Source organism: Gorilla gorilla, chromosome 1, assembly GCF_029281585.2.
Source record: "Gorilla gorilla gorilla isolate KB3781 chromosome 1, NHGRI_mGorGor1-v2.1_pri, whole genome shotgun sequence".
NCBI lineage: Eukaryota > Metazoa > Chordata > Mammalia > Primates > Hominidae > Gorilla > Gorilla gorilla.
Window position 1 is genome coordinate 195,867,088 of NC_073224.2, and position 571,119 is coordinate 196,438,206.

General features: G+C 48.6%; 11 protein-coding genes, 3 long non-coding RNA genes and 2 pseudogenes across 62 annotated transcripts; 5 read left to right on the top strand and 11 right to left on the bottom strand.

Moving 5' to 3' along the window:
• Positions 1 to 816: 816 nt before the first annotated feature.
• Positions 817 to 46,206, bottom strand: LOC109028894 (uncharacterized). Of its 3 annotated transcripts, none has more exons than XR_010131318.1 (7): positions 45,785 to 46,206; positions 32,314 to 36,419; positions 30,212 to 30,287; positions 27,879 to 28,007; positions 24,875 to 25,075; positions 17,032 to 17,127; positions 817 to 2,169 (listed from the first exon to the last, which is right to left on the bottom strand). It is a non-coding gene; the product is annotated as an uncharacterized lncRNA (long non-coding RNA). The 3 variants fall into 3 exon arrangements; XR_010131319.1 differs by having other exon boundaries at positions 1,255 to 2,169; positions 24,875 to 25,414; positions 27,879 to 28,002; XR_010131317.1 differs by having other exon boundaries at positions 1,255 to 2,169; positions 24,875 to 25,414.
• Positions 44,717 to 79,844, top strand: SLC6A9 (solute carrier family 6 member 9). Of its 8 annotated transcripts, none has more exons than XM_004025640.5 (14): positions 44,717 to 45,034; positions 51,964 to 52,078; positions 65,460 to 65,616; positions 66,239 to 66,370; positions 67,711 to 67,981; positions 73,347 to 73,479; positions 73,686 to 73,820; positions 73,916 to 74,019; positions 74,706 to 74,943; positions 75,035 to 75,169; positions 75,278 to 75,377; positions 75,466 to 75,566; positions 78,302 to 78,472; positions 78,588 to 79,844. In XM_004025640.5, the coding sequence occupies exons 2-14, from the start codon at positions 52,049 to 52,051 to the stop codon at positions 78,780 to 78,782; spliced, it is 1,902 nt and encodes a 633-aa protein (XP_004025689.1). In that variant the 5' UTR covers positions 44,717 to 45,034; positions 51,964 to 52,048; the 3' UTR covers positions 78,783 to 79,844. The 8 variants fall into 8 exon arrangements, with proteins under 8 accessions (XP_004025689.1, XP_018872574.1, XP_055202928.1 ...); XM_019017029.4 differs by lacking the exon at positions 44,717 to 45,034 and adding an exon at positions 45,114 to 45,249; XM_055346953.2 differs by lacking the exon at positions 44,717 to 45,034 and adding an exon at positions 50,288 to 50,371.
• On the bottom strand, positions 79,799 to 85,030 carry CCDC24 (coiled-coil domain containing 24). Of its 11 annotated transcripts, none has more exons than XM_063699445.1 (9): positions 84,550 to 85,030; positions 84,279 to 84,436; positions 83,895 to 83,962; positions 83,643 to 83,759; positions 82,364 to 82,441; positions 81,165 to 81,219; positions 80,657 to 80,726; positions 80,471 to 80,549; positions 79,799 to 80,389 (listed from the first exon to the last, which is right to left on the bottom strand). In XM_063699445.1, the coding sequence occupies exons 2-9, from the start codon at positions 84,402 to 84,404 to the stop codon at positions 80,167 to 80,169; spliced, it is 816 nt and encodes a 271-aa protein (XP_063555515.1). In that variant the 5' UTR covers positions 84,405 to 84,436; positions 84,550 to 85,030; the 3' UTR covers positions 79,799 to 80,166. The 11 variants fall into 11 exon arrangements, with proteins under 11 accessions (XP_063555515.1, XP_018872621.1, XP_018872615.1 ...); XM_019017076.2 differs by having other exon boundaries at positions 79,799 to 80,385; positions 82,364 to 82,438; positions 83,895 to 84,070; XM_019017070.2 differs by having other exon boundaries at positions 82,364 to 82,438; positions 83,895 to 84,070.
• A 62-nt stretch (positions 85,031 to 85,092) lies between these two features.
• Positions 85,093 to 96,581, bottom strand: B4GALT2 (beta-1,4-galactosyltransferase 2). Its single transcript, XM_055347011.2, has 7 exons — positions 96,203 to 96,581; positions 94,797 to 95,158; positions 94,346 to 94,581; positions 91,215 to 91,405; positions 90,870 to 90,992; positions 90,650 to 90,754; positions 85,093 to 85,963 (listed from the first exon to the last, which is right to left on the bottom strand). The coding sequence occupies exons 1-7, from the start codon at positions 96,235 to 96,237 to the stop codon at positions 85,813 to 85,815; spliced, it is 1,203 nt and encodes a 400-aa protein (XP_055202986.2). The 5' UTR covers positions 96,238 to 96,581; the 3' UTR covers positions 85,093 to 85,812.
• On the top strand, positions 95,021 to 97,463 carry LOC134759072 (serine/arginine repetitive matrix protein 3-like). Its single transcript, XM_063709160.1, has 2 exons — positions 95,021 to 95,158; positions 96,738 to 97,463. Exons 1-2 carry the CDS (start codon positions 95,021 to 95,023, stop codon positions 97,212 to 97,214), a joined length of 615 nt encoding a protein of 204 aa, XP_063565230.1. The 3' UTR covers positions 97,215 to 97,463.
• Positions 97,464 to 97,952: 489 nt separating this feature from the next.
• Positions 97,953 to 101,468, bottom strand: ATP6V0B (ATPase H+ transporting V0 subunit b). 2 transcript variants are annotated; one of them, XM_004025651.5, is made up of 8 exons: positions 101,153 to 101,468; positions 100,401 to 100,449; positions 100,076 to 100,159; positions 99,870 to 99,947; positions 99,590 to 99,659; positions 99,425 to 99,476; positions 99,033 to 99,223; positions 97,953 to 98,267 (listed from the first exon to the last, which is right to left on the bottom strand). In XM_004025651.5, the coding sequence occupies exons 1-8, from the start codon at positions 101,217 to 101,219 to the stop codon at positions 98,241 to 98,243; spliced, it is 618 nt and encodes a 205-aa protein (XP_004025700.1). In that variant the 5' UTR covers positions 101,220 to 101,468; the 3' UTR covers positions 97,953 to 98,240. The 2 variants fall into 2 exon arrangements, with proteins under 2 accessions (XP_004025700.1, XP_018872534.1); XM_019016989.4 differs by having other exon boundaries at positions 97,953 to 99,223; positions 101,153 to 101,343.
• Positions 101,469 to 102,891: 1,423 nt separating this feature from the next.
• DPH2 (diphthamide biosynthesis 2) lies at positions 102,892 to 106,384 on the bottom strand. 4 transcript variants are annotated; one of them, XM_004025649.4, is made up of 6 exons: positions 105,939 to 106,384; positions 105,553 to 105,665; positions 105,072 to 105,295; positions 104,191 to 104,874; positions 103,928 to 104,104; positions 102,892 to 103,847 (listed from the first exon to the last, which is right to left on the bottom strand). In XM_004025649.4, the coding sequence occupies exons 1-6, from the start codon at positions 106,083 to 106,085 to the stop codon at positions 103,723 to 103,725; spliced, it is 1,470 nt and encodes a 489-aa protein (XP_004025698.4). In that variant the 5' UTR covers positions 106,086 to 106,384; the 3' UTR covers positions 102,892 to 103,722. The 4 variants fall into 4 exon arrangements, with proteins under 4 accessions (XP_004025698.4, XP_055202971.1, XP_063555507.1 ...); XM_055346996.1 differs by having other exon boundaries at positions 102,892 to 104,104; XM_063699437.1 differs by having other exon boundaries at positions 102,892 to 104,104; positions 105,991 to 106,009.
• Positions 106,385 to 108,530: 2,146 nt separating this feature from the next.
• IPO13 (importin 13) lies at positions 108,531 to 129,664 on the bottom strand. 2 transcript variants are annotated; one of them, XM_004025654.5, is made up of 20 exons: positions 128,600 to 129,664; positions 126,130 to 126,866; positions 119,810 to 119,950; positions 119,569 to 119,710; positions 119,294 to 119,460; positions 118,955 to 119,075; positions 118,721 to 118,868; positions 118,112 to 118,293; positions 118,002 to 118,028; positions 117,675 to 117,809; positions 117,381 to 117,524; positions 115,959 to 116,039; positions 115,275 to 115,412; positions 115,026 to 115,122; positions 111,964 to 112,016; positions 109,643 to 109,709; positions 109,502 to 109,560; positions 109,265 to 109,354; positions 108,788 to 108,969; positions 108,531 to 108,698 (listed from the first exon to the last, which is right to left on the bottom strand). In XM_004025654.5, exons 1-20 carry the CDS (start codon positions 128,681 to 128,683, stop codon positions 108,602 to 108,604), a joined length of 2,892 nt encoding a protein of 963 aa, XP_004025703.1. In that variant the 5' UTR covers positions 128,684 to 129,664; the 3' UTR covers positions 108,531 to 108,601. The 2 variants fall into 2 exon arrangements, 1 of the variants encoding a protein (XP_004025703.1); XR_008667220.2 differs by lacking the exons at positions 108,531 to 108,698; positions 108,788 to 108,969; positions 111,964 to 112,016 and having other exon boundaries at positions 109,274 to 109,354; positions 128,600 to 129,548.
• A 9,339-nt stretch (positions 129,665 to 139,003) lies between these two features.
• Positions 139,004 to 143,656, bottom strand: ARTN (artemin). 5 transcript variants are annotated; one of them, XM_055346923.2, is made up of 5 exons: positions 142,358 to 143,656; positions 141,983 to 142,131; positions 140,529 to 140,590; positions 140,014 to 140,152; positions 139,004 to 139,943 (listed from the first exon to the last, which is right to left on the bottom strand). In XM_055346923.2, the coding sequence occupies exons 3-5, from the start codon at positions 140,586 to 140,588 to the stop codon at positions 139,480 to 139,482; spliced, it is 663 nt and encodes a 220-aa protein (XP_055202898.1). In that variant the 5' UTR covers positions 140,589 to 140,590; positions 141,983 to 142,131; positions 142,358 to 143,656; the 3' UTR covers positions 139,004 to 139,479. The 5 variants fall into 5 exon arrangements, with proteins under 5 accessions (XP_055202898.1, XP_055202885.1, XP_004025685.1 ...); XM_055346910.2 differs by having other exon boundaries at positions 140,014 to 140,176; XM_004025636.4 differs by having other exon boundaries at positions 140,529 to 140,655.
• Positions 143,657 to 145,085: 1,429 nt separating this feature from the next.
• Positions 145,086 to 371,637, bottom strand: ST3GAL3 (ST3 beta-galactoside alpha-2,3-sialyltransferase 3). The gene is given in 14 exon segments (XM_055346904.2): positions 145,086 to 146,113; positions 155,301 to 155,447; positions 155,679 to 155,825; positions 177,141 to 177,327; positions 177,605 to 177,700; positions 178,570 to 178,633; positions 182,384 to 182,478; positions 239,587 to 239,679; positions 252,973 to 253,121; positions 253,124 to 253,136; positions 262,934 to 262,976; positions 285,753 to 285,800; positions 342,878 to 343,025; positions 371,411 to 371,637. Coding segments are annotated over 13 exon segments (1,290 nt in total). The 5' UTR covers positions 342,996 to 343,025; positions 371,411 to 371,637; the 3' UTR covers positions 145,086 to 146,023.
• Positions 226,161 to 227,603, top strand: LOC101131386 (serine hydroxymethyltransferase, cytosolic-like; annotated as a pseudogene).
• LOC115932257 (uncharacterized) lies at positions 362,623 to 362,716 on the bottom strand (annotated as a pseudogene).
• Positions 371,638 to 373,972: 2,335 nt separating the features above from the next.
• KDM4A (lysine demethylase 4A) lies at positions 373,973 to 429,657 on the bottom strand. Of its 4 annotated transcripts, none has more exons than XM_019016889.4 (22): positions 429,427 to 429,657; positions 426,311 to 426,487; positions 423,868 to 424,043; positions 418,785 to 418,899; positions 416,129 to 416,322; positions 413,476 to 413,525; positions 412,666 to 412,769; positions 412,131 to 412,268; positions 411,202 to 411,449; positions 409,957 to 410,156; positions 407,380 to 407,750; positions 395,492 to 395,612; positions 390,484 to 390,665; positions 388,529 to 388,733; positions 388,006 to 388,082; positions 387,268 to 387,323; positions 385,473 to 385,581; positions 384,683 to 384,868; positions 381,562 to 381,732; positions 375,765 to 375,884; positions 375,389 to 375,481; positions 373,973 to 375,271 (listed from the first exon to the last, which is right to left on the bottom strand). In XM_019016889.4, exons 2-22 carry the CDS (start codon positions 426,446 to 426,448, stop codon positions 375,131 to 375,133), a joined length of 3,195 nt encoding a protein of 1,064 aa, XP_018872434.4. In that variant the 5' UTR covers positions 426,449 to 426,487; positions 429,427 to 429,657; the 3' UTR covers positions 373,973 to 375,130. The 4 variants fall into 4 exon arrangements, with proteins under 4 accessions (XP_018872434.4, XP_055202865.2, XP_018872435.4 ...); XM_055346890.2 differs by lacking the exon at positions 429,427 to 429,657 and adding an exon at positions 429,130 to 429,239; XM_019016890.4 differs by lacking the exon at positions 429,427 to 429,657 and adding an exon at positions 429,005 to 429,170.
• On the top strand, positions 375,853 to 379,851 carry LOC101125731 (uncharacterized). 2 transcript variants are annotated; one of them, XR_010131326.1, is made up of 3 exons: positions 375,853 to 375,937; positions 376,850 to 376,922; positions 379,513 to 379,851. It is a non-coding gene; the product is annotated as an uncharacterized lncRNA (long non-coding RNA). The 2 variants fall into 2 exon arrangements; XR_008667206.2 differs by lacking the exon at positions 379,513 to 379,851 and having other exon boundaries at positions 376,850 to 378,654.
• On the top strand, positions 411,359 to 413,612 carry LOC129523650 (uncharacterized). The gene is made up of 3 exons (XR_008667213.2): positions 411,359 to 411,477; positions 412,110 to 412,364; positions 413,209 to 413,612. It is a non-coding gene; the product is annotated as an uncharacterized lncRNA (long non-coding RNA).
• A 26,429-nt stretch (positions 429,658 to 456,086) lies between the features above and the next one.
• On the bottom strand, positions 456,087 to 549,227 carry PTPRF (protein tyrosine phosphatase receptor type F). Of its 17 annotated transcripts, XM_055346756.2 has the most exons (36): positions 549,050 to 549,087; positions 541,853 to 541,932; positions 534,960 to 535,095; positions 526,498 to 526,643; positions 526,194 to 526,335; positions 510,367 to 510,555; positions 504,241 to 504,258; positions 501,244 to 501,354; positions 491,319 to 491,588; positions 488,769 to 489,350; positions 488,374 to 488,510; positions 487,721 to 487,865; positions 481,723 to 482,028; positions 480,859 to 481,052; positions 477,680 to 477,706; positions 476,244 to 476,361; positions 475,588 to 476,166; positions 474,779 to 474,876; positions 474,336 to 474,589; positions 474,157 to 474,250; positions 473,318 to 473,539; positions 472,807 to 472,961; positions 470,277 to 470,392; positions 466,970 to 467,002; positions 466,055 to 466,152; positions 462,205 to 462,328; positions 461,862 to 462,037; positions 461,007 to 461,126; positions 460,556 to 460,710; positions 460,185 to 460,470; positions 459,900 to 460,078; positions 459,537 to 459,663; positions 459,178 to 459,303; positions 458,765 to 458,919; positions 458,525 to 458,660; positions 456,087 to 457,815 (listed from the first exon to the last, which is right to left on the bottom strand). In XM_055346756.2, exons 3-36 carry the CDS (start codon positions 535,048 to 535,050, stop codon positions 457,747 to 457,749), a joined length of 5,778 nt encoding a protein of 1,925 aa, XP_055202731.1. In that variant the 5' UTR covers positions 535,051 to 535,095; positions 541,853 to 541,932; positions 549,050 to 549,087; the 3' UTR covers positions 456,087 to 457,746. The 17 variants fall into 17 exon arrangements, with proteins under 17 accessions (XP_055202731.1, XP_055202733.1, XP_055202756.1 ...); XM_055346758.2 differs by lacking the exons at positions 504,241 to 504,258; positions 549,050 to 549,087; XM_055346781.2 differs by lacking the exons at positions 466,970 to 467,002; positions 504,241 to 504,258; positions 549,050 to 549,087.
• Positions 549,228 to 571,119: the final 21,892 nt, after the last annotated feature.

The following is a 571,119-nucleotide window of genomic DNA, read 5'->3' on the forward strand; positions in this document are numbered from 1 at the left end:
AGCAGCAATAAATCGCATAGTAACTGTGTAACTACCTAAATGTGAAAGGCAAAATCATAAAGCTTTCAGAAGACATTATAAAAGAATAGCTTGCCTCATGGTTTCAGTGTTATTAAGACATCTACAGCACCAACCATAAAGGAACTGATTGATCATTTTGCCAAATTAAGTAAACTTCTGTTCAACAAAAGTCATCATTAAGGCAGCAAAAAAACTAATCCTCAGAGTGGGAGAAGATATTTGCAGCATACATAATCAATAAGGGACTAGTATCCAGAAAATATAAAGAGCAGGATGTGGCAGATGTATTTTCCAAAGACGGCTGCAACAATAACTCCAATTCCACGCACTTCTGTACAATGTGACCTTGACATTCCCTCCACTGAGACGAAAGACCTATATCTGCTCACCTTTAGAGATTCACTTATAACCAACAGAATGCAACAGAAGTAACGTTCAAGGCCATACACTGCTGCCTGGTTTACCTGGGACACTCGCCTTTGAAGCCTTGAGCTGACATGCAAGAATTCTGACTGCGTAGAGGCCTGTGCTTGAAGAAGCAGAGATCACACGGAGAAACTCCATGAAGGTTTTCTAGCCAGTTGCCCCAGCTGAGGCCCCAAACAATAGTCAGCATCAACCACCAGATATGTTAGTGAAATACCTACAGATAATTTTACCCCTCAGCCACTGAGTCACTTCCAGACTTTGAGTCTTACCAGCTGAATCCCCAGACATCACAGAGCAGACACAAGCCATACCTACTGTGTCCCGTCTAAATTAATGAACCATAGAATTCACGAGCCTAGTAAAATAATTGTTTTATGCCACCGAGTTTTGGAGTAATTTGTTATATAGCAGTAGTTAACTGGAACATCTTACAAATCCATTTTTTTCTTTTTTCTTTTTTATTTATTTTTTGAGACAGAGTCTTGCTCTGTCACCTAGGCTGGAGTGCAGTGGCGCAATATTGGCTCACTGCAACCTCCACCTCCTAGGTTCAAGCGATTCTCCTGCCTCAGCCTCCCAAGTAGCTGGGATTACAGGCGCACACCACCACAACTAGCTAATTTTTGTATTTTTAGTGGAGGCGGGGTTTCACCATGTTGGCCAGGCTGGTCTTGAACTCCTGACCTCAACTAATCTGCCCGCCTCGGCCTTCCAAAGTGCTGGGATTACAGGAGTGAGCCACTTTTTCTTTTTTTTTAAAAAAAAAAAAGAAAGAAAGAAAAAGGCTGGGTGCAGTGGCTCACACCTGTAATCCCAGCACTTTGGGAGGCTGAGTAGGAGGATCACTTGATGCCAGGAGTTCAAGACCAGCCTGAGCAGCATAGTAAGACCTGTCTCTATGCGGAAAAAAAAAGGCCAGGCATGGTGGTAGTGGTGCACACCTGTAGTTCCAGCTACTTGGGAGGCCGAGATGGGATAATTGCTTGAGCCCAGGAGTTCGAGGTTTCAGTGAGCTATGATTACATCACTGCACTCTAGCCAGGGCAACAGAGCAAGATTCTGTCTTAAAAAGAAAGAAAGAAAGAAAAAAAGACAACCCAATAGAAAAATCAGTAGAAAACTTAAACAAGCACTTCACAAATGAAGAAATCCAATAAACATAGGAAAAGTTAGCCAACCCCATTCATAATCAAGAAAATGCAAATTAAAACCACAATGAGATACACTCAACAAAATGACACCATTTTTAAAGTCTGACATTTGAAGAGGTGATGAAGAGGTGGAGTAATAGGAATTTCCTTCACCTAGATCCTCTTGAAAGCAGAGTCTGAGACAAGGATTAATGTGGTAATGCTTTCTTTGGGATGTGCCAGCTCAGGGCAGTGAGGGTGAGGGAGGAAGAGAAGTGAAGCAGAGGAAGATACAATACAATGTTATTGTGCTGATTGCTGCCTTGCAGCAAGCTTCCAAGAGACACAGCAGGTTGTTCATTAAATGTGGTCATGCTTCAAGTGGGAAGGGTTGCAAGGAGCAATGAGAAGGGAGGGAGATTTATCTTCCTGGTTTCCTCCCTTTTCCTGTTCCCATTAGTCAAGGTTTGCATCATATGGAGCTATTCCTCTGCGAATCCAGACATCTCCCATGGGCCTCTGGCTGCCTCCATGGTGTGGCTTTCATCCAAATCTGAATGTAGACAGGTGACCAGGTGCAGTTTGGGTGCTTAGAAAGAGAAAAGAAGGCAATTAGAGGAATCTGAGAAGGCACGTGAAGTTTGTGTCATAATAAGATTCTCATACACTGCTGATGGAATACAGAATTGGTGCAACCACTTTGGGGAAAGGTTTGGCAGTGCATGCTAAAGTTGAAAATGTAATACCCTACAACCTAGCAACTCTGCTCCGAGGTTCATGACTTTCAGAAATTTGTGTACAGATTTACAGAACTAGATCACATAAACAAAAATGTTAATATCAGCATGTTTTGCTGTAGACAAAAACTAGAGGTAATTCAGGTGCCCATCAAAGGGAGAATGAGCAAATAAATTGTTGTTTGTTCTCACCATACACATGAGGGAAAAAATGTTTTATAATTTACAGAAAATAGGGAAAAAGATGTCAGTCTGAAGGAGCTTGGTTAATATGGACCTTGAACAAAATAGGATTCTCAGAGGATTGTTACATTGGCAAGGCAAATCCAAATATTGTTTAGAAGAGAAAATGACGGACTTCAAGGACTCTACTTGGCTGGCCTTAATGACAATTTATACCTATGTTAGAAACACTTATTAGACCCCGGTCTAATAATATTTGTATTTGACCCTGGTCAAATAATAATATTTGAATACCTGGTTCAAATAAGCATTCTTTCTTATAAGTCAAATTTACATACAACAGGAATGGTAGCAAATTCAACTGTGATTTTTACAAAATCACATGCATTGTGATTTTATTCTAGCCATGAAAAAAATGTGTGCCCTCCTTAGTAAATAACACTACTATACATTCCAGAAAATGCCAAAGTATCAAACACCAGATTGAGAATTGAGACCTATGCTGTTATGCTGTTGTGTTGGTAGCCTACTAAGATAACTAGAAACAAAGTTACATGAGGAATTATAATTATACTGGGAATAATAGCTTTGTGTGTATGTGACAATAACTAATGTATACGTGTATGTGTGTGTGTGTGTGCACTTTGTTAGCCAGGCTGGTCTTGAACTCCTGACCTCAAGTCATCTGCCTGCCTCAGCCTCTCAAAGCACTGGGATTACAGGCATGAGCCGTCGCACCCCACCTTGATAATTCCTCTTGAAGGTAAGAAGAATACAGAGTAGTTATAACCTGGTGAGCAATGCGAGAAGCCTTGTCCACTGACTGGTCAGTCTGGAGCAGTGACTGGGGTCCCAAGTGAGATTCCATTTCAATGCTCTGTTTTTCATAACTTATAGACACTGTTCCAGGGTTTCCTGACATTATAAATAAAGAAGAAGAGGGCCTTCTGAGAAGTCAGATTGTTTTTTAGCACAAAGACTATTTTAATCTCTCAGGCTTGGAACCCTAGTCGCAATGCTTGTGATAATGCCAATATTTGTAAAAGCATACTTTAGAAAATTTCAGAAAGTCATTTATTATGTCTGTTGCAGGAAATAGTGCTAGTTCGTGAAATATGCTTGTTAATATTTACTGAAGTCACTAAGTGAGAAGAAGCAGTTCCCTCTGTCTTTCTTCCCACAGTTGCTTATATTAACTATGTCCCTGGCAGCTTCTAGACACACAGTGCAAAGCTGTCTGTCTTCCCCTGGGTGGGCAGACGGGAATGGGGAAGGTATGGTGGCAGAGATGGAGACCTCTTGTCGATGACAAAGGAACGGAAGGGGAGAGAGGTGGAACAGACACGGCATTGGCAATGGCAACAGAAGGAGGCTAGCCACAATGGTGGCATCAAAAGGCAATGAGGATGAGGAGAGGGGATGTTGATGGGGACAGAGACCAGAGAGGAGAAAGGAGTTAGAAGGCAAATTAGGGGAGGGGAGGAGGAGATAAAACATAAACGAGATGAAGATGGGTACACATGGGGTGAGGATGGTACGGGGGATGATGGTAGGGGCATGATGAGGATGACAGCAGAAATGGGCCTGAATGTTTGCTTGGACAGATGGGGAAGGAGAATGGGAAGAGATGTGAGTTATAGATGAACAGAATAAAAATAAGGGTAGAATGAGAACTGAGCATGTTGCAATGGACATGGAGAAGAGACTCACTTATTCCTTCTTTCTCAAATATTGTTGAGGGGGTCAGCTACTGCGTGCCAGGAACTATTCTAAGAGTTGGGGATACAGTGGCAAATAAGACTAAGTCTCTTCCCTCATGAAACTTTTGTGGTAGTAAGGAAAACAGAAAATAAATTTGCTATATTATAATGAGAAGTGCTACAAATGAAAGTAAAGGAGAAAAAAAGTAAAGCAAAAGAGAGTGATGGAGAACATCATTCTAGAAAGGTGGTCAGAAAAGACTTCTACAAAGAGCAGACGCTGGAGCCGAGGGAAGTGAAACAGGAAGCCAGGCAGGTGTCTTGGGAAGGGCTCCCCAGGGGAGTGCAGCAGTGCTCAGGTCCCTCCCAGCCAGGGCCAGCCTCTCTGCTTGGGGAATGGATCTCCTCCTCTCTCAACAAAAGGATTCAGTTCCTCAAATATTTCTCTTCTCTTGCCTCTCTTTTCCCTGTCTACTGGATCGATCTCAGAAATACACAGAAATAATCTGCTGTTATTTACCATATCCTTGAAAAAAAATACTCTCATGGGCCAGGCACAGTAGCTCATGCCTGTAATCCCAGCACTCTGGGAGGCCGAGGTGGGTGGATCACCTGAGGTCAGGAGTTGGAGACCAGCCTGGCCAACATGGTGAAACCCTGTCCTACTAAAAATACAAAAATTAGCCAGGTGTGATGGCAGGCACCTGAAGTCCCAGCTACTTGGGAGGCTGAGGCTGGAGAATCGCTTGAACCCAGGAGGCAGAGGTTGCGGTGAGCCGAGATCGCACCATTGCACTCCAACCTGGGCGACGGAGTGAGACTCTGTCTCAAAAAAAAAAAAAAAAAAAAAAAAAAAGAAGAAGAAGAAGAAGAAGAAGAAATCTCTCATGATCCTAACTTTCCCTCCAGCTCACACCCATCTTACTATACCTTTTTACAGCAAAATTCCTTGAAAGAATTGTCTACCCAACTACTCCAATTCCTCTCTGTCCTTTCTCTCTTGAACATGTTACAATAAGCTTTTGCTGACACCATTTCCTGACGCTGCTCTTGTCACCATCATTAATGACCTTCCTCTTATTAAATCTTATGCACTCAATTCTCAGACCTCTGCTTACTTGATCTTTGACACAGCTGATCACTTCCTCCTCCTTCAAACACCTATTTCTCTAGGCTTCTGGGATGCTACGTTTTCCGATTTTCCTCCTACATGACTACCTCTTCCTTCTCCAGCTCTTCTTTCCAGCCTCTTACTGTCAGAGGCTCTGGGGGCTCCTGGGCCTCTTCTATTTTCTATTCACATTTATATCCTTGGTGCCCGCATCTACTCTTGTGGTTTTATTTCTTTTTATTTATTATTTTTGTTATTATTATTTTACAGACAAGGTCTTGCTCTGTCACCCATGCTGGGGTGCAGTGGTGTGATCATAGCTCTCTGCAGCCTCGAACTCCCGGGCATCCTCTTGCCTCAGCCTCCCCAGTGGCTAGGACTACAGGCATGTGCCATCATGCTGGCCTATTTATTTATTTATTTTTGTAGAGACAGGATCTTGCTATGTTGCCCAGGCTGGTCTCAAACTCCTGGCCTCAAGGGATCCTCTCACCCCTCCCAAAGTTCTGGGATTATAGGCATGAGCCACTGCAGCTGGCCCACTCTTGTGGTTTTAAATACCACCCACACACTGATGACTCACAAATGTGCAGCTCCAGCTCAGATCAGTCCCCTGAATCCAGACTCTTAAGACCTGACTGGATTTCTAAGGGGCATTTCCATTAACACATCTAAAACTGTCCTCCTTGTCTTCCCACCCAAACCCACACTTCCCACTATCTTCCCATCTCAGTGCAACTCCTTCCTTCCAGTTGCTCAGGCAAAAAACAAAAAAAAAAAACCTGGGTTCCTTTCTTTTTTCTCTCCCCACACATCCAAATCCATCAACAAGTCCTGTTGTATCCGCCTTCAAAATATGTTCAGAATCTTACCAATTCTCACCACCTCCATCATTACCACCCAAGTCCAAGTCACCATGATCACTTGCCCAGTCATGATTGTCCCCCCGTCCCCCCCAGAAAAAAACAGTAGGAGGAAGAGGAGGAGGCAAAGGGCAGCCCAGGTGGCAGAGAGGAGCAACAGTGTGATGGGGGTGGAGGGGAAGCTCCAGGTAGTTAACTACTACTGGAGCAGACAGCAGGTAGCCAAGAGTGAGGAGAGCTATGCTGAGGTGGTCTCAGGAACCAGAACGTGGGAAGTCTGGAATGCCACCCTAGGAGCTTGGATTTATGCTGAGCCAACGAGGACCCATAGAAACCTCACTAGATTGGCTTCAGCAAGGAAAATGGGTTGAGGAAGTAGAGACTGGGAAGCCCAATAGGAGGCAGTTGTGACCTGCCAATTGTAGCAGTGACTAGGACAAGGGAGGTGGCCATGAAAGTGGAGGGAAGTGAGCAAATTCAAGCTTTTGAGGAAGTGGAGCCAACAGGACTGTTGGTTGTAGGCGGGGTCATAGGACAGAAAGGCTTGAGCTTGGGGCCTGAGTGGATGAAGATGCTTCTCACTGACACAGGGAAGGCTGGAGAAGGAAGGGTTCATGGGGGAGATAAGGAATCAATTTTGGACTTAGTGAATTTAAGTACCTGAAAGAGTTCATGGTTGGATATAAAGGCCTAGAGCTAAGGAGCCAAGGGTGAGCTGGGAAGATATTTAGAAGTAACCTAAGTGTAGACGGTGACTGAAACCATAGGAGGGGTGAGCTGTGGAGAGGGATAGAAAAGACCCAGCTCAGAGCTCCAACAACACAAACATTTCCAGGAAGAAGAACCTTGAGGAAGTCAGGAAAGGAGGGGAGTAAGAAGTGGAAGGGAACCAGGAGAGCTGTTGGAGAATACAGTTGACTTCTGCTGAGAGGGTCACAGCTGAGCATGAAACACACCCATTGGATTTATCACAGTGATGCTCATTGGTGACCTCGGGAGGAGCAGTTAGGACGTGATGGTGTCTGAAGTTGCAGGGGGTTGAGGAATAAGAGGTGAGGAAGAGGTTTGACCGCAGGGCTGAATTAACACCTTTAAAAGATTATGGTTCCCATCCTCCTACAAGTAATACAAAGTGAGTTTTTTTATTTTCAAAATAACATAAAAATATATAAACGTTAAAATTAAAATAAACTTTCTAAATTATTTTAATTGCAGTTAACTTACTTGCAAATTTGTATTAAAAATAACTGTCTTTCCCCTTCCCCTGTTCAATAACGCTTATTTGCTGTGTTGTCCTTCTTTGTTGGTGCCTCAAACATGTGCTTTGTTTGTCTACTTGGTAATCCCATAGGGTTTGGCTCTGATAAAGACAAGGGAGGTGGGAGGCTCACTGGAGCCCAGGAGTTCAAAGCTACAGCAAGCTGTGATCATGCCCCTGCACTCCAGCCTGGGCAACAGAGCAAGACCCTGTCTCAAAAAAAAAAAAAAAAAGAGACGAGGGAAAAGGGAGAGGTGAGAATGTGGGGTAGAATGGTTTTTCAGCCATAAAAAATAACGAAATCATGTATTTGACTGCAACGTGGGTGGAACTGGAGGCCATTATCCTAAGTGAAACACCTCAGACACAGAAAAACAAATACCACGTGTTCTGTCTTATAAGTGGGAGCTAAATAATGTGTACACGTGGAAGTAGAGTGTGGAATGACAGACAATGGAAATTCGGAAGGGCGAGAGGGTGGAGGGGGGTGGATGATGAGAAATCACTTAATGGGTTCAATGTATGTTACTCCAGTGATGGATCCACCACAAGCCCTGACTTCACCACTATACAAAATATCAATGTAACAAAATTACACTTGTGCCCCATAAATGCATGCAAATTTAAAAAATCACTTAAAAAATTAAAAAGGAGGTTTGGTAGAGGGAGATTTGGGGACTTTTTAAAATAATGGAGGCTTTATCATGTTTATAGGCTACAGACAAGAACTAATTGACTTAGAGACTAAAATGCAAGAAAGAAGGATGAATCAATAAAACCAGAGGGTCAAAGGTGGGGGGAGTGCAGAGCACAGAAGGGACGGGCTGAGGGTGTGGCGTCCAGATTCCGCCCTCCCCTACCCATGGGCTACTGGAGGCAAAAGACACCCACCGAGCACAGCGGCCACAGAGACACGCATCGCCGACGCTGGGGCAGGAGCAGATGCTAAGGTTGCACAAGAGCAGGCAAAAGAGAAAGAGGAAGTTGGCACCTTTTGGATTGGAACATGGCATCCTGACCCAGAATACAGGGTGCTTTCCCACCAAAGCAGCGAGGGTTAAAAAACAGACTCTGTCTTTCCCTCAGCATCCCCCAAGGTTAGGACTAGGGTGATATGGTGTAGGTGTTCATCCCCTCCAAATCTCAGTTGAAATGTGATCCCCCAGTGTTGGAAGTGGGGCCTAGTGGGAGGTGTTTAGGTCTCGGAGGCGGATCCCTCATGAATGGCTTCATGCTGTCCTTGCAATAATGAGTGATTTCTCGCTGAGTTACGAGAGATCTGCTTGTTTAAAAGAGTGTGGCTCCTCCTATCTTCTCTCTCTCTCTCTCTCTCTCTCTCTCTCTCTCTCTCTCTCACCATGTAACACACTGGCTCCCCTCCACCTTCCACGGCAGTTGTAAGCTCCCTGAGGCCTCCCCAGAAGCAGATGCTTCCTGACAGCCTGCAGAACCATAAGCCAAAATAAACCTCTTTTCTTTATTAGTTAACCAGCCTCAGGTATTTCTTCATAGCAAAGCAAGAACAGACTAACACATAAGGGGAGAAGGAAAGCCAGCTAGACTGGGGTGGACCCCTCTGGCCAAGGCCTCCTGCCCAGGAAAGCCCTCCTCCCATGCTGAACCCCCACCCCTATCCTGCCAGGGAGTGTCCTATCCATCTCCTGGTAGGATGTGAGGACTGGAAGACCCTGTCCTGAAATGTCTCCCACCCAGACCTGCCTCAGTTTGCAGACTTTTACCTCTCCACATGAGTGATCATTAAAATACACATTTCTGTGAGGGGAGGGGGTCAGGCCCTGACCCCTGAGAGGAGGCATGTGGCTGGGGGAGGAGAATAAATGCAGAAAGCAGAGGTAAGGATTCTAAGGCCACTCAGCTAGTGATGTCACCAGTGGTGACCCCAGAAATTCTATGTAAAAGCGCACAGGGTCACAATTGTGTTACAACAGGGGATGGGCCAGGGGACAAACTATTTTTACTCAGATTAGGCATTTTCTGCCTAGCTTGGGGGAGAATGAGGAAGTGTGTTGAGTGTCTAAACTCTCCACAAGCTTCCGTTTGGTGCCACTCTGGAGAAAACATAACCCCAGCCTGTGACCCTGGAGAATCATGCTGGCAGAGCAAGGGTTAAAGCTTCCTGTGAGGGCAGGGGCCAGCCCTCCTGTGAGGCCAGAATGTTCCAGTCCAGACTGAGGCAGGCAGCTTGGGAAAAACTGCCCACCACCTAATGAATCAGATATCACATTAGCTTGAGATTAAGGCCAAGGCCGAAGGGCAGGGGAAGGGAGGAGGCTGCTGACAGAGAAGCTTGGTTCTCTCTGCCCCAGTAACACGGAGGTGGTGGGGGCTACATAGTAACTGGAGGGCCCTGCCCCAGGAGCTCTCCTGCTCACCCCACTCCTGGCTGGTATGTCCTCACCTCAGTGAGACTTTTCCCGTAAAGAGGGGCCTCAAGGTGAGGTGCTCAGGACCCAGAAACTGGAATGAGACGCTGATGAAAGGGGCTGGGCGCAGTGGCTCACACCTGTAATCCCAGCACTTTGAGAGGTGGGCAGATCGCTTGAGGTCAGGAGTTTGAGACAGCCTAAACAACATGGTGAGACCCCATCTCTGCCAAAAACGCAAAAATTACCCAGGCATGGTGACATGCACCTGTAATCCTAGCTACTCAGGAGGCTGAGGCAGGAGAATTGCTTGAACCCAGGGGGCGGAGATTATAGTGAGCCGAGATCACACCACTGCACTCCAGCCTGGGTGACAAAGCAAACTCTGTCTCAAAAAGAGAAAGAAAAAAAAAAGTGCTGAGGAAAGGGCTTGTCCTGTCCTTCTCATGCCCAGATGGGGAAGAAAGGTCAGTGCTGCCTGAGGCTCAGAGAACCCAGGCTTGTGCTTCCAGGGTACACAGGAAACACAGACCCTCTTGGTTCTGCTCCTCCCAGCCTCTCCTGTCCTGCTCTGTCCCACCCCTACCTAATTCTGATCTGGCCCCAGGTTATCCCCACCCTTCCCCCATGAGGTCAGGGTGGCATTGGCTCACTGTTGGTGCTCTGCCCTGGTCAGTGCACCCTGCCCCAGTCGCTGTGACAGTGAGCTGCTCCTTCTCTAAATAATCACATATTCTCAACCAAATGCGGCCAACTCCTTCAGGAAGTTCTGCACCCTCTCTGGGGTACAAAGGGACATCCCACCAGCCTCAAACAGAAACAAATTCTGTGGTATAATTTATGCTCCAGTGCTCCCTGTGGGTCCAGCCTGAAGACAGTATCCACACACTTGCTTAGCTTTCTTCCTCTGTCCTATCCTGTTTCTCTCCCACCTCTTCTTCTGAGAGGACTCCTCTCATAAATCACTGGAAGAAGAATATTCATGTCAGACTCTGTTCTCGGGAACCTGACCTAAGAGCCTTGCTTATGTCACTCATAACCAGTATCGCCCAAGATGCTACATCAACCACAATACATTGTCTCAAAATTCAGCTTTATCTAGTACCTAATACCTTGTGATACATCCCTTTCTGTTTAAACAGAGTATTGCAGATCCTGTTGTCTGCAAAACCAAGAACTTTGATCAATAAAATGATTCACACCAGAAATGGTTGCAGCAACCATCACTCAAGGGAGTGGGAGTCTGACCTAGAAGGGGACTTCTTGACCCAGTTGAGTGTGAAGGCAATGAAGATTCTAATAGCGTTAGAGGATTAGACATTATATATTGTTTGTTTTTAAAAATAATATAATAAAAAATGAGCTCAACACTCATCCCAAGAGTTAAATGTTATCGATCACTTAGTTCTACCCATACCTCCTCCGAGAGGTAACCACTATTTGAGAATGTCATCTATATAGATGCCTAAATGAAATATTGTTTTGTTTTGCTTGTTTTTGATCTTTATAAAAAGAGTGCTCTTCAAGACTTGCTTTATTGCTCAAAATTATGTTACTAAGATTATCCATGTTGTGGCATGGATAGGAGTATCATTCATTTTTACTGCTGTGTCATATTCCATCTGTGAGTACACTACAGTCTATCCACTCTGTAGTCACCAGGCATTTGAATGGTTCTTTTATTTGCGCTCTTACATATAGCGCTACTGGCTACACTCCTGTCAGATGTCTTCTGATGTACCTGTGCAAGAATTTCTCCTGGGTATATACCCAAGAGTTGAATATCTGGGTATGTGATTGTTCAATAACACAAGATAATGACAAATTGTTTTTCCAGAGTGGATATTCAATTTATACACCAACCATTAATGTATAAGAGATCTCACTGACCAATATTCTCTTTAGAAAGCTGGCCAGGCATGGTGGCTCTTGCCTGAAATCCCAGCACTCTGGGAGGCTGAGGTGGGAGGATTGCTTGAGCCCAGGAGTTCAAGACCAGCCTAGGCAACATATCAAGACCCCATCTCTTAAAAAAAAAAAAAAAAAAAGGAAAGTATTATCATACGCCTTAATTTTTTGTTGCTTTTTTTTGGGAGGGTTTTTTGTTTGTTTGTTTTGAGGAAAGGTCTCACTCTGTTGTCCAGGCTGGTGTACAGTGGTGCAATCATGGCTCACTGCAGCCTTGACCTCACAGCTCAAGCAATCCTCCCCCCTCAGTCTCCCAAGTAGCTGAGAACACAGGTTCATACCACTATGCCTAGCTATTTTTTAAAATTTTTTGTAGAGACGGGGGTCTCACTGTATTGCCCAGGCTGGCCTGGAACTTCTAAGTTCAAGTGATTTTCCCACCTCGGTCTCCCAAAGTGCTGGGATTATAGGTGTGAGCCACAGTGCCCAGCCCATACTTCTTAGTTTTTGCCAATTGAATGGATGTAAATGATATCTTATTCTAGACTTAACTACATTTCCCTGATTATTAATAAAGTTGAGTATTTTCCATCCATTTATTGCCCATTCATGTTTCTTTTTCTGAAGGAAATTTGCTAATTTTTCTATTGAATTACTTCTATATTTCTTACTATTTTACAGGCATTATCTGCACATACTAGATACTGTTTGTTGATTATATATATTATAAATATCTTCTTTGCTTGTGGCATGTATTTTTATTTCTTCTAATGTATAATAAATAAACAGAAGTAATACAGCTATTAAGGATTATTTTAGGCTGGGAGCAGTGGCTCATGCCTGTAATTACAGCAATTTGGGAGGCCAAGGCAGGGGATCACTTGAGGCCACAAGTTTGAGACCAGCCTGGGCAACATGGTGAAACCCCGTCTCTACTAAAAATACAAAAATTAGCCTGGCGTGGTGGTGCTCAACTGTAATCCCATCTACTCAGGAGGCTGAGGCATGAGAATCACTCGAATCTAGGAGGCGGAGGTTGCAATGAGCCTACATCACACCACTGCACTTCAGCCTGGGTGACAGATGGAGACTCTGGCTCAAAAAAAAAACAAGGATTATTTTGATTCATATTATGAATACTATTATGCTGACAATTTTATGATATAATCACTAGTATTCTGGCTTGTATTACTTAAATTGTCATAAACATCTCTCTTTTTTTTTTTTTTTTAGATGGAGTCTCACTCTGTCACCCAGGCTGGAATGCAGTGGCATGATCTTGGCTCACTGCAACCTCTGCCTCCCAGGTTCAAGTGATTCTCCTGCCTCAGCTTCCCGAGTAGCTGAGATTACAGGCGTGCACTACCATGCCCGGCTAATTTTTGGTATTTTTCGTAGAGGCGGGGTTTCACCATGTTGGCCAGACTGCTCTCGAACTCCTGACCTCGTGATCTGCCCGCCTCAGCCTCCCAAAGTGCTGGGACTACAGGCATGAGCCACCACGCCCAGCCTATAAACATCTCTTGACCTTAAAACAATATAAAGTTCTTCTAAAGATACCTAGTTAGCACACTTTCTCATTAAAATTGCATTAACTTCCAATCTATTTCCATATTTATTTGAAAGTTCTTATTGTTTTTGTGCACACGATTAGCAGCTTTCAAATAATCATTAATTATTATAGCATTTTACTCATGAAATATTAAATATACATGTATACCTCAAATGACTAATAGAATTTTGGCATATAAAGCAAAGGACATTTTCATGAACCTGTATCTTGAATGGTTACCTATATGTGAAGGTGAATATTCAGATATTAACAATAAATTCACGTAACATGGCTTGGTTCATTTACTGATATTGTTATGTTGATCAGATATGACAGAAATCAACACAGTCGTGATCAAGGATCACACACAGGTTCAGGGATGTCACAAATGATACTGAAGAAGGTATTTGGCTATTTAACCTTGTAAGGGCTAGAGCCAAAGTCATAGTTGAATAGCAGATGTGAGCCAAATACTAAGTCCACAGCTAAGCTTTAGTGCATCCCTAATATGAAATTCTTCACAGTCTACATCATAAAATTATTTATATCTAGGCTTCTCTATGGATTTGCATAGAAAGTGTCTAGAATGATAACCGACAAATGTTGAAGATAATTGTCGGGGGTAGCTGCATTTGGGGCAGTTGAAAAAACTTTTTCAGTGCTTTCTGTATTAATTATTATAATAAGCATATATCTTTTTATGAGAATTTAATTAAGAATCTTTCCACAGTAACAATATCAATAATTACATATACATAACAATAAATTTTACTGGTTTTTCTCTTGTTGCCATGTTTAGCATATTATGCCTTCCTTGTTTCCCAGCTAACTTCTTGTTTATTTTTTCATTTGGCTGAAGTGCTTCCTCTGGCAGTTAGTTTAGGGAGGGTACATAGGCAGTTGTGCTAGGTATTCTCCATGTGCCTCTTTTGGTCCACTTTCCACTCTGCTCTGGCCCCGCACTGCCCTGCTGCCCCGTGGTCCTGCTAACCTTGTGAATTGCACTCAATCCTCCCTGCTTCCTAACAGCATTCAATCCAGAGTTGGCTCTGGCTTCCCTAATCCCTTCTCAGAGGCATCCAACACAAGCACAAACTCAAGTCTCCCTTACTAAGATGGTCCCAAGATTCATGCATTCTTCCTGCTGCAGCAAGCCAGATAAACTTAACTTTTATTAACTATAGGTATGGCCCTTACGGTCTTTTTGCTGATAGATTTTGACATACTATACAAACTCATTCTTTCTGAATCTATGGTTGAAGAAAATAAAATTGCCCATAAAAAGCAGAATGTTTTTATTCTCAAGCTGTGTCTAAACCCCATAAGCAGAGTCAGAATATATCCAAGTGATTATTTTAAAAAAAGAAATCAGATGACAGCTGCCCAAATCTAATGATTAATGATTTCTGGAGCAGCCCAACTGGAGAGTACTCCCAATATCATAGAAGAAGCAGCTTGCTTCTTTCCTTTCTTACAATACGCCTATGAAAAATGTCAAATATAAGAGAAACCTAGGCTGCATCTGACATAAAGATCTGACTTAGTAACAACACTTAATGATTGGTATCTATATGATTTTTTTCCATTTTATTGGGGTATAATTTAGACACAGTAATATGTACAAATCAACTTTAAATACATATACTGCCATGTACTCACAACCCAGATCAAGAGTAGAACAATTCCAACACTTCAGAGGACTCTTTCTTGTCCCCTGCAAGTTAATACCACTCCCTTGGTTAACCCAGTCTGGCCACTACCACTATAGGTTAGTTGCACCAGTTTTCAAACTTCATATAATTGCAGTCACACAGTGTGTATTCTTCTGTATCTGACCTCTTTTTTCTCTTTCAAACAAAATTATGCAAGGTTCACCCATGTTGTTTTATTATCAGTACTTTGTTCTTTCTTATTGCCACGTAATATTCCACTGGATGAGTACAACACAATGTATCCACCCATTCTTCTGCTGATGCGCATTGGGTTGTTCCAGTGTAAGCTATCATGAATAAAGCTACTATGAACATTCTCGTACTTGTCTTCTGCTAGACAGAAGCACTCATTTCTGTTGAGGATATAGCCAGGAATAGAATTGTTGGTCACAGAGTGTATGCAAGTTTACCTTTAGTAAACACTGCCAAAGTTTTCCAAAGTGGCTGTTATCAGTTTATGTTCTCACCAGCAACGGAAGAGGTTCCTTGTTTTTTCCCATCCTTGACATGGAGATACATGATTTTTTTTTTTTTTTTTTTTTTTTTGAGACAGGTTCTTGCTCTGTCACTCAGGCTGGAGTACAGTGGCATGATCATGGATCACTGCGGCCTCGAACTCCTGGCCTCCTCATATCACCTCAGCCTCCTGAGTAGCTGGGACTATAGGCATGCACCACTATACATGGCTTTTTTAAAAAATTTATTTATTTATTTATTTATTTAAAGATAGGGTCTTGTTTTGTTCCCCAGGCTGATCTGGAACTCCTGGCTCCAAACGATCCTCCCTCCTTGGCCTCCCAAAGTGTTGGGACTACAGCATGAGCCATGGCACTCAGCAATATGATTTTTAAAGGACTGAGAAATAATGCTCTGATTTTTAAATTTGAGGGGTTTGTGTAGATAGATATAGATATAGATACAGATATAGGCATAATATAAAATAAGAGATGCCTGACTATTTATATATTTGATCTTAATAAAATAAAAATAAGTTATCTAAATTCTGTTTTAGAGTTAAAAATACATTCGATTACAATTTTGATCATTTCTCTTGGGGAAAGAAAGACTGACAACATCAAGTGCTTGGAAAGCATGTGGAACTTTTTGAGACAATGGGTGTTGGTGACACAGTGCAGGCAAACCCCAAATTGGGGCTTATCCCAGGAAGGTTCTTGGCTTCACTCAGGAAAGAATTCAAGAGCAAGCCAATGGTAGAAGAAAACAGCTTTATTGAGGTGGCAGTGTGGTGGTACACCTCTGTGACAGCTCCTGCAGAGCAGGGCTACCCCATGGGCAGTGTATACACAGTAGCAGCTCAGGGCAGTTCTGCAGTTATATTTATACCCTTTTTTTTGAGACAGAGTTTGCTCTGTCACCCAGGCTAGAGTGCTGTGGTGCGATCTCAGCTCACTGCAACCTCCGCCTCCCAGGTTCAAGTGATTCTCCTGCCTCAGCCTCCCAAGTAGCTGGGATTACAGGCACCTGCCACCACACCTGGCTAATTTTTGTATTTTTGGTAGCTATGGGATTTCACCACGTTTGCCAGGCTGGTCTCGAACTCCTGACCTCAAGTGATCCGCCCACCTGGAAATCCCAAAGTGCTGGAATTACAGGCATGAGCCACTGTGCCCAGCCTATACCCATTTTTAATTACATGCAAATTAAGGGGCAGATTATACAGAAATTTCTAGAAAAAAGGTGATAACTTTCAGGTTGTCAGGTCATTGCCAAGGAAAGAGGTGGTAACTTCAGGGCATTGCCATGGCAATGGTAAACTGACATGGCACTGGTAGGCATGTCTTAGGGAGAGGTGATTTTGCCTCTTCCCTGTTTCAGCTAGTCCTCAATCTGGTCCAGAGTCTGAGTCTCACCTCCAGAGTTGAGTCCTGCCTCCTACCTCATTTCCCCCTCAGAAATTAGATACTCCTCTTTAATCTTAAAGGGACTACAGAAGGTTGGAGGTCTACCTCCTGTAACTGTTTCCTGCTGAGTTTATGGATGTTGGTCCTGTCTAGCCCTGGAGAAACAGAAATCTCTGGATACCTGATCTGAGGGGCTCCGAGGCAGGACACTTTCATTCTCCAGGTCAGTAGGCGGGTCGAGTTGGAAGCCTTGTGCAAGGATTGTCTTTACCTGGAACTGTTGTAATATAGAAGACAAACTTTACTAAGAGGTTAAACAAGCAAGGGCCAAAGATTAGTAATAACAAGACAGCTATCAAAGGTCCTAGGAGAGGTAAAAGCCAGGTGAAGCTTGGGAAGGCACTTTTGATAGCTAGCCAGATACAGCTGGGATTAATGCCCTGGTTATAGTTACGTAACCAGGTAGCTTGCTCACAGATCTTTTGAATGTTAACTTCAACTGCCCAGAGTTGTTGATGTATGTGCAACAGGTTTCATTAATAACTGCACAGACTCTACCTTGTTCAGCTAGTAGATAATCCAATGCTAGTCTGTTATTGAGAACTACATTTGCCAAAAAGTCTAGGGACTCTTGAATCCCCTTTAATGCCTGACCACTAATGGTGGCTAAAGATTCTAGGGTTTGAGTCAAGTTCTTTAGGTTTCTTTAGGGTTCACATTCTTTAGCGTTCTTTAGGGTTGGCTAGGGTTGAGTAGGTAAGCAAAGCCACCCTAGGGTGCTGCTAGTCCTATTGCTGCCCAAATTCCTTCCAACTGAATTAATCCAATTGCTCACTTACTTTTGGTGTTCCTGGGTCTTATGGGGTTACAGACCATGACCCCTGGAGGGGCAAGGGTGGCCAACATACGTTCATCTCTATTCCAAGTTTCATTCTTTTTTTGAGACAGAGTCTTACTCTGTCACCCATGCTGGAGTGCAATGGCGTGATCTCGGCTCACTGCAACCTCTGCCTCCCAGGTTCAAGAGATTCACCTGCCTCAGCCTCCCGAGTAGCTGGGATTACAGGTACTCGCCACCACGCCCGGGTAATTTTTGTATTTTTAGTAGATGGGGTTTCACCATGTTGGCCAGGCTGGTCTCTAACTCCTGACCTCAAGTGATCCACCTGGCTTGGCCTCCTAAAGTGCTGGGATTACAAGTGTGAGTCACCACACCCAGCCTATTCCAAGTTTTTTATATACAGAAGGCTGCTCCTAAAGGAACAGGTGGCTTCCTGGAGAGTCAGGAGTGGTTATGGGGTGTGACTTCTTCCCACTCCTGGCCACAAACAAAATGAGCCTGGGGGGGTAAACAAACAGAGGCCCTACGGGGTGTGATGTTTATCCTTTGCTGCCAAGTTGGGTCTCTAGAGGAGATATTTTCCCCCTGTTCTAATGGGAGTGGTCAAACAATCTTGTTTTCCAGAAGGAACAGTGCTCCCACCTTCCCAGATTAGGCAGTTGTTTTTCCCTTGTATGTTCTGATCCAGGAGAAGGCACCATATATGGTCTCCTCACTGACAAGTGGAATCCCATTTACCTCATTGCAGCCTGGGAAACTTGGCAACTAGATTTGGATCAGAGTATCACAGGGAAACGTCTGCTTTTGTGTCATTAACACAACAGTGGGTGCAAAAGATAGAATCATTAGTGCATTGGAGATATAGATACCCAACTTCCCAGGTCAAGGTAATAGTGGCAGGAGTTGGGGGGTGGTATTCAGATGGAATCGGAGGGGAATCAGGAGGAGAGTTTCACTTAACAAATAGGGATTTGGGTATTTGGAGATCACTATGGTTAGTTAGGAGGTCTGGAGAGATGGCTGTGAAATTTTCTGGGTAGGCCAGAAGGTAGAACTGTGCACCTTGGGAATATTGATGACAAATCCAGCAACCATGAAGATGATTCCCTGAGGCTATAATATTTGAAATATTTACTATAGGGTTATGTTCCCACCTGCACTGGATCAGGGTAATGAGGAAATCAAACAGGATTAATAGTGACAACATGGTGTCCAGTGGGCCTTAGAGTGGCCTCTACACCCAACAAGGACGAAAGAGGTGTTTCCCAAGAGGTTGGCTAAAGCAACAGAAAAGAAGGATTACAATCAGGAAGAAGAGAAAAATTACTGTTCCTATTCCCACCCACAGCATCACATTACCACCTCTGGCTTAGTGTTGATTCTTTTAAATAGGCAGCAGAGGTCCTCCAAAGGCTCACAGATGCAGGTCACAGGGGCCTCCTTTTGTGCTGCAACTCAGAAGAAACAGGTTTAACCTGGACAGGGATACCAAACTAGTTACTCCCTGAAGTTTAACAGCCGTAGGTGTACTCAACAACACCTGACACGGCCCCTTCCATTCATGTGTAATTGATCATTGGTGGATTCTTCTTTCCAAGTTTTTACTAAGACTAAGTCTCCTGGTTGATTGTGGAGGTTAACTATTTCCTTTGTTGAAGGGAGCGATATTTTGTCTCCACAGGCTTGGAGGGCCTTTTGAACCCAGCCTAAGTTGATAATATGGGTGAGCATTCTACGTGTCTCTTCATCAAACAGGATATCTGAAGTTAAAAAGGGCCTCCCTGGAGCTTGCAGTGAGCCGAGATCGCGCCACTGCACTCCAGCCTGTGACTGAGCGAGACTCCGTCTCAGAAAAAAAAAAAAAAAAAAAAAAAAAAAAAAAGGGCTTCCCATAAGTCATTTCAAATGGACTGTTTTACTGTTCCTTTGGAGTCATCCTTACATATAAAAGGGCGATGGGAGGCTGGGCACAGTGGCTCACGCCTGTAATCCCAGCACTTTGAGAGGCCGAGGTGGGTGGATCACAAGGTCAGGAGTTCGAGACCAGCCTGACCAACATGGTGAAAGCCCGTCTCTACTAAAAATACAAAAATTAGCCAGGCTTGGTGACACCTGCCTGTAGTCCCAGCTACTCGGGAGCCTGAGGCAGGAGAATTGCTTGAACCTGGGAGGTGGAGGTTTCAGTGAGCCGAGATCGTGCCACTGCACTCCAGCTTGGGCAACACAGCAAGACTCCGTCTCAAAAACAAAAACAAAAACAAAAAAAAGGCGATGGTTAGGAGAGAAACCCAGGCCTCTGAGGTCTCCTAACAGAGCTCTGCTAATGTCCTTTCAAAAATATTAGCTTTTTCTACCTTCCCCAAGGATTGAGGTCTCCAGGAGGGGTGAAGATGATACGTAATGCCTAAGGCTCAGGACACCTGCTGGGTCACTTTAGCTATAGGAGGGTCCATTATCACTCTGCTGACTTTTAGGTAATCCAAATCTTGGGATGATCTCTTTAAGTAGGAATTGGCACTTCTAATGCCTTTTCTGTTCTTGTGGGGAAAGCCTCTATCCACTCGGTGAAAGTGTCTATAAATACTAGCAAATATTTCAGTCCCCTGTATGGTGGCATCTGAGTAAAATCTATTTGCCAGTCTTCCCCATGGTATGTTCCTTGATGTTGTACAGGAGTGAGTAGGGATGAGGGTATGGACAGCTCCCTGGGTCATTACCGGCATAAAGTTCACGGGCCCTGGTGACCCACTTTACAGTCTGGAATAATTTCTTTCCCAAGAAGATTTGAGAAACTAATTTGAATAGGGAGTCCTGTCCCAAATGTGAGGAGTCATGGGAATACTTAATTATTTTCCATTGCTCAGCCTCAGGGAGAAAGAGTTTGTTGTTTTCTAGCAACCATCCTGAGGGATCCTTTTGTAAGCTTTTCTATTCTGCCCATTTAATTTCCTCAGAGATATAGTACGGTGCTGCTGACACGGGTGGAGTACCTGGCATAAATGCAGTGAATGGGAATACTGGTGTTTCCTTAGCTGTGGCTTTAGCTGCTCTGTCTGCTGGAGCACTTCCTCAAATAAGCGAGGTGTATCCCTTTTGGTGTCCCCTGCAGTGACTAACTGCTACCTCCTTTTCCCAAAGGAAAAGGACAGCATCTAAAAGTTCCAGGATCTCTGAGTGATGTTGTATGGGGGATCCCTTAGCTGTTAACGTTCTCCTTTCTTTTCATGTGGCAGCATAAGCATGGAGCACCAGGAACCCATATTTGGAATTAGTAAATATATTGACTGTTAAGTCTTTTCCCAATTGGAGGGTCCTAATTAAAGCAATTAATTCCAGTTTTTGAATGGAAGTCTAGGGAGGCAAAGCTTTTGTCTCAATGATCTTTTGTTGGCTAGCCACTGTATAACCTGTCTTCCTTACCCCTCATGCATAAAGCTACTCCCATCTGTAAACCACCCAACACCGGGGTTAGGCAGGGGCTCATCTTTGAGATCAGGCCTGCTAGAGTAGGTCTGTTCTATGGTTTCCACGCAGGAGTGAATGAGTTGGGGATCTGTTTCTTGGGACATGAAGCCCATCAACAGGGTAGCAGGGTTTAAAACTCGATATACTTTAAAAGTAACATCTGGATGTCAAGCAGAAGGGCCTGATATTTAAGTAAGTGACCTCCTGTTAGCCATTGGTGTCCTTTTGTCTCTAAGATTCCCTATACTTGGTGGTGGGTCATGACATCTAATTGTTGTCCCAAGGTAAACTTACTGGCTTCTTCTACCAATAGAGCAGTGGTCGCCACAGCTTGCAAGCATCCTGGCCATGCGGCTGCCACCTGGTCTAGCTGTTAGAAAAGTAAGCCACTGGCCTGGGACTATTCCCGAGCCTTTGAGTTAGGATGCCCAAAGCCATCCCTTGTTTTTCAGCCACATAAAGGGTGAAAGTTTTTTTCTAAGTTAGGGAGTCCCAAAGCAGGAGCTGTTCCCAGCTTTTCTTTTAGTGTTAAGAATGCCTGTTAGCAGGTTCCATCCCAATTCAAAGGCTCATGATCACTCCCCTTTAGAACTTCACGGAGTGGCTTTTCTCTAAGCTCAAACCCAGGAATCCAGATCAGGATTCCCAAAAAGACTATTACTTGCTTCTTAGTCTGAGGGACTGGAGTGCCAGGATGGTCTCTTTTTGCTTTTGGGCAAAAGTCCTTGTCCCAGGAGTGAGCACATATCCCCAATATTTAGCCTTTTGCACAGAGATCTGGGCCTTGCTGGGGGAAACCCACTATCCTCGCTTTCCCAGAAAATTAAGGAGCTGGATTGTGTTCCTGTCCGTCTTCCCTAGTGAGGCTGGAGAGTAATAGGTCATCTACATATTGCAAGAGGGATCCATTAGTTAACTGTAGTTCCCTTAACTCCTTGGCTAATGCATTGCAGAAGAGATGGAGACTGTCTCTAAAACCTTGAGGGAAGGACTGTCCAGGTAAGCTGAGATGCGGCATGAGTGTCTAGATCAGTCCATTTAAAAGCAAAAATGTACTGAGAGTCTGGGTGTAAAGTTATACAAAAGAAAGCATCCTTACCATGAACCAATGAGCATCTTCAGAGACATGGGTAAATATTCGTAAGGATTGGGAACTATTGGGTGGACTGGGACTACTATCTCATTAACTGCCCTCTTATCCTGAACAAATCTATATTCTCCATTTGGTTTCTTTACAGGTAAAATAAGGGTGTTACATGGGGACTGGCACAGGATTGTAGGAATCCAGACTTTAGGAACTTTGTTATTAGGGGCTGGATATTCTTCTGAGCCTTGGGTCTCAAAGGATATTGTGTCTTCCACATGTAATTAACATTGGGTTTTAAAATAACGTGGAATGGGGGTACCCTAACAGCTCTAGCAGGAACTTCCATGACCCAAACAGAGGGGTCTACTTGAGAAGCAATATGTGGCGGGAAGAGCGTCTCCTTATCTGTGTTGAGGTAAGCACTTAGAGCTAGAAGTGTCCATTCCCAGCCTGTTGCCTTCTTATGAGGCACTTGAAATTGAACTGTGGCCTGTAACTGGGAAAGTAATTCTCTCCCCAGTAGAGGGATAGGACACTCAGGCATAAGTAAAAACCCATGGGAAAATGTATGGTCTTCCAGGGTGCAACCAAGGGGGTGGATAAATCTCCTAATTTTTGGCTGGCCATCAATCCCCGTTACTGTACAAGAGCAGGAAGGCAGAGGCCCTGAGAAATGGGTTACAACTGAGTAGGCTGCTCCCATGTCCATTAAGAACCCAGTATTTTTGCCTGCCGTGTCCAGGGTTACCAAAGACTCCTCTATGGAGATGGTAAGGTGTCCAGTAGGAGTTGTAGAGGACCGCAGGCCCCATCAGTCCTATGCTTTCTTGGCCATTATGGATCTGGGTGTCTCAGACTCCCCTTTAAGCCTGGGACAGTCCTTCTTCCAGTAGCCTTCTTGTTTACAGAAGGCACACTGGGCCAGGCACGGTGGCTCATACCTGTAATCCCAGCACTTTGGGACGCTGAGGTGGCTGGATCACGAGGTCAGGAGATCAAGACCATCCTGGCCAACATGGTGAAACCCCATCTCTACTAAAAATACAAAAAATTAGTTGGTCATGGTAGCGTGCACCTGTAATCCCAGCTACTTGGGAGGCTGAGGCAGGAGAATCGCTTGAACTCAGGAGGCAGAGGTTGTGGCAAGTCGAGATCTTGCCGCTGCACTCCAGCCTGGGCAACAGAGTAAGACTGTCTCAAAAAAAAAAAAAAAAAAAAAAAAAATCCTGCCTAGGCCACATCTGTTGGCTTGCCAATTTATATTGAACCTAAACATTGTTGCAACAGAAAATAAATTTTTTCTTTTTCAATTTGTCTAATTTGAATTTACTCCAATTGCCTAAAAGACACCCTCACGTCAAGTCCTTCAGGATGCCCTCTGCTGCCCCATGTCTAGTAAGGCTCTCTATGGGGGTTTTAGTGACCTAAGCTTAGCAAATTCCTAGTTACTTTTCCCTTTTAAATTCCCACTTTCTACAAAGAAGGTGTAAATATAGACAGCAAGGTGTTATAAAAGTGGATTATAAGCTGCAAATGGGAAACCGAATGTTGGCCTAAATTCCAGAGAGTGAGGGTTAGGCAGAGAGAGACTAAACAAATGGTGACAGTGGAAGGGAGGAAGGGCAGCGGTAAATAGCATTGCCCAAGGGGAGACCTCAGGGGCCCTGACTGCCAGAGAACCTACCCAGTAGGAGAGACACCAGAAACAATGTTCAGGTGGCCACTTTTCTACTGCTGTTGGTGGCTGTCCATCAGGGGCCTGGGAACTCCCAGTCCCCTTCAACCAAGAGGGCTTAAGCAAGGCAGTTATGCAGTTGTAAGACAGCACACAGGAAGAGGTCTGCAACTGGCTATTAGGAAAATAATAACTTCTAACTTCAGAGCAGAAAAAGGCAAGACCAAGATTCCCCTAGGGGAGAAATAGCTTTTTCTACCTTACCTGAGGATTGAGGTCTCCAAGAGTGAAGATGACAGGTAATGCCTAAGGCTCAGGAAGCCTGCTGGGTCACTTTAGCTGTGAAGGAGGGTCTGTTATCACTGAGCAGACTTCTAGGTAACCCAAACCTTGCAATGATCTCTTTAAGTAAGAATTTGGACACTTCTAATGCCTTTTTCTGTTCCTGTGGGGAAAGCCTCTAACTACTCAATGAAAGAGGGAATGTCAATGCCGAAAACCCCAGAGCATTTTCAGCAATACCAATGCTGAAAAACCTGGAGTACCTGAGTTTCAGCCAACAAGCGTCCCCTCACCAAATGCTGAAAACCCCAGGGCACCAGGCGGTTGGCCAACAGCAAACCTCAGGCCAAGTTGGAGGTCACAGAACAACACAACAGGAGGCCTTGCATGGCCAAGAGTCCTGCCTTAAATCATTCCCCAAATATAGTCAACAGAAAATCAAAATGAGAACAAAGACTGCCAACAAAACATACATCTTAGGACTGAAAATAAAACGACTGGTGGAGCAATGCAATGGAATCAGAGGGGAAACAATCAGGGAAAAGGGTGACAAGGACAAGGAAGTGTTTAAGGGTATCCAAATGATGAGGGACTTTTAACTGACCTCTTAGCCAAAGGCTTTAATTCCTTAGCTTACCTGATGTTATTGGGGTGGGGGTGGGCAAAACACTCACCCATCCACAGGAGTCAAAATGGTGCTGGCCAATCTTCCGCGTGGCACCCAGGTGAAGGTCTCTTCAGGATCCCCCAGCTTGGATGTGCTTAGCTGCCATGGTGGGAGGGTCCCACGTGAGGACTGATAACCCACCAGCCTGCCGGATCCTACATGAGGCAGCAGCAGTATGGCCACTTGCCTGTCTGCTTGGCTGTACCACCTGCCAGGAAAAATGATGGCTCTAAAAAGAGCCTTTGGTTAGTGTTACAACTCTTGCAGCCTCCATCACTGACTGCTTCTCTATTTCTTGCCATCTCTCCATGTGTCATCTTAACAATAACTGTCACTTGCCATCTCTTACTGTCTCTCACTGTCTTGCCAACTGCTGTCTCTCATTACCACCTTGCCAACTGCCATTTCTTTCTCCGTCTCTCATGCTGTCGTTTTCTCTCTTCTGCCCCATGTTTGGTGCCATGTTGCTGCAAGGCAGGTGAACCCCAAATTGGGGCTTAGCCCAAGAAGATTCTTGGTTTTGCTTGAGAAAGAATTGAAGAGTGAGCTGGTGGTAGAAGAAAACAGGTTTGTTTTTTTTTTAAGATGGAGTCTCGCTCTGTCGCCCAGGCTGGGGTGTAATGGTGCAATCTCAGCTCACTGCAACCTCCGCCTCCCAGGTTCAAGCAATCCTCATGCCTCAGCCTGCTGAGTAGCTGGGATTACAGGTGCACACCACCACGCCTGGCTAATTTTTGTATTTTTAGTAGAGACAGAGTTTCACCATGTTAGCCAGGCTGGTCTCAAACTCCTGACCTCAAGTGATCTGCCCACCTTGGCTTCCCAAAGTGGTGGGATTATAGGCATGAGCCACTGTGGCCGGCCAAGAAAACAGCTTTATTGAGGAGGCAGTGTAGTGTTAGGGATCTGTGACTGCTCCTGCACAGCAGGGCTACCCCATAGGCAGTGTGTAGAGAGTAGAAGCTCAGGGCAGCTTGGCAGTCATATTTATGCCCACTTTTAATTACATGCAAATTAGGGGTGGATTATGCAAAAATTTCTAGAACAAGGGTGGTAACTTCCCGGTTGTTGGGTCATTGCCATAGAAAGGGGTGGTATCCAGTTGTTGCCATGGCAATAGTAAACTGACATGGCACTGGTCGGCATGTCTTTTGGAGAGGTGCTTTTGCCTCTTGCCCTTTCAGCTAGTCTCAATCTGGTCCGGAGTCCAAGTCCTGCCTCCTACGTCATTGGCAGTGGTGTGCTGGTAATTATTTTACAACTGGTTAAGAAAGAAACTCTGATTTGTAAAAGTTGCCAATTTCTGTGGTGTAAATAACTTTTATCATTGCTGAACTCACACATTGCTGGTGGCAGCATAAATTGGTAAAACCGCTTTATAAAACCATGTGATGCTATCTACTAAAGGTGAAGATACGCATATGCCAGGAGACAGTAACTGTACTCCAAGATGTACAGTATTTCTCAGCTTAACCGGACATCCTGAATCATCCCAGGCATGAATCCAATTCTGTTCGGAGAGTTACTGGCTATGCATTCTTTTCCTACTTAAGTCACCTTAGTCTACTCCCAAAGATACACATTATTTGAAACTGAAAAGCTAAAATGGATAAATTATTATATATTCATGCAATGGAATAGTATACCACAATGGAAATGAACATGCTACTATACATAACAGCACAGATAAACCTTATAGATTGAAAACAATACATAGGCCGGGTGTGGTGGCTCACGCCGGTAATTCCAACCCTTTGGGAGGCCAAGGTGGGTGGATTTTCTGAGTCCAGGAGTTAAAGACCAGCCTGGACCACATGGTGAAACCCCATCCCTACAAACAATACAAAAATTAGCCAGGCATGGTGGCACATGCCTGTAGTCCCAGCTATTCAGGAGGCTGAGCTCAGAGGATCGCTTGACCCTGGGAAGCAGAGGTTGCAGTGAACTGAGATTGTGCTACTGCACTCCAGCCTGGGTGACAGAGTGAGACCTTCTCTCAAAAAGAAAAGAATATATACTGTATAATTCTAACTATATGAAATTCAAAAACAGGCAAAACTCTATGTGGTTAGAAGTTAAGCTAGTGGTCACCTTGGGGAGGGCAGAGGGCTGGGATTGGGAGGTAGCACAAGAGAGGCATCTTTACTGGATGGTTATTATTATGAACTAAATGTTGTGTGCCCCCCAAATTCATGCACTGAGTCCCTAATCCCAAATGTGATGGGATTAGGAGATGGGGTCGTTGGGAAGAAATTAGGTTTAGATGCGGTGATGAGGGTAGGGTCCTCATGATGGGATTAGTGCCCTTATAAGAAGAGACCAGAGAGCTTGCTCATGCTCTCTCTACACTGTGAAGACACAGTGAGAAGGCAGTCATCTACAAGCCAGGAAGAGAGCCCTCACCAGAACCCAACCCCGCCAGCACCTTGATCTTGGACTTCCCAGCCTCCAGAATTGTGAGAAATAAATGTCTGTTGTTTAAGCCACCGAGTCTGTGGCATTTTGCTATAGCAGCCCCAGCAGACTAAGACAGTTATGTTTACACAAATGTGTTCAAGTTGTGGTGACGCATTAAGCTATATGCTTATGATTAATGCATTTTTCTGCACGAATGATTTACTCCAATAAAAAGCTTATTAAACCCAATGCACTGTGTACACACATAAAAACAAAGAAAACTAATCATTATCAGAATAAATCAACTTTGCAACACCTCTAATTTGTAGATAAATCTTACTTGTTCAAAAATTAAGCAAATTACACTGTGGCCAGTCAAACACACAGAAAATTTCACCAAGAGAAACTTAGGTTAATAATAAAACAATTTATTTATGTACTTAGGAGAACCCATCCAAACATAAAGAATATTTTCTAAAGCCCCAAATATTCATTTGTAACCAACTAGCTTAAAATCCAGTCATATCAAAGAAAGTCTCCAGCTCAAAACACAAAAAGAGTGCAGTACCTTCTCCAAAGAAGAAAAACACACATTTTAAGACAAAAATACTCACCATTAAGCAGAAACCTCTGACTCATCTGTTCTTATCTTCCTTCCCATAAAGCCCTTTTATTTCCCCACTCTGACAAAAGCGTCCTTTTAGCTCACTGTGGGTAGGAAGTCTCACGGTCTTCGGTCTGCTCTGAGTGAATGAAGGGGATCAGTGGAATCAGTATTTCCCAGTTTAACTGGACATCCTGAATCACCCCAGGCACGAATCCAGTTCTGTTGGGAGAGTTACTGGCTATGCGTTCTTTTCCTACTTAAGTCACCTTAGTCTACTCCAAAAGAATCGGAAAGTTCCTACCTCCAAGCTTTGGTTTTCTCACATTTTTTCATCTCTCTGGGCCATTGCCATTAGCTACTCCCACATTTTGCCTCTGTAACCGTTTCCTTGACTTCTGCATGGTGAAGTTAGGAGAAGCTACACAGCCCCCAACACATACGTGCGCGCACGTGCACACACACACACACACACACACACACACACACACACAATGTTCTCTTATGGGCCCACTCTCCAAACACTCTGGATGCCAATCTTCCCTTTTTTGGATTCAGCCCACCTTTATCGGCCACATCCAGTAAATAATACTATGTAAATTCACAAAGTGTCCACTAGAGGACACTACAATCCTACTTCTAATGCCAATGTGTTGCAGTATGGCGTCTGTAGACTCCTAAGGGATTCTTCCTCTTCCCTATCTAAGCTACCCATGTGTTTCTATCTAATTATTCCTTGTACCAGGCACCTAAGAAGGAAATAGGTGATATAAACAAGGGAGGAAGTAGCACCCCGACTCGTGCCCTTATTCTCAAATCCTTGGTCCCAGGGCAGGATGCTCTCACGATCTAAGCATTCTTTCCCTCAAGATGGATGTGACTGATGGCAGATGGGCTACTAGTGATGTTGATGTCACTGTGCTGGGTCCCCAGCAATGCTCCAGGGGAAGCCAAGAGTTGAACTGGGCCTCAGATCATCAACCAAACCTCAAGCATTTATCAACCATGGCAGCCCCATCTCATGACCAGGCTGGAGCCTGTCTGGACCTGGTTCTTCTGGTTCCCACCATCTGTCCTCCTCCTCCCTCCCTACCACACCACCCTTTACCCCAGGACCAGTGCTTACGGTTCTCTCTCCTCAAAGTCATCAGATCAAAATTCACGACCAACCTCTCATTAGCCCACTCAGAGGAATGGGTGGCTCAATGCTATGAGTACAATTGCTCCATCTTAGGAAAACAAAAATGGGCAACCCTTTGCAAAGAAAACATTTCTATGACCAAGGCTTACTGACTAATACAACATTACTTCTTCTTGTACATTTTAAAATAAAAACAAGCATATCTAAACATAATATTTTCTAATCACAGGAGGCAACAACAACAAAAGTAAGCATAAATACTTTCAAGGACATGTCTGTAGCCTAGTACAGAGAATGCTTTTTTTTTTTTTTTTTTGAGACTGAGTCTTGCTCTGTTGTCTAGGCTGGAGTGCAGTGGCACGATCTCGCTCGGCTCACTGCAGCCTCCGCCTCCCTGGTTCAAGCGATTCTCCTGCCTCAGCCTCCTGAGTAGCTGGGATTACAGGTGTACACCATCACACCTAGCTAATTTTTGTATTTTTAGTAGAGACCAGGTTTCACCATATTGCCCAGGCTGGTCTTGAACTCCTGACCTCAAGTGATGCAGCTGCCTCTCGGCCTCCCAATGTGCTGGGATTACAGGCGTGAGCCACTGTACCCAGCTAAGAATGCATATTTTTAAGCCAGACTGCCTCAGATCAGATTCTAGATTTGCTATTTACTAGCCACATGGACTTGAACCAGTTACTTAACCTCTGCACATCCATTTCCTGAGCTGTTAAAATGAAGAACATATAGTATCTACTTCATAGGATTGTTGTGAAGATTAGATGAGTGTGTGTGTGTGTGTGTGTGTGTGTGTGTGTGTAGTGCTTAGGTTGGGTGTGGCAGACCATGCCTGTAATCGCAGTACTTTGGGAAGCCAAGGAAGAGGACTGCTTGAGCCCAGGAGTTCACGACTAGCCCAGGCAACTCCAGCAGACCCCATCTCTACAAATAAAATTTTAAAAAATTAGCCAGGCGTAGTGGCATGCACCTGTAGTCCCAGCTACTTGCAAGGCTGAGGCAGGAGAATCACTTGAGTCCAGGAGGTCAAGGCTGCAGTGAGCCGTGATTGCCCCCACAACACTCCAGCCTGGGGGACAGAATGAGACTCTGTCTCAAAAAAAAAAAAAAAAAAGTGCTTAGAACTGGCCTGGTACTAGTAAGTACCCAATGAATGTATGTTAGCTATTATTATTATTATTATTATTATCCTTTACCAAATCTTGTGGATGAATTCTTCATACACAGGCTGACATCTGTTTTATTTTTCTTATGTTCCATGATAAGCTCATCCTAAATAGAATATTAAGAAATATTAAGAAAACGTCTACATACACCAAGACTGGGTGACAATGATTGTGTTAGGAGGGTCTGGAGGGCACAGATCTGACACATTACCTAGTGACAACATTGAGTTATGTGCAGCTTAGTTATGTGTGATTCTGTGTTGCTGATGGTGGTGTCTAGAGAACATTGGATGCAAATGACTGTGGGAGGGACACATTCTGGATGAAAATGGGCTCAGGGCTAAACTGGGGTGAAATAATTTGGGGATAACACTGGGTTGTGTGTGAAAGTATGTTGAGAAAGCATTTGAGTGAAATAGTGTTGTGGGTAAGACCAGGCCTGGATAAAACAAAGTTTTTGTGACAATGGTGTTGGGCAGTGGGTGCTGGCAACTGTTTAACTATTGCGTCTTCAAGAAAAATAAGACATTGATTTGCAATGTTTCCAAATTCCAGGGTGTAAATAGTCCCATCATGGTGATGTCACGCCCCCAACATGATGTCATCATGAGCCACCTAAGAAGGTTCAAAGAAAAAGGAGAACAGAGTCTGGAACTGAGTTTTGAAAACTCCAACATTTCCAGGCTTGGCAGAAGAGAAGTCAGCAAAGGAGACAGAAGGTGCTGCCAGAGGAGGAAGAGGAGAATCGGCAGAGTGTGCTGTCCAAAGTGCTAGGGAAGAGGGTTTCAGGCGGAGGAGGAAGTGTCAAGAAAGTTGAACGTTTCTGAGAGATTGGTAGATTAGCTCCCAGGGCAGTCCCGCAGCACGAGGTCACCTGTAATCCTCCTGGATCAGACACGGTGCCAACCCAGGTGCACCCACAACCCTTGCATGGCAGCATCTGTCATCCTGGTCACTCAACTGCCTTCTGTCCTTCTGGTAAGAACATCCCGCCCCTGTGGAAAACAGCCTGTCCTTCCTCCAGGCAGGTGGCTCCGATCTCAATCATGGCACCTCGAGAAACTACAGGTGATCATGGCCAAGCTCAGCCAAGCAGAGCCATTCTTCGGGATTTATAAGTGCAGTGCTCCACCGAAACAGGGAAACACTGCTCTCTTTTCCTCTGATACCATTAAACTGACATGACATCAGACTGACGTGGCCTTTGGCAATGGAAAAAGCCTGTCTGAAGTAGAAGACGAAATGAGAAAGGAAAACCTGGATGTGTCCCTCCATCTGGGTCTACTCTTGTTTTCTCCAGCTCTGAACCAATAAACAGCACTGGCATTTTGAGCACTTTACAAGTATCGGCTCAATATTCCCAACAACCTTAGATGGGTATTACCCAGGTACCCCATGTTAGAGATGAGGAAATTTGCCCATGGCTGCAGAGTGCAAGAGCTGAGATTTCACCCTAGGTAGTTGGCTTCAGAGTCCACAGTTCATTAGGCCAGATGGTTCTTTGTTGTTGGGGAGTTTCCAGTGCATTGCGGGATAGTGAACAGCATCCCTGACCTCTGCCCCCCTAGATGCTGTTGGCACCCCTGTCTTCAGGTGTTACAACTAAAAATGCCTCCAGACACAGCCACACATTCCAGGGTGGGTGGAGAGCCACTTGCTACTGTTCTGCTGCCTTCCAGTTCTTTTCGAATTGCTGTCACTGAGTCACCCAGATGACTCCGCATTTGCCACAGTTCAGGCTCACCTAATCTGTGTGTCAACTACAAATAACCCCATGTCCCTCAAACCCTGAGTCACCCCCAATGCATTGCCACCTGGACCCTGTGTTATCGAAAACCCCACGCCAGCTACAAATCTGTGTCCCCAAGACTTTCTGTCAACCACAGTCTGGTCATTGAGACTTGTGTGACCCATTACCCAGTGGTGTCCCTGCCTTCTGCCAACAACCACAGCTTCCCAGAGTCAGGGTCACAGAGCTGTTCACAGCACAGAAGGCATACATGGAGAGAGGGATAGAAGGAAACCCAGGTGAACATATTCAAAGGCAGGAAGAGCCAGAGAAACCCACAAAAGCAGAAATACACAGAGAACAGGCCACAGCTGGTTACACAGAATGGGTCACTGGCACCTACCAAGGCCCCTGGCAGAGCCCAGTGTCTTTAGCCCCTCCCCCACCTCTGGATTAGCCCTGGGGGCAGGCAGGAAAGCTAGGTTCTGAGGGTAAGGAGCTTAGACCCAACGTGACAGCTAATCACCCACATAAAGCCTCTGTCTAGGTCACAAAGCCCTGAGTGGCCTCGCCCCCACCACACCGTAGTCTCTCCTCCCTCCACGGACTCAGGTGGACGCCCCACCCTCAGTATCTCACCAAGCCCACACCCAGGTGGGCAGAGGGAAGAGTTCAGACTGCCTCCACTCCCTCTCGCTCTCCTGCTAGAATGCGCTAGGAGGGTGTTGGTAGGGGCTAGGGGCCCAAGGACAGAGAGCTTGGGTTTCCCAACAGATCAGCCCAGGAAGGATCTGGCTGAGACCAGAGAAACGCTTTTTCCTGAATCAAGAGACCTGCTAGGAGCAACGGCACCTCCTCTCTGGACACTGTGATCTGCAGGGCCCTGAGGGTTACCAGGACGAGAGAGTCAACCTGTTTTGGGGCAATAAAAGGCTGTGAAGGAGCCCCACACCTCTCCCAAGCTGGCCTGGCATGGTTGCCATGGGGATGCCCCAGTTGCTCCAGAGGTGGCTTCTGGTCCCGGAAGCGGGGATGGCAGAGACAGCCAATCATCGCACCGAGGCGGGTGGGGGTGAAAGGTCAGTGCTGCCTGGGAACATTCCCGACCATAGCTAGGGGCTGACAGCCCAGAGTTCTCCCCCACGCCTGCTTCTCCCAGCTCACACCCCCATCTCCACCACTCCCTTCCCCTCCAGCTCCCATTTTCTCTGCTGCTTCCTCTAAAGGGATGGTCTCAGAGTCTGACTCTGCTGCTAGTTAAGTGACTCAAGCGTGGGGTTCTGGTGTCAGGGCTGACCAGCAGGTCAGACATGTAAACAGGTGAAGAGCTCACACATGTTGCCTCAAGTAAGGGCTCAGGGAGGTTCCAGTGAGGAAAATGGGTATGAAGACTCAGTATTAAGGTTCTGGAAAAAAATCAGGCAAGACACCAGTGTAAGGGTTCACGTTTGGGGCACACATGCCCTGAACACAGCATGGGGCTTCAGGGGACTCAAGGGTAAGGGCCCAATGTGAGGGCTCAGCTGGGGCTCAGTTTTAAGGGTGGGGGATCTGTGCTGGTGTGGTAATTTGTTACTAACCCTTTAGTGGTAATTTGTTACTAAGAACAATTGTTAAAGTACTAAACTTTAGATGAACAAATTTTTAAATGTATAAATTTAAAGGGATTTAAGCTCACCTTTAATTTGTATCTATACATTAAAGAGGATTTAAAATCGGTTACATTCCCACAGGTTTCCCCTAATCTCTCTGAGGTTGGGTTTTCTTATCTATAAAATGGGAATAATAACAGTATCTAGCTCACAGGGTCATTGTGAGGATTAAATGAGAAAATGAATGTAAAGTTCTTAACACAGAAAGTGTGCAAAAATAATAGCATTTTTACAAATGTGCTTAGAGGCCAGGCACAGTGGCTCACACCTATAATCCCAGTACTTTGGGAGGCCAAGGTGGGTGGATCACTTGAGTCTAGGAGTTCGAGACCAGCCTGGGCAACACAGTGAGACCCCTGTCTCTCCAAAATAAAACAAAAAACAGTTCGTTTTTAGCACCTGCCAGTCATGGTGGCACATGCTACTCAGGAGGCTGAGGTGGGAGGATCACTTGAGTCTGGGTGGTCGAGGCAGCAGTGAGCTGTGATCACACCACTGCACTCCAGCCTGGGTGATAGAGCGAGACCATCTCTAAATAAATAAATAAATAAATAAATAGTGTGCTTGGAAATAGAAGAGAGAGAATTAAGCAAGATCACCAGAAATTGCTTCAAACCCATGGCGGGCCATCTGGTGTCACATGTCCTGGAGGCAGTAACTACGAAGGGATCCGTTTTTCTCTCTCATCGAGGGAGAAAACCAGGGGCCGTGTGGGCAGAAGGTGACAACACACACCTTCCACGAGGGAGAGAGATGCTGCCAACCACGCTGGGAACATGCTAAAAATCAGTAGCTCATATGCACTATAATGTAGCCGTAAAATAAACTTATTCTTTAATAGTACATTAATATGAACAAAGGTTTAGGGCAAAAAATTTCAGGTTTTTTTTTTTTTTTTGAGACAGAGTCTCAAAAAAATTGAGGTTCTTAATTTAAAAAATTGGGTTCTTAATTAAAAAATTAAGAACCTAAAGAGTTTTTAAGTGGTTTTATCTCATGATCTTCAATGTATTCAAAATTAAAACTGAAAGTTAAAACATATATTAATTCAAAATAACAATATTTTTGTTATATTTTAACTGAAAATATACTTATACCAATGAAAGACAGCTGTACATTTTCTTTTTTTTGAGACCCAGTTTTGCTCTTGTCACCCAGGCTGGAGTGCAATGGCACGATCTCGGCTCACTGCATCTTCCGCCTCCTGGGTTCAAGTGATTCTCCTGTCTCAGCCTCCTGAGTAGCTGGGATGACAGGTGCCCGCCACCATGCCTGGACAATTTTTGCATTTTTAGTAGAGACGGGGTTTCACCATGTTGGCCAGGCTGGTCGTCTAGAACTCCTGATCTCAGGTGATCCACCCGTCTCTACCTCCCAAAGTGCTGGGATTACAGGCGTGAGACGCTACGCCCAGCCAGATAGCTGTATATTTTCTAAAACAAAAACGTTAGTGAGAACAGTGGCATCGTTTTACACTTTTGCAAATCTCTTTACTGTCTGGCTTGTAGAAGACAGCTAGATTCTCAGCTGCTTCTGCATTCAATCTGTTGCAATGGGTTGCTTTGGTTAAAATATGTGATGAAAACTGAGCTTCATAAAGTATGTAGTTGGGAAAGAGAGAAGTATTTTAATAGCCTTTTCAGTAAATTCTTCTTTCTTCCATACCAAAACTCGAGGTGGTAGTTTCTTAAAAGTTAGTTACTACGTGGACGTTTCATACTCTGTTAATGTTACACTCCACTGGTCTGCCTTGCACTTTGAATAGATCTTTTACTCATGCATGATTTTGTAACATCATGTATTGGTCATTTGGAAAATATTGGTTCACTGAGTTATGCAGATCTCCCAAATGTTGACACATTTCATTATACAATATTTTTTAAAGAGCACACTCATTAATGCTATCACTGGTCTCATTAGAATTGAAAGCTTTCAAACTCACTGTAAGTAGATATAAGTTTTTCAAATCCTAATTTTCACTTGAAAACGCTAATTTTTTCACTGGCAACAAACACTAATTTTTTTTTCCTTGAATTGATAGGCTCACTTGATTCACTTTTGAGAAAAAGTATGCCAAAGACCCAAGTCTGATAACTATAGTTTGTCATTTGTTCTTTTAAGTAAAACTGGTGTTTGGTGCATTCAGTTCACAATTCAATTGCGTAAGTGCTTTTCCTTGAGATAAGCATACTTCCCATTTTGTCACACAAAATATTTCAAAGACATATATTCAAGGGTTAAGACAATAAAGTTAATAATGTTACTGCTTCTTTTAGACAATATAAAATAATCAGTACAGTGTAGTATTGGCATAAAGACATATAGATCAAAAGATGCTCAGTATCTTTTATTTATTTTGAGATGGAGTTTCACTCTTGTTGTCCAGGTTGGAGTGCAATGGCTCAATCTCAGCTCACTGCAATTTCTGCCTCCCAGGTTCAAGTGATTCTCCTGCCTCAGCCTCCCGAGTAGCTGGGATTACAGGCATGCACCACCATGCCCAGCTAATTTTGTATTTTTAGTAGAGATGGGGTTTCTCCATGTTGGTCAGGCTGGTCTCGAACTCCCGAGCTCAGGTGATCCACCCATCTCAGCCTCCCAAACAAAGTGCTGGGATTACAGTTGTGAGCCACCGCGCCTGGTCGATGCTCAGTATCTTACAGGCATGAATCCAAAATAGATGTGTACATATATGGTCCACTGATTTCTTTTTGCATTTTTTTGTAGAGATGGAGTCTTGCCATGTTGCCCAGGCTGGTCTCAAACTACTGGCCCCAAGTGATCCTCCCGCCTCAGCCTCTCATAGCGTGGGGATTAACAGGCATGAGCCACCACCTCCATCTTCATGATCCATTGACTGTTGACAAAGATCACAAGTTAATTCAATAGAAAAAGGACAGTATTTTCAACAAATAGTGCTGGAACAATTGGAAATCCATAATCAAAACAGACACAAAGACAAACAAAGCTCAACTCCTTCCTTTGCACAATTTAATAAAGCAAAATGGATCATAGAACTAAAGTAATAGCTACAGTTATAAAACTTCTAGACAAAAACATAGGGGGAATCTTTGAGGGCCCTGAGTTGGGTAAATATTTTCTTAGATAGGACTCAAAATGTACAAACTATAAAAGAAAAAATAATTGATTTTTATCAAAATGAAAAACTTCTATTCTTTGAAAGGCACTGTTAAGAAAATGAAAAGATAAGAAACAGACTGTGAAAATATTTGTGCTCTTACAACTCAGTGACAATAATGCAAACTCATTTTTAAAATGGTCAAAAAGGCCAGTCGTGGTGATTCATGCCTACAATCCCAGCACTTTCAGAGGTGGGAGGATCGCTTGAGCCCAGGAGTTCAAGACCTGCCTGGATAACATAGTGAGACCTTGTCTCTATAAAAAATAAACAAATTAGCCAGGCAGGGTGGTGTAGGCCTGTAGTCCCAACTACTCAGGAGGCTAAAGTGGGAGGATGGCTTGAACCCAAGAGGTCAAGGCTGCAGTGAGCCTCATGCCACTGCACTCCATCCTGAAGGACAGAGTGAGACCCTGTCTCAAAAAGAATTTTAATTAAAAAAAAAAGTCAAAAGATTTGAATGAATACTTCACTAGGGAAGATATATGAATGGCAAAAAGTCCATGAAAAGATGCTCAAATCATTAATCATCAGGACATTGCATATTAAAACCACAATAAGATGCCACAGTACACTTATTACCATTGCTAAAGTTTAAAAGGTTGATAATGCCAAATGTTGGTGAGAATGTAGAGCAACTAGAAGTCTCAAAATTGCTGATCAGAATGCAAAATAGTACAGCCACTTTGGGAAACTGGAAATTTCTTATAAAAGTATCTGTCATAAGTTCCAACAATCCCACTCCAAAGTATTAATTCAAGAGAGATGATAATATGCATCCACACAGAGATCTGCACATGAATGTGCATACCGATTTTATTCATAATACCAAGAAACGGAAAACAGCCTAAATGTCCATCAACGTGTAAATATTTAAGCAAATTATCTATCTGTATGATGAAATACCAATCCATAATAAAAATAAAATAACTACTGATACATGAAAACCACAAAACAATAATTTTACTGCTTCACAAGGACAGAAAACCAAACACTGCATGTTCTCACTCATAGGTGGGAACTGAACAATGAGAACACTTGGACACAGGGAGGGGAACATCACACACCGGGGCCTGTCGTGGGGTGGGAAACTGGAGGAGGGATTGCATTAGAAGAAATACTCAATGTAAATGACGAGTTAATGGGTGCAGCAAACAAACATGGTACATGTATACCTATGTAACAAACCTGTACGTTGTGCACATGTACCCTAGAACTTAAAGTATAAAACAAACAAAAAACAGATGCCTTTAAAATAATAATAATAATAATAATAATAATTGTACTGCTTCACCAAGGACTTTTAAAGCAAAATTGAGGCTGGGCATGGTAGCTCACTCCTGTAATCCCAGCACTTTGGGAGTTCCAGGTGGGTGGATCACTTGAGGTCAGGAGTTCAAGATCAGCCTGGCCAACACAGTGAAATCCTGTCTCTACTAAAAATACAAAAATTAGCCAGGCGTGGTGGTGTGCCCCTGTAATCTCAGCTACTTGGGAGGCTGAGGCAGGAGAATCACATGAACCCGGGAAGTGGAGGTTGCAGTGAGCTTAGATCGTGTCACTGCACTCAAGCCTGGGTGATGAAGTGAGACTCCATCCCAGAAATAAAAATAAATAAATAAATAAGGCAAAACTGGCCCTTTTTCCCCTCCTATTGTTACTAGTCATGCACCATGGTGGAGAAGAATACAGAGATTACTGGTACAGTTGGGTGCCATGCCTTGATTCATGCTTAGGTGCCAACAGTTTCACCCACCGTTGCTCTTACATCATGTGCAAATATCGATAAATTGAAAGTGGCAAATAACAATTTAGTATTGTTAGGAAAATAGCTTTTGCCTTGTGTATTCCCTGTAAGAGTCTTAAAGATTCCCAGGGATCTGCAATCAACACCCTGAGAACTGATGTTCAAATTAATTAGAATAGTCACGTTGACTTTTTAAAAATGACACTTCTTTTTAGATATCACTCAAAGGCATGTAAAATGCTTTCACAAATATCCCATGGAAAAAAGGAAGACCAACTCCATCTGTGGTACTATTTGCTTTACTTCCTCGAAAAATAAAAGGGGGGTTGGGGGAAGGAGAACCCGAGTAGGCCCCTGGGAGCGTGTTTGGCATGTGAAGCCATCCATCATGCAGTCATGGTGAGCAGATGCAGGCCTGGGACCAAAAAGGCAAGTGGTGCTGGGAACTCAGGGCCCTTCGTCACCTTTCCCCACACAATCCCACTGGCTATACACCCCTCCACAACACAGTCATACCGACACACACACACACACACACACACACACACACACACACACACACAGAGTCAGGCCAGCCCCACACACCACGGCTAATCTCTCACAACAAGCCCAGTCATGGTTGCACTCACACAATCCAATCATACAGCCACAACAAAGCCACAAAAAAGCCAACACCCAACCTTATTGTGCTCAAAACCAGGTCACACTGCTCTATATTCACAGATGGAGAATCTCAATGGCCATACACTCAACTATAGATATACTCAAACTAGGAGAATGGCTCATAATGTAAAACATCTACTGGGCCCCGTGGCCATGCCAGCACATCCCCCCTAGTATATTGTGCATGGGGTGAAATAATAGCTTTTGGACACAGGCCAACCTGAATTCAAGTTCACGTTTTGGACACAGGCCAACCTGAATCCAAGTTCACGTTCTACCACTTATTAGTTCTATAACCTGCAGCAAATTACTTAACCTGCCTGAGCTCTCATTCTAGAAAACGCAGATAATTCCTACTTTGAAAACTTGATGTGATGACACAAAATAATCAGACAAGGGGCAGCACCTTGTCTGGCCCAACGTGTGCTGGGGATGCAGCTGTAACTGCCATGTATGGCTTTTGTCACCAGAGGGCACCAGGGCCACAATGTGTCTGGGGAGATTGCTGGAAGAAAATATGCTGAAAAGGCCAGGATTCCTGGGGAGTTTCAGGGTGATTACAGACAGGGTAGGTGTGGGATGTGTGTGGGTCTGGGCAGCTTTTGGGAACCCCACCTAGGCCCCGGCCACACAAGTGTGCTGTTGGGTATGGTGGGCAGCTCCCAGGGAAGATCAGATCTAGGAAGGAGGATGGATGAGGGCTCTCTGTGAGCCAGGCCCTCTTCTGTGCCGATTTCACACACATTAAATCCTTTAATCCCCACAACAATACCGTGGTTGATAGTCACTGCTAATATTAATAGTATTCCTGGTGAGGAATATTGAGGAAGCTGAGGTCTGCTTACATAGCCATTAAGTGGAGACCTGGAATACAAATGCAGGCAGCCTGGCTTCAGAATCCATGGCCCTAACCACAGCTCCACACTGCCCCCAACAGCGACCCTGCATCTCCCCTTGCTGGGGTTCTGCCAGGACTCCCTGACCCTGGCTTTCTTCCCTGGAGTTCAGCCAGCCCCAGCTGGCCTTTCCCCTCTTCTGGCCTGCTCCCCACCTGCTCCCTGGGCCAGCCCATGGTAAGAGGCTTATCACATATGTGTGGGGGACAGATAAGGCAAGGCCCCGCGCAGGGCTTATCCAGCCCTGCCATCCCTGCTGGGGAGCTGCCAGCAGATGGAGCCCCGCCTGCAGTCTGGGGTCACTCCTTGTGATGCTGCCAGAGCTCTTTATGATGCCATAATTTGTAGTGACATCATTGCTGTGTCCCTCCTTTGAGTCTGAGAGGGTTACTCAGATAAGAGTTGGGGAAGTGGAGTCAGACAGTAGCCCTACCGAGGCTCCAGGTCAGTGGGCCGGGTTGGGCTGGACTGGAGGAGGGAGTGGTGCCAGAGGATCCTCCCCAGGGCAGATGGCTATTTTTGGTGTCGACTGCTCGGCTTATAGCCACCCCTCTTCCTGTCTTCCCAATCCAAAGAGGCTCTGGGTCCAGCAGGTGAAGGAGCAGTAGGAGAAATCTTTAGCCCTGCAGCAGGGCAGCTCTGGGGTCAGTCTCTAGCTCAGGAACCAGCCCGTTCCTCCCTACAGTGAGGCCTGACCCTCAGTACCTCGGGTCTGAGGGGAAGGGGGGCCTTACTTCCAATCCTTGAAATAGCAGTGAGGCAAAGAGAGATTATTAGGATGGCCAGACAGACGGACACAGCCAGACCCACCATAATAGTCACACACATTAACTTGCTGATGTGGGCTGCGGGCACAGCCTCATGCCAACACCATCACACTCACAGCCATTCATTCTCATAGCCATGCCCACAGCTACACGTGGGCCACAGACGGCTGAACCACACGGACATACCAGCACAGGCACAATGTCACCTGCCCCATCTGGGAGAACAGGAACCCCTTCTCTCTCACGGTTGTACTCCCAGAGAGGAGCTCAATTCCCAGCACATGGCAGATGAGCACTAATATTTGGTGAGTGAATAAATGGACATTCAGTGCCACAGGGCCTGTGACCAGGCTGGGCTGAGGCCAGAGGAAACGCCATCCCACCTGCAAGCCTGCTCGACCTCTCCAGACCCAGGATGGGAGCATCGAGGAAGAACTACAACTGCCACCACCACCCCAGCCCCAACTTCAGTCATGGCCACTTCTCAGATAATAGGTCACTGAAGGGACCTCGGTTATGTAGGGACCCTGGTTATGCAGGGACCCCACTCCCTCCCTCCAGGTGCAGTGAACTGGAACACTGGCACTCTGAAAATGGAATGTTATGAACATGGGATGGTCTGGATGTTGGGTACCCCAGGCCCCCTGGAATTTGGCACTGGGGGCTCTGGGTTTTGGGTCCTCTACAGTGTTGGGTGCTCTGGCACCCTTGACATTGGGAATTCAGGACTTTGGGAGCTCAAAGCGATTGAGGAGTCTGGGTGTTGAAAGCTCTGGAGATTGGGGCTGCCCCTTGGACAATGCCAAAGTCAATACTTCCTGTCTATATGCCTGATTTTACCTGGAGCCACTGAGGTCCAGCCCGGAACCCCTGTTCTGAACCCCATGATTGGCTTATGCTGCCCCAAGGCTGGGGTGGCAGGGCTGGGGTGGCGGGGTTACAGGGGTAGAGAAACCACAACAGGATGGCCTAAGGGGTACCTGGAGCCCCAGAGACAGCTCTCAGATCTGAAACCAATCTAACCTGCTCCTCTGCATTGGGACAGGGCAGTGGAGGTGCCAGGCACTGACCACTGGGCTCCAGGTTCAAGAAAGGAAGAATCTGAGAGCAGAGCCCAGGCAGGCACCTCCCAGTAATGCTTCCTGGCTACTGAGGCTGGGGTTCTAAGGAGGTGGAGACCCCTGACCAGGCCTGGCTTCAACTACAGGCAATGTCCACCCTCCCCCACCTTCTCAGCAGGCCCCCAGCACCCCTCCATCAAGGTGCCCAGTGCTGCCAGCTCCTGCAGTGACCACCAGAAGTGGCCCAAGTCTGGCATTATTCATATTCCTACTAGACACACACTTAAGCTGACTATGTGCATCTCGAAACAGAGGCCTTGATCCTGCAGGCTGATGACACCACTCGAGGAAACCAGCCAGCCCTGGGGGCTCTGACGCTGGATGCAGCCCTCCCAGGAAATAGCTCCACTGGCTGCAGTAACTGGAGGCTCCTGAGCCACATTTCAGCCTGCAGTGGGTGGTGGGTGGGCCCCAGCCCAACTGCTGCCCTGCCCCAGGAAGAAGGAGGCCCGTCAAAATGTCTGACCCCATCCGTCCCCCTATCCCCTCCCCTGTCCCAGTCTGTCCTCAGTCCTGATCTCCCTGCCCGCCCCACAGTGGCCCAGGCTGGCCATGCCCTTCCCACCCTGCAGGCCAGCTGCTCAGAGCCAGGGGCTCACAGCCAGGGATGGAGGCTATCCCAGCTCCCACCCGGGCTGGGCCCAAACCTGCCTCCTTTGGGCCTCATTCTGATTGGAAAAAAACAGCCTCTCTAGTCCCTGTCTCAGGAAGATGGCTTTTCAAACCAGAATCTTTCTCACAAGTGTCTCCTCAGGACACAGCTCACTGTGTGGTTTCCTGAAGCTCTTTCTGGGTCAAGGTGGGTAAAACACACATATCCATGAAACTGTTTCTACGTATACAAATAGACTTTGAGCTATGCCAGTGTTAGTCTAATAAAGCCCTCTGGCCAACATCCCCAATCTCCCTAAACACTCCAAGGAAAATTTTCTCTTCACCCCACGTCCCTGTCCCCAGGTTAGTCCCCAAGCCTTCCTCTTTCTGACAGAGCCTCAGAGGGCTGGCCCCTGAGCACCCATCCTCCTCTCTTCTAACTGCCCAGGCCCCAAGCCCCTAGGCCTGAGGGCATCCTGGAAGTCTGGCTTGCAGCACCCTACACCTGCCTCCCTTCATATGGATTCCCTGAGCCATGAAAACTCTCAGAATCTTCACTGAGTGTTCTTAGCGCTCAGTGCCCTCTTCTAGGCCTGTCCCCACCCCAGCCTACTGCTGGAAGGGAGAAGGAGGGAGGCCTTTTCCCCTTCATACTCTTCCTTGTCTGCCTTCCTCTACTTGGGGGCCTCTTCGACATCCTCCATCTGCCTTCCCTGGGGTGGTATCCCTTTTGATGAGCCCCAGCGAGGAGGCAAGGAGGAAGATCCTAAAAACAATTTATGGAGGAAGTTATGTCCTGGCAGGAGAGATATAGAGGGCTTGGACCCCATCTGCCCAGTCCCAGGAATTGAGCGCACACATAACTACACAGACCTGCTGCAGTGCACACAATCAGTCTTCCACAGATGTACCTACACAAATACACAATCAGGGGCTCAGGTGTCTGGGGGCACAGACACAACAGGTTGCCTAGATCCAGGTGTGTGTGCACACAACTCACACAAGAAACACCTGCACTTGGCTTGTAGGAGACGAAAAATCCCAAACATGCTATACCTACTAGGTTTGGGGACAAAGTAAAAGTGAAAATAATCTCGCTGATAAGACTAAGGTGTCTTCCCAGATCTGATCAGGAGTCCAATGTGAATAGGAGACAACAGAGAGCTGTCTTTGTACTTTGGCTCTGAGGAAGGTTTGTGGAATGGACCGCGTGTGGCCTGAGAGAGCTCGCATTTCAGGGAATGCCTGGGCTTGATGCCTGTTATCTTGTTCAGTGCCTCTGATAAATTAATAAACAGGAATCTCACTCAACAATTGGTTTCACGTGAGTTTGGCATGTGTGCACTCGCTTCTTGGAGGCTGACTGTCCCAAGGAAAAAAATTAAACTGTTTCCTGGCCAGAAAATGGTGAGGACTCAGGGTCCAAAGTAGAAATTGCCTCTGTGGGCTGGGCCCCTTCCCTGAACAGATGCCCTACTCAGGTTGGGGCAAAAACCAGTTCCTCTGACAGAACTAACTGGCCACTCTCCATGAAAGGTGGTGGCTCTCACAAGGTATGCAAATGTGGGAGGCTCATTCCAAATGCCAGCCACCACTCCCCAGAGGCAGCCTGGAGCAATGGGCTTTATATACACACACATGCATTTCCTTAGCCCCTTCTCTCTGTTTCACAGAGGAGGAAACCGAGGCTCACCATGCTCCTTTTGGCAAAGACTCTTTTTTAGCTGAGATTGTAACCCAGGTCTGTCTCACCATGGAAGGAGGAGGGATCCCAGGTTGGTGTCTGCAGCCCCTGTAACACCACCTCAAAAGTAGAGCTGACCAAGCCGGTGGTCCAGGAGGGAAATTTGAGAAAGGACTACCCCGAGCCCTCCAGTTCCAAGGAGTAGGACCTAGGCCTTACCCAGCAATGCCCACAGTCTCCAGCAGCTCTGCTCCAAAGGGAATGGAATTTGCTCTGACTTCTCTCTAGGGGAAACGCAGGCGCAGAAGGCCAGGGGCCTGGAGGGCTAACTCCAGCCTCAGCCTCCCAAAGTGCTCCAGGCCTTCTGGCTTCATTCCAGCCTAGCCCGAAGGGGCCCACATCTGCTTGCTCAAGGGCCCCAGCTGGAGGGCAGCTAGGCAGGGGCGGAGAAGGGGACTCCTTTGTGGCGCTCACTCCCAGGGGTTCGTGGGGATCAATCATCTGAAAGCTGGAGAGACTTGTAATTTTATTCCCTGGGAGGAGGAGCCTGAGAAGTCGGCACGGGAGGAGGGGATGGGATGGAGAGGGGAGGACGGCCAGGGGAGCCGTTCGGGTAGGGGAGGGACTTGGCTAGATCTCCCAAGCCTTCTCCACTCTTCAAACTTTCACCAAACTCTTAGCCCCCGCCTCTCCGAAACCAAAACACAACAGGCTGTGGAAGAGCTGCGAGCGGCGCGGCGGGGCGGGCGAACTCGGCGCGGCACAGAGCCTCGGGAGGCTGATGCAACTTTCCCTTTAAGAAAGCCACCTGGGCGCACCGCGGTGCGGACCCAGCACGCCTGGGCCGGGGGCTGCAGCATGGTAAGGGGGCTGGGGGAAGGGGACGCTGGGGCCCGCGCCTCCGTCTGTCCTGCCGTCGGTCTGAGTGTTCGGCGGCTCCGCGGGGCTGAGCCCCAGGACCAGCGTGTGCGTGTGTGTGTGTCTGTGTGTGTGTGTGATCGCGCATGTATGCGGGCATCTGTGGGTAAGAGTGTGGGTGCACGCACCGGGATGTCTGTCTCGCCGCAAAGGTCGGGGTAGGTGCGCGCGTCTGGGTGTCACCGCTGTCACCAAGGAGCTGAAGCGGGAGGGAGAGGGAAGTGGGGGGAGCTCCTGCGTGGGGTGGGGGGGGGGGGGGGCGCCAGACGCCGGTTCGATCGGGGGCGGCGGGCGCAGGCTGTGCGGGTAGCGCCGGAGCCAGAGCGTGGCACTGTCCGTCCGAGGAGCCAGTGGTTCTGCGCTCTGGGGGCCTGCAGGGGTCGATAGTCGGCCGTGCCTGCACCCAGCGTGCGGGCTCCCGCTCGCTCCATCGCCTCTCAGCGCCTGCCAGCCTGGCTGCCTATCTGGCCCCTCCAGCCGGCCTGCCTCCCTATCTGCCCTCCCGGTGCCGGTGCCAGTGCCCGTGCGCCCGCGGGACCCGGGAAGCCGCGCGGGAGAGTCCTGGCGCACTCAGCCTGTCTTTGTCCGCGCTCTGGCCGCGGCTTTGGGAAGGGACTGCGAGCGAGCGGGGAGTTCTCTGGGGGTTGCTACCCTGGGAAGAATCCGTGCCCTCCCCACCCCAACCCTCATTACCGGCACGCCTAGGGTGGGGCCGGGCGGCCGCAGGCGAGGGCAGGGGCCTAGCAGCCCTGGAGAGCCCACCACCGGCCGGCGCTCCGCACCCGGCAGCCACTGCAGATCTCGAGCAGGCGGCGGGGCCGGGCTGGGCGGGAGAGTGGGGCTTGCCCGGAGGGCCGGGGCCGGCCCGGGGGCGGGGCCGTGGGGCGGGGACCTCCGCGTCCCGGTACTTTTCCACCGCAGGGACCGGGGGCGGGGCCGCCGCCCGCACGCCAGCTTAGGCCCACACGTGGCGGCTGATGTAACGCCCGTGCCCCCACATCTCTCTCCCCGATTAAAGCGGACGCGCCCCGCTTCGAGGAACCGGGACGCTGCGGGCGGTGCCGCTGCTCCCAGACCGACCGCGCCCCTGCCCGCCGGCCGGAGGCCTCCGCGCCTCGGGCCGGCGGATACTTAAAGGAGCCGCACCCCCTTTCAGGCCTGCTCTCGGCAAGCCACACCCCCTCGCGGATCACTCTTAAAGGAGACGGGACGCCTGCTCGCTGACAGCTTCCGCACAAAGCGCGGTCTATTTCTCCGCTGAAAGGAGCGTGAGGGTGCGGCCGTTGGGAAATAAAGGCTGCAGGGCGAGGAGTGGGGAACGAGAGAAAAAGCTGAAAGGTTAAAGACTGCCAAAGTGAGGGAGCATCAGAAGGTTGGAGAGTAGTGGGTGAGGGGACTGGTTCTGGGGACTAATGGGCGACACTGAGCATGCCCAAGTGTTTCCAAGGACCGCAGAGAAAACGCCCCCTTTACTTGGCCTATGCGGCGACTGCGGCTGTACCCGCTCAGTTCCCGGCTCTGGGGACACAGAAGAATCACGCCTCTGCCCTGGTAGAACTCTCCATCTAGTGGGGAGCCAGACTTGGGCACAAGGAAGCATGCCTCAATTGCTGCGTGTGGCAAGCGTGGGGGTACAATAGGAAGGCTGACAGCAACGGGGAGGACCTAGGAAGGCTTCATGAAGATAATAGCATTGGGATAGGTTTTGAGGATGGGTAGGATACATACAGGTGGAAGTGGAGACAAGGGTGCTCAAAAAAGATGGAACGGGTGCCGGGGCAAAGGCATGAAGCAGGAGCCCTCTGCGAATGCTGGGTAGTCTCCCGTGGCGGCAGATGGCCGCAGGTTGCTGACCTGGGCTCCCAGGTAGAACTAAGGGCTGTTTCCTGCTCCCACAGCTCCTCCACTTCCTCCAACACAGTGAATGGAAATTGTGCTTCTTCCTCTGTCTACTAAACTGTGAGGTCCTTCAAGCTAGGAAAAGAGCCTGTCACCTTTCCATCCCCCGTGAGGACTCCAGGGCTTGGCCAAGATGGACCGTTAAAACTGATTGACCTGACAGTCCTGTCTGATACTCAGCAGTGAGACTGTCAAGATGGGCCAGGGTTCTGTGGCTGATGTCTCAACATCTGCCTTTGGGTGGCTCACAAGCAGCTCAGACCAGCTTGTCCAAGCCAGCCCTCCTGTCCCCGCACCAAACCTGCAGCCTCACCAGCATTCGTCCTCTGGGTCGGGCACCGGTTTCCTCCCACTGCACCAGCAGAAACCAGAGACTCCTTCTTATCCCTCCCCCTACCCAGTCCGATTCATCACCAAGTCTCGCCATGTTGCCTTTTATATTTCTCTGAAATCTGTGCACCTCTCCTCACCCTACTGTCACCTTCCTAACCTGAGCCCCTTCATTTTTGGCCTGGCTCCTTACTTCCTTCCTTCTTTCCTTCCTTCCTTCCTTTCTTTCTCTCTCTCTCTTTTTTCTTTTTCTTTTTCTTTTTTTTTTTTTTTTGACGGAGTTTTGCTCTTGTTGCCCAGGCAATAGTGCAATGGCACAATCTCGACTCACTGCAACCTCTGCCTCCCAAGTTCAAGCAATTCTCATGACTCAGCCTCCTGAGCAGCTGGGATTACAGGTGCCTGCCACCAGGCCCAGCTAATTTCGTATTTTTAGTAGAGACAGGGTTTCTCCATGTCAGTCAGGCTGGTCTCGGACTCCTGACCTCAGGTGATCCACCCACCTCGGCCTCCCAAAGTGCTGGGATTACAGGTGTGAGCCACCGCACCCGGCCTGGCCTGGCCCATTTCTAATTGACTTCCTCTCCTCAACTTCAGCCTCCCTCCAGTCCTTTCTCCACACTGTACCTAGGGGGATGGTTTCAAGATGCACATTCCACCAATGGCTCCTCCTTGAAGTTGATCTTCTGCTTAAAAGCTTTCAATAGCCACCCTTGCCCTCAAGATGAAGACCAAAATCCAGACCCCAAAGGCCCTGGCCAGGCCTCTCTGTCCACTTTAATCTTTGACCATTTCCCCCTGACTGTCTGAGCTCCAGCCTCAGAGCCTTTTCACATATTGTTCCATTTGCTTGACTCTCTCTTCCTCTTCTCTTCCTCATTATTGCCACTTTGCCTAATTAACTCCTTTAGATCCTTAAACATCACTTCATCAGGGAAGCCCTCCCCTAGTCTTACACAAGGCCAGGCCCCCCTATTGTAGAGTCTCATAACCCAATCTTTCTCTTTTACACCCTTTATCTCAGTAGGCAATTCTTTATTTTTTATTTTTTGAGACAAGAGTTTCACTCTTTTTGCCCAGGCTGGGGTGCAATGGTGTGACCTCGGCTCACTGCAACCTCTGCCTCCTGGATTCAAGTGATTCTCCTGCCTCAGCCTCCCAAGTAGCTGGGATTACAGGCGCCCACCACCACGCCCAGCTAATTTTGTGTTTTTAGTAGAGACAGGCCTTCACCATGTTAGCCAGGCTGGTCTCGAACTCCTGACCTCAGGTGATTTGCCTGCCTTGGCCTCCCAAAGTGCTAGGATTACAGGCGTGAGCCACCACTCCTGGTCTCAGTTTGTAATTCTTTAAATTTTAGTCATTGGTTTAACTCTTGCCCCTTAGTCTGTAAGCTGCAGGAGTGCAGTTACCTTTGAGTTCTTGGTGCCTCGCACAGGTCTGGTCCAGAGCAGACCTGCAATCAATATTGTGGAATAAATGAGTCCAGCTGTGGCCAGCCTTAAACGCCTGCTAAGCAATTTAGGCCATATCCTGTTGGCTGTGGAAAACTGTTGGAGAGAATCAGGGATTTAGGGCTTTGGGAAGATTAACAGATTGGAGGGGAGGAACATGTGGAGGGCTTGTGGAAAGGATAAAAATTAGGCAGAAACTTCAGAACTTACGAGGAAACTACTGTTAGCCCCATCTTCTAGACTGAGAAAACTAAGGCTCAAAGAGGTGAAGTAACTTACTCGAAATCACATACCTCGTGAGTAGCTGAGCCAGAAATCCAGCCCAGGCCTACCAGATCCCAGAGCCTGAGCTCTTTATCATGTGCTAAACTGCCTCTGTGACCCAATACTGCTTGTCAACAGTGGCCCACAAGTGCTCAGGGGCATGTGTGGGGCCTGGTGTTGTGGATCTTCCACACGTAGAAGAGACTGGACGCCATGGGCAATCAGTTGGTGTTTTCTGAATAGACGGATGGGACCACGTAACAGGAATGTCAAAGGCAGGAGAAGCAGCAAAGCTTTATACCCAGCTCATTCTCCTGGAAGCCGCCATGAAGCAGTCTTTTCCCTCCAGTCCACGAACTACCTGAGGGCAGGGACTGCATTTGCAGTCAGAGATGTCAGAGTCAGAGATGTAGGGTCTGAAAACCTAGTTCAAGTCCTCACTCGAGAACTTACAAGGAAGGCATTTGACCTCTCCGAGTCTGTCTCTCTGACGGTAATAGGAGGAATTGGAGGAATTCCAGGATAACCTGGGTGAGGGCCCTCTGCAGCCTAAGTTCTGAGACACAGTGTCCTCAGTTTACTTACCTGACCAGCGGGCTTAATAATTTCCAACCTGTGATGTGGCTTTTTTTTTTTTAGACAAAGTCTCGCTCTGTCGCCCAGGCTGGAGTACAGTGGTGCGATCTCGGCTCACTGCAATCTCTGCCTCCCAGATTCAAGCGATTCTCCTGTCTCAGCCTCCCGAGTAGCTGGGACTACAGGCGCATACCACCATACCTGGTTAATTTTTGTATTTTTAGTAGAGACGGGATTTCACCATATTGGTCAGGCTGGTCTTGAACTCCTGACCTCAGGTGATCCGCCCGCCTCAGCCTCCCAAAGTGCTGGGATTACAGCCGTGAGCCACTGTGTCCAGCTGACATGGCTCTTTCTAATGCCATCTGCTGTTATTACTATCATCATTGTCATTATTAGTCCTTGACTGAAGACAGGTGGCTTTAAGGAAGTCAAATATAGAGTTTACACCTGGAGAGGGAGGCACAGGGGTGAGAGAGAGGACAAGGTGTGATCTCCTTTTGAGGGAGCACACCCCCCCTTCCCCTACTTGCCCCCAGAAGACCAAAGCCATGAGCAGGAACCTCTTTAGGAGGGCAAGTTGAGCCACAGGCCAGCCTGGGTCACATCTTGTCCCCACCCTGCCCTGAAGAGAAGCTCTGCAGGAGACCAGGCAGCCAGGGCAAAGGGCCTAAAAATGCCAAGGCCTGATTTGCATAGGCAAAGAGCAGCCTCCTCATCTCTCCTCCAGCCTTCCAGAGACTTCCTGCATTTGTAGGTGAGAAGGGGCCCTTGACAGGTGGCTGTGGGTGGGGCAGAGTTGCCCAGAGTAGCCTTGGGAACAGAGTTGACTCCCTGGGAAGGCAAGAAAGGCTCAGAAAGGCAGAGCCGAATCCTTCCTGGGGTTTCCTCTCATGAGTCAATTCTTTTTTTTTTTTTTTTGAGACGGAGTCTTGCTCTGTCACCCAAGCTAGAGTGCAGTCGCGCAATCTCGGCTCACTGCAACCTCTGCCTCCCAGGTTCCAGCGATTCTCCTGCCTCAGCCTCCCAAGTAGCTGGGATTACAGGCGCCCGCCACCACGCCCAGCTAATTTTTGTAATTTTAGTAGAGACAGGGTTTCACCATGTTGGCCAGGATGGTCTCCATCGCCTGAGCTCAGGTAATCCACCTGCCTTGGCCTCCTAAAGTGCTGGGATTACAGGCGTGAGCCACCACGTCTGGCCAAGATAACTTTTTTTTTTTTTTAAACCTTGCTCTGTCGCCCAGGCTGGAGTGCAATGAGGCAACTCTTTAAGGCTGTCTGAAGATGGATTTCTCCCGAGGCCTGTCAAAAACTAACCTTTCTTCCATCCCAGCTGACATTAATCCAGTGTGCACCAGCATTGCCATGAGGCTGTTCCTTCCACGTGGCTGCTGCCCCCCAGCTCGCCAGCCCCACCTTGCCCCTCAGATGCTTCCCACAAGATCCTGGGCTGGCCTGGACCCCTCATTTCAGAGGTCCCGACTTCGCTATTTCCCTCCATTTCAATTCAAATAACAAACACACCTTGCAAGTCCAGTGCTGTGCTACATGCTGGGCACAGAGGGTAAAAGAAACACAGTCCCAAGCCCTCGGGGAACTCACTGACTCATAGTTGACGAACTTATAAGCAAATAAGTGTCATATGAAATAAGAATACTAGTAGAGATTTGCACAAAACAGAAAGGAGGAAGCAACTTTTTCATTCTTTTGAGAGAGAGGGTCAGAAAAGGCTGCAGAGAAGAGGTGACATTTAGCCCGGTGCAGTGCCGAGGATTTGTAGAATTTCACCTGGTGAACTGCTGTGGAGGGACAGCTGGGAGTGCAAGGAGGTGCGGCTGCACATGGGTGTGTGGCAGGCCCAGAACTCGGTTCAAGTGAATGACATGACAACAAACCCAGCTGCCCTGGAGCCCACACTGAGTGCCACCCAGATAGGGAAGGACCATCCTGGCTGCCTGGCTGGGGTGAGGATGGGGAGAGTGTGCTGATCTGAGCTGATTCCCCTCCTGGGGAAAGGCTGAAGCCATTCACACAGACCATGAAGGAATTGGACTCCATCCCAGTTTGGTATTCATTTTTTATCTTTTATAGGATTGGGCATCTGGAAAGTCAAAAATAGACCTTTGCCCATTGGGACAGGAAGCCTGGAGATCAAGAGATCCAGGGGAAAGGTTGGGGGGACTGGGAAGGAGCTGGATCTGAGGGTCTTCCAGAAAGGAGCAGGATATGGACGTGGCCTGGCAGAGGGCCTGGGCAGGCTGGTGGTGGGTGGCTCGGCACTACCTGTCTGGAGAGCCCTGTGGGCCACACGGCCAAGTCCTCACCTCACCCTCTGCTCTCTCCACAGCTCTTGAGATCTGTGGCCTGAAAGGCGCTGGAAGCAGAGCCTGTGAGTGTGGTCCCCGTCACCAGAGCCCCAACCCACCGCCGCCATGGTAGGAAAAGGTGCCAAAGGGATGCTGGTGAGTACAGAGGCCAGACTGCGGGGAGGAACGGGAGTCCCAAGCCCTGCCCCCAGGACCTCCTGCCAGCTGCTTGGAAGGCTTAGGAAGGCCGGCACTGCCAGGGCTCCTGAGTGCCCAGCTGACCCCGGCCTGGGCAGGTAGCCCCTCATCTAGCAGGTCAGAGAGCATCAGGCTCCAAGCCCGCAGAGCCCGCAAAGACCTGCCAGAAGGCAGGAGGTGTGGGCCCCATCCTTGTCACAGAGGTGCTCCGGACAGAAGGAGGCCACTCATATGCTGAGAGGACAGTGGACGCGGGGCTGTGCAGGCGCCTTCAGTCTGTGCTGATCAAGGGATCCTCCCTCAGACCCTGCCTGGTTTTTCTCCACTTCTTTGGGTCCTTCTCAGTCTGAAAAGTAACAAAGAACATTTTGTTTTGAATCCTCTCCTGAGGCCTCCCAGAAAATCTCCCTCCACCCTTTCCCCAAGTCCTGGCTTTTCTTTGCCCTCAGCCTTAGAGCACAGGAGAGGTAGTGGTGAGGCCACGAGACACGGGAGAGGTAGTGGTGAGGCCACAAGACACAGAGGGGTGGGTGAGATTCTTTTTTTTTTTTTAATTTTTTTGAGACTAAGTCTAACTCTGTTGCCCAGGCTAGAGTGCAGTGGCATGATCTCAGCTCACTGCGACCTCTGCCCCTGCCGGGTTCAAGCGATTCTCATGCGTCAGCCTCCCAAATAACTGGGATTACAGGCATGAGCCACCACGCCTAGCTAATTTTGTATTTTTAGTAGAGACGGGGTTTCACCATGTTGGCCAGGCTGGTCTCAAACTCCTGACCTCAGGTGATCCACATGCCTCGGCCTTCCAAAGTGCTGAGATTACAGGCGTGAGCCACCGCACCCGGCCTGGGTGAGGTTCTTGAAGGAGCAAGACTCGCTGATGGATGGACCAGGTCAGCACCAGCAGCAGGAACCAAGAAAATGATGCCAAATCCTGTCCCAGAGGCAATGGTTGTCTTCCTTCTCTTGAGATCTTCCCTGGGGACAGGCTAGACTGGACGGCTGCCGGGGGTGGGGACCAGGGACTGAGCATGGACAGTCCCTCCCTCAGCAGCTCCCATCCTTTCAATCCCCTGTGTTGCTTTTCTCATTTAGTGAAAGAGTCATTGGCCTGGTGTCTCTACTGAGCCCTCCCCAAACGAGCCCTGTCTCTCACCAAAGATTTCTGGGACTCAAAGTACCTGGTTTAAAAGAACAACTTGGGCTGGGCAGGGTGGCTCACGCCTGTAATCCCAGCACTTTGGGAGGCTGAGGAGGGCAGATCACCTGAGATCAGGAGTTTGAGACCAGCCTGACCAACATGGTGAAACCTTGTCTCTACTAAAAATACAAAAATTAGCCAGATGTGGTGGTGCGCACCTGTAATCCCCGCTACTTGGGAGGCTGTGGCACGAAAATCACTTGAACCTGGGTTGCAGTGAGCCAAGTGCCACTGCACTCCAGCCTGGGCAATAGAGCAGGGCTCTGTCTCAAAAAAAAAAAAAAAAAAAAAGAAAGAAAGAAAGAAAGAAAGAAAGAAAGAAAGAAAGAAAGAAAGAAAGAAAAATTAAAAAACAGCAGTTTGTGGGAGAGAACCGGTGGTTCTGCTCCAAGCTCAGAATCTTCTATCTGGCCCTGTTCTGAACCTCCAGCATCCAACCCCTGGCCCCAACCCTCAGGCCAGCTCTGGTCTAGCCCCCTACTGATTGACTGATTGGAGCAAGTCTGATTGAACCAAGCTCCTGAAAGTATTCCTGAGATTCCTGAAATCTGGGTGCTCAGAAATGGGCCCAGATGGAGATCTTATGACCTGAACACTTGCTAGGGGTGAATCCCATCTGAGAACCCAAACATGGCCCCACCTTTCCTGGAGAAGTCTTGGAATTGCCATGGGCTTGTGATAAGAAGCGGGGTGTGGCCCTGCCCCTTCCTACCATGGAGATTCTGAGCCCCATGAAACCTCTGAGTCCTCCCTGGTTGATCTTCCTTCTCTGGAGTGACCTGGAAGGACTGGGAGGAGGGCAGGCAGGAGAGATGTGAGCAGCACAGAGGGCATGGGTCCCAGTGTCCCAGAGTCCCTGCCTGAGCTGAGCTTCCCGGACTGTGCTCTGCCGGTCGGCCCGGCCAGCCTGTCTATGGATGGGAATGCTGCCTTGGGACTCCTGTTCCCAGCACCAGGATGTGCCTAAAGATAGCTGGGGCTCGCTCTCCTCCCCGCTCTCTGCCCTTTGGCTTTTGCCCACTGTTGCTGCGTTTGAGGCCCATAGCATCCGTCCCATGGGCACCCCCAGTGGTTGCTTGGAGATTCTATTCCTGCTTCCTTTTCAGTTCTGCTGATGACCTTGGAGTACTCCACTCTATTCTTGGGTTCCAGTTTGGGACTGAAGCCACCTCCGTTCAGTGCTTGTCTCTAGACACAGCCTCTGAGGTGCATAGGGCAGCTGGTCCCTGCTGAGCCCTGTCTCTTCTAACACAGGCAGCCCAGTCAGCACATTTGTGTCTTCTGTGTCTTCCTATGGCTAGTAACTAAGGAAGCTTCATTCTGACAGGGTTCTTCTTTGGATATCCTGGTAGATCAGAAGAGAGGATGTTAAGGGGCGTGTGTGTGAGCCATGCACTTGGACCATCCCAGTTCTCCGTGGCTTCTGCTGCTCTGTTTGTGCCCTGGCATGCATGGAGCAGGCACTGGCCCCTACCATGGGATCCTCACTTCTATCCCCCTTTACCCAGGTTTGGGTGTGAGGACACTGGCCCTCCAAGTCTCTTCAGTGTCGGCAGACACCCTGTGTTATCCTTGGAGCTTCTGCTGGATGCTACAGCCAGTGCCCCATGGGTAACAAGCAGCTTACCAGCACGTGCCCAGGCCCACATGCCTGCTGCACGTGTCCCTCCCTCACTCCAGCCCAGATGGTCTCTGCCAGGCCAGCTCAGCTGCCTCCCTCACGCCTCAGCAGCTCCTAGGACAGGGCTGTGCGAGAACCCAGCTGGCCAGGGTGCCTCCAAGCCTGGGAGCAGCTGGGATGCTTGGGGGCACTAGGGGGTGGGTGGGGTGGTCCTCCCGTGGAGACCTAGGGCCTCATACACGTGCGGAGCAGGGCCACCTAGGTCTCAAAGGACAAGGGGCTGGAGGAGAGGGACCCAGGACAGGAGGCAAGAGAGCCCCCACTAGCTCAGTTTTAATCCTCCACCCACCAGTGTCACACCATTTCCCAGGCTGGCCACCTCAGTCCCCTCCCTAGTGCCACTGCCCACTCATGCAGAGTCTTGGGCAGTTCAGGCCTTGGTGAGCTTTGTTGACCTCTTCCCATGTCTGAGCACACTGATTGTTTCTGCCACTGGGAAGCCTTACAATGAACAGGAACAGACTCATTTGGATTAGGGTTCTGGGTGCCAGAGCATCCAAATCCGAGGAGGCCTTGCAAGCAGCACAGGCCGCCAGGGGCTGCCCCACCCTGACGTGTTCTCATATGTTTTTCCCTGAGGGTTTGGGCACCTCCTGTGTGTAGCATCCGTCATAGGACCTGGCACATAGTGGGGACTCACCCAGCCCAAGTGTTGGCATGTAGCAAGAGCTCAACTAGTGCAGGCTTGGTGCATTATTGGGAGGTCACCAAGCACAGGGTTTGGCACACCTTGGACACTCCCTTGGTAGAGGGCCTGTCCCTGCCTGGGCACTCACCTAACCCAAGTCTTAGCATGTGGCAAATGCTCAACTAGTGCAGACTTGGCACACATTAAACACTCCCTTAGAAGACAGCCTGTCACCCTGTAGGCATTCATCTAGCACACTGCCAGGCACACAGTGGGTGCTCACCCAGCTCAGAGCTGGGCGCACATTGGGTCCTTACCTGGCACAGAATTCGACATACCCGGGGTACTCCCCTAGTACAGGACTTAGCACACCACAGGGGCTCCCCACCTGGGGCTGACACACAATGAGTGCTGTCTCAGCATCGGACTTGGCACACAGTGGGCACTCTGCTGATGCAGGTTCTCACACACAGCAGGTGCTTGCAGCACAAGATTTGACATCCAGTAAGTGCTATCCCGGCTCAGGGCCTGGCACACAGTGGGCATTCTCCTTAGATAAGGCCTAGCACAGTGGAGGTGCTCTTCTAGCCAGGACAGCCTAAGCAATGACCTTCTGCTGATCCTAGATTAGCAGCTACCCCCTCCTCAGTGAAATGGGCAATATCTAGATCCAGAGGAAAAGTTCCAGCCTTCCTCAGCTTCCTCTCTGGTCGGGGGCCCTGCCCTCCCTCCCCCTCCCCACTTCCTGTCTAGCCCACCTACTCAACCCTGTAGCCCCGCCTCCCACACAGCCTCCCTGCAGCCCTCCTGCATCCCCGGCACTTCTCAGTCCCAGCTCAGCGGGACCTTCCCTCCAGAGTCACAGGGGACAACAAAGACCCTAGCCTCCTTGCCCCTCTGGAAGCATGCCCACTCTTATTAGGCAAAGTCAGAGGCGGGAGCTGGGGGAGTCAGCATCCCTAAGTGGGGCTAGAGCAGCTGGATCTCGCTAATGAGGCCTCATTACGGCCAGGGCCCAGCTGGGCTGCTGCCGCCTCCTGTCCCCATGGCCAGAGCCAGGGAAAGCCATCCAGCCAGGGCTGCCTGTTCTGGGCACCCGGCCCAGGCCAGGGTAGCCAGAGCCCAGAGCCCACCCTGGGTGCAAGTGAGCATTTGGGCATCATGGGTGACTGGACCTTCCTGGAGCCAGTGGCCCAGCCAGCGCCTTGGCCCTCAGTCTGCGCCCATGGGAAGTCAGGGGAGTGTGTCTGGGGACCAGGCGCATGAGGCTGGCTCAGTGAGCAGCTGAGTCAGTAGGATCTGAGGCCATCCTTAGGACACTTGCTTGAGCCAAGGCCTGTCCCCATCTTCCCCAAACCAACATGGAGATAATAATGGACCTACCTCATGGGACAGCTGGGAGGACCCAATGAGTTAACATATGGGAAGTTAACTTGTACCATACTAGGTGAGTGCCCACAGGGTGATGGGCTGTCTGTGAAGCAAGTGTCCCATGTATGCTGAGCCAGGACAGTGCCTGGCCCACAGCAAGCACTTACTATGTATTTTCTATTACCATTATTACTAATGCTTACTAGATTCAATGATTGGTGGGTGGTTTCCCCATTTTAGAGATGGAGAAACTGAGATCCGACATGTTAATGGACTTGCCTAAGGTTATATATGGTGAGAAACTGACAAAGCTAGGGTTTGAACCCAGGACCGTCAAACTCTAAAGGCTGTGACTTTTTATCTTATTTTAAAATTTATTTTTTATTAATTTTTTGAAGCAAAGTCTTACTTTGTCACCCAGTTTGGAGTGCAGTAGTGTGATCATAGCTCACTACAACTTCCAACGTCTGGGCTCAAGCAAAACTCCCTCCTCAGTCTCCTGAGTAGCTGGGACTATAGGTACACACCACCACACCTGGCCAGTTTTTTGTAGAGACACGGTCTCACTATGTTGCCCAGGCTGGTCATGAACTCCTGACCTCAAGCGACCCTCCTGCCTTGGCTTCCCAAGGCACTGGCATTACAGGCCTAAGCCACTGTGCCCCACCTGTCTTTTTATTTTTATTTATTATTATTATTATTATTATTATTTTAGAGAGAGAGTTTTGCTCTTGTTGCCCAGGCTGGAATGCAATGGTGCGATCTTGGCTCACTGCAACCTCCACCTCCCGGGTTCAAGCGATTCTCCCGCCTCAGCCTCCCGAGTAGCTGGGATTACAGGCATGTGCCACCACGCCCAGCTAATTTTGTATTTTTAGTAGAGATGGGGTTGGTCTCACCATGTTGGTCAGGTTGGTCTCGAACTCCTGACCTTGTGATCTGCCCTCCTCAGCCTCCCAAAGTGCTGGGATTACAGGCGTGAGCCACCGTACCCGGCCCTGTTTTTAAATTTTTAATGTCATTCTGTGCTTGACAAAACTCCTAATGTTCCCTATGGGGTTGCCACACTCACCAAACTCACAGGAAAGCTGTTCTTAACACCAGAATTCATGCACGTGTCCATCTGACTGATATTTCCTGAGGTCCTATGGTAAGCCAGGCCTTCTGCTGACTGACCAGTTTCCAAAGGGCCTGACACACATTCCTGGCACCGGAACGCATATGCCCACCTTCCGAGCCACTGGTCTGCGGTATCTTGGGGTCAGCAGGAGACTGGCCAGTGTGTGTGGCCTCAGAGAAAGGGACTGGATGGGTCTGAGTGGCATCCCACCACAGTAGTGGTGACTAGAGTCATGGTGACGACACCACTGGACCTACCAGCCCACGCCACACACACTCCCAGACTAGCACCTCAGCTTCTGGCCATCACGGTGCAAATCCTCATGGGTTCTTATTCCACAGTCCCCCTTTGTCTGGACTCTGGGATGACTGCCCCCTTGGCTAATGCCATCTTTGTCCAGACAGGTGACAGCGTGGTTCACTAGGCCAGGGCTTTCTTGCATGGTCAGTTGCATTCTCCTAGGAAGACGCCCCATCACCCTGGCAGTTTAGGAGTCCCCATCTCTGGTTGGTGGGGGGTGTCAGGTACAGCCCTAGGGCTTGGTTTCTCCCAGCCCGCACCCCTCCAAGGAGCCTGAGCTGCTCTGGTGGTGCCCTGTGGACTGTGCCTTCCATCCTCCTGCCGGTCACCATCCAGACCCAATGGGGCAGACCCCATCACTCATCAGACACCCAACTACCCTACCAGGAGCCCACCCAGTGCTAGGCCTGTGGGCTCAGACAGCGTCTGGTCAGCTCTGTGGGGGGAGTGAGCCACCCTCTCGCCTGCTCTGCCCCACTGTGTGTGTGTGTGTGTGTGTGTGTGTGTGTGTGTGTGTGTGTGTGTGTGTGTGTGTGTGTGTGTGTTGTTCCAGTTACTTGCTGGGAACAAGGGAAAAGCACAACAAACCCCACACACCCCACTCCAGCTCCGGAGTACCCGTGCTGGGCTGCATAGGGACTGGCCGGAGGGGCAGGGCCAGGGGAGGGGGTAGGCAGAGCTTCGGGAGGAGATGAGGTGAAAGTAATTGACGCTGCCCAGCCCGGCAGTGGGAGAGGCAGGGGATGCGTCAGTGTCGCGCTGGAGCTGGCAGAGGTGTGAATGAGCGGCGGAGACACGCGGGCTGCGATCGCTCGCCCCAGGATGGCCACGGCTCATGGACCTGTGGCCCCCTCTTCCCCAGAACAGGTCAGTCACCTTCCAGGAGATTGAGCCCCCTCCTTGGTGCCAGGCAGGCTGAGAGGCTGGGCTGTGGGTGGGGAGAGGGGCTGAGTGGTCTGTGCCAGGGAGGGGCAGGCACAGCCAGCAAGCAAGACAGACACCAGCCAAAGTGACCCAGAAAGTTGCAACTGTGCAAAGGAGTGCAGGAAGAGTTAGCTGTTTGGTGGGGGCTTGGGGGAGGAGAGTGGGGGTGTGAGGGCTCCCCCAGCCCAAGGACCTGCTGAGAATCTGCTCTGTGTATCAAAGCTGCATTGTCCTAGCTCCCGGGGAGACGGGCCGGAGGTGCCCAGGAATTGTACTAATCAATACAGCCTCATTGTCTGTGCCACGGCAGTTACTCCTATGGGAAGAGTGGGTGAGAGGGCAGGGGAACGTGGTACATGGTTTCAGTGGCAAGGGGTGGGGGAAGGGGATGGGGCAAGAGTCTCAGCTGGGAAGAGAGAGACCCCACAGAACATTTTCCAGGGTCCAGGGCAAGTGCCCGCATGGGCTGGGAGCCGGTGTGTCCTCATCCCTGGACGCTGGGGACGGGTAGAGATGTCAGCGGATGGCGGCGAGGGTGAGGAGACTCGAAAGCTACACTTCTCCCCTGTAGGACATCCTGACTTGACCTTCAAAAGGCAAGAGAGGGAATGTCCTCTGAGGCGATGTGGGATGGGTCTGGGAGGAACAGTACGCAGGGCTGCCCTCAAGCCTCAGTACTGCTAGGGTCAAGAACCAAAGCCACTTTCCAGAGTGCCTGCCTGCTGCTAGCCGGTGAGGGTAGACGCCGCCCCCAGCCGCTGCAGCACGGGACATGACCATTGCCTCCAGTCTTCCCTGCTGGGCTTGTCTGGGGTGGGAAGCGAGGAGCTGGCCAGGGCCCACCCAGGGTCCTCCATCACTCACCCCAGGGCCTGGAGTGGAGCCCGGCATGTCTGGGGGTGCCAGTCATCTGTCTGCAGCCCACAATATTGGCAGGTCCCTTGCTGCCAGTCAGGGCTCTGCAATGGATAAGCACAAGGCGTATTCTTGCCTCTCTCATCTGCTATATGAAGGCCTGGACTCTGAAGGCACCTGGAGTCCTGAGAGGTGCCCAGAGATGGCTCTGAGGTTTGCCTTGAGGCAGGAGGCATGAATGGCCACTGGGGGCTGCTCGGCCCAGGGGAGATTTTCCCATGTTCTGCCCCTCCACCCTGGCCCCAGACTCTCCCGTATGCAGGTAACTGAGGCCAGAGATCAGAGCTGCAGCTGGGTCTCTCTGCCCCTACTCAGTGCCATGTAGGTGAAGGACAGAAGATTCTGTCATTGCAGGGTAGGTGCTGCCTGTGGGCCAGGCTGGGCCCTGCACTGATAGGAGAGAACAAAAACCGAGGGGTGCCTGGCAGGAAGGAGGTCGTGGGGTCTTCTGAGGCAGCCACAATTTACTGTAATGGCTGTTCTGTCTAGATTCCCCATTGGGGCTTAGAGAAAGTTGCCAGTGATCTGATTTGGCTCAAAGTCAGTCTGGGATGTGAGATCTTGCCCATTCTCCTCCATAAAGTTTGTCTTGGATGGGACTTCATCCCATGAGCAAACCCTGGGGCTGGAGAGTCCTAAACACAAAGCCTGCTGGGTCCCAGAGGGGCCTGCCCAGCCAGGGCAGCTCCAGGATTCCTCAGTGTCCACCCAGAGCAGGAGGGGGAAGCTCACAATTCACAAAAATATCCACTGGCCACCGATCTAGGAGGTGGGAGTCTCACACCAGAGCACAGTCACTGTCCAGGGTGGAGAGCTGGGCAACAGCAAAAGGCAGGAGTGCATCCTGGGGCTGGCCTGGTTCGCTCTGGGAGTAGGCTTTGCTGCTGCATTTCCTCTTTACCTTTTTCTGTATTTTCTAATTTTTTTTTGTGATAGCTTATTATGCTTTTATAATCAGGAAAAAAAGGGCAAAATTGTTTTTAGTAATCTAGAAAGCTAGTGGGAACTAATGGAATGTACAGGGGAAAGTCAGAAATAGCAAAATTCCAGGTGAGGGAGAGCTATGGAATATGAGTAGCTGCTGAGGCTGTCTAGCCTGGGAATCTGGCAGATCGATTGAAAGTGAGGTTATCTAGTCTATGGCCATACCATCCTGAACGCACCCGATCTTGTCTGATAGTGAGGTTATCTAGTCTGTCCCCTGCTTTTGTAGACAGCAATGCTGAGATACCAAGCGTGGAAGTGGCTTGCCCAGGGCTCTACTGGAGGAGCGGGCCCTAGAGCACCAGGGCTCTCACCTGTACCGGTGTCCCGCCTCTGCCAAGCCCAGGGCTGAGTGGGAGATCTGGATTCTGCCCTCGGAGCTGAGCAGCCTTAATTCCAGGGGCTCAGCCAGAGCAGTAAATAAGCCGAGCAGAGGGCTGTGTAAAGGACTTATGTAAGTGACTTTGCTCAGTGTGGCTCTCCCAGCTAGGCAGGGAAGGGGTGGGAGGCTGTTAAACCAGAAAAGATCATAAGTCCTTGTGCCAGGGTGGACACTGCTGTCTCAATGACTGGTTCTAAGGGTAAGGGAACATCTGAGGGGTGTGTGTGTGTGTGTGTGTGTGTGTGTGTATGTGTATGTGTGTATATGTGTCAGCCAGCTCACCCCACCCCACCATGGAAGGAAAGCCTCCATTCCTTCCATGGCTGGGAGAGCTTGGGGACAGGGCAGGGTAGTCCTGTCCTGGAGACCACCCGCTGAGCCCATGGCAGTGGCAAGTGGAGGCTGCTTTGTCCTGGCAGTGGCCTCTCAGAGCTGCCAGGAAGGGTGACAGGGCACATAGGGGCTGTCTAGGGAGCCTGCAGAAGAGGGGGCCAAGCCAGAGGGAACCATGCCACTATGGTTTAATTCCCCACTGAGATGTCAGCAAGTGAGTGAGGGTAAGCAGAGGGGGGCAGATGGTGATGGTGGTGGGGGTTAGGAGAAGCCTGGAGCAGAGCCCATCCATGGGGCTGAGCTGGCTCAGGCAGACGGGCAGCCAGTCTGAGTCAAATCGTGAGCACAAAGGGATTTTTCCGTGGGCACCTCAGCTGATGACCACTGCAGGGACAGTTCATATCAGTGACACAGCTGTCCACCCAACAGATCAAGAAAAACTAGAGGCTTAGAATAGGAAAGATTATGCAAGGAGGGAAAAAAAAAGCCATACAGTATTGAAAAAGATTTAGCTGCTCAGGAGGGAAGTCAGAGGGTGGTCCCCAGAGGAGATCTGGACAAGGAAGGGAACTAGAACACCCAGAAAGTGCCTGGATTTTTTTTTTGGAGAGTCTTTCCTCCAGTTTGCTTGGAGAAAGGTAGGCTTGCTCTGTCCTCCGCTGAGAGCTCAGCCCTCCCCAGCCAAGCCACCTGAGCATAGACAGCCCTGGAGTTGAAGTCAGAGGCCAAGCCTGGGCCAGATTCCCGTGGTCGAGCGCCACAGTGCTGGGACCCAGGCCCAAGCAGAAGTGGGTGCTGCTTCTGCAAAGATCCTCTGCATACAGCAGACCTTTAGTGTTGTCAGGAACTTCCTGCCAGAGCCCCATCACCAACCCCGGTTCAGCCCCTGTCGCGGGGGCTGTGGCCTCCCTGGGTTACAGCCCGCATGGCTAAGCTGGTTAGCACACGGCTCATTAACGGAGCAGTGGCTGGCTCTTGAGGGCTCAGGCAGGCGGCTGTCTGTGGCACGTGGCTGGAAGCATCACCACCTTCCCTGTACCTCCCCCTGCCAGGGAAGGAGCAGACTTCAGGGATCCAAATGTGGTCCCACTTGGTCGGGGGGTATGGGGCATCTGTCCCTCATCCTGCTGGGAACAGGAGACAGGCCTTGATCTTCAAGCCTTGGGAACCTGGATCTCTGCAAAGGGCCTTGCCCTTACCCTGCCCATGGGTCCATCCTGGACCATCAGTTGTCCCTTTTACAGCTGTAACTGCTGCTCTGTGACCCCATCCGTGTACTGTGCTGCTGGCACAATCAGGCATTGTGCCCCTAAGTAAACAACCCTGGGACAGAATAAAACTGGTATTGTAGGGTCAACATATAGGAGCCCTATTTGGCTGGCATTTGTTTGGGACCAGATAAACCACCCCCAGCAGGCCTCACACCCTCCAAAAACTGGGCCCTTGACTCTGTGATCTTGCCACACCTGCCCCAGTGAAGGCCCCAGGAGGTGGTGACATGCTCAAACAGGATTCTGTAAGGGCATGTCACAGAGGGCACACTCAGGCCGGGGGGCACCCTCTACCAGGGCCAAGCATGTCTTCAAGCCTCTTCATCAGGGAGGCCTTCTTTGACCTCAGCCCTGCTTTCCTGCCTTGTCCTCCTTCCATACTCTTGTGATTTTGAGATGATCCCCTCTGTGGTCACCCTGAAGCCACATCTAAAGATGATGGGTGTATACATTTCATTGATGGCTTGCACCCCCACTAGATTTCCAGCTCCGAATGGGTAGGAGCTCTCTGCTGAAGTCCCACTTCCTGGCACAGTGCCTGGCACATAGCTGGTGTCAATAAATCTGCCATTGCATGAATGAATCAACGAATGAATGAAAGAAGGCTTGTTCAGCCACTGATTTGCTCTGGGTGCTCCTTGAAGGAAACCCATGGTCCCTGGCACTGCGCCCCTGCCCTCTGTGGAGGGTGTGAGGATCACATCTCGGCAGGGTCAATGCTGGATTGAGAGCACAGGGTGGCTGCCCCACAAAGGTGTCTGTGCTGCAGTGCCCACCCGTCAGGCCTTGGTGCCTCCTTTGCCCACATTCCCACCTGGCCTATCCAAGGCGCTTGGGGCCCAGGGAGGCCATTCGTTCCGTCTGTGTTTGTTCATCAGCATCGGGGTCTGATAGCATTTCACCTGCACCAGGCTGCCTTGCTTATTGGCCAGAGTGACTGCTGTCGAATATGTCTCTTTCAAGCGGAGGGTCAATGTCACATCACTGGCATCTCTCTGAGGCTACGGGGCTCCATCTCTGATGCCGGGTCTGTCTGTTTCTCTCAGGGGAATAGCTCACCTCTGGGAGGCTGTCTCTGGCACTAAGGTCTGTCTGTGTTTCTGTTGGTGACACTGAGCCCCTGTCTCCTTGGTGAGACCCCTTGGGGCCCTCGGGCTCTGATTAATTTCCTGCTCACTGTGGGAGGGAGGTGGAAGGAGCATGGCATTTATTAAGGGACTTCTTTAACCAAGGGACTTGCAGAGCCAGTTCCAGCTTTTGGGCCTGGGGTTCCACAAGGGGCTGTCCTCAGTGGAGCCCAGGCCACCAGCCCAGTCCTGCAGGCCCCACATTCTTCCCTGGGGCAAATCCCCGCATCTGCCTCTCCTGACCTTCGGCCCCCTCCCCTGCAGGTGACGCTTCTCCCTGTTCAGAGATCCTTCTTCCTGCCACCCTTTTCTGGAGCCACTCCCTCTATTTCCCTAGCAGAGTCTGTCCTCAAAGTCTGGCATGGGGCCTACAACTCTCGTCTCCTTCCCCAACTCATGGCCCAGCACTCCCTAGCCATGGCCCAGGTCAGCTCCCCAGGGCCCCTCCCCAGCCATGGGCAGTGTAGCTAGCTCCCCGGACCCTCCCACCTAGAGTCCCGGAATGCCCTCCCCAGGTCTGTCCCGGCTCAGCTGCTCCCCCATTTCCCCCCAGCCCTGCCCACTCTGTACCCCCAGGAAGAAGCCTTCAGCTGGGGGAGGGGTCTAACCTCCCCTCCCCCGCAGTCGCCTGCCCAGGGGCAGCGTGCTCAGCCTGGTGATGTGGTAGGCGACGGGTGGGGGGGCTGTCTGGACACAGGCCCCTTTGTGCCCAGCCTGACTTGGCTGCTTGGTATGAGGCTCAGCTGCTCCCAGATCCTTACCCAGAGGAGCAAGGGGAGGTTTTGGAGGGGCTTGGGGGCTCCTGGCCCTAGCTCGCTCTTCAGTGTCCCGCCTCCCGGATGCTGGCAGCAGCTCCTCAGGTGGGCTGTGCACCTGGCACTGGGTGCTGTGGGGCTGGTGAGGGAAGCTCTGCTTGGCGCCCTCTGGCAGCCACTACTCTCTGCTTCCCTCCTCTGCCAGGCCTGCCTGAAGCTCCTGCCAGCAGAGGGGAAGCCCGGGGAAGGGGTGTTGGAGGGTCCACGGTTTCCCTGCTGGGGGAGGCCCAGAGGGTCAGGCACGGAGCACAAATGACTTGCTGATGGTAGCTTCTCTCCTGTCCCCACAGAATGGTGCTGTGCCCAGCGAGGCCACCAAGAGGGACCAGAACCTCAAACGGGGCAACTGGGGCAACCAGATCGAGTTTGTACTGACGAGCGTGGGCTATGCCGTGGGCCTGGGCAATGTCTGGCGCTTCCCATACCTCTGCTATCGCAACGGGGGAGGTACCCAGTGGGCACAGGGCAGGGACCACCCACTTGGGTAGAGCCCACCCACCAGGGCCTGGGCCACCCTCTCCCTGGCATAGACCCACTCCAGATAAAGGCTGGCCTCTGGCCCTGGCCTCCTTCGCCCCCATCCCTGGCTTAGGCACCCTTTGCCTAAGGCAGGCCACCCCAGACCCTGGCAGTCTGTTGTTCGGGCCTGGCCCTGCCAGTTGGCCCCCTTTGAGGTGAGGAGAGGTGAGAAAAGGACCTAACCCCCCCACCCCACAAGGCTCCCTGTTCTATTCCCTGGGCTTCAGCAGCCCCCCTAAATGGTTCAGGGATGTTGAGGATCTCAGCAACTTATGCTTGTGAAATCGCTTGTTTAAACCATCAAATCCCACCCAAGTATGGAGGCTCTGGGGCCTGGATTCCACTCCAAGCAGACTTCCTGAGAGCCTCTGTCAAGTTGAAAGACAGGCTGGGGGTGGTGTGCCTCAGCCCAGGCTCCTGCTCAAGCCTGGCACACTCCTCCCTGGGTCCTACCCAATCGCGAAGGTTTTGCTGTTGAGTTCTGAGCAGGAAGCCCAGGGTGAGATCCCTCCAAGCCCACTCCTGAGCCAGACCTCTCCCTGCCTACCAGGCGCCTTCATGTTCCCCTACTTCATCATGCTCATCTTCTGCGGGATCCCCCTCTTCTTCATGGAGCTCTCCTTCGGCCAGTTTGCAAGCCAGGGGTGCCTGGGGGTCTGGAGGATCAGCCCCATGTTCAAAGGTGAGGCCTGGGCGGGGCACTCGCTCACACATACACAAACACACAACGGCCTCTGAGGGCCGTGCCGACTCGCCCATCTGTACAAACACGGCTGACCTCTGTAGAGCCCTGATGCTGACCCCAAGCCCCACATCAATGGCCTAAGCCATGGACGCATGCTGGGACCCATGTTTACTTGGCCGCCACCCTCCCCTCCTACCATGTGTACACACAGAACTCCTTTGCGCTGCCCCCCGCCAACTTAGCCCTACCAAGACCTTGACCTGGCCTTCCTTTGGCCCTCCATCTCAGCCTGCCCCTTGGGCCCTTAGAAATTATTAACCTTGGGCCAGGCGCAGTGGCGCACGCCTGTAATCCCAGCACTTTGGGAGGCCAAGGCAGGCGGATCACCTGAGGTCAGGAGTTTGAGACCAGCCTGACCAACATGGAGAAACCCCATCTTGGCCGGGCGCGGTGGCTTACCCCTGTAATCCCAGCACTTTGGGAGGCCAAGGCAGGCGGATCACAAGGTCAGGAGATCGAGACCATACTGGCCAATACAGTGAAACCCTGTCTCTACTAAAAATACAAAAACAAAATTAGCCTGTTGTGGTGGCAGGCGCCTGCAGTCCCAGCTACTCAGGGGGCTGAGGTGGGAGAATGGCGTGAACCTGGGAGGCAGAGCTTGCAGTGAGCCAAGATCGTGCCACAGCACTCCAGCCTGGGCGACAGAGGGAGACTCCATGTCAAAAAAAAAAAAAAAAAAAAAAGAAACCCCATCTCTACTAAAAATACAAAATTATCCGGGTATGGTGGCACATGCCTCTAATCCCAGCTACTCGGGAGGCTGAGGCAGGAGAATCACTTGAACCTGGGAGGCAGAGGTTGCAGTGAGCTGAGATCGTGCCATTGCACTCCAGCCTGGGCAAGAAAAGCAAAAACTCCGTCTCAAAAAAAAAAAAAAAAAAAAAAGGCCGGGCGCGGTGGCTCACGCCTGTAATCCCAGCAATTCGGGAGGCCGAGGCGGGTGGATCACGAGGTCAGGAGATCAAGACCATTCTGGCTAACACAGTGAAACCCCGTCTCTACTAAAAATACAAAAAAATTAGCCAGGCGTGGTGGTGGGCACCTGTAGTCCCAGCTACTCTGTAGGTTGAGGCAGGAGAATGGTATGAACCCGGGAGGTGGAGCTTGCAGTGAGCCAAGATTCCGCCACTGCACTCCAGCCTGGGTGACAGAGCCTGGGCAACAGAGCTAGACTCCATCTCAAAAAAAAAAAAAAAGAAAGAAAAGAAATTATTAACCTCACCTCCTCCTGCTGGATGCTGAGGCTCCTCCCCCCTGCCCCTCCCCTCCTGCAGGAGTGGGCTATGGTATGATGGTGGTGTCCACCTACATCGGCATCTACTACAATGTGGTCATCTGCATCGCCTTCTACTACTTCTTCTCGTCCATGACGCACGTGCTGCCCTGGGCCTACTGCAATAACCCCTGGAACACGCATGACTGCGCCGGTGTACTGGACGCCTCCAACCTCACCAATGGCTCTCGGCCAGCCGCCTTGCCCAGCAACCTCTCCCACCTGCTCAACCACAGCCTCCAGAGGACCAGCCCCAGCGAGGAGTACTGGAGGTGAGGCACCTGCAGGACCTGGGGTGGGGGGAACCTGGTGGCAACCCTGTCCCCACTGGGCAACCATCTGAAGACAAAGTAGGGTGCCTGCTGCAGGTTCAGCCCGCTGCTGGGCTGGGAGAGGGTAGAGGTGAGTGAAGAGTTTAGGAGAAGAGCCTGATGTACAGAAAGCAATGGAAGATGGAGGCTGGGCGCGGTGGCTCCCGCCTGTAATCCCAGCACTTTGGGAGGCCGAGGCGGGCAAATCACGAGGTCAGGAGATCGAGACCATCCTGGCTAACACGGTGAAACCCTGTCTCTACTAAAAATACAAAAAGAGAAAAGAAATTAGCCGGGCATGGTGGCAGGCACAGGAGAATGGCGTGAACCCGGGAGGCAGAGCTTGCAATGAGCTGAGATCGCGCCACTGCACTTCAGCCTGGGCGACAGAGCAAGACTCCATCTCAAAAAAAAAAAGAAAGCAGTGGAAGATGGAATGTCGAGTTGCAGGATCTTTACAGAGCAGCTGTGAGGAAGGCTGTCAGAAATCCAGCAAACCAGCCTTCAGAGGAGACTCAGGGGAAAGGGGGGCAGATCCTGGGGAGAAGAAGAGTGTGGGCAAAGGCTCTGTCCCAGATGAGCAGAGGCTGGCCCCAAAGCTGAAGGGAGCCTGCTCTGATGAGAGTAACAGTCGAGGGGTGAATACATGGGCTTCAGGTGGCCTAGGAAGTGGCACTGCCTTCATAAAGAACTTGCCAGGATTAGGCTTAGACTTGATGATGCAGAACAAAAGACGCCATGGAAGGTCTCTGAGCCGGGAGTGTCGTGATCAAGACATCCTGGCACATTTTGTTCAGAGGCGACAGAGACCAGAGTCTCAGGCCATCCTGCTGTGCCCTCCACCCACCAGTTGGAAATTCCCTGTGTCTTGCTGGGGAACCCCTGGGCAGAGGGCTTTGGGGGCATGCTGGCAGGCCTCCACCATTTATTCCACAACATTCACGCCTCTGCTCTGCCAGGCCCTGTGTCCCCATGGTAGGTATGAACGGCCCAGAGCCCCTGTCCTGAGGAGCTCACAGGGCAGTGGGGAGACAGATTGCTAATCACAGTAGGGCAGGTGCCTCGGTCCAGGTATGTGCAGGGGTGTCACAGGGACACAAAGAGGTAGTGCTTGGTGCTAAGGGGATGGGGCAAGACCAGGCAGTCAGAGCTTCCCAGAGAAGGGAGAGAGGAAAGTAGAGAGATTGGGAACCACATGAGCAGGTGAGCAGAGGCCAGAAGGAGGCAAACTGGAGCTGGGGTTGGGAGCAGGTGGGACGCTGAGTGACAAGACAGAAGAGGCCAGCAGGCATCATATAACACAGGGCCTCCCATGCCAGGCTAAGGGTTTGAGGCTTTTCTCCACGTGTGATGGAAAGCCATGGCTGAAATGCACAAGGGTCTGAGGATACCGCAAGTCACCGCAGGGCCTCTAAACCCAGGCCCAAGTACTCTGACCCTGAAGGACTCAGCTTCCCTGTGCCAACCTCTGGGCTGGGCTGTAGACACTCAAAGACAGGTAAGACAGGGCCACTATTCTCAAGGACCCAGAGCATAGAGAACACAGCTGCTGTCCCCCAGAGGGGCATGGACAGACTCAGGCACTCAGTTACCAGACAGGTCATTTCATTTGTCTTTTATTTTTTAATTTTTAACATCCTAACATTTATTTTCTTTTTAAAAAATACACCTGGAACTGAATGGACAGATGATTTCTTTTTTTTTTTTTTTTTGAGACAGAATCTCGCTCTGTTGCCCAGGCTGGAGTGCAGTGGCACGATCTCAGCTCACTGCAACTTCCGCCTCCCGGGGTAAGCGATTCTCCTGCCTCAGCCTCCCTAGTAGCTGGGATTACAAGCACCTGCCACCACGCCTGGCTTGTTTTTGTATTTTTAGTAGAGACAGGGTTTCGACATGTTGGCTGGGCTGGTCTCGAACTCCTGACCTCAGGTGATCCACCCACCTCGGCCTCCCAAAGTGCTGGGGTTACAGGCATGAGCCACCACACCCAGCTGATTTCTTGAGCACCTACTAGGTACCAGGTACTGTTCTCAGAGGGGAGAGAGGGCAGGGAGGAAGACACTGTCCTCACAGAGCTGCCGTCCGATGGGAGAACGAGCAGATATTGCCGAGTGAGGCGTTTTACTACATTTGAGGCATGATGTGGACTGGTCAACTTGATCTAGTCTGGGGTGATGAACCTTCCTGGAAGCTCCCAGAAACACAAAGCCTTGTGCAACCCCACCCCCAGATGCTCCAGTGGTGGTTGTCCCAGGGGCTGACTGCCAGAGATTCCCAGCCCTGGGCCCACCCCGGGCAAAGCTCTAGAGATTTTATCCAGTAAAATCAGAGGGGAAGAGCCTTCAAAGAAATCTGGCTGGTGGAGCCGCTGCACTCTACTCCCCAGCGCAGGCCGGAGACAGGCCTGCCTAACTGGCCACTGTCCCATGCAGGGTACCTTCCCGGCAGCACGGCTCCCTGCTGCCCTCTCCTGGAGATCCAGGGAAATGGCCCTGAAGAGAGCAACCCAGGCTGGCTTCAGCAAGGGAGGAAAGGAAGCACCCTTATTGTTGAGCACCTACTAGGTGCCAGGCATATTATCTAAGTAGATATTAGTATCCATATTTTCAGATTCAGAAACTGCCGTTTAGAGGTTAAGGAGCTAGGCAGCAGTCGCTGTGTCAGAATCTGTGTGTGTTGCGCCCGTCTGGTGCTGCTGTTGCTAGGTGTGCCGGGGTGAATTAGGTGGGGGTGGCTGTGCAGGTGTTTAGTCCACACTCTCCAGCGACCCTTTGGACAGCTGCGCGATCTCACTGGAGTGCCACAAAAACCCTGTTAGGTAGCTTGTGTAGGGATTTTAAAAATCACCATTTTACAAATGAGGGAAGCTGATCAAAAGTAAGATGAAGAGACTCTAAAGCGAGAGAAGCTCAAAGGGCAGATTTCTGAGCCCATGTCTGCCTCTCGCCCACTCACCCTTCTCACTCAGGGTCCTCCCCTCCCTCGCCATCCTCTTCACAATCTTGCCTTCCAGTCCCCTGTGCTGGTCTGATACCTGCTACTGGGTCCTAAACTCGTGACCAGGCCTTCTCACCTCTGCGGTCCCTGTGGGGCCCAGCTCCTGTCCCCCAGAGTCTTCATGGCAGCTCTGGAGTCACACAGACTCCTCTCAAATCCTGGCTCTGTCGCTTATTAGCTGTGGCCTTGGGAGGTCGTTCACAGTCATTTGTCCATGAAATCGGGCGGTCGTGATACCTACCTGGTTTTAAAGACAAAATGAGATAATGCAGCCTAAATCACTAAGACTGCTGATAGGAGCTCAGGCAGCACAACCACAGCCCCTGTGGGACCTGTTCCTGAGGGTCCTGTTCTCAAGGCACTCACCACCTGGCTGGGGAAATAAGATTTGTCATGTGGAGACATTTTTAAAGCAATGCAGAGTAATTCTGGAGATGTCATGTGTCAAGAGGTCACTTGTAAATACGTTGGGTTCCAAATGTCCTTAGGCTGTTTGATCTCAAAAGCATGTGGTCCAAAACCAAAACCAAACAAAAAACAGAATATGATGCCATAAAAATAAAGCTAGAATTCATCATTTGGTTTCCAGGCTAGCCTTTTAAACTCTTCAGTCCCTAACACTGTAATACTATATTCTTGCAGTCAAAAATAATATAGGCCAGGTGTGGTGGCTCACGCCTGTAATCCCAGCATTTTGGGAGGCTGAGGCAGGAGGATTGCTTGAGCCCAGGCGTTCGAGACCAGCCTGGGCAATATGGCGATACCACATCTCTACAAAAAATACAAAAATTAGTTGGGCATGGTGGTGCACACATGTAGTCCCATCTACTCGGGAGGCTGAGGTGGGAGGATCGATTGAGACTGGGAGGTCGAGGCTGCAGTGAGCCATGATTGTGCCATTGCACTCCAGCCTGGGCTATAGAGCAAGACCCTGTCTCAATAATAATAATATAAAACACTACCTGTTTAGCATATATGGTTAGACAAAGTATTAAAAAATCCTTCAGGCCGGGTGTGGTGGCTCACGCCTGTAATCCCAGCACTTTGGGAGGCTGAGGCAGGTGGGTCACCTGAGGTCAGGAGTTTGAGACCAGCCTGGCCAACATGGTGAAACCCCCATCTCTCCTAAAAATACAAAAATTAGCCCAGTGTATTGGTGCACACCTGTAATCCCAGCTACTCGGGAGGCTGAGGCAGGAGAATCGCTTGAACCTGGGAGACGGAGGTTGCAGTGAGCCCAGATCGCATGAATGCACTCCAGCCTGGATGACAGAGCAAGACTGTGTCAAAAAAAAAAAAAAAATCCTTCAAACAAGAAATGGTTTCTTTACTTTGAATGCTGGTGCTGGAGGTAGAGCAGTTATTCTTTGCCCTCTTCCCTGAGGGTTGGGGAGATGCCCCTGCAGGCCTGTATGCCCAGCACTTAGCACAGGCCCGGGCACGTAAATGTCTGATTGATGAAAAGATCACAGCTGGTATGGCATAGGGTGCCAGATGGAGCCACCCAGAGGGGAGAAATTTGGGTCCAATCTTTTTTTTTTTTTTTTTTTTTGAGATGGACTTTTGCTTTGTTGCCCAGGCTAGAGTGCAGTGGCACAATCTCCACTCCCTGCAACCTCCACCTCCTGGGTTCAAGCAGTTCTCCTGCCTCAGCCTCCCGAGTAGCTGGGATTACAGGCACCCGCCATCATGGCCAGCTAATTTTTGTAGAGACGGGGTTTCACCATATTGGCCAGGCTGGTCTTGAACTCCTGACTTCAGGTGATCTGCCCACCACAGCCTCCCAAAGTGCTGGGATTACAGGTGTGAGCCACCACACCCGGCCAGGGTCCAATCTTTACTGAGCATTCCACTGCTTCCCTCAATTTATCAGAGATAGAGCTAATTGGTGCACGTGAAATGCTCACTGGTGGCTTCCTGGAGGAGGTGACACCTGACAGGATGAGGAAAAGGCATTCCTGAAGGGAGAAATGTGCAAACAAGGACCTGGGCTGAGCCCAACTGGGGACAAGGAGATCTCCTCGCCCAGAAACTAGGAAGACCACCCAAGCCTGGGGTGTGGCCTCCAGGAGCCCTTGAAGGGCCTGGGAAAGGCTGCAGAGCAGTGGACTGTGTTGGGCTCCCCAGGGGCTGCAGCAGGTGGAGGGGACTGGGCCGGCCAGGACTGGGCCGGCCAGGGCTGGGCCCCTGAAGTAGCTCCCATGTCACACAAGGTGGCTGCTGGGACCTCATGACAAAGGAGGGTACAGCCCAGGTGGGCCCTGGGCCTTGGGAATTTGTTGCTGGGCAGTGGCGGCTGGCCCTCAGTGACAGAGTCTCCCCTTCCCAGGCTGTACGTGCTGAAGCTGTCAGATGACATTGGGAACTTTGGGGAGGTGCGGCTGCCCCTCCTTGGCTGCCTCGGTGTCTCCTGGTTGGTCGTCTTCCTCTGCCTCATCCGAGGGGTCAAGTCTTCAGGGAAAGCAAGTACCCCTCCCCAGCAGGGTCTGTGCCCACCCAGAAAGACCCTGCCCCCTACCTGGGTTATGTGTGTATTGCAGGGAGGGGATGCTGAAGGGACTCCGGAGCCGGAGAGGGACCAGGGGGCTGGTGGTGATTAGGGAGCCAGGGTGGTGGTGCCTAGGGGAGGGGAGAGCCCAGAAGAGTCCATGGAGCCCTCTTGTGCCAGGTGGTGTACTTCACGGCCACGTTCCCCTACGTGGTGCTGACCATTCTGTTTGTCCGCGGAGTGACCCTGGAGGGAGCCTTTGACGGCATCATGTACTACCTAACCCCGCAATGGGACAAGATCCTGGAGGCCAAGGTGGGAAGTAAGGGAAACCGGAAGGGGGCTGGGGAGGGGCCAGGGAGGTGCCTGCCTCTGCCCACAGCTCCTCACCCGCCGGTCCCTCCCTGCAGGTGTGGGGTGATGCTGCATCCCAGATCTTCTACTCACTGGGCTGCGCGTGGGGAGGCCTCATCACCATGGCTTCCTACAACAAGTTCCACAATAACTGTTACCGGTGAGTGCTCCCTGCTGGGCTGAGGCTGCCCCCTTCCTGCCCTCTCTGCAGCCTGATCTCAGCTCCAGTGCAGCCATGGGCCCATGAGGCCTCCTTTCCCCTCATGATCTTGAGGTTCTGGGAATACTGGTTCTGGATAAAGTTGTTGGAGAATGAGGAGAGAAGTTTAGGCAGGAGAGAGAAGACAGATAGGGACAGTGAGTTCCCAGGGGTCTGTGAGGACTCAGGCAGCTCAGGCTCCTTAAAAATGCCCAGAACAGACCAGAAAAGGAGTTGAGGGCCAGGCTCAGTGCTTCACGCCGTAATCCTAGCACTTTGAGAGGCCAAGGCCGGAGGATCACTTGAGCCCAGGAATTCAAGACAAGCCTGGGCAGCATAGTGAGACCCCATCTTTCTTTATAAAACATAAAAAAGAAAATTAGCTGGGTGTGGTGGCACACACCTGTAGTCCCAGCTACTTCGGAGGCTGAGGTGGGAGGATTGCTTGAGACCAAGAGGTCAAGGCTACAGTTAGCTCTGATAGTGCCATTTGCACTCCATCCTGGACAACAGAGTGAGACCCTGTCTCCCACTCCAAAAAAAAAGAGTTGGGGGCACCTTTGTTCCTAGAACTTTCCGTGTCTCCATGTCTCCTCTTGGCCCAAATTGGGGAGAGGGAAGCTGAACTCTGTTTTCCTCCCCATCAGGGACAGTGTCATCATCAGCATCACCAACTGTGCCACCAGCGTCTATGCTGGCTTCGTCATCTTCTCCATCCTCGGCTTCATGGCCAATCACCTGGGCGTGGATGTGTCCCGTGTGGCAGACCACGGCCCTGGCCTGGCCTTCGTGGCTTACCCCGAGGCCCTCACACTACTTCCCATCTCCCCGCTGTGGTCTCTGCTCTTCTTCTTCATGCTTATCCTGCTGGGGCTGGGCACTCAGGTACGAGGTGCAGGACATGGACCAGAGGCTTGGGGAAGGGAGGGGACAGGAACAAGGGGCAGGTCCCCGATCTGACAGCCACATCCTGCAGTTCTGCCTCCTGGAGACGCTGGTCACAGCCATTGTGGATGAGGTGGGGAATGAGTGGATCCTGCAGAAAAAGACCTATGTGACTTTGGGCGTGGCTGTGGCTGGCTTCCTGCTGGGCATCCCCCTCACCAGCCAGGTAAGAGCTGCGTAAGGGAAGGGCTGGCCCAGAGTTGCCAGGACGTGCAGGGAAGGGTGGGGGAGCCCGGGCTGCAGGCGCCTCCCACAGCTGCCCGCTGTTCCCCAGGCAGGCATCTACTGGCTGCTGCTAATGGACAACTATGCGGCCAGCTTCTCCTTGGTGGTCATCTCCTGCATCATGTGTGTGGCCATCATGTACATCTACGGTGAGCACTCGAGCCTCCGGCCTCCTGCGACCCGGCCCTTGGCCCGCCCACTCTGTCCTGCGGGTCTGCTGACCCCCCATCTCTCCAGGGCACCGGAACTACTTCCAGGACATCCAGATGATGCTGGGATTCCCACCGCCCCTCTTCTTTCAGATCTGCTGGCGCTTCGTCTCTCCCGCCATCATCTTCGTGAGTTCCCTGGCCAGCCCCTCCCTTCCCCCGCTGCCCCTTGGCCATGTGTCCATCTCTTGGGACCCAGCGGAGGGACAGTGGGAGCTCCCGCACCTGGCCGGAGCTCCATACCCATGACTCTGGCCTTTGGGAGGCTGAGGGAGGTTGGAGAGAGTCAGAGAGGCGTGTGGTGACTCAGAGCTGCCTGGGCCCTGGCCTCAGGTTAGGAGGGGAGTGCCACAGCCTGTATTTGACTGCAGACATTGCTCAGGCATTCCTACCTGGCACCCCCGGGGACTCAGGAGTCAATATCGATAGCGCGTCAGCCTCTGCCTGCTGGCCTTATCTCCCATCCCTCCAGGGAGGGTGTTCCAGGGCCTTGGCTATGTGGTGGGAACCAGTGTTCCAGCAGCAGCCCAAGGCTGGTAGACCAGGCTGTGGAGTCAGAGGTCAGCTCTGCATGGGGGCAACTTTGCAAGCCTTCCAGGCAGTGAGGTGGGTGGCTTGGGAAGGAGAGTTCCAGGTTTTATGAATATTCAACAGCTGAGAAATTCCCATCAGGGAGCTGAATTGGTGGAAGGAATCCACCATGGCAAGGAAGCAGGCACTTTCCACACACCATTCCCATGTAACCCGTGATAGAGCTCTCCAAGGTGTCATTGTTGTCCCCACTTTACAGATGGGGAAACTGAGGCATGGGGATGTTAAGTAATTGGCCCATGGTCACACAGCTAATAAGAGGCAGAGCCACAATTCAAATCAGGTAGTCCAATTCCAAGCCTGGGCCAGCGCCACACTAGAAACACCTCTGCAGGAGGGAGGAATGGTCCAGGGGCCAAAACCGTATGACTTGGCTCCTTCCTGTTTGGGGTGGGATTCGGGGAAGGCAGGTATTGACAGTGTAATGGTCACTCCACAGAGGACAGGCAAGGCCACCTCTGAGTGATAGTCAGAGGGCTGGCCCAGTGGCCCGGCCAGTGTTCAGAGCCACACTCTTGTCATGTTTAATGCCTCGGTGGCACAGGGGGCTCAGCACCGGACTTCCCCTGTGGCTCATGTTTCTGAATAAAGGCCCGTGGAGGGCTGAGGCCTCTACCTCGTAGGTTGTGGGATGTTCCCGAGCCTGGCACAGGCTCCCCGCTCTGGCCACTGGCCCAGCTTTGAAACAGGAGGAACGGAAGTCTCAGTGGTGGGAGGCAGGGGAGGGCAGGCACCACCACCCCAGAGTGCCATGCCTTCTGGGGCTATGGCCCAAGGGGAGCTCAGCCTCTGCGGCTCGGAGGGTCTCCCAGCATTCAGACTAGATTGATGTCCTGGGGAGAGACCAGGGGGCACCTGCCAAGGGCAGTGGGGAGGAAGGAGACAAGCACAAGAAGGATCTGTAGGGGCAACCTTGGCTGGGATCTGGTGTCTCCACAAGATTGAGGCACAGCAGGCGGGGCTCTTCCTGTGCCCAGGAAGCCAGGCTGGAGTTACCTTTAGGGGAGCCTAGAGTCCTCTCCTTGGGGTAACTCCAGCCTGGCTTTCTGGGCTGTTGTGTTTTCTCTGGGGGCTTTCCTTTTTCATATTTCTGAAAAGCTCTTTTTGACAAACTCCACCCTTCTGTCAGCTCAAATGAGGGATTTGTCCACACGTAGGTCAGGATCTGTTCCATTCAGGAAACCTGTTATAAGCTCTCATCGTGTGCAGTGTCTCCGGAGGGTCCCCCAGTTTGGACGTGGGTCTTGCATTCTAGAATATGGCCCTGTGCTCCAGGATGCGGCTGGAGGCTCAGGAGGAGGGTGCTGGGACTGCCCCCCTTTCCCCCGCCAGGCCCTCTGGGTGGCCCGCCAGCCACTGCCTGTGTTTCTGCCTCCTTTCACTCCTTTTGTTACTGCAGCCACAAGTTTTATTTCCAATCTCTCTCACTCATCTCTTTCCAAGGAGGTTCCCTAGAGCACCGCAGCCTGACACTCACCATTTCTAGCCCATGGAGCTTCCCCAGGCTGAATGTCCCTGTCTCCACGGCCATAGACAGGCAGGGCTTTGCCCTACCCTCTTTCCATCCTCCTCTGCCTCTCTGCACAAATCAGTTCAAATCAACACAAGAGACTGTGGCAGGCACTGTACTGGGCACTGCACCCCCAGAGTTGATGCAATTCCAGGAGCTCCCAGGTCTATGGGAACATTAAACCGTCACTCTAAGGGAAGCAGGTGGAAAACGCCGTGGGGAGGCCCTGCAGAAGGAAATGGAGGAAATCTGGGATGGCTTCTTGAAGGAGAGGGCACTGACATAGGGTTTGACAGAGGGAGATGCAGAGGATGATTCCCCAGAATAAATGAAGACTGGGTGGGAAACACTGGGTGTGACTGAAACACTGAGGGCGGAGTAGTGTGGCCGGCAAGACAATTTGAGGTCACACTGCCAGGTGACAGCCTAAAGGCCCAGGATGTGGCCTTACTTCAGTTAGCCATGGGGAGCCATAGCGAGCAGAACTGACTGATTCCAAAGGCAGCAGCAGCTCGACTGTGCTTGGCCAGTTCAGGACTGTGGCAAAGACAGACTTCTCCCTTCCGCAGAGCCTTCCCACTCACCGCGCTCCGGCCCCCTGGCCCTGCCTGCTTCTTCCACGGCCCAGATGTTGACAGCTGTCCCTGTTCTGCCCCAAATGCCCTTTTCTAGTTTGGGAAACCAGAGAGGAAAGGGTGCTGGTAGAGGGATGGTCTGGGCTCTGGGTCGGCCTCACGCCCACTCCCACACCTGCCCTGTGCAGTTTATTCTAGTTTTCACTGTGATCCAGTACCAGCCGATCACCTACAACCACTACCAGTATCCAGGCTGGGCCGTGGCCATTGGCTTCCTCATGGCTCTGTCCTCCGTCCTCTGCATCCCCCTCTACGCCATGTTCCGGCTCTGCCGCACAGACGGGGACACCCTCCTCCAGGTGAGGGCAGGGACAGGCTGGGTAGCCAGGCGAAATGGGAGGGGCCGGCTGGAAGGCGCTTAAGGGCTCCCTCCTGACGTGCCCTACCCCTGTGCCCCATGCCTACCTCATGCAGCGTTTGAAAAATGCCACAAAGCCAAGCAGAGACTGGGGCCCTGCCCTCCTGGAGCACCGGACAGGGCGCTACGCCCCCACCATAGCCCCCTCTCCTGAGGACGGCTTCGAGGTCCAGCCACTGCACCCGGACAAGGCGCAGATCCCCATTGTGGGCAGTAATGGCTCCAGCCGCCTCCAGGACTCCCGGATATGAGCACAGCTGCCAGGGGAGTGGCCCCACCCCCACCCCGTGCTCCCACCACAGAGACTGGTGAGGCAGAGGCCAGGTGTCTCTGCCTGCCCCCTGCCACGCCCTGGCCAGGACGGCTGCTGTCACCTTGGTCACCACTGCTAGTGCAGTCATTCATGCTCATGTCCCCAGTGTTTACATGTCCTTTGGATGCCAAGATGGCAGCTGGGGGGAGGGGTGGGAGTGGAGGGTTGCTGGGAGGTCCAAAGCACTTTGGAGGGGTCTCGGGCCAGGTCCCCAGCAGCCTGGATGGCTTTACGTGGCCTCGGATACCCTTATACCCTGCCCTGAGCTGAGGTTCTGGGTGGGCCTCCAGCCCCATGACTAGTGCTCCTGCCCTCAGAGCAGACCCCAGCCTCTGCCAGGCACATTTGGCTATTCCTCCCTAGGGGCAGGATGAGGGGCTGGGGGACTGCCCAGTGTTACTTGTCAGGCTGTGCTGCCCAGCCCTGTTTATCTGTGTAATTATTTTTGTAAACATTGTATTCTCTGTGGTCGCCACCTCCTCGCCCCCAGCCTCGGGTTCAGTCTGTCTTCCAGGCCTGCTTGCACCTCACTGGGCTGCTCCGGGGTCTCTGCCCCTCATTCCAGGCCTGGCTGTCAGGCCCAGCCAGCAGGGGCCCGTGACCCAGCAGCCTGCCCAAAGCATTTGTTTCTGGGGGATGGGGTGGGGGCTGCTCCACAGGAGGTTTGAGCCCAGCACCCTGGGGAAGGGGACCCTGCACGACACCCCCTTGCCCTCCCTCCATCAGGCTAAAGGCCCAGTCTTCCCAAATGTGCTGCCCTCGTTCATGTGCCAAATGGCCCCAGCCCACATGCCCCTCCCCTCTCTGGAGTGGGAGCCCCTTCTGAAGTGTCTGAATCCCTGAAGTGTTCATTTGTCCGTCCTCTGTGCAGTGACAGCCCCGGCCAAGCCACCTCTAATCCTCTGTAGCAATAACGGTGCGCCGCCCATCCCTGTCCATCGTGCACCACTAGGATTTTAAAGTCCATAGATTTTAATGAAATTTCTATTCCTGTCTCTGAGCGGCTGCTGTGCTTTGTCTGGGTCCCCCAGGGGACAAGAGTCAGGCTGGAATGAGACCTCTGTCTGCCAGGCCTTTGTGGAGGCCTGGGAGGAGAAAGGCCAAAGGCTTTGATGATTGGGACCAATGCCCGGCCACTCAGCTCCAGACACCAGGGATCTGGCAAGGGGGTGGGGCAAGGGCCAGACAGACCAACAGCCTTGGGGTCCTGGCGAGAGCTCGCCAAGACCAGATCTGAAGCTGGCTGGGCCAAAGCAGCTGAGGCGGCAGCGGCAGACAGGTGTGCTGTGGCAGAAGCCAGAGCCTACTCGGTGACCAGCCCTTCAGGCTAGGGCTTGGGGTGCTGCACTGGACATGGGTGTGGAAGCTGGCCCTTCCCTGGGGCTGCACTGAAGCTGCCGTCCCCAGCGGTGGGTAGCCGACTGGCCTCGAGGTCGAAGGCAGGGCTCCAGAGGAGGTGCAGGCAGGCAGCACTGGAGAGGTGCAACCCCGCAGAGGGGAAGCGGGGGTCTGAGGCCCTGTGTGGAGGACCCCAAGGGCCGCTGCCTGGACAAGAAAGAGTAACTGTGAGGGGTGGTGGTCTGATCCTTCAGTCCACCCTGCCCTGTGTCTACTGTTGTGGTTTACCTGTGGTTGGGAGAGACACAAGAAGGCCCCACAGATGCCTGCAGCTCCTGCTCCATGGCCTTCTTCTGTTCCTTTAGCTCTGAAGGAGAGATTGGGCTGAGACAGTGCCCAGCTCTTCTAGGGTGTGTACAAGTGTGGGGTGGGAGCAGGAGGCTGGGTGTTCTGGGCCCTGCTCCGTGTCCTCACCTGCCAGGGTGGGCTCCAGGGCTGCCTCAGAGGGGTGGCAAGGCCTCATATACTCCTCTTCCAGGCAGCGCTGCAGGGAGAGCTGCGTCAGTGCCCAGACTCAAGGCAGGGGTGGGGCAAGGCAGGATACAGAGGCCAAGATCCCCAGGGCAGGCCCGTGCAGCCCCTTCAGCCCATCCACCGTGAGGGCAGCCACGTTGCCCAGGGAATACCAGCCTTGCGGAAGAGCTGAGTTTGGCAAGATAGTGGTGGGGCCTGTACCCAGACTTAGGTAAAGGAAGGAGGCAAAAGACCTAAAACGGTTGGCCCTGGCCTTAAGGGCTAAACTAGAATCCTGGGCCTCCAGGATTTTGCAGGTGCACACAAGCATGCACCCCTGAGAAATGGATGCAGGACTCACATAGCCTGTACATGCACCTATGTATGCACACAGGTACATGGGTCTCACCCAGGTGAGAGTCTACGCTCAGCAGTGAGGCTTGGGGGAGGGCCCAGGGCTGCAGCTCACCTGCAGGATGAGGATCTCCCTCTCCAAGGTGTGACACTCCTCCTCCAGAAGGCCCCTGGGACATGAGGGAGCAGCAGCCAGAACCCGAGACACAGGACCAGGACTCAGCTGAGTCCACCACATGGCCCCAACCTCCAGCCTCAGCAGGAGCCCCACCCAACCTGTCCTTCCTCAGCCCACACTGCCCTCTGCTGCTTGGGGGCTGACCCAGCATAGACGTCTGGCCCCTGCGAGGCTCTTTCTGGGCAGGAAGTATCTTCCCCTCGCCTGCCTCACCCTGGCAGGCATCCTTCTCTCCCCCACACTTCTGCACTGTGATTCTTCTTGCCTCCATCTTCCCCCACATCACAGCCCTTCCACTGCTTAAAATCCTCTGACACAGGCTACCCCTGTGTCAAGATATTTATATTTATTTTTGAAACAGGGTCGGCCGGGCGCGGTGGCTCATGCCTGTAATCCCAGCACTTTGGGAGGCTGAGATGGGCGGATCACGAGGTCAAGAGATCGAGACCATCCTGGCTAACACAGTGAAACCCCGTCTCTACTAAAAATGCAAAAAAATTAGCTGGGCATGGTGGTGGGCATCTGTAGTCCCAGCTACTCGGGAGGCTTAGGCAGGAGAATGGTGTGAACCCGGGAGGCGGAGCTTGCAGTGAGCCAAGATCACGCCACTGCACTCCAACCTGGGCGCCAGAGCAAGACTCCATCTCAAAAAAAAAAAGAAAGAAAGAAAGAAAGAAACAGGGTCTTGCTCTGCCACCCATCATGACACACTGTAGCCTTACCTTCCAGGGCTCAATCAATCCCTTCTCACCTCAGCCTCCCAAGTAACTGGTACAGGCGTGCACCACCACGCCCAGCTAATTTTTGTATTTGTTTTGGTAGAGATGGGGTTTTGCCATGTTGGCCAAGCTGGTTTCGAATTCCTGGGCCCAAATGACCCTCTTGCCTCGGCCTCCCAAATTGCTGGGATTATAGGCATGCACCATCATGCTCGGCCATGGCATCTGTACTTGGCTGCTTCCTGAAAGCAACCTCACTAGCTCTATAGCAGCCAGCTCTTTCCACCTCTCAGCCTTACGCACATGGGTCTCCCCGCCAAGTATATTACCCACCTCCTGTCTCACAATCCCAGCACCTCAAGATCCATCCTTGTCTCCACCCCTGCCTATACACATGCAGGTGCCCCTGGGCCTCACCTCAGGTGTCTGGCCACCTGGTCAATGTTGGACACATTCAGTTGGTCCTTGATGATGCTGAGATCTCTGTGACCGCTGCTGGCAATGAGGTCACTATCACTCTCCGCATGTTGCTCACCCCAGGCCTTCAGGACCCAAATATCACTTCTAGGCAACTGTTTCTTTTCTCACAAAGGCAATATAATATAGTGCAAAGAGTAAGAGTTTGGGAGCCTAGGTTTGCAAATGAGCTCTGCCACCCTTCATTGTGTGTGACTTCAGGCAAATCACTTATCGCTTCTGAGCTTTAGTTTCTTTTCCTTTTTTGAGACAAGATTGTGCTCTGTTGCCCAGGCTGGAGTGCAGTAGCACCATCTTGGCTCACTGCAGCCTTGACATCCCGGGCTCAAGTGCTCTTCCCACATCAGCCTCCTGAGTAGCTGGGACTACAGGTGCGTGCCACCACGCCTGTTCAATTTTTTGCACAGATGGGGTCTCACTATGTTGCCCAGGCTTCTTCTTCTTCTTCTTTTTTTTTTTTTTAGAGACAGGGTCTTTGTCACCCAGGTTGGAGTGCACAGGTGCAATCATAGCTCACTGCAGCCCCGAATTCCTGAGCTCAAGCAATTATCCCACCTCAGCCTCCCAAGTAGCTGGGAATACAGGCATGTGCCACCTCACCTATTTTTTTTTTCACTTTTTGTAAAGATGGGGTCTCCCTGTGTTGCCCAGGCTGATCTCAAACTCCTGGCCTCAAGCCATCCTCCCGCCTCAGCCTCCCAAAGTGCTGGGATTACAGGCATGAACCACTATGCCCGGCCTTTAATTTCCTCTTGCGCAAAATGGAGATTTTGCCCACCTCCTCAGGCTGTGTGAGGATTAGAATAAGAAGTTGCTGCCATCCACTTATGAATATTTTATCTCATTCAGTCCCAGCTGTAAATACCATTTGTGACCATCCTCTTCAGCTCTCCCTGCCTCCCTAGCCCAGCCCTCACTCCTGTTCTCTAGGCCGGAGGAACAACCGCCTGCTGGAGATGGCTTCCTTTCTTCCCTCTTCCTACAAAGCTCTTCTCTTTCATCTCCCTGAAAACTGCTCCTCATACTACAACACGCAGATCAAACTACTTTCTCCAGGAAGCTTTGCCTGTCCCCAGGCTAGGCAGGTGTTTCCTCTGGGTTTCAGTAGCCCTCATGGGCTGATGATCTCTATCACAAGTGGCGGTGGAAGTGCCCAGGCCGTGACTGGAATCTCCTGCATGGAGCAGGGACAGATCCCTCTCTCCTACCATCACCTTACCTGGGCCCACCACCTCTCATCTGGAATATCTCCTGTTCTGGCAAATCACACCTGGGCTCCTCCAAGGCAAAGTGCAGGACCCTGGGGCTATACTGGACCCAAGCTTGGACCTGGTCCCTGCAGAAGGTGCACAGGAAGGAAGCTGAGAGGCTCCTTTCTGGAAACCACAGAAAAGGCAACCCTGGCTCCTTGTTAGGGGCAGGGCTAGCCCACCTGGTATCTAGGGAAAGGGCCCAGGCCTGAGGCTCCCACCTGCCCTCACAGATGGCTTTGTGGCGGAGACCCTGGAGCAACTGCCGGAGCTCCTGGCGCAAGAGGTCCTTTAGGAGAGGCGGTGGTGCCAGAAGAGAAGAGGGGTCAGAGATGGGGCGGGAGCTGGGGGCTTGAGAGGATCGAGCCTCTTGGAGCAGTGCCCGTAACATCGCCACCTGCAAGGAGAGCTGGGATACCTTGCGACTGGGGAGGGGAGTGACCGGAATGGTGGGGGCTGGGGGAGTGAGGGAGAGGGCGGAGTCAAAGGGGAGACCAGGATAGGATCTCGGGAGTTACCCGGCAGGGCCAGGGACCCGCAGGAGGTGGGAAATCACCCGAGTCGTGGGGCAGGCCAGGGGCGTGGCCCACCTTCCCTCTCCCCACCTCCGCCCGCAGCTCCAGGCTCAGGTCCACCGCCGCCTCCCCCAGAATCCTCTTCACTTCGGGTCGCTCCCGGAGCGGAACGTGCTCCTCCACCAGCTCCCACAGCGAGGGGGAGTGCCGTAGCATGACCCACCGACGCCGCCGTCCCCGGCTCGGACCTACGGGCCGCAGGTCAGAGTGCGGGAGGTACCGCGGGCCCGCCCCTCTATGGGCCCCGCCCTCTCCCAAGCCCCACCCATGCTCTGCCGCTGGTCCCCTCGGCTGGGATTACCCGTTCCGGAACTGCCAGTCCTTGGCGCTCTCTTCTGCCCGGCTTTTGGCCGACTCGGATGCCGGGGGCCCAGAAACCAGGCAGTGGGAACCAGGGCCCTAGCCCCACCTCTTCCGCGTGGCCATCACCCGGGAAACCACGCCGCGACTCTAGGGCCCCGCCCCCTCCCGTGTTTGGTCCGGCGGGCGACGCGTGCCGGCTGGGAGTTCAGACTCACCTCGGCGCTCCGCCGAGCCCTGACCCAAGCACTTTGGGCTCGGCCCTGGGCACCTTTAGGCCTCAGGGAACGTGTTAAGACCTGAGAAATCTGGGTCCACGGGTTTATTACTTCGTCGCCTCCACTGTCCCGGAAGCAGTGCAAGGACAAACTTCCCCCTTAAGGCCAGTGAAAGCCTAGGGAGTGGCAGCGCTCGGAGAACCAGGATGGCCCGGGTCAGGTTTACTTGTTGGGCCAGGTACCCCAAGTGCCCTTCCACCACAACACACTCAGGGTAACCACGTTCAGGGACCCGACCCCCACCCCCAAACAGACAAGGGAGCTGCTCCATTCACGTTTTTTACTAAAGCACCCACACAAGTTTCTGTGCAATGTACAAACACAAGCCGGCCCTGGGGCTCCTGCCTCCTCTCTCAGACAGGGAGGCGGGAACCAGACTTACTGATCCAAGCCCCACCTGCCTCCCATGCAAAGGCCAACCCCAAGATCCCAGGCAGCGACACAGCATCCCCTCTGGTCCCCTCCTGGGGCTGCTCCTCAGCAGGGGGCGCACCAAAGCTTGCCCCCTACAATGTTGAATGAAAAAGGTTTCCCCTCCCCTGGGAGCAAGGGGGTTCCCAAGAGCTGAGAATTCCCCCTGGAAGAGACACTGCCCCCTAGACATACCTCCCACCCTTCCAGGCCCTAGGGGACTCAAGGGGGGGAAACTGAGGCACAGAGAGGTGGAGTGACCTAGCCCAGGCCACTCTGCGAGGCAGTGCAGGGGCTGGCCCGACCCTGACAGTGACTGGGGCTGGGCTAGGGGGAGGGGGTCGGGAAGGAGGGTTGACTCCAAAGAGGGCCACACTTGAAGAGCCTGCCCATGCAGGAGGCCCCCCAAAGTGGGTTCTGAAACTTCCAGGTGTAGCTAGGGGGCCTAGTGAAGACCCTTGGAAAACAGAGCCCAGTCTCAGTCCTGGAGGTCCTCCACAGAGCAGCTGCCAGCCAGGCTGTGGTCAGTCCTCTGGCAGGCAATCTTCGGCACCGAGAGCCTCTGTCCATTAGTGTCAGCCCCGAGGGGGCCACGACGGGGGCCGCCCAATGTCCACTGTGATATTGGTGAAGAGTGGTTGCCGAGACACCTCCAAGACCTGGTACCGCACTGACCCAATGCCGTCCCGCTTCATGGTCAGTTTCGTGTTTTGAATCTTGGTAAACCTAGATAGGATGGAAATGGTCCACATCAGGGCTAACAACTGTAAACTAAAAATAAAATCCTACACCCCCCAACCAACTAAATGGACCCCCTTTTGGCCAAGGGGACCCCAGGGAACCTTAAAAACAGGGTTTCCAGCTATGATGGGAAGGGATGTCAAACATGCCATGTTATGCCCACGCCCTTTTGCAGCTTAGACACAACAAATGACCAGCATTAACGTCAAAGCAGAGATCACAAGACTGACAGAATGCATTGTTTGTGTCAGTAAGATACCTAATTATAAATAGGCTCTAAGGCCATGCCAGGCAAGGGTTAAGTCATGCACCTCTGCACTTAAAGAAGAGACTATGCTCTAACTGCCGCGAGGATTTTCTTGTTCTGTAGCAGCTAAACAAGTACAGGACTTGAGATAACCAATATTAAAACAATTTGTATAATGTGGTAATATAAATAATAGAAAAAAAATTTGCAGCTCACCCACTGCCAGATGCTGACCCCTACGCCCCTGTTCCACAAGGCATAATTATAGCTTTGGTGGGACAAGAGACTGATCTCAGTAACTTTCTCCTGATAAGACCATCGGCCACGGACTGGTTCTAGCCAGTTTACAGAGGCTGCACACTTGAGTGCTTTTGTCTTTTTGACGTATAGGGCCTAACTGCGATACATTTAAATATTAAGTCTCCACCCCAAGGTGAACATGGATGGTATATAACATGCATGTTTGTTCAATATGCATATGTCAGGAGCCTCTCCGTAAATATTCGTAGCTCCTCCGGTAACCTGTTGACCAATCCATTCAACTAAAATTCCTATCTCACTCCTCCCTCCCTCCAAGTGCCTGTTAAGGCTTTGGCTGGAGGCTCTGCTTCCTAGCCAGTGGGATGGCCAGCCTGCAGGTTGTAACCCTTTATAAAAGAGAAATAAAGTCTCCTTTTCAAATTTATTGATCTAGTGATTTTTTTTTTTTTTTGAGACAGAGTACAATGGCACCACCTCGGCTCACTGCACCCTCCACTTCCCAGGTTCAAGCGATTCTCCTGCCTCAGCCTTCTGAGTAGCTGGGATTACAGATGGCTGCCACTGTGCCAGCTGATTTTTGTATTTTTAGTAGAGATGGGGTTTCACCATGTTGGTCAGGCTGGTCTCGAACTCCTAACCTCAAGTGATCCACCCGCCTTGACCACCCAAAGTGCTGGGATTATAGGCCTGAGCCACCTCATCCAGCTGATCTAGTGATTTTTAAGTTAACACCACCAAACCCAATATGGGATCTCTGGGGCCTAGGCTTAAGCCATCCTGGCTCCTTCCAGGGTTGATTTGGCAGGAGCCCTTCTGCTCCTGCATTGGCCCTCAAAACAAGAGATGTCAACTGCTCCAGTCAGAAAACAGACGTCTGACACCCTCACAAATCTCTCAGCTCAGACCTTTTTTTTTTTTTTTTTGAGACAGAGTCTTGCTCTGTTGCCTAGGCTGGAATACAGTGGCGCGATCTCGGCTCACTGCAACCTCTGCCTCCTGGGTTCAAGCGATTCTCCTGCCTTAGCCTCCTGAGTAGCTGAGACTACAGGTGCACACCACCATGTCCGGCTTTTTGTTTTGGTTTTTTAAGACGCTCTCTTTTTTGAGAGTCTTGCTCTGTTGCCCAGGATGGAGTACAGTAGTGCAATCTCAGCTCACTGCAACCTCTGCCTCCTGGGTTCAAGAGGTTGCCTCCCAACCTCCTGCCTCAGCCTCCCGAGTAGGTGGGATTACAGGCGCCCACCACCACACCCAGCTAATTTTTTTGGTATTTTTAGTAGAGACGGGGTTCACCATTTTGGCCAGACTGGTCTCGAACTACTGACCTCAGGTGATCTGCCCACATTGGCCTCCCAAAGTGCAGGGATTACAGGCATGAGCCACCGTGCCCCGTCTTTTTTTTTTTTTTGTATTTTTGGTAGAGACAAGGTTTCACTATGTCGGCCAGGCTGGTCTCGAGCTCCTGACCTCAAGTGATCTGCCTGCCTCAGTCTCCCAAAGTGCTGGGATTACAGACATGAGCCACGGTGTGAGGTCAGCTCAGACCTTTCTAAGCCTGAGACCAGGCATCCCACAGGCACCTCAAGCGCGATCAGATGCATCATTTTTACTCCCCACGCCTGTGCCATTTTCTCTGTTCCTCGTTCTTTAGTGACTCTCTTGCCAGCTATTTATTGAGCACCACCATGTGCCAGGCTGTGCTCTAAGCACCAAAGCTACCGCCATGGCCATGACAGGTGGGGTCCTTCATCTCAGGGCAAGTTGGCTTCTCTAGGGGAGGCAGGTAACAGAGAAAACATCGGAGTGCTAAGAGAGACAAGAGGGCATATGTGACACTGAGCTAAGGGCAGGGGCAAAGCACTCCAGGCAGAGGTCAGAGCACATGGTGACCCTAATTGGGAATAAGATTTTGCACAGCTGAGTGGCTAAACCTGAATGGGGCACGTGGAAAAGCAGAATATTAGCTTGGAGGTTCAAGTACACCATGCAAGGGCAGGGCTCTAAGTCAGAGTGAGCAGCTCATGTTTTCATTCTCACAGAATGAAATATGTAAAGGCTCTGAGAAATGTTTAACCCAGTGTGGGGGCCGAGCCATAAACAGGGAAACCAGTTGGAGGCCACTGCAGTAGTCCAGGCAGGATCCCAGAGGTTGGACTAAGGTAAAGGTAGTAAAGGGGGAAAGCAAATGGACTCAAATATGTTTTAGGGGTGGCAGTGATATTACTCGCTGATGGGTTTGGATATGTAGGGTGAGGAAAAGAAGAATCCAGAACTCCCGGATTTTAGGCAACAGCAACTAGGTAGAGAGAGTTCACAGAGTTTGTGAACTCTGTGAATCTGGTATCAGGCTGGCTGGGAGAAGGGCCTAAAGGGTGTGTGAAATGTAAACAAGGGCTTCCTGGGCTTCCTGACGCTGCTCTGTGACTTGTGCTAAACTTTCTGGGGGTGGCAGACCCAGAGTAGTCACACCCAATCCATGAATCCAACATTCACAGAGTTCTTTAAGCCAGAAACTTCTTGCTATCTTGCCACGTCTACAACCAAGCCAGACGTGTAATTGATGGTGGCACTCAGGCAGGCTACTCCTGAAACAGGACCAAGGCTCCTGGCGTGTACTGTGGAGCTCCACTCCTCCCCAGATGCCCTGAAGCCCCTCTCCTCTTGGTCTCTTACCTGTTTCCTGCTGACCATAGTTTTCATCAGAACCACTTTTTCATCAGCTCCCTGTGCCTCCCCAGTGCCTCATGCTTCTCCCAGGCACCAACCCCACACCAGGGCTACAAACCACCTCCCCCACTCCTACGCCCTGTGTTCAGAGTAGAAAAACCCTCCTGCTCAAGCTGGGGACACAGCACCTCCATCCCCAGGCCCTGTACCACCATGCTCCCTTGGACTCCATCGATTCCTTCAGGCCGGGCTGACTTTCTCTCCTGCTCCACCCAGCGGCTATGCCAGGCTTTCGCCTTCCTGAAGCTCAAACAGTGTGCCTTCTAAACACAAACCCCACCCCGCCTCTCCCTTCTTCAGGTTCTTCCATGACTCCCCAGTCCTCTGGGACAAAAGTTAACCTCCCATCAGGTATTCAAGACCCCTGACATGTACATGGTGAAAGGGCAACAGAAGAAAAACCCCTAATATCCAGACGTGACTTTCCCCTGCCCCACTGTCACTATCAGCCTTCAGAGATCTTAAAACCAAATAGTTTCAGACTCTCGGTATGTATCATACATGTTCACATTCCAGAATCTTCCAGATATGATTCTCCTTATCCAGGCTGGCTTCCTCTATTAGCCTGGGGAATGTAGCACTGTGCCCAAGGTAGGTGTGAGGCAAATATTTGTTAAATGAGTAACTATTTCAAACTCCAGGTTACCATCACCTCCTCCAGGAAGCCTTCCATCACCAGTCCCTCTTCTGCCAAGACAACACCTTGCCTTGATGACCTTGTGCTATAACTGCCTTTTTCCATGACTATCTCCCTGCCTAGAATGAACTTCGTAAGGGAAAGCACGGATTGGGTGTGACTACTCTGGGTCTCCCACCCCCAGAAAGTTTAGCACAAGTCAGAGCAGTGTCAGGAAGCCCAGGAAGCCCTTGTTTACATTTCACACACCCTTTAGGCCCTTCTCCCAGCCAGCCTGATACCAAATGTGGCTACCTCCTAAGAGATACACCCACCTCCTTCAATTTCAGAGGGGTGGGCACTGTCTTTCCACACCCCCTTCCCATACTGCTCAGGTCCCCTTTGTCGGGTCCACAGGAGCTGTGCCCAGCACCCACTAGCTCGTGTCCGATCTGCCCCGGCAGGGGTCCCACAGGTGCACAAGTGAGGTCTTCGAGGGCACCAATAGGAATGCAATCTACTCAATGACTATTTAGGCCCTGACATTAAATTCTGGTCACCTCTAGGAATCAGGCCAGAGGTAAGAGATATTGGGCTGAGGCTGGGCTGGGGGTTGGGGGACAACAATCAGGGGTGCCAGCAGTCCTGAGGGGCCTTGGATCACATCAGGGAATCAGTGGCACTGGGAGTCACCTTTTTGGAGTCAAGGATGCTTGGAGGTCCCCCACTGGGGGGTCAGGGATTGGGCCACTTGAGGTCAAGAGTTGGGGATATTGGGAAGTTGCCTCTGGGGAGTAAGGGGTGAGGGTGCTGGGGTCACCTCTGAGGGTTGGGTTCGTTATGCTTGTCGCGGTCGTGCTTGATCATGCGGTAGCGGCCGATTCGGATGTCTGGGCGTGAGATCTTCATCCCAGTCAGGGAGATCCTGAGGATGGGGACGGACAGACTGGAACAGGCCCCAGGAAGGGCAAAGAACCCCACCCAGTCTGCACCTCACCCCCCCACCCACCCAGCCTATTCCCCACCGCGTGCTTACTCACCGGTTGAAGATGTCATCATCCTCGCCACCCCAGCCCCAGTACTCGTTGGGGAAGCCATTGATTCTCAGAAACTGAGCCTTACTCAGGCCTGACACACCTCCAAAGTAGCCAGCATAGGGCAGCCTGTGGCATGGGAAGGCAGGTGTCAGTAAGGGTCCCAAGGGGACTCCAGGGGAAGGACCAGAGACCAGGTCGGGGGGAATGTCCAATGGGGCCCAGGGAGGATCCAGCCTCGCCAGTGGGGTCTGGGCCGCAGCCAGGAGCAAGCGGGGCCCGGGGGCTGGAAGTGGGCCTGCGTCTGGTGGGGGCAGGAGGGCTGGGTCCAGCTGAGAAGAGAGCCCTCACCGGAAGCCAAACTTGTCCATGGCAATGGCAAAGTGGCGGGGTTGGTCGCCGCAGCGGTATAGGTTGCGGTCATCCATGGGGACCAGGTCCACATCGCTGAAGATGAAGCAGTCATAGGCAGCATCCTCCTTCAGCGCCTCTAGGAAGCCCACGTTGAGCAGCTTGGCCCGGTTGAAGGTGTCCTCACCATGCTGGGTAGGGGGAGGAGCAGGTCAACCCTGGGCCTGTGACCAACAAGCACCTGCCCTTTTGCCACTCTCCAGAGCAGTCTCTGGGGATCTACCAGCCCCCTCGCTGCATGGCTCCTCCAGGCTCTCAGGATCTAGTCCAGCTTCTCGACCGGGATCTGGCCTACAAAGGCCTTTCATATGTGGCTCCAGCCTCCTCTCTGGCCACTGCCCTCAGGTCCCGAGGCCCAGCCATACAACATCCCTCAGCAGCCCCGGAATATGCCAGACTCTTCCTTGCCTCCAGGCCTTGGGGTTAGCAGTACCTGTGCTTGTCACACTCAGGGCTGGAGCGGCTCCCCTGACGACACTTCCCCACCCCAGTACGCTTATTCCTTCCTTCCCATGGGCTTCCTTTATGCCAATACCCATTGACAACATCAGGTGGAGTTCTCATCTCATTCACTCATTCAAACATGCCCTGTGGCGCTCTCTCCTTTGTGCTAGCGGGGATTCTGGAGATGGCCAGCCCTGGTCCCCTCCCTGCTGTGTATAGAGTCATGCAGTGAGACAAACAACGAATGCCCCAAATGACCAGTGTCTAAGATGCAGGAGCCTCAGGCTCCCTGGAACTGCATCCGGCTGCCTGGGCAGCCTCTGAGACCAGGACAGGTCTGGGCTAGATTCACTTGTCTCTCCAACAAAATGACAAGCAGAGGGTCTATAGGCAGTCACAGCCCAGCAAGCCTGGGGTCCCCTGAGAATTGGGGCTGCAGGGGTCCTGGCCATGCAGGCCTAAGCACCAGACTCTGGACTAGGACTAGCAGGGAGCATTCAGTGTGAGGCGCTGACCCCTGAGCCCCTGCCCCAACCTGCAGTCTCCAGGCTAGAACCAGAAAGGTTCCTGGAGAGGGGATCGGTGAGTGACCTTTCTGGAATGAGCGGAGAGAAAGGCCCTCTTCTCCACCAGCAAAGCCACTGCCGGAAGAGGTGGGAGCTGCTCCCCTCGGGAACCCTGACCTGCCCAGCCCTGCCAGCTCTCTTCTCTCCCTCCCCTGCACCTCTTCTTCCCCCAGCCCTTGGAGAGACCATCGCTTTCCTCCCAGCTCATCAGCACTCCTTCTGACCTCTCACCAGCCATGAGCCCTGTGTCTCTCCCACATGGCTCATAAACATGCTCAATCCTCTCCCAACTGAAAAAACAAACCTCCCTCCAGCCACCACCCTACCTTTTGCCTTCCCTTCTCAGCAGGGATTTTTTTTTAAAGAGTTGTCTCTAATTGGTTATTTCCATTTCGTCAAATCCGATTCCTTCTTCAACCCACTGCAATCTGCTTCCGCCCCCACCATGCCCCTGAAATGGCTCTCGCTGGGCCCACCTTGTTGCTAAATCCACTGGACGAGTCTTGGTCCGCATCCCTCCTCACACCCCCACAGTGCCCATGCAGCTGCCATGTCTCCTTCCTGACACTGACTGCCGGGTTTCTGGGATCCCACACTCCCCTGGGTCTCCTCCAGCCCTTCTGGCCAAGCCTCTCGGCCTCTGTAGTGGCCTCTTTCTCCCTCCATCCCTGAAGTGCTGGCTTCCTCCTCTCATGCCCCTTGCTCCCTGGCAGGTCAGACGTTGTTGGTTTTAGGGACCAGACCGTCTTCCTCCTGGTGCTCCCAGATCCCTCTCTCCACTGCAGACCTCCCTTCTGGGTCCAGACTCATTTGTCTAACTGCCTGCTAAACATGTACTTCCCACAGGCACTCAAACTCATCATACGCAAGAAAGGATTCAGAGTCACACTCCCCCAGAGCTGGCCCAGCTCCTGTGTCCCCATCTCACTCAGACACAGCCATCCCCACAGCCAACAGCCAAGGCGGAAACCCTTGCGCTGTCCTGACGTCGCTCTTTTCTCACTCTCCACTACTTGCGTAACAACCCCACTTCTTCCCCGCGACTCCCGCCCCACACATCCGCAGGGTCACCGCCTCTTTCCTGGGCATCGTTCTCTCTTCCAAATGGGCCACCCTGTCTCTAATCTCCCCTCTCCATCCATGCTCCATACGCAACCAGAGTGACCTTTCTACAAAGCAAACACGCAAGTCACTCTCTCCTTACAACCTTACATGGTGCCCTGCCACTTTTGCGCTGGACTTACTGCCAGCATGCCTCCCAAGACATTTCTCAGTTTGACTTCCAACTCCTCCAGCCTCATCTTTGCTACCCAGTCCACATGCTGGACACCACACCTCAGCCAACAGTTCGTGAACACGAGGCCAGTTATCTTGCTGGCCCTGCATCCTCCAGGTCCCTCTGCCTAGAATGCTGGCTTCTCCAGCCCCTGATGCCTGCTCATCCCTCAAGACCCATCTCAGCAACTGCTTCCCAACCCCAGGGCTGGACTGGGGCCCTCTGTGCTCCCACGGCCCCCTGCTCCACCTCCACTTGTGTCCCATCATACGGGAGGGACCCATGTCCAAGTCTAGGAGGTCTCTGTGGTCGGCGGGGGCGGGGGGGCCTGCATCAGAGGTCCCTTCTGGGACCTAGTGGCCAGCCCTAGCCAGGTCCACCAAAGGCCTTAAGATGCTGAGCTGAGTGCCCTGGCCTCAGCTGTGGCTGGCACCTACCCCAAAGGGTTCTGCAGGCTTCATCCTTCTTTCAGGGTCTAACTCCCTCTCCTCAGGGCCCTCAACATCTCCTCCTACAGCATACCCAAGGCCTGCACCACCATGGGGTGAGGCCTGCCAAGGGTAGAGAGTGGGGCTCAACCCCTTCTGAGACCATGCACACACCTGCCAGTGTGCATGCCAACATTCACATGCACACACTGTGCACACACATTCCTGTGCACACTGACAAACACCGACTACCCACACCCAGGTCCATCCACATATCCACACGGGCAGACAAGGACCCACAAACGCCCCCAACCCACATATATACACCAACAGGCACATGGACCCACACATGGGCACCTGGTTGATGACATAGACGCCGTAGCGCAGCCGCTGCCGCCTCAAGATGGGGTGTAGATAGTGGAGCCAGTAGCGCAGGTGGTGTTCCCGGTGTCTAAAGGGGATGATGACCGCCACCGTCTGGGCTGGGGTGCAGTCCGGCGGTGTGTATCGGCCGCCCATGAGCACGCCTGGGTTCTCCCTCTGCACCCGCTCCAGGGGCATGGGTGAGGTGAACTCGATCAGCAGTCTGCCCACTGCAGACAGGACAGTGTCAGGAATCAGGGCATTGGCCAGAATCCACAGATACCAGCCCCCACCCTCAGCCTGGAGGTGGGCTAGGGAACCCCAAGAATAGCCCTCTTACAACAGACCGGGACCCCTGGCACACCCCTGGGTCCAGATGCCATTTCTCTAGTCAAACCAATAAAACCCTGTTTCCCCACAGGCAGGCCCTACCCTCCAGGCTCACCAAGACCAGGTGGCGAGTCAGGACAGGGTGGCAGCATGGGAGCCGTGGGACCGGGCAGGGCACTGGGGACCTCAGGGAGCCCGGAGCTAGAGGCGGTGGTGTTGGGCCGGGAGCAGTTGCTGCTGCTGCTGCTGCTGGCAGCTGGGTGGAGGGCATGGGCAGGGCCTCGGGCACTGAAGCGGCTGAAGAAGGCCAGGTGCTGGGCGTAGACGTCAAAGTAGAGGATGACGGCCACGAGGAAATGCAGCAGGCAGAGAAGGAGCACAGCCTTGCAGACGCGCTCCAGCGTCCCCCCCAGCAGTCTGCTCATCCCGCAGGCGGCCACTGGCCCGCCCAGTGGGCCCGGGCATCCGGCTGCTGGCCTGAGCAGGGTGGGAGGGAAACAGATCCAGCAGGTCAGGGCAGGACAGGCAAGGCTGCCCACCTACCTCCCACTCAGCTGCTCACACTCGTGGGCCACACCTCACACTGACCTGCTCATACCCTTTCACGCTCACAGACTCAAGGACTTACCTCCAGACACCCAGGCACAGTTCCCGGCAACTCAGTACTCACATCCTCAAGCACACCCCACTACTAAGCCACATACATTTACCTTCCTCCACCTCACTGACACACACACTTATTGCACAACTCTACACACACACTCACGCATTCCCAGGAACACAGACACGTGAACTCTAACCACACTGGTTTGTACCTAAGCATGGAGACATGTTTACCTATAGACCCCCATGTGCCCCTGTGCCCCTGAGAACAGACACCTCACATGGCAGCATCCTTAACCCAGAACTCATGGCTTGGGGAAGAGGGAAGAGACGGAATACTGTGCACCTACCATGCAGGAGCACTTTATACTCATGACTTCATTTAGTCCTTCCAGGAGCCATGGTGGGAAGTGGTTTGGTCATTCAGATCCCAGCGACAAGCAGGCCAGGCCAACTGGGACCAGGCTGGGAAGTTGCCCTCAGCATCCGGGGGGCCCAAATACAGACTGGATGTTTACAGAATCCCTTCCCACTGGAGCAAAACGTCAAAATACGGGGCAAGGCAGGGGACACCCCTCACTTAAGACCTCAAAGCCAGCCCCTTGGGACTGGGACCAAGACTCTGGGTCCTGCCCAGCACAGCTGGTTCTGATTTCCGGAACGGGATGCTTGGGCCTGGAGATGGGCACAGCACTGGGCATGGCAGGAAGGGGGTCTTGCCTGGGCGATGGCTCCAGCTGTGGTTCCAAGAGAGCGGCAGCCACTTCTGGCAGTGCTTCAGGGAGCAGGGTGAGTCTCACAGGCACACAGAATCACAGGGACACCCTGGTCCCAGCTGGTCACCCACACTCAGACACACAGAGAACTACAGTCACAGACACACCCGGGTGACAGTAACACACTAAGTCCCACACTCACAAACAAAGCCACTGCTCCTGGACTTCCACAGCCATACATCCAGGCTCCCAGGCAGCTCACACCCAGACCCACGTGCAGACATTCCCACCCTCCCTCCGGCGCAGGGGTTCTGGGTCAGGCTGGCGGCCAGGCTGAGGGGTGCGTTTGGGCGGGGCTGGCAGGCTGAACACGTGGCACCCGCGGACGGGCAGGCCGCACAGACCGGGTGGGTGTGGAGCCTGGGGGCAGGGGGAGTGGGTGGAGGGCAGCGGACGAGGCAAAGGCCAAGGGGAAACGTGTATGGAACGCCTCCCCGCGCCACGAGGCCGGGGCGAGCGAGGACAATGAGGGAGGCCGGCTGGACGCGGGCGGAGGAGCCCAGGAGGGGCGCCGGAGTGGGGGCGGGGTGGGGGCAGCCAGGCCGGGGTCTGGCCTCCGGCGCCTCTCTCACCGGCTCCTGGGTTGGGATCTCGGGGCCGCGCTCGGGGTGCCCCTCGCGGGGCTGGGTCTGGAATCTCGGGGCCCTGGGTGGGGGCCGCGCGCGCCCTCCTCTCACCCGGCGCTCGGGGCTCAGCAGGGGACGCCGCTCCGGCTTGGGCAGGGCTCCCGGCTCCGGCGGCTGCGGACGGTTCCGTCCCCCATGGCCCGGCCCCGCCGCCCGGTCAGCGGCCACCGCGGCCCCCGGGTCGCCTCCCGCCGCCGCCGCCGCCGCCGCCGCCGCCGCCGCCGCGGGCCATGGAGCCGAGCCGCCCCGGGGGGCAGGGCGGGGCCGGGCGGCCGGGCAGACCCACGGACCGGCGGACCCACGGACCACAGCGCCGCCGCCTCCCTCCCGCGCTACGGCGCCTCGGAGGGGCAGGCCCGGGCCGCGCGCCCGCGCGCGCGCCCCCGCGGCCCCCGCCTCCAGCACGCCCGCACCCGCCGCGCGCCGCTGCGAGCCCGCCCTGCCGGCGGCCGAACCCGGGCACCCAGGAGGCACGGACCTGGGAGCGCGGGAGGAAATGGGTCAGGCTCCTCCAAAGGGTGGGCTTAGAGGTCGGACCGGCGAGCGGGTGCAGACTGTGGAGTCCCTTAGCGGGGAGTGGGGATTGGATTGGAGCGCGAACTCCCCAGGAAGGGGACCTGGAGGTTGGGCGGACTCAGGCTGCGGGGCTAGGGATTTGTCAACTCTTTAATTGGACCAAGATTCAAGGTCGGCCAGCAGAGAGGGGGCAGGACCCTTAAAGGCGTGGGCTGGAGGTGGCTGGGGCTTCTGGGGTAACAGGAAACAGGGTCAGGGAAGGAGAAAACGAGATTGGATGGGGTGGGAGGAGCTGCCCTGGGCCCTGGGAACAAGGATCAGAGTAGAGGTTTCTGGGAGGGGCTGCTGCTAGTAGGACAGGACCATCACTGGAGGCAGAGACCACTGCCTAGGCTCCAGGCCTCACAAGGACGGAGATGATGGTGCCCGAATGTACAACCAGGTAAGTAGATGCTGTCAGACGATTCGGGCATGGTGGTCAGTCAGAGCCCTGAGCAAACGGGCCTAGAAGGACTACAGGCACAAACACACCCAGGGGCCCCTATCTGCACACTCCCTCATCCCCAAACAAGTCTGTTTGGGGGTTAGAGTCCACCCAGCACCCGTGCCTTCCCACCTAGGAGCTAGCTCTGTGCAGATCAGAAGTGTGCAGTCAGAAAGCTGACAAGGGATTGGCATGAGGCTGAGGCGTACAGGCCTCTTTACCCTTCCTCTGTGAACGGTGACGCAAGAGGGCAACAGAAGCTGCACTGACCCAGACAAATACCAAGTTTATTTCACAAACACTAGGAAGATGGGTTGAGGGTGGAGGTGGGGGACACAGGTGCGCAGCTGCGCAGAGTCAGCAGCAGCAGCCTGCTCCCCGCACTGAGGACTCGGCCTGGACTGCAGTGCCTCCAAGTCAACACGTAGCAAGAGGTGAGTGCAGGGAGGGCCCTGAACACCAAGCCTCTGAAAGGCTAAGGGACACAGCTCCAGCTGTCCCAGGAAAACCAGCAATAAATAAAAGTGAGGCACGGCCCCACCCACACATATCATCTAGTCACCCATCTTCACTCTGGAGGTCTGCAAAAAAAGAACAGGAGAAATCAGGCAGGGACAGAGGAATAGGTAAGGCAGTGACAAATGATAGACGATGACATCTAGCACATGGTTGGATGGTCAGACCACAAGAGATATATGACTAACCAGGATGGACACACTGTGACAGACAAGGCAGACAGGGACAGACAACCACAGAGTTACGCTGTGGGACAGACGGAGAGAAGTGGCATATGGATAAAGCTAGTCACTAAGAATCAACTCAGTCAAGCACCCACAGTCACACTCAGACCCTCAGGCTGATCCTTAGTCACAAACTCACACACTGTCAGACAGACTAGACACACACAATTTAGACAATGGTGTCCTACTGACAGGCATGTGAGAGAGAGATACACATAGCTCCGAGAGACAGTCAAACACACCATGACAGACTGATATAGACAGACAAAATTCCATTCTAGTCTAGATCACAAATACACACTGGAGACATGAAAAGCATGGCAGATAAAATGAGAGAACAGAAAGAGGGAGAGACTAAGAGCTATACAGATACAACGCATTAGAAAGGGGGGAAAAAGAACAGGGCTGTTGTCAGTGACACCAAATCAGAGACAAAAATAGAGAGCCCCTGTAGGAGAAAACCAGAAGATGGAAATGAGGAGGTGGAAGCTGTTTGGGGGAATCTATAGTTATAGGTAGAGAAGGACAGCACTTCAGCTTCTCCAGAAGGAGGGTAAGGCTAGGTTGGGGACAAGGACACAGAGGCTTCCCAAGGGGATTCATCACCTGAAGAATTGCGACGATGACCCCAAAGAGGCCAATGGCGCTGCCAAAGATCTCCACGATGAGAATCTTTACAAAGAGGCTGGGGTTCTGAGCATCGGCCAGGGCAGCCCCACTGCCCACGATGCCCACGCAGACTCCACAGAAGAGGTTAGACAGGCCTACGGTGAGGCCAGCCCCAAACATGGAGTAGCCTGGGAGGATAGAGAGGGGTGCAGTGAGGCTAAGCCAGGAATGGGGGAGATATGGGCTAATGGGGCCAATCACCATCCCCACTCTGCAAAGCAGAAAAAGTAGGTGAGAGAATATCAAAATGATGGCCCAAGCTGGGATGGGGGAGAGTGGAAGCAGGCATGAAGTCCCAGCATTTTGCATTCATACGCCCATCCACCCACCTGCATGGTAGTTCCGATGGCCAATGGCCTTGGGGTCTGTGGCACTGAAAGGCTGAGGGAAGAAGAAAAGTAATCAGAAACCATCCTGATGCACCCCATCCAATCTCTAAGGAATGTGTAGAACACACTGGAATGGATTCCCGCCACCACCCTGGCCTTCCATACCTCAGCCATGTTGCTAATGACAATTGCCATGATGATGCCGTAGATGGCCACAGCCTCACAGAAGATGATGCTGGTAGTGGTAGAGATTAGGGGTAAGGAATGGAAAGGAGAAAGAAATGAGAAAGAAACCGTCCTTCCTGCCCAGTAAGTCCCCAGCAATCTTTCCCCTATAACATCCCATCCCACAAGGTGGCTTGTCAGAAACAGTATGTCAGATCAAACACACAGGCAGCGCCAACACAGCTGGTTCTGACAAAAGTCCAAGGACCCTGACACTTACCTGACCAGGTTCTTGGTCTTGATCCTGGGGGCCTTCACTCCTCCACCAATGATGGAGGAGCCGGTAATATAGATGCCCCTGGTGGAAGGATAAAAAACTGATGAGCAGAGCCCAAGCTGTCACTGCCCTCAGCATGCCTAAGACCCCAGTGACACCACCTGCCATGACTCAGCCCCTGCCCCCAGTCCCACCACCCCAATACTCACCAGGCTGCCCCAACCACAGACAGGGAGATAGCTAGGCCAATGCCCAGGTTGGACCACATGAAGGGTGAAGTCTCCGTCAGGAACCTGTTGTGGAGGCAGAGAAGAAAGCAGTTCAGCTCTAGCAGGGAAGCGGAGCACAAAATCTTAACCCCTCAAACCCCCTTCAACCCCACCACCAGTTCTGCAGGCAACAACTGACCGCGTATTTCCCAAAGGTCCATGTCCCAGGCAGGCAGTGGTGTGGGGGAGGGACTCAGACCAGAGAAAAGAGGAGAGGCTGCAGGGAAGAAGCTTCAAGGGGAATCCTCCCCCTGCCCTCCCTTACCATGCCACATCAAAGCGGAAGCCCAAATCAAAAATGGTGTAGCAGACTCCTGCAGCAGTGAGGAAAAAAAAGGGGGTTACGGGCTGCTCGGTAGAGAGAAGTTCTTCAACCTAAAGTAGCTGCCGAGCTGAAGGGCCACCTCCCTGAAGGGGCGTCCTCAGGCTGCCCCCAGGTGACAGTACAGCTGTGTAGACAGATTCCTCTGCTTAGACCTCCATTTTCTGCCATTCCCTCGCTAAAACCACCTCCCAGACCAAGCACCTGCGCAGGCAGGGTCGCCACCCGCAAGCCCGAATCCGAGGCGGGACCGAGGGAGCAAGCGCTCCAGCCAGGCCCCGCCAGATCCCGCCGGCCCAGTCCGTTCCGCTGTTTACCCAACAAGCTGTGGGTGGGGGAGGGCAAAGCGACTGGGAAAAGAGGAACCGGAGCAGCCGGCTTGTGACCAAGCGGGCCGGTCAGGAGCAAGAAAGGGGGGACGGCAGTGAGACGTGGGAGCGAGGGGAGACAGCGATAGTGGCAGGACGGGGGAGTGCTGCCCTCGCGGCCCCTACCCGCCCGCACCCCTCCTCAAGCAGCTAGAAATCCGGGTCTCCTTTGTCGGAGTCAGAGGCCCTCGCAGGCGCAAGTCCCCAGAGCCTCGGGTGCAGAGCGCGCGGGGGGGCCAGTATTCCCCGCAGGCCACTTCCCCGCCGAGTTCCGACCCGGCCAGCTCGGCCGCGATGCTGCTCCCGCCCGCCAGGACCCGGCCTCACCCACGGCCAGCGCGCAGGCCCAGAAGGCCACGAAGACCCCGGAGTAGAGCAGTGCTAGCCCCGTCATGGCGGCGACGGCGGCGGGGGTCGGAACGGCGGGGCCGGAGCTACAAACGCGTCCCAGCGTCCACCGTCCGCCCCGCAGTCTGTCCGCCCGCCCCGCAGCGTCACCTGACTCGCCCACGTGATGCGCCGGCACCACGTGACCCCACGCCGGTTCCCCGCGCAGCGCCGCCGCCCGTCCAGAACAAGGCGACGCTGGAACCGCAGGCGCTGGGGATTGTGGTAGTTGTAGTCACGCGTCTCGGCGGAGGCTTGGGCGCCCTCCTCTCTAGGAACTTCGACATCTGGCCGGTCCTTCTCGAGTCTCTCCACCTCGCCCTGCCAGCCCTGTTTTATTCCCGAGCCTGCTCGCGGGCCCCTAAGGCGTCCTCTCTGGCAGCCGTGCGTCCTAGCCTGTGGCGGGTGGCGCCGCGCGTGCCCTCTGCCTCACCTTGCTCACGGCGTCTCTCCGCCCCAGTGCGCCTGTTGGCGCTCGCTCTGCTGCCTGGCTAACACCTGCTGTCCTCCGAAATCGTCCTTCCGGCAAGACGTCCCTAACCCAGTGGCAGGGAAGCGCGTTTGCTGGGCTCCCGCGATGTCCTGGTGATGCTTATTAAGCTTCAGTAAGATGTCACTACCCAGTCGAAATGCCCTGATGGCTCCCATTTCATTCAGGAGAAAAGCCAAAGTTCTCACAATAGCCTGCTAGGCTCCCCACGCCCCTCAGCTGACTTCACCTTCTAATATTCCCCCACTAACTCCCTCCTCTGGCTGCACTGCCCTCCTTGCTATTTCTTTGAACGTGCCAACCATACCGCGACCTCACTGCCCTTGCACTTGCTCTCTCTGCTTCTCCTAACTATACATGCGGCTCATCCTGTAACTTCCTTTCAGTTTTTGCTCACCTTCTTGAAAAGGCCTTCTCTGACCATTCTGTTTAATATTCCACCCCCGTTAAACGCTCCTCTGCTTCCCAGCTTTACATTTCTCACGGTACTTACTGATCACCATTTGGCTTACTAAGTATTTTATTTGTCCAACTCCCCCTGGAAGAGTGGAAGCACCATGGCTTTTGTGTCGCTCACTGCTGTATTTCCAGTACCTGGCACAGAGTGTGTCCTCAGTACATATGTGTAGAACACATGATTGATGCCCACTTTGTCCGGGTTACCTTGTCAGCTTACAGCTCTGCCTCCACCATTAGACTAGGCATTCTCTGAGGGCAGGGACCACATCTCCTTTGTTCACCTTCAATACCCTCGATAATGCCACTGTGACCAGATTCTCAACAAATGTGGGGAAGAAGAGGCGAGTCTTTTCATTTCACCCCTCTCCACCTTTAGGGCCCAGCAACCCCACTTGCTTGAAGCATCCGCCATGTTGGTTCATGTTTAAGCCGAAAGGTCTTTTTCACTCCTTTTCTCCTGACAATTATTTTTTCCTCCAAAAGATCCAGCATAGGTGTTATGCCCTCTGGGAAGCCTCCTCTTAGTCCTTGTCAGGTATCTCCTGTGGGATCCAGCTGTCCCTGGGGCTTCCCTCCTCCCAGATAGAGCTGTTTCACTGTGTGCTGACTGCATATTTAACTCTCTTTCCAGGTACACTGGAAAGGAATCTGGTTAAATACAGTTAACATCTACATCCCAGGACCAGTGCAGGACCTGCAGTATTTCATGAATTAAAAAGAAACACAAAGAGAAAAGGTATCTGGTTTATTTAGGTTGCTGTGATCTCCCTGAGAAATAAGAGTCAGTATAGACCAACGCTGTCCAACAAACAGAACTTTCTGCCATGATGGCATATCCTGTAGCTGCACCATCCCCTCATGTGGCTGTCTGAACACTTGAATGACTAATGTGACTGAGAAACTGAGCTTTTAATCTTAATTAACTTAAATTTAAGTTTAGCCACATGTATTTAGTGGCTACTGTACTGGACAGTGCAGGTCTAGCTAGACCAGTGGTTCTCAATTGAGGGCAATTTTCCCCCACAGATAACATTTGCCAAGGTCTGGAGATATTTTTGATTGTCACAATTGGGGGAGTGCTTCTGATGTCTAGTGGGCAGAGGCCAGGGATGCTGCTAAGCACCCTACCATACACCAGACAGGCCCCACAACAAAGAATTATCTGGCCCCAAATGTCAAGTACGAGTTTGAGAAACCCTGGTCTAGACTGTCTAGCACCTGCCTTTTGACAAGGACAGACCCTCAACTGCAGACTGGGAACTGGGATTGGCCAAAGGTCCTGGGCTGCCCTCAGGAAGACAGATGGGTCCAGAGGCCTCAGGGAAGTCCCTAAGCCCTTTATTCCATCAGCCAAACAACACGCATTACTGGGCATGTGCTGAGCTTGTGCCAGTGCCAGGACAGGACAGAGATGGATGCTGTCCTGTGAAGGGCTGCCTGCTCTCCCTCCTTCCAGGGTCCTTCAAGGATCTTGGCAGGGGGATGGGAGGTTGGTGCAGGGAGCACTAAAGGTCCTAGCAGCCATTCATAAGTCCATCTATGTCTCCAGCCCTACATGGTATCAGCCGCTTCCCTCATCCTCATAGGCGATGGCAATCCCTCGTCTTCCACTCACAGCTTCTGTCACTGGCGTCTGACCCAGGCGGGGCTCCAGCCCTTGCCAGCTCCGGGAACTAAGGAATGAGGCTGTAGAGGGAGGGGGCTCAGTCTGAGTGCGCTGCATCTGGAGAAAAAGCTCAGCTGGGAGTGGAGACTTGTACATTTACCTGCAGGACTGCTCTCAGCCAGCTCCAGCTGGGGCCGTGGGGTCACGGCCAAGCTTCCATGATCATTTGATGACTTCCAGGCAGGTGGGGGTCGGAGATCTCCAGTAATGAGTGACACGTCTGGGGTTTCCCACAGCTCTGACTCAGGTGGTGGGAGAGGCACGTGGAAGGGAGAGCCTGAAAGGGAGGAGGAAAGAAAATCCATACTCACCCCCTGACTCCATGCCCCAGGTTTCCAGCTTAGGCAATGCCCCACTACTCACCAGGCAATAAGTCCGCATAATGTGTGAGGTGGGGAGCCAGGCCTGGAGGTGGCCAGGCAGGGTTGCAGGCAGCTTCCAGCTCACATGGTGCCAGTATAGGCTGGAAGAAGCTACCAGAAAGCTGGGGGGCTAGAGCACCCAGAGGACAGGCTAATAGCACAAAGACATCCACCTCAGGGAAGTTGGCAAGCTTGGCAGGGGTGGGCCGCCCCAGGGCCAACACATAGCTACGCTTGCCAGCAGCCTGAGTCAGGTTCCGCAAGTGGGCCAGTGCCTCACGGTGTTGGGCTACACCCAGTGTGCCTGCCAGCAGCCCTACCACGCGGGCATCTCTGGCCCTCTCTACCAGATATCGTCTTCGTGCCCTTAGCCGTCCAGCCCGGGCACCCTCATCCTGAGTCTTCCCTGTATCTGGACAGCAGGAGGAGAAGGGTTGACCTGGTGCCCAACCCAAGAGCAGCCGACTCAGGTCTGGGTCAAGGTCCGGGTCAGGGCTGGCCTTAGAGCCCCCTACATAGAAGGCACCATACTCTTCTAGACGCCTCCCTGGGGCAAGGGGGAAGCGGCGCCCAAAACGCTCCAGGGGCATAGGCTCTGGACTCAGGGAACCCACTGGTAGGGGAAAAGCTGGGCTGGAGACTAGCAGGTCCAGGTACCGCGGGCGCAGGAGAGTAGCCAAAGCCTCTGGAAGAGAAGGAGGTAGTGTTGAGGTTGGAGCCTGGCAAAGCAGGAGCTCCCTCATCCCCAGGAGACTAAATATGACCCAGTAGGCTGGGGCCAAGCCCATATCAAGAGTTCTATGGATGGTATATGGAAATGGGGAAATTAAGGCATAAAGCAGTTGGCTCACCCTTTGCGCATACACAGGCAAAACCCCTTACCCAGGGCATGGGCACAGGCCGGCTCACTCAGCAGCACCACAGGCGCTTTGGGGTCTGGGTTCTGGGCCTCAAAGGCCTTGACACAGAGCTCCAAGGCCACAGAACGTTGACGAAGCACGAAGGCGACGGGCAGTGGGCGGGCTGGAGGGCTTAAGCAGGCAGGGCCAAAATGTATGAGAGCCTGAGCTCCAGCTTGCTCAGCACCCAGCACATCCACGCAGCAGCTGCAGGGGAGATAGCATCAGAGAAATGGGTTCTCTTCTGGAGGCGAGTTGCTGTCATCACTGGGAAATGTGGTCAGTGAATAAAATGGTTTCATTAAAGGAAGACATTGTCAATGAAAGGAGCTAGCATCAGGAGGGGAGTCATTACCATTATCATCAAGGAGAAACACCACCATTGAAGGCAATCACTGTCATAGACGTAAAACCCCATGAGCCCCGGATCCCCAGGCCTGGCCCACCTAAGGCCAAGTTCACACCTGCCGTAGGCTGTGTCACCCAGAATGAACATCTTTGACCCTGTCGTCTCCTCCAGTCGTGCAGCCACAGCCACAGCATCTCCCAATAGCTGGTCAGGGAACTGCAAGGCAACCTATAACCATAAACCATGGAGTCAGGGACAGCCTCTCTCCCACTGAGGGCTTCTTTAAAGCAATCTTCCAGGAGCTCCCACTCAACCTTCAAAGCCCCTGGTCGCAGAGGGGCACTCTGCCCCACGTAGTAGGTGGAAGGGAAGGATGGTCAACGCGCTGCGGACAGACTGATTCCCCCACCCTCTCGCCCTCACAAAATCCCCCAAGATCAGGATCCTCTGGGCGACCCATCCCGACAGAGGCGAGCCACCCTTCCCTAAGTCTGTCCTCACTCGTTCACACCCCAGGTCGCGGACAAATCCAGCGACTCGCTCCAGCTCGTACACTCGGTCCAGGTCCGGAAGAGGAGTGAGCAGTCCTGGCACCCCGGCCTCTCGCTGCAGCGCCGCCTCGGCAGGGCTGCTAAACATCGACTCCATGAGGCACAGCTTGGGTGGTGGGATGCAGCGGGGACCTCCCTGGGACAGCTTCGGGGCCTGAGTCCTCTACAGCAGCCCTCAGGGGGTCAAAATCGCCTTGTGGGGGTAGGGGGAATCACAGTCGGCCTTCAGCCGGTGGGTATCCCCTTCAACCATCCTAACTCCTGTTTCCCCGCTACACGTGGGACTACCGGGGAGGTTACTTCCGGGTTTTAGAGGCGTGGCTGATAGCGATTTTGCCAATCCTAAGTCAGCACAGCTCCCGCCCTCCAATCCCCGCCACCACCCCGCACAGAGAACCAATGTTCAGCCTGAGTCCGAGGCCAGCCGGAAGTACATCGAGGAAGGCGCGGAGCCTTGTGGGCATTGTAGTTCCCCTGGCCTCCTCTCGGGCGCTGGGAGTCCGGTTCAGCCCACCCGCGGCCATCAGGAACACCAACTTCACTGTTAAGAATTTCACGTGCACTCTATCCTCTGGGCAGTATCATTGCTGAATTCTTTCATTCATTCATTCTTCTTTTTTTTTTTTGACAAGGTCTCGCTATGTTGCTAGGACTGGAGTGCAGTGGCGCGATCTCCACAACCTTCACCTCCTGGACTGAAGCCATCCTCCTACCTCTGCCTCTTGAGTAGTTGGGGCTACAGGCGCGCCACCACATCCAGCTAATTTTTGTATTTTTTGTAGAGACAGGTTTTTGCCATGTTGCTCAGACTGGTCACAAACTCCTGAACTCAAGCAATCCACTCATCTCGGCCTCCAAAAATGCTGAGAGTACAGACGTGAGCCACCGTACCCGGCTACACTGCATAATTTTAAACTTGGTGCCGACCGGCTCGGGTTTGAATATTGTGCTTGGTCACTTGCTACTGAGTATCTTAGGAATGTCCCTATGCCCATTTCCTTATCTGAAGAATGGGGAGTTGTGACAATAGTACCTCTTAATAAGATTGTTGTGAGGGTCAAATTAATTTATATACAAAACTTTACAAAGTAGTTCTTTGGATATCGCATGCAGTGAAAGCATTTTCTATTTAATCAGCCAAATACTAAGCACTTACTGTACATTAGGCACTTCATTTTTAGTGTTTACAGTCTTTGGAGTAACAATTGTCCCGAGTGGTACCAAGGACATGACTGGCACATCCTCAAGTCACAGGAGATGCTCTGCACAGCTCCAGCCATCCTCAAACACTGCTGCTTCCCAGCAATACCCCCCAGTGCATACCACATAGACCTCTACCCTCCAGCCCCTCACATCCCCTCTACCCCCCATGTTTACTTATATGCAAACACCCCCACATGCAACATCACTTGAAATGCCCTCCTTACATACCTCTGTCAGATACGGAAACTGAGGTTCAAAGAGACTACTTGTGTAATAAGACACTAATTATGTGGCACAACCAGCATCAAACCCAGATCTATTGAACAGGGAAGGAGTGGGATGAATGTGGGAGTAACAAGTTCCCCATCACCCACAAGGAGATTGAAAGCTCAAGGGTAAAAGTGGGGAGAACTCATTCTGCTCTTCAGATCTTACTGAGGAGAAGCCTGGGGTACCTGAGAGGCAGCCTAGGTGAAACTATAGCTGAGGAGACAGAAAGGGAGGCAACACTGCTAAGGGAGAAAAGCAAGAGTAGGTCAGGAGCTGTCCCTGGTGCTGATTGTTCCCTGACCATCCTGTGCTGGAGGTCCTGTGTAAGCGGGGAGCAGCGGACATATGGACAACCCTAGGTCCTACTTTCCTCTTTTCTCCTCTACGGCTGAGATATCTTCTCTCCCTCACCTCCCTGCCACCCACCCACCCCCCAATACACACACACTCAGCCCCTTTCTATAGCCCTCCTCAACCATATGCAAGTTCAATGTTGTATAACTCCACACCAGAAACCCCTCCCGGAAGTCAAAACTCCACTCCATTTCTTCCTTCCTAAACGGACCCAGCCCTACCCCATTTGCAGCCCAAAGTCTCAAGTCCTCTACCTAGAAAGCCTACTATTCCTGTCAAAAACTTTCTCCATGCAGCCTTCCCTCACTTCCTCACCATTCTCCCAGGTTAGCATGGTAGCTATGGACTAGATCAACCTTTGTTCAGGGCAGAACGATGCAGGACAGAGCTAGGGGCCTAATATTCGGCAGTGTTGATTAAATAAATGTATGCATACATGCATGTTGGGATTAATTTAATGGGGATGGGGGGGTTGATGACACTACTGCAACCACCCCCCCCCCCCGCCACCAAGGACAATGACAGTATTCTGAAGGCCTCCAGCCTAGGTGGCTTGGCTACAGTAGTATCTCTTCCAACCTGGGAGCTAGAGGGTGTTCCCACCATTCCCTCCCAAGGCCTGGGTCCAAGCATCCTCCCATCCTTCCCCCAGGCCTTCTGGACCCAGGCTTTCAGTTAGGTGGTAGTGACAGCAGAAAGGAGGCAGAGACAGCAGTGAGGGTCCAGGTTTACTCTTTGGGAATAGGGAAGGATGAAGAGAAGGGGTGGGTGGGATGGGGGCACCCCTCAGTAGTCAGCTGTGTAATCTGTGCCATGAAGACCCCGGCACAGCAGTGTGAACTCCTTCACCATCTCCTTCACCCGCCTCTTGTTCACTCGCTCGCTGAAGGAGAACAGGGAGAGCAGGTTAGCACCAGCCACCACCACTGCCCCCTCTCTGCGTGACCCCAGGCCCACCCCAGCTCTGCTCACCGAAGGATCTGCTGGCTGAAGGTATCCTTCTGTTCAGGGCTGAGGCGGGCAGAGGGGAAACCAGGTGGCTGCAGGGCCTCCTTGATCCACATGCTCAGGAGGCTGAAGCAGTGCTTGTTCAGGGCAAACAGGATATCGGCAAAGCAGTCCATGAGGCTGCGGGAGGCCTGGCCCCCAATGGCCTGAGGGAGAGGGGTTCTCAGCACACCAGGGTGTTGCCCCTTCTGCCCCTTCTGCACAAAGAATGCCTAACTGCCCTCTGGACAGTTCCTAAGCCAAACTGCACATCACAGTGAGCGCTGCTTTTTGAGAGCCAGCTGATCCCCACAGCAATCCTAACAACTTTCAGGCATTTAATTGAAGAAGAAACAGAATCTGAGAGCTTAGGGGACCAAAGGCTCAAGCCTCCCAGAAGGCCAGCTGCCTCAGCAGTGAGGGGCCCTCACCCCCATCAAACCCCCCTTTGCTCCATCTCACCTCCAGCACTGCTATGAGCAGCATACGACCGTCTTCCTGTACCACCTTTCCCACAGACTCTACTTCCCCACACCGAGGCAGCAACTCTGTCTGCAGAGGATGGAGAGGCCCATCAGCCCAGCTCCTTCCCAGCTCTCCCTGAGGAGAAGACCTGTACACCCCAGCCCTACTGTCTGAAGTCCTGGGCAGGGCAGGGCACTGGGGTGGCAGTGGGTCAGGGTTCAGCATGGGACTCACAAAGAAGCCACAGGAGGCCTTGACAGTAGGTGCCTCAGGGAACTTGAGGGCCAGCACAGCTGTGGGAGAGGCAGAGGCAGATCAGTTTAACGATCCTTCTAGGGGAGCCCCAGGCCCACCTGTCCATCTCGCCCCACTTACCACACTGGAACACAGCTTTGACATCCAATCGTTCACACAGGAACAAATCTGGCTTCCGCTTCAGAGCCTGCAGGAGGTGGAGCTGGTAAGCCCAGCCCCAGCCAGCTCCAAGGACCATCCCCCCACTCACCTGCCACCCCAGCCCCCAACTTCACACCTCACAGGTAGAGGCTGCCAAAACCAGCTACCCAGCCATCTCTGGGGGACCCGGACCACCTCAGAGTTCAGTAGGTCAGGTGAGGACAGCTCAAGAGATGCTATGTACATGTATGTGTACATGAACACGCAGGTGTATGTGAGAGAGGTTGGGGGTGGGGATCATAATGCAGAAAGTTTGGGTTCCAGACACCTTTCCCTCCCCCTCCATCAGGGCCAGATGTCTCGCAGGCTCTAGGTTGCCAGCAGTGACTTCATGTTGATTCACAGAGGGAGTTAAGCACCCCTGGTTTGTGAACAGGGTAGCAGGAAGAAGAGATAGCAGCCAGACAGGGAGCCCTCAGCCCAACAGCCCTCCTCCCATGTCCCTCCTGTATTCCTGAGGCACCCTCCAGCTCCTGCTCAAGAAGAAGAAAAGTACAGCAGGAGCCTTGGAGCCTCGGCCCCATCTTTCACCCAGGGTACCCTGTGTCCAGGCCCTCTTCGGCCATACACACACCAAGGAGCCAGTGCTGCTGTGGGTGAGGGGGAAGAGATGAAGTGAAGGGGGCAGATGGCCTGCCCCGAGTGGTACCAGGACATGACTGGCACATCCTCAGGTCACAGGAGATGCTCTGCACAGCTCCAGCCATCCTCAAACACTGCTGCTCCCCAGCAATGCCCCCAGTGCATACCACATAGACCTCTACCCTCCAGCCCCTCACATCCCCTCTACCCCCCATGTTTACTCATGTGCAAACACCCCCACATGCACCATCACTTGAAATGCCCTCCTTACATACTTCTATCACACCCCTAACATACACACACTCTCCCCATCTGGAACACACCCTCATTACACCGTCATACACCAAACACCTGCACATCCCCAAACCATGTCCACACACCTACACCCTCAGCCTTCCCACAGTCCCCCCGTGCACTCTCCCAACATACTCATCCACAAATACACATTCAGACACCCTCCACATCAAAGATACACCTTTGAAAACACCCACACACATATCCATCCAGGCCCAGAACACTCCCTATTCTTCCCTCCTCCCACCCTACCCATCCCCCAGAAACTAGACTTGTAAGTTCCAGGAGAGCAAGAACTGTGCCTGGTTTTGCTCACTATCATATCCTCAGTACCTAGCAAAGTACAGCATGTATCACACACTCAATAAATATCTGTGGAATGATTAAGCAAAGAAACACTCCATTTACCCCAATTCACAGGTTAGGGGTCTGCGTGCTAGGATCCCCTAACACACAGAAGCCCCCATCACACTAACTTCATACCCCCACAGCCCAACATGCATCTCCAAATCATACTCTGATACAGACATACCAATGCCACAACATACACTCCTATCCTCCATAATATACACTCCGACAACCCAACACACACACACCTCCAACACACGTCCACGCTCTAAATCCATCAAGGCCTAACACATCAACAAACAACACAAAACGCACAACCCATCAACATACAGCACACATCAAGGCACACATTCATCTCAGCACCCAACACAATTCACATACTACTTACAGGTGATTTCTGTTCTCTTCCCAAACCAAACTCAAAACATACAAAATAAGGTCTCACACACTGAAACACATACAAAATGCAAACACATCCTAGCATGGAGCCTGCACTCCACCTCCTAGCAGCAGCTCAACCTCTCCAACAGCCCAACTCTGGGCTCCACCGCGCACATTCCTCTTCAGCCCCTCGCTTTGGAGCTGCTCCCAGCCTACCTCTCAGGAGCAGGCTGGGGGCACTGAGGCAGGCAGTTCCCGGCAGGAGCACGGGGACAGTGAACCCCAGACCCTTCAACTCCAGCCCTACCCGTGAACTTCTTGGGCAACAAGAAGCTGCTGGGCGCAGTCACCACCCCCTCCCTTTCCCATTCCCCACCCGATGCCAGCCCAGCTCCCTCCATTTGGGATCAGCCTCTCCCTGGTCTTTGTAGAAGACTGAGCTAGTGAGGCATAGGGACACTAAAGGAGGATGTTGGGTTGTCAACTTCCACGGAAACAGATGAAGAAACTCTATTCAACTGAACAGAAAAAAAAATTTGTCAACAGAAAGCTAAAAATAGGCTTAAATTGAATTTCAACATAAGAGAAAGAGAAAGAGAGAGAACAGAACGTGAATGAATAAAACTAAAACACACCTGTGCCAGGAGTTGCATAAATGAATCAACAATATCAGGATGATCCCTGGGCCCTAAAATATAATAAAGATGGAACTTAAGAAAAAATTATACAAACAGCAACTCAACCTCATATAGTTATGTGGGACTGAGAGCCTGCAGGGAGACAGCGTGGGGGCACATGAGCAGCAGGAAGCAAGATAAAGAAACAAAACATACAAAAACCATGAACTGGGAGAAGCCCAACAGAAAGAGACGGCAAAGTGAAGGACGGGCCTGCCCCAGCTCCCTCCAAGGGGCCTTCCGCCTACTCCCCACTCCTCCTCAGGCCATCCCCTCATGTTCCCTTGGTACTTGAGCAATTCTGGACTCCATATAGCTGAAGAAACGGCCACCACACTTACTGTGGCCTCTGGCAGGTTGGGGTAGCCCTACACTGCTCCTAGCACATACCTCCCATCAGCCAGTCATTGAAGAGGAAAGCTGGGATGGCGGTGGGGGGGTGGGGGGGTCAGTCCTTGGTATCTCCTTTTGAGGTTTATCTGAGGGCCCTAGAAAGGCCAGGGCATCAGAGCCTGAGTAAGTGCCACCTCACTTCAATGGCCTTAGGGCTCTTGGTCTGGCAAAGGAAAATAATCTATTCGGTCCACTTAAACCACAGGACTCTTGCTTAGGTAGGGCAGTGCCCAACATGCTCTGGAGATGGCCTGGCAAGTCACTGGCAGGGCCCAGAGGAGGAAACAGCATCATAAGGCCAAAAACAAGAGCCCCACCCCAGCAAAGCTCCTCCACATGGACATGGACTCTGCAGAGAGCCAAGCTCAGGGCTGAGGACTAGTTCCCATCATCTGGACATGCCAAGAAACAGGGAAAAAAGAAACATGTCATCCTATGGTCCAGTGGGAAGGCAGAGCCCGAGGAAGGAATGGCTAAGATTGGGATGGCATAACAGGTATGGGAGCCATCCTGTCCAGCGAGACAACCAACAAGCCCAACGTATATGATGTTGGACACTGCTGCCTCCAGTTCTGATCATTCCTGAGGCAAGAATATGGCATGCACCTGGAGCTCCTACTCAGGCTTCTCCACTCTCAGGAGGATGTGGTACAAAACCATCTGCCTAAGACACCACTAAGTAGCTGTGTGATCTTGCGCAAGCCACAAATGCTCAGTTTCCCCATCTGTAAAGCAGATAATCTCTGCCCTGATTCCTTCTCTAGGCTGTGAAGAGTCACCAGTAAATAAAGTCTGTCCCTTTGGTATCTGAACCCTGAGTTATTTAAGTCCTAGAAAGTGACGCCCAATGTGCACCATGCAGGTTTGATATTCAGCAGCCACCCTGATAGAGGTGGGCCAGACAATGAGAAGGAAAGGTTCCAAGGGCAGGGAGCCCTCCCCCTCCTTTATTTAACAGTGTCTGTAGCCTGCTGTATTCTGGCCTCATTCTGGGCACTGGGGATGCAGAGAGAAGAAACTCAACGCTACCCTTGAGGGGCTTAAGTCTAGTAAGAGAGACAGACATGGAAGCTGATTATTGTGTGTGATCAGTGCTGTGTCAGCAGTGTGTATGGGATGCAGTTTCAGTACAGTTAGAAGCACCCAATTCTGCCTCAGAGAGAAATTACTCTGAGAAGTGATGCAGTCTTCCTCCTTTCTAAGGCATGAAGGAGTGAGAGTTCACCCAGTAAAGGGCATAGGACATTCCAGTCAGAGGAGCAAGGCACAGGGATCAAATGGGACACGGTAAGGAAGAGGCAGTGTGGCTGAAATGTTGGAGTCATGAGGACATTGGCAGGAGAGGATATTAGAGGCATGCCAGAGCCTTGTCATGTGGGTGGGAATGGAACAATAAGCTGAGGGCAATGGGAACAATGAAAGGGTTTTAAGCCCGGGATGACAAATGCTCAGATTTGTGTTTTTATGAAGATTATAGCTGCAGTGTGCAGAACAGATTGGAGAGAAGGGGAGATGCCAAGAAAACCCACTAGAAGGTTGCTGATAATCCAGGTGAGACCCTAAACTGAGGCAGTGGCCACGGAGGTGGGTAGAAGTGGACCAACCGAGAGAGAATCAGGAGTCAGGATCAATGGGGCTTGTCCCAGATTGGGTACAGGGAGTGGGAGAGGTGGAGTTGAGGATGACCACACCAGGTTTCTGCTTCAGTTTTCTCCCCAGTTTGGACCTACTCCATGGCCCACAGAAACAGAGGCCAGGATCATGAGACCAGGCACTGAGGATATGAGCTGCGAGTACTCTGGGCACCAACCGAGACCCCTGGTGAGCCTCAAACCTGTGACCACAAATCCAGGCAAGGCTCATGAGGCTAGCTGAGCAGTGCTGTTTTTTTGTTTTTGTTTCTCCAAACTGGAAGCCTGGATTAGACAACACGAGAAGCCTGAATGAAGCCCCTGCTGCCAACTCTCTCAGGCAAAGGGCCACAGTGAATAGAGGGCTAGGACCACAGCCAAAGGTACTTGACTTCTGGCCTAGAAAGTACTAAGCCTTGATGCAGGGAAGGGAACCAGCAGTCTCTGAGTACTTCACTGTGCAAAAGCCCCTGAGCCAAGGGCCCAGAAGACGTGACTTTAATACCTGTAAACAATCATTTCAAGTATATGGTATCTCCGTTTCACAGATATGGAAATGAAGGCCCAGCAAAGGTAAGTGACTTGCCCAAGGACACACAACTAGTTGGTGGTGATGAACTTAGAATCTAGGTCTAGCTGACTTCAAAAGCCCGTGTTCTTTCCACATTTCATTATATCCCAAAGTAAAGGAGCCAGCCTAGTGCCCCAAGCCCCTCAGAGCCTCTGCCCACCTCCCACCCCCACCTCCTTCTTCCATATCCAGACTGGCCCTGAGCCCAGCAGGCCAGCAGAAGACATCATTCACCCTCTTATCCACTTCAACCTAAAGTTTCAACTATTTATAAGGTGTTGTGCTTGATCTCACAGGTTTCCCATCAAGTCCCACGTGTGACTCAGGGGACAGAGAAGAACAGAGTGGGCAGCTTTGGCTCCCCATTTGGGGAAGCAGAGGCAGTGGCAGTGGCAGCAGCAGCAGAGACCCTGGTCAGGACCTACCTTGCTGGAAGAGAGTGAGTGTGACGGAGGTGACGAGCAGGAAGAGGGCCTCAATTGGGGGAAAGTGGGCAGGCTCATGAGCAAAGATGTGGACCAGCTACAAGAAAGCAGGGAATGCTGGTCAGCTGAGACCCAGTCTCACCAGGACAGGGCAATATCCCTGGAATGCAAGTGGGGACCCCAGCCACGGCAGCCATCTGACCCACCCCCACCCAGGGTCAGGATCTCTGCCCCAACCAGAAGGCCCACCTGTCGAGTGAGGTCAAGAGCAGAGGCCTGGGGGATGGTGCTGTACATCCGACCCAGCATCTCACACAGCTGTGGCACCATGGGGGCAAAGTCATCCAGCAGCGTCTTAACAGACTTCTCAAAGATAGCGCACACCGCCTTGGGAAGAAAGCAAAGGGGCCCTGGTCAGCAGGTCATGACTGGCTGGAACAGCGCTGAAGCCCTGCACAGAGGGGGCCTACGATCGGGCCCTTACCTATAAGCCTTGCCTGGCCCTGCAAACCAAGGAAGGTAAGCAAGTCTGACCCTCACCCTGAAAGGCAGGGGGCAAAGGCCCTTCACTGAGGGGCACAGGATGTAACTGGGGAACTTAACTCCTGCAACTTACATCTCTAACATTTCCTCTCAGGGAGCAGCAACAGCAACAAAAACCTGAATTGAAAAGGGACCAAAGGCAGGTCTTTGGTGCTAAAACAGATGCCTGACTGTCACTCGACCCTAATATTAGAGTCCTTACGTTAAGCACTTCTCATGATATTGGGGAGTTCTAAATGTATTCCCAAAAGATTCCTTATCTCTATGGGGCAGGATTCACCTCCCTTGTTTTCTCCAAACCATTGTAAGCTGAAGTGTGGCAGTAACATCTTACCCTGCTACACCTCTGAGCAGTCACTATGGGAGCGGAGGGCAAGGGTCAGGGCTCACCTCCACAACCTGGGCATCATTCAACCATTTGCTCAGCACCTTCTGGATAAGCTGGAAGACCTGCTGCAGCACCACCACCACCTGAAGGCACAGGAAGAAGTGAGGCGCTTCTGCTATCCATCACTGTGACCCACTTGAGGAGGACTTGGTGGCAGGGAGGAGGGGAGCAGTTCAGACCTATTACCCCAGAACACACATCGAGGACCCAGGGCATGGGACCCCTGGGGGAAGAAGTGGTTTGCTGAACTCTCTCATGAATGAAAAAGGAGTATATCCTGAATTCTAGGGATCATCTCAAAGGAAGCCTCAAACTGCAAAGCAGAGATATCACAAGTGCTTCATAAGGTTACAGAAACTTTGTAAACTTAAAAAAAATCTCTCCCTATCTCTGCTCTGTAAAACCAAGGCTATGGGCTAGCCTCTGAAGAAGTGGAGATGCTATCTCCTCCAAATAGGCTTGAGGTAGGGAGCCCCAAGGAATGCACAGATGCAGGCTTAAGCTGCTCTCCCAGCTTATGGAGGAGCAGAGAGCAGACTGAGGTCCTGGGAGGTGAGGAAAGGCAGGATGATGACTACCATGTAAAGAAGCAGCTCTGTGGGATGACAGTGGCCCAGGGGTGGTCTAAAGCCAAGAGGCTAACTGAAACTGGGTTGGGGAGTTAAGCAGAGAGGCCAGGATGCCTCTGGCTTCCTTTTCTCCTGGAGAAATCTGGGAGGGAGTTCTGGGAGCAACGACTAAAGCAGTCCCTTATATTTGTAAAGAACTTTACAATATGCAAACTACCTTCACTTAAGACCACATCTACTATCCAGCACAGTTCTATCAATTGAGTAAGCCAGACATTTCAATGTTCATAGTTTTTAATGGGAAGCTGAGGCTTGCCCCAGATCAAGCAGCTTGTAAGTGGTCACCCCAAAACCTATGCCCAAGCTTACCACAGGACTTATCACACTGCTTTGTGAAAATCTGAGCAACCTGAATTTCCTCTACACTGGGAGCAACTTGAAGGCCAGAACTATTACATGCGGAGGAGGTAATGAGCATCCTTAGTGCCCACAGGGGACAGTAAATGTTGAAGTAGAAGGCCCTACAGAGCTAGGGGTTGAACAGGGGCCCATAACAACATCACTTAAGGGTTGAAGGATATAACGTCAATGTCCCTCATGGGGCTGAGGAATCTCAATGACATCACCCTAATTGGGCTGGGGACAAGGACGACATCACACACAGAGTTGAGTGAGATAATGACATTGCTACCTACAGAGTGAGGCAATTATAGGTCATTCATGGAGTCAGAGGACCAAATATATCACGCCCACGGGGCAGGGAGAACAATGACAACATTACCCACAGAATTGAAGAGTGACAATGACATTCCCACAGGTGGGGGTTGGGGGGATGGCAAAGACAATGTCACCCACGGGGTTGGGTCCCTGTGGCACTGGCAGCTTCCGAAGCTCAGGGCCTTCATGATCATCCTCATGATGACTGATGTCCAGTGTGGTGAAGAGGTTGGAGAGAAGCCCCAAGATGTGAACAATGGCCAGCTTGTTGGAGGGATTGGGCTGCAGGGAGAAGCAAACCAAGCTCCAGATCTCCCAGCCCCAGTTTGGTCCCCAGATCACTGAGCCTCAGCTCTGAGGGCCAGCTCCAACCTCACCCCTCATCAGCCACAGCATCTCAGTACCGCTCCCTGGCCCCCAGAGCTCACTCACTATCTCCTCTGCCAGCTTCTCCAGTTGCTGGATATAGGGTGAGATAAGCGAGTGCAGGTTCTTAAGGATCTCCTCCACTTGAAGAGCTGACAGCAGGAAGCCCAGCGCCTGCATCAGCCACATGCACTGGCTTGTCTGTGGGGCAGAACATGGATGGTCAGTCCTGGCCACATCTAGTTGTGGGGTAGGAAGGAAAATGAGCCTCTTGGGAGAAGAAAAACAGAGAATAAGGGATAAGAGGAAGGGGAAGGCCAAAAAACAGCATTTCAGGGATAAGTGATTCCCACAAGACCTCCAAGGAGACCCCTAGAAACTTTTGAGCCGCACCTTGTGGATCTGTTTCATCAGCACATCCTGGGGGGAGAAAGAAGGAATGTAGTATCAGCACAGTGCAGAGTGTGCTCTGAGGCCCAGCACCATCCAGGGCCCCTGCATACCTGGGACACAGCCACAATGTTGGCAGCATAGGGAGGCAGGTCATACTTGCACTCTCGGCAGATCTTCTTGAGGGTGGACACAGAAGAGACAGACAGCTCAGGATTGCCTAGGGCATGCAGTACCAGGGGCAGAACACTGTTGATCATGACGGGGTGGTCAGCCAGCCATTCAGACAGAGCTCCTGGAGGAAGGAGGGAGACAGGAGGATCTTTGAGGCAGGCCAGGCTGGCTTTGTACCATGTCTCTGAGGCAAGCAGAGTTCCTGGCAGGGTCAAGTTGCAGCCCCAGCACAGAGCACTGCCCCATTCAGAGGACATATGCATGTGCATGCTCAAACATGAGCCTTACAGCTGAGAAGCAGGAAGGGGTTACTCAACAGAGGCCCAGTACTGCTGTTTCACTGACGGTAAACTAGCCTCACTGAATTGCAGCTCAGTGTGCCATCAGATGGACCCCCTAGACCTGCCAGGACAGTCAGTTTGTTACAACACTGATTGTGTGTAGGCATGTGGCTCTCCCATTCTGGATAGGATCCAGCATGCTGGCTGTGGCCAGGGTTGGGTGCTGTGGCTCTGGGAATATGGTCATGGGTGTGTCCCAGGTCTCACCAATGGTGAACATGACAGTGTCTGCCAGCTGCACGTTGCTGATGCTGATCCGTGGGATGAGGCCAATGAGCCCAGGCACCACATCAGAATAGTTGACGTCAATGGTCTCTGCGATGGATTGGAAGCCGTAGAGGAGGGCCTCTGTGTGCTGGGGAAAGAGGGTGCCACTGGCTTGGATGAGGAGGAGGGTGTGACAGGTCTGGGAAGGCTGAGGGAATCAGGCTTGGGAGGTACCTGCCAGGAGTAGGGCTCCTCTGAGCTGGTGAGCAAACGACCCAGCTTGTCATAGAGGTTGCTGAGCAGCTCGGCCCCCAACATCTCATAGACATACATGAGCGTGTCTGAGATGTCCACCCTGAGAAGCAGATGAAGGCCTTTTATACTGCCTGGATCCTGACCCTGGATCCTGCCCCCAAGCCCAGGAGCCTACCCCAGTACCCCCACAACTCTGCAACAATACCTAGAAAACAGAAAGGAGCCCCAAAATTCAGAAAGCCTGGCCTTGGGCCCCTTCCCTCATTGCCTTCATTATTTCTGGACTCCATTTTAGAGGAGTTGGCCTGCTACCATCACCTGTAAATTCGGAACTGCTCCTTCTCGTCTGAGGACCAGAATCCATATTCCTCATCAGAAGGGAACTGGGCCTTGTGCAGAAGCACATCCACCAGCTGGAAGTAGACTGGCCGGTACACCTGCTGGTATACAGCCTGCTTCTCTGCCTCAAAGGATAGAATATCATCCTGAGAGAGCCAGGGAAGAGAATTAGCCACCTCACCAGCAGTCATAGAAGCCCATGATCCACCTTCTTCCACCACAGCCCAGTCCTACTGGAGGTCACACAGACACACCTGCAGTGTGTACCAGAAGGTGAGGGTTAGGGAGCTGGTGGTCTCATTGACAGGATAGTGGCCAGGGATGCCTGTGCAGAACATAATCATGTTGACGAGTGCCAGGAAACTCTGCCAGTGCTCTACTTGGTCCAGCAAGGCCCTGGGGAGAGAGTCAGGTCATTCTACCTTTCCAGGGACTTCCAGAACCCCATCTCTTAGAGGGCCCTACTATCCCACCCCAAGCTGCTCCACCCTTTACCGGGAGTGGTTCTCGCCCAGGGCCACAGCGATGCGACAGATGCCATGGGAGGTCTCCATGTCCCCATTCTGCACTGCCTGTCGCAGTTGTTCCTGCAGACCCAGCACCAGCGGGATGAGTTTCAGGAGTGTGTTCACGTACCTAGAGGCATGAGGTGAGAAAATCCATCAGAGCTCTCTGCTCAACCCCACACTGGCTTTAAGAGAAAGGCATAATCTCCTTGTCTTCCATCAAAGCTCCCCTCCCCTTATCAAATCCTAAGCAAAAAAAGGGTCAGGGTCTACATGGCAGATTTGATGTTCCCAATGTTGGGAAGAACCTTAGGTCAGGGACCCCCAGAAGAACTCTGAGAAGGACGTATGAGAAGGTCGGCATTACGGGTTGAATCGTGTTCTCCAGTTGGACTGAGAGCTGATTCCGGAATGGGTTAAGATTTTTTTTTTTTTTTTTTTTTTTGAGATGGGGTTTTGCTGTGTTACCCAGGCTGGTCTCGAACTCCTGAGCTCGAGACTCGGCCTCCTGCTCAGCCTCCAGAGTAGCTGGGATTACAGGTGGAGCCACCATAGCCAGCTAGGTTACAACTTTTGGGGAGGTTGAGATGAAGTGAATATATTTTGCATGTGGGGATAACATGAAGTTTGGGGCACCAGAGGGCAGACTGTCATGGGTCAAATTATGTCCCCACAAAAAGATACATTTTTTGATAAATCTTAATCCCCAGTACCTCAAAATGTGATCTTATTTGGAAATAAGATAATTGCAGATGAGGTTATACTGGAGTAGGATGGACCTGAACTCCAATATGACTGGTGTCCTTATAAGAAGACATCTATGTGAAGACAGAGACATACAGGGAGAATGCCACGTGAGGATGAAAGTAGAGAGTGGAGTGATCCAGCTGGAAGCCAGGGAACACTGAAGACCGCCAGCAAACCACAGAGCTAGGAAGAGGCAAGGACGGAGTCTCCTACAGGTTTCAGAGGGAGCACAGCCTTGCCAACACCTTGATTTCAGACTTCTATCCTTCACAATTGTGAGACAGTTAATTTCTGTTTGGCTTTAAAGCCACCTAGTTTGTGGTACTATGTTATGGTAGCCCTAGGAAACTAATACAGTCTGTCAGGGGTGATTGAACAAGAGTGGGAGACAGAAGAGTAAACACAGGCTCATAAGCCCTGATTTAAAAAAAAAAAAAAAAAAAAGACTTTGGAAAGCAGCAACAGCTCATGAGAGCATCAATCCCTGCCATCCGCTTCACCCTCTACCACCAAATCCCAACTCTTGAGGAGTGTGGTGGCAGCAGGGAGGAAGAGAAGTAGACAATGAACTCAGAGAGAGCTAAGATGCAAAACAGACAGGACTTGATGACTGACTGGATATGAGGAAGGAGAAGAATAAAGACACCTCTCAGGTCACTGGCTAAACAACTAAGTAGACGGTGGAGCTATTTACTGAGACCTGTGGGGTGAGTAGCGGGGAACAGTAACACCTTTAATGGGAGGTGGAAGGTGATAAGCTCAGTCTTAGACAAGTTGATTCAGAGACACCTGATAGGTTATGCAGGTAGAAGCATCTAGAAAGAGTTGGATATAAAAGCCTGAAGCCCAGCATAGAGGTTAGAGCAAAAGCCATAGATTTGAGAGTCATCAGCTAACAGCTGGTAATTGAAGTTATGGGAATAGATGAGAATTGCCCAAGGAGAAAGTGTTGAATGAGAAAAAAATAAAAGGGTCCAGATCAGAGCCCTGAAACACAATGATCTCTAAAGGAGAAGGACAGACAGCCCAGTATACAAAGGGGACTGAGAGAAGCCTGGCTCAGCCCACCGGATCCCTCTCCAGCACCTTGGTCTGTGGAGATGAGACTAAGCAGAGGAAGCCACACTCTAACAGCGGGGATCAGATGCTTGGGACCCCTCTGTTGTCAATCATAGTGTCACCATAGCAATCTATGTTAGGGAGTTGGGGACTGAGGATCCCAGAGGGAGTTCTATCTGGACTTGCCCCAAGCAGGTTGCTAGGCAGTAGCCTCATATCCTTGGTGGGAGGATGAGAAGGACAAAAAGAGGCAACCAGCCTAGGGACATCGGCCTCCTTCTCCACATCCCCATTCTGGTAGGAAAAGTCACCCATGCCAGGATATCCCCAGCCCAGAGACAGCCCCAGGGGGTGCTGCCTGGAGACAGCCGGGATAGCTTCAGTCTCCTGACCCTGACACGGGCTGCACCACCAGACAATGGGCATTTTCAGGCCAGACTCTGGCACAAAGAGAAGGGGCAGGGCCAAGGCTATGGCCCACAAGTTCCTCAGCAGCTGAGATGGGTGCAGGAGGTAGCGCTCTACTCCCATAGCTCCCCACTGTATTCTAAGACTCCTTCCTCCACCTGCCAAAGTTCATGCAGATGGCAGGGTACTCGGCAAATATTCTTCATTTGTCTCATCTGAGCCTCATAATAGGACAAATCAAGGATAATACTGCCTCAAAGGGCTCAGAGTATCATATCACTCAAGGTTATACAACAACTTAGAAGCAGAATCCAGGTTGAAACTGCCCCTTAAACTGCTACAGGTCTGCTTTTCTTTCAGGGCCCAACCAGAATTTCCCCAAAGGATTTATGTACGTCTCAGCCCATATCTCCAGTCCTAACTGATGGGAGCCCCCAACAGCCTGCCTAATTCACTTTCTCTCCATCCCCAACTCCCAAAGAAAAGCTTTTCCAGCATTAAAAACATAGTTCAGGAAAAAAAAAAATACATTTCAAAGGAGAGAGCCAGGAAGCAGCAGCAGCTGTGGAGGGGCAGGAAAAGGGTGACTTGAGTGCAAGCTCAGCCAAGGGGAGGGCCAATGTCAGGACACCTGGGGAAGGCGTGCCTGGATGACCCAGGAGTCAAAGTCACTGAAGGTGACTTTCACAAGCCAAAGCTGGGAAATTAGACTGGGGAGAGCAAGGGCCAGGCTCGGATTCTGGGCCGGATGCAGCTCACCCATGGGAAGAAGTTCTTGCATAAATTTCCTACCACCTGAGCACCTGTGTCTGCGACCTGTGAGTGGACAGAAGAACAAGTCTGAGGTCCCAGAGGTTTCTAGGTTTGGGGGAAGGAGACAGGGAGGATGTCTTTACGACCACAGCTGAGGCTGGGTTCAAGAGGCCTGGCTCCAATCGGTCAGTTCAAGTAGCCGAGGCAGGGCTGCTGGGACTCCTCTGCTGCTGCTCACACGGAGCTCAGCCCAGACCTGCAATTAGAGCTTTGCTTCAGGAGCAGAGCTGAGAAAATGGGGAGAGTTGCTAAGCAACCAAGGGGCTGCAGCCAATGGGTGCCAAGGAGGCTGTGGGTTACCTCACTGGCTCCTTGCTCGCTCATTCGTTCAGAGGAGAAGGGGCATCAATTACCTGCCAAAGCCCTTGAGACTGGCTGGGCGGGTAAACTTGGGTGTATCCAAGGACACCTCACATCACCCACACACTTGCCCTGATCTGTTTCCCTTAGTCACCAACTGTCGGAGCCCACCCAGCACTTGAGCTTCAGGCTGCCAAGAGATCTGGGACTAGGTGTCCACCTTAAGCTGGAAAGCCTGGGAAGCCAGGGGATAAGTATCATAATAACTCCCAACACAATAATGAAACCAAATACTGGCAACTGCCGTTTACAGAGTATATAGGAACCATGCTAAAAGCTTCACATTCTCTTATTTAATCCTCATACAGAAACAATCTTTTATTTTTTAAAATCAACCCCAATATTTTATTTAAAGTTTTAAAAGGCAGTGATTAAGCACATTATCTATGTGTGTGTGTGTGTATCATATACATATAAATATATGTATGTATGCACACATATATATATATATAGGAAACCAACTCCTTTTCAAATTTAGCCACTGAACAACTAGGCCCACTTTCTATTGCATGATTCCAGTTCTACTTCTTATGACCAGTACTAAAAGTAAACAGCCTTAATCCATTTAATAGTAACTATGTTTCTCTTTTAAAAAAATGAACAGTTGGCCAGGCATGGTGGCTCATACCTGTAATCCCAGCACTTTGGGAGGCAGAGGCAGATGGATCACCTGAGGTTAGGAGTTCAAGACCAGCCTGACCAACATGGCAAAACCCCGTTTCTACTAAAAATACAAAAATTAGCTGGGCGTGGTGATGCACGCCTGTAATCCCAGCTATTCTGGAGGCTGAGGCAAGAGAATCGCTTGAACCCGGGAGGCGGAGGTTGCCGTGAGCCGAGATTGTGCCCCTGCACACCAGCTTGGGTGACAGAGTGAGACTCTGTCTCAAAATAAATAAATAAACAATTACCATTAACTGATCACATAAAGTATAAAGGTAGAACATATACACACAGTTCCCATTTTAAAACATGTAACCTATCAATAACCCAAAGGTACAAATGCATGCTGCTGACCATCCCAACCCTAGCAGAGACCACAAAAGAACTCCCATTACTCAAGGAGTCAAAATATTCTCTACCGAACACCAGGGGCAGGACTTATGCACATTATCCTATTTAAACCTTTTCAACTCTGTGGGGTTGATATGATCATCCCCATTTTATTGATGAGGAAATGGAGCCTTAGGAATGGCTGATCCAAGATTTCAGATCTAATAAGTGAACCATCTGGGATTCAAACTTAGATGTGACTAATGCCAAGGCTTGAGTCATCAGCCACTCTTCCATGAAGTCTCTTTCAATGGTTTTCCCTTCCAATTCTGCCAAGGGTCCCAAAGCCCCATCTCTGAAATGTCAGCATCAGGACCTCCAGTCTCACTTTTTCTAATCCAGCTCATACCAAAAGTCTCAGTAGGCCATTTTCTCTGCTTATAATCCTTTAATATCTTTATATCGTCTTCAGGATGAAGATCAAAATCTTAAACTTGGCCAAGGTCCTGCATGATCTGGGCCCAGGTCTCCTATAACTCTGGCCCTTAAATCTTGCTGTCTAATCACATCTAATGATTTACAGATCACCAGACCCTCTGGGCTTTCACCCTTCCCTTGTTTGGGCTGGAATGTCCTCCCCATCCATCACTTCCATCTGGCTAACTCTTACACAGCTGGGTTGTCACTTCCTCTGCGAATCCTTTCACAGCCCTCAGACTCAGTGAAAGCCTCCTCTGGGTTCTTCAAGGCCCCTGCGTTCTCCATCAGAGGATTCATCATGTTGATTGTACTTGCCATTCATGTGTCCACTAGACTGTGAGCTCCTGAGACTGAAGCTAAAGCATTTGTCTCTGTGCTCCCAGAGCTCAGCACAGGGCCCAAAACAGGACATGCTCAATGAACATTTGCCAAACACTTCACTACACTCACTTCTTTAGGGCCCTTGAATATATCATGATGCTGCCCACAAGTCTTTGCACCTGCTGTGGTTCCTAAAGCCTAGAACAATCCACCTTCCTCCCCTAATCCCTTCCAGCCCCACCCCTCCCAACTCAGGCAACTCCTACTTTCCTCCATTCACAAAATCTCAAATGCTACCATGTGCCAAGCACAATGCGACAAAGTAAAATGACAGAGTCCCTGTCCTCACAGAGGTGACAGAAATCATGTTATGGGCTAAGAAGGAAAAATACTGGGAGCTCTGAGGTAATATAAGAGAGAAGATCAAACTTAGCCTTAAGAATCCATGGAGGACTTCCCTATGGAAATGAAGTTTAAGCTGAGGCAAGGTGTAAAGTACATGTAATGAGCCAGAGGCTGAAAGGAACATGGGACATTCAAGGAATTAAAGAAACTGTGTGAGCGTGTAGAGAGCAAGGAGAGTAGCATGAGATGAGGCCAGTGATGCCATACTGTGCAGCACCATTATGAGTCACATTAAGGATTCTGAGCTTTAACTTAAGAGCATTGAGAAGCCACTGAAAGCTTCTGATCAGAAAGATTAGATCCCCATTTTCAAAAGATCACTGTGGCTGCTGGGACAATGAAGGGTACAAGAGTGAGGACAAGCTCTACAGTAATCTGGGGAGAGAGATGATGACAGCTTGGACTAAGGTGGTAGCAATGGAAATGGAAAAAAATAGATTTGCAATATGGTCAGGAGGAGAACAGCCAGGACTTGGTGACTAGTTGAGAGAAGGAAAAGAGAGTCAAATATTTTAATTGAATAACTGATAATTAGTTGTTTAATGTCTGCCTCCCTGTCTGAACCATGAGGACAGGGACTATGTCTTCTTTGGTTCCTTGCTGTATCTCCAGCATAGGACCAGGTATCAGTACACATTCAATTAATGTTTATTGAACAGATGGATGGATGGATGTGTGGCTGGCCAAAGAGGTTGTCTTCTGGGTGAGTGGGGACTAGCTCACCTCTGGGCATCAGGCTGTGAGATGGCATTCACAATGGCCTCCACACTGCTGTCGAAGAGCTCCGAGTCCTGCAGAGCAGCGAAGGCAGCCTGAATGAGCGCCTCACAGTCCTGCAGCGGCACCTCCAGCTGCACCCAGCTGGAGAAACACTTGAGCACCTTCTGACGCACACAGCTGGGTGAGCTGGGCTGCTGTAGCAGCTGCTCCAGCAGCGGGAAGACAGCCCCACATTCCACCGCCAGGCTGGTCCGCACCAGGCCTTTGCGGTACTGGGGTAGGCGACTGGTCTGGAACTCCTCAGGCAGCACTGTCAGCAGCTCTAACAGGGCTAGGCAGCGGCCCTGCCCATCCACTGGTGAGTCCTCAGCCTGGAAGAGTCGTACCATATCTGCCACAGCACATGGCCAAGCGTCAGGCATCATGCTGAGAGCCAGTGAGGCCAGTGCCACGCACAGCCGAGTCAGTACAATCTTGGAGCCACTGGCAAAGCGAGTGATCTGGGTGAAGAGCTGTGCCTTTAGGCTTTCATACTGGTCAGTGGGGATGTCACTCCAGTAGCGAGAGATCTTGATGTGAAGAGCACTGGCCCCAAAGTACTGGATCTCTGGTACCTTGTCAGGCTGCAGTAGCTGCCAGCTGAAGTGCCAGGCCTGTGGGGAGACCTGGGCCTGCATCAGCCACTTCTGAGCCAGGTTCTTGTTCTCAATGTTGGGATCATAGTAGAGCTGGTGCAGCGCCTGCAGGACAGCACAGGACTGAGCAGGTGCTGGCCACTCTGGATCCTGCCAGAGCCCAGAACAGAGGCGTGACTTGGTCCTGCAAGGCTGCTCCCTCTCCCTGACTAGGGGGCTGAGCAGGGAGAGCTCAGGGCTCTGCAGTGTTTCCTGGGCCTGGGGTCCTGCTGATATCTTGAGAGCCTGAACCTTGCCCATGCTCTACCATATCCTCTTCTCCTTACAGCAAAACATTATGGGTTCAGAGAGGGAATCTCCACAGGAAAGCAAAAAAAGAGGAGGCTGATCTCCCCAAAGGGGAGGCACTTGAGGGCAAGGCCCAGGTGGAAGGAACAGCTTCACAGGGATGAAGCTAAGTCTGAGAAGGGCATGGAACAGCTTGAGGGGACTTGACCCTCCCAGGCACAGCTGCTCCCATCAACTCCAACAGCTCCTTTCAGCTCCCCCAGGATCATCCCTAAGTCAGTCCAGATGCTGGCACCAAAGCCAGTGTGAAATCAGAGCAGGACTAAGACTTTTGCCAGGCAGCCCTGGGGCAGACATGCTGGAGGAGAGGGTGAGAACACTCCTCAGAGGGCACATGTCCAACCAACTGATGCAGAGAAGCCTTGGCCATAGCTGCAGCCCTGGCAAACACCTCGCTTAGTGCTCTCCACTAGCAGAATCCCCAGGGTCTCAATTCCAACGGGACTTTATGAAGTAAGAAAACAGTGAGATTTATCTCCCAATAGCACATGGAACAGTGCGCCACCATGCCAACACTGCCCTGCTCCAAGGGGCGGGAGAGTATGGCCAGGACCCTGACCCCTAAGCAGGCTCCATCCAAGTAAGCTTAGCTCTATTCGTACCCCTGACAGCCAGTTATGGCCATTGGCCCTTGTTTGGCCCCTCAGGGACGCCAAAGCAGGCAGAAGAGATGCATCCTCATTGTTTGTTATGGCAAACGGGGGTTAAGGATAACAAGTGAACATTATTCCCTGCTTTCAAGTAAGGGAGCCCCATCTCCCCATTCATCCCAGGGGGCATGCATTCCTGCATTTCAAGTTGTAGGGAGCAGATACAGAAAAGAACCAAAGAGGCAGTTCAGAAAGATGGGCTGGGCAGTCGGGGAGCCTGGGAGGGCCATGGCAGGGAGCTATGTGGGCAGGCAAGTAGGGAGGAGCCCTGTAAGGCTCCCAGCTGGGCCAGGACCCTTGGACTCAGCACAAAACAAAGGGAGACAGCCCCAGGCCTGCCTGCTCAGGACTGGTCTGGCTTCCATCCAATAAAGGAAGGACCCTTCTCCAAAGAGTCGAAACAACCCAGATTGTTTTAGTTCCAGGTTATTTTCTGAGCCCTTGGCTCAACAAAACCAGGTGCAGGATGGTTTGGCATCAGTATAATTCCAGGAGACTGAGCTGCAGGTCTCCTGGGTTCCCAGTTTCCTACTGCACTGCTCATGCAGTTCCCATGGAGCTGGAACATAGCCAGTCTGGACGGAAGGCTAAGTCACAGCACCCTGAAGGGACCATCCCAAGACCCTAGAGTATCTATCCACAGGGGACCTGCCTGTAAGGAAAGACAAAAATAGCCCATTAGGGCACTGCAATACTGCCTGCCCAGAAAGAGAGCAAATGCCAGGTGCTCTGGGGGCACCATACCAGCGGGCACCCAGCCCAGGCCTGAGCTCTGCCATCAGTGACAGTCCCCAGAACTTCTGCTCTGTCACTGGAGCGCCCACCCCAGAGCCCTCATACCTTCTCCACGTTCTCCACAGTGAAGTCCAAGGCTGGTGCTGCTCCAGCCCCTGCAGCCCCCGGCTGCTCCTCCCGCCGCTCCATCTTTGCTCCCTCCCTGGCAGGGAGGTGGGCCCTGATCTGTCTCCTGCCCCAGCCCCTTGGCTGCTGGCCCCCTGCTAGACCCCGGCTTGCGTGCCCAGGGAGTGGTGGGGTGAGGGGGGGCCCAGGGCGGGCATGGCTGCCGAGGCCTCCCCACCTCGTTTGGGGGTGGGAGGCTTGCCAGAGACCAAAATTGGTGCTCTTAGGAGACCCAATGAAGGGGACTCCGAGGAGGGAGCCGTCAGTGAGGAGCTCTCAGGCGGGGATCCTAGTGGCAGGTAACAGCTCTGTCCCCAGAATCTGTGTGGAGGGAGTCACAGGGGAGGGAGGCCTGCGGGGGAAACCGAGTCCCTGGCTCTTGAGGGGTCACAGGGTCGATGGCCTGTACCCACAACACCCCCGCCTGGGTGAGCTCTCGGGTGCTATGAAGAGGTCATGGGGCTGGAGGGTCACGGGAGAGAGAGAGCCCTTCGTGGTTACGGAGGCGTCCAACGAAGCGCGGAGATGCAGCTCCGCTAGTCTAGGGCGAAGAGTCCGTGGAGTTGAGGGGCTGTGGCAGGTCCCTTCCGTTCGGCCTGGCCCGCGCTGTGCTCAACGCCCGGCTACAGCCCCGCTACAGCCGCTGCCTCCGCCCCAGTGACTGACAAGACAAGCCAGGCCGGCCGGGACGGGGCAGGGACCTCGGCAAGGCGCGGGCTGCCCCGAGCGCCTGTCCCCGGCACCGCCAACTCAGGCCCCCACTCCTGCCAGTTCTGGCTCGGCACGGCCCGGTACAGGCCGGCACGGCCCAGCGGAACTGCGCGGAAACTCATTCCGGGTCCTTAGCCCTGTCCTCGCGCCAGCTCGCGCTCCCCTGAGCAGGCGGTGGAGCGGCTCGCCGCCCCAGGCCGCGGCCGAGTCTAGGCCCCGCCGCTGTTCACCCTGGGAAATGTAGTCCATGTTGCGCCTAGCCGGAAGGCGGCGCCCTGCGGAGGAGGCCGGGAGCACGTGGGTTGGGGACCTGCAGAGCCCCGCCTGTCCTCGGCCTACCGCGGCGAGCAGGCATTCCGGGTCAGACCCGCGCGGGGCGCTGCGGCCCAACTCCTTAGTAGGACGACGTGACTCGAGGGGCCGGAGGACGGAGGCGGGAGCCCGGGCTAGAGGGTGGAGGCTGGGGAGGTTGCCTGGTCACTCTGGCGCTCCGCTGCGGGGGGCATCCTCCGGCCCAGCAAAGGTGCAGCCTGGGAAGAAGGCGTCAGCACCACCCAGAAGAGGAGAGGGGACTTGGCACGCCTCAGGAAGGAAAAAAGGAAGGCTCTCGGGACCACCCAATAAGCAACCGGGAAACCACATACCATGGACAGTGCTTGTGGAATTTCGTAAGGTTTTTGGAAGTAACTTTATGTGTAACTAGAGTAAGAGTAGCTTACATTTAAGTGCTAGGAGCAGGACTTTGCATACCTTAGGTTCAGTTTTCTTAATAGCTCTGAGGTGGGTATTTTTATTCATCATTTTCAGATGAGATGAGGAAATCGAGCTTGGGGAAAGTTAGGCTTATCTTGCCCCTGGCACACAGACAGGGTGGCAGACCCTGCCATAGATTGGTCTGCCACAGGCCCCGGTAGTTCCTGCCTGTCACCCCTCCAGTTGTATTTTATTGTTTATTAACTCCTGCCAGCTACCCTAGCAGGGAAAAAGAAAAAAATTAAAAGTGCAAAGAGCTCCGTAGTTTTGTTCAAATGGAGGAAGCTGGCATTGGCAGCAGCTGCTGAGGCCTGAGAAGGTCCATGAAGGCTTCCCTGAGAAGAGAAACTTGATCTCAGCTTGAAGAATAGAGAGCCTGGGAAGGAGAGGGGCCCATTTAGCTGGTAAGCAAAATCCAGTAGGACTGTAAGTCATCCAGCAAGTCTTCATCAATAAAGAATAACAAGTAGGCCGGGCGCGGTGGCTCACGCCTGTAATCCCAGCACTATGGGAGGCTGAGGCAGGCGGATCACGAGGTCAGGAGATCGAGACCATCCTGGCTAACGCGGTGAAACCCCGTCTCTACTAAAAATACAAAAAATTAGCCGGGCATGGTGGCAGGCGCCTGTAGTCCCAGCTATTCGGGAGGCTGAGGCAGGAGAATGGCTTGAACCCGGGAGGTGGAGCTTGCAGTGAGCTGAGATCACGCCACTGCACTCCAGCCTGGGCGACAGAGTGAGACTCCGTCTAAAAAAAAAAAAAAAAAAGAAAAGAAAGAATAGCAAGTAATTTATATTCATTTTAAGAGAATATATGTGGGGTGGGGAAGGGGAAGGGTATGAGTAACAGAGATGAGGTTGGAAAGACAAGTTGGTAGCAATAGATTCTTGTAGGAGTTTGGACATTATCCTAAGTGCAATATGAAACCATGATGGGGTTTCAAGCGAGCAATGATGATTACATTTGCATTTTAGAAAAGTCTGCAACATGAAAGACAAATTGAAGGAAGAAAGAGAGGCAGGAGACATTTGGAAGGAGGAAATAGAAAGCCAAAATAAAGTAACTGATTCCAGGCCTGTGCCTACGGTGTGAAATACCTTGGGCCTGGTGCTGGCTGGCGGTTTCACTGGTGGAGGTGGTGGTGGGCAGGGGAGATGGTGTTGGGAGTGGGGTTTAAATGCACAAATTCTGGACTTAGTCCTGAGTTCAAAACCTGTTTATGCCTCTTTCTAGCAATGAGACCTTAGCTTCTTCTGGAACTCATTTTAGTTAAGGGGGTTTTAGGGGTGGGGGGCTCAGCCCAGAGACCACAACTTAGTCAGTATGTGTGTTCTTCCTGCTTCCCATCCAGGGCTCCTCCTCACCCCTGGGGGTTCCAGGGATCTGGCAGAGAAAGAAGCCCAGTCTCACAGCAATGACTCCTGAACATCCTTTGCAAACACTATTTAGGACAGATGGACTGAAGTAGGCCCTGGGGAGAGTTGGGGGCATTTCCGGAGGCCAGACCAAAGGTGATCTCCAGGAGATTTGGATGTTAGTGCAGGATAGCTCAGAGCCAAGTGGCAGATAAGTCTTTGGGAGCCAGAAGGGCTCTTCTCTAAGGAACAAGTGTAGACCTATAGGGGCAAGAACCTGTGGCAACCCTGGGAGAGGTCTGCAGATTCAGGAGGGAACATCCCAAAACTCAGCAGAGCGGGAGAGGGAGCTTTTGTTGGTCACCTGGAACCACTACCAATCCATGTTCGTGTCAAATTAAATGATGACTTTGAAGTTTTTCAGCCTACCAAAATCATGTGAATTTGGTCTGCAAAACCAGACGACTGCCTGCCTGTAGTTAAGAATTCTCAGGGGAAGGCCGGGCGCAGTGGCTAGCGCCACCAGCACTTTGGGAGGCTGAGGTGGGTGGATCACGAGGTCAGGAGTTCGAGACCAGCCTGGCTAACACGGTGAAACCCTGTCTCTACTAAAAATACAAAAGTTAGCCTGGTGTGGTGGCGGGCACCTGTAGTCCCGGCTACTTGGGAAGCTGAGGCAGGAGAATCTCTTGAACCTGGGAGGTGGAGGTTGCAGTGAGCTGAGATCGCGCCATTGCACTCCAGCCCAGGCAACAGAGCGAGACTCTGTCTCAAAAAAAAAAAAAAGAAGAAGAAAAAAAAGAATTCTCAGGGGGAGATTATTCCCCTTTCTTAGTACCAAGGTTGGATGTAGGCAGTTTTCTTTGTAGTCCCCTGGTTTGAGGGAGAGAGGTTAGGTCAGACAGGGGCAGGTTTCTTTCTAATTCACCTTCACGGTGTAGGCATACACTGGCCTTTGAGGTCCTGGCCTTATGGAGAAGTTTCTAAATAGACTCCCCATGGTGAGGGGGCCCTGGGCTTTGTCTTTCTCATAAGCTCAGAGACCCCTTGAAAACCAATGATCAGGTTCACTGGGTTCGGCAACTGCCCTCAAGATGAAAGCCAATGACAGAGCTTTGCTTACCTTTGTAGCTTCTTGCTTGCATTTACTTTTTTGGCCTCAGTGTGTTTCTTACATTTTTGCTAGCTTATGGATGCATTTAATTTTAAAGATAGATAGAGTCTAGTATTTAAAGTTGTTTTCAGGAGGAAGTTTAGCCCAAGTCCTTAGGCCACCATGTTGCAAGAAAACCTGACAGGCAGTTTTCGGTTCTGATGCAGCTTGATTTTTGTGCTGCATCTGGCCCTATTGACCAGTCCCTCAGCTCTTCTGTTTGGTTTTGTTTTTCCTGACACTCTGACTACTCCTTTTTGGTTTCCTTCACTGGCCCATCCCTGTTCCTCCACCTGTTCCTTAAATGTTGGTTCTCCTTAGTCTCCACTTCTTGTCTTATGCCTCATTATCTCACCACTCCCCTGGCTTCAAGCTGTGACTCCTTGGATTTCTCCAGCCCAGACTGTCCTGGGTTTCAAACCTGCATATTTAGCTGCCTCCTGGCCCTCTGAAGTTGCCACAGGCACCCGAAGTTGAACATGTACAAAACTGAACTCACATTTTCCCCACATCTTACCCCGATCACATGCTAAAATACTACATCCCCTGTGTTCTGTACCAGTCCCCCAAGCTAGACACCTGGAAACCATCTCTCATCCAGCCCTCACCTCTCTTATTGTCCCTCACATCTCTTCTGTCCTTGCACATTTGCTTCTGCCCTAACTCAAGGTACCTGTGCTTGTTGCCTGAACGGCTCTAACTATGGCAGCTCTAGCTGGCTCCTACCTTGCCTCTTCCATCCATACTAGACACAGTAGCAAGTGATCCATCTGAAACACATCTCTAACCAAGCCCACTTTAAACCCTTTAGTGGCTCCTTTCAGAGCGAAGGCTGAGCTTCTCGGTATAACATTCAAAGCCCTTTGTGACCTCTCCAGTCTTTTGTCTTGATGAGGACCCTCCCCAAGTCCACCTGAAGTTGCTGGCAATCCTGGGAGCGCACCAGGCTGTTTCACACTTCCCTGTCTTTGTTCATGCTACTTCCTCTGTTGAGAAGGCTCTGTGTCATTCTGGATGCCATCAGGAGAGAGACATCACACAGTCAGCAGGCAGGGAAAGTTCAACATAAGCATTTTGAAGTGTAACAGGGAATTGAAGCCGTGATGAACTGGCTAGTAAGAAGTAAATAAATAAAGAAATAAACAAATAAAAATCTAAAGAATATAGGACTAGTAGAGTCTTCAGGCTGTGATGGAGAGCCCAAGGAAGAGGCCCTCACCTCTCCACTCCATTCCTGTCCAGGGCTGAGAACCACACCGTGCAGGACAGGACATGGCCACAATGAACAGTGTACATTTAGAAGTGAGAGGAAGTAAAGGCAATCAGCAATAACCAGTTCGTGTTCCATGCCTCTCATCCACCCTATAATCCACCCTGTGCAAACAAACTCATTTTTCAAGACTCAGTTCAACTACCACCTTTTCCACAAAGACTTTTCCTCTTCTGCGTCTATCCAGGAAAAAACTGATTCCTCTTCCTTTGTGATTGTAGAATCTGCCCCCTCCTTGACACACATACCTATAACCTCAGTCATACTTCTACTGGGGTACTTGTTTACCCCCACCTAGGGTTGCCAGAAAAAAATCAGGACACTTATTTATTTATTTTTTTTTGAGATGGAGTCTTGCTCTGTCACCCAGGCTAGAGTTCAGTGTCACGGCTCACTGCAACCTCTGCCTCCCAGGTTCAAGCAATTCTTCTGCCTCCTGAGTAACTGGGACTACAGGTGTGCACCACCATCCCCGGCTAATTTTGTATTTTTAGTAGAGACAGGGTTTCACCATATTGGCCAAGCTGGTCTCCAACTGCTGACCTCGTGATCCACCCACCTCGGCCTCCCAAAGTGCTGGGATTACAGGCATGAGCCACCGCACCTGGCCATCTATTTAATTTTGAATATCAGATAAACAACAATTTTTTTTTTTTTTTTGAGATGGAGTCTCACTCTGTCGCCTAGGCTGGAGTGCAGTGGCACGATCTCAGCTCACTGCAAGCTCCGCCTCCCAGGTTCACACCATTCTCCTGAGTAGCTGGGACTACAGGTGCCCATCACCACGCCCAGCTAATTTTTTCTATTTTTAGTAGAGACAGGGTTTCACCATGTTAGCCAGGATGGTCTTGATCTTCTGACCTCGTGATCTGCCCACCTCGGCCTCCTAAAGTGCTGGGATTACAGGCGTGAGCCACTGCTCCCAGCCATTTTTTGTTTTTTTTTTTTTTGAGATAGAGTCTTATTCTGTCACCCAGGTTGGAGTGCAGTGGTACGCTTTTGGGCTCAAGCAATCCTTCCACCTCAGCCTCCCAAGTAGCTGGACCACCGATGCACGTCACCACACCTGGCTAAGTTTTTGTATTTTTGGTAGAGACAGGGTTTCACTATGTTGCCCAGGCTGATCTTGAATTCCTGAGCACTAGCGATCCACCTGTTTCAGCCTCCCAAAGTGCTGGGATTACAGGGGTGAGCCACCATGCCCAGCCAAATTTTTTGTATAAGTATGTCTCAATTATTGCATTGGACATACTAAAAACAAGTATTTAGGCCAGGCATGGTGACTCGCACCTGTAATCCGAGCACTTTGGGAGGCCAGTGTGGGAGGATCTCTTGAACTCAGGAGTTTGAGACCAGCCTGGGTAACATAGCAAGAGCCCATCTCTACCAAAAAAATAAAAATAAAAAAAATTAAAAAATTAGCCAGTCGTGGTAGAATGCGCCTGTAGTCTTAGCTAGTTAGGAGGCTAAGGTGAGAGGATCGCTTGAGCCCAGGAGGTGGAGGTTGCAGTGAACCGAGTTCACACCACTGCACTCCAGCCCGAGGGACACAGCAAGACCCTATCTAAAAAAAAAAAAAAAAAAAAAAAGTGTATTTATTGTTTACCTGAAATCCATTTTATTTTTTGAGACGGAGTCTCACTTTGTCGCCAGGCTAGAGTGCAGTGGCACAATCTTGGCTCACTGCAACCTCCGCCTCCCGGGTTCAAGCGATTCTCCTGCCTCAGCCTCCCAAGTAGCTGGGACTACAGGTGCGTGTCACCACGCCCAGCTAATTTTTAGATTTTTAGTAGAGACCGGGTTTTACCATGTTGGCCAGGGTGGTCTCACTCTCTTGACCTCATGATCCGCCCACCTCAGCCTCCCAAAGTGCTGGGATTACAGGCATGAGTCACTACGCAGGGCCTGAAATCCAAATTTAACAGGATGTCTTTTACTTTTATTTGCTACCCTACCCCTACTTCCATCTCCAAGTATAGTTTCCGTGATGGCAAAACATGTTTCTCACTGGTCTCTGAATCCCTGAAACTAGCCCAGTGCACGACAGTTCATGCTCGGTTAATATGAAGAGAAGGCAACTTATCTGGCTGCAGTGCTGAGAATGGTTGGAGGGAGTTGTGACTGGAGACAGTGAGACCAGGTAGGAGGATGAGCAATAAACCATCCAAAAAATTATGAAGGCTTCAGCAGAATAGCACTGGGGATAGGGAAAGGGGATGGATCTGCAGGATCTAAGGATTTGGTGACCAATGCTTAAGGGACATGACAGAGCTTAAGGAGCCTAGGAGATTGCCCAAGTTTCTGGCTGTGTCACTGGATGAGGTTGTTGCACTCACTGAGCAGGGAACACTGGGGAGGGTCTGGAAGCTGGACAGCAGGGAAGCTTATTGATGTGAGGAGCAGAGCAGGCTGGAGAAGGGTGGACAGCAGATCTGAAGGAGCAAACGGAAGATATCCAGTATGGATATGTTAAGCTTGATGTCTCCCAGGATATACAGATAGAGGTATTGGAATTACAGACTTGGGGCTCAGGTGAATGTTCTAGGCTGGAGATAAAATGTGAGCATGGTTAGCATGGAGGTGGTAACTGAAACCACGGGAGTAGACAGTGCTGCTCAGGGAGAGAGTAGAATGGGAGGAGGAGAGAGAGTCGGTATCAGAGCTCTGAGGAACATGAGAGGCAGAGAGAGGAAGAGGAACTCAGAAGTCGTCTGAGAACAAGCCTCTGGAGGAATGGAAGGAGAACCCGGAGAGTATTGGACCAAGAGAGTCACGGGAAGACAGGTTTTCAAGGAGGACTGACACTATCGAATGCTTCTGAGACTTCAAAGGACTAAATGGCCTTTGGCTTTAGTATTAACCAGAGTCACCTGTGGCCCCAGGAGCTACAATGTGCCACCTGGTGACAGGTCATAGCTACTATGTGGTAAACAGAGGTACAGCTCTGCAGCCTGTTTCCTTTGGGGAAAACAACCTTTTCTTTCTTGTTTGCTTCTTGCTTTCTCTCTCTCTTTCCCCTTCCTTCCTTCCCTCTCTCCCTCCCTCCCCCTCCCTCCCTCCCTCCCTCCCCTCTTTCCCTCCCTCCCCTCCTTCCCTCCTTCACTGTCTTCCTTTTGATTTGGGTTGTCCTGAGTTGCAAACTGAGGCTAATTCATATGGGAATGTGTTCTTGGAGCTGTTGCTGTCTTGTTCCGGACTCTGAGATGTTGAGCACAAGCTGTCTGGGGCCCAGAACGCAGCCTCCAGCTGGGGTGAGCCCTGTTCCCTCAAAGGCTGGCAGCCTGGGGAATGTTGACAGCCAGCACCTTTGGCTTGGGCTGTGGCCCTCTCACCGTGAGCATTGTCAGAGATGGCTTCAGTCGGTCTCCTTTACTGGCTCTGGAGCAGCCGTGTCTACTGAGTGGCAGGGTTTGGGGACTAGGCTAGGCTTTAAAGTCTCACCAGCAGGGGGCTGCCTGGCCCCAATAACCCTGGAATTGACAGAATGTCCTTCTCTGCCTGCAGCCAGCCCTCTGTAAACTGTATGGCCCTGGGGCCATTTTCTTTGCAGGAGGGAAGGTGGAACTAAGGATCCCGAATCCGTTTGGAGGCAGAGGGGCCAACAGGGTGTTTGAAGGGAGCAAAGGCATCGAAATTTTTGGAGCATCTAGAACTGGGGCAGTCAATGCAGAAGAGTGGGAGCACACACATGTTTCTCCTCCTTGACCCAGAATGGGCACAGCCTTCAGAGGGCTCTTGCCAGCTCCTCACTCTAGCCTGGGTGAAGGGGGCATCTGTGCCAAAGCAGGAAGGCACACAGGCGGATTGGAAGGAATTTCTCTCAGCAGCGTCAAATGCCTGAGGGATCTCGCCCTCGACCCTCTCCATCTCTCATGGTACCCTCACTCACCCCCGGCTGCAGCTCCTGCCTCTGTGCTGACAGCTGTCACATCAATCCAGCCCAGACCCCCCCTCGGCAGCTCTAGACCAGCAGATCCCACTGCCTCCTGACAACCCCTCTGGATGTCCCACAGTTCCTCAGACTTAGCATCCTTTCCAAATCCATGCCCCCATCTCATTTCCAAAAAAGAAAAATCATAGAGGCCTCCCCAGTACAAATGCATAGGACATGGGAAACAAGGTTTCAAAGGATATCCAGAAAAGCTTAGGGATAGCCCTGGCCTTTTGGAGGTGACTTGGGGGTGGTATGAGAGGCCAGAGTCAGCAGTAACTTCTCCTTTCTTCCCCACGAAGGTGTGGACTTCTTAGCTTCCTGTCCTTTTCGTACCATTTGCCAAATTGAATTTAAATAATTATTACTGTAATTGCTTACTTATTGTCTGTCTCTCCTGGTTGAAGCTTCTCAAGGGCAGGGATCATGTCTGTTTCACTTCTGTATCCTTGGCATCTGTCATATAATCAGTATCTGACATATAATAGGTGCTTAATAAATATTTGTTTGAATTAATGAATATCCTTGTTCATCACCCAAGATGCAGATCCTGCTGGGGCCCTTATCTTTTCCTGCCTCCTTATCCCCATGGAGCTCTGTGCTTTGCTCACCGGAGCCAGCACCCCACCGCACCCTCTACCAACCCTCGGTTTTTTTCAGATGCCCTCATGCCCTGGGCTGCTTCATGGAATGTGGATAGTGAGTTAACCATGCTGGCCTGTCTGCAAGCAGAGGCATGTGTATATCTGACAAGGCACCCTCAAGACAATTCCCTGGATGGTGAGACACTGATCAATGACAGTGGGGTGGGGCAATGGGTGCTTCTCTGTGTCTTTACCCACTAAGCGGGGGCCACAAAGATGCCAGAGGTCACAGAGACAGGGCTTTCTCCACAGAAGCCTCTGTAGTCTCTTTCCCCAGAGGTAAGCCCAGGCCCAAGTGAGCAGCCTGCCAGGACTAGTGACTGCACCCTTGCTGCCCGCCCTGCCCCTGCCTGTGTTCCATGCCTCCCATCCCGGAGCTGCTGGGTGGGGGCCGAAGATCCAGGCCAGGTCTGTGATTGCTGAGTCAGCCTGAGGTGTGTGAGTGCGATCAGCAAGGCATGATCTCCATCCAGCCTCTTCTCCCCAACCCCCTACTGCCCAGGAAAGGATCTGACAAGCCACAGAAGTAAATAAATAACTTAGAAATAATAAATAGGGGCCAGCTCCCACGAGTGAGTACAGGCCAGTTCCAGCACAGGCACTTTCAACCAAGCAACTGCAATATGTGTCCTTCAAATGCTGTCCCTACAGGGCCTGGGCGGGGGGCTGATGCCTCAGCCACTGTAGGGTTCATCAGAGGAGGGGTCCCAGGTTCGAGGCCTGGCCAGTGCCAGAGTCTGTGAGAAGTGGGTCCGAAGGGCTCCATAGCTGAGGTCTCTGGTGTCTTTTAGGCTGGGATCCGCAGGGTGAGGGCTCTGGGGCTGCTAGTCAGTTGTCCCTTCACCTGTTCGGGGATGATGTCCATCACCCACCGGCAGGGGCCTCTCAGCTTTAAGGCCTTCGTCCCTGGCTGAGGCCGCTGGCTAGTGGGACTCTGCGGGAGGGTCTCAGGCAGGAAGAGCCACCGGTAAGGGTCCAGTCTGCAAAGCCCTGGAGCGAGCCCTCAGCCCAGGCAGCCGCAGGCGGTGGCCGAGAGGCGGTCCACGGTTCTCCAGGTGCTGTTGACGTCCATGAAGGAGACCGCTTCGTAGCGCGTGGGTCGGCAGCAGGGCTGGCTGACGGGCCGGGAGCCCGGGGGCGGTCGCAGGGCCCCGGCGCCCAGTAGGCTGGCCAGGCTGAGGTCGTGTGGAGAGCGCGCGCGGCGGCAGGAGCCGCTGCAGAAGCGGAAACGCACCAGCTCGTCGGAGCGGTGGCCCAGGCCGAGCGCGCGCACCGGCACCAGCTGCGAGCGCAGGCGGCAGCCCCGCGCCCCCGCTGCCCGAGCGCGGCTGCCCGGGCCCCCAGCCCGCGCCGCGCGGCCCCCGCGGGGAAGAGCAGATGGGGGTGCAGGCGGCGGGGGCGCGGGCCGAGAAGGCTGCGGCGGCGGCCGCCGGGCTCTTCCACTGCACCAGCGGGCCGTGCGTCCCCCTGGAATGAGACCCAGTCACGCGCGGTGTCCCGGGCCAGCCCCGCCCCGCCCCCTCGCCCTCTCACCTACCCGGCAGGTGGCCGGCGGGGGACGCCAGGACAGGCGCGGGGCCTTCGCGGGGGGCAGGGCTGCGGGGCGCGGAGCCCAGGGAGGCCTCTGCGACGCTGCTCAGCAGAGCCAGAGCGGCCAGGGTGGGCCACAGGGCAGGCTGCGCGGAGAGACCAAGTGGAGCCTCAGGGAGAAAGAGGGCGCCCAGGTGGGCTGGGGGAGGAAGGACCTCAAGGAGGGGCTGTCCTCGGGCTGAGATCAGGCCGGGCATGGGCTCCTAGCTGTGTGGAGGGGAAACTCAGGAAGGGCCTAGGTTCCAGGATAATGGGTTTGCTGCCTCTGGGAGCCCAGGGGAGGAATCACCTGAGTGCACCGACCATTCAGAGAAGTCCCGCTCCTCCTCCCATTCACCTGGTCCCTCCCTGACCATTTTCCCTCCCACACCTAACCGCTGCCCAAGCCAAGCCCTGCTCTCTCTCGCCAGTCAAGCCGCCTTTCCTCAGTACCAGGTAGGAGTCACTGGGAGAACCACTCACCTGCCGCCTAGGCCAGGGGCAGTGGGACAGCGTGGAGAGGCCTCCAAGTCCAAGTTCCATCTCTATCAACACCAGGAGCGCCCATCAGCCATTGTTGAGCTGTTCCCCCACCCTCCTGTTGAGGCAGCTTGCAAATTAAGAGATGAGTTATCTTTTGGGGGGGGCCGTCCTGCCACCCCAGTTTCTCCAGGTGAGGAACAAGGGGCCTACACAGCTAGACTCAACCCAGCAGAAGTAGCTGCCCTGGGAACCTTACTATGTGTTAGGTGCTTTGCAGCTATTCTTTCACAACTCCATGAAGTAAATGGTTTAATCCCCTTTTTCCAGATGAGCAAACAAGGCTCAGAGAAGTTCAGAGGTTGTCTAAGGTTACAAGGTCACACAGCTGGAGGGGAGAGAGGAGTCCTCTTTTCCCAGAACCTTCCTGCTCTGTGCTGTAGGTCTGGAGATGCCAGAAGTGGCTGGAAGGAGTTATAGCTGGACACACTTGGTCCTTCAGAGGCCTTCACCCCAGGCTGCCGGAGAGGAAGCCGAGGGCTGGAGAAGAATTAGGGTGCTAGCTGGTCACTCTAAGAGTTATCTAATGATAGTGAGCCCCAAGCCTCAGCCTGTGCTGCCCACCCAGAGCTGCTTCACCTCGCCCCTCTGTGAACTGTGTTCTGGACCCAGAGCCACCTGAGTTCTCTCCTCTGACCATAGGTGTCCCTCGATGACCACAGAGTCGGGGGATGGTGGGCGCTAATGGGCCCTCTGAAAACATGGGGCCTGGGCCATGGCTTCCTGTGGCCACAAGGGGGCAGAGTCTGCCAAGCCTGCAGATTCCAAGCAGGGTGGGCTTTTCCATCCCCTCAGCTACACTCAGGCCGGAGCCACTCCCAGGAGGGCCAGCTAGGCTTCCATACCAGCCTGGTCTCTGAGAGCTGAGCCACCCTGGGAGCTGGTCTAGGTCTGTACCCCTCCCAGCCTCCTATGGATCTGGCAGCCTAGTCATGCTCCTAGAAGTTTCCCCCTTGAGCCATCGTTCCTGATCCCAGCCAGCCTTCCTGAGCTCCCACTGCTAGCACTCCCAAACACCCTTTTGGGGCCCCAGAGCCTTCGTAAGTCCTCATTAGCCAGCCTCCTCTTGGGTCCCAGCTGCCACCCTCATCCCCATCCTTTAGCACACAGAATGCCTGCACACCTGTGGAACAGACCCAGGCCTTCCCGGGGTTGTCCTCCAGGTCCTGGAGTGCGCCTCTTGGCTAAGCGGAATCAGGGCCTCCGAGCCAGGCCAGTGACTGTTCTCCGTGATGGAGGGAAAGGCAGGCAGGGCAGCCTTAGGAGCCCTCTGCGCTAGGGGGAGCCCGGGAGCAGGTCTCTTGAGGGCAGCTCAGGCCCTGCCTCCTACCTCCTTGTGGTCTAGGGCCGTTTGGTTCTCTAGCCCTTGCCTCCCCATCCACCAGCCCGCTACTCACCACGGGGTCCTGCACCGTGTTCTTCTAGGCACCTTTCCGGGGACCAGTGCTGGGCTTTCCCCCGAAGCTCAAACGGCGCATGCCCAGGACTGTACACCTGGCAGTGCCTCTTTTAGCCAAAAGTGTGGCCTTGGCAGCCAGTCTGCACCCTGTAGCGGCAGCGGGAGCCTCACATTACAGTGGGCCGGCAAGGCCAGCACAGTCCAACAAGCGACAAGAGGGACTGAGGGGCTGGGAGGGGCGGAGAACTGTGCCGAGGGCCCAAGAGAGGGAGGATGCAAGAAAGGAGAGGAGGGGGGTGGTCCCGTCCACTCCCCCAGCCCAGGAGCGTCCATCCAGGGCTGGGACCAGAAACAGGCAAGTGGGCTGGCTTACCTCGGGTGTGGGGCTCCAGGCCCGGGTGGCAGCGAGGGCTGGGGCCCGAGGGACCTGCTGCTGGCGGAGCCCCCGGGCCTTGTCTGGGGGCCGGGCCCAACTCCATCCCTCAGCAGCCTCCTGCCCGCCGCCGCAGCCGTCCGGTGTCAAATTCCAGCCCCAGCGTCACCAGATCCCGGGGTGGGGCTGGGAGCGCCCCTGCCCCGCCCCACCTTTCGGGGCTCACCTGGCTGCTCCACCCGTCGGATCCAGTCCCCCCTAGCTTGGCTAGGTCCCCCGAGGTTGGGAGGGGGGTAGATGCTGGGAGGGGCCCCTCGGATATGGAGAGTAGAGAACTCGAGCGGTGGAGAGGCACGGAAACTGGGAGTTGAGTTTGTAGACACGCGAAGTAGAGAGCTGGGAGGCCGGGCCGAGGGCGGGAGAAAGTGAGTGAGGGCGGGGAGCGAGGGGTAAGCCGGTCCCTGCGTGGGGCGGCTGACTGCTGGTACGTGCAGATTTGGGGGTCCTGGCTGTCTGCCCTGCAGCAGCTGCTCTCTGCTCCACCCGATTCTTCTCTCAGCGGCCAGTTCACCTGCCTTGTTGGGTTGCTTAGCCTCTGCGCAGCTTTCAGGGTCTGACTCTGCTCTAGTCTCCCCACAGCTCACCTCCTGTGCTGCGTAGGGCTTGGAGTACGGACACACTTGCAAACACGGGGGTCACTGGGGCACAGCAGGGGCAGTGTTGGCAGAAGTGGGTACTGAGGGCTGAAGGCAGGGGTCACAGAGGAGGAACATCTGAGCTGAGGCTTGAAGTAGGTAGCTGGAGGGCAGCATTTCAGATGCCTAATTATGGCAATTTGGCAGGTGGGTTGAGGGCCGGGTGAGTAACATGGATGGAAAGATCCTAACACTGGGGACCATGGGAGGGTTTTGAGCGGAATGGTGTGATCAGACAGGCATTTTTTGTGGATGACTCTGGCTGTAGTAAAGAGGATGGGGTTGGAGAGAAAGGTGGAGGCTGCTGTGGAAAGAGGATGAGGTCTGATGCAGGGCGTGAGGGGAGCGTGGGGCTGCCAGGCCCCAATCTGGAACATGCAATTTTGAAAATTCATTGGTGCCTGACTGGATAGGGTGAGGAGGTAGGTAGACGCTGCAAAAGTGTGCCTTTGGCGGGGTGATCTGGGGGAGGGGTACATCCCGGCTCCTGGGAGGAAAGGCAGGGGCTCATGAGTTCAGTGTTGGACATGTTGAGTTGGAAGGGCCTGTGGATTATCCAAGTGGAAATGTTCAGGAAGCCGGTGAATTTGTAGCCTGGAGGGAAGCAGAGAGAGCTGCGCTGGCAAAGGCAATTTGAGAATTGTCAACCAACTGGCAATTGGAAGCTGCGGTCAGGGGTGAGAGTACTGGGGATGTGTGTGGACCAGCTGTACCCTGGCTATGCTTCTGAACCACTAGGGACCTTTAAAAACTACCCACATCCGGGCCTCAACCCAGACCCAAATCAGACTTTCAGGGTGGACATGTGCAGTTTTCAAATTGCACAGGTGATTCTGGTGCATGGCCAGGGCTCAGAACCATAGCTGGTGTGAAAGTAATTTTCCGCGGTGGTGAGGACTAGAAGTCAGACCACAGAGAACTGCTGCTGGAGGTGGTGGGGCTGCTGCAGGCGTGCCAGGAGCCCCCTGGGATAGGAGGCCAAGCAGGGAGCAGTCTGCTCTGTCACCTCCCACAACCAGCTGCTCAGTTGGGGCACCTGCCTTGGGGCTTTTTCAGCCAGGGACACCACTTATGGGCATTCAGCCTATGCCCTGTACAACTCCACGGGGCACCATCCAGGCAGGAACATGTGCATGGTAGTGGCCTTATTTCTGGTAGAAATGGAGGGGGTTTCTGGGTTGACCTGTCCCTCAGTCAGGGCCTCCCTTACCCCCCCAGCCCAGGAGGCTTCTGCCTAAGGCCAGCCACAGTGGGAAGGAGCATGTGGGAGGCTGCTGGTCCCTGGGATGGCCGGGACTCCAGCCTTAGGGCTCACCAGTGGGAGGGCAGCCCAGGGCTGCCTGGAGTCTTGGATTGGGGTGGGCAGGAGAGAGGAGCAGGAGCCGGCCACCCCACTTACTGCCTGCCACAGTGGCAGTGTGTGACAGGAAGCTCACTTCATGGCCTCAAGTGCAGGCGACAGTCTGGTCTGTCCATTCTCAGGCCTGCCTGGGGATGCTGGGGAAGACATGAATCAGACTCTAGGACTCTTAAGAAGGCGACGTGACATCTTTTCTAAAGTATGACAGAGGATGCCTAGAGCAGGGCTGAAGGGAGAGGGTGTGCCTCTGTGCTAATGATTGGGGCTGGGGCATGTCCTTCCCAGAGGGACCGGAGTGTCGGTAGTAGGGTAGGTCTGTGAGCCTCTGCTTGCTGCAGGGGCTCAGCAGTATTATCTTTCCTGTGCTTGCAGGAATATCTGTCCTTCCAGAGGTGGGGCTGTGGCACCCCAAGGCAATGTCCTAGGGCTCCAGTCCTGTGCCTCTGTCTCCTCTAAGAGTGTGCCCTGAAACCTCTGGTCTCAAAGCAAAGAGGATACAGGAGATGCTCCAGAGGCCTCTGGATGGCTACCTAGGTCCTGCATTGACACAAGAAGTGAAAGGGACCCAGGACTCTGTGGACTGGAGAGAGGGCCCGAGGGTTTGGCATAGTTGCTGAGGCTTTAGGTTCCTGTTTCTTCCAGGAAAGTCAGAGAAGGCAAAAAGAGGCCAGGCTCAGGGAAGAGCTTTATTGCTTCCATGGGGGTGGCCTGGGACGGCTGCCACAGCTTGGGTAAGGTCCTTGGGCCTCACTTCCCTTTGGTCCAGGCTAAAGGCAGAACCCAACCACCTGGCAGTCTTGTTGCTGAAACCTAGAACATGTGGCAAGTTGGTGAGTCCAGGCCTGCGGTAGTCCTATGAATCAGCTGCAGCTGTGGAGGGGAGCTCTTCCCAGCAGGCGGAGCTGGGCGTCACCCTCCTGAGCTTTAAAGTTCTTTCTGCTATAGCCCTGGGGCGGTCTTGTTGGCTCCGAAGGGATGGCTCCAGGGTTTCCCTATGGGACAGCTAGGGCTGGTGACTGGGAATACCCCACCTTCTCCCCAAGAAAGGCCAAACAGTGTCATGAGCTGGAGGGGGCTGGCTTGAGATCCTGCCCACCATCCTGCAGCCCCACAGCAAGGTACAGGCTGGTCCTGGCACTCCTGCCCCACGGGGAGCTAACAGGTAACACTGCCTGATGGGCCCTCTAGTGGGCCTCTTCCTGCATGGCAAGTGAACCCAACTTGACATCTCCAACCTTATTTAAAAATAAATTATCCCTACCCTCCCCCCTACCCAAATTCACAAAATGATAATACACCAAACACTGATTGGAGAAGTGATTCCGGCAGCAGCCTTGCTGCCCAGTGTCCCACCGCCTGCATGCTGGGCCTGCTGGGCACAGCCAGGAGCCTGCTGGCCCTCTGGCATCAAGGACCCATGCTGAATGAGGCTGAGTGCTGGTCTCTGAGACTGGCTGCTGAGCAGGCACAGCTCTGGCTGCTCCACCAAGGCCTTGCTGCCCCTGGGGCCCTTGGCACCGTCCTTCTCTGGGTCTGAAGACTCCTGTGTAGGTGGTGCTGGCTGCTGCTCCTGGTGGTGCCTGGGCCTCTATGGCCATGTGCTGGGCCCACTCAGATGCCACTGCTTAGATCAGTGATGACGCGAGCTTTTACCAGCTTCCGCAGAAACTCTTTCTCTCGCTGGATATTGTGCGTCCAGGACTGAAAGGAGAGATGAAGTGATCAGTTGGGCCTTTGCTCAAACCTTTACTGCCCCTTCCAGGGCTCGGTGCCTTCTTCGTCACCACTCTCCAATACTCCGTGACTGTGGAAACCTGAAGGCAGATACTGGTAATCAGTTGTGTCTACACGGTAATGATGACCCTGCTCTAGGAGTGCCACAGCTCATCCTCCTCCCTTCCCAAGACAGGGAAAAAAGAACCTTCATACCCCTTTCCTCGTCCCAGGAAAACCGTTAAGCTTCCCAACCTCCCTCCTCAGTGCTGGCGGAAGGACCTTGGTCCCACAGATTTCAAGCCACTTCTTGTCACGAAGCACCTAGGTTATAGACACCCTGCGGGCAGGCAGTGTGAGTCACTGAAGTCCAACAGCAAGGGGTGGCTGAGTCACTCCCTGGCCTGATGCAATCTACTCTCCAGGCCTGGGGGCGGCGGATGAAATCCTGCCTCCCAGATCAGAGAAGCCATGGGGCCTGCGGAGAGATGGCAAATCTTTTTTAGAAAATTAAAAATAGGCCAGGCACGGTGGCTCACGCCTGTAATCCCAGCACTTTGGGAGGCTGAGGCGGGTGGATCATGAGGTCAGGAGTTCAAACCAGCCTGACCAACATGGTGAAACCCCGTTTCTACTAAAAATACAAAAATTAGCTGGGTGTGATGGTAGCGCCTGTAATCCCAGCTACTCAGGAGGCTGAGGCAGGAGAATCGCTTGAACCCGGGAGGCAGAGGTTGCAGTGAGCCGAGATCGCGCCACTGCACTCCAGCCTGGGCAACAGAGAGAGATTCTGTCTCAAAAAAATAAATAATAATAATTAAAACTAATTTTTTAATTGAAAGAATTGTACATATTTTTGGGGTAGAATGTGATGTTTTGATAGATGTATACATTGTGGAATAATTAAATCAAGCCAACCTCACCTACTTACCAATTTTTTATGGTGAGCACATTTAACTATAGTTAATAATAATGTCATATATTTCAAAATTACTAGAAGAGGCTTCTGGGGAAGACTGTACCTGGGATAGGGTCCTTTCCTAACCCCAGGACTCTCACCAGAAAACTTGGATGTAAAAGGCTTGATTTAATGAATGAAGGGCTGAATGACAGCAGCCTTATCAGAGTTTGTCCCCAAGTGACCTCTCTGTTGCGTTTGTCAGCATTGAGCTTCACCATAACTGTTTATTTTTTATTTATTTATTTATTTTTGAGACACGGTTTCGCTCTTGTTGCCCAGGCTGGTGTGCAGTGGTGTGATCTCAGCTCACTGCAACCTCTGCCTCCCAGGTTCAAGCGATTCTCCTGCCTCAGCCACCTGAGTAGCTGGGACTACAGGTGTGCACCACCACACCCAGCTAATTTTGTATTTTTAGTAGAGATGGGGGTTTCACCATGTTGGTCAGGCTGGTTTTGAACTCCTGACCTCAGGTGATCCACCTGCCTCAGCCTCCCAAAGTGCTGGGATTACAGGCATGAGCCACCGTGCCCGGACCACCATAAATGTTTTTGTTTTTTTTTTTCAGATGGTGTCTTGCTCTGTTGCCCAGGCTGGAGTGCAGTGGCACGATCTTGGCTCACTGCAACCTCCGCCCCCCGGGTTCAAGGGATTCTCCTGCCTCAGTCATCTGAGTAGCTGGGACTACAGGTGCCTGCCACCACACCTGGCTAATTTTTTGTATTTGTAGTAGAGATGGGGTTTCACCATGTTGGCCAGGATGGTCTCTATCTCCTGACCTTGTGATCCACCAGCCTCAGCCTCTCAAAGTGTTGGGATTACAGGTGTGAGCCATCATGCCCGGCCAATAACTGTTAACAGCCACTATTTACTGGTGCTGAGAAGTGAGCTGGATGCAGTGCCCTGTGCCTGTAGTCCCAACTACTTGGGAGGCTGAGGCAGGAGGATCACTTGAGCTTAGTCCACCTGGGCAACATATAGAAACCCCATCTTTTGAAAAATAATAAATGAATTTTTTAAAAAGAACTTATGGCTCGCTCTGTCTAGCCCTTATTCTGATCCAGTCAACCTTCTCCACCTTCCAAATCTTTTACATCTGAAACTCAGGTAGTCATCAGCCAAATTCCCGCAGTCATCAGCCAAATTCCCAATATTCCTCTTCTCTGAGCATTCCCTTCAACCTCTTGTGCTAATCACAAACCCAGCTGCCCTGAAGGAGAGTGCCCCCATACCCCCTCTCAAGTGGTGACTGTTTCTTCCCTCACATTCCACACTCCATAGCCTCTGAAGGCGGGAAGCGTCTTCCTTACACCCCGTTGTCCCTCAGACTCCCTAAAGCCCTCCGGCCCCTTCAAGGCTCCTGTCATTATACTCTGCCATCTGCACTTGCCCCTCCTCATTGCAGATCCCTGGGCCCATTCTTTGAAGACTTAAGCATCTGGCTCACTGTCTCTCTTTGAGGCTAGGGACTGTTAGGCACAGAGTAGGTGCCTCAATATTTGTTGAATGAAATTAGGTTTTACAGGGAAAACAGAGACTTGGAGGAATGACAAGGCCAGGATTCAAGCAGATGTGGAAACTCGTTTGCTGCTTTACTTATCCCTCGTCCTCATCACTCCTCTGGAGAAGTAGTAACGAATTTGATGGGTCAGGGTCAACAGCACCCACTAGGAGTCATTGAGGGTTAAAAGGTCAGCAGAGGACTGGACATTTGATGATATTAAGGAATTACTGTTCATGTTTTTAGGTGTAATAATTTAAAAAATAGTCCTTATCTTTTAGAGAAAATGAATGAAGTTTTTTGTTTTGGTTTGGTTTTTGTTTTTGAGATGGAGTTTCACTCTTGTTGCCCAGGCTGGAGTGGAATGGCGCGATCTTGGCTCACTGCAACCTCTGCCTCCCGGGTTCAAGCAATTCTCCTGCCTCAGCCTCCTGAGTAGCTGGGATTACAGGCACCCACCACCACTGGCTAATTTGTATTTTTAGTAGAGACAGGATTTCGCCATGTTGGGCAGGCTGGTCTCGAACTCCCGACCTCAGGTGATCCACCTGCATCGGCCTCCCAAAGTGCTGAGATTACAGGCGTGAGCCACCACGCCCGGCCTGAATGAAGTATTTATGGTTGGAGGGATATATGGTATCTGAGACTTGTTTGAATCAGTGGAGTGGGAGCATGAGACAAAGAAGAGATGGAACAATGTTGGCCGCCTGTTGATGCTTGTGGAAGGTGGGGGGCAGGAACGTGGGAGTTCATGATATTATCCTCTGTACTCGTAATATGCTTGACAATTTCCATCATAAAAAAGTAAACAAGAAAGTCAGCCCTGGGGTGTAGCTCTCTTGGATCCGGCAATGCCACCTCTCTGGTGTTCTTTTCCTAATTCTATGCAGACAACTTCTGAGTTCACCTGAGCTTTGAACTGGCCATGGCTGGTGGAGGATTCTGGTCATCCTGGCGTCTCCAGCCTTACCAGGGCCCTTGATTCTGAGTATTGATGTCCATCCCATGTCACAGTCCACACTCTCAGAAGCTCTTTTTTCTTTTTTTGAGACGGAGTTTCACTCTTGTTGCCGAGGCTGGAGTGCAATGGTGCAATCTCGGCTCACTGCAACTTCTGCCTCCCGAGTTCAAGCGATTCTCCTGCCCCAGCCTCCCGAGTAGCTGGGATTACAGGCATGCGCCACCACACCTGGCTAATTTTGTATTTTCAGTAGAGACAGGGTTTCTCCATGTTGGTCAGGCTGGTCTCGGAACTCCCGACCTCAGATGATCCACCCGCCTTGGCCTCCCAAAGTGCTGGGATTACAGGCGTGAGGGACCGCGCCCGGCCAGAAGCTCTTTTTCTTTGGCTCCTCGCCCAACCATTAAGTATCCACGTTCAAGGGTCCTGCCAGGATGAGCCGCGCTTCTCACCCTCTGTCCTCTCTCTGGGAAATCTCATCCTTATATCTGAAGAAGCGGCTGTGCTCACAACTCACAGATCTATACTTCCAGCCTGGACTTCTCTGCTGTGTGACAGATTCCCGTATGAAGCCACATCATCCTCTAGCTACTGCCCAGTCTCTCTCCTCCCTTCTCTTCCAAGCGTCCTGAGAGATCCCTTACCACGAGCAACATCTGTGGTCTCTAACCACAGATGTAGGTGCCGTCTACTCACTGTTCACTACTGCAATCTGGCTTCCACTCCACTATTCCTTTGAAACTGTTCTCACCACAGTCAGCAGTTAACTCTTAACAGCTACATCCGACGGCCACCTCTCAGCCCTCATCTTACTGGGTTTCCCAGCACCACATTGTAGATGCTCTTCCTGGAATGCTGCTCCTTTGGCCTCCACGATGTGGCACCTTCCTGATTCCTCTGTCTCCTTTATGAATTCCCTTGACATCCCTTCCATATCCCCAGCATTCAATCCTTGGTCCATGTGTCTCCACATCCCACACACTCCTGCTGGGCCTGCAGAGTGAGCTGATCAAGGCAAGTGCAGATGAAGTGAGGGGAAGCCAAGGTGTTGAATGGTCCATGTGAGACACCCCAGGTAACAGAGGGATTCTAAACCCAGGCACCAACATTCTCAGTGAATCCTCTTCTGGGGATTGGTAAATGACAGTGGCAAGTAGGGGTAAAACATTAATCATAAGGGCTAAGATTTCTGAGTGCTTACTACGTGGCAGGCCTTTTTTACACATGATCACATCCGGTCCTTTCCAAACCCTAGGAGGTAGGTGCTGTCACTATCCCTTTCATAGATAAGGAAATGAAGGTCTAGAGTCAGCCCCTGAACCAAGGTCCCGAAGTCATCTTTTATGATTTGAGAAGCTACACTCTTTTTTTTTTTTTTTTTTTTGAGACACAGTCTTGTTCTGTCACCCAGGCTAGAGTGCAGTAGAGCTATCTTGGCTCACTGCGATCTCCACTTGAGCCCTCCTGGGCTCAATTCTCCTGCTTCAGCCTCTGGAGTAGCTGGGATTACAGGTATGCACCACCACGCCTGGCTAATTTTTGTATTTTTAGCAGAGACGGGGTTTCACCATGTTAGCCAGGCTGGTCTCGAACTCCTGACCCCAGGTGATCCACCCGCCTCAGCCTCCCAAAGTGCTGGGATTACAGGCATAAGCTACTGTGCCCGGCCAAGAAGCCACACTCTTAAGCACTCTGCAGGGAGTGTAGTGCAGCAGATGCTGGGAGCCTCAGAGCCAGTGAGGTTTTATATGTAATGGAGGGACGATGGAGATATGGCAGGTGGAAGCAAATGAAAAGACTCCATCAGAGAGGGCTGCAGGGAAGGCAGTGCCCTACCTCATTCCTGCACCAAGGCAATCCCTAGGTCTTACTGAGTTAAAATCCTATTTCTTGACTCTGTCTCATCACCTTATACTTCCAGCCTGGACTTCTTGCCTCTGACTAATCGCCTTAGCCAAAGATCTGGCTCATCGCCTCTCTCATCACCTCTCTCCTCATTGTCTCAACCAAAGATCTGGTTCAGGAGTTACCATCTCTTGCCCAAAGTGCAGCAACTCCCAACTAGGTTCTGTTCCTGCCTCGCCCCCTCTCCTTCATTCTGCAGCCACAGTGATCCACTACATGCTAATGTAAGGCCTCAAACTCACCCATGGCTCCCTATTGCCTTCTAAATAAAGTGCAAACTCCTTCCGTGGCACAGAAAGCCCATTGCGATTTGGCCATCGCCCATGTCTATGGCTCTCACCCTCTGCATACAACTTTACATAAAGTTTACATAAAAAGCATTTGTAAAAGACCAAAGATATAAGTAAACATAGAAGCCAGGAGGCTGATAAAAGCTGTGAGGGCAATCTGAAGTGGGTGCTGGCTGTGGACAAAGCAGCAAGAAGGCACGTGAAGCGTGGCAGGGATGGAAGACTTTCGGGGCCACGGTGATGGTGAGGCAGTTCTAGAACTGTCCCAGACCCACAATGAGCTTCTCACTCCTGAACCCTATCCGAGACAACAGGAGGCCCAGCTGGAAGGCTGTTTCTACCTTCCTATGAGATTTCCAAGTGCCTTATATATCCTTGAAATAACTCCCAATCACTTGAGGTAGTTGGAATAAACCTGCTGTAGACTGAATGTTTATGTCCTCCCCATGAATTCATATACTGAAACCTAACCCCCAATGTAATGGAATTTGGAGGTGGGAGCCTTTGGGGAGGTGATCAGGTCATGAGGGCAGAGCTCTCATGAATGGGATTAGTGCCCTGATAAGACTCAGGGCCAGGTGCAGTGACTCATGCCTATAATCCCAGCACTTTGAGAGGCCAAGGCAGGAGGATCGTTTGAGGCCAGGAGTTCAAGACCAGCTTGGGCAACATAGCAAAATCTCATCTCTACAAAAAATAAAAAAAATTAGCCAGGTTTGATGGCACACACCTGCAGTCTGCTACTAGGGAGGCTGAGGTGGGAGGATCACTTGAGCCCAGGGGTTTATGGCTGCAGTGAGCTATCATCACACCACTGCACTCCAGCTTGGGCAACAGAGTGAAACCCTATCTCAAAAAGAAAAGAGAGAGACTCAGGAGAGCTGCCTTGCCTCTTCCATCATATGAGGAAAGCAAGAAGACAGCTGTCTATGAACCACCTCTCTGGTGGGTCCTGACCAGATACTGAATCTTCCCGCACCTTGATCTTGCACTTCCCAGCCTCCAGGACTGTGGGATATGAATTTCTGTTGTTTAAAAGCCACCCAGACTATGGCATTCTGTTATAGCAGTCTGAAGGGGCTAAGAACCAAAAAAGCCTGATACAATATAGATGGTACCTGAAGTCATGGACAGGGATGTAAATCTCCTAGAGAACATGCAGAGTGAGAAGAGAAGGCTGTCTGAGATGGAGCCTTGGCTAGTGCTTTTTTTTTTTTTTTTTGAGACAGGGTCTTACTGTCACCCAGGCTGGAGTGCAGTGGCACAATCATGGCTCACTGCAGCCTTGACTTCCTGAGCTCAAGTGATCCTCCCACCTCAGTCTCCCAAGCAGCAGGGACTACATGCGCACACCAGCGCTCCCAGACAACTTTTCCAATTTTTCTTATGTTTTTTTTGAGACGGAGTCTTGCTCTGTCACCCAGGCTAGAGTGCAGTGGTGTGATCTCGGTTCACTGCAAGCTCCACCTCCTGGGTTCACGCCATTCTCCTTCCTCAGCTGGGACTACAGGCACCTGCCACCATGCCCGGCTAATTTTTTGTATTTTTAGTAGAGATGCGGTTTCACCGTGTTAGCCAGGATGGTCTCGATCTTCTGACCTTGTGATCCACCCACCTCGGCCTCCCAAAGTGCTGGGATTACAGGCATGAGCCACCATGCCTGGCCTTTTTTTTCTTTTTCTTTTTTGAGACAGTCTTGCTCTGTCGCCCAGGCTGGAGTGCAGTGGCATGATCTCGGCTCACTGCAACCTCTACCTCCCAGGTTCAAGCAATTCTCCTGTCTCAGTCTCCCGAGTAGCTGGGACTACAGTTGTCCACCACCACGTCCGGCTAATTTTTGTATTTTTAGTACAGACAGGGCTTCATCATATTGGCCAGGCTGGTCTCAAACTCCTGACCTTAGGTGATCCACCCACCTCGGCCTCCCAAAGTGCGGGGATTATAGGCGTGAGCCACCATGCCCTGCCTCCTATTTTTCTTTTTTGAGACGGAGTCTCATTTTGTTGCCCAGGCTGGAGTGCAGTGGTGTGATCTTGGCTCACTGCAACCTCTGCCTCCTGGATTCAAGTGATTCTTCTGCCTCAGCCTCCTGAGTTGATGGGATCACAGGTGCCCATGACCACGCCTGGCTAATTTTTGTATTTTTAGTAGAGACAGGGTTTCCCCATATTGGCCAGGCTGGTCTTGAACTCCTGACCTCGGGGGATCCGCCCACCTTGGCCTCCCAAAGTGCTGGGATTACCGGCATGAGCCACCACGCCCAGCCAATTTTTCCTATTTTTAGTAGAGATGGGGTTTCACCATGTTGCCCAGGCTGCTCTCAAACTCCTGGGCTCAAGCAATACCCCTGCCTTGGCCTCCCAAAGTGCTGGGATTATAGGCATGAGCCACTGTGCCCAGCTATGATGAATTTTAAGGTGTAGATCAGAATCGATGATGCTGAGAAAGAGAATGTGAGAGAATGGTGAGTGAAATAAGAGGAATGTTGGAAATTACTGACTCAGAAGTTCAAAGAAGAAGGAGTGGCCAACACAAAAAGTGTTTCTGAGAGATCAGGAAAGATGACGTTGTGTCCACTGGAATTGGCCACCTTGAGGTGGTGACCTTGATGGGAGCTGGGTCAGGTGTGAGGGGAGCCAGGCTGCAAGGGGTGAAGGGCCAAGTGGGAGTACAGTGAGAGCCCGACAGATCAGAGTCCCTCCCCTCTGTGGCTTCAGTTTCTTCACTGGAAGAGGGAGGAGCTTTTGGGGCATGGAAGGCTCTGGAATAGTGGAGGGGGATGATGGAGAAGGATAGATAAGAAGACTGATAAGCAGGAATGAGGGCTGAGACCAGAGCCCCCAGACTTACAGAAACAGGAATCTGCACAGATGGGAGGTTCCCTCCAACAACCTCCCATCACCCAGATGTAGCAGCAGAGAAGCTGTTGAAGCACTGGCCCAAGATTTCCAGGTTTCAGGCTGGGATCAGTGGAAGGCTGGTGGTCAAAGCAGAAGTGTGGCAAGCGGGGTTCAGAAGGGTTCAGATTTTCCACATGGGGTCTTGGCTAGGGAGGGAGAAATGCCAGAAAAGGCTGGCTGACAGGCTGGAGACCTGTAATGTACCCTACATACAGATGCTTGGGAAGCAATTCTGGGTATGAAGAGCTGCAGTGCTTGGCTGTGGGGAAGGGTGGAAGAGATATGGAGAAGTCCTGAGACCCAGAGGCAGTGTTCAGTTGTGGGTTTTTTGAGGGAAAATAGCGTCCTCTGGGGGAAGGCAGGAACTGCAGTAGAGAGGATGGCTGAGCTGGTACTAGACTAGTGTTCCTGGCTGGGGAATGCAGCGAGGGGGAGGGAGGTGAAGGACCAGGGCACGGAGAGTCCCTTGGAAGGAAAGTTCAGGGAGAAGGCCCTAGGTTCAGTGGGAGGCTGTGGAGAGGGCACGTAGGATGCTTGGTGTCAGGACCTTCTGGGAAGTTCTGGGCAGCCAGACCAGCCACTGGCTCCTCCCTTTACTACTCATTTATGCACCTCCCCCTCATCCCCACCCAGGGATTGCCCCCACACCCAGCCCCGAACCTCTTTGATGGCTGCCATGCGAACGGTCTCATAGTAGTGCAGGGGTGCGTTGGGTGTGCTCATGTCATAGCCAAATCCTGCGACTGCCACCTCGTCACAGCCGTGTAGTGCCATGGTCACTGCCACACTGCCAAGGGTAGGGATGTTCTAGAAGACGGGGGCAGGGGTGAGAGAAGGCATGCAGAGTTCAGCTGGAGGGCTGGGACAGCTGAGACTTCAGCCAAGCTCCCTAGAGCTAGCCTCCATGCCCAAGGACTGAGCCCTCTTCCCCAGAAAGCTGTTTTGCAGAAGCACTACCCCACCCACCACCCACCCTTCCTTCCAAGGCACTTCTGACCCAGCTTTCCTCCTCCCTCTCCCAGGGCCCAGATATCTCACCCCCCGGCCCATGAGGCCATTGTTGAAGGGCAGGCCAATGAGGGTGAAGGCGGCCTCCTGGATGAAATATGGGTTGAGGATTCGAATCTCAGGGGGCTCCTTGGGCACTCGAGTGGCCACAGATTTCCAGAAGCCATCCGATGCACTCTGTGGACACAGCAAAAGCGGGCCTCAACGAGGCACACAGCAAGGGATGAGCCTAGGGGAGTGGCAGGGACCCCAAGTAGGGACAGTGAGGCGGGAGCATGACGTGTTTAATGGGGAACCCAGGGCCTGTGGTGTAGGAAGCCCATCTGTGTTTGGGGAAATGGAGTGTGTGACAGGGAGAAGGGGAATGATGGTGAAGAGAGCGTGTGGTGGGGCTCCAGTGTGTAACAGAGGAGGATACGAAGGGAGTCGTTGGGCAGGCACAGGATGTGGGATGCTGTGGGTGTGCTGCTGTGGCCTGAGGGGGCTCCTGGGCCAATGAGAAGACCCAGCAGTGCAGCTGCCCTGCCTCCCTATCTGCAGCAGCTGAGGGGCTGGGAGGAGCCTGCCCTCGCTCCTGTCTGCCCTCCTGTGCTCCCACTTCCCTTACTCTTGCACTTCCCTTGTCTCTCCTGGCTCTCTCCATCGACTGTTCTAGAGTGGACCTGAAAAATGGAGACAGAGCATGAGCAAGTAGAGTATAGCAGACCAACACTGCTGTTGACTAGAGTTGGGTGACTAGGCAACAAGCTCTCCAAGCCTGTTTCTTTAACCATAAAACGGGATCATTCTTACCGGAGGGTCTCTGCACTGTACTAGAAAGGCATCACCTCTGAAATCCGACATCCCAGTGTCCATTCTGGGGCACAGCTTCCCCTGCTTTCAAGTCTCTCTCTTCCTCCCTCTCCACAACACAGAGGCCTTTAGCTCCCCAGCCCTTACTGTTCAGTGCGTCCACCCCTCCTTGTCTAGACCCTGATGTATATTACATCAGCTACTCTCTTGTGAGCTCCTCCAGTACTCTGCCCCTTGTCCTTCTATTGCCCTAGTCTAGGGAAATCCCGAACTTGGGATCGACCCATACATCCTCTTTTTCTACCTTTACAACTGGGCTCCTGAGCACTGCTGGAGGTCACAAACCAACCCTGCAGACTGGAGGCACTGCCAAACCACGGGCTCCAACCGAACTGTTATTTGCATAGAAAACCTAAAAGAATCAGCCGGGCGCAGTGGCTCATGCATGTAATCCCAGCACTTTGGGAGGCCAAGGCGGGTGGATCACCTGAGGTCAGGAGTTCAAGACCAGCCTGGCCAACATGGCAAAACTCCATCTCTACTAAAAATACAAAAAATTAGCCAGGCACGGTGTCAGTTGCCTGTAATCTCAGCTACTTGGGAGGCTGAGGCAGGAGAATTGCTTGAACCCGGGAGGTGGAGGTTGCAGTGAGCCAACATTGCACCGCTGCACTCCAGCCTGGGCGACAGAGCGAGACTTTGTATCAAAAAAAAAAAAAAAAAAAAAAAAAAAAGAAAGGAAAGAAAAGAAAGAAAACCTAAAAGAATCAACTAAACTTAGAATGGATAAAATAATTTACTGCAGCAATAGGAAACAGTCATCAGATATAACAAAAAGATCTTATTTGCAATCGTAACAAAAAAGTCAAGTATTGAGCAATAAACATAAGAAATATGTGAGAACTATAGGAGGAAAACTATAACCTTTTACTGATATAAAGAGATGACTTAAAAAATAGGAAAGACAAAATCATATTCCTGGATGGGAAGGCTCCAATGCCAGCTCCTCCCAGATTAATGTACAGGTTTAACATAATTCTAAGAAAAAAACTCAGTAGGATGTTTTGAGATTTATCAAATGGATTCTAAAAACCCATCCAAAAGATTTATCAGGTAAACATAACACCCTCAAATTAAAAACTAGGTATTACAGTATATTATGGGTTTGCACTTATTACAACAATGATATATATATATGATTCAAAACCAAGATCAGTGAAACAGGGTCGCCTAGAAGCAGTTCAACACAGGTATAGGTTATGGGAACAAATGAGATTGGAAAATTTTCCATTTGGGAAGAAGATCCATTTACTTTCTCTCCTCACGCCACATACAAAATAAGTAAATGTGTAAAAAACAAAAAAAGGGAAATCTAGGCTGGGCGTGGTGGCTCATGCCTGTAATCCTAGCCCTTTGGGAGGCTGAGGCAGGTGGATTGCTTGAGCCCAGGAGTTCAAGAACAGCTTGGGCAACGTGGAGAAACCCTGTCTCTATAGAAAATACAAAAATGAGCAGAGCATGGTGGCGTGTGCCTGTAGTCTCACACCATCGGAGGCTGAGGTGGGAGGACTGCCGGAGCCCTGGAGGCGGCAGCTACAGTGAGTCATCATCACGCCACTGCACACTCCAGCCTGGGTGACAGAGTGAGACCCTGTCTTAAAAAAAAAAAAAAAAAAAGAGAAAGAAAAAAATTTAGATGTCTATTTTATCACTTAATTATCTATACATTAATGCAATGGAAGAAATAAAGAAAAAGACATGTTTTGACTGACACGTTTTGACTTCATAAACATTTTTAAGTGCTTTGGCACATCAAAAATATACGCAAAATAAGGCTGGGCGCGGTGGTTCACGCCTGTAATCCCAGCACTTTGGGAGGCCGAGGGGCAGATCACTTGAGGTCAGGAGTTCAAGACCAGCCTGGCCAACACGGTGAAACCCCGTTTCTACCAAAAAATACAAAAATTAGCCAGGTGTGGTGGTGTACACCTGTAGTCCCAGCTACTTGGGGAGGCTGAGGTGGCAGGATCGCTTGAACCTGGGGACAGAGGTCGCAGTGGGCCGAGATGGCACCACTGTACTCCAGCGTGAATGACAGAGTGAGACTCTGTTTAAAAAATACATACTATATAATATATATTATATATAATATATAATAATATATATTATATATAATATATAATAATATATATTATATATAATATATAATAATATATATTATATATAATATATAATATATATAATATATAATAATATATATTATATATTATATATAATTATATAATAATATATATTATATATAATTATATATAATTATATATTATATATAATAATATATTATTATATATTATATATATGCAAGATAGTATAGAGAGGGAAACAAAAAAGTGGTAAAAATTTTGTCACAAATAGTAAGAAATGCATATTTTAAAAACTCATGAAGAATCAATGAGGCCTCATAAAAATGGGTAAAGCACATAAACAAAAGGTTAATAAGCATGGAAAAATTTAACTCACTAATGACAAAGAAATGCACATTAAACTAACAAGTTATTTTTTTTTAACCATTAAAATCTGTGTATGTGTATATTTGTGTATCTATATCTTGGTGCTAGTGGTAGTCTGCTGAGGGAAAATTCTCCTGGACTGCTATAGGAGTAAATTTGGCACAGCCTTTCTAAAAACAATCTATGTGTCAAAGGCCTCAAAGCTGTTTATATCTTATGACCTCAAAATTTTCCTTCTAAAAATAATCAAAATGAAGACCTTTGTAAAAAGCTCTTTATTACAGTATTACTTACAAAGTGAAAAAACAGAAAAAAATCCAAAAGTTTACAACAGAGGTTTCACTAAATGATACATTTGTGTAAAAGAATGTCACAGTTATCAAAATGATATCTTTTAAGAATTTTGGGCCAGGTGTGGTGGCTGGCTCATGCCTGTAATCCCAGCACTTTGGCAGGCTGAGGTGAGAGGATTACCTGAGCCCAGGAATTCAATACCAGCCTGGGCAATATAGTGAGACAATGTCTTTACAAGAAATAGAATAATTAGCTGGGCATGAGGCTGTGGTCCCAGCCACTCGGGAGGCTGAGGTGGAAGAATCACTCGAGTTCAGGAATTCTAGGCTGCAGTGAGCCATGATCGAGCCACTGCACTCTAGTCTGGGCGAAAGAGAAAGGCCCTGTCTCAAAAAAAAAGGAATTTTGTCTTATGGATGTACCATAATGTATGTAACCAACACTGTTGTTGGATATCTAAATTGTTTCTAGTTTTCCCAGACCTCTTCCTTCTTGTTCCCTATCCTCTACTGTCCATCCAGTCTTCCAAACCAGCAACCTGGGAACTGACTTGAGATTCTCCTACACCTTTCCAGTCCATCTTACCTTGTGCTGCTGGTCATCAAGTTTGAGTCTATCTGCTTAGAACCGTACAGATCCATCCCTTGATCCCAAACCTACTGCCACCACTTCCAGGGCAGGTCTTATCATCTTTCATCTGGACTATTCTAATGACTGGCCATTTACAGTGTCTGTCTTTTTGACTGCTGAACACCCCAAAGCCCAGTAGAGTAACTGAAACATAAAACTGAAACATAAATGGTACACAATACATAATTGTACAATTCTATTCACTTATTCAGCGAGCATTAATGAGTGCCTACGATGGGCTGCCTGTGTCTCCCAAACCACTCCAGGCTAGGGTCCAGTGGCATGATCTCAGCTCACTGCAACCTCCATCTCCCGGGTTCAAGCAATTCTCCTGCCTCAGCCTCCTGAGTAGCTGGGATTACAGGTGCCTGCCACCATGCCCAGCTAATTTTTGTATTTTTAGTAGAGATGGGGTTTCACCATGTTGGCCAGGCTGGTCTCCAACTCCTGACCTCAGATGACCCACCCACCTCGGCCTCCCAAAGTGCTAGGATTACAGGCGTGAGCCACTGCGCCCAGCCTCTCAAACCACTTTCTCTCTGCCAGAATGATTTTCCATGTACAAATCAGATCACCACTGCCTAAAGAAGAGCTGAGCCTTTTAGCCAGTAACCCATCTGTCTCTCATTTCAGTCTCAGTCCATCTGAAGCCCCCACTTGCTAATTCATGCCTCACACTTTTGCTGATGCTGCTCCTTGTCTCTAACATCCTTCCCACCTCTATCCACATGACCCATCCATTTTCTAAGACTCAGCAGCTGCCTCTCCTTCATGTCTTTCCTCACCCCCTCCACCCCAAGGCGGAACTGACATCTGACCTTCAAGAGGTGGTAAAATATGGAGTTCAGATCCTTGGTCCTAGGATTTAACTTCAGATCTGCTCACTCACCATGTGCAGATCCTGGGCAAGGAATGTACCATTTCCTTGTGGATAAACCAGGGACATCATGCGTATTTAGCTTACAAGCTATTGTAAGAATTAAATGAGCCAATCCAGGCTGAGTGCACACTAGCCCCATAGGGCAGGGACTCACATCTGATTCACCTCTGTAGCCCAAGGCGTGGCACAGCACAGACAGCAAAGAGGCATCAGTGACGGTTACTAAAGGAGACCTGACCTCCACCCAGGGCGCCCAGTGACCAGCAGCTCTTCAGCGTCTTCCGCTGCTGCTCCTTTGGTGGATTGTCTCTGTTCCAGCCACTCCCTCCTCATGGCTCCCACCTCTGTGGCAACATCTCTTTCTCTGGCAAACTGTCTGTCCTCCAAAGGTCAGTTCAAAAAAAGGAACCTTGGGGCAAACTTCTGTTTCAGCCCCAGTCAGGCTGAGCAAGCCGACCCCAGTTTTTCCTGCTCCTGTCTCCAGAAGTGGGGTGTGCGTAAGGGAGGTAAAGGGAGGGATGGTGGGAGACAGTAGGAAATGGACGGGTGGAGAAATGGCCAAGACCTTAGGCACAGCTGAGGGGAAGCCCCTCTTGGGTGGGCCAGATGTGGACTGACAGGAACAGCAGGTGCCAGCCTGTGCCAAGCACAGCGCAGCACAGCCCCTGTCCCTTCTCCAGGCCCAGCAGGCCCCAACAGCTTCCCACATGGGGTTCCTGCCTGTGCCTGCCCTGCACACACCAAAGAGGAGGGAGAAAGCACAGGGGCTGCTCGGGAAGAACAGGGAGAACCAGGATTGGGCACAGCTGGGGGCATGTGTGAGGAGGCTCCAGGCTGGTTTCACGACTGTTACTTTATTATCTCTTTAACTTTCACCCACTTCACAGGTACAGGTCCCAAGATGAAACGATATGACACGACACGTTCAAGGTCAAGCAGCCTGCAAGTGGCTGCAAGTGGATTCAAACCCAAGTGTCCTGCTCCAAAACGGCATTCTTTCCACCACACCATTTGTATCATCGCTGCAGTTCCTGCCTCTGAAGTCTGAGGGGTTAGGGGTCAAAGATAAAGGAGACCTCCCCTGTCTCCTCTAAGAGCACTAAGGGAGCTCCCAGGAGTCTCTCTGGTGCCCATGTCCCATTTTCCATAGGGGACTAAGGCCCAGAATGGTGAGGGGACTTGTCAGGGTACACACACAGCTGGTGAGAATCTGAGCTGCGTTTGACTTCACAACCTGTTTTTCTGCACATGAGATGCCCTCTCTGAAACAATCCCTCTTGGTCTGTTCCATATGCTAAAAGTCCCGGATTTAATCACCATCTCAAATGGCAGGAAATTCGCTTATTAACTCAACCCCCTTGGCGATCTGATGGGGAGGGGAAAGCTGCCACCTCTCTTCTCATCTTTACTCTTTCCTGGGAGGAGAAATGCCTGATGGGACTGCTTAGATTTGAGGATACTGAGTGTGTCACGATTACTGGTGTGAGGTGAAAATTCAGCCCTTCCTGAGTTGCTGCCTCTGCGTGGCGGTGGGTGAGCTGGGCAGGGCCTCCTCCTTGGAGCAGGCCACCTCTGCCTCTGCCCTTCGTGGCTCACTGCGCTGAGGTCTTACTGCCCTAGGTTCTTACTTGGCCAGCAGCGGCTGAGAGTCATGTTGGGACCCTGGGGAAGGAGCCCTGTTTTAGGTCACAATCCCAGGGAGCCCTGCACTGGAGAACTGGGAGCCCGACACAGCGACAGTCCAGCGCTCCTTTTATTCTTTCTCATCTGCCACTGTCCTGGTGTAGTTTCCTCAGAGATTTCAGGGAAAGGAGAAACAGTAAGACCAAGATATGGTTTGGGCATTTCCGTGTTTCCCCAGCCACAAAAACATCAAGTACCAACAAAACCTCAGCCTGTTTCCTAAAAAAAAAAGCTGTAACTCCTCTTCTCAGAAAAACGTACACAGGCACATACACAGAACATCTGTGTACCACTGCAGAGGCTTTGGGAGTGTGAAAAACAGAGGCTCAATCCCAGCTCCACATCTCTGTGACCCAGGGCACATTGTGTCCTCTCTTTAAGCCTCAAGTTCCTTGTGCATACAATAGGGCTGAGAAGACCTACTTCCCACATAGCTGTAAGGATTAGAGATGCTGTGCGTTTTACAGCATCTGGCACGGGGTCTGGTATACAGCAAGCTCAATAAATCTTACTTATTATGATTATAGTGAGTGTCACAGAGGCCAGGAGAGTGAAGCGGAGGGTGTGGTCAGCAACATCAGCCACCGGAGAGGCCAGAACACATTCACATATCCACACCTGCACACGTGCATGCATTTGAATGGGAGAGCCAGCCTTTCCCCCTGGCTCCCCGTGGGGAGGTCTGCCTGCTGCTGGAGACGCTGCCAGCACACAGTCCTATTCCACAAGGCCTGTGCCTGCAAGTGTCCACATCTGGCCCAAGGCTTCTCACATCTCATTTCCCCAATCCACAGGACACAACAGAGGCCTATAAAGCCAGCCAGTGCTGCTGGCCCGGCACGGTCCAGCTTCTCCTCAAGGCCAGCTGTGGGCTGCATTCCTTGTCGAATCCCTCCTCCTTCAGGAATGTCCCTGCCTCAGTCAAGTCTGGACCCAGCTCCCCTGTGTGAAGCTGCCAGACTCCTGCTGATGCAACCTGTTCTGCTCTTGTCAGAACATCCAGGAGCAATGGGGAAAACATCTGGGAAGAAAGCACTTTCCCCACCAGGCTCCTGAGAGAATGTTTCCTGGTGTGCTCACAGGTCTGGGAATAGAGATTAACCATGGTAGGCTTTCACAGCAAGAGTAGGCAGATGTGTCCACGCCTATGCTCCCTGCTGCTACTGCCTTAGGACGGACCACCAACTCTCCTGGGGTGACTCTAACAGCCATCAGCTCTCTCTGACTCCCTCTTGCTTTCCCTTCAGTTTATTCACATCCCTGCACAAATCTGATCTCGACATTCTCAGGCTTAAAATCTTCAGTGGCTTTCCACTGCCCACTGCAACAGCTTGTGTTGACAATTAAGAGTGCAGGTCTGATTGTGAACCCTCACACCCCCAACTACTCTAACTCTGTACCCCTAAGCAAGTTCTTTACCCTTCTAAGTCTCATTATCCTCTCCTATAAAATAAGGGCAGTAATACTAGCTCTCCTTTATAGTGTTTTTGTGTTATGACAGTTTAAAGTCATGCACATAATATGTTTGGCACAAAGTCAGCTCTTGTTAGCTTCTGCTATTATTGGTCCTCAGGATAAGGTCCAGGCTCCTTGATGAGACTTTGGCTTTTAAGACCCTTCACCATCTGTCCCCTGCTCACCTAGCCTCATCTCCAGCCACTGCCACCATATCCATGTAGGTCCAACCCCTAACATTGTTGGGCCAAGGACAAAATTACAAATGGATGTATTACACACATATCACATGTCTAAAATTTAATTCTAAATATCTGAAAGTTATGAGGCAAGCTATCAAGCTGTTAAATATATTCTAGCACCGTGCGAGGCTGAGATGGGCAGATCACTTGAACTGACGAGTTTGAGACCAGCCTGGGCAATATGGTGAAAACCCGTCTCTACAAAAAAATACAAAAATTAGCCAGTCATGGTGGGGTGCACCTGTAGCCCCCAGCTACTTGGGAGGCTGAGGTGGGAGGATGGCAGGCCCCAGAAGGCAGAGGCTGCAGTGAGCCAAGATCGCACCACTGCACTCCAGCCTGGGTGACATAACCAGACCTGTCTAAAAAAAAAAAAAAATCTATATCTATATCTATAGATATCTATAGCTACAGATATATCTATATCTATATCTATAGATATCTATAGCTACAGATATATCTATATCTATAGATATCTATAGCTACAGATATATCTATATCTGTAGATATCTATAGCTACAGATTATATCTATAGATATCTATAGCTACAGATATATCTATATCTATAGATATCTATAGCTACAGATATATCTATATCTATATCTATAGATATCTATAGCTACAGATATATCTATAGATATCTATAGCTACAGATATATCTATAGATATCTATAGTTACAGATATATCTATAGATATCTATAGCTACAGACATATCTATAGATATCTATAGCTACAGATATATCTATAGCTAGATATATCTATAGATATCTATAGCTACAGATATATCTATAGCTACAGATATATCTATAGATATCTATAGCTACAGATATATCTATAGATATCTATAGCTACAGATATATCTATAGATATCTATAGCTACAGATATATCTATAGATATCTATAGCTACAGATATATCTATAGATATCTATAGCTACAGATATATCTATAGATATCTATAGCTACAGATATATCTATAGCTATAGATATCTATAGATACAGATATATCTATATCTATAGATATCTATAGCTACAGATATATCTATAGATATCTATAGCTACAGATATATCTATAGATATCTATAGCTACAGATATATCTATAGCTATAGATATCTATAGCTACAGATATATCTATAGCTATAGATATCTATAGCTACAGATATATCTATATCTATAGATATCTATAGCTATAGATATATCTATATCTATATATATCCTTCCTTGAAAAATGTCCTAGAAGGACAGGTTTGAATTTGGAATCCTGACCCTGGAGATCTGTTGTGCTGGACCATGGTGGTCTGGCCCACCTCCCACCCTGGTCCCATCCCATACCATAAGAAGTCTTGTGCAAAACCCCATCTCTACAAAAAAAAAAAAAAAGAAAAAGAAATATTAGTCAGGTGTGGTAGTGCACACCTATAGCCCCAGTTACTAGGGAGACTGAGGTGGGAGGATTACCAGAGCCCAGGGAGGTCAAGGCTGCAATGAGCTGAGATCGTGCCAGTACACTCCAGCCTGGGCAACGGAGTAAGACCCTGTCTCAAAAAAAAAAAAAAAAAAAAAAAAAAAAGAAGTCTGTGCATGTGTGTAGACTCCTCCTCACTCCACACATCCAAGCTCTGCTCACAGCCTCTGCAAATACCCTCCTTGGGCTTAGGGTACGCACAGAGAGTTACATTCTGCCCTCAAGAAGATGGAAGTGGACTTGGACTTCTCACTTTTAGGGCAAGAAATTCTGAGGTCTCCATTACCTGATAGTGGTCTCTCAAGGCAGATGGACCTGGGGTGGGCACATCCCTCTTGGCTCTGCATATTCCTCTTCACTCCACGGCAAAGGCTGTGGCCAGAGAAGGACCACAGTGGGGCCCAGGGCAGATGCCTCTCTCAGGTCAAAGGGCAGTACCATGCCCATGCCACACCCCGGTTATACTGAATTATTTTTAATTCACTAAATACACCATGCTCTTTGCCAATGTTGTTCTCTATGCCCAAAACATGCAGGTTCATCTGTATCCTGAAGGCCAAGAAACAAGGTGGCAGGACCCTCCTGATCAGGTGGCATCTGTACCCTTGGGCCCAGGCCCTGTTGCTCTCGCTGACACTCTCACTCCTTATTGTGGTCTGGGATTCTGCCCAGTGGGCAGGCAATATTTCTTGTGCCCATTCTCACTTCTCAGAAGGTGACTGTCATTGCAGATGAGCACAGTGTGTCACTGTTGTCCTGTGCATTGTCCTACTAGTTCTTATAGCAGAATAACAGGTAGCTATGCAGGGAAGCTTTCATGATTTCCATTTTATAGATGAGGAAAATGAAACTCAAAGATGTGAATTGTGGCAGAAGATGAGATTTGTCTTCAGTTCCTAACACTGAGGCCAGTGCTTTACCTGCCAATCCTGCCTGCACTGAAGGTTTGGGGATAGCAGCTGTGCTGGCTGGTCCAGGTGCCCACACCCTCGGCAGGACTGCTGTGCTACTGCTTTATACTCCATCATGTAGTGAGACCATAACTCACATAAAAAAACCCCTTAGGTAATATTTGGGTTTGGCTATTATAAACAACACTACAAAATATAAAGTAACACTACAATAAAAATCTTTGTGCACAGACTTTTCCTTCCTCTGGGTGATGGCTCTCGGTACCAAGTTCCATTTCCTTTCCAAAAAACTGGTCCCTATTTGTACTCCGACCAGTAGCCTTTGATACAACTGTCACTGCACTCTTGGCAGCATCATGTAGGATAATTTAACACATTATTTGAAAACATGGTAGGTGATAAATGGCACCCTGTTTCCTTCACATTAATTTCTCTGACTGCTAGGAAGGTTAAACATATTTCTGTTGTTTACTAGTTATCTTTCTTTCTGTGTGATCTGTTCAGTTTCCTGTCCATTATCTGCTGGGATTCTAATGGCTTTCTTGTTAACTCTCATAATAACCCTTTGCCTGCCGTATGTTCTAAATATGTTTTTCAAAGTTGTGCGGCAGTCTTTTTTGTGTTAACTTGAAATTCTAATATGTTATCAAATTTGATTTCTTCTAGCACTTGTGTCTTGAAAGTTCTTTCCCTCCACGGATTTGATTTCTATCCTTACTTTAAAACTCCCTTTGGTTGTATTTTTATATTTCGCTTTTTAGTCCGTTTGGAATTTGTTTTGATGTGTGCTATGAGGAGAGAGTCAGAAAACTTTTTGAAAGCTATATTTGGAAAAAAGCGATGAACAAAAAGAAGAGCCGGCTTGGGGCGGTCCGTGTGATGCCAACAGGCAACTGAAAGGCAGAGCGCCAGGGACTGTTCAGTTCTCATTTCTTTATCAAGGAGAATGATCTTGGAACTGCATAAAGAAGATCAAACATGGCTAAGAGGAAAGAGATGCCCTGGAGAGGCAAGAAGAGAGCAAAAGGATGCAAGGGTCTGAACCTAAAAGAAAGACCTTCCAGGGCAATGAAAGGAGGTAGCCTAGTTGAGAGGAAAGAGCCTGACTGAGAGGCAGGAGTTTGGAGTTAGAATCCTGACTCTCCTCAAAGGTACTGTTGCACTCTGGGCCTCAGTTTCCACATCTGCTTATTTACTTACGTATACCAACTATGCCTCAAACACTGCTGGAGGTGATGGGCTTACAGAGATCAACAAGACAGCTGCTGCCCTCCTGAGGCTTATAAGAAGAGGAGCATCTCATACATCCATGGGTAGGGAAACAGGTAGAACATAGAGGCGTGAAATAGGATCCATAGGTCCATATAGCCAGAGTGGAGAGTACATGGCGGGTGCTAAAGAGTGGCAAGGGCTGGGCGCAGTGGCTCACACCTGTAATTCCAGCACTTTGGGAGGCTGAGGCAGGCAGATCACCTGAGGTCAGGAGTTTGAGAGCAGCCTGGCCAACATGGCGAAACCCCATCTCTACTAAAAATATAAAAATTAGCCAGGCGTGGTGGCAGGCACCTGTAATCTCAGCTACTTGGGAGGCGGAGGCAGGAGAATCACTTGAACCTGGAGGGGGTGGCAGAGGTTTCAGCGAGCTGAGATTGTGCCACTGCACTCCCGTCTGGGTGACAGAGCAAACTCCATTTCAAAAAAAAAAAAAAAAAAAAAAGAGTGGCAAGGAGAAGGGAAGGCTTGGAAGGGGCCAGATCATGGAGTTCTGTGCTGTGGAATTGAAGTTTTATCCTGCAGGCCATTGGTTCTTGAGCTTGAGCCTGCGCAAATCATCCAGAGGGCTTATTAAAAGAGAACGCTGGGCCCAACCAGAGTTTCTCATTCAGAAGCTCTAAGGTGAGGCCCCCACTGAAAAATGTACATCTGATAAGTTGCCAGATGATATTGGTGCTGCTGGTATGAGAAGGAACTTTGAGAAGCACTGCATCTAGGAAATGGGGATCCAAAGCAGGGGAATGAAGCACCTGGTCACTTTAGGAGGATTCTTTAGAATACAGACATAGAGAATGGATTGGAGAGAGACCTGACTGGAGGCAGGGAAACAGACAGAAAGCTGCTGAAATAATCCAAGCCAGACAGATTTAGAAGGGAGAATGAAAGATCTGGAGACTGAAGAGTTGAATATGGAAGGCAAAGGCAATGGTGGAATCAGGATGCTTCCCGGGTTTTTGGCCATGAGTTTTAAGAATCAGGGGCTATCCCTAGAACCCAGCGCTGTGCCCACTACACAGTAAATGCTCACTGGATGCTTGCTGACAAGCTGCTCCTTTAAAGGGAGGGCAGAGGTTGAGTCTGCTGGATTTAGAATCAGAAGGTCACCGCCAGGTGAGAGTGGCTTTGGAAGCCAGGATGGAGAGGCTGAGAAACAGACGGCAAACAGGGAGACACTGGGACAGGCGATGACTTTTCCCAGAAACTTGAAAGAGAAAAGAAGAGAGGTGAACATAAGCTAAAGAGAGGGCTTTTATTTTTAAGGTGAAAGAGATCCAAATACATTCATAGATGTGAGAGGAGGACCTGGCAAAGAGGTGAGAAAGGAGACAAAGGAATGAAGACAGTCCTGAGAAGGTGAAGGGAGATGGCATCCAGGACAGGAGAGAACTGACCATGAATGGCAGAGGCACAGGAGGGATGGTAGAGGAGGAAGCAGGGATGAATGGGGATGCAGGTAAGTTTGTAGATGGGAAGCAGGAAGCTGAGAGTTCTTGGCTGGTGACAACCTTTATTTTCCCTGTGCAGCTGGACATGCAATTTCTTTCGAATAGGATGGAGGTACAGTGGAATTGAAGATGATGAGGGTAGAGATCTGAGATGATCAAGGACCCCAGACAGGACACAGGAATGGGAAGCAGCACTGAGATGCTACTAAGGTGACACCATGTGTTACCACCTTGGCTGTAGCTTCTCTCCCATGGGTGACATTCAGTCTCTGGTAATGGACTGGCTGGATGTGAAGGAAAGCACTGGGAAAGGGAGCTGTCGAGTTGAGTGAGACTGTGCTTGAAGAACGGGACTGCACATGATGTTGGTGATTGCTTTGGATTTGCTGAATCAATGAATAAATGGGAGGTGTTATAGTGCAATGGTTAAAGTGAGACACCTTCGGTCCAAAATGCGGCTCTACTGCTTACTACTACTCATAGTACCTGCCTTGTAGGGTTGTGGAGATGGCTGGCTGAGATGATGCATATAAACCACATCGTCCAGGGCCTGGCATGGAGAAGAGTTAACAGTAGTTCTTACCATCCTCACAGACCATGGCAGATAGGAGCTGACTGATGGAGGATTCTAACCAGGAAGGTAGGTGGTCAGATTTATTTCTTAGGAAGATCCCTGAGGCAGTGAGATCTGAGTTTTAATTAGGCTCTACCACTTAACTAGTTGTGTGACCTTACACAAGTAACATATCCTCTCTGTACCCTAGTTTCTTAATCTCTAGGATGGGGATAATAACTACCTAGCTATAGGGTCATTATGAGAACTGAATGAATTCAAGGAAAGCTGATAAACTGAAGAGCTTAATAAGTGACAGCTATAATGATAATGATAGTGATGACAGAAGGAAGAGGAGAACAAAAGGAAGGAAAAGCAGCAAGGAGAGGAACAGGAGGAGGAAGAGTGGCGGGAAGAGGAGCAGGAGGAGGAGGGGGAAGAGTGGCAGGAAGAAGAGCAGGAGGAGGAGGAAGAGTGGCAGGAAGAGGAACAGGAGGAGGAGGAAGAGTGGCGGGAAGAGGAACAGGAGGAAAAGTGGCAGGAAGAGGAGCAGGAGGAGGAGGGGGAAGAGTGGCGGGAAGGGGAGCAGGAGGAGGAGAGGGGAGAGTGGTGGGAGAGGAGCAGGAGGAGGAGGGGGAAGAGTGGCGGGAAGGGGAGCAGGAGGAGGAGAGGGGAGAGTGGTGGCAGAGGAGCAGGAGGAGGAGGGGGAAGAGTGGTGGGAAGAGGAACAGGAGGAGGTGGAAGAAAAGTGGCGGGAAAGGAAACAGGAGGATGGGGAGGAAGAGTGGTGGGAAGAGGAACAGGAGGAGGAGAAAGAAGAGTGGTAGGAAGAGAAACAGGAAGAGGGGAAGGAAAAGTGGCAGGGGAAGAGTGGCAGGAAGAGGAGCAGGAGGAGGGGGAGGAAGAGTGGCAGGAAAGGGAACAGGAGGAGGGGTAGAAACAGTGGCAGGAAGAGAAGCAGGAGGAGGGGGAGAAACAGTGGCAGGAATAGGAGCAGAAGGAGGGGGAGGAAAAGTGACAGGAATGGGAACAGGAGGACGGAGAGGAAGAGTGGCAGGAAGGGGAACAGGAGGAAGGGAGGAAGAGTGGTGGGAAGAGGAGCAGGAAGAGGGGGAGGAAAAGTGGCAGGAAGAGGAGCAGGAGGGGGAGGGGGAGGAAGAGTGGTGGGAAGAGGAACAGAAGGAGGAGGGGGAAGAGTGGTGGGAAGAGGAGCAGAAGGAGGAGGAGGAAGAGTGGTGGGAAGGGGAACAGGAGGAGGGGGAGGAAAAGTGGCAGGAAGAGGAGCAGAAGGAGGCAGGGGAGGAAGAGTGGCAGGAAGAGGAACAGGAGGAGGAGGGGGAGGAAGAGTGGCGGGAAGAGGAACAGGAGGAGGAGGAAGAGTGGCAGGAAGAGGAACAGGAGGAGGGGGAGGAAGAGTGGCAGGAAGAGAAACAGGAGGAGGGGGAGGAGAAGAGTGGTGGGAAGAGAAGCAGGAGGTGGAGGAGGAAGAGTGGCAGGAAGAGGATGAGGGGTAGGAAGAGTGGTGGGAAGAGGAGCAGGGGGAGGAGGAGGAAGAGTGATGGGAAGAGGAGCCGGGGGAGGAGGAGGAAGAGTGGCGGGAAGAGGAGCAGGAGGAGGGGGAAGAGTGGCGGGAAGAGGAGCAGGAGGAGGGGGAGAAGAGTGGCAGGAAGAGGAGGAAGAGTGGTGAGAAGAGGAGCAGGAAGGGGAGGAAGAGTAGCAGAAAGAGGAGCAGGAGGAGGGGGAGGGAGAGTGGCAGGAAGAGGAGCAGGAGGAAGGGGAGGGAGAGTGTCAGGAATAGGAGCAGGAGGAAGGGAAGGAAGAGTGGCAGGAATAGGAGCAGAAGGAGGGGAAAGAGTGGCAGGAAGAGGAACAGGAGAGGGAGGAAGAGTGGCAGGAAGAGGAGCAGGAGGAGGGGGAGGAAGAGTGGCGGGAAGAGGAGCAGCAGGTGGGGGAGGAAGAGTGGCGGGAAGAGGAGCAGGAGGAGGGGGAGGAGGAAGAGTGGCGGGAAGAGGAGCAGCAGGTGGGGGAGGAAGAGTGGCGGGAAGAGGAGCAGGAGAAGGGGGAGGAGGAAGGGGAGGAAGAGTGGCGGGAAGAGGAGCAGGAGAAGGGGGAGGAGGAAGGGGAGGAAGAGTGGCGGGAAGAGGAGCAGGAGGAGGGGGAGGAAGAGTGGCAGGAAGAGGACCAGGAGGAGGAGGAGGAGGAGGAGGAAGAGTGGCAGGAAGAGGAGCAGGAGGAGGGGAAAGAGTGGCAGGAAGAGGAACAGGAGGAGGGGGAGGAAGAGTGGCAGGAAGAGGAGCAGGAGGAGGGGAGAGTGGTGGGAAGAGCAGGGGGGGAGGGTGAGGAAGAGTGACAGGGAGGGAGAGGAAGAGTGACAGGGAGGGAGAGGAAGAGTGACGGGAAGGGGAGCAGGAGGAGGAGTATGACATGGTAATAATTATGAGGCAGTGACCAAGAGCTTACAGAAGACAGTGAGGAAAAGGAGCTGAGGGAGTCCCCATTCTTGAGCATTTTTATCTGAGGGTAGAGGAGCAATGGTTAAGATATGGCAACAGGCAGTGACGTGAAATCTCCTGGCCCTCCCAGGGATAAGAGGCATGGGAGAAAGAGCTGCGGCCACTGGTGATGGCCGCAAAGGAAATGGCGGAGAATCCTCGAAGAGCTGGTCTCAGAGGCTTGGTGAGAAGCCTGGGCTGGGTGGTGAATGCTGGCTCGGGAGCAGGAGGCCTGCACTGAGTCTCCCAGGACAGAGTCCACGCTAAGGCTCTGCATCCCTCTCAGGCTTGAACAGGGAACAGGTGAAGGTGCAGGTGGACATCATTCAATCCCCATTTGGGCCTGGTCCAACAAGAGGCCTTGCATTTGGGGATGTGGTGGCCCCATCTGCCCTACGGTCCAGCCCTGCTGCCTTTCACCAGGAGGCTCCTTGTCTCTCCCTCCTCTAGGCCTGGCCTCTGACCCCTGCTTCTGGGTCACCTCCTAGGTCAAGTCCTACAGCCTGACAGAAAAATGCTTTGCTCCCTGGGATAACTGGGCTTTTCTAACAGCAAAATCACCACCAGTGATAAAAAAAAAATAAAATAAAATAACATTACTATTTGCTACAGACTGAGAACATAGTAAGTTCTCTATGCTAGATGCTTCTAGATTTCATCTTATCTAATTTTAAAAATAACCCTGAAAGATGCACAGCACTACTCATCCACTGTATCAATGACACTAAATCTAAGGAGGTTAGGTGATGTGCCTAAGGTAGCCCACTAATAAGTGAGAGTCTAAACTTAAACCCAAATCTGTGTAACTCCAAGGCCTAAGCCATTTTCCCCTCTTAAGCCACGCTGTCACTCTAAAATCAGGGACTCAGTCTCCCTGTGCTTGAATGTGGGGCCTTGGCTGGCCTCTTAGATCCTGCCCTCCTCCCTCTCTTCCCAGGGACTGAAGTACAGCTGGAGAGTAAGTGCTGTGTCAAGGCTGTCCAGGGACCCACTCCCAGCCCTGTCCTCTCTCTTCCCCCTGCAGGGCTGGGACCACCCCACACCCACCCAGCCTAGGCCCCAGGGCCTCACTGAATTGATGACCAGTCAGAGGTGCTCAGCAGCGAGGCTGGCTTTCTGGTTTTAGGAGTGGGGAGGAGGAGGAGGAAGAGGAGGCAGCAAACGGGGTTGGAAGGCAGTTCCCAGGGGCTTCTGTGGCCTGCTGAGGCGCAGTGGGGGAGGCTGGCAGAGGCAAGAGGGCAGGGCCTGAGGGATGGGGATGGGAGGCTCTGCCTCTCACATGTCCTGTCCTCTCCAGACCCCAGGGCTCCGTCCTCTGGACAGTGGATGGGGTGTCTCCAGCCTTCATCCAATACCAGGAAGAGGATGCACAGGCCACAGCATTGGAGGCATTAGGCAGCACACTCTGACACACCACCCTCATGCTTGATCCACACAGCACACCTCCAGTTTCCTGAAGGGAGCGTGGTCTCTTGGGTCTACACATGCTGTTCCCTCTGCTTGTAATTCCTTTCGCCCACTCACTCCTAACTCTTCCTTCAGGGTCCAGCTCAGGAGTGACTCCTCCAAGAGGCCTTCTTTTGTCCCCCACCTGCCCCAGAGCTGCATTAGGCCTTCCTCATCATAGCAGCCTCCACACTGTACTGTAACTCTAGCTCTGGGACTCTCTCTCCCACTAGACTGTGAGCTACTTTGGTTGGGAATAGTGCTTAATTCCTCTTTGTATTCCCAGGGGCCAGTGTAGAGCCTGCAAAGAGAATACCTCATGGACAGCTGATAAGTGAGTGAGTATGTTGGGGAAGACTGCAGAGGCACCTCTGAGAAGACCTGCACCGGAGCTGGAGGCTGCACCCCCATGTCCCTGGCTCCACCCTTCCTCCAAGCCTCAGCTTCCGTGCTGTGCTTGCCCATCCACTGGTGCTCTTCTGAGCTGCCCTGAGCACACAGCTTGCTGGGAACTCCTACACCTGCTTGCTGGCTTGCCCACGGCTCCTGGGATCTGGGAGACAAAGGGCCTTTTTGTAACCTGTTTGGAGATATCAGTGCCACTGTCCAGTGAGTCAGGGACCCAAACGGCCACAAATGATGAAGAGGAGAGTTCTCAGATGGAAGAAGGTAAGGCCAGCTCTGGCACAGGCTGTTCTCTGGGTTGTTTGGCTGTCCTTTCCTACATCTTCCCCCCTGCCCCTTCCCATATCCTATGAGGACTCCTGGGTACTAGAAAGTTACAGGCTTTAAAAGACTCCTCATGTAGTAAGTGGCAGGAAGCAGCTGTGACTGAGGCCTAATTCCTGTTCCAGCCCTGCCCTGCCAGGCCTTGGCTCCAGAACACAGAGCTGCCTCCTGCCAGAATTCTGCAGGTGAGGCTCCAGACAGGTGCAGAGAGCTCTCCAGCAGCCCAGAGGCTGTATGACTGGAAACATCCCTACAGGAGCAGGACAAGCTGGTGACTAGGGCACCAGACAGGAGGGGACCTGGAGAAGCAGCCTCTCACATTTTCCTGGGTCTCAGATGCCAGGGAAGTGAGGCAGAGCATGGGTGAGGTCCTGGGAAGGCAGTAGCCTTGGGCTTGGGGTGGAGAAGGACACTAAAGAAGAGGTCCCTTGGGCAGCCAAAGGGCCTGGGCAGGTCCACTCTGAGAGATGGGAGAGGTGAGGCCACGGGCAACCCCGGCATTCCTCTGGCAGCTCACTCTAAAGGTCCAAATTATCTTTCAGTTTGGAGACAAGGAAGGCCCACAGTAATTCAGAGGACTCCTCCCTGTCTCCTGTCTTCCCTTCCCACTCACCCCCACCCACCCTGGGTAGGAGTTCTCACCAATACAAGGCTAGTCCTAGAGCCCTGGGTGTGGCCAGGACGGACACAGATGTCATCAAGAGTGAGCCTGTGCCTGTGCCTCGTCCTGCAATGCTGGTACCTTGAATCTGCCTGCTGCCAAGGCCAGGCCAGGCAGAGAGCTCCTCAGCTTCCTGGGAAAAGCAAGGCCCTGATGTCTGCTTCCTGAGTAGCCTGAGTACAGTGAGTTCTCTGACTCTAGCTGGCTTCCTTCCTTTTCTTCTTTCTTTCCTTACTCCCTTGGATGAATTTTAAGAACCTTGAATTAACTGACATTGGTGTTCTTGGAAGGAACATGTGATAACACCCATGACAGGCTCTGACCCACCCCTTTGGCCTGGCCTTATTTGAACTGCCTGGCTTTTCCCAGTCTGTCTGGTAGGAAGTAGGAACTGGTGTTTGAGCCAATTCCAGATCATTTATGGTGACTGAGCACTGAAGGGTAAAAACCAATGGGATCAAGCTCTGCCCCTTAGGAGCTCTTGCCCTGAGGGAGGCTGTGACAGGTGCCCATAGGCAGAGGAAACGATGTGAAAGGAGGATGGCAGAAGGCCAGAGTGAGACAGCAGCCCTTAGGCTCACTGGGGTTCACCAGGACAGACTCTATTTCCTACCATTCTCCCTTAAAAGTGTCTATCTGTGACCCTAATTCTACTGCCCTCAAGGCAAAGAGAGGGACTCTGAAAACACTAGTGTCTCAGTCCCCAGGGTTCTGAAAACAGTAGGGTACTCCTGGAACCGCTGTTATTTACCTGGTCTGTGTGGGCAGTGGGCCTGCTTGAAGTTGGGCCTGGCTAAGGCCAAATCATCACTCTGCTGCCTGGCCCTTTCCTCCCCTTTGGGGAGGTGGACTGGACACTGTGGAGCCCAGGTGTCTCATCCAGTCTGGTTCTGAAATGGATTCCCCTTCCCCACTGTCCCACCTACCTGAATTTCTGGACCTGACTTCTGTCTTCTCTCTTGCTTGCTACCTACTTGACACTGCCTGTACTTGGCCTTGCTTGGGAAAGAGCTGTGGAGTTAAACCAAATTGCACTGAGACCCTAAAGGCAAAGGAAGCTGTTCCCACTCCCAACTCTTCTCTAAACCTCCAGAAAGAACAATCAGCTTCTCACTGTAGGCAGAGGGCCGTCTGTCATCATCCTCCTCTAGCAAGAGGCTTGGGTATTAGAAGACGAATGGCCTGAGCTCTGCAGTACCCCACCCCTGGGGCTGCTGGTGACAGCTGGTTGTGGGGGAGTGGGCCTGGACAAGTTCACGGATGTCCCTGTAGGCCCAGAGCTGGGAAGTAGAGGTCTCGGGAGGGAACTCAGTGGTGTTCTCCTGAAGAGCAGTTGACCTTACTCTGCCACATAAGCTCCCTAAAGAAATGGGCCCAGACCCTTACCTGCTTAGAACAGTCAGTAGAACCTGATCATTCCCAATGATCAGACTCAGTGGCAGGTTGGGAATTCAGCTATAAGTCAGTGGTAAAAGTACAAAGTGGAAACAGGCCAGGACTTCTAAGTTTGGGAGCTGGCACTCTCAAGTTGAGGGGTCTGCTGTCCCTGCAGAACCCAGGCTGAGAAAGAGGGCAGGGACCCCTAAGACCAGAGCCAGAGAGACCTTACAGAGGAGAAGAGGGTGCAAGGGAGGCAGCTACAAGGTCAGGGCAGGAAAGTAGAAAGATTGGGAGTGATACGAAGGCTGGCCTGAGAGACAGAGCTTCCCTTGGCCAGGAGATCTAAGGCCAGGGAAGGGCCCCTGGGGCTGCTGGGGTCTGGCTACAGAAGGCTGAGAAAGGATCTGCACCTGGGCACCTGGAAGCAGGTAGCAGGTTTCAGGCATATTGGCTCCTGGAGTTTGGCCAGTAACCCGGGCAATCTCCTGACCTCTTTGCCCCCTGGTTGCCATTGGGTGATTTCGGCTTTGGGTCATTAATGTTTCCTTTGAAGGTTCTTACTCGTTCTTTGCTGCATTCAAGGGGCGGGACTGCTTAGGAGTTGCGGAAGCCCAGGGCAAGAGGGGAAGGAGCTGGTGCCAGGAGAGCTTACCACTCTCTCCTTGTAGACGATGTATTTCAACCACTTAAAGTCCTGCCACTTGAAGCCGGCGAGGACAAAGAGAGAATCGCGCTCGTACTGCTCAGGCCGCTGCATGGCGCCCTCGGGGTAGGTGATGCGCAGTGTCGTTTTGCTGCCCACGTCCTTCTCAAAGCCTTTCACTGGTGCTGAATTCAGTCTACAGAGAGCAGGCCCACTCAGAGCCTGGGCCTGTGTTTGGGAAGGCACCATGACCCCAGACTATCCCAGGCACGGAGAATAGGGAGTCCAGGTCACCTGGACCTATTCTCCCCAGGTGCCCCCACTAGTTGTCTGTTCCAAAGCCCTCCAACCCAGAGTTCTTGAGGCTTCCGTTGACCTCCAGCCCAACTAGCCAGACAGACAGTTCTCAATGGGCTCAGGACTAAGGGTTGGGGCCACGACACTCACCCGAGGTGCCATTTTGGGGAGCTCACCTCACCACAATGTCATAGTTGTCAATTCGTGACCCCAGAGACTTGTTGGCAAGAACGCCTCCATTGCCCACGATGATGCAGCGGCGGCAGCGGAGGCTGAGGGGAGAGAGGCGGAGACCTCTGTACAGAGAGCTGCCCACCAGGTCTCTTTCCCTGCTCCTTTGGCCCTTGACCCCACGCCCTTGTCCAGGACCAGGCTGGGATAGAGGAAGGAGACCAATGGGCTTCTGGCAGCATTTCTGAGAGAAGGCCTGAACTGTACAATGCGTAGCTGGGCCCTGAGACTCTCCAGCATCTCTATCTAGGCCCTGACACTTCCCCAGGAAAACAGGGCCATGGAAAGGCTTGGGTGCCAGGCGTGGGTGGTGAGGAGGGAGCTTTGGTAAGATGACATTCTAGGGTAAAGGTTCCCCAAGGGGTAGTGATGTTTAGGCAGGCTTCAGGGGAGAGGGAAAAGTGGGCCGAGCTTGGGGCTATACCAGGAAAGCAAGAAAAGGGGAACGGGACAGGAGGCTCTAGGACTCAAGGCTCCCAGCAGCCACTAGAGAGCTTACCCATCTTGCTTCTCCCATCCCTGACCCTGGGGCTTCCTGCTCTAGGGTCTGTTGGTTTGGGAGCTGTCACTGCCTTCTGGACTTAAGCCTTGTCCCCTTCACCTGCCCCCGCCACCCAGGCCCTCAGTCCCATTGCTGGGCTAGTCCCAGCCCCAGTGTCTTCAGTTCTTACCCTCAAGCCTCTGGTATCTGAGGACTGGGATGTCCTGCCAAGTGCTGACAGCCTGTGGGGGTGCAAGTCAGGTGGAGTGGTTCCACTTACCTGCTCCACCCACCCTGTGTATGTACTGTATGTGCATGTGTGGATGTGCTGGAGAAACTGCCCATGTCCAGGGAAGGCCAGCTGGGCCTCAACACCTCTGCACACCACCAGGCAGCGGCGGGTAGGAGGCTGCGCAGTGTGTGGCTCACCTGTCCAAGGCAGGGGTCAGGCGGTACTCTTTGGTGACTGACAAGATGGCTTTGATCAGATTGTCTGCAGACAGAGGAGAGAGGTTTCTGTTACAGGGCCACTTACCTTTCTATAAAATGTTTACTGATAATCCTACTGGAAGGCACAAGTTCCTAGGGGCTAGAGTGAAAGTGGAAGTGGAGAGAGCTCTGGACACAAGGATGTATTGGGCCACTGCCCTGACTTTCTTCCTGAGAAAGGAGGTGATGGCAGGAAACAGACAGGCATATCACTGCCGGGAGCCCGTCCCTAACACTGGCACGCAGCTTCTCTCCCAGGCTTCTGGGAGGCTCATCTGGTTTTCTGAGGCTCTGTAGTCAGGCCCCAGGACATGCATTCCTAGGCCAGGGCCTTCCCTGGAAGCTGGCGCACGCAGTCTCCCTGGAATGGGAGTACCTGCTCAGAGCTAGAGACCACCTTGTACTTATCTCTGTGCTCCCACCCAGCAGATACCAGGAAACAAATGAGACACCCAGCAACTGAAGAGCTCACCACATGCCTCATTATCTGACATCACCTTTCCCTCACTTCCTCCCTCTCACATTGCCAATCCTGAATCCTGCTCTTTGCCAGGCTGTCTTTACCTCCTCACCTCTTCACTCCCTGAGCCTGGCTCTGCCCACCTGCACTCCACTCAGCAAAGACCCCCATGACTTCTGTGCTCTCAGACCTGGGCCCACTATTTAGACCTCATCTCCTTGGCCTCTCTCTGGCTTTGGCAATAAGGACTGCTCTTCCAAACTCTGGTATCATGAGAGCACTATAGTATGATGTATAGTGAATAGCAAGGGTATTGGCTTTGGAGTCAAATACTGGCTGTGCTCTGTGACCTTATATAAATCATTTCCTTTCTTTGAGCTTTAGTTTCCTCATCTCTAAAATGAAAGTAATTCCTATTTTGTGGAGTTGTTAGGAAGATATAAAATAACGTATACAAAGACCTAAAAATAAAGTAAACTGGTATCACCACAATGGAGAGCATCTTAATAACATCAAATAACCATGAAGATGTGCATACACTAAGATCCTACAACTATGCTCCTAGGCGTGGAGTGTTGAAAAAGTCACACACTTGCTCCAGGAGACACGCAAGAGTGTTCGCTGATGAACTGTTTGTAATAGCAAAATGGTGGAGGCAAGCTGAATGTCCAGCAAAAAAAAAAAAACCAGATTAAATGTGGTGTATGAAATCCTATACAGCCATTAAAAAAAAAAATCAATGACCTACAGCTGTATGTACCAATATAGATAAATCTCAAAAACACATTCAAAAAAATATGAAGAATATACATACACATATACACAAATACATGTACATATAATGACACCATTTGTAAAGTCTAAAGACATGTAAGAGTGGTACTATATTTTTAATAAATATATAAATATGTAGTGAAAATACATAAACAAGCCCGGGTGTGGTGGCTCACACCTATAATCCCAGCACTTTGGGAGGCCAAGGAGGGAGGATTGCTTGAGCTCAGGAGTTTGAGACCAGCTTGGGCAACATGGTTAAACCCTGTTTCTACAAAAAAATACAAAAATTAGTCAGGAGTGCTAGTGTGTGCTTGTAGTCCCAGCTACTTGGGGAGCTGAGGTGAGAGGATTGCTTGAGCGCTGGAGTTGAGGTTGCAGTGAGTCGTGTGTGTGCCACTGCACTGCAGCCTGGGTGACAAAGCAAGACCCTGTCTCAAACATATATAAACAAGGCATAAGAATGCCAACACTGAAGCCAGGATAATGCAGAATAATGGCTTCCTGGGGAAGGAAGAGAATGGAGTGGGAAGGGACCCGCAGAAGCTTTAATTGTGTCTCATGTTTTATTTCTTCAGCTGGGTAGAAGGTACATCAATGCTTATTATTCCTAGTATTTTTTGTATGCTTGAAATATTTCATGTAAAGAAAAGATGTCTCCAAAATTAAAAATAACAAACTATACTTTTTTAAATGAGGCAGAGGTAGCCGAGAGGTCATGTTAAGGACTGAGAAGTATCCCTTGGATTTCTCCGGGACACTGAGCAGTTTCACTGGAACGGTGGGGTGGGATGGGCAGGGATGCAGATATTCTTCAGGAGTAAATGGTGAGAAAGAGGAGGCAGCAGGTGCAGTTAATCCTTCCAGAAGTTGAGTGAGAATGGGGTAGGGAAACAAACCTTTAAGCAATGTTCTACACTAAGCGCCTTCAGATACACCTTATGGTGGGCTTTAGGAAAGGCCACAGATTCCCTCCTTTTCCCACTTCCAATTTCACCTTTAAGGAAGAGCATATTGCTACTAAAATTAGCCAAGGTCAAGGATATGGATTGGGCTTTGTTTTCTAGGAGGAAAATCTCAGCAGAAAGAGCACACATTAGCAGATGCTCTCTGCTTGCTGGCTGATGGGCTCCGTATCGAACTTCCCTGGCCTTTGTAGCTATCCCATCTGAGTCTCGAGTGCAGATTCAAGAGAGAAGAGTGGCCTTCTTGGCTGCCTGCACCCAGGGAAAAGGGGTTCTTCATATGGTTTAACCCAACCATTAGATTTGTCCTTGGAGGTCTGAGGTCAAAGCGCCAGTTCAACAGTGTTTTTCCTGGCCACTGGCTTCTTTTCAGGGAGAGAGAGTCTGGCTGAGTAGAGGGTTCAGGTATTCTTGAGTCTCCTGGCCAAATGATATCACCCCTTTAGCAGTTATTTTATGTAATTCTGACAACAACTTTACACAGTAGTATTATTCTCTCCATTTAACTGCTGACGGAACTAAAGGACAGACAGGCAACTTGTCCAGGGTCACAGCTAGTAAAGAGGCAGTATGGGGATCTGATCCCTCTGTGCCTGACCCATAAGTCCAGATTATTTTCCACCATGCCATGAAATAGCACAGAACTTGACAAAGAAGCAGAATTGTTCAACTACTAGGGATGGGAAAGTCTTAAGTTAGCATGGAGCTGTGTGGGTGAGGTCCCCAAGGCAATGGAAGGGGAGTTTGTGAGAGTGTAGGGGAAAGGTTAGCCTTGGACAGGATAAGGAAGGGTTGGAAGGGAGACGAGGTTCAGGTGAAAAATATCAGGATGGGCTGATAGAGGGACGTGGGGCACTCCTGGGGGACAGTCTCTGTTTTCTCTGGGAATGTCCCTACTATACCTAGTACTCTAGTGTTCCTGTCTACAGCACACCTTTTCTGTGTTCTCACAGCTCCTTGTACTGCCCTCACCAGAACTCTGCACTCTTGAATATCTGAATCTCCGCTATACTGGAGCTTTTTGAGGAGAGGCAACAATCTGTCTACTTCACTGTTGTATACTTAACCCCTGGCAAAGCGGTGGGCTCTGTGTAAATATTCCGTTAAAGAAGAAGCCGGGCACGGTGGCTCATGCCTGTAACACCAGCACGTTAGGCAGATCACTTGAGTCCAGGAGTTTGAGATCAACCAGGGCAACATGGTAAAACCCTGTCTCTACTAAAAATACAAATTAAAAATAAGCCAGGCATGGTGGTGCGTGCCTATGGTCCCAGCTACTCAGGAGGCTGAGGTAGGAGGATCTTAAAGGTGGAGATTGTGTGAGCCGAGATCATGCCACTGCACTTTAGCCTGGGTGACAGAGCAAGGATCTATCTCAAAAAAAAAAAAACCAAACAAACGAAAAAAAAAGGAAGGGAAAAAGGTAGAGATTTGTTGAGAGTAGAGGAAGGGTGGATTCTCAGCATAGGGACTTCCGAGGATGTAGCCTTGTCTGAAGGATAGGGAGACAGTCGGGGGGATGAGATGTTAATGTAGGTCAGGGTTCCCAACATACCTTGACCTTTGATCCCAAAAGGCGGCACGAACTCCCGGATTCTAGCCCACTTGCGAAAGGAGTCATCCAGGAACATGGGTGCTGGCTTGGAGAACCTGGAATATAACAGGACTGCTGAGGATCACAAAAACGCAACAGTCTGGATTACTGGTGGCACTTCCGTACGTCGGGTCTTGGCTAAGGATCTGCTGGAAGCCCCCTCTGCATTCCGGCATACCCCCCTCCACCCAGCCTGTTCACTGGGTAGCTGTCGAGGGGTTTGACAGATCTTGTTCAGTGGAGCCTCAGTCTGAGGGAGTAGGCCTGGTCAGTCTTTATTTGGCCAGCTGTAGGAGTGGAGAGACAAGATTTGTTCAGCAAGGATCAATTTCTCAGAGCTGGAAGCTCTCCGGAAGGTTGTGCAGGCATTCATCAAATAGTCACTGCTGCCCACACTGTTCCTGCAATCTGGGAACACAGAGATGAGACACTGTCCAGTTGAGCAGAAATATATCCAAAAATACAGCCAGTACATGGAGACAGATTTTGGAGAGAATTCTGGGAAGTGGACCACCCACAGTGAGGAAGAAGGAGAATTCATGGTGAGAGGGCAAAGCAGGTTAAAAGCTACAGGAGACAGAAGTTTGGTAGGAAAGAGAAAGAAAAAGCAGAGTCCTAGGAGGCAGGGCTGAGGGGAGAGGTTTCAGACCAGTAGGAATTTGAGTGCATTTGCTGGTGGAGAGAAGGAAAGACAGGAGGCTAAGTTCTTGTGGAAGTGAGGAGGGACCCAGAGCTTCAGGGGAAGGGTTGATCTGGGCCTGGAGGGGAGATGGGGGGAAAGGCGAGAGAAGGAGGGTGAAGTGATGCTGAGCTGGGGTGAAAGAACAGGCAAGTCTTACTCTTCTTGGAATGGGCAGGGAGGGGACAGGCTTGGGGAGGAGGAGATGAAGTCTGAAGGGAAGGGAAGTGAGGAAGAGGGAGAAGGTGCAGCAGGAATTGAGCTCTTCAGAGATGACTGGAGAGCACAACTTCACATGGGCGCTAGCACCCTGCTTTGAAGGCCCTTTTCAGGGAACCTGGCAGCCCCAAAGATGGCCAGTTCCTGATCACTCACTGTGTGCTGAGAATTCTGCAATGGGGCCTGCTCAGGACCTTCCTGGCCATAAATGAATGTGTGGAGGCCTGGGCCTCTGTGGCTCTGTGTTGTTATTTCTAACTCACCCTGAATCAGCCACTGAATAACTGGAGGCTGCAGGGGTGGCCCTCCAAGCCCAGAAGCAACCACAGCATGGATTTCTCATCCCTATCATCACTAACACCATTATAACCAGCAGTCCCAGGAGGAATAGTATCAGTTATCACTCAGAGGTCTGGTATTATTAGAGATTTTGACATGAACTTGAAAGAGGCAGAAAACTTGGAATCCTGCTCCCTCCCCCATCACTCTTGCTAGGAAGATGTCAACACTTGGGAGCTCTGAGTTGGGTCCCAGCAACTGAGTCAGTGCACTCCCACTACCACCCCATGTAAAAGGGTAATGCATATTTCTTGTGCCAAGTATATAAAATCTAAGTAAATTAATATATTTGATGTTTTGCCAGAGGCTCTGAGGATCCTGGTCATGGTCTATGTGTAATATCAAAGCAAACATGGTCCCTGGATAAGCCTGCACCAAGAACCTCTTCTTCTGTGTCACGACTGAGCTTATAAAATTTCTGGAAAGTTTCTCTCAGAGTCAAGCTTGGACAGGATTTTATCTGCTTTCCAATATGTACTAGATGTCATATGCTAATAAAATATGCCTAAGATCTAGCCAAATGATCTCGACATTTTTTTCCCCTTTTCCTCTGCTTTCTTTTTATTCAGATGATTGGAAAGTTCAGTAAGTTTTACTTTTAAAAACACCTCATTTTTTTGTGCAACCTGTATCGTGTTAATTTTGGAAAAAATACAGATAAGCACACATAAAAAATAAAAATACCCATAACTGTACAACACAGAGATAATTAACCTTATGGTATACATTGAAACTGATTTTCGTTTTCCTATATTATTTTGTAGATTGCTTTGTAGACTGCCTTTCTCCTGCTATACAGAGACTGTAGTCCCAGCTATCTGGGAGGCTGAGGTGGGAGGATCACTTGAGCTCGGGGGGTTGAGGCTGCAGTGAGGTCAGATCACAGTACTGCACTCCAGCCTGGGTGACAGTGTGAGACCTTGCCTCAAAAAAAAAAAAATTATTGATCAAGATTGGGTTCAGGCTGGGCGCAGTGGCTTGTGCCTCCAATCCCAGCACTTTGGGAGGCCAAGGCAGGCGGATCACCTGAGGTCAGGAGTTTGAGACCAGCCTGGCTAACATGGCAAAACTCTGTCTCTGCTAAAAATACAAAAATTAGCCAGGCGTGGTGGGCACGCTGGTAGTCCCAGCGTCTTGGGACGCTGAGGCAGGAGAGTTGCTTGAACCTGGGAGGTAGAGGTTGCAGTGAGCCGAGATCACGCCACTGCACTACAGCCTGGGCGACAGAGCGAGACTCCATCTCAAATTTAAAAAAAGACTAGGTTCAAGTGTTCTTGGCTAGAACTGATGAAAGTTCTCAGCGGCTCTGCACAGAATGCTTGTAGCAGCCACTGAAGATCACCGCCTAGATCCATCCTTTCTTTAGGAGATGCTACAGTACTTCTATAAACTTTCTCTCACTAACTCTTTGGTAGCAGTCCTACAGAAAAGATGAGATAAAATGCTTAATTTCCCCCTTATTTACCCATTTGCAGAATAATGAGCTGATTCCTTAGCAGCCTCCAAAGAATGATTAATGAGGCTTTTTTATGTTTTAATCATTAGGAATTCAGACATGTTCATGTATATGATATATGTCAATCTATTGTAATTTTTGTAGCCATTATTCTTATTTATTTATTATTTATTTTTTTGAAATGTAGTTTTGCTCTTGTTGCCCAGGCTGGAGTGCAATGGTGCGATCTCAGCTCACTGCAACCTCTGCCTCCTGGGTTCAAGTGATTCTCCTGCCTCAGCCTCCCGAGTAGCTGGGATTACAGGCACCCGCCATCATGCCCGGTTAATTTTGTATTTTAAGTAGCGATGAGGTTTCACTATGTTGGTCAGGCTGATCTTGAACTCCTGACCTCAGGTGATCCACCCGCCTTGGCCTCCCAAAGTGCTGGGATTACAGGCGTGAGCCACTGAGCCCAGCCAATCATTATTTTTTGATGCTCAGATTATCCCATCTTTGGCCAGTGGAGTCTTTTCAACTTGGCTCCTGAATCTTCTGCACACATCCTAGTAATCTTTGATAATGTCCTGGCTTTCTTGTATGAAAAGATTTTTGAGGCTGATCTTGTACATTTCTTGCCCCAACCTGGAATCGGTCATTTGCCCAAGGAAGCCTGGTTCCTTTTAATTGGTAATGGTATTTACAGATCACCATCAGAGTAGCTAGGGAAGCTCATGTTGTTATGGGTTAGTCATTATTTCCAGGCTCGTCAAAACTAGGACATACACATATTTCCTAGTTCTATGTATACAGGCTATTTGTCCTGTAGAGTGCCCCATATTCCATATTTTCCAAGTTGCATTCGGATATTGTTGAGCATGTTCATCCGTCCCGTATACGTCTGTTACCCAGGCTGGAGTGCAGTGGCGTGAACACGGCTCACTGTAATCCCAAACTCCTGGGCTCAAGTGATCCTCCCACCTCAGCCTCCCGAGTAGCTAGGACTACAGACATCCACCCCCATACCCAGCTAAGTTCTCATTTTATTTTTATTTTTAGTAGAGATGAAGTCTCACTATGTTGCCCAGGGTGGTCTTGAACTCCTGGGCTTAAGTGATCCTCCTGCCTCAGGCTCCCAAAGTGCTGAGATTATAGGCGTGAGCCACCATGCTCAGCCTCAAACACTTTCCACTTCGTCTCTCTCTTTTATCAGGCCTTTGGCTTTGGATTTTCTTTCTGTAGCTGCTCTTTCTATTCCTTGAATGATTCAGCCAGCTCTCCTCTAACACTTCTGCTAGTTAGGTGCATCTCTTTGCAAAGGGAACTCATTTTTTCCTCCGGTGTATATATTTTTAAACTTTTCATTATGGAAAATTTCACATATAAAAAGGCAGAAAAAATAGTACTGTCAACCATGCCACCCCCATCACCCAGATTCAGCAATTTTCAATCATGGTCAGTTTTGTTTCCTTTATACCCCATCCACTTTCTTTGTATACTATTTTGAAAATTCCCAGAAATTATGCCATTTCATCCATAAAATATTTCAGCATTATTTTCTAAAAGATAAGGACACCTTAAAACATAAACCACACCTAAACAACTTTTCTTAAAACATTATCACACCTAAAATTTTAACTATAATTTTTTTTTGAGATAGGCTCTTGCTCTATTGCCCAGGCTAGAGTACAGTGGTGTGATCTTTGTTTACTACAACCTCAAACTCTTGGGCTCAAGCATTCCTTCCACCTCAGCCTCCTGCGTAGCTAGGACTACAGGCATGTGCCACCAAGTCTGGCTTACTTTTTATTTTTTGTAGAGATGGAGTCTCACTATATTGCTCAGGGTGGGAATTAATTTTCTGAGGAAAAGAATACATCATTAATTTGTAACTAGTATTTCCAATTCAAAATTAGGATTATAAGATTTGTATTTATCTTCTTTTTCTTTTTTAAAACAGCTTTATGATATATAATTCACACAGCAAAAAACTGTTTACCTACTATATTTGACTTTATATTTGTATCTCTTTTAAGCTGATATCCTTGTTTCCAGTGACATTAACACAACTACTTTTTTTGCTTGATCCTAACGTATACATATAGAAAATGTATATAATGGTTTCAGAAAAACAATACCAGTATACTACTAACACTACCATTACTAAAAACAATTTAAGGTTTCTTTGCAGTTCCTTCTGCCTTAGGGTATATACCCCACTAGAAGAACAGACAAATTACTTTGCATTTGCCAGTTGAAATAATTCTGCTGAGTTTAATTTATCAATGGCATGATACATAGTTAGGTTCATTTGTTTCATTCTGCTTTTGCTTTTAAGGGAGAGCTTTTCCCTCATTTTAATTGATTTTGTTTAATGATGATATAGAGTTTTGCATAGTTACACAATGAAATTCACAAACAAAATATATTCAAAGAAGTCTAGCTTTCATCTCTGTCCCGTTACTTCTAGTCCCATACAGTATTCATTTTTATTAGTTTTATTGTATCCTTTTTTCTTGATATAAGTAAATAAATGAAACGTGTGTGTGTGTGTGTGTGTGTGTGTGTGTGTATTCCTGTTCCCTTCTTTATTCACTAAAAATGTAACACGGTATACATACTGTTTTGTCTATTTTTCTTTTTTTACTAAACAATATATCCTGGTGAGCACTCCACTATAATTACATACTCAATAATACTCCCATGATTGATTATGTACCTTATTTTATTCAATCAATCTCCTGGGTTGTTTCCAGTCTTTTGTAAAGTAGGTGCTACTAGTAGTGGTTACAATGAATAACTTAATGCATATGTCTTTTCTATTTGCCAATGTATCTTTGAAATAGATTCCCAAAAGTGGGTTTGCTGGATCAAAGGGAAAGTGTATATCTTTGATTTTGCTCTATACTGCCAAATTCCCCTCCACAGGGATTGTGCCATTTTGCAATACCCACCAGTGATGTATGAAAGTGCCACTCCCCCACAGCCCCTGCAACATCACCAAGAGTACACTGTCAAACATTTCGATTTTGTTAGTCTGATAGAAAAAAAATAGTATTTCACTGTCATCTTAATTTGCATTTCTTTTGTTATGAGTAGAATTTAGCATTATTTCATATATGGAAGGGCCATTTGCAGTTCTTTTTCTATAAACTTTATTCGTATCTCTTGCCTATTTTTTAGGTATTGTTTTTTTTCTTCTCTTTTTTTAAAGTTCTTTATATATTTAATATATAAACTCTCTGAGATACAGTTACAAATATTTCCCCTTGTTTGTTTGTTTATTTATTTACTTGGGTTGTGGTGTTTTCTTTTATTTATTTCCCCCCTCATTTTTGCAAAAGATTTTTATTTTTTCTCAAAGCAGGAGGCAGAAAGCTGCTGCTATGGTCACTTTTGGCCTCCCACACAATAGGTTTTTGTTGTTGTTGTTGTTGTTTTAAGTCAAATTTGTCAGTCTTTCCCCTATTGCTTCTGGAGTTTGAGTCATAGGAAAGTTTTTCTCATCCCCAGGTTATAGAGAAATTCATCCATACTTTTTTAGTACTTGTGTGTTTTCATGTTTTACATTTAAATCTCTGGTCTATTCTGGTTGGTTTAAAGACCAGATCCAATTTTATCTAGTTCCATATGACTAACAAAGGCCTCTCTTTACCTCTTCTAAGACTATCCTGTGGCTTTCTTCACCTTTTCTTTGGAGATGTGCATGCTTGTTTTTTTTTCCTGGTTTTCCCTCCTTGTATCATTGATTGCAGCTGCATGGATTCAAAGACTGTTCCCTCAACATGTCCTGTGCTGTGCTCTAGTCTCTTCCTCCTCCTCCTTCTCTTGGCCACAGGCATGCTTTCATGGTGATGGGGAGATCAGGTTTCAAGGTGGGAACAAGGACTTGGAACACTCTACATTCCTGTTACCCTAGAACTCCCAGAAAGGACAGTGGTGGATGTGGAATTTCTAACAATCACAGCCAGCACCATAACTTTCCCCAACATCATCCTCACCTCCATCACTACATCACCAACAATTTTATTACCAAGTTTCAAGCGATCATCTACCAACTCTGCCATATTCATTCAAGGTTTCAGCATCTGTCTCATATTCTATGCAAACCCAATTCTTGCTCAATTATTTTCAGAAACTTCAATGCCTACTACAACTCTGGCCTGGAAGATGACTTACTTGACTCCAGTGACCCTCTAATCTTCACTCCACATCAGGCACTCAGTCCCACAGCCACATTCTGAAACTCTTCATCACTTTGAAAATATTAATCTCCAATACTCTCTGAATGCAATTTCTTCATGTTCTATTTTCTCTTTCTCTCCTTTGCCTTCTACACTCCAAACCCACTTGATTTCTATACATACTTCTAGTCTATTATCTCTCTTGGCTAGATCCCATCCATCTCCTCAATCTCACTCTTGCCAGGGTCCTGTACCCGTTGGTTCCACTGTTCTTTTGTCCCACACATTAGGCAAAATCCAACCAGAGATTTATCTAATCTTACACTGTTGTACCTTTTATACTTAAGGGGCTGCGAGAACACACACACATATACACTAAAGTGCACTGATGCCACCACAAATTTATGAGGCGCTGGGCCCTCAACTTTGCTCAGCAGCTATTCCAAACATTCTCTACTCTCCATAAACTCTATCCTTTTCCAACTCTCTTTAAGCAGGTATCTTTTCTCTTACTTCACAGAAAAACCAAGACCATCAGATAGGTACTCCCTCAGCTTCTGGCTTCCTTACTCACAAATCTATCAGCCCCTTTACCTATTCTTAAATTTGGCCTCCTTACCCCATCCCTATGACACCAAAGCAGATCTTTCTATCATGCTATGGATTCCATTTCTGTTTGTTTCTCTTTATGCACACAATAAGTCTCAGGTCTCTCCCCTGTGAAAACAAACAAACAAACAAACTCGACAAAGCTTCCTGGCCATGTACCCGCTTTAGCTACCAGCCTCTCTTTCATCCCTTCATGGCAAAAGTTCTAGGAAGAGCAGTGGATATTCTGTCTCCACTTCCTCATCTCCTAGTCACCCTCCAATCTAATGCAATCTAGATTTTACTCCTCTGGGACTACTGTTATATATACTCCCAGCGCAGCACTACTTGTAGACATGTCCGTCTTCTTGCATTTACACATGCATTATCTCTGCCTGAAATGTACACCTCTGCTCTATTTCCCAACCACTTTCCTTCTCTATAGGCCTGGAAAAAATGCATTCTTACTTTTAAAAAAATTTTTAATAGGCACATAATAATTGTACATGTTTATGGAGTACAAAGTGATGTTGTGATACATATAATGTATTGTGATCCAATCAGGGTAATTAGCATATCCATCATCTCAAACATTTATCATTTCTTATTTATTTTTAGACAGAATCTCGCTCTGTTGCCCAGGCTGGAGTGCAGTGGTGTGATCTTGGCTCACTGCAACCTACGCCTCCCAGGTTCAAGCAATTCTCCTGCCTCAGCCTCACGAGTAGCTGGAACTACAGGTGTGCACCACCACGCCCAGCTAATGTTTGTATTTTTAGTAGAGACAGCGTTTCGCCACGTTGGCTAGGCTGGTTTCAAATTCCTGACCTCAGGTGATCTGCCCGCCTCGGCCTCCCAAAGTGTTGGGATGACAGGCATAAGCCACTGCACCCGGCCAACATTTATCATTTCTTTGTGTTGTGAACATTCAATATCTTCCTTCTAGCTATTTGAAACTATATATTATTGTTAACTACAATCACCCTAGAGTGCCATGGAACGCTAGAATTTATTCCTCCTATCTAGCTGTGATTTTGTATAATTTGACAAGTCTCTCCCTATTTCTCCCGTCCCAGCCTCTGGCATCCTCTGTTCTGTTTCATTCTTATTAAGCTGAAAGACTACTTCCTCAGGACAGTCTCCCCCGACTCCCCGAGGGAGGCTTGCATTCTTCCTCCAGTGTTCCCACTGCACTTTGTTCATCCCCTGTGAGGTGGCTTGGCACCTGCAGAGGCCTTGGAAAATGGGCTGGGGCCTATAAACAACAGGAAATGTCGGGGTGGGGTGATGGTAGAGATGGTGTGTGTGTGTTAATTATGCAGGTGGCCTAACCTCAGGCTATGCCTGGAACAGAATCCAGGGGCTTCCGTCCAGACCAGTGTGCCAGTGTGGGGGCCTGGCCAGGGTGGAGGTGGCCCTTAAGGTATAGAATGACTGGTCAGACTAGCGGGGGTGTGGGATGCCTGACCTGCTTGCCCTGGCCTAGGGGGTAGCAGGGGAGGGTGGGGCAGGCTCCAAAAGACAGGCCCCAGCCCGCCAGCCCCGCCAGCCCCGCCAGCACCCCGGCACGCGAGGCAGCCTCAGGATCAGGTTTCAGCAGGGTGTGTGTGAGTGCGTGAGAAGGACCCGGGGAAGGAGGAGACGGAAGTTGCACTGGAACTTGCCTATCCTTTCTCCTTAGATCCTACAGCCTAGTAGTTTGGGGGTTTTGGGCCCTGGGAGAGCACATGCTGAGTGTGGATCTGATCCCTGTGTCTCTCACAGCATAGATGGAACCTCAGGAGCCAGGAGGCTGCCCTGCTCGCAGACCTGCAGACTGAAAGAGGACTATGATTAAGCATAAGGGTCAGGCTAACCAGCCAGGAAGGGCAACCTGGGGCCCTCCTAAGAGATCTTCCAGCTCACTTAATGCTCAAAAATGTGGCTAAGGTGCAGCGTATAAGGTGAATGTCCTCAACACTGGCTCATCAACCTAAACCATGTTCTGGCTTCAGCTTGACATCTGTGCCTGGTTGGTTGGGTGGCCAGCCTTTCAGCCACTTCTCCCAATGACTGTGACGAGTGCAAGCAGCCCATGAGACAAAGGGAAGGCAGAGCCCAGCAATGAGTTCTTAGACCAGGGACCACAGCACATCAGTCCGTTATATTCAACCACAGGCCTCGGCTTCCACAAGGTGAGACTGTCATCCAACAGGATGAAGCCAAATCCCACAGATCCACCTTCCTAGAACCTTCTCTGAGTAGTGGTGGCATAGACATAACGTAGGGAGATAGGTGTTCTAGAGTCTACATGGTCTTGCTTGGGATCCAGCTGCTGCAGCCCCACCATAAAGGGCCATGCACAGGAAGAGCCTGGTATATGTCTAAGCAAGTAATGCGAACACTTTCTAAATGCCCTGTCAAATATGTGTCTTGCTGCGTTCCCCTTGCTGACCACTTGAATGAATCCCATGGGAGATGGGTCCTATGGGAGAGCAGGAGTCGAAGGAGAAAGGATGGTAAGTTTAAGAGCAGGTGGGCATCATATGTCCTGAGAGAGGCAGCTCAGAGGTAAAGAGACAAACATCAGGTGCCAACCAACAAGTACTATTCCAAGCCTGTTCAGGAAGCTCTTGCTTCCGTATCTTACACAGGACTAGATGGAGCTGGAAAACACGGCCCCATCCAACAACTGCTTGCCTACTCAGTGCTAGGTCCTGTGCTGAGTACGAGCTCAGAACCTAAAAGTAAATTAGGCTTGGTCCTTTCCTCAAGAAACTAGTGATAGAGACAGGTAGAGAAATAATCATAAGAAAATATATGTCCACATTCTATATTCTGGAATAGCATGCTAATTTTGGTACAAAGGTCACTGACCAACTTGAGGGTACTGGAAAGACATCTCAAAGGAGATAACGGCAAAGCTGAGCTAAGCCTTGAAAGACAAGTAAATAAACGTTAAGCCTGATGGAGAATGTTGAGAAGGGTAGTTGTAAGACAAAGGCACCGAAGAGAAGAGAACCATAAGTAACTGTCCCTTCAAGATAAGGAGAGAGAATGCTGAGGCTGGAGGAGGGAAGCAGCCCCCATCAACGGCAGAGGAACTTCAGCCTGGCACCCTCCCCACCCCGCACCCTTGTAACTCTGCCCTCTAGTTCCACCCAGGCAGGTGGAGCAATGTATGAGGAAGAATGAGCAGGCAAGTGCATTCTGACTAGGTGTAAACAAAGCAGCTGAGATGCAAATACTGCACAGAAGGAAAAGGCCAGGCAGGGCGTGCATCAGCACTGCAGGGCTGGCCTGGTGCCTGAGGCTGTGTCAGGACCAATTTCAAGCTGGATCATCACTGGTACTTTCAGGCACTCAGTTCATGCTCTTTCTTGTTGGCATGTTGCAGTGGATATCCACATCTCTTCCCCTGTCTTCTACAATAGCATCCCCCTTTTCATTCCATATGCTCCTGGTTCGGCTGATCCCCACCACTGCTACTGGGATGGGCACATGTCTGGGCTGACCAATCAGGAGACCCCTTCCTAAGTGGCTCAAGAATGGGCACCTGGCCAGGCACGGTGGCTCATGCCTGTAATCCCAGCGCTTTAGAAGGCTGAGGTGGGAGAACTGTTTGAACCTAGGAGTTTGAGACCAGCCTAGGCAACACACTGAGACCCTGTCACTACGAAAAAAAAATGAAAAATTTAGCCAGGCATGGTAGTGCACGCCTGTAGTCCCAGTTACTTGGGAGGCTGAGGCAGGAGGACCGCTTGAGCCTGGAAGGATCGAGGCTGCAGTGAGCTATGATCTTGCCACTGCACTCCAGCCTGGGCAACAGAGTGTGAGCCTGTCTCAAAAATAAATAAATAAATAAAAGAATGGGCACTTGACCTAAGTGCTATGCACCATGGTCTTCTCTGAGATTTCATATTTGGACGCTGGGGGCTGTGGGAGTCTCTTTTTTTCTCTAAGATAGTGACCTATACAAACCATGCAAGCCCAGAACAGGGTTAGGCAAACTACAGCCTATAGGCCAGCTGCCTGTTTCTATAAATAAAGTTTTATTTTATTGGAATACAGCCACACCTATTCATTTAAACAATGTATGGCTGCTTTTGTCCTACAACAGTAGAGACTTGTGACAGAGACTATATGGCCCACAAAGCCGAAAACATCTACTATCTGGCCCTTTAAGAAAAACAATGTGCCAACTTCGAGCTTAGAATTGCTGGAGCCATCTTCTATGGCTGCAGGGAGAAAGACACTGTTTGAGTCCTAGATTCAGGTGGGCCTAAAGATAGTTCAGGTCCTGAACTTCACAATTATGTAAACTAATACAATTTCCTTTTTGCTTGAATTCGTTTGACATGGGATATTACCAACTGCAACTGCTACCTAGAAGGTAAAGGTTAAGCTCTTCAGTCTGATTTACAAGGCTCCTGTCTACCTCTCCAGCCTCAGATACCCCCTCTTCTCCTCCCTTTCCCTATGCTTTAGCCCCGTACAACTATGTATAATTTCCAGAGTCTGCCAGGCTCTTTAACGCCTCCATGCCTCTATACCACTGTTCCCTCTGGCTGGGGTTCTCGTCTCCTTATCATTCACATGCTGAACTTCTGCTCATTCCTCAAGACTGGACTACAGCATCTCTACCTCTCTGAGGTCTTCCCTGAGCCACACAGGGCTGACCAAACCCTCCTCTGGGTCATCAGTGTTCTTTGTGCACAGCGACCTCTTAGCACATGCTAATGTTATTGCCCAGTTCCCCAGCAGGCTGTGTAGCACCCCCGGCTCGCAGCCAAGCACATAGCAGGTGCTCAGCAAATGCCTGTGAGCTGCAAGAGACAGGAGCAGCTTGGGGTGACAGCCTCCACCATGTGGATCTTCCAGGGCTAATCCAGGCCAATTCCTGCTCACCTGTGGCAGTCTGGGGACCGCTTCTGTGTGGATCCTCATGGACACTTTGATCTCCCTGTTCCAAAGCACCAGGCTTCCAGTGATGTTTCCAGTGTTCACAGACACCCCCACCCCCCGTTCTGAAATACTGCCAGCTACTGCCCCCACCCCGCCTGCCTAGGAACTGTGGCCACATCCATGTCCAGACAAGCTGGAGCCACATGCATGACATGTGTGACAGGCAGGGAGGCCTGTGCTGAAGGAGGAGAGGAGAGGCTGAGCCAGAGGCCCTCAAGGGGGCAGTGCCTGGGCTCCTGCTGACAGGCTCCCACTGACTCTGCTGACAGCCTGTGCCTTGTGTAGAGGAAGGAGGGAGGGAAGTGGGGAATGTAGGGGAGGAAACTGTGTGCTGAGAAGCTGCCATGACAGGCAGGCGCCCCTGCCCCAGGAAGAGCCTGGTTGATGGCCAGATTGTCTGCAGAGGCCACATAACCCAAAGCCCAAAGGCACGGTCCTGTTGGTGACCAGCATCTACCGTCCATGTCTCTAATATGTGCTAAGCCCCAGCTTATCTCAGGCTCTGTGCTAGTCATTGGGAATATAAAAAGCTCAGAGGCTGGGCGTGGTGGCTCACATCTGTAATCCCAACACTTTGGGAGGCTGAGGCGGGTGGATCACCTGAGGTCGGGAGTTCAAGACCAGCCTGGCCAACATGGTGAAACCCTGTCTCTACTGAAAATACAAAAATTAGCTGGGCACAGTGATGGGCGTCTGTAATCCCAGCTACTTGGGAGGCTGAGGTAGGAGAATCACTTGAACCCGGGAGGAGGAGGTTGCAGTGAGCTGAGATCGTGCCATCGCACTCCAGTCTGGGTGACAGAGTGAGACTCCGTCTCAAAGGAAAAAAAAAAAAAACTCAGAGTCCCTGCCTTGGTGGATAATGGGTGAGGCAGCCAAACAGAGAGGCAGTTATGAAATATATGATCAACGTCACAATAATAACAACAGTAATAATAGCAATGACAACTGAGTTCTTACTGCATTCCTGGCACTGTTCTAAGTGCTCTCTCCATTTTCGTATTTAATCTCACAGTGACCTCAGGATGGGCACTATTTATATCCTCGTTCGTATTAACCGCATTGCTTCTGGTAATACATGAAAGTCACTGGCCCCTTAGGGAACACACTATTGGGGAATGGAGAGGACAGAACCAACTGCAGGGGTTGAGGAGGGAAAGAAGTGAGCAAGTGTTCAAGACAGAGATCAGACAATTTCTAAAGAGACTTGGTAGTGAAGGAGAGGACAGAAGTGGAATGGAGGCTGGAGATGAAGTGGGATGGTGAAGAACTGAGATGTTTGTATTCAGATGGAAAGGAGACAAGCGGAGAGAGGGAGGGGGTAGGTGACAGCCAGTGTAACAGTGGAATGAAGCCCGGGAGGAGAGGAAGGGGATAGATCCAGAGTATGAGGGGAGGAAGACAGAAGACAGGATATCTTTTCCGTGGAATGGGAGGAGGATGTGAAGATGGCTACTCTGACAGGTGAGCTTAGAGGTATGGAGAACCTGAGAAAATGCTCACCACATTGACTCTTTTCCTTGGGAAGATTTGGGGTTGTAGTGTGAGGGTGTAGACTGTAGGGACTTATGAATAGGAAAGATTTGGGACAGTCACCATGGTAAGTCACACTGACCTCTTAGCACTTAGCCCATGCTAATGTTATTGCCCAGTTCCCCAGCAGACTTTGTGGCACCCCTAGCTCTCAGCCAAGTACACAGCAGGTGCTCCGTAAATGCCTGTGGGCTGCAAGAGACAGGAGCACCTTGGGGTGACAGCCTCCACCATGTGGATTTTCCAGGGCCAACCAGACCAATTCATGCTCCCCTGGGACAGGGACAAGGATTGCTAAGCTGTGCACAGAGGCTGGAGAGCATGAAGCCACAGTAGCACCAAGGCTGTGTTTGTGTGTCGCCAAGGCAGTGGTGCCAAGCAGCACAGAAGTAGGCGCAGGAAAAGTCAGACGGATCCAACCACGTTTGGGCCCTGCTGTAGCAGGTTTGATGGAAGGACAGGAGTATGATGGGATTCAAAGCAGTGGTGAGAATACCAGTGACACGCAGGGTCACGGTGCAGGAGCAGCGGCTCTGGCTTTGATGGTGAGGAAGGCAGGGGCCAAGCTAATGTAGTCGATCAAGCCAAAACCTAGGAGTCATTCTTTTTTCTCTTTTAGTCCCATATTCCCAGATCCTCACAAAGAGCAACACCTATTTTACAAACAAATCTCTCTCTTGCCAACTGGATGGCATCCCTTGGAGTCATTCTTGACTCATCTCTTTTTCTTGGCTGCCTCTCATCCAATTCATCAGCAAGTCCTGTTAATACAATCACTAAACATATTCCAAATTCAGCCACTTACCTCTCTCCACTGCTACGGCCCTAGTCCAAATAATCATTTCTGTACCACTATGATGGTCAATGTGAAGCTTCTGCTCTTGTCTTTCTCTCAGAGTCCACTCTCTTGAGGAGGCCAGGATGATAAATCATCAACCATACCATGCCAACCATGCCATGAAGGTTCGAACCTTCTCACTGTCTCCAAATAAAGCCAAACCACAGGTTAAAGGGCCCAATGCTCACATCTCACCTCACCCCAGATCCTCCTCCTTCCTCACCCTGTTATAGCATACTGGCCTTCTGTCCAGTCCTTAAATACAAGCCTTTTTCTGAGTCTGGACCTTTCCAGAACGGCTCTGCATCTTTCCAAGGCTGGTTCTACGTTTTCATTCAGATTTCTGTTGAAATGTCACCTCCTCAGGGACGTCTTCTCTGACTCTTCTGTCTAAAGTGGGTTTCCTGCCGCAGTCATTCTCTAACATGTCATCTTCTCTTGTTTTCTCCATAAGCACGTATCACTCTTTGTGCATTGCTTCCTGTCTCCTATGTGCACTTGTTTGTTATTATCTGGAGGGTGTAAGCTCCATGTGAACAGGAGCTGCACATTCTGTTCACTGTCATGCCCCCCAGTACTTAGAATTGTGCCCAGCATAAAAGGTGCTGAATAAATATTTGGTAAGTGAGATCAGAGATCTGCCTTCCACCAAATCTACAAAACTACCGTGTCTGCTCTTCCCTCTTGATAAAACTGAGCAAAACTCCATTCTTCTATCAAAGATCAATATTTCCACATGGGCAACGTCTTCCTATCTCAGAGTAAAGGCTGACATCCTTACAACAGCCTATAAAGCCATCTATGATCTCCCTCACCCCAACTTCCTCTCTGGTCTCATCTCCTACTACTCTCCCTCTGTTCACAGTCCCCCAGCCACACTCCTTGCTGCCTTAGGGCCTTGACTAGACCTGTTTCCTCTGCCTGGAATGTTCTTCCTCAGACACACATTTGGCTCATTCCTCGCCTCCTTCCAGTCTTTATTCAAATCTCTCATTTCCCTTGAGGCCAACCCTCACCATCCTATTTAATAATGCAACTTGCTCCTGTCACCTTGCCATACTTTCTTTCTTCCCATGGCATTTATCTTGTGGTAATTTACTAAATATTTTACTTCTTAGTTGTTTATTGCTTGTGTTTTTCTGGTAGGATGTACACTTCCTAAAGTAAGATTTTGAGATGAGGATATAATCCTGGATTATCTAGGTGAGCCCTAACACCATTGTGAATCCTTAGAGGAGAGAGGTGGAGAGAGATTTGACCACACACAGACGAAAAGGCAATGTGACCACAGGTCAAGACTGGAGAGATGTGGCCACGAGACAAGAGATGCTAGCAGTCGCCAGAGGCAGAAGAGGCGAGAGACGGATATGACCTAGAGCATCTGGAGGGAGCCCAGCCCTACTAACACCTTGATTTCAGTCCAGGAATACTGACTTTGAACTTCTGTCCACCAGAACTGTGAGGGAATCATCTGTTAGGGCAGCCACAGGAAATTAATACAGATACATTACTTTCTGAACCCCTAGAAATGGGATTCCTGGAAGGGAAGGTTTCAGCCATCTTTTTTCCTCTGCTAAGGAGTGAGACAACATGACAGAGAATGAGCAGATGCTGTCCTGTGAGATGAGACCCTCTACCTTCAGGGAAGGGGCACGAGGGCAGTCATTGCTGACCACTATCTGCTCTGCATCCAATCATTGGTTACAGTTCCAGGCAGGTTTTAAAAAGAAAAGGCTGGAAAATGTGACTGTTTACAGGAGGGTTCAAGTTCCAGATATCCAGACACATATTTCTAACTGGGGGTTGCTGAATCTCCATCTCAAACTTAGACTTGTATCCTGAGCTCAAGACTTATATATCCAACTGCACCTGGAGTATCTTGCCCAAGATATCCTACTGGCACCTAGGCTCAACACATCAAAAAAGGAGCCCATTATCTTCCGCTAAACCTATTCCATCTCTCTTTTCTTCAGTGAAGAGCATCCAAGTCACAGATTAAGGGGAGACCTATCTGCTTGTTTGCTATCTCTGGGGTCCTGAATGTGGCCTCTGTGTGTTTCTCTGAAGGGAAGTGAGAAGGATGAGCCAACTCTGATGACCAGGGAAGTCGGAAGACCCTGCACCCACGTGGCTAGATGACATCACAATCATCATCATCGCCCCAGACTGGGCAATGCATGAATGCAGACTGCTCCTGGAATTTCCCATGCAGGTCCCCCTTAGTCCTAGCTGGGGACTCTGTTCCTACAGGAAAATACTATAGCTGCCTTCTTCAGTCCAGGGGCTCAAACATTGTTCCTGACTTTGGAGACCTTGGGTGAGGCTGTAGGGGCAGAATCCTCTCTCTCTGAATACCTGATCAAATGGGATGGGTCAAGCTAGTGATAGAAACCTGTCACAGACTATTGTCAACATGCATAGGGAGAACTGTCCCACAATAAGAATTCCAGCCGCCATACAAACGCAGAGGCTGGTATTCCTACTATTTCTGCCATTTTTCACCTCTGCACGCCTCCTGGGCGAGCTGAGGTGACAGTTTTATCACCATGCCTTGTCTTTAACATCACATCCCTAGTACCTAGAACAGCACCTAGCATATTATAGGTAATGAATGAATGAATGAATAGCTACAACAATGGGCCCTGCCCACTGGATAGGGACCTGTCACAACCATAACTACTGGGCTGCAGCATTCCTCTTTCACATTCGTCCATCCACATGCAATGAGCACCCCATGGCCATCCAGCCAACCACCAGGAAGGAGGACCAGAGACTTGCTGTAGGTCATTCTAGACACATGACACCTTTCCAGGCCATAGTACTGCCAATACCTGGTAAAGTTATGGAGATAAGCAAGTCCCAGCCTACCTTGTCCCTTCATTGGAAGATCTTCAGCAGCTCCACATTACTGACTCAGGCCCAAATCTCTAGCCTTTCCTGCCACAGTACCTTACGATGGCCTCTATGGACTGAATCTTTTATACCTGACAGCTAAGAGCCTCAATCCCGATGCTTGACTGGCTCTCTCCCCTCAGGGTCTGCTCTATGACTTGAGCTGCTTTTCTTCCAGTCTTGATGTTCTAGGGCCACAAATCATTTATGATCCCTGTGGTTGGCAAGTCTAGTACCCCCTTCCTTGACAGATCTCTCCCTGTTCAACTATAGGCTCAGTCAAAAATAAAGTGAAGAGAAATTCTAAGCTGGGTGCAGTAGCTCATGCCTGTAATCCCAGCACTTTGGGAGGCTGAGGCAGGCGGATTGCTTGAGCCCAGGAGTTTGAGATCAGCCTGAGCAACATGGCAAAACCCTCTCTACAAAAATTTAAGAAATTATACTGCCATGGTGGCAAGGTAATCCCAACTACTTGGGAAGCTGAGTGGGGAGGATCACTTGAGCCCGGAATGTCGAGGCTGCAGTGAACCAAGATCACACTACTGTACTCCCGCCTAGATGACAGAGTGAGACCCTGTCTCAAAAATAATAATAAGAAGAAGAAGAAGAAGAAGAAGAGAAATTCTAAAGCAATTATCATCAGGTGCAGTATTTTTTGTGTATTCTTTTATCAAAAAGCAGGAAACAGGAGAGATGAATTTTCTTCATGTATTAGTCTGTTCTCACGCTGCTATAAAGAAATACCCAAGACTGGGTCATTTATAAAGGAAAGAGGTTAATCGACTCACAGTTCTGCATGGCTGGGGAGGCCTCAGGAAACACAATCATGGTGGAAGGTGAAACAGGAGCAGGCACCTTCTTCACAAGGTGGCAGGAGAGAGAGAGTACAAGCAGGGGAAATGCCAGATGCTTATAAAACCATTCACTATCATGAGAACAGCATGGGGGAAACCCCCCATGATCCAATCACTTCCCACCAGGTTCCTCCCATGACACCTGGGGTTTATGGGGATTACAATTCAAGATGAAATTTGGGTGTGGACAAAGCCAAGCGATATCACTTCCAAACACAGAAAGTGGTAAACTACAAGGCAGGCCTGCCTCGGCCTGCCCTCCTCCAGTGATCTTAATCTCTTTCCTATCTCAGCTATTTACTCCTAAATTGTATGTTAAACTGGGTCGCTGCTAATAACTAAAGCCCTCTCTAATATCAGTCTCAAGCTCTCACTCCGACTGCCTCCATGTATCTATAGCTCACCTGCTCTCGTAGCTAAACTCCTACAGTCCTCAACACACTGAAATCATCAAGCCATTGGTTTGACCATCTTTTCACTGTCCTTTACTTCCTTATATTCTTACTGCAATTCTCATCCAGCTTAAATTCCAAATCAATCATTATAATCACTTCTTTGCATTCACCCTCAGCTTCTTTGTTCCTCTCTCATTTGGGGGAAACACAGTTTTGATTAAATCGAAATTCCTACCTACTCTGGGGATGTACCTACACAGCTGAATATGTCTGGCTGGAGAAAAACCATGCTGGTTGCTGGCTGGTCTCACTCAAAATACCAGTGAGGCCCTTATGCTTCCTGGCAATCATATATGTTATCAGCTCAGTCATTCTTCCATTCTCCTGGATGACTACTCATACTTTCTCTTTTCTCTCTACACTTCCAACACCTCCCTCATTCTTGTTTCCATAGATAACCTTGTTTACCATGGTACTGAAATATGTGAAACAAACAGAACAGAATGTTTACAAGCTGCACATCACTACTTGCCTGCATTCGTGCCTATATTCTCTACTTTATGTTTGAACTGCCCATATTTGTAACTAAGGCCAACTTTTGTGCCCTAGACCTTATCTTTTTCATTTACTAAAGGACACTGCTCCAGGAAGTCTTCACTCTTACATCATCTCATTTCTGGATTATCCCCATAGGCAAACAAATATGTTGTTTATCCATATTAAACCCCTTCTCTCTTCTTTTTTAAGGTTTTAAAATTTGCACTCTTCTAACTTTACATTATGAAAAACATTCATACAGAAAAGTTAAAAGAACAGTACAACTATCACCCACATAGTGACCACCTATTCATTTTATCTCCATCTCTTTACAGAAACACTCCTTCAAAGAGTTATCTACATTTGCCTGTCTCCAATCTCTCTCCTCCCATTTCTCTTGAATCCATACCAATGATCCTTTAAGGTCACGTATTACTTTCATGCTGCTAAAGCCAATGGTCAATTCTTTACTTAACCTATCAACAGAGTAACCATACATCGTGATTTGCCTGGGACAATGTTGGTTTATGTGTCTTATCCTGGAGTAATTAATCTCGTCCATTTTCACTCTCAAAAGTGCCCTAGTTTGTATAGTAACTTATACAATCATCCTGCCTACCAGCAACATATTACACAGTTAATTACTCCTTTTGTAATACTTTCTTTGGTTTCCAGAATATCACATTTTCCTGGATTTCCTAACGTTGCACTGGGCACTCCTCTTTCTCATTCCTTTCTGCAGTTGCTCCCTCAATGTCCCACACCAAGTGTGGGCCATTCTCTGGGCTCAGTCCCAGCTTCTCTCCTCCATCCATATTCACTTATTTGGTGATCTCATCCATTTTCATAGTCTGGACCTCTTCCCTGAACCCCACACACTGCTATATTCCCCTGCCTTCTTTTTTATTTTTATTTTATTTATTTATTTATTTATTTATTTATTTATTTATTTATTTATTTAGAGACAGAATCTTACTCTGTCGTCCAGCCTGGAGTACAGTGGTGCGATCTTGGCTCACGTTACATGCAACCTCTGCCTCCCAGGTTCAAGAGATTCTTCTGCCTCAGCCTCCTGAGTAGCTGTGATTACAGGCACGCACCACCACACCCAGCTACTTTTTGTATTTTTAGTGGAGATGGAGTTCTGCCATGTTAGCCAGAATGGTCTCAAACTCCTGGCCTCAGGTGATCTGCCCACCTTAGCCTCCCAAAGTGCTGGGATTACAGGTGTGAACCACCACACCTGGCCCTTCCCCTGCCTTCTTGATAGCTACACTTGGATGTCTAAGAGGCATCTTAAACTCTGCATGTTTAAACTTGAGTTCATAATGCTCCTAAAACCTGCTCTTCTTGCAGTCATTTCTCTATCTTGGTAAATGGCATCTTCATTCTTCCAGTTTCTCAGGCTACACACTTTTAGTTGGCCTAAATTACTCTCTTTCTCTCATACTCACACCTGTGCTGGCAGCAAACCTGTCAGCTCTCCCTTCAGAATATACCCTGACCTTGACGCTTTCTTACCACCTCCACTGCTTCCACCGTGGTCCAGGTCACAATCATCTCTCCTGTAGGTCACAATAGCCTCCCAACTGGACTGCCTTGCAACAGTCTATTCTCATCAAGGCAGCTAGAAGGATCCTTTAAAACTGAAGTCACTCCTCTGCTCCAAATCCTCCATTCCTAGAGTGACCTCCAACACTCCCATGATTCAGATTTCTCTTTCTTACTTCATCTCTCATATTTTCCACTTCTTTAACACAGGCATCTTTCCTGCATTTGGATCCCACCTCAGAGCTTTTGCACTGGCTGCTTCCTCTGCCTGGAAGGCTCTTCCCCAAGATATCAGCATGGCCTTCCCTGATTTCCTTTAGGTTTTTACTTAAATGTCACCTTCCCATGAAGGTCTTTCCCAATCTCAAATGGCAGCCCCTCTCTAACTTCCATTCCTGCTTTATTTTTCTCTAGTATTTCTCACCATCGAAAATACTGTACACCTTATTTCTATATCGTTTCTTTGCCTGCTTCCCACTAGAATATGAGCCCCATGAAGGCAAGAGTGTTGGTCAGTTTTGCTCACTGCTTTACCTCCAGTACAAGAGCAGTGTACTCACTAAGTATTTGTTGAATGACTGTAAAAAGGGGCTAATAATACCTACTACCTCGTGGATTATTGTGAAGATGAAGTGAGATAAGGCATGTGAAGTTCTTGGCACACCATGTTGCTCAATGACTGTCAGTTTCCTTCACCTCTCTCTCTCCCCTCCCAGTTTTGGTATCTGCCATGCCCTCCCTCTCCCTCAGGGAGTGCCCGGTCAGAGGCAGGGTGAAGAGCAGCAGGTGCCTCACCAGCAGCCCTGGCAGGACTCTCTCTGCCCTGAGACAGTCCTCCCCCCTCACACCCCGTCTCGCTCACACCCTTCCCCAACACTCCCCCTCTCACCTCTCCCCAACACACCCTCTCCTCCGACCCCCCACAGCCCCTCCCCCCTTCCCCCCCACACCCCTCCTCCCTCTCCTCCTACTCCCAGCCCCCCACACCCCTCCCAATACACCCCCGCCTCTCCCTCACACCCCAGCCTCTCCCTCACACCCCAGCCTCTCCCTCACACCCCATCTTCTCCCTCACACCCCAGCCTCTCCCTCACACCCCAGCCTCTCCCTCACACCCCCGCCTCTCCCTCACACCCCATCCTCTCCCTCACACCCCATCCTCTCCCTCACACCCCCGCCTCTCCCTCACACCCCATCTTCTCCCTCACACCCCATCCTCTCCCTCACACCCCATCTTCTCCCTCACACCCCATCCTCTCCCTCACACCCCAGCCTCTCCCTCACACCCCAGCCTCTCCCTCACACCCCCGCCTCTCCCTCACACCCCCGCCTCTCCCTCACACCCCCGCCTCTCCCTCACACCCCCTCCTCTCCCTCACACCCCATCCTCTCCCTCACACCCCAGCCTCTCCCTCACACCCCAGCCTCTCCCTCACACCCCCGCCTCTCCCTCACACCCCAGCCTCTCCCTCACACCCCCGCCTCTCCCTCACACCCCATCCTCTCCCTCACACCCCCGCCTCTCCCTCACACCCCAGCCTCTCCCTCACACCCCAGCCTCTCCCTCACACCCCATCTTCTCCCTCACACCCCAGCCTCTCCCTCACACCCCCACCTCTCCCTCACACCCCCTCCTCTCCCTCACACCCCCGCCTCTCCCTCACACCCCCTCCTCTCCCTCACACCCCCGCCTCTCCCTCACACCCCCACCTCTCCCTCACACCCCCGCCTCTCCCTCACACCCCCGCCTCTCCCTCACACCCCCGCCTCTCCCTCACACCCCCGCCTCTCCCTCACACCCCATCTTCTCCCTCACACCCCAGCCTCTCCCTCACACCCCCGCCTCTCCCTCACACCCCCGCCTCTCCCTCACACCCCAGCCTCTCCCTCACACCCCAGCCTCTCCCTCACACCCCAGCCTCTCCCTCACACCCCATCTTCTCCCTCACACCCCAGCCTCTCCCTCACACCCCAGCCTCTCCCTCACACCCCCGCCTCTCCCTCACACCCCAGCCTCTCCCTCACACCCCAGCCTCTCCCTCACACCCCAGCCTCTCCCTCACACTCCATTAACACAGGTCCAACAGCCCTCACCCATGGGCTCATGTCTCAGTCTCAAAGGTTCACGTAGCACATTGCCTGGCTGTATTCCTAGCCTCCTTCTCCTGAGTTCTCTACCAGGGTTCTTCTGGTCCCCTCGTTGTTACAGTGCACATCCTGCCAAGTACTTTGGCCACCTCATTCCGAAGAGGCTGGAGTGCTCCATCCACTGGAGCCTGCTGTTGTCCCACATGTAGGAGAGTCCTGGGAACTATTATCTGTGGCCAGCTGCTCATTCGGGCCATGGCTGCTCCCTTCTGGAATGGCCTGAGTCCTGTCACTGCCCCAAGCCCCAGCACCTTTCTCCTCACTTCAGGAACAGAGGGTGTTTCCTACACATGAATCCTAGGAGGCACAATCAATCTGGGCCAAGCTTTCTGGCACAGGGGTTACTTCTCAGAATCCTTACCTCAGTACTGGGAGGACTAAGCCTGTTGGGGAAAACCTACACAAGCAGACAGGTGGCTGCCACAGACTCCTGGCCCACTTGGCCTGCTCCGTGCTCAACGGTTTTGGGGTTCCCTAGTACCAGCCTCTTCTCCTTTCCACAGTGGCCCTTGCAAACATTCCACTTTGCCTCTCTGCAGACACCCACTTCACTCCATGGCCATGTCTCCCCCTAGCTTCAAGCCTATCCTCTTCCCATCACAGGCTCTCCTGGGAACAGTTCACAGGCACAAACCACAGGTCCTGGCCTGAGATTCAGCCTCATGTCAACCAGCTCCCACCCCCACCCTCCAGAGACACAGCTCTCCAAGAGCTTCTCCATCTCCAGTTCCAACCCCTGAGGTCTCACTCCTGCCTTGCCTCCCTTGGGTTTCAGGCCTTTTATGCACAACATGTGTCCTGACAGCAGACCAGTCCAGTGAAGGTGGTCTGTTCTCAGCCTGACTCCAGCCCCTTCTGGGAAGCCTGTGCTCTGCGCTGTCCCAGGTTCCCCTCCCCAGACCTGGGCTTCCCTGCTCCCAGCATGGCCTGTGATTGTGACGGCCTGGCGGCCTAAGCAGACCTCCTGCTGGATCAAAATTCAACAGGGCTCATGGGATTCCTACTTATGTTACTTACAGGGCTTACATATTGGCAGGGTTTCAATAAATGTTTATGAAATAATTATCACCACCTCGCTCTTAACTGTTTTTCATTATACAATATCATTTTAGCCTCACAAAATTCATTTGAAGTAAGTAGGCAGGCATTCCCCCTAATTTACAGATGAAGACACTGAGGTTTAGAGTTTGAGTGACTTGTCCAAAGAGAGAAGGTGGTGAGCCATGTTTGAGCCTCTGATTTCTGACTCTGGGGTAAATGCTCCTTCTAGACTTTGTGGCTCTTCTTTAGGGCATGAGTCCTTGCCTGGAGCTCTCAGATACCACATGCGGACCATAACAAGGTCTAGGGAAGCATGAGGCAACTGCCCTTCCAGGTGGATTTGGCTACAGGGAGGGTGGTCTGAGAGACAGAAGCTGGTGAACAGCCCTGCTGACTGCCTGCAGCGCTGGGGGCAAGTTTCTGCGTTAGGCTTATCTCAGTCGCTGTTTTTATGTGCACTGCTTAGACAAGAACAGAATGGCTTAATCCTCAAATCTATGGAAGATAAAGAGAAAGGAAACGAACAGTTTATATTGGAGAACAAAGAGGATCCAAAATACTCCAGAATGACAGCTACCTTGCCACGCTTGGTTTGGACCCACACATTCCATCATACGTGCTGAGTAGGAAGGGAGTGAGCTTGGCAAGAGCATGTCAAGAATAGGCTTATGGTCAGTGGGACATGACCATTGAAGAAAATACCATCTTTTGGGTGTGAGGCATTATGAGGAGCATCAAAAATGAGGAGATGCTTCTCCTTCTATGCTCCCTGTTAAGCCACCTGGAGCAAGCATGAGCTCTATTTTGGGTGTCCCCTAAAGGGAAAAGGGGAAAAGTCGTAAGATGGAACTGACAAGAGAAAAAAACCACTGTGATAGGGAGGGGCCCTTTATGATACCCTATACGGGCAGAGATGTCTGGCAAGAGACATCACCAGCTTCAAATCTCTGAACAACTGATGGAGAAAAGGGATTAGACTTGTCCTATGTGGCTCTGGCAGGCAGAACTAAGACCACAGGGGGAAGCTGCAGAAAGGCAGATTTTGGCTTTTCATAGTTAAACCTCTCCAATTACTGATGAGTATCTTGAAATGAATGGGCTGTTTCTGCAGGTCAAGGACTTCCAGCTATTGGAAGTGTGGAATGGACTAGGTAATCTCCATGATTCCAAGATACAGGGTTCTAGAACCACCAAGCCCAGGAAAGTGGCAAGAACCATCTTCTCCTTGGACTCACCCGGGGCTGAAGATAGGCCCAAAGAGGCAGCAGATCCAGCCTCCAGTCTAACGTCATGGCCAAGGCTGTGGGTTCAGCTGCTCAGTGCTAGCATCTAGGGACTTTCTTCATTGGGCTGTCTACAGTTTGGATTAGTTGTTTTCTCTCTTTAAAAGGAAAAGCTCTGGAAAGGGGCCAGGGGTTGTGGGAGACTATTTCTATCTCGAGTGTCTCTTCCAAAGCTCTGGTGTTTTGCCAGGATTTAAGCATGGTATACACAACACAGTTAAAAATAACCCCTTGATTGAACAGAAGGCGTGGGAGAAAGGGGCTAGCCAGGCAACTTTGCTAGAGGGTGGGGGAGGTAGGCAAGGAGAGGAAACTTGTACCCAGAGCCCTGGGAAGGGTTTTATCCCAGAAGAGATATGTAGACTCAAGGGGGTAAGGGTCAGGAAGATACTGTTCCTAACTGCTCCTTTCCAGGAAGAACTGCCCAGTAGGTGCCCTGCTTTGAGTATGCCCAGGGTTTAAACAAACTGCTAGTTTTGAAGGGTTCTCCCAGGAATGACTCTGCCATTTTTCAGTCCTGAGTGCCAGCCTATGGGACTAAAGCTAGGGAAAAAAGACAAGAAGCAGAAAGCCAAGAAAGGTTAAACTGTGTCAAAAGCCACAGACAGGTCAAAGGCACAGAGGCCAGGGAAAGGTCTACTAGATTTAGCTATTGGGAAGTTCTTCTGATTTGTGTGTGAAGGCTTCCAGACTTTTCCTTCCATAAACAGACATTTAACATAAATGGAATTATCTTATATATAGTGTCCCATAACTTGCTTTTTAACAAATTTAACAATAAACTGTGGGAGCATGCCAGTAAATACAGTCTGACATCATTTTTCATGACCACATACTATTTCATCATAGGGACATACTACATGAATCATGCTTGGCTCAGAGGCACTTAGGCTGTTTCCAGTTTTTTGCTATTATCATAAACATGTTGCAACAGCATATTAAAATAATGCATACACAGATATGATTACTTTTGTATGTACAATATTTAGAAGTGGAATTGTTGAATGAAGTGGAATCCACATTTTATACTTTATTATACATGTACGTTGCCTATATAGCCTCCCATAATTTTGGAGAGAAATTCTATTCTCTTCTGATTTCCTCTAATCTTTCCAGCCATTTTTTCCTATTCTCCCTCATCCTATTCAACCCTTATATATTGGTATTCCTCAGAGTTAGGTCATTCTGTTTTCTTCTTCCTTAAAAAATTACCAACTCAAATGCCTACAAGAGCCAAGAAGGTACGGTAAATATGTCAACTGGGCCAGATATAAGACAACAAGAAGGGGCAGGGTTAGAGCAAGCTAGAATTACACACTGTCTAAAAGTATTCACATTATTTTAAAACACTGTGCCATAAAGCATGTCTACAGGTAGATTTGTCTTACAAGCTGCCAATTTGGGACCCAGTTAACACACCTTCCCCACACAACTTCACCACTGCCAAAACTTCATCTATGTGCTGATAACTCCCACTTTAACTCTGACCTCTCCCTGGGAACCCCAGACCCACATATACAAATGACTATCTACATCTTTCCTTAAGTGTCCCAGAGGCATCTCAAACTCATTATGCACACAATCAAATTCATGATCTCTGCCCTTTCCTCCTCCCAAAAGTCAGAAATCAAATATAAGAAAGAAATGATCTTCTTCTTGGGTTCTCTACCTCAACCAATGGCACCTCCAATTTTCCTACTGATATGGTTTGCCTGTGTCCCCACCCAAATCTCATCTTGAATTGTAACTCCCACAATTCCTACGTGTCGTGGGAGGAACCTGATGGGAGGTGATTGAATTATGGGGGCGGGTCTTTCCTGCGCTATTCTCATCATAGTGAATGAGTCTCACGAGATCTGATGGCTTTATATATTTTGAGACGGAGTCTCGCTCTGTCACCCAGGCTGGAGTACAGTGGCGTGATCTGGGCTCATTGCAACCTCTGCCTCCCGGGTTGAAGCGACTCTCCTGCGTAAGCCTCCCGAGTAGCTGCGATTACAGGCACGCGCCACTATGCCTGGCTAATTTTTGTATTTTTAGTAGAGACAGGGTTTCACCATGTTGGCCAGGTTGGTCTTGAACTCCTGATCTCAGGTGATTCGTCGACCTCGGCCTCCCAAAGTGCTGGGATTACAGGCATGAGCCACTGCACCCAGCCTGATGGTTTTAAAAATGGGAGTTTCCCTGCCATGTGAGGGAATGCTGCCATGTGAGACATGCCTCTCACCTTCCACCATGATTGTGAGGCCTTCCCAGCCATGTGGAACCATAAGTCCATTAAACCTCTTTCTTTTGTAAATTGCCCAATCTCGGTTATGTCTTTATGAGCAGCATGAAAACAGACTAATACACCCACCTTTGAAGCCAAAAACCTGGGAGTCATTCCAGATTCTTCCCTTTCCCTAGCCTTCCATACTCAGTTAATCATCAAGTCAATTCCATAGGCATAATAAGCACTCGCTGAGCACCTAATCAGTGCTAGGTACTGTCAGGGGATAGGGCTGGCCACAAAGAGAAATAATATGCAGTCCGTGCTCTGGAGGGGCAGACAGACAACAATGTCATCAGGACATGTGGTGGTGATGGAGAAGTACCTTATAAGATGTTCTGGGAGGAAAGAAGGGACACTTTGATTCTATTTCCTCAGTGTTTTTCAAATAGTTTTTATTCTCCATCCCATGGGACTGCCTTCACCAGTTATCACAACAGCCTCCTAACTGGGCTTCATGCTTCCAAGTTCCCTCCTCCAATTTATCTTCCACATTGCGTGAGGGCAATCTTTTGGTATAGCAAATCTGATTATGTCATTCTTGTCTCTTGCCTAAAACATGTCAATTATTTCCCATATCTTTTTTTTTTTTTTTTTTTTTTTGAGACAGAGTCTGCTCTGTCGCCCAAGCTGGAGTGCAGTGGTGTGATCTTGGCTCACTGCAACCTCTGCCTCCCAGGTTCAAGCAATTCTCTGCCTCAGCCTCCCAAGTAGCTGGGATTACAGGTGCCTGCCACCATACCCAGCTAATTTTTGTATTTTTAGTAGAGATGGGGTTTCACCATGTTGGCCAGGCTGGTCTTGAACTCCTGACTTCATGATCCACCCACCACGGCCTCCCAAAGTGCTGGGATTACAGGCATGAGCCACCGCACCTGGCCTAATTTCCCATATCTTTAAGGATATAATCTAGAGTCCTTTTGGAGTGACATGTGAGGTCTCCCATGATCTTGCTCTAGATTACTTCTAGCCTGTCTTCCAGCATCTAGGATGTAACACTATGTGCCAAACATACCAAACCACGTGCAGTAATCTGAATGTCCTTATGTGCATCATGTTCTCAGTTTATGCATTCCCTCTGTCTAGAAGACGTACCCTGTCATTTTTCAACTGCCTAATTCCTTAATCTTTTTTTTTTTTTTTTACCTTGAGACAGGGTCTCACTCTGTCACCCAGGCTGGAGTGCAGTGGCACAATCATGGCTCACTGCAGCCTCAACTTCTTGGGCTTAGGGGATCCTCCCACCTCAGCCTCTCGAGTAGCTGGGACTATGGGTACACACCACCACATGTGGCTAATTTTTTTTGTTTGTATTTTTAGTAGAGATGGGGTTTCACCATGTTGCCCAGGCTGGCCTCAAACTACTGGGCTCAAGTGATCGGCCTGCCTCAGCCTTATAGTGCAGGGATTACACGTGTGAGCTACCACACCTTGAAAAAAAAATCACCTCCTTCAAAAATCCTTCTCTGACCACTTTCCCCCAAAAGATGGCTTCTCCCAGGTATTCTCTGTTACAGATCCTCCCTGTCCTGCAGGCTTACAGTAGGGGAGAAAAAGAAACTTCCAAGGCATTTTCCCAGGCTGCTGAAAGGGGCCATGACATGTCCTTACCTGGGTGTCTTTGAGAACAGGCAGTGCTGAAAATATATGGGAGTGTGGGGCAGACAGTGATGATTCCAGAGGAGGTGAGGAGCCCTGGAAAAGGCCCGGCTGCTTGGCTCTGGTTGCCTGTGGCCTTGAGGGGCCATGAATACTTCAGGTCCACAGACCACGTATCTTAAGGAGCTACTGACATAATGTATCCCACCCACTGACACTTACGGCACCAATCCGTGCCAAAAACAAAACTAAAACAAAAAAGAAAGACTACTTTTCAACTTCATGATGGTGAGTCAGCAATCACCAGCGAACCAATGAAAAGGTCTTCTTTGGCCCTTTAATGCTAGAAGTAGATGATCAGAATGAAGGTCAAGAGGTCCTGTAAACAATAATGGCAGAAGAGGAGTAAAGCCCAGTGATCTACCTTAGGAAAAAAGCCCCTTCTGACACCTCACTTTGATTAGGTGTCTCCTTTCTGTGTATTTGTGGCACCCTAGACTTTCATTTACCATCATGTCAGCATTCTCTAATTTTGTTTTCATGTCTGACTCACTCTAGACAAGTTCTGGGGTAAGGATTATGTATTACTTTTCATCCTTAGTAGCCAGCATGGTGCCAAATATATGGAAATGCTTATAAAATTAATAATAGAGGAAGGGGAGGGAAGGAAGTTTAAGTAAACAGGTTTCAAGTTGAGAAGTTTGGTGACTAAAAGGTATAGATACTACAAATTCATGTGATGTAATGAAAAAATTTCTTTCACTATGTCAGAGACAGAGAGGAAGGTGCATAAAGTCTTATAAATAAGAATGTTATGACCGGGCATGGTGGCTCACGCCTGTAATCCCAGCACTTTGGGAGGCCGAGGCGGGAGGATCATGAGGTCAGGAGATCGAAACCATCCTGGCTAACATGGTGAAACCCCGTCTCTACTAAAAATACAAAAAAAAAAATAGCCGGGCGTGGTGGTGGGTGCCTGTAGTCCCAGCTACTCAGGAGGCTGAGGCAGGAAAATGGCGTGAACCCGGGAGGCGGAGCTTGCAGTGAGCCGAGATCGCGCCACTGCACTCCAGCCTGGGCGACAGAGCAAGACTCTGTCTCAAAAAAAAAAAAAAAATGTTGTACATAGATACTCTGTTTACACTAGGAAGAAATCGGAAAAAAAAAATCCCTTAAAGGACCTGGGTGCTTCACAGGGATGTTCCGCAGGAACTTGAAGCTAAGCGTTCTCCCCAAATGAACTCAACAGCTGCCCCATAAGCGTGCTCTTCTCCCTGTGTTTCCTATGTTAGGAAATGGTGCCACTACCTTGCCAGCTGCCTGAAACAGAAACTAGGAATCCATTTTTACTCATCCCTCCACCAGCCACCTAATGTTGTCATTTCTCCTCCCCTAATATGACATGAACTTGTCCTTATCACCTCTTCCCAAGCATTACCTTCCTCAGTCCCACCTCCTGTAACCCTTTCTCCCCATTTCAGGCAATGACCTTTCTAAAGCACAAATCTGATGCTGTCCTTCTCTCCCTGCTTTGAAACCTTGGCTGACCTCATAATAAAGTTCAAACTTCTCAGCATGACATTCAAGGCCTCTTACCAAGGACTTGTACTCCAACAGCCAAATTACTTCCAAGTGTGTCTCCTTCCCTCCATGTGATTCCTGCCCTTCCCTAGATTCTCTACCTGGCCAGTTTCTAACTGTCCTCCAATAGGCAGCACAGGTGTCCCCACCTCTAGGAAGCCTCTCCTGCCTGCAGTTTGGTCAGGGGCCCTTATCAGAGCACACACAGCTCCTTGTGCTTGCTCTGTTGCTACAGTAACCACACTGCCCACTCAGTTTCTTTCTTTGTTTTTTTCCCTGAGACAGAGTTTTGCTCTTGTTGCCCAGGCTGGAGTGCAATGGCGCCAGCTCAGCTCACTGCAACCTCCGTCTCCCAGGTTAAAATGATTCTCTGCTTCAGCCTCTCAAGTAGCTGGGATTACAGGCATGCGCCACCATGCCCGGCTCATTTCTGTATTTTTAGTAGAGACGGGGTTTTGCCATGTTGGCCAGGCTGGTCTTGAACTCCTGACCTCAGGTGATCTGCCTGCCTCGAGCTCCCAAAGTGCTGGGATTACAGGCATGAGCCACCGCGCCCGGCCCCCACTCAGTTTCTTATCTGTCACTCTCCCCTAGACCTCTGCACAAGGCTTGGTAGACAGTGAGTGCTTAGGGGTTCAGGGAGGGGCAGAATACTTGGGGTCTCTGGAGCTTGGAAGTGGGGCAGCAGTCACCATGGGCAGGTCCAGATTGGGATCTATGAGGTACTGATGCAAGCATGCTCTTCTCTGGAGGCCTGGTCGCTGCTCCACAGAGATGGAAGAGGAGGAGGAGGCTTCTCCCACACGCTGAGGACACTCTCTGCCAGACTGGGGCCTCTGTGGGGTCTCCCAGGATTAAGAACATCATACTGAGCAGACAGTCCCCATTTTAGGGGGCGGAAGCTGGCTTAGTGATGGAGCTATGCTTTCCCCAACCCATTCTTTATTCTTTATGATCTCCGAATTGCAGAAGCAGAAACTGCTCACCCTTGGTCTGAAGCTTTTCGTGACTTGTGCGAAGAAATGTCATCAACAGCCTTTTGTTTGAACTTGACTTGTGTGAATGTGCCAGGGGACTTGCTCAGAAGAGTCTTTTCAGATGTCATTTCTGTTTGTCTATAACCCTGGTCCATGCAAAGTCATTCACAAGCCAGTTTTTCTGAGGCTCCGGGGCTGTCATAGTCTCATTCTTACCACAGCCCGCACAGCTACTGTGTGACTGCCTCCAGCCTGGAGTGGGTGCAGGGCTTCAGCCTCCCCACAGCCCCACACTTAGCAATGGTGTGTGCTGTGGCCAGGTCAGAGCCAGGCACTGAAATGCAGCTGTGAGGGAGTACTAAACCAAATCTCTTACTCTCAACTTGACTTGAATGTCTCTGAAACCCTGAGCTACAAGGTCAATTTACTTCCCCCAGACAGTGAGCTGGGACCATGCCTGCGTTTTTTAAAACCATTTCCCCAGTGCCCACACAGTGCCCAGCACTCGATAAAAATGTATTACATGAGTGAACAGACAGATATGCAATAGCCAGTTATTTGAGTCAACTGAGACCGTCAAACTCAATGTTTTGAAGGAAGAATAATCCAGAATTTAATATGTCCTTAGAGCCACTTTAGGCTCTGTCCACTGTTTTTTTGAAACTGGGTCTCACACTGTCACCCAGGCTGGAGTGCAGTAGCATGATCACAGCTCATTGTAGCCTCAACCTCCCTGGCTCAAGCGATCCTCCTGCCTCAGCCTCCTGAATAGCTAGGGCTACAAGTGCACACCATTATGCTAATTAATTTTTTTTTTTTTTTTTTTTTGGTAGAGACAGAGTCTCGCTATGTTTCCCAGGCTGGTTTCAAACTCCTGGGCTCAAGTGATCCTCCCGCCTCAGCCTCCCAAAGTGTTGGGATTACAAGCGTGAGCCACCGTGCCTGGCTCTGCCCACTGTTGATGCTGCTGGTGTTGGTCCTGGGAAGGAAGCCCAGAGTGCTGGGCCCAGCTGCACAGTGGGCCTGGACACGGCAGAACACACAACTAGGTCAGTACGACCCGCCGCTTCCATTTCCCTCCCCAAACCCAAGCCAGCTGCAAGGAGTGTGGTGATAGGATAAAGGCAAGAGAAATGGGAGCTGTCCCCAGTTTAGTCAGTCACCAAGTGGTGATGGAGGGTAAGATAGAGGTAAAAATTAGACAAGGATCGGTAGAGGTCTCAGGAGGGAACTATAATGTGGTATACACAGAACTGTTACAGATAGAGGTGCACACAGAGCTGGGGGAGCTCCAGGGCAGGAAAAGCTTCACAGAGGAGGTGACATCTGAGCTGGAGTTTTAAAGGTGGAGAATGTGAGGACAGACACTCCAGACAGCACATGCATGTGGACAGCTGGCCAAGCTGAGCGCCTGCCTTGTCCAGGCCCCTTTGGAGGGGAGAGGCCTGCCACAAGCAGTTCTCTGAGCAGAGACTGCTGTGCTTGATGCCAGGCAACGTTCAAGTTACTCATTGAAGTAAAAGCAGTAGATGTCTCTCTTTTTTTTTTTTTTTGAGATGGATTTTCGCTCTTGTTGCCCAGGCAGGAGTACAATGGCGTGATCTTGGCTCACTGCAAACTCCGCCTCCCGATTTCAAGTGATTCTCCTGCCTCAGCCTCCCGAGTAGCTGGGATTACATGCATGTGCCAACACGCCCGGCTAATTTTGTATTTTTAGTAGAGACGGGGTTTCTCCATGTTGATCAGGCTGGTCTTGAACTCCTGACCTCAGGTGATCCGCCTGCCTCGGCCTCCCAAAGTGCCGGGATTACAGGCGTGAGCCACTGTGCCCGGCCAAAGCAGTAGTTCTTAAGGCAAAGAATATGGAGAAGCACTCCAGGTTGGGGGACTAGCAGGCACAGCACAAAGGCATAAAAGACTATGGGTTAGTAAGGCATTGGCATGTAGGGGTTATGGCACCAGGAAGCATCACCTTAAATTATTAATTTAATTTATTAATTGAAGCATCAGCATAAGTTATGAGTCATCGGTTGCATCCTGTGTAGCTGGAGTTGCCAAAAGCCACGTTTCCCGATATGTGGAAGTATTTCTGTATCAACAAATGCCAGTCACCTGGGTTTGTATGCAGTCTATACAAGTCCTGACAGCTCCACACCAAGACATATTACTGGAAGGTCTCCATGAGAGTCGAGGCAGTCAGAGCATAAAGACAGAACCACACTTACCACCCCAGACGAGGCACTCACTGTATGCCAGGCACCAGGACACACATGTCATGGACATTATTTAGTGTTATCCCCATAAATGCCCATGAGATGGGGGCTGTTATTCGCATTTTGCAGATAAGGAGGCTGATGTTTAACATGACTAAGGGCTTGTCCAAGGTTATACAGCTAGCAAAGTAGCAAAGTTGGGATTCTAACCCAGGTTTGCCTGATTTCAAAACCTAAGCTCTTTTCACTTGCCCAGACGGAGGCAGAGGAGCTCCCAGCTGTATTCCATTTTTGCTGAGAAAGCATGAAGGAGATGCTGTGAACCTGGCACAGGCACACAAGGTCCAGCCACAGGGATCGGTGAAACAGCGGTGAGGCCAGGTGGTAAAGATGTACCCCTCGTCCTCCGACCAGCCTCACCGCAGTGCCAACAGATGACAGTCTAAGTACAGTAAGACCACTTTTGCCTCAGCTCAAAAGCTTTCTACTTCCTGAACCTACCCTCAGAAAAGGTCTGAAATTAGGCCCAGTTACAGGCTGGAAAAAATGATCAGCCTCTGGCTAGGGAGAACATGGTGACTGTAACCCACATAGCCTACATCCCTCCACTGCCCTCCCTTTCTGCATCTAGCACTCCAGGGGTTAGGGAAAGGGGCTCATGGCTAGACAGGAAGAGACCTGCTGCTCATGGAGGATGGCCCTTGGGATCCAGATGCATGGCAGAAATGGCCAGTCCTACCTTTCTTCCTTTAACAAATGCTCCTCTGTGGAGTACCTGATGAGGACTGGAACAGAGATGGATAGAGCAAGGCTCACCCTTTGCTCCTGAACCTCACTCTACATGCAGCTGTGCCTTTGCCAACAGCTTTCCTTGGCCACACTGGGGTCTCTGAACCCTGTGTTTCCTCTCAATAATCTGAGCGGTAGCAAAGGAATGCATCTCTATGAGAGTTAGCAACTTGCCTGGATCAGGCCCACTGGAGACAGGGCTGCGTCAGGAGCCCAGGCCTCCTGGATGAGCTATCTTTCCCCACAGCCTTGAGTGTGGGTCACGGTTTGCTGTGCTCTGCCCTACTGCCTCTTGCACTCTTCTTCATTTTGCCCCCAAAATGACTAGGCTACAGGTAGAACTGGCTAAACCAGAGGCAGCTGCTGACCATGTTTAAAAAGGTCATTGCTTTGGAGGAAGGATTCTTTCCATCAGGAGGCCCACATGGGCTCATGGGGCCTGATCCAACCAGTGGTCATTCTCCTTGCATACCCCCTCAGGGGTAGGGAGGGGCAGAAAGAAGCCCTTCAGGGGAAGGGACTTGGGTATCAGGGACCCCTGTGTGTGCAACAGCCACAGAGAAGGAAGAGAAGGGCACAGGAGCAGAGGTGGGGGTTTGAGACGGTCAGAAGCGGCCTAAGGGTGAACATATAGCTGGCAGAGTACTGCCCTTAATCCCTCTTGCTGGTCTTGAGGTACACATGAGGATAGGTGATGGAGATGGGGAATGTGGTGGAGACAGCCCTTAACCTGGCCAGAACCTCAGTGATCATAGTCACCTTGGACACATGGGAGCAAGGCCAGTGGAGACAGCAGGTACAGAGCCAGCCCTCATCAGAGCTGGTTTCTGAGCTCAGGCCTCAAGTACATGCCTTGCCCCATTTGGAGGACTTGCTCCATTTGGGCATTTGCTTCTTAGAGCAAGTTCCGCAACTGGCAACTGGCCTCTGGCCCAGACACACTATCTGAAGGGGCTGAGCAGCAAAGCGAAAGGTGTCATTTTGTTTTTCCAATCATCTGGTTTTTTTTCTTTTTTTTTGAGATGGAATCTCACTCTGTCACCCAGGCTGGAGTGCAATGGCGTGATCTCGGCTCACTGCAACCTTCGCCTCCCAGGTTCAAGCGATTCTCCTGCCTCAGCCTCCTGAGTAGCTGGGATTACAGGCATGCGCCACCACACCAGGCTAATTTTGTATTTTTGGTAGAGATGGGGTTTCTCCATGTCGGTCAGGCTGGTCGCCACCGTGCCCAGCCCCAATCTTCTGTTTTCAAACTATGTTCAGAAGTTGTCCAGTGTGGGAAACTTCCGCATACTAAGCCCTTGAAACCGAGGGAGAGAGGATGGGTCTATCCCAAAACAAGGGCCACGAAGATGTCACAGGGCCAGCTGTCAACAGGCCTTTTTTCGTGATGCTGCCACCTGTCAGGTGTGTGTTTCCCTGACCAGGAACTCCTGAGAACAGAGGCCATGTGGCCCAATACTCGCCACATCACCCTGGACAATCTCATCCACACTCTGGGGGCTGTGTATGGACCTACATGCAATTTGTTTTCTTCCAGCCCAGACCTCTCTCCTGAGAGATTCACTGAACTCAGGCTCCCTGCGTAGGGCTGTGGCTTCCCTCTGACACTTCATTTGCCTGGATCTGGACTCTTTGCCTGCATCAGGGCAGAAGGCAGAGCCAAGGGCCCTCATCATGGCAGGCAGGCATAGACTCGTGTCCTGCCTCCACAGTGGGGAGGCAAGGCTTCAGCCCTCCTTCTCCCCTCTAGCTCTGGCTATTTATTTGTGGAGACCAGTCAGAGAGTGACCTGTCTCCCCAGGTGCAGACAGAGTAGGGAAAGCAGGACACAGTCCTGAAGGTGCCAGCATCTTGCTCTCTGCTGAGCTGCTGCCTCATCGCTGGGACTTGTGTGGGTGGAGCTCAGACCTGGGCCCTCCCTCTCACTGAGGAACTCACAGGGCTGCTTGCTCCTGGCTGGGAGCCTCACACAGCTCGGGAGGAGGGCCAGGATCATGTTCTGTGCTTTCACCAGCTTTTGCTCTTCACAAGCAGCAAGAACTCCCCACGTGGGTATCTTGTACCTGAACCAAAAAAAGCAAAGCTGCTAATCTGACAAGATCAATCCTCAAATACCACAGGAATGCAGCCAGCCTGCCTGCTCTCACCAGGGACTGTGCTTCTAAGCATCCCTACAGTTCCTGCTCTTAGGCTGGAGCCTGGAACTGGTCTGCAAAGGAGGAAGCTGCCCCCACCAGTGTGTCTGGTCTTGCTGCCGAAGCCCCACCTTTCCCAGCATAGCTCAGGCATCAGACTTCACCAGGACGCCTCCCCAGTCAATCTCTCATCACTCCTCCAGCTGAAGGGCCTTCTCTGTGTCCCCACAATCTTCTGTCCTCACCTCTGGCAGAGCACATATGCCTGGATATGTTTTTGTCTCCATGCACCATTTCTCTTAGCTCTGGGGAAGATAGGTACAGATGAGGAAGGTGAGGCTCAGAAAGGTTGAGCAACCCAGCCCTATTCACTTCGAAAACCTGTTCTCTTTCCACTGTAGTCCGACACTTCTCAAACCATCTGTGAAGAGGGATCGGTTGGTTTTGCTTTTTAAATTTCTATTTTGTCACAGAATGATAATTTTATAAAATACAATAAAAATGAATCACTAGAAAAATTAAATAAGGCCAGGCGTGGTGGCTCATGCCTGTAATCCCAGCACTTTGGGAGGCTGAGGCAGGTGGATCACCTGAGGTCAGGAGTTCGAGACCAGCCTGGCCATCATGGTGAAACCCCGCTTCTACTAAAGATACAAAAATTAGCTGGACATAGTGGTGGGCACCTGTAATCCTAGCTACTTGGGAGGCTGAGACAGGAGAATCTCTTAAACCTGGGAGGTGGAGGTTGCAGTGAGCCAAAATCACACCATTGCACTCCAGCCTGGGCGACAGAGCAAGACTCCGAGGAAGGAAGGAAGGAAGGAAGGAAGGAAGGAAGGAAGCAAGGAAGGAAGGAAGGAAGGAAAGAAGGAAGGAAAGGAAGGAAGGAAGGGAGGGAGGGAAGGAAAGAAGGAAGGAAAGGAAGGAAGGAAGGGAGGGAGGGAAGGAGGAGGGAAGGAAGGAAGGAGGGAAATACACATATAAAATATAAGCTCCATTTTTAAAAGTTTGTTTTTTTTGTTTTTTTTTTTTGGTAACAAATAGCTGAGACCACAGGTGCATGCCACTGTGCCAGGCCTATTTTTTATTTATTAGATTCAGCAACATAAACTTACTCTAATTGCCATAAATGTTTTCAAAAACCTTATTTCCAGTATCTCAAAAATCTTGTGGCAGACCAGTTCATATCACTTTTGATTCTATAGCACACAACAGGTTCCAAACTGCCTTTTGCCTGTCTGGGGCATTCTACCAAGGCTTTGCCTGTCATTCACCTTCCAGTAGAAGTTAGAAAGGGATAAGATGTAGCTCCTCAGGTCCTGTCCTGGGGTAGGAGAAACAATGTACTCTGACACCATCAGAAACAGTTAGCAGGTTGAGGCCTAGAACTTCTCCTACAGCTGATGGATTTATAACCAGCTAGGTCTGCAGGATTCACCTTTGCAAGCAAGTGTGGGTCCCTAATCATCTGGGAAGGAGATCTAACAAAAAAATATCCCACAACTTCTGGATGTCTACCGCAGCTCCACCTATGAGAATTGGAAGATAGAGCAAAGAGGAAAGAGACGGGGTATACCATTATAGGGAACTGGCAGGCTAAATTCCTTGAATAATGGAGGAGGCAGTAAGCTCAGACAAGATGTGGAATTAATTTAAAAGCAGAACATGGATTAGTTCCCAGAGGAGGTCCCAACACCTGACGCTAAGGAATATATGAAAAAAATTGGTGGGCAGAGAAAAGGAGAGGACACAAATGGCAATTCTTCCAGCTGTAAGCTGGAGTCCAGGTCATGGACAGGCATTGAGGTTGTCTACCCCATGCAGGCTACTCTTAGACACTCTGCAGAGAAGCTTTAGTTATAGAGCACTCTGCTCTTCCCAGAAAGGTCTGTACCCAAGGATTTCACCACAGCAGGTACCTACTGAAAATATTTAAAACATTCTCCAAACAAAAGGAATCTGCATTCCCCTCTAGGTCCATGGTTCAGAGCCTCGATTCAGGACAGGGTGGGGTTGGTGGGTTTGATTCCTGGCTCTGTGCTACTATGACCTTGAGCAAGTCGTTAGCTTACCCATCTACAAAATGGGTATAACAACACTTACTTCACGGGGTTGTTGTAAAGGGTTTTTGCAAATTTGACTCCATAAAAGTGCATTATCACATTGACTTTATGTGTAATGATTGTGTGTGTATGTAAAAACACTGAAACTTCCTTGATAAGAGATGTCCTTTTTGTATACATGCATTTGTGAAAGATAAAATTTCTTAAGATCTTGGCTCTTTGGACAACTGCATATGCAGTAGTGACCCACTGTGGCTTTTGACTGATCTTGATAAAAGACTGTGACGAGATCAGTCATGGTATTTCAGATGTCTGTCACAGTATTTCAGATGACCGCAGTTGTAAACCTGGGTGTACACAATTATCAACTATAGTGAAATATGTTTATACGTTTCCCTTTGTACCTATTTCTTTATGAACAGTTTGCCTGTTCCTGTTATATCCATGTGACTGTCATTAGTAACCTGTTCATGCCTGTCGTTAGTATACCTGTTTATGCTAGGCAATAAAATGTGTATGTTATTAATGCCCGTTTCATTGTGTAAAGTGGCCTATGAAGTGTTCTGTAATGTTTCTATGTTTATCAAATAAATCCCCTTTTAAGAATGTAAATAAATATATTTTAAAGAATTTTAAAAACTATTTTTTCCAGAATGATGTTTTCAAGATTTTAATCCTTCAGAATTGTGATTTTCAGGGTTTTAGAGTTTTTGGGATTCTCATCTTTTAGGATTTCCTTTTTTTTTAAATTTAATTTAATTTTTTTTTTTTGAGACAGAGTCTTGCTCTGTTGCTCAGGCTGGAATGCAATGGTGTGATCTCGGCTCACTATAACCTCCGCCTCCCAGGTTCAAGCGATTCTCCTGCCTCAGCCTCCCGAGTAGTTGGGATTACAGGTGCCCACCACCATGACTGGCTAATTTCTGTATTTTTAGTATAAATGGGGTTTCGCCATGTTGGTCAGGCTGGTCTCGAACTCTTGACGTCAGGTGATCCACCCGCCTTGGCCGGCCAAAGTGATGGGATCACAGGCGTGAGCCACTGCGCCTGGCTGATCTTTTAGGATTTCAGCATTTGGGACTATGGTGTTCGTGATTGTGTCTTTTGGAATTATGATCGGCTCCCATTGTAAAGGCTAAATGAAGTAATGAAATACAGTGTCTGGCACATGGTAGGTGCTCTAAAAATGGCGTGACACTTTATGTGCACGGGTTATCTGTGTCTGCCAGTGGAATGTAAGATCTCTGAGGGGAGAGGTTTTATGTAACTTATGCAGTGCTGAAGCTATAGCACCTAGAAAAATATCTGGCACTTTGTTGAATGAGTTTACAGAATAATAGGATCAATGTGGCAACTTTTTAAGAGATGAGAGAGACCTGAATATGATTAAATAGTGACAAGAAGGAACCAGTGAAGAGAATGAAGATCCAGGTTCCCGCAGAGGTGGGAGAGGTTGGAGAATCAGGGCTCAGGGGAAGGAACTGACCTCGGAAAGAAGACAGGACACAAGTGCCAGGACTTGACGACTCATTAGACATCTGGTTAAGAGGGGAAGGGAAAAGAATTACTCCCAGATTTCTGGCTTGGGTGAGAATGGATAGTGGTGCCATTTCCTGAAATAAGAACATAGGCTGACTAGATTTGTTGGAAATTCGGTGCGTTGGATACACTGAGCTTGTGATGCTTTTGAGTCATCCAAGTGGAGCTGTCCAGCAGGAAGTTGGGTATTTGGGTCTAGAGATCAGTAGAGATGTGGGCTGCAAAAAGATTGAGAGTCATCAGCACATATGATGTTAGCTAAAGCAGTGGAGTGAGAAGAGAGGAGAGCTATAACTGAAACCAGGCAAACACCAACATTTAAGGATGGGCACAGGAAAAGAAGATCTCTTGCAATAGAGACTGAGAAGGAACAGAGAGGTAGGAGAACTGGGAGGGAGTTTGAACAAATAATTAAGGAGAAGAGAGAGTTTCAAAATGGAGGAAGAGATCAATACTGCCAAATGCTTCAGAGACATCATAAAAAGAGAAAGACTATGTATCTGTCAGATTTGTCAGTGCTTTTTGGTGGTCTGGATAAGAGCATTCTGAGGAGGAGAGAAGCGAGAGTGGAGGCCAGACTACATAGAGGGACATGAGGAAGCGGAGAAGGTAACTGTAGCAAGTCTTGCATATTCCTGGTAGGGGTATGGGGGTGCCCAATGTGCTCCCAGCCTAGAAGGACAACGATTCTGCAGAAGTAGAGAAGTAGATGGTATTCCATTCTTCTCCGTAATTTATGGTATGGGACAAAATTTGGCAAGGATGCCTCTCAATCTTACCACCCCTCCCTGGTGTTGTAGTGATAACAATCCCAGGATCTTTTTCTGGAAGGGCAGAGAGAGAGGGGCTTTGTAATGTGGGGATACCAGATACTCAGCTATCCTGGCCAGGAGCCCACAAGCTTTTAAAGTCCCCAGGGCAGTGCAATAGGTCTCCTGTACCTTCTCATGCAAGCGTCCCAAATCAGGCAGCTGGGACTGTGTGTTAACTCTATCTAGACTTCCTGCCTCAGAGAGCTCTGCAAAGTTTCAAGGGCCATCTTTGCACTCTGGAAACTCAGCCAGCTTGGACCATAGCAATGATTCCTTAGCAGTATGTGAATCACAGACGCACAGTCACAGATACACACCACACACCCCAGCCTTCCTAAAACAAAATGCATCTCAAGAGAGGTGTGGTTTTCCTCTGTAGAGCTGGGTAAGAGAACCATTTCTACATCAGCACCTCATTAGCTACCACCAGGCATCTGGTAGACCTTGGTACCTTGGCCACTAGCCAGCCTGCCCATGAAACAGCAGCTGTGAGAGGAAGTACAAGGCGGTTGTTAAATATGTGGGCTTGGGTTCAAAACCTAGTTTTATCACTTCCTATCTGTGTGACCTTGGGCAAACTGCTTGACTTCTCTATGCCTGTATTTCCTCATATTTAAAACTGGACTAACAAGGGTTAGTCTCATTATATGATTGTTGGGAGAATTAAAACAGAAAAAATATGAAAAAATCTCAGCACGGGACCTGATCCAAAGTAAACATCAGTAGGTGTGAGCTATCACTGTCACTGCTGCTAGTATCACTCTGCAGCATGGACGTGGCTTGGATTAGGGCTCTGCTTTCTGCTGAAACTGTTTGGCCACAGGTTTAGCCTGTATGTGCCTCACTTTCTCCCAATACTGAGTGGCCCTACTGGCCACCAACTAAAAGAGACGACACTCAATCATGTCTTTCATCAAAGCACAAAAAGCCACTCAAATGTATGAGGCAAAATATTGGCAGGAAAATGGGGTATGCCAATTATGTGTCAATTTAGGTTTTATGAGTTATATTTTTTCTTTTTAAAGAAAACATTCAAAATGTTTACTGTGACTTACTCTAGGATCTTTATTTTTCTTCCTGAAAAAAACTTATCTAATTATAATGAAAGTCACTGAGAAAACAGAATTCACTTAATTAAGTGTCTAACATTAAATGTTGTTGAAATGATCTAACATTTATGGCCCCAGGACATATCCTCTCATTTCATTCTCTTGACTAATGAGTGAAATAAGGCTCAAACTTTTCCAAGATCACATAGCCTGCGAAGTGAGAAAGCTGTGAGAACTTTCAGTCTCCAAATCTTCATCTCCTTTCAATCTATCATATATTGGAATATGTCACAATAATTAGTTTTCTTCAGAAACTCTTTCCGCTAAAAGAGTGTCTTATCAACATTTCCCACATCCTTACACTCTCAATCTCTGGAGGGCAGCAATTAATTTCCACTCACAAAACCAATACCAAGTGTCTACTGTGTGCTAAAGGCTCTGCTAGGTGTTGGCAGCCATGAATACACCATGCCTCTATGTGAGAAGTTCACAGTCTCTATGGGAGAAGAAATACCAGCCAATGGTTATATACACAATAACAAAGCTATGTGTGAGGCACTGTGGTGGTGCACAGGGTAGGGGAAAGAGTAATGGAGTGTATTTCTAGGTAAGGGAAGACTTTGCATTCCATGAGACCAAACAGATTCAAAAGCCCTAACTCAAAATTTAGAGCAAAACAAGTGCTCAATAAATCTGAGTTCCTTTGGACCTACTGCCATCCCCTCCCCATCTCTCTAATTAGAGGAAGATGTATCCAAGTGAGCAATACTCGAGGGAGGAAAGGAGGACTTCCCAGCAGAGAGTACAAAAGTGTGGGAGCAAACAGGCTGGCTTGCCAGAGAAGCAGGACTCTGGTCTGGACGGGTGGGCACATCAGCACCCCTTCCTTTACACTGCCTGCTCCTTAGTCTGCACCTAGACATGGGAGTCAATGACTAGGTGGGCTCAGGGAAAAGTGAAGCATAGGAAAAGAGAATGTATGCTTCACACAGCATTTGGGGATTTTTTTTAAAAAGGTAAGATTTAGGCCAAGCCTAAGCCTGGTGCAAGGGGTGCACCTAGCAGAGCACTAGCAGTCCCGCACCAAGTTTGGGATTTGGGGTTGGTGCGGCCAGTCACGTGGCTGGCGCGTGGCAGTGTACAGGGCATTGGGTCAGCGGGTCTGGGACTCTGGTGGCACTGCTGGCGGCGTGGGACTGAGGCTAGGCACATGTGCGGGGCTGTGTTCCGGCAGCTTCGGACCCATGCAATGGCAATGCCAGTCAACAGGGCCCACAAGGATGATGACCTGTGGTCCTCACATGACAAGATGCTGGCGCAGCCCCTCAAAGACAGCGATGTTGAGATTTACAATATCATTAAGGAGAGTACCGGCAGAAGGTTGGATTGGAGCTGATTACCTCGGAGAATTTCGCCAGCTGGGCAGTTTTGGAGGCCCTAGGCTCTTGCTTAAATAACAAATACTCTGAGGGGTACCCGGGCCAGAGATACTAAGGCAGGACTGACTTTACTCATGAGCTGGAGACCGTCTGTCAGAAGCGAGCCCTGCAGGCCTATAAGCTGGACCCACAGTGCTGGGGGGTCAACGTCCAGCCTTGCTCAGGCTCCCCTGAAAACTTTGAGTGTAACTGCCCTGGTGGAACCCCATGGGTGCATCATGGGCCTGGACCTGCCAGATGGGGGTCACCTGACCCACGGGTTCATGACAGACAAGAAGAAAATCTCTGCCATGTCCATCTTCTTTGAATCTATGCCCTATAAGGTGAACCCAGACACTGGCTACATCAACTATGACCAGCTGGAGGAGAACACCCGCCTCTTCCACCCGAAGCTGATCAGTGCAGGAACCAGCTGCTCCTCCTAAAACCTGGACTATGCCCGCTGCGGAAAAACTGCAGATGAGAATGGGGTGTATCTCATGGTGGAGATGGCACATATCAGCAGGCTGGTGGCAGCTGGCGTGGTGCCCTCCCCATTTGAACACTGCCACCACCACTCACAAGAACCTGAGAGGCTGCCAAGTCCGCATGATCTTCTACAGGAAAGGAGTGCAAAGTATGGATCCCAAGACTGGCAAAGAGATTCTGTACAACCTGGAGTCTCTCATCAACTCTGCTGTGTTCCCTGGCCTTCAGGGAGGTCCCCACAACCACGCCATTGCTGGGGTTGCTGTGGCCCTGAAGCAAGCTATGACTCTGGAATTTGAAGTTTATCAGCACCACGTGGTGGCCAACTGCAGGGCTCTGTCTGAGGCACTGACGGAGCTGGGCTACCAAACAGTCACAGGTGGTTCTGATAAACATTTGATCCTCGTGGATCTCCATTCAATCAAAGGCACAGATGGCAGAAGGGCTGAAGGGCTGAGAAGGTCCTAGAAGCCTGTTCTATAGCCTGCAACAAGAACACCTGCCCAGATGACACAAACACTCTATGGCCCAGTGGACTGCGGCTGGGGAATCCAGCACTGACATCCCTTGGACTTTTGGAAAAAGGCTTCCAAAAGGTAGCCCACTTTATCCACAGAGGGATAGAGCTAACCCTGCAGATCCAGAGCAACGCTGGCATCAGAGCCACCCTGAAAGAGTTCAAGGAGAGACTAGCAGGGCATAAATACCAGGGGTGTGTGCAGGCTCTCCAGGAAGAGGTTGAGAGCTTCACTCTCTTCCCTCTGCCTGGCCTGCCTGACTTCTAAAGGAGCCGGCCCACCCTGGATGCACCGGGTGCCACAGAGGAAGCTACCTGCTGGAGGATCCCCTTGAGAGATGTACAAGCTGCCCCACTGACACTTGTGTCCTTTGAGGGGTTTTCTTTTGGACTTTTTTCATGTTTTCTTCACAAATCAAAATTTGTTTAAGTTTCATTGTTATTAATTCTGGGACAGGTTATTACAGGTTTTTAATTTGAACCTGGCTTTCTCACAGCTGGATATAATTATTCTAGAAAAATAAAAATACTGTGTAGCCACTTGGCCATAATCATTTAGACCATGGGGTAGGGCAGAGCTATTAGAAAGTTTCTAGTGTTTTACTCTCCCTAGGCTTTCCTTTGCCTTGCTGCAGCAGAGAGGAAATGCTCCTGTCCACAGCTTGTACACACTGCCACTCTTACTATCTTGTTACCCAGCAGCATGCCAAAGGGGAGCTGAATTCGCCTCTGAAGCTTCTGCTGTGTGCTGTAAATCAGAAGTGTACATTAGCCAAGTGTACACAAGGTGCACCCAGTATGGTGGGAGGGTTTTGCTGTCAGTAGTTCAAAGTATGGTGTAGAAAGGGTCTCCTCCCTCCATCCTGGGAAATCCCAGTCCCATCCTGGTGTGAGAATCAACCAGGCTTTCCTGCTCCACCTGAGATAACCAACTCCCTCCCATAATCAGGAAATCAAATGTCACCTTCCCAAAGAAACTTTATTTTCACATAGCTGAAGTGCAAAACATATACGACCATTTTTAATAAGCACAATCAAATTTTTAACCACTGAATGTCCATAAGAATTATAGCTTTAAAAATACAATTTTTATATTTCAAAAATATTTGAACTCAAACTAATTTCTTAAAAAGTTAAAAAAGGTAAGATTTAATAGTTTTTGTAGATCATCTCAAAATTAACACATCAAAAAGAGCTTTATCAAGTCCTTTTCTGTCAAAATATTGATGCTGCAGAAATCAAAACCTTGAATTTACTTAAGTATTTTGTGATCAAAATACCAAGAAATACTAGCTACCCATATGAAAAAAAAAAGAACCCTAGATCTCAACCTCATTCCTAACACACAAAACCAAAAATAGATGAATTAATAATTTAAATATAAATAACAAAACTGTAAAACAGAAGAAAACAAAGGATGGCACCATCATCAACTACTATGTGGGTACGTAAATCCCAAAACTGCTATGAAGGGCAATTTGCCAATAACTCTCAAAATGTTCAAGAAGGCAGAAGAAAACACAAACATAATAAGAAATGAAACAGAAGATATAAAAAGACCTAAATGGAACCTACAGAGATTAAAAACACAGTATTTGACATAATAATAATATACATGGTGGGATTAACAAGTGATTAAATGCTACAAAAGAAAAAGCTATAAATGTGAAGACATAGCAATATAAACTATCCAAAATGAAGCAGAGCGAGAAAGAAGATTGAAAAACAAAAACCCAGAGCATCAGTGACCTGTGGGACAAATAATATAGCATCCATGTAATTTGAATCCTGGGAAAGGAGATGGGGCAGAAAAAATATTTGAGAAAATATGTAAACGAGGTCCAAATGTGATTACGAAGAATAAAACAAAACAAACAAACAAGAAAACTATGAACCTACAGATCTGAGGAGTTAAATAAACTCCAAGCCAAATAAATATAAAGAAAACCACAGCCAGGCACGGTGGCTCACACCTGTAATCCTAGCACTTTGGGAGGCTGAGGCATGTGGATCACCTGAGGTCAGGAGTTTGAGACCAGCCTGGCTAACATGGTGAAACCCCGTCTCTACTAAAAATACAAAATTAGCCAGGTGTGGTGGCGCATGCTTGTAATCCCAGCTACTCGGGAGGCTGAGGTAGGAGAATTGCTTGAACCCAGGAGGCGGAGGTTGCAGTGAACCAAGATCGCGCCATTGTGCTCCAGCCAGGGCAACAAGAGCAAAACTCCATCCCTACACCAAAAAAAAAAAAAGAAAAAAAAAACCACAACAAGGGACACCATAATAAAATTGCTGGAAACCACTGGTAAAGAGAAAAATCTCAACAGGCAGCCAGAAGAAAATGGAAATAGTACATACAAAGGAATATAGGTAAGAATGACAGAAGACGTTTTGTCAGGAATGAAGCAAGTAAATAGAGTTACATATTTAAGGTAGTGGGGGAGGGGTGGTGGAAGTGAGAACAGGGTACTGTCAACCTAGAAGTGTATACCTAGCCAAAACATTTTAAAAAATCTTTCAAAATTGAAGGTAAAATAAAGACTTGTTCAGACAATCCAACACTGAAAGACTTCGCAGTCATCGGACCTGCCCCACACGAAATCTTAAATGAAGTTCTTCAGGCAGAAGAAAAAGGATACCATATGGAAATATGTATTTACACAAAGGAAGAAAGACCAACAGTAAAGAAAACTTTGTGAGTAAATATAAAAGAATTTTCCCTCTCATTAAAAAAACTTTTAAAATGTTTGAATTGTAGTAAAATACACTAACATAAAATGTACCATCCTAACCATTTTTAAGTGTACAATTCAGCAGTATTAGTTATTTTCACACTGTTGTGTAACCAATATCCAGAGCTGTTTTTCATCTTGCAAAACTGAAACTCTATATGCATTAAACAGTAACTCTCCATTCCTCCCTCCTCCCAGCACATGGAAACCACATTCTACTTTCTGTCTCTATGAATTTGATTTCTCTAGGCACCTCATATGAATGGAATCACACAATATTTGTTTTTGTGTAACTGGCTCATTTCATTTAGCATAATGTCCTCGAGGTTCATTCATGTTGTAATATGTGTCAGAATTTCCTTCCTTTTTCAGGCTGAGTAACATTCCACTGCTTATGCATACCACATCTTGTTTATCCTTTCATCTGTCAATGAACACAGGTTGCTTCTACTTTTTGGCAATAATGAATAATTCCTGCTACAAACACCCTTTGGAGCCCTGCTTTCAGTTATTTGGGGTAGATACCCAGAAGTGGAATTGCTGGATCATACGGCAATCCTATTTTCAATGTTTTTAGGAACTGCATCCTGTTTTCCAAAGTTGTTGTACATTTTACATTCCCACAGAGTGCACAAGGATTCTAATTTCTCTACATGCTTGCCAGCACTTGTTATTTTCTGGTTTTGGGATAATAGCCATAGTATCCTAATGGATGTGAGGTGGTATCTTACTGTGGTTTTGACTTGCATTTCCCTAGTGATTAGTAACATTGAGCACATTCTTATGTGCTTTTTGGCCATTTGTATGTCTTCTTTGAAGAAGTGTCTATTCAAGTTCTCTACCCGCTTTTAAATCAGTTTTTTTGTTGTTGCTGAGTATTAGAAGTTCTCTATATTTTCTGGACAACACTAACCTCTTATCAGATATATGATTTGCAAATATTTTCTCCCATTCTGTAGGTTGCCGCCTTCCACTCTCATTTTTAAATTATTTTAAATAATTGACTATTTCAAACAAAAATAAATAAGCTGGGCACGGTGGCTCATGCCTGTAATCCCAGCACTTTGGGAGGCTGAGGCAGGCAGATTGCTTGAGCACAGGAATTTGAGACCAGCCTAGGCAACATGGCAAAGCCTTGTCTCTACAAAAAATACAAAAATTAGCTGGGTACGGTGACATGTGTTTGTGGTCCCAGCTACTTGAGAGGCTGAGGTGGGAGGACTGCCTGACACAAACAGGTTAAAAAGATAGGCTGCTCCCCAACCACCCATGGGACAGCTCAAGGGCAAATATAAACATGCTCCTTCCCACAAACAAAAGTAATTGCAAAAAACCCAATTACTTTTGCACCAACCAAATAAAAGGATGGAAAACATACACCACGATACAGCTTATTTTTATAAAGGCCAGAGTGGTTTATTAATATCAGACAAGGAAGATTTTGGAACAATAATTATTTGACTATCAATAAGAAAAAGGGACATTTCAAAATAATGAAGGAATCTATTCGAAATGGGATACAACAATCCTAAGTGTATACACACCAAATGACAGAGCTTCAAAACAAATGAAATAAAAACTGATAAATTAAGACTTCATTACCCCTCTGTCAGTAACTGTTAGAAAAAGTGTACAGAAAATCAGTAAGGATACAGGAAACTAGACACATACCATAAACCAACCTAAGCTAATTGCCATTTATAGAATACCCTAAAACAGAAGTATTTTCTTTTCAAGCACACACAGAATATTCACCAAAATCGACCATATTTTGTCCCATAACTCAGATTTTAATTAATTTAAAAGTATTAAAATCATATGACGTATATTTGGAGCACAGCAAAAATAAATCAGAAATCTATAACACAAAGATATCTGGAACACCCACAAATATTAGGAAATTAAGTAAAAACACTTCCAAAGAACTAATAGGCTGAAGTAGAAATCACGAGTAAAGTTAGATAATATTTTTAACTCAACAAAGATAAAAATACAACATATCAAAATTTGTAAGATGTAGTCAGTGCAATATATAGAGTGAAATTTATACCATTACAATGTTTATATGAGAAATAAATAAAATCAATGATCTAACCTTCTAGCCTAAGAAAAAAAAACAAATAATAAACTCCAACTAAGAGAAAAGTGAAAAAATAAAAAATGAAGATAGGCACAGAAATCAACGATATAGTGGAAAAAAATCAATAGACAAGAACCAATGGAACTAAAAGCTAGTTATTTGAGAGGATCAACAAAAAATGATAAACCTCAAACCAGATGAATTAAGAAAAAGAGAGAAAAAATGCAAATTACCAATATCAGGCATGAAAGAGAGGACTCTGTCTCTAACCTAGACATTAAAATAACAATAAGGGAATATTATACACAATTTTATGCTAATAAATTCAACAACTTAAAAGAAAGGCAAAATGTCCTTGAAAGACATGCTACTAAAGAAGAAACAGAAAAACCTGAATAACTCTAGAATTAAAGAAATTTAATTTGTAATAATAATAATAATAAAAAAAACTTCCCTGGCTAGGCACAGTGGCTCACATCTGTAATTCCAGCACTTTGGGAAGCTGAGGCCAGTAGATCACTGGAGGCCAGGAGTTCAAGACCAGCCTGGCAAACATGGCGAAACACCATCTCTACTAAAAATACAAAAATTTGTTGGGCATGGTGGTGCACACCTGTAATCCAGCTACTCGGGAGGCTGAGGCACAAGAATTGCTTGAACCCAGGAGGCGGAGGTTGCAGTGAGCTGAGATTGCACCACTGTACTCCAGCCTAAGTGACAGAAACTATGTCTCAAAAAGAAACCAAAAACAACAACAAAAGCCTTCCTACAAAGACGTGCAGGCTATGAAATAATAAAAAATACAAATATTGGTCTCTGCTCCTGGTCCCTACATAAAGCTCCTAAAAATCCTTACAGATAGGGGCACTAAGAGAATCTTTTGTTCTAATATCTAGTCTTTTTTTTTTTTTTTTTTTTTAGACGGAGTCTTTCTATGTTGCCCAGGCTGGAGTGCAGTGGCACGATCTTGGCTCACTGCAAGCTCTGCCTCCTGGGTTCACGCCATTCTCCTGCCTCAGCCTCCAGAGTAGCTGGGACTACAGGCGCCCGCCACCGTAGTGCCCGCCACCATGCCCGGCTCATTTTTTTTTATTTTTGGTAGAGACGGGGTTTCATTGTGTTAGCCAGAATGGTCTTGATCTCCTGACCTCGTGATCCACCCTCCTCGGCCTCCCAAAGTGCTGCGATTACAGGCATAAGCCACCGTGCCTGGGCACCAATAGTTAGTCTAGTCTCTGACCCTAGTTTCTGACCGAGAGCTCTTAAGACCTTTGTAATTTCCTGACTGATAAAAGCACATCTGACAGAGAGCTGCTAAATTCCTTCAAATTTCCTGGGTGATAGGAATATCTTTTGTTCTCATGAGATGACTTCTGGATAGCCTTATGTTGGGTGCTGGTTGGCAGGGGAACCAACTATGCAATTAGAGGGCTGGAACTTTCAGTCTCACCCTCTGACCTCTGGGGATGGGAAAAGGGCTGAAGGTTGATTTGATCACCAGTGGTCAATGATGCAATGAATCATGCCTATGTAATCCTCCACAGGGTTTATAGAAGCCTCCATAAAAACCCAAAAGGACAAGGTTCAGAGAGCTTTCAGACTTGTGAACCACTTACCACACGCCATGCCCTATGCATCTCTTCCATCTGGCTGTTCATCCGTATCCTTTATGATATCCTTTATAATAAATGGATAAACATAAGTTTCCCTGAATTCTGTGAGCTGCTCTAGCAAACAGATCAAACCCAAGAGGGGATGGTCTTGGAATTCACAGTTTATAGCTGGTTGGTGAGATGTATAGGTAACAACCTACTACTTGTGATTAGCATCTGAAGTGAGGTATAGTCTTGTTCGGCCGTCAACCTGTGGGATCTGATGCCATCTCCAGGTGGATAATGCCAGAATTGAATTGAATTATAGGACACCCATTAGTGTCTGCTGAAGAATTGCTTGATGTGTGAGAAAAACTGCCACACATCTGGTGTCAGTAGTGTGTTCAGTGGCGCATGAGAATAGAGATAAAAAACTGTCTTTTCTTCAGACAGGCCTAGATTTTGCTGGTGAATTCTATCAAACATTTCATGAAAAATATTACCAATTGTACACAAAATTTGTAGAAAGATGAAGAAATATTTTCCCACTTATTCTGAAGCCAGCATTACTATATTACCAAAACTAAAGACATCACAAGAAAACTACAGACCAGTATCTTTCATGACCAAAGACACAAAAATCCTTGAAAAATTTTAGCAAATTGAATAGAGCAATGTGTAAAAAGAACAATACACCAAGACCAAATGAAGTTTATCCTACAAATGAAAGATTGGTTCAACATTCAAAAATCAATTAATGAGAAAAAACCAATCAATGTAACTCATCATATTAATAGACTAAAAAAGAAAAGCCATATGATCTTCTCAAAATATGCAGAAAAAGCATTTGACAAAATTCAACATCTATTCATGATAAACACTCTCAAGAAACTAGGAACAGAAGAGAACTTCCTCTACCTAGAAAATGGTATCTATGAAAAACCTACAGCTAACACCATAATGGTGAAAGACTAGATGTTTTCCTCCTAAGACTGGGAACAGGCAAGGCTGTTCACTCTCACCTCACCTATTTAATACTGCACTGAACAGTCTAGCCAATGCAGTAAGGCAAGAAAAAGGAATGAGACATATAGATGAAAAAGGAAGAAATAAAACTGTCTTTAGTAACAGACGACAAGACTGTCCATGTATGAATGGTACTGGCACAAAGTCATAAATCAACAGAATAGACTAGGGAGTCCAGAAGGAGACCTACACATACATGTTCAACTGATTTTCAACAAACATGCCAAGGTAATTCAATGGAGAAAGCAGAGTCTTTAACAAATGGTTCTGGAACAACTGAACATCCATGTGCAAAAAGTGAATGTAAACTCTTTTTTTTTTTTTTTTTTTGAGATGGAGTCTTGCTTTGTCTAGAGTGCAGTGGTGTGATCTCGGCTCATTACAACCTTCGCCTCCCGAGTTAAAGCGATTCTCCTGCCTCAGCCTCCCAAGTAGATGGGACTACAGGTGTACACCACCACGCCCAGCTAATTTTTTGTATTTTTAGTAGAGACGGGGTTTCACCATGTCAGCCAGGATGGTTTTGATACCCTGACCTCGTGATCCGCCCGCCTCATCCTCCCAAAGTGCTGGGATTACAGGTGTGAGCCACCATGCCCGGCCTCTAAAAAAAATATCTGAGACTGGGTAAATTATAAAGAAAAGAGGTTTAATTGGCTCACAATTCTGCAGGAAGTGTGGTGCTGGCATCTGCTTACCTTCTAGGGAGGCATCAGAAAGCTTACAATCATGGCAGAAGGCAAATGGAGAGCTCAGATTTTTTTTTTTGTAGCAATGCAAGAATGGCCTAATACATAAAATTGGTACCAGGAGTAGGGTATTATTAGAAAGATATCTAAAAATGTGGAAGTGACTTCGGAACCGGGTAATGGATAGAGGTTGGAGGAGTTTGGAGGGCTCACAAGAAGACAGGAAGATGAGGGCAAGTTTGGAACTTCTTAGAGACTGGTTAAATGGTTGTAACCAAAATGTTGATAGGGATATGGCCAATGAAATCTAGGCCAACAAGGTCTCAGATTGAAATGAGGAACTCATTGGGAAATGGAGCAAAGGTCATAACATGTTATGCTTTAGCAAAGAGCTTGGTTGCATTGTGCCCTTTCCCAAGGAATCTGTGGAAGTTTGAACTTGAGAGTGATGATTGCATATTTGGCAGAAGAAATTTCTAAGCAGCAAAGCATTCAAGATATGACTGGCTGCTCCTAACAACTTACACTCAGATACAGGTGCAAGTAAATGACTTAAAGTTGGAATTTATATTTAAAAGGGAAGCAGAGCATAAAAATTGGGAAAATTTGCAGCCAAGCCACATGGCAAAGAAAGAAAAAGCTTTTTCAGAAGAGGAATTCAAGCAGGCTGTGGAGTAACCACTTGCTAGAGACATTTGCATAACTAAAAAAGAGCCAAATGCTAATATCTAAGACAACAGGGAAAAAGCCTCAAAGGCATTTTAGAGATTATTGAGGTAGCCCCTTCCATCATAGTTCCTGAGGCCCAGGAGACAAAAATGGTTTCATGGGTCAGGCCCAGGGCCTCACCCCTATGCAACTTCAGGACACTGCTCCCCACAGTCTGGCTGCTCCAGCTCTAGCCATGTCTCAAAAAGGGCAAGGTACAGCTCAGGCTGCCACTTTGAAGAATGCAAGCTGTAAACTTTGACAGCTTCCATGTGGTATTAAGAGTGCACAGAGTGCAAGAATGGAGGATTCTTGGATGCTTCCATCTAGATTTCAGAGGATGTATGGAAAAGCTTGGCTGCCCAAGCAAAAGCCTGCTGCAGGAGTGGAGCCCTCACAGAAAACCTCTACTAGGGCAGTGTGGAGGGGAAACATGGGATTGGCGCCTTCACACAGGGTCCCCACTGGGACACTGCCTTGTGGAGCTGTGAGAAGGGGGCCACCATCCTCTAGTCCCCAGAATGGTAGATCCACCAGCAGTTTACACCCTGCACCTGAAAAAGCCTCAGGCACTCAACGCCAGCCCATGAGAGCAGCCACAGGGGCTGCACCCTGCAAAGCCACAGGGGCGGAGCTGCCCAAGATCTTGGGAGCCCACTTCTTGCACCAGTGTGCCCTGAATGTGGGGCACAGAGTCAAAAGAGATAATTTTGGAGCTTTAAGATTTAATGACTGCCTTGCTGGGTTTCAAACTTGCATGGGGCGTATAGCCCCTTTCTTATGGCTGATTACCCCTTTTTGGAATGGGATGTTTACCCAATGCCTATACCCCCATTGTATCTCAGAAGTGAGCAACTTGTTTTGATTTTACAGTCTCATAGGTGAAAGGAACTCATTTCCAGATAAGAATTTAGATTTGGGACTTAGTATCAGGGGACCTGCCCCAATAATCATGTAGGTTCTTTTCTATTTTTCCTAAGCGTCGGCCAGCTTGAGAAATAAAGGGACAGAGTACAAAAGAGAGAAATTTTAAAGCTGGGCGTCCGGGGGAGACATCACACGTTGGTAGGATCCGTGATGCCCCACAAGCCACAAAAACCAGCAAGTTTTTATTAGGGATTTTCAAAAGGGGAGGGAGTGTGCGAATAGGTGTGGGTGACAGACATCAGGTACTTAACAGGGTAATAGAATATCACAAGGCAAGTGGAGGCAGGGCGAGATCACAGGACCACAGTAGGACTTTTGAGTTAATGCTAGAATGAGTTAAGATTTCGCAGGGACTATTGAAAAGGGATGACTGTATGTTGAAATGTGAGAAGGACATAAGATTTGTGGGGGCCAGGGACAAAATGATACAGTTTGAATATTTGTCCCTGCCCAAATCTGATGTTGAAAGGTAATCCCCAGCCAGGCTCAGTGGCTCAAACTTGTAATCCCAGCACTTTGGGAGGCCAAGGTGGGTGGATCGCTTGAGGCCAGGAATTTGAGACCAGCCTGGGCAACATGGCAAAACCCCACCTCTACCAGAAATACAAAAAGTAGCCACGTGTGGTTGCATGCACCTGGAGTCCCAACTACTTGGGAGGCTGAGGTGGCTAATTGCTTGAGCCCGGAGGTCAAGGCTGCAGCGAGCCAAGATCGCACCACTGCACTCCAGCCTGGGCAACACAGCAAGACCCTGTCTCAAAAAAAAAAAAAAAAAAAAAAAGGAAGGGAAAAAAATGTAATCTCCAATGGGGCCTGGTGGTAGGTGACTGGATCATGGCAGTGGTCTCTCATGAATGACTTAGCACCATCCCCCTGGTGCTGTTCTTGTGATAATGAGTGAATTCTTGTGAGATCTGGTTGTTTAAAAGTGTGTAGCACTTCCTCTCTTTCTGTCTCTTTCACTCACTTGCTCCTGCTTTTGCCATATGACGTGCCTGCTCCCCCTTTGCTTTCTGGCATGATTTTAAGTTTCCTGAGGCCTTCCTAGAAGTGAAGCAGGTGCCAGCACCATACTTCCTATAAAGCCTGATGAACCATAAGCCAATTAAACCTCTTTTCTTTACAATTTGCCCAGTCTCAGATATTTTTTCACAGACATGCAAGAACGGCCTAATACACAGTACAGAATATTAAATACAGTTATGTTCCCACTTTTGGTAATATTGGCTGTCTCTGGGGAAGGGGTCTGGAGTGGCAGTATATAACCTTTTGTACTGTTTGAGGTTTTTTTGTTTTGTTTTGTTTCCACATGCCTGTATTACTTTCAATTAGAAAAAGTAAAAGAAACCTATATACTGGTAAAGGAAAACTCACAAGTGTCTGGGCCAAGGACTGAGTCGTATAGGCTTGCAAAAACCTGTGTTAAGAATACAGAACACAAAGCCAGACACAGGGGCACTCAATAAATAGCTGGAGGAAGCAAAATATTTGGAATCAATTCAGAAGGCAGACCCTGGACAAAGAGATCTCTATCTGAGCACCAGATACTCAGCCAGCATAGCTCTTGCTTTACACAAGGAGCTAAGCTGAGACTGCTCACGTTAGAAAAGAAAGGGAGCATAAAAACCAAATATACTGGAGTCACTTTGGGGCGAGCTGTTTCTCAGCATTCCTTTGCAAGCACATTATGTGTCCTAACCTCAGCCTTCTAAGGGATGGGAGGCAAGTCCTTCCCCCAGTGAGCAGAGCCCACCCCTAGCACTCCTCTGGTGGTCCAAGTGCCCAGACAATCCTAGGCAGCCTTTCCTTCAGCCCCTCCAAATCAGAAGGAACGAAATGACCCTGACAGTCTCACTGCACTCCAAAGACAATCTCAGCACTTCAGCTCCTTTTCCACACCAAGGCTTCAGAAAAGAAAACCAAAAAGGAGAAGGTGGATCGGTAAGCAAGACCCCTTAGCAGCATTCGGTAAAAGGAACTCCCTGGGTTATGCACAGATTCTTTCAGGTGCCAAAGAAGTCAGCAGCTCCAGAATGCAAAATGGACAGAGAAGGGAAGTGCTAAAACTCAAAGAGAGCCTCAGAAATTTCTCTTTGTTCCCTGCTTTATTTGGATATGCCTCCCTGAAGCCAGCTAGTTGGTCCTAGCTTCCAAAAGTATCTTTGGCCACTGATACTAGGTCTAGGAGCTTCTGTGCTTGGCAGCCTTCTCTGGCTGCCTCTGGATACCTGGTTTGCATGCAGCAACCATGTAGGTTATCCTTCTGCAGAAACAGGCTGTGCCACAAGGTGCAAGCTCCAGAGGCAGGATGGGAGTAAGGCAAAGCAAGGACATGCAGTAGGACTGGAGTAGGAACCAACTTAAAGGCAGAGTCCTTTCCAGGAACCCATGGTTTCCAGAGCATAGGAGAACATGACTGGCTGTGAGAGGCAGAGTTTCTGGCTCTTGGACCCCAGACCGGGCTGTCTAGGCAGTGGAGGGAAACAGGAGCACTTACCGGGGGAAGATGGCCGTCATCAAGGCTGAAGCATAGCCAGGCTTGCAAGCGCCCTCTGAAAAGTTTGCGTACTTGGTGGCTAATTCAGCAGGCCTATGGGAAGAGAAGGAAAGTTACAGCTTGCCAGGCACTGAGCACTGAGTGGGTTATTAATTCATAAGGAGCTGTAGGTGTTTAACCCTTTTTTTTTTTTTTTTTTTGAGACGGAGTCTCGTTCTGTTGCCCAGGCTGGAGTGCAGTGGCTCAATCTCGGCTCACTGCAAGCTCCGCCTCCCGGGTTCACGCCATTCTCCTGCCTCAGCCTCCCGAGTGGCTGGGACAAGGTGTTTAAACCTTGAATGAAGTTTCATTCCCTACAATCAGCACTTCAGGCACTTTTCCACATTAAGGCTTTAAGGGTAAAAACAAAACAAATCCCCAAACCCTAAAGGAATAGATAGATAAATAAGTCAGGCCCCTGGATGGTATCTGTAAAAGGAACTTAACTGGATTCTCACAGATTTCTTTTTAAGAGACAGGGTTTCATTATGTTGCCCAGGCAGGTCTTAAACTCCTGAGTTCAAGCGATCCGCTTGCCTTGGCCTCCCAAAGTGTTGGGATTACAGGCATTGAGCCACTGTGCCCAGCTCAAACTCATAGATTCTTTGCAGGAATCCTGATACCAAGGAAACAAGGAGCTCTATCAAGGCTCCAATACCCGGGGGAGTGGTGCTTGGAGTTCATAGAATACAGCTACTCAGGCTTTGATACTCAGAGCCCCTGGCCTTTCCACCTTCCTTGTATGTTCCTACATGGCCAGCCTCATCTGCTTTTATTCTCTCCACTCAGGCTATGATCCACCCAGTGGGAACCATTCCCCAGTAGTGGGAACTGTCCCGAACAGTGACCGAATATAGACACGATAAATTATGTCATTGGGGCTACTGACATAACCATTAAACTTTTAGTTGAGGATGGTTTCCTGGTCTCTCTGCCTGGAATGTTATTCCTTGTCCTTCTTCATCTGGCTAACAACTATTGGTCCTTCATGATTAAGCTTAAATATCAGCTTCACTGGGAGTGATTCCCTGACCCTCGGATTGGGCTAAGTGCCTCCTCTGTGCTTGTATAGTCACTCCCCCTTCCCCTCACATCATATACTTACCCCCAGCACTTGCTATTCTGTATTGTAATTTTTGGTAGTATGTCTCCCTTGATACACTGTAAATTCCTAAGGTCAGAGGCTGATTTAACCCTGCCTACCCTCTCCAGTGCCTTGCATAAATGGGCACAGAGAAGACCCCTAAAACTTTCTTAAGGAACAAAATGACCCTGACAGTCTCACGGCAGACAAGGCAATCTCAGGAACCCACAAGGCTGAAACTGCTACATATTTTTCAGAAGACTTGTGTTCTAATCCTGGCCTGTTGCTGTGTGACCATAATCACGCCACCTCACATCTTTGGGTTTCAACGTCTTATGCGTTCAATGTGGGTCTGGAGTCACTGCCCTGCCACCAAAATCTCTGCACTATGCAATCTAGAGAAGATCACAGCCAAAGAACAGGATATAGTCAGTGAATGGGCTCCGTGACTGCCCGGGCTGGAGGCCCTGCATGCTGGGGCACCTGAGTGAGCCCTGGCTGGCTGCCAGTTCTGAGTCCCCACCTCCTCCACCCCCACCCTTGGGCCTGCTGCCAAAACTCTGGTGCCCAGCTGCTCTACTGTGCTGGGGCCCTGTGGCAAGCCTACCCTCCAGGCTGCCTTCTGCAGGGTCTGGACTGGGTGGGTGTGGGGTGGTGGTACCAGAAATGATGATGCCACTGCCTAGTGTGTGTCATGTCTGATTCACCACAGACCCCTCGGGCCTAGCCCAGAGCCTTACACAGAGTAACTGCTCATTGAACACAAACTCATCTGATCAATGCACAATTTCTTTTAGAAATCTACATTTTCAAGCATCCCCCACCAAGGAAATTCAAAGCCTGAAATGCAAATCTGAAGGCTGAGTGACAAGCCAAGGAGTTGGGACTTTATTTGGTAGGCAAAAGAAAGCCAAAAGTCTAACAAGAGAAAAACAATATTTTCTTATGTAAACAACTGTATTTTTGAAATGAAATATAAACCTCAGTGCAATTATGGAACTGACTAGAAGCTTTTTGACTAGGCACAGTGACAAAAACGTTCTAGATGTTTTCAATTAGCTCTCTCAACAACTCTGTGAGTTGGTGCTATGAATTAATTTACACACAAGGCCAAGAAAGATGAAGAGACTAATCCAAGATCATACAAGTGGTAGACACTGGATTAGAACCCAAGGTCTCTAACACCAGCGCAGGAACTCTTAACAGGGCACTGCCACCAACACGGTCACGGAGGAAGGCACAGGACAGCACAGGAGTGGTCAACACAGTCAGACACGGGGTGCAGAAGACAGTCCAGAAGGCCTCACACAGCTTTGGTCTGCGGCAGTAAGGCATTTTGAGTCTCTTCATGTCCTGTCCCCAATCCCCACCATCTGCTTGCCTGCCTTGTGCTATGAGTTCCTGCGGTCTTTCTGAATTCCAGAAAGTTTCATAAACAGCAGAAAGATGGACAGCAGGTGCCCTTCTTAACACAGTGCAGTGCAGAAATAAATGAACAACAGACAGACCTTTGGCCACCTCTTTTCTCTCTAGTTTACCCCATCAACTTTTGGCAAGGTGCTTAAAGAATAAGGGTTGTGGGACAGTCCAGGGGGCACAGGATCACGTCATCTACAATGGAGAGGGAGCTGGAGCCCAGCAGGCAAGGCAGGAGATACTGCTCTCTCCATGGCAGTGGAAGGCAGTCCAATATCAAGGATGATGGGCTCCAAATCAGCCCCTCATTTAGAAAGCGACAGTAACTCCTAAAACGTACAACTCTGGGTACAGTGGGTCATGTCAAGTTATTACCAAATTAAAATGCCTTAGAAATGGCCTCCTGACTATCCCAGTGAGAGAAGAATAGGGGGAGTGTTGGGGATTCTGAGTCATCCAGCAGGCTGGGACCTCTGGGGCAGTTAGCGGTCAAAACCACCAAGATTAATGGTCGCCAACTCCCTGGGGCCAGAATAGTCAGTCTCTCTAAGGCACTCACACTCCAAATGCCAGCAGGCCCCGACAGATGTCTGATCAAATCACTCAGCCCTTGTTCTTCTCCTACTCTGCAGCTGGCCTTTCATTTTGAGAGATTTAGCATTAAACCCAGTAAGAGCACCCATTGTCCTGCAAACGTGACTACCAAGCCCCTGGGGTGAAGAGTATTACCACTGCACTCACAAGAGGAAATCCAGATGGGCAGGCTGGAGCCCCAAAGAAGGAACCAGACACTTCCACTCTCCTGCTTCACTCAGAAGGACTGAGTTTAAGGAATCAGGCCAAGCAATGGGTCATAAATGGAAAAAGCATCAGATCTGGAATCAGAAACTGTCACAGAGGACACTGACAAGCAAGTGATGGAAAATCTGATTTTCAACTTCCCCATGTGCAGTGGAAACCACGTAATTCCAAGAATCGCATCAGGATGTGGTGAGGGAGCACATTTGGAGGGGACACACATGCTGTGTGAGACGCGTGGCTGCCATAAGCGCCTGGCTCGGGTTCAGATCCAATCACAGGGAGAGTCACCACATGATATCTAGTGGGAGCGTGCCCTGGCTGACGTGCGTCTGAAGGATCAGCATTTGGGAGATGAGGAGTAGCACTGCAGGAGGCTGAAAGAGCAGGAGAGTGTGAGGCTGCGGTCAACGAAGTGTCTTAGGAAGGACGCAGAGACCAACTGCGTCACACACTGTGGAGGTCCAGTAAGGTGTGGCCACAGGACTAAATGCTGGATTCGGCAACAGGGTGGTCACCACCAACCTCAACAACAGCCATTCCACTGGAATGTGGAGGTGAAACTCGTTTCACTGGGTTTAAGAGAAAACAGGAAGAGACAAACTGAAGTCATGAAACACAGACTATTTTTAGGAGTTCTGCTACAAAGGAACAAAGAAATGGGGCAATAGCCGGAGCGGGGAAGCAGGGTAAAGTGTTTTTTGAGGTTAGGAAATATTTCCCCAAGTTTACAAGCTGGTTAGAATAAAAGAAAAACTCACAATGCAGTAGAGATAGGACAGTTGTAGGGAGAATGTTTCTTTTTGTTGTCTTTGTTTTCTGAGATGGGGTCTCACTCTGTTGCCCAGGCTGGAGTGTGGTGGCATGATCTCGGCTCACTGCAACCTCCACCTCCGAGGTCCAAGTGATTCTCCTGCCTTAGCCTCCCGAGAAGCTGAGGTTACAGGCGCCTGCCACCACGCCCGGCTAATTTTTGCATTTTTAGTAGAGACAAGGTTTTACCATGTTGGCCAGGTTGGGGGAGAATGCCTGTGAGAAGGAGGAGGGGGAAAGGATCTAGCACAAAACTGGAAGGGCTGGCCTTAGCTCTGCTCCCTTAGCCTGCCTTGGCCAGGGATGCCTATTTTCTAAGCACCACTTCCCTTGTGAACTTTCCATGATACTTCCCTTCTCAGGTAGAACCCATCCCCCTGTGGACCTGCGCTACCTAGGGTAGACCTTCATCTTCACTTGCTCACTTGTTCCCCCATTCTCCTACCACCTTCCCCTTTCTGCCTCTCATTTCCACAGGCAACAAATATTTAGAGACAATAGAGTCACTCTGCTTGGATTTTTATCCTGGCTCTCTTAATAGCTGTGTGATTTGGGGCATGTCTTTTAAATTGTTTTGTGCCCTTAATTTGCACATCTTTAAAAGTGGGATTATACTAGTACTTATTTTATAAAATTTTTTTGTTAAGAGTTATGCTGAGAAAGAAGGGCTGGCACTGAGTGCGGTGCCTGGCCCCTCGCTGGTGCTCAGTACATGCCAACTAACTGGCCTGGGATTAAGGATACAATGATGACTAGGACATAGTTAAGGCCTAGCATTACACTCCATTACACTGAAGAGTAATTGTCCATTTAAATATCTTTCTCTCATAGAATATGATCATTTTAGCAAAGCATGTATGGCACAGAATATACAAGTACCCAATAAAATGCTGGACTGAAATCAGTTGGTTACCTTGCCTTGGAAGGTTAATCAACAGGAAGTGTAAGGGGGAAGTGGGGTGATGGCCAGGGAAACTGGGGAAGGGTCATTGACAGTTATTCCTGAGGACTCTACAGATCAGTGATGGACATTGTGTAACCCTCAGTCTAATTTCTAGAACCATCTCAGAGAGGACTGGACTCAGATCAGCCCCTACCATGCCTGCTCCCTCGTTTCATGTGCTAATTTAGTTTAAAGCATTCCTTATGAGAAAAGAAGACCATGTAGGCAGCACTTAGCACACTGCCTAACAACCCAGCAGCTTAATCAAAGCCAGTGTTACCATGCTAGGGGAACATGCATGAGCGTGCAGATGAGCCTCTCTACACAGAGCTCGTTCCATCCACAGAGGAGGGAATTCTTCAATTCCATCTTCTACCTTCCTCATGAGGATGCCTTTCTCCAAGTACTAGAGAGTTGTTTCTGGGATAATGACATGATGAGGGAAATGGCAGAAGCAGCTTTGCCTAGCTTGAGTAATCCTATTCTGTCATTAAATATTTTCACTTTAATTTTTTTTTTGAAATAGCCTTTACTGCCATAGATCCTCTCAAGCCCCAAGATGGAAATGTTTCTCCTTAAGGACAACTTCTATCTCCTCTGACTGCCACCTGTCTGACCTGTTACTCCAAGGTCTGCTGGGTCTTGCTTGCATTGTCACCAGTTTCATCATCTACCCACATGTGGGCTGTGCCAATCCATTCTACCCTAGACATCACTGACTCTTTGCTCTTTGTGGCTTCCAATGTAGACTCAGGTTTCTCTACAGCTTTTGCCATCATGACGTGTACAGCCATCTATGACAAATGCTGAAGCACTGTCAAATGTCTTCTATCACTTTAAGAAAAAAGGGACTGCTTGATCTGAGCCATCTGAAACTTGTGATATTTCTCAGCTCCGGAGGCCCTGCCTTTCTGCTCTTGCTGCTAGGCACTGCAATACCTTCCTTTTCATCAAACCAGGCCACCTTCCTATTTGATCAGTGATTCTGGAGCTGACATTAACTCCAGGTTACATTTGTCTCCAGAGCCTTGTAATTTATTTCATCTTAGCTGGAGGGATGCTCCCCACTAAGTTCTCCAAGTGCTTCAACAGACAATTTTCACGGAGGCACTCCACCAGAGATCTGCTGTGACTCTCCAATTCAATTTTGCTTCCACACTTTATTTCCTTAGAAATAAAAACACATCCTCTTTCTGGGTGGTAGTGAAAAACACAAGAGAAGTAACATTCACTGAGCACAAACCAGGCACCAGACAGCGGATCTAATGATCTAATTCAGCTTTACAACAATCGTCTACAAAGTAGTACCTCCCTTAGACCCAGGCATGTGGGGCTGAAGGAGTTCAGGAGAAGCCATGGTTGGAAGATGCACTGCTCTGTTTACACCATAAAATGTCAAATGGTACATTTAATATGACCAGAAAACAAATTACCATTCACACTTTCCCTGCACTCTCTGACACTGGTGTGTGTTCATGACCAACAAAGCAGTCCCATCTTTGAGATACTCCCAGATCTCAGGAAGGATAGTGCGGCCTCATGAAATGATGTATCCAACATGAGCTGAATGGTACTGGAGAAATGAAGGGAGAAGATCACTGTTTCCACAAAACAGTTTCCAAAAAGCCATGGCATTGAGTACTAATAATACAGATACTTGTTGTTTGTGGCAGGAGATATGAAACTTTCCAGCAATGATACATTTGACAATAGAAAACACAGAGATGGTTCCTGAACCTGAGCAGAAAGAGTTGGTGGTGTCTGGGTAGCAAAAGGAATTTTCATATGCACTGATTGGATAACAAATACATAAGTATCTCTTCTCTACCCATTGTTCTAAATCCTTAGTAAGTCAATATATCATACATGGACCCATCAACTGGTTTATACAGGCAGAGGCCTTGCAAAACGTATTTGGCCAGGGCCCTGTCTACCTTTGGAGCAGTCCTACTCTAAGGTAAGTATTATTTTCATTTTTGACAAGAGAAAACTGACTCCAAAACTCTCTCCTGTTCTTACCAAACCCCCTACTTTCTATGATGTAAAGTGTAATCAGCTTAAGGTAAGAAGATTGGAGTTTAAGCCACCTGTTCTACTTACTAGGTGTGCAACCTCAGGTAAGACACAACTGGTTTCCTTAACTCTTAAAATAGCTATAGTAATGTACATTTCATAGGGCTGATGGGAAGATCAATGAATACCTACAGCAATGTGGGTCACAGTGCCCTTTGAAAGGTTATACAAATATTAGTCACTGTTCCTACTGTTTTAATGTTTGACTTCTGCTTTTACTATTCCTTCTAGATTCATCTGAATTATTATCATAGTTTCAATAATTTAAGAAGGAAAATAACTGCTCATTTATTTTTCTTATTTGGATTCTTCTCTCTCATTCAAATGGCTGTCCATAAATATATGCCTATTGGGCAGAGAGGTCAAGAGACTTCAGGGGACAGAAAGGGAGGGCCACTAAAACAATTCCATCATCTATGTGCAGGAACTTGTTATAAACTAGCATCCTAGCACTTATGTGAGCCCAGTGGAAGGGCTATATCTCATAAAATTTGTAGTGAAAATCACAGTCAAATCCTCTGTTCAATTCTTCTATAGGTCCCCAGTATAAGATAGAGGTCACTATCATGATTTCCAGATAACATTGTCCCTAAATCCACTAAGTCCAGGCTCTCAAAGCAGGTGTCACAGTTCAGGGGCTATGTAATAGAGGTTAGAGTTATTCAAAGCCACAGTACAAACCAGTGTATCTTCCTGGAGCAATACATGTACTTGAAGATATGAGGAAGAATGTATTAAGAAAACACATACATACTATGGTATAGAATGCAGAATTTTTACAAGCAAAATGAAAGATCTTAAAGATTCTTTTTTGGGGGCCAGGTGTGGTGGCTCACATCTGTAATCCCAGCACTTTGGGAAGTCAAGGTGGGAAGATTCACTAGAGCCCAGGAGTTTGAGACCAGGGGCAACATAGGGAGACCTTATCTCTATTAAAAAAAATTTTTTTTTAATTAGCTGGGCATGGTGGCATGTGCCTACAGTCCCAGCTCCTCAGGAGGCTGAGGTTGTAAGGATTGCTTGGGCCGGGGAGGCTGAGGTTGGGAGGATTGCTTGAGCTGAGGCTGCAGTAAGCCGAGATTGCACCACTGAACTCCAGCCTGGGCGACAAAGCAAGACCCTGTCTCAGAAAAAAAAAAAAAAAAAGTATTTTTATGCTTGCAGTGGGTTGCTTTGCAATATATGCTCACTCTCCTCTACCACTAAGGGTCCTCCGGAGGAAATGTTTCAGAAGCACTGCACTAAGGAACCTAAGTTTTCCATTTTGGTTCCTACTCTCAAAAAGCTTGAATTTCAGTAAGCAAATAGGTAAGTAAATAAAAGATTACCTTTGGGTATAAGTACGACCACTGTTATATACAAGGTATGGAGGAGGCAGACAATTTAAAGTGGTCTTGGGAATTAGGGTGGGTATCTTGAGGAGGTACTGTCAAGAAAAGAGAGAAAGGAGAAGGGCATTCTCAGCCGAGGATACAATATGTGCAAGGGTCCAAAGCAGAAAAAGAGCCTGGCACATATTGGGAATTGCAAATACAGTAGTACTGACAGAACAAAGCCTGTGAGACCACAGCATGGTCTTGCTGCTAGGACAAGGAGCCTGGATTTGCTGATGGAGGCAATGGGGAGCCACTGAAGGATTTTTATGCAGATGAATGACATGCACTAGTCCAAGAGAGAAATGAGGAGACCTGGCTGAAGGGGTAACAGTGGATACAGACAGGAAGAATATTTGTACGATATATTTGGGAAGCAAAATAATAGAGAGTGGAGGAATGTAACTAACAATTATTCAGCAGCATCTGGGGTTTTGTTTTTGTTTTATTTTTATTTACATTATTGTTAATCCTTAAACAGCCCTATATGATAGGTATTATTCTTCCCATTTTATGAACAAAGAAATAAAGAAATTCAACTAGGAAATGGCAGGAGGAAGATTTGAATATAGAGCTCTCTGATTTCAAAGCCCTTGGATATTGGTTGTGGCTGTTTCATAAAATACACTTTTTATATTTCCTGATTTCAAAGCCCTTAGTAGCGTTTTTTTTTTTTTTTAACAGACTACATTTCCTTTTAGTGCTGAATAGTAGTCCATTGTGTAGATGTGCCACAGTTTGTCCATATACATACTAAAGGACATCTTGATGCTTCCAGTTATTGGCAATTATGAATAAAGCTGCTACAAATATTCATGTATGGTTTTTGTGTAGACATAAGTTTTCAGTTCCACTGGGTAAATACTTAGGAGGGTGACTGCTAGAACATATTATGTTCACTTTGTAAGCTGCTGCCAAACTGTGCTCCAAAGTGGCCAAACCATTCCCACCAGCAGTGAATGAGCGTTCCTACTGCTCCACATCCTTGTCAGCATTTGAGACTGTCAGGTTTTTTGTTTTTTTTTTCCGTCATTCTAATAGGTGTGATAGTATTTCACTGTTGTTTTAATTTGCATTTCCTTAATGACATATGATGCAAACATCTTTTCATATGCTTATTTTCCATCTGCATATCTTTTTTGACCATCTGGAAAGGGTGTCTTTTTGGTTCTTTTGCCCATTTTTTTAATTGGGTTGTTTGTTTTCTTAATGTTGAGTTTTAAGAGTTCTTTGTATATTCTGAATACAAGTCCTTAATCAGGTATGTGTTTGCAATTTTTCCCCCAGTTTGTGGCTTGTTTTTTCATTCACTTAACAGTGAACTTCACAGAGTACAAGTTTTGGAGTTTAATAAAATCAACTTACTGATTTTTCTTTTCTGAATTTTGCTTTTGGTTTTATATCTAAAAACTCATTACCAAACCCAAAATCACATAAATTTTCTATGTTACCTTCCAGAAGTTTATTATAGTTTCAGGTTTTGCATTTAGTCTATTTAGGTTCCATTTTGAGTTAATTTTTGTGAAAGGTACAAGGTGAATGATTAATTTGTACCTATAGATATCTAATTATTCCAGTATCATTTATTGAAAAAATTATCCTTTTTCCATTGAATTGCCTTTGTTCCTTTGTCAGAGATCAACAGACTATATTTGTGTGGGTCAATTTATGGGATCTCTATCCTATTCTATTGATCTATTTGTCTATTCTTTTGCCAATACTACGCTATCTTGATTGTATCTTGATAGCTTTATTGTAGGTCTGGAGTCAGGTACTGTCAATCTTCCAACTTTCTGCTTCTTCGTCAGTAGATTCTAGGTCTTCTGCCTTTCCATATAAATTTTAACGTAAGTTTGTTGATATTCGTAAAATGACTTGCTGCAATTTTGATTCTGATTACATCGAATTTATAGATCAAGTAGAGAATTGACATCTTAACAATACTGAGGCTGGGCACAGTGGCTCACACCTGTAATCCTAGCACTTTGGGAGGCCAAAGCAGGAAGACTGCTTGATCCCATGAGTTTGACACCAGCCCCAGCAACATAGCGAGACCCTGACTCTACAAAATAAAAAACATTAAAAAAAAATTAGCTGGGTGTGGTAGCGCACACCTGTAGTCCCAGCTACTTGAGAGGCTGAGGTAGGAGGATCACTTGAGCCTGGGAGGTCGAGACAGCAGTGAGCCGTGGTTGCACCGCTACACTCCAGCCACCCCAAAACCTCCAAAACCCAATACTGAGTCCTTCTATCAAAATGTAGAATATCCATTTATCTAGATTTCTTTGATTTCTTTCATTAGAGTTTTGTAGTTTTCCTCATTCATATATGGATCTATGCACAAACACATTCACCCATATTTTATCAGATTTATCCCTAAGTATTTCCCTTTTTTTTTGGCACTAATGTAAATGACACCGTGTTTTAAATTTTAAATTCCAATTGCTTCTTGCTGGTACATAGAAAAGTAATTGCCTTTTGTATATTAACCTTACAGCCTGAAAACTTGCCTTAATTGCTTATTAGTTCCAGAATGTTTTTGCCAATCTTTGGGATTTTCTACATAGACAATCATGTCATCTGTGAACATAGTCAGTTTTATTTCTCCCTTCCCAATCTGTATGCCTTTTATTTCCTTTTCTTGTCTTACTGTGTTAGTGAAGACTTTAGTATAATGTTGAACAGGAGTGGTGAGAGGGGGGACATCCTTGGTTTTTTCTCAATCTTAGGGGAAAAGAATCCAGTTTCTCATTAAGCAAGATGTTAGCTATAGGTTTTTTGATCAAATTGAAGAAGTTCCTCTCTACTCATAGTTTGCTGATAGTTTTTTTAAAAATCATGAATAGGTATTGGATTGTATCAAATGGGTTTTTTACATCTATGGATATGATTATATGATTTTTCTTCTTTAGCCTGTTGATGTAACAGAATATGCATTAATTGATTTTTGAAAGCTGAACCAGCCTTGCATACCTGGAATAAATCGCACTTGGCAGCAACATATAATTCTTTTTATACATTGCTGAATTCAATTTGCTAATAATTTTGTTGAGGATTTCTGGAGCATGTTCATGAGAGATATTGGTCCGTAGTTTTCCTTTCTTATAATATCTTTATTTGGGTAATAGGGTAATGTCTAGAGTAATGTTGGACGCATAGAATGAGTTAGAAAGCGTTCTTTCTGCTTTGATTTTCTGGAAGACATTGTAGAGAACTGGTATCATTTGGTATCATTTTTTCCCTTAAATTTTGATAGAATCCACCAGTGAAACCATCTGAGACTGTTGTTTCTGCTTTGGAAAGTTATTAATTAGTGATTTAATTTCTTTAGTAGATACAGATTTATTCAGATGGTCTTTTTCTCCTTGTGTCAGTTTGGGTGGTTTGTGTCTTTCAAGGAATCAGTCCATTTCATCTAAGTTATCAGATTTGTGAGTACAGAGTTGTTCACAATGTTCTTTTATTATCCTTTTTCTTTTGTTTTGAGACAGGGTCTCACTCTTTCGCCCAGGCTGGAGTGCAGTGGTGTGATCACAGCTCACTGAAGCCTTGACCTCTCGGGCTCAAGTGATCCTCCCATCTCAACCTACTAAGTAAATGGGATTACCGGCACAACCGGCTAATTTTGTTTTTTTTTTTTTTGAAGAGACGAGGTCTCCCTATGTTGCCCAGGCTGGTCTCAAGTTCCTGGGCTCAAGCGATCCTCCTGCCTCAGCCTTCCAAAGTGCTGGGACTATAGGCATGAACCACCTCACCCGGCCCATTATTCTTTTTAATATCTATGGATTAGTATGTTCACTTCTGATATTAGTAATTTATATCTTCTCTTTCTCTATTTTTGGCTCTAGTTTTATCAATTTTATAGATATTTGCAAAGAACCAGCTTTTGTTTTGTTGATTTTCTCTGTTGATTTCTACTCTGTACTTCTATTATAGCCTCCTAAGTACCCTCTCCCCTTCCATTCTTGTCCCTCTCTAATCAAATTTCCTTCCTGCGGCCAAAAACATTTTCCTAAGGGTCAAAACTGATTATGTCACTACTCATCTGCTTAAAACCCTTCAAGGCATCTTTTGCCCTTGAGACGAAGCCCAAATTTCTCCTTGTTATCTCTAAAACCCCACATAATTTGGTCTCTGCCCATTCCTCCAGACTTCTCAAGTTCCACCCTCAGGTCTCCTGGAGTTTGGCAGCATAGAAAAGACAAATATTACATCTTTACACATATATTTATTTCAATTATAGATAAGGAAGAGATAAATTAGTCAATATAATGTATAGGAAGTTCTTCAATTGGCTGAGATTTTAAAAGACCATTAAGAAAAACTAGAGAAAAAATTGGTAACCAAAAACTAATATAAAATGGATTTCCGAAAATAGTGTCTAGAGATCTATAGCCCATAATGAAAGTTTGAAAAAATTACAGAAACATCCAAATATATTTTTTCATTGTAAAGGTGTAACAAAAACAATATTTAGAATCAAAAGAAAGTAGCCACAATTCCACTAACATAATTGTTATGATATTCTGCAGTAGTTGTTATATTATATTCAGATATGATATAGTGACAGGCCTGAGGTTGCTTCATGGTTCTTGACCCTGACATATTAGAATAATCTGGGAGAATGTTTAAACATAAAGGTACCTGAGCCCAATTCCTGACCAACTAAATCAGAATCTCTGGGTAGTGAGGTCTTAGTTATGAATCATCACACATAGATATACTCCTATGTACAGGCAGATTTATTCTTGGTATCAATTACCTGGGGAAGTGGAGACTTCCTCAGACAGGGAACAGAATCTTTTATTAAAGCAGTGGTTCTCAATTTGGCTGCATATTAGACTCACCTGGGCAGCTTTAAAAATCCTAATGCAAAGGCTGTGTCCTTGCTCAGTGACTTCAAAATCTCTAGAGGGTGGGATGCAGGCATCAGTAATTTTTTAGGCTCTCCAGGTGATTCCAATATGCAGTCAAGGCCAAAAACCACTGTGCAGAGAGAGTCCTCGGTGAGCTGCAAAGTGGGAATTTGGCTTTTTCAGTCTTGATCACACAGCTCAAGATGTCTAGGAGAAAGTCTTTGAACAGTGGGCTGTGAAAAAGGCTAGATGTCATGAAGCAAAGAACCTAGCCAAATCCTGCAATGCTATGCTCTCCTGTTGTGAAGTAAGTATGGCCCTGGCTTGTGCTAGCTATAGAAGAGACAGAATTCTGCATTTTGGAAACCAGACTACTCCTCTGGATTTCTTGTCCTCTCAAGGTTAATTTCTCTGTTGTCCTCTTTTAATCTTTAGTGAAATATTTTTAGCTTTGCTTAGAGAAGCCAAGAGAAAGTATCCCTCCCACCACACACACACCCCTTTCCTCTTTTTTTTTTTTTTTAAGGCATTAAAGAGAAGCTGGCCATCTGAAGTCAGCATGATGGTGGCAGAAGTTCATCAAGTGACAGTCTCTCCAGGAGATGGGGAAAGTCAGGGTTAGATAAAGGAAGGGGCCACCTGACAGTCCTCACCACTGTACTCCATCTCCCTAAAAATCTTCTAATAACAATACTTGAAAGATCTGGATTTTGTTATTAAAGGTGGCTCTTGCTCTATTCTTTCTTACTCATACCCTCTTCCTTCTGTCCTCGATTGATTGAACAAATATTTACTGAATATTTACTATGCACATAAACACTATACTAGGCATTGTGAATGTATCTGTGAGCAGAACATTCCTAGTTCTTGCCCTTACAAAGCTTTCGGTATAGTTAAAACATAGGATCAAACTGACTGTGAATTTGGAAAAAACAGAAAGCTAAGTTGAATAGTGAGAAAAGTAAAAAAGTTTGGAGCCAGGCAGAGAAGGGTTCAAAGACTGGCTTGATCACATTTAGTTCTGTGAACATAAGCAAATTACTTATCCCTTCTATATCATTTTCACATTTGTTAAAATGCATTTAAATACCATCTACTTCACAGAGTTGTCCACCATTTATCCATGCAACAAATATTTATTAATTGATCACTAAGTAATACAGTAGATACTGGTTTTGGTGTTAGAAAATAGTAGGGAACAAAACAGAAGAAACACTCTAGTAGATGGAGACAGACGATAAACAAGTAAATAAAACATATGTGGCATCCGAGAGTGATAGATACCCTGGAGAAAATGACACAGTAAAGGGGAACAGGGAACGCCAATAGGGGATGGGGCTATGATTTTAAATGGGATGAGCAAAGGATACTTTATTAAGAAGGTGACACTTGAGCTATGTTCTAAAAAGGCAAGAGAGTGTGCAATCTCTGCAGGTATCTGGGGAAGAGTGTTCCAGACAAGGGAATGAGCAAATGCCAAGAGTCTGAGGCGAGAACAGGTCTGGAGTATCCGAATCACAGCAAGGAGCGCAGATAAAACAATAAACAAGAAGGAGAACAACAAGAAACGAAGGTGTGGACCATGTAGGGCCTTGATGAGCACTGTAAAGGTTCTGGCTCTCATTCTACAAGAAATGGGGACCCATTGGGGAGTTCTGATCACAGGAGTAACAAGATCTATCTTGTATTTTAATGGGATCACTTTGGCTTCAGTGTGGAAATAGACCACAGAGAAGCAAGCATAAAATCTGGAAGACTAGTTAGGAGTGCAAAAATTAGGTGAGAGATGGTGGTTTGGACAGAGTGATGATACAGAGGTAATGAGAAGTGGCTGGATCTGAGGATATTTAAGGTAAAGCTAATAAGGTTTGCTGATATCAGATTTGAGTGTCAAAGAAATGATGCTACAGTATTTGATGTGAGCAATTGGAAGGATGTAGTTAGCTGCCATTTCCTGGGGTAGAAAAGATTCTGGGAGGCAGGGGTGTGAATCTGGAGTTTGGTTCTGGACATGTTAAGTGTGAGATGCCTAATACATATCCAAATGAAGGAAGCAATTGGGTAAATGAGTCTGGAGTGTGGGGAAAGAGAACTGGGCTTGACATAAATATAGGAGTCATCAGCATATAGATGATATTTAAAGCCATGGTACTGGATTACATTATCTAAGCAAATGTTGTGGGAACAGGTAACATAGAAAGTACCTAGTGCATCACTGGGCATATAGTAGGTGCTCAATAAATGCTTTCCCCTTGCAGCCCTAGGGAACTTGACAGGCTGTTTTAGAAGTGTTAAACTCACCTCAGGCTATATTTAGACTGCTCCATGTTTATACACTATTACAAATGACCTGGTTTTTCACAAGGCTCTGGGGGTTAAGAGTTGTTTGCTTTCATTTTCATATTTTTGTGTCTTCACATGGAATTCCTTATGAAATTAGACTCAGCATTAAAGTCCCCATGCTCTTGCCCACATGGCAACTGTAAAACACCACATTGTGGCAGCAGACAGGAGCTTTCCCAGAGCACAGAGCACCTGCCCACACCCAGCAGAAATAGATGAAACTTCCATTTAATTAAATCTGCTCCCAGAAGGCCCACGTCGGCTCAGGAAAGTCACACCTGGACACCAGGATCTGGCTCCTTCAAGGAATCCAGATGACTCATCTCTCTCCTGGACTAATGGGCACATTCCTGGCTCATTGTGTCATATTCCTTATAATGGAGACTGAGATTTCCTTAGGGTTCTGCCTGGAATGCTCTGCCTCTCTTCCTTTGACTCTTTCCTCAAATGTCACCTTCTCAATGAATTCTACTTTGACTGTCCCATTGCAACTTGCAATCTCTTCAACAGCATTCCCTTGTCTTGCTCTATTTTCTTTCACAGCACTTATCACCTTCCAAAATCCTAAAAACTTTATTTATAATAATTTTTGTTTATTGATTGTCTTGTTCACTGGTATATCCTCAGACCACAGAATATTGCCTGATACATATTAGTTGCTCAACAAATCTGTTGACTGAATGAGGGAGTATCCACTTTGTTGTTGGGGCAAGAGCCTTTACCCCTGAGACTTTTCGAGGCCCTCAACTTTGAGCCAGACCACAGTAGACCCCTTTCAGAGAGCAGATGTGCCTCCTTGGAGGTATCATTAAATCAGGTTGTGGCTGCCTGCACGTAGCAGCCTGAGTGCCCAACCCCTGGGGAAGACGGGGTCAATTCTCAGGCAACCACAAGGCTGGCAATGTCACCGACTCACCAGTCTCACATTCTAGTTATTCCTGTTTCTCTCCAAACCATATTCTTCTCAGTTTTCTTATCCTCAAGTCACTGCTCTCTGCTTCTTCTTGGTCCAATTTCCTACTTCTCCCCTGGCACAGCCCACACTCTAACTTTCAATTATGTGGCATAAAACTGTGTTCCTTTATATCCTCAAACTCTTTGGTGAATGTTCCTTCCATTTTTGCTTTCATAGAAACCTGGGTCTCTTGGGAAAATGCCATTTTTACAGCCCTCTGCAAAGGAGGCTGCTCTTTCATCTATACTTCATGGACCTTGGGATCCCTGGTTATCCTCTTTGTACTCCATTAATGCTTCCAAATCACCAATATGTCATGCTTATTATAAAAAAAGAAACAACCAAAAACTTGTCTGTTGCTCATGCTATCCAGCAGTACTACCCTTTACCCTCCCTTCCTGTTCTCAGTCGCTTCCTCCCCATTCACTAAGACTTCAGCTCGCAGGATAGCCTTTCCAATCAAGCTTATAAGGCTGTGTCTATGTCTTAGAATTTTCTGTTTATTCCAACTAGAAAACACATAGCTGGTGCTCAAGAAATATATGCTAAATGAAAGAGTAAAGAAATGAAATCTGGGGTATGGAGCAGGAGGCAAGCTGAAGTCCGGGTCTCATTTTTGGGCTATATCCCTGCTAGTTTACCAGACACTGATAAGGGCTAACTCTCATCCTTGGTATTACTATTGTCACCACTTTAACTGAGACTTAGTAGTTTAATAACTCACTCCAGATTAGAGCTAGTAAGATGTGGAACTGGGCCTCAAAAATCCATGTCTGACTCCATAGCTCACATTTTTAACCACCAAAAAGTTCTGCCTTCTTCAACAACAGATCTTGTAGTAAAAAGACAAGGTTTTGCACATCAGTATTCTGAATAATGTTCTCAGTACTAACAAGTGATTTTGTCATGCAGATACAAGCAGCAGGGAATTCTAAAAGAAAATATAAGCCACTCTATTCCAGAAAGACATAATTAAACAAATACAGTGCAGAAAAAAAATCTAAAATGTCTATTTCCAGGCTTTTGGAATATCACTAGACATAAGGTATTTTAGGAGTATTTCTCCCATTCTGTAGGCTGTCTGTGTACTCTGTTGATAGTTTCTTTTGCTGTGCAAAAGCTCTTTATTTTGATTAGGTCTCACTTGTCAATTTTTGTTCTTGGTGCAGTTGCTTTTGGTGACTTAGCCATAAATTCTTTGCCAAAGCCAATGATGAGAAGGGTATGTCCTAGGTTTTCTGTTAGGATTTTTATAGTTTGAGGTCTTACATTTAAATCTTTAATCCATCTTAATTTTTATATATGGTAAAATGTAGAGGTTCAGTTTCATTCTTCTGCATATGGTTAGCCAGTTATCCCAACACCATTTATTGAATAGGGAGTCCATTCCCTATTGCTTATTTTTGTAGGCTTTGTTGAAGATCAGATGGTTGTAGCTGTGTGGCTTTATTTCTGGGTTCTCTATTATGTTCCATTGGTCTATGTGTCTGTTTTTGTAGCAGTATCATGTTTAGTTACTATATCCTTATAGTAGAGTTTGAAGTCTAGTAATGTGATACCTCCAGCTCTGTTCTTTTTGCTTAGAATTGCTTTGGCTATTCTGGCTCTTTTTTGGTTTCATATACATTTTAGAATGGTTTTCTCTACTTCTATGAAAAACGATGTTGATAGATGCAGCTGTAAGTCATTACCCTAAACAAATTAACACAGAACAGAAAACGAAATATCACATGTTCTCACTTATAAATGGGAGCTAAATACTGAATACACATAGACATAAAAATAAGAACAGATACTGGGTACTACTAGAGGGGGGAGTGGGGAGTGGGCTGAAAAACTACCTGTTGAGTACTATGCTCACTACCTGGGTAATGGGACCATCCGTACTCCAAACCTCAGCATCACACCATAAACCCATGTAACAAGCCTGTACATTTACCCCAGAATCCATTTTTTTAAGGCAGTATTTCTATGCAATAGGGTTCCAAGAATAGAAAACATCTGGAGCGAGGAGATAATTCTCAAGATATAGCTGTGTTGCATTCTCAATTAAGGGTGAGTCAACTACACTTGTGGGCCAAAGCCAACCGTTCACCTGTTTTTTTATATGGCCTGCGAGTTAAGAATGTCTTTTACATTTTTAATAGATGGGGGAAAAAATCAAAAAGCATATTTTATGACACATAAAAATTATATAAAATTGCTGGGCGTGGTGGCGCACGCCTATAATCCCAGCACTTTGGGAGGCCAAGGCGAGCGGATCACCCAAGGTCAGGAGCTCGAGACAAGCCTGACCAACATGGAAAAACCCCAGCTCTACTAAATATACAAAATTAGCCAGGTGTGGTGGCACATGCCTATAATCCCAGCTACTCGGGAGGCTGAGGCAGGAGAATCGCTTGAATCGGGGAGGCGGAGGTTGCAGTGAGACAAGGTTGCGCCATTACACTCCAGCCTGGGCAACAAGAATGAAACTCCGTCTAAAAAAATATACATGTAAAATTAAAATTTCAGGGTCCATCAATAAAGTTTTATTGAAATATAGCCATACTCATTCATCTATGTACTATCTACGGATGCTTTCATGTTAAAACAGCAAAGCTGAGTAGCTGTGACAGAAAAAATAAGGCCCCAAATCCTAAAATATTTACCATTTGGCCCTTTGCCAAAAGAGTTTGCCAACCCCTTTTATAAATAATTTCTTATGTCTTACCTTCAAGTTCACTAACTCTATCTTTAGTTGTATCTAATCTGCTGCTAACCCGTTTTATTGAGTTTTTAATTTTGATCATTGTATTTTTTAACTCTAGAAGTTCATTGTTTTTTTCAAATCTGGTATTTTGTTTTTCATAGTTCCCTATTCTATGCATATAGTTCAGTACTGTCTCTTATTTCTTTAAATACAGTATATTTAATTGCTTTATAAATGATGTGTGGTAATTCCAATTTCAGAAATCTTTGTGGGTACTCCTCTGTTGCCAGTTGTTTTACATGGTTCTCATAAAACCATGAGAACAAGCTTCAATAGAAGCTTGTTTCCTTGTGTGTTTAGTTATTTTTTACTGTGAGCTGCTCATTTCCTTGAAAAGTTATTTGTGAGGAATGCGTATGTCTTCCTCTATGGAAAGTCTGCATTTATTTCTGCCAGGTGCTTGGAGGCACTGCCAGTCTGGAATACCTTAAACTGAACTCACGGTTTGAGGTTCCCTGGATCACCTGAGTGATGAGAACTCTGGCAACAAATACCAGGTGTTTTTGTTCTACTGCCATGACATACTCAGCGCTTTGGTAATTGTTCTTGCAGCCTGCTTTGGGGGTGTAGGTTTATTAATAGTTCTAGTTTATCCTTATGCTGAGTCCTTTGGGGTTCCAGTTAATGTGAAAGTGATTAAAAGATGAAAAATATGGAAAATAAGTTAATATAATGAGAAGGTCTAAAATTTAACCAGAATTTCAGAAGAGGCGTAGAGAGAGAGTGGGGCAGAGGGAATATTTAAAGAGATAATGGCTGAAAATTTTTCCAAAACATATGAAATTTATATACCCAAGAATCTAAATGAGGCCAGATACTGTGGCTTACAGCTGTAATCCTAACACTTTAGGAGGCTGAGGCAGGAGCATCACTTGAGCCCAGGAGTTTAAGACCAGCCTGGGCAACATAGCAAGAGCCTGTCTGTACCAAAAGAAGAAGAAAAAAGAAAGAAGAAAGAAGGAGGAGGAGGAGGAGGAAGAGGAGGAGGAGGAGAAGGAGAAGAAGAAGGAGGAAGGAGGAGAAGGAGGAGGAGAAGAAGGATGAGAAGAAGAGAAAGAAGAGGAAGAAGAGGAGGAAGAAGAAGAAGGAGGAGGAGGAGGGGGAGGAGGAGGAGGAGAAGGAGAAGGAAGAAGGAGAAGAAGAAGGAAGAAGAAGGAAGAAGGAGAAGAAGGAGAAGGAGGAGGAGGGGGAGGAGGAGAAGGAGAAGGGAGGAGGAGAAGGAGAAGGGAGGAGGAGAAGGAGGAGAAGGAGAAGGAAGAAGGAGAAGGAAGAAGGAGAAGAAGAAGGAAGAAGAAGGAAGAAGGAGAAGAAGAAGGAGAAGAAGGAAGAAGAATGAAGAAGAAGGAAAAAGGAGGAGAAGGAGAAGAAGAACAAGGAGAAGGAGAAGAAGAAAGAAGAAAGAAGAAGGAGAAGGAAGGAGAAGAAGGAGAAGAAGAAGAAGAAGGAGGAGAAGAAGAAGGAGAAGGAGAAGAAGAAGAAGGAAGAAGGAAGAAGGAAGAAGAAGCAGCAAGCTAAATGAATCCCAATCAAGATAAATAAAAAGAAAGCCTTACATTGGCATATTTATTCATACTTTATGGAACACTTTTATTTTTCATAAAACCATAGGAAGGGAGTGCTATTATCCACATTTTTTAATAAAGGAAAATTGGGATTCAGAAAGCTAAAATATAGTAATTATCTAAGGTCATGTAATACCATGCAGCAGACAGAATTCAAATCCAGTTCTGATTCAAGTTCAGGTCCTTTCCTATACCTCAGAAATAGAATATAACACAACTAGAGAGGGACTTGGTAAGGGGAGATCTCAACTTTGCTGAGGAACTGCCCCTACCAAAAGCAGAATCCTTAACTTGGAAACTTCTCTCTGGAAGTAGGTGGAAACCTTTCTCAGGTATCTGTGAGACAGGAGAGACAGCATTGGACTTCTGAAGACAGCACCGGACTAGAAAAACCTTTGCAGCTAGAGGCAGGACAGTTCTAGCTTGTACCTTAGATTGTGAGTTAAATCAAATGAGGCCAAGCCAATTTACCGTGCTAAAGACCAAGTTAACTCACATAGTTCAAAGAACTGGCCTGATACACAACAGAAAGCTACACAACAGCCTACTCTGCAGGACCCAACTGTCAGGACAGCAGGGGATGAGCATCCTCCTCATCCTCCTCCTTTCACTGCTGAAGACAGTTTAAATACTGTAGTATGTCCTAGAAAACATGCCTTTTGTTCATCAATGTGATTCAACTTGGTAATTACTCTATCTCTTCCGTTCTGGTGGCATTTCACTTGCTTATGGCTTATACTTGATTTGTTTTTTTCCAGAGTACTAAATTAAGGATTTTCTAAGAGTGAAGCCTATGGCTTTCTACCACAATCAAATACCCCATTCCCTAGATGTTAACATGAGGCTGACATCTCTCTACTAGCCTGGTATACAGAACACACACTTTTTCCTTCATAGTTGCCTTCATAATGTGTAAAAGTTGGGAGATTTACAATGCCTGAACTCATAGTATGAGGCACCAGAGCCAAGAAGCCAGATGCCAGACTATTCAGTGGGAAAACCAACCAGCCCCTGGTTTGATGTCTTGTATGTAGGTGTGGCCATCCTCATCAGAGTCAACTGTGGAAAAGGTCTTATGCAAGACAGAAAAGGAAAGAGACACAATTCTGATCCTTCACGATGTCTGCCTGGTACAGGGCAGGGGACACAGGTGTACAAAGATGACTAACAATAGAAAGGAATCACAGTAGGTAGTAAGGTGGTTCTGCAAGGATTTATTGAGCATTGGCCACGTGAGCAGGCTTGCAGGGACATGAACACACAGAGTAGAGAGAGCTGCAACTCAAGGCATGCTTGTCAAATAGGAAAGTATGCAGTCATCCTACCATCATCCATCCATCTATCCATCCATCCATCCATCCATCCATCCATCCATCCATCCATCCATCCAACCAAGCATTCAGTGTTTAACGGGCACCTGACAAACATACGCCAATACTGTCTAGGTGCTAGAGAGACCAAGAAGGCTAGTAGGGAAGGATCCTGGAAGGATTAGGTACTCAATACTTGACAGTCCTCTATGAATTACTAATTTCAATTAAATTCTTACAAAAACTCTGTGAAATAAGTTTATTGTCATCATCTTACAGATGAAACTGAGGCTCAGAGTGGTTAAGTAGCTTGACCCAAATCATAAAGAGAATAAAGGTCAGTCTGGGATTTGAACCAAGCTATCTACTAGGCCTAGCTCTGAGCCTGTGCCCTCAAAAAATTAGTAATTATTATGCAATTACAGTATAGTGAGATAACTGTAACAGAGGTAGAAAATGTAAAGGAAGCACAGAGGAAGAGACAATTTTGTGTGGTGAGGAAGTAGTTTTTTTAGTTTTCCAAGTGGGCTAGCAAGGAAAGAGAATTTCAGGCACAGATAACAAGCACATGCAAAGGTAGAGGGAAAAGGAGTGTTCATCTGTGGCAAGAGTGGCAGGAGTTGAAACTGGAGAGAAAGACAGGGAGTGATCACAGAAGGCTGTGCATGTCAGGTGCCAGAGCATCTTTGAGAGGCCCCTACCTCCTGCTGTGACTCAACTGTCCTCTACCCTGCAGGAGAAGCCTTTCCAGGAGACTCCTAGTCCTTCAAACTCCTGGCAGTGGCCTCCTTCTATAATGAGCTGCCTGTGCCAGCCAAATCGAAGGCCTTATGTTTGCACCCATCATCCCACCCTCTCTAGCCGCTGCAGACTGTAACATGCCCCAAGATTCTGCTGACAGCCTGAGGACAGAGGCCCCAGGGAGCCCCCCAGTCACCAGAAGAGTGATGAGAGCTGACCCTTCAAAGTGAGACCCAGCTCTCACAGACCTCTCTGCCACAGAGCCAAGGTATCTTCTCATTCTACTCACAGTTTAGAGTCCAGATTCAGGAGGAAGCCCAACCGATCATACTCTGAAAAAGAAAAGCAGAAAACGTCACTGAAGTCAAGTCACTGATGATACTAGCATATTGCATCCCCCAGACCTAGACCACGGGGACAGACAACTCTTGGAAAAGAACACAATTCAACTGCTTCAAAGAACGTAACTAAATACATAAACCACAAAACACCAGCTGAACACCTGTTTTGTGAAGGACCAAGTTCAATGCCAGGTATTTCCTATGCATTCTAGGGCAGCCAGTCCTATGTTGGTATACAACTGCCTTCCTTCCTGTATAAATGTGGTAATTGGAACTGAAATTTAGTAAACCATGAAACTGGAACCTGGAAAAGCAAGAGGCTCAGATGCAGTATCTGCTTCCTCTAAGCTCTAAACACAGCATTTGCTGAATCAGCCACCTTAGCCATGGGGTGAGGATGTGGCAGCCAATGGGTCCCCAAATCCATGCCAATTCTCTTCATGGTCATCATAAAGAACCAGTAGATCAGATTACATAAAGAATAGCAAGTTTACAATAAAATTTAAAGATAAATTGATGCTTCTAACAAGTGATCAATCAGTATTGTAATTTATTTAAGTTCTTTGCATCTTGCTTCATTCTAAAATGAGGTTGAAGCAGTTCTATAAAATTGTATGGAGTACAAGATTTTAAAAAGGAGAAATCTGGGGGCCAAAGTGGACATAAACATAGGAAAATGCAGGTGGGGTAAGGAAAAGAGCAAAAGTGAATATCTTAGGGCTCTGTGTGCTTACTGGAGGAAGATTACAGATCTGTCCCCAAGATTTTCCATAGCCAAAACTAAGCGCAAAGCACTGATTTCATGGTTCAGCAGTATCCAGAAAATAAACCAGGAGAATCACAGCTATTCTTGATATTAAGACTTGAGGGAAATTTCCTGTGTCTTCAAAAACATTTGTATAAGGAAAATGATATGAAGTGTCATGGGATTATTTCTTATGGCTCTGCTCCATAGTTGCAGTGTGTGTGTGTGTGTGTGTGTGTGTGTGTGTGTGTGTGTGTGTGTGTGTGTGTGTGTGTGTGTGTGTCTGTCTGTCTAGCCAAAAAATAAAGTGGCCTATGAATGCAGTTCTTAGCTGGCCTGGCTCAATCTGAGGAAAAAACAGAATACCAAGACCAAAATACTGGATGGAAAAGGCCAGGCAGCAAAGCTTTCGAGGAACTCAGGTTTTAATAAGCAGTGAACAGCAAAAAGAGGGAAGTCACACACGCTGACAAGTACCTCCCAGGAGTCGTTCTGCAAGGCCAATTAAGGCTAAACTCATTGCTTTCAAAATCATCTGAGCTGTGGAGAGAGAATAAATCCTCTTCTTAAAATTGAAGATACCAACTAGGACACACAACTCAATGTAAGGCTTGCCTCCCAAGAGAATGGCCTTGAGCAAGTGAAAGTCTTTCCTCAAAATAATTCTGGTTTTGCTCTAATGCAGGCGAATGGATGAAAGACTTGCCTTAACATATCAAGAACTTACAAACATTGGTAAGAAAAACAAAAAAAAAGGCTTAAATATAAAATAAAACGAAAAATACAATTTGCAAAGAGTTAGTGTCAAAGTTAAGTGACCTCTCAACAATCCTATCTTACCATTCCATAAAAAGGAAGCCTCAGCTTGCCAAATACCTGTTACTTTTTCCCTGTATGGTGAAAACCCTGGGGGAACTCTCATGCTGTTGCTCCTCAGACCTGAGCTAAGACTCCCTTAGACAATGAATCCATACTTAGGCGGATTCCTTCCAGAGAGGCCAGAGAATGTTTCCCTCATGGTTGCAAACTCAAATGTCAGGGGCCAAGCAAGAGCATAACACAAATGAGGGAAGTGGGAGAATGTAATACTCTTATACAGCGGCTCACACTACTCATTTTAGTTGCATTAAAAAACAAATCCTGTTGCAATGTCTTTTCTTTTCAATTCACTGTTTTTCCTCCCATATATTTTCTGTATAGTAAAAATAATTATATCTGTGGTTTATTATTTGTCAATAGCATCTTAAGTTTTGTTTTGTTTCATACACACACACACACGCACACACTGTATATTAAATTTCTAAGAACTGTGCATTTCTAAAGCAAGTCTGTCCCTTCACGTCTCTCTTGGTCTATCTATTGTTTTCTCTCTTTCATTAAGAGACATGAGGGCAGGACACAGTGCCTCACACCTGTAATCCCAGCACTTTGGGAGACCAAGCTGGGAGAGTTGTTTGAGCTTAGGAGTTTGAGATAAGCCTCGGTAGCATAATGAGCCCTCATGTATTCAAAAAACTTTAAAAAAATTAGCTGAGCATGTTGTTGCACACCTGTAGTCCCAGCTACTACAGAGGCTGAGGTAGGAGGATGGCATGAGCCTGGGAGATTGAGGCTGCAGTGAGCTGTGATCACGCCACTGCACCCTAGCCTGGGCAACACGGTGAAGAGTCACTGTATCCCCACAGCCCTCAGAAAAGAGACATGAGTACCAGAATAATTTGAGAAAAGGTAATTGTGAACCCACTGATGATAAATGGCAGCTGGCCCTTGGCTCTAGCGTCAGAGCCCAGAGGGAACTGAGTCCATCTGGAGAGTGTGTGCCCTGCTGAAGGGCGGCTCCCACCAGCTCCTGCTACCTGTGCCAGGCAGCAACGCAGGCCCCGCATTACCACATCTTCCGATTTTTTTCAAGCCAGGAATCTGGATTTTAAGGTAAAATTTCTAAGTTTATAAACATTGGCAAATGGATTCAAGAAAAATGTAAAGATTATGTGGACTGACAGCTCATGAGGGCTGTGGCTGCTCACAGTAGATGCTCAATAAATATTTGTTGACTGTTATCGGGATTATTTGGTCACAACAGTCTCAAGTCCAAATCAAATTAGTGTAACAGGATGCTAGAAAGAAAATTTTAGCCGGGTCTATAAGGTGATACATTTCAGACACCACAGTGAAGTGCTAGACTAAGATGCGGATTTTCAAAGGAAATCTCTTAATACTTATCACGTAATTCTAAAGGCCTTCCCTACATCAAATATAAATAGCAATCGGTTGCTAGAGATGAAGGGAAAGAGGATTTCAAAAAACGTCTTTGTGGGGAGCTGTGATATGAACAGGGCAGGATGGGTACCGTCTCTCACTCCAGCCTCTGAAGGATGCCTAACATGTCCTTAAGGTTTGGAGAACACAGTGGGTTGCCTGGGGCCCACCTCCTACCCAACAAGTCTAGAGGACACAATGGGCAATGGGCGGGCTGGCTGCAGGAGAACACTGCATGGGGACTGGCCTGCACTCCCAGAATCTGTGGCAAAAACTAATGCATGAAGGAGCTGGTGTGGGCTCGTTTCAGGTCCTTTCCAGAAGATCTGCCTGGAGGGTTGACAGGCCCTCGGCCAACAGAAGCAACAGGTAGATGCTGGGATTTCCAGGAGTTGCAGAAGTGACGAGCAAGGCAGTGGCATGGGCGTTACCCATACTGGGGGAACCGCAGAGAAGAGGCCCCTAAGATGGAAAGGGGTCATCAGAACACTCACAAAAGCACCCCACCAGAGTCAGCTTTAACTATTTGTCAGGTCCAGAGAGTGCAAACACTCTAGGTCTCTACTGCTCATTCTCTCTCCCTCCAACAGCAATCACGGAGAGGTCAGAGGCAGCAGCTAGTAGCTGGGAGAGGAGGGAAGAGGAAAGACAGGCAGGGCATGCCCTTTCCCCACCAGGCACCTGCCGGCACTGTGAGTTGAAAGCTGTGACTGTTACACAAGATGGGGCACTCTAAGTTTGCAAATGGCAACTCACTGTGACCATGGAATTTTTATTACTTCAGATGTATTGAAGACATGAAAACATTTTAAGGGAACAGTAGGAGACAAAATGAAGGTGTCTGTGATGATCCTTGACATTTCCTGTATGCTCAACATACTGGTTGCATTAACTCAGGGTAACAGGGTGATTTAGTGGTTCACATAACCAAAACATAGGAAGGGGCCAGAGTGCGGAGGGTCTCAGGGGTGACCGAAAGTGACTGGAATAGAGGGAGGTCATCGGGCCTCCCTCTATTGCCTGTACTCTCTCCTGGTGAGCTTTCTTCGTAAATGAGGCAATGTGACCACCAGCAACCTGTAGGCAAACATCTTCTGCTTTGCCACTGGCAAGGGATTGCATTCGCCCCTCGCCCCTCTGCTCCCAAGGGCGAAACTCCTGGGGAAAGGCTAGGGCTGGCGGAGCTTGTACCAGTACTTCATTCTGTTCTAGTCACAGAGACTGAGGATATGGGGTTTGTGGAAAATGATGACTCCCATGTGATACACATGGTTACAAGGAGCATTACCAGAAGAAATGTGTTGTCCTGAACAAATAAAGTCCCCTTGCGAACAATAGGAATAATCTTTGGAAAACTAAAGAGCTAGTAAATCTCCCAGGAAAATGCATAGCCAGCTACAATGAGCCACGGACCCCATTTCTCTCATCCTCAGTCCTCTGTCAAACCCTTCTCATAATGCCCTCTGACTCACGATTCCAACCACCCGGCCCACCCGTGTCTACCTCCTGCCACAGCTGAAGCCTGGCAGACCCTACGAGGCTTTTCTTGAGGCTCTTCAGGGGAGGCTGCTTTTCCTCTCCTCTGCCAAGCACCTGTGGGAATGAGAGGGGGGTGCTTATGACATACTTTGCTGCGATTTTCATCATCTTTCCTGTGTTTTGCATCCTTGGGGCTCTTGGATCTGTGGGTTTTAATCACATTTGAAAAAAAATTGGTTCTTATTTCTTCAAATATTTTTCTGCCCTCCTCTTTCTTTTAGGGGCTCCAATAACACATGTATTAGGGCTGCTTGAAGTCCCATAGCTCACCAGTGGTCTGTTCATTTTTTTTCCCCAGTAATGTTTCACTCTATGTTTCTTTTCTTTTTTCTTTCTTTCTTTCTTTTTTTTTTTTTTTTTTTTTTTTTTTTTTTTTTTTTTTTTGAGACAGGGTCTCACTCTGTGGCCCAGGTTGGAGTACAGTGGTGCAATCCTGGCTCACTGCAACCTCCGCCTCCCAGGTTCAATAGATTCTCCTGCCTCAGCCTCCCGAGTAGCTGGGATTACAAGCATGCAACACCACGCCTGGCTAAGTTTTGTATTTTTAGTAGAGATGGAGTTTCACCATTGGCCAGGCTGGTCTCGAACTCCTGACCTCAAGTGATCCGCCCGCCTTAGCCTCCCAAAGTGCTAGGATTACAGGCGTGAACCACCACGCTCGGCCCTTTTCTTTTTTTAAGAGACAGAGTCTCAACCCATAGCCCAGCCTGGAATGTGGTGGCACAATCATAGCTCACTGCAGCCTCCAACTTCTGGGCTCAAGCAATCTTCCTGCCTCAGCCTCTGGAGTAGCTAGGACTATAGACAAGCACCACCACATTTAGCTAATTTTTAAACTTTTTGTAGAGACAGGGGTCTCACTATGTTGGCCAGGCTGAACTCCTGGCCTCAAGCTATCCTCCTTCCTCAGCCTCCCAAAGTGCTGGGATTACAGATGTAAGCCATTGCACCCAGCCCTCACTCTGTTTCATTTTAGATAGTTTCTATTGCTATATCTTCTAGTTCACTATTTTTTTCTTCTACAGTGTCTAATTTGCTGATTATTCGTCCAGTAAAATTTTTCATCTCAGACACTGTATTTTTCACCTCTGGGAGTTTTTTTTCATATCTTCCGTGCCTTTCCTTAATATTCTCATGCTTTCCCCTGCCTTCTTGAACATAGGAATATGATGTAATGCCCCTAGTTCTCTCATTTGTGTCATCTCTAGGCCTGCTTCTACTGATTGTTTTTTTTCCCTCTTTATTGGTTGTATTTTCATGCTTTTCTGAATTGCCTTGTAATTTCTGATTGGCTGCCAACCATGTGAATTTTACCTTGTTGGGGACAGGATACCTGTGCATTCCTTAAGTATTTCTGAGATACAATTAAGTCACTTGGAAACAGTTTGATCCTTTAAAGGCTAGTCTAAGGCTAATTTTGCACTATTACTAATTTTGCCCCACTGCTAAGGCAATACCTTCCTGAGTACACTATGAGATACCCCATGCATTATACAGTTTTCCCACAATTCCCAGTCCTGTGTGACTGCTAGGGATTATCCTGGCTGCCCCCTTCCAGTGGTTCTTTCCCTAGATTCTGGTAGTTTTCCCATCCACATGTACTCATCAGCTGAGAAGTCCAAGGGGGACCTGAAACAAATCCCCTGAGCTCTCTCTCTGTGCGGGTCTCTCCTCTCTGATGATCTGTGAATTCTAGTTGCCCTGGCCTCCTCAAATGCTCAACTGTTACCTCAGCTTCGGACTCTTGGGTTCTCCTTCCCTGCGACATGGACTGCAAACTCTCCAGGAAGTTGGCTTGGGCAATTACAGGGCTAACCTCATCTGCTTCCCTTCTTTCAGAGATCAGTGCCCTGTGCTACCAATTGTTCAATGTCTGAAAATATTTCCATATTTTTTTTCTGTTTTTTCTCAGTCGTTTCTCCTTTCTTCACTTTTCCTTCATTCAGTCTAGACCTCACCTTGCTCAACACTCAGTTCAGCCTGCCCAATTATCTTTCCATTGCGCCCAAACCAAATCTCTCATTCCTGCTCAGCCTTCTCTCCTGAGCTCCGCCTTTTTTTTTTTTTTTTTTTTTTTTGAGATGGAGTCTCACACTGTCACCTGGGCTGGAGTGCAGTGGCGTGATCTCAGCTCACTGCAACCGCTGCCTCCCGGGTTCAAGTGATTCTCCTGCTTCAGCCTCCCGAGTAGCTGGGATTACAGGCGCCCGCCACTATGCCTGGCTAATTTTTTGTATTTTTAGTACACACAGTGTTTCACTATGTTGGCCAGGCCAGTCTCTCCACCTGCCTTGGCCTCCCAAAATGCTGGGATTACAGATGTGAGCTGCTGTGCCTGGCTGAGCTCCACATGTGTATATCCAGCTGCTTCCTGGACAGCTCCAGTTCAGTGTCCTACAGGCACTTAAAACCTAAACCACACCCCCTAGAGTTCATCTTCATCACCCTCACACACACCCAGAACCTCTTTCTGGATTTCCCACCTTAACGAACAACACCACTCTTCACCCAGCTGCCCAAACTTGAAACCTGGGAGAATTCCTTTATTCCTGCTTCTCTCTTCTTTCTTCTAATTCATTACTATGACCTTTTAATTCCATGTTCTAAATGGATCTCAAATCTAAATGGATCTCAAATCTACTTACTTTTCTCCATTTCTACTCTTCTCGGCCAAGCCAGCTTTACTTCTCACCTGGATTGCTGTACTAGCCTCCTGTTATAGCCAGGTCTCCCTGCTCCTGTCTAATAGATGCTCTGTGCTGTAATCAGAGCTGTCTTTCTGTAAGATAAATATGGCCATATCACAATCCTGCTTAAAACGTTTGGTTGGATTCTGTTGTTCTCAGAACAAATCCCAATCTCTTCACCTACAAGATCCCTCAAGACCTGGCCTATAGATATCATTCCTACTTTATTTATTTATTTATTTATTTATTTATTTATTTATTTATTTATTTTTGAGACAGAGTCTCGGTCTGTCGGCCAGGCTGGAGTGCAGTGGCACGATCTCGGCTCACTGCAACCTCTGCCCCCTGGGCTCAAGCAATGCTCCTGCCTCAGCCTCCCGAGTAGCTGGGATTACAGGGGTGTGCCACCACGCCCGGCTAATTTTTGTATTTTAATAGAGATGGGGTTTCACCATGTTTGCCAGGCTGGTCTTGAACTCGTGACCTCAGGTAATCCGCCTGCCTCAACCTCCCAAAGTGCTGAGATTACAGGCGTGAGCCACCATGCCCAGCCTCCTACTTCACTTCTTGATTCCCAGCATCACCCCTGCCATATTCGATGTTCCTGCCAGGCTGAACTGTTTTATCTTTCTCCAACATAACTTTATCATCTCCAGGCCTTTGAACATATCTTTCTCTTTATTTAAAGTATTTTCCCTACCGGGTACAGTGGCTGACGCCTGTAATCCCAACACTTTGGGAGGCCAAGGCAGGCAGATCGCTTGAGCCCAGGTGTGTGAGACCAGCCTGGGCAACATGGTGAAACCTGGTCTCTACTAAAAATACAAAATATTACCCGAGCATGGTGGTGTGCACCTGTGGTCCCAGCCACTGGGGAGGCTGAGGTGGGAGGATCACCTGAGCCCGGAAATTCGAGGCTACAGTGAGCCATGACTGCACTGCTGCACTCTGGCCTGGGCAACGGGAGTAAGACCCTGTTTCAAAATAAAAAAATTAAATTAAATAATTTCCCAATCCCTTTTCACATTGGTTATTTCCTACACATTATTCCTAAATGATCCACAGTTACCTCTAGCTCAAAATGGTACAAATCAGACTTATATTTGCCTGTTCCCCAGCCTTCCAGCCTTGATCCTTCTTGTTTTTAAATGATGGCAATACCATCCAGTCCTCCAAGAAGGAAATTTTTGGTGACCACTAATGTCTTTCATTTCTACATGCAGACCCTATTCCCCTCCCTATCCCGTCATTGCTTTTGCTTGAGTCTTCACTGTTGCTTGGTTCACGTGGCAACCTCTTGATCTGTCTTCTCAGCCTCATCTCCTGCCACTCCCTTCTTTTATGCCTGAGAGCCTTTATGCCTGAGAGCTACTGCAGGTGACATTTCTCCTACAATGCCTTCACTCATCTTGCTCATCCTTCAAGATAAAGCCATCACTAAAGCTCAATTTCACAGATGTTTTTATAGTACAACAAGGAATTTTACATTTTTCCCTAAATTTCTATCCCTGTCTTATACTATTGTCTCCCCTGCTCTGTGCTCTGGTGATTTTGGCCTCTTTCAGTTCCCTGAATAAGCCACCTCTTTATTCGGTTAATTCCTGCTCATTCTTTAGACCCTAGTTCGAAGGCCCTCTTTTAGAAAAGCATTCCTTGCCGGGCATGGTGGTTCACGCCTGTAATCCCAGCACTTTGGGAGGCCGAGGTGGGCGGATCACAAGGTCAGGAGTTCAAGACCAGCCTGACCAACACAGTGAAACCCCGTTTCTACTAAAAATACAAAAATTAGCCAGGTGTGGTGGTACGTGCCTGTAATCCCAGCTACTCAGAAGGCTGAGGCAGGAGAACTGCCTGAACCCAGGAGGTGGAGGTTACCGTGAGCCGAGATCGCACCACTGCACTTCAGCCTGGGCGACAGTGTGAGACTCCGTCAAAAAAGAAAAGAAAAAAAAGAAGAGTGTTCCTTGTCCTCCCTATGTAGACCTCACCCTTCAAATGCTCCTGTGCCATAGTGTACTTTCTCCAGTTTGTGATTATACATTTACCGACAGACGCCTCTCCTCTGCTAGTCTAGAAGTTCCACTAAGACTCTTCTTTTCCTCACAGCTGCATCACCTAACACTATGCTTGGCATGTGGAAGGAATGTTGAATGAACGACATCTTCTCTGATCTAACTTGTTAGCCTAAATGCACCTTATCTGTGCTCTCCAGCCCTTCCAGAACTTATTCATGAACCTGCAATGCATATCTGTTGTTTCTGTCCTTTTAGAAACAAGCCCCTTGGGTTTCCTTCAGGGAACTGCTCTTCTCACATTGCAGGCAAGTGGTGAGACTGTCGATGGGATTTATGTCTGAAGTGTAGGCACCTGACAAAAGCTAGGTTAGTGGGACAATTTCTTCCTTAAACTCAGCGACACGAGGGAGAAAAATAATGTGCTGAAGAGGGGGACCACTTGTTCCTGCAACCTAGATTCCTGGGGCTGCCCTTCATGTTCTTTCTGAGGGCTCGATGTTTAGCTTCCAATTGGATTCTGTGGGTACCCATGTCCTTCTGGTAAATTCCTTTTTAAAAACTGTTATCCCCAGTCAGTTTTTGTTGCTTTCAATTAAACTATCCTAGCTTACATGTATTTGGGTTCTCGTAAAGGGCAGGGCTCACCTCTGCACCTAATATCACATCTGGCACAGAGTTGGTATTCCATAATGTACTGAATGGATGGAAGAGTGGAAAGAGTGACCAAATAAGCAAGGCAGCCTAGTAAGTGCCCTGAGACCTGCAGTCTTTGTCTTCCTCCACCCCTTGCAGTGAGGGGGCAGTGCTGGTGGTAGCAGTGATGGCAGCAGCAGGGGCTTCCTCTCCCTCTCCTTCTCCCTCGCCTGCCATCTTCGACTGCAGTGATTCCCTTGCTCTGGCCCTTCCTGGCTCCCAGCCTATCTGATTACATCACTGTCACCTGCCCACAGCGAGCCTCCTCTGGCTCTTCTTAGGCACAACTAACTGTCTGCCACACTGTTTATTTAATGCCCTTCACACCTTCTATTTTCTGGGTTTTGCTTTGGGGTTCCCTTTTAAGAACTCCCAGTTTGCCAAGGCAGTTCCCTCCCATCATGTATAAAGGCCTGAAATTTAACCCTCTCCACAAAGACTTCCTGAGTCACCTGAGTCACTGGCGTCTGTCTGCTCCATCTCAACCGAGGTCTTTACCTGACAAGCACTTTACTCTCAGCCCCAGCCTCATAGTCATGTTACTGATTATTCAGTCTGTGTGTGGCCCCTCACAGAGTTCCCTGACTAGCAGGAAAATTTAAGCATCATCTTTAGGAAGTGTAAATGAGAAAAGAAAGCAATCAGGAAGGCATAGGCATTATGTTCCAGGAATACAGGAGCAGAGCTTCTCTACTGCTGGGGTTGGGCAAGGTTACAGATCCCAGCGCATCTCCTTTATACAAATGTGTTCTTAGAGTTGCATGTGAATTTGCCTTATACAGAGGAACTGCTATTTTGAGTGTACCAACACTTCAGGGACTATTCACCTCTCGGGTAGTGGCATGAAAGTCTGGGTCTCACCAGCAGCCCAATGATCCCAGATCTGTACAAAGAACAGAACACTCTAGGAATCCCAGGCCAGCTGGGCACAATATGCACTCATATTCCAGCTCTCCTAGCACCTGAAGATACTCTCCTCCCCAGGTATGAAAGCAGAAAGCCAGCAGAAGTGTTTAGTCTGATGGCTTAGGCTTCCTGCTTTGGCCAGGTTGGAAAGCCCAGGATTACAAAAATCACTGACCAAGGAGCACGTGTGTCTCTGCCCAGCTCCAGGTGGGGAGTGACATGGCTGATGCAAATCCCTGACCTTCCCCTCCTGCACGTGCACCAAGTCAGAGCTGTGAATGCACAAAGTGCTTTTTCAGATGCCTTTGAAATTAACCATTAACTCTTCCATTGCTGCCTTAAAGGAATAAGTCTAGATGTCATAGCAAAAGATTCATATAACTTGTTGGATGAACACTGGAACACAGATGTAAACTCTTAAAAGGTTCAGAAACTGGACATAAACAAAAGGATCCCATGTATTAAACTGTGAATACATGTAATAATGAAACCTTGTTACATATAAAGCAAAATTAACAGAACTCAAAGAAAACTACACCGTTGGTCTACCATCACAAACCACTGAAAAATGGTTCACAAAGTCTTTGAGAATTCAGAAGATTTGAACAGAACAATTACTAAATTTAAACTAACAGACATACAGAGAACCTTACATCCAACAAATGGTGAATGCACATTCCTTTTTTTTTTTTTTTTGAGGTGGGATCTTGCTATGCTGCCCAGGCTGGATTCAAACTGCTGGGCCCAAGTGATCCTCCCACCTCAGCCCGAGTAACTGGGACTATAGGTGCGTACCACTGTGCCCGGCCTACAAGACATGTAGGGAGCATTTACAAAACCCGACCAGGCTAAGCACGGTGGCTCATGCCTGTAATTCCAGCATTTTGGGAGGCCAAGGCGGGCAGATCACAAGGTCAGGAGTTCAAGACCAGCCTGGCCAATACAGTGAAACCCCGTCTCTACTAAAAATACAAAGATTAGCCGGGTGTGGTGGCACGTGCCTGCAGTCCCAGCTACTTGGGAGGCTGAGGCAGGAGAATCGTTTGAACCCGGGAGGTGGAGGCTGCAGTGAGCCGAGATGGCGCCATTGCACTGGGCGACAGAGTGAGACTGTCTCGAAAACAAAAACAAAACAAAACAAAAACCAACCAATTGTGAGCCATAACATAGGGTCAGCCTCCAACTCTTAATTTAAAATTTAAGTATTGAGAAGCTATCGCATGGAATAACATTTTATTGCCGACAACAAAATACTGTCAGTTATTTCCCTTGAAGTGATAATGCTCACTTTCATTACTGAGAAAATGTCTGCCAAATTCCAAAGTCTGAAAAATCACAGTCTGTCAATTGTACTTTCAAGTAAAAATTATGTTCCATGAAAAATGTTGCATGAAAAACTCATGGAGCAGAGTGTTGCCCAAGAGGCTGCTGGTCAGTGGCAGGCCGGCCAGGTGAGGACTCCCAGGGGAGCACAGCTCCAGGTGAAGGGCAACACACCTGTTCTCACATATTGGGTAACATCGCTGCTTATGTGCATTGAATGTAGCCTTTTATGATCTCCAACCAACTCCAGAGTGACTGCTCTAAGAATTCATATACATTTTGCAATAGAGCTTCACGCTATTTTGAAATACCTGATACAAAAAAGTGAGATTAGATTTGAAATCCATTTGTTCTAACTGAAGAAATTTCAACCTTACAATTTTGATTAAGGAAAAGGAAGAGCTGTTGGATTTTTAAAATATAATTTCAACTGCTGTAAACATCTGAATAAGTATAAAAATGATTTTATATTTTTGTCAGTTATTTGTGTGAGTTTTTGATGATAACTGAGTATTTTTTAAGAGAGTATCATTAAAAAGCCTTGACAGGAGTTATGTGAAGCCTTCCCAGACAAAACTCCTGAATAAAAATTTATGAACACTGAAACAAGCTCTAGTTTTTAATTAAAAACTTGAAAAGATTTTTATGGTATAGCAATTCAATATTTAATAAATTTCTTAATACTTTGTGTTTCATTTTGCTCATCATAGTTCTTTTTGGTTTGTTTGTTTGTTTGAGACAGGGTCTCACTCTGTCACCCAGGCTGGAGTGCAGTGGTGCAAACTTGGATCGTCCCACTCTTGACCTCCTGGGCTCAGGTGACCCTCCCATCTCAGCCTCCTGAGTAGTTTGGACTAAAGGCGCAATGCTGCTGGGACTATAGGTGCAATGCTGCTGGGACTATAGGTGCAATGCCACCATGCCTGGCTAATTTTTTATTTTTTTGTAGAGACAGGTTTCACCATGTTGCCCAGACTGGTCTCAAACTCCTGGGCTCAACTGATCCTCCCGCTTTGGCCTCCCAAAGTGCTGGGATTACAGGTGTGAGCCACCATACCTGGCCTGTTCATCACAGTTCTGTAATATTAAAAAAAAAAAAATCACAAATGTTTTCACAACGCCCTATGTAGACAACTCCAAGTCCTCTCCTATTTGTCCTAGTATAGCACATAAGTATTACTTCCTACCTACATTCTGACGTGCAGTTGGGAGCACCAGGCTGTGCAGTCACATCCTGTTCCAGGACAAAAGAGAGAACTTCTTGAAGGTTCCTGAAGCCAGGTGTCCTACTGTAGCCTCACCTTCAGGCTACTGAGCCCCAAAATGGAATTTCAAGGAATACGGTTGTACATGATGAGCCTAACATGCTACTGGCATTTCCGTTGTGAGTGACCCACTTCCTTTTTTCATTGTAACGAACCACCACAAATTCCAATCAGCTGTCACTGTACCTGGCACAAAGAAGATGCTTATTAAATGACTGCTACTGATGACAACCACAAATATTGCCCATGAACACCAATTTAAGGAGCATTACTGAGGTATATAAAGTTTGGTATTTTATGGGATAAAAACATGAACTTGGTTCTATCAGAAATTGCCGTGCTTCGAATTATAATTCACAAAGCCACATAGGCAAGATAGTCCATGAGGCAAGAAAACTCCATTTACCCAGAGAAGCAGCTCTGCTGCCAGATCTTCTTTAAAGTAGTCTTTGGCTCCAATCTCTGGGCTATGATGAATTGCTAAGTACAAAGGGAATGGCAGTAAATGGAATGAGGACCTACCCTAGCCAAAACAGCTCTATCATTTCTTAAGAAATGTCACTGTACAATCTCTAAAAAAAAGTCATGGGGTATATTAAACATATGTAATATATGCCATGGCTTGGGTGGAGGAAGAAGTTGGCAATAGTTCCAAATGGGCTGTCAGGCTTGCAGAATGAAGGGACTGAGAGGAACTACTATTTATTGAGCATCTTCCTTTGTATTCATGCTGTTCTCAGTACTGTCACCTATACAGCCCCATGAGGCAGGTACTGTATTTTACAGATGAGGAAAGAGAGGTTTAGACAGGGGAGATATGTTCAAGATTCCCCAATCACGAAGTAGGCTAGCAGGGATGCCGTGGAACCAACCCAGGGCTGATTCTTTCCTTTACGTTATGCCCACAATGACTCTCAGAGGAAACAAGAAAAGCAGACCCTCACATTAGCAGCACAGTTTCCATGACAGCAATGATGTACTATTACCTCCCATCTCCTGCCCCAGGGTGATGTCAGAAGGCCCTGGCCATACCACACATGAATCATGGGAGTCAAAAGAGGCCTGAGAAGGTCTGGCCAAAGTGCAAATAGCTCCCACATCATCTCAAGTCAGGGAAATAAACCACAACATGGGATCAATTAATCAAAGAGAAACTAAAAGGAAAAGCATTTTTCTAAAATAAACACAGAAAAGCCCACTGACCTAGACTAAATTAACTGATTCAGTAAAATAACTTAGAAGTTTACAAACTAAGATCCAATCTCAAATGGGTGTATGTTGGTGTGGGGGAGGTGAGAGGCCTAGTAGGAAGCTTCTGGTAACAGAGTTCCCCGTGACTATCAGGCCTCCATCTGAGCACAGCACAGCTCTTCTCCAATGTGGCATACTGGGGGCCAAGGGAGCATGACATGTCCTTGGCCCCAGGTAAGAGAATCACAGGCTACAGAAGGAGCCCTGGAAGCCCCCTCCCACGGCAGCCAAAGATGTCACTGCACCCATCTATCTCTCTTCTGTCTTGGGAAAATAGCAGATATCTAGGGCTGAGTACTGCAGTGAATTTAATCCTATTCACAGCATCAACTGTGTCCAGGCCATCCCAGGGCATCTTGCACTAAGCTGCAGGAGGATTAGGAGGGACAGCATGTCAAAACAGCTGCTGGTACAGGAAATGGGAAAAAATGGCTCACTCTGCAGTTTGTATCTTAAACTTCATGGAGCTTACCACCTCATAGGATAGATAGGGCATAAATACTCACTGAAATGGTCTGAATGTTGGGTGTCCCCTGCGAATTCATGTGCTGGAACCTGATATCCAATGTGATAGTATTAAGAGGTGGGGCCTTTAGAAGGTAATTAGGTCATGAGGGCTCCACCCCCAGGATGGGATTGATATTTTTATCAGGGAGGGCTGAGGGAGCCTATTTGCCTCTTCTGTCTTGTTAGGACACACACAGAAGGTTCCATCTATGAGGAATGGACCCTTTCCAAACACTGAATCTGCTGATGTCTTGATCTTGGACTTCCCAGCCTTCAGAACTGTGAGCAATAAATTTCTGTTGTTTATAAATTGCCCAGTCTAAGGTATTTTTGTTATAGCAGCCCAAAGAGACTACGACAATCACAAAGCAATTATTAAACAAAATAAGAGAGAGCTCTACTCCCCAAACAAAAATAACTTAATTTTTTCCCAGTTATTAAAATAACGTATGCTCAATACAAAAATCCAAATCCAAAACACTTATAAAGAATGAAGTAAGAACCATTTGAAACCCTATTTACCTAGGGCTAACTGCTACAAATATTTTGGTGACTATTTTCCCAGAAATCTCTCTTTCCATAAATACTGTATATGTATGAATGTACATACATAATTTTACCTACACTTGGCCTTAATATGCATGCTGTTTGTTTTGTTCACTCAACAATATCCTTGACATCTTCTGTGTCAATAAAAGTAAAACTGCATCATCATTTTAAATGACTGCAGTTACTCCAATGAATGGATATGCCATTATTTATTTGACCTCAAGCACTCCTTAATTAGTGAATATTATTGTTCCTAATTTTCTATTCTTTAACACCTATTTATTTAACACCTACTTAGCACCTATTATGTGCCAGATGCATTCTAAATACCAGTGATACAGTGATGAACAAAACAGACCAAGTCCTTGGCCAAAATGAAGCCTACATTTTAGTGGGGGAGATTGACAGTGTGCAAGTAAATAAGTAAATAGTTTGAAGGAAGGAGGCGTGCTAAGAAAAACTGAAGACATACTTTTTTAGAGAAGGACTGGTTAGAGGAGTGGACTACTTTAGATGAAGTGGTCTGGGAAGACCTTCTGGCGGAGGTGACAGTGGGACAGAGGCCTGAAGACAGCAATGCAAAGCAGGAGGTAAGAACAGTCTAGGAAGTAAGAACAGCAAGCACAAAGACCCTGAGGCAGGAAAGGACCTGACATCCTCAAGGAGCCACAGGCATGCCAATGTAGCGTGAGGGCAGTGGGCTGAGGGCAAATGAACTACAGGGAAATTGGAGAGGTTAAGTAGGACTCAGGAAGGAGGGACAAGTTTGGATTTTATTGTTAAGTGTACTGTAAGGTCACTGGAGAGGCTTCAGTGGTAACAAGACAGGATCCGATTTAGGTTTCTGGAAGATTACTCTGGCTACAAGGTACAGAAGGCAATAAGTGGCACAGACAGGCCAGTCAGGAGATGTTTCTAGTCTAGGGAAGAGAAGATGGTACCTTGGGCAGTGGTGCTAGAAAGAAGCGGCTAGAGAAGAACACATTGTGAAGACAGGAAAGGGGGAGAGGGTAAAGGAAGAGGAACAATCAGGGTGATTCTAGGTTTGCAGCCTGAACTTTCAGTTGGGTAGATGGGGAAGAAAAAGTGGGAGAGGAACTAGTTTCAGCATACAGGTCCTACGTATGTTTCATCAGATTTATATATAAGCATTTACACATAAGTATTTGGTTTCGGGAAGCTGCTATGTGTTTTAAATTTTGGTTTTCAACTGTTCATTGCTAGTACTTAAAAACATGATGAACTTCTGTGTTTTGACCTCGTATCCTGTCATCTTGCTAAACTCCGTTATTAGTTCTAGGAATGTTTTTGTAGATTCCTTGGGATTTCCTATGTAGGCAATCATGTCATCTATGAAAATGGTTAATTTTGTTTCTTCCTTTCCATTCTGTATCCTTTTTATTGCTTTATTACATTGACTAGACCTTCCAGAAGTGTTTCCTGATGTTAGGGGGAGAGCAGTCTTCTACCATAAAGTATGATGTTTGCTGTAGGTTTTTGTAGATGGCCGATGTCAGGCTGAAGAAGTTCCTTTCTATGTTTGCTGAGCGTTTTTATCATAAATAGATGTTGAATTCTGTCAAATGTGTTTTCTTCATCAATTAATAAGACCATGCAGTTAATAAGACCATGCAGTTTTTTTTCTTTAGACAGTTAATACGGTGGATTATATTGATTTTTTCATTGTTGAACCAGCCTTCCATTCCCAGGATAAACCACACTTGGTCACCAAATTTGGGACGTTTTAGCCATTGTTTCTTCAAAAATTTCATATGGAACTCTGAAGACACGAATGATAAATCTTCTAGTATTGTGCCACAAGTCACTAGGTTCTGTTCAACTTTTAAAAGATTTTCTCTGTTGTTCCAATTGGATAGTTTTATTGCTTTATTTGGTTCTTCTTTATATTTTCTTCCTCTTTTTTTGTTTGCTAAGACCTTCATTTAAAAAAATCTTTAATATTTTTAAATTTTTTTAGAGATAGGGTCTCACTGTCACCTAGGCTGGAGTGCAGAGTGCACCTAGGCTGGTGTGATCATAGCTAACTGCAGCCTTGAATTCCTGGGCTCAAGTGATCCTCCTGCCTCAGCCTCCCAAGTAGCTGAGACTACAGGTGTGTGCCACCATGCCTGGCTAATATTCTTCTTTCATTTTGTAGAGAAGAGTTCTCTGCAATGTTGCCCAGGCTGGTTTCAAACTCCTAGTCTCAAGTGATCCTTCTGCCTCAGCCTCCCAAAGTGTTGGGATTACAGGCATGGGCCACTGCACCTAACCTTTACTTTTTTTGCAAAGATTTTCTAGTTTTCTATTCATTTCAACAGACTTTGCCTTTACTTTGGGGAGCATTTTTATCATAGCTGTTTAAAAAGTCTTTGTTAGATTATTCAAACATCTGTGTCACCTCAGCACTGGCATTGGTTGATTAACTTTTCCCATGCAAGTTCAAATTTTCCTGGTTCTTCATTTTGGTTCATATCTGGGATATTCTGAATATTATTATGAGACTCTACATCTTGTTTAAATCCAGTGGAGAATGTTCATATTTTTGTTTTAACAGACAATCGACCAGGTTGGGTTCGTGCAGCAAATTCCAACTAGCCTTCTGTGGGTTGTGGTTTCAACATCAGTTCCAATTTCAAAGCCTGTTCAGAAGAGTCCTCTGTGTGTGCATCCAGTCTGGGACTTGGGCAGTGGTCTGTCCCTTAGGTCAGTTCTGAAAGTCTTTGGTATGTTGTTTAGAATCAGATGCATACATGCACAGCTTGGGTTATCCTGAAGTCCATAAATAACTTAAAGGGGTTGCTTTCCTGAGCTCCCTTTCCCTTTGTTTTCTCTTTCGTGCCTTCTGGTTTCTTGAGCCTCCCCTTCCTGGGCCTCCAGCCAGAAAGCTGGGGCTTTAGTTACCACATTCTGCCATGAATTTTCTGAACTGCACTCAAATCTGGGGCCAAGCAGCAGGAAGGCAAAGACAGAAAACAAGCAACCAAAATTGCACCCCATCCTCTTGGGACTATAGCTCCTCTGATCAGAGAGGAAAGTTCCTCTCTCTCAGTTTTAGGTGCTTGAAGGGCCTACTGCTGGCACTCTCCCAACCACCATCACTGTGGGATTGCCTGGGGGCTGGGGCATGAGGGAACAACTCTTGGGATATCCCCCTCTGTCTGAGCCTTGGGAGCCCTTTTCCCACCCCAGAGCTTTAACTAGAGGTCTTTTCCTGAAGCTGTTTGTGCCTTGGTGTCCATAGCTGGGGTTTGGGGTGCCTTGAGTCCAAGACATGGGACACTGAAGGGAAAATAGGAAACTCACTGCCAGTTCAGTAATATATTGAATTCTGGTATTCTTCCCCTATCTGTCTGCTACTATTTATGTTTCCGAGTCCTCAAACTGCTATTAAATGCATTCTGAACAGGCCTTTAGCTGCATTCAGAGATAGAGTAAGTGTGCTCACTCTGTCTTATCTGGAACTGGAACCTTTTTCTTACTTTTAAGTACCTACACTAACAGAAAGAAAGTCAAATAGGGATTAATTCCAAAATTATCCTGCTAAAGTTCTAAAACGTTTTTGGCGATGTGGTATGCCCAGCGCTTTGTAAATTCTCTCCAAATAAAACAGTAAAGTGGCCACTGTGAAGACCTCTGCCCAGCTCTTGCCTGGTACTATTCCCTTTTAGGCTTGATGCAAAGCATGAGATAGCAAAACTATTGGCCTCTTGCAAATATTCCATGAGAGCATGAATAAGGCAGAACTAGGTGTGGAAGCTGGTAGGTGTTGTCGGGAAAACTGAAGGCTAGGTAAACTGAAAACCAGTTATAATTTGAGGCTGACTCTGAATCAACTTGATCTATCCTCCACTAAGAGGGAATCAGTGGAAAAATGTCTGAATTCTCATTCTTTGCCAGCCTTCACTGAGAACCTTGTACAAACCCGGGAGGCTTATTGCCATGGTCCATAGTTATTTGCAGATTAAGCCCAAGATCTTTTTATAACTCCAAGGGAGGTGGAGGCTGAGGACCAAAATCCCCTTGTACATTATTAGCTGTACATTGAGGTTTTATGTACTTTTCTATATATTTGCTATATTTTACATTTTTAATACAAAGCACAGCTAGTGAGTTACTGTAAAATGGACACCTATAAAACCCCTTCAGGTCACTAAAAATAATATATCAACACACTAGAAGCCCACCTGGGCACATCCCTCAACATACCCCGTTGAACACCACCATCTAGCTATTATAGAATTCAATTCCTTGCTTTTCTTTATAGTTTTAATACTGAATTATGTATCTAAAAGCAAATATGGTTTAATTTCATTTGTTTTTGAACTTTTTATGAAAGGATAAACACAGTATGTACTGTTTTGTCTGACTTCTTTCACCCAACAATATGTCTTTAATATTTATCCATATTGTTGCATCTGGCTATGGTTTGCTCATTTTTACTGTTCCCTATGAATATAATACAGTTTGCATATTCATTCTACTGTTGTTAGGTATTTGGATTGTTTTTGGTTTTTGACAATTATGAACAATGTTCTTATAAACATTCTTATACACATATCTTGCATATATATGTCCTGTTATGTATAAGCATCCATTTCTGCAGATAATATACCTAGAGGAGGAACTGCTAAGTCACCAGGTATGTGTATATCCAAATTTAGCTAGATACTCCCACAGTTTATTCCACAGTGGTTGTACCAAATTATGCTCCAACAAGTAGAAAATCAGAGTTTCCACTGCACCACATCCTTATCAACATTGGAATTGTCAAGCTTTTCAAGTTTTGCCATTTGGTAGATGTGTATTGGTATCTCATTGGGATTCTAATTTGCATTTTGCCGAGTACTAATAAAATCAAACACCTTTTCATAGGTTTATTGGCCATTTGGACTTCCTCTTTTGTGAAATGCCTGTTCAAGTCTTGCTCATTTCTGTAATGAGTTGCTCCTTTATTCCTATTGATTTCTGTCGTTCTTTGTTCTGGAAACAAGCCTTTTGTTGATTATTTGTGTTGTAAAGATCTTTTTTTCACTCTGGATTTCCTTTCACTCTCTCTCTTTTTTCTTTCTTTCTTTTTTTTTTTTTTTTTTCCAGAGACAGGGTCTCACTGTGTCACCCAGGTGGAGTGCAGTGGTGCAATTATAGCTCATTGCAGCCTCTAACTCCTGGGCTGAAGTGATCCTCCTGCTTAGCATCCTGAGTACCTCAGACTACAGGCACACGCCACCGTGCCCTTACTATTTAAAAAAAATTTTTGTAGAGCTGGGGTCTCACTGTGCTACCCAAGCTGGTCATAAATTCCTGGCCTCAAGCTGTCCTCCTGTCTCAGCCTCCCAAAGTGCTGAGATTACAGGTGTGAGCCACTATGCCCATCCAGCCTGCCTTTTCACCTCTTAATAGGGTCTTTTGATTAATAGAAGTTCTTAACTTTTATGTAATAAAATGACCAATCTTTTACTGTACAAATAGATGCAAGTTTTGGATCCATTTAAGAACTTTCTGTCTGTCCACTCTACCTTAAAGTGACTTCTCATAGCCTGAGCATTTTGGTGGGAAGCACACAAGGTATGAGATAGAAAGATGTTAAGGGAGAGAGGATGGGCTCTAGAGTTAGACAGATATGAATGGCCCTGAACAGGTTACTTCATGTCTTTGAGCATTAGCTTCTTTATCTATAATTAAAGATATCAAAGCTGTTGTAAGGAGATCTAGTATTTGATAGCACAGCAGAGTGATTATAGTCAACAAAAATTTATTGTGTATTTTGAAATAATTAAAAGAATGTAATTGAAATGTCTGTAACACAAATAAACTGTAAATGCTTCAGACAATGGATACCCCATTTGCCCTGATGTGATTATTACTCATTGTATGCCTGTATCAAAACATCTCATGTACCCTATAAATATATACACCCACTATGTACCCATAAACATTAAAAACAAAAAAAATAAAAATTAAAAGCGATTGTAAGAGATAGCTGAGAGGTGTATAAAGCACTCAGCACAGTGCTGGCACACAGTAAAACAGGCAGACCCTCAGTAAATAGTGGTGGCTGTGATCATATTCTCTGAATGTCTTTCCTCTTGTCCACTCTACTACAACTGCCTGACCCTCATGGCTGTTTTGTGAATCATCAATCTACCATATCTAAGGACGGCAAAATGAATTAACTGCCCTCAACAGGCCAGCAGTCTCCCTGGCATTCACTGGCAGTACCCATGGTATGAGGCCCACCTGACTTTACCTAAAAACACAGAGATACTCTTCCCTCAAAGTCACATCATTCTGAGGCTCCCATAGGGACCCAATGGCAGCAAGCTGAGGAATCAAAGTAGTCTCTTCCCACTTCCTGTCAACAGGCACAGTGATGTGGAACAGGTAAACTGCCCCAGACATGGCAGAGCCAGGCTCCACTGGGTCTGGGTGAATTTGGGGCAGGTGTGCTGATCTGTGTGTCCTGCACTGTAAACAGGGAAGAGAAGGAGTGTGTCTACCTACATGCATTTTGGCATGAGTACACAGTACAGTGTGGTACTCCTCTCCTGGAAGAGGTCTGTATTTGAATATATGGGGTGTGCATGTAAACATGCAATGGAGTGTATGTCCTCAGGAAACTGAGATGCTCCCACCAGCCCAGCATTCTAGTAGAGAGCCCTGATGGTTATCTGCTCCAGCATTCCCACAGCCTGGGGTCTTTCAATGCCCTCTGCCCCACCTTCTGAGACAGGATATATGCACAGAAAACAGACATCCTTTTATATGACTCTTGACAACTCTGAATGAAGAGGGAGCATCTACTGCAACTCCTCTGTGCACACTTTTAAAGTAACTGGAAAAGTTCTCTGGATATGTCCCTCTTCTGCTTCCCTGACCATAAAGTCTCTAGAAAGGCTTCTTGAGACTTCCCCCAATTCTGGGATATTCCATTGCCCTCCCCAGCAAACCCATACTTGATTAGGCTTCACAAAAAATATGGCTAATATTGAAGGCCAAAAAGATGATAGAGGGGGAAGAGTTGGTACCTGAGCCTAGTGTTTGTCCAGCGGAGTCAAAGGAAAGAACCACTGAATCTGCAACACAAGAGGACAAGTTCATTTCTTTCTCCTTCTTATAATAAAAAAGCAAGCTCCCACTGGCTCTGCCCAAACCCTCCCTCAAAGGAGAGTCAACTGGAAGGGAACTCAGTCGAACAGCCCAGCCCCCCAGGCCCATGCCCACCCATCCACTGAGCCAGGAGACCCTGCCCAGCCCAGTACCCCTTGCCTCCTGCCAGAGGGAGAGATGTCTCAAGGCAGGGACAGGCCCCAAATTCTTTAGGGGCATTTCTTGCCAGATTAGGGGATAAATTTACTTCTTTTTCTTTCTTCTAGTGAAAATGGAATTAAAACAAAGCAAAATAAAACTTCCCTCCTGAATCTAGTTAAAGGCACTAACATTTCCCCTTTGATCTTGCCCTTTCTTCTGCTTATATACTCAATTGTTCATTGTTTCTTCCCCAAAAAAGGCTTATAGTGGCCTATTGAAATTTACAGTATACACTAGAATTTTAAAATGAAGACGTCAAAGAAAGGAAAAAGACTATATAGTTGAGGAAATGTTAGTGCACAAAATGCATGCCATGAGTACCTAGGCAAACACCGCAGGCAGAATCAGGGCCTGAGCCTCCAAACAGCCAAAGAAAAAAGGAAATGAACAGTTACAAGATTCAGTACCCACAAGGCATTCATTCATTCATTCAATCAAATGTCCAATAAATATGCATTGGGCAACTGCTACGTGCAAGATACTATACTATGACTGAGATACAGCAGCAAACAGAAAAAGCATGGTCTCTATCCTTATTGATCTTTCTGCTATCAGTCTAGGAGAAAAAAATGTTACCAAAGAACAAACTATTTAACAAGAAACTGATAAAAGAGAAAAAAAGAAAGTGTTATGAAAGTTTATATTAGGAACTGGACTGAGTACAGAAGGGGAGTGGGTACTGGATAGGGAAGACATCTCTGAAGAAGTGACGCTTGAACTCATAGCTGAAGGATAAGTGAGGGTCAAACCCAACAAGAATGGAATGGGACATTCAAAGCAGAGGGAAGGCCATGTGTGAAGACCTGAGGCAAAACGGAGTCTGGTGCTCCAGAGCAACTGAAAGACCAAAACATAAAAGCAAATACTGTACAGTGATCAGAGAGAACTTTCTCTTGTGGGCCTTAGAAAAAGAAGATGCCGGCCGGGTGCGGTGGCTCATGCCTGTAATCCCAGCACTTTGGGAGGCTGAGGTGGGTGGATCACGAGGTCAAGAGATCGAGACCATCCTGGTCAACATGGTGAAACCCAGTCTCTACTAAAAATACAAAAAAAAAAAATTAGCTGGGCGTGGTGCGCGTGCCTGTAGTCCCAGCTACTTGGGAGGCTGAGGCAGGAGAAGTACTTGAACCCGGGAGGCGGAGGTTGCAGTGTGCTGACATCACGCCACTGGACTCCAGCCTGGTGACAGAGCAAGACTCCAGGTCAAAAAAAAAAAAGGAGACACCGTATGATGTTGAAGATTGTATATTCTACATTTCTATACTAAGCAGCTGTAAATCTTGTATGGCTGTTTCTTACAACATAAGCCAATGCCAAATGATGGCATAAATTAAACACAGAGTTCAATAAAAACAATTATAAGGGGCACCAAGATGATGTAAGGCCCAAGATAACCCAAGAAACCCCAGACTCAAAAGGGATCAGATTCCACAGACTTACTCCAAAGGAGTGTCAGCTGGATGCAAATGGCACCAGAGTCTAGAGCCACACCCCACCCAAACATTATGGGCATTTTCTCTCATTGCACATGGACATTCAACACAATAGTTATCATAACTGTACATAACATCTGTTCCCACTGCTAGGTTGTAAGTTTCATAAAGGCAGACACCAAATCTGCTTTATTCACTGCTACACCTGGCACTCAATATTTGCTGAATAACAATGTATAGAAAAATGAATGAATCACAAATCTTCAGACATTCTTTCATCAATATTTTTTCTCACAACCATGTGTTTGCTAAGAACTGGGTGGCAGAGAGCTGGAGGATGTGGTTTCTGAGGCAGGTACTCTGTACTGCCAGTTAAAGATAGATCCATATGCTTTGAAATCTGCCAAGAAAAAGGTAGGGTTGCCACTTTTTTTACAAAATGTAGAATCACAATCAGGACACTTGGCTGAACAGATAGGTGACCACCCTATCTCATACAATCAATGTCTAACTCTTATAAATTCTAATTTTTTTTTTAATAGAGCCAGAGTCTTGCCCTGTCCCCTGGGCTGGAGTGCAGTGGTGCAACTGTGGCTCACTGCAGCCTCTAATTCCTGGGCTCAAGTGATCCACTCACATCAGCCTCCTCAACAGCTAGGACTACAGGTGCATGTGCCACCTGCCTGGCTAACTTTTCAATTTTTTCTAGAGATGAGCGTCTTGCCATATTGCCCAGGCTGGTTTCAAATTCCTGGCCTCAAGTGATCCTCCTGCTTTGACCTCCCAAAATGTTGGGATTACAGGCACCAGCCATTATGCCTGGCCAATTCTATTTCTTTATCAGCATTTCTCACATTTATCTCCTCTCATTGAGAAGACTGACTCCTCCAACTCCTGCTTTTAAAAACAGCTTTATTGAGGTATAATTCACGTACCATGAAATTCACTCATATAAGTGTGCAATTCAATGATTTTTAGAAAATTAACAGAGCTCCATAACCATCATCACAATCCAATTTAGAACATTCTCATCACTCCAGAAAGATCCCTCATGTCCACTCAGTCATTCCCTGCCCCCACCTCCAACCCCAGGAACCACCAAGTTACTTTCTGTCTATAGATTTGCTTTTCTGGACATCTGCCTATCATCTTTTGCTGGGACTGTTCTTATTGCTCCCAAAACACACCTCTGCCTCCAACATAGCCCATTTCCATCCATCCTTTCTACTGATTTCTCCAAAAAGTATAACAGATTGTGTCTCTGTTCTTTAATAAAACCCTTCAGAGGCTTCCTGCGGCCTGTAAGATAAAGTTCAAGCTCTGACATTCAATGTCTTTACCATTTGCCTCATTTACCACCTCGAGTTCCAGATATGCAAAATTACTTATATTTCCCAAGAGATGCATGCCTTCATGTCTTCAGACATTGAACACATTGTCTTCTCTGCAGGTTTGCATTAAAAAAAAAAACCTCCCACTCTTCCATTAAGACCAACTCAATTGACCCCTTCTTCTTGAAGACCTCTCTGATCAATTCTGCTCACTTACTTCTTTAGGCCATCACTGTACTTCTATTATGGCATTCATTATACTGCATTATAATCCTTGTTTGCTTTTCTTCTTCTTTCATTAAACTGAAAGTTCCCTGAAGACAAAGATTGTCTATTCATTTTGAGGCTTTGATACCTAACTAATGACTGACACATACAAAGTGGTCAATATGTTTATTCAACTAAGAAATAAGCTAGTAAATATTCTTGCTTTCTTTCAAAGGTGATGTTATCTGAGTGATATTTTACAAGTTGGAGGTAAAATCCATTCTGGCTATTGACTCCCATCAGTTCCAATCAGTCCTGAAGTGTGCTTGTCCTGTGAAGGTTCAGGGGTCCAAACCTGGCCTCACCCTAGGAAAATGAGTGCTCACACAAAGAGTCTCCGCAGAGGAGGAATAAGAAAAGCATCCTAAGAGTTTTCCAGGCGAGAGATCACATTCCCCTGAAGAAGATTGGGAATGGAATTCTGAGGAGCTGACTGCCCGGATGAGCAACAATAAAAACAAGCATTTCAAATTTTTATTGCAGTTGACAAGTATTTTTCCAATTGCAATTTATCTTCTTTGTACTCACAAGCAGTCCTGATATAAAGTCTCTTTTAAACTTTTCAAATGACATGTACAGAAAAAAGGCTAAAAGTTAACTAAAAGACTAAAACTAATTAAGACTAAAAGAGACTAAAAACATGGTTGTCTCTGGGTGGCAGAATTATAGTAATGCTTATTCTCTGCATTTTTGTAAAATTTGTACAGTAAACATGTATTACTTGCATCGTTTGAGGGGACAAAAAGTTCAAAACAGAACTTCTGAATCCCGCTCTAGGATTTTAACCTCCAACTCACTGGTACCAATGCCAAAGGATGGCAGGTTCTTGAATGCCTTCATTATTCACTGTACATGCTGAAACGCTATTGAGCTTTTCTCTTTAATTACTGAGGTCATCCTTATAGTTCATGATACTTAAATATACCCCAACAATATCAGTCTAAATGGACTGGGCTTTCCTCGCCCTTCTTTACTTCTCCCTCCTTCTCACAAATATTATCAAGTGGCTATTACACGCCAGGCCCCATGGAGCCAAATTAGAGATAGCCTTCGCCTTCAAGCCAAGGAAGGCAGATCACTTCATAAGCACTTAAGATAAAAATAAAGTGATAAGGGTAAGCATCAAACAGGTGACAGTCTACTGGAAAGAGTCAAAGTCTTTGCAAATATTATTTCCAATGGTAGCGGAATGCTCCTACGATCACACATTTTTAAACTTCAGAAGAGGCAAGTGAGAGGGCAGAAATTTTCAGAGGAAGTTAGTGACATATTCATGTTTTGTGTAAGTTTTTTAATGAAATCTGCTGTGAGCATTAAAGGTTTGATGAATTTTGTTTTGATGAATTTTGCTTTGACTTCAGAAACAGTTTGGTCATTCATTATTTGTGATTTATTCTAAAGGATGTAAGATTATTTTAGTTATAAACCACTTTGACAGCTAACGGGAAAACTTAGTATTCAACAAATTGAGAAGTTTGCTTTGCAAGGAACAGAGCAAGAATATCCAGACTTCTCCCTCTCAGGCTAGCAAATATGTCATTTTTACTTCAGTCATCCCAGGCTCCAGCTGTTCCTGGGTCCCAGGCCAGAGGCAGCCATGTGGCATGCCATACAAGTGACCAAACAGAATTCCAGACCAAAGTACAGCACAGCCTTGCTGCACATGACTTTGTTCAATGAGGAAACCTAGAATTTACTGGCAATCTTTTATTATAGTCAGATGTTTCCTGTGTCTGGTTTCTGAAGTGGAATAAAAGGAATCTAAAGGGAGTATGAAGAAGAATGGGGCTCAGTCTTTCTGCCATTGGACAAGTTTCCAGAGCACAAATTATGCAGCGAATGAGCTACCTTTTGGGGTATACTTATCTTCAGCCAATTACCATGTGTAAGCCTGAGAGACGTAAAAATGAACTAAAAGAAAATTGTTCCCTCAAGTAGCTCACAACCTAACAGGTAAAATAAAAATACATATAAAGCTAAACACAAGACACAGCCATGGGAAAAACAGTAACAAGGGAGATTTCACTGTTTATCAGTTTAACAGATGTTTACTGAGAAACTACGACACACTAGGCTTGAAAATACAGTGGTGAGTAAGAACAAAAATGTTCTTATTCTCAAGGAATTTTTGTTTTAGTCAGGGAGATATAAAACAACCAAACAAATGAAATGAACAAAATAACTGAACAGTGATAAGCAGTATGAAGAATATTAAAGCATGTAACGGAGACCAAGGGTAGAGGTACAGGCAGTGTTAGACAGGGTGTTTCAGGAAGGCTTCTCTGAGGAGGTGGCACCCAGGCTGAGACCTGGAGACAGAAGCAAGCTAAGAAAAGATCAAGAGAAAGAGTTCCAGGCGGAAGGAAAAGCAAGCGCAGCAGCCCTGCTACATCTAAAGAAGTCAGAAGGTCAGTGTTGCTGGCGCACAGAGCACAGAAAGCAGGAGGTGGGAAAACGAGGTCAGAGAGGAAGACAGGAGCCGCATCTGCAGGAGGGTGTACAGGCCGCGGAAAGATGTCTGTGTTCTATTTCATTAGCAATGAGAAGCCCTGCTTAAAACCCCGGGAGTAACAGAGTCGGATTTATATTTTTAAATATAAACTTGGGCCATTATGTGGGAACTAAATTGATTATTCTGGCAACTGAGTAAAAGGTAGATTAGGGGAGAGAGACTGAAGACAGGGAGATCAATAAGGAGGAGACTTATGCAACCCTCTGGGTGAGAAGTGATGGTGGCCTGAACCGGGTTGATGGCAATGGGAATAGAGAAAAAAGGAGAAATGCCCAAAAAAAATGCTTAAAAGGGAAAACTTCAGGATGTAGTGACTGATGGGACATGAGTGAGACAGGAAGGGAAGAGAATGATACCCAGCTTAGGTTTGGGCAAATGGATGCTGACTGTTGCTTGATGGAAAGTAGGCTGCATCCTAACCACATGACCCTCCCCTCTGGCCACTGACAACTGGCCCATGGGCTCAAGGGAAGGTAATCCATAGACTCCTCATCCACCTAGAGGCAGATAGGGTCTCTCTTTTGGGAATTTAAATTGGGAAGTACAGAGAGTTGGGGGATTGGTAGGAGACACAAGCAGACAAAGAAGTGTAGAGACTTGGATGCTGTAGGCTGTGCTAGATGCTGGGCCCTAGCGCCCACATTAGTGGCAGAGCATCAGAGCCAAGAGTCACAACCCTGCTGTTGAGGGCAGCAAGACAACTTTAGATTCAAAATGTTCTCCCTGTTCCAGTCTCTGTGAAAACCAGCTATCATGGATCATCTTTCCACGAGGCCTTGAGGTTTGGTTTTTCTTCAGCTCCCAGAAGGCCTTGCCTATAGTTGATACTCTTCATGTCTCTTGCTACATTGAAGCTGTCTGCAGTCTGAGCGGCCTCACCTCACCTTCCAGCACCATCCAGGCCTCTGCCTTCTGGATGGCTGTGTGAGGTGAACCTGCCACCAGGCTGGATCTGAGCAACACACGTCTCATCCACAGGGTCTGAAGCTCAGAAGCAGAGGCTCCACTTGGACCACAGCTCTCAACTTTCTTCTCCAATCTAGCTTTATGAAAGAGCCCTTAACTTGGGAGGTTTAGCAGTCTGTTAACAGAACTGATACCTCAATGTTCACGTCGCCACCTGTTTCTTGTTTTTTAGTCTCTCAACTGTTTAGATCCTGGAGAGATCTAACCCCTAGTCTTAGTCCCTCAATTTCTTCCCTCCCAACCCCAATCCCAAACAAAACCTGAGTAAATGAGATTCCTGCGGACAAACAGAGAAAAGTCTGAGGAGAAAAAACATCATCATTAATTTAGGAGGATGTGATAATATGGACAAGAAAACAGTGAAATAATCAGAGACAGGAGTAGCAGGACAGAGAAAGCCAAAGGAGGTGAGAATTGATCACAAGGAGTATCCCAATGTGGCAAAGAGGCAGAAGAAGCTGATGGCTGAAAAGATAGCACAGAATTATTCACTGGGGAGCATCTGTAACTTCAGTGGGAACAATTTCTGTACAACAATTTGATGGCAAAGACTCAACTGTGAATGGAAGCTGTTGATGCAGTATACTTATGTCAAGAAGTTTCTCCTTAGATTTCATTAATTTAACTTACCAAACATATACAGAGTTCTTACTAAGCTCGAGAGACTGTATGAAAAGATCAGACATGGTCTCTGACATCAAAGAGCTTTTGAACCATCAGAGAGATAATAGAGAGATTCAAATAACGATATTACAAGTCTCTAGAGAAGTTGCTATGGGAGTTTATTTTTACTTACTTATTTATTTATTTTGAGACAGAGTCTCGCTCTGTCACCCAGGCTGGAGTACAGTGGTGCGATCTCGGCTCACTGCAACCTCTGCCTCCCAGGTTCAAGCGATTCTCCTGCTTTAGCCTCCCAAGTAGCTGGGACTACAGGCATGTGCCACCACACTTGGCCAATTTTTGTATTTTTAGTAGAGACGGGGTTTCACCATGTTGGCCAGGCTAGTCTCGAACTCCTGACCTCAAATGATCCACCCACCTCGGCCTCCCAAAGTGCTGGGATTACAGGCGTGAGCCACCAGGCCTGGCCTGTAGTTTAGATGCAAGGAGAATCTGGGAAGATATGGAGGAGATAGTACTTAAGCTGGTATGAGATGACCTTATAGGACAGGCTGTACTGGTAGTGTGGGAACAGCTATGGAAAGGCACTGAAGCATGGAAAGTGAGGGGTGTGTGGTTTCAGGAAGGTAAAATCATACCTAACTAATTTAGTAGGGTTTCTTTCAGGAGGTAAAAATGCATGTGACTGAAAGGGAACCAGTCAATACAATCTATTTAGACCTTCATAAAAAGGCTTTGACACATCAAAGACTATTTTTAAAAAGTGAGTCACCATGAAATTGAGGAAGAAACTGCTATGTCATGCCAGGAGACAAAAGGCACCTGGGTGCAGATCAGGGGCAGGACATCCCCTAGGGCAACAGCGCTCACAGGGACATCAGGAAGTCTGGGAGTAGCTGGAATTCTACCAGCTGCTGCCCTCTAAGACTGCGGGGGGAGGTGGGGGTGGCAGTGTAAGGGTGGCACTGCTTACAAACCCCTGTGTGTACGACTCAAGCAGGTGGAATGAATATGGAACTAGGCATGTGCTGCTGAAACTGAGAGTAAGATCGTATATAAGGTTTGGAGCTCAGGGGATGGGAAAAGTTTTAGTACAGCTGCTCTAGAAACAGGAAAGGAAGCTGATAAAGGAAATGGAAAAGGCAATATTGCCAAGTACTGAATAGGGCACAGTCTGAAACTGGGAGATGAGTGTGATTCACCTTTCTATTGAGTCTCAAATGAAAGACAGCCCAATCAGAGACAGATGGGCAGACTTGGTCAGAGCTTGGTATCAGTGGGACATTTTCAGGAGGACAAGGGGGTAAAGGCATGGAGGCTGCTACTGAAAGGAGCCAGCCTGGGTGAATAGGAATGGAAGGGAAGTCAGCCAGGGCTGAGCACTGGGAGAACAGGGAGGGCAGAAAGCCAGCAACCCAGAAGAGGTCGAGGGCAGGGACCTGCAGGTGGCATGGACCTGTGTAGCACAGCAGACAAGGCATGCGTTTGAACCAGGCCACCATGGTGCTAATCCGGGCTCCACTGTTTTTCCCACTATGTAACTTTGGGCAACCTACTTAAATCTTGCTGAGCCTTAATTTCCTCATCTGTAAAAAGAGTAACACAAAGTTCAAAATCTCTTATCTGAGCCCCCTCAAACTAGATAGTATTAGAATCCCAAAGTGTTCAGATTTTAGGAAAGCAGCATACTGCACAAACCATATATTATTTAACATCCCCCTATGAGGTTTGGGGCAGCATCCTGTAATTAAATATTAATATTTCTTCTATGAAGTGAATTTTTATGCTAAAAGGGACTATAAATACATTCATACCATTTCAGGTCAGATTTTACTGCCAAACGAATTTTGACACTGATCTTTTGAAAAAAAAAATGTTTCAAGATGTTTCAAGTTCATATTTGCCATACTGGTGGACCATTAATAGAACCCACCTCATAAGGCCATGTCATGAGGATTAGATGTCCAAATTAACATAAAGCACTGAACACAGTGCCTGGCATGTAGTTAAGTCCTCAATACATGCAGCTGTTAGTGTTTTTCTCATCAGCATCATCACCGTTGATGACAGTGTGGCTGAAGTAAAAGGGGGACTGATAAGTGGAGAGGAATATAGAGAGGGAGAAACAGAGTGAAAATAAGGCAGAAAAGCAGACCAGATGGGGTTTTGAATACCAAGTTAGGAGTCTGGATTTTATTGAGTAAAAGTAGACAGAGTAGAGAAAGACACTATATATTTTTCAGAAAATTAATGATATCAACAGATATTTGCTTCAGGAAAACCATTCTAGCGGCAGTGTGTAAGACAGAGCGTAAGGAGGCTAAGACCTAGCAGGACAGCTTTGTGGTAAGCTAGGTGACAGTCAATGAGGGTCTCACGTGAGGCTGTTGGGGGCGGGATGAAATTCAAAGGGAGAATGGACAGGATTGGGAAACTGATCGGATGTGGGATGGTAAGGACTAAGAGAAAATACTACCACAGAATACAAGGGAGTAGAAATATTCCAGAAATAGATGGGCAGCAATAATGTTAAATGTAGCAAAAGAAAGGAGAAGATAAGGTGTGGAAAGCATTCTTTGGGTTTGCCAATTAGGATGCTACTGGCGATTTCAGAAAGAGCAGGTTCAGTTAACTCCGTGAGAATGGAAGCCACACGTTATCAAATGTCACAGAGCAGCCAGTAAAATACAGACTGAAAAAATAGGGGGCTGAATTCAGTAACAAGGAGGTTTTCAATGACCTTTCAAATTCATTGCAGTTTGACTTAATGAAGTATTATGGGTAACTGGCAAACCGCAGTGGTTTGGTATAGGGATGGGAGAGTAAGAAGTAGATTGCCCAATAGATTTATTTTCTCTATGAAATGGGAGGTGATCATTGCATGTGGAAACTGGGAGGGAAGGAACTAGCCTTCCAGTTTGAAATAGGAGATTTCAGTTGGGGGTTGAAAAACTTTCTCTGTAAGTGGACAGTAAATATTTTAGGCGTTGTAGGCCACAGTCTCTGTCACATATCCTTCTGTTTTTTTGTTTTGTTTTGCTTAGCAACCCTTTAAACATGTAAAAAACTTTTTTTTTTTTTTTTTTGAGACAGTCTTGCTCTGCCACCCAGGCTGGAGTGCAGTGTCGTGATCTCAGCTCACTGCAACCTCTGCCTCCTGGGTTCAAGTGATTCTAATGCTTCAGCCTCCTAAGTAGCTGGGATTAGAGGTGTGTGCCACCATGCCTGGCTAATTTTTTGTGTTTTTAGTAGAGTGGGGGTTTCACCATGTTGCCCAGGCTGGTTTCAAATTCCTGGACTCAAATGATCCGCTGCCTCCCAAAGTCTCCTAAAATGCCGGGATTACAGGCATGAGCCACTGTGCCTGGCCTAAAAATATAAAAATCATTTTTAAGTCAGGTCACACAAAAACAAGCTGTGGGCTAGATCTGGCATAGGAACCACAGTTTGCTGACCTGATTTAGATTACTCCCATTCAAATCTCCCCAAGTGACAGAAACGACTGCATGTTCATTGTAAAGCAGAAGCACCCAGGACAAAGACAGAAGAGACACAAAACTGGAAACCAAGTAGACAAGTGGAAGTCAGCAAACTCAAGAAAGCTGAATCCTGTGCTGGTAGTGGGAAAAGTTGAACTGAACGTGAAATACATCACAGAACTCCCCAAAGACTCAATCATTGGCAGCATCAGGTACCATTAGAAGAGGGAATGAAGATGATACTAAAAACAAGATTCCCGGTTTCTAAATATGAGCAGACAGCCAAGATTGTTTGAGGCATTAGAGGAAAGTATTTGCTATAACGACAGGACACCAAAACAAATGAAACCTAAATGCAACATGGAAAAACTGAAGAGACTCAGGGGGATGAAAACTCAGGAAAAAAAAAAATCATTAAACTCCTCAGAGAGAAGAAATGTTATTCGTGAAACAGGTAGAGGATATCATAAAAAATGTATTTGGTGAGGTGAACAAAAAGAAAAAAGTAACCCTGGAAAATGAAACACATAATAGCAGAAATAAAAAGGACCTGGAAAAGGGATTGGAAAAGTTAAGGAAATTTCTCACAATACAGAACAAAAAGATAGAGATGGAAAATGATTAAAATATTTTTAAAAGATTAAAGGACAAGTCCAGAAAACATGATTTCCGAATATGGGAGTTCTAGAAAGAAAGAATACAGGAAAAAATGAAAAGGAGAAAATGCTGCAAAGAATAACTCAATAAAGTTGTCCCAGAACTAAAGGTTTTGAGCTTTTTGAGCTTAAAAGGGCCATCTGAGTGTCCAGCACAGTATGAAAATAGCCCTCCATCAAGGTATATTATCATGAAATTTCAAATTTCCAGAGAGAACAACTACAAATGGGTTTTATATAAATAATTAAAAATCAGAATAGCATTAAGACTCCTCAAGAGGAACACCAAAAGCCTAGAATACAATGGGGGCAGTATCTTCCAAATACTGAGAGAAAATGGTTTCCAACCTAGAATTCTATACGCAGCCAGACTATCAATTAAGTATGAAATCAGAATAAAGACATTTTCAGGTATGTTCTCAAAAAATTACCTCTCATGTATCCTTTCTCAGGAAATCAGTACAAGATGTGTTCCATTAAATGAAGAAGTAAAAAAATATGGGGCCCAGGAAATGAGATATACCACAAGAGGATGGTGACAGAGACTTCAAGACCACAGATGTGCAGCTACACAGAGAGCAAACCATCCAAAGAGAGCATGTCAGAGGCTCCCAAAGAGAGTTCTTCAAGAAAATGAAGCTGATAGACAATCTAACATGTCTGAACATATGGAGAAAGATTTATACAACTGGGGAAGAGTTTAAGGTTGCATCAGTGACAAATACATAGAAAACTAAGGAAAGCAAAAAGCAAGACTTTTACTGACTTCAGGAAAAACAAAACATACAATGAAAAACCAGTAATCATGGTATCTATGAATAGTGTTTCCATGGTCATAGTATATAGACTGAATATTGCTCTAACTGTATTAGAAGAATTGGAGGATAGATTGCATGGCTGTGGTAGAGGAGTGGTGAGTGTGACAGAGTATTAAATATTCATCTTCCATTGAAGAAAGTCAGTAGGTAATACTCAAAACAGAAAAATCAAGAACTGGCAACATACACTTGTTATTAGAGATTCAGAGGTTAAAAACCAAACAAATTACCTAAAAGAGTTAAAAATGAATGCCTCTTGGAGGTAGGAAGTCAACTAGTGGTGATAATGAGGAAGCGCTTTTTTTGTTGTTGGGAACAAGCCCTGTAAACTATGCACATGTAGAACTTCAATACGAACAAACATTAAGTAACTTGCACAAGATTACACAGCCTATAAGGATAGGACTGGGGCTTCAAATCTAGTTGATCTGGTTCCTTAATTATTACAGCATATCATATACCTACCAATAGGGCCAATGAAGAGTCTATTAGAAATCTAGCTGGGCGCAGTGGCTCACACCTGTAATCCCAGCACTTTGGGAGGCTGAGGCGGGTGGATCACCTGAGGTCAGGAGTTTGAGACTAGCCTGGCAAACATGGCAAAACCCAATCTCTACTAAAAATACAAAAATTAGCTGGGCCTGCTGGCAGGTGCCTGTAATCCCATCTACTCGGGAGGTTGAGGCAGGAGAATCACTTGAACTGGGAGGTGGAGGTTGCAGTGAGCCGAGATCACGCCATTGCACTCCAGCCTGGATGACAAGAGCAAAACTCTGTCTGAAAAAAAAAAAAAAAAAAGAATGGCCGGGCGCAGTGGCTCACGCCTCTAATCCCAGCACTTTGGGAGGACGAGGTAGGTGGATCACGAGGTTAGGAGGTCGAGACCATCCTGGCTAACATGGTGAAACCCTGCCTCTACTAAAAATACAAAAAAAATTAGCCGGGCGTGGTGGCGGGTGCCTGTAGTCCCAGCTACTCGGGAGGCTGAGGCAGGAGAATGGCGTGAACCCAGGAGGGGGAGCTTGCAGTGAGCCGAGATCGTGCCACTGCACTCCAGCCTAGGCGACAGAGCGAGACTCCGTCTCAAAAAAAAAAAAAAAAAGAAAAAAAAAGAAATCTAGATGTCTCACATTTGATCATATCCTATTGAATATCTTACTAAATACTCATATTATTTTGTAATTGTTTTCTTTGTCTAAATATGATTGAAAAGAATTAATCTAGAATGAAAGATAAGTTTTAAAAAACCCCAAATGTGTGGACCTTGTTTGGACCCAGATCCAAAGTGCTATGAAAAGGCTTTTTATTTTTCCCATCAGCTTTTAAGTTCTGGGGTACATATGCAGGTTGTGCAGGTTTGTTAAATAGGTAAATGTGTGCCATGGTGATTTGCTGCACAGATCAACCCATCACCTAGGTATTAAGCCCAGCATCCATTAGCTATTCTTCCTGATGCTCTCCTTCCCCCCACCAGGCCCCAGTATGTGTTGTTCTCACCATGTGTCCATGTGTTCTCATGGTTCAGCTCCCACTTGTAAATGAGAACATGCGGTTTTTGGTTTTCTGTTCCTGTGTTAGCTTTCTGAGGATAATGGCTTCCAGCTCCAACCATGTCCCTGCAGAGGACATGATCTCATTCCTTTTTATGGCTGCATAGTATTCCATGGTGTATATGTACCACATTTTCTTTATCCAGTCTATCATTGATTGGCATCTGGGTTGATTCTATGTCTTTGCTCTTGTGAACAGTGTTGCAAGGAACGTATGAGTGCATGTATCTCCATAATAGAATGATTTATATTTTTTGAGTATATACCTAGTAATGGGATTGCTGGGCCAAATGGTATTTCTGCTACTAGATCTTTAAGGAATTGCCACACTGTCTTCCACAATGGTTGAACTAATTTCTCCCATTCTGTAGGTTATCTATTCACTCTGATGACAGTTTATTTTGTTGTGCAAAAATTCTTTAGTTTAATTAGATCCCATTTGTCAATTTTTGCTTTTGTTGCAATTGCTTTTGGCATTTTCATCATGAAATCTTTGCCTGTGCCTATGTCCTGAATGGTATTGCCTAGATTTTCTTCTAGCATTTTTATAGTTTTGGGTTTTGCATTTAAGTCTTTAATCCATCTTGAGTTAATTTTTGTATAATGTGTAAGGAAGGGGTCCAGTTTCAATTTTCTGCATATGGCTAGCCAGTTCTCCCAGCATCATTCCCCATTGCTTGTTTTGTCAGGTTTGTCGAAGATCAGATGGTTGTAGGTGTGTGGTCTTATTTCTGAGTTCTTTGTTGTGTTCCATTGGTCTATGTGTCTGTTTTTGTACCAGTACCAAGCTGTTTTGGTTACCGTAGCCTTGAAGTATAGTTTGAAGTTGGGTAGTATGATGCCTCCAGCTTTGTTCTTTTTGCTTAGGATTGTCTTGGCTATATGAGCTCAAAAAGGCATTTTTAATAATTGGGGTTATCTGAATATGGATTGTGTATTGGAAGACACTAAGGAATTATTGTTAATGTGAGGTAATAACACATTGGCTTTTTAAAAAAAGATCTTATGACTTAGAGATGCATAATTAAGTATTCATGGGTAAAATGACATGATGTCTGGGATTTGCTTTAAAAACCCAAATAATAAAAAAGATATGAATCTCTCTGATAGCAGGACCTATATAATATGCATGTGCCAGAGACCCTTAGACATGATGAGACTCTGAAGTCATTAGCCATATGACATTCCTCCTTTCACCTGGGAAAAAGATGAACTTGATAGGCTGTCCTTAAAAGAGCATGGTACCATACCATTCTCAAGAGATTACTTAGTTAAGCCAGAGAAGGGGCAAAAATGAAAGGTGCTCAACAAAGTCTTTATACTTTCTCATGAGAAATTTTGTACGCCTAGCAATTTATAATATTTCCATTAAAAAAGAGAGGACACATAGCTTTCAGCGCCCCAACTGAGAAATGTGAAGTTGTAATGGGTTGTCATCACTGTTGATCATTATAAGTATTAAGAATGGAGGGCACAGAGAGGAAGGGAACCCTCACACACTGCTGGTGGGAATATAAAATGATGTAGCAGCTTTGGAAAGCAGTCTGGCAGTTCCTCGGTAAGTTAAGTATAGAGTTACCATGTGACTCAGCAATTCCACCGCCAGTACCCAAGAGAAATGAAAACAGTATGTCTACACAAAAACTTGTACACATGTGTTCAGTATTATTGATAATAAGAGTTTAAAGTGAAAGTAACCTAAATATCATCCATATTTATCCATTCATCAGTTGATGAATGGATAAATAAAACGTGGTGTTATCCTATAATGGAATATTATTTGGCCATAATAAGAAATGAGATAAATGTTAGACAAGCCTTGAAACATTATCCTAAGTGCAAAAACCCATATAGCCAGTCACAGAAGACTACATATTATATGGTTCTATTTATATGGAATGTCCAGGACATGCAAATCTACGGTGACAGAAAGTAGATCAGTGGTTGCCCTAGGGATACGGGTGACTGAGGGAAAATGGGCCCTGACGGCAAATGGCTGCAGGATTTCTTTTTGGGGTAATGAAAATGTTTAAAATGAATTGTGGTGATGTTTGTAATTGTGGTGATGTTAGCACGGCTTTGTGGATATACTAAAAACCACTGAATTTTGAACTTTAAGTAAGTAAATTGTATGGTGTGTAAATTATATTTCAAGAAAACTATTATCTACAAGAAAGGAAGAAAAAGGAATAGAAGGCAGGTCACCTCACCTCCAGGGAAACACTGACCATACTGTGGTCAGTGGAGGCTGACTGTGGACAAATCTTCACCTGCCTCTTGCAAGATAGGGAGATCTTTACTGCTTAGGTTAAGGAAGGAAGATCAGTGAAAGTCATAATTATTTATTATTTAATATTATATTGAGGAGAAAATAAAAGGGACTTAAAAAAAAAAACTCCTGGTTTGTGTCCTTGGTATTCTGAATCTTTTATTTGGTAACTATGCTGAACAAGGGTATGCACAAGAAAAAGGGAACTTCCTTAATCTTTGAATTAGAATTCCTGCATAACTATACAGGAAGTAGAAGTTGTAAACTGGAGGCTCACAGATGTATTAGGTTTAGCCCATGAAGTGTTTGCAAATGTCTGAATTTGTTACCATTTATAAGTCAGGAGATTTCACATAAAAATTCAGATTTCCAGCTGAGTGCAGTGGCTCACACCTGTAATCCCAGCACTTTGGGAGGCTGAGGCAGGTGTTCACCTGAGGTCAGGAGTTCAAGACCAGCCTGGCCAACATGGCGAAACCCCATCTCTACTAAAAATACAAACATTAGCCAGGCATTGTGGTGGGCCGCCTGTAATCCCAGCTATTCTGGAGGCTGAGGCAGGAGAATCGCTTGAATCTGGGAGGCAGAGGTTGCAGTGAGCTGAGATCATACCATTCCACTCCAGCCTGGGTGACAAGAGCGAGACTCAGTCTCAAAAAAAAAAAAAAAAAAAAATTCAGATTTCCAGCTTCTCTTGAAAAATAGGGAGGTTCTGGCAATCATGAAGAGTTTCTTTTATTCAGCAAAGGTAACAAATTATCTTTATAAATTGATATACAAGGTACTCATGGATTAAGTTAGCTGGTTTTCGCTCTTACACTAGGAAAGAGAACGTGCCAGAATCAGGGAGTCAGGGACTGGAAGTAACTAGCGGCTGAGGACGAAGGTGTGGCGTAAGCATCTTCAGAGCTAGACTCTGAGATAGCATCTCAGACTGGCATCTTTCTGGTATTCTCACACTCCCTGCTTTTACTTACCGCGGATGTAACTGAAGGTTTACCTGTGTTTAATGTTGGTTTCCCTGTCTAGATTGAAAACTTGAGGTGACACATAATGTCTTTTCCATAATCCCTTTCACTTGGCACAGTACCTGACACACAGCAGACACTCAATATGTATTTGCTGAGTGAGAAATTAATGAATGAACGAACAATGCTATAAAACAGGATCTGGAAACAGGTCATCTTTAGGAAACAAAAATCCTACCACTCACTTTTCCAAATGAAAGGATGACCAAATTCTACACAGAACTATAACAGACTTTTACAAATCTGTATTTTAGGACATCTACAGCCCTGGAGATGCTTGGCTCCACCTTCCACAGAGGTGAGTCATCTATTTCTTCATATGGGGCTTGCCCACGCTTGGCCTTGACTCCTCACATTCTTTTGCTGGGCCCCTATCCTAAAAACTCCAGTCCACGATCAGCAATGCAAAGGTCCTGAAGATCCCAGAGAGTGGAGCTCCCTCAGTGATCCACTCAACACCTGAACAGGCAGCAAGGTGGCGGCCTTCTGGAAACAAATCATTACAAAACCTTCCACAAGGCAATAAGACAGAAAATACTTCCTTTTTAAATTAAAATATAAGATATATAGTTCCATGTGCTCAGTGAAACAAGAGTAACAATAGCAAAAGAAAAAACCAAGTTAGAACTGGAATCTAAAACTACTACTAACAGGGATTTATTATATATAAGAATAACAAGGAGTCAATATTGTCATTATAGTCTATATTAAAATGTACCCAACTGCCCCCCCAAGTATGTCTTTTTCCCTTATATATCTGTGTTTGAATAAATTTTACTCATTGCATTTGGCTATTCTGTCTTTTTTGCCTCTTATAATTAGAAACAGCTCACCCTCTCCATTTTTGTTTTCTCATGTGACTGCCTTCTTTTGAAGAGTTCAGGCCAGCTGGCTTGTAGCATGTCCTGTGTATTGAATTCATCTGATTTTTTTAAATGATCAAATTCAGGTTAAACACCTTGGCACAGACACTATGTAGGTGATATGTATTTCTTACTGCATCACATCAGAAGGCACATAATGACAGACTGTCCCACTACTGGTGATATTAAATTGGATCATTTGGTTAAGGTGTTGAACCACAGAACAGTTTTGCCCTTGTGATTAGTAAGTTAATTATTAAATAATTAATGTAAGAATTAAGTCCATTGTCTTAGTGTGATAATGGTACCATGGCTATGAAGGAGAAAAACTTTGTTTTTTCAGGAGGTGCAAACTGAGATATTTGAGGAAATATCAAAAACTCTACACCTTACTTTCAAATTGTACAGAAAAATGTCTATTATCTATCTACCTATCTGTCTATCATCTATCTATCTATCCATCTACAAAGATAGGACAAATGTGGAAAATGTTACAATGTAAACTGGGGAATCTAGTTAACAGGATCTTGATGATCATCAGCTTGTTCTTTCAACTTTTCCAATGGCTTGTAATTTCTCCAAAGCAAAATGCTAAGAGGAAACAAAAAATAAAAAGGATTAACAGTGGGTCAGAACTTGGAGCCCTGGGACCAGAGCATGTAGTAAGCTCAGTAAGACAACACTGAGATGCCAAGGAAGGCATGAGTTAGTATCCTTCCGGTCTTTAGAAAACAAAAACAAAAAAATCACAGGTAGGATGTCAATCAGGAGCCAAAATCACGCCCGCTGGAGTGAGGTGGATGTGGCTCCCCAGATCCAGCTATCTCAGAAGGCATTAATTAACTAGAGTTACAACACTCAATACCCCTCACATCTTCCTTTCTCACTTCCACTTTCTCACTTATCAGAGCATTCAAAACTAACTAGGAAATTCATAAATAGAGTGATTTTTCAAAAAAAATTTGAGAATAGGCCTGGTGAGGTGGCTCACGCCTAGAATCCCAGCACTTTGGGAGGCCAAGGCGGGCAGATCACGAGGTCAAGAGATCGAGACCATCCTGGCCAACATGGTGAAATCCCATCTCTACTAAAAATAAAAAAAATCAGCTGGGCCTGGTGGCACGTGCCTGTAATCTCAGCTACTCGGGAGGCTGAGGCAGGAGAATTGCTTGAACCTGGGAGGCAGAGGTTGCAGTGAGCCGAGATCACGCCACTGCACTCCAGCCTGGTGACAGAGTGAGACTCTTTCTCAAAAAACTAAAAATAAAATAAAGTCAGTATCTGCCAAGAAAAAGTATTTCTTCATTTTATTAAACAACTCTACTGAATACAAATTTTAAAACTTTCTCTAAAAAAAATCACTGCAAGGGACACTGGGGCCATGGGATCGCTTGAGCCAGGAGTTTGAGGCTGCAGTGAGCTATGATCACACCACTGCACTCCAGCCTGGATGACAGAGTGAGAACCTGTCTCAAAAACAAAAATAAACAAACCAAAAAAATCACTGCAATAGGAAAGGGCACCAAGAGTGTAGCTGGAGAGAATAAGATGTAAGCAATGAGCTCATGATGGAAGGCTGAGTCTGTCACAAGCGCTCTAGATTCCAGGAAATCTGTCCATCATGACAAAAAGCAAATATACATATAGGATTAAAAAAAGGATCACCGGCCAGACGCAGTGGCTCATGCCTGTAATCCCAGCACTTTGGGAGGCTGAGGCAGGCGGATCATCTGAGGTCAGGAGTTCGAGACCAGCCTGACCAACATGGAGAAACCCCATCTCTACTAAAAATCAAAATTAGCCGGGTGTGGTGGTGCATGCCTGTAATCCCAGCTACTGGGGAGGCTGAGGCAGGAGAATCGCTTGAACCCGGGAGGCGGAGGTTGCGGTGAGCAGAGATTACGCCATCACACTCCAGCCTAGGCAACAAGAGTGAAACTCCATCTAAAAAAAAAAGAGAACCTCTGCAGGATACGCTCAGTTTCAAGTCAGTTGACTTCTCATATTCTCCCTTATTTTTCCTTTTAACTTCCATGCTCCTGAAAGAGAGAAAAATGATGACCCAACATCCAGGAGCACACACCTTTGAAACAGGCCATCTTCTGTAAAAAAAACAAAGGGAGGTGTTCATTTGTCTAAGAAAGTTATTTTCCTCAAATTAACACTATAAGCATCACAACTATAACAACCATGATCTGGATAGTGCAGATACTATACACACACACACACACACACACACACACACACAACTTTATTAAAACATTATAATCTGAGTTCTGGACTAAATTAGGGGTCAAAAGTGGTTTCCAAAAGAAGTCACCCAGCCGGGCGCGGTGGCTCACGCCTGTAATCCCAGCACTTTGGGAGGCCGAGGCGGGCAGATCACGAGGTCAGGAGATTGAGACCATCCTGGCTAACACGGTGAAATCCCGTCTCTACTAAAAATACAAAAAATTAGCCAGGCGTGGTGGCAGGCGCCTGTAGTCCCAGCTATTCCGGAGGCTGAGGCAGGAGAATGGTGTGAACCCCGGGGGCAGAGCCTGCGGTGAGCCGAGATCATGCCACTGCACTCTCCAGCCTGGGCGACAGCGAGACTCTGTCTCCAAAAAAAAAAAAAAAAAAAAAGTCGCCCAACAGTCTCGCTTATTTAAATATAATGATTTCCAAGAATCACTTTTATAGTACCTGGAAAATAAGTCTCTAATTCATGTTTTCTAAGCCAGCCATTCTATTTATAACAGATATATTCAGACACTCAATTTGAATATAAAATACATTCAGTTTTCATTTACATGTCAATAAGCATGTTTATTGCCCAAAGGGAAACAGCCATGACAAAATAGAGGATGAAAATGTTCAAAAGAAGGGGATAACTGATGAGGGACAAAAGAATTCCACTGGAAATGGCAACTACAGCTGGAAGAGTGAAGATCTGATTAAGGAAGGTAAGGCATGCAAAGCACTTAAACTCAATCAATGATAGCTATCTTTGTTACTTTGGAAGATAAAGCTGTAAAGACAGTCAGAGATCAGAATATGAAGGGCCTTGTACGCCATGAGAGGACGTTCTGGATTATCTGATAGAGATCAGGGCTCAGAACTTTCTTCTGGCTCAGAGATCGAACTTCACCAGACATAATATCCTGGGTACTTGGCAAAGTACCTGGCATGCAGCAGGAATTCAGAAATGTTTGCTAAATTGAATAACTTCTCCCTTCCAAGCAATAAGAAGCAACGCAAGATTTTATTAGATGCTTTGTTTCTAGAGTTAACAGTCAATCAACAACTATCCAAGTCTCATGTGCATCTGTAGTACTCTCAGCTACTTGAGGAGGCTGAGGCTGAAGGAACGCTTGAGCCCAGGAGTTCAAGACTAATCTGGGCAATATACTGAGACTCCATCTCAAAAAAAAGAAAAAAAACAACAACTGTCCAAGCAATTTTCATCCCTAGTCTTGCCTCCAGGACGGCTTGCTTCTTTTTCTCCTTTAAATGTAGTCTTTGAAATGTCCTATCTTTTTATCATCCTGTTTTTGTCACCAGTCCCACCTCAACAAGTCATAATGAGGTTGAACCTTCCTTCCCTCCTATGTCAGTGCTTTTAAAATCTGTTCTGTTTGTGTTTGTTAATTTACACACACAGCTAAAAACTTGAGGCCTGTCCACTGGTCTTCTCCCTTCTACTCCTTCCCCTACTCATTCCCCTCTTCTCCCCTCCCCTCTCCTCTCCTCACTTCTCTCTGTCTCCTCTCTCTCTCTCTTTCATAGTTAGTCTTACAAAGACTTTTACTAGAGAATATTCTGCTTGATTCCTTGAACCATGCTTCCAGGACCCCAACATATTTCCGTTTCAAAAATCTTTTGATTATGTGCTTTCAAGTTACAGTTTAAATTATTTACTCCATGGTTCAAGTTATAGTTTAAATTATTTACTCCCTGGGATGAAAGATTAAAGTTTCAGTCCCATATTGACAATTGAGCTAATCAGTGTAATTTTGTACTTGCTTCTTTATCTATAAAATTAGAAAAAGACCATTTGCCAGACTTTATTCTACTTCAAAGACCTGCTATATGAATAAAAATGAGAGAAAAAATAAAAACAGAACTACTACATAAAATACAACATCCTTTTATACCTAAAAACAAGCTTGAACTAGTATTTTACAATGGGAATGATTTTATGCAAATATATAGTATATTACCTTTTTCTTATGTAGTTTCCCAGATGACTAATTACAGGAGTTCTCAAGATAGCAAAGAGAGTATGTGAATGAAATAAGCTAAAACACTTGAACCATCTAGTCCAGCACCTTCACGGGGTAGGAACTGAGTAAATGTTAGGCCCCTTTCCTTTGCTTCTCTTTCCTACCTTCCCTATTATCAGATATTATATTTAGTCAATATGTGTTGAAAAAAAGAAACGAACACAGGAACCCAAGGCATGACAAGGCTTCTTCCCAAATGTCTCCCAAGCCCATGCCCTCCCCTCCCCATCCTATTACTTCCTCGGTTAAGATTTTCATCATGGGTTTTTCTTGCCTCAGTGCACCAGGCTAGGCATTCAGCTCAGTATTAGAAAAAAAGTGGTTTGGGAATGTTCTTGCCTTGTTCCTGATCTTGAAGGGAAAACTTTCAAAATTTCACCCTTAAAATATTTGCTTGAGTTTTATGAACAGATACCCTTTTTCAGATGAAAGCTCTCTGCTAGTCCTAGTCTGCTAAGCAGTTCCAGCATCAACACATGCTGAATTTTATTAAATGCTTGTTCTGTATCTACTGAAATGTTTTTCTTTTTAATCTATTAAAAATCTATTTAACCTATGAATGTGATTAATTACACTGATGAATTTCTCTAACGTTAAATCAACCATGTATATTAGGATAAGCCCAACTACTAGATGGTGATCTATTATCTTTTTTATATATTGTGGAATTTGCTAAATGTCTGTTGAGGATTTTTACATTTATATTTTTAGGTAGCTTGGCCTTTAATCTTTCTTTCTTGAGTTTGTCTTTCTTCAGTTTTGGTATCAAGGTTATGCTAGTCTCAAAAAAATGAGTAAGGAGTGTCCCTCTTTTTCAGTTCTCTGGAACTGTTTGTACAAAGCTGGAATTAATTATTCTTTTCAATCTGCTGAAGAAATCTCCAGTGAAGCCCTCTGGGTTTGAAGTTCTCTGGGGAGAAAGATTTTGGATTATTGATTCCATTGGTTTAAAAAGTTTATAGGATTCTAAGGTTTTCCATGATGTCTTGAGTCAGTTTTAGTCGGATATTATTCTAGAAATGGATCTGTTTTCACAAAATTCTCAGGACTTTTGGCATAAAATTGTTCATATAGCCTCTTTTTATCTTTTTCAAGTCTATAGCTCCTGTAGTGTGGTCTCCTTTCCTGTTCCTGGCATTGTTCACTGGCACTTGTGCTTCAATTTCTCTCCTCCCTGACCTCCACAATCAGTCTTGCCAGAAGTCTGTCAATTTTAATTTTGAAAAATTTATTTTTTATTTTTAGAGATGACGTCTTGCTCTGTTGCCCAGACTGGAGTGCAGTAGTGTGATCATATCTGACTTCAGCCTTGAACACCTGGGCTCAAGTGAGCCTCCTGCTTCAGCCACCTGGAGTAGCTAGGACTGCAGGCATGTACCACCACACCCAGCTAATTTAAAAAAAAAAATTTTGTAGAGACAGGCTCTTGCTGTGTTGTCCAGGCTGGTCTCAAACTCCTGGCCTCAAGTGATCCTCAAATACTGGCCTCTCAAAGTGCTGGGATTATAGGCATGAGCCACTGTGCCCAGCATTTGTCAATTTTATTAATCTTTTTTTAAAAAAACTTGCTCCTCAGAAAAGTATATTAATCTTTTGAAAGAACAAATTTTTGACTTTGTTGATCCTCTGTATTTTTTTTTCTTTTTCATCAAACTATTATCTTCTGTTTTCCTTCTTTGGGTTTAATGTGCTGTACATTTTCTAACTTCTTGAAATTGATGTTTAGATTACTAATTTTTTTCAACCTTCGGTTATTTTTCTAACATGCATTAAAGTCTACAAACTTCCCTCTATGCTTATAGGTTATAGTAGCATCATACAAGTTTTGATATTTTCTTTTTTTTTTTAATTATACTTTAAGTTCTGGGATACATGTGCAGAACGTGCAGGTTTGTTACATAGGTAAACACATGCCATGGCGGTTTGCTGCACCCATCAACCCATCATCTACATTAGGTATTTCTCCTAATGCTATCCTTCCCCTAGCCCCCCCACCCAAGTTTTGATATTTTCAGTATCATTCAATTCAAAATATTTTCTACTTCCCATGATTTTTCCTTTGACCCAATGATTATTTACAAATTCATTTCTTAATATTCTAGTTATCTTTTTGTTATTCATTTCTAGCTTAATTTCACTGTGGTCAGAGGATTGATTCTGCATGTGATCAATCCTCTGACACTTGTTGATACTTGCTCTATGTATGGTCTGTGGCTTCCCCTTCATTTATCTGATGAAGTCTAAACTGTTCACTGTTCACTGCAACATATAAAGAAGGCCCTTTGTGACCTGACTCATTACCTACCTGCCCAGGGAGTACCATCCCCCAGAGACTCTATATGCCAGCCACATCCATCTTCCCCTGGTTTTCACTCATGCCATGCCTTGCACTCTTGCGCCTCTATCCATAATCTTCCCTCTGCCTTTCTGCTCCTCCTAGCCCTCCCTACTCAGCTCAGATGTTACCTCCACCACAAGGCCTTTCCAAGCATCTGTCCATCCCTGAAACTCCTCAAGTGGTGAAGTGCTGTGGCTATTGGTATCCCTACCTCTTTTCTTTCTCTCGCAATCTAGCCTCCACACAGCTGCCAAAGTGAGCCTTCTAAAATGCAAATCCGACCACATTTCTCTCTCTCCTTTTCATCAGCTGCTTCCGCCTAACTCAGAATCCAAACTCTGCATTCCACACAAGACTCTCCCAGCCCTTTTCCAGGCCCCTCCACTTTATTCATGCTACTATCACTGCCTAGAATGCACTTCTCATCTTATTCATTCATCTTTCAAGTCCAGGCTTGAGAGTCACTTCCTCTTATTTTGCTGAGGGAATAAATGGACACAACCTCCCATTTTAAATTCTAGGTGCTCAACAGAAATTCCAGAAGAGACCTCTGTGTTGTTAATTTTCCTTCACACAAAAGTCCAGAACACTACTTTTCCACCAGGTCTTTCCATTAAGGGTAGAAGCCTTTAATGGCCCTGCTGCATTAAATCTAAACTCCACACCTCACCTTAGGGCCTTCTGTCATCGACTCTGCCCTGCTCTGCAATCCTCGGTCTCACTACTCCCCGCCCCCCACCATTCCTCACAAGCCGCTCTCAGCTCTCACTGAAGCTTACAAAATATTTCTAGTGCTCTGTCTGCTAGAGCACTTTCTCAGGTCCCCACATGTCCTACCCCAACCGCCAGGTCCCTGCTTCAGTGCCCATCTCTTCCTCAAAGCTTTCCTTGACATCACTTCTTATTTATTTATTTACTTTTTTTTTTTTTAATCGCCACTTCTTTGTTGTCTCTGAAACACTTCATCTCATTGTCTTGTCCTTGGTTACTTCCTGTGAGTCTCAGCTTTCAGTCTTTAAAATTCCCAGGCCCAGGCGCCTCTCTTCCTAAATGCCCCACACTGCCTGGAATAAAGCTGAGTAAGTAACAAGCTGTCAGTCAGCAGTAATCCTCATAGACTGAAAGAAGAAGTCATTGATATCTCTCCCTTGGCCTCTCTTCCTCTGACTTAAGGGCTACTTGGGTGGTATTCATGTGAATCTGGGCAAGGAGCTGTCAGGGCTATGTGAATGACTATTTCCTTGTAATTTCCTCCACTGAATTTTTTATTCCAGCTCTTAGAGGAGAAATAGGAACATGGAGAATGGTGCTGGTCTCAGTGAAGAGACCTGTCTCTTCAAGCTTCTTTCTTCAAGCACAGAGAAGCTCATGTGCTTCCCTGCAGCAGACATCTATCTCCATGTTACCATGTGAAAGACATCAATCCTGTTATGGCTGAGGGAAAGAGGAGCTTGTTTTTACAGCTACATGGCAGGATCAGAAGCTTCTCAATCTTCTCCTATACCACTAAAAAAAAAGCGCACGTGCGTGCACACACACACACACAGACACACACACACGCACACGAAATTGTTTTACCTTTTTTTGCCTTTCCAGAGCAAGGAATCCTTAAATTCTCAGCTCTGTATTCCTCCCTTCTATTCCTTCTCTCTGATAAAGTTTAGCTTTCCTCAGCCTTTTAAAATGTCCCCAGGTAAGTAAAACTATGATACTATGATGGTGCCAATTTAAGTATTTTAAGTGTGGGGAACCTAAAACATACAGTTTTAGAAGTGTCTTTGATTCACCAATAGTGATGAAATGGAGCCACCACACAGGTATGAGCAACATCACAGTGTAGCTGTGAGGGCTACGTGGCCTCCTCTCAGTTAGGTGGGACCATGCGACTGAGTACTGATCTGTGGAACGTGCACTGCAGGGAAGCACACGAACTTCTCTGTGCTTGAAGAGAGAAGCTTGAAGAGAGAGGTCTCTTCACTGAGACCTGCACAGTTCTCCATGTTCCCGTCCATTTCTCCTCTGGGAGCTGGTTTAGAGAATCCAGTGAAGGACTCCAGGCCCTAGGGCCTGGGGGAGTCACTAGATGAAGTCTGTGGCCCTAAATGAATTAGGTAGAGCAGAATTCCTCCCCACCAATATAGAACTGCACCAGATTGTGACAGGAGAGAAATAACCTTTATTGTGTTAAGACCACTGAAATTTGGGGGTAGTTGGTTACACTAGAGTTTGCCCTGACACTAAAATGATAAATGAAAAATGAAATTATTTTTATTTTTATTCTTAAAGTTAAAAATAACAATTATTCTTAAGTATTGCTTCAAAGCAATTCTGTCTAAAGCTATCTTCTATTACTCTACCAGCCCTTTCAGGAGAGCCCTTTGGGCACTATGGTGGAAGCTGTAGAGGCCACTCAGTAACTGAAGGGCTTATTCCCCAGCTGCTGGGATCGTGAAGGACAGAAAGGCCTCAACTGTCAGCCCTCTTCAGGGAATGCATCTGCTGAAGAGCGCTGCCTGGCCCACGGCCATGCCCCTTCCTGGGGCAGCCCTCGTCCAATGACGGGTCAGGAGGAGCTGTAAAGGCACAGCTCTCTCACTCTATGGCTTAGAAAACATGGATTATCTGAGCCCTAGTCCCCATGGGGTGGGCTGAGGCCTTTTACTGAGACTAAATCACGGCCCGATTTTTCCCCCTATACAATCTCCACATCTTTCCCTTTTCTTTTCCCTTCTTCCTCATTTCCTTTCTTTTCCTTCCAGGAGTATTGATCCCATAACCACTCCCTAATAAGCTTTTCACACCCTAATCTTTATCTCAGAGTTTGCTTCCCCTGGATCTCGGCCTGAGACAGGTACTATATCCCGATGCAATATTGTGTTGCGCGACTCTACCTCATTATATAGCCCAAATACTATATTTTCCAATCAAAAATACACAAAATCACAGTGGGATGGGACCTTTAAAATTGAGACTCTGCAAAAATTCAGAATGTACTATACTATTAAAAGACTGTTGGTAAGAAAGTAAGAAATACCACAGACATTTTGAGGGCCCCTCTGAGAAAAGGAGCTCTGAAATTGTCTTAAGCAAAATATTACCTCCTTGCTTATAACCAAACAAATTATTAAATACATAACAGAGCTACATAAAAGTTATTAAGGATCTATTAATATTATTCATCTGTGCCGATACCTTGTACTATTGTAATTATAGCAGTTACTTTCTGAGTGTTCACAACACAGTGCTAAGAGCTCTACACACACTATCTCATTGAATAAATGACAGTTAAGAAATGACCCAAAGTCACACAGCCAGGACTCAACGTTAGGTGGGGTGGATTCCAAAGCCTCAACTCTTATGTTCCATTATGTTGTAATGCCTCTACTGTCTTGCATATTCAAGCTCTGAGAGAGGTTAACACTGTAAGGAGTATAGTTCACTAAGTAATTTGCAGGGGAGCCTGGAACATAAGGCAGATATAGAGGATTCCAAAACACACACTCTCTCCTCTCACCCCTCCATTGCCTCCTCTGATGGCTTAGACACTGGCCTGCCTTTGGATGCCCACGGTCTAGTAAGTGAGTTGAAGAACTACTCCATGCAGGATTTTGCCAGAAATGATTCCAGCGCTAATCTGTCCTGTGGCAATCAAAAGGTTCTTCTGCCCTCTTGTGGCTCAGGGTGACTGCTACATATCAAAGCTCCATTAAAAAGCTGAAACACCATATAAAGGCACTTGGCAGCCAGGCACAAAACAGCAGAAGGCAACGCTGATTGGCTTGAAATGGAGCCGATTTAATAACCTAAAAATTTGATCCGCCACTCCTCCATGCCAACTATTGCTCATAATAAGAAAGTTAGAAAGAATAACAGAATACTAGAACTCATAGAAAAACAAACCCAAGAACCCAGTATCTCGTCATTGTAAGGAATATAACAACCAGCTACATCCATTTACAACAATGATAAAAGTTTAAAACATTATAAGCCCCAAAGAAAACTCCCCATCCTTGCTTTTTTACACCTAACAGTATATTTCAGAAATCTTTTCATATTAGTGTATACAGAGCCTCCTCATCTTCAGGTGCAGAGTACTCACCGGATGGGGGAACCATGATTTAATTAACTTGTTCTCTACTGGTAAACATTCTAATTGCTTCCAAATTTTTGCTATTAAAAACAATGCTGCAAATAACCAAACAAAGTGCTGCAATGGGTAACCTTGTGCATATATCATTTTGCAAGTGTGCAAGAATCCCAGTAGGGGAATTCCTAGAAGTGGAAATGCTGGGTCCAAGGGCAAGGGCACATACATGCCTTTGCACAACTTCTTGAAACTTTTTCTTCTGTTGGTTTTCCCTCCTATCTGTCTGGCTGCTCCTTCTCAGGCTTCTTCCCATTGTGCCCTTCCTCCTGCTTACCCCTCCTTGGTTATCATTTCCCCAGGACTTGGTTTTTGGTCCCCTTTCATCCTATCTCCTCTCTCCCCAGCAGTCTCACCCACTCTTATCTTCCAGCTGTCAGTTTTCTTCCCAGAAAGAAACCAAAGTTATTATTTCTGGGTTTTATGCTTCCAGTTATTTTATGCATATGTATGCAAACCTATATATAATATATATGCTTATGTATGTATAACTATGGATATACACACAGACAACTTCCCCGTCCCCTTGTTATAAATAGTAGCGTTTATATCCTCAATGGAAGCAGTTTTAAGGGGATGCCGCCAAGCAACAACCTTCACAGGAGATAAAACTGTGGCCCCCAACACTTTTCAACCTATAGTTGAATTCTTTGCCAGGCAACTGGAGTGAACTCAAAGGGGAAGATTAAAAGTATTGTCTCCCACCCTGGACTACTCGCCAAGTAGCCATGCATTAATTTAAGGGCTAGAGGGAAGGATAGAGCACAAAGGCCAATAAGTAAAACACCAGAGACTAAATAAGTCTCTGATACCTTCACAGATATGGTTACATACCTGTGTAAAGGTTTGGTTTGACTTTTTGGTTTTTCTTTTTTTTTTTTTTTTTTTAATGAGACAGGGTCTTGCTCTGTTGCTAAGGCTGGAGTACAGTGGCTCACTGGAGCCTCAATCTCCTGGGTTCAAGCGATCCTCCTGCCTTAGCCTCCCAAGTGGCTGGGACTATAGGCACGTGCCACCACATCCGACTGATTTTTCATTTTTATTTTCGGTAGAGACGAGGTCTCACTATGTTCCCCAGTCTAGTCTCAAACTTCTGGGCTCAAGTGAACCTCTTGCCTTGGCCTCCCAAAGTGCTGGGATTGCAGGTATGAGCCACCAAGCCCAGCCTGAATTTTTTTTTTTTTTTTTTTTGAGACAGAGTGTCGCTCTGTTGCCCAGGCTGGAGTGCAGTGGCACCATCTTGGCTCACTGCAAGCTCCGCCTCCTGGGTTCACGCTATTCTCCTGCCCCAGCCTCCCGAGTAGCTGGGACTACAGGCGCCCACCACCATGCCCGGCTAATTTTTTTGTATTTTTAGTAGAGACTGGGTTTCACCATGTTAGCCAGGATGGTCTCGATCTCCTGACCTCGTGATCCGCCCACCTCGGCCTCCCAAAGTGCTGGGATTTACAGGCGTGAGCCACCGCACCCGGCCCAGCCTGACTTTTTTTTAATGAAAGTTTTTAACCACAAGTAGAGAGAATAGTATAATGAACCCCATCCTACAGATTCAACAATTAAAACATTTTACTTCTGACTTCCTTTCTTCCTTTGTTTTTTCCTTCCTTCCCTTGCCCCCTTTTCTTTCTCCTTCTCTCTTTTTTGGCTGCATTATTATAAAACAAGTCCCTGACACCATGTCATTTCATACCTAAATACATCCTTCTGGACATTATAAAACACAAAGACATTTCCTTACACGACCACAATATCATTAACACAAAGTAAATTTCTTAATTTCATCAAATGCTCAAACTACATTCATATTTCCACAATTATCTAAAAAAAAATCTTTTTACAGTTAGCTACTTAGATTTTGAAGGAAATATATAGCCAAATAAACTCCAAGCCCAGCCTGCAATGGCTTGTGACTATTAAATCTTACAAGAATTCCCAAGCTCCCAAAACCCCCAACAACAGGAAATGAACTGCTGAAGCTGTCCAGCTCCCAGGAGGGACATTCTTCCACTGCTCAGCCTGGTGTGGCCTTGGCAGATAATGGTTAAGGAAGAATCACCCTATTTCCCTTAGACATCATCCTCCTATCCCCTCCAACCACTAATCTACTTTCTGACTCTATAGATTTGCCTGCTTTGGACATGTCAGTGAAACCATTAAATATGTGGCCTTTGTGGCCTGCTTCTTTCTCTCAGCATAATGTTTTCAAGGCTCATCCATATTGTAGCATTATCAGTATCTCATTCCTCTTTATTGCTGAACAGTCCATCATTTGGATATACCATATTTTATTTTTTTATTTATCCCTTCTTCAGCTGGTGTGTATTTGAGTTGTTTCCACTTTTTGGCTACAAGAAATAATAGTGCTATCAACATTTTTTTTTTTTTTTTTGAGAGGGAGCCTTGCTGTGTCACCTAAGCTGGAATGCAGTGGTATGATCTCAGGTCACTGCAACCTCCACCTCCCGAGTTCAAGCGATTCTCCTGCCTCAGCCTCCCAAGTAGCTGGGATTACAGGTGCCCACCACCACGCCTTGGTAATTTTTGTATATTTAGTAGAGACGGGGTTTCACCATGTTGGCTAGGCTGATTTTGAACTCCTGATCTCAGGTGATCCACCTGCCTCAGCCTCCCAAAGTGCTGGGATTACAGGCGTGAGCCACTGCGCCCAGCTCAACATTTGTGTATGTCTTAATGTGGACATATGTTTTCATCTCTCTTGAGTTCCTATCCATCTAGGAAGGTACTGATTGTTCTTCTATAGCAAGAAGTAACCACAAGAACTGTTTTAAACCCATCTGAATTGACCATTGGTTATTTCACACCAGTATACAAGGTTTTGAAAGCCAGCCAGTTAACAGCAGCTTCACTTCAATGACTGTGCTTCTGAAAGCTATCTAAAAATCAACAACGGTCTAACTCAGTCTAACTATGAATCCACAGATAAAGATTAGCCAATACCTACTCTTACTTCTTACGGCCACCAATCCCTGATCTCCACTGAAGACTCTAAAAAACAGTGGTTCTAAAACTTTTGGCTTCAGGACTCTTTACACTCTTAAAAGTTAGTTAGTTAGTTAGTTAGTTAGTTAGTTAGTTATTGACAGAGTCTCTCACTGTCACCCAGGCTAGACTGTAGTGGCGTGGTCTCAGCTCACTGGAACCTCTGCCTCCTGGGTTCAAGCGATTCTTGTGCCTCAGCCTCCCAAGTAGCTGGGACTACAGGTATATACTACCATGCCCAGCTAATTTTTGTATTTTTAGTAGAGATGGGGTTTCACCATGTTGGCCAGGCTGGGACACTCTTAAAACTTACTGAGGACACCAAAGAGTGTCAGTGTGTGGGCGTTAAGAATTATGTTAGTATTTATTACATTAGAAATTAAAACTAAGACACTTAAAAATATTTACTAGCTCATTTAAAATTCACAATAATAAACTCATTAAATATTGTAACAAGATAATTTAATGAAAAAATATTTCTAAAACAAAAAAATAGCAGGAAAAGAGTGGCATTGCTTTAGAATTTTGCAAATCTCTTTAATTTCCAGCTTCATAAGAGAAAACTGGGTTCTCATTTGTTTCTGCATTCAATCTGTTGTAAAACAGTTTTGAATGAAATGTAGGAAAAAAACAGGCCTCTCACAAAAATAGCTAGAAAAGGAAGAGAGGGGTATTATAATAATCTTTTCAAATGATTGTGGATATTCCTCGTTGACACTACACCAAAACTCAAAACTGGTAGTTTCTTAAAGGTTGGTTGCAATATGGAATCTGAAGCTGTATCAGTGACCATTTTTATACTCTTACATTAAAATCCATTGGCCTATCTCATACTTTGAATGGATCTTTTTTTTTTTTTTTTTTTTGAGACAGAGTCTCACTGTGTTGCCCAGGCTGGAGTGCAGTGGCGCCATCTTGGCTCACTGCAAGCTCCACCTCCCGGGTTCACGCCATTCTCCTGCCTCAGCCTCCCGAGTAGCTGGGACTACAGGCGCCTACCACCACGCCCGGCTAATTTTTTGTATTTTTTAGTAGAGACAGGGTTTCACCGTGTTAGCTAGGATGGTCCCGATCTCCTGACTTCGTGATCCACCCGCTTCGGCCTCCCAAAGTGCTGGGATCACAGGCGTGAGCCACTGCACCTGGCCTGAATAGATCTTTTATCCATGCATGATTCTGTAACATCCTAACCGTAGTCATTTGCGCATTATGGGTTCACTGAGTTATACACATCTTCCAATGATTTCACATTCGTTATAAAGTATCAAAAAATCTCATTTGTTAATATCTCTACTGACCGTATCAGACAAGTGTTTAAATATTGAGATGTCAGGCTTATGGCAGCAGATGTAAGTTTTTCAGAATTCTAGTCTTCACTTGAAAGCCAGAGTTTTCTCACTGCAAAAAAATACTGCCAGTGGTTTCCCTTGAAGTGACAGGCTTACTTCATTCATCTTTGAGAAAAGGTCTGTCAAAACCCAGTCTAAATAACCATACTTTGTCTATCATTTCTTTCAAGTAAAAATGGTACCCCCAAAAGAGCAGCTAGTTCAGCTTGTAGTACAAACAACCCACACCATGAGGGCTTTTCCTTGGGGCAACAATAAAGCTTCAGTGTGCAGTGGTAGTGTTTTATGCGTATTTTTCCCATTTCATCACCACATTTTTTTTTGAGATGGGGTCTCACTATGTTGCTCAGGCTGGCCTCAAGTGATCCTTCTGTCTCAACCTCCTGAGTAGACATTCGTTTTTGAGTGAAACGACGCATATCCAAAAATTGAGATTTCATGAAATTAAATGTTTCGTCAATAACATTTTTAAGTAAAATTGGCTTCATTTTATTTCCTACCGCGTATGGCAGTGAGAAATATAATGACAACTATAATAGCAGTTTAGTGCTACTGATTTGACTTGTGCTAAGGTGCAAGCAGCTTTACCTGCCATCGCTTTGTAGCATCAGTGCAGATGCCAACACAGTGCAACAGGCAACCAAAATACACTTGACCAAACTTTAATAACCACTCTACGAAAGACAGTAGTTCTCTGCTTTGCTCAGAGACTAAGTCTTATAAGCACAGCTCTTCTTACTTAAACTACCAATACACTCAGCTTTCTGTTTCAGATATTAAGTGTTGGCCTCTTCCCTCAACATTTGTTTTTTGTTTGTTTGTTTTTTTGAGATGGAGTCTCGCTCTGTCACCCAGGATAGAATGCAGTGGCATGATCTCAGCTCACTGCAACCTCCACCTCCCAGGTTCAAGCGATTCTCCCGCCTTAGCCTTCCGAATAGCTGGGATTACAGGCACGTGCCACCACGCCCAGCTAATTTTTGTATTTTTAGTAGAGATGGAGTTTCACCATGTTGGCCAGGATGGTCTCGATCTCCTGACCTCCTGATCCACCTGCCTCGGCCTCCCAAAGTGCTGGGATTACAGGCGTGAGCCACCACGCCCAGCCTAGTTTTTCTTTTATTGAGTTTCATGCCTTTTTTTCATCACTATATATCCCCTTCTGTGTGTGTGTGTGTGTGTGTGTGTGTGTGTGTGTGTGTGTGTGCGCTTTTGTTTGTTTGTTTTTTAGGAGACGGTCTCGCTCTGTTGCCCACGCTGGAGGGCTGTGATATGATCATAACTTACTGCAATCTTGGATTCCTAGGCTCAACTGATTCTCTTACCTCAGCCTCCTCCTGAGCAGCTAGGACTACAAGCACACGCCACCACGCCTACCTGATTTTTAAATTATTTACCATTATTATTTAGTAAAGACAGAGTCTTGCTATGTTGCCCAGGCTGGTCTTGAACTCCTAGCCTCAAATGATCCTCCTGCCTGAGCCTCCCAAAGTGCTGGAATTATAGGTGTGAACTATCATGCCTGACCTCTTCTAGTTAGTTTTTAAGTTATGCACTTTACATACTTTCTATTCTTGTTGTGGTTGACCTAGAAATCTTTAGCCTACATAATTAACTGAAAAAAGTCTAAGTTTATCAACATACTTAACTGACCTACCAAAGGATATAAGAAAAATACTTTAAATCTTAATGCTGTCTCTCAATTTAAATTTTATTATTAAGATTAGGTGCGGTGGCTGATGCCTATAATCCCAACACTTTGGGAGGCAAGGAAGGAGAATCGCTTGAGGCCAGGAGTTCAAGACCAGCCTGGGCAATATAGCAAAACCCCGTCTCTACAAAAAATTTAAAAACATTAGCCAGGTATAGAGGCACACTTCTGTAGTCCTAGCTACCCGGGAGACTGAGGTGGGAGGATTGCCTGAGCCCAGGACTTTGAGGTTGCAGTGAGCTATAATTGCACCACTGCACTCCAGCCTGGGTGGCAGAACAAGACCATGTCTCAAAAAAATTGTTTTTAAATTACTAACTGGTAGTATAGTTCCATTCTTCTGTTTTTATAATGCCAAATATTGATTGGATGATACTGCCTTTTTTTGGGGGTGGTGGTATGCAGCCAATGGAGTATAGTATAGTATAAGAGTAGTGTCTTATTGTGGTTTTAATTCACATTTTATACTAATTTGATGCTGAGAATCTTTTCAAGTGCTTACTTGCCATGTGTATGTCTACTTTGGTGAAGTGTCTATTCATATCTTTGTTTATTTTTAGCTGGCTCTTTGTCTACTTATTACTGAATAGTAAGGTACAAGACCTTTGTCTTGTATTGACTTTGTTTTGACTTTTTATTGACTTAGTAAAGTACAACAGTAAAGTACAAGACCTTTGTTGTAGATGTTTCACAATATTTTCTCCCAGGCTGTGGCTTGCCTTTAAATATTTGTAACAGTGTTGTTTAAAGAGCAAAAGTTTTTACTTTTGATAAAGTTCAATGTTTTTTTTTATGCTTTTCTGCCCCATTTAAGAAATCTTTACCAAACTCAACATCACTAACATTTCTCTCCTATATTTTGTTCTATGCGTTTTTTAGTCTTAGCTCTTCCATTTAGGTTGTATGATCCATTTCAAGTTAATTTTGTACATGGTGAGAAATAAGAATCAGTGTTCTTTTGTTTGTTTTTGTGCAACCAGTTATTGAAAAGACTATACTTTCTCCTTTGAATTGCCTGGGCACCTTTGTGAAAAATCAATCGGCCATATATGTCTGGGTCTATTTCTGGGCTCTGTTTTCTGTCTCATTGATCTATATATCTATCTTTATACCAGTACCACTCTATCTTGATTGCTGCTGGCTTTATGATAAGTTTTGAAAGCAGGTAATGTAAACCCTCCAACTTTGTTCTTTTTCAAAATGGTTTGACTATTCTTGAATCTCTATATTTCTATATAAGTTTTAAAATCAGTTTTCAATTTCTACCAAAGCAAAAATTTTTTAAAGACCAAAAAACCCAAGCCTTCTGGGATTTTGATTGAGAGAATGTGCTGCATTTTAAAACACATTGGGGGCCAGGTGCGGTGGTTCATGCCTGTAATGCCAGCACTTTGAGAGGCTGAGGTAGGCGGATTACTTGAGGTCAGGAGTTTGAGACCAGCCTGGCCAACATGGTGAAACCCCATCTCTACTAAAAATATAAAAGTTAGCTAGGCGTGGTGGTGGGTGCCTGTAGTCCCAGGTACTCGGGGGGGCTGAGCCAGGAGAATCACTTGAACCAGGCGGCAGAGGTTGCAGTGAGCTGAGATCACGCAACTGCACTTCAGCCTGGGTGACAGAGCAAGACCCTGTCTCAAAAAATAAAATAAAACACATTGGGGAGATTCAGTAACATTAATAGGTCTTCTGACCCATGAACATGGTATGTCGATTTCAATATTCTTTAATTTCCCACAGTAATCTTTTGTAGGTTTTAGTGAACATCTTGGCCATTCTGCTCCCTAGAGCGCCTTACTCCTTGTGCTTAGATGGGCCATCCTTCTAACCATCATAGAATGTATAGATATACAGAAACAATTATCCAACCATATCAAGTGAGTTGCAATGAACCCTATGGAAATAATATAAATCAAGTCTTCACTTTTATTCTCCCTTTTCACTATGTCTCTCCTCCTGCAAAGGCAACCATTCTATTTTGTTTAATGAGTGTGCGTGCATGTGTGTGTGTGTGTGTGTGTGTATACAATACATATGTAGTTTATGTTCTCTTAATACATTTATGTTTTATATCATGTACTTTTTCTTATCAACTTTATAAAGGAATAATTTACATATAATAAACTGCATCAATTTAAAGTACACGATTTGAAGTTTTGAAAGTTGTACACATACATAAAATCACAATCAAGGTAAAGGACACTTCCACTGATCCCAAAAAAATTTTTTGTGTCTGTTTGCAATCCCTCCCTCCCTTCACTCTTCACCCCAGATAAATACTGATCTAAGTTACTAATTTAGTTTCCATTTCACATACATGGTGCCATACAATATGTACTTTTTAAATGTAGGATTTCTTTTGTTCAGCGTTAGTTTGATATTTATCTATTATGTCATATGTATCAACTTTGTTCCTTTTATTTTTCCTTTCCTTTTCTTTTCTTCTTTTTTTTTTTTTTTTTTTTTTGAGACTGGTTCTCGCTCTGTCTACCAGGTTAGAGTACAATAGCGCAATTATAGCCCACTACAGCCTCAAAATCCTGGGCTCAAGTGATCCTCCCACCTCAGCCTCCTGAGTAGCTAGGACAACAGGCATGTACCACCATGCCTGGCTAATTTTTTATTTTCAGTTTTTGTAGAGATGGGTGTCTCACTATGTTGCCCAGGCTGGTCTCGAACTCCTAGAAGTGATCCTCCCAACTTGGCCCCCCAAAGCACTAGGAGCCAATGTGCTTGGCCAATATTTTTAATTTTGGTAAAGTTTAAGAATTTTTAATTTTATGGTTCATGCTTCTTGTATCCTAAAAAACCTTTGTCTGTATCTTTCTAATTTACCTAAGTGAAACTGTGTTTCTGTTTCCTTTTTGATTCCAACTATGTTTTCTAAGTCTCGTCCATATAGTTTTTGTATATTTGGTCTGTTATTTCTAACAACTGCATATCATTTGATGACAAAAATACCCTACTTTTTGCCCACTGAACCCCCACCCCAGGAAGGAAATACATTCATCCTCTAACTCACTGGGTTCACAAGTAATGCATGTTTCTGGTAAGTTCTGTGGAATATAAATAAAAGACTTGCTGAGCTAAAGCATATGTGTATACTTAAGTTGATTAATTATTGCTAGCGTGCTCTCCAGAATGGCTGTACCAATGTACTTTTCTACCAGTAAAGGATTTAAGTTACAATAGTCTCACATTCCAGCCAACATGTGACATTATCTAGCTTTCTAATTTCTTATCAGCCTAAGAGATATAAAACATCTTATTTTAATTTGAATATTTTTATAGCCCGTGAGTTTGACTATCTTTTCATATGCTTAGCATTATGGGTTTCTTATTCTGTAAACTGTCTGTTCTAATTCTTTGCCTATTTTCTACTGGGGTTCTTCTTTTTCTTCTTGATTTGCAGGAATTCCCTGTACATTCCTTGCGAATTTTAAATATTGAAAATGTTTTCTCCCAGTAAATTATCTGTGTATTAACCATGTCTATGATGTCCTTAATAGCACAAAATCCTTAAATTAGATTTAAACAAGTTCATCAACTTTTTGCCTACAATGTTTGCTTTTAAGGTTTTGTTTAGTCCTTCCCTTAGATACCTAATTCACAAAGATAATCTTTTATTATTTTTTTTTTGAGACAGGATTTTGCTCTATCACCTAGGCTGGAGTGCAGCCTTGACCTCACAAACTCAAACAATTCTTCCACCTCAGCTTCCCGAGTAGCTGGTACTACAGGAACACACCACTACACTCAGCTAATTTTGTAATTTTGTGTAGAGATGGGATCTCACTATGCTGCCCAGGCTGGTCTCAAAGTCCAAGCCATCCTCCTGCCTCATCTTCCCGAAGTGCTGCTGCACCAAGCCACAGAGATAATCTTTTGTTTTCTTCATTACTTTCTAATTTTACCAGTCTCATTTAAATCTTTAGTCTGCCTGAATTCTACACTTGTACCTGGAGTTAGGGATGGACTCAGTTTTGTTCAGCTTCATCCAACGAGCCTGTATGCCCTTTCTCCTTCGACTTGTGGTGCCATCTTTATGCTCTACTAAATTCCTATTATACATGATGCCGGCGTGGTGGCTCATGCCTGTAATCCCAGCACTTTGGGAGGCTGAGGTGGGTGGATTGCTTGAGGTCAGGAGTTAAGAGACCAGCCTGGCTAACACGGTGAAACCTCGTCCCTACTAAAATACAAAAATTAGCCGGATGGGGTGCTTGGTGCCTGTAATCTCAGCTACTCAGGAGGCTGAGGCAAGAGAATTCCTTGAACCTAGGAGGCAGAGGATGCAGTGAGCCGGGACTGTGCCACTGCACCACTCCAGCCTGGGTGACAGAGCAAGATTCCATCTCAAAAAGCAAACAAACACAATTATACATGAGTTTTGTCTCTGAGTTATTTTTTAAATTGGTTACTTTTTCTGTCTTAGCACAACACTACCATTTTTAATTGTATGGCTCTAAGAATATCTTAATATCTGAAAGAGCAAGACCCTCTCCTTTTTACAGTGAGAAATAAAGCTAGCCCATAATTTTGGTGTATATACGTACAGATTTCTCTAATGAACTGAGGTTCTGTGAAGATGGCTGGACTGGAGAGAGAGGAGACAGTAAGTTACCTGAGAGTAGACCAAGGCAGGAGCAGGATCTGGGCAGGAGAGGGTACAGCCCTTCCAGGTACAGCAGGAGGGTATGCCTGAGCATCCTTCAACCCAGCTGCAGCCCTCCTAACCCAGGGCACTTATGAATCCTGAGAAGGCTATAATATAAAGAACTGGGATATCAGAGGCCCAGCTAGGGGAATCCCTTCAGAAAGAGCAGCTCATTAGAAGCAGGAGGAACTTCCATCAGGTCAAAGAGGGAGAAAGCCACTGACAAAGGTCAGCAGTCTAGAATAGATTACAGTAACATGAAGTTTAGAACATGACATCAGCAAGGATGGAAAAAGTAGTAGAGAGCAGCAGGGAGGGAACTGAGACCTATCTGCATTCCTCCCACCATCACATACCCTCTCAGAACAAGTGGTGATTCTCAAAGTATGGTCCACAGCCTACTGATGGGTTCTTACAATGGCCTATAAACTGATCCAAAAATGCAAGTCTTTCTTTGTGACACACGACATGGAATCCACAGACTTTCACTTTTATTTACAATTAGGCCTTACTTAGTTACTAGAAACCCACAAAATAAATTACTGAGTTACAAAAATGTGCTATAGGTAAAACCAAAAATAGCACTTTGCTGGAGTGTACTCTGAGCCCTATACCACTATTTCATTAAGCAGTCTGCACACCAGGCAATATTCAACTGCACTGCACAGCAGCTCTAACTCATGCCCACGCATGTACAGGGTCCCTACAGTTCTCTGGAATATACTCTGTTATCAGTGTGCCATCAGTGCTGTCTTGAATTGGACATCGTGTGCCACTGTGTTACGGCTTTTAAATTATAAATTTGAGTTAGCTTAGCCATTAGTTCAGTTTCTGTAAATTGTTTAGTTATAACCTTTACAATGAGTACTGATGCATATTTACATCAATAAGATTTCTGACTTAATTTTCCAATTACAAGGTCTCAAGGCATATATGAGTTACTGTTCAAATATGAATAATCTTTTAAAGATTTATACATAATCCTCTAAAATTTGTTTGTAGAGAGACAGTCCATCCCTATCATCCAGTTCTTTCTCTACTGAAAAGTGAAATTAGATGAACAAGAGGTTTTTTGCCTTAAAGTTTGCTATAGTCAAGAAAACTTGTTGACTGGACGTGGTGGCTCATGCCAGCAGTTTGGGAGTCTGAGGTGGGAGGATCGCTTGAGCCCAGGAGTTCAAGACGAGCCTGGGCAAACATGGTGAGACCCGCTCCTACAAAAATATAAAAATTAGCCAGGCATGGTGGTGTGCACCTGTAGTCCCAACCACAACATGGGAGGATGAGATGGGAGGCTTACTTGAGCCCAGGAGGTGGAGGTTGCAGTGAGCCGTGATTGTGCCACTGCACTCCAGCCTGGGACACAGAGCGAGACCCTGTCTGAAACAAACAAACAAAATATTGTGAGGGAATAAGTGAGGAAGAAGAGCCAAGGAAAAAATATTTAGTCTATGAAACAGGTGGGTGAATCAGGGGCTTCAGATATCAAGTATTGTTACTGAGAGCACAAACTTTGAAGATAGGAAACCTTTAGTTAAAGCTTTGTCTCTGTTAGTGATCAACCCACTTAAAATTGTTTTCCCACCTGCAAAATGGAACAAGAGCAGTCCCCACTTTACCAGTGTGATCTCAAAAAAGGCATTAACTTGTTGAGCCTCATTAGCCTTACCTGTAAAATGTGGAAATACTATCAAACATACCTAGTAGATTAAATAACATGATGCATGCAAAGCACTTTAGAACACTGTGAGCTCCAAGCACATAGTTGAACGTTCAAAAAATTTAGGCCGGGCGCAGTGGCTCACACCTGTAATCCCAGCACTTAGGGAGGCCAAGGCAGGAGGATCGCCTGAGGTCAGGAGTTCGAGACCAGCCTGACCAACATGGTGAAACCCTGCCTCTATTAAAAAGACAAAATTAGTCGGGTGTGGTAGCAGGGCCTGTAATCCCAGCTACTGAGGAAGCTGAGACAGGAGAATCGCTTGAACCCGGAGGTGGAGGTTGCAGTGAGCCGAGATCGCGCCACTGCACTCCAGCCTGGGTGACGAGAACCTCCGTCTCAAAAAAAAACAAAACAAAAAAAATGTAACCGATTACAACCTCGTAAGGTTGCTAGATTATAACGACCATGAGAGTAGGACAGGCCTATATTCATCTTTCTATCCCAAAGACCTGACACAGAATATGCCAAGAATACTCTAACTGCCAATTAATGTTTACTGCTGTTGATTTTGAGCTTCCTACAAATAAAGTGTGGGACTGACCTATCTGTATACATATGCATTTGAGTGTGTCTCTGTGTGTATGTAAGTGAAAAAGATCATCCTTATATACTTTCCATCTTCATGTAGGAGTACATGAAGATCTACCTTAGCCATTTCAATGGCTGCAGAGTATCTGTCAAATGGACATGCCATTATTTATTTACTCAATCTTTTATTGTTTCCATTTTTTTCTTATAAACAATGCAGTGTGCACACCTGTACATATATCTGTGCATGCTTGTTCTGTATTTCTTTAGGAAGTAAAACTGATGGATCAAAAGGCATGTATATTTATACTTTTGAATACACACTATTATATTGCCGTCCAGGAACCCACTTATATTATATAAAAATAATGGCTTACTTATGCATGTACAGGGCATTATAATTCTAAACTCTTTGCCAGCATGAAAGGTACTGTCAATATGGAAGAATAAAATAACAATTACGTACCATCATTCTTTTATACTTTGTATTTCTTTAAAAAACAGTGAGAATATTTTTGTAAATAAACACTAACCACTTATAATTTTCCTTCTGTGAAATTAAGATGTTCCTGCATTTTATCAATTTTTCTATTTAAGTGTTGGTTTTTCCAATTTATACAAGCTCTTTATATATATTAAGAATATCATCTCTCTGTCATATATACCAAAAATATTTTTCCTGGCTTATTGTTCATCTTAACTTTGCTTAGAATTTCTAGAGAATTTTTTAAAACAGAAGTTTTAATAAAAGATAGCTTTTTTTTTTCTTGAGACAAAGTCTCACTCACTTTATCAGCCAGGCTGGAGTGCAGAGGCGTGAGCACAGCTCAGGCATGAACATGGCTCACTGAGCCTCCTAAGTAGCTGAGACTACAGGCACACACCACCACGCTGGGCTAATTTTTTTTTTTTTTTACTTGTTGTAGAGACAGGGTCTTCCAATGTTGCCTAGGCTCGTCTCAAACTCCTGGGCTCAAGAGATCCTCCTGCCTTAGCCTCTGAATGTACTGGGATTACAGGCATTAGCCACTGTGCTGGGCCAAAAGATAACATTTTTCATTCTTTTATGGTTTGGTATCAAGCTAATAAAATCCCTTTCTCAACCCCAATATCATATTCTTTATTGTTTTCTAGTACTTTAATTTAGTTCTTTATAATTAAATATCTAATGTAGCTGAAATTTATTTTTGTCTAAGGTGTATATTTGTTTTACTTACCTACTGATGGAAATTTAGGTTGTTTCCAGTACCTGGCTATTGTTAATAAAGCTGCCACCAACATTTGTTTACAACTCTTTTTGTAGGCAAAGGTTTTCATTTATCTTGGGAAGTATGAGTTGCTGAGTCATGTACTAAACATACGCTGAACTTTAAAAGAAATTGCCAAATTGTTTTCCACAGTGGTTGTACCATTTTACACTCCATTTGAAAACACAAGAGAGTTGCTAAGTTGAAGCATGCCAATCTTTAAATTTCAGCAATTCTAATGGGTGTGAAGTGGCATTTCACTGAGGTTTTAATTTGCTTTCCCTGACGTCTAATGATGATGAATCTTTTGAGGTGTGTCTTAATCCACTCTGTGTGCTATAACAAAATACCTGAGACTGGGTAATTTATATTGAAAAAAAAGAAATTTATTTTCTCATAGTTCTAGAGATTCTGAAGTCAAAGATCAAAACATTAGCAGGTTTGGCGTCTGGAAAAGCCCCAGTATTCTCTTCCAAGAGGGCACCTTAAAACGCTGCATCCACAGGAAGGGAAAAACACTGTGTCCTCATATGGCAGAAGGCAGAAGTGGCAAAAAGGGACCAAACTCTCTCTGTCAAGCCCTTTTTATAATGGCATTCATTCATTTATGAGGGCAGAGCACTCATGACCCAATCACTTCCCAAAGGGTCCCATCTCCCAACACTGTTGCACTGGGGATTGAGTTTCTAACACAAGAATTTCTGGAAGGGACAAGAACATTCAAACCATAGCAAGGTGCTTATCAGTCATTTGTAATTTTTTTTGTATGAAATATCTGTTCAAGTCCTTTGTCAGTTTCTTTTTGTTGTTCATTTTTTTGTTTGTTTGTTTAAGATGGGGTATCACTGTGTTGTCCAGGCTGATCTTGAACTCCTGGGCTCAAGTGACCCTCCCCCCTTGGTCTCCCAAAAGTACTCTGTCAACTCCTTAACTAGGTTGTTTGCCTTCTTATTCAGTTGTAAGAGTTCCTTATATCTTCTGGATCCAAGTCCTTTGCCCAATGTATCTTGTCAATATTTTTCCCAGCATGTGGCTTGCTTTTTATTTACTTGATGGAACAATTTGAAGAGCAGAAAGAATCTCAATGGATACAATTGATAAGTATTTCTTTTATGGTTAATGCTTTTTGTGCTACCACAACAGCATGAAGATTTTCTTCTTTTCTATTAATTTTATGCTTAGGTCTACGATCCACTTAAAATTGATTTTTGTATATGGTGTGAGGTAGGAATTGTGGTTCCTTATTTTTCTATATAGATATCTAGTTATTGCACCATAGTATGTTGAAAAGACTCCCTATCCCACTGAATTATGTTATTACTTTTATCAAAATTCAATTGACTACATATGCATGGTCTATTTCTGGACTCTATTCTGTCTACTGATCTTTCACCAATACTGTATTGTCCTGATTACCACAGTAAGACTTGAAGTGAAGTAGTGTAAGCTCTCTAACTTCTACTTTCCAAAGTCTAGATTCTTTGTGTTTTCATATAAATTTTAGAATCAGCTATTGATTTCTTTTTTTTAAGCCTGCTGAAATTTTAATTAGGATTGCCTGAATCTATAGATCAATCTTGAAAGAATGAGGATCTTCACTTAAGGCCAGGAGTTCAAGACCAACCTGGGCAACAACTCAAAACCTCACCTCTGCAAAAATAAAACATAAAAATTAAAAACAGGTCTGGCAAGGTGGCTCACACCTGTAATCTCAACACTTTGGGAGGCCAAGGTGGGAGGACTGTTTGACAACAGGAGTTCAGGACCAGCCTAGGCAACAATGTAAAACCCTGTCTTTATAAATTTTTTTTTTTTAAATTGGCTGGGCATGCCTGTAGTCCCAGATACTTAGGAGGCTGAGGCAGGAGGATTGCTTAAGCTGGGGAGGTTGAGGCTGCAGTAAGCTGTGATCCTGCCACTGTACTCCAGCCTGGATGACAGAGCCAGACTCTGGCTCAAAAAAAAAAAAAAAAAAAAATGGGGGCTGTTTTAACAATATTAAGTGTTCTAATACATAGGCATCATAAATCTCTCCTTATTTAGATATCTTTATTTAATCTCTTTAGATCTTTAATTCCTCTCAGCAGTATTTTTATAGTTTTCAGTGTAGAGGTCTTGCATATGTTTAGATTTATTTCTAAGTATCTTATTTTTTGATGCTATTGCAAATAATGTTGTTTAATCTTATTTTCTATTTGTGTGCTTCCAGTATATAGAAACACAATTGAGTTTTATATATTGTGTGATATTGTTATATAGTAAGAAATATGTATTTGGTTTCTGCTCCTAGTTCCTGAGACAGGGCTCCTAAATCCCTTGGGATTTCCTGGGTGGTAGGAGCATTTTTTGTTCTAATGAGGTGACTCTTAGTGGGTTCCTGGACAGTCCCTCAGGATGAGGGCTGGTTACCAGGGGAACCAACAATGTGTTTGGAGGGCTAAAAGTTGAGTTTATCACCAATGACCAATGATTTAGTCAATCCTGCACACATAACGAATCCTCCATAAAAATCCCTGAGCTGGCCAAGCATGGTGACTCACACCTGTAATCCCAACACTTTGGGAGGCCAAGGCAAGCGGATCACCTGAGGTTAGGAGGTTGAGACCAGCCTGGCCAACATGGTGAAACCCCATCTCTACTAAAAGTACAAAACTTAGCCAGAGGTGGTCGTGGGCGCCTGTAATCCCAGCTACTTGGGAGGCTGAGGCAGGAGAATTGCTTGAACCTGGGAGGCGGAGGTTGCAGTGAGCCAAGATGGTGCCACTGCAGGCTGGAGATAATACTCCAGCCTGGGCAACAGAGCGAGACTCCATCTCAAAAAAAAAAAAAATCCCTGAGCTATGGGGTCTGCAGAGTTCCCAGACCGTTGAACACGTGGAGGTGCTGGAGAGTGGCATGCCTGGAGACGGCATGGAAGCCCTGGGCCCGTTTCCCCATCCTTCACCCCAGGTATCTCTGCCTCTGGCTGGTTTGTTTGTTTGAGATGGAGTCTCACTCTGTCGCCCAGACTGGAGTGCAGTGGCATGATCTCGGCTCACTGCAATATCTGCCTCCTGGGTTCAAGCGATGCTCTTGCCTCAGCCTCCCGAGTAGCTGGGATTACAGGCACGTGCCACCATGCCCAGCAGGCTAATTTTTGTATTTTTAGTAGAGATGGGGTTTCACCATGCTGGCCAGGCTGGTCTCGAACTTCTGACCTGGTGATCTGCCCGCCTTGGCCTCTCAAAGTGGTGGGATTATAGGCGTGAGCCACTGTGCCCGGCCTCATTTTTTTATTTTACGTTTTTATTGTGGTAAGATATATGCAACATAAAATTTACCATTTTAGGCCAGGCGCAGTGGCTCACGCCTGTAATCCTCGCACTTCGGGAGGCTGAGGCAGGGGGATCACTTGAGGTCAGGATTTTGACACCAGCATGGCCAATATGGTGAAACCCCGTCTCTACTAAACATCCAAAAAAAATTAGTCAGGCATGGTAGCACATGCCTGTAGTCCCAGCTACTTGGGAGGCTGAGGCAAAAGAATTGCTTGAACCCAGAACGCAGAGGTTGCAGTGAGCCGAGATGGCACCACTGCACTCCAACCTGGGTGACAGAGTGAGACTTGTCTCAAAAAAAAACAAAAACTAGGCCAGGCGCAGTGGCTCACGCCTGTAATCCCAGCACTTTGGGAGGCCAAGGCAGGTGAATCACAAGGTCAGGAGATTGAGACCATCCTGGCCAACATGGTGAAACCCCATCTCTACTAAAAATACAAAAAATTAGCCAGATGTGGTGGTGGGCTCCTGTAGTCTCAGCTACTCGGGAGGCTGAGGCAGGAGAATGGCATGAACCCAGGAGGCAGAGCTTGCAGTGAGCCGAGATTGCACCATTGCACTCCAGCCTGGGTGACAGAGTGAGACTCCATCTCAAAAAAAAAAAAAAAAAAAAAAAATTACCATTTTAAGTTTACACATCTGTGGCATCAAGTACATTCACACTGTTGTACATCCATTACCACCATGCAGCCCTAGAACTCTTTTCATCTTATAAAACTGAAACTCTGAACCCATTGAACTCTCCGCTCCCCTCTGTTCTAGCTTCTGGCAGCCATGTTTTACTTTCTGTCTCTATGAATTGACTACTCTAGGAACCTCGTATAAGAGGAATCTTACAGTATTTGTCCTTTTGTTACTGGCTTACGCATTTAACGTGATGCCTTCAAGGTCCACCCATGCTGCAGCATGTGTCAAAATTTCCTTCCTTCTTTGGGACTGACTAAATATTTTTTAGTATTCCATTTTATTTCTTCTGATAGCTTCTCAGCTATAGTCATGCATCACTTAACGACAGGGATATATTCTAAGAACTGCGCTGTTAGGCAATTTCGTCATTGTGCAAATATCATAGAGTGTATTTACACAAACCTAGCTAATATAGCCCACTGCACATCTAGGTTAGATGGTATAGCCTATTATTGCTCTAGGCTATAAACTTATACAGCATGTGACTGTACTGAAATACTGTAGGCAATTGTAACACAATGGTATTTGCGTATCAAAACGTATCTAGGTCAGGCGCAGTGACTGATGCCTGCAATGCCATCGCTTTGGGAGGCTGAGGCAGGTAGATCATTTGAGGTGAGAAGTTCAAGACCAGCCTGGCCAACATGGCGAAACCCTGTCTCTACTGAAAATAGAAAAATTAGCTGGGTGTGGTGGCATGCACCTGTAGTCCCAGCTACTCGGGAGGCTGAGGCATGAGAATTGCTTCAACCCAGAGGGCGGAGGCTGCAGTAAGCCAAGATCATGCCACTGCACTCTGGCCTGGGCTACAGAGCGAGATTCTGTCTCAATCAATCAATCAATCAATCAAACAAACATATCTAAACAGAAAAGCTACAGTAAAAATATGATATTATAATCTTACAGAACCACTTTTGCATATGTGGTCTGTCACTGACCAAAATGCTGCTATGCAGTGTATGACTGTTTGTCTCTTTTTGTTGTGTTATTTAAGTAGTTGTTCTAGAGCTAACAATACTCATCCTTAACTTATCAGTCTATTTAGAGTCAGTATAATACCTCTTCATATCTGACATTTCATATTTATTACTTTACCCTTTCCTTTTCTCACTTTATATAAAACATTCTTGTTTCCCACTTACTTCCTTTTTCACAAATATAACCTTGTACAGTAAAATTACATTTACCCATCCCCCATCCCTTATGCAAGTGTTGACATATCTTTTACCTCTACATATGTCCAAAATCTCACTTTACTGGGTTATTATTTTTGCTTTAAACAATTAGTTGTCTTTTAAGAAAGTTATGAGAAGAAGGAAAGAGAGTCATATTTGCCCACCATTTACCATTTCCAGTGGTCTTCATCTTTCCTGTATAGCCCAGTTGGCCAGGCTGATTTCAAACTCCTAACCTTAAGTCAGCCCTCCCAAAGTGTTGGGATTACAGGCATGAGCCTATTTTTCTTTCTTTCTTTCTTTTTTCTTTTTTTTCAAACACAGTTTCACTCTGTCACCCAGGCTGGAATGCAGTGGCACAATCTTGGCTCACTGCAACCTCCGTCTCCCGAGTTCAAGCGATTCTCAGGCCTCAGCCTCCCAAGGAGCTGGGATTACAGGTGCATGCCATCACGCCAAGCTAATTTTTGTATTATTATTAGTAGAGATGGGGTTTTACGGTCTCAAACTCCTGACCTCAGGTGATCCTGCCTGCCTCAGCCTCCCAAAGTGCTGGGATTACAGGCGTAAACCACCATGCCAGGCTATTTTATTTTATTTTATTTTATATTTTATTTATTTATTTATTTATTTATTTATTTATTTTTTGAGAGGGAGTCTCGCTCTGTCCCCCAGGCTGGAGTGCAGTGGTGCAATCTTGGCTCACTGCAAGCTCGCTCTTTATTTTTTAAACGAGAAGTTTATTTAAAGAAGATGATGCCGCCAGGTGTGGTGGCTCACGCCTGTAATCCCAGCACTTTGGAAGGCCGAGGCAGGCAAATCACCTGAGGTCAGGAGTTCGAGACCAGACTGGCCAACATGGTGACACCCCGTCGCTACAAAAATTAGCTGGGCATGATGGCGGGTGCCTGTAATCCCAGCTACTCGGGAGGCTGAGGTAGGAGAATCGCTTGAACCCAGGAGGCGGAGGTTGTAGTGAGCTAAAATCACTCCACTGTACTCCAGCATGGGCGAGAGAGCAAGACTCTGTCTAAAAAAAAAGAAGAAGATGCTTGATTTGAAGGAAAAACTAGGATTCATTTTTAAGAGTAATTATCCCTCCTTAAAGACAGACTTCTCTATATGAAACACCTACATACAAAAAATTGTAAAACTGTCTTTGGTTTTATGATGATAAATAAAAAACATTAAAATTCTCCAATCAAACAAGGTATGCAAGAATTTTTCATGTTGGCTTTTTTGTTGAAATAGTGAGAGGAAATTAACTTACTGGAATATAAAGATAAGCATGCCACTAATGGAGAAAGAGTATTTTCACAGAACCAGTATCTTTCCCCATCCCATATCCATTTGATGGTAATCAAAACATACCATTGGCCATTTTGTTTTTTTAAAAGTACAATATGCGTGTGTACACACACCACTTACTCTACATGTAATATAGGAATTGGGGGGGAATGAAATAATAGAGAATACTATACTGTAGTAGTCAGGATGTGGCAGAACCAAATTGCAGTTTTCTAACTGAGAATGTATTGTTGCTCTGTAAGAATGGAGTTCTGGACTAAAGTAGCAGGTTCCTTTGTAGTAGACACCTGTCTGCTACTGGAACATGGCAATGGTACTTTCATATTCCACTTCCAGGTGTGCAGGTGTGCCTGTTTCATGGATTGGCCATCTGTCAAATGGGAATCTGATCTGCCTCACTGACAGACCCTCTCATTCACAATAAGCTTTCATTAGTTTACTAAATGGTGTATCCCTCTTAATCTTAAACTGCACCACAGAACCAATCTGCCCCACCACCTTCAAATTCGTATGATCGTTGCTCTTAGTGTTGACGCCTCTCTTGGCATTTCATGGGCCACAGGGAACACCAGAGATATCAGTTGCTGCTTCACTAAAGAGGTACCAGGTCCACACCAAATGAGCTCATCAGCAGCACCAGCAGCAGCCTCTCCTTATTTTTAGATTTCAGAAGTCTAACTATGATGTACCTAGGTTTTTTTCCCCAATATTTATCTTTCTTGGGGTTGGCTCTATAAGGGGGCTCTGTTTTCGATCTGTAAGTCAATGGTTTTCATCAAACTTAGGAAGTTTTCAGCCATTATTTATTTTTTTTTCCTTCAGATGAGTAAGTACGGGAAATTAATTTTCAAAAAATAAAATGTTATTTTTTTTCCTGCCCAATTGTCTTTTTTTTTTTGAGACGGAGTCTCGCTCTGTCACCAGGCTGCAGTGCAATGGCGCGATCTCGGCTCACTGCAAGCTCCGCCTCAAGCAATTCTTCTGCCTCAGCCTCCCAAGCAGCTGGGACTACAGGCACGTGCCACCAGGCACAGCTAAATTTTGTATTTTTAGTAGAGACAGGGTTTCACCATGTTGGCCAGGAGGGTCTCGATCTTTCTTTCTGTGGTTCAGACTGGATAATTTCCATTGTGTTCTCTTCAAACTCATGGGCTTCTTCCGTTTTATGTAATCTGCTGTTAAGTGAAACTTCCATTTCAGTTACTACACTTTTCAGGTCTAGAATTTGCATTTGGTTCTTTTTTATAGATTCCATTTCTCTGCTGAGACTACTCATTGTTCACTACTGTATTTTCCTTTAATTATTTAAATACATTCATAATAGTTACTCTGTCTGCTAAGTGCAACACTGAGGCCATCTTATCCATAGATTTTTCTTCTTGAATATGGATATTCTCCTGTTTCTTTGCATGTCTTAGTAACTTTTTTTGAACATTAGCCACTGTGGATATTACACATAAAAACTATGAATACTGTTATCTTCCTATGAAGAGTGTCAATTTGTATTTTAGCAGATAGTTCAATGACTACCTGACGGCCCTGAATTTGTGTGGTCTTGATTTTATGCATCATGAGTGTGGATCTGAGGAAAGCCCATGGCATTTTTGACCTCTCTTGATAGGACCCAAACTTCGAAATCTGTCTTGCTGGGGGTTGGCTTTAGGCCTTGTTAGGGCGGGTCTACGGTAGATCTTACTCTTGGGTAAGATCTTTATTCATAAGGCATGGCCTGTCTGGGGTCTCAGCCGGACGCCAGGGGTGTTAACAAAGTGTTAATGAGATCTTTCTACTGGTAGGGCTGGACCATCAGCGTTCCTGGCATTGCTTTCACCCCAACAGGACTTGACCTCTAGTATCTCTTTTCTATCCATCCTGTACCAGCTGCTCTCTATATGGTAAGCTTCAGGTGGCTTCACCCCATGTATAAATAATAGGCCAGTCCTTAGCTTCAGCCTCACAGGAATGCCCCCACGGACTTCTGAGACCCTCTTGCTGAACAATTCCCTACCCTATGATGGTCCACCCCACAGATTCCAACTGCTTCAGCTGCCCAAACTCTGACCTCTGCCTCTTCAGCTCAGGGGAAATCATCACAGCCTGTTTAGACTCCACTCACAGAACAGAGTTGGGAAACTGTCCTCAGACAGAAAACTGAGCAAATGTGGTGCTCACCTCGAGTTTTACTTCTCTTAGGAACTGAAATTTTACGCTGCCTATTGTCTACAGGCTGACACAATTGCTTCATTTCTCTTGTCCAGTTTTATAGCTTTCTATAGAGAGGAGGCTAGTTCTGATACCACTTACTTCCTTACCATGGGAAGCAGAGTACCTCCCTAAGCCAGAGGCCAGAAACACGGCCAGAAATGCCAGCCTCCTCTTCATTTTTAAGACAGGAAACTAGGAGTTAATACAATGTCCTATGTCTATTAAACTCACTTCAACCTGTCCTCCTAATATCAGATCCAACTTCCGCTTATGTGCCAGAGAGTATTCTCCAGGGCAATCAGATCAACAATGTGTACTTTATAATTTGAATGCATATTTTATAATTTATCTGGTTATAATCTTTTATAAATATGAGGAAGAACACAAAGGGAGCTGTAATAATTGATAAACACAGTAGCATGAATTTAATTTTTAAAACATTTTTGAGACAGGGTCTCACTCTGTCACACAGGCTGGAGTACAGTGGCGTGACCACAGTGTCACTGCAGCCTTGATTGACTTCCTGGGCTCAAACAATCCTCCCACCTCAGCCTCTCGAGTAGCTGGCACCATAGACACGTACCACCACATTCAGCTAATTTTTTTTATTTTTCTGTGGAGACAGGGTCTCCCTATGTTGCCTAGGCTGGTCTTGAACTCCTGGGCTCAAGCAATCCTTTCACTTCAGCCTCCAAAATTGCTGAGATTATAGGCATGAGCCACCTCACCCAGTCATGAATTTTTAAAGGTCTCACAGCACAGGAAACTAATCCTATGAAAGATCTACTTTATTAATTAGAAATGAATTTCTTTCCTTCTTTCCTTCCTTCCTTCCTTCTTTCCTCCCTCCCTTCCTCGCTCCCTTTCTCTGTCTCTCTCTCTCTCCCTCTTCCTCCCTCCCTCACTCCCTCTCTCCTTCTCTTTCTCTCTCTCTGTCTCTTTCTTTCTTGAGACAAGGTCTCATGCTGTTGCCCAGGTTAGAGTACAGTGGCACAATCATAGCTCACTGCAACCTTGAAATCCTGGGCCTAAGTGATCCTCCTACCTCAGCCTCCCGAGTAGCTATACCACACGCCGTACACGTGTGCACCACTATGCCTGGATAATATTTTTAAATTTTTTTGTAGAGACAAGGCCTCGTGACATTACCCAGGCTGGTCTCAAACTCCTGGCCTCAAATAATTCCCCCAGCTTCAAGCAATCCTCCCTCCTCAGTCTCTCAAAGTGCTGGAATTCCAGATGTGAACCACCATACCCAGCAGAAATAAGTAAAATTTTAAATTAATAAAAATATGCAAGGCTTCCATGAAATGAACCATTGTGAAATAAGGGCTATTGCAAAGAGGCAACTACCCGACTCCTATACAAGGTACTGACCTAAATAAAGCATCAGAGCAAAGAGAAATAAGTCTTTTTTTTTTTTTTTTTTTGAGACTGAGTCTTGCTCTGTGGCCCAGGCTCACTGCAACCTCTGCCTCCCGAGTTCAAGCGGTTCTCCTGCCTCAGCCTCCCAAGTAGCTGGGACTACAGGGGTGCGCCACCACACCTGGCTAATTTTTTGTATTTTTAGTAGAGACGGGGTTTCATCATGTTAGCCAGGATGGTCTCGATCTCCTGACCTCATGATCCGCCCACCTCGGCCTCCCAAAGTGCTGGGATTACAGGTGTGAGCCACTGTGTCCGGCCAAGAAATAAGTCTTTTATCTTCATTTTGGAGATGAAGAAACAAGCACACCCAACTCCTTCTAACTCCAGATACTGGTGATTTGTTCATTAATTAAAATATATATTAAAAATATATGTATGCGTACATATTTTATCATACTACATGTATAATAATTCTACACTACTTTTTAAAACAGGTTGATAACTAGACTATTTTCATACTTGAAGCTTTTCACATTAAGCATTTGACTGAAGTCTTGGCAACCTGACCAAGCCTAGGTCACAAGTGTCTCTAAACTACCCAAGACAAAGCAAGTTTGTAGCCCTCTACAATACACTTTGGAATTAATGAAAACATAAATTTTCTCTCTGGAAGGAATCCTATGCTCCAACACAGCATTTCACACAGATTGCTCTTTTAGAACTCAATATATTATAATAATTGTTTTGTTTTGTTCTCATATTATAGGCTAAAAGTATGAAGGCCTATGTTCATCTTATATCCAGTTTACCCACAACAGTAAATGGACCATAATAAGAACATACTGCTTACTGAATGAACAATTTAATAATAAAAACTCTAGCCTCAGGCCAAGTGCAGTGGCTCATGCCTGTAATCCCAGCACTTTGGGAAGCTGAGGTGAGAAGACCACTTGAGCTCAGGAGTTTGAGACCAGCCTGGGCAACATGGAGAAACCCCAACTCTGCAAAAAAATTTTGAAAAATTAGTTGGGTGTGGTGGTGCACACCTGTAGTTCCAGCTACTTGGGAGGCTGAGGTAGAAGTCCAGGAGGTTGAAGCTGCGGTGAGCCGAGATCACACCACAAAACTCTAGCCTGGGTGACAGAGTGAGACCCTGTGCCAAAAACAAAAACCAAAAACCAAAAACCAACTCTAACCTCTTCCCCCTGCCATGAAGAAATTCCAATAGATTATCTGAGTAACTTATTAATATTCTAAACATTAAGGAAAAATAATGCTAAAGACATTTATTTTTCTAACTTGGGATTGTCCTCAACCTCCTCAGATGAAAGGCATACAAACTCTTGATTACACAGCCTCTCTGAAGCCTCAGTTTCTATATCTGTAAAATGAGGATAATAATAACCAATAAAAACTATGAGGATCAAATGAGATTCCAAATATAAAGACCCTGCTATCTTACGGACATATAGTAGATATAGTAATCAATAAATTACTATTTCATCTTATCATCATCAGTATTATTAAAACACAGCCTAAATTTCACAACATAACAGTCTTCGGGGTTGTGACGCTCCTTCAGCTTGACTCTAAGTAAAGGACTCCTCTCTGGCCGGGCGCAGTGGCTCATGCCTGGAATCCCACCACTTTGGGAAGCCAAGGCAAGCAGACCACTTGAGCCCAGGAGTTTGAGACCAGCCTGGGCAACATGACTAAACCCCATCTCTACAAAAGACACAAAAATTAGCCAGGAATGGTGGTGTGAGTCTGTGGTCCCAGCTACTTCGAGAGGCTGAGGTAGGTGGATCGCTTGAGCCTGGCAGGTCGAGGCTACAGTGAGCTATGACTGCACCACTGCACTCTGGCCTGGGCAACAGAGTGAGACCTCATCTCAAAAAAAAAAAAACAAAAAAAACAAAGAGGACCAATCTGATTTAGTAAGCCATGCAGGGTGGGTCCTATTACTCTGTTCTCTGATATTACAGCACATAAAATAGTATACTTTGGTCAGATGGTCTAAACAACCTATTCAAAGTCAAACATCTAAAAGGCTTAGGAGTCAGAATAGAAAAGCTATAAATACTGGTTAGTCAGCTAACAATTAATGGAAAGGACAGCAGATAACTAGCAATAAACTTCTGAAGCCTACAGCCCAAGTGAATAGCACCTTGTCACCTTCAAACCTAATAAGCCTCTCTGTCTTCTTTTGATAACTTTCTCTCTTTCCCTCCTTTTCTTTTCACACCCCCTTCCTGACACTCTCTACTATTACTTCTCTGAGCCCCTTTCTCTCTCTCTTTTTACCAGGTAGAATATTAAATTAAGTCTTGCCTTCAGTATTTATTATATTTTTCAATAAAATAATGAACATAGGTTTTAAAGACAGGAATTGAATTCCAGTTCCAACAATATAACCTTTGTAAATTAAAGTGTTTCAGTTTGCTCAACTGGAAAATGGGGATAATAATGGCATCTTCACAAAACTGCAGTAAGAATTACATTAAATGAAATTATATTTGTAAATCGTCTAGCCTAATGCCTGAAACACAATGAGTCTTCCATAAAGTTAATTCCCTTCTCTACTGATCTAGGAAAATCTTATCCGATCCTTGGTTATATCTTCTACAGGTCAGCAGCTCTTAGCGGAAAAGGAGACCCTTGTTCTTCACACACATTTCCATCTATATTATTGATACAGATGGATCCACCACTACCAATACAGACAATGAATGCCTCTAAATACAGAATTCTGCATTTCACTGATACATACACTCCTTATCCTGGGTAGTCTCCTTGGTTTTAAAAATAAGTCAGTGCAGAGAAATTTAAGCAAACTTTTGAAACACAAGTAATTAGTGATAATTATAAGCTAAGCATTTAAAAGGCACTTAAATATTCTATATAAAACAGTAAATTAAGGATATAACACTATATTTTAAAAACTGGCTTGAAACTGCCTCAGTAGTTTGAGCCATGGGAGAAATAAATGAGCTACTTCACTGTAATACTTCCCATGTTAGGGTCTTAGAACAACAGCAGGCCAATTGCCCGTTGCTTCTTCCCACTCACTGCAGCTCACTTTCACCTCGTACCTAGACACTGACTCTCTTCTCAAGTGAGTTCTATACTGGTATCTGGTAGATGCTAGTAAAAATAAAACTACTTTAAGAGAAGACATATCACTGCAGGTCAAAACAGGCCACTCTGTTCTGATTTTATACTATTTCCCACACCAAGCTCAGATAACAGTCAGACAAAATAACCAAAAAGAAAACCACTATGGTCACTGTGTGATATTTCAAGCTACAGCCAAGAAAACAATGTGCAAAGGCTGGTGCTGATCAACGTAAGCCCTTCAACTGCAAGCCTAGAACCAAAACACAGGCCACATCAGGTAAATAGAAACCAAACCAGTGGGATTCAGGCTATGTGGAAAACACTATGTAACACATGAGACAAAGTGCACAAAGAGAAGAAAAAAATTAGGAGTTACTGGGTAGGGAAAATAAGCCATTATTGTAGCCAGGTGCAAGTTCAATAGCAGCAACGGCTACAAAGATTCAGTAGACAACGTTTCTTTAGGGAAAACAAAACAGAGACAATATTATGTTGAAAATTCAACATAAAGATGAATGTTTTAAGGGCAGATGGAAACCAACTTCAATACTAATCCCTAAGGCAATAAATGGCAAAATAGGGTGGCAATATGCTACAGCAATTAGAAAGAACAAAAGCGTTCAAGAACTAGAAGTATGAGTATAGTTTGGGTTTTTATTGAAGAATAGCACATTCTCACCAAGTTTGTAAAAGGAACTGTGATTTGTCATGGCATGCAGTTTTTAAAAAACATCAAAGTTCTCAGCCTATACCAGCTAAAATGGCAGGCAATTTCTAGGCCAAAGTCCCAAAAATGTTCAGTTTACTCTCATTGCCCATCTCTGAAGAATATGAGACGCAGCCACACGAAAAACCAGTAACTGACCTGCAACAGGCTTCTCCTGGGGTGAGCTAGAGTGACTATACTTACTGGAGTCCTCCTCCCACTGGAGTAAGTGTAGCTTCCACGCAGAATAATACAAAAATCCCAGTACCAGAAAGAGGCAGAGGGCTAGCAGCAGATTGCGCACAAATACCAAGAGTCCCATCTTCACATGATTTACAATTTCCTAAATGACCTAGAAAAGAAAAAGTTTAGTTCTTAAAAGACAAAGCACTCATCTTATTGATATATTCTCTCTTAAAGTATCTATAAAGAGAATTTCCAAATGAATAACAACTTAGAGTTATCACTTTCATATCATGGCATCTTCTAACCTGCTCATCCCCATCTCAAAAAACAGCTTCATCATCAGCCAGCGCCTAAGCTAGAAAGCAGCGATCATCTTTGCTTCCCCACCCCAGCCGCCGACATCCAGTCCCTGACTAGTTGTGGCAATTCCAGCCTCCCAGATATATTTCAAATCATAGCCCCTTCCCATGATCACTACCCTAGACTGTGTTATCACAGCATTCCCACAAATAACGTTTCCCTGCCTCCAAATTTACATTCTCCAAATCCATTTCCACATGGCACAAGAAGTCTTTTAATAACACAAAATCTGACAATATCCCTGCTTAAACCCCTTTGCATTCGCTCTCTACTGCCGCTGTGGCAAAGTGTCACAAACTTAGCAGTTTAAAACAACACAAAATTATCTCAGAGTTCTGAAGGCCAAAATCTGGATATGGTGAGGCTCAGCTGGATCCTTGCTTAGAGTCGCACAAGGCCAAAACCAAGGTGCTGGTAGGGCTGTGTTCCTTTCTGGAGGCCCTGGAGAAGAATCCACTTCCACGCTCACTCAGGCTGTTGGCTGAATTCAGTTCGTGCAGCTGTAGGGACAAGGCCCCCGTTTCCCGGCTGGTTATCTGCCAGGGGCCAGCCTTCACACCTACAGTCCTTTTCATGCTTTCCATGTGGTCCCCTTCAGGCTCTCTCACTCTTTGAATCTCTCCAAATTCCCCCTCCGCCATATCTTCCTTCTCTTCCAGCTGGAGAAACTTCTTTGCTTTTTGGGGCCCATGTGATTATATTGGGCCCACCTTAATAATCCAGGATAATCTCCCTATTTGAAGACCCAAAACCTTAATTATATCTGTGAAGTCCCTTGTGCCATGTCAAGTAACAAATTCATAGGTTCCAGGGATTACGGTGTGGATATCTTTAAAGAACCATTCTGCCTAACACAGCTTTCATTCAATTCTCAACTCCTCTGAATAAAGTAATTGCTCCTTAAAGCCTAGCGGCTTCTGACTGAGCCTCGATTTACTCTCCAATCCATCTCTTGCTTCTCTCAACCTCATTTGTGCCCTATGCTCTAGTCATTGTACTTTCTATTCATTGAACGCTGCCTTGTTTCTATCCTCAAGGTCTGTCTGGAATTCACCCACCCTGCTACTGTACCTGCTATGCATCCTTTGATGTAAAAGGATGCATAGCAGGTACACCTTAAATGTAAAATGTAACATTGGCCAAGAAGACTGCCCTGGGTCAGGCCCTCAACCAAACCCAATCAGATATCTCAGCCACAAAATGACAATAAGAGAAAAAAATGATGTATAAATATTAATAATGGTGTGACAAAACATTATAATTTACAGATAATTGTCCACCTAGGAAAGCCAAGAGAATATACTAAAAAATCATTAGAATAGGAAGTTCAATAAAGTAGGTGATTATGATTATAAGATTAATTTACAAAAATCAACACATTCTTAAAAACCATACCAGCAATAACCAATTAGAAAATATTAGGTGGGCTGGGCACAGTGGCTCACGCCTATAATCCCAGAACTTTGGTAGGCTGAGGCAGGAGAACTGCTTGAGCCCTGGAGTTTGAGGCCAGCCTAGGCAACATGATGAGATCCTATCTCTACAAAAAGAAAAATTAAAAAATTAGCCAGGCCTAGTAGTGTGCACCTGTGGTCCTAGCTACTCAGGAAGCTGAGGCAGGAGGATCCTTTAAGCCCAGGAGGTTGAGGCTGCAGTGAGTTGTGAGCGTGCCACTGTACTCCAGCCTGGGTGACAGAGCAAGACCCTGTCTCAAAAAAAAAAAAAAAGAAGAAGAAGAAAGAAAAGAAAACATAAAGTGAAAAAATTCCATTCATGATGGCAACAAAATCTATAAAATAACTAAAAATAAACTTAGCAAGAAATGGGCAAGACTTTCACCAAAGAACATAAAATATCTGAGTAAATAAAGAGACAAAGGAGGTTCTTTTTTTTTACCCCCCGAGACGGAGTTTCCCTCTGTCGCCCAGGCTGGAGTGCAATGGCACGATCTCGGCTCACTGCAACCTCCACCTCCCCAGGTTCAAGCGATTCTCCTGCCTCAGCCTCCCGAGTAGCTGGGATTACAGGCACGGGCCACCACACCTAGCTGATTTTTTTGTATTTTTAGTAGAGAAGGGGTTTCACCATGTTGGCCAGGATGGCCTCCTGACCTCATGATCCGCCCACCTCGGCCTCCCAAAGTGCTGGGATTACAGGTGTGAGCCACCACGCCCAGCGAAAGAGGCTCTTAAGTGAGCAGATTCAATTTGAAATATGTCAGTTTTCCTGAAATGTGAGTTTTCTATAAATTCAGTTTCATTCCAGTCAAAATCCATGAATTTTCTGAACTTGGATCTAAAGATAATCTGAAGAGTTCATGCCCAAGAAGGGCCAAGAAATTTCTTAAAATGAAAAATAATGGGATGAGAATCTGCCTTGCCAGATATCGAACCAACTCAAAGCTATAATTACTAAGGTAGATAGGTACTGGCAGAGGAAAAAACAGGTCAATGGAAGAGAACAGAGTCTAGAAATATGTTATCTCAAATAGAGAAAGAGATACATATACACACATATACGAATGAGTTTACTTTATACATATAAATGTACTCAATTTACTCTACGCTAAGCATGTACATATAAAAATGGGAGAAAGGCCTGACAGGCTATACAGCTGTTAGCATGCTTACCTGTAGGGAATAGGATGGGATGATGAGAAGCAGGTGAGACTCGGAGGACTTTTACTTTTCCCTTTGTACACTTCTGAATTAAATTTATTTGTCATAGGGCCTAGCATGGCAGCTCAGACCTGAGAGGCCGAAGCAGGAGGACTGCATGAGCCCAGGAGTTCGAGACCAGCCTGGGCAAGATGATGAGATGAGACCCCCATCTCTACAAAAAATTTTAAGATTAGCTGGACATGGTGGCATGTGCCTATAGTCCCAGCTACTTGGGAGGCTGAGGCGGGAAGATTGCTTGAGCCTGCCTCAAGATTGCTTGAGGAGTTCGAGGCTGCAGTGAGCTATGATCATGCTACTGCACATCAGCCTGGGCAACAGAGAGACGCTGTCTCTTAAAAAAAAAAAAAAAGTATTCTTTATGAAGTCACAAGTACTGCCTCCATTAATTTTTTACTATTAAAAAAATCAAACAACACATTGTAGAAATGTAAATTGGTAGACTCCTTTGGGAACAATTTAGAAGTATCTATTGAAATTTATAATATTCATATACCTTAACCCAGTCTTTCTATTCCTATGACTTTTTTCTCAAACAATACTCCAACAAATATTAAAAAGGACATGTACATGAATGTTCATTAGTAACTCTGAGTATAACAGCAAGATACTAGAAACAGTTTAAATGCCCAATAATAGGGACCCAATAATTAAATTATGGTAAGTCTCCCTGGTCACATCCATTGAAGTCTTAGCAGGAAAGAGATGGCATATGCAAAGGAGTAAATTGAAGGAAGTTTAATGACAGGATTTTTTATAGCTGTTGTGAGCAGCATTTAAAGGAACCAACAAGGAATGGTGAAGCAGCCAGGGACTAGCAATGGCAGGAAGCTATTTCTACCCTTCAACCTGAAAGGGCAAAAGAAGAGAAGGGTGTCACTGGAGCCCAGCAAGAGCTGGCTGGAGAAGAGAAGCCACCCTACAAGAGCAGTGATCACAGATAACGAGCACAGCTGCTACTAGAACCATGGCAAGGGACAGTGGGGGATAAAACATAGTCTGACTCCTCCCAACATTGGCCCTCAGATCTCCTGGCAGTGTCTTTTATCAGCTGATCCCAGCTGGAAGCCAGAAGGCAAGGAAACCCAGATGATGCAGGTAACAGAGACCAGCTGCCAGTACACAGAAGAAATGAAGGTGAATAAAGTATCTGCCAGGGCAGGAGAAAAACAGTGCAGAATATAATGTACCAGCTGGAAAGAATGAGGCATATCTGCATGTACTAACAGGGAAGTGTGTCTAGAACATACTGCTAAGTGAAAAAAAATCTAGCTGTAGAATAGTATGTATATATATGGCCCCATACTGGCAACAACAAACGAACATGACAATAATATTTAAAAATTAAGATTAAGGGCCGGGCGCCATGACTCATACCTGTAATCCCAGCACTTTGGGAGGCTGAGGCTGGTTGATCACTTGAGCCCAGGAATTCTAAACCAACCTGGGCAACACAGTAGGACCCTGTCTCTACAAAAAATTTTTTTTAAAAATTAGTCAGGGCCGGGCATGGTGGCTCATGCCTGTAATCACAGTACTTTGGGAGGCCGAGGTGGGTGGATCACGAGGTCAGGAGATCAAGACCATCCTGGCTAACACTGTGAAATCCCGTCTCTACTAAAAATACAAAAAATTAGGCCGGGAGCGGTGGCTCACGCCTACAATCCCAGCACTTTGGGAGGCCGAGGTGGGCGGATCACGAGGTCAGGAGATCGAGACCATCCTGGCTAACACAGTGAAATCCCGTCTCTACTAAAAAAAAAAAAAAAAAAAAATTAAAATTAGCCGGGCATGGTGGCGGGCGCCTGTAGTCCCAGCTACTCGGGAGGCTGAGGCAGGAGAATGGCGTGAACCCGGGAGGTGGAGCTTGCAGTGAGCCTAGATCGCGCCACTGCACTCCAGCCTGGGTGACAGAGCAAGACTCCATCTCAAAAAAAAAAAAAAAAAAAAAAAAATTAGCTGGGTGCGGTGGCACGCACCTGTAGTCCCAGCTACTTGGGACGCTGAGGCAGGGGAATCGCTTGAACCCAGCAGGCGGAGGTTGCAGTGAGCCAAAATCGTGCCACTGCACTCCAAGCCTGGGCGAAAGAGCGAGACTCTATCTCAATAATAAAAATAAAAAAATATTATTCAGGCATGGTGGTATGTGCCTGTACTGGTGGTATAGCCCCAACCAATTGGGAGGCTAAGGTAGGATTTGTTGAGCCCAGGAGGTTGAGGTTGCAGTAAGCCGAGGTTGCACCACTGTACTCCAGCCTGGATGACAGAGTGAGATGCCATCTCAAAGAAAAAAAAAATAAGACTAAGTTTCTAGTACATACATAAAAGAATATGCACCAAACTATTGACAATAATTATCTCTGAAAAGTGGGTTCAGATGGAATACTTTGACAAGGTATTTATTTATCCATATATTTATTTTTAATGTTTGTATTTGTAAAAGTAAATACATAAAGTTTTAAGTGAAATAGAAATCAGAGACTTGATGGCTAGGCATGGTGGTTCATGCCTGTAATCCTAGCACTTCGAGAGGCCAGGAATTTGAGACCAGCCTGTGCAACATAGTAAGATCCTGTCTCCAGAAAAAATTTAAAAATCAGCCAGGCATGGTGGCGTGGGCCTGTAGTCCTAGCTATTTGAGAGGCTGAGGTAGGAGGATCACTTGAGCCCATAAGTTTGAGGTTACAGTAAGCCATTATCACATCACTACACCCCCACCTGGGCAACAGAGCAAGACTCTAAAAAAAAAAAAAAGAAAAGAAAAGAAAGAAAAAAAGAAAAGAAAAAGAAATCAGAAACTTGTATTTCTAACTACACAAGGAACTATTTATCTTGTCCAAACTTCCCACTGAGAACAACTAAAAATTTAAGTTGTAAGTAGTCCGTGCACAAAAGGCAAGTGGCTCTTAGAAAGAATTTTCTTTTCTTTTAGAAGGGGGCAGAAGTGGCTGGCACCACCCCTCTCCTTCTTTCTGTGCCAAATGCAAGAGATGTGATGCTGAATTGTCACAACCATACAGTGACCACAGCCCAAGGCTCTGGCAGACACACAACAGTCAGTGAGTCAACAGATGTAGCCATTCTTTTCAACAAATATGGCAGTGAGAAGGCTGAAGTAATCACCTGTTTTATTTCAGTCTTTTCCATTAGGGAAAACAATCTTCAAATGACAAGAGTAGAACAAATCCCAAGGAAGAAACTGACTTCCGAAAGTAGACAACATACAAAAGAGCAAAAAAGAGCTTAAAGGAAGCCAAAGCCTCCAAGACAAGGAGAACAATATCCTGAGATCCTGTGAGAGATGTAATTTCAAACTTGCCGCTAGGACAAAAGTCTGACACATTCTAGAAGTGAGGCTGTGGGGTAAAAACAGGCTCTTTCATACATTACTGGTGGTGGAAGGGATTTGAAAATATCTAACAAAATTACGCATGCTTTTAACCCTTTAACCCAATAGTCTCACTTCTAAGAAACTATCCCAAAGATACACTGACAAAAATACAAAAAGTCTTATATGAATGGCCACTTATTGTAGCACTATTTGTAATGTAACAGAATAAGATTCAATGTACTCCAAATGTCCTCCAACGGGTTGAATCAACTATGGTACATACACAAAATAGGTATTATGCATCCATAAACGAAATGAAGTCCCTCTATCCCTTCCTTTCTAAATAATCTAAAAACCAGTAGGCTTTAGGGAGAGTCACACATGCCTGGGGTGAAAGGGGAGAGAGGGACATTAGTCCATGTGAGGGGTCTAGGTTGTGGCAACAGGTGATTTGGGATTGACCAGATAAGTAAATGTATTGAAGCTAATGGGAACAAGATTTCCCAATGATGGAGAAGAAAGTTACAAATATGGAAAGGGAAAACTGGAATTAATCTTTTGACTTGTATTGAAATTGGAGGTATTCAGTGGGAAAAAAATGGTTTTTAATATATAACCAGGCGTGGTGGCTCACACCTGTAATCCCAGTACTTTGGGAGGCCAAGGCATAAGGATCACCTGAGCCCAAGAGTTTGAGACCAGCCTGGGCAATATAGTCTCTACAAAAAATTGTCTCGATAGCTGGGCGTGGTAGTGGACACCTGTAATCCCAGCTACTTGGGAGGCTGAGGCAGGAGAATCACTTGAACTGGGGAGGCAGAGGTTGCAGTGAGCCCAGATCATGGCACTGCACTCCAGCCTGGGTGACAGAGTGAGAATCTGTCTCAAAAAAAAAAAAAAGAAAAGAAAAAGAATTGTCTCTACAAAAAATTTAAAAATTAGCTAGGCCTGGTGGCACGTGCCTGTAGTCCCAGTTACTCAGGAGTCTGCGGTGGGAGGAGCACTTGAGCCTAGGCAGTGAAGGCTGCAGTGAGCTGAGAACATGCAACTGCACTCCAGCCTGGGCGACAAAGAGAGACTCTGTCTCAAAACTAACAATAATACAGAAATATATATGTGTGTGTGTGTATACATACATATGTGTGTATACATATGTGTATATATGTGTGTGTATATATATACAAAGACATAAAAATAAATATAGTGAGGATAGTGTGTGTACATTTGTGTGTATACACACATATAATTTTTTTTAAACAGTTTCTGTCATTCAGACCAGAGTGCAGTGGCGTGATCATACCTCACTGCAACCTCGACCTCCTGGGCTCAAGTGATCCTCCCATCTCAGCTTCCCAAGTATGTAGGACCATAGGCACGTGTCACCACGCCCAGCTACTAAAATTTTTTTAACTTTTTGTGGCGACAGGGTCTTGCTATGTGGCCCAGGTTGGTCTCAAACTCCTAGACTCAAATGATCCTCCTGCCTTGGCCTCCCAAAGTGCTGGGATTACAGGCGTGCGCCACTGTGCCCACCCCCCCAACATATATTCTTTAGCTCTGCCCACAGAAAGACCCTGGCAGTGGTCATATCCCAACAGCATGAAGCATATCTAGTACCTAGATTTTGGTGGTGTTTTTGTTTTTGTTTTCTGAGAAGGAGTTTCGCTCTTGTTGCCCAGGCTGGAGTGCAATGGTGCGATTTCAGCTCACGGTAACCTCCGTAGATCTTGGTTTTGAAATACTATTCTCCACTAACAAGAAGCAGGGTGCAGCCATAAAAAAAGAATGAATTCACGTCTTTGCAGCAACATGGTTGCTGCTGGAGGCCATCATCCTAAGCAAATTAACGCAGGAACAGAAAACCAAATACCACATGTTCTTACTTGTAAGTGGCAGCTAAACATTGGGTACTTACGGACACACAGATGGCAATAACAGACACTGGAGACTACTAGATGGGGATGAGGGGTGAAGGCGCAAGGGTTGAAAAATGAACTGTTGGGTACTATGCTCAGTACATGGGTGACAGGATCAATCATACTCCAAATCTCAGCATCACACAATACCCATGTAACAAACCTGAACATGTACTCACTGAATTGAAAATAAAAGTTGAAATTATTTTTTTAAAAAAGGTTTAGGACACAGATAGAAAAAGGCACTTAATATTCAAGAGGAGTCATGGGTCTTCGGGGAGAAAAAAAAATTTTTGAGACACCTAAAACCCAGAACAATGTGAAGTTTGGGGAAGGCATGAAGCTAAAGACAGCATAAATGATTTTTCAAAGTTATGTTTGAAGCAAGAAGAAAAGATGAGGAATAGGTTTAGTTTCATCTCTGATACAGCATTTCTTGTTAAAACTGATGGCTTTCTCTGCAGGCACCTGCCTTCTGAACGCTGGTCCCACTCAGCCATCCACTTTCACTTTTTACCAAGTTAATTTCTACTGATTCTTCAGATCAGTTAATTACTGTTATGCTGCCCCTCCCCAGTCAAGGATCTTTTATTACCCTACCATAGAATCACATTTCTTTCCTTAGTGCACTTCTCTCACTTGAGAAATGCCCCCGTTAATGTTATTACTTGATTAATATCGACCTCCCTTTTCTCCTTCCAGGGCTGAAATTGTGTCTGGTTTTGCTCATCATCTTAGAGCATATAGCAGGAGTGTAATAAACAATTGCTTAAAAAAAAAAAAAAGGAAGCAGGTCTCCTTGGAAGAATGGCTGACTCCAAGGCTGGGGCAGAGAAGGCGTAAGATAAGTCTGGGCCACCTTGTTGTGCCTGAAAATGGGAAAACGCTCAGAGTGAGGACAGGTCAAAAGGAAAAAGGAATCAGCCTGAGGAGCTCCTACTGGTCAGATCTGGAGCAATTCAGCATCAAGATAAAGACTGATAATAACAGATTATAATCCATTAAATAAGAATCTAATAAAGGGGGAGAAAGCTCTCAGAGTGAAACGACAGCTGATGAAAATAGAAGGAATAATGTAATTAGAAAATCACCATTTAGGAACCATTATAGTAATAATTCACCCAAGAAACATCAATGGATGCTAAAATTAATGCATACAAGGTTTACAAGAAATGGGATACAGGGCCAGACACAATGGCTCACGCCTGTAATCCCAGCACTTTGGGAGGCCGAGGCAGGTGGATCACTTGAGGTCAGGAGTTCGAGACCAGCCTGGCCAACATGGGGAAACCCCATATTACTAAAAATACAAAAATTAGCCAGGCATGGTGGCACCCACCTGTAATCCCAGCTACTTGTGTGGCTGAGGCAGAAGAATTGCTTGAACTCAGGAGGCGGAGGTTGCAGTGAGCCAAGATCGTGCCACTGCACTCCAGCCTGAACAAGAGAACAAGACTCTGTCTCAAAAAAAGAAAAAGAAATGGGATATAGGCCAGGCACAGTAGCCCATGCCTGTAATACTAGCACTTTGGGAGGCCAAGGTAGGAGGATCACATGAGGCCAAGAGTTCAAGACCAGCCTGGGCAACACAGCAAAATTCCACCTCTAGAAAAAATTTTAAGATTAGCTGGGCATAGTGGCATGTGCCTGTAGTCCCAGCTACTTGGGAGGCTGAGGAGGGAGGATTGCTTGAGCCCAGGAGTTAGAGGCTGCAATGAGCTAAGATCATGCCACCGCACTCCAGCCTGAGTGACAGAGCAAGACCCTGTCTCTTATAAATAAATAAAAAATAAGATATAAAATAGTTTTAAACTATTTCCTCACTAATTATTAACATAGGGGAACAGAGTAACTTTGCAGTTGAGAAATCTGACAGACATCACAATAAGCTAGCTGAAGGGGATATATGGGAGTTCTTTGTAACATTTCTACAACTCTTTTGTAAATAAGAAGTTATTTCAAAATGAAAAGTTAAAAAGGGAAAAGAATTTTAAACTAAATGTTCAAATAAACATCTAAATGAGAGTTTATGCAGCCACTTAAAATGGCTGCATAAACTTAAAAAAAATTTTTAATGGTATAGAGAAATGCTTTTGGTATCGTACTAAATGAGAAAAATAAAATGTGAGGCTGGGTGCGATGGCTCATGCCTGTAATCCCAGCACTTTGGGAAGCTAAGGCAGGCACATCACTTGACCCTAAGAGTTCGAGATTAGCCTGGGCAATATAGCTAAACCGTCTCTACAAAAAATACAAAAATTAGCTAGGCATGGTGGTGCGTGCCTGTAGTCCCAGCAACTCAGGAGGCTGAGGTGGGAGGATCACTTAAGACTGGGAAGTGGAGGCTGCGGTGAACTGAGACCATGCCAGTACACTCCAGCCTGGGTGACAGAGTGAGACACTGTCTCAAAAAAATTAATTAATTTAATTTAATAAGAGTATCAGGCACTCAACCATGAGAGATAGAAAAAGATAAATAAAAAATAAAAATGCTAGAAGTAGATTTAAGACAGAGAATTCTGGCTGTCGGACTGCACTTGGCCTCCCTGTATGGTCAGAAAAAAGCATGCAGGCCAGGCGCAGCGGCTCATGCCGTAATCCCAGCACTTTGAGACGCCGAGGTGGGTGGATCACCTGAGGTCAGTTCAAGACCAGTCTGACCAACATGGTAAAACCCCGTCTCCACTAAAAATACAAAATTAGCTGGGCGTGGTGGTGCATGCCTATAATCCCAGCTACTTGGGAGGCTGAGGCAGGAGAATAGCTTGAACCTGGGAGGCAGAGGTTGGAGTAAGTCGATTGCACCACTGCACTGCAGCCTGAGCAACAAGAGTGAAACTCCATCTCAAAAGAAAAGAAAGAAAAGAAAAGAAAAAAGAAAAAAGCATGCAGGTAAAGAGTTGCAGATGCTCCCTCTAGAATGCAGATGGAGCACAGCGATCTGGACTCATCCTCTCCACATACATGCATCTTATCCCAAAGAGGGAAGTGGCTCTCTTCCGTCCAAAGCTAATAGGACAAACACTATGTGCTAGGGATTACACATGGCAGCCAGGACACCAAAACACAGAAACTCAGGCCCCACCTTAGAGGACTTCTGACTTCTCTCTTCTCATTAATTCTTCAACTCTGTGATGTGATCTGGCTTCTAATCCCACCTGTCACTGTGGTAAATGAGTTTACCACTGACCTCGCAAGTGCCACATCCACTGGACACTTTACAGTCCTCCCGCAATTTGACCTTTATACAGCCCCTAAAACCGTGAGAGGTGGTAAGAGCCTTTCTCTGCCTTCTTTGCCACTCATCTTTTAGGACTGTGTTCAAGTGTTAGCTCCTTCAGCAAGCTTTCCATAATCACAGTCCTACACCATGACTGTGCTCCATAACATCCCATGCTCAGCTCTATCATAGCATTTAGAAAACATCTTGTCTCTTTTTCTGCCTCTGCAGATAATTAGCATACAATTTGAAAAAAGAACCTATAACTTAGGTCTGTTAAATCACTAGCATTTATCAGCATAGTGCCTCAAATATAGTAACACTCAAGAAGAGTTTGTTTAAAAATAAAATAGCCTGTAATGCCAGCATTTTGGGAGGCTGAGGAAGGCAGATGGCATGAGCTCAGGAGTTTGAGACCAGCCTGGGCAACATGGCGAAACCCCATCTCTACAAAAAAAAAAAAAAAAAAGTGAAAATAGCCAGGTGTGGTGGTGAGGGCCTGTAGTCCCAGCTACTCATGGGGCTGAAGCAGGAGGATCACTTGAGCATGGGAGGCAGACGTTGCAGTTAGCTGAGATTGCACCACTGCAATCCAGACTGGGAAACAAAGTGAGACCCTATCTCAAAAAATAAATAAATAAATAAATAAAATATATTTCCAATTATATTCCCCAACTCTAGACACAATACAATTTGTACACATTCCAAAAAGTAATACATTCTAAAGGTATAATTTGAATGCATATATATATATGCATACATATATATACATATACACACAACAATTTTAAATATAGAGAGAAGCTCAGGGTGCTATCTTAGGCTTTCTTACATTCTCATTCTGCAGATATCCCCAAAGCAATGTCATCCTCTTCTGTGACTTCATTTACCACCATTATGCTGACTCTTAGTCCATTTGCTTTGCTATAAATAAATACCTGAGGCTGGACACAGTGGCTCACGCCTGTAATCCCAGCACTTTGGGAGGCCGAGGCAGGCAGATCACCTGAGGTCAGGAGTTCGAGACTAGCCTGGCCAATATGGTGAAACCTCATCTCTACTAAAAATATGAAAATTAGCCAGGCATGGTGATGTGTGCCTGTAAACCCAAATACTTAGGAAGCTGAGACAGGAGAATCACTTGAACCCAGGAGGCAGAGGTTGCAGTGAGCTGAGATCATGCCACTGCACTCCATCCTGGGCAACAGAGTGAGACTCTGTCTAAAAAAAAGGAAAAAAGAAATACTTGAGACTGGTATAAAAAAAGAAAAAAGAAATACCTGAGACTGGGTAATTTCTAAAGAAAAGAGTTTATTTGGCTTACTGTTCTGTAGGCTGTATAAGAAGCAAGGCACCAGCATCCACTTCTGATGAGAGCTTCAGGGTGCTTCCACTCATGGCAGAAGCAGAAAGGGAGCAGATATCACATGCCAAGAGAGGAGGGAAGGCCGGGCGTGGTGGCTCATGCCTGTAATTCCAGCACTTTGGGAGGCCGAGGCAGGTGGATCACCTGAGGTCAGGAGTTTGAGACCAGTCTGGCCAACATGGTGAAATTCTGTCTCTACTAAAAATACAAAACTTAGCTGGGTGTGGTGGTGCGTGCCTGTAATCCCAGCTACTCAGGAGGCTGAGGCAGAAGAATCACTTGAATCTGGGAGGCTGAGGTTACAGTGAGCCCAGTTCATGCCACTGCACTCCAGCCTGGGCAATAGAACGAGACTCCATCTCAAAAAAAAAAAGGAGGGAAGAGAGAGAGGGGAGGGTTGCTACCCTCTTAAATAACCAGCTCTGAGGGAGACGTCACTCATTATGCAGGGACTGCACCAAGCAGTTCATGAGGGATCCGCCCCCATGACCCAAAGACCTCCCACTAGGCTGCACCTCCAACACTGGGGATCAAATTTCAACATTAAATTTGGAGAGAACAAATATCCAAACTATGTCACTATCCTAAATTTTACATATTCAGCCTAGATATCCCTTCTGAGTTCCAAGTCCAAGTATGTAACTTCTTGCTATATCTCATCATCTAGATGTTTCACCCTGAGGAATTACTCTTCCTCCAGCATTTACTATCTCAATCAAAGTCAACCCTTTCACAGATGCTTCTGTAAGAAACCTGGAAATTAGCCTTGACACTAGACTCCTCCTCACTCTCATCCTGCATACATAATCAATCAAGTCCTACAAATTTTATCCCTAAATACCTGAAGCCACACATCCCTCCCTCTTCACTGCCACCATCCTAATTCAAGTCACCATAACCTTTTGCATGGACTACTACAATAGCCTAGTAAGTAAGCCTCCTACATCCATTCTTGCCCCTGCCCAATTCATTCTCCACACAACAGCCAATGTGATAGGATTATTTCACTCCCAGGCTTAAACTTCATACATTTCCCATTTTCTTTAGGGTAAAGTCTCAGACTCCTTAAACAAAGCCTAGACATCTGGCCCCTTCCCACCTCTCCTCCACATCTCTTGCCACCTCATCTTTTTAGAAGCCTGCAACATGGAGCTTCTCTCAGTGTTTTCAACTTATCATGCCTTTCCAATGTCAGGCTGAAGCCCTTCTGACCCACCGCTTTATTTACCTCCCAATGTCAGGCTGAAGCCCTCCTGACCCCACCACTTCATCTAGCCAACTCTTACTTATCTTTAACATCTCAGCTAAAACCTTAATTCTGTAGGGAAGCATTACCTGTCTCCAGGCTTTAGGTTAGGTTTCCTTGTCATATAGTCCTACCACACCTATATATCCCTATCCCATTACATTGTGCACTTATAATTTTCTAAGTATTTACAATAATTTAATATTTATATTCTGGCTGATCCAGGCAGGGAACATGTCTATTTTGTTCACCATTTTATCCCTGGTAGGTGCTCAAAAACTGTCTGTTGACTAACTGATTATTCAATCAGTTACAGTGTGCTTGAAAAAAAATACATGAGGGGGCCGGGCATGTGGCTCACACCTGTAAGCCCAGCACTTTGGGAGGCCGAGGCAGGCAGATCACCTTAGGTCAGGAGTTCAAGACCAGCCTGACCAACATGGTGAAACCCTGTTTCTACTAAAAGTACAAAATCAGTCAGGCGCAGTGGCACATGCCTGTAATCTCAGCTACTCAGGAGGCTGAGGCAGGAGAATCGCTTGAACCCAGGAGGCGGAGGTGGCAGTGAGCCGAGGTCACACCATCGCACTCCAGCCTGGACAAGAGCGAAACTCCGTCTCAAAACAAAACAAAAAAAGAGCCAGGCACAGTGGCTCATGCCTGTAATCCCAGCACTCTGGGAGGCTGAGGCGGGCGGATCACCTGAGGTTGGGAGTTCGAGACCAGCCTGACCAACACAGAGAAACCCCGTCTCTACTAAAACTACAAAATTAGCTGGGCGGGGTGGCACACGCCTATAATCCCAGCTACTCGGGAGGCTGAGGCAGGAGAATCGCTTGAACCTGGGAGGTGGAGGCTGCAGTAAGCCAAGGTCATGCCATTGCACTCCAGCCTGGGCAACAAGAGGGAAACTCCGTCTCATTAAAAAAAAAAAAAAAAAAAAAAAGGTTTAATGATAGGTACTTCATTTCTTTTCTTCTTAAGAGACAGGGTCTTGCTCTGTTGCACAGGCTAGAGTGCAGTGGTACGATCATGTCACACTGCAGCCTCCGACTACTGGGCTCAAGTGATCCTCCCACCTCAACCTCCCAAGTAGCTGAAACTACAGGTATGCGCTACCACACTTGGCTAATTTTTTACTTTTGTAGAGACAGGGGTCTCACTATGTTTCCCAGGCTGGTCTTGAACTCCTGGCCTCTAGCAATCCTCCTGCTTCAGCCTCCCAAAGTGCTAGAATTATAGGCATGAGCCACTATGCCTGGCCCAGTACTTCATTGCTTTTTATTGCTGAATACTATTTCATCCTAGGAATATACCATATTTTATTTATCCATTCATCAGCTGGCAAGACATCTGGGTTGTTTCTACTTTTTGGCTGAATAACGCTGCTATGAACATTCATGTATACATTTTTGTATGGACATACTCTTGGGCATATACCTAAGAGTGGAAGTGGGTATGTAACTAGAGCTGTGGTTTGAACATGTCCCCCAAAAAAGCATGTATTGGAAACTTAATCTCCAATACAACAGTGCTGGGAGGTGAAGCCTAATGAGAGGCATTTAGGTCATGAGGGCTCCACCCTCATGAACGGATTAATGCCAATTATAAAAGGGCTTGAGGCTGTGAGTTCAGTCTCTTTCTCTCTCTCCCTCACTCTCTCTTGCCCTTCCAGGTTCTGCCGTGAGATGACACAGCAAGGAGGCCCTCACCACATGCCAGCCCCTTGATCTTGGACTACCCAGCCTCCAAAACTGTAAGAAATAAATCTGTTTTTTATAAATTATCCAGTCTTAGCTATTGTTATAGTAACACAAAATGGACTAGGACACCTAGAATGACATCTACTGGTTGTATGGTAATTCTATGTTTAACTGCTTGAAGAAATGACAGCGTGTTTCCCAAAGTGGCTACACATTTTACATTCCCAAGAGCAGTGAACGAGCATTCCAATTTCTCCACATCACCAGCTCTAACACTTATTCTTTTTTTCTTTAAGAGACAGGGTATCACTCTGTGGTCCAGGCTGGAGTGCAGTGTCATGACCTCGGCTCAGTGCAGCTGCAACCTCCTAGGCTCAAGCGATCTTCCTGCTTCAGCTTCCTCAGCAGCTGGGACTACATGCCTAGCTAATTATTCTATTTTTTGTAAAGATGGGGTCTCACTGTGTTGCACAGGATGGTCTGTAACTCCTGGGCTCAAGTAATCCTCCCACTTCAAATCCCAAACTGGTGGGATTATAGGTGTGAGCCACTGCTTATTCTTTTTTTTTTTTTGAGACAGAGTCTTGCTCTGTTGCTCAGGCTGGAATGCAGTGGCGTGATCTCGGCTCACTGAAACCTCTGCCTCTCAGTTTCAAGTGATTCTCCTGCCTCACCCTCCAGAGTAGCTGGGATTATAGGCATATGCCACCATACCCGGCTAATTTTTGTATTTTTAGTAGAGACGGGCTTTCGCCATGTTGGCCAGGCTGGTCTCCAACTCCTGACCTCAAGTGATCCGCCCACCTCAGCCTCCCAAGCCACCGCTTATTCTTTTTTTTTGAGACAGAGTTTCACTTTGTTGCCCAGGCTGGAGTGCAGTGGCATGGTCTTAGCTCACTGCAACCTCAGCCTCCCAGGTTCAAGCAATTCTCGTGCCTCAGCCTCCCATGTAGCTGGGATTACAGGCACCCGCCACCACACCCGGCTGATTTGTTTTTGTGTTTTAGTAGAGACGAGGTTTCACCATGTTGCCCAGGCTGGTCTCAAACTCCTGAGCTCAGGCAATCCGCTCATCTCGGCCTCCCAAAGTGCTAGGATTACAAGCATGAGCCACCGTGCCTGGCCCCAAGCCACCGCTTATTCTTATCTGCTGTTTTGATTCCAGCCACCATAGAGTGTGAGGTAGCATCTCATGGTAGTTTTGATCTACACTCCCCTGAAGGCTGATGATGTTAACCCTCTTTCTATGTGCTTATTTCTTTACTTCTTATTAGCCAATCTAGCATTACGCCAATTCTCTGTAATAGTTAAGTAATTCTTACATTAAACCTTATCTGTTCAAATTACCATGTGATTTCTCTCTTTTAATTGGATCGACTCCTGCAAGATGAGTAGTCAGTGACTTCCTGAGTAGAAATCAAATGATCTACAATGGTTTTAAAAACAGAACAGAAGAGTAAAGCTGAAAAATACTTTGTCACTGGCCAGGTACTCCCTTTAGAAGCAGGTAAGAGGTCTGGTGTGGTGGCTCACGCCTGTAATCCCAACACTTTGGGAGGCCAAGGCAGGCAGATCACCTGATGTCAGGGGTTTGAGACCAGCCTGGCCAACATGGTGAAACCTTGTCTCTACTAAAAATACAAAAATTAACCAAGCGTGGTGGTGGGCCCCTGTAATCTCAGCTACTTGGGAGGCTGAGGCAGGAGAATCATGTGAACCTGGGAGGTGGAGGTTGCAGTGAGCCAAGATCACTCCACTGCACTCCAGGCTGGGTGACAGAGTGAGATTCCATCCTAAAAAAAAAAAAAAAAAAAATGCCGCAGAAGGATAAAAACACGTATGGGAACTTTAAACACCTTTAACTCAAACAGTGGCTTTTTTCTGTTGAAGGAGGGAGAAGAAGGGAAAAACACATTAGGAAGGCTTTCAGTAAAAAAGTAATGTTCTCTTTATTTAAAAAAAAAAAAAAACTCAAGCAAGATGGCATATTAAGATTTAATGATAGACAGGCGCAGTGGCTCACGCCTGTAATCCCAGCACTTTGAGAGGCCAAGGCGGGCGGATCACGAGATCGGGAGATCAAGACCATCCTGGCTAACACAGTGAAACCCCATCTCTACTAAAAATACAAAAAATTAGCTGGGCATGGTGGCGGGCGCCTATAGTGCCAGCTACTCGGGAGGCTGAGGCAGGAGAATGGCGTGAACCAGGGAGGGGTAGCTTGCAGTGAGCCAAGATCGCACCACTGCACTCCAGCCTGGGCGACAGAGCAAGATTCTGCCTCAAAAAAAAAAAAAAAAAAAAAAAAAAAAGATTTAATGATAGAGCCGGGCGTGGTGGTTAACACCTCTAATCCCAACACTTTGGGAGGCCAAGGCAGGCAGATCACCTGAGGTCAAGAGTTCAAGACCAGCCTGATCAACATGGAGAGAAACCCTGTCTCTACTAAAAATACAAAAATTAGCCGGGTGTGGTGGCACAAGCCTGTAACCCCAGCTACTCGGGAGGCTGAGGCAGGAGAATCGCTTGAACCCAGGAGGTGGAGGTTGCAGTAAGCCAAGGTCATGCCATCGCACTCTAGCCTGGGCAACAAGAGTGAAACTCCGTCTCATTTAAAAAAAAAAAAATTTTAATGATAGGTATAATTATTTGTTCTGTTCTTGCATGTGTAAAATACATCATTAGAAAATACAGGCCAGGCACAGTGGCTCACGCCTGTAATCCCAATACTTTGGGAGGCTAAGGTGGGCATATCACTTGAGTTCAGGAGTTTGAGACCAGCCTGGGCAACATGGCAAAACCCCATCTCTACAAAAAAATACAAAAGAAAAAAAAATTACCGGGGCATGGTGGTGTGCACCTGTAATCCCAGCAATTCAGGAGGCTAAAGTGGGAGGATCACTTGAGCCCAGGAGGTCAAGGCTGCAGTAGCTGTAACTGCACCCCTGCACTCCAGCCTAAGCAACAGAGCAAGGCCCCACCTCAAAAAGAAAAAAAAAAAGAAGAAAAGAAAAAAAAAAAGAAAAAGAAAATATAAATGTTCCCTTTCCTTGCTATTATTTCTGAGGCTTTACATGTTTTAGACCTATGCAGTAGTTCCATATTGTTTATCTGCTCATGTATTTTTTTCAGAAAGGAAAGACATATTTTAGAAAAACTATGCTGGACTATTGCAAAGTAACTATGCTGGAACTATGCTAGCAGCTATGCCATCTTATCAATCCCAGCAAAAGTCATTATTACACACCTGAGTAAAGCAGCGGACACACAGGGAGTGGTGCCTGCCCTCAAGGAGCAGGGTGATGCGTGCAGTTATGGAATAAACAAGGAACAGATATTATGAGATTATGGGAATTAATAATTGTCTGGGAGGCTCAGGCAAAGTTTCAGAGGCACTGCCTGAATTAAACTGACTCTGGGAAGCTGAAGCAGAAGGGCAGGAGAGGGATTACAAGCCACGCTAAGGAGTCTGAAATTTATCCCATTGGCAATGAGGAACCACGTACATAAACAAATGACGTAAATCTATGTTTTAGAAAGGTTGCTCGTGTAGCAATATGGAGAACTGACTGGAGAAGGCTAAGCACAGAGCAAGAAGAAGCCATTATAACAGCCCAGGCCATTTGCCCTCAAAGAGGGGATGTACGGGATGTACGCCTCGAAGGGCACTCAAAGTGATTCAGCAGGGTATTGGAAGAAAAATACCACACCTCCTATCTATAAACTTCTCTTGGTGTTTAATTTCATGGACACCGGTCTCCTCATGCAGTCCCTAAGTCAGATGTCTGTGGCACATGAGGTTCAGGAAGACTCCTCAGGAAGTGTGAAAATTCCACAGCGTAGAGTGTGTGGTACTGCCATTCACTCATTCACGTCCTAATGTAGTACGGTTCATGCAGTACAGATGACATCAATATGGTTAGTTCCGTAAAAATTGGATGTTAAAAAGATTTTTTTATGGAACACTTCATAAATTTGTGTGTCATCCTAATCTTCTCTGTATCGTTCCAATTTTAGTATATGTGCTGCCAAAGCAAGCCCGTAATAGGATCTTTTAAATAGGATCATAACTAAACTTGACAATGAGACAGCGAGAAACTCTGAAACCTGCACCACGAAAAAGTTTTCCAGTTATCATGTCACCAAGTGCTTATAAGAGTTCTAGAACTTAAAGAGCAGTTACATATTTTTCTTCTACAAAAATGTTGTTGTTCTCAGTTTGGTGACCTTTCCTGGATGGCAAATGTAAACAGTATGGCACCTAGCAGATACTCCAAAAATACACACAGCTCCCCTTCCAAAATAAACATCTATTTCGGTTGGTGCAAAAGTAATTGTGGTTTTTGCCATTAATATTATCAGAGGCTAGAAACTAGCTGTTTTTTTTTTTTTTTTTTTTTTTTTTTTGAGACTGAGTCTTGCTTTGTCGCCCAGGCTGGAGTGCAGTGGCGCGATCTCGGCTCACTGCAAGCTCCACCTCCCGGGTTCACGCCATTCTCCTGCCTCAGCCTCCCGAGTAGCTGGGACTACAGGCGCCCACTACCACGCCCGGCTAATTTTTTGTATTTTTAGTAGAGACGGGGTTTCACCGTGTTAGCCAGGATGGTCTCGATCTCCTGACCTCGTGATCCGCCCGCCTCGGCCTCCCAAAGTGCTGGGATTACAGGCGTGAGCCACCGCGCCCGGCCGAAACTAGCTGTTTTTTAAAGAAAACTGTTGAGTGCATTTTGAAAATAGACGTTTTTAATGCTTCCATTCTTATGTTGTTACCAAAAGAATATAAAAGTCACACAAAAACTCGTAACTATATACCAGCAGTTCTCAAAGTGTAGTCCAAGGACCCTCAAGGGTCCCCAAGACCCTTTTAGGGGGTCCATGAGTTTAGAACTATTTTCACAATAATTCTAAGACATTCTTTGCCTTGTTCACTCTCATTCTCTTATGAGAGTCCAGCAGTTTTCTAGAGGTTATATAACATGATGAGGTGACCACGATTCTTCTCACAGTTAACAGTATGCATGCTTGTGGGTTATTGTGATTTTTGAGACAGGGTCTCACTCTGCCACCCACGCTGAAGTGCAGTACCATGATCACAGCTCAGTGCAGCCTCAACCTCCTAGGCTCAAGCAACCCTGCTGTCAGCCTCCCTAGTAGCTGGGACTACAGGGATGTGCCACCATGCTTGGCTAATTTTTTAATTTTTTGAAGAGATGTAGTCTCACTACGTTACCCAGGCTGAACTTTTTTTTTTTTTTTTTAGACAGAGTCTCACTCTGTCCCCCAGACTGGAGTGTAGTGGCATGATCTCGGCTCACTGCAACCTCTGCCTCCCAGGCTCAGGCAATCCTCCCACCTCAGCCTCCCAAGTAGGGGGTACCAGAGGCATGTGCTACCACACCTGGCTAATTTTTTTGTATTTTTGGTAGATATGGAGTTTCACTATGTTGCCCAGGCTGGTCTCAAACTCCTGAGCTCAAGTGATCCCCCTACTTCAGCCTCCCGAAGTGCTGGGATTATAGGCGTGAGCCACCGCGCACAGCCATGAACATTTTTTATCATTTTTTTTTTGTACTCAGTGATTTTTAAAACATTAAATATCGACAGACAATACTCACAAACATGAAAGTTATTTGGGAATACTCAATAATTTTTAAACTTTAAGGGAATCCTGAGACCAAAGAGAACAACTGCTACATACTTTAAATCCTCAGTAACAGAATTTCCTGATTTAACATATTCCAAACAAAAGGGTTCAGTGAGTTTTTAAGCTGTGTTAAAAATACATAAACATGCCACCTTTCAGTTACTTTGCAAGAAAAACTGACATCAAGGAAGAGGAAATTTATGATACATAGACAAATAATGGGCCAAGGCAGTAGATGACATTTCATCAGAGTAACATAAATTAAGTTCTACAGGAGTTCAGAGAGGAGGAACTCATGTCAAGCCAGGATGATCATATAAAGAATCTAATGGAAAATAAATATGAATTAAACTTCCATTATCATCTTTAAAAAAATCATCAGAAGATGACTGAGGAGGAGCAAAATTTCAGGGGGAAGAAGTCAGCAATGACAGGCCGAGGAGAAGTGTGTATGTTTCAGCAACCCCATCTGATGAGTATATTATGGTCACACACACTTGTGTCACTTCTGAGCAAGGGTTGGGAATAGCTAAATGCCATATAAACTGTTGGCATTTAAACAATGTTTAAATTTTTTATTTTTGGAGCTGGAGTCTTGCTCTGTTGCCCAGGGTGGAATGCAGTGGCGTGATCTCGGCTCACTGCAACCTCCGCCTCCCAGGTTCAAGCAATTCTCCTGCCTCAGCCTCCAGAGCAGCTGGGACTACAGGTGCACACTGCCATGCCCAGCTAATTTTTTTTTTTTGTATTTTAGTAGAGACGGGGTTTCACCGTGTTGCCCAGGCTGTTCTGGAACTCCTGAACTCAGGCAATCCGCCCACCTCGGCCTCCCAAAGTGCTAGGATTACAGGCATGAGCCACTGCGCCCAGCAACAATGTTTAAATTTGTATGGTTTTTTTTTTTTTTTTGAGATGGAGTTTCCCTCTCTTGTCACCCAGGCTGGAGGGCAGTGGCACGATCTCGGCTCACTGCAACCTCCGCGTCCCGGGTTCAAGTGATTCTCCTGCCTCAGCCTCCTGAGTAGCTGGGATTACAGGCGCCTGCCACCATGCCCAGCTACTTTTTGTATTTTTAATAGAGACGGGGTTTCAACACATTGGCCAGGCTGGCCTCGAACTCCTAACCTCAGATAATCCGCCCACCTCGGCCTCCCAAAGTGCTGGGATCACATGTATGAGCTACTGCACCCGGCCCGTATGGCATTCTTGTCAACTGTCTCTTTTTGATCTCAGAGTAATTCCCTTATGCCTAACACTCCCAGCCCAGCATCATCCATCACTTAAAATGTATATCCTTGTTAGTAAGACCTAAAATAAATGCATAAATAAAACCACAACGTGGCTGGCCGTGGTGGCTCACGCGTGTAAACCCAGCACTTCGGGAGGCAGAGCTGGGCAGATCACTTGAGCCCAAGAGCTCGAGACCAGCGTGGGCAATATGGTGAAACCACATCTCTATAAAAAACACAAAAAATTAGCTGGGCGTGGTGGTGCGTGAGTGCCTGTGGTACCAGCTATTTGGGAGGCTGAGGTGGGAGGACCACCTGAGCTGGGAGGTTGAGGCTGCAGTGAATTGTGATCATATCATGCCAGTGCACTCCAGCCTGGGTGATAGAGTGAGTACTTTTCTCAAAAAAAAAAAAAAATTCCCACAACGCTGGCATCTTTAGGTAGTGAGATTTAAGACTAGTGATCACCTACCATGAACCAGGTAATATACTAAAGATTAGAAATATTATAACTGTTGTTTTTATTATTAAACTATTATTTGTATAGATCTACTAATAGCACAAGACCAGGCTTTTTACACCTATTCCCTCCAATCCTCAGAGCAACCTGGCAAGGTAGGAATTTTTGTCCTCATTTTCCAAATTTGAAAACCAAGAAGACATGACATTCTGAAGCCTATCCAAGGTGACACAATAGAAACTGGCCAGGCTATGATTGAAATCCTGGTCTGCTGCTCATCTAGCCCTAGGAAGCACACAGACATGCCCCTCACATGTTGCAGCAGCGTAACTATCCTTCCGTCCAGTCTTACCTCATTCTAACCTTCATCCTGCATAAATATTTTATGACTCTTGTGTAGTAGGCATGGTACTATGGCTGCAAACCTCAGAACTCCCCACGTGAGGGAAATAGCTATTCACTATTCTGCCTCTTCCACACAGTGATGTTCCTGAAAGGCAAAGCTGACAAAGTAGTCACTTTCTATCTTCAAATCCTTCAGTGGCACCTAATCACCTTCAGGATAAAGCTCTAACTTCATAACTCACAAAGACCTTCACAATCTATTCTTGACCGATTTCTGCAGCCTCATTTCCCACACACTCCCCCAACAGGCTCCATACTCCTGCCACACCAGTGTCTTTAGGATGTAGCCATATTCTTTGCTTCTAGGCCACAGCACACATTGTTGCCTGTGTGAAAAGCCTTTTAAACCCATATCCACCCAGCTAATAACTACTGATTTTTCAAGATGCAGGTCAGATGTGAACTTCCCTAGAAAACCACTACTCATATTCCCCACGATATCAGGTGTGCTTTTAGAAGATCCCACAAGACCCTCAACCACAGCCCTTGTTATAATGTATTCTGCTTCTGGTTATGATGTATTCTTTACTTGCTTCTGGTCCTACTAGACTGGAGGTTCTTTGAGGCCAGGGACATGTCCTTCATACCTATCAAGCCACCACCTAGCACAGAGCCTGGCAGAGCTTATGTTCAGGACACATTTGTGGAATGATGAGAGCACCTGGTCTAGTAGGAGAGACAGAAATGTATACACTCACATAAAATATGAAAAATGTAAAAATAAGAGATCGTAGGGATGCTGTCCAAGGGAGAAAAATGGTGGGGAAATCCAGAGGAACCCTTCTACCTGTATTTCTGAGGGCTCCTTACCTGATTTCTCAAGTTTCTTCTAACCTTGCTGCAGCTGGTTAGAAGCACTGTGATCATGAGTGCTTACTGTGAACCACGTGCTCTGCAAAGCACTTTACATGAACTGACTTGTTTAAGTCTCACAACTGCCCCATGCATTTCACTGATGAGGAAACTTAGGCTCAAAAATAAGATTCCTGCTTAATGTCAGACAACTATTAATAGTGGAAGAGCCAAGATCTGAACCCAAATCTTCTGTTTCCTGAACCAGGGCTCCAACCAGCACTGTTTCTATTGTCTGTCAAAAGTGAAACCTCCTCCCCAAATACCAAGTTTGCTAGGTTCAATTAAACCAGTAAGGTTAAACTAAGATTACTTTTTAATTTTAACCATTTGAGTGAAAATGCACCTAAAATTATTACACATTTCCCAATTTCTTATAAATTGAATACCCTGAATATAATTTAACTTTTATTTTTTGCTATCTCAGAACCATTGCTGTATTTGTTACTAAGAATGCTGTAACATAGTAAGTTTTGTAAAAGACATTCCTCAGGAATGACTGTGTCATAACTTGGATGTAACAGATTGCCCTTGTATCAACACCCTTGGCCTGTGAGCATTTACAAGCGCTTGGAAGAGTTTTGGCTCTGAATCTACCGTTACCCCATGCCTGGTTAGAGCTATTATTTCTTGCTACTGTCAATGTTTGTCTCTAGCAGCCCATCTGACGTGCTACCTCTAATCTTCAATGGGCTGTGATACCACAGATGAGGTAGTAGTCATTAGTGCTATGCACCAAATATTTCTGGCTCTTTGCTTCCCAGACATATGCTAACACTGAAATTCTCTAACCTTCTTTAAAGTTAGGCATGGCTATGTGACTTCCTTTGGCCCATGAAAATGTGAATGAAAGTGGCATGTGCCATAGTGGGACAGAAACTTGAAAAGCCAGTGTCCACTTGACCACCATCTTTTCATTTAATCAAAATGGTCATGGCAGTACCATATTAAGATGGAGTTTCTATCAGCCTCAGTTCCTGAGTAACTGTGAAGAGTTTCCTGTACACTCATGCTGGACACGTCACATGAATGAGAAGTCAAGTTTTGTTCTGTTACGCCACTGAAGTCTTGAGGTTTTTGTTAGTGCAGCCTAATCCAAGCTATCTATGTCAATACAGATCTCTCAGTAAGGGATTCTCTCACATAAACAACTTTATTTATAGATTTTAATGACAAACATTTTGTTTGGATAAAGAATTATCTTTGCATCCATCCTGGTTCAAAGCTATTTTCAATATAAAATATATTTGCCAAGTACCTACTATGTACAAAGTTGGATGATGAAGAGGACAGTCTATGTCTTGAAATAGCTTCAGTCTTACACTGTGGGTAGAAGCAGGATTTAAGGCAATTATCGCAAAAAGGCAGACTCTAATGTTACGGTGGTTTAAACTTAAAGAAGAGAGACATCTCATCTAGATGGGAAGAAAAAGTACAGATAAGCTTCACAAAGGAAGTTCCGTATCAAATGGCCCTGAAACATACGTAAGAACAATTAAAGTCAAGGAGACTATTTAAGATAGAAAAAGCCAACATGAGCAAAGATACAGAGCACAAACAGCAAAGCACAAAGAGCAAATAGTTCCATTGACCTGGAAAATATAACAGAATGGCAAGAAATCAGTTTGCCCATATTGCCCATGCCAGGCTGGTCTGTGCCTAACGCAACAGATAATGGGGAGCCATTCAAAGTCCTGGCTGGAGAAGTGACAAACTTGGAAGTGATGGCAATACACGATAGATGGAAGGAAAAAAATGTTAGGGGGGTTTCTGTGGTAATTCACAGGAATGGTCCAATGGCCCCAGATCAGTGTGATGACAGTAGGAGTGAAAAGAAGCAGATGCCAGGCTGGGTATGGTGGCTCATGCCTATAATCCCAGCACTTTGGGAGGCTAAGGTGGGCAGATCACTTGAGATCAGGAGTTCAAGATCAGCCTGGCCAACATGGTGAAACCCCGTCTCTATTAAAAATACAAAAATTAGCCGGGCGTGGTGGCACGCGCCTGTCGTCCCAGCTACTCAGGAGGCTGAGACAGGAGAATTACTTTAACCCGGGTGGTGGAGGTTGCAGTGGGCTGAGATGGGGCCACTGCACTCCAGCCTGGGCGACAGAGGGAGGCTCTGACTCAAAAATAGAAGCAGATGCCAGAAACAGTGTGGAAGTAGGGTCAACAAGACCTGGCACCCAACCAAAAACACGGGGAGAAGAAAAGAAGAAAAGTAAGAATAAACTTGAGGTGCAGCTTCTGGGTTGAGAGAACTGTTATTCCAAGTAGCTGAGGTGAATCAGAAAAGCGACAATGGGCCAGGTGTGGTGGCTCATGCATATATTCTCAACACTTTGGGAGGCTGAGGTGGAGGATTTCTTTCTTTCTTTTTTTTGACCGAGTTTCACGTTTGTTGCCCAGTCTGGAGTGCACTGGCGCGATCTCGGCTCACTGCAACCTCCACCTCCCGGGTTCAAGCGATTCTCCTGCCTCAGCCTCCCGAGCAGCTGGGACTACAGGCGCCTGCCACCACACCTGGCTAATTTTTTGTATTTTTTTTTTGGTAGAGACGGGGTTTCATCATGTTGGCTAGGCTGGTCTCGAACTCAAGGTGGGAAGATTTCTTGAGCCCAGGAGTTCAAGAACAGTCTGGGCAACATGGCAAGACCCTGTCTCTACAAAAAAAATTTTTTTTAATTCTCCAGGTCACCTGCCTGTGGTCCCAGCTTACTTGGGAAGCTGAGGCGGGAGGATCGCCTGAGTCCAGAAAGTCAAGGCTGCAGAGAGCCAAGTTCACTGCACTCCAGCATGGGTGACAGAGGGAGACCCTGTCTCAAAAAAAAAAAGAAAGAAAAAGTGACAATGACAAGTAAAGTGTTACTGTATTCCTGATAGTTAGCTACAGCTTCCTTTGAAGTAAATTCTATTACTTGTTTACTCTTTGCACCACACAGGACAAAGGTAACTCTTGGATTAATGCCATCAACCTACCTTTTGTGCAACCTCATATCCTGCTTTTTCTGCTAAGAAACCCCCTGGAACCACCCATGAGCATCTCAGGTTCCCCTGCACCTTTGTCATCCTCACTTTCTCATCTGCTCACTTCTTCCCCTTCATCCAGCCGGCTACCCACTCTTCATGACACAATTCAAGCCTCAGCTTCCCTGTGAAACCTTCCTCAAACACATGGATTTCTCCTTTTCTCGGTTTCTCAGAGTACCTACCATCTTGGAATTCTAGAGACCATATCACAGTTATCATTGTCATGTGTGTGCTTTATTCCCTCAAGTATATTATAGGCCCATTAGAGCAAGTTTCTTATCTTAAACGGTTTTGAGTTTCCCTTCAGTCAATGCCTTGCATAAAATATGTACTCAAGAGGCGTTCCATTGATTGATACAAAGTCTGTTAGTCTCTGAGAACATTAATGTCTTGTTTCATCGTTAACATTTTATTTTTATTAAACCATGGTTAGACAGTTAGATACGCGAAATGGAGAGATTCACCACTTAATATCTCAAAATATCCTTAAGAATCTCTAATCATAGAATGAGCTGTATTGCCTTAAGAGATTATTTGAAAATATCATTTGGTTATAAATTTCTGTGCCAGCTTCCTTTTAATCCTCTGTTGACTTGAAAGTACACCAAACATTTCAGTGATCATCTCTACAAGATAATTCTGCCTTAGAAACAACCTAATTTGTCATGGGGACTATCTTACTTTTAGTAACCTAATAAGAGTTTTTTCCTACCTTAATGTCCAGCTATCTATAATTCACAGTACATCCACTGAAAAGTTTGAGTATTTTACTTTCTGAGGTAATAGCTGCCTTCACTGGTCCTTCCCTCAATTAATTACAATCAGTTATCAGGTTTCACTCCTTCCTCATACGTGAAGGAAACATAAACGAGGCTTACTGAGGAATCATAAAAATGGACATTGTTGTAAAAAGGAATCCAAAATGTTCATGGGACACTCTCCTAACCAAACCTGCTCTCCTCACTAAGATATTTTCTCTTGCAAGCAAAAGCACCGAGGACACAACAGGGGAAAGTGCCAGAAGGAAAGGAAGCAAGAGAGGCGTACTTTGCCGATCAAACTGACCCCAGTTCTGGCCCCCGCTAGAGCAGTAAGCAATGACAACCGCTACCCATACGCTGCCGATTCCCGCTCAGGCGCTCCCTGTACTTTTCTTTTCTCTTCCCACAGCAGGGCCCGAATGACGGTGTCCGTGCTCTGCGCCAAGGTGCGCAGCGCTGCGGGGTTTCACACGGAGATGATCTCAGACCTCCTGGCCTGCGTCCGGCCGGCCTTTCCCCCAGGCTCGGCGGCCCCCACCCAGGCGAGGTCATCCAGGTACTGGGCCCCCAGCCCGAAGGACGACTGGGCCGTGCCCCGACCCCGCCTTCCCGGGCACTAGCGCGCGGGCTCCGCGCTCCGCCCAGCCCGGGACCCGCGGCCGGCGGGGGAGGGGCGGGGCGGCGCGGCGACCGTTATTCGCGGTCAGCCATCGCGCCCCGAAGCGCACTGGGCAGGCCCTTACCACAGCGGAGAGGGAGGCAGGGGGGAGGTGGCGCCCGGCCCGACGCGGGGCAGGAAGGCGGAGGCAGCGGCGTAGGCGGCGGCGACAGCCGCGGGGAACCCCGGCGGGCGCCCACGACGCGGTGGGCTGCATGGGCGCCGCCATAGTGGGGACGCAGCGGCGGGCGGAGCGCGCGGCCGCGACCCGGTCGGGCGCCTGCGACCAATGGGCTCGCGGAAGCCGGGCGGAGCGAGGGCCTGGCCAATGCGGAGCTGCGCTGCCCCGAGCAACCCAATAGACGCAGGAGCCGCGGATTTGCCGTCCCGCCCACCCCGCCTACCACGAGACCAGTGCTGCGGCGAGTGCGGGGCGAGAGGTTCGCGCTGGTGGGGCACCCCAGCTTGCAGGTTCAGCGTGGGTGTCTCTCCCGGGCACATCGAGCTGTCTAGAGGAACCCTCTTCCCCTGGCTTCACGGCCCAGAGGACGCACGGCTCTCTCCCCTCGAGAGCGTGTTTCGTCGCCCGCGCGGGGAACGCAAAGTGCTAGGGTAGTCACGGCCACTTCACGCCGAGGGACATCTCATCTCGCCCTCCAGGTCGTGAGCGCACCCATTCCGCTCACTGAGGCCGAAAGCTTCGGACCTCCGTGGGCCCTGGTGGGTAAGGGGGCACGGGGGTGAGCATTAAGAGACTCGTAGAACATTTTTAGTCCGCGCGTGGGACAAGGCCTCCAAGCCCCACGTACACTTTGCAGCCCTCCCACTCCTTTTTCATTCCTGCGGCTGAGCCCTGGTGTTATCCGCCTGGCGCGGAATTTAAAATTTAATTCCTCAACAAAGTCGGGGTGGTCTTTAAACTGCTACCTTGGATCCAAAGGCCCTACCTTACAAAGGGAAGGCAGTTTGCCCTACAAAAAGGCTTCTGGGAGGAGCTGCCTAAGGCAGGAAGGGACTGGCAGGCCGGGAGGTGCCGCTTTTGGCTGGGGCCAGTTCTCTTGAGGTCGACCCGACTGCATAGGCAGCCAGTAGGGGAGAGAACGGGCCGGTCTGTGTGATTTGGATCACCTGAGTTGCAGTTTCCTAAGAGTTATTACGTTGACCAAAATAAAAAGTGCAGTTTCTGGAAAACTGGTCAGCTGTTGAGTAAAAACTGCTGGGATTAAACCCAGCGCCCACCCCTGGAGGCAGTGGGGTCATCGAGAAAGGTAGGGATCCTGTGTAAAAAGGCTGGTGAAGTGTTCCTCTCTTCCAAAGATGTATGGATTAGTGTTCTCTCACCAATCCACTAAGGCCTAGTTCTGCCCAGCCTCCCTTGCTACATCCCCTGGGAATCCCCAAGTGGAGTGTGGGCAAAGAAAAAAAAAAGGCCAACTTCCCTCCCTGGGCCCCAGGGGGGAACTGACATAGAAAAGATCACCTCCTGCACCTCCCTTTCTCCACAATGAGATACCAAGTAGCAACCACCTCTCAGCCCCCAGGGACACAAGGAAGCATCCAGAGCAGCTGAACTGACCTAAGCCTCTCCTGCACCTGGACAGGGCCATGCCACAGGAAGTGCCTGGCTGTTTAAGGGCCAGCCGGTGCAGCTCCGGGGCACCCAAGTCCTGCACCTATTCATTGCCCCCCTCCCTGCTCTATGGTTCCCCATCCTTGTCCACTTTGACCTCAGGGATCCACCAGCCAGAGGAGATTCCTCCAGGGAAGCTTCTCACCAACTAGACAGCTCGGAGAGCAATCTGAGGATCCCACTGGAGGTTGAGTCCCTTGCTTTTCAAGCACCTAAAATGCACCCATCCTTCCCACTGGTTCCACAATTTGTATAGAGCACAGATGCTGGCATGAACTTAGGCCAGTTCAACAAAGATGTATCAAATGGGGCAGCAGTGAGAGATACTCTGTTGAGAGGACTCATTGGTCTGGTGCTTCCTCTGTTACCTCATCCTGCCCGTCTCTAAGACAGAGCAAGCACAACAAAGAGGTGCTCAGAGCCAGAAGTGTCCCTGTTCCCATGACCCACCATACTTGGCCTAATACAGAGCTTGACAAGCAAAGGACCCACTCTCTGGAACTTCCTAGGGAATGCCTTACTGATTTGTCTTAAAATACACAGCCCCGCTCCAGAGCCTATGACTCTAGATACACCCCCAGCCTGACGTGGGCCACGTGGGCTCCTTGGGGCAGACAGCCAATCCTCTGCTCAACACATTTTATTGCTAAGGACAAGGTGATGCACCAGTTTTCAAAATAATTTGGTTTATAGTGTTCATACGTAACAAAAAAGGGGAAGTATTATAAATCTGATTCTTGTATACACAGGGTATTGGTGTGAAGCCCTCCAATCCTGGGCCCAGGCAAACAAATTCTTGAGGAGCAAAAACCTGGTTAACCCCTTCAGTATTGCCCTCTAGTTCCACCCCCCACCCCAAAATCAGCTCCCTCCCACCCACAGTGGGCCTCCAATGGCCCCAGTTTTTTCATCCTAACCCTCCCAGCCCCTGCATGATTGCAATTTTCTGTTGACAGAATCACCCACCAGGCTCTGCCTGCTTCCATCATTAAAATCCCCGCTTCAGGGTAATCCCCACCCACACCCTGTAATACTTTGCCACAGGGGCTCTGCACCTAGAGTGTTGTGGGCACACACCCATGTTATCCCCATGTTCTCCTTTAGGGGAAGACAAAGAGGTGGCATCAGCTCCTTAGCATCTCAATACTGCAGCTTTGCCAGCACTGTCTTGAGGCGGTTCCAGGCCCGGACAGATGCCACACCCATCTCCAGCCAACACCCAGGAGCCCTTACTCAGCTCAGCTGAGGGCAGAATTTCACATTTTGTTTGCCCTGCATAGGCAAGGAAGAAAGTAAAGGCCAGGGGCTGGCAGAAGCTGGTCCAGACCAAACATACACACACGCACGCACGCACGCACGCACGCACACACACACACACACATATATAAATACAAAAGTAGGGGTTGGGGCAAGTACCAGCACCTCAGCCTAGTCGGTGCAGGTGATAGTTATGAAGCTAAGTCCTAGGCCAGGAACAAGGCAGCCAGTCCAGCCAGCATAGTTGACCCCTCTATGGACTGGGGCCAGTGCAGCCACAGCATTCCAGTGCTCAGCCCCTCAGCTGGGAGATCAGCGACTGCTGCCACGTGCCCAGAAATGGCTCGTCCTTTCACTACAGCGGAATGCAATGAGGGTGGGTGAGAAGATGATGGGTCGGTTATTTCATTCCTTTTCTTTTTACAATTTCACTTTCAGAGACTTCAGCGTTCCATGTCTGCTGTGCTGTGGAACCCAGAGTGCTCTTGCCTGGATGGCTGAGAATCCCTTGGACCCTGGAAGCACCTACTCCATGATGGCCCGGTATAGTGCAGGCTCAATATAATCTTCCCGGTATCTTGAGTTGATAACTCGTTGCCGTTTCTTTTCTTGCTTAACCTCTTTCTCTGTGAAAATCTCATTGAAGCGCATGTCTGAGGCTACTGACTATAGAAGAATAAGCAAGCCAAATGTCAGCTACCCCAGGAACAATACAAAGGGATGCATCCTTGACTTGTTCCCTCCCTCCAAGACAGGAACTGGGGGGACACAGAAAATACTCACCAGTCTAGATTTGACTCTCTTGGGAAGCTCTTCATCCAGTGTGTATACATCATCTCTCTTAACCACAAGTTGTGAGCCATCCTCAAACTCCACCTACCAAGGAAACAAAGGCCTTTTGGCTAGGATATCCCTGACTCTTTCCCTGGTCCACCATGCACAGTGGCAGTCCCCTACAGTGAAAGGAAGGAGTTAGAACACTAAAATAACGACTACCTTACTTCACATTTGGCAGACTGGAAACAGAGCAGACCCCTAGCTCTGAAAGGGTTACCAACCTATTAGTTCTCCTAAGAGCAAAGACTCGCCTCTGGCCCAACAGGAAGCACAGAATTAATCAAGCACCCCCCACTCCCTAGAAAGGTAGAACTTTGGATACCTGGTACATTTGGATAGGGTGGGAGGCCACAAACTTGGCTCCATAGACTTGGCCGTCTGTCCATCTCACTTGGACCACTTCCCCTTCAGCAGGAGGACCAAACTGGAGACAGTCCTGGCTCTGAGGAAACAGGAAGGAAGGAGGGTGAAAGGAAGGTCCACCTGCACACAAAGGTAACTGTCCTCTACTCAGGGAAGAGTGAACCAGGACAAAGTAACTGTTTTAGAGAGCAAGGCAGCTCTCTGGGCTGAAAAATGTTAACAGTTAAAGACCTTGCTAAGTCAAAGTCTGCCCCTATCTCTGCCCTCTCCTGCTTCTAGGTGACCAAAAAAAAAAAAAAAAAAATCCAGCTATAACAAACTTAGTAAACACAGGAGTTAAGTGCCAGAATCAAGAGTCCTTCTTACATTCCCTCAACTGTTCCCCTGCGGGTTCTCCAGGGCTCTGCCATGAAGAAATACTAGAACCGTACTCAACTATAAGAAATGTGGTTTTTTTGGCCAGGCACGGTGGCTCATGCCTGTAATCCCAGCACTTTGGGAGGCTGAGGCAGGCAGATCACTAGGTCAGGAGATCAAGACCATCCTGGCTAACATGGTGAAACCCCGTCTCTACTAAAAATGCAAAAAACTAGCCAGGTGTGGTGGCAGGCGCCTGTAGTCCCAGCTACTCGGGAGTCTGAGGCAGGAGAATGGTGTGAACCCAGGAGGCGGAGCTTGCAGAGCTGAGATCGCGCCACTGCACTCAAGCCTGGGCGACAGAGCGAGGCTCCCTCTCATTTAAAAAAAAAAAAAAAGGTGTTTCTTTTTCTTTTTTTTTTTTGGATATGGAGTCTTGCTCTGTTGCCCAGGCTGGAATACAGTGGCCTGATCTTGGCTCATTGCAACCTCAGCCTCCTGGGTTCTAGCAATCCTCCTGCCTCAGCCTCCCAAGTAGCTGGGACAACAGGCACGTGCCACCATGCCCAGCTAATCTTTGTATTTTTAGTAGAGACGGGGTTTCACCATGTTGGCCAGTCTGGTCTCGAACTCCTTACCTCAGGTGATCTGCCTGCTGTGCCCAACCAAGAAATATGTTCTTAACAGGAAAGATGAAAAAGAATCACCTACCATGGGACCTGGCAAAGCACTTCAGAACTTTTATTCCTTCCAGAAGCAGGTAAGTACCCCAAGTCCTCATCGTATTCCCAGCATAGGGCTTGGTATACGGGGGGATATTTCATTCAGCATGTTGGCTGAATGAAAGGTCTGATGGGTATACTTGGGAGAAGGTCCTTAGGGACATGGCTTAAAAAATGAGAGAGGGGCAGGGCAGTGAGTCTAAAAGGATGTGGATGCTCACATCTGCTCTTACAATCATGCTACAGTTCATTTATTGAGTGGAAACAGTTCCCTACTTATTGACAATTCATTTATTGAATAGGTAATCAGTAAATACATTTTGTATCAATCTAACAATTAGGCATAAACTACAGCCTCCTACACCCAATATCTGAGGTGTTCTAAGATTTAACTACTCAAATGTTTGATATTTGATAAATTGTTTAAGTTCTCTGCAATTCAGTTCCACCTCCTATAACAGCACTTCTGAAAATGTGGTCTGTGAACCTCTGAGGGGTTCCTGAGACACTGTCAGGGAGCAAGTGAGACATGACTATTTTTATAATACTAAACTATTAGCCTTTGTCACTGTGTTGTCATTTACCTAGGATAGGTACAACTGCTGGCACCTGAGCACAAATCAAGGCACTGACCCTAAGCTCTACTAGTTGTTATTGCATTTTTCACCACTGTACACTCATAATTTAGGAGAAAAGAGCAAAAACTCTAGATTGCATGTAACAATATCCCTTGATGAAGCAGTAAAAAATTATTAATGTTGTTAAATCTTAATCATTGAGTACATGTGTTAAGTCCTCATAAGACACTTTTGGTTGTCTCAAAGAAATCTATCTGTGTTGTTTGAGTTGTGAATTACACTAGCTGCTTTGTTCATGGAATACCAGTTTTATTTGAAAAAAATTACTAGGCCAGGCACGGTGGCTCATGCCTGTAATGCCTCACTTTGGGAGGCAGAGGTAGGAGGATCGCATCAGCCCAGGAGTTCAAGACCAGCCTGGACAACACAGGGGAGACCCCATCTCTACAAAACATAAAAAATTATCCAGGTGTGATGGCACACGCCTATAGTCCCAGTTACTCGGAAGGCTGAGGACTGCTTGAGGCCAGGAGGATGAGCCATGGCCATGCCACTGCACTCCAGCAGTGGTGCTGTGCAACAGAGCAGGACCCTGTCTTTAAAAAACTCTATGAAAATTTTAAAAGAGAAAAAAGTGACTGACAAACTATGGCTTTTCAGACTTAGGTATCTGGCAGACATCTTCTTGAAAATGCATGAAGTGAACGCCTGTCATGTCAAGGAAAACAAAAGTCAGTATCTGTTGCCAATAGTAAAATTCAGGCTTTCAAACAAATATTAGCATTTCAGAGAAGCGGCATTCACAACTGTGAGCTTGAAACTTCCCAAAATTCCAAGTTTTTTGATTATTAGTGATACTAACAAATGTAATTTTTAAAATATTTATGGCCGGGCGTGGTGGCTCATGCCTGTAATCCCAGCACTTTGGGAGGCCAAGGCAGGCAGATCACGAGGTCAAGAGATTGAGTCCATCCTGGACAACATGGGGAAACCCTCTCTACTAAAAATACAAAAATTAGTTGGGCGTGGTGGCGTGCACCTGTAGTCGCAGCTACTTGGGATGCTGAGGCAGGAGAATCGCTTGAACCCAGTAGGTGGAGGTTGCAGTGAGCCAAGAACGCACCACTGCACTCCAGCCTGGCGACAGAGCGAGACTCTGTCTCAAAAAAAAAAAAAAAAAAAAAAAATTAAATTTATAATAATATTTAACAACATTTGGAGGCTGTCCATAGGCCAGTGCACCAATATTTTCTAAATGACCAAAGTATGATGTTATAAAAGGATGCATGGGTGAAAGATCCATTCAGAAGAGACCAATAGGTTTTAGTGTTAACAGTATGAAACGTTCACTGACCTTTCAGATTCCACACTGCAACTAACTTTTAAGAACCTGCCAGGAGCAGTGGCTCACACCTGTAATCCCAGCACTTTGGGAGGTTGAGGCAAAAGAATCGCTTGAGCCCAGGAGTTTGAGACTACCTGGGCAAGATGGCAAGACCCCATTTCTACAAATAGCCATGCATGCCTGTAGTCCCAGCTACTCGGGAGGTGCTTGGTCAACAAAGCAAGACATCATCTCTTAAAAAAAAAAAAAAAAAAAAAAAAAGTTGTTACTTCCATTGAGTTTTGGTGGATATCAGAGAATAATAAACACAATTACCTGAAAGACTATTAAAATACCTCCCTTGGCTGGGAGTGGTGGCTCACAGATGTAATCCCAGCACTTTGGGAGGCCGAGGTAGGCGGATTGCTTGAGCCCAGTTTTGAGACCAGCCTGGGCAACAAGGCAAAACTCCATCTCTACAAAAAATTAAAAAATTAGCTGGGCGCCAGTGACAAGGGCCTGTAGTCCCAGCTACTTGGGAGGCTGAGGCAGCAGAATCACTTGAGCCTGGTATGTGGAGGTTGCAGTGAGTTGAGATCACTGCACTGCACTCCAACGTGGGTGACTGGAGTGAAACCCTATTTTAAAAAAACAAAAACAAACTCCTTTTTCCAATTACATATCTACGCAAGGCTGAATTTTCTTCCTATACTTGAACCTAAACAGTGTATCACAATAGATTGACATTAAGAAGTGACATTAAGGCCGGCGCGGTGGCTCACGCCTGTAATCCCACCACTTTGGGAGGCCGAGGCGGGCGGATCATGAGATCAGGAGATCGAGACCATCCTGGCTAACATGGTGAAACCCCATGTCTACTAAAAATACAAAAAATTAGCCGGGCATGGTGGCGGGCACCTGTAGTCCCAGCTACTTGGGAGGCTGAGGCAGGAGAATGGCGTGAACCTGGGAGGTGAAGCCTGCAGTGAGCCAAGATCATGCCACCGTACTCCCGTACTCCAGCCTGGGCGACAGAGCGAGACTCCATCTCAAAAAAAAAAAAAAAAAAAAAAAAGACATTAAAGAGATTTGCAAAATTGCAGGGAAATGGCAATCTTTTGTTTTTGTTTTAGAAAAGTTATTTTTAATCTAAAAAAATGATTATTTTAAATCAATCTGCTTTAATTTCTAATAAGAATAAATACGTTTAGATATAACCCAGAGAAACACAGGCTCTTTGGGGTCTCTAACTTGTAGAAAATGGAATCCTGAAACCACTGTAAGTTAGAGATAATACCACATCCTTCTCACAGTGGGTATGAGAAGATAAAGAGATACTTGAAATAACCACTTAGCATAGTGCCTGGCATACTGTACCAGCTTAATAAATTACAGCAAGGGCCAGGTATGGTGGCTCAAACTCTTGTAATCCCAGTGGTTTGGGGGCCCAAGATGTGAGGATCGCTTCAAGCTGCGAGATCGAAACCAGCCTGAGCAACAAAGCAAGACCCTTGTTACTACAAAAAATTTAAAAATTAGCCAGGTGTGACTGCATGTGCCTGTAGTCCCAGCTACCTGGGAATCTGAAGCAGGAGGATCACTTGAGTTCAGGAGTTTGAGACTGCAGGAGCTATGATACAGCCACTGCACTCCAGCCTAAGTGACAGAGTGAGACCTGGTCTCTCTCAAAAAAAAAAAAAATAAGGCCAGGCACAGTGGCTCACGCCTGTAATCCCAACACTTTGGGAGGCCAAGGTAGGCAGATCACTTGAGCCCAGGAGTTCAAGACCAGCCTGGGCAACATGGCAAAAGCCCATCTCTACAAAAAAATTAAAAAATTAGCCGGCTGTGGTGGTGCGTTCCTGTAGTCCCAGCTACCAGGGAGGCTGAGGTGGGATGATCACCTCAATCCAGGAAGTTGAGGCTGCAGTGAGCTCAGATTGTGCCACTGCACTCCAGCCTGGGCGTCAGAGTGAAACCCTGTCTCACAAATAAAATATAAATAAATGATAGCTATGCTACTGCTATGAGTACTACTAATGTCGCCTTTTCTATAAGTCTACCTTATAACGAATGTGCTTTTAGCAACTGAGTGGCTAATGTGGTATAAACATGGGACAATACCTGATTTGTTAAAGGAAAAAATGGTTTCATTCCTCTCTACTTTGGTGGTCAGTCTACCAACTGAAAAGGCAAGGTGGGGGTAGGGGAAACCTGAACTAAGTCCTCAATACCAAGCCAGACCTAGGACTGGGTCCATGTGGGGCCACTGTGTCTCAGGTGTTGATAACATAAACAGGCCAAGGGTGTCTCCAGGCAGTTTCTACTTAGCCCTAAAGCCCACTGTGAAGAGACAAAAGCAGATTCTATACATCTACTAAGAGGGCCTGATAGAAAAGAGAGTTGGATAATTCCCCTAAAATCACACAGCTGCTAGGCAATGAAGCTGGTATTGGCATATTTGATTCCAAAGCCTGGGCTCTCCTATTGCACTAGAATGCCCTCAAGGATAATTTAGACGGCAACAGATGCAGGTTTCAAGGAATTGCAGAAAATACTGATTCCCAGGTACTTCTAGGGAAAATAGGGTACCCTAGCAGCACGCAGTTTTCTTTGCAAAGAACGACTGGTACAGATGATTCTTTCTGTTTGAGGACATGGTGATGGGACCATGGACCTGGCTAGAAGAAGCAGGCATACACACACAGTCTGCCAGCCAGAGCTTAGAAACATCCGCCATTCTAAACTGCCTGATAAGCTCCTTGCAGATATTACCACTATGTCCTCAGGATAAAGATTGTCGCTGAAGGAGCCATCATCAAAGTTGACTTCATAGAAGGTCTCGGTGGTGAGCCTGACCACTTCACACTGGTAGAAGCGCCCGTTCTTATGCTTGCTAATGACTTTCTGGCCTGCAGTGATGCTTTGCAAGGCCCCCTTGGCACGCTGGAAAAAAACAGAGGCTTTGGTTACTCACACGTGGAGTTTGCAGGCCTGGCATATGGAGATGAAGATCAGTTAGTTCCTCCTTATCAGGGAAAGATAAGCATGGGAAAGTAAAAGTAAAAAGGAGAGAAGAGATGGGAGCTAAAACAAGCCTTTCCAGATACCCACCATCCCAGCCAGGACATTGGAAGAGACCAGTACCACATTTCCTCCATAAATTTAGCTCTTCCCATAAATTTAGCTAGTCCACAACTGGCCCTTATACCATATTATCTTACCCAGAACTCTCTGAACAACAACATGGACCTCTGATCTTGCCAAGAACTGACATCAAAGTATCGAAGGAGAGACTCAATAGGTGCCCAGGCCTCAGGGCTGGGCCGCCAGGCAAAGCTGCACCACATCTTAGCACCTGCAGCATTACCCTCAGGGCTAGGGCACAAAGACTTAGGTTTCCTAGATGTCTCCAGCTACACACAACAAACTGTCCCCCATTCCAAGGGCCCTGCCATTGCCATCTCTGGTGCCCTCACCATGCCCTTCTCATTCTGAACTTGCCCTTGATGCAAACAGGATCACAAAGTATGTGACGGCCTCATTTCCAAGCACGCCTGCTAGCCTGCCCAGGCACTCTGCCCCAGCCATGCTGGCCCCCCTTGCTGTTCCCTGAATGAGTGTGCCATATGTGCTGCCACCCAGGGCTTCGACACTGCTGGTTCTTCTACCTGAGATGCCATTCCCCAGTTACTTGGACACTGACTCCCATCCCAGTGTCAACTTATTGATGTCATTCCTTACTACTTCATCTTCCATTCCCCTTATCTGACTTAATTTTTATCCCTGCACTTCTCACCATCTGCTATACTGTGTATTTACTTGCTTCTATGTGTCCTTCAACTATACTGTATGCACCAGAAGGGCAAGGACTTTTTTGTCTTGTTCAATGGTATAGTCCTGGCACCTAAAACTGTGCCTGGCATATAGTAAATGCTCAATAAACATTTGAAGAATAAATCAGTGAAAAAACTACTAACTCATCAGTCCCCCCAATTTCCTCATAGCACCAGCAGTCTACAGCTGCCAACTTAAGCATGTGGAGTATTAATGATTATCACAAAATAACTATTCTGTGTATGAAAAAACTCTTCCCTATCATAGCTGTGACTCAGTACTACCTCAAGTTTTTACTTGCATTAAGGGCAAGTTCAGAATGAGAAGGGCATGGTGAGGGCACCAGGGATGGCTATGGCAGGGCCCTTGAGACACTCCGGAGTCTCATTCTCACATAGAATATGTTCCCATCTTCCTAAGGTCCTTCCTATCATACCCCTGAACACCTGTCACATTCAACATCTTTATGAAAAAGAATGCAGTCAGCCAACCAGGACTTTTCTGCAATCCCAAATAGCAGAGTGAAAAGTTCATCCTTCTGGGCTGGCCATCTATCACGTTCTTCCTTTGATTATGTATTGACCACACTGTTGTCAAACCTGTATGATCGCCTCTTCTATTAGATTGTAACTCACTCATGGCAGAGCCTTCCCCAACTATGGTCTGGCTTCTGACCTGACTACTCCACAGGGACACTCCAGTTTGTGGTACTTAGTGACCACCACACCAGCCCTGCCTTCTCTGTTGGATATGACCCTCCTTCCTCCCACTGGCTTGCTTCACTTTCTCAGCTGCTTTCACTGGTTCATGCTCTGCTACCTGCTTCTCCCACTGGGAATCTCCAGAGCCCAGTTTCTAATGGGAACTAGATTTAACTATGCTGTTAAATGCTAATAGCCAAATATTTACCCTCACAGTTACTCTCCAGAATGCTCCAGTGACCTCAGCATTTACTTTCCTCTTTCTCATCCCTCCTTCTCTCCCTTGCAGAGCAACACTGCTTCAACTCAGTTCCTGATTGCAGTTACTAACATATTAGCATCCTTCCCATCTCTCAAGGGAGTAACCTGAGTCATCTTCAATATTCACTCCCCCTTTCCTCCTCCTCTCCCCTTCTCTCAACCCACGAGGGTCAATAAACCCTATCAATTCTACCTGTTGGAGGATCTCAAAGTTAAATGTACCCCAAAGCCCTGCCTATGTGTTCCCATTTCAGACCTCACTCTCTCCTAGACTAACTGGTTTTCCGGCCTCAAATTCTTACTCTGAATCCTCTCTTCAAACAACCACCTGAGTGATTATCAAAAACTATAATGCAGAATCAAAATATTCAACAAGTTCTCCTCATCCAGTGAAGACAGGTCAGAGTCCTGAGAGTGGCAGTGCAGGGCCTTCATCCTCTGCCGTTGTCCGCCTCTCAAGCATCACACTCCCACACACCGTCACACTCCCATAACCAGTCTTTCATGATCCTTCTTCTGCGACCTGTTCATTCTGTTTCTCAAGCTCTGCACACAACAGTCTCTGCATACAATTCCTTCTTATTGTTTAAGACCCACTTCAAATGCCACCGTCTACCCAATCCTCTTCATAGCTCCTCTAGCTAACATTACATGTCACTTTTTCTCTAAGCTTTACCATTAAGAGAACTGCGGAAATCTCTACTGTCTGGCAATTCATGGTTAACTCTTGGGAGCTCTCCCCATTTGTTCTCAACATTTTCAGAGGTTCTGCATGTCCCGGACACTAGGTTAAATAATAAGGATGACCACATTAATAAGATATGGACCCTCAAGGAGTTTATTCTGATGGAGAGGCAGACAAGTAAAGAGATAATCAAAAGGAATCAACTACAAGCAGTTTTGGTGTCACTGGCTTATGGAGTACAAGGCAGGGAGTGGAGATGGACAGGGGCCACCTCTGAATCTCTTAACTCATTAGCACTCTTCATAATGCAGAATGCTTGAGGAAATAGTTGCTGATACAACAAATGGAAAACATGCAGAGAAAATGATCATGAAAACTGTCAAGAGGATTCTAGAATGACACCCTCTCTCACCTCCAAATTAGGAATCTTGTGCCGAAAGCAGGTAATGAAGACCACAAAAGGCCAGTCGTCAGGCTGCATCATCACACCGGCAGCCTGGGCGCAGCTCACATGGAAGGCAGTTGGGCAGCGGCCGTGAGAACACTGCACACAGCAGCCAGCAGTTCTTTTCCTCCGCTTCTTACAGAAGATACATTTCTATAGCACAGGGGAAGAAAACCAGTGATTGCAGGAACTGGCACTGCAGCTTCCTCTGTTGTTCCCCTCCCAAATGCAAAGCCAAGCAAGCAAGAGCCAGCCCCTTCCCAAAATACAAGGACACACCAGCCTGCTCTAATCCAGGTCTGGTTACAACTTTATCTGCCAAGGAAATTTTTTTTTTTTTTTTTGAGACGGAGTCTTGCTCTGTCACCCAGGCTGGAGTGCAGTGGCACAATATCGGCTCACTGCAACCTCCGCCTCCCGAGTTCAAGTGATTCTCCTGCCTCAGATTCCCGAGGAGCTGGGATTATAGGTGTGCACCACCACTCCCGGCTAATTTTATATTTTTAGTAGAGTCGGGGTTTCACCATGTTGCCCAGGCTGGTCTTGAACTCCTGACCTCAAGTGGTTCACCCACCTCGGCCCCACAAAGGGCTGGGATTACAGGTGTGAGCCACCACACCTGGCCTCCACTAAGGAATCTAACCACAGAGTGAGAATCACAAACTCTAACCAAAACCAAGGGGTACAGGAGGTCCCTGTTCTTTTCTACCCAGAGACTTGTAAGTCGGGAAATTATATAGAGTCTACAAGCCCTTACCAGTTTGAAGCGTGGCAGGGGGATTTTGCTCACATCCACCGGACTTCTTTCTGCAATGTTGACAAACCTTGCTTCCAGAATTGCCACAGCACACGAAACGTGGACCCACCTGCCAAAAGGCAAAGGCTACCTCAGTCACCTCTGGGCCCAAGGCTCTGTGGCCTTCTCTTTTGGGCCTGCTGACAGCACTTCCTCCCTCACCTGGGTGACCACTGACTTCCACCAGCACATGCCTGGGACCCAGGAAGGTGAGAACCAGAACCGTCTCTCCTCTGAGTATGTGGAAGCAGTGCCACCCCCACTGCCCACCTAGGCCACTGCCCACTGCCCTAGGTTAGCACAGGATCATGCTTCTTACACCACTCACTGTCTGTTGAAAAATGAACAGAGCTGCAGGCTAATGGTGTGTGGCAGGTCTCAGGGAGTGAGAATGAATCGGAAAGCTCTATGCAGACCTCTACCACAGGACCCAAGTGCTTCCTGAAAACATCCCCGGCTGTGCCCCCATCTGCCAGTAATCACAGCTCTCTCTTGGCCTCTGCCCAAACCTCTCCCCCAGGCTGAAATGACCTCTCCCTTCTGCTCCCTTTTTCCATAGCTGACTCACTCTTTAATCTTTAAGGTCTGACCCAAGCCCCACTTACTCTGAGAGGTCTATTCAACGGACATCCTTAAGAATTAAAGTAAGTTTTGGACATTTTGGGAAACCAGCATGCATCAAGAGGAGAAGAACGAAAATGGTGACAACTCTTAAAACCATGCTACGTGAAAACCTACACCAGACAACACTGGGGCTCCATGGAAGCTGTCTGCAGTTCTAGTGGGGCTGTCTTTTTAGAGTGGGAACAGATTTGTCCTGTGTGGCCCTGGAGGGCAGAACAGGCATTCAGAGGTAAAGGTGAGAGATTCAAGCACAGCCATTTCCACTCCAAATAAGAAAGAATGTTCCCAGCACTATCCTGTGATTGTGAGGGACACAGTGACCTCAAATAATGGCAGCAAGTGCCTTTGAAGGAGCAGAAGCAGCAGGCAGAGTAGCCATCTCTCAGGGACAGCATAACTGGGACTCTTGAGGGCAGGCGGCGGGACTGAACATATGCTGCAAGTTGCCACGGGATTCTACTTGGAAGCAGGATACTCAGCACTGACCTGCACGCACCATGCCCTAGACAGCCAGCTCTTCCAGGTCAGAAACCTCATTCATCTTACGTTTCCACCTCAGAGCAACCAAACACAAGCCTAAGCACAAAGATTCACTCCGTGAAAATGAGCTGCCCAACAGCTGAGAAGCCCAGAAAATTCAGCAGATTCGGTTCCATAGTGGGTGGGCCTGTCTGAGCTCTCCTCAGTGTCCTCCTTGAGCACACTCGCCTCATTCCAAACAGCAGGTCTGAGCCAGGGAGTCTGCCATGTGGAGAAGTGATTGCTAGCCTGTGGCCGCCTCTGCACACCAGCCCCAGCTGTGACAAGGTGAATGTCCTCACTCCAGCCCACACAGTCCCTGCACATCATCTTCGTCTTCATATTCTCATGAGTCCATTCTTAGCTCCTCCAAAGGAGGATGTCACTGACATCTCTGCTGCAGAGGAGCAGCTGGAGTTGGAAAGTCTGGGACTGCTTGGCTCCCTTAGCATTCCATTTTTAAAATGAGTCTTGGAGATGCTATTCCTGCTCCACACGATGTGCTTCCCAAATCCTCATCAGTCATTCAGAAGAACAGCTAGTACCCTCACAAAGACGCTGTGTGCTTCGGAACTGAGCCTGTGCATTCCAAGGCACTTCTCAGGAAACTTACCTGTCATCATTTGCTCTCTGCAGGGCCCCTCCTCGTAATGAGCATAAACAGCAGTCCTGCCAAGAAAGGAGAGGGAGGAAAAAGTGGTTAACACCAAGTCATTAACATTCAATCTGCTCTCCCCTGGACCTGCTTTGGGCAACTCCTCCACAAAAGAAAGAAGCATAATAGCATGTGGGGCTTCACCCAGGCAGCCCTTGCACCAGGACGCCCTGTCAGAAGGAGAGGCCACTCAGGGCCAAAGTGTGCCAGGTATTCGTGTGACTTCACATAATCCTCTTCATTGTTGCTGCTAATAACAACTCTTAGCAAAGTCACAAAAGATACTTTGCTCAAACTAGAGGCATAACAGGGCTCTGACTGCTTCTTATATGGGCTAGGTACAGCCAGGTTCCAGGGGTTACAGTGTAGAGAAAACAGCACAATGAATCATCTGAGCCCCTTTCTGAGGCTCCAATTCAAAATGGCTAAATTCTTTTAAGGGAGTTGTTGTTCCTCCACAGGAAGACCACTAGTTGGTCTTTACACAACGGAGCAAACACAGCATCCAGACTCCGTAAGTAGGCAGCAACCATTCTCACTGTCATAGGATTTACTCTCACAATACTCGCTCTCTGACATCACCGCGTACCAGACCCTATGCAGATTGCTGGGAATACTGAGTCCAACATGAAATCGTCTGGCCCTGAATATGCACCAAGACTCATGGGAAGACAGTAACAGTGTGGGATCACTCACCTCCTCTAGGGCATTGGCTGAACACCGAGAACACATCCAGTCTTCAGAAGCCTTTGCAGGGGGTACCCCATAGCAACCTAACAGGGACACCAAGATGAGCAAATTAAACCCAGTGGTCAGAGTCAAAAGGTAGATTTGCAATTCTTTTCCATATACCACCTCCCAAAGCTACAACCAAATCTCACAGAAACCCCTTAGTTTTCTTTAGTCTGAGTCCCCAGGGCTCAGGCATACAGTATGGCTCAAAGTCTCAAAAAGTCAAAAACTGTAGATTCACTGGTACAAACACCTAGTAAGTGGCAGGGACTAATCCCTTTCTGCTATCTGCAACCAAGAGGATGGCAAGGAGATGACTGGTGCCAGTATGGACTCCTGGAGACACTGAAAAATCAGCTAGCAACAGACTCCCCAATAAAACATCAACAATCTTTTAGGGGCTGGGAGGCCAGGAGGTGGCAAGAACTTCCAGTGAGCAGGCCCATACTCCTGGGACAGGACACAGAGAAAGGTGAGCAGCACTCACTGGCATGGACCCGGACACTGCATTTCTTGCAGGAAACGAGTATGCTGGTGCCATCCTCCTCAAGATAAGGAGTAGAAAGGTTGATGTCTGTGCTGCAGCCAGTCGAAGTGAAGCACATTTCTGGAATCAATGGCTTGGTCCTCTGCTTCTGGGGGGCTAAATCTGAAGCATTTCCACAGTTCTGATTAAAGCCTCCAAACTCAACCTAAGGGGAAAGAACAAGTGTACACCTCAGTGAGCATGTGCCTATGCTCTTAGCTTTCCACCTGCTCTATCAGCAGAAAGCTGGCTCTCTTACCGATCTGACTATGGCTACAGCTCCCGGGTGCACAGCCATTATCCCGGAGCTGCTAATTGAAGTTACCTCTAATGACTCAAATTCAATTTCTCACAGCAGCATCATACAAAGGCCCCTAGGGGACAACTGAGAAAAGGGAGCAAGGTAAGAGGCAACTGGGATTTCAATCTTCCCAAAGCAAGTGGTTAATAAAATGCACTAAGAGGCCAGGTGAGGTGGCTCACGCCTGTAATCCCAGCACTTCGGGAGGCCGAGGCGGGTGGATCACCAGAGGTCAGGAGTCCAAGACCAGCCTAGCCAACACAGTGAAACCCCGTCTGTACTAAGAATCCAAAAATTAGCTGGGCGTGATGGCGTGTGCCTGTAGTCCCAGCTGCACTCCAGCCTGGGCAACAGACTGAGACTCCGTCTAAAAAAAAAAAAAAATGCACAGAGATGTTAGCAGCTAGGCTGCTACTGTGGGCTCCCTTACGTGCTACACTGTGCGGTGACCCCACCTCAGGAGTGTACCCAGAGCAGATGCTCCTAGTAGGCCAGCACTAATTGCCTCTTGTGCCTGTCAGCAGGTCACCTGAGCTGCAGCACTGTCACATGGCTGGAGCCCCACCTGTGTGATTCCTGGCTCAGGGTCCCTCCAGGAAGAACTTAAATCCACATACTTCCCTTGGCAAACTATACTGATTGCAAATATCTGCTGGATGGCACCTGCATCTCCATTCCAAGGATGAGGCCCAGAAAGATGTCAACCCCAGAGCCTATGCCATTTGTGAAACTCCTACTTAGTAGATCTGCTTATAGTAAGAACCCAGCCATTCACTCCCCTCATAGGCAAAGGCTTTGGTTTTGCTTTTTGTCAATGGAAAGGTTTAGTGAGTTCCTAATCCAAAGTGTGTTGGTCTGAGGTTCCATTTTCAGCAAGGATGAATCTGGGGCCCTGCCAGGCTCAGCGGCAGCCATGTCACTTTAACCACCACAGCAGGTAAGGACCACTTACCTACCTGGTATGCTGTGCAGGTCCCAGCTGAGACTGAGCTGGTCCCCTGGCACCTGCTGCTGTGAATGCCTTCCTGGCATCCTAGAGCTGGACCCAAAGAGATCCACCAATGAAGCCACAGATGCCCCAGAGCAGGAGGCACACAGCTGAGCTCAGCAATCTTGCTTCCCAACCCTTCCTCACATATCAGGCCCTTGCTTCTACCCCTCCCAAGTTCCTTCTGCTACTGGCAACACGCATTGTGGCAATGGGAAAGGAAAAACAACATTAGAGGATCTGGCTTTTCAGCTGAGGTTCAGACTGTGGTAAGGAAATCACAGTTTTCCACACTGGCCAGGACTATAAACCACTTGGCAGGAATAACCACGGACTAGAATAACAGAAATGCAGATTGCTCTGCAAACTGATGTCTGTGATGACTGCATGTGCAAAGGGGAGCCTAAGCCCACCCTCAGCTCATCTCCAAAGCATTCTCAATTGAAACCCACGTTGCTGGGTTATCTGCCTGGAGAAGACTGACCAATACACAGATGGGGCAGAGAATGCTGGGGGTGGAGGTGGCCTTTCCCAAGACCACCAGTGACAAGCTATATACCCACAATTAAATCTAGCTTCCCTATGATTGCTGGTCCTGGATAAACAGAGTGCATGGAGCTGGGTTACCTGATGATAAGTCTGGAAGATCATACAGACAGCGCAGTGAGGGGCCTGCTGGGCCATGGTCTCATTGAATTCCTTCTCAGCCTCAAAGTTTGGAGGTCGGTTCTGCCACAGTTGGCTCAGAGGCTTGGCCCAGGCCTCTGTCTCCTCAGCCTCTTCCTCAGGGGTCAGCTGTTCAGATGTCTCTAGAGGAGGAAACAGAAATGTGAGTCAGCACCAACCCTGCACATCTGTGGCTCTGCCTGGAGAACAGATGAGTTCCACTAGGACTCCTGATCCTAGGTTTGGACCAAGGGTGACTCCTGGATTCCTAAGGATGATAAAGGCAAAGGGTGGAAGCAATTGTCAATAGACTCCTTCAGTATCTTGATGATGTGTAGGGAGTCCTGCCAGTACCCCATTCTCTGGCCAGACTGACTCATGGCCTCCATTCTTCCTCCTGCCCCATGAGCTCAGCTTGCTCTACTCTCCCTTAACAGCTGCCACATTCAGCCCTTCTGCCCAAGGACAGCAGAATGAAGCACCATCTTGCCAGAAACCATCTTATTTGCTGCCTCCAAAACGTCAGCCTGTTAAGTCCTTTACCCTTTAGAGTTTTCCCTTTAGTGCAACTAAATAACGAAGGAAAATAACAGGGAATTGGCCAAGCTTAAAAGTTGTAATATCATGGTCCTTGGCCAGGACTTACCAGCTTCCTCTGGAAAGGTCAGGGGTATGTACCTATTCTGGACAAGGCTCCCCAACCCCTCCTAGCTCTGCCTCAGAAGAAAGCAGAGCTACATGTCCAAGATGAATCCTCTTTCCAGCCACAAGATGTGATGCCTGACGCTGGCAAACAATATCCTGCAGGCTGAATCCAGCCCACTGAGGAAGCTAAGAATTGTTTTTACATTTTTATGATGGGGTCTTGCTATGTTGCCCAGGCTGGAGTACAGTGGCTGTTTACATGTGCAATCATAGCCCACCACAGCCTCAAACTCCTGGGCTCAAGTGATCCTCCCATCACAGCTCCCCAAGTAGCTTGGACTACAGGCATGAGCCACTGCACCCAGCTTTGTTTTTACATTTTCAGCATTGGGGCTTAAAAAAAAAAAAAAAACAGTGACAACCACAGAGACCAAGGAAGACTGTAAAGCCTAAAATACTGACTTCCTGGCCCTTTATATATCCCTGGTCATGACAGATGGTGTCTCCTAGGTATGCTAGACAGCAGGGCATACAACTCATCAGACTTCACTAAGGCCTGGGAAGGAAAAATCCCCTCTGGGTGCATCTTCCTACAAGAAAGGGGATATACTGCTGAGTGGAAAACAAAAAAAGTTTGCTCACAAAACTGATGTAAGTGATAAAGGTGCACACTTCCCAGTTCTTCCTAAATCAGTGAAACAGGGGCATAGTCCACGAGCTCCCAGCAGAAACAAGGAAACAGAAACAGGGAAGTAAGGGAAACGCCATAATTCTGAAGGTGTAAGTAAATGAAGGCAGTCTTTGGTAGATGTCCAAAATGTTTCTCCAGATGCTCTACCATGTGAGGGAGGTATGAAGCTAGAGTTGCTATGCCTTTCTTTGGCAAGTGTGACCAAGCAAGGCCCAAGTATGCGGCCCCTGACAGGAGACTGGCTCTCTGCCAGCCCCATCACACGGGGCATCCCAGGGGATCCCTGCATCTCGCTTTGAATGGCATCATCAGTCCCCAGCTATGACCCTCCTTCTTCCCAAACAGAGGTGCTTTCCCAAAGGCCCCTGAAATCTGTTCAAAGCAGCCAAGGAAAGCTCTGGTCTGTACTTCCATTAGGTGCCTGTTTCTTCATTTCTGGCAACTCCAGCTCAGTGCAGATAGTATTCTACGCTGCCCTCACAGTCATGTTTAATCTGAAGGCATCTGGCAGCTGCCATTGTGCGCCGCCTCAGTGTACCCTAAGGACACCAACGCAGACAATTAAAATCAACCCCTATATGCCCCATCGTTCAGTTGTAATCAGGAGCCATGGTGCCCAGAACCCAAGCACAGATTTTTTTCTTTATCCTGGCCAAACAGGAGTGACCAAGATAGAATGGAAGAAACAGAAACAGACAGGCAGGCTCACACTCACAACTAAAAAATTAACACACTGACATCTGTTCCATTTACAAAGCCAAAAGTGGCCCCAGATCATTCCATTTGTGAATACTGAATGATGAGGGAAAATGTTCACTACGTTAAGTGAAAATTGCAGGAAGCAAAATTATACAGTTTACATATGTAAAATTTCATTGAGCTGTACAGTTAAAATGTGTGCATATCACTGAATTGTTATGCTTGAATTGAAATTTTTTTAAAAGTAGGGGGAGGGGCATACAACAGTAAAGAAACATAACTTCCAAATATAGTATGTGACCTTAGTTTGATTTATATTAGAGTTCAAAAGAAATAACTATAAAACACATTCTTGGGACAAGCAGGGAAAGATGGGCATGGACTGAAGATTAAAGGATATTGTGGGGCCGGGTGTGGTGGCTCACGCCTGTAATCCCAGCACTTTGGGAGGCCAAGGTGGGTGGATCACGAGGTCAGGAGTTCGAGACCAGGAAGCAGAGGTTGCAGTGAGCCAAGATCACACTACTGCACTCCAGCCTGGGCAACAGAGTGAGTGAGACTCCTTCTCAAAAAAAAAAAAAAAAAAAAAACAAGAAACAAAAAAAAGTAGGGGGAGAGGTTGTGTATTATCTCAACTGCATTATTTTAAAAAGATATACATGGACATACTCTAATATCTGACTAGAGAAAAGCCAGGAAGATAATATGTTAATATATTCAAAATGGTCATCTTTGAAGGGTAATTTTGTATTCCTCTTGGTAACTTTTCCAGTTTCCTGAAGTCTATATTGCTTTAAACCAATCAGGGAGATAAGGCTGGTGCTACCCAGAGAACCTGAAGCTCCTGTCTGAGCTGGAATAAGAACACAGAGAACTTCCTAGGACCTGACTCAGGGTCCTGCCACACTTCTGACTGGAGGACAGAAGGGATATTCCCCACCCTGTTTATCATGATCTTTTTTGTTGTTGTTGTTGAGACAGAGACTCGCTGTCGCCCAGGCTGGAGTGCAGTGGCATGGTCTCAGCTCACTGCAAACTCCGCCTCCTGGGTTCATGCCATTCTCCTGCCTCAGCCTCCCAAGTAGCTGGGACTACAGGCGCTCACCACCATGCCCAGCTAATTTTTTGTATTTTTAGTAGAGATGGTGTTTCACCATGTTAGCCAGGATGGTCTCGATCTCCTGACCTTCTGATCCACCCGCCTTGGCCTCCCAAAGTGCTGAGATTACAGGTGTGAGCCACCACGCCCGGCTATATCATGATCTTTCTACTGAAAAAAAAACCAGCAGAGATGGGGCACTGACATCAGATCAGGAAGGAGAGGACCAGGTAGGACAGGGCCTGATGTTAGTCAAGAGTAACATGTACGATTGACTCTGCTCTCCCTGAGGGTGCCAGGGCCCAGTCACCAACCAAGCTGGAGCTGAGGCTCGGCAGTGATGATCATCCTGGATCTCTGGGCTTCAGGCAGCCAAGGAGACCATGCTCCGCTGATGTCAACACACCCTGAGCTTCAGTGCCACATTTCCTGGTTTTCCTTACACATGGCTGCTTATCCTGCTTCTCTGCCTCCTTCACAGGCTCCCCTCCCTCCTCTGTCCACCTAGCCCCAGCCTCTGCTCACCCCCCTTGGTCCCCTCCCCAAGATCGGCCTCATTATTCCAACAATTGTATCCAATGTCACCTCAGTGCCAACTCCTAAGTCTACATCCTCCATAGACACTGAACTCAGGTTTCCCCAACCAAAGCTACAAACCGGGGAGGCACTCAACTCATCCTCCTCAACTACCATCCTCATAGCTCCACAGCCAGTCACCAAATCCAGTTGATTTTATCTTCCAAATATATTCCCTACCACCACCATCCTACTTCAGACCTTCATATTGCAGACAGACCATTACGGAAGCCTGTGTGGTCCTCTCAAAGCCATCCTCAAGATGCCAGCACTAGGAGCGATCTTTTCTAAAGGAATCTAATGACTCTGTCATTCTTCTGCTTAAAACGTGTCACTGGCTCCTGAATGCCAGTAAGACAAAGTCCTCACTCTGGCCTCCATGATAACGCTGTCCAGGATCTGGTCCCCCTCCTCCTACTCCACCTATCACTCCCTGGCCTTGCCCTCCAGCTCCAGCCACACTGAGCTGACTGTAGTTCCTCTGACTACAGCCTCCTGCTCCTCTTCTCCATGGCATGCTGTCCTTCTGCCCCAGAGTAACACCTCTTCTGTTTTTTTTTTGAGATGGCATCTCGCTCTGTCGCCCAGGCTGGAGTGCAGTGGCACCATCTCGGCTCACTGCAACCTCTGCCTCCTGGGTTCGAGCAATTCTCCTGCTTCAGCCTCCTGAGTAGCTGGGACTACAGGCGCGTGCCATGACACCCGGCTACTTTTTTGTAGTTTTAGTAGAGATGGGGTTTCACGTGTTAGCCAGGATGGTCTCGATCTCCTGACCTCATGATCCGCCCACCTTGGCTTTCCAAAGTGCTGGGATTACAGGCATGAGCCACCGCACCCGGCCACCTCTTCTTTCTTGAGATCTGTTTACCTGTCCAGTTTCCCCACTACCCTGTGAGTGTCTTGAGGGCACGGACATATCTGAGTTATCTTTGTAGCCACATATGCAGCACAGGGCTTTGCATCACTGACAGGATTTTCTGTCCTGAAAAATCAGCCTTGTACCTCCCAGGAAAAGAAAGGAAAAAACCTGCCTGCAATTATCCCCTATTAAGGTACACTGCAAGATACTCAAACTTATAATGGAATCTGGTTAGTCAATTAGATATAAGGAAATCCGGTCTTCTCTTTATGGAATATCTGGAAGAGCAGCTAAGCCACAGGCCCACCCTTATCCCTCAGATTGGCCTTCTGATGTCCTGTCCTGTCAAGTCTAACGTGGTGAGCTGCTTTCCTCCTGGTGAAGAAAAAACAACACTTACCATCATCACTGACACACTCCTGCAGCACAAGTGGGTGATGGCGGGGGAGCTTGCTTAAAGGCTGACGGCGTCCCTTGGACTTCTTATTCTCTTCTAGGGAAAACATATATTCATCTGCAACCTGGGCAAACCACAAGAAATTAAATTGGTCTTGTCTCCACTTAAGACACAGCACAAGTCACCCTTACGATGAAAACCAAAGGAAAGAGAGGGGCACAGAGAAACACAAAGACATATAAAACCAAACAGAAAATACCTGACACTTAGAAAAAGCCAAATGACAATACCACGTACCAAACTAGTCTGAACCAGGATTATATAAATTTAGGGCAAAACCCAAGTGTAGTTCTTGGCTTTCTCAGGAGCAGCCTGAAACCAATGTACCAAAAACAAGCCTGCTCCAGCTCTGAGAGAGGCTTGCCCCGTCCCTTAAGCTCACTGCCATGAGACTACCAAGGTGGCCCAAGTGAGAGAGCCCCCAAGGAGCCTAGGTGCCCCTTTCCTTGGCCCAGTAGGTCAACAGTACCTGTTACAATGTGCCAGGCAGCTGGGCCACCCAGGAGTGTCTAGGGGACACCCAAAGGGGTGAGCAGCAGCTGACCTATTAAAAGTAAAATAGGCCACCTTCTCCTTATACACTGCCAAGACTTCAGCTCTAGCAGATACTGTTCATTCCTCAGTTAGCTGCTGCTTCTCCAGGGGAGAACATCAGCCAGGACAGAAAGTGCATCTGAAACTCTGGCCTGGCTGCAAAGGGAAAGGTTGACTTAACACTGCATTTACATAATGTCAGAGCAAATGTAATTAGATTTAAATGTACAGGATTGACTCAGAAACACTACAGAAGGGTTTCTTTCTAATCAACATATTTAAAACTTGGTTATACTGACATTAGGAGATGCAGGGTTAGCAAAATCCATTAAGCAAGGAAATGAGGCCTGAAAGAGGGCCACTTTGCAACTGTGACAAAAACCAATGCCATAAATGCTGCAGTGCTACTTCAGAGAACACACCCTGGGCCTACAGAATCCATGTGCAACTACACAGAGCCCCAGGAGTTAAGGACCACAGTTGGAATGCCAAGAGAAAACAACTTCTGAACAGGCCATGTCCAGGAAGAACAGAACCTGCTCTTCCAAACATAAATTTTGCCAACAAGTTTTGCCATCCATTTGCCATTCATTCAACAAATATTCACTGGGCACCTACTGTGTGCAAAGGCCTGCCCAGGAAAAGAAGAAGGTGTAGAGAAGCAAAGAAGATGTGATCTGTGCTTATGTGAGTAAGGATGCTGCAGCAGTATGGAGGAATATGGTGGAGTGAGGATATTAGGGACCTTTTCCTACTGATGTCCATGAAGACTTACATGACCATAGACTTAATCAGACCGGAACTACATCAACTGTCTAAACCCATGGTTTTCAAAACGTACATCCGGAAAGCACCTCAGGAGCCTCCATTAGAGTGAACAAAAAGGGCTTGAGGCCCCATCTTCTTTCCAACCAGAATGGCTCTGCTTTTGATTTATGTTTTAATTAACATTTCACTTAAAGAAAGGGTTCTGGCCAGGCACAGTGGCTCACGCCTATAATCCCAGCACTTTGGGAGGCTGAGGTAGGCGGATCCCTTGAGCCCAGATAACATGGCAACACCCCGTCTCCACAAAAAAAAAAAAATTCAGGTGTGGTGGCACGCACCTGTAGTACCAGCTACTCAAGAGGCTGAGATGGGAGGATTACCTGAGCCCGGAAGGTCAAGGCTGCAGTGAGCTGAGACTGCACCACTGCACTCCAGCCTGGGTGACAGAAGTGAGACTTTGTCTCCAATCAGTCAATAAGTAAGTAAGTAAAAGGGTTCTTTGGCTAAAACAAACTGGAAAACCCATACTTGCCCGACAGTCTTACCATGTAAATAGAAAATTTAGGAGCATGTACCTCCAACCTATATATTACTTACTAATCAATTACATATACTAATATTAATGCACATATTCATATTTTAAAGCAAAAACAGACTATAAAAGGTTAAGATAAAAACAAAGTTCATTTTGCTTTATTCCTATACCCCAATAATATTCTTGTTTCCCCCTGACCTGCCCCCGCCGTCACTTTGAGGGCACCTGGACAATAGGCCTAAACCTGTGGGCTGTGGCAGACTAGGGAAAAAAGGATGGGAATAAAGAAGCCAGAAACGGTGGGGATTTCTAGCCTGGACCACCAAGGTGACAGGCTTTAAGAGGGCTCATGTGGAGGAAGTGGGGGCTAATAACAAACCAGGTTAAACAAGCTGTGTGTGGGGTACACAACATGTACCCAAGGGTCTTTTCATTTGGAAATACCCAGGGGAGGCAATAAGAAATTCAGACTGGGGGTTCAGAAAAGAAGTCAGAGCAAGATCTGGGAATCCGCAGCACCAGGTTCAGAATTACAGTGGTGGGAGAAGATGAGATTGTCTTGGATGATGAATTGACTAAGCCTTCCAGGGACAGGAGGAAGAAGAGAAGGGAGAAAAGGAGACTCAGAAGCAGACAGGTAAGAGGAATACCAGAAAGCGAAGAAGGGGACGGCTTCAGGGAGGGGGAGATCCACAGGTCAAAGAACATAGAAGAGCTGAGCAGGGAAGTGGCCAAGGGACTCACTCAGCAACGGGGAGCTATCAGGACTGTTTTTTGAGATAAGTTCCGGTGGACAAAGAATAAGAAACTAAGGAGTGAATACATCGTGGAGTATTTTTTAGAAGATCAAGGGAAAAATGAGATCATAGTTTGAGAAGGAAATTTCCTCTAGAATTGTATTTTAGCTATGATAGGGGCTTCATGAGCTTGGCTTTATAGGCAAAGAAGCAGCTTGTGAAAGGGAGATAGTAGGATATTTGGTAGAGAGAATAATGGTTCTCCAATATACCCACATCCCGATCCCTGTGAATATGTTATTCTAACATGGTAAAGGAGAATTAAGATTGCTAATCAGATAGTGTTTAAAATAGGGAGAGTATCCTGGATCATCCAGGTGGGCCCAATGTAATCCCAATGGGGCTTACAACAGAAGAAGGAAGCAGAAGAGTCTGTCTGAGTGATGTGATGCCAGAGACACTTGGCTGGATGCCGCTGCCTTTGACAATGGACCTAGAGGTCCAGGAGCCAAGGAATGTGGGCAACCCAGGGAGGCTGGAAAGAGCAAGGAAATGGGTCCTCCCCTGAGAGCCTCCAGGAAGGTACACAGCCCTGCTGACGCCTTCACTTTAGCTCAGTGAAACCCATTTCAGACTTCTGAACTGAAGAACCATAAGAGAACAAGTGTTTCAGCCTCTGTGTTTGTGGTACCTTGTTATAGCAACAGGAAACAAATACAGGGTAGGAGGTACCTAAGATCCAAGTTCCAAAGGAGGTGGAAGGGTGAAGGTTAAGAACACCAGAATGCAGCTTGGGAAGGGAAGAGGACACCTTTTCCATGATCAGTATATTCACAGCACCTCTTATATATCCAGTATACGGTGGGAATACTTGTTTTGGCAATGCAGAGAAAAACAAGACGTGATCTCTAACCTGGTGTCCAAGTCTGAAGTCTGAGCCCTTTCCACTACCATCATGCTGCCTCTGACCAAAGTAGTCAGGTCCATTCGAAGATTTGAATATCTTTTCACATTTCCTCATCTCCTGGACAGTACTCCTCCTGCTACCATGGCATCCGCACCCTTCTCATGGTGCTGCCTTCCCTGGGATTGCTCCAGTTTCTAAATTCCCTCAGTATATAACAGAAAGGTCAGGGTTCGACCAACTAGCAGCTGTGTGAGCCTGGACGAGTAGCAGCCCCACCAGTAAAATGGTAGTAATAAACCCTTCCCCAGAGGGCTCTTTTTGCAGACAGGGCGGGATAGCAGGCAGACTCCCAGGGCCCTGCCTGAAGAAAGCTGGAACTCAAGGCTCCTGAGTTCTTTCCTCCCTCATCCAACATCTGGCACCAGGGTCAAGGTTAGTGTTCCTGATAGGGTTTATTCTGTACAGAGAAGAACCAATTATTCTCCCACCTTGTTTTGGGAACTCACTTTTCAAAGCAGCTTGAACTAACAAGAACTTCTGCAGCAGACATATGGCTGTGGCTCAGTCAGTAGGTAATGAAAACTCTACAGTTTCGGCAGTGTCAGCCAGCCAGGGTGCTTTTACCAAAAACTGCAGTTTACCAGACTGACCGAAAAAAGGCCCTTGACATAGATGGTGGCATGGAAACTGAACAGCAGGCAGCCCAAATTACAGCTTGGAGATGCTTAAAGTGGGGGTGGGGGAATATAAGGGTGCTCTAAGGAACCCAGTTGTCTACAAATATAGATCCAGTGCTATAAGACCTCTCCAGGGATGGACAAAGTTGCTCAGCTTCTGCCCCCAAACCTTGACTATCTGTCCCTTATTCCTCCCAGTCAATTAATTCTGATGGTGGCTTCTTACTAAAACAAACCTGACCTTCCATTTACTCATTCCATCCTCATTACAGAGGGTTTCATAGGCCAAGCCCTCTGGACCGTGCTGGTAACTCAAGAAATGAGGATGAATGTGGCACAGGGCCCAGCTTCTAGAAGGTTATATTCTTCATCGGCCTATGGCAAGGGCATTAAGAAACAAGTACTGTAGGGCTTCAAAGAAGAAAGGGAACTAGATGGAAAGCAATGAAGTGTTTCTAAGAGTAGTGGCTTTTGAAAAGGGCTGGGTTGCACTAAGCAGAGGTAGTTATCTGACTACTCTAGGCGACCCTCAGAGATAAATTCCCCATCTCCTCCCACCTCAAAACCATCTGCATTCTGGTGACAGTGGCCCAACAAAGTGAATGTACTTACTGCCACTGAACTGTATACTAAAAAAACTGTTAAAATAGGTAAATCTCATACCGTGTATATATTACCACAATTTAAAAACACAGGCTGGGTGTGGTGGCTCATGCCTATATCCCAGCACTTTGGGAGGCCGAGACAGGAGGATCACTTGAGCCCAGGAGTTTGAGACCAGCCTAGGCAACATAAGGATACCCCATCACTACAAAAATAAAAAACTTAGCTGGGCATGATGGCACATGCCTATAGTCCCAACTACTTGAGAGGCTGAGGTGGGAGAATCAGTTAAGCCTGGGAGGTCGAGGCTGTGGTGAGCTGAGATCGCACCACTGCACTCCAGCCTGGGCAACACAGCAAGACCTTTTCTCAAAAAAAAAACCTATCTGCAGCCATCCCCTCCTGTCCCTCCACCTGCACTCCCACTTCCTTAGATCCCCAGAATCCAATCACTACCTCTTCAACTTCCCCCACTTGGCAGGACCCTGCCCTTTAATACAAGGCACACTTGGCCATATCTCCCACTGTCTTGAACTCTTCTCCTGCCCTGGCACTGGATACACTGTTCTTTCCTAGTTCTCCTGACCTCTGGCTGCTCCCTCACATTCTCCTACCTGGGCCCTCTCCTGTCACCCCACACTGTGAAACTGTTCTTCACTCTACACACATTCTTCCATGCCCACCAGTGCCCTCCTGGTGACTCCCACACCCACAGACCAACCCTCCCACCCCAGCTTCAAGGCTATGTCTATGTATCTCCATAGCCTACCTCACAAAAGTCCCCCTCTAGACGTACCCAAACTCAACTCATTTCCTGGCCCACACTAAAAACCCTTTAGTTTTCTTATAACCATTATCCTATATGGATGACACCACCATCTATCCCAAGAACTCAAAGCTGGAAACCCGAGTCAAGCCCCATGCTACCCTCTGACTCACCCCCATCCAGTCACCCAGTCCTATGTGCCTACCTTCCAAGTAGCTCTCAAGTCCATTTTCTGCTCTCCATCCCTATCACCACCACCTACAGGTCCTCACTACCTCTCTCTCAGACTAAAGAAACAGGTTCCTAATTGGTTTCCCTGTTTCAAATCTTTTTTCCTCCTTTCCTGAAGTAGAAGTATTTAGTTATAAAAATAACATGTTAATCATAAAAATATTCAAATGATGCATAAATGTAGGAAGTGAAATCATCCATAATTCCACCTTCAAGAGAACCTCTGTTAACAATTTCTAATTTTGCCTCCTTCTTCCTCCCCCCAAAATCTTTATACTGCCTCCAGAACAATCTTCCAAAACATCAGTGCAGTACTTAAAAAACCCTTTACTGGACAATCAATGACAGCTTCTTGATTAAGTCAATGGTGAGGAAAAAAAGGGGAGAGGCGCTGGCCTACATTAAGGAAGACTTCAGAACATCATCGGCAAATCAAAGGTGTGGGCCTTGATTTAATCCTGATACAAACCAATCAACTGTAAAACAGATTGGACAATGAGGAAATTTGATTATGGACTGGATAGTAAATTATGCTAAAGAATTTTTGTAGTTTTCTTAGGTATAATAATGGCATAGTTATCATCTAAGAAAGTGACCATATTTTTCTTTTTTTTTTTTTTTTGAGATGGAGTCTCACTCTGTTGCCCAGGCTGGAGTGCAATGGCAAGATCCCAGCTCAGCGCAACCTCCGCCTCCCAGGTTGGAGCAATTCTCCTGCCTCAGCCTCCTGAGTAGCTGGGATTACAGGCACCCGCCAACACGCCCGGCTAATTTTTGTATTTTTAGTAGAGACAAGGTTTCACCATGTTGGCCAGGCTGCTCTCGCACTCCTGACCTCAGATGATCCACCCCCTCGGCCTCCCAAAGTGCTGGGATTACAGGTGTGAGCCACTGCGCCCAGCCAAAAATGACCATATTATTCAGAGATACACACTGAAGTAGGGAAGAAATGACAAGGTATCTGGGATGTGCTTTCAAATACTTCAGCAGAGAGGCAGATTAATGGCCACAAATATATAGTCTGATAGAAGAAATAAGACCTAGTGTTTGACAAATCAGTAGGGTGACTATAGTTTACAATAGTCTATTGTACATTTCAAAATAGAATAATTTGAATGTTTCTAGCATAAAGACAAGACAAATATTTAAGGTGATGCATTTACCAATTACACTGATTTAATCTTTACAAATTAATGTATTAAAGTATCACATGTACCCCAAAAATATGTACATTATATACTAATGAAGATAATATAATTTTAATATAAATACTTCAGCAAATTGAAAACAGGACAAACAAAGCAAATATGGAAAGATCCTGACACCTGTTAGAATATTTGTGGGTGTGGCCGAGAACGGTGGCTCACACCTGCAATCCCATCACTTTGGGAGGCCGAGGCGGGTGGATCACGAGGGCAGGGGTTCAAGACCAGCCTGGCCAAGATGGTGAAACCCTGTCTCTACTAAAAATACAAAAATTAGCCGGGCGTGGTGGCAGGCGCCTGTAATCCCAGCTACTCAGGAGGCTGAGGCAAAGAATTGCTTAAAGCCGGGAGGTGGAGGTTGCAGTGAGCCGAGATCATGCCACTGCACTCCTGCCTGGGCGACAGAGCAAGACTCCTTCTCAAAAAAAAATTATTTGTGGGTTCACTGTATTATTCGCTCTGCATCTTTCTAAGATACTGTGTCATTCTGTCACCCAGGCTGTAGTGCAATGGTACAGTCACGGCTCATTGCAGCCTCAACCTCTCAGGCTCAAGCGATTCTCGCACCTCAGCCTCCCAAAGTGCTGGGACCACAGGTGTATGGCACCCTGCGTGGCCTCCCTCTGAATCTTTGTGTGTGCATTTCTTTCTTGCTTTTTTTATCTTTTTGAGGTAAAGTTTCACTCTTTTGCCCAGACTGGAGTGCAGTGGTGTGATCTCAGCTCACTGCAGCCTCCGCCCCCCACCACCCCAGGGTTTAAGCGCTTTCCTGCCTCAGCCTCCCAAGCAGCTGGGATTATAGGCGCCCGCCACCACGCCCAGCTAATTTTTCTATTTTTAGTAGAGATGGGGTTTCGCCATGTTGGACAAGCTGGTCTCAAACTCCTGACCTCAGGTGATCCACCCGCCTCAGCCTCCCAAACTGCTAGGATTACAGGCATGCACCACGGCACCCGGCCCTTTGTGTGTGCATTTAAAAGAATGAATTATGAAAGTTTTCAATTTCCAAATCCATATGGTGCATATGGTGGGGACCCTTCTGCTGCTGCCTACACCACAACTAGGAGGTCAAACTGCTTCACAGAGCAACAAGGCAGACCCTCCAGGTTCTGGTTCTTGACATCCCCCAACAGCACCACCTGAGGCCCTCTCCAGTCCTATATGCCTAAGACAAACTAAACCACTGCAGATCCCCAAGTGCTTTGACCCTGGCATGAGTTATCATGAGCATTTAGAACACCCTCCTCTCCCAGATTCTCTTCGATTTCATTCTATCCACCTGGCATTCTTCTAACCTCAGGCCTAAACTGTTTCCTTCTCTCAGGCAGTCCAGAACTCTACACTGCAACCCCAGGCTGAGCTGCTAACTCTCCCACTTGTACCACAACACGTATCATTAAGTACTGGAATGATTTGCTCTTACCTATCTATCCTAGACTATGAGCTCCTTGAAGGCACAGTCCTGGCCTAGAGTAGGCATGCCATAAATGATTAGAAAGTAGAGGGAAGTGGCAGGGCAGCCAAGACAGTTTTAGAGACTTTTAAGTAGTTCAAACAAACAAGCCAGCACATGTTGGAGGTGGAGGGATGGTTGGCGATGGAGCAGAGAGGGTTATTTATTAGGATATTGTCATCAGGCTCGGCCTGAAAAGTACATACCGAAATAAAAAGGACCCAAGAAGACACTCAAGGGTTTTTGAGCAGAGGACTGAAAAAGAGAGACATGTCAGAGAGAAGACCCCCTCCCCTAGCATACTTCCACACGGAAGGAGTCCTGGCTTTTCTTCTCCCCACCCCCTTGAAAGCTGTGCTTCACTTCACTAGGATCTGTCTTTTGGAGAGGGAGTGCATTCTGGCCTACATCCACACCACATGGAAGCTGAGTGCTTCCATGGAAATGCTTTGCCTGTACAGGGGCCTGGAGACATCAAGAGTAAATGAGGAGGCCAGGCGCGATGGCTCACACCTGTAATCTCAGCACTTTGGGAGGCTGAGGCGGGCACTCAGGAGTTACAGACCAGCCTGGCCAACATGGTGAAACCCCATCTCTACTAAAAAAATACAAAAACTTACCAGGAGTGGTGGTGCATGCCTGTAATCCCAGCTACTCGGGAGGCTGGGGCACGAGAATCACTTGAACCCAGGAGGTGGAGGTTGCAGTGAGCCAAGATGACACCACTGCACTCCAGCCTGGGCAACAGAGCGAGACTCAGTCCCCCCACAAAAAAAAAAAAAGTAGCAGGGCCATTTAGCCACAGGTTAAAAGTCACTTTCTTCAATCATTTTAACTTGTAAATAAAGCGACATTCTGAGCTCCATATGCCTGACTCTTGTATCATCAATTAAATAGTTCCGAATTGAGAGGAAAAAGGACAGGTGTTATTTATTGGCTTCCTGCACCTCCCACCCCAAAAAATTCCCACAAAAACTTGACTCTGTAATAAGATTAATTAAGCAGTAATACAAAGACTGAACAATGCATATAAAGTATTTAACAGCTGGGGGGCGGCGGGGCGCACAGTGGCTCACACCTGAAATCACGGCACTTTGGGAGATCAAGGGAGGAGGATCACTTGAACCCAGGATTTCGAGACCAGTCTGGGCAACATGTTGAAACCCCATCTCTACGAAAAATACAAAAATTAGCCAAGAGTGGTGGTGTGCACCTGTAGTCCCAGCTACTTGGGAGGCTGAGGTGGGGAGGATGGGTTGAACCCAGGAGGCAGAAGTTGCAGTGAGGCAAGACTGTGCCACTGCACTCTACCCTGGGCAACAGAGCAAGACCCTGTCTCAAAAAAGATAAACAAAGTATTTAATATACAGTGAGCTCTTGCTACTTCTTAGCTGCTTTTTGTGATTGTGATTGCAACTAGAAACAAGAATGTCAGGAAGACTCAGCAAGAGAACAGCATGAACTGTAGTGAACAGTAGGATGGATGAAATGGCCTGGGGCCTCTGCGAAGGAAGAATTGCTAGGTGGCAACTGGGAGTTAAAGAGACTGGTTTCCAGGCTGAAAAAACCCTCCTTTATGGAAGCTGCCATAAGAAGGCACAGAGAACTGCAATCAGAGGCAATGAGAAGGAAACACAGTAGTTATTAGCTCATTAGCCTGCAACCACAGTGAGATGGAAAGAGGAACATTCACAAGGTAAAAAGGAAGTCTACCAAAACCGTACCCTAAGATTCAGAGAAGGCACCGAGAAAAGTTATGAGTATCAACAACAAGGAGACAAACCTACCATAAAAAGGGACTATTGGCAACACTAGGGAAATGTGAATATGACTGAGTGTCAAGTACTGCAGCCAAAGAAAACAGAAAGCAAATGTGCCAAATGTTAATCATATATATGATGAGTACACGCGGGGGCTCGTGATGGTATTTTGTACGTACGTCAGAAATTTTCCATAGTGAAGATTTTTAAGATACATTTTTAAAAACTAAAGGTAAGGGAATAGGGAATAAAGAGGACCTTCTGCACTTTCTTCTTCTATCTCCCACTCCTCACCAAAGACTGCAGCTTGACCCACATAAGCTTCAAGGCTGGGGAGTCAGGGAAGGTCACTTGGGTAGTGGGGGTCCAGTGGCATCTGACATGACTGATCACTCAGAGTGGCAGACCCACCAAGAGCCATTTTGCACAAAAGCAGGAATCAGCTTTTGGTGACAACATGTATTTAAGGAGGAAGCCTGAACACATGTTCGTGTTTATAGCTTTGGGAATGCATCTTGGTCTCCAAAAGGATGCTCTATCAATGTCATACTGGGAGTCTACAGGGCAGTCAAGAGGTGTAAGAAAAAAACCCTTGAATTTCAAGGTAAGAAAGGCCATCTCATCTCATCCCAAACCTCCAAACACGTGGGCTCCAACAGCAGCCATTCTAACCCTTGTGCCGCTAAGGCAATGAGGATCAGAGGAAGAGTTCCTGCCTACCCCAGTTGAAAAGGCCAGCCACGGTGGCTCACGACTGTCATCCCAGTACTTTGGGAGCCCAAGGCAGGCAGATCACAAGGTCAGGAAATCGAGACCATCCTGGCTAACACGGTGAAACCCAGTCTCTACTAAAAATACAAAAAATTAGCCGGGCGTGGTGGCGGGCGCCTGTAGTCCCAGCTACTCGGGAGGCTGAGGCAGGAGAATGGTGTGAACCCGGGAGGCGGAGCTTGCAGTGAGCTAAGATCGCGCCACTGCACTCCAGCCTGGGCAACAGAACGAGACCCCGTCTCAAAAAAAAAAGAAAAAAAAACAAAAGGCCAGCCACAGTGGCTCACGCCTGTAATCCCACCACTTTGGGAGGCTGAGGTGGGCAGATCACTTGAGGTCAGGAGTTCCAGACCAGCCTGGCCAACATGGTGAAACCCTGTCTCTACTAAAAATACAAAAATTAGCTGGGCGTGGTGGCACACACCTGTAATACCAGCTACTCGGGAGGCTGAGGCAGGAGAACTGCTTGAACCTGGAAGGCAGAGGTTGCAGTGAGCCAAGATCATGCCACTGCACTCTAGCTAGGCAACAGAGCAGAGACTCTATCTCAAGAAAAAAAAAAAAGGCATTGTGATCCAAGTGGGCTGAGGAGGATCTGCTGCTGTGACTCAGGCTGCATTGATGCAATTCTTGGAATCGGTAGCCACAGGGATAACAGAAAAGCAACTCCCAGCAAAGAACAAGCTGGGAGAGTGAATGCCACCCCAGGCTTTTGTTTGACACAACCACTGCTGGCTAGAGGCACTGACTGAGGGTCTCTCCTGCCCTCCTGCAGCACCTCCATCACACAGATCCACCTCCCTCCCCGACACAGATCCCCTCCCGACAGGGTGTCTGTCCTCCAGGGCAGCTCCCCACCCCACACCACTGCCTGGAGCCCATACCTCTGCCAGCTCCCGCTCACTGAAACTTCTAGCGGCGCTTCCTTTCTTCCTCGTGCATGGCTCTCCCACAGTGACCCTGCCATCCCCTTTGGCATAACTGTGCACAGTGAGAACTCCCGTTTGCCCTTGGGCTCGGCAGGAGAGAGGCTCACTAGTTTCTGAATCAGAAGAGATAGAATCCCGTGAAGAGCCAGAGCCCAGGCTAGAAGATGATTTCTTTTTGGAGCCTGAGAAGACAAGGCGTCCCCCTACAGATGCAGGATTCACAGAAAGATCCAAGGCAGCTGCTTCTTGTTCTTCCTCCTCGTCCTCCTCTTCTAGTTTGACATTTTTAAGCTCTTCAAATTTGACTTCAGTGGAGTCAGAATAATCTGAAACACATATACACATTAGACAGAGCCAAGTTCCTCCTGCACATGTGAACCTGATGAAAGGCAGAGGGCAAAGCACAAGGAACATGGGCTGGGAATGGGACCTGGCTTCCAATCCTGGCTCTGTCACTGAGGGGCACTGTGAGCCAGGGCTATCTGCTCAGCCTCCTGGCCTCCAGCTTCTTCCTCTGTAATGAGAAGATGCTACTACAGATCTACAGGGCTCATAAATAAGACTCCTGAGCACCGCCTGGCACTCAGCAGACACTCAGTAAGGGGCAGCTGCCATTTCCTCCAAAGTCTCCTGCAGGTAATGCAAGTCTGAGCTCAGCAGAGACCTGGCTACCTAGCCCATGCTAGAAAATCTAAAGATCTTGAAAAATATTAAGAGGGTGGATGTTAAATGTTCTCACTGCAAAAATGACCACTATGTGAATATGTATTTTAAACAGCTAGATTTACCCATTCCACAACTTATATATACTTCACAAATCATGTTGGACCAGGAGCAGTAGTTCAAAACTGTAATCCCAGCACTTTGGGAGGCCAAGATGGGAGGATTGCTAGAGCCCAGGAGTTCAAGACCAGCCTGGGCAACAAAGTCAGACTCTGTCTCTACAGAATTTAAAAATTAGCCAGGCATGGGCCAGGCATGGTGGCTCACTGCTGTAATCCCAGCACTTTGGGAGGCTGAGGTGGGCGGATCACGATGTCAGGAGATCGAGACCATCCTGGTTAACAGAGTGAAACCCCGTCTCTACTAAAAATACAAAAATCAGCCAGGCGTGGTAGCAAGCATCTGTAGTCCCAGCTACTTGGGAGGCTGAGGTAGGAGAATCACTTGAACCCGGGAGGCGGAGGTTGCAGTGAGCCAAGATCATGCCTTTGCACTCCAGCCTGGGAGACAGAGTGAGACTCCGTCTCAAAAAAAAAAAAAAAAAAAATTAGCCAGGCGTGATGTATGCCTGTAGTCCCACCTACTTGAGAGGCTGAGGCAAGAGGATTGCTTGAGCCCAGAAAGTTGAGGCTGCAGTGAGCTGTGTTCACAAAGGCTTGGGCAACACAGTAAGACCCCGTTTCTAAAACAAACAAAAAAATTATGTTGTACAAGACAAATATGCACGATTTTATCTGTCAATATAAATAAATAAATTTGAAGAGAAAAAAGGGAAAGAAAATCTGCTGAAGAAAAGCCAGCCCAGCCCAGGGTGTCAGTCCACAGTGCTGCCTGGCTATCCGCAGACCACATCTTTGGGTCATACCTGACCCAAGACAGATACAAGCCTTTCTCTAACAAATCTAGCCTCAATGACCTTCCAAGTGACTGCTAAACAGCACTGATCACACCACTCCCACTCTTAAAATATAAATGGCTTCTTAAGCTTCCAAGTGAGCAAATGAAAATGGCAGACAGCCCTACATCATCTCCTATTTCTCCAGCGTCACCTTTTGGTCACACAGCTGCCTTCCACCCTAATATTCAATTGAGGGAAACTCCCCCACCAGTTCCCCCAAGTGGACCATGCTATTAATATTTCCCATCTCTGCTGGGAACAGTGGCTCACGCCTGTAATCCCACTTGGCATTTTGGGAGGCCGAGGCAGGCGGATCACCTGAGGTCAGGAGTTCAAGATCAGCCTGGCCAACACGGTGAAACCCCATCGCTACTAAAAATACAAAAAAAAATTAGCCAGGCATGGTGGCGGGCACCTGTAGTCCTAGCTAGTTGGAAGGCTGAGGCAGGAGAATCGCTTGAACCCAGGAGGCAGAAGTTGCAGTGAGCCAAGATTGTGCCCCTGCACTCCAGCCTGCATGACAGAGCAAGACTCCGTTTCAAAAAAAAAAAAAAAAAAAAATTCCCATCTCCATGCCTGTGCCCTGCTCCTCCCATCTGGGACACCCTTTCTACATCCCTCCTCTCTCTCTGTCCGCCTGGGAAGGTCCTACTTACCTTGTAAGAGTCACCTTCACCAAAACCTCCAGTGTTTCCCTGACCCCTGACCAGGCAGAGGGAGGAGCTTTTCCCTACGTGTCCAGTCCTCCCTGTACATCCCTACCCAAAGCACTTCTCACACTCCAAGTATGCTATCTGCTCACAGACCTGTCACTCTGCCTTTTTTATTTCTGACCCAGCACTCAATATGGCATCTAACACGGGACACATATATGAGTTAGGGTTGTGGAAAATACACCATAGTCAACTAACCTGGGAAGGTAAGACCATCCTCAACTTGCCGCACAGAGCTATGGGTGGGCCTCACAGGGGCGAGGGCTGCCGGGCACTCCGTCATCTCATACTGCTCAGAACTCAGATCCTCCTTGGGGAAGAGCTCACTCTGACTCACCTCCTGTGGTATTTCAAGACAAACTCGGTGCCTCTTTGTCCCTATTCGGTGCTTGGCCAGGCTGCAAGGGAGAGGGCAAATCTTTTAAGAGCACACATATACATCCACTTACTCAAACACATTCATACACATCCACACACAACCCAAAGTGAATGGCCAGAGCCTGTCAGGCCTGGCTCAAAACTCAGAGACACCTCTTATTTGTGACTTGAGACAAGGGACTTCACCTCTCTGACCTTGTTCAATCATCTGGAAAATACAGGTATTACCACCCACCTAACAGATTTGTTGTGAGAATTAAGAAAAGGTATGCAGAGTAGCTGGCAAAGTGCCTGGCAGGTACCAAGGAACGGTTCCTCCTTTCTTTCCCATATGGCCCAGGATAAATTCTCCTCAGAGCACAGATCCCCTGGCTCAGCCACCAATAGCACTGCAGACTTAAATCACGACATTACCAATGCCCTTGAGTCTCATCCTCACTACACTTCTTTTTAAAAGACTCTCTGATATGATGAGAAAACATGACTTTTCTGGCTCAGAGGGAGCCCGACCTTCGCACATAAATGCCCCCAACCCTCATATAACTGACGCCTTGCTCCAGCAGACTACACGCCCACTACAGGTCTCTCATTCAGAAAGTGCCTGAATGCTCTGGCTCTCAGGTTTCTGGAGCCTTTACCAAGAACACTCCCTTAGCCAAGGCACAAACGGCATCTTAGAAACAGCCTCGGCCGGGCGCGGTGGCTCACACCTGTAATCCCAGCACTTTGGGAGGCCGAGGTGGGCGGATCACGAGGTCAGGAGATCGAGACCATCCTGGCTAACACAGTGAAACCCCGTCTCTACTAAAAATACAAAAATTAGCCAGGCGTGGCTGCAGGCGCCTGTAGTCCCAGCTACTCGGGAGGCTGAGGCAGAAGAATGGCCTGAACCCGGGAGGCGGGGCTTGCAGTGAGCCAAGATCGCACCACTGCACTCCAGCCTGGGCGACAGAGCGAGACTCCGTCTCAAAAAAAAAAAAACAAGAAACAGCCTCTCCACAGATTACAGGACCTACCCAGACATCCCTCCCTCACGCAGCCAGGACAAAAGGGCTGCTGGGTTACCTTGTCTTCAGGTCTCCTTCCTCTCCATCCTCCACCCCTTCCATGTCCTCCTCTGGGCACTCCTCCTCGTTGCCAGCTCTTGGAGGCAGTTCACTCTCCTTAAGAAACTCAGCTGCTTCTGGCGTGGGCAGAGTATGGTCAATAACTGTGTTGTCCTTCCCAGCTTTCCAAAGTTTGTACTTTTCTGGCTGGAACTTTCTCACAAACACATCCATGGAGATCTTCACCATGTCCTTTCTACAGGAGCACTGTCAGCAGGAACCAGAAGAGCACCAGGTAAGCATACCTTGCTGCTTCCAACTCACCCCCACGTCCTAGCTCCTCCCTCCACATGGAAACAAGTGCAAGATGGTTTATAACCAGATTGTTTTGGTTCATAGGCTGAGGGCATATTATCCTTGCAGAACCTTCAAACATGAAGGGAAGCAGGGAAAAAAAGGCAGAAAGCACATGCTACTGGGGCAAATCTACCTGGGCACTAACTCGGGGTCACAGAGGGTGGTTAGGCTCTGCACTTAGGCCCCCAGGATGGTGAGCCACCTGCCCTTGTTCCCTGTCCAAGCCAGGAACACACAAGCAAGTCTACTACTATCAGTCAAAGGCCCGACCCTGCTGCTTCCCTAGAGTAAAGGAAACCCCTAAAACTTTCAACAGAGAAATCTCGGAATGGATAAGGCAAGAGTATTAACATGTGTGGATGTGGTTTTAATGCCTAATGGACTTAAGAACCTCATTTTATACTTCCCAATTCTGAACACATTTTTAAAAATTCCTTATGAACACAAAATGTTAGTACTCTGACACATTGCTAGCTGCTTGTTTCTGAATTCCAGCAGCTCAAAGAAATATTCTAATCACCAGCCAACGTATCTAACCAGAATTTGCTCATTTTTGTCATGGTGTTATAGAAAGAAATCAAGCAGACTTACCAGCACAGCTTGCTTGCCATACTCAATCCACCGACGGGTAGCAAAATTGGTAGACTCCGCACAGTTAAAACCATGGTTAAAGCCAGCATGGTAACCATAAGGGAAAGTGATCATAAACTCTCCAGCCTCTTGAGTCACCTGAACAAGAGCAGACTTGAAGCAGCTGCTTCAAATGGCAGAAGTCCACAGAACTGGAATTCTGAGCTCCACCACAACTTAGCTGAGTAACAAAGGGTAAGTCATAAAACCCCTGGGGTCCTTGCTGTCTTCTATAAAATGCAAAGCCCAGACATATCAGATGACATGACTATAATTAACCATTCCTCCAAATGAACACTGTTCAAGGGGATCTGACTCTCCTCTGGCACCAGGAAGCTACAGTGGCCCCCCTTTAATGCTCTTAGATCAAAGTGTTGTTACATAGTTTATTTAAGCTTTGGCCCCCTCTTGGTATAGTGATGAACTAGAATAAAACTGTAAAACAAAGGCCAGAAAGGGTGGTGCCTGAGAACTTTGGCATGTAACATCAGCTCACCTTGTCAAAGGGAATTCCGTATTTCTTCAGCATTAACGGGGAAATCAGGGTCATCTTGTGGCGGAGAAATGCCTCACAGCTTTGAGCACTTCCTGGGAAAAAGCCTATTTAATTGAAAGGGTACAGGTTAACACAGTGCTCCACACTAGCTCCGCAATCCTGGAGTCACTTCACACCTGTGCTTCTCATCGGAATGATAAAGAGGATGAATCACCAATGTGACCTCCGAGGATCCTTATAGCTCTGCACCAATTCTAAGATTCTGCAATGAGCCTCTAGGCTCACTCCCATGTAGGGCATTACATGGGTAATGAAATCCTGTTTGGGAAACCAAGGTCACCTAAGCTGCCTCTGTTCTTATAGAGCTTTGAAACTATTTAGGACCTTTTCTCCAGTCACTTGTATCCCTGATCTTTTTTCAGTAATGCAGCTATAGTATCATCTACCCAGGCTTTCCTATGTTCTCTAGACATACAAATCTAAGTCCACTTAAAAGAAACAAAGCATAAAGTTCAATTTTTTCTTTAACATTTGGGTCTTTAGTGGAAACACCAGTCATACTGGGTGTGGTTCATTATCGCTGGTCAAAGAAACACCCCTGCTCATTAAAACTGAGGCACAGACAATCAGGACAAAGGAAGAAAAGGCTCCGTCACTGCCCTCTTAAGGTAACCAATGTGGCTCACCCCCGTCTGCAGGCCTGCGACAGGACCTGCAAGTATCTGACCATGGGGAACGCACATTTTAGTGTAGAGCAAGGAGCACAGCTCATAGGAGGGTCCAATCCAGGAAACAGAAGAGACACAGTACCTTTGGCGAGGCGTTCCAACCGCTTTCCATGCTCAGGTGGAACAGAGTACCTGCAATCACATGAGAGCATCAGAGGCTGGGCGGAGGACAGGTACAGAAGCTAAGGGACTTATTCCCACTCTCAAAACACCTTGAAATAGCAGATTTTTTTTTAACTTCCCAAGCAGTAGAAAGGAATCTGAAAAAATGAAATATTAGACTGTTTGGGCACAGGAGTAAAGAGCCCATAAAGAAGGTGAGTGAATTTATTTCTTCTATATTCATTCACTTAATAAGATGTTTATTAAGTGTTTACCATGAGCCAGGATTTACGGTACATAATATTACTCTCCTTTATAATGTTGTTCATATAATAACATTTTTTAAAAGAAAAAAAAGAAGGATGTCACTATATAACCTCAGTATTTAAAAATGCTCAGTATTTTTAAATGCTTGAAAGGCCTAACTGGGGGCGGGCAAGAGGAAGATGGAAAACAAAGTGAAAGATGGATCTGACACTTAAGAGACCTAGCCCCGTATCTGCTGATGAACGCACTTTCCCTTTATCTCCCCAACAGCTACATATACTGATTACCCAACAATCAATTACCTCTCTACCCAGTAGGGTGTCTAAACACCATAGAAACTGCTCTTCCTAAAAAATGAAAAGTAAAAAAGAACACCTAGGACTATTAAACTTTTGCAAAATTGTTAAACTTTATATTCTGAAACTCACAGTAACTCTGTTTTAACCTTTTTAATCTCTTCTGAAGATTATTCCACAGTAACAACAAATCCTCCCACTGCAAACAGCTTCATTATAAAACACAACAGAGAAGGAGAGTTGACAAAAATGTCACCTAAAGGACTCTGGGATCCATCAGGCAACCCTATACAGAAGGCTCTGGAGGTCCCACTTCAGAGGACCTAAGAATGTATATAATAACTGGAAAACCTTCTTTTATAAGAGAATTCAAAAATCCAGGAGCAGTGAATTTTGGAGTAAACAATGGTGAAGACACAAAAGCTACATTTACACATCCTACAAGTCTAGCCTTCTGAGGAAGGAAAAACAGGACAGTAGTTAGGAGATAATCGTAGGCTCAAAAGGTTCTTCCCCCCAAGATTAGAAACTGGAGAGCACTTGAAAGAAGAAAGGAAAACCCCTGAGAAAGAACATGGCTGAAGATGCTGAAAAAAGACATGAAAGTGGATATGGTTTTCATGACTCTCCATAATGCGCCCCATGATGTCCCCTCTGGCTTCATCACTCACTTCTCATCGTTTTACACAGCACCCAAACTACAGCAGACTTCCCCTAGCTCCCTAAACACACCATGCCTGGTTAATTTTGTGTTTTTAGTAGAGACGGGTTTCACCATGTTGGCCAGGCTGGTCTCCAACTCCTGACTTCAGGTGATCCACCCACCTCGGCTTCCCTAAGTGCTGGGATTACAGGTGTGAGCCACCATGCCTGGCCCTCATGTGCTGTCTTAATCCAGGAGCTCTGCATCTGTGGTTCCAACTGCCTGGATACACTTTCCTCAATCTCCCAGCTGCTAAGCCCACCACCATTCCACCCGGTTATGTCCTTCTCATGTTTTAGATCTCACTTGTCACCTCTTTGAAATAAGCCTTCTTTAATCCCGCCCATCTATCCTTCTTATGTGGACCTTAGCACCCACTTCTTCCCCTTCAGAGCTGTCCCCACACCGTATGAGCATTCTCTCACACTTTCTACCTCCTGACCAGTCTCCTATCTGTGTGAGGGTAGGTATCTCATCCATCTTATTCACTGCTGTTATCTGCAGCACCTTCACTAAAATGCTGAGATGGGCCGGGTACAGTGGCTCATGCCTGTAATCCTAGCACTTTGCAAGGCTGAAGTGGGAGGACTGCTCGAGCCCAGGAGTTTGAGACCAGCCTGTGCAACATAGTGAGACCCCATCTCTACCCTAAAAAAAAGAAGGAAAAAAATTAGCTGGGCATAGTGGTGCACACCTGTAATCCCAGCTACTTGGGAGGCTGAAGTAGAAGGATCACTTGAGCCCAGGAGGTCAAGGCTGCAGTGAGCCATAATGGTGCCACTGCACTCCAGCCTGGGTGACAGAGTGAGACCCTGTCTCAAAATAGAAAAAAAAAAAAATGCTGAGACTCAAAGATGGGTCAGCACAGAGAGAGGAGAGAGAACCAATGTTTGTCTCACCAACAAGAATAACACTCTGGAGAACAGGAAGCATGCTGAATAGCCTCGCAATCCCTCGTGTGTTAAGCACACACTGCTGCTCCCCAAGTATTAATATTTTTTCCATGATGAAAAGCTTTCTGTCATCTGAGAGAGTGACTCTAGTCTTGGAAGTCTGCTGCTAAGAAATGCCTCAGGCCTGTTCAGAAAAAAAATCAGAAAGCAGTGGGATAGCCTGGAAGAGCCCCCGTGTCTTTGGGTAACTGCCAGCACCCTGCTCTCTAAAGCCTCCCTACTCAAAAGGTGGTCTGAGCACCAGAGCTCCAACAGCATCTTAGCACTTGAAAGTGTGTTTAAAACATGGAATGTCACCCCAAGCCTGAACCAGGGTCTGCCCTTTAACACAATCCTGAGGTGCTTCCCACGCACAATGAACATGAGCCCGTGCTCTAGCATAGAAGCCCGGTGCCGACTGCAGGCAGACTGTACCAGGACTTTGGTTCTCCAAAGTGCAGGTAGTTGATGCTGTAGAGGTCCATGTCTTCAGTGTGCCAAGCAAAGGATGTCTTCCACATGCCAAAGTACAGGTATGGGGTGTTCACACCCTCAATGGTGATCCCACTCTCCTTTTCCACCAAGTCCAGGATTGTTCTCAGCCGGCCAATATTCCACTCATCAACATGCTGCAAAGGCAATGACAGTCCAGGGCAAGTTACATTTGCATAGAAACCGAGGCTCTGAACCTACAAATCAGAGTAGGTCACAAGTAAGCTGTCATCTCTGACAAACACTGGGAATAATGTCAAAACACTATGGACGTGAAGACCATAGCATTCCTCATTGACTTTCACGGCTACCACTGGAACTGACACCATTTACCTTCAAAGGGCAAATATTACTTTGTGAATACTAGTGTAGGAAAGATGAATAAAGAGATGACAGTCACCTGTTTGTTTTTTCGTTTGTTTTTGAGACGGAGTCTCGCTCTGTTGCTCAGGCTGGAGTGCAGTGGCATGATCTCGGCTCACTGCAACCTCCGCCTCCCGGGCTCAAGCAATTCCCTGCCTCAGCCTCCCGCGCAGCTGGGATTACAGGCACCCACCACCATGCCCAACTAATTTTTCTATTTTTAGTAGAGCCGGGGTTTCACCATCTTGGCCAGGCTGGTCTTCAACTCCTGACCTTGTGATCCACCCGCCTCGGCCTCCCAAAGTGCTGGGATTACAGGCCTGAGCCACCGCGCCTGACCAAGAGTCACCTGTTTGAAACCCCAAGAGGAAAAGTTTGAACTGATGCTAAAGAAATTTAGGTCAAAATAGAAAAAAAACTCTATGACCACAAAAAAAAAATTGCAAAACATGGGAACTATGACAGTGGGCCAGGTGTGGTGGCTCACGCCTGTAATCTCAACACTTTGGGAGGCCAAGGCAGGATTGCTTGAGCCCAGGAGTTCAAGACCATCCTAGGTAACAAAGCAAGACCCAGTCTCTACAAAAAAATTACAAATTAAAAAAAGTAGCCAGGTGCAGTGGCATGTGCCTGCAGTCTCAGCTACTTGGGAGGGTGAAGCAGGAGGATCCCTTGACCCCGGTGTTTGACGTTACAGTAATCTATGATCATACCACTAACCTCTAGCCTGGGTGGCAGGGCGAGACTCTGTCTCAAAAACAAAAGAACAAAAAACTATGGCAATGTTGTGGCTTTTTAGCCCTGATTTCCACCAGGCAGTGTCCTCATAAAAAATGTGGAATATCCTTTTCCCGAGTTGTAATGGCCAGCTGGGAGCCCATCTCCCATAACTAGGTCCTGTATTATTATTATGCCTGACTTTTGTAGCTCTCCATCCCAGATCCTTACAGCATCTTCCTGCCATTCATCCCTACAAGACTGACTTTCCCTGACCCCCAAAAACTGCTATCAACAAAACTGGAATTCTTTTTTTTCTTTTTTTTTTTTTGAGACAGAGTCTTGCTCTGTCACCCAGGCTGGAGTGCAGTGGCGCAATCTCGGCTCACTGCAAGCTCTGCCTCCCGCCGGGTTCACACCATTCTCCTGCCTCAGCCTCCAGAGTAGCTGGGACTACAGGCGCCCGCTACTGCAGGCTACTTTTTTTGTATTTTTAGTAGAGACGGGGTTTCACCATGTCGGCCAGGGTGGTCTCAATCTCCTGACCTCCTGATCCATCCACCTCAGCCTCCCAAAGTGCTGGGATTACAGATGTGAGCCACCACACCCGGCCTGGAATTTTTTTAACTCTTCCAATAATTGATAAAAACATTAAAATATGGGCCAAGCGCAGTGGCTCACGCCTGTAATTCTAGCACTTTGGGAGGTTGAGGCAGGTGGATCACCTGAGGTCGGGAGTTTAAAACCAGCCTGAGCAACATGGAGAAACCCCGTCTCTACTAAAAAATACAAAATTAGCCGGGCATGGTGGCACATGCCTATAATCCCAGCTACTCGGGTGGCTGAGGCAGGAGAATCACTTGAACTCGGGAGGCGGAGGTTGCGGTAAGCTGAGATCGCGCCATTGCACTCCAGCCCGGGCAACAAAAGCGAAACTCCGTCTCGAAAAAAAAATTAAAATATGAAAACAATTATGAGTGATAATCCCTGAATGCCCTACTGTTTTTCAGTCATCTGAAGATATTCCCAAATATTCTCCCCTTTCACCATATTTAAGGCAGGATTTCAAGCCAATAAAAGTGGTTAAAATAGCTTTTGCCACAGAATCTTGTTTGAGGGCTCTGAAAAATCTAAATGTATTTCTCTTCTTGAATGTATACCCCTTTCATTAGATGAGTCAGTCATCTTTTTTCTGCAGAAACCACACTGCCTCATTTCATTATCTGAGAGCCAACCCACCCTTTTAAGAACTCATCAGCTACCACCCACCGACTATGCTAACAACCCTTGAAAAGAACACCACATCATCCAATTCACATGTAAAGTAGGAGAAATAAAATTCAGTCACATGCAAAATGGCCCACAATTAGGCCAGCACAGCAACATCAGCTGGGGGTAGATCATCTGTTCATCCACCCATTCACCAAACAGCTTTTAGGTGCCTACTATGTGCCGGGCCGAAAAAAAGGTATTACAAAATTACAAAAACACTGCACAGAGGGTTTCCAGTGAGCCTCACCTTTTCATAGAGGGTACCATTCACATCTGCACCATAGATTGGAGGATTGAATGTAAGATTTTTCCAGTATTTCCGCTCGAGCTCTTCAAACTCACTATAGCGTGGGGTACAGTACCTTTTGAAAGTAAAAAGAAACATGTAAACCACTTACAGGGGTTTATTAGGCATTATGAACATTACAAGACATAATCCCCTATTCCAGTGACAGCAAGAATTTCAAATGAACAAGGCATAATCTTGGCCTTCAAGGCTCTAATACGTAGTCAGTCCCTCAACGTCCCTTCCATGAGCACTGGGCCTGAGGAAGGTAATGTACACACAGATGTAAACCGGTCTTCCTTAACAAGCACAACATCCTCAACTCTCTGAAGAGACTCTACTTAAACTACACCTTGCTAGATTCAGGTGGCCACCCAGGGAGAAAACGGGCTTACAGACCAAGGCCCAAGGTCCCTACATATCCACAGACAACCAAAACCCAGCAGCATGTGAAGAGCTAAGGCTTTCCAACAGCATTCACCTCCCTGAACCAGCCAAAAGGAAGCTGCTCCAAGAGGGCTCATTTGTAAGTACCCCTGCTATATGCCCAAGCGCCCTACGCAGTGGCTGACACTCACCAAGTAATCACTCCTAAAAACAACAAATATTTTAGTAAAAATATAAAATAGCTCTAAAAATATAGATTTTTGCACATCAAATATTCCAATTAGGAAAATACGTACTTACATATACGCATATTTATATCTACCTGTCTACATAAAGCCATAAAAATATCTACACTTTGGCCAGGGGTGTGGCTCACACCTGTTATCCCAGCACTTTGGGAGGCCTGGCGGGAGCGGATCACCTGAGGTCAGGAGTTCAAGACCAGCCTGGCCAACATGGTGAAACCTGGTCTCTACTAAAAATACAAAAATTAGAGGGGTGTGGTGGCACACACCTGTAATCCCAGCTACTTAGGGTGGGGGCTGAGGCAGGAGAATTACTTAAACCCAGGAGGAAGAGTCTGCAGTGAGCTGAGCTAATGCCACTGCACTCCAGCCTCGGCCATAGAGTAAAACTCTGTCTCAAAAAAAAAAAAGAAAACTATACCTTAAAAAAAACTATACAAGATCCTTGCTCTGCTGCCCAGCCTGGAGTACAGTGGTGTGATCATAGCTTACTGTAGCCTCGAACTCCTGGGCTCAAGCAATCCTCCTGCCCTAACCTCCTGAGTAGCCAGGACTGCAAGTGTACACCACCACATCTGGTGTTTTTATTTTTTTTAGAAATGAAGTCCTGCAATTTTGCCCAGGTTGGTCTCAAATTCCTGGCCTCCAGTGATCCTCCAACCTCGGCCTCCCAAAGTGATGGGATTATAGAAGTGAGCCAATGCACCCAGTCTAAAAATATCTATACTCTTTAGCTTAATACTGAAAATTTAATTTAAAAAAAAAAAAAAAACTTCTTTTAGATTCAAACCAGCCAAGTACAGTGGCTCATGCCTGTAATCCCAACACTTTGGGAGGCTGAGGCAGGAGGATCACTTGAGCCCAAGAGTTTGAGACCAGCAACATGGCAAAATCCTATTTCTACAAAAACTTTAAAAATTAGCAGAGCTGGCCAGCAGCAATGGCTCACGCCTGTAATCCAAGCACTTGGGAGGCCCAGGCAGGCAGATCACGAGGTCAGGAGATCAAGACCATCCTGTCTAACATGGTGAAACCCTGTATCTACAACAAATACAAAAAATTAGCCGGGTGGGGTGGCAGGCGCCTATAGTCCCAGCTACTTGGGAAGCTGAGGCAGGAGAATTGCTTGAACCCAGGAGGTGGAGATTGCAGTGAGCCTAAATAGCACCACTGCACTCTAGCCCGCGCCACAGAGTAAGACTCCATCTCAAAAAAAAAAAAAAAAAATCTGACTAAGTAACTGCCTTACACTTTAATGTCAACCTAGGGAATAATAAATTTTAGAGACCTAACATTCTCTCTGAAATACAATTAACTCCCCTATTGTCAACTAATCTGTTTCATGAATTTAGGTTTTTAGGTCGGTCATGGTGGCTTATGCCTGTAATCCCAGCATTTGGGAGGCCAAGGCAGGCTGATCACTTGAGGCCAACAGTTCAAGACCAGCCTGACCAACATGGTGAAACCCCGTCTCTACTAAAAATACAAAAAAATTAGCCAGGCGTGGTGGTGGGCACCTGTAATCCCAGCTACACGGGAGGCTGAGGTAGGAGAATCGCTTAAACCTGGGAGGCAGAGATTGCAGTGAGCTGAGATTGTGCCACTGCACTCCAGCCTGGGCAACACAGCGAGACTCTGTCTCAAAAAAAAAAAAAAAAGTTATGTTTTTACCTTAAAGGTAATCTGCTATGTATTAGGACGAAAGCAATAGACATAGGGCTGGTTAATTTAAAAGGAAAACAAGTGTGCTGAAAGAAGAAAAAGCGAGACCAGCCTGGCCAATATGGTGAAACCCCATCTCTACTAAAAATACAAAAAAATTGGCCAGGCGTGGTGGCGGGCTCCCAGCTACTCGGGAGGCTGAGGAAGGAAAATCACTTGAACCTGGGAGGCGGAGGTTGCAATGAGCCAAGATTGTGCCACTGCACTCCAGCCTGGGTGACAGAGCGACACTCCATCTCAAAATAAAAAAAAAAGAAAAGAAAAAGCCTTAACAAAAAGGGAAAAAAGGCTGAGGAGACTGAAGCCCCTGGCTGAATTCCATGTGAGAAACAGAAGGCAGGTGAGTTTGCTCCTCATGTGTAGCAAAAATCAGACAATAAGGATGGCAGGAAGGATACAGCCTTTCACCTGCAGAGCCCCACATTTCTTCAACATGCCTTTATGTAAATTCTCTCATTGGTCAGCAGGTTGGCCAGCAAGGTAGATGTTTTAAGAGTTAAGGTTGGCCAGGCACAGTGGCTCACACCTGTAATCCCAGCCCTTTGGGAGGCCAAGGTGGGTGGATCACGAGGTCAAGAGATCGAGACCATCCTGGCCAACATGGTGAAACCCTATCTCTGCTAAAAATACAAAAATTAGCTAGGTGTGGTGGCGGGTGCCTGTAATCCCAGCTGCTCGGGAGACTGAGGCAGGAGAATTGCTTGAACCCAGGAGGTGGAGGCTGCAGTGAGCTGAGATCGCGCCACTGCACTCTAGCCTGGCGACAGAGCGAGATTCTGTCTCAAAAAAAAAATAAATAAAAGGAGTTAAGGTGTCGGCCGGATGCAGTGGCTCATGCCTATAATCCCAGCACTTTGGGAGGCTGAGGCAGGAGGATCGCTTGAGCCCAGGAGTTCAAGACCAAACTGGGCAGCAAATAATAAAAAATATTAGCTGAGCGCGGTAGCACATGCCTATCTATACCTCCAGTTACTTGGGAGGTTGAGCAAGGAGGATCATTTTGAGCCTGGGCAGTCGAGGCTGCAGTAAGCCATGATTGCACCACTACACTCCAACTTGGGTGACAGCGACACCGTGTCTCAAAAAAACAAACAAAAAGAGTTCAGTTGTCAATAAAACTAGAAGACCTCAATTACAATTGTGATAAGTTAAGCGTGGTAAGTCAATGAAAAGAAGGCAAAGAGTAGAGACAGAGTGAGAGCTCATGAAGCACAGGAATGCCACCCCAGCAGCGTGAAGACAGGCAGGCACAAGACCTGGCTCTGGGCTATCAAAAGTGAAGGCACAGTATGTGTAACAGCTGAAATCAAGGGATGTGCAGATCAAAAGGCTCAGGAAAAGCAGCAAGGAAAAAAGGAAAAACTCCTTGTGGAAACTCAAAATTAAGGAGTCAGTGGAAAGTGAGAAGATCCAAGGAAGAGGATTAGAAGGAGTGGTCAAGGCTGGGCGCGGTGGCTCATGCTTATAATCCCAGCACTTTGGGATCAAAGGTGGGCGGATCACCTGAAGTCAGGAGCTCAAGACCAGCCTGGCCAACACGGTGAAACTCCGTCTCTACTAAAAATACAAAAATTAGCCAGGCGTGGTGGCAGGCGCCTGTAATCCCAGCTACTCGGGAGGCTGAGACAGGAGAATTGCTTGAACCCGGGAGGTGGAGGTTGCAGTGAGCCGAGACTGCACCATTGCACTCCAGCCTGGGGAACGAGTGAGACTCCGTCTCAAAAAAAAAAAAAGATGGAGTAGTCAGAGCTGAACAAGGAAACACAAAATTTATTCTCTGTGAATCTCAGGAAAAATGAGAACTAAACATTAAAAAACAGCGGAGAAGGGCCAGGAGTGGTGGCTCTTGCCTGTAATCCCAGCACTTTGGGAGGCCAAGGCAGGAGGATCACTTGAGGTCAGGAGTTCAAGACCAGCCTGGCCAATGTGGCGAAACCCTGTCTCTACTGAAAATACAAAAAATAGCCAAGCATGGTGGCACGTGCCTGTAGTCCCAGCTACTTGGGAGGCTGAGGCAGGAGAATCACTTGAACCTGGGAGACAGAGGTTGCAGTGAGCCAAGATCACTCCACTGCACTCCAGCCTGGGCAATAAAGTGAGACACCATCTCAAAAAAAAAAAAAAAAAAACCAACAGCAGAGAAGAACTGAAAACAGGCCTACACAAAGAAAGATATCTCTAAAAGAGACAGGAATGTACAGAGAAAGAAGGAGTGACAGAAAATAGCAACCAGCTTGGTGGTTTACTCACACTGCTAATGTCAAAACAGAAATGAGCTAGCAGGCTGAATGGGCAGTGAGAAATTCCAGCACAATTAAACACAGAGCATCCCGAGAGAGGAAGTGGAACTAAAGCACTTTTGATGAGCAGGTGGTTGATAATACCCAGCAAAAGCTCCTTGTGCACCACATCCAACTTTCTCCTTGCAACTTTAGAGTCAGAAAATGATTCTACTTCTGATGGAAAAACAATGGGATTTGTTGTTATAAGAATAGGAACAGGTTTAGACTAGGACACAGTCCTGAGAGGAGGGAATGCTTCCATAAAAAAAGCAGAAAGGGAGACAGCTAGAACAGAGCCATCCTGCTGAAGACACTGTTCATCAGGACAGCAGCAGTCCTGGAGATGCTAGGAGGATGAGACACCAGGGTCCTAGGTGCTATGTCAGGTAAGAAAGGGTTTCCACTCACTTATCGCTATTGGCTATCTTGCGGAACTCTCGAACAGTCATGGCTTTCTTCTGTATGTTGTACTGAGTGAACAGGCCAGACTGCCCCGTCACCAGCTGTTGAATGGGGGCAGGAATGACCAAATCATCAATGTCATCATAGGATGCTCGTGGCTTCCACTCTTTTGGAGGAACAACCTGAAGGGAACACAAGAAACAAAAAGACAGATGAGAAACCTGGCAAGCCAGTCAGAGTCCAGGAAGCATGTAGTTACCAGCCAACCTAACAGTCAATTTTACTAGACAGTTACTTTGATTTACCCACATTCACCAAAACACAGTAAGTCACAGGCATGCTAACCCTGATCCACTTTTGCCACCAACCAGCTGCCTAATTGCAGCAACCTAAGGTAAGTAATACTTGTTCCCAGCTTCAGTATCTTATTTGGACACCAAGAAAGGGGATTAAAGACTTGATTCTCTCTCAATCTCCTAGCCCAGGGCTCTCTTTAAAAAAATCACAAACACAACTTTACTTGATTTGGTCAACTCTATACTTGTACAGAATTTCCTTTTTTCACACACTAGATTACAGTTTAATTACAAAGAAGCATAACATTCTTAAAAATCTAATCTTGAGGCCGGGCACAGTGGCTCATGCCGGTAATCCCAGCACTTTGGGAGGCCGAGGCAGGTGGATCACCTGAGGTCAGAGTTTGAGATCAGCTTGGCCAACATGGTGAAACCCCATCTCTACTAAAAATACAAAAATTAGCCTGGTGTGGTGGCACTCAACTATAATCCCGGCTATTTGGGGGGCTGATGCAGGAGAATCGCTTGAACCCGGAGGCAGAGGTTGCAGTGAGCCAAGATTGCGCCATTGCACTCCAGCTGGGGTAACAAGAGCGAAACTCCGTCTCAAAAAAAAAAACAAAAAAAATCTAATCTTGAATAGTTAAGTAAGATAGATCTGCTTTATGGAATACTATACAGCTTTTTTTTTTTTAATTAGAGAGTATTGTTTTACTTTATGTAACAAGGGAGAAAACAACACACACACACACACACACACACTCACAAGCATCTGCATAAGGCAACACTGAAAGGACATACAAGAAAATACGGAAAGGGAGCAAGACTCTACATTAGCTACCTTCCAATAGCATTCTGTTTTTACTCACATAATCAAATTACCCATTCCAATAGTAATAAATTAACAAGACAGTTGACATGAGAAAAAAGAAGAATGAGTTGAATCCATAATTGACCTAGAGGGAGGAATATATGTTGTTAAAAAGGAAAAAAGAAAAAAAAAAGAAAAAAGAATGAACGAACCAACACAGGAATGTATATGGCACGATGCCATTCTCTTTTAAAAACAAAACAAATAACACTATTTTATACGTGTGTATGTTTGTATGAGCAGAGAAAAAGGTGTGGAGGGAGCTATTACCACTTAAGGAGACGGCACTGGAGAAGGTGGATGAAGATCAGCCTTTTCTTTATCTGCGTTTGAAATATTTAACTTGTAATAACCGACATTTTTTTTGGTAACTTTAAATCTAATAAAGTACAACCAAAAAAAAGCAATGTGCTATGAAAAACTGCACTGCAGGCCCTGCTATTCCCGCCTGCTGTTATTAACCCAGCAGTAGCCGTATCTGCAGATAAGAAAGAGGATGTGGTCGTCTCAAGTCTCTGGAGGCACCAGGGTCCAAGACTGGTCCTCAGCTTTGTAGCCAATGTTCTTGCTTTCTCTTTTCATATTGAAAATGTAACAAGCACATATGGTAGGAAATTCAAACAACATAAAATGGTGTAAAAAATTTCCTCCTGGCTTAGACTGAGGTCCCTGCCTCTCAGTTTCCCGAGGATCTCTCCAGAAATGCAGTTCTTTCAGCTTCCAGCACTCAACCTGATTGTGACAGAATATATGAAAAGCTGATTTGACTCAGGAAAAATAACGAATCCAACTCACAGGAGAAAGAAGTACAAACCAGAAACCAATTTCAAATTACAAGGACCAGAATACTCATGTTGGCTGGCCAGTGCATTCTCTCCCCTTGAAGAAAGTCCACATGGGAAGCCAAATTGCTACTAGAGTGCTGGATGAGACTGAAATGAGAGCAAGAGAAGTCAGATGGCATAAGCACTCACTGGCAGTTCAATAACACCACAGCACCCAGCTCCACCAAGAGGGCTGAGGCACAACAGCAGCCAGGCCTGGAGACACTAGCTCTTTACCTCCCCCTTTCTGAAGATTCCAAGTAGCTCTCTTCCTACCTAAAAGCAGAGATGCTTCTGATGTTAACAACGGGAATTAACTTGCAAATAGAACCGCATTCACTAAAGTCATCACCCCACCCAACTTTCAGTAAAACACAGTTCCGGCCCAAATTTAGGAAAAAAATCTTACTGCTCTGCCCTAGGTTAACAAAACCATTTGAACAATCCCAGCTCCTTACCTTGGCTAGCCCTGCCCGATGAGCTCCTTGGGATTCAATGTAGGCAACGTATCTACTGAAGTTTCGGAACTCTTCCATAGTTGGATAAAAGGTCATTATCCTAGCACTGGGATTCAGAGTTTCAGACTCAGAAGCCATTTTCCCTCCTTTTTGAGGTCCCTTTAGTCAGACAGGAATCTGAAGAAACACATTAAGAGTATAAAATAATTTAAAAATTAAAATTAAGTGCTGGAAACATCAACTCTGAAAACAGTAAAAGATAATATAGAAATTCAAAAGACACAGTTAAGACTTCACACCTGGAATCTACCTCTAGGAAAGTTATTTAGGGGCCAGGCACGGTGGCTCACGCCTGTAATCCCAGCACTTTGGGAGGCCAAGGCGGGTGCATCGCCTGAGGTCATAAGTTTGAGACCAGCCTGGCCAACACAGTGAAACCCTGTCTCTACTAAAAATACAAAAAATTAGCTGGGCGTGGTGGCGGGCACCTGCAATCCTAGCTACTCGGGAGGCTGAGGCAGGAGAATCACTTGAACCCGGGAGGCTAAAGGTTGCAGTGAGCCAAGATTGCGCCATTGCACTCCAGACTGGGCAACAAGAGCGAAACTCCGTCTCAAAAAAAAAAAGAAAGAAAGAAAGAAAAGAAAGAAAGAAAGAAAGAAAGAAAGAAAGAAAGAAAGAAAGAAAGGAAGGAAGGAAAGAAAGAAAGAAAAGTAATTTAGGGTGGGGGTGTGGTGGCTCAAGCCTGTAATCCCAGCACTTTGGGAGACTGAGGTGGGCAGATCGCTTGAGTTAAGGAGTTTGAGACCAGCCTGGGCAACATAGTGAGACCCTGTCTCAAAAAAAATTTTTTTAAATAAACAACAAAAAGTTATTTAAATAAACTAGAAATACAGATCGAAAAGGTTCTGTTTAAAAAGAACCTGATGTATCAAAACTGCATGGATTCAAACCTTATTTCAACAGAGACATTGTTATTGCAATAGGATTGTTCTTGAAAGAAAAAAAAAAGAAAATTGTTTCAGCTAAAAAAAGGAAACTAATTATTTAGTTGTTGGTCCTAATAGTACAGCTAAAATGCCCATATTTTACCCTTATCCTTTCAAGCTACTCCCTTATTAACACCTTGCTAATCACTTTTCAGAGTATTAAACAGAATACACTACAACTTGAAAGCCACCCATGGCTGGGTGCGGTAGCTTACGCCTTGTAATCCCAGCACTTTGGGAGGCCAAGGCTCCTCCCTAGGGCACAGCTAAACCGGATACCTAATAAAAGTTACGTGGCTACAAGATAACAAAACTTAAGGGTTCAAAAGTACTTTGATATTAGTAACATGATTTAAAAACCCTTTGATATTAGTAACATAATTTTAAAACCCTAAAGTGAAACTGTTCTGTCGAAACTAAGATGCAGTTTCAGCAGTACTTAATGAAATAAAGCTACAGACAAGTTCAGTTGCACTGTACCCAGAACTCAAAGGACAAAATTTAAACTGGCAATACACGGCAAACTTCATAACTGATTGGAGAAAGCAAAATAAATACTTTGTTTTTAGATGAGAACTTCAGCTAAGTGGGTGCATCCCCACAGCTCGGTAACACAATAGACCATCTCAACTGAAAAAAGACAAAGCATATCAGTGAAAATAGGCCATTCTAGAAGGAACACCAGTATGTCCTTTCCTTTACCCACCCTCCTCACTGAGGGTCCAGCAGTTCTGTACCCCCTATCTGGGGCCCAAAGCTATGGCGGTTCAGCTCCAAGACTCTCTTTGAGAGTTGGAGAGCTCAGAAAGGAGAAAAGCGCCTCCAATCTACCAGAAATCTAGTTACAGCCCTGGGAGCAGAACAAGGAGCACAACTGTGGAAGGCAGGAGAGAAGGCAAATCCAGTTACCCGTATCTCCTAGGCTTCCTATCAAAAATAAGGCGTGTTTCTAAACAGGCGCTTTTCATGAACCTGGCAGAAACTTTGCATGGCAGGTATACTGTTATCCCTGTTTTACATACCAGGAAATTTGCCCACAGCCCACTCTTAAGTGCACCTTCCACTGCTCTATACTGCTTACATCCTCATCTCCACCTGGACTAAGTCCTCTGCAAGGGCAGCTCCAAGTGTGGAGAAACCCGAAGTTTATTTAATTTTGAAGACCCTCTTAAAAAGAAAAATGAATCAAAAATATCTTACTTTTGCAAATTTTATAAAAACACACAATCATGTGAATACAATGTTGGGGCACTTCCCCGGGCCTTCAAAGGGGCCCTAATGGGCTTCATCAGCCTCTGCCCCTATTCATCTTTGTATGCCTAGAACAATGCATGGCACAGAGTAGGCAATCGGTAACTGTTGAAAAACTGATTTCCTCACCCTCACCTCAATTGTTCATCCCTTCTTCAACCCTAGGATTCCCTTCCCCCAATCTGTTCCCTGGGGAAAGCTCCCGTTTCATGACACCTTCCCTCCCAATCAGTAACAAAGCCTAGAGATTCAAGAACACCGGCTCCGAAGTCAAAACTCTGAATACAGATCCGGTCTCTGCCGTTTATTAGCTATGTGACCTTGGCTGTGTGAGTTGACTGAGTCTCAGTTTCTCCACCTGTAAAATGGGGATCCCAACCCCCTGCCCTGCAGGGTCGCTGTGATTAGCTCAGATGATGCAAGCAAAGCACTAAGCACTAGGCCCGGTACTTACCCACTCAATAAAGCTAGCTGTCGCTAACAACCCCCTCGGACTCCCGCACCCTTCCCTCGCAGCCGCTCCCGCGAGCATCACTCCAAAGGCAGCGCACCCTGCTCCCCACCGTCCCCGAACCTCACCGCGCACAGGTTCGGCCCCTCCCGGCCCCGCCGCCTTGGCGAGTGAAGCTCGGCCGCAGGAAGAAGAAAATAAGGCCCAGATGACCCGCCCCCCTCTCCCGAGGTCCATTGGCCTTGAAGATTGGAAAGGACCAATCTCAGAACCCATTCTGGAAGCTCCTTCTCCTATTGGCCGAGAAACATGCCGATCACTCACCGCTGGAAGAACCACCCCCACCGCCCCTCCCCCACCAAAACTCACGGTCACGGCTACAGCGGCAATGAGCCTCGAGAATTCCAAAACCCTATAGTTCTCACCTACAGCCCAAAGCCCCGCCAGGGCTTAGGCTCAGCTCCTGCTGTCGCCACTGGCCGCTCCTACTGCTTTTCCAGCAGGCGAAGGCCGAAACTCCACCTCCTCTAAAGTCGGCATCTGCGCAGCCGCACAGAGTCAACCAATTCAAGGGTGGCTGCAAGCCATACACCAGCCAATGAGCACGCGCCGCAGCCACCGCCCCGTCCCGACCTCAGTGTGCTCAGCCTATGAGCGCCGGCTCGGGCTGTTGCCGGGAGGAAACGCTGTACCACTAGGGACCGCGGCCAGTGAGCCTCTAGCTGGTTCGCGAAGCTGGCCAATCATAGGCGGGCTCCTGGTCACCCATAAGTAATCAGGGTTGAAAGAAGCTAGTACCTGGAAGTGGGCCGGTCCGGTAGATGGGTAAGGGCGGTGAGGTTACTATAAGATGTCGCTAACGAAAGGATGGGCCAAAGTTTTCTTGGGATGAGTATCCTCTTTGCCTAACGTGGAAATGTGTCGGGGCCCTTAGGGGCAGCTTCCGAGCTCAGGGAGTGCTGAAAAGATGACCGTCTTGTCCCGGTTTGTCCTGGGTGTCTCGGTTTTCAAAACAAAATCCTGTGGCCTTGGAAACCCCTCATTCGCTGTCAAGCCTGAACAGGGAAGGGAAGCTGCCCTGAGGGTCATTAGGACAGACCCTGAGGGAGACTCTCCTTAGGGTCATTAAAAAGCAATTCCTGGCCGGGCGTGGTCCCTCACGCCTGTAATCCCAGCACTTTCGGAGGCCGAGGCGGGCGGGTCACCTGAAGTCGGCAGTTTGAGACCGCCTGACCAACATGGAGAAACCCCGTCTCTACTAAAAAAAAAAAATACAAAATTAGCCGGGCGTGGTGGTGCATGCCTGTAGTCCCAGCTACTCCGGAGGCTGAGGCAGGAGAATCGCTTGAACCCAGGAGGCGGAGGTTGCGGTGAGCCGAGATCGCGCCATTGCACTCCAACCTGGGCAACAAGAGTGAAACTCCGTCTGAAAAAAAAAAAGCAGTTCCTCAGTGAGCGGGGATTTGGGGGATCATTAGGAGCAGCTCTTGGGGCGGAGAGGGGGGCATCCTGGGAATCAGAAGAGGCACTTCTGGAGGGCGAGGGGGCTTCCTAGAAGTCATTAGGAGCGGTTCCTGAGGGGTAGTGAGTCGCCTTAAGGAGTTCCCAGATTGTCAAGGGTAGTGGGGAAGGTCAAGTAGGAAAGTAAAATACCCACGACCAGAGTCATAAAAAATGTACAGAATTACCATGGATGAATAATAGGGTAGTGCCCTGGAAAGAGCTATATGGAGTCAGGCCTGTGTTCAAAACTAGTAACTTCTCTGAGCCTGGGAGTTCACATCAATAAAATGGAAAAAATAATGCCTTGCAAATTTTGTAAAGATGAGAGTTAATGAATGTTGGCAAAAAGAACATATTACATAGAATGCTATGGACCAATCATGATTTATGCCTCAGGCTGGGTACATGCCTACTGAAAAAAAAAATCTTTAAAAAAAATAGTTTCAAAAACAGAAATGACTGTTTCAAAAAGAATGGCCGTTGGCTACACATCCACAAGTCTTTCACAATAGGGGTTTTCGCCCTTACCCAGTAAGGTAATCGACAGTATTAGATAATAGATTATACTGAGTGGCTCACAAAAGTGCCAAGTCTGAAGAATCCAACTAGCAGGACACATAAAGAAAACCCAAATCATGCGGTAGAGTTCATCCACCACTGTCTTTCCTGCTGCCACTAAGCACAAGATACTGCAGGTTGCTTCACAGACTCCACTGTCCTGGACATGGATACAGTCGCTAGTTACTGTTACTGTGTTTCATAAACTGGATTTTGCTGTATTTCCTGGTGCTGCCAGATGATTTCCAAGGGCCCTCTACTGTGTATCACTAGCTTCCAATTGGTATGTGCATGTGATAGGTGGAGCCTAAATCAAGTTCTCGTGATATGCTCCCATTTTTCTGACCAGTTTTCCTGTTTCCTTTTTAAGCTCACCTTTCCCTTTGCACACTTTTTGTTTGTTTGTTTGCTTTTTTGTTTTTTTGTTTTTGAGACGGAGTTTCGTTCTTGTTGCCCAGGCACGATCTCGGCTCACTGCCACCTCCGCCTCCCAGGTTCAAATGATTCTCCTGCCTCAGCCTCCTGAGTAGCTGGGATTACAGGCACGTGCCACCACGCCCGGCTAATTTTGTATTTTTAGTAGAGAAGGGGTTTCACCCTGTTGGCCAGGCTGGTTTCGAACCCCTGACCAAAGTGATCCACCTGCCTCGGCCTCCCAAAGTGCTGGCATTACAGGCACGAGCCACTCCGCCCAGCGGCAATGTTCTATTTCTTCATCTAGATGGTGGTTATGCTAGTGTGTTCACATTGTAAAACTTATTTTTATTTATTGATATAGATAGATAGATAGATAGATAGATAGATAGATAGATAGATAGATAGAAGATAGATAGATAGATTTTTTTTTTTTTGAGACAGTTTCATTCTATCACCCAGGCTGGAGTGCAGTGGTACCATCTCAGCTCACTTCAACCTCCACCTCCTGGTTTCAAGCGATTCTCCTGCCTCAGCCTCCCAGGTAGCTGGGATTATATGCGTGTGCCACCACGCCCAGCTAATTTTTTGTATTTTTAGTAGACAGGGGGTTTCGCCATGTTGGCCGGACTGGTCTCAAACTCCCAACCTTAGGTGATCTGCCCACCTTGGCCTCCCAAATTGCTGGGATTATAGGCATGAGCCACTGCACCTGGCCACTAAAATTTTAAATTAAAAAAAAAAATTCTTTTTTTTTTTTTTTGAGACGGAGTTTCCCTTTTATTGCCCAGACTGGAGAGCAACGGCGTGATCTCAGCTCTCCGCAACCTCCACCTCCCAGGTTAAAGTGATTCTCCTGCCTCAGTCTCCCAAAAGTAGCTGGGATTACAGGCATATGCCACCACACCCGGCTAATTTTGTATTTTTTAGAGATGGGGTTTCACCATGTTGGTCAGGCTGGTCTTGAACTGCCAGCCTCAGGTGATCCGCCTGCCTCGGCCTCCTAGAGTGCTGGAATTACAGGCGTGAGCCACCACGCCCGGCCAAAAAATTCTTAATAGAAGTGGGAGGCTGGGTGCGGTGGCTCATGCCTGTAATCCCAGCACTTTGGGAGGCCAAGGTGGGAAAATCACCTAAGGTCGGGAGTTCAAGACCAGCCTGCCCAACATGGCAAAACCCCATCTCTACTAAAAATATAAAAAATTAGCTGGGCATTGTGGTGCACATCTGTAATCCCAGCTACACAGGAGGCTGAGGCAGGAGAATTGCTTGAACCCAGGAGGCAGAGGTTGTGGTCAGCCGAGATCACACCACTGCACTCCAGCCTGGGCGACAAGAGCAAAACTCTGTCTCAAAAAAAAATAGAAGTGGGGTCTCCCTATGTTGTCTCAGCTGGTCTTGAACTTCTGAGCTCAAACAACCCTCCTGCCTTGGCCTCCCAAAGTGCTGGAATTTCCAAGCATGAACATGCCCAGCTGTGAAAATTAACTGATCTGTATGCTTGAAAGTTGTGCATAACTTTTGATATACATATACCTTAGTTTTTAAAACTAAATTTAAATTTTTTTAGTTAAAAAAAAAGGAAAAACATGTTAATGTCCTCATGGCTTTAGGTCCTTTGCCCTCTTCTCTCATTCTACACAGTCTTCTTAGGTGCTTTTGTTTTATTTTTTCTTTGAGTTAGGGTCTCCCTCTGTCACCCAGGCTGGAGTGAAGTGGTGCAATCACAGCTCACCGCAACCTCAACCCCCTGGGCTCAAGCGATTCTCTCACCTCAACCTGTCAAGTAGCTGGGACTACAGGCATATGCCACCAAGCCCGGCTGATTTTTGTATTTTTTTGTAGAGACGGGGTTTTGCCATGTTGCCCAGGTGGGTTTTTGTTTCTGTTTTTGTTTTTGTTTTTTTGACAGCTGCCCACGTGCAGGTGTTTCTGGGTCTACAACTCACTAGCAAGTTACTTAATTTCTGTAGTTCTCAAGTTTTCTCATAACTAAAACTGGGATAGTACTTCCCTTTCTGGGTTGTGAGAATTGAATGAGATAAATGAAGTAATGGGATCATGAAGTAAACCAGTTAGAAGTCTAATTGGCACGTAGTAAGTGCTCAGTAAATGTCAGCTCAGTAAATGATGATGATGGTACAAAGCACTTAGCACAGAGCCTGAAACAAGAGCTCAATACACTTTCACTCTTAGGCTGCACTCATGTGCACACTGATGACGCCCATTGTATATCCCAGACATCTTCTCCCTGGAGCTCAGATCCATGTATCCTGCTGTCTCTGGATCCCTCCCCCTAGTTGTCCTACAGTTACTTAAAGCTGACCTACCCAACAAAGAGCTACTCTTGCCCCACAAATAAGCTGTACCTCCTAGGTTTCCTATCTCTCTTAGTGGAAGAGCCATGACCTAATTGCTTAAGCCAGGTGCAGTCCATTACCTCACCCTGTCCAGAGCTCCACAAAGCAAGTATTTTACAAAGGGGGATTTGTTTACATGTGCATCTTTCCTCACTAGACAAAAGTCTCTTGAGAATATCATTTTGGTCTTATTGGTAATACCGTTTAGGAATGTATTCCATTGCCAAAAATAGAAAACCCTAGCAAAAGTGGCTAAATACAAGTTTATTTTCTCATCGGATAAGAGGTCTGAAGGTGGTGAGCCTTAGCTCAGTGCTCAACAAAGTCATGAAACATACAGGTATGTTCCATCTTTCTCTTGCACCCTTTGCAACATGGCTTTTGCCACCCTCTTGTGCAACTCGTGATTGTAAGGTGACTGCTGCAGCTCCAGAAGAAGGACAGAGACAGTGTCCTGTTTCTTCTATCACACCAGCAAAAAGACTACCAGAATCTGCCTGCCTGCCAGTAATGAGTGGAACAGACCCTTTCCTGCACTCATGGTTTTTATAATCTAGTGAGAGAGAGACATGAAGCAAGTGCTTGCACAAAGAAAGAAAATTACAGGCTGGGTGTGATTCACACCTGTAACCCCAGCTACTCCTGAGACTGAGGCATTCGAGGCTGCAGTGAGCTATTATGGAGCCACTGCACTCCAGCCTGGGTGACAGAGTGAGACTCTTATCTCAAAAAAAGAAAAACTGCCACAAAGTTGTGCTTGCTATGAAGGAAAAGAACAGGGGAGAACACCTTTAGAGTGACTTGCCACCAATGGCAGCAGGATTTGGAAATAAAGCTATCATGGCATAAAGTGTATGCCATGTTCCCAGTCCAGGGGTCCCTTTCCTAGAGCTTCACTTTATCCAGCACTCAGCACAATGCCGAGCACGTGGCAGGCATGACATAAGTAATCATAATGGCAATATTATTCGCTTAAAAAGTTAACTACACCTAGGCCAGGTGAAGTGGCTCACGCCTGTAATCCCAGCACTTTGGGAGGCCGAGGCGGGTGGATTACGAGGTCAGGAGATCGAGACCATCCTGGCTAACACGGTGAAACCCCGTCTCTACTAAAAATACAAAAAATTAGCCGAGCGTGGTGGTGGGCGCCTGTAGTCCCAGAGACTCAGGAGGCTGAGGCAGGAGAATGGCATGAACCTGGGAGGTGGAGCTTGCAGTGAGCCGAGATCGCGCTACTGCATTCCAGCCTGGGTGACGAAGCGAGACTCCGTCTCAAAAAAAAAAAAAAGTTAACTACAGCTGGGTGCAGTGGCTCACTGCTGTAATCCCAGCACTTTGGGAGGCTGAGGCCAGTGGATCACCTGAGGTCAGGAGTTAGAGACCAGCATGGCCAACATGGTGAAACCCTGCCTCTACTAAAAATGCAATAATTAGCTGGGCATGGTGGCAGGTGCCTGTAATCCCAGCTACTTGGGAGGCTGAGGCAGGAGAATCGCTTGAACCCAGGAAGTGGAGGTTGCAGTGAGCCGAGATCGTGCCCTTGCACTCCATCCTGGGTGACAAGAGCAAAATTCAGTCTCAAAAAAAAAAAACAAAAAACAAACAAACAAAAAAAGTTAACTACATTTATTCAGCTGTTATATTTCAAACACTGTGCTAAATGCTTTATATGCACAAAAATTGTTTACATTTAGATATATGCTATCATTAACAATGTTCTTTTTAATAATATAATTTAATGATTTTTAAATAAATTTACAAACGCATGCAACTATTACCCAATCCAGTTTTGGAACATTTCCATCACCTCAATAAAATCTACCACCTCAAAAAGATTACCCGTGCCCAGTTATAATCAGTCTCCATTCCCACCCCCAGCCCCAGGCAATCATTAATCTATTTTCTGTCTATATAGATTTGCCTTTTCTGGACATTTCATATAAATAGAACCATAGACTATGTGGTCTTTTGTGTCTGGCTTCTTTCACTGAGCATAATTTTTTTGAGAGTCACCCATGTTGTAGCATGCATCAGTATTTCCCTCCTTTCTATTATTGAATAGTATTCCACTGTAGTGTTGATTGATGTTTGGGTTGCTTCCACTTTTTGGCTATTAGGAATAGTGCTGCTATGAACATTTACATGCTAGCCTTTGTGTAAATGTCTGTTTACATTTCTCTTGGGTAGATAACAAGGAGTGGAATAATTGCTAGGTTGTATAGTAAATTTGTGTTTATCTTTTTAAGAAACTGCCAAACTATTTTCTAAAGTAGCTGTACCATTTTACATTCCCATCAACAATACATGAGGAGTCCCATTTCTCCATATTCTTGTCAGCATTTGGTACTGTCTATCTTTCTGATTATAACCATTCTAGTGGGTGCGAAGTAGTATTTCACTGTGGTTTTAATTTGCATTTCCCTAATGACTAATGATGTTGGGCATCTTTTTATGTGCTTATTAACCATTCATATATCCTCTTTGGTGAAATGTCTATTCAAACCTTTTGTCAATGTATTAATTGGGTTGTTTGTCTTCTTATTATTGAGTTGTAAAAGTTATTTATGTATTTGGATACAGATCCTTTATCAGATGTAGGCTTTAAAAATATTTTCTCTCCCTCTGTGGCTTGCCTTTTCATTTTCTTTAGTGTCTTTTGAAGCACAAGAGTTTTCATTTTGATGAAGTTCAATTTATCAGTTTATTGTATGAATTGTGGTTTTGGTGCATTGACATTAACATTTACATAGTTCTGCTCTGCCCCTAAAATATGTCCAGAATTCAACACTTCCCTTCACCTCTACTCCATCACCCTGCTCCAAGCCATCCTTAGCCTGAATAGGATAATTGCCACAGCCTGCTAATGTCTCTGTATTTCTGCCCTTGCCCCCTGCAGTCTCCTCAACACAGCAGACTGATTCTTTTTAATTTTTTAAAAAATTATTTTCTACGCTGGGCATGGTGGCTCGTGCCTGTAATCCTAGCACTTTGGGAGGCCGAGGCAGGTGGATTGCTTGAGGTCAGGATTTCAAGACCAGCCTGGCCAACATCTACTAGAAATACAAAAATTAGCCAGGTGTGGTGGCATGGGCCTGTAATCCCAGCTACTCAGGAGGCTGAGGCAGGAGAATCGCTTGAGCCTGGGAGGTGGAGGTTGCAGTGAGCTGAGATCTCGCCACTGCATTCCAGCCTGGGGAATGGAGTGACACTCCATCTCAAAAAACAAAAACAAACACAAAAACAAACAACAAAAAAACGGGTTTTCTAATTTTTTTTCAAGTGATTCTCCTGCCTCAGCCTCCTGAATAGCTGGGATTACAGGCGCCCACCACCACACCCGGCTAATTTTTTGTATTTTTAGCAGAGACGGAGTTTCATCATGTTGGCCAGGCTGGTAGTGAACTCCTGACCTCAGGTGATTCACCCGCCTTGGCCTCCCAAAGTGCTGGGATTACAGACATGAGCCACTCCGCTCAGCCTAGAGTGATTCTTTTTTTTTTTTTTTTTTTAAGACGGAGTCTCACTCTGTCGCCAGGCTGGAGTGCAGTGGTGTGGTCTTGGCTCAATGCAACCTCTGCCTCCTGGGTTCAAATGATTCTCTTGCCTCAGCCTCCCGAGTAGCTGGGACTACAGGCGCGTGCCACCATGCCCAGCTAATGTTTGCATTTTTAGTAGAGACGGGGTTTCACCATGTTGGCCAGGATGGTCTCAATCTCTTGACCTTGTGATCCACCCACCTCGGCCTCCCAAAGTGTTGGGATTACAGGCGTGAGCCACCGTGCCTGGCCAGAGTGATTCTTTAATACTGGAAGCTACATCATGTTACTCCTCTTCTTACAACCATCACATGACTTCTCATCTCATTTTGAAGAAAAGCCAAATCCTTTTATTCTTTTTGTTTGAGACAGAGTCTTGCTGTCACCCAGGCTGGAGTGCAGTGGTGTGGCTCACTGTAGCCTCTGCCTCCCAGGTTCGAGCAATCCTGCCTCAGCCTCCCAAGTAGCTGGGATTACAGGTGTGCTCCCCCACACCTGGCTAATTTTTTTTTTTAGACGGAGTCTCACTTCTTCGCTCAAGCTGGAGAGCAGTGGTGCGATCTCAGCTCACTGCAACCTCCACCTCCCAGGTTCAAGCAATTCTCCTGCCTCAGTCTCCCAAGTAGCTGGGATTACAGGCACATGCCAGCACGCCCAGCTAATTTTTTGTATTTTTAGTAGAGACCAGGGTTTCACCATGTTGGCCAGGCTGGTCTTGAACTCCTGGCCTCAGGTGATCCACCCATCTTGGCCTCCCAAAGTGCAGGGATTATAGGCATTGAGCCACCGCTCCTAGCCAAAAAGCCAAATCCTTTTAACAGCCTACAGACAGTCGTCCCCCACCCGCTCTCTGCGCACCCTTCCAGGACGCTGTTCCCCCTCAGGTCTGAATGGCTTGCTCTCTCACCTTTCAGGGCCTCATTGAAATGTCACCACCTCAGTGAAGCCTTCCCTGACCACCATTATATCCTTTATTTATTTTTCTATTGTTTAGTTCTCTCCATTAGAATGTCTGCTCCATGAGGGCAGGGACCTTTGCTTTGTTCACCACTATCCCTGGCCCTTGGAGCAGCTCTGGCTCCTTGTATGTGCTCATTAAATATTTGTTGAGTCAAGGAATAATATTCCTTAATTTCATCCATGCAATGAACTTTAGAAGGTGGCATTATTACTGTCCCATTGTAAAGCTGAGGAAACTAGAGTGCAGGGAGGTTAGGTAATTTGAAATGAGCAGTCCGCCTGAGGAGGTATGTGCAATAAAATAATAGGCTGGGCGTGGCGGGTCACACCTGTAATCCCAGCACTTTGGGAGCCTGAGGCAGGTGAACTGCTTGAGCCCAGGAGTTCAAGACCAGCCTGTCTTGGACAACATGGCAAAACCCTGTCTCTACAAAAAATACAACAATCAGCCAGGTGGTGGTGTGCGCCCGTGGTTCCAGCTACCTGGGAGACTGAGGTGAGAGGATCACTTGAGCTCTGGGAGGTGGAGGTTGCAGTGAGCTGAGATTGCACTCCACTGCACTCCAGCCTGGGCAACAGAGCAAAACCCTGCCCCAGAAAAAAAAAAAAAAAGAAAGAAAGAATGAATGAATGAATGATAAACTGAAACTGAATCAATAAACGAACAAGAAGGACTATGTTTGTATACTAATGATGCCTTCAGCCTTCACCTCTGGGTCATTTACATTCAACCCTTGCCAGTGGGCACTAGCAGCTGAAAGAAAGTAAACAATCTTTTCTTGTACTTTGGGAAGCTCTGGACAAAGAGCCTGACAGGAGCCGCCCAGATAAGAAGCCATGAGAGTAAGCACCAGGAACACACTGACACACTGTGACCTGGTCAGCCTGGTTCCCTGGGGAGGGGGCTTCTGAGGCCAGTTTAGTCCATGTAAATAAGAAAGAAAATTCAGCCTTAATTCAGCCTTGCAGACAAGGTCAGTTGGAAATACCAGGGCCCTCTAGCCTATGAAATATAGAAACATAAATATAAAAATGCTTAGAGGGCCGGGCATGGTGGCTCACGCCTGTAATCCCAGAACTTTGGGAGGCTGAGGTGGGTGGATCACCTGAGGTCAGTGGTTCGAGACCAGCCTGGCCAACATGGTGAAACCCTGTCTCTACTAAAAATACAAAAATTAGCTAGGCATGATGGTGCGTGCCTATAATCCCAGCTGCTTGGGAGGCTGAAGCAGAAGAATCGCTTGAACCCAGGAGGCGGAGGTTGCAGTGAGTTGAAATCGTGCCACTTCACTCCAGCCTGGGCGACAGAGCAAGACTCCATCCAAAAAAAAAAAAAAAAAAATGTTTAGAGGCAGACACATGCATACCCACAAATACACTGAGTTCCAGTGTTTAACACAGACATCGATTTCTTTCTTAGCTGATGTATTCTCTCTTCTCTGCAGAGGATGGCTTCGTGTTACAGGCAAAGGCACAAAGAGCTTTGGGGATGGCTGGGCGTGGTGGCTCACGCCTGTAATCCCAGCACTTTGGGAGGCAGATCACCTGAGTTTAGGAGTTTGAGACCAGCCTCAAACATGATGAAACCTCATCTCTACTAAAAATACAAAAAATTAGCCAGGCATGGTGGCACATGCCTGTAATACCAGCTACTCGGGAGGCTAAGGAGAATCGCTTGAATCCAGGAGGTGGAGGTTGCAGTGAGCCAAGATCGTGCCACTGCACTCCAGCCTGGGCAACAGAGTAAGATTCCGTCTCAAAAAAATAAAAGCAGAAAGCCTTGGGGAGCAGCAACAAGGTGCCCCATGGGCCATGTCTACCTTGCACTCATGCCTTTATCCTTTGCTTCCACCCTGTGTTCTATTTGTTTGTTTGCCTTTTTAATCTCAGCCACTAAAATAACTTCTTCTCAAGGCCAAATGCCATCCATTCTTTAAGACTTGGCTTAAATTTTACCTATTCGTGCATTCTTTTTTTTTAAAGGTTACTTATTTTTTTATATATATATATTTTTTTATTATACTTTAAGTTCTAGGGTACATGTGCACAACGTGCAGGTTTGTTACATATGTATACATGTGCAATGTTGGTGTGCTGCACCCATTAACTCGTCATTTACATTAGGTATATCTCCTAATGTTATCCCTCCCCCTTCCCCCCACCCCACAACAGGCCCCGGTGTGTGATGTTCCCCATCCTGTGTCCAAGTGTTCTCATTGTTCAATTCCCACCTATGAGTGAGAACACGTGGTGTTTGGTTTTTTGTCCTTGCAATAGTTTGCTGAGAATGATGGTTTCCAGCTTCATCCATGTCCCTACAAAGGACACGAACTCATCCTTTTTTATGGCTGCATAGTATTCCATGGTGTATATGTGCCACATTTTCTTAATCCAGTCTGTCATTGGTGGACATTTGGGTTGGTTCCAAGTCTTTGCTATTGTGAATAGTGCTGCAATAAACATACGTGTGCATGTGTCTTTATAGCAGCATGATTTATAATCCTTTGGGTATATACCCAGTAATGGGATGGCTGGTTCAAATGGTATTTCTAGTTCTAGATCCCTGAGGAATCGCTGCACTGTCTTCCACAATGGTTGAACTAGTTTACAGTCCCACCAACAGTGTAAAAGTGTTCTTATTTCTCCACATCCTCTCCAGCACCTGTTGTTTCCTGACTTTTTAATGATCGCCATTCTAACTGGTGTGAGATGGCATTCTTTTATTTAAAGACTTTTTACTAAGCATCTATTTTGTGCTGACTCTGGAAATACAGAGATAACAACTCCATCCCTCTACTTGGGACAATTACAGGTACTTCAACTCAACAAAAGTAAACTCTTGGCCTGGCACAGTGGCTCACGCCTGTAATCCCAGCACTTTGGGAGGCCGAGGTGAGCAGACTGCCTGAGCTCAGGAGTTTGCGACCAGCCTGGGCAACACAGTGAAACCCCATCTCTACTAAAATACAAAAAATTAGCCAGGCGTGGTGGCGGGCGCCTGTAGTCCCAGCTAGTTGGGAGGCTGAGGCAGGAGAATTGCTTGAGCCCGGGAGGCGGAGGTTGCAGTGAGCCGAGATCACGCCACTGCACTCCAGCCTGGGCAACAGAGCGAGACTCTGTCTCAAAAAGAAAAAAAAGTAAGCTCTTGCTTCTCCCCTGACTCTACTCTGCTGTTAGTGCTCCCCACCTCAGTAAAGGCACCAATATTCACCTAGGTGCCCAGAGTCATTCTCGATTCTTTTAGCAGCCCACATCCAATCCTATTAGCCTTACTTACTTTCAAAACTATATCCCGAATCCTTCTCTTAACCTCTGCATCACTATCATTGTACTTCAAGCAGCCATCACCCTCCACCTGGAACACTACAACAGCATCCTGACTGGACTCCCTGCTTCTGCTCCTGCCCCTTCCAATCTGTTCTCCAAATAGGTGCCAGAGTGATCTGTCAAAAAACAAGTCCCCAGCCTGGGCAACATAGTGAGACCCTGTCTCTACAAAAACATTAAAAAATTAGCCAGGTACGGTGGTGTGCACTTGCAGTCCCAGCTACTTGGGAGGTTGAGGTGGGAGGATGGCTTGAGCCTGGGGGGTCAAGACTGCAGTGAGCTGCGATTGCGCCACTGCACTCAGGCCTGGGCGACAGAGTGAGACCCTGTCTCAAAGACGAAGAAAAGCAAATCCAATGAACTACCTTATTGAAAACCCCTTAAAAGCTTTCTGTGCCCCTATCCTGAATCCAAAGTGCCTTGCTCGTGTCTGCGAGAGCCCCTGCCCATTCTGCACCCCATCCTGCCCCAGTCTCCCCTTGCACTCTGGGCTGCAGCCACGCTGGCCTTTGTTCTGTTTTTCTAAAACACCCCTTGAAAGACCTATGTTCCCTCGTGCCTCAGGATCTTTACACCCTGTTGAGCCTCTTCCTTGTAGAAGCCTCCGATTCCCCATACTTGTCTGGGTCCTACTGTCCCATGCTGTGGGACCCAGACTAGTGTGGGGAGTCAGAGGCTTCTGTGAGAAAGGGACTCTCTATGCATTCTGCACACTTCCTGCAAAGCATCTGAGCTTTTGATTTTGTGTGTGTATAAGATTTATTTGAATGATGTCTGTCTTCCTGCCAGATTAAGGTTTCTAAGGGTACTTTGGGTTGGGCACAGTGGCTCATGCCTGTAATCCCAGCACTTTGGGAGGCCGAGGCAGGCAGATCACTTGAGGTCTGGGGTTCGAGACCAGCCTGGCCAACATGGTGAAACCCCGTCTCTACTAAAAATACAAAATTAGCCAGGCATGGTGGCATGTGCTTATAATCCCAGCTACTCAGGAGGCTGACGTGAGAATCACTTGAACCTGGGAAGCAAGAAGTTGCAATGAGCCCAGATCACACCACTGCACGCCAGCCTGGGTGACAGAGCAAGACCCTGTCTCAAAAAAAAAAAAAAAAAAAAAAAAAGGGTAGGGACTTTATTATTTCACTATTGAATCTCAGTACCTTGGACAATGCCTGGTTCATAGTAAGTGCTCAATAAATATCACTGGATTATGATTTGGGGAAAGAATGGACAAATGAAGCTAGGTGGGTTGTAGTTTGTATGGTAGTTAAGCATTCAGGCTCTGGACTCACAGAACCAGGCTCAAATCTAGGTTCTGCTCTCTTCCTAGCTGTGTGACTTAAGAGTGAGTTGGTTGACCTCTGAGAACCTGTCTTCAACCACAAAAAGAGGTCGTAATACAAGCTACTATACAGGGCTTTTGGAGGAACTGAATGTTAACAATGCAGGTAAAATGCTTGTCATATTTAAGTGCTTAATAATGCTAGCAGGTATTATTACAGAACATGATAGGTACACACCATGTTTGTTGAATTTAAATCTTTACGACCACATAGGAGCTCAGGTGGGGGTAATTACAGGGAATGCCCTGAAAATGTGCCAGAGAGGGGAGGCTGGAAAGGACAAACCCTGAAAAAGCATCTGGGACACAAGGTCTTTTGGGGAGACTGAGGAGTATCCCATTTGTGGGGCTAAAACTTCCCTCCAGCTCAAGACTGGGTAACCCTTATTTATTTATTTTAGGGATGGGGTCTTGATATGTTGCCCAGGGTGGAGTGGGATGGCTATTCACAGGCAAGATCATAGGACACTAAAGGCTCAAACTCAAGGCCTCAAGCAATCCTCCTGCCTCAGCTTTTTTTTTTTTTTTTTTTTGAGACGGAGTTTTTGCTGTTGCCCAGGCTGAGTGCAATGGCACGATCTCAGCTCACTGCAACCTCTACCTCCCGGGTTCAAGCAATTATCCTGCCTCAGCCTCCCGAGTAGCTGGGATTACAGGCGCCCGCCCCTATGCCTGGCTACTTTTTGTAATTTTAATTTCACCATGTTGGCCAGGCTGGCCTCAAACATGGCTGCCCAAAGTGCTAGGATTACAGGCGTGTGCCACTGCGCCTGGCCGTGCCTCAGCTTCTTGAGTAGCTGGGATTACAGGTGTGTGCCACTACACCCAGCCCTCCTTATTATTTTTTAAAATTTGAGATGGAGTCTCCCTCTGTCGCCTAGGTTGGAGTGCAGTGGCACGTTCTCAGCTCACTGCAACCTCCCCCTCCCTGGTTCAAGCAATTCTCCTGCCTCAGCCTCCTGAGTAGCTGGGATTACAAACACACATCACCATGCCTGGTTAGTTTTTTGTATTCTTAGTAGAGATGGGGTTTCTCCATGTTGGTCAGGCTGGTCTCAAACTCCCAACCTCAGGTGATCCGCCCTCCTCGGCCTCCCAAAGTGCTGGGATTACAGACGTGAGCCACTGCACCCGGTCACCTCCTTACTGATTTTAAACGTAATGTTCCTTGGTGAATCTCCACGTAAACTATTTCTACTGTTGGTGTCGGGGACTGGGAGAAAAGCAGCTTATCATGGTAAGGGTGAAGTTTGGTGTGAGATATGAAGTCCCTCTTGGAGCGGACTAGGGTGTGTCTCAGGGAGGGAGCAAAAGGGCCTCTGAGGAGTTGGGAGTGAAGATTCTTGAGGATTGGATGCTGGCAGCTGCCAGGCATTTCTTCTGACAATCTGACTGACCTCCCACTACAGGGCCGGCATCCACTCAGCAAACGTTGATGGAGTCCTGACTCTGGGTAGGCTCTTAAGCTGGGAGGCAAGTGAGACACAGTTCTTGCCCTCAAGAAGTTCACAGTCCAGTGAAGACAGATGAATCAAACCATAATTATAATGCCAATTTTCATTTCCTTTCTGCACGACAGCCTGGATAATTTCCTTGGTATTTTCCCCCTATTTTACTATTTGAACAGCTGAGGAAGCACGAATAATAATTTCAGCACAGTGCTATGGTTCCTGGACCAGCAACACAGCTGGATGTGAGACTAATTGAGCAAGGAAGAGGAAGGGCTAAGGAGGGACTCCTGGAAGACTGACCTTGGATAAGAAGTGCCAGGAAGGGCTCCAGGAGGAGGGGATAACATGCAACCACAGCATGCTGTTTTTCTATGTGACACATGCTTATGAAAAAAGTGCGTATCAGAGGCAGGAAAATTAGAAAATGCATTTAAAATAGGGAACATAACCACCCAGAAATGTGCTAACATTTTGGTGTCTGTCCTTTCCAGTGTTTCTCGAATTTTAATGCTCATACAAATGCCATACAGACCTGTCAAAATACAAATTTTGATGCAGCAGGTCTGGGGTAGGGCCTAAGATTCTACATTTCTACGAGACAGGCACATTACCACTTGGCCACTGTGCCTGAGTTAGAGTCTACTTTTTTTTTTTTTTTTTTTTTTTTTGAGATCGAGTCTTGCTCTGTCGCCCAGGCTGGAGTGCAGCGGCACTATCTCAGCTCACTGCAATCTTGCCTCCTGGGTTCAAGTGATTCTCCTGCCTCAGCCTCCCAAGTAGCTGGGATTACAGGTGCCTGCCACCACACCTGGCTCATTTTTTGTATTTTTAGTAGAGGCAGGGTTTCGTCATGTTGGCCAGGCTGGTCTCCAACTCCTGACCTCAGGTGATCCGGCCTTTTTTTTTTTTTTGAGATGGAGTCTTGCTCTGTCCCCCAGACTGGAGTGCGGTGGCGTGATCTGCCTCAAGTAAACCTCTCCCTGCCTCAGCCTCCCAAAGTGTTGGGATTACAGGCATGACCACCGCTCCTGGCCACAAATCTAGTAATTTCTTTTTTTTGAGACAAGGTCTCACTTTGTCACCCAGGCTGGAGTGCAGCGGCACTATCTCAGCTCACTGCAATCTTGCCTCCTGGGTTCAAGTGATTCTCCTGCCTCAGCCTCCCAAGTAGCTGGGATTACAGGTGCCTGCCACCACACCTGGCTAATTTTTTTGTATTTTTAGTAGATGAGGTTTCACCACGTTGGTCAGGCTGGTCTCAAACTCCTGACCTCAAGTGATCCACCTGCCTCAGCCTCCCAAAGTGCTGGGATTACAGGCATGAGCCACCACACCTGGCCTAGATTCTACATTTCTAAAAAGCTCCCAGGTGATGCTGACACTGATGGTCTTTGGATTCACTTCAGCAAGGTTGTAGCCTATATGTGTGTGTGTATAATATGTTCAATTTTTCAGTATTATCAATGATGATGTAGTGAATCTTTCCCCACAGATTTTTAAATTATTTGTACAATTTTTTAATGTAAATTCCTAAACATGTATTGCTGGGTCGAATTAAAGCATAATTTAAGGGTTTTGATAGATACTGCACATTCTCCTCCAAAAATGTAGAACCAGTTTATATTCCCACTAGCAATTTATAAGTGCCTAATTCCCTGCATCAATATTGACACATAACTCTTGCCAATTTTATAGTCAAACAGTCGAACAGTTGTCCCTCAGTATCCATGGGGGATTGCTTCCAGGACCTCCCACAGATACCAACATTTGCCCATGCTCAAGTCCCCAACATAAAATGGTGTAGTACTTGCATATAACCTATGCATATCCTCTCTTATACTTTAAATCATCTCTAGATTACTTATAATATCCAATACATTGTAAGTGCTATGTAAATAGTTATACGGTATTGTTTAGGGAATACTAACAAGAAAAAAAGTCTGTGCATGTTCACTGCAAAGTTTTTTTCTCTAATACACATATATACATACACATACATATATACACGTACATGTATACATACATATATACACATGCATGTATACATACATATATACACACACGTATACATACACACATACATGTATACATACACATATACACATGTATACACACATATATACACATACATGTATACATACACATATACACACATACGTGCATACATACACATACACATGTATACACACATACATTTATACATACATATATACATACATGTACACATACATGCATGTGCACACACACACACACATATATATATATATTTTTTTCCTCTGTGGCCCAGGCTGGAGTGCAGTGGTGTGATCTTGGCTCACTGCAACCTCCACCTCCCGGGTTCAAGCGATTCTTATGCCTCAGCCCCCGCCGAGTAGCTGGGATTACAGGCGTGTGCCACCATACCCAACGAATTTTTGTATTGTTAGTAGAGATGGCGTTTCACCATGTTAGCCAAGCTGGTCTTGAACTCCTGACCTCAAGTGATCCACCCACCTTGGCCTCTGAAAGTGCTAGGATTACAGGTGTGAGCCACTGCGCCCAGCCTTTCCTGAATAATTTTGATCTGAGGTTGGCTGAATCCATCCATGGATGCAGAACCCATGTATACAGAGGGCCAACGGTACCTCATTCTTGTTTTGATGTATACTTCTTTTATTAGTAGTGAGGATAATAGCTTCAGTATTTTTACTGGAATTTGCCTATCTCCTTTTGAAATTGCCTATTTGTGTCCATTTTCTATTAGGGTGTTTACTTTTGTTCTTACTAATTTGAAAGAAGGCTTATCTATTAGGATTATTTAACCCTTCAATTGTTATAAATGTTTAACATCGTGTGCTTAGGAAACCACAAGTATTTACATAAGGCTGGAGTGAAAAAGAGAGATGGACCATGTATGGAAGGTTAGACAGACCAGCAGGGACAAGGGCATCAAGTGTCAAAAGTGCCAGCCTGCCGTTGCTGGGGGACCATGGACAGGTCCCAAGTATCCTTGAATTATATCACAGCTCTCACTCTAGAACCTGGGATGGTTGCATAAGTCAGACAGCGCTTCCTCACTTTCAGCAGGGCTGGAGGAACACAGCTTTCTTTTCATCAGAAAGTTTAAGCTTCATTTAGACTCCAACCTGCTTTTCTTTGTTTTATGTTAACACATACATGCTTCAGAAATGTTACTGTCAACTTTCTTGAGTAAAATAAATATCTGCAATAAAAATTGAGGAAGAGGAATTTTCAAAAAGTAATCTAATGTCCGTTTGGAAGAAAAATAGGGGAATGGCACTAATTAATTTTGAAAAAATAAAAATTAGTTGTGTCAGGTAATAAAGCCACAAAAGTTAAATGAGTAGTTCACCTTAGACTGAACAGATGAATGAAACAGACTCGTGGCCCAGAAGTCGACTCTGTACATATAATAATTTATAATACAAAAAGTAGCCGGGTGTGGTGGCGGGTGTCTGTAATCCCAGCTACTCGGGAGGCTGAGGTGGGAGAATCACTTGAACCTGGGAGGCGGAGGTTGCAGTGAGCCGTCATTGCATCACTGCACTCCAGCCTGGGTGACAGAGTGAGATTCCATCTCGGAAAAAAAAAAAGGCTGGGTGTGGTAGCTCACACCTGTAATCTCAGCACTTTGGGAGGCCGAGGCTGGTGGATCATGAGGTCAGGAGTTCGAGACCAGCCTGGCCAATATAGTGAAATCCTGTCTCTGCTAAAAATACAAAAATGAGCTGGGCATGGTGGTGCGCGCCTGTAGTCCCAGCTACTCGGGAGGCTGAGGCAGGAGAATTGCTTGAACCCGGGAGGCAGAGACTGTGGTGAGCCAAGATCACACCATTGCACTCCAGCCTGGGCAACAGAGCAAGACTCTGTCTCAAAAAAAAAAAAAAAAATCAACGTGGGTCATGGGACAAACAAACATCAGGGTAATTTGTTGCTGGACAGCCTTTCTCCTTCAACAATTGCTTAATACAGAACTAGCAGCAATGTCTTCACAAGTTTCTGAGGAAAATTATCTTGTATAAGGAAGCCCAGACCAGACAAAGTTAAAATGGAGTGTGAATGTAAAAGATATTTTCAAGGCCGAGCGCGGTGGCTCATGCCTGTAATCCCAGCACTTTGGGAGGCCGAGGCGGGCGGATCACGAGGTCAGGAGATCGAGATCATCCTGGCTAACAATATGAAACCCCGTCTCTAATAAAAATACAAAAAAATTAGCCAGGCGTGGTGGCAGGCACCTGTAGTCCCAGCTACTCAGGAGGCTGAGGCGAGAGAATGGTGTGAACTGGGGAGGTGGAGCTTGTAGTGAGCCAAGATTGCGACACTGCACTCCAGCCTGGGCAACAAGCAAGACTCCATCTCAAAAAAAAAAAAAAAAAAAAAAGACATTTTCAGACATGTGAGAACCAGAAAGTTTATAATGCTCTGTGAAAAAATTATGTGAGGGGGAGTACTCTATCAACGTGAAAAAGAATCCAAGAAAGACTGTCATGTGGTGCAAGCGGTGGTGGCAGGTGAATATGATCCAGAAGTGAAGAACATAGAGAAAAAAATAAAAGTTTGAAATTGTTTGAAGTTTGTTTGAAATTGATGTTTGAACGATTTTTCATAAACATACAATTAAAATGCTGTGTATTGGTTTTCAATTTTTAGAATGAAAGAACTAATTATATTAGCAGAACAGAAAGTATTAGAAGCCTTGACAATGTGAAATAACAAAAAATGGTAGTTGGAGGAGGGAGAAAGGAGAATCAAGGAAAGTGAGCTAATTTTCTCATTCTTGAGAGAGGGTAATCAATAGATACTGCCAAAAGGTGATAAATCAAGAAACAGATGTTTAAATATAGTGTTTAGCCGGGTGCAGTGGCTCACGCCTGTAATCCCAGCACTTTGGGAGGCTGAGGTGGGCTGATCACCTGAGGTCAGGAGTTCGAGACCAGCCTGACCTACATGGAGAAACCCTGTCTCTACTAAAAATACAAAATTAGCTGGGCATGGTGGTGCATGCCTGTAATCCCAGCTACTTGGGAGACTGAAGCAGGAGGATCACTTGAACCCGGGAGGCGGAGGTTGCAGTGAGACGAGATGGCGACACTGCACTCCAGCCTGGGCAACAAGAGCGGAACTCCGTCTCAAAAATAAATAAAATAAAGTGTTTAAAGTCATGAAAGGAACTCTAGAAGAATTAAAAGTAATAATATATCTAACAAAATCAGGAGGTAGTGGTAGGAAATCACGTAAGTTGACTAAATTCCACACATTTTATAGCCAAGGAGCCAACAGGCACCATCTATTAATGGCATGTGATGGTTGCCACTGGAAGAATTAAAATCAGAAATTGCAGGAAATGAAACTAGAGTTGGGGAGAGGAGGAAGAAAAGCTGACCTTTTATTTTGGACCCTTCAAGACTGAATCTTTTTTTTTTTTTGAGACAGAGTCTCGCTCTGTTGTCCAGGCTGGAGTGATCTCAGCTCACTGCAAGCTCCACCTCCCAGGTTCATGCCATTCTCCTGCCTCAGCCTCCTGAGTCTCTGGGACTACAGGCGCCCACCACCACGCTCGGCTAATTTTTTTTTTTTTTTTTTTTTTGTATTTTTAGTAGAGACGGGGTTTCACCGTGTTAGCCAGGATGGTCTTGATCTCCTGACCTCGTGATCCACTCGCCTCGGCCTCCCAAAGTGCCGGGATTACAGGTGTAAGCCACCGTGCCTGGCCCTGAAACTTTTTTTTTTTTTTTTTTTTTTTGAGACTGAGTTTCTCTCTTCTTGCCCAGGCTGGAGTGCAATGGTGCGATCTTGGCTCACCGCAACATCCGCCTTCTGGGTTCAAGCAATTCTCTTGCTGCAGCCTCCCAAGTAGCTGGGATTACAGGCATGCACCACCACGCCTGGATAATTTTGTGGTTTTAGTAGAGACAGGGTTTCTCCATGTTGGTCAGGCTGGTCTCCTACTCCCGACCTCAGGTGATCTGCCCGCCTGGGCCTCCCAAAGTGTTGAGATTACAGGCGTGAGCCACTGTGCCCGGCCTCTGAATCATTTTTATTTGTTTTATCATATGCATCCACTTATTTAATAAAAAAGCTATATTGATAACCATTTTTAAAATTATGGGACATCCACAACAGAATAGTATATAGCAGTTAAAAAAATGAGCTCCTGGCTGGGCGCAGTGGCTCACGCCTGTAATCCCAGCACTTTGGGAGGCCCAGGCAGGCGGATCACGAGGTCAGGAGATCGTCCATCCTGGCTAACACGGTGAAACCCGGTCTCTACTAAAATACAAAACATTAGCCGGGCGTGGTGGCAGGCGCCTGTAGTCCCAGCTACTCGGGAGGCTGAGGCAGGAGAATCGCGGCACCCAGAAGGCGGAGCTTGTAGTGAGCTGAGATCGCGCCACTGCACTCCAGCCTGGGGAACAGAGTGAGACTCCGTCTCAAAAAAAAAAAAAAAAAAAAAAAGCTCCTGACATGGAAAGCATATATTTAAATGAAATGGGCAACTTGCAGCAAGATATGAATAATATCATTCTAGTTACATAAAATATGAAGTTTCTTATACATGTTTGTATATTCATAGAAAATGCCCAGGAGGATATAGACTAAACTGTTAACAGTGACTCTCCTCTAGGGAGCTGGCAGGAGGAAAGAGAATGAGGACTTCAAAGTTGCACACCTGGATCCCAGTCAAAAGGTTTCTGTTGTTGCTTTAATAAATAAAAAATTATTTTTTGTTTTTTAAAATTAAAGTATTGGCTGGGCACAGTGGCTCATGCCTGTAATCTCAGCACTTAGGAAGGCCGAGGCAGGCGGATTACCTGAGGTCAGGAGTTCGAAACCAGCCTGGCCAACGTGGTGAAACCCCGTTTCTACTAAAAATACAAAAAATTAGCTGGATGTAGTGGCGTGCGCCTGTAATCCCAGCCACTTGGGAGGCTGAGGCAGGAGAATTGCTTGAGCCTGGGAGATGGAGGTTGCAGTGAGCCGAGATCATGCCACTGCACTCCAGCCTGGCCAACAGAGACTCTGTCTCAAAATAAATAAATAAATAAATAAATAAATAAATAAATAAATAAATAATAAAATAAAAAAAAATATGAAGTGTTCAGGTCGGGTGTGGTGGCTCATGCCTGTAATCTTAGCACCGTGGGATGTTGAGGCGGGCGGATCACCTGAGGTCAGGAGTTCGAGACCAGCCTGACCAACATGGCAAAACCCCATCTCTACTAAAAATACAAAAATTAGCCAGGCATGGTAGCGGGTACCTGTAATCCCAGCTACATGAGGCTGGAGAATCGCTTGAACCCGGGAGATGGAGGTTGCAGTGAGCAGAGATTTGTGCCACTGCACTCCAGCCTAGGAGACAGAACGAGACTCCGTCTCAAAAAAATAAATAAATAAATAAATAAATAAATAAATAAATAATAAATAAATAAATAAAGTCTTCATAGAAAATTTGGAGAATTACAAAGAACAAGTCTCCTATCCTCATAACCCTCTGGTATATTTCCTTCCAAATATATTTTTCTTTTTTTTCTGAGACGGAGTCTTGCTCTGTCACCCAGGCTGGAGTGCAGTGGTGTGATGTCGGCTCACTGCAACCTCTGCCTTCTGGGTTCAAGCGATTCTCCTAACTCAGCATTCCAAGTAGCTGGGAATACAGGTGCGTGCCACCATGCCCAGCTAATTTTTGTATTTTTAGTAGAGACGGGGTTTCACCACATTGCCCAAGATGGTCTCAATCTCTTGACCTCATGATCTGCCTGCCTCCACCTCCCAAAGTGTTGGGATTATAGGCGTGAGCCACTGCGCCCGGCCCCAAATATTTTTTTCTTAATGCAGCTGACGATTGCTAGCTTTAGGCAGGTAGCAGTGTGAAAAGAGCCCTGGAGTTAAGCAGAGCTGGGAGTCCTACCAACGCCACCAAATTCCAGTTGGGACCCTCGAGTAGATTACTTAACCCTTCTGTACAAACTTCCTCATCTCAACAAATGGTAACTTTATCCTTCCGGCTGCTCAGGCCAGAACTGTGGGGTCAACCTTGACTCCTCTCTTTCTCATCGAGTCCATCAGCAAATTCTATCAGATCTGCCTTAAGATATAACCAGAATCTGGCCACTTCTCTCCACCACTGGATTTCTGCAGTCTTCTCAATGGTAAAGGAGCTGGCCCCATTTCCTCTCTAACCTCATCCCCTGCTACCCTCTTGCCCCTTGCTCAGGGTGTCACAGCCACACCCACCCCCATACATCAGGCACACTCCCACCCACGGCCTTTGCTATAGCTGCTCCCTCTACCTGGATGCTCATCTCGAAGACACTCAGGCAAAACTCTTCACCAGATTCAAGTCTTTCCTCAAGTCCCATCTTTTCAATGTGTCCCCTGACCACCCTAAATCAAATAATCCAATCTTCCCTCACACGCCCAGTCCTTTTTTTTTTTTTTTGAGACGGTCTTGCTCTGTTGCCCAGGCTGGAGTGCAGTGGTGTGATTTCAGCTCACTGCAGCCTCCGCCTCCTAAGTAGTTGGGATTACAGGCGTGCACCACCACACTCAGCTAGTTTTTGTATTTTTTAGTAGAGATGAGGTTTCACCCTGTTGTCCAGGCTGGTCTCGAACTCCTGGCCTCAGGTGATCCACCCACCTTGGCCTCCCACAGTATTGGGATTACAGGTGTGAGCCACCGTGCCCGGCCCTTGGTCCTTCTTATTGTACTCCCCACTAATTAGGCTTACAACCTTTTAACAAACTATAAATACATTTATTTATAATGTATGAATGCCACAAAGGCAAAGTCTGTTCCATTCACTGATGTATTCCAAACACCTAGGATAATGACTATCACACAGCAAATGCTCATTAAATATTTGTTGAAGGAGTGGATGAGGTCAAATTTTCTTATCAACACAATGGGCTTCATACATTGTTGTGTGAATTAAGTGAAATACTATATTCCAAATAACTTGCATAGCAGTCATCTAGCCTCATTTAGGATAGTTAAGGATGGCTTCTGAAGGAAATATTTTCAGGGGAGGGCTAAACAATGAGGGGTTAGCCAGGTGGAAGTGGGGGAGAATGTTCCAGAAGAACAGCTTGTAGGAAGGTCTGGAGCTGAGATAGAATGGTGAGGCAGGGCCGGGCGCAGTGGCTCATGCCTGTAATCCCAGCACTTTGCGAGGCTGAGGCGGTAGGATCACCCGAGGTCAGGATTTCAAGACCTGCCTGGCCAACATGGTGAAACCCCATCTCTACTAAAAATACAAAAATTAGCCAGGTGTGGTTGCCCATGCCTGTAATCCCAGCTACTTGGGAGACTGAGGCAGAATTGCTTGAACCCAGGAGGCAGAGGTTGCAATAAGCTGAGATCGCCACTACTGCACTCCAGACTGGATGACAGAGTGAAACTCTGTCTCAAAAACAAAAAACAAACAGGCAGGAAACTTAAAGAATTGACTCTGTGGTGGCTGGAGGGCAGGGGGCGAGAGGGGAGAAGGAAGATAAGGCCACACAGGCCAGGTCCTGCAGAGCCTGGAAAACCATGGGGACAGTGAGGACCTGGCAGGGTCTCCTCAGGACAGTGACTTGGTCATGTCTGCCCCGTGAGGCAGAATCACTCCCACTGTGCTGAGAACGGTTTGGCCCAGGCAGTGCTGGGGCAGACTGCCTGGTAGGAAGCACAGCGGCAGTCCAGGTGAGAGGGAAAGCGGCCTGGGAGATGGCCATGGAGATGCAGACAACAGGCGTGGAGGCCAAGCAGGCAGGGTGTGACGATGAGTGGACGTGGGGGTGAGCATGCAAGCGATGCCTGCCTGGAATACTAGGTGGGTGGGGTGCCAAGCACTGCAATGGGGGCCCTGGAGGAGGAGCAGGCTTGCAGGGGGGAGTGAGGAGGGAGGGAAGTAGAGGAGAGAGAAGGCTGACACTGGCAATGAAAAGGGCAGGGACTCTGGAGCAGACATCAGCAGATGTGGGTCCCAGCTCTGGCGCTTACCTGCCCTGTGGTCTCTGATGAGTGATTCCACATAAGCCTGTTTCCTCATCTGAGTGCGGAGAGGAGGATCCTTCTGCCGGCTGCTCCCAAGGACTGGTGAACAGGCCCATCGCGCCCTCAGCGCAGAGCCTGCCTGGGGCAGTCCTGACTACCGGTCTTCCTCAAGTGAACACCTGGTACTTACCCCTTACTTGAAAATGTTTAATGGCTTGTTCTTTTATTTAGCAAAGTTAATCAAATTTTCTACCATCAACAATCATGTAATGATGGTGCCTTTTTTCTGAATAGAAATATGCCAGGCACCGACCTAGGTGCTGGGGATACCCAGAAGAGACTTGGTGCCAGGCCTCAGTCACTCACAGCCCCCAAGGAGATGGCTGCCAATACTAGAACACGGTGAAGGACTCAGTGGAGGTGGCCCAGGGTGTTAAGAACAGAAGCACTGCACCTGCCAGGGATCCCTGCATCCCTCTGACAATCACCTCAATCCCCTAGCTGCAAGATCTGACTCCATCCGGCCCACCTTCCTAGCCATGCCTCTCTACTCCAATCTTAATGCACCTTCTGGAGTTTCTCACAAAGTCGGTCTGTTACAAGCTTCCAAGCCTTTGCACATGTTCCATTGGAAAACCTTTCCCTACCTTTAAAAACTAACTGCTACTTTGGCTGGGCATGGCGGCTCATGCTTGTAATTCCAGCACTTTGGGAGACTGAGGTGGGTGGATCACCTGAGATCAGGAGTTCAAGACCAGCCTGGCCAACATGGTGAAACTCCGTCTCTACTAAAAATACAAAAATTACCTGGGCATGGTGTCGGGCACCTGTAATTCCAGCTACTCAGGAGGGTAAGGCAGAAGAATTGCTTGAACCCGGGGGGCAGAGGTTGCAGTGAGCCGAGATCACGCCACTGCACTCCAGCCTCGCGACAGAGTGGGACTCCATCTCAAAAACAAACAAAAAAAAACTAACTGCTACTCATTCTACGAAACACTCTGAATGCCACCTCCTCCAGGAAGCCTTCCCTGGGTCAGATGCTGCCTTGGTGTGGTCGTTGCTGACTTATGCATTTCTCTTCGCAGCTTGTTCTGGGTCTCCTTCATCTGTATCCCTAGAAGTTCCACAATTTGACAACCTGGTAGGACTTGTCTGCTCACCAGTGGAGCACCTGCACAGCTCAGTGGGTGATGCAGCTGTGTGTCCAGGGGCCAGATGGACACACTGTTTTTTGTGTCCATTATCCACATTGCAATAATTACAGGAGATCTCACTAACCAATTTCCATACATTCAGTCTCTACTGCCACAGGGCCATCCCTCTCCTCCAAGGTAGTGGGAGAGGGGCAGTCCCAATGCCCCGACAGTGCAACCCACAGAATCTTAAAGGGAAAGAGAGGCAAAGGGTATGCTCCCCGGCCTAGGGTGCTCTTCACATGCACTGGTGGCTCTGGCCTGGCTGGCTCTTGGTGGCCTGGTTTTCAGGGTTTATAACCACTCCTTTTTTAAAGTGGGTAGCCATGCCAGGAGCCTACACTGGCACAAATACTTAGGATACCCTCCCCGTCTCCTCAGGAGCAGGGAATCTCCGGAACCCATCCTAGCTACTGATTTGGGCCAGACTCTTTGGTTCCAGAAACAGCTGAGACAGAGTCCTGGTTTGTAAGAAATCTGATTATTCAAATTTATTACCATCAAGAATTATGCAATGATGCTGTAGTTTTTCTTAACAAATAGAAAACAGACTGTGTACAACAGTGAACTCTACAGCACTAGCATCCACAAGGTAAAAATGAATGTTTCATCATCCAACATTACCAACCCTGGAATGTTGATCTTGACTTAGCCTAGCTAGGTTTGGGGACGTCGGCACCACGTCCCTCAGCTAAAACAGCTATGCACCCTTCCCCGCCCCCACTTACTTATCTAGATAGCGCTGCCCAGAGGAAGAGGCGCTCTCCCTGCCCCTCAGCAAGCTGGGATAATAAGGACTGATTAGAGTACCATTGATAGAAGTCCAGTAGTCTTGCCACATTGGTTTATGAGGGTATCTTGGAGTGGAAAAGAGCGATTATCGGGGGCTTTGAAAACAGCTGCAAACCAGGGAGGAAAATCATCTGGCCCCTGCTCTGAGGACAGACATGTGCTACCAGGCCCACTGGCCTGGACCTGAAAGGCCAGCCACGCCCCCGCTTGGCCCTGAGGTGCATGGGGTGTGGCACACACCCTGACCTGTGCTATTCACCTTGGCCACACAGCAGGACCCCACAGCCTACAAACACCACACCATACTGCAATGCTGGGGACCAAAGCCAGGCTCTGTGGGCCCAGGTCAGCCAGCAGCTCCCTCGGGAACCCCAGGCACACGGAGTTGCTTCCCCTCTTGAGGGTTTGAAGCAGAAGCCAAGGGCTGACTCTTTTTTTTTTTTCTTGGGTTTTTTGTTTTTTTTGTTTTTTATTTTTGTGGTTTTTTGTTTTTGTTTTAACCTTTGCAAACACGATGGTGATGAGGAATGCCTTGCCAGGCTCTCCCAGACACATCTGTGGTTCTGGGCTGTGAATGTTAAACACACACTGGGATAGACGACCAGGGATGAGTGTTCCCTATCTTCTCCCCGCCCACCACTGTCAATGTGGCCTAAAAAAAGGCTTTAAAGGGAAAACAAAACTTAAAAAAAAATTGAGTTTCCCTGCATATAGCTGAAACAGGATCTCGTCTGAAGGGCTGGAGGAGCAGCCGGATCAGCGCTGCCTCCCGGCCCACGGCCGAGCCTCCGCTCAGGCTGGCGGCCCCAGCTCTGCACGAGGAAGGCAATGTTCTGTCCTTCAGCAGAAGTCATACAAAATAAGGATCCAAAGTGAACTCAAAAAAAAAAAAACAAAACAAAATAAACCCCAACCCCTACAGTGGCCCATTCTGCAGATACGGATTCGCGAAAGGAAAAATCAGAGGGAAGAGGCTAGAATCCCTCAGTCTACCCCACTTAATGTATTAAAAAGGAGGCTTTGCCCCAACCCCACCCCATGAGAAGCATGAGAAATGCGGGAGCGCAACAGAGAGCTTGAAGCGGGCTCCAGGTGGGCCTGGTGGACAGAAGGGCCACAGTGCCTGCCTGCCGGGCCATCCACTTGCCCAGGGATGTTCTAGGCTCTCTGATTGGTGTGGCAACGTTCCTGAAACGCTGTGATCCCCGTGGGCTGTGCTCTGCCAGTGACAGCATCTGCGTAGGAGGGCTGGACGATGGTCGGTATGGCTCAGAGGAGCTGGGTCCCCTCCGGAGCCCCACGGCGGGGGTGGCGGAGGAGAGGGGAGCGGTAGTTACGTTGCATAGTGGTCAAAGCTGCCGAGGTACTCCAGGGCCGCACGGTAGCACAGCTGATACTGGTCCTGCCAGGATAGGGGGCTGGTCAGTGTGGGTCGCGCCAGTGGACACCCCCACTACACAGCTGACACTCACACTGCAGCCATGGGCCATGGAGTTAGCCTCTGCTGGCCAAGAGCAGGTGCTGGACCCTGGCAGCTACATCAGGCAGTGTGTGGGGGAGCCTGAAAGAGCCTCTGAAGGCTCATCTCTCTCCTGTCACTCTCTCAGGCCCCCACATCTACCTGCCTTCCATCTGCCATCCCAATCATGTTTCTCTGCTCCTGACTGGGCACCCCATAAGGACTGCTCTGTGCAACCTTGCCCAGAGCCAGGCACACCACTGGGGCTCAGCAGAGAGCTGCCGAATGAAAGAACACATCTTACTCATCTCTCCCCTGAGCCCCCAGGCAGCACAGGCAATGTTGCAGCATTTTTGTTTTGTTTTGTTTTGTTTTCAGCAACAGGGTCTTGCTCTGCCCCCCAGGCTGGAGTGCCGTGGTATAATCATAGCTCACTGCAGCCTCGAACTTCTGACCTCAAGTGATCCTCCCACATCAACCTCCCAAGTAGGTAGGACCATAAGCACACACCACCATGCCTATCGCAGGCCACGTGAAAGGTTGGCAGCATGAATGAATGCACATGCCTGTGGGCATCAAACTGCAGCTAAAGCCTAGGGTTCCCAGCAGCACTGCTGCCAAGGCCCTGGCCCTGCAGCCTGGTCTGCGTTACCTCTGTCTGCACCATGGCAGGACGCTGTGTACGCAGGGTCTTCACGGTCTGAAACATGTCGACCACGCCCTCGTAGCGCATGCGCTCCAGGACGATGCTCAGAGTGATGAACACCCCGGTGCGGCCCACGCCAGCACTGCTCAGAAACACAGTTGGGTCAGGAGTCCTGCTTGCCTCATGCAGTGGGTCTGCCAGGCCTTCAGGCCCACCCACCCCAGCCCTCCACGGGGCCAGTCCCACCTGCAGTGCACCGTGATAGGCCCATCCTGTCCAAACTGCTCCTTGGTCTTATGCACCTGCCCGATGAAGTCAATGAATCCCTCGCCTGTCTTGGGCACGCCCTGCTCTGGCCAGTCTGTGAACTGGAACTGCCGGATTGTCCTTGACTGCCCATCCTGGGAAAGGTGGGTGGGGTACATGATTAGAATTCGTGCCTTAGGCAGCCACCCCTCTGGACTAGACCAGGGTAGTACCATGATACAGGCATGCATCTGTGTCACTGCACCCGAGGCCACTGGGGGAGATGTGCTCACACCCTAATACCCACCCACCGCCTCAGATTTCTGAAGCTTGAGCTAAGGTACCATGCAGGCAGCCACCCACCCAGCGTGTGGACAGGCAGCGTTATGGACACACTCAGTGCACTCACTCACCCGGGCATCCGTGACCTTGAACTCACGCAGGATATACTGGGGCATGTTGTACTCAGCCATCGGGTCAACAACAAAGTACTGGTAGCGAGCGGAGCGCTCTGCTGGCCAGTACTGGTGGCATTTCTCCTGTGGACAGAGGGTCGGGCCCCCATAATCAGGTGAGAAGGAATGGGGGAGGGGTGCCAAGCTTCACAGGATTCTGGGACAGATGCCTCAGGTGGTAATAACGGGCACCTGAGGCCATGCTGACAAGCAGCTGGGGTGTCAAAAGGAGACAGTAACATAGGCGGCAGCTCCCCCAAGGGTGGCTGGTGTTCTCCCAGGTATGACAGGGGCCCTGGGGGAAAGGGTGGGCTCACCCTGCCCATCTCCCGAAGCTTGGTCAGCATGACGATGATGGTGGAATTGTGCTCCCATAGCATGCGCCAGAAGTCCTCGGTGCTCTCTGCCAGAGGCCCCTGTGTAGCTATGTAGGCCTTCTGCTGTCTGGGGTGGACATAAGACTGGACATGCTGGAGGTGCTGCTGCCCCAAGAGTCTCCCCTTAGGCTGCCTAGCCCCTTGGGGCCCTGCTCAGATCACCCCTCCTCCAGGAAGTCCTCACTGCTCTACCCAGCCCTCTCTGGTCTTCTAGGCTGGCCCTACTCTGCTGCCCACCCCCACCAGCCAGGCACAGGCCTAGGCCCCTGTAGGGCATGGTGGGGCAGTGACATGCATGCTGACCTATAACCATCCAGGAAGCTGGCATTGATGTAGTCAGAGCCCTCCACACCACGGATGGGCTGCAGACACACACGGGTCAATTCGTAGGGCATGATGTTCACCAGCCGGTTCTTGAACTTGTTGCAGGGCAGGTTGGCGCTGATGAAGCGGGACGTGTGGGCCTTGGAGCTGGCCAGCAACTATTGAGAGGCAGGGATTGGTCAGGCCAGGCTTCCTGTGGGGGTGGGGGTCATCTGCATGACCCAGTCTAGGCCCTGGAGCCAAGCAGGCCCACCCGAGCCCCACCTTGAACTCGAGCTCCATGGCGGTCACACTCTCCCCTGGAGGCACTTGGCCCAGCTTCTGGATGTGGGCATACAGGTTGCGGGCAGGCACCTCTGTGTGGCCGCACGTGGCAGCCTCCAGCAGCGCCTCATGGATGAACACGTACTGGTCCTCCGTCTGCACCATGTAGTTCCTCTGTGATCGCATGCAGGTCACGTGGCCATAGATGTCCACCGTCTTCTCGTGCTTCATCCGCTCCAACATGGCATCAATCACGATGAAGCAGCCGGTGCGGCCCACGCCCGCGCTGCAGGACACGGGCTCGGCTTGAGGCACAGGCGCCCCCACCTCCCACCCCACCCACCCCTCTGGGTGGCACTGTACCCTCTCACCTGCAGTGCACCACCATGGGCCCTGCATCTAGGGGGTTGCAGGCCTTGACCCGTCGTAGGAAGGCCAGGATGGGAGTTGGGTACTCAGGAACTCCATGGTCTGGCCAGGCCATGAACTGAAACTGACGCAGCTCACGCTTCTCACTGGAGCCACTCTGGGGGACAAAGTGGGGACATACTGGCGACTAGCAGCCTACCTGCCATAGACTCAGGACTGAATGACCTGATGCTGAGGCCATACCCGCCACTTCCCGACGGTACTCAGAAGCCACAGAGTAGCCTGAAGCTCCTAGCACTGTTCCCATAACATGGATCATCACATCACTCACACACCTGAGCCTCCGACCCTCCAACACCCAGGCTCCAGCTTCCCCCCGACCCGGCACACCACACCCAGGCCACTGTCCTTACAGTGTCTGGGTAAGAGATATGCACTGGGGAAAGGCTATACCTTGTGGAGTGCGAAGGTGCGCACAGTGTATGTGGCCAGCTCCACTGTGTCCAACAGGGTCACCTGAATAAGGCCATAGGTCTCGGTGCCACGGGCTGGCCAGTACTGATCACATTTTACCTGCAGGAGGATGAGCAGGGCAGGCTGAAGGAAGCCCACAGGCTCAGACGGGCAGAAGCAGGGTGGAGGCTGGTCGACTCCCTGGCTGTAGCCTTTCTGGCTACAAAGCCCCCCAGCCCTGAGCTCTCAGATCCATTGCCCCATCCTCCACAAGCCACATCAGGTCCTCAAGCTATGTCACCGCCCTGCCCTAGCTAGTGGAATAAGGGTCATAATTGAAAATTATTTATTCAAGGCCAGATCGCACCAGGCACATTTTCTGCCAAATTTACCCATAACGTTTATGTGCCATTTTCAAGCTCTGTAAATTTTACGTTCCAGTCAATGCTTTGCAGTCCAAAAACAGATAACAGCAGCTCTTTCCACTAATTAACTTAGGAGATGTGTTAATGCCCCAGGAACACTCCAGCATCTGGGGAACACACGAATACCCCGGGAACACGCCAGCAACTGGGGAACACGCCAGCAACTGGGGAACACATTAACATTCTCCGAAAATGACAGCATTTGGTGAAACATATTAACATCTTAAGGAACCCACTAGCATGTGGGGAACATGCTCTATCCCAGAAACACCCAGTATTTGGGGAGCATAATACCCCCAGTAACAATAGCATCTGGGGATCACTTGAGCGACTTCCTCCACAGAAGAAAGCGGCACAGAAGAAGGTGCCCTGTATCACCTTGTGGCTGGGCATTTCCCACCCGCCTCCCGGCAGGGCCCTGCAGCCTCACCCGGGACTTCTCCTCCAGCCGCGTCATCATGACCACAGTGGCCGTGCGCTGTTCCCACACCATTCTCCAGAAATCGCCCATGGTCTCGGGCAGGGGGCCCTGCGTGGCGATGTAGGCATTCTGCTTGCGGTAGCCATCAATGTAGTTGGCATTGATGTAGTCACTCCCGGGGACACCTATGGATAAGAAAGGAAGTGGGAGGGCATTACTACAGGGTCCCCAGCCCAGCCCACCATGCCTCAGTGCACCCCTGAGACTCGTGGACATCCTCTGTAGAATGACATGTTGCCCTAGCTAGCAAGGGGGAGAGCAAGGGGATGGGAGGGGCACCCCCTTGGCTCACCATCGATGGAGGTAAGGATGACTCGAGAGTGGTCGTAGGCGATGACATTCGCATAGCGGTTCTTGGGCTTGTTCACCTCCAGGTTTGAATTCTCCCACGTGAACTGCTGTCCAGGGTCGATGGACTGCAGAGAATGGAGAAAGCAGGTGGGGTGGGGTAAGAGCCAAGGTTGACCTGCTTCTCCTGCAGGGGACCCAGCCTTCCCGGTGATGCTCACATCCTGCCTTCACTCCACAGGCCACAGCCAGGCCCTCTATCTCGTGGTGCCAGCCATGGACCTCACAGGTTGCCACATCACCTATCAGAAAAGTGATGGACTGGGGACTCCTCTGACCATGGTACCAAATCCCCTTGCCTGGTAGAGTGGTCTGAGCTGGGTTGGGGCAGGTGAAGGGTCTCTCAAAGCCCTGTACTCACCTAATGAAATGAGCTAGGACAGGTGGTGGCCCCCTCTCAGGCAGTCCCAAAACTGCTGAGGGCTCTAAACACCCAGAGTCCCTCCCGAAGCCCTGCATTCACCTAATGAAATGAGCCAGGACAGATGGAAGGGATGGTGGCCCCTCTCAGGTAGTCCAGGATCCCTCCCTGCTCGGCTCTCTTCCTTTCGGCTGCTCCTTCTCTGTTTCCTCACTCTCCCCTGCCCTTCCCGTGGGCAGGACGCAGAGCTCCTCCAGGGTTCCTTCTAGGTCCTCGTCTCTCTCTACAACCTTTCCTGGGTGACCTCATTTGCTCACCTGATTCTTACACCATATGCTGGAGCTGCCCATAACCTCAGCAGCAGCACAGAGCTCTTCCCTGAGTACCCAGCAGCCTCTCTGACACCTCCACCGGGAGGTCCTTCAACCGCAGTCCTTTCAAAGCTGAGTTCATCAGCTTCCCCTCCAAACCTGGCGCTGCTGCTGGGACTACACCTTAGCGAAAGGCACCCTCACCCCTCAGTGCCAGGCCAGAACCTAGAAGTCAAGCTCAAAATTCCTCCGGCCTCCCCCTACCCCGCCCTGCCAGTCACCAGGTTCTGGTGCTCCCCCACCCCCTCAGCTCTCTCCAACCTGCTGCCACTGCCCTGGGCCAGGCCACCCCAATTGAGGCTCAGCCTCTTCCTGCCTCTTTCCTCTTGTCCCACTCTGACCCACTCAGCCCCACAGCCAGAATAATCCTTCCAAAATGCAGATGTGAATATCAATTTCCTGCTTAAAGGCCTTCTGTGGCTCTTCTTCACCTCGGAGAGCAATAATGATAATAGCGAAGCGTTAGTGAGGACTCGCGGTGTGCCTGGCATTGCTGTGAGCACTTTGCATGTATTCCCTCCTCAAATTCTCATATGAGATAGGTTCCGTTATTATCTTCACATTTTCCAGATGGATACGATCTGAAGTTCTCAGCATAGCACGCAATGTCCTCCATATGTTGTCCCCAGCCTCATTACTCTCCACAGGACCGCGTCACTGCTTCCGTGAGACTCCACAGCACACCCCACCCCTCAGGCTGCTCTGGTGCTGTCAGCCCACCTTTTGCACGCCTGTCGGTCCTATTCCACACCAGGGCGTGCTGTCAGAGTCACATATTCAATGCTGATTATCTGTCTGCACATGCTCCCCACAACTGGGTTCCCTGAGGGCATGTGTCTCCATATCCCCAGCACGGGGACTGGCACATGGAAAATGTGTGATCAATGACTGACTGAACGTTAAAGACAACAGAGCAGGCCTGGTGCAGTGGCTCACGCCTGTAATCCCAGCACTTGGGAGGCCAAGGTGGGTGGATCACGAGGTCAGGAGATCGAGACCATACTGGCTAACATGGTGAAACTCCATCTCTACTAAAAATAAAAAAAAATTAGCCGGGTGTGGTAGCGGGCGCCTGTAGTCCCAGCTACTCAGGAGGCTGAGGCAGGAGAATGGCGTGAACCCAGGAGGCAGAGCTTGCACTGAGCCAAGATCACGCCACTGCACTCCAGCCTGGATGACAGAGCGAGACTTCCAAAAAAGAAAAAAGAAAAAAAAAAAAAAAAAAAAGACAACAGAGCTATGGGGTCCTGGCTGAGGGAGAGCCCACGGCAGCCTTGGGGAGCCTGAGAAGGCTTCCTGGAGGAGGAGGGTCTTGTAAGGAAAGCTCTGATCAGAGGAGGGAAGCAGGTAGAAGATGGAAGGGGACTACTGTGAACAGAGGCCCCACGAGCCCAGATGGGGAAGCAGGGCTGCGCTGGAAGGAAGGGCAGGTGTAGGACATGGTACAGATGAGTGTGGGTGGAGGCCATGGGAGGCAGGGAGCCCACCTTACAGGCTCCGTGACCCAAAGCCCAGCCTTGTGTGGAGCAGGGCCCCAGGGGGGCCCTATAGGCAGAGGCAGCACGGTTGCTGTGCCGCAGACATACTCATCCATTTGCCTGCCAAGCCCAGCTTTCTCTTCAGAAACCTGGCCCACAGCCCTTGGAAAGGCAATCTTTGAGCCCTAGGACGCATCCCCCAAACATAGCTGAGGGTGGACATCAGAAGGGGCGCAAACTCACAGGTTAGGCTGAGCCAACCCCTCAACTGCCTGTCCACCAACCATCTACTGAGGCCAGTGCCAGGTGCTGAGGAAACAGCTGTGGACAAGGCAGAACGACAAGCACAGGCTGCTGCTTAGAGGAGGTGGAAGAGGAGGAGGTCTCTCTCTCTTTTTTAAGTAAAAATACTCTTTTTTAAGAGTATTTTTTTATTTTATATTTTTTGAGAGGGAGTCTCACTCTGTCACCCAGGCTGGAGCGCAATGGCATGACCTTGGCTCAATGCAACCTCCGCCTCCCGGGTTCAAACGATTCTCCTGCCTCAGCCCTCACAAGTAGCTGGGACTACAGGCATGTGCCACCACAGCTGGCTAATTTTTGTATTTATAGTAGAGATGCAGTTTCGCCACGGTGGCCAGGCTGGTCTCAAACTCTCGACCTCAGGTGATCCACCCGCCTCGGCCTCCCAAAGTGCTGGGATTACAGGCGTGAGCGACTGCGCCTGGCCAGGAGTCTTGTCTTTAAATCACCTCCTTCTCTAACAAATCCCCTTCCTAGATGGGCAGCCTGGGGATGCTCAGAGTCACCCCGACACCATCTGTGGGTGGGAAACCCTCAGACTCTTGAAGGCTCAGCCCCCAGCAGGCTCCCAGGAGTTAAGTCCAGAGCAAGATGAACGTGTGGAGGGCTCCAAGCGTGACTTGTACAGCCTGAGCAGCCAGTCTCGAGGCCCCGACTCCCCGTGAGCTGTGGCATCCAGAGTACACACGTGAGCACATGCATGTGCAGAGCACAGGGCAGCAGGCAGGCCTGGGTTTGAATCCTGGCTCCACTACTCATCAGCTGTTTGACTTGGGCAAGTCACTTCCCCTCTCTGAGCCCCCGCTTCCTCACCTGGAAGATGGGATAATAACAGTCTCCATTTCTGAAGACTGTGGGGGAACCAAAAGAGATAATGCATGCCAAGTGCCCAGACCGGTGCTGGTCTGCAGGATGCTCTTGATAGATGCCAGCTACTGTGGCTGTTATCACTGATCTATGTCTGTATGCCTGTGGCCTTGTGTCTGCCTGTGAGCACTTGAGCACGTGTCTGAGTGTCCAGACCCTGGCGTCACTCGAAGCCTTTTGAAACCATCTCCTAAGGGTGACCCCAAGAAGGTGCTGGGCCAGGCTATGGCCAGACCCAGCATCTGAGGCACCCGGTTCCCAGCTGACCCTTACCACTGCCAACCCTCCTCTCTGTGCTCCTGAAAAAGCTGGACCCCTGCTTCCTCACCCACCACAGCTGAGACCTAGGACAGGACAGGAGCTGGTTTGGGTAGGCCTGGGCCAGGCACATGGTAGGGTGCGGGAACATCTCACCTCATACTCCTGGGAGAACTTGAGGCCATCGTTGGCTTTGAGGCGCTCGATGTTGTCCGCCAGGTCGGTGATGGGGATGGGTGGGTGGTCTCGCATACCTAGGGGAGGTAGGGCATACACAGGCAGCGTTAGTGTGAGGCTTGAGCGGTGTGGCAGAGAAAGCCCCAATGCATGTATGTGCACATGTGAACATGTGTGACCATGGAGCACTTGGAACTGGTGGCATGGAGACAGCAGCACATGCGGCGACAGGGATGGCGGAGGGTGGGAGAGGACAGAGGGCGGTGTTGTGCCATGAGCATGTGGAGCCTGTTTTGGTGGCGGGGTGCTGAGTGGGGGCACTAGGCCCTGCCTGGCAGGTCTCTCAAGATGGAGGAGAGGCTTCCTTCCTCCCAGGAGGGGTGGGACGCCCAGGTCGGTGGCAGCAGACGTGACAGGAGCTGGGCTCCATCGCATCTGCCTGCAGACAGCCCTCCTGCCCCTCACTGGTGGCAGTCACCATGGGAGACTCATGGCCATCGTCATCCCGGGCACCAAGTGTGTAGATGGAGTGGTCATGAAGTACAGACACAATAGAGAGAGAAGCAGAGATCAGGAGGGGGGTGTGAGACACAGGAGAGGAGATGAGAGGTAGAGGCACGCAGAAGGAAGGGTGTCAGGCCGGGACTGGAGGCCAGAGAGGCAGAACAGAGACGGGGCCGGTGGGAGAGAAAACAGGCCTGGAGGAAGCAAGGTGGGCAGAGGGGAGGGTGGGGAAGGAAAAAGGTTAGGAGACAGTGGGATTGGGGGAGAAGAAAGGGAAGGGGAGAGAAGAATTCAAGGAAGGATGGAGGCGATGGGGTAAACAAAAGTAAGGAGTGGAAACAGACACAGAAGCCAAAGTATCCCCCAAACATGGGAACTTTGAAAACTAACTTGAGGTATTCGGGCAACTGGGAACACTGGAACCTGCAGAGAAAAAAACAAACAAACAAACGAAAAAAACAACGGGGCAAGAAAAGAGAGCCTGTTAACTTTTTCTGCTTACAGCACCATCACACACAGCGGAGGTGCCGAGCGGGCTTGCGAGGGGCAGGCGGAGAAGAGGATGGGGCGGTGAGGGGCTGGGGCTGCGGACAAGTTCCGTCAAGGCTCCTTCTGTCTCCCAGTTAATACAGACTGGGTGTCCCACCCCCAGAGGCGAGCACTTCTAAACCCTGCTGGCCTCAGCAGCCTTGGGGGGCTCTATGACTAAATACTTAAGTCCAAACCAGCCGTGCCCCTTTTGATACCAAAATTTGGCCTTGGCGATTTTCAGATGATTTCCACGTTGGAAAAAAGAGCCCTCCTTCTCAGATCCCACACCCTCTCCTCTCCCACTGTGCCCTGCTCATTGCCTCCTTCCCAGGTATCTTCCCAGGATCTTTGAAAGGGGTTTCTCCACTTTCTCAGCCCCCACTTGCCACGCTGCTCACTGAAACACTTCTGCCCACAGGACGTGGCCACCACCCTTTCTTCAAGGCCCCATCTGCCAAAGCCAACGGTCCTCCCACTGGGTGTCCCCACTGCCCTACCTCATTAAGTCCTCTCGTCCCTTGCACAACTCCCCCAACCCTGGCAATCAGGGACACTGCGCTCCTGCTCTCGTCTGGCTGTGGCTGCTCCTTCTCAATCTCCCTAGCTGCTCTCCATCCATCTTTCCTTAATGCTGCACGACCTTCCCTGCCCTGGGCTCCTTTTTGGTCCTGGTCTCCTTCTGGCCCTCACCCTGGGAGAGCCCATCTATTCTCAGGCTTTGACTACCATATGCTCCTTGGCCCCTCCTACAGGGCTTCAGCCCTGATGTCAGCTCACAAGTCCTCAGACCCACAGACCCACCAGCCCCAGGACACCCCTACCCCCTGCTCATTCAGCCAGCAACTGCAGAGCCACCCTTACCTCTCCCCAAGTGGACTTAAGCCTGGACTCTGCTGTCCTCACCTCCTTCATGTTTCCCAAGTCTGTCCCCTCTGTTCCCACTGCCACCTTTCACTTGGTTGGTGGCCTTTTAAATGGTCTCCCTGCCTCAATTTCTCCTCTGTAATCCAGTCTCCTCAAGGAGCCAGAGTGACATTTCTAAAGCATGGTTCTGACCACCTGGCTCCCCCGCTGAAAACCTTTAATACCTCCCTGGCATCCTGAAGAGGAAGTCTAAGCCCCTTAGCCTGACATTCAAGGTCCTTTTGACTGGACCTCTGCCTAGCCCTCCAGTCTTCTCTTGGCTCAGTACTCCCCAAGCCCCTAACTCTCATGCTGCAGAAACCCTCAGGTGCTCATAATTTGATGCACATGCAATCTGCCCAAGCTTTTGCACATGCTTCCACTGAGGAGCTCTCTCCCATCCTTCTTTTCCAGACCAATAACCACATGGCTCAGCATCCCATCCCCGAAGAGGCTTCTCTGCACTCCAGGTCCCAGCATCCTGGTGCTTGATTCTTCAGAGATCTAATCATGCTGGGTTGCAACAGCCTGCTAGGTCTGCCTGGCACACTCTCCAGACACGTGCTCATGAAACTCAGTCACCATGTTGTGAGGAAGCCCAGGCCACCTGAAGAAGCCTCATGTTGGGTGTCCCAGCTGACAGCCACAGCAAGGCTCAGAGCTGGCTCATCAACTACCAGTCACATGGATGAAAGAAGCTTTAGAGTCCAGGGGTTGGCAAACTTGGTATCCATAACAGGCCAGAGCGTAAATAGTTTAGGCTTTGTGGACATCTGGTATCTATTGCATCTATTTAATGGTGCCTTTACAGTGCAAAAGCAACCATAGGTAGGTAGCATATAAATAAATGGGTGTGTCTGTTCCAGTAAAATTTTATTTATTTGTTTGTTTATTTTTGAGATGGGGTTTTGCTCTTGTCACCCAGGCTGGAATGCGATGGTACGATCTTGGCTCACGCAACCTCTACCTCCTGGGTTCCAGGGATTCTCCTGCCTCAGCCTCCTGAGTAGCTGGGATGACAGGCGCCACACACCTGGCTAATTTTTGTACTTTTAGTAGAGATGGGGTTTCATTAGCTGGTCTCGAACTCCTGACCTCAGGTGATCCACCCGGCTTAGACTCCCAAAGTGCTGGGATCACAGGCATGAGCCACTGTGCCCGGCCAGTAAAAATTTATTTACAAAAACAGGTGGTGGGCTGCACTTGGCCATGGGCCATAGTCTGCCAACCCCTGCTTTAAATGACTCTAGCTCCCAGCCTTCAAGTCTTCCGGCTGAGGGCCCAGACTTTCTGGAATAAAGACAAGCTGTTCCTGCTGTGCCCCTGTCTGAATTTCTGCCTCACAAAAACCGTGACAGATAATACATAATTATTGTTGTTTTAAGCCACTAAGTTTTGGGGTAATTTGACATGCAGAATAACCAGCTCATACATACACAAACCCTGTGTGTATGCATTAGTTCACTCATTCCTTCATTTGTCTGTGTGTTCATTTCACAGGCATTCAACAAGAACCCATCGTGTGCTGAATACAAGGGATGGGGGATGACAAGACACAGTTCCTGGCACCACAGAGCTCAGAGACTGTCACCGAAGTAATCCCAGCTCACTGTGAGAGGCGTCAAAAGGAAGAAGGAGGGAGGTTCCTGGAGCCAAGAAGAGACACCTAACCCTGTGGGGGTGTGGGGAAGAGGAGAGGTCTGAGCTGTGTCTGCTGGGTGTTGGGAGGAGTAACATTTCAGGTAGAAGGAAGAGCTGGACAGCCCTGTGAGAGTGGCTAGGAGAAGGCGCAGGTACGTGGTATGGTAAACCTGGGGTCGGCCTCCAGGAAGGCTCAGGTGCAGGCACTTCATCTCCCCACAGATGTCTGGTGAGGCATCTCCCACTGCTAACATGCCCCTCTTTCATGTGGAGGGGTCAGAGCGCGGGCCAGACACTGGCCACCCTGTGGCAGAGACGTGGGCTCTGGGAGGTCCTCAGCCCATATTCAGAGGCCTTGACTGAAGACAAGGCAGTGGCTAAGTGGCTTTGCCACCTGAGAGGGTCCTGGCCTGGGGCACCTGTCCAGCTGCAGGATATGGGGGCTCCCCAGTCATTCCAACCAAAGTGGATAAGCACAGGGAGAAGGGCAGAAAGGAAGAAAAGGAGCAGGAACAAGTGCATGCGGCCCAGGAACTTCAGTGGCGACCCTGAGACCTGCAGAACGGACCCACAGGCCTGCTAGGTCTGGGCTGGGGGCACACAGGCCATAGGAGTGCCCTACCTGGGGTCTGGTAGTTGAGCCTCCGCATCTCCACAGGGTCAGAGGAGTGGGCCAGCAAGGAGTCCTTCAGTCCGATCGACTGCTCATCCTTAGAGGATGGGGAGTGGGTCCTTTTCCTAGAGAGACAGAAAGGAGGCTGGTGAGAACCTGAGGTCCAGGCTGAGACAGTGACACATGGCATGGCTGGCTGCCAAGGAGCCCCCATGTCCACGGCTCTGTCCTCCTACTGCCCCACCTCTTCCCAGGATCTCTGAGCGTGGAGGAGCCAGGGCCAGAACAGCCTTGACATGAGAGAACACAGGGCAGGGAGGGGGTAGGGAGAGCAGGAGTGTGGCGTGAGCAGAGGGGCAGTGCAGCAGGGAGGAAGGGGTTGCAGGGGCGAGCAGCTCCTTTGGATAGAAGGCAGGTCACTGCAGGACAGTGACTGCTATCTCCAAGGCCACCCAGCTGAGTAGCAGGAACCACCAGGAATAAACATGCAAATGACACATAAAATACACAAACAGCACAGGAGACAGGGCCCCAGCTTTTTGGCCCTCAGAGTATCAGGGTAAATGCCCAGGGCAGCAGGGGAGGGAGGGGAAAGGCGTCACCCTAGCTGGGCAGAGTCCTCTCTCACTGGCCTCAGTTTTCCCATCTACAAAGACAGGGTCAGAGACAGACCATAGGGTTCAGCTGCCAACAAATAGCCAGAGGCTACTTGTGGTCTGCAGACACATGTGCTTCGGGAAGAAGAATTTGAGTGAGTGTGCTCAGGTGGGTACAAGGACACGCCTCTCTGCTGTTCCACACAGTGACTGCTCTTTGCTCTGTGTGAGACTGTCTCTCGCAGCACTTAGGCAACTTCTCAGAGAACTGGGAGCCGGGTGATGGTTCTGGTGAGCTCTGTACGCTCAGGGAAAGCAATGCAGTCTGTATTATGCATGTGCCCCAGAGAAGAAGCATCCTCTGCAAAGTTGAACTGGCAAGAGTGAGACAGAACCTGCCTCCTCACACCAATGAGGACTCAGTCCTGAACCGGGGAGCCTGCTGAGCTGACTGGACAGTTTGCTGCTTAAAGCCATAGGCCAGGGGACTTCTGGTCAAAGCGTCATCCCTCCCTGCTGGCCCAAGGATTAGAAGTAGAGGGGGAGGTGTGTGAAGAGAGAAGGAACAACTCCTACCTTTCTTGTTTACTAGGTCCCGAAAGACAAGCAAGGACAGAAGAAAGGAACGGTCACAGTTTCCACCAAGCACTCAGCCCTCTAATGACATGGGGACCCTGCAGGCCCCTTATATGGCACCCACGTGACATTCACAGGGAGGGGGTCTACCTCTCTGGACAGACCCAGAATGCAGGTGGAAGTGGGAAGGATGACTGCATCTGCGGGACACTCCTCAGGGACCCGCCCACAGGTCCATCCACCCTGGGAGGAAGGAGTGGTCTCTTTAGGAAGGAACAGTGGGTCCAGGGTAGGTACACAGGATATAGGCTCTCCTGCATGCTGCAGAGATGTGCTCAGACACACAGACTAGCATATCTGCATCTGCCAGGTGCTCACTGACATGCCTGTGGGCTCAGCCCAGTGCTGGGGGCTGAAGGCTTGGAGCACAGGCCCACCTGCGTTTGCAGTGGAGCATCACAGGGGACAGCTGTGCAAGGAAGGGGTAGGGGCCAGGCAAGGCCTTGCAGGCACCAGAGCATGGACTTGAGTCCTGAACAATGAGATTGCTGTTGCCAAGTGGGCAGGGGGAGGGAGATCCGCAGAGGGCACACCCTGTGTGGGTCTGAACACTGAATGAGTTCAGTGTCGCAATGTCAGGAGTGTGGCAGGGGTCAGATTAGCCAGGTGTTTGGCTGTCAGGCTAAAGAGGCTGGGCTTTAAGTGGGCAGCCATCAAAAGGTTTTAAACTGAGAGTGACAAAGTTAAATCTTTGGAAATCCCTTTCAGGCTGGAAGGTGCACGGATAGGAAGGGAGACTCCTAGGGCAGGTGGTGGCCACTGCCGATAGAGAACTGAGTGGGAAAGACACACTGAGGCTGAGGCCGCTGCGGATGGCACGGGCACAGCAGGCCATCAGTCATGTCTGTTAGTGAGCATCCACGGCCTGTGGGCCTCCAGCTCGACCTCTCTAGGCCTAAGCAGGAGAGTAGGGCTGGGGAATCATCCAGGAATGGTGGCAGGAGGAAAGGACTCGAGGTAGGAGCTCAGGAGATGGCAGTGTCTTAAAACTGAAGAGGAGACGGACGCACTCTTATCCACAGAAACACAGAGACAGACAGACGTGCCAGGGATGCACATGAGACAACTCTCGGAGGCTTTAGTTCCTCACGCCCAGGCTGCTGCAGAGGCTCCCTCACCTGACAGATGCAGGCCTGCAGACACAGGTAGGCACACACACTGCTCCTGCCCTTCCTGCCTTCCTGCTGAGCCTGAGGCCCAGGGTCCAGGATGCAAGGCTGCACACTCTCCACAGGCACCACACCTGGAGAAGGCCTGAAAGGCGAGGGGCAGGTGGCCGTTCCCGGAGCTCTGAGGGCAGTGCTCACCTTTTGAACAAGAGGATGGCGATGACAATGAGGATGATGAGGATGACTGCCAGCACGGGACCCGTCACCCACAGCATCTCCGGCTCCTCCTGCTGCTGGGCTGGTGTCACCTGGACCACGATCTCATCCGAGTAGGGGCTGGAGGCATAGCGCTTCTGTGGCCCGGTGGAGAACAGCAGGCTGTGAGCTCAGCGTGAGAACCCCCCCACCCTCTGCCTATCAATCCTGGAGAAAGGACTCTGGGTCTGGGTTACCCTGGGCCTGGTCTCCCAGACCCTACAAGGTGGACCTGGCAGGACTGGGTCCCTGGAGCCACATTAGGTCTGGCCTCTGGGTCCCAGGGCCGCGTCTTAGGATCCCCAGGACAGATCTTGGGTTTTTAGTGCTGCCCCAGGATCTCGAAGCCCCCAAACTGATAAAGACCTGGGGTCTTGTGGTGTTTGAGACTGGCATCGTCTCAGGCCAGGCCCAGGGGATCAGGGTGCTGACAGCCAAGCCGGCTCAGGCAGACCTGGTCCATGGGTTCCTTCAAGGAGGCAAGCACAAAGCACTGGTAGCTCAAGTCCGGAGACAGGGGCCGGTTGTAGAAGCCCCGGTAGTTCTTCTTGTCCCCCAAGGTGAAGGTCTCGGGGAGCACATCCAGTTGAGCAGCCACATATGGTTTCAGACGTTCTGCCTGCCGCCGCCGCCGCCGCCGCTGCTCCTCTCCGCCTTGCTCGATGGCTTCTAGAAGCTGGCAGAGCAGAGCATGGGGGTCATGTGGGGCCTTGGAGCATGCCGGCCGGCCCTAGGGCTGTGGCCTGGGATGTCAGCTCCCTGGGCCGAGATCAAGGCTCACCTTCCGTGTAAGAGCCCACACCTGCTCAACCCACTGCCCCTACAGAGTAACAGACACCGTGAAGCCACTCCTCCCCACCAGCCCATGAGAAGCAGCCCTGTGTGTAAGCTGCCCCACCCTAACCAGGCTGTTGCCACACTGGCTATGAGAAAGGACTGAAGGATTTCAAACTTTCAGGGACTCCTGGCTATAAGGCTCACTAAGCCCTCCATAGCTTCTAGATCTGCGAGGCTCTGCAGTGTCTACAGGGCTTGGCATTCTCTAGACCTGCAGAGGCATCTCCACAACATTCCACCCCAGGGATTCTTCGTAAGCCCTCCGGGAGTTCTGTGAATACTCCCAGATGGTTTCCTCAGAGTCCCTCTCTCCAGAGAGGGGCGGGCTGCCAGCCAGAAGAGAGATTTCAATTTGGGGAGTGAATCTGAGAGTCACTGGGACAGTGCTCAGGGCAGGAAGGCCACAGCCGACCACTGCAATGGGGCTGTCAGTGTCCCCATCCCTTCCCCAGGTACCTCGTCCAGCTCCAGTTCCTCAGGTGTGCTCCACCTTGGCGTCAGCATGCTCCCGCCCACACGGTCAATGGGCACCACAACGATGTAGAACCACCTGGGTGGGCAGGGCAGGAATCAGGACTGTCACTGCTGGTTACCTCCAGCCCTGCCCCGCCTCCCCCGATACCTTGTGTGCACACCTGACAAGCGAGGGGTCCTGCACATGGGGCATGGAGAGATCGAAGCGGCCGTCCTCTATGTAGGCAGAGGCAGGCAGCGGCTTGTGAGGCAGGAGGTCGGGGGCCGTGCGGATGGACACCAGGTGCTGCAGGCCCCCTGCGCTGCTGCCACGGTTCATCAGCACAAACGAGTACTCCGTGTTGGGCTGCAGGTCTGCGATCAGCTTCCGCATCGAGTGCCCGTCCACCTCCACACTCTGGCCATTGTACAGAATCTGTGGGGTACGGGAGGGGCAATCAATGCCTTTGGGTGAGGTTCCCTACCACGGGCTGCAAGGCACAGTGCACGGATACACAACCACATTCCTGCTCCACAGCCGGATGCACATGGGTTAGGACTCGAAAGACAGCACCCAGCAGGCCTGTGTGTGTGCCAGGCTCAGCTGGCCGTGGCCCTTACTCACCTTAAAGGGCACAGCTGACTTATAGGAGTCGGGAACCTCCCAGCTGAGCAGCACAGACGTCTTCATTGCAGCCGCCACCCTGAAGTTCTTGGCAAACACTGCAAAGGCATAAAGAGTCAGCTCTGCTGGGTATATGAGGTGGGGTGAATGGGCTGGAAGGGTGGAAGGTGAATGGCCAGGATTAGACACAGGTTGGGGAACAGGGGGTTGAAGGATGGCTGCAGAGTACCAAGCGCCCCACTCCCAGCCAGCTTCAAACGGCACAGTTGAACTCCCAGCCCAAGCTCTTCCACAGTGAGCACCAAATAGGGCGGGGGATGCCACAGCAACCAGGGTCAGAATCTCCAGAAACGCGAGTGTAAAAGCTTGAGCCGATGGACACCAGGCCAGAGTGATCAGAGGGTCAGTGGGTTTCGGTCATGAGAAGCATGTGGCCACACACCAGAGCGTGGTGGAGCATGTTCACTAGAGGCCGGTGGGTCATGGCCCCAAGAGATTAGTGTCACACACCAAAGATCAGGAGGTTGCACACCCAAGAATAGTGACACAGTCAAAAGAGATCAGTGGGTCAAGGTCACAAGAGATCAGAAGGTCATACAGCAGAGATCAGTAGGTCAAGGACAGCAGAGGTCAGGCACCAAGAATGTGGTGCCCATTCACTAGAGGTTAGTGGTCACGGTCATGAGAGATTGGAGGTCACACACCAGAGGCTGGTGGATCACAGTCGCCAGAGGTCAGTGGCTCAAGGAGAGCAGAGACCCCCAGATGCAGCCACACTCGGGAAGGGCTGCCATGTCCACAGCACACACCTTGCTCCACCGGCATGGTCCGGGACTGGATGCTGGGGCTGAGTGGGCCAGAGCCTTTGCTGGTCCATGCGCGGACCTTGATGTCGTAAGTGGTGTCTGGCTTGAGGCCAGTAAGGGTAAAGCGGGTGTCTGTCGTGATGTTCTGCAGCTCCTGTTGGCTGTTGATGTCTCGGAACACCACGGTGTAGCTGGTGATGCGCCCGTTCCTCTCCGCCAGCACTGGCGGGTCCCAGGCCAGTTCTGTGGTAGACGTGGTCAGTCCTGTCACACGCAGGTTTTGGGGGAAGCCGCTGGGCAGGTCCTCGGGGGTCCTGATCTCCTTCTCGAACTCCTCACCCAAGCCAGCCCGGTTCTTGGCAGCAAGCCGGAAGATGTAGGTGGTCCCCTTGTGCAGGCCGGTGACTGTGAAGTGCTGGTCATCCTTGCCGAAATCTATGGTGTTGGGCCGCGCCTCGTCGGCCCGGCAGTACTGCAGCCGGTAGCCCAGCAGCTCGCCAGGCAGTTCCTTGGGTGGGTGCCACTGGAGCAGCGCAGTGTTCATGGCCGTGGTGCTGATCATCATGGTGGGCCGGCCTGGGACTGAAGGACCACGGGCTGGGCTCTGGCGCTGCCCTCCTGTTGCCCCACCCTCAGGTCCGTCCTGACCCCTCACTCACCTGCACCTGTTGTAGTAACAATTTTGGGCTTGCTGCGGGCACCATCCCCCTTGGTGGTATAGGCAGCAACAGTAATGGAGTAGGTGGTCTCCGGGGTCAGGCCGCTGATAGTGGTTTCCTGAGGGAGGAGGAGGGGTTCATTCCCATCACAAGAATGCAGGGAGAGGCCAGACCTTGTCAGGGACCTCAGGACCCTAGCCCGAGGGGAGCCCTGGGGCACACAAGGCCAGGGGTTGTGGAAGGTGGGGCTGTACAATGGTGGCCTCTGCTGGAGAGGAAGCAGGCAGGTAGGATGCAGGCCTGGGAGAACCCCGCCCATCCCAGGAGCCGCACGCCTGGGGCAGACAGCTCATTATTCTTTTCAGACAAGAACAAAGGGCTAGACTGTTTCCCTCACTCCACTGTGCTGTGAACGGAGCCTGAGGATATAAACAGGGCACAGCCTCGCACGCACCCAGCACCTTGCGTGGCTCTTGGCAGCCACACGCACACAGCCTACAGCTCCTGCATAAGCAGGCGTAAAGCCGCCTGTGGACACCAGTGCATGCAAGCACAGACAGAGCAAGGTGGCAGGGTGGGCTAAGGTGCCATCCTATAGGACCCAGTCAGGACTCCGCTGCCCCCATATAGGCCACTAGCTCTGTGAATGTCTATACCCTGCAATACCTCTTGAGAAAGGTGGGGGAGGGGCCAGGAGAATAAGAAAACCTCCACACCTGGGGAACTGGCTTCCACATCTGTTCTCAGTGATGCCTGAGACAGCAGCCAGGGCAATGTCCTCCCCCCTTGGCAGACCCTGCCCATATACCCATCTGCAGCAAAGGCATCATCTCTGGACATGCGGAGAAACACCATGGGAGGTCAAGCCACACCACACAGAGAGAAGAGTGGGAAGCAGGGCAGGGACCACCGTGCAGTGGGAACAGAGCCGTCATCAATCCTGGTATCCCTCCAGCTCTGGCCTTGAGTGGGGCCCCTGCAACTGCCACCACCCCCTCATGGACTCCTCCTGCCACAGCTGGAGGGTCTCCCAGGGCTGGGGCTCCAGAATGCACCAATGCCAGAATCCGACTCTCCAGACAGCCCTCCCAGCCTGGGCCCTAAAGCAGGTGATTTTTCACTCCAGGGATCAATAAGGCCTAATGATCAGGATTGGATTTAACTCCATCCCTGTCTGGCCAGGGCAGGGGCCAGGCCCTGGTCGATCATGAACACTGGCCTCAAATTGCTGCTCGACAGGCAAGAAGTAAGGATTAGAGGAAATGCCAATCGCTGCTCAGCTCAGTGCTCGTGTCTAAACGCCAATTTTCTCCGGATGTGGCTGGAGCCCTGTGGATCTTGGCAGCGCAGGCTGGCAGGAAAGGAGGGAGAGGAGGAGTGTCCCACGAGCCCAGCTTGACCCATGTCTTGTCCGCGTTCGCACACCTGTTACTTACATAGTCCTCGGACTCCTCTGGCCGCCACTGACCGCGGGAGAGGGAGAGAAAGGGAGACAGGATGGTGAAGGACTCTGACCTGGAGAGGGCCTGGCCTGGAAGGGACCTGGCCCAGGGAGGACAGAGGGAGGGCTTTTGGGCCTCGAAGTACCCATGGGGGTAGCACCCCAGGACAACTCCCGGTTCAAAGATTTGAATCCCTGCCTCACTGAGCACCAACTGGGTGTGCCAGGGCTGAGGAGGGTAGGGAGACAGGGAGGGCAGGCAGCCTGCAGGGAGAGGACCCGCTGACAGAGGGCCCTAAGAACACAAAGCAGCTACAGATGCTCTGACAATTTTGGGCTTGCTGGGAGGGAGAGGCTGCCAGACGAGAAGGGTGGGTTCAACAGCTCAGGCCGAGGGAAAGAAAGACATGAGGGGTGAATGGGGTGCCCATATGCCCTGGTTTGCCTCGGACAGTTCTGGCCTGTGCTTGTTGCCATGGAATTGACTATTCAGTGTCTCCTTCCACCCGCCAAAGCATCCCAGATGTGATCATACATTACACAATCATTCCAGGCATGAGAAGTGTCCCACAACAGTAAGAGTTGGGAGTGAACAGGGCACATGGCCAGGGTGGGCCCAAGGGCAAGCCAGTCAGCAAGACTATGAAGGCTGTGAGTGCCAAGCTCAGAGCCTGGGCTGTAGCCCACAGGCACGGGAAATCACCTATACCCGTTTCTTCCTCGGGGTGCCTGAGGATTAAGGTAGGAAGGAATGTTTCGGGGCTGGCAGTGTTGTGGGCCTTTGGTGCATGTAGATATTCTAAATGGACAGGTGGAGGGACTGTGAGGTCTCCATTCTGAGGCCCCATGAAACATCACAGGGAGATGGTCCAGGATGTCTCCAAGCCAGAAGTACCTGGGGTCCTCCAGCCCAAGCACCCACACAGTGCCGGTCTGGCCTCTGTCCACTGGCCTCCAGGCTGGGTGGCCTAAGTTCCTCCTGTCCTGGGACACTCTGTTGGAAAGTCCTTGCAAGAAGCATGGAACAGAATATGAGAGGAGACTCTGGACAGGTCCTTAGTGCATGGCCACTTTATAGGGTGTGGCTGGGCCCACGTCCCTTCCAGTCTCCTTGCCTGGGGGGTGACCTGGGCTGTCCCAACCAAGCCTTGGTGTGGAGGTTCTCACATCACATGGACCCTGTCCTGCGCTAGAGGCAGAGCAAGAAAGAAGGGAAGGACGGAGGATGAAACCAAATGGAGATGAAGGAAAGGGGTCAGAGGAATGGCAGGGGGAGGAGGGAAGGAGGGAGGAGAGAGAAGAGAAAGAGCAAGACAAAAACAGAGACTCCAAGAAGGAGAGAGAAATGCAGGCCACGAGAGGGGAAAAAGGGAGGCAGGGAGATGGAATCAGACACAAAGGAGACAGGTCTGACTCCACACTTCCAGGGAGGGGGTGGGAACCTGCACCACATAGTTCCTTCAGGCACGATGGGGGCCCTGAGCTGAGCAGATGGTGCTGTTGCGTGAAGGACAGAATGTGCTGCCCTTGACAGAAGCACAGGGACAGCTGGGCCCTGCAGCCAGGCTCGGGACCAGGCCCCACTGCTCTCCCACTGGCGAGGAACAGAATGACCCAGTCCTGAGAGGGCTACAGAGCAGGCCTCCATCTTCAGTGTCCTCTGGGAGCCCAGACTCGAGTTACCCCCCAATGGTGGGATGTCTGAGACTAAATGGGGAGCGTCCCTGAGCCTCTGGCCCAGCTCCCTTCCGAACCTCTTGGGACCAGAAGGGGGCACTTGAAGTGGCTTCTCTGGAACCCCACTGGCCACAGCTGTGGCCACTGGCCCCCTCAGAGAGGAGGGGCTAGGGTAACCCATTCCTGGGATGTTTCTGGGTAGGTGTGTTCACTGAGGCTCCAAGAGGAGCCCTCAACCTGCCCCAGGAATGCAGGTGGGTGCACATGCCTGCCTCCTCCACCCCGGATGCCTTAGCACTGGGCAGGCTGAGAGGGGGAAGAGAGCACCCTCTGGGCAGAAAGAATTTTGCTTCAGATGGCTGAACTCAGCTGGAGGGGTAAGGCTCCTGTGTGGGTGACCCCACCCCTCTGCACAGTGTGTACAGCATTGAGTGGTACATGCCCCCCTGCTCTCCACCCAGGCAGGGGTGAGAGGCTCAATGGGGAGGCCCTGCTCCTGGATAGGGAGACCTTGAGCGCACCACACCAGGTGTTGTGACTCTCCAGCAGGGTCTTTTGGGAGGGGGCTCATGACAGCAACTGTGGCCCTTTCCTAGGGGTCCACAGACATGGCTTCTCATCCAAGCACAGCAGCCACCTACTTGCTGAATAATTCCATACCACTCTCATAACCTCCCAGCATTCCAAGCTCTTCATCTGAATAGCAACCAGTGTTCAGAATACCCCAGGGACCTCACCCCAAGCTCAAGGGCAGGACCATCCTCCCAGGAAGACAGATGTGCACAGAGGGAGGTGTGAGGCTGGCCAGCAGGCCTAGCTCTTGAGGGTGAACATCAGGGGCTGAACCGTTCCCTGCAGGGCCAGGAGCAGGGCAACACTCTACCTGGCTACTCACAGAGCTCTGCAGCAACCACGGACCCATGGCCGCCAGTGGGGTAAGACAGCCCTGGAGCACTCTCTCTACCCTTTCTGTGGGAAGAGTGGATGCCAGCCCAGCACTGTCTAGGGGAAAGGCACATCTCAAAACCCCGACCTGGTGGGGCACAGTGGCTCACACCTGTATTCTCAGCACTCTGGGAGACTGAGGCAGGCGGATCACCTAAGGTCAGGAGTTCGAGACCAGCCTGGCCAATATGGTGAAACCCTGTCTCTACTAAAAATACGAAAATTGGCTAGGCGCAGTGGCAGACGCCTGTAATCCCAGCTACTCGGGAGTCTGAGGAAGGAGAATTGCTTGAACCCAGGAGGCACTCCAGCCTAGGCGACAAGAGTGAAGCTCTATCTCAAAACAAACAAACAAACAAAAAACCCACACCCAAAAAACCCCAGCCTAACCCCTGATGCTGCAAAGCATCTCGGGTCTCACAACCAAGGAAAGGCAGTCACAGCACTGCTGAGGGCAGGCAGGGGAAGAGGGACATATCTGGGCCCCAAAAGGGAGCTTGTGCATGCTGGTCTGTGCTCACCCTGCCACCCCACCACCACCCAATGCTGCACCTGGGCCTCGGCTAGCATGACGTCTTGGATGATGGGGAGTCCACGGGGCTCGCCATTCTCCAGCCGCACGTAGGTGACCTGGTAGCCGCGGATCTGGCCATGCTGTTTGCTGGGGACAGGCAGCTTCCAGTAGACATGCACAGCAGTGGAGTTCAGTGGCTCCACCTCCACCTTCCGCGGAGGCCCGCTGGGCACTGGGGGGGGGTCAGGTAGAGAAGGAAGTCAGGCCTGGAGGTATCGACCCTGGCTCAGGTGGGCACAGCAAACTCGAGGGTCCTGCCTCAGCACCCCACTCCCCCAGGAAAGGCCCTGATACAGTTTCCTTAGATCATCTGTCCCTGGTGAGGCACACAGAAGGCTCCCTCTGCCCGCCACGGGTAAGAGCCCAGGACTGGCCCTGCCCACCCCTCTGGCCCAGGCCTCTCACTTGGTGGGGAGGGTCGACATGGGGGAACAGGTGGAAGTGGGGCACCAGGTCTTTGACCACCCCCAGTCAGCACAACCTGTCCTGACTCCTCCTAGGCCCCAAATCATGCCAATGTCCAGCCAACGTGGAGTCTTGCTGATTCTACTTTGAGTATCTTTTACACCAATCTGCCCAATCTTGACCTTTCAAATCTTAGACAGGGCTGCTTCTCCCATCTTAGCCTGTGAAGGTTTCAGCTGCTTTGGAGACAGCCCCAAAGGCTGGGATTTGGGCCTCAGTTATCCCGTAAGTGACATCCCCCCACTTTAGGCCATTACACCTGAACCAGAAAGATGAGTCGACCTGGGCCTGTGTTCAGGAAAGGAAGGCCCTGGGGAGCTTGGTGGGTGATGTCTGAGGCAGAACGCCTCCCCTCCCGCCCCGGTGGCACTGCCTACCGTCCTCATCGGTGCGCACCAGCACCGGGCTGCTCTCGGGGCCGGGGCCCACGTCTGTGTGTGCCCGCACCCACACCCGGTACTCCGTCCACTTCTCCAGGCCCACCAGGTCCCAGCTGGAGTGCTCACGGCTGATGCCATCCACCACATGCCGCCCGCGGTCCTCGCCGTCCACTGCCTCGTAGGCCACGGAGTACTGGGTGATAACGCCGTTGCGGCTGTCGGCAGGCGGCGGGACCCAACTTACCCGGACCGTGGTGGAGCCCATGCTCACACACATCACCTTCTGGGGAGGGGCGGAGGGGGCTGGGGAAGACAAATGGGGGGGAAGCAAGCAGATGGAGGGTGGGGATCACAGGCACAATGACTGAGTCACAGTGGACTGGAGACTCACCCGGGCAGGCTACCCCTCAGGTGCTGAAATGGCCATCCCAGGGTCCCTCCAGGCAGGCTGCTGCCACTGTCGCCAAGGACGCCTGACTCCCTCTGACCTGCCTCCCTCTCTCTCCCTCCCTCTCTCACACACACACACGGTGATACACACACAGTTATCACACACACTGACTCTCACACAGCCTCACACACAGTGTCTCTCAGTCTCAGTGCCTCACACACGTCTCTCACACAGTCACACGCTGTGTCACACACACAGGGTGTCTCATACATATACTGTCTTGGTGTCTCACAGTGTCTCTCACAGTCTCACACACACACAGTGTCACATATACATAGCATCTCACACACAGTCTCCACATATAGTGTCATATACAGTGTCACACATATACAGTGTCATATAGTGTTTCACACACAGTCTCACACATATACAGTGTCATATACAGTCTCATATGGTCTCACACATATAGTGTCACATACACAGTGTCACACACAGTCTCACACATATACAGTGTCACATACACAGTGTCTCACAGTCTCACGTATACATAGTGTCATATACACAGTGTCTCACACACACAGTCTCATGTATAGTGTCATATACACAGTGTCTCACACGTGTCTCTCACACACAGTCTCTCACAGTAAATACACAGTCTCTCATGGTGTCTCACACACACACTATCACATACATAGGCTGTCTCGCACATACACTGTCTTGGTGTCTCACAGTGTCACACACACACAATGTCTTGGAGTATCATTGTCTCTCACACAGACTCACATATACACAGGGTATCACATACCCGTAAGTGTCTTGGTGTCTCACACATGGCATCTGACACACACACTCTCTCACACACAATGTCTTAGAGTTCTGACACAACATCTCTCACACGAGGTCTCTCCCACACATATGCTGTCTCACACAAAACATACATGATATCAGATACACACAAGCACGTGGCCATCCCACTGCCATCCGCACACACAGCCACATATGGAGAACTGCTTCACATCTGCTGTGCCCCCGGTTCTGCTCTACCGAGGAAGAGTGGCCCCAGTGGCCCTTTTGGCATAAGGCAGCCTTCACCTGTGCCTGCCTGGAAACAGTCTCTTTGCCAGTGCCACAGGTAATCACCAACCGGAGGCCGGACATGAAGGCCAACAGCCCCTGGCGTGGAGAAAAAGTACCCACCAACAGAGGTGCCCTTACTCAACAGCTTCTTTGGGAATTAGGAGGCAGACACGTGTCTCCTTGTGTCCAGTGATGTGTCCAGACTCCACGCCCACTGAGGACTCTGCTGCAATGCACAGGTTTCCTCTTCAAGTTCTGTCACCACCCCCTGCCATGGGGACTTCAGCAGCCCCTTGACCCACTGGCCCCAGAGCCCCTCATCTCCAGGACTTTCTCCTCCCCTGCACAGCTGTGGTCATGCCCTGGAGGCTGCCAGTACTGGGGATGGCCCTCCCTCCAGAATCACGGGCTCTCACATCCCCTTGCAGACCCCACCCCCTTGTTCTTGCTCAGTCACTCCCGGCCCTGGGCACTGAGCCTGCTCGCCAGCTCCTCAGGATGACTGTCCATCAACCTTGTCCTTCCCACCCTCCATGTTCAGCTTCCACAGTCCACCACCTACCACACTCTCACCAATATCGCAAAGTCCCTCGCCTCCTGATCTTTCCATGCTCCTTCCTGGCTGCTGCCAAGCCCTAGATGAATCCAGCTCTCCCCCTCCTTCTCTACAGCAGCACTGAGGCAGGCTGGCGTCCTATGCACACGTCCCCAGAGGCCTCATCCTCCAGGACTCTCCATGCTGCCTGTTTCTGCCCCCTGCCTGGCTCGCTCTGCCACCTCACACGAAACAGTACCCCTCCTCCACGCTCCCCAGACCTCCAGCTCCCTTTGCCTGCCTCCTCTTGGCGCATGACCATGTCTCCCACACTGCAGAGAAGACCGGGCTTTCACAGCAGCTCCCTCCATCTCTTGCTACAACCCCCCCACCGTACTTGCATCTGCAGCAATTCTCTCCTTTCCACCCATGAGAATGGAGAGTTGAGCCACCCTGTCCAAGGCTAAGCTCTCTCACCACCCATACTGTTCCCCTTCTCTCCACCTCCCAAGGCTCCACCAGTTACCCTCTTTTCCACGGTTTCTTTTTTTCCTATTGACTGTTTCCAATAGCATTTAAATATGCTTGAAATTTTCCCATCTTAAAAGAAAAATCCCAGGCCGGGCACGGTGGCTCACACCTGTAATCCCAGCACTTTGGGAGGCAGAGGCGGGCGGATCACGAGGTCAGGAGATCCAGACCACCTTGGCTAACACGGTGAAACACTGTCTCTACTAAAATTACAAAAAAAAATTAGCTGGGAGTGGTGGTGGGCGCCTGTAGTCCCAGCTACTCGGGAGGCTAAGGCAGGAGAATGGTGTGAACCCAGGAGGCGGAGCTTGCAATGAGCCCCAAGATCACGCCACTGCACTCCAGCCTGGACGACAGAGCAGGACTCTGTCTCAAAAAAAAAAAAAAAATTAGCTGGGTGTGGTGGCGGGCGCGCCTATAAACCCAGCTACTTGGGAGGCTGAGGCATGAGAATCACCTGAACCCGGGAGGTGGATGGAGGTTGCAGTGAGCCGAGATCATGCCATTGCACTCCAGCCTGGGAGACAGAGCAACGCTTTGTCTCAAAAAAACAAAAACAAAACAAAACAAAACAAAACAAAATCCCACCCTCAGCTCCACAGCCCTCTCTAGCCATAGTGGTCCCCTTGTTCAGAGCTACACTTTCTGGCAACGTCTGGGCTTGCTGCCTCCACATCCTCAGCACCCACACAGGCCTCATGAAACATCCACCAGCTTTGGTCCTACCACGCACCAAGCTTCATCTCCAGGGACACTCCTTCATGTTGCTCGGTCCAACAGGTACTCCTGACCGCTCAGCAGCATCTCGTCTACTTCTTGAAACTTTCTCTCCTTCCAACCTCCAAGTCACTCCCCTCCCCTGATTTCCTCTCATCTGCAGTCTTTCTTCTCAGGGTCCTTTAGCTCCAGCCCAGCCCTGGATTCCCACAGCCTGCCGAGCACTGCCATGTGGATGGCACACGGCATCTTGAACTTGGGTGTCTGAGACCAGCTGTAGTTTTCACACCTGCCTCTGCCCCATTTCCCATTCTACACCAGCACCACTCTCCTCCCAGGTTAATACACCAGAAACAAGATTCACCTCCACTTCCCTCCCCCTGGGCCCCTATTCATAACCCATTACCAAGTCTGACCAGTCAGCATCCCTGACAGTTCTCAGATCCACTGCCATCACCTCACCTGCGCCACCATCTTTTCCCTGGACCGCTACAAAGCCTCCTAACCGGTCTCTGCTTCCTCACAGGCTGCCCTGTCCATTCTCACAGAGCAGCCAGAGTCAGCTCTCCTGCCTACCCTGTGTCCCCAAGGCCCTGACTGCCATAGCTCCGGCAGCTACTGCAGCCACACTGGCCTGCTGCTTACCTTGTGACCATAACCATGTGCCTTGCAGCTGGAAGGCCTTCAGGCCTGCAGACTCTCCCGGAGGCCTGTGTGCTCCCTGCTCCTGTTCATTTACCAGTTGGCTCCCACCCTTCCTTCAGGCCTTGGGAGAGTGTTACCTCCCCAAGGCAACCCTCTTTGACCCCTCAGATCAAAGGAAGTCTCATCATCTCTCCACCCTGTCTCTTCCGTCCTACCTTTTTTTTTTTTTTTTTGAGACGGAGTTTCACTGTTGCTGCCCAGGTTGGAGTGCAATGGCGCCATCACGGCTCACCACAACTTCCGCCTTCCAGAGTCAAGCAATTCTCCTGCCTCAGCCTCCCGAGTAGCTGGGATTACAGGCATGTAGCACCATGCCCAACTAATCTTGTATTTTTTAGTAGAGACGGGGTTTCTATGTTGGTCGGGCTGGTCTTGAACTCCCGACCTCAGATGACCCGCCCGCCTTGGCCTCCCAAAGTGCCGGGATTACAGGCGTGAGCCACCGTGCCTGGCTCTTCCATCCTACTTTACACAAATGTCATTAAAAGCTCATTTGGAGGCCAGGCACGGTGGCTCACACCTGTAATCCCAGCACGTTGGGGAGGCTAAGGTGGGCGGATCACCTGAGGTCAGGAGTTAGAGACCAGCCTGGCCAACATGGTGAAACTTTATCTTTACTAAAAATACAAAAATTAGCCAGGCGTGGTGGTGGTTGCCTGCAATCCCACATACTCGGGAGGCTGAGGCAGGAGAATCACTTGACCCCAGCAGGCAGAGGTTGCAGTGAGCCGAGATGGTGCCATTGTACTGCAGCCTGGGTGACGAGCAAAACTCCGTCTCGAAAAATAAATAAAATAAAAAAGCTCATTTGGGTAATTACAGGTGCAATGTCTGTCTGCCCTGCTGGAATGCAGGATCCCCATGGGCAGACACCATGTGTCTGGTCATGCTGCCAGCCCTGTACCGTGCATGGGGCCTGGCCCCCAGCTGCAGCACAGCAGGTGCTTCTGGAATGAATCCATGAACACAAGGTCACACACAGCCTCTTGACACCACTGGTACATGCACATGGTCCCACTTCATAAGGACCACTTCAGACACCGCTATGTTTCTGGTCATCACATGGCCACATCAGATGTGGTCACCATCTCAATCCCACAATGCTACCCAGCCAGTCACATCCATGACACCCTATCACACAGAGTCTCACACAGCAGCTGACTGTGGCTGTGTGACCACACATAGGACGCCCAGCAGCAACCACAGAGTCACACACACACACACAGTCTACTGTCTGGGGGGCTACCGAGACCCACAAACACGGTTACGGGATCAGGCCAGAGACGCCCACAAAGACAAGGGTCATGCCCAAGATCCACTGATGCACATACACAGGTGCTGCACAGCCAGCTGGTCAGGTATGGTCACACACTCACACTCATGGGCAGTACCACTCCCAGAGCTGCAGCATCGGAGTCTCTCACACACAACACCAGAGTCTCACACAGACAGCCTTGCAGACAGTCCCCTGCACGGCCACGTGGTCACAATTCAAGGCACACGTGGGCAGGCTGGGTCACATGGCCGCATTCTCAGACCTGTCCCCGAGTGCAGTCAGCTCAGGGTGATCACATGGCTCCCAGGTAACTTTCATGGGGAGTATGAGGAAGGGAATGTGGGTGATGGGGAGACGAGATGTGGGGCCATAGGGAGGAGAAACAGCCGCCAAAGCAGGTCTGGGACACGGCAGACCCACCGAGGATGGCCCATCAGCTAAGCTAGTGTGACCAGCACAGAGTGGGGACGGAGATGAGGCACAGACACAGAACTTACCTGGGCAGTGTGTGGGGCATGGGCGGGAGGAGGGGCAGGAGGCTGGGCAGGGAGCAGGGAGGGCAGCAGCAGCCTGGACTGGACAGACTGGGAGGCACTTACCTGGCCCTCTCCCGAGGCCCAGACTCAGAGCCCAGGCCAGAGTTCGGTTTGGCCAGCAGACCTGACCACCCCACCTGCCTGGTCGAGGGGGAAGGATGTGTGTGCATGTGTGTGTGTGTGTCCCAGCCCAGGTGTAACAGGCAGCGGACTTGGGAGACACTTACTGGACTGTGCTGTGCGGGCCTCAATGGTGGGGGTGAAGACGCCCACCCCCATATCTGAGCGTGCAGCCAGCTGGAAGCGGTAGAGTGTGTCGGGCTTCAGGTCCTCTAGTGTGTAGGAGGAGGTTGGGTCGAAGGTCACCTTGTGCTGGGAAGAGCAGGGAGCACTCACTGACAGCTCTGAGCTCAAAGTCACTCAGAGGTTGTTCCCCAACATGGGCTGCAATGTGACACCTCTGGACCCACCATGGCTCTAGGACTGGCTCCACACCATAAGGCCACATGGACCACAAAAGGAACTCAGGGCTTAGCCCATGCCACAGACGCCTCACAGACCACATGGACCACAGGAGCCATCTGGGACGCATGGCTTCTGGGGAAACTTTAGGGCTCTGCCAGTCATGTGAGCCACAGAGCCTAGGAAACCCAAGGCAGACCCTGGGGACTTTGCCCCTAGCACAGGGTGACAATGACTCCAGATTCATACAGGCTGTGCGGGCCACATGACACGCATGCATCACTAAGCCTCCAGCAGAAACCTTAGAGGCTGTGCCCACATAAGCCACAGAATCCAGAAAACACCCTCCTGGGTTAAGCCCATCACAGACCCTCAGGGACCAGGAGACCCCCTCAGCACTTCTCTGCCCGCTGCACACCTGTTGGTCTTCGTCCTCTGCCACCCAGTACACCAGTTCATACATGATGATCCGCTCCTGAGGGGGCAGCAACCACGAGAGCTGGATCCTGGTGTCCGACTCCACCTCGGCCTGGAAGTCCGCGGGCTGGGCAGGCACTGCAACACCCCACACCAGGCAGGTCAGCCTCGTCTGCGTGAGGTCAGGGGTGCCCAGGGAGGAGGGAGCCGAGGAAGTCAGGTCCTAACCTCACACCCTTATCCTACATCCCAACTGACCACACATCTATGGAATACGGCACCTTGATCCTCCCAAGAGCCCCCAACCTCACAGCCGAGGGAGGGGGAAAGGCACCGCCACAACCTCAGCCTCCCCTTCTTTGCCGTTGGCTGCCCAGCCGGCATGCCCCCACCTACCTCCCTGCTGCGTCTTGACCTGGATGGTGGGGCTGGGAGGGCCATCGCCCACAGCAGTGAAGGCAAGGACGCGCAGGCTGTAGGTGATGCCAGGCAGCAGGCTGCCCACGGTCGTGAGGAGCCCCGCGTCGGTGTTGTGCTTGTGCCAGGCGTTCGGGGGGCGGCGGGAGTCCGGAGTATAGTAGACGCGGTATCCCCGCACCAGGCCGTTGGGCTCCTCGGGAGGCTCCCACTGCACCAGCATGGTGCTGGCGCTCAGCATGCGTGCCTGCACGCGGCGCGGTGGGCTGGAGGGCGCCTGTTCTCCCGTGCGTGCCCGCACTGCCTCGCTGGGCGGCCCTCGCCCGATGCTGTTCACCGCCAGCACGCGGAAAGCATATTCCGAGAAAGGGCTGAGGCCGCCAATGCTGTAGCGGGTGGTGGCCACACCATCCACCTCCTGAAAGGGGCCCTCCGTGCCCGCTGCGCGGTACTGGATGCCATAGTAGGTTACAGGCTCCGAGTTCCCAGAGTCCCAGGTGAGGGTGACACTCGTGGCAGTTGTCTCTGTCACCACAAGATCAATCGGAGGCTTTGGAAGAGCTGGAGACAAAGTGGAAGGCTCAAAGCTGCCCGAGGTCAAGATCCTTAGGAACCAACCCTAGACTTGGGGATTATCCAGGATACCTGGTGGGGTCACCTGAGTGTGGCTGATACCCACAGCCTACCTTGAAAAATGGCTGGAAAAGCTTATGGTGACCTCTGAAGGCACAAGTGAGGGACGGTGGCCAGGCCCGTCAGTGCCCCCCCAGGCCTTGGGTCATTTAGTATGTACACATATCAACTGTGGGATTCACTGGACCCTCCCATCAGCACACCAGACTCATCTAACAAACAGACCTGGAGGTGACGTGACCCTTGCAGTCCCATGTAGATGAAAGGCACCCAGACTGGGTAGCAGCTATGTGCCTCTGCAGGTCACCTGAGCCCACCTGGTGGAGAGTATGTGTAATAGGCAGGGGAAGGGGAGATATTTCCTTAGGGACTGGCCCGGATAGAAAGAGTGATGGGGCTGCTGGCCCCACAGACCCTGCAGCTTGGCTCAAATTGAAGTGGAAAGGTCCTGAGTCCACAATCATTAAACAAATAATTAACAAGCACCCACTCAATGCCAGACATTGTGCTGGGGCTACAATGCCACACAGTCACATCCCTGCTCTCATGGAGTTTACACCTCAGTACAAGAGAGAATCAATAAACAAGTCGATCGTACTCATGATTCTGCCATGTGCAAGGACAGCAGGAATCAGGCTGCTGAGGTGGAGTAAGATCCAGGGAATCCCCTTGGATGGGGTGATGAGGGAAGGAAAGCATCACCAAGCTGAGGCCTGGAGGGGTACATGGAGCCAGTGACAGAAGGGGCCAGGCAAGGAGCACGGCAAACGGAAAGCAGCATGTGTCTGGGCAGCTGGCGCGTGACAGGGTGGGAAGCCAGTGGCCCTGGGAGACCACAGTGAGGATCCTGATCTGTATCCTAAAACAACGGGAAGCCACTGGAAGGTGTTTCTCCCTTTCCTAAAAGGGAGTGACTTGATCCTCAATTACATTTTTTAAAGATCACTCAAGCTGCAAAACAGATAATGGATCAGAGGCTGTTGAGAATTGCAGCGGGGAGACCAGGAAGGAATCTGGTTGTTTTTTTTTTTTCATAGGGTCTCGCTCTGTCACTCAGGCTGGAGTGCAGTGGTGTGATCATGGCTCACTGCGTCACTGTAGCCTCACCCTCCTGGGCTCAAGTGATCCTCCTGTCTCAGCCTCCCAAGTAGCTGGGCCACAGGTGTGTGCCACCACGCCCAGTTTTTTTTTTTTTTTTTCGTAGAGATGGGGGTCTCACTATGTTAACTGGGCTGGTCTCAAACTCCTGAGCTCAAGCAATCCTTCCAACTTGGCCTCCCAAAGCGCTAGGATTACAGGAATGAGCCTCCGTGCCTGGCCAGAATCGGTTACATATATGTGACATATGTGTAATACATGTGTGCCTGTCCCCAGGTATCAGGGCAGAGAGAACACACTTTCCCCTACTATTTTACCACACCCTTCTTGCTGGGAGGCTATTAAACCTGAAGGTCTGGTACTATGTAGTGGTTAGGAGGGTGAGCTATGGATTCAGACCACACTGGGTTTAAGTCCCTGCTCTGTCATTTATTTTTATGTGACCCTGGGCAAGTGATACACCCTCTCTGTGCCTCGGTTCCCTCGTTTCAAAAATGGAAATAATAAGAGCACCTATCTCCCAGGGTAAAACAGAAAAAAACAAAATCAACTGTGCTTGCTAGCATGATGTCTGCCACCAAGAAACTCAATATGCCTTAACTATTATCATTAAGCCGGCTAATAACAGAAATCCCTCCCTCCCTCTAAGGGCTGCAGGACCCCAGGGCAGGGACACCCAGGAAACGGTAAGAATTCCTCAGCCATGCCTGTGCCCATGGCAGCCAGCTCACATTCGCCCACCACCAGGACCTCCCAGATGACAGGGAGGGCACTGATTACAGCACCTGCCACACTCACCTTTCACTGTGACCTGGGCTGTGGCCTCGATCATGCCCAGCGAGGAGATGGCCACACAGGTGTAGTTGGCAGAGCGTACGACATTGCTGAGCTCCAGGACGTTGCGGCCGACTGGCATCTCATCCTCCTTGGTGAGCTCCTCGGCCCCCATCATCCACTTCACGTAGGGCATGGGTGCACCCACTGCCACGCATGTCAGGTTCACGCTGCCGCCTGGCATCACCTCCTGGCTGCTGGGAGGGATGGAGAAACGAGGAGCCACGCGGCGCACTGCAGGAGGAGGGAGAGAGGCACTCACAGGCCGGGCAGGACACACGACTGCATGGAAGGGCAGGGGCCCCTCATTCAGGAAGCCCCTCTGGTCAGAGCCAAACCCATGCTCAGAGACAGGAGGGGTGGCACCGCCGGACCCCAGCTCATCATCCACTCCCACCCCACCCACTTCCAGCCTAGAAGTGGCCCCCACACTCAGGGACTGTCTGGAGCACGATGACTTACTCAATGAGAGATCTTGCAACCAAGCTCCCATTTTATAGCCTAGGAAACGGAGGCCTGTCAGGAAGGTCCTGTTTGCCCAGGGTCACACAGGGACTCAGTACAAGGTCCAGGCCTGGTCAGGACCACAACCCAGGGTGTCCTCCAGGGCCTATCTCTGCCTGCTCCTGGCTGGAGCACCAAGGAGAGAAAGCAGGCCCTAGGGTGGAGGGTCCTCAGAGCATGGCTGGGCAGAGCAGAAGGCCAGTCCAGAGGGACACAGCCACCTGCCGTGGAGTCACTGCCTCCACCTCCAGGCCATGGCCTGAGGGGAAGAAATAAGGCAAGCGGCAGGGCCGCCTGCCAGGGTCTCAGCCATGCTCAGGGCACAACCTGGGAACCCAAGCAAAAGGGCTGCCCTCGGGAGGACTGGGGAGGGGCAGGGGTCAGGGCAGGCCAGGGACGTGGTCTGCGGGCAGGATGGGCATGACGATGGCAGTAACATGATGAGGGCGCCGAACAGACGGCTTCCTGCGCCAACAAACAAGGGTCTCAAGGGGACGGGTGGCTGTGCCTGGCCACGACCTCCAGCCTTGGACTCCCCTGACCAGAAGCTGTTCTGAGCTTCTCAGTCCAGGGTACAGCCTAGAACCACCCGCCCCCGAAGTTGGAAGCTTGACACAGACACAGGAGCATGCAGAGGGAAGGGAGATGATGAAACCCAGCCGTGGGCAGGCATGTCTGGCATGCAGATGGGCCATGCAGCTGGTGAGCAGAGGCCAGGGTGTGTCCTACACGGGCACTCTCACACGCAGGGCCAAAGGCGGCAGGCAGCAGGCTAGTCAGTACCCAAGAGCACTGCTGAGAGCACCGGTCTCTGAGGACCCTCGCTGGGGGGCCCAGGCATGCAAAGACCCCACAGCACCACATCAGGAGCATCTCCACTATAAGCACCAGACTATGCTGCTCACACAGCCCCAAATCACAGAACCAGAGCTAGAAGCAACTTCAGAGACCTCCCGGTCCAACGTGTGACCTCACCATACAGGGGTCAAAACTTAGACCCAGAGATCAGACATTCAGCAAGTCACCAGGTCCTGTGAACAGTGCGGCATAACATATCTTCCAAATCCATGTATTTCTCTCCACACACACAGGCAACTGCCACCACCAAAGTCCAAGCCATCATCATCCTTCCCTGAGTTGCTGCAATGTGTTCTGTGTCGGTCCTTCTGCCTTGTTGTCCACTGCCCCAATTCCTGCTCACGGGCCCTCCACAAACAGCTGGCACAAATCTGATGCCACTCCCTGTTTAACAAGCTCCTGCATGGCTCCCAGTGACTCCTCTGCCCAGCCCACGAGACCCTACCTAATTTAGCACTTGCTTCAACTCCTTCCACAGCCTGCCTTACTTCGGTGCTCCAGACAGAACCCAAACCCTGGCAGCCCCAGAGACCAGGCCTGACAGGTGCTGGTGGGCTGGATCTGTGTCCCCAGGTTCACCTAGGGCATGAGAGTGTCTTGTAGACATTCAGGGTTCTGCCTTCTCCTCAAATTAATGAGCATTCCCATTGTCTTTAAGGAAACCACTTCTACCTGCACTCTTCGTACATGGGGCATGTGACCCAGATCTGACTATGGAGAAACAGCCTTTGGACTTCCGCAGAAACTATTAGAAAAGCGACCTTCTCTCTCTACTGAGGTAGCTAAGCTTAGAGCAGCTGGGGATGGCTTCTCCCAACACACAGGAAAAGCTGCTTGAGAACAAAGATGTCGACAGAGGAGAGGAGAGCTCAGAAACAAACAGACAAATGCCTGGCCAACCTGTTTAAGCACCTGGATCTAGCCCTGCCCAGCACCAAATCTACTACACTTTTCAGATTTGTAACCCAAGAGTTCCTTGTTTTGCTTACGCTGGTATAAGTGGGTTTCTGTCATCTGTTCTAGTGCCAGGAGTCTCTACCAATGATGACAGCATGTCACAGACACAGTTCTTGTGGCAGAACAGGTGGATCCCGGGGCATGGCTGGCAAGTGTCTCATGGCAACAAAGGACTCTCTGAGCACGCACCCCAAATGGTCCAAGGTGAGAGCAGGAGGCTCAGCCAGGACCACCACCCAGCCCAGCGATGCATGCCCTCCCTCTGCTCTGGAGATGGGCCTCAGGGACGGGCACAGGCAGGCAAGTCTGTTTGCAGATCAGGTCCAGGCCTGCCACAGAAGCAGCCTGTGGGGTGGGGGCAGCACAGAGGAGCAGCCTTAATGAACTAAATCTCTCCTGTCCTCTCGGCCAGTGGGTGCCCTGTCTCCTCCTCTTCATGGGAAGGGAAGCTATGCTTAAGCACCTACTAGGTGCAGGTTTCCATGCTGTAGATGCTATCACCTGCCAATTACAGTCAAGGGAACTGTTTTAAAACCAAGCCACATGACCAAGTTTATATACGTAGTAGGAGTAGGTCTGTGTGATGAAAAACTGTCACCCTTTCGAGCCCTGGCTGACAGGCCTGAAAAAAGACCCAGAAGGCTCTGGGGAGATGCATCAGAATTAGCAGAGGCTGGCAGGAGAGGACGCTGCTCCAGCGGGCATAAGGATGGGTTTAGACAGCCTGTGCCAGGGAGAGGTCATGATTGCAGGCTTGACCCCAGTCGGTGGTGGAATCATGGGGCCTAATCAGGTCGTTGGATACCAGGACCAAGAGCCCCAGCAGAAGGAAGTAGGTCCTTGGCCAATAAACCTTGGGCACCAACCTAGAAACCTGACTGGACTTTACCCCCAAATTGTCCCTGGAGGACAGGGTCTTCAGGCCAAAAGGCAGACTTCATGGATCAGCCCTGGAGGTCAGGCCAACGCCCTGAGCCACGTCTTCTAAAGCCTCCAACTCCTGCGGCTGTCAGGAAATTGAGGCACTTCACAGAAGAGTTGTGTTTATTTTTTCCCTCCTAGATGCAGGTGGCAGGGAGAGCTCTAGGGGCTAGGCATAAGTGTGAGAGGTCAACAGTGGCCTTTAGGGTCACCTGCAACACCAAGCGAGGGCCTCAGGTCCAGAGGCTCCTGGGCACACCACCTTCACTCTCACAAGGACACTGGGCTTCAGCCACGCAGAAACTTTACTGAGACTGAGACATTTTCCATGTGAGGGAGGTCAGGGTATGTCTACAGAGGAAGGGTGGGGGAAACAGGCAAGGGACAACCTCCTTGTATTCCAAGTGCCAACAGGGACCCGCATCCTAGACCTGCCCAGACAGCCACCCCCATGCCAATAGCTGGAGTGGCTGGCATCTCACTGCAGCAGCCCCAACCATCCTCCTCCCACTGCTGCAGGCCCAGGGCCTCCAAAAAGGAGCAGGCCTCACCCTGGACAGTCTATTGACAGAAGCAACAGCAGGGAAAGAAAAACTGGAGCTGGGAAAAACGCACTCAGGGTCTAATCTTAGGCTCCAACAATGCCGGTCTATTACCGTTCCCTGTGCATCCTTAGTGCTGACATTTTATAGACAATTTCCAAAACAGGGCCCTGCCATTTCTGGATTATATTTCAGCTGTAACTTTTAAGTCTAATTATTTGCGCTGACAACCCCCTATAATAGGGCGGTGCGGCGCCCAGAGGCATCAGCATTCAGTAGAGTGACAGCCTAATCGCAGGGGGAGGCAGCCCCGCAATCTGCATTCACTCAGAGAAATTTCTCTGATGAAAATAACACAACATTAAGGAGGGGATGAGGGGCAGGATCCACTGTATCAAGATAAAATAACTCTTTAATAAATAACCTTGTGGCTGCCGCAGAGCAGTAATTAAATGCCGGCATACCCGGCACACAGTTTTAAGTAAAGCTGGAAAAATGTAAGATGCAATTATCAGCACCAAACAAATTACCAGCCCGGCAAATCCCCCTGGAATATTTAGAAACTCATTTCTGCCTTCCCGCTAAATATTTGTCCATGTGCTTATTTTTGGTGGGACCATAGGGTGGGGTGGGGGAAGGGAGGGGATGAGGGACCAGGAGGGTAGAGGAAGGGGCATGGAAGGAGCCACTCTGGGCTGGGCTGTCTCTGCTGATGACTATTTTCTGGATGCCCTGGCAGATCTGCCCGGTCAGCAAAATGGTGTAACAGAAATGCCCCAGTGCTCAGCTGTGCATACGGATGGATGCTCAGGGCTGATATCTGAGCCGAGGCTATAGCCCTCCTCGACTGGCTCCCTCACCCTCACAGAGGAAACTCAAGCCACAGAGGATGTGGCAGAGGGAACGAGGATGGCCTGGGTTTGCTCCCTGAGGCTCAGCCTGTCCTACACTGCTATCCTGAACCCCCAAAACCCAATGGACAGGTGAGTCTCCTCTGACCACACAGACCATGTGATACATGAATGACCACTAGCCCCTGCTGCCAACCCCAGCATCAGGGGTGGGGGTCTGGCTCCAAGGGTGGGGCGGAAAACCAAGCCCCAAACAGACCTGCTCTGGAATGGGCTCAAGGACAGTCTCCAGGAAACCCTTCCTAACCTGTGGCTGAGTCAGGGGCCACTTCCAGGCTCCCATATGGATCCTGCTAAGTTGCAGCTGACCGTTCAGTTACTCCAGGTAGAAGCAACTTGAGTCTGAATGCAAAGCATCAAGCTAAGGAATGTCAGTTAGCTGGCTGGTGGGCTAAATTCCACCCTCAGACAGACACGGGAGCTAGCTGGGAAGCTTGGGCAGAGGGGCCTAGGGCAGGTAGGAGGATCTTAATTTGGATCTGGCTGGAGAAGGAAAAGACAACCTTATGGGAGACTTCCTCAGGGTGCCAAGATGACGCTACTCACCCTGCGCCATGGACACCAAGCTCCCTGAGGCAGATCAGGGCTGACTGCCCCATTAAGCCCTGGTGGGGGACCTGAGGGCCTCAAAGACAGGGTACACACTGCAGGACTTTTGCCCTGTGCTGCAGGATACTGGGAGGACAGCCTGCTCTAGCCTCTTGCCTTAATGTTCCAGTAGTTTCGGCTGAGCCTGAGTCTCTAGGCAAGCAGGGCGGTGAAAGGTCCCACAGGTGCACACAAAGCGCTACAGGTCTTACACCTCTCCCTGACCACAGCCCCCCACAACCATTCCTGAGCACCGCCTGGATCAGACAGCTGGCCCAGCCTGGGTGCAAAGGTGGGGTACAGTTTCATGCCATGCAGCATGCCCACCCCACCACCCTTGCAGGGGAACCAGGCTAAGGGGACATGCAGACACGTGGTGCACCAGGGACCCAAGCAGCAGGAACATGCAGGTCAGGGGTCTGCCCACCCATCCCTGGTCCTGCCTGCCCGCCGGCCCCAACAACAGAGACTGGCAGGCAGGCATGGCGCAGTGAGCCTGAGGGAGCTGACAGAGCCCGCTGGGCCCTACTGACAGGCGTGTCCCATCGATGGGCGAACTGTAGATGGATAAGAAGTGAAAAGGACCAACCTTCTCGCTGATCTGAGAGATGAGAGTTTGGGTTGATGGCAGAGTGCGATGAAGATGAGGAGGGAATAAAAAAAAGACAAGGAGAAACACAGAGAGAGTAAAAACAGGCCAACCTTCATCTGCCCACACAGCACGGAGACGAGACGAGACTCCTGTGCCCCCTCGCACACACACATGCACACAGGTGCACACGAACCACATCGCTCACAAAAGACTCAGGACTCATGGAGGACATGGTGGACAGGGCTGAGGCCCGCCAGCAGGCGCCAGGGAGGCCGAGGGTGGGGCCGGGGCAGGTGAAAATGGGGCACAGGCAGGCCCCCATGCCTCACACGCACCCCACAGCTCAGACAGACCCTGTGGACCGGGCTCTGGGGTCAAGGCCCACCCAGCCCACAAACCTGCCAAGGTACAGGAGCCACTAGAAGCCACCCCCACACACACCACCGGTGCGAGGAGCATGTCTGGGCACCTGTGGGGAGAAAGGCACTGTCCCTGTTTTAGACAGCTGTGGCCCCGCAGCCAGGTCCCTAGAGAAAGGGGGAAGGCTGGTAGTCCTGGCACAGGTAGGCCAGGCTCTGAGGAGGGCAGGGCTCCACCCTGGCCCCAGCAGCTGTACACCCAGAGAGCTGTAGATGGAAGGAGAGAATGAGTCACTCAGGGAGAGTCAGGTGGTGAAGGAGAAAGGCTCTGGCCCACCCAGCATGCCTGGGCCTGCTAGACTGTGGGTGGAGCTGCAGGCAACTGTGAACAAAGTCAGATGTAACTGGATGACACATCCCCCCACAGTGCTATCCGAGAGGCTACTGACTAGTAGCCGAGTGCTAGCTGCAGAGGCTACTGACTAGCAAATGCTTCCTGTGTGCCTGGCAATGTGCCTGGTGCTTCACGTGTACTGTCCCATTAAATGTAGCAGTCGCGTGGCCTCAGAGAGCGACAGTGGGAGCCCTGAGAATTTGGGGGACAGAAGGGAGATGTGAGGTAGACACTGAAGCCAAGTCTGATGAGGAGACGAAGCCTTGTGGCCAGTGGACACAGGTGAAGAGAGTCAGATGGGTGGAGACAATGGTAGTGGGAGGCCATCAGTAATTTCCCCCAGGTGACATGTTGCAACGTTTGTTTTGACTGAGGGGTGCTACTGGCATCTAGTGAGCTAGAGATGCTGCTAAACACCCTCCAATGCACAGGATGGCCCCTCACAACTAAGAATCGTCCAGCCCAAAATGTCAACAGTGCTGCGGCTGAGAAGTTCAGGGCTAGAGCCCACATCAAGCCGTCTGAGGCTCAGGAGCCTGCTGTGGGAGGAAACCTCGAAGCCTCTCTGCTGGGAGATGGGATGGGGTGCAGGCCAGCAAGCAGGCTGGCACTGGGGACTCCTCCACGGCCATCCACCCACAAGCAGAGCTCAGGATGCAGAGCTGGTGGTCAGCCCAGTACACGCTGTCCCCAGGCGCTGGGGCTGAAGGGCCCCTAGTACTGCTGAGGGCAGAAGGCAGGGGTTTTGCCAACCATGAGATGACGAGCAGTGGGGGCACCAGAGGCAAGGGACCCAGGGAGCAGGGCCTTTCAGGTGTGCCTAAGTCCTGTCAGTAGGACACTAGGGCCTATGGGGCAGGCTGCTCTTGGCAAAGCAGGGTGGTGTAGATTCAATTAGGGTCTACATGAGGCAGGTCCTGGGGACAGAGCTTAGAAACGGTCCTGAGACATCAGGGCCTAGAGGAACGTCGTATGTGTGTGTGTGAGAGACAACAGAAGTCAGGTTTGGCTGTTTTGGAGTCCCTGGCAAGTGGGGCTGGAACTAAAGGAACCCCCGTATTTCCTACCAAAAGGCATGTGGGGATGGAGCGAGAAGGGTAGATTCAAGAAGGGCTGGTAGGGTTAGGGGATGGGCCATGGCAAGAGCCAGTCAGGGCCCTGCCTGAGTCTACCATGTGTAAACAGGGAGCCCCACAGACAGGGATGCTCCAAGGGGCTGCACATAAGAGTTCCCTGGGCAGTGACTGAGCTGCCAGCTACAGCAGCTGAGCTCAGTCGATCTCCAAAGAGACCCACTGCTCTGCCTCCAGGGCTGGGGCCAGTGTAACAGTGACTTCAGAGAATGCTGCCTAGTCAAGAGGACAATGCGGGGGTCCATCCACCTCTGGGCCTTCTTCTGCCTCAGCATTGCCTCCTGTAGCTGTGCCCTGGGAAATGTGCCCATAGGCCACGCCCTTGCAGCTGGCTTGGGTTTACAGTGGCTCTACTGGGCCTCTCCTCTCCCTGGTGCAGCCACATGCAAAGGCTTTCTTGCTGAGGCCTGGAACTGCCACTCTCGACCCTACAGTCTTGTGAGCAGAGCTCTAGAGAGCACAGCATTTGCGATAGTCAGGGTGGGAGGAGGCAGATCTTTGAGAAGGGTCATTCCAGCTGCTCCTCTGTTGGAGTGGACTCGCCAGCCCCCATGCCTGCCAGACACTCTGCCTGGGGCAGGGTGGGGCCAAGGCTGTGCCGCTTACAACTCCACTCCTCTAGGCCATTTGGGAAGTTTTCGGGCTCTTGTTCCTGAAGACAGACAAGCTGACCTGAGGCCTGAGCCTTGATGAGCAAGACACCTGACAGTAAGCTAGGGGACCTCCCACCCCATGCCCCCAACTCTCATGAAGCATCTTTAATAGTCTCTGAAGCACAATTTGCCCACCACAAATAGCTCCTCTGCAGCTCAACTGGTCACCAAATGGGCTGGCAGCCTGTGGCCTCTCCAGAACCACCCTCTCCCATGACAGACAGCAACTCCTTGATAAGTTTATTTTGGTTGACAGCCTAATTCTCTCTGCTCTGAGTAAGCAAGTCTGACCACATGGCCCCAAAGAGTCGGACAGGCCACCGCCATCACCCACCACGTGCACTGGGTGGAGAGTCAGACGACACCCCTCAGGAAGCCGCGCTAAGCACGTGGCGCGACCTTGGCTCACTGCAACCTCTGGTTCAAGCGATTTTCCTGCCTCAGCCTCCTGAGTAGCTGGGATTACAGGCACACACCACCACGCCCAGCTAATTTTTGTATTTTTAGTAGAGACGTGGTTTCACCATGTTGGCCAGGATGGTCTTGATCTCTTGACCTCGTGATCTGCCTGCCTCAGCCTCCCAAAGTGCTGGGATTACAGGCGTGAGCCACCACACCCGGCCAACAGTTTAACTTTTAATGACATCCATCTGTACAAGAGAGCTAGGTGAGGGGACAGTATGAGGGTAGAAGGGGCTCTCAGGGCCCCTTCTGGGCACATGTATATCAGACCCAGTGTGTTCTCAGGAAAGGGCAAGGTGGCCAGCTTTAGTCACCCCTAGGCTGTGAGCATAGCAGAGATTGGAAACCCCAAAACAGTCCCCAGGCTCCTCTCTGCTGGGAACTTGGACTTCCAGAAAGCACACTGTCCACTCGCTCCCAGCAAAGAACATCTGGAACATACCAGGTGCTCACCCGAGGCAACATAACCACAGGGGCTCACAGCTGAACACAAGGGTTCCTCCAGGAAGGCTCAGGCAGACCTGGCCAGAGGATAGGCTCACCTGGCCTGGTCCATTCCTGAGGCCTTACTACCCCAAAGCCCAGAGCCATGGTGGTTCTGGAGCCCACCATGCTGCGGCAGGCAGGAGGATGTACTGAAGGAAAGCCAGGCCAGGTATGCATGCATTTACACACAGATAAGTGTGCCCGTGTGTGCACACACACATGCACATACACCAAGAAGTCGGATTGGATGGCTCCAAATTCCCATGAGGCTCCGGGCCCATGCGGCAAGACCTACAAAAGATACAAATGCTCCCAAGAGTGGCTGCTTCCCCATGGGCCTGCAGGGAAGGAAGGCGAAGTAGTGGCAGACGCCAGGAACTTGCCCAGTGGGAGCTGTTGCTGCTGCTGCAGAAAGAAGCAGGAAGGAGAAGAGACTGGGGCCATGGCAGTCCCTTGCGTGTCTGCACCAAGGGCTCTGGGCAGAGAGCCCGGCAGGTGCAGCACAGCTCTGTGGTGACAGGGTCCTTACCTCGCACATACAGGTTCGCAGGGGCTGAGTAACGTGTGCCTGCCGAGTTGGTCGCCACACACTCGTACTTGCCTTGGTCGGATTCCTCACTGCTCTCTATCTGCAAGGCACCTGTGGGTACACGAAGGGAGAGGTCAGGCACGGCCCATGTCGAGTGTGGCCTGGAACACGGTGAGAGGTCTCGACAGCATCTGTGGCTGATGTTGACCAGATGTCGAAGCTCATCCAGGCCACACCCTGGCACCCCCTGCTGCTTCCAGGAAGCTCTCCCTGAAGAGCCCAGTGGCCTCCTGTCTAGAACCAATGGTTGTACTTTGGAGCACAATCTCATGCTCCCCACAGTCCAGCAAGACCCGTCTTTGCTCTGCCAGGGACCGTACCCCAACCCCCAGCTCCATTTGGTTTCTGCCACACTCTTGCCAGTACTGGAGCCTGTTTCCCAATCAACATCCCTGTTAGTGTTCCTGGCCCTGCAGCCCCACTAAGCCAGTCAGAGCCAGGTGTGGGAGCAGCCTGCAGACTGGCGGGCCTGGGATTCACAAGCACGCCATGCCCTCATCAGGCTGGAGCTTGAGAATTTGCCGCCCACCAGGAAGGAATGGGCTTGCCCTGGGGGCCTGGTGCCCAGCAGCCTCTGCTCCCAGCATCATCTTCCCCTCCTACTCCACCCCCTCCCCGCCAGCCCCACCCATTCCGGCTCCTCTCCTCAGCCTGGTCCTGCTAAAGTGCTTCGACCCACCACAGCTCCTGCATAATTCAAGAGGCTAATGGAGGTTGGAGCTCCCACTCGGGCCAGTGCCCTGAGGGGCTGCTCTGGCCGCAGACGGACAGACAGGAGCCAGGATCGGGGTGGGTGGGTAGCAAAAGGACCCTCAGAAAGGGTGGAGGAATCTTGGGCTTGAGGCCAGTTCTGACAGGTCCCGGTGGGGGAGGCCAAGGCAGAGCGGCAAGGTGGGGGTGGATCCACTGGACTTGGCCATCCCCTGGCCCCACCAATAAACACTTGAAAAAACTGTTTGTGAAAGCACACTGGGCAAGCTGTCTGTGACAGACACACCCCCGGGCACAGGCAGCACACCCCTCCCTGGAACAATCCAACAGACAATTACACCCACACACGACGGTCCAACAGTTAAGAACCCCCACAGGACACAGTCTGACAAAACCACCTCCTGCACAGAACAGCCAGCCTGACCTGACAGCCCCCACCTTCCCAGGGCCCAGGCTGATGGACAATCACACCTACACAGGACACGGACAGAAGCTGCCGGGCCCCCCCTGCCTGGACTGGACAGGAGCCAGAGGAAGAGTTCCAAGTCATGCTCTCACGGTTGGGGCCCAAAGGGGTACCACCCTGGATCTGAACTATAGCCACCTCACTACCTGATGTCCCTCTTCCACCATCTAACCCAGGGCAGCAGGAGGGACTGGGAACCCCCAGGGGGCTGGCAGCTAGAGGTGAAGGAAGGTGGGAGGCCACCAATGCAGGACGCAGGACCAGCCTGCCTCTTTGGTGCTGGCCTCAGCCCTCCCCCACCAGATGCCAGGGAGCACCAGGGCCCAGTGCACATGCCAAATACCATCTCCTTTAAGAGCAGCCCTGATGGGCACCCAACAGGTCATGCTGATGGGATGGATGGACACTGGTACAGAAAATGTTCATTCAAGCAGGTCGGGTTCAGGTCGCTGAGGGGTCGAGGCTGCCCTAAGGTCACCTCAGTGAGGCAGGGGGGTGTGGGTGGGGTGAGGGAGACCTGGTGGCTGGTGCCACAGGCTTGGGGCAGAAAGTGGTTCCTGGGTGAAATTTCTGACCCAGAAAACAGGAGGTTCCTCTGCAACAAGAGCCTAAGAGTGGTCATGGGGCCCAACAGAGACCGGGTGCCTATTTGCATACAGAAACCCCCAAATCTGGAACCAACACCAGGACCCAGGAGTAGGGACAACAAAGAGTCAGCACAGGCTGAGTAGATGGGCAGGGGGATTGGGGGGCTCCCAGGTGAAGCAAGAGCCAGCCTCCGGGTGATGGGCAAGATAGCACCCAGGAAGGCAGCTGCTCTTCCCTGAAACCATCCTGGTCCTGAGCTCTGAAGGTCTAGATGTGCCCAGACACTGAGAGAACTGGAGAGAAAATGATGTGAATAGACGAGCCACCATTTTACAGGTGTCTGCTCTGCCCCAGACACTACACATCCTCCTCTCCTCTAATTCTCATGACCCTGTGCGGCAGGTGGCCGTGACCCAATTTAAAGAGGAAACACACTTCTGAGAGATGAACTGAGTTTCTGAAGATCACATAGGTGGTAAGTCAGATTTGAACCTGGATCTTCCTGAGTCCAGAATCTGTGCTTTTAACTCTTAGGCTGCAGGGCCCTGCTGCGTGGAGGCAGCCTAGCGGGGACTCTGAGCTGACAGGTCAGGTGATGGAGTTACGCACGAGCCTGTTTACCTCCCTGTTGTCATCCTAGCACCTACACGGAAGTCTTAAGTGAACATTCCTCCTAATCCTTGCCAGGCTGAAGGGATGATCCTCATTCTACCACGGTACAGAGCCGGGATACTAAAGGGAAAGTCAAGTAATAATTGAGGTCCCCCCAAAAGATACTGTCAAGAGAAAAGGCAAGGCTTGGTCATGCTCCTCAACCTCAAGGGAAGCTCTTCTGTCTAGGGAAGCCGGGGGACAGGCTAAGTTTCACAGTAGGAGCTGATGGGGTCCCTTCTGTGGGGATGGCCTGGAAGGCCTGGGCAGCAGGGCTTGCTGTCCAAGGCGGGGCCCGGCGAGTATCTTCACAATTCAGACTTGCAATGGATGAGTCCACAGGAGGGAATGACAGAGTGGATGTGTGTGGTGGCCGGTGGTGTTGGGGGTGCTGGAGCTGGAGATGAGGAGGCTGAAGAGGTTGGGATGGGGATGGGGAGGTGACAGACTGGACGGGATGGAGTGGAGGTGACGGCAGTGGCAAGGTGTGGTGTGGCGAGAGGCACGGACAGCATTCTTACCTCTGATTGGTGAACCACCTGGCGAGGTAATTTGAATGCAAATAAGATCAGAGAGAAGCATTAGTATAAAAGGAAGGAAAGCCACACAAAGCCAAATCAGGTAAAATAAAACACAAGAAAGGGCCTTAAATACATGGAGAAATTGAGGCCTGAGTTAGGCCGACACGGACAATGTGTGAGCAAGCAGGCAGAGCCAGACTGAGTGTCAGTGAAGCTGTGTCCCAGGTCACTGGCTCTGCTCTGGGGAGGAGGAGGGGGCTCAGTGGGGCTGGGGGTGATGAGAATCAGGGAGGTGAGTCAGGACTCCTGCAGACCCCACTGGCTGGGGCCAATGGAGGGGGAAGGTGAAGAAAAGAGGTAGCAACCCCACCCCACAGGGCCACCCAAATCCCACCGGTGTGTAAGATTCCAAAACAAAGCACTTACCAAAACAAAGCCTGGTGTTAAGGCAGACAGGACACAGGCTAAAGGGAGGGCTTGCCATGGGCTACTAGCACACTGGGCCTCCCACAACACGCAGCCCAGCCGAGAGGAACGGGCAGCAGGACTCAGCAAACTCACAGCCCAGAGACAGAGTCCCTAGAAAGCCCACTCAACCTTGCTAAAAACTGGGGGACTACTGAACTTCCCCACTTTGGCCTGGCTGGCGAGAGGCAGAGATCAGGGCCCACCCTTTTCCTGTCTAGCACCTCATAACCCTGAGGGTTGGTAACCCAGAGGGCCAGGCGCTCACCCTCCATATCCAGGCCTATTAGGAGATCTGAGCGGGTTTCATCCCCAACAGGTACCTTCTCTGAGGCTCAAGCCCCCTGTGCAACCACTGCCTTCCCCAGAGGAGTGAGGAGCCCACAGATGGGCCCAGGTCCAGCCCACGTCTACCCTGCCCTGCTGCCTGCTTCCTGCCCACGTCTGGGGATTGGGAAGTGTGCAGAAAAATCAACACCAATCCGTTTCATGGGACTTGACAACAGCACCTAGAGGAATTCTTCATCTCTAAGTTCAAATGAGAAAACAGAGGCCAAGAGACATTCAGGGAATTACTCAAAGCCCAAGGTCACACCAGCTTGTGAGTGAAGTGGAAGGACTTGACAAGGTCCATCTAACTCATAGCCTGCCCACAGGATGAGGCTGCCAGTCCTGCAGATGCAGAGGCAGGGGAGAGGGAAAAGGCTGGGACCTGGGAGTGAGGGTTATGTCGGAAGAATCCGCACAATGATTCTCTCTCCAAGAGACCCTTTCAGGAGGTCCATAAGGAGGTCTGCAAAGTCAAAACTGTTTTCATAATACTAAGAAATTATTTGCTTTATACACTTTCTCTCATGAACGTAGAGTTTTTCAGAGGCTACATGACATGTGCTATCACAATTGCCCTAATGCAAAAGTAGCTAGGAAATCCAGCTACCTTCTATATAAGTCCCAAATTAAAGAGATTTGTAATAAGGGTAAACCAATGTTGTCCCTCTTGGTAAATATTTTTGTTTTAAAAAAATAACTATTTTTCCTTAAAAATGTTATTTATGCTAATATATAATAGGTTTTTATTATTTTAAAATGCATTAATAAATATTTTAAAATAATCTCAGTCTTAATATCTAATATGGTAAACATCAATAGAAATAACCCACACAATGGCTGGGCACGGTGGCTCACCCCTGTAATCCCAGCACTTTGGGAGGCTGAGGCGGGCGGATCACCCGAGGTTCGGAGTTCAAGACCAGTCTGACCAACATGGTGAAACCCTGTCTCTACTAAAAATACAAAATTACCCAGGCGTGGTGACTCATGCTTGCAATCCCAGCTACTCAGGAGTATGAGGCAGGAGAATTGCTTGAACCTGGGAGGCAGAGGTTGCGATGAGCCGAGATCGCGCCATTGCACTCCAGCCTGGGTACCAAGAGCGAAACTCTGTCTCAAAAAAAAAAAAAAGAACCCACACAAACAAACCCTCTTTGAGGTTCTCTGATATTTACAAGTAGAGGTCCTGAGACCAAAAAGTTGACATTGCTGATCTCCTGTCATCCACGCCAGGACTTGGTGGGGGTGGGAGCAGTGGATATGGTCCAGGGCTGGCATCCCTCGCTCCTGGCCTCAGCTCTTCCAGAACCTAACCTATTCTGAAAGAGTCTAACAGTAATTTCCCCACCAAACAGAGAATCTGCCTTTTCCATTTCACAAGATGGGTGTGGGGGACTGAAGGGGCCCAGAAGTCAGCATCCTTAGGGGTGTATTCGTGTCCAAGAGGTGCCAGGGAGCTCTGGGCCAAACGGAAATTGTGAGCATGCACTGGCAGTGTGCCCTCCTGGCAGGCCCCGCAGATGGCAGAGCAGAGTGGGGTGGGGACAGGCTCTTCCAGCCAGAGCTGGGGCCAGCCAGCAGGGTGAGGGGCTGCAAGCCCTCTGCGTCCCACCCACGGGCCTCCTCCTGCAGCCAGATGCTGCATCTCTTCTTAAGACCCCCAGGTTTCGCCTCAGGATGCTGGGGGTGGGGAAGAGACTGCTCTCTGGATGAGCACATGGACTTAGTGAGTTAGGCTGTCCTCTACGACAAAGGATGGCAGCTCATATGTTCAGGCCATAGCAGGAGTGCGGGAATCTCCTCAAGCCCTGTCCAGGTTCGGCACAGCCTGCAGGCCAACAGCTCCTCTCAGGACCCAGCAGGGGCTCTGAGCCCCTGCTCACAACTCCATTTCCACTCTATAAGCTTGTTCCTGTTCCTCCTGGGCCTACCCCGGTCTCAAGTTCCAATTCTCCAGGAGGTGGTTTTGGCAGCACGTCACGTCACTACAGAGAAGAAAAGGCCTGCTGAGCAGAGCTCACATCTGGGCAGCGTATGCCGTCAGCTACCTCCTGTCCAGCTCCTGCTTGGGGGGTCATGCCCTGGTTAGATGTGCTGTGGCTCAGGTTGCAGATGGTGGAGGACTTCTGGGTACTGGTCAGTGGGGGCCTGGGGTCTGGAGAAGCTGGGAATGTGCAGCTCTGAAGCCCCAGAAGGGTCCAGCTGCTCCTCAGGTCCCCAGGTTTGCTATTGTGATACTAGGTCCTGAGGTGATCTCACAGGGGAGCTCCTAGGCCGAGTCTCGATGTGTGACCCCAAGTGACTCCCTTAACTCAGCTGTGAAGTGGGCATGGTAATCACAGCCTGTCCTACTTCACAGGGCTGCAAGAGAATCAGCTGCAACAAAAGCGGGGAAAGCTCTGTTGTAAACTGTCGGTGATGCGTAAACCGTAAAGGTCCCGGTAAACAGCTGAGTGCTCAGGGGCCTGAGTCCACTCCATGAAGGGCTGTCCCTGAAAAATGTGCACGGAATAGCCTCAGCACCCTTCTAAATGGTAATGGGATAAGGCCAGCAACAACTGAGGCCAACGGTCCCAGGCCAGGTCAGGTAGGGAGGGGAGAGAGCCCAGTTATTACTGCAGAGGTGGGATGGTTGAGGCCCCTTAGGTGCCATCTGGTTCCATCCCAGGAGCCGGACCCTGGGCCCACAACCCTGAGGTCACAACTTCCAGGTGGCAGGAAGACAAATAAGGAAGTCTTCCTTGGACCTGGAAAGCAGAAGGAGGAGTGAACATTAGAGCAGATATTAGCCTACAGGGACAAGTGCCAAAGGTCAAGTTCATGAAATCATTCACTTGACAAGGGCTCAGAGAAGACCTGTCCTACAGCTGACCTCACCAAGTGTGATCAGACCCAGGCCCTCCCTGCAAGGCCTAGCTGAGCAGAACTGGAGTCAGATGGTGACAATGTAAAGCAAGGTGAGGCCTGAGGCAGCAGCCAGAGGCTGAGCAGGGTGGAGGTTTTCAAGTGGAGCAGCCAGAAGGTGAGCAGAGGGCTGGAGGTGGGCAAGGACCAAGGACAGGTCAGCACAGCTCAGTGTTAGGAGGGTCAAGGGCACAGAAAGTAGAAAGAGCTCCATGAAGCCCTTACCAGAGGCCAGGCCATCAACTCAAGGTTTGACTACCATTGACTCACTCACTGCTTACTGTAACTCCTTTTCAAACATGAGAAAACTGACACACGAAAAAGTTAACCAATGCCAGAGAGCTGGTAAGTGGTGTAGCCAGGACCCAATGAGACACGGGCAGGGGAAGACCAAGAAGGGCCCTCTAAGCCTTGCTTGGGAGCGTCACTTGACCAGGTAGGCAAGGAGACACCACTGAGGCACAGGAAGGTATGAGCAGCAAACCTGACCTACAGGATGATGGATTCTCGGGAGGGCCTGGAGGCAGGCAAAGCAGTGTCTGGTGCCTGGGATAGGACTGACGCAGCAGGAGGGGAGAAGGGGGCCAATTTGAGAGCCACAAGGGTGGTACATTTGAGAGCTCTCAAACCAACTTGAGACCCATGTTCCAGGTTGGAGGGTGCCACTTATGGAAAGAGGGTACAGCTGTCTGAAAAGAAGGTCATCACTCATCACTGATCACCACTGGTCAGGGTGACCAGAAGGCAGGTCGAATTTTGGATCTAGAGCTCAGGTAAGAGGTTTGGGCTGGAAAGACTAAAGCTAGAGTTGCAGGTGAGGAGACAGCAGTTGGAGCTTTAGGAGGGGGTGAGCTCGTCCAGGGCAAGGCTGTGTCCACAGGGCAAAGGCAGGGCTTGGTGGAAGGGAAGATGCTGCTGCAGGGAAGGGGCACTAGGAAGAGGGAAGTTGCAAGAGACAGAGCCCTGGAAGGCTAGGGAAAAATGGGAGTGTGGTTGGGAAGGAGGGAGGAATGTTAGCTGCTGCCGAGAGGACAACGAGGATGGGGCCTGAGTGGCATCCAGTGGAGTGATAGGCAAGGAAGGGGTGGCCCAGGGCCGGGCACCCCAAGCACTATATAAATACTAGATGAACCAATGTGTGAGCGAGCCTTCCCAGAGCTGCTGCCAGACAAGTCCATGTGGTTCCGTGGAGGGGCCCAGGCCAGCAGGGAGGAGCGTCTGGCTGCTTGGGGAGCCTGCCTGGAGGAACTATGAGAAAATGCAGAGGAGCTGAACCGTGCTGGCCGCTGTGCTGCGCTGGGCAGCGGCCGCAAACACTGCCGGCCGTTTGCTGCCTTGATTATGGCTGTTTTAATTAACTGCGCTACAGCTGCCTCCATCTTGTTGAGTTTTAATTAAATTAAATGAGCTAACACTTTGTGGGCTGTCTCAGGCGGCCATGGCTGGGGCCAGAATCTTGCCCTGCTGGGCAGCTTGTCTCTCCCTCCTCCTGCTGGGCACCAAGGGGCTGTGAGCCTGGTGGGAATTGATGGGGAGGGGCTGGCATCCCAGGGATGTGGGAGGGCACCTCTGAAGCCTGCAGGCCCCTGAAAGGGGCAAGAGTCATGTCCTCCTTTTCAGCATTGACATCACAACTGACAGGCAGCAGGGGCTCTGGCCGGCACTGGCCATCCTGCCCGAGGCCAACCATCCCATAGCTAGCAGGAGGGCTTCTGAAGCAAAGACTATTGGTCCAGGCCATGCTGGCAGCAGATGCAGAATGCAGCCAAGCTGATTCTGAGCCTCTTTTCCCGCCTGCTCTGTTCCCACAAAAACTGAATCAATTATCCTGCCAGGAGCCTCACAGGCAGATCGATCAATGGGGCGACACCTCCCTCCTGCACGATGGCATCCTTGCTCCCAGGGCTCCGAGCTGGCTCGACGGAGACATCCAGAGGAGACAGGTGGCTCTGGTGGTCGAGGGACAACAGCAAGTCCCCTTAGTTCCAGGCCCCTGAGATCCAGCCTTTTGAAGCCTGATGAATCAGGCACCTTTGGCCTCTTTTCCCAGCTAAGCCCTGCCATCTGAGGAAGCAAAGAGAAGCATCATCCAGGCCCTGTCTCAGGCCAGGCTACAGGGAAGGAGGAGGGTGAACATCCATAGAGCACCCTTGAAGAGTCCACCACACTGGCACATCACATGTGCTGGGAGGGGCAGAACTGGCCTAAAGTCTGGAGTCTGACAATCCGAAGAAGGTAAAGGCACAGCCAACCATGAGCTCTCTTCCCTGAGCCAGGCACACCTGCAGTAAGACCCAGCCCACCCCACCAGGTGCCCTCCGCTCAGCCCTGGAGGCGCCCAGGCCCAAGGGAGTAGGCTGTGCTGGGATCTGACAAGACGCTTGTTCTGAGGTCTGCATGGCCCCTTGACCCCTGCCCTCTGCTCACCTGAACGCAGCTGCTTGATGCGGCCGTTGCTCGTGGCAGGGTCTACAGGAAGGAAGTCCTTGAACCAAGAAATCTCAGGGTCTGGATTTCCGCCTGCAGCACATAGCATGGTGGCTGTGCGTGCCTTCTCCACCACCTTCAGCTGAGGCCCCATGTCGATGGAAGGGAACCCAGGGGGCAGCTGTTCCTCTGCAGACAAACAGCAATGTGTGTATTAGGGCTGGCTCTGCCTGCCCCCTATGACCCCTCTGGGGGTAACCTCCCCAGCTGCAGGTTGGCCAGGGCCCTCAAGACTCCCCTCCCCGATCCTTGACTTCTAAGCATGAAGCATACCCCAATTTGAGGAACCAGGGTCCTAAGTCTCTTTGGCAGGGCAGAGGCTGCAGTGGGGCCCACCCCTGCCCTGTCAGGGAGTTTCCAGGTCTGAGAGGCAACGCCTCAGACTGAAGGCATCAGCACTTATCTCTCCAGGCCCTGAGAAGAATGAGAATCAATGCTCTGCTGGTCACAGCAGAAAGCACTGCATGAATGTTGGGGCTGCAGGGGGTGGGGTGGGGGGCTAGCGGGGAGCTCACGCAGCATGCAACAGCCACAGCTCAGCCTGAAGGCCTCTGTGCTGTCCAGCCCCTTCTCCCCTGTCTGCACACACAGTGTTCCCTTCATCCAGCCTTCAGCTCTATCACATGGCAGAGCCCCAGGTCACCACCTGGTCTCTAGCCCTGACCCAGGGCACCCCCAGCCCTACCAATGATCCCCTTCTAACTCTGATCCTGACCTTGACCTATTCGCTACTGCAGCCTTGACCTTGAGCTTTCTCCCTCACTCAGTCCTGACCCTGGGAGTCACAGTCAGGGCTGCAAACCATGCCTGAGCGTGTGGAGGCAAAGGAGATAAAAAAGCTCTAAAGACACAAAAAGTTGGTAGGGGGAGACAAAACTCCCTCCTGGCTGCCTTCTCCCAGCTTGCTAGGGGTTGGCGGCACACAGAGGAGTCACTGGCATAGAGTAAGAGGAACAGATGTCAGCAGCAAACCCACTCCCACTGTACGTGGGCTCCCATATCAGCCCCGAGGGGCTGCAGGGCAAGGCTATCCACTCTCCACCCCTTGGAAGCACAAGTCCAGGACAGGCTCAGGACTAGTATAGACCAAATGGGACTCCCACTTTCACCACGAACTAGCTTTAGGGCCTGGCATGTTACTCATTCTTTGTCTCCTTTATCTGTACACGGGGTTCAAGTGCCCACCTTGATGGTAAGGCTACTGTGAGGTCTGTATCTGATCATGCATGCAAGGTGTTGCGGAGCATCTGATGCGGAATTCACTCCCAGTGAATATTAGCTGGTGTAACTAGTAAGGGCTGAGCCACTGGGGCAGACAGGTATTGAGACTAGAGTCGGGAGCTCCCTTTTCCACCCTAGGCTGGAGAGACGCCCTTCCCACTAGGACCAAACCACCAATTTTCTTTTTTTTTTTTTTTTTGAGATGGAGTCTCACTCTGCTGCCCAGGCTGGAGTGCAGTGGTGCAATCTCAGCTCACCGCAACCTCCGCCTCCTGGGTTCAAGCAATTCTCCTGTCTCAGCCTCCCGAGTAGCTGGGATTACAAGCGCCCACCACCACGCCCGGCAAATTTTGTATTTTTAGTAGAGATGGGGTTTCACCATGTTGGCCAGGCTGGTCTCGAACTTCTGACCTCTGGTGATCCGCCCGCCTCGGCCTCCCAAAGTGCTGGGATTACAGCTGTGAGCCACCAGGCCCCGTCCCAAACCACCAATTTTCAAGGCCTCAGCAGAGTGTCTCTCCCAGTGTGGATGCCAGGCACACCCAATGTGGGGCAAGGGGAATGTGTGTTCTTTGTCTGTCTCCTGGAGAAGGCGGGGAGCTGGGCTCATGGTGGGGGAGACCAGCACCACTCTGTACCTCCTTTCCACAAGCCCAGCACAAGATGGGTGTGTGGGAACATGTGCCAAGGGAAGTCAGGCTTCTATGCCAAAGTAAAGGCACATGGCATCCTCAGACATGAAGAAGGTAAAGGCTGGCAGCAACTAGCCCTCCCTGGAGCCTCTTGGAGACCAGGGAGAACGACTAGGGGGCGGGTAGAAGAGGGAGTTGGACGAGCCCCAACAGGCAGGAGCAAGATACCTATTTATCTGCTGCCAGACCCCAGGGGATGCTCCCCAAGGCTCTAGCTGCCAGGGACATCCCAAAGGGACTGTGACCCATGAGGAGCAGAGGTCTCAGGCTAGAGAGCAATAGGATTCCCAGCACGGCCTTGCCACCCCAGCCTTTCCTGGGACCTGGCTGTACGTTTCCCCACCTGCAGCCCTAGAAGTTCTGGATATAAACCCAGTGTCTCCTTGGCTGTAAATATGATCCCACAGTGCCCTTTCAGATTTTTAAAAGTAAAATGTTCAACAGTGGCAAGAGAAGGGAAGGAGGACGGAAATGAAGAGGACTGAGATGCACCAGGCAGGGGATCAGCCTCCTTTGGTCCAGCTGCTGCTTGCTTCCATAGGAAGGCCTGAGGGGGACCAGAGGTGCAGGGCTCACCTCCCCAACACCTGGGGACACTCGGGGCTGCTGGGGCCATCCTGGGTGCCCTCCAGAGCACCAGTCTAACTCTTTCAAGACCTCATTCCTACCTGCCCAGCTCATGGGGAAGACGTGGCCACGGCCTGCCAGAGTCAGGGCCCAGGAGTCAAGTGGCCTTCATCTCCACCCGCAGATAGGGAAGGGAAGGGAAGTACAAATGTGTGCAGCCCTGTGTCTCGGAATCTACTCTGAATTCCTCACACGAGGAAGGTCTTTGGGATTTACGCCAAATTAAGGACAATTAATTTTCCTCCCTCAATTATCACGCCCTCAGTGGCTCTGTCCTTGGCTCAGATCATCCCTCAGGCACTGCCGCCAGAGCCTAAAACCAGAATGTGTGGAGAGCTGTCCATAAAACAGCGGGACCCAAAAGCCAGTCCCCTGTGCCAACTAGGCTTCTAGGCAGCACTCGGAAGTCTGACACTCTGCCACCCGGGAAGGGAAGTGGGTCTTATAGGAGGGCTCCAGCCCCTCAGGAGCGACTTGCTGCTGCCTCTTCCTTCTCTCCCACCCAGATGCCTCTGAACATTCAACTCAGCCAAGTACAGCAGCCCTTTCCTGACGCCCAACATGCGCCTGGCCTGGCTGAGCACTGGGCATCCTGGTGTAAACTGACCTATCAGCCAGACTGGCACACTTACCACCTTCCCCCACGGGCACCCGCGGAAGCTGGGTCTACCGCAGCCTCAACACTCAGGCTGAGGACCTGGGCAACTCCTCAGCTGATGTCACATGATCACTCCAAACCCATCAACAACTGGGAAAACTGAGACCCAGGTATGAGGGGCAGTAAGATTTATGAAGCATTTACTAGGTTCCAGGTACTATGTTAAAATGCTTTACAAAATGACTTAAATCTTTACCAAACCCTTACGAGGTACATGGGCAACCAGGGGCTGAGAGAGATCTAGACATCTGGACACCTGCCCAAGGTCACACAGCTAAATCGGAGGTGGGGCTGGGAGGAGACCGGGTGGTAGGCCCCCAGCCCCAGCGCTCTAGGCGTGAACACCCCGCGCGAGAGAGGGCCGGCAGCCCTCCCCCACACCACGCCTTGGCCGGCAGGGCTCAGGCTCCACTGCAGAGCCCCGCACACGCGCCGCGGCGTTTGCATCTACCGCAAAGCGAACCCCAGGGTCCCCCACACATGGACAGTCGCAAGCACCCATCCATTTTCCAACCCCGGGATGCACCAGTCACGCTGAGTCCCCTCAAATCGCCTCCTGTTGGCGCCGAAGGGGAGGAAGGGCCCCTCCCCGCTCCAGGCCAGCCGGTAGCCATGGCGACGGTGGAGCGGCGGGCGCCGCGGCGGAAGGGCTGCGTGTGCCCGAGTCCGTGCAGGCGCGCGCGTCCGCTGTCCGCCCCGGCACCGCCCTTCCCGCCCCCGCCTGGGTGGAGCCTCTGCGCCCCTTCCCAGGCCCCGGCTCCTCAGCTCCAGGGAATCCTCCCACTAGGCTTTCCCGCTTCACCAACGCGGCCCTCCCCTCCACCCCCAACCGGGTGCCCTGCACAGTGCGGGGAGGGGCCATCTGCCTCCTCAGCCTCAGCGCCGGGGGCGTCCGCACTACGCGTCTCAGGGCCATGGCCTGATAAGAGGGTGCCCTGGACGGAAGGAGAAGCCCATGGGGACTTCAGGGGCCTTCAGAGGTACCCAAGAGCCCGAGTCTCCACACCGTTTGTGGAGTCTACCTGCATGCATAGACAGCATGCACACACATTCCCTAGGGTCTCCCCGGCTCGCGCAGATATGTGTGCAAGGTGGGGAGTGTGCACGTGTGTGTGAATGCCTCCTGCAGCTAACTGCGCTGGCCTTTACCCACTGCAGCAAGGAGACCTGTCCCCTTCCGTGGAGAGGTTTGGTTGCCCCATGGGCAGAAGACGATGACAAGCCCTAGCGAGGGGAGGGTCGGGGGTCGATGGTGGGAATCCAAGGTTCAGAAGTGGATGAGCGCTTGGCTAACCTCCCACAGCAGTGTTGGAGCTGATCGGTTTGACTCCACAGCTCACTTGCTATCTTGGTGGCTTCCTGGAGGAGGGAGATTCAAGAACAGGAAACACATGAGCATGGGAGGCAGAAAGCTTTCCAGGGAGGAGGGGGAAACTGCCTTTGTAAAGGCTGTTGTGGGGGAAGGTGGTGGGATGACAGTACCAAGGCGAGTCTGGTGGGAGCTGGGGCATGTGTTGGGGTCCTGACAGAGGAGCCTAAGATGGGGGTGGAGGCTGCTGAGGCCCCCTACAAAGTACACACAGGTCTCTTTGTCCAGCTCGGCCTTGGACGCCTGAGGGTGAGTCTCTGGGCCAGAGGGAGGGGGCTGCACCAGGGAAGCTGACAGATGGAGACGCCTTGCAGGGTCCTGGGGCAGGCAGCACCGTCTGTCAGTATGACCTTTTCACCCATGTTTACCCAGCTTCATGGCGTCTCCGTGCAAACGCAGGCACACACCCGCACACACAGACACAGGCCCCCTGGGGTGGCACCGTCTGTGAGCCTGACCGCCTCCCCTAAGCTTGAGTGTTGGGCCTGGCCTCACCCTGCCTCTCAACACACAGACACCGTAGAAACATGCACAGCCAGGAACCCACAGAAATATACATGGAGAAACAGACAGGTGTAAAAATAGAAACCTACATGTGCATGTGGAGGGGCACCTGCAGTGACTAGCACCTGTGGAAACAGGCGCATGCAAGCAGATCCAGAGGTGGTGCACACAGAGACACACAATCACACATGTGGAGACATGCACAGCCAGACACACCTATGCCAAAACACGTGCGCCTGGAGACACATGCAGGGACAAGACACATGAAGGAACCTCGTAGGTGGCAGGGCTGCTGGCTCCCCCTGCCCTTCAACCGCTCCACAGAAGCCAAGGCCACCTCCAGCAGCTCCATCCTCAGCAGGGCCAGAGCCAGACGCCTTCCAAAAGTCGAAGGCTGCCAGATCTGCACGCTCCCACACTCTCCCAGAGAGCCCAGCCCCACCCCCAGGCTTCCAGGCAGTAAGGGGGGGCCTGGGGAGCCTTAGGCCCATCTCCCTTCGCAGCTTTGAGTCTCGATTTTCAGCTGTTTTTCCAAGAGCAAACTCCCACCTCTTCCAGCACTCAGATTTCATCAAACTTGGCATCTTAAAAGCCTGTTTTGTTTTTCAATCTGAGCTGTTTGGGGCCTGTTGGCAGGCACGGCCTCCCCCTCCCAGTCATCCCCTCCTTCCTCGGGTTTCCCTGGCACCCCACATCGCCCTACTCAACCTGGTTGAGGCCTCCCCACCACAAGAACCCAGGGGCCATGCCCTGCGCATACACCCGACCCACACTGGAGTTCCAGACTCGGGCCCACGCTGGACTCTCCTTCAGTGGCTCCCCAACCTCAGTCCTACTCCAGGGAGACTCTTGTCATCCATTCACTCCCTAGGTTCGGCCCCTTCCAGTCACTACAGACACTGATAGCCTCCCTCTCACTTCTCAGCCCTGCTGTCTCCCAACACCAAAGCCAACAATGGCTCCACGGAACTAACTGTTAAGGACACAAGCCGGGCCTCTCGGCAGCACCCCGCCCTGCTGACCACTCCTCCTCCTTCGCACACTTTTTTCTCTTGGCATTTCTTGACCTCACACACTCCCGGTTTCCCTCCAGTCTCTCAGGAACCTCCTCCCAACATGGAGAGTCGGTTCCTGGGGCTCCTTCTGTCCTGGCTCTGGCCCCCTGAGATTTGCTATTTCTCAGCCTGTAAGATTCCAACTCCAGATGTCCCCCGGAGTGCCAGGCAAATGTGTACGAGGCCTCTTTGACACCTCCCTGGATGCCTGCGCACACCTGGCTCAACAGATTTCTAACTGGACTCACCAACTCGCCTCCTCAAACCTGGTCCTCCTCTAGTACATGAATCTTAGAAATGGCACCCCCACCTACCCAGCCCCAGAGCCAGGAACCTAGAGCCTTGCACCTCCCCAATCCTACAGGTAGCCAGGCAGGCCTCTACTCTTTCTAATCTTGTTTTTTTTTTTGAGATGGAGTCTCGCTTGGTCGCCTAGGCTGGAGTGCAGTGGCGCCATCTCATATCACTGCAACCTCTGCCTCCCGGGTTCAAGCAATTCTTATGCCTCAGCCTCCAGAGTAGCTGGGATTACAGGCTCCTGCCACCACACCCAGCTAATTTTTACAGTTTTAGTAGAGACAGGGTTTCACTATGTTGGCCAGGCTGGTCTCGAACTCCCGACCTCAAGTGATCTGCCCACCTTGGCCTCCCAAAGTGCTGGGAATATAGGCATGATCCACCATGCCCGGCCTCTTTCTAACCTTCTAGTGATCTGCTCCCCTATCTTCCCCTACCCATACCCAGATTTGCGCCAATGCCATCACTCACCTGGACTGCAACAACCTGTCATTGGTTTCCTTCCAGCCCCCACTATGCACCCACACGGACCTTTCTGAAGCTTAAGTTTGATCATGTCATTTCTCTGATTAAAATTTGGCCAGGAGCAGTGGCTCATGCCTGTAATCCCAGCACTCTGGGAGGCCAAAATGGGCAAATCACTTGAGGTCAGGAGTTCAAGACCAGCCTGGCCAACATGTTTCGTGAAACCCCATCTCTACTAAAAATACAAAAAATTAGCCGGGCGTGGTGGTCCATGCCTGTAATCCCAAGCTATTCGGGAGGCTGAGACATGAGAATTGCTTCAACCCAGGAGGCAGAGGTTGCAGTGAGCTGAGATCACGCCACTGCACTCCAGCCTGGGTGGCAGAGTGAGACTCTGTTTCAAAAAAGTCTCTCAGGGCCAGGCGCGGTGGCTCACGCCTATAATCCCAGCACTTTGGGAGGCTGAGGCAGGTGGATCATGAGGTCAGGAGGTCAAGACCATCCTGGCTAACACGGTGAAACCCCATCTCTACTAAAAATACAAAAAATTAGTCAGGTGTGGTGGCGCGTGCCTGTAGTCCCAGCTGCTCGGAAGGCTGAGGCAGGAGAATCATCTGAACCCGGGAGGCGGAAGTTGCAGTGAGCTGAGATTGTGCCACCGCACTCCAGTCTGGGCGACAGAGTCAGACACCATCTCAAAAAAAAAAAAAAGTCCTCTCTCCCCAGCAAGCAAACCAGTAGGAGGGAGCACCTTACCAAGGATGGAGAATGTGCATGCACAAGGCATTTGGGCATTTCAACCGCCATCCTGGTGAGCCTGTTCCCAGAGCCATTGGCTCCACCGTGGTCATGAGGCTAGTGAACACATACAGTGGGCCTTACAAGTACCTGTGAGTATAGGGGCAGGGGGGCAGGCTGGGCACAGGGGAAGTGCCCAGTGTCCATGGCTAACAGAAGAGGCAGGAGTACCACCTACTAAACAGGAGCACCCATTCGGAAGGGAATCCACTTGGGCGCTTCAAGGCAGATCACAGCTAATAAAAACAGGAGAACTTCCTTAATACCTCTCCCATCCCCATCCCTGAGGCCTAGAACCTCCAGGAAATGATTGTAGAACCTCATGTCTGCGTGGATCTGAAATCTACTGCAGTCATGGGGGTGTAAGGACAGGTCACAGAGGACCACAGCAGCTGGACCAGGGGTATACAGGTCATGCCTCAGTTGCTAAGGGAGGGGTAGAAGCTGGCTTGGGTTCCAGGTTCTGGGGCCACTTCTACATCCTCTGTGCTGCAAATCAGGTAGGTGACAGCCCCAGCTTCTGCCAAAGCAGACTGTTACCCCAGACACACATGTAGACAATAGAAAGGGATCACATCTTGCCACTTGGGAAGCCATCTTGTGCCTGCAATAGCCCTTTACCCAACTCCCCAGCCATCAAAGTCAGGCCTGGGCCAAGTCATTCCACCATGGGTGGAAGGAATATACAGGTTTGGAGCAGGGAAGGAGGTGGAGCAGGGAGAGATGACTCCTTGAGAAAACACACATGCACCCATCTTGCAAATGTAAGCTTCCTCACCAGCTCTGCTCCAGTTCCAGCCCAGCCCAGGATACCTCAGGACGGGGTCATATGTCTATCATTGGCCCTCCGTCTCTAGGGCTATTTCCAAAAGGACTGTGTTGGGGAGTGGTCAGGGGGTATATCAAGAGGTCCTTTGTCATCCCACGAGCCCCAAAGCCAGCCAGGGTCAGAGCTCCTGCAGAACCCAGAGTTCCAAGCCCAGTACAGCACTGATTAGCCCCCACCCTGGTCACTACTTCATGTGCCTAACAGCCCTTCCCCAGAGCCTGCTCCAAGGCTGGCAACACCAGGCACTCCATCGAGACACCTGGATTCCCTGGCCCGCATGGCATAGGTGGTATGGTGCTGGCTGGACACTGAGGCCAGGTGGGAACAGACAGAAGGGATTGTGGGCTTGGTGGGGTAGGGGAGGGAGAGGAAAGGGTCCCAAGACCTCCTGCAGGCAGGTCTGGGCAGGATCCCTATCTGGTGCACCCCACCTCCTGGCCTGGCTACAGAGGAGCTGCTGAGGTCGACCACAACAGGTGCTGAGAACAGCTCAGCCAGACCATTCTGGCCGCATCCAACTCTGTCGAACTTCCTGGCTGACCAACAGCTCCAAACAGGGATCCTGCAGGGTCCCAGAGACAATGAGCCCAGACACAGCATCTCCGACCTCCTGCCAGTGCCAGACTGACCCCACCACACTTCAGCTCGGGCTGCTTGCTGCCCACTCCTGCTGCTGCCCACACAGCTTGTAAGGCACACACCACCTGCTGTCCACTCCCACCCCCACACACTCCCGAGGCACACCTACACACACAGCCTGCTGCACATCACCTGCTGTACACTCCACACACATGCACATGCATTGTCTGACATCCACACACATACACTATGTGCTGCATGTACAAGCACACAGCCTGCTGCACACCACCTGCTGTACGCACCACACACATGGCCTGCTGCACAAATATAGTGCCTGTTGCGCGTGCGCATGTGCATGTACACACACACACACACACTGCCTGCTGCACACACACACTGCCTGATGCATACACACAGTCTGCTGCACACCACCTGCTGTACACACCACACAGCCTGCTGCATGCACACAAATGCACTGCCCACTGCATACCACCTATTGTACACACACGCACACACACACTGCCTGCTGCACACCATCTGCTGTACATACCATGCACACTGCTTGCTGTACACCCCTGCAAACTACCCGCTGCGCACACACACACTGCCTGATACATACACAGCCTGCTACACACCACCTGCTGAACACACACACATAAACACACTGCCTGACACATACACACAGCTTGCTACACACCACCTGCTGTACACACACGCACACACACACACACAGCCTGATACATACATAGCCTGCTACACACCACCTGCTGCACACCCCACAAACTACTCGCTGCACATAAAGATGCACACACACACCACTGCCTGATAAACACACTGCCTGCTGCACACCACCTGCTGTACAAACACACACACACACACAGAGCCTGATACATACACACAGCCTGCTGCACACCACCTGCTGTACACCACACAAAGTACTCGCTGCATGCTGCACATAAACACACACCACACACTGCCTGATACATACACACACTGCCTGCTGCACACCACCTGCTGTACACACACACACACTGCCTGCTGCACACAGTCTACTGCACACCTACTGCACACCCTTGCTGCACATAGACACACACACACTACCTGATATAAACACAGGTAGCCTGCCGCACGGCACACTGCACACATATACTGCCTGATAACAAACACACACACTGCCTACTGCCCACACACTGCCTGATGCATATGCCTTGCTGTATACATAGCCCATAAGGTACTCACTACCTGCTTACACACCACACCCACGCACTGCCTGATGCACACACGTGCACACACTGTGCGCTGCATACACAGCCCATAAAGCATGCAGTACCTCCTGCACACACTGCCCCTTCCCCACTGCCTGATGCTAATGTGTGCACCGACTACCGTACACCCCGTTCTGTGCGCACAGCTTGCAAGGCAGCACCCCTGCTGTATACACTGCACCACACACTTCACACAAACACTGCCTTAAACATGGCACACAGGGCACCCACACCACACAAACAGTGCACGTTATCTGCCCTATCAATGACCCCAAGACAAGTAATGCTACCTGTACTCAGAACCCTTGGAGCTAGGCCCCCCAGGAGAAGTCCAAAACAGCTCATCTCTGCTCCACATCTTCTTTCTTCTCCCCGCCTCCTTGTCCCTCCCAGAACCTACCCAAAGTCATCAGTGCCCTCCCCACACCACTGAATGTCTGGCGGCCTCCTGGGCTTTCCCGGCCAGTCCTTCCAGGCCTGAAATCTGCGGCCCCAGGTGATTCCATGACTTACAGACTGAGCTCCAAGACCTTCACTGCCCCCCAACCTCCTGGAGGGAAAGGCCAGGAATCCAGGCCTGCCTCCCTCCCCTCCCCCAGGGCTCCCCCTCCCTGGTGAGGGAAAATGTCAGATTCCCTGTCTCAGTGGCGGCAGCGGGCGGGTTGGAGGGGGAGTGATTCAGCCGCCGCCTCAAGAGTGCGGAGCGAGAAGAGCTTTTCCTGCCATTACCCGGCGAGGGAGAGGCTGGCGCGCTAATGGCTTCAATTACCACTCAGACAGGAACGCTGGGCGGCGGGCCCCACGCTCATCACAGCCAGGACAGGCTCACCCCGGCCAGCTTGTGCTGGGCACCCCCACCTCGTATGCAGTCCTGGCGGGGGTGTCAAGGGGAGGCCACACTGGGAATGACAATCCTGCTCAGATGCGAGGTGCAAAGGGCATGGCTGTGGGGGATTTGGGGGGGCACTCCCACAGGCTGTGGTGGGAGTGGCCCTGGAGCCACAGCAGTTGGGCCTGGTGTGACATGAGGCAAAGGCAGAGGGCACAGAACAGACTGCAGGCCTGGACTCCTTTTTGGGGGCACACTGATCTTCACCTGAGCCAGTTCACCCCAGACAGCCCTCAGCCATTCTCCAAGGAGACCAGCTCACAGGGAGAGCTGTGTGCAACTCAGGAAGGACTCTTACTTCCCCGACCCCAACTAGCTCCGTCCCCTCCCCAGCCCTCCTCGTACCCTGTGGTGGCCTCCCAAGAATGGCCCTGGCTCCTGCCGGCCCCACCCCAGAGCTCCAGTCCAAGTCCAACCATCCTTTCACCCAGTTCCTGCAGGCACCCAGCTTTCTTGACCCTCCTAGGAGGGAGGGGAGGGGTGGGGTGAGGCGGGGCAGGGGGCGGGTATTCACCCTCTGGGCTGCTTCCCTCTGGCCCTCCTGCGGCATGCCTTTCTGTCAAGCCCAATGCTGGTCAAGGTTATACAGACCAGCAGGATAAGTCAGCATTTTGTCTTCCTGGTGCTATGTTTCAGAAGCAGGAGAGGCTCACTCAGGTCCACAGCCCCACACCCTTCCCCGGAGCATGGACAGGGTCGGGGTACTTGCGCCACACTCTCCCCAGCCTCATCAGACACTTCTCACACCCCAGAAGCACAAACATATACTGCCGGCCCCTGGTAGAGAAACCAAACGGAGGCACCTCCTGCAGGTCCTCTTTTTTTTTTTTTCTTTTGAGATGGAGTCTCCTGTCGCCCAGGCTGGAGTGCAGTGGCGCAATCTCAGCTCACTGCAACCTCCTCCTCCTGGGTTCAAGCAGTTCTCCTGCCTCAGCCTCCCAAGTAGCTGGGACTACAGGCGTGCGCCACCACGCCCAGTTAATTTTGTATTTTTTGGTAGAGATGGGGTTTTGCCATGTTAGCCAGGCTGGTCTTGAACTCCTGACCTCAAGTGATGTGCAGGCCTCTGCCTCCCAAAGTGCTGGGATTACAGGCGTGAGCCACCACACCCAGCCCCTCCTGTCAGTCTGAAGTCCGTCCTCCTCACCCCAGGCCTGAAAGACCACCTCCATCCTCCTCAACCCTTTGAAAGGTAAGGCTGCCCAGGGCAGTGGCAGAGGTAAGAGGGCTCCTGACCCAGGACCTGGGGCTTAGGCGCTTTTGAAGGACTCCTCTTTCAATACTAACAAGGAGGCCCTGTTCCCCAGTCTGAGAGCCTGAAAAGAAGCCCTCTGGGGCCTCTGGTCCTTCAGCCACCTCCCAAATGCCAGGGCAGGGCAGATGGCTCCCTGCTAGGACAGATGCCAATAGGAGGACTGGGCAGCACTGAAATACTTGCCCCCAGGTCACGAGTGGGGAAACAGGTCAGAAGTGGCAGGGAGGAGCCTGAGAACACTCAGCAATCAGTGATGCTGGCCCAGGGCCTGTTCTCTGAGTTCCTATTGCACAGGTATGTCCCCCCATGGGAGCAGGCGGTGGAGCTGCACCACCCGGATGATGCCAGGCAGCACGGAGGCCAACCACCTTCAGCTCACGTGGTGAGGCCTCAAGATGTACAGCTTCCAGCCCCACAGCAACCACCACCACACTCCTGGGAAGCGCTTCATACACAGCATTCAATCTTCCAAACCAGCTTGGGTGGTAGGCATTATATCCATTTACAGATGGAGCAAATGAGGGTCAGAGGCATAGTTACTAACTCAAAGACACACAAGAAGTGAGTGGTCCAGAGTCTTAACCACTGTCCTCTATGGCTCCTCTAAGCTTGTCGAGCTCACGGACTCATACAAGACACAGATGCAAAACAGTAACCGACACTGGACGCAGTGGCTCAGGCCTGTAATCCCAGCACTTTGGGAGGCCAAGGCGGGCGAGGTCAGGAGTTCGAGACCAGCCTGGCCAACATGGTGAAACCCCGTCTCTACTAAAAATACAAACATTAGCTGGGCGTGGTGGCACCTGCCAGTAGTCCCAGCTACTTGGGAGGCTGAGGCAGGAGAATCACTTGAACCCGGGAGGTGGAGGTTGCAGTGAGCCGAGATCTCACCACTGCACTCCAGCCTGGCAACAGAGTGAGACTCTGTCTCAAACAAAACTAAAAAACCCCCCAAAACCAAACAACAACAACAACAAAAAGAGTAACTGAATGGAGATGTGTGTGTGAACAGATAAAGCCACAGCGTAAAAATGGCCAATGTGAAAACATGTTCAGCTGTTCTTGTAATCAAAGAAATGCAAATTAAATTGAGATGCCATTTTTTGCCTATTAACTTGGCAAAAAATATTTTTTTGATGATATTTCCCAACAGTGGGGAAGATGTGCAGGAAAGAGGCCCTCTTCTGCCCTGCTTGGCAGGAGTATGAATTGACACAATCTTCTGGAAATATCAAAAGGCTTAAAAATGCATGTGCCCTTTGACTCAGCAATTCCACTTCCACGAACCTAGAATAAGGGAATAATCAGGAAGGTGAACACATCCATCTGCAACGACGTGTATGGCACCTTATTTACAGAAACGAAAAAACTGAGAACATATGTGTCCAACAATAAGGGAATGGCTAAATAAATTAGGGTACTTCCATGTGACAGCTTACCCATAGCCATTAAGGATAATGATACAGGCCGGACGTGGTGGCTCACGCCTGTAATCCCAGCACTTTGGGAGGTCAAGGTGGGCGGATCACGAGGTCAGGAGTTCCAGACCAGCCTGTTCAATATGGTGAAACCCCGTCTTTACTAAAAATACAAAAATTAGTCATGAGTGGTGGTGTGCACCTGTAGTCCCAGCTACTCGGGAGGCTCAGCCAGGAGAATCGCTTGAACCCAGGAGGCAGAGGCTGCAGTGAGCCAAGATGGCACCACGGGACTCCAGGCTGGGTGACAGAGCTAGACTCCGTCTCAAAAAAAAAAAAAAGAATAATGATACAGAAGAATATTTAGTGGCAAGGAAGATGTTAGCCATATTTTTGTTTGTTTGTTTTTAAAGCAGTCTACAAATCATCGGACAGTATGTGGTCCCATTTCTGTTCACACACACGCACATATATATGTATGCACAGAAAATGGGCCACGAGTAAATAACCAAATGTTATTACTAGAGGTAAACTGAGACATTTTAATTTTTTCCTCTGTGCTATTCTATACTTTCCAATTTTTCAAAAAGGAACAGGTATCGACATCACATTCTTAAAAAGAAAGCAACAATCGGCCCGGGTGCGGTGGCTCACACCTGTAATCCCAGCACTTTGGGAGGCTGAGGCAGGCGGATCACCTGAGGTCAGGAGTTTGAGACCAGCCTGACCAACATGGTAAAACTCCATCTCTACTAATAATACAAAATTAGCCGGGCATGGTGGCGCATGCCTGTAATCCCAGCTACTTGGGAGGCTGGGCAGGAGAATCACTTGAACCTGGGAGGCAGAGGTTGCAGTGAGCTGAGATCACACCACTGCACTCCAGCCTGGGCAACAAGAGTGAGACTGCATCTCAAAAAAAAAAAAAAAGAAAGAAAGAAAGAAAAGAAAAAAAAGCAAGCAACAATCGATGCTATATTTTGAAAACATAAACACATTCAGACTGATGAATCAGTTGTGGCTGGGGTCTGATCATGTCACCCCCGCCTTGTTTGTGGCTTCCTATGTCCCTAGGAGAGTGTTCATTTCTCAGCCAGATCCTGTGTAATCTGCCCTCCAAACCTCTCCAGACTCATGCTGAATTGCTTTCTCCTTCTTCCTGTGCTCTCTAGCTCCCCCTCTGCCCTCCAGAAAACCCAAATTGAACTACTCAGAGCTCTCTGAAAGCTCCATCCTCTCTTGCTTCTGGGCCTGGGCACCTGCCTAGCTGCCAACTGCCACCCCCAACTCCCACCTGTCCTCAAGACTTGGCTTAGACACAGCTTCCTCCTCCTCAGTGCTCAGAGGACTTCAAGGTGGTCCAGGGAGTGTTTGTGAATGAATGGAGAAGCCACCAAGTGAGAGAAGACACTAAAATCCATGGACAGAGCCCCAGCCCTCAGCTCACAGGGGCAACAAGGAACACACCTGCCTGACACCTACGGCCAGGCTCCACATGGAAATCCGGTTCACTGCCAAACAGCCACAGCCATAACCACGTAACCCAAGGGATACACAGCTGCAGCTCCACACCTCCAGTCAGACCCCAGACCCCACCCAAGCAACGACCCGGCTCAGCAGGAGAATACAAAGGCATCATGCCCCACATGGCTGGCCTCAGCATAAGCCGCACAATCCAGGCAAGATCCAATGACTATCCCTGTCCACCACTGACTTTCACTGACCCCAAGGTGGCCAGTCCTCCTTTCTGCCAAATGCACATGGGCCCAGGACAGGATCAGGGCTGGCTGGCTCTTCCCACGCCTCAGCCCGGCAGCCCACTGTGCCACATCTCCCTAGCACGTACCTTCGAGCACTGAGAGCTTGGCACTGGTGTTGATCTCACCCAGGCTGTTAGTAGCTGTACACTCATAGATGGCTTCATCTCGCTGCACCCGCAATGGCTGGATCCGAAGCACTGACCCTGCCCCATCATCAAACTCAATGACCTGTCAGAGGACAGACATGGGGTCACAGCCTACTCAGGACACAGGAGCCTGCTCAGGGTCAGTTGTCCTCCCACCCCCAAAAGGTCCATGAGGAGGGACACTGAAAGGATAGAGTGTGGGCAGACCCTGAGCCCTGCCGACCCCTTCCCACCACAGACGCACCTCGAAGCGCTGGGAGCTGACTTTCTTCCCCTTCTTCATCCATGTGATGCGCGGCTTGGGTTCTCCTGTGGCTTGGCACACGAAGGAGGCTACCCCTCCTGACAGCCCAGTCTGGTCCTCAGGGACTTTAATGAAGACAGGTTTGCCTGGAAGAGATGGAGACACCAAGTCACCACAGCACAGTCACTATAGGAATGGCCAGTGAGGCAGGTGGCAGTCATGGGGGCAGAGACAAAGACCTACAAAGAAAACAAGGACACCTCACCTTTATGTAGCGCTTAGTATGTGCCAGGCACTGTTCAGAGAGTTTAACATTTTTTAACTCTGTTAAGCATATGAGGTGGGTGCTATAACTGTATCTGTTTCTAGAGGCCCAGAGAGGTTAAGGGATTTGTCCCATATGACACAGCTGGTAAGTGGTAGAGCTAAGATCCGAACCCAGGTGTTCCAAGTCTGGAGTTCACACTACCACTGCACCCTTCTGTTGCCCGCCCCACATCAATTCCAAGCTCCAGGAAAAAGGCGTGCTGGAGAGCTGCTGGGAAGAGCTCCAACTCTCCCTGAGAGTTGTCCCTCCCCCTGCTCTCCATCTCAGTGATGGCACCACCATCCACCCCGGGGCTCCGGCCAGGAACCGAGACTCCTCCCTCTCTCCCAGCCCCCACATACCAGCAGCAGTCCCAAAGGCCTAGACAGTCCAGTTCCTAAGTCTCTCTGGATGTCTTCCCAGGTGAATGCTTTCCTGTAAATCTGCCTCTCCCATCCCTCCCCGACTTAGTTATTGCCTTCTGACAGTCTCCTCAAGGTGTCCACAGGGAGGCAGAGGGAGGAGAAGAAAGGTAGGGGCTCAGACATGGCACTGCCACACCCTCATCACCTCAGTACACATACCAGGGCCAGTCCACAGCCCCTATCCCTAAGAATTCCACCACCTAGGGTCATGAACCCAGAGAAGCCCAACCCATTTGCTACAATCTTGTAGCAACAGCTCGTTAATCTTGACAGCTGATCCGTTTCCTATTAATCAGACCAATGAACAGCTCCAAAAAGGGCTAGTGCTGTGAGAAATGACCTTTCAGACCACCTGTTTGGTCCCCAGGAGCCCAGGCCTAGCCTGGTCCCTGGCACAGAAACGTGTGCAATGATGACAATCCTTTGCCAAGCACCCACTCTGCACCAGGTTCTTTATCTTTAGTCCTTCATTGCTATTATCCTCAGTCTACAGGCTCAGAGGGGTCAAGTCACTTGTCCAAGATCACATGCCAGTGAGGGGCACATCTGGGACCTGAATTCAGGCATGTTTGACTGTCAAACACCTGGTACAAAACGGTTCACACAAGATTGTCAGGGACCTTGACAAGAACAGAGTCAGTGGAGTGGTGGGTGGGGGCCAAAGCCAGACCAAAGAAGGCCAAAGAATGACTGCGAGGCCATGAGGGAGAGAGGGAAGTACAGGTGACTATACAGCCGGCAGCTGCAAAGGATGAGGCAGGAAGGGAGGTTTGTGAATTTTTTTTTCTTTTTTTCTTGAAGACAGATAAGAAAGGCAATGTTTAAATACTGATAGGAGCCAGCAGAGAGGGAAAAGGTGTTGATCCAGCAGAGAAGGGACGGCAGATGGGGCAGAGTCTCCAACGAGGAGAGGGTCTATGGGAGCGGGGTAGGGAGTGGCAGCTGCAGGTACCAACAGAGAAGGAACTTTTGAGAACTCCAGGGGCCAGGGGCTCTGGGGGTTTTATGTAATTATTATGCAAGTCACTCACCATCTCTGAGCCTCTTTTTTCCCATCTCCAAAACAGTGACACAGGATTCTGTCATAGATGGAATGAGATGGCTGTAAACTGCTTTACGTGGTGGGCCTTCCATGAGGGAAGCTGTCACTTGTACCAGCATTATCAGTCTTACAGCAATCCCATAAGGTAGGTGGTAGTATTATCCCCATTTAAGAGGTGGGGAAATAGAGGCTCGGAGGGTGAAATGACTGGCAAGTCAGAGGGATGCAGGCATGGAGCCAGGCTTTGATCCAGCCTTCTCACTCCTAAGCTCACCTACGGCCTTCCCTGGAGGGAGACCTTGGGACTGACTATGTTCTTAGAGTGCCTAGGGCAGGCTCGGGCAGCCAGCTCAGGGAGGCTGTAGGGACCAGAAAGACAAGACACCACAGAAGGTCCAGAACCCCCCAGCGTGCCTTGCCCTTCCCCTGAATGCCCTTTGAAGGAGGCTCCAGGCTCTCCCGACTGTAGCTGTCTGCAAAGTTGGCCTCTGTTGCTCCTTCCAGACAGACCCTCTCAGACACGACTCTCCTGCTCAGGCTCCACCGGGGGTGTCTCCTGTCCCCCACCCCCATACCGTGCACTCTTCCCCCACACTTGAAGCCCTCCACAAAGCAGCTCAGGGTTCTCCACCTGCACTGCCACACCCTAGTCCAGATACCACCTTCCCTTGACTGGCACTCCACTGGCCTAACACGCGGGAGCCCCTGCCTCCAGGCCTGCCCCACGCCTCCCGTCTGTTCTCTACTCAGTGTCCAGAGTGAGCTGACAGCCTCCCCCGACACCCCGCCCTATCAAAACCCTCCAAAGACCTCCCGAATCACTCCGAAAACACCTGTTATGGCAGACAAAGCCGCGGGGTCTGACCGAGCTGCTCTCCCCAGAGCCCCAGCTTTGGCTCCTCTAAAGAAGCAACGTCACGTTCCCTGCAGCCACAGGGCCTTTGCATAAGCTTCTGCCAATCTCCGCCATACACTCTAACTTCCATTCATCCTTCTGCTCTCCATTTAAGTATCACTGCCTTCTCCAGTCCCCCTGCCCCCCAACCTATGAGCTCAGTTCCTAGTTTGAAACTCCCAGGTAACTTCCTTGCCTCCCACAGCACTGCTCCTAGCTTATTACCTACCTGCCGAGCTTATAACTTTCACTCACGGTTTATTATGCACACGTGTGAGGTTATTACTTTTCCACATTTTTGGTGTTTGATTAATGGCTGCTTCCCCTCCTAGAACATAACCCTGGGCAGGGAAGATAGCATGCCTGTCTGGTTTCCTGTCCCAGTGTCTGACCCAGTTCCTGGCACCCAGGGGTGGAGAATGAAAGAAGGACCGAACTGAGGAACGAGGAGGATGAGGACCGCGGCCCCTGCTGCACCAGGGAAGAGAAACCCAGGGAGAAAGTGCCCCTCCAGCTCCTGCCGGGACCTGCAGCGGCAGAAACCGGGGGCTGGAACCGGCTGAACCGGAATGGCCGGGCGAGTGCGCCTGGGGGCGGGGTGGGGCGGGGCCTCTGCTCCAAACAAAGAAGCGGAGCGGAGACGCCGGGGAGGAGAGCCAGGTATGGGTCACCGGCGGCCTGGAAGGAGGAGGGCCCAAGAGCCGTGGGAGGCTGGGCTGTGCCCAAGGCCTGGGGCTATCGAGGAGGCAGAACAACTCCCCTCCCTTGGAGGCTGGAGAGGAGCCTGCACCCTGCCCGCCCATCCAACAGACTCGGCCAGGCTGGCCCAAGGAAGCCCGGGGGACCAGACAGGCAGGCCCCGCCCCTCAACCAGGCCTCGCCCTCCGCTTCCCTCCAATCCACCTCCACCCGCAGGACACAGCACAGGAGACAAGGCGTTGCCCCTTATGTTCAGCAGAGGATCTTTGGGGAGCACAGATCTAACCGCACCTCTCCTCAGCTACCAACGGGCCTGATGTTCCTCTATCCGTTCCCCTCTGAAATGTGCTCCTCCTAAGCTCTCAGGCTCACTTTTCTTTAGTATTTTTTTTTTTTTGAGAGGGGGGTCTCACTTTGTCACCCAGGTTGGAGTACAAGTGGCACAATCTCAGCTCACTGTAACCTCCGCCTCCACCTCCTAGGCTCAAGCAATCCTCCCACCTCAGCCTCCCGAGTAGCTGGGACCACAGGTGCACACCACCATGCCTGGCTAATTTTTTGTATTTTTGGTAAAGACAGGGTTTCACCACGTTGCCAGGCTGGTCTCAAACTCCTGAGCTCTGGCGATCCACCTGCCTTGGCCTCCCAAAGTGTTGGGATTACGGGTGTGAGCCACCACACCCGGCTTCTTTACTCTTTCAACAAGTATTTTTTGAGCACCTACTATAGTACAGGCCCAGCACTGTGCAGAACACACAGCTTGGACCCACCACCCAGGCCACCCTGACAGGCCAGGCCCTCAGACTCCTCCCTGCCTTTGAGTGTGCCCAGCCCGGCCCCTCTCTCATGTCCCACCCAGCCAAGCTGCTGTAGGAGCCTGCTCTGTGTCCCATGGCCTGAGGTGCCCAGAGCTTCCCATCCCAGCACTGACCAGATCCCACAGTGTCAGGTCCCCAGGCAGGCAGCAAACCAAGCTACTTGGACTACTCTGCCCCGTGCCTGACCCACAGCTGGTGTTCAGTGAGGGTCTGAACACAACTTCTGAGACTGGGTCAACAGGGTGCCACCAGAGCACACCAGGAGGGCCTTTCTGCCAGTTACCCACCGCCACCTGGCCTGACACCCCACGAGAGCGTGGCCCCTCCCTGACACACACAGTGGTCGGGGGCCACACAGCCCTTTCAGCACAGCTCCCGGGGTATGGACAGCAACATTCTCGAGCCACCAAGCCCATGCAGGATGGGAGGAAGTGGCCTAAGAAAGGAGTAAGTGGAACTGGCTGGAGGAAGGGGGCTGCAACCACCTCCCAGGGAGGTTGTAGGGGTCCAGCCCCAGGGAGAGTCAAACTGGGCCACCATCAAGGCTCTTCTATGGAGAGACTGACTGCTATTTTGTGCCTTTCCCATGGAGTACACATACACATGTACACACAGAGGCAGGGCCATGAGGGCCGGCGAAGGCAGGGCAGGGAGCTTCTGGAGAGACAGATATCCCTGGGTCTGAGCAGCTTAAGCTGGGACTCAGTGAGCTCCTGTGACTGTTCCTGGTACCCCCCTGGAGCCCACTCAGAGACAAGCCTGGTTCCCAGGGACAGAGCAAGAGCCCCAGGTCATGGCCTCAGATAAGGGGAATACATACTAGGTTCCAGGCGCCTCATCCATGTGACCTCAGTTAACCTTTCCAGGTAGGAGTGATTATCCCCATTGTGCAATAGGAAAACAGGCCCAGAGAGAGAAAGCAACAGAATCTGCGGGAAGTCCCACAGGGAGCAGAGTATAGACAGGCCACCCATAGAACGAGGGGGAGAGCATGACGACAGACAACAGACCCTGTGTGCTCCACAGGCTCTGGGGAGGAGGGAAATGACACAACAGACACACTCCCAGCTCCTCAGCCTCTGCCCACCTCTGTCAACCCACCCGCCACCCACCCCTCCAGCCAGCACGCATCCTGCTCTGAGCTCCTAGGATTCTGGGTAAATGGGCCATAACCAGGGTCTCACTCCCACCTGGTCTTGGGACCCCACCTCTGTCCCATGCTGTCGGGTTCTCACTGTGGCTCTCCCATGAATTCCACAGAGAAGCCCAGCCACATTCGTGCTTCTTCCCCCCAACCCCACCTCATTATGCAATACCCCCCCATTAGCAAATGTCCACTCACGCTTCAGGGCTCCCCTCTTCCAGGAAGCCTCCCAACTCCTCTCCCAAGATGCTTCTGCCATGGCCTGTGTCAGTGCCACCTACCCAGCACACCCTGTGGTCACTGCTCACAAGCCTGTGCCTCCATACTGCAGTTCTTGCCTGAAGACAGGCACGCGACACGCACTTGAGATCAGCAAAAACCTCTGCCCTGGCTCAGGACACCTCTGGCCCCACAACCTCCCCTCCTGAGAAGCCACGAAGCCTGGCTGGGGAAGCTGCGCTGCGGCAGATCCTACCCCAATGCGTGCCCAAATCTCCACTGGAGCTGCGCGTGCGGCACTGACACTGGGGCCTCTGGGCTAACTCTTGGCAGCTGCTTCTCCACCCGCTTCCCTCCACTCCCCTCAGAGGCCAGAGCCCCCATTCACTTGTCTCGTTAAGAGGCCTATTGAAACACATTTGTCCACTCCGCGCTTCACTGCCCCAGCTGTCAATTCTCTGGGGTGCCTACCCTATCTTCTGCAGTGGCCCTGTCCGTGTATGGCCACTTGCCCCTGGCTAGTAGTTGCCCAAGCTCAGCCTGAGCCCTGCCTCAGTGCAGGGAGAGATCCAAAACTGTGTGCAGTGTAAGACAGGCCTGGACGACAGACCCTGGCTCCTGCGGCTCGGTCACTATGACCCCCAGCCCAGGCTCCTGCCCCATGGCTCTCTGCCTGGGAGAAGGCCTGAGTCCCCTGAACCCCCTACCTGAAGAAGGCAGGATTTCAGCTTCTTCAGCTGCTTTCTACCGTCAAGACCTGGTGTTTGGACTTTGGTTCCTAAGGAACCAGCATGGAGGTTCTTTGCTTTAAAAACTGTTCCCCCTTGCCCCTACCAATTACTACTGGGAATTGGTGAGCCACTGAAAGAAGTCAGCGTGGTGGGTGAGTGGGGTGGGTGGAGGGACAGCGAGGGATGAGGTTGATAGAAGCTTGATAATGCAGGGCCTATAGAAGGGTTACGACCCTGGGGGCCTGGGGGTGGGAGGGAATGAAGGATTCTAAACTGAAGAGTGACAGGATGATGTTTTCACCTTGTGACACGACTCTACCTTTGGAATGCAGAATGGATTAGGAAGGAAAAGACTGGAGGCAGGGAAACCGTCAGGAGGCTGTTGCGTGCAAAAGCCCAAGAGCCGAGGGTGGCTTGGATGAAGGCGGTAGAGAGAGAAGTGGATGCATTCCAAAGATATTCAGAAGGTAGAAGCAACGGAGCTTGGTGATGGATTAGATGTGGGATATCACGGAGGGAGGAGGCTGGAGGAGGCCCAGGTTCTGACTTGGGTGACCGGGTGGGTGGTAATGCCTTTCACGGGAGAGAACACGGGAAGACAGCAGGCTGGGGGATGAGAGTGAGGGGTACAGGTTGGGGCGCGTTGGGTCTGAGGCAGGAGGAGGAGGGCAGCTCTTCTCCCAGGATGTGTTATCTGTTGAAGCCCAACTGGGCCATCCTTCCCCTGCCCTAGAGCTCCTGTCTGAAGGCCCTGAAAGTGCCTGGGGTTGGGTCGGCGGGGAGGGCAACGACAGTACTTCAATGTCCAAGAGCTACTGACCACACCTGGACAAGCCTTCACCTTCCTGCCAACCATGTGGGTCACACCTGATAGGGCTTTCTACTCCAACCTGCCCCTGCAGGTTCCAGCCAGGCCTGGAGATCCCCTGCCCCACTTCCCCATGTGATTCCCCACCTGTCTTTTTTCCTTGCTCTCACCTGCCCAGCCCTCTCTTTGGTACCTGGTGCTCCCATGACCCTTTGCCCCACCCCTTGGGAATGCCTGCCCCTTCTCCTTTCCCTTCTAGCTCCACCCAGGACCCAGCACTTGAGGACAAAGGGCGGGACCACACCAGTCCCACCCCACTCCAGAATCAGTTCCTGAATAATTAATGAGCCATTAGGAGAAAGAGCCCTGGTGGGGCAAGGGGAGAGATCTGTGCCCAGAGATACCGAGGTGGGTGGGGGAGCCCTATGGCCTGGTGACCCGTGGGCTGACCCCAGGGTTGGCCCTGGATCACCCCTGGGCTCTGGACAGGCTGGGAACGGCCCCTTCCCCCAGGGACCTTGGCTCCGACCTCGCCCCTCCCCCTCAGCCTGCAGATTGGCTAAATCTGCCCTGTGCCCCGCCTCCCACCAGTAACCAAGCAGTGGTAACCATGGTGATGGGGCGGGCTGCGGCCAGTCTCATAGTGCCAGGCAGGGGGAAGGGCAGCAGGAAAGGGACCAAAGTTCGGAGTTGGATCTGGATGGGGACAATTCCACCTCCCTCCAACACAAACACACACAGAGGGGCGTTGCTCAGCTTCCTGCCGGCCAAACACAATCCTCCCCCCATTTCCAGGGCTGAGGAGCTGGGGTGGGGGGGATGCTCCTTTGCCTAGAAGGTCCCCATGAAAGGAGAAGGAGGGACTCAGATCTGCATACTTGGATCCTGAGGGTCCAGCATAGGGGAAGAGCTATGGGTGGCTCCCGCTTTTGACCCTCCTTGGGCCTATGGACACACCCGCGTCCTGGGCACACATCCATACGCATGCCCTGCGTGCCACCCCCCATTCCCATGCTGACCCCTGGCTGTAGCTCACACTGTGCCTTCAGCACAGATCTGCAACAGTGCACACAGCACACACACGCGCACATCACACAATGACCACATGAATCCAGGACAGGTCTCACCCCAGCCCCATAAGACAGGGTCACGATTCGACTGCCCCGCTCTGGTGCCTAAAGATGCTCCTAAGTACTCAGATATTCCTTAGAAGGAGGCTCTCCAAGCAGTGGGGGCTCTCTAGGACAGAAGGTCTAAAGGGTTTCTGGCCACCCTGTCTCTCCTAGTAGCTGGTCTGTCCCCATCCCAGAGTCCTGCTGGGAAGGATGCCACCTTTCAACCTGGGAGATCTGTACCTTGAGGGGTCAGACTTACTGTCACCATGGGCACCTGCCACCAAACCAAGCATCACCAGTGCAGGCACAAGGGGCACCATCGTCCTCCCTGGGGCTGGCTCAGGGGCCATCCAGGGCTCTAGCTCCACAGCCAGCCACAGCCCAGGACAATCAACCTGTAATGGAGAGAAGGGCAGAGCCAGTTAGCTGGTATTTACTGCTGTCCCTAATGCCCACCCCTGACGCTTTCTGACCCCCAGTCATCCTCACTGACCATCCAGAGCCTAGTTCAACAGAGCCCCCGACTTGGGCTGTGCAATGACCACCTAGACCTTCTGACCCCAGTGACCACCCAAGCTCCTCACTTATTCCCCAGCACCCACAAGGACAGCCCAACAGTCACAGTGGAGGGAGAAAGAGCGCAGGAGGCCTTCAGGCCATTCTCTAAACCTGAGTAGGAGGTACAGGGAGCGGGTGAGACCAGAGGATGTACAGTGTGTTCCAGTCCAAACCTTGAGCTTCTAACTCACCCCCATAAGAGGACAGGGAAACAGGGTCAGAGAGACGCTTACGTGGGACAGAGGACAGAGAGACAAGACAGTGACAAGGAGCAGTGAGGGGCAAAGCCAACTGACTCTGGAGTCTCCCTGGTAGAATTCTGTTGCCCCTCCTCTCCCCAGCAGGGAGGGAGAAGGTGGGAGGCCAGACTCCCCAAGCACGCTGAGCACAGGCCCCTGAACACAGGCTTGTTAGCAGAAGACAGGCTCCAGGTATCAGAGGCTTCCAGCCAAAGCCACAACCCCTCAGTGCTCGCCAGGACGTGCTCTTGACAAGCTGCTGCTGCCCTGCCTGGCCACCCTCGTCCTACCCATTCCCATGGCACCTTCCCACTTCACAGAGAAACCACAGGGAGGCTTCAGTGGCCAGGAATGGGGTGTTAGACCCTAGAATTCAAACCTCACATCTCTTCTGCCCTTGCCCCAGAAGCCCGGAGCCAAACAAGTGTAGGGATGATGGGGTGTGAACCTCAGGGGCCGATGTTTGAGACAGGAAGCTATGCACAAAAAGACTGAGTAGCGTCTGGGACTGGCTGAATGCCTCTAGGCCTTTACTTCCAAGGCTCCTGGCCTGGAGTGCCTGCAGGCACCTGGGTGAAGCCTCTAGCATGGCCGCACTATACATGGGAGATACGCTGCTATCACTCCCTGGCCCCACTGGTGAGCTCCCCAGGGTCTCTCTCCCATACCCCTCACCTGGGGGGCACCAGGGGATGTATGGAAGTGCCCACAAGCTCTGATCACACCATGCTCTGGGCAGAGGGGTGAGACGTGGTCAATCCCTCATGAATGCTGTGAAGACGCAACAGAGCAGAGTGCATGACGGTGAACACGCCTTGGGGCCCCACAGTGATACGCATGGACTTTGATAGGGGAGTTGTGATCAGACCCAGGTCCCCGCTGACCCACAATAGTAAGAGAATTTGCAAGGTGACAGGGCAGGTGACCAGGAATGGGCAGGGCTCAAAGGTGCTCCTCCAGTCGTTTCTGAAATTTGAACCCTTGTCTCAACTGAGATAATCAAAGTTCATGAGGTCAGAAGGCAGCAGTTGAGCAAAGGTGTTGGACAAAGCAGGTGGGACTGCAAAGTGGGATGGGGCCAAACACAAAGGAAAAGGGGTGAGAGTTGTCCCCTGTCCCAGGATCCCACCAAAAATCTGAGACAGGAGCTGAACAACAAAGTAAGAACGTTGAAGGGTGTCCAGCCTTCATTTACACCAGTTCTTCAAGTAAGAACATTGATAGGTGTCCAGCCCCCTTTACACCAAGCTGGGGATGGATCTGCTCCACGATCCCAGAGCTCAGGTGGCTGAGACCACAATGACGCCTGCAAGGCCACAGTGGGATGGAGGTCACACATCACCAAGGCCCTGCCTGAGCTTGCGCTATGGTGCCACATGCAGCCAACGATGGAGCACCTTCCCAGCGGCCATCAGGTGGTGGACTATGAGTGGCTCTTCCTCCCTGGGCCTGTGGACACATCTGGTATCCTATGCCAGGCCAGGTCATCATGGGGGTATGGTCCCCTGATGGACCATCCTGGAGCCCCTGATTGAGACACATGAGTTTATAACTCAACAGTTGTGTTGCATCAAAGGACAGGGCACAGTGGCCTCGTACCGGCATCATCGGGTATAACAATATAATAGTCACAGAGGTTAACTTCCAGGAACAAGCATTCCAAGCATGCAACCCCTGCCAGGCAGGCTTCATAGGGACATAGGCCCCCAGCACGAGCATATCTCCCTGCTATGAAAGTAAAATGCACAGCACCGTCATCATGGGATATAGCTCCCCAGTACAATGAGCAGAGGCTTAATCCCCTGTAGCCGCCTTGGTGCAGTAATCATAGCAGTATAACTCCCAGGTGCAGACATCATGGAGGTGTAACGGTGTGGTCTAGACATCACGTGGGTGGACACAGAGAGTACAGACATCATGGAGTGCAGCTGCCTGATAAGGACATTACAGGGGTGCAACTCCCCATACATTAGCAGAGGTGTAACGTGCTGTTACAGACATCATGGTCGGGGCAGAGCTCCCAGGAGAGCCATCATGGGGGTAAAACTCCCAGAATAGACACCCATGTGGTACAAGCCTGGATGAGAGTCTGGCCATGGGTGTTGGAGAACTTGGGCCTCAGGTAACCCTACCCCCAACGTGGGGCCTCCAGGAACCCCCTGTGTATCTGGGTTGGGGTGCTCAGGACACTTTGTTCAGATCCAGAAAGTAGAACAGAGAGCTTCTTCCAGTGGTCCATGATGGACACAAGGACACAGATGCCCAGGGAGATGGGGAAACACAAGGGACACACACAAACACATTCTCAGGCAACTACTCTGGCAGCCACACAGCTGTACGAGCCAGGGCCTCTCCCTCACCAGCTCCTGGCGAGAGCAAGCTGCCTCCCGCCCTGAGACTCCGGGCACAGAGCCTGCCCTGGTGTCAGGCGGTTCAGGCCACTCCCAGCTCCAGGGCCTCCCTCATCAGAGCAGAGCAGCCCTGGATCCCCAGGCCTGGCCTCAAGAGTAGACCTTGGCCCTACACCAGCCCCCAGAGTCCCAGGGTCACCTGCGGAGAGAAGGTGGGAGAGGAACAGGGGGCAGGGCTGCTGCTAGCCTGACTGCGGTTGCGAGGTTGAGCACCTTGTGAATCCATGCAACGGTGTTCACAGCAGAGCACCCACTTCACCAGCATGGCTGGGTGAGCCTGGGCTTTCAACAACCGAGATAAAAACAAGGCCGGAGCACTGGGGCACTCAAGCTCGTCTCTGAATTGCACTGTGGACCATCCGTTCTGCCAAGCTGACATACTTGGGCAGGAACACAATTACATACGGTATGATATTATAGAATATAATTGGACACAATTTTTCCACATTCAGAATGGTTTTAATATATCCTTTTCCTTTGCTACGTCAGTGTAAAGCTGCCAACTGCCCTTTCTTGGGAAGAACTGTCCTTTATTCTCAAATATTGTCCTTGGTGTTAAAATGTTCTTTCCTGTATGAAATGATGGGGACAGCAGATAGCAGTTGTTTTTTCATAATGCCTTTACTTGGCAAAATAAAAAATTGCCAACCCCATGTCTGGCTCTTGAGTACTTTTGGAAATTGTATTGGTTCGTGAAACCAAAGAGCCTGGGAATCACTGCTTTGCGGGAAAAGGAAGAAGCAGGCACTAGACCAAGCCACAGCGTTCACATATGAACGTCACAGAAGATTCACGTTACAAAACACAGAAGCCATGTCACCTCCATGCAGCCCACCCTAACCACCCTGCCAGCCTCTGTGGGGGCCCAAGGGACCATGTGATGGGGGCTTCCCTGGCTGGAGAACAGCTGGGATCATTCCTGAGTCCTCATCATAAATACGCAAACACAGATTGATTTGTTTTCCTTGGGCATGCATTATTATTCACAAATATTAATTAGTCTCCAAATACCACCTGTTTCTGTAGCCTCCCCCACCTCACCTCCTCAGGCCAGGACCCTGGGGCCCAGAAATGGACATGAGCAGAAGGAGGGGTATCCAGGGCCCTACAGAGCAGACGGCCAAGAGGAAAGGCCAGCACTTGGGCAACAGGAAGGGAAGCGCCTGCCGGCAGGGAGAGCTCTGAGCCGTTCATCTTCTAACCAGCGGGCAGCTAACCGAGCCCTTTTGTCATGTCCTGGACAGTTCACCGCGTGGCACTGCAGCAGCGGCCGCGGAGGCGGAAACAGGCCTTGTTATACTTGGGAAGGGAAAACCAACATGTTTCCAGCTCTCACCAAACCAACCACTGGATTATGACGGGAATAAATTACAGTCTCAGCCAGGACCCCTGACCCAGGGAAGGAGGGGCCTCTGGGGAAGAGGGTGAGGCCGCCTTCCCTCCTCCAGCCAGTTGGCCAGAATCCGTGAGCAGAGCCAGGAACAGCCCTCCCTCCCACGGCTGGTATCCGGGCTCCCACCAGCTGGACTGAGTCCCACCCTGTTGCAGCTCTCAGTTTCTCCATCTCACTGAGGAGTGGAGGGGGAGATTAGGAGGAGTGTCACAGAGACTTGGAGGCGGCAAAGGGCCAGCAGGAGACTAACTCTGGAGGCAGATGACCAAAGGGGACCAGCAGAGGTATCTTCCTGCGGCTGTAACCCCTAAGCCTCCAGGCCCCTTCCTCTGGGGCTGGGGTCCCCCTTGGATTACTGTTTCCCAACTTTGTGCCTCCAAGCCTCTGTACTTGCTGTTCTGTCTATTGGAAAAAAATGTCCTTCTCCTGCCCCAGCACTCACTCACCCCTCAGAACTCTGCTCAAGTGGCCCATCACTATCCATCTTCCCCACTGACCCTCCCCAGTTTTCCAGGTTTGTACAGTATAGTGAAAGCAGCAAGAGGCTGTAGACCAGAGGTTCTCAATTCAGGGTAATTTTGCCCCCATGGGACATTACACAACGACTGGAGACATTTTTGATTGTCAAGACTGGGGAAAGCGGGGAGATGCTACTGGCATCTAGGGGGAAGAAACCAGGGATGCTGCTAGACACCCTACAATAACAAGCCCTGCCCCCACAATAAGGGGTTATGTGATCCAAAATGTCAATGGTGCTGAGGCTGAGAAACCCCAACACAGACAAGATCCTCTGCCAATTGAGCCTAGAGCCTGACCTGGCCCCTGCCCCAGAACCCAATCCCCTGTGGGCACCCTGGGCCTTGTACCCAAGGAAGCTCCAACCTGGCTTAACTCCTGTATTTGCTGGCGCCTGGCCTCAGGATCTCAGAGTATCTTCCCCTGTACCCCCACATCAGCCCTACCCAGCCTCCAGAAGTCAGGTCCTATAGCACACCCCATGTGCACCCCACCAGACATGCCATCAGCTAGTGGCCTCCCGAGAGGACAGAGGGCTCCACCTCCAGGTACCTATTCTGGCAAGACTGGACTTCGAGTTAGGTCAGACCATCATCTGAGGATGGAGAGGCAAAGGGACACATGGTGTCCCTACACCCACCCTCCCCATCTGACCTTTCCAGCCTGTGACACAGCCCCTCTTGCTGCACCCTCTACATAACCCCAGTGCCCATCTCACCAAGCATAGGGTCTGGACCCCAGGAGACACCCAGGACATACACATTTCCTTCCCCTACCCAGGCCAGACCCATCTCTTCCACAGCCTTGTTAGTTCAGCCACCCATCCAGATGTTCAGTGGGCAGGGTGATGAACAAGAGAGTCACAGGCTCTGCCTTCGAGGAGCTTACAGAGGGTGAACAGACCCACCGAGCTCTTAGCTCAGGATGGCCCAACCAGAACTCATCTGCCCCAATTCCACTCCTCCTCCAGGGTGTCCAGTCTTGGGAACAGCACCACCATGTTCTCAGTCACCAAGCCCGCAAACCCTCCTTAAATGCTCCCTTGTCCTCATCCCACACATCTAACCCATCAATAAGTTTGAATCTGACCTGCCTCCAACCTCACTGCCACTGTGTTAGTAAGACCTCATCACTTCCTGCCTCTTCGGTGGGCTTCCTGCCTTCAATCACTCCCAACCCATCCCGCACACAGACCAATGCCACCTTTCAGCACATAAAAATGCAAATCTGCACTTTTGTTTGCCACTTTATTCCACAGCAGGCATTCAGACAGTGTTCCGTGAATGAATGAACGGATGGGCAATGGACAGATCAACACATGGATATTGCTTCTCTGCTTAAGAACCTTCAATGCTGCTGTATTGCCCTCAGGAAAAAGTCTAAAGTCTTTAGCCTGACATCCAAGGCCCATGATGCTGACTCTAAACCAACTCACCAACCTCATTCCCTGCAACTCCAGCCCACCCATTCTGTGCTTCTAACAGACAGAGAGGGGAACAAGGGGACATCAAAGAGATGCAGAGGACATGCCCAGATCCTGCAGGCACCAAGCTCTTTCTACCACAACCTACAGTCGATGGGAACAGTCTTCTCTACAGAAACGTGGTGAATGCAGAAGCAGAAGACAGATCCTGGTGTAAGTCCCAGGATATCACCCGGAAGCCTATTTCACACCTACAGTAGCTGACGAGCTGTATGTCATTCCCCATCCACCTCTATCATCCACTCGAGCCAGAAACTCGGGCACCATCCTTGACACCTCCCCTCCTTCATGCCCCACATTCAATCCTTCACCACGTCCTGTCTACTCTACCTCCCTAAATAGCACTCACATCCCTTCTCTCCACTTCTGTCACTGCCTCCCTGGTCCAGGCCTCCACAATCTCTCACCAGTGCACACTGGATCATGTCATGCCCCCTGCTGACACCCCCTCTATAGCTCTCCACTGACCCTGCATCAAATCCAAGCTGCTCAGCCTGGTCCATAGGACCCCTGTGCACCCCTGCTCCTGGCCACTCTGTGGGGCACACTCACCGAGTCTTTGCTTCTTCACCCCAGTCACTCTTGCTGGATACTCAGCACCAACGGCAGGGCACCAGGGCCTCCGCTCCTTCCTGGACAGAAAGGAAAGCATGAGAAAACATCAAGAATTTCATCACAACAGCATATGTATTGACATAGAAAGACATTAAAAATTTGCTGTTTATGCAGAAAAAAAGCAGGTTATGGAAATGTTCATGTAGAACCATCCCCATCTGGTAAAAATGCCCATCTTTTCCCTTCACTCCCTCGCTCATTCATTTTGATACTCCCTAAGCACCTACTATGTGCTGGGCGTCCTTCCAGGCACCAGCCATATAGCTGTGAGCCACACAGACCAAGTCCCTGACCTCAGCAGTAGACTCTGTGGCCCAGCTCCTCAGCATGACCCCAGAGCCAAGCAGAGTCGGCCCCTCCCACCTCTGCAGCCCTACCTGCCCATGCTCTCCTCCTGCCAGAACGGGAACTTCCTCTTCTGATCCTCAAATGTGCCAAATTTCTTCCTGTCTCCCAGCCTTGCCAGTGCTGAATGCCACTGCCTGGCACAGGCTACCCATGCTCTTCTGGCCAACTTACCCTCGGATCTCAAGTCCAGTGGCACTTTCTCAGGGAAGCCTTCCACGATGTCCCAGACTACCTGCCTGGACCTTGGCTTGGAGCCGTGACCACAAACATGACTATTTATATATTTTTACAATTACTGAGTCACTACCATAAGCTTGATAGGAGCATGGACTGTGGCTGCCCAGCTCATTTCCGTATCCCCAGCGCCTGGCTGACAGCCGGCACATAGTAGGTGCTCAGTCAACATACACTGAATGAGTGGATGAACGCATGAATGAGTTCAAAGAAAACAGCCCAGCCTGGAAGAACACACCCCAACATACATGCCAGTCTTCAAAGAAGCTTCAGAAGCAATATTTATTTTTGACTTTCTCTACTCTATAATTTTTAAAATGAAGGCGTGCCCCTGGATGCCTCCTCCGCTGGCACACATGCAGCGACAGAGCCCAGCCCCTTCCTTCTAGAGCCATTATTGAGTCCCCACCAGCATGGGTACCATCCTGGGTGGGGGTGGGGGTCAGACACACCCACACCACCTCATCACCACTTCACGGAAGCTCAGCTGTTTGGCCTACTCAACGCAAGCTGCACCTTGTAGCAGGCTTCTCACCTCAAGCCCCCACATGCACAGTGATCCCCGCCCCACACCACTCTGCCACCTTGGCTCCTCCTATAACGGACACAAAGAAACCACAGTGGGAGGGTGGTGCGTGGGAATGTCCTCACCGGCCCAACACTGACCCTCAACATGAAATCAAGGACACACCTCTGCACCTGGGAATTACCCTCAAGTTGCACTAACCACCTCTGCCAATATGGGGGTACTCTCACCGACTGAAGGCCATCCCAACTGACCCAAGATGGCCTTCGCCAGCTTGGCAACCCAGCCTCCACTGCCCCACCTACCTGCACCAGAACCCGCAGCCCTCTCTGCATGCTTCCCTCCCCGCTCCCCAAGCTGAGTTTCCAGCAGCTGCTGCTCCCAGCATACAGGCTGCCCAGCAGGTCTGGCCAGACAAACCAGCTTCCAGGCCCCAAACTTAAAGGCCCATTTGTCTAGAGATGCCCACAGGGCCTCACAGTATTCAAGTGAGGTTTTTGGCTGCACCATTGTGCAGAGACCCTGGGCAGAGGGGCAGAGTCCAAGGCAGGGAACTGGGTAATGGGAAAGGCCCCCCAAGCTGGCCAGGCGCTGCTGCCACACCCAGCCACAGCAGGGTCTCGTGCTTGGAGACTGAGACAGTCCCTACATGGAGCAGAAGCCACACCTGGAAAGAGGTGTGTACCCAAAGTGGCCAGGGGCCATTTTAGAAGACTAAACATTTGCAAAGACCCTGAGGCACACAGAACAGCATGAGGGCAGGATCCTAGAAAAGCCAAACAGTAACTTTGAACCACATCAGTCTGGGATCAAACTGACCTCAAAACAACCTATCAGGCAACCAAATAAAGACTCAGATTCACCAAATGCAGCTCCCAGAACCACTCTACACTCACACTGGGACAGAGCCCAGAACAACCAGGACAACCAGATACACCCCCAGAACGAGCCAGAGCTGACATCTGGAAGGTTGACTAGAAAGCTACTCAGAAAGAGCCTGAATGGTTCAGGACCCAAGTTAGAAATCACACTGCTGGCCAGTCACAGTGGCTCACCCCTGTAATCCCGGCACTTTGGGAGGCCAAGGCAGGTGGATCACTTGAGCCAGGAGTTCAAGAGCAGCCTGGACAACATGGCAAAACCCTGTCTCTAAAAAAATACAAAAATTAGCCAGGTGGGACTACACCTGTAGTCTCAGTTACTCCGGAGGCTGAGGGGGGAGGATCACTTGAGCCCAGGAGGTGGAGGCTGCACTGAGCCACGACTGCACCACTACACTCCAGCCTGGGCAACAGAGTGAGATTCTGTTTCAAACCAAAAAAGAGAAAAAGAAAGAAATCACACTGCTTGGCACCCAGGAAGGCCTCAGAAGGGGTGAAGTCCACAGTCATGTCCAATATCAAGAAAGAAAGCCCTTGGGGCCAACGCAGGGCTGGCCCCAGTAGGGTTCCCCATCATCTGCCAGGCCTGAAACCTGGCCCGGCAGTGGGTCAGGAGCAAGTCGATGATACCTAGGGGAATGCAGGCACAGCTGCCCTCTGGAGCAACCCCCAGAATGCCCCTGTGGCTGCACCAGGAACAGTCCCCAGAAACAGCAGCTAAAATACTGCTAAGGAGCTAAAACCAGAGTTCTCAGACCTAGAAGTCATGGTCACACAGAGACGTGGTGCATCTGGACCACAGAGGCAGATGGTGGCAGAAAGAGCCTCAGTAGAAGCCCAGGGCCCAGGGAGGGTGGGAGGAAATGGAGAACTCAATACCCCAAGGCTGCCCCTTCTCAAAATTCCCTTCCACCTACCCCAAACATGGAGTCTCTTCTGCAGGCCTCACCTCTAGTCTTCTCAAGCCCACCCACCTGCAGGTCAAACACCTGAGCAACACAAACAATCCCATCGATAACAATAGGGGCGGGCACCCCCTTTGTTGAGCTCCTTGACCTGCTAATCTCAGCTCAGAATTGCAGCTACCTTAGGCAGACAGGGACCCTAACCTTAGCAGTCTATCTTCTTATTAAAGGCAACCTCATGTGACCCCTGATGGGGTGGGTTTACACCATCCCCGTTGAGGATGATTACAGTAACTGCAAACGCAGACAACAGTACTCACTAGATGCCAAGCCCTGTGCTACACACACTTTATGCATACTATCTTTAATCCTCATAACAACCCTTATAAGGCATGGGTTTTTATTATAATCATTTGACAAATGAGGAAGCGGATTCAGAGAGGTTAAGCCACTTGCTTAAAGTCACGCTGCTAGTAAACAGAGTCCAATCCTAGCAGTATAAAACTTGAGCTCTTCACCACTGTCGGAGGTTACTTTCTCTCGAGGTGCACAGCTCTATGCTCTCTCATACAGCTCTCGCTTCTCTTTGTCCGACCGACATTTCTCTCCCATACCCTCACACCAAAGCCCCTCCTTGATGTGCCTCCCCCACTGAGCCTCCAATGTCCCAAGTACCTCAAGGGCCACATGTCCAACTAAGAGCTTATTCTCTGCCCCTCCTCACCAAGTCCCTAACACAGTGAAGCTTCAGGGCCTTCAGTGAAGGCCCGCTCAACCACTCCCAGGAACCTGGACTCCTTCCTCTTCCTCTCCTTCACTCCCACATCCAATAAATCATTCTGTCCTGACAAGTGTACCTTCAAGATGGCACCATGCTACCACCTATCAAAGCCAGCATCTTCTCTCACCTTACTTACCTGCACCCTCTTGCCCCACTGGGCATCCTGTCTCCATCCTTTTCCCATAGCCACAGAGCATTTTCTGGAAACATAAACCTGACCACAGCACACTCCACCCTCCCTATCCAAGCTTTAAACCTTTGGTATTTTCTCTCTGGGTTCTCAGAGTAAAATTACAGGTACTTAACAGGGCATTCAATGCCCTCTGTGATCTGCCACATCTCTGAATACTTCACAAGTGACAACACCTCCCAGTCTTTATTCATACTGGTTTTTATCTATCTCAAGTCCTTTCTCTCTTCTTCAAACTCCTACTCATCCCTCCAAACCTAGTTCAGGTCACTTCTTCTTGGTCTCCTCTGGGACTCACCTCACCCTGACCTCCGAACTCTCCCCCATCTCTTGATGAACTCTTGGAATGTTCTAACCCAACTCAGAACCGCAGCTGCTTTAGTCGAGCAGATGCCTGAACCTTAGGGGTGGGCTGCCTTTTCTACATAGCTGTTAGTCCCAAAGGAAGAAAGGCAGCCGGGGCTGAAAGCGCCTACCCCGGGGTCTGGCACACAGTCAGCAATCAATGACAGGTAACTGAACTGCTTTTGCGTTCCCATGGTGCAACCTGCTCCCCCAAGGACCACGAGCTTCTCGAGGGTAGGGCCCTGACTGCAAGCTGGAACCTAGCACACAGCAGTGTCAGTCACAAGGGAAGTGACTGCCACTGCTGACGATGCACTGCCACACGGTTCCCTTGGATTTTTACAACAGCCCTGGGACCCAGTCCGGGTTGGATTAGCTGCCCCATTTTACAGGGAGTGAAATTGAGACTCAGGGAGAAAGGGGCCTCTTTGAGGCCTGAAGCTGGAAAGTGGAGGAGCTGTGGTGTGTATCACAACCCCTCTACTGCAGGAGGTCTGGGTCCCCTCCTCCCCGCCCCCAGGGAGGACCCTCAAAGCTAGACTCCCACAGTTCGGGCTGATGGAAAAAACGGTGGACTGTGCCCAAACTGCCAGGGCTAGTATTTTGCTGCATATCAATACACTTCCCAGTAAAAGATGTGTAGCTAGTTTCCGTTTGCTGCAGTCTAACTCTGCCCCGCCAAATTCCTTCACCAACACCCAACCACCCCCTCCTCTCCTGGCAGCCTTGTACACCAAGCCAACCCGCACAGGGCACACAAAGCTGGATAAAGGGGAGGTATCAGTAGTTGCAAGAAGAAGGAAGAAAGGGAGGAAGGAAGGAAGGAATTATGTTAAAACAATTTTCTTGTTAAAGGAAAGAAAGGGAAGAGGAAGAGCAGTTGGAAAAGGAAACTATAAAGGAAACTAAAAAAAAAACACTATAAAGACATTTCAAATAAGAGACTGAGCAAGTAAAATGTGCAAGAAAGTGCATATACAAAAATACACAAGGATGACTGTGCATGTGCACAGGTATGCTGCGAGAGTGTGCAGGCACAGATTTCTTGAGCCCTGGCCAGCATGCGGGCCCAGGTATGCGAGAGGGGGCAAGAAAGCAGCTGAATAGGGAGTGTGTGTGGGGGTGGAGGGGGTGAGCTGAGTGTGGAAATGAAGGCAAGAGGGTACGAGAAAGTGTGGCCTGTGCCTGGGGCTGAGAATGTAGGGGGTTGTACTTGGGGAGTTACACCTGCTCCTTCTTGAAGCCCTAGGCTCATTCATATAATCAGTAAAAAACAGGGATTTTCATGCTCCCTGAAGCAAGAGTTAATAAGGAGCTAAGCACAGACATTTCCTTAGATAGCCTGTCAGAACTCTCTTCTGGATCCCTCAGATCCCCGAAGCCTCCCAAAGGATTCTCCACCAGATCTTCCCTTCTCAGCAGATCCCTCCCCATGAGCACCCGCCTGGAACCACCACCCCACATCCTTTTCTACGCCTCTCACCCCAGTGCACTTCCCTGGTTCTCAGGCCAGATCCGACACCAGGTCGCTCTGGATCCCTGCCCTTGTTCCTTCAAAAGTGGAGCCTTCCTCAACCTAATCCAGCCTCCCGGCCCTACCCTGTGGCCCCTCAGGGAGATCCAGACAACCCCCAGGCTGGGGCAGCCTCCCTCTCCCATTTCACAGCTCAGGCAGGTAGCGCTCCCCACCCCCAACCTGCTCCAACTCAGGGGCCCTGCACTGGGGGGCAGGGGGGCTTGAAATGGGGAGAAAGTCTAGCCCCTCCCCCTCCGGGGTGGAAGAACCAGAGGGGCAGCATTCCAGGGAAATGGGGGGGCGCCTAGCACAGAGGGTGCAGAGACACCAAGAGATGGGTGAGAGACAAGAGGCAGAGACTTAGGGAGGGAGACAGAGACCCAGGGAGAGGAAACAGAAAGACCCAAGGGGAGAGAACAGAGAGACTCAGGGACAGGGAACAAGACGACCCAGGGAGACAGAACCGAGAGACCTGGGGAGAAAGAACAGAGTGACCTGGGGAAAAATAATGGAGACAGCTGGAGAGACCCTGGGATTGCAGGGGCGTGAGATTGGGAGGCACTGACATGGGGAGGCAGAGACGCCGAGGAAAACAGAAAGCAGCCGAGACAGAGACCCGGGCACGGCGATGGGGAGCCGGGACGAGCCGGGACGGGCCGGGACGGGACGCGGGGCGGCCACTGAGTGAACTTTCGGAGAGGGTCCGAGTGGCCACGTCCTCACGGGACAGGTCGCTCCAGGGCCTCCAGGGCGTTGCACCCGGTTGGGGGCGGGTACAGCCCGTTCGGCCCCTCCCCATCCCGTGCTCGCGAACGAAGGGGGTGGGGGGCTTCAAACTCGCGCCCGGCGCAGCCCGGGACCCCACGTGCGCCGGGGCCGCGAGCGAGACCCGGGCGCGCCGGCTGCGGATCCCCCGCCGGCTGGGAGGGGGCGCCTGTGCGGCGGGGGCGGGGGCGCGGCCTGGACCCGCCCGGAGCCCGGGGCTGGGGGGTCTGGGGGCCGCCCCCGGAGCGCGTCCGCGCTAGAAGGGGGGACGAGGCGGGACCGATGAGGGGGAGCAAGAACGCAAACGGGAAACTTTGCGCTGGGTGGGGGGGGCGGGCTGCGGCTAAGGTGCGGTGGAGAGGGAGGGAGGCGGCGAGGGGCGGCGGGGAGCGAGCCAGCCAGCAGCGCTGGGGGCGCGTCTGCCGCGGGGTGAGCGGGGAGGAGCCGCCAGGCTGGGGCGTGGAGGGGGGGGCTTCGCCGAGGCTGCGGGCGCGGCAGGTGGGGGCGCGGCCCGGCCTCAGCGGCGCCCTCGTCCCCCCCGGGACCGCCCCCAGCTCCGCCGGGTGGACTAGCGGGGAGGGCAAGGAGAGCGGGGAAGGGACGGGCGCGGAGCGGGCTGCTGGGGGGCCGGGGGGTCACTCACCGCCTATCCAGGGGCCGTCGGTCCGCATGTCCCCCCGCAAGCCGCTGGGGCCGCTGCTCCCACACCTCTGCCGCCGCCGCCTCCACCTGGTCCCGCTCCCGCCACCGCCACCCGAGCTGGAGCCGGAGCCGGAGCCGGAGCCGGAGCCGAAGCTGGAGCCGCCGCCTCTGCCGCCGCCACCGCTCCCGCCGCTCCCGCGCCAGCTCCAGCCGCGCGCTCCCCTCGCGCTCGCGCCCGCGCCCGCGCCCCTGCCCCTGCCGTGCGCGCCCCCGGCGGCGCCCCTCCCCTCGTGCACTCTCGCTCGTAGAGCCGCGGAGCCGCTGAGGCCCAGAGAGGCCACAACCCAACGCCAAGTCGAAACCGACCGGAACCTCAATATTGAACCCGAACCCCAATAATGAACATAGACAGACCAAACTCTGATACTACATCCAGATCCTTCTAGTGGCTCCCAGCCCTAGCATTAACCTAATACCGCTCTAGGACCCCATTTCCTCCCCATACAGATCTGAACCTGATACTGAGCCCACACCTTGCCCTAAACCCAGTATTGAGTCCAAAGCCCTTAATCTGCCCCCAAATTAGCACAAGTAGTAATTTTGTTGTGAACCTCTATACTGATCCCAAATACCAATTCTGACTCTAAATCTCTTTATTACTTCTACCTGCCCTAACCTTGATAGTGACGCTAGCACCAACGCTGGACCTTAAATGGAACCCTGTACTAATGCTCAGCCCCCAGTCCCTAAATGAACCCTAAAGTCCAAAAGCTACCTTGCTATGGACCCCAGTTCTCTCTCTTCTGAACCCCAAGCCTTACATAAAACTCCAGTACTGCTCTCCCATTCCCAGATCAACACCAATGCACTCTGAATTGGGATTCTCAATTCCAGAGTTGGGATTGGGTCACCATAAAAGGACCCCCAAACACAGATACTGACCTGAAACCCCACCCAAACTTGAGACCATTTAGGACCCTAAACCAACCCAGTTTTAATAATAATCTTGGAACCCAAGATAAGACTGGCTTTGGAGAAACTCCACACAAAGCCCCTTCATCCTCATGTTCACCCTCCACTTCTCTGACCTAGTGTCAACCCCAAGCAGAGACTGGCTAATACCCCAATATTACACCAATTCCAGCTGTGAACCTTACATTGGCCTCGGAATTAAAGACATGATAATGCCCTCTAAATGTAATTTAAATGTCAGTACTGAGTTTCTGACTTCTCATACCAAACTCAAATGATGACCCTAGAAATTTCTGGGTGAAACCAATAACCTACCTGAAGATTTATTCCAAGACCTACTGACCAGAGGGATTTGATGAGCTTCAATCCAAGCGCCCCTGCCTCCAGACCCCGCCCCCACGCAATCCATGTTACAACCACTTAAGAGTCAGCCAAAGCCACACCAGCTCTTTCCTATCTACTCCACCCCTCCTCCCCCCCGCCGCTTGCTAGGCTTCACCATGAAGGATGGGGGACCTACCCCCACTGCCCTGGGTCAGGTAACTGAGCAGAAAAAGAGATGAGGTTTCTCCTCTGTGGGGTTTCTTCTGTGGGGTCTTTCTGATAACCCTGTAAGTTTGGAGTCAGGTGAGAAATAAAATTTGGAGATCGTTGAGGTGCCTGGATTCAGGGATCACGTGGCAATGTGCAGGGCATGGTTGCTGTGGTGTTCAGGGATCTGGGCTGAGGGATCAGGTTCTGGTAATCACCTGATTCACTGCCTGTTTTTGTCCTGAACTTGAATTCACAAACAGTGCATGTGCGCCCCCTGGCGTGTGAGGATGGGATGGAACTGGCTCCAGTGATTCTGGACAATTTGGTTTGGATGACAAACGGATCAAAAATGAATATTTCCAGTGAGTGGTTTTTCACCATTGGTAATTTTGGCGCACCACGGGGAGGTATTGCAAATTTTATGCATCTTTAAGCATTTTTGCCTTTTTTTCCAGAACTTTGAGGATTTAGAGATTCCCTCTCGGCCCCCAAATTTTAAAAGTATACTTTTCAGCCAATTATGCCTGCCCATTGCTGAGTTATTAAAACAGTTATTTTCCTTGGCTTCATTGGCCCACCCTCTCCTCACTGGCTACTGTCTCTGATTCCTTTACCACCTCGTCTTCTGCTCTTCCGGGACTCTGTCCTAGGCCTCCTCTTTTCTCCTGCTCTGCCCCTTTTCTCTGGATCATCTTGACCACTACCAACCATATGCTGATGACTTCCAAGTCTCTATCTCCAGTCTGGGCCGCTCCTGTGAGCTCCAGATCCATATAACTAAGAGCCTCCTCTGTCCCGCCCACCCCAGGTCTGCTTACCTTCAATACTGCCCGTCTCAGGCAGTGGCATCTTCAGCAACTTAATCACTGACATGCAGAGACCTTCCGTCCTGCACCACTGTCCAATCAGTCATCAGTCCTGCAAAGTTTGAAAAACAGAGACTAGAGACCATATGGCTCCATGAGGGACACATGCAGAGAGTTTCTGGCTTTTGGGTTTCAGTCCACACACGCACAAAGCCAAACTGGTCCTAACCTCTCTTGCATGCAGTTATAATATAATGCCCCTTAAGACTTGCTCTATCGGCCAGGCATGGTGGCTTACGCCTATAATCCCAGCACTTTGGGGGGCTGAGGCGGGCAGATCACCCGAGGTCAAGAGTTCGAGATCAGCCTGGCCAACATGGTGAAACCCCATCTCTACTAAAAGAAAAAAAAATTACAAAAATTAGCCAGGTGTGCACCTGTAATTACCGGTGGTGTGCACCTGTAATTCCAGCTACTTGGGAGGCTGGGGCAGGAGAATTGCTTGAACCTGGAAGGCAGAGGTTGCAGTGGAGATTGCTCCACTGCACTCCAGCCTGGGCCACAGAGCAAGACTCTGTTTAAAAAAAAAAAAAAAAAGACTTGCTCTACCTTTAGTGTGTTTTGGCACCTCAGAGCCAACTGTACCTGTTTGGAACCATTGTTTCCTCCAGGAAGCCATCCTGGCTGTCACCACTGTTTGTATCTGTGCCTATCTCCCTGACCTATGGACAGCAGTTCCTTGCAGGCAGGAGAAATGAGTCCACCTTGTTCCCTGTCATATCCCAGTGGCCAGCACAGGGTCCTCACACACAATAGATACTTGATACATATTTGTTAAAGAATGAAGATTGACTTTCCTATCTGTGCTCAAGGAACCATCAGACATAAATGACTAAGTGAGGGAACAGCTCCCTGACCAAGTCTTAGAGCTCATCCAGCCCCAGTCTTCTGTAGCCCTGGCATGCACTAGAAGAGGGGCTCGTGGTGTTCGCTAGCCTGTGTGCCTGCTAGCCTGGGCCTTGGTAGTCCTGAAGCTCTGGCAGCCCTGTTCCCTCTGCCCCGCATTGTCAAGTCTACTGAGCACAGTACTGGAAGGTAGGTGAGCTGGGACGCCTGGCTTCGTGTGGTTGAAGTTAGCAGATGTGCTCACTGCTGTGCCAACCAGGCTCTTGCTCCAAACCCCACAGGGACACAGGGGTCTCAGAATCCTAACCCATTGGCGTCTGCCCTCTCATTCACCCACATGTGGCAAAGTGTTTGTCGAGGCAGGGCAAGAGAATGCCTGTAAGCAGCCTGCCCAGATCTCTGCATGTACGCCATCTGGAACTAGATACAAACCCAAGGTAATGAAACTAGAGGCCTAGGTGCCAAAGCCACATGGATGAGAAGCTCAGGTGGCCGGGCCTGGGAGAGCGTGATAGCTGCTGAAGGAGAAGAGCCAAGGCTCTGTCCAGTTTGCCAAACTGTGAGCACGGGGTCCATGTGGGGCTGCCCTGCTGCCCTGCTCTTGGGCCTGGAGGGGAGGGATGTCCTTGTGCTCATCTGTGAAGGCCGAGTGGCACCACGTGGTCATTGTGTGTCTGCTGTGTTCCAGCCCCAGGGTGCAGGGTGAGGAGAGAGCCAGATGTCAGCTCCCACTCACTGCTCACCCTTTGTCCAGGTCCTGGGCCCACTGGACACTCTCTGCAACTCATGACGTAAATACACCTTTTGGTCATCCCTTAGTTGGTCTAAACCAAATTAAATTCAGCTTGAGTCTCTACCCATCAGATCAGCAAGATTTCCCTATCACTCATGGCTGCCCTTCAGCTCCCTCCGATCATCCATGAACTCCAGGGGTTTGCACAGTCCCAGAGATGGTCAGTCCGTGCTCCACAGCCTTGCAGAGAAGGTGGAAGGATTTTTCAGGCTGCTGCTGCTGCTGTTGCAGACATCAGTGGTCACAGTCACAGGGCTTCCACTATTTTTTGCCCATCTGCAGGGCCTCACTTGTCCAACCTGGTCCTTGGGAAGATAACCCTCTACTCCCTCCATCCCAGCTCTTTCAAGAGGACCTCTCCCACAGGCCCCCACAGTTGCAGCCCTTAGTCCTTGGCTTTCGAATCGCATGCAGCCACTTTCTTGTGGGGGCAGGTCAGGGTAGGATGGAGAATGCCTGTTCCCCTGCCCCTCTCTTCCATGCCAAAGCATCAATTCCCCAAGACACAGTGGTATTCTCCCTCTTAGCTCAGACACAAGAACTACAAAACGGCCTATTTACTTTCTCAGGTATGAGGTGGGAGAAAAAAGGCCCAGGACTTAGAACACAAAAGCTTGACTAATGCTTTTTTAATTAAAAAAAAGTTTTTTTTTTTTGTAGGGACAAAATCTCATCATGTTGCCCAGGCTGATCTCGAACTCTTGGGCTCAGGAGATCCTCCAGCCTCAGCCTCCCAAAGCGCTGGGATTATAGCAGCCATGAGCTGCAGTGCCTGGCCCTGGCTAATGCCTTTCATTTCTTCCGGCTGAGTCACTATGGGCAGGGAGAAATGATACAGGAGTTAATTTCTCAATGAACACTGCTTATGTTTCCCGGAGAAAACAGAAGCCACCACAGGAGGACTCCCTCATCTCCCACTACCAAATCCGCAAACCCACACACCTCTCCTCCTTCCGCTCTGTCTCCCCTGTGCTCAGGGTGCTCCGGCGCCTCCAGGCTTTGCTCTCTATTCCCCGTCCACTGCACCCTCTTCACTATAGCATTCCCATCTGCCCATGCGCATGTCTTTCCCATCCTAAAAAAAATTCCCTCCCTTGGCCCCACACGCCTCTCCAGAGTGGGTGAGACTCAAGTGCCTCTCTGTTCTCCTTTCCCACAAACCCAAAAGCCATTTCTGCAGGACACCTCTATTCCTCCATCTCCTGCTCGCTCCCCAGCCCACCACAACCCTGCTTTCTGGCTTTCACTGATGTTGTTTTTTTTTTTTTTTTTTTTTTTTTTTGAGACTGAGTCTCGCTCTGTCGCCCAGGCTGGAGGGCAGTGGCACCATCTCGGCTCACTGCAACCTCCACCTCCTGGGTTCAAGCGATTCTCCTGCTTCACCCTTCCAAGTAGCTGGGATTACAGGTGCCCACCACCATGCCCAGCTAATTTTTGTCTTTTTAGTAGAGACGGGGTTTCACCATGTTGGCCAGGAGTTGGTCTTGAACTCCTGACCTCAAGTGATCCGCCTGCCTCGGCCTCCCAACATGCTGGGATTACAGGCGTGAGCCACCACGCCTGGCCTGATGTTGCTCTTGATATAATGACTCTTCCCCTCCATTTTGCCAAAGCTAATGGCTGGCCCTCTGTTTCCAGCTTAGTGTACTCCTCAGTGGCCTTTGCTACTTCCTGCCATCAGCCTGGGTTACTTCAGTGCCGGTGCAGACAGACAGCTCCTGGACCTCTCATCACAATGGCCGACCCTTGAAGGCTGCCCAGCCTACTCTTTCTAAGCATCCCACGCTGGGTCCTGTCCTCTCCCAAAACTGCTCCTCTCCTGCTCCCACCTTGCTCCCTCTACCTCGTGATCACTGCTCCGTCTCATCAGATCTTTCTGCTGTTGACCTCGTGTTTTCCTAGAGAGCTCTCCTCAGCTCTCTCCTTTTCACTTTTCTCCTGGTCCAACTTAGATGCCAAGGTCCAGCATTTTAATAACACTCTTGTCAATAACCCAAGCCTCTTGGCCTCTCTGCCTTTTTATCATATCTGTCTGGCAAAAAGCCAGCTCCAAGTGAGCCCTCCTGTCTGCCGTCACAGGGCGGTGCTCAAGCAACCACATGACTCCACAGGTCAGACAGATGTTCCCTTAAAGCAGGGACTACATAGGGGCCCTCTGCGCAGTTCTCCAGTCGGCTTGGAACCGCACTCTCTGTAACGGCTATTCCAGCCCTCCCCATTCTCTTTACACCTTCAGCCAGCCCATTTTCCCCTCGCTGTCAGATGGGACCTTGCCACATCTTTATAGAGAGGATTAAAGCCACCACAGAATTTTCCTGGCTCTCCACTAGCACATTCACACACCTCCCCACATCTGCCCTCTCTCCTGCTGCCTTACAGGAAGCACCCTCCTCCTCTCTCAGGCCAGTGTCTCTGCCAATCCTAGATTCCCTACCCCCTCCTGCTTCTCAGGCCCCTCACCTATCCATTGTCCCCTCCTTCCCTGAGCACCACCCCCAACCTTCAACTGGAGCCATCCATAAACCTACTCCCTGCATGCTTACTTTCTCCTCCATTTCTCCATCAACTTTATTTATTTATTTTATTTTTTGTAGAGGTGGGGTCTCACTATATTACCCAGGCTGGTCTCGAACTCCTGGCTTCTAATGATGCTTCCACCTTGGCCTCCCAAAGTGCTGGGATTACACATGTGAACCACAGCACCTGGCCTTTTCTTTCTTTTACATTTAAAAAATTTCAATAGCTTTTGGAGTACAAGTGATTTTTAATGGACGAATTACATAGTGGTGAATTCTGAGATTTTGGTGCATCCGTCATCTGAATATCGAACATTGTACCCAATATGTATCCCTCACCACCGCCATCCTCCCACTTCTGAGCCTCTAAAGTCCATTATACCACTCTGTATGCCTTTGCATACTCACAGCTTAGCTCCTGCTTGTAAGTGAGGATGTACCGTATTTGGTTTTCCATTCCTGAGTTCCCGGCCTCTCTTCTTTCTTTCTTTCTTCCTTTTTTTTTTTTTTTGACAGAGTCTCGCTTTGTCACCCAGGATGATGCGATCTCGGCTCACTGCAATCTCCACTTCCTGAGTTCAGGTGATTCTTGTGCCTCAGCCTCCCGAGTAGCTGGGACCACAGGTGCATGCCACCATGCCTGGCTAATTTTTTTTTCCATTTTTTTTTTTTTTTTTAGTAGATTTAGGGGATTCGCCATGTTGGCCAGGCTGGCCTTGAACTCCTGGCCTCAAGTGATCTGTCTGCCTTGGCCTCCCAAAGTTGCTGGGATTATAGGCATGAGCCACCATGCCCAGCCCCAGCCTCTTCTTCCATAAGAGTGTTCTGTTTGCCATTATGGCATTCCTACTCACTTCATCCAACATTTGGTCAAATCTGGCTTTGACTATCTCTGCCCCCAACATCTCCCCGGAAACACAGTGCTATGATCTCCATGTCTTAAAATTTGAAGGCCAGTTTTTTTTTCGGTATTCATTTTCTTAGACCTCTTGATTACTGCATTCTTCAAACCCTAACTTCTTTGGCTCCCTTGACACCATACTCTCCTGGTTTGCCTCTTAACTCCTTGGTCTTCTTCTCAGTCTCCTTGGCGGGGTCATCCTCCTCCACTCAATCCATCAAGTGCTCCTGTCCCTCGACACCCATGCCTTGGCCTTTCCCCTTCTTACTGTGGACTCTGTCCCTGGTGATCTCATCCATGCCTACAGCATTAAGTACTGTCCATCTGCCGATGATTCACACCTTTATGACTCTTACCCAGGGAACCTCTTGTGTAAGCCCTTGATGGAGAGGAGCCCAGCCAGCTGCCTAGTCAACATCTCCACCTGTGTCCCAAGGGCACCTCAGCCCCAGTATGCCCAAGATCTCCCACCAGATCTTCACTCCCTGATTCCTTTCTCGAGTTCTCTGTCTGAGTCAGTGGCCCCACTGTCCATCTATAGGCAAGCCAGAATCCTGTTCATTTTACCTCCAGAGCATCTCTCTAATCTGCACCTTTCTCTTCAATTCCGCTGATGCCTCACTGGTCCAAGCCACCATTAACTCTTATCTGGACCTCTGCAGCGCCTCCTCACTGATCTCTCTACATCTGCTCTGCCCCTCCCCCATCTTATCTCCGCGCTGCAGCCGCAAATGGGGTTATGTCACTCCCCCATGAAAACCTTCGAATGGCTTACATGGGGCTGGATTAGGAGCCAGCTCCTCCACATGGATGAAACGCCCTCCCTTTGCCTACCTCCCCACCTAATCCAACACAACGCTTCTGGTTCAGTCCTCTGCGGTGGTGCCAGCTTCCTTTCAATTCCTCAAACATACTGCATTTCCCCCTTCCCTCTCCCCATTCTTTCTAGAAGACTTTCCACCCCACCTCCTTCACATGGTAACTCATTCTTCACTTTTGGTTCAAGCATCACTGCCTTGGGGCAGCCTTCCCTGACCCTTAGTCTGAATAAGTACGGGGCCCTGTTGCTGTCTGCCAGAACATTCCTTTATACTTCTTGTTACACATTTAATGGATTGATGCCTGTCATCCATGTCATTCACTCAATAGCTATATGTTAAATCCATATAAGGTGTCTAGAGTAATGTCTGGCACCCAGTCACTACCCAATAAATGTTAGCTATTGTTATCCTCAATATCTGGAGACCAAGGAAAGGCAGAAGAGCCCACAAAGGAGAAAAAACGAACAGTCACTAGGAAGGAAAGAAGAAAAGCAGGGGAGAGTTACTCTTTCACTCATTTCCTCTATTAGGCTCACCCTTCTGACGCCGCTCCTCCTATGGCACCTGGAGCTCTTTTCCCAGATATTTGCGTGGCTGTCTCCTTTTCATTTTTCATGTCTGTGTTAGGTCAGGTTTCCCAGAAGAAGACCCTGAGATGAAGTGATTTATTAAGTAAGGGTTCCTGGGGGAAACTGGCAAAGCAGAAGGGGAAGCCGAACAGAGAAGGGGAAGAAGCCAAGCAAGGGGGGATTTCAGGCCATGGTCTTGGAAGAGTAGCTTCAGCCTGACCTCAGGGGGACCCCTGAGTGGAAATTTATGCCTCAGTGTTGTCCCCACCCCTGCCAAGGGCGTGAGCCTTCATACCTCCCAGCCTCCTTAGTCATCTGTTGAGGGCTACCAGTGGGGCTGAGAATGGCGGGTGATGAGTACACCCTCTTCGGGGACTTTCTAGCTTGCATGCAGACAGAGTGGCTCCAGGAAGTCGAGGACCGTCCTCCATAAAAGAACTGGTGCTAGCTGCTGGAAGGCAAGGTACGCTGAAGGTGGGGCTGCGTCTGCCTCTCACCCCCTCACCAAAAATGGTGGAAGGGGATCTGAGGGGTCTATCGTGTCTCCACTGAAATGTCACCCTCTCAGAGAAGCCTTTGCTGACCAGCTGACCACCCTATCTAAAATAGTTTTCCATCACTGCAACAGCACTCTCTTTATTTCCTTCACATAATTTAGCACAATCTGTAGTTTGATTTCATTTTTGTTTAACAACTGTTTCTGCTGCTAGACTCTAAGGTCTAGCAGGGCAGGAATCTACATTACTTTATTCCTGCCAGATCTCTAGCACTAGGACAGTGCTTGGTATATAGGAGGTGCTCAATCCATCTTTTTTGAATGAATGCATTAGTGAATTAGGCACATGCACTGAGCGCTCAGCTGGGTGAGAGACAGGTAACTCCAGATGTATGTATAGGGGGCTAGCTGCACCGCGCTGGCCAGAATGTGGCCCGCACAGTTGTGCTTGTGAAGGGGCCATAGAGGGTCAACTCCTCTCTGAGGCAGCAGACATCACCCCGAGGCTGTGTATCTCTCTGGGTCCCCAGCCCTTTGTGCAAAGTGGGATGGAGCCCATGGGGATCCAGGCATGTGGGCAGTGGGATTCAGAAGTATAGGGGAGCTTCTGGCAAGGGGCTTGAAGCTGCATAGGTGCATGTCATGGACACCTCCCCACACACATGCCACCAACACCACCCAATGCCTCAGGCTAAACTGGCCCCAGTGAGGGCAGACTAGGCTGCGAGAGGGCGGCCTTGCATTTGGGAAAATATGGCCCTGGCTCTGAGTAAGACCCATGGCACTTATTAGCTGTGTGGTCTTGGACTTCTCTAAGTCTCAGTTTCCTCTTCTATAAAAAGGGGATAATACTGACTTTGCAGCATTATAGGAAGGACATGAAATTGTGTTTGTGAAGAGCTTCATCAGAGCCTGGCACATTGTAGGTTCTTGAAAATAGAAGCTATTTGATGATTATTAGAATTAGCATAATCAAGCCTCTAATAGCACCAGTTTGGAGAACTATTTAAAAGCTAATCCCACCAGGCCCCATACCCTGGTAATCCCCGACTGTCTGAATGAGAGCCTGTTTCAACATCCATCCACCTTCTTCTGCAGTTGCCCTCCCCCATCCAGCTCCCCACTGCTCCTTCCTCAACCTCTTAAACTCTCAGCCCCTTCAGACTTCCTCCCTGCAATTCCTGCCTAACTGAGGACACAGCAGCTGCCTCCAGGGGAGGCCACCATTCCACAACCACAGAGTAGTGAGGCAGAGCAGCATCTTTCTCACTCTCAAAAGCCACTCCCAGATCATTATTCCTTCAGCCTCATGGAAAAATCCCTGCTCATTTAAGGCTCATGCCATCTGGCTCTTGCAATTCATTTATTCAACTAAGATTTATTGAGTGCTTTTTCTTCTTTCTATTTCCATACTTTACCTTCTTTTAGAAAAGATTTCAGTGACTTATAAAAAAACATGTAATAGAAGATGCCTGGCACATAGTAGGGCTCTCTGTCTAGCTGACTAGATGAATACACTTTGAAATGTCACATAGATGTTCACCTCTCCCCAGTGCCCCTTCAGAGGTGGGTTTCATCGAATGTAAACAGGGAAGTAGAAGACTCAGTCTTATGCCTCTCTTGAATTGTTCACTTGGGAGCTGGCTCACCATTTCAAATGTTCTTCTAAGCTCTGCAGGGAATCACATACCATAATGCTGCTCACCACCTGGAGCTTGTAATATCCTACCTCAAGAAAATAAATATTTGCTGTCATTATTATCCATAAGAAATTCTATAAGCAAACTATTACAAGGGCATGTGATGCATTTTAAGGGCTGCCACGTGTTTCAATTTGTCTCTGCTGGGAAGTATTTCCATGGGTCCCAATGAAGAGGTGGGGGATGAGGCAGGTTCTCTGCCCCTTCACCACAGCCTCTTTTTATTCTCTTTAAGACCATTGCCCAACACTGGGCTGCCATATTTACTTGCTTTAATGAAGGGCAGTGCAACTTGAAAGAGGAATTACAATGCAGGAAGAGAATGTGGTAGCTGGGTAATAACAAGGATTTTCCCAGAGACCAAAGAGAAAAGTACCTAAGAGTGGAGGGCTGTCTTCTCTCTCCTGTCCTCCATTAGACAGCCTCTCTCCAACTGCATTCTTCATCAACCCTTCCCACGCCCACCAGTGCAGCTTTTTTCACTTTCACAAAATCCCTTTCTTCCCCACCAGTCTCCTGGATTCCTTCCTTTCCCCTGTGCAATTCTCCAAGTCAGGACAACTCCTTTGGAGTCATGTCTGCAGGCTTCGTCAAGTTGCATCAGCATCAGTAATGCTGGAGTTGGAACCTCCTCCGAAGATCATTCTTGTGGAGAAGGGTGTTGGTATTCGACAGCCCATCCTTCAAGACGGGTGAGAGCTGTCTAATAGGGCTTTCTTTTCGATATCCAATATTTCCATTGGCTTCTTTACATACTGAACCTGCTAAATAAAATGCATTCGTATCCATAGCTCAAACACAGACATTACTTCTTAGGTCTAGTACATTCTAAAGCCACATTGAGAAAGGAAATAATTCCTTAATTGCCTCATAATTAGCAGTGTGTCTTCTCTATTCCCTGGGAATCAGTAAATCCGATTATTGTGGCAAGGGTAGATGTCTGTTCCTTTCTTGATCCCCTTCGGGGTTTGTTCGAATAAGAATATGGTCACAGTCCCTTTAATGATTTCTCAATAATTTTCGCAAGAGAGGCTTTGATGGTTTGATTTTAGGGAGCCTCAATTACATCCTTGCCAAGGGCTGATATCAATTTGGGGAAAGGGAAAGGGGAGGACCTATTCTCCCAGTTACATAAAATTAAAGATAAATATATGAAGAAAGAGAAAAAATGACAACAAGAACAGGAATCAAGACAGTGTGATACTGGCATGGGATAGACATCAAATCAATGGAACAGAAATGAGAGTCCAGAAATAAACCCTTACACTTACGGTCAATTGATTTTCCACAAAAGTGCCAAGGAAATTCAATGGGAAAAGGATAGTCTTTTCAACAAATGGCTCTGACACAATTGAATATCCACATGCAAAAAATATGAATTTAGACTCTTGTCTCATGCCATGTGTAAAAATTAACTGGAAATGGGTCATAGACCTAAATGTAAGATATAAAATTATATAACTCCAAGAAGAAAACATAGTAATAGTTCTTCATGACTTTGGGTTAGGCAGAGTTCTTAAATACAATACCAAAAAGCACAAATAATTAAAAAAAAGGAAAAGTTGGACTTTATAAAGATTAAAAACTTCTCAATCCAAAGAACACCATTAGGAAAGTGGAAAGACAAACCACAGACTGGGAGAAAATATTTGTAAATCATATATCTAATAAAAAGATTTGTACCCAGAACATGTAAAGAACTCTTAACAACTAATAAGAAGGCAAATAACTCAATTTAAAATTGTATGGGATGGCTGGGCACGGGTGGCTCACGCCTGTAATCCCAGCACTTTGGGAGGTTGAAGCAGGCTCATCACCTCAGGTCAGGAGTTCAAGACCAGCCTGGCCAATATGGCAAAACCCCGTCTCTACTAAAAATACAAAAAAACAAACAAAAAAAATTAGCCTGACGTGGTGGCGTATGCCTGTAATTCCAGCTACTTGGGAGGCTGAGGCAGGAGAATCCTTTGAACCTGGGAAGTGGAGGTTGCAGTGAGCCGAGACCATGCCACTGTGCTCCAGCCTGGACAACAAGATGGAAACTCCGTCTAAAAAAAAAAAAAAAATTCATGGGAGGCTGACACAGGTGAATTGCTTGAGCCTGGGAGGTGCAGATTGCAGTGAGTCAAGATTGTGCCATTGCACTCCAGCCTGCGAACAGAGCAAGACCTTTTCTAGGAAAAATAAATAAATAAATAATAAAATAAAAAGAAATAAAAATTAAAACTAAAATTAAAAAAAAATTGCAGACGGACACAGTGGCTCATGCCTATAATCCCAGCACTTTGGGATGCTGAGGTGGGTGAATCACTTGAGGTCAGGAGTTCGAGACGAGCCTGGCCAACATGGTGAAACCCCATCTCTACTAAAAATACACAAATTAGCCAGGTGTGGTGGCAAGTACTTGTAATCTCAGCTACATGGGAAGCGGAGACAGGAGAATCGCTTGAACCCAGGAAGCAGAGGTTGCAGTGAGCCAAGACTGTGCCACTGCACTCCAGTCTGGACGATAGAGTGAGACTCTGTCTCAAAAAATAAAATAAATTAAGGCATAAGAACTGAAGAGACATTTCACCAAAGATCACGTATAAATGACCAATAAGCACTTGAAAAGATGCTCAACATCATTAGTCATTAGAGAAATACAAATTAAAACCCCAGCAAGATACCACTTCACACCCGCTGGAGAGGCTATAATAGAAAAGATAGGCAATAACAAGTGTTGGTGAGGATGTGGAGAAACTGGAACTCTCATACGTCGCTTACGGGAATGTAAAATGGTGCCATACTTTGGAGACAGTTTGTCAGATTCTTCACATAAATTGACCATGTGACCCAGTAATTTCAATCCTAGGTATCTATCTGCCCAAGAGAAATGAAAACATATGTCCACAGATGGATTTATATGAGAATGCTCATAGCAGCATTATTTGTAATAGCCAAACAGTAGAAACAACCCAAATGTTTATCAACTGTGAATGCATAAACAAAATGGAGTATGTCCATACAGTAGAATACTATTTGGCAATAAAAAGGAATGCAATATGGATAGATGCTACAGATGAAGCTCAAAAACATTATGCTCAGTGAAAGAAACTAGACACAAAAATCATATATTGTATGATTCCATTTGTATAAAATGTCCAAGAAAAGAAAATCTATGGAGACAGAAAGTCGATTAGTGATTGACTGTGGGAAAAGGAACTGACTGGAAATGAGTGCAAGGATTCTTTGGGGGATGATAAAAATGTTTTTAAACTAAACCATGGTGATAGTTGCACAATTCTATAAATTTATTAAAATTATTGAACTGGCCAGGCGCGGTGGCTCACATCCGTAATCCCAGCACTTTGGGAGGCCAAGGAGGGTGGGTCACGAGGTCAGAAGTTCGAGACCAGCCTGGCCAACATGGTGAAACCCCATTTCTACTAAAAATACAAAAAAATTAGCTGAATGTAGTGGCACGTGCCTGTAATCCCAGCTACTCCAGAGGCTGAGGCAAGAGAATTGCTTAAACCTGGGGGTGGAGGCAGAGGTTACAGTGAGCCGAAATTGTGCCACCACACTCCAGCCTGGGTGACAGAGCAAGACTCTGTCTTGGAAAATAAATACATAAATAAATAAAAATTATTGAACTATACACTTTTTGAAAAAGACAACAGGGTAGAAAAAAGAAATGGAACCGAGGGTAATATTAAGATCCAAAGGTACTCATAGTAGAGATGGACTCTAAATATGACTGAGCTTCCTGACAGTCAAAGGAAAAAGGGAAACAGGCTTGATTATGTGATTCCTAGGTATCCTTAAGATTAAAAACCAAAATAAACTAAACCAGGTGTTAAGGAGCAGCTTTGTTTTTTCAGTTCCTTAGACCTAAGAAAAATTTCTTCTAGTGAGAGGATAATACATGAACTAGTGAACATCCTGGATACTAGCCTACAGTGAATTTATTTTATTTATTTATTTATTGTTTTGAGACAGAGTCTTGCTCTGTCACCCAGGAGTGCAGTGGTGTGATCCTGGCTCATTGCAACTTCTGCCTCCTGGGTTCAAGCAATTCTCCTGCCTCAGCCTCCCGAGTAGCTGGGATTACAAACGCCCATCAACACGCCCAGCTAATTTTTTGTATTTTTAGTGGAGACGGAGTTTCACTTTGTTGGTCAGGCTGGTCTCGAACTCCCAACCTCAAGTGATCTGGCAGCCTCGGCCTCCCAAAATGCTGGGATTAGAGGCATGAGAGACTGTGCCCAGCCTACGGTGACTTTAAATATTTTTTGACAGTTTCATATAATGCTTCTTATTGTCATTAGAGGAATTAAGCTAGAGTTGTGCTATCCAATACGGTAGACACTAGCGACATGGGGCTATTTAAACTAAAATTAAATAAAATTGGAAATTTGGTTCCTCAGTCACCCTAGTCAGTTCCAAGATCTCAATGCTTACATGGGCTAGTGGCTTCCATACTGGACAGTGCCTGTAGAGAACATTTCCCTCAATGCAGAAAGTTCTGTTGGACATGCTGGTTTGGAGGGCAGTTTAGTAAAAACACATAAAAGTTTGGAGTTGCAAATGGTGGTGAAAGAGTGATGCTATCTCAACTTTGGCCAGGGCAGAGCTTTTAAATCTACTTTCATAACCTCACACGTTGAGAACAGGGACAGAAAGACGGCTTGGGGAGAGGAGTAGAAATTTTATTTTTAAAAATAGGACAAGGCTTAACATAGATATATTTGGGCTTTTGAACATGGAGTGGTAGGATAAACTGAGGACCACCAGGGCACACTTGGGGAACAATGTTTTGGTTAGTTGAGCTGTTTAGCTAATGACTGCGCTTCTGTTTTGCAGAGCACCCTTTGGCTGGCTTCTCATTTGCTGAATGGTATATTCAGGCTGGCAGGATTTTTATATACGAAACAGAGGAGGGCCAGAGCCACCCTGGCAGGGAGAGGCTGTGGAGTGGACAGTGGGTGGGAGAAGAGGAATGAGAAGGGGAAAATTGTGGCTAATGCCTTTGGGAGAGATGCTAAAGGGGCATGGATTTTGAAGGAGATTCTCAAGGGATTCTGCTGTGCATAGGGTCATGTAACCTCCTCCAGCTCTTCAAGAAATATTCAGTCACTCTGGAGTTGGGTTTGTACTGAGGGGCATTTCGTGGTATGTAGGGACTGACTTCAAGTCTGCTCTTGGGTGTCAGATGCAATGGCTCAAGAGGACCCAATCATGTGTGGGTTAAAGGCTGGGCCTTTTCTGGGATTTTCTCCCCATCGAGTGATATGCAGCTGCATCTTGGTTAAATTGTTTCTTTCAAACTTCAGAGTATAACTTCACTAGGACTGCCAAGCTTGCAGATTTACGGCACAAAGAAATGAAGATTGATCAGCCTGAGAGGGGATGGAATTTGGAATACCAGCTCCAAATCAGGGGGAAACCGTGGCAACCACCTTGAGATAGAAATGACAACTATGGTGGTGCAAGTTCTTCTCTGTGCCCATATCTGCCTTCCTGAAGCATGAGATGTACGATGACCAGGGTAACCAAAGGGACATGTGGTCACCTGACTTGTCACCAGACAACAGCTCTTTCCACATCATGACACAGGCCATATGCCAAGAGGGGATGGATCTTGGCAGTATGAAAAGTCTGTCTTTCTTGTCAATATTCCACCAACAAGTGGTACCCATCTCCACCCCAGCCTTCCTCATCTGGAGAGAAACTGAGGGATTGAACAGCTGATAGCTTGTACCAGAGTCCAGGGAGGTAGAGGCAGACTACTGCAAGAGATTAGAGGAGACAACTAGGCCAGAGAAAGTGCTAGGTGGTTGGAAGAGGTTTTCCTCCTTCTGGCCTTGAGCAGGTGGCCATTTGGGGTGCAGTGAATGCCCGCATGAAAAGGCCCTTGCTTACTAAGGTGCTGTTTGCGTTCAGCCATTTCTGAAAACGTTTCTCTGGCTACTCTCCTCATGTGTTGAAAGAAACACTCAAGTCAGATGTCAACAATGATTTCGTACATTTTTCTTTGATTTTTTTGTTTGAGACAGGGTCTTGCTCTATTGCCCAGGCTGGAATGTAGTGGTAAAAACACAGCTTACTGCAGCCTCTACCTCCCAGGCTCAGTTGATCCTCCCACCTCAGCCTCCTGAGTAGCTGGGACTACAGGCATGTGCCACCACACTTGGCTAATTTTTGTTTTGTTTTGTTTTGTTTTGTAGAGAAGCAGTCTCACTATGTTGCCCAGGCTGGTGTCAAATTCCTGAGCTCAAGTGATCTTCCTGCCTTGACCTTCCAAAGTGCTGGGATTACCACTGCATCCAGGATTTTGTACATTTTTCGATGCCTCAGGTGTGCATTTGTTGACTGATATGGTTGTTTATGAGAGATTTTTTCCTTCCTTGCATGCTTAGATTGTATCTTGGAGTGAAATCATCCAGAAGTGTGGGGCAAGGCCAGTGTCAGCTGTGACCAGATTCCATCACATCTGTGAAGTGAGCCAACATGGTGGCATCTGAGGCATGGTGAACTACACACCTAGGAACAAAGGGTACCTGGCATGAGAGGGAACAAGAAGGCACCCATGGGGGAGGCTGCAGTCTCTCCTGGCACTGGCACTGCCAGGGGGTGTGGTTGTTAAGAACCGACGGTTCAGCCAGACAGCCACAGACAACCTTTAGGACAGGCAGCCAGGAAAACAGCTAGGGGGACACATGTGATCTGACCAGGTCAGGGGCAGCAGCCGCAAATTGTTGTCACTAACGAACCATATGGTGATCCACTGCCACTTTCCAAGGCCTGTCTTTCTTTGGCTACAGCCAAATTGGAGAATTAGCTGTTATGTGATAGGAATCACCAATTCTGTATATTTCAAGCTGTTTGTGGTTTCACTAACATCTCTAATTATCCCAGCGATGTAGTCTAGCTTTACTTTGTTTGGCTAGGGAAGGAGAAGGCAGGAGATCACACTAGGTCCTTCCTCTGGAAAAAAAAGAAAGCTCTTAATCCACGTAGATCAAGGATCTGGTGTGGGAATGCAGGCTGCTGGTGCTATGGATTTCAACGACACCTTCGGAAACAAGGAGAATGACTGCAAGATAGGGTTGGGGCCTTGCTGGGCCTTCCATGGGGTGGACTGAGGTCAACAGCTCCATTTACCCTGACCCCATATATTCCCACTCTGACCACGGCATCACGGTAGCATTCTGGAGTTCTAGAAATCGGTGTTAGCTCAGAGATGGTATCCAGGTATCTTGAAAATGTCAGGGGCAGCCTCAGGCCCTGAAAAAGGATAGAGTGTTAGGAACAGTAGGGGTCAGCTCACCCTGCTGACCCACCTAGCCCTTGCCTCCCTCACCACTCCCCCTCAGAAGATGCATTACTCAAGATTCTTTCTGTTGCACCTGAACAAGAAAGGACAATATATTGGTTGACATAACTCAAAAGCCCAGGGTGTGGAAGAAAAAGTTTAAATTGTGCATTGTGCTTTTAATGTGAGTCCGTTATAATCAGTATGTGTTTTTCTTGTATAACTTATGCAAGGGGGAAAAAAAACACTTTACAAATACTTTTTTTCCCAACACCAAGAAACTATACCAGCCTTGTACTGCTGTTTGGTTTAAATAAAACAAGAGCACTGAAGTCATACTCAGTTCAGGTGAAATATTACAGGGTTGCTGGAAAGTTCAATTCCTTATAACGAACTTACAAGGAGTAAATACAATTTTCTACAATAAACAAGCATCATAGTCTCAGGGTTAAGGGTTGTAAAACAATAAACCATTGCAGTTAGAGTAGAATGTCAGAGGAGAGCTTCATGCATACAAACTACTCAATATCATGATGAGAAGGTATAAAATAAGAATAAATGTCATTTGAAATAAGATCTTAACTCCATATGGTTAATAGTCTCTCTCTTTCTCTCTCTCTTTCTGCGTGTGTGTGTATATGTGTCTCTCTTTCTCTGTACTTTGTACCTTTCACCTTACTCCTAATTTTTGCCACACAAAAAATTATGTCCAGTCTAGTGCTTTGCATTCTCAAAAGCACTGTGTCAATAACTATTCATTCTCTGAAGATTCCTTATTTATTGGGATTGAAACCTCTGGTTTCAATTACAATGTTAAACAAAGGTGAAATAATAGACTGGTGCTTATAATATTTTATTTTCTCAAAGCCTAGACTAGATACTCAGAAATGGCTGGGTTCAAGGACTCATATAACTGTCATCACGTTTCTCTCTGTTTCTGTGCCTGTCTCCACCCCTCTCCATCTCTCATCTTGGTTTATTCTCTGGTTCACATTGCTTTTTGGCCTCATTCTCTTCTATTGCAGAATTATTCCTTCACATGGACAGTGAAAATGGCTAAGGTGGCTCTATCTTCCACTCTCAGAGAATACAGGAGCATTTTCTTGATAGTTCTGACAGAAAACTCCCAGGGAAGATTCTGATGGGCTCAGCTTGGTCATGTGCCCATCTGTGAACTAATCACTATGGCTAGAGATTGGAAATGGAGTAGTCTGATTTGCAGGCTCATGTCACACACCCACCTTTGGGTCTTGAGGATGAGGACTGAGTGGGGATCAGTGCCCCCTAAGCCACATGGAATGAGGGAGAGGTGGTTCCCTAAAGGAAAGAATGCCAGCAGACAATCTTGATCTAGGACAAACAGATGGAAGGTGGTGTTATATCATCAGGTCGATGGGGATAATAAAATTGTGATGTTGCTCATCAATGGCCATTTGGCAGTAAGGCCCAATACTCTATAAACAGACCAGCTTTTTTTTTTTTTTTTTTTTTTTTTGAGACAGGGTCTTGCTCTGTTACTCAGGCTGAAATACTGAAATACAGTGGCTTGATCATGGCTCACTGTAGCCTCGACCTCCCAGCCTCAAGTGATCCTTCCGCCTTAACCTCCTGAGTAGCTGAGACTACAGGTGCATGCCACCATGCCCAGTTAATTTTAAAAAATTTTTTTTGTAGAGATGAGTTCTCAGTACGTTGCCCAGGCTGGTCTTAAACTCCTGGGCTCAAGTGATCCTCCTGCCTCGGCCTCCCAAAGTGCTGGGATTATAAGTGTTAGCCACCGCAGCAGGCCCAGACCAGCATTTTTAATGCTGATATGGGTTATCAGAATACATCTAAGGAATGTGAATTTGGAGCACCATTCAGGTGTGGGCTGTTGCACCCTTCACTTACCAGCACTGGATTGGGTATTGGGAGGCATGCTCAGGGGATGCTCCAGTGGCCTGTAATTCCAATGTTGTTTTCATGTGCTGCGAAGGTGCAGGTGCTATGTTACAAAGGTCATGTCCTCGTATCACCGAGACCATCTTTAATGAGGGAGCGTAGACCATTTGGAATGGCAAAAGGGTCTGGAAAAGAGGCTTGGCTGACAGCCTAGGGCAATGCTCAGAAGCTGTACTTATAGCCTTGAATTATATAACCCAAATCTATCTCTCTGCCCCAGATGAATGTGGGTGACTGGCAAAGAGCTTTGCTAGGAAGATGTCTAGCTGTGGTTGACAGTGAAAGGGAAGAAGTAGGTCTCTTGGCAGGAAGGGTACAAAGCTTCTCTTATGGCCCGAACGCCATTCTCTAGGAATGACAGAAATTGCCCTAATTATTAGGTATTGTACAGGATTCCTTGTGCCTCATACATGGTCTGTGGAAGCAGTTGGTACTGTTTCAAAAAGGCTACCCCGCGGCACTGAGTCCACGCATGATGATTTTAGGCCTTGGGGAGGGAACAGATGCTGGGGCTAATTAGGGCATGATTCCTCTGGCCCAAGATGGCAGAGGATGTCCAAATAAAATGTGACACCTGCGCCCCAGTGCAGTTCATAGAAAACACTGCCCACCAACCCGCCCTTCTGGAGATGACTCAGCGTGGGATGCTTTTTGAAACTGGCACACCTTGATTGCTGTCTTCTGAAACTGGACAGTCAAGTCTGGAAGGCACACTTCCTCCCGTGCCCAGCTACCCCAGCAAAGATCAAGAAGCATCCTCGGTGGCAGGAGGGTGGTGGGAAAAGTTCTTATCAGTTTTTGGATTTTCTGTTTTGAGATCATCTCATCAAAAAACGGTGAGATTCTAAGAATTATTTTACCCGCAGAACTTCAATTGGCAAGACTAGAATTGCTCCCCAAGGGGAGTCCCCAGCCCAAGGGACTGAACAGAACATGATTAAATGTGCTTGGCATGCTCTATGCAGATCGGATAGGGCCTTGGGGCTGGTGTGAAGACGTTCTCATCCACACGCTGCCCCCGGAACGGTGCTGCTGACTGAGCACTCTCTATCGTGATAGTCGGGCTGTAGCCATGATCACTTGTTGATCTTGTTTTGGGCTTGGCAACAAGGAGACAGGGACAGTCTCATTCAGGATGCCACCAAGCTGAAGGATAAACTCCAAGTGGTTTATGGCTTGTCACTGCACAGAAAACAAGTTCAGAGCCTGTAGAGCAGACATCTGTTGTTTTGGCCTGCTCCAAAGCCATTTATCCTTCTCCCCGGTCTTTACTTGGGGAGTCACATCTCAGCCACTCTCAGTCTTTGTAGTTTAGGGGGAAGGGCAAGGGCACTAACAACAGCCTTTAGGCAATGAGAGATAAAGGCAGATTCCTGATGATATTGTTCAAGCCAGGGGTTGGCAAACTTTTTCTATAAAGAGCCAATAGTAAATATGTTCAGCTTTGTGGGCCATGTGGTCTCTGTTGCAACTACTCAGCTCTGTGGTTGTAGGGTACAAGCAGCCATAGACAATATGTAAACAAATAAGCACGGCTGCATTCCAATAGAAAGTTATTTACAAAACAGGTGGCAGGCTAGATTTGGCTCACAGGCTGTCGTTTACCAACTCTTTGTTTAAGCACCTGGATCCAGCTGAGCCTGAAGCTAACTGCCTCTGTGATTTTTCAATGAATGAACCAGCAAATCCCCCTTTTTCCCTGTAGTAATTTGAGCTGGTGTTCTGTTATTGCAACTGAAAGATTTCTTGCAATTTATCCAGGTGTAGAGCCAGGTTTGCAGACTGGAGATTGAGTTTCAAAATGCGTTTGGTGGCCCCA

Bases quoted from the DNA above. Each gene is read 5' to 3' on its own strand.
- SLC6A9 (XM_055346983.2), top strand. From the start codon at position 59,199: ATGAGCGGCGGAGACACGCGGGCTGCGATCGCTCGCCCCAGGATGGCC. The intron at 67,982-73,346 runs GTGAGGCACCTG...TCCCCTTCCCAG, and splicing joins CCCAGCGAGGAGTACTGGAG to GCTGTACGTGCTGAAGCTGT. The intron at 75,170-75,277 runs GTAAGAGCTGCG...GCTGTTCCCCAG, and splicing joins GCATCCCCCTCACCAGCCAG to GCAGGCATCTACTGGCTGCT.
- PTPRF (XM_063699487.1), bottom strand. From the start codon at position 528,390: ATGCTGGTACAAGTGACAGCTTCCCTCATGGAAGGCCCACCACGTAAA. The intron at 470,393-472,806 runs GTGAGCACTGCC...CTGTCTCTCTAG, and splicing joins GCCATCCTCTTGTTCAAAAG to GAAAAGGACCCACTCCCCAT. The intron at 460,079-460,184 runs GTGGGGCTCGGG...GCCTCTCAATAG, and splicing joins CCATGGAGCTCGAGTTCAAG to TTGCTGGCCAGCTCCAAGGC.
- DPH2 (XM_055346996.1), bottom strand. From the start codon at position 106,085: ATGGAGTCGATGTTTAGCAGCCCTGCCGAGGCGGCGCTGCAGCGAGAG. The intron at 104,875-105,071 runs GTAAGGGGTTTT...CTTCTCTTCCAG, and splicing joins GGCCTGTGCCCATGCCCTGG to AGGCTTTGGCTACTCTCCTG. The intron at 104,105-104,190 runs GTGAGTAGTGGG...CCTCCCTTTCAG, and splicing joins TTATGCGGACTTATTGCCTG to GCTCTCCCTTCCACGTGCCT.
- LOC134759072 (XM_063709160.1), top strand. From the start codon at position 95,021: ATGACGGCCACGAGGAAATGCAGCAGGCAGAGAAGGAGCACAGCCTTG. The intron at 95,159-96,737 runs CTGAGCAGGGTG...CCCTCCTCTCAC, and splicing joins CCGGGCATCCGGCTGCTGGC to CCGGCGCTCGGGGCTCAGCA.
- ATP6V0B (XM_019016989.4), bottom strand. From the start codon at position 101,219: ATGACGGGGCTAGCACTGCTCTACTCCGGGGTCTTCGTGGCCTTCTGG. The intron at 99,660-99,869 runs GTAAGTGTCAGG...TACCACTACCAG, and splicing joins AAGACCAAGAACCTGGTCAG to CATCATCTTCTGTGAGGCTG. The intron at 99,477-99,589 runs GTATGGAAGGCC...TTCTTCCCTCAG, and splicing joins TCATTAGCAACATGGCTGAG to CCTTTCAGTGCCACAGACCC.
- CCDC24 (XM_063699439.1), bottom strand. From the start codon at position 84,404: ATGCTACGGCACTCCCCCTCGCTGTGGGAGCTGGTGGAGGAGCACGTT. The intron at 84,071-84,278 runs GTGGGGAGAGGG...CTCTCCTTGCAG, and splicing joins GCCTGGAGCTGCGGGCGGAG to GTGGCGATGTTACGGGCACT. The intron at 80,727-81,164 runs GTGAGCTGCAGC...CTCTCCCTGCAG, and splicing joins GGGAGATCCTCATCCTGCAG to CGCTGCCTGGAAGAGGAGTA.
- ARTN (XM_063699476.1), bottom strand. From the start codon at position 140,263: ATGCCCGGCCTGATCTCAGCCCGAGGACAGCCCCTCCTTGAGGTCCTT. The intron at 139,944-140,013 runs GTAGGTGAGAGG...GTCTCATTCCAG, and splicing joins CCCCGCCGGCCACCTGCCGG to GGGGACGCACGGCCCGCTGG.
- B4GALT2 (XM_055347011.2), bottom strand. From the start codon at position 96,237: ATGGCTGTGGAAGTCCAGGAGCAGTGGCTTTGTTT. The intron at 90,993-91,214 runs GTGAGGGCTCTC...CCCATGCCACAG, and splicing joins ATGGACAAGTTTGGCTTCCG to GCTGCCCTATGCTGGCTACT. The intron at 85,964-90,649 runs GTGACCCCAGCA...CATCCTATCTAG, and splicing joins AACGAACCCAACCCTCAGAG to GTTTACCAAGATTCAAAACA.
- KDM4A (XM_019016889.4), bottom strand. From the start codon at position 426,448: ATGGCTTCTGAGTCTGAAACTCTGAATCCCAGTGCTAGGATAATGACC. The intron at 387,324-388,005 runs GTGAGTGATCCC...CTTTCTTGGCAG, and splicing joins CAGCCAATGCCCTAGAGGAG to GACTGCTGTTTATGCTCATT. The intron at 381,733-384,682 runs GTGAGAGAGGGT...GTTTTTTTCCAG, and splicing joins ACAAGATTCCTAATTTGGAG to CGTGCCAAGGGGGCCTTGCA.
- IPO13 (XM_004025654.5), bottom strand. From the start codon at position 128,683: ATGGAGCGGCGGGAGGAGCAGCCGGGGGCTGCAGGGGCTGGAGCAGCA. The intron at 119,461-119,568 runs GTGTGTCTGTGT...TGGCTCTCTCAG, and splicing joins CCTTCTGGTACACACTGCAG to GATGATATTCTATCCTTTGA. The intron at 109,710-111,963 runs GTGTGTTTTAGT...CACCTCCTGCAG, and splicing joins TTATGCAACTCCTGGCACAG to GCTCTGAAGCGGAAGCCAGA.